General features: G+C 49.4%; 7 protein-coding genes and 1 long non-coding RNA gene across 31 annotated transcripts; 5 read left to right on the forward strand and 3 right to left on the reverse strand.

Annotated features, from left to right (window-relative positions):
• The first annotated feature begins 38,229 nt into the window (after positions 1-38,229).
• ELN (elastin) lies at positions 38,230-59,443 on the forward strand. 16 transcript variants are annotated; one of them, XM_084492981.1, is made up of 35 exons: positions 38,230-38,422; positions 43,681-43,734; positions 44,105-44,131; positions 44,284-44,316; positions 45,610-45,654; positions 46,123-46,215; positions 46,590-46,649; positions 46,727-46,795; positions 46,880-46,930; positions 48,218-48,289; positions 48,435-48,461; positions 48,667-48,738; positions 51,608-51,649; positions 52,038-52,103; positions 52,386-52,430; positions 52,581-52,682; positions 52,768-52,827; positions 53,739-53,855; positions 53,938-53,985; positions 54,902-55,039; positions 55,125-55,181; positions 55,344-55,490; positions 55,603-55,659; positions 56,249-56,371; positions 56,568-56,621; positions 56,716-56,850; positions 56,945-56,992; positions 57,360-57,401; positions 57,702-57,761; positions 58,190-58,231; positions 58,318-58,341; positions 58,590-58,631; positions 58,767-58,796; positions 58,908-58,958; positions 59,055-59,443. In XM_084492981.1, the coding sequence occupies exons 1-35, from the start codon at positions 38,344-38,346 to the stop codon at positions 59,102-59,104; spliced, it is 2,262 nt and encodes a 753-aa protein (XP_084349107.1). In that variant the 5' UTR covers positions 38,230-38,343; the 3' UTR covers positions 59,105-59,443. The 16 variants fall into 16 exon arrangements, with proteins under 16 accessions (XP_084349107.1, XP_084349116.1, XP_084349115.1 ...); XM_084492990.1 differs by having other exon boundaries at positions 51,608-51,634; XM_084492989.1 differs by having other exon boundaries at positions 46,736-46,795.
• A 790-nt stretch (positions 59,444-60,233) lies between these two features.
• Positions 60,234-68,882, forward strand: LIMK1 (LIM domain kinase 1). 2 transcript variants are annotated; one of them, XM_084492781.1, is made up of 16 exons: positions 60,234-60,415; positions 62,833-62,929; positions 64,209-64,347; positions 64,481-64,590; positions 64,678-64,884; positions 65,386-65,491; positions 65,582-65,766; positions 65,859-66,042; positions 66,240-66,326; positions 66,560-66,691; positions 66,782-66,841; positions 66,949-67,014; positions 67,116-67,272; positions 67,379-67,434; positions 67,521-67,678; positions 67,795-68,882. In XM_084492781.1, exons 1-16 carry the CDS (start codon positions 60,358-60,360, stop codon positions 67,979-67,981), a joined length of 1,989 nt encoding a protein of 662 aa, XP_084348907.1. In that variant the 5' UTR covers positions 60,234-60,357; the 3' UTR covers positions 67,982-68,882. The 2 variants fall into 2 exon arrangements, with proteins under 2 accessions (XP_084348907.1, XP_084348906.1); XM_084492780.1 differs by lacking the exons at positions 60,234-60,415; positions 62,833-62,929 and adding an exon at positions 63,111-63,289.
• A 6,429-nt stretch (positions 68,883-75,311) lies between these two features.
• SEPTIN4 (septin 4) lies at positions 75,312-86,618 on the forward strand. 2 transcript variants are annotated; one of them, XM_084492900.1, is made up of 12 exons: positions 75,312-75,389; positions 79,426-79,719; positions 79,895-79,988; positions 80,062-80,148; positions 81,257-81,380; positions 81,619-81,753; positions 81,850-81,967; positions 82,288-82,389; positions 82,664-82,760; positions 83,024-83,186; positions 84,878-84,977; positions 85,229-86,618. In XM_084492900.1, the coding sequence occupies exons 1-12, from the start codon at positions 75,387-75,389 to the stop codon at positions 85,286-85,288; spliced, it is 1,377 nt and encodes a 458-aa protein (XP_084349026.1). In that variant the 5' UTR covers positions 75,312-75,386; the 3' UTR covers positions 85,289-86,618. The 2 variants fall into 2 exon arrangements, with proteins under 2 accessions (XP_084349026.1, XP_084349025.1); XM_084492899.1 differs by lacking the exon at positions 75,312-75,389 and adding an exon at positions 78,237-78,298.
• Positions 86,619-91,819: 5,201 nt separating this feature from the next.
• On the reverse strand, positions 91,820-96,968 carry CCDC183 (coiled-coil domain containing 183; the record flags this gene model as incomplete). The annotated part of the gene is made up of 14 exons (XM_084493439.1): positions 91,820-92,018; positions 92,664-92,760; positions 92,987-93,112; positions 93,293-93,458; positions 93,965-94,125; positions 94,294-94,394; positions 94,478-94,538; positions 94,655-94,783; positions 95,171-95,293; positions 95,433-95,537; positions 95,612-95,814; positions 95,906-96,179; positions 96,321-96,442; positions 96,902-96,968. 14 exons carry the CDS (start codon positions 96,966-96,968, stop codon positions 91,906-91,908), a joined length of 1,848 nt encoding a protein of 615 aa, XP_084349565.1. The 3' UTR covers positions 91,820-91,905.
• A 1,027-nt stretch (positions 96,969-97,995) lies between these two features.
• Positions 97,996-103,237, reverse strand: SBDS (SBDS ribosome maturation factor). Its single transcript, XM_084492914.1, has 5 exons — positions 102,985-103,237; positions 102,640-102,769; positions 101,798-101,998; positions 101,038-101,202; positions 97,996-100,409 (listed from the first exon to the last, which is right to left on the reverse strand). Exons 1-5 carry the CDS (start codon positions 103,110-103,112, stop codon positions 100,281-100,283), a joined length of 753 nt encoding a protein of 250 aa, XP_084349040.1. The 5' UTR covers positions 103,113-103,237; the 3' UTR covers positions 97,996-100,280.
• A 34-nt stretch (positions 103,238-103,271) lies between these two features.
• On the forward strand, positions 103,272-207,959 carry TYW1B (tRNA-yW synthesizing protein 1 homolog B). 5 transcript variants are annotated; one of them, XM_084492915.1, is made up of 17 exons: positions 103,272-103,326; positions 104,465-104,519; positions 104,768-104,910; positions 105,625-105,762; positions 106,340-106,441; positions 107,235-107,429; positions 108,310-108,591; positions 111,000-111,119; positions 123,469-123,595; positions 134,875-134,927; positions 137,569-137,687; positions 148,231-148,340; positions 156,372-156,549; positions 160,392-160,527; positions 182,236-182,346; positions 195,304-195,471; positions 207,526-207,959. In XM_084492915.1, exons 3-17 carry the CDS (start codon positions 104,782-104,784, stop codon positions 207,745-207,747), a joined length of 2,190 nt encoding a protein of 729 aa, XP_084349041.1. In that variant the 5' UTR covers positions 103,272-103,326; positions 104,465-104,519; positions 104,768-104,781; the 3' UTR covers positions 207,748-207,959. The 5 variants fall into 5 exon arrangements, with proteins under 5 accessions (XP_084349041.1, XP_084349043.1, XP_084349044.1 ...); XM_084492916.1 differs by lacking the exon at positions 103,272-103,326 and adding an exon at positions 104,161-104,219 and having other exon boundaries at positions 104,469-104,519; XM_084492917.1 differs by lacking the exon at positions 104,465-104,519 and having other exon boundaries at positions 103,275-103,326.
• Positions 207,960-214,970: 7,011 nt separating this feature from the next.
• CALN1 (calneuron 1) lies at positions 214,971-407,358 on the forward strand. Of its 3 annotated transcripts, XM_084492997.1 has the most exons (12): positions 214,971-220,561; positions 239,345-239,439; positions 239,568-239,856; positions 240,539-240,652; positions 243,212-247,155; positions 247,250-247,344; positions 264,540-264,738; positions 286,880-287,000; positions 328,473-328,616; positions 346,151-346,263; positions 394,709-394,862; positions 400,405-407,358. In XM_084492997.1, exons 7-12 carry the CDS (start codon positions 264,613-264,615, stop codon positions 400,530-400,532), a joined length of 786 nt encoding a protein of 261 aa, XP_084349123.1. In that variant the 5' UTR covers positions 214,971-220,561; positions 239,345-239,439; positions 239,568-239,856; positions 240,539-240,652; positions 243,212-247,155; positions 247,250-247,344; positions 264,540-264,612; the 3' UTR covers positions 400,533-407,358. The 3 variants fall into 3 exon arrangements, with proteins under 3 accessions (XP_084349123.1, XP_084349124.1, XP_084349125.1); XM_084492998.1 differs by lacking the exons at positions 214,971-220,561; positions 239,345-239,439; positions 239,568-239,856; ... (2 more) ...; positions 247,250-247,344; positions 264,540-264,738 and adding an exon at positions 271,913-272,297 and having other exon boundaries at positions 286,876-287,000; XM_084492999.1 differs by lacking the exons at positions 214,971-220,561; positions 239,345-239,439; positions 239,568-239,856; ... (2 more) ...; positions 247,250-247,344; positions 264,540-264,738 and adding an exon at positions 273,837-273,906 and having other exon boundaries at positions 286,876-287,000.
• LOC311421510 lies at positions 383,156-386,961 on the reverse strand. Its single transcript, XR_014684894.1, has 2 exons — positions 386,643-386,961; positions 383,156-384,322 (listed from the first exon to the last, which is right to left on the reverse strand). It is a non-coding gene; the product is annotated as an uncharacterized lncRNA (long non-coding RNA).
• Positions 407,359-434,626: the final 27,268 nt, after the last annotated feature.

Consider the following 434,626-nt stretch of genomic DNA (forward strand, 5'->3'; position numbering starts at 1 on the left):
CCACCCATCGGTTCACCATCACTGGCCCAGAGGTGATGCCCCTGCTCCCCACCCCCAGCTGTTCCCATGTGGCTTACTGATGTGGCTGCTGGTGCATGGAGAGCTGTGGACCTCCTGGACTTCCCCTGTAGGCTTCATGGCAAGAGCAGGAGAGGATTTGCAGAAAGAATAAGGCTACCTTGGGCTTCTTGGAAAGCAGAAGTCCCCCACCACAGTTTCTGTGGCTCCTGGTGCACAGATGTCCCTAATCTGCCACAGTAGGAGCGCTGAGCCTGCCTGCCACGCAGCTGGGGGTGCACAGCTCTGAGCACCAGACCCGCCGCCTTCCCACGAGGCAGCGGCTGGATGAATGGAGCAGGATGAGCGTGGGAGGAAGGGCTGCTGCTGCCCAACCCCAAGGTCTGTCCTCGCCAACAGGCTGAACCGCTTAGGGCTAATTTCATGCTAACTCCTTTAATTCGGAACATCTCCATCGCCATTAGGAAGAACAGAGGCTCTTGCATTTGCTGCAGCTGTGTTGAGGCTCGCTGGAAGCTCCGTCCCCATAGGCAGCGGTGAGGAGTGGGTCCCTGCTGGGGACAGGGCGATGCTTCCCAGCCCATGGCATCCCTTCCTTTGGGGTGCTGCAGAGAGCAGAACCTCGCCGCATCACCGTGGCAGGCCAGCGCTCAGAGCGCAGTGCACACACAGCCACCAGCCCCGTGTGCTGTGCCTGGTGAGCTCACTGCTGGGCTGCTGGCGAAGGATCGCATCTCTTCCACAGTATTTTTCCCTTGCTTTCCTAACACTTTCCAAACAAGCTCATCTGAAAGTATTGACTCAAGGGTTTCGCGAAGCTGTGCCGAGCACAAAGACATGCGTCCAGAGACTGGTGCCTGAGGACTCGTCGGCTCAAGAAGTAAACAATGAACGAAGCAGACCTCTAAACATCTGGCGGGAAGCAGGAGCATGTTCCACAATCTGAGTGTCTGCAGGATAAATGGGGCTGGAGTGAGTAACAGCTCCTTTCTTGTCTGCGTTGCTCGGTAAATGGGGCAAGCCTGATATTTATGGGCTTCAGTGATGCTGTGACTACAGCCTCTTGGCATTCCTCTTTCACTGGCTTCTAGGGGAATAACGACACATGTGCGAAAAACATGCTGCTGGGGCACAACATCCCGTGTCCAAATGGCAGCTGAGGCAGGGAGGGAGAAGCTCTGGGGACAAGCTGAGCTTTTGCCCAGAGGCGTGATCGGGCAAGGCGCTCTGTGATGGGGAGATGGAGGGGAACTGCGAGACTTGGAGAGCTCAGCCACTGGGAGAAGATAGAAACCAGGCGAAAAGTAGTCCTGTAAGCAGGTTGGCTCGCTTGCCTTGTGCTGTGGCTGGGGGAGACCCCCCTAGAGGAGGGTATTGTATGTGGCCAGACCAGGAACAAACACAGGAAGATGCAGCAAGCTTCTCAGTACTCAGCACCTTCCCTGTCTTCATTGGTCTCACCGATAAAATAAAAAATAAAAAATTAAAAAATTAAAAAATCAGGGCTTTGAGGGTTGTCTAGCCAAGGAGCAGGACTTGGAGTCTGGCATGGAAATACATCAGCCCATGGGCCTGGTGAACCCTGCCTCAGAGTCAAGTGCATGAGTGGCCCCATTGATTTCACTTAGGGAGGAGTGTGCACTTAAGTGCTTTGCTGGATGAAGGCCTAGGAGATGGGAGGGCTGAACTCCAAGTGGAGCTAGGCAGGAAAGAGCTTTACGCACTTTGCAGCACTGGTTGGGATTTCCAGCCTGGTGCAGCCAGCAGGGCAGGCAGAGCATGGAAACTCTGCCCCAGAGCCCTGTGTAGGGCAGGGGCCAGGGCCAGCATCTGGGGCAGCCCAGCCCCTGGTTCCCGGCATGCCTGGGTTGGGCTGGGGGCTCTGCGGGGCTGAGCTGACACTCAGGAGGCACAAGTATGGGCAGGTAGGTCAGGCATTGACCCATCCTGAGCAATTTCTTGTACCAGAAGCCGTAGCAAAAGTGGTGTAGGAAGCTGGTGGTGGATGAATTCTCCTCTGAAAAGCTGTAGATGAGGACAGCGGAGTGATGCAGAGACTGCCTGCCTGTGGAAGAGCAGGGACAGCCCTGTTGAGAGTATGACCCAGGAGAACCAGGACACTGGGAAAGACTCCAGTGAGAGGACTGATGGCCTTGGCATGGGGCTGTGCCTGGGTCTGCAGCTCACTCTGTGAGTACCTGTCACTGTGCGGTGAGGAAGCCGTTGTGCCCTTGTATTTTGGCCACAGTGCTCATGTGTGGTCACCTGGAGATGCTCACCCACGCCCAGCAGCGATCATCACCAGGTGGCCATGGTCTTGAGTTGGGCCTGGTGAGACATACAGGCGGAAAGGAGGAGGAGGCACCACTGGCCTGGGGAAGGGATGATGTGGAATGGGGAAAGGTGAAATGGGAAGGCCTGGTGTTTGCTGAGGTGAGGCCAGGCCATCCTTAGGAGCTTTGGAGGCTACTAGAGCACTCCTGGGGGCTTCAGAGATATTCCTGAAGCAACACCACTTGCTTATAGTCCTCGGCTGGGGAAGGGCAGGACATGCAGCTTGCCCACTTGTGGCCAGCAGCATTGCTGTACTCAGCTGTGCATGTGCAGGGCAGGGATGGTCAGGGTCCATACCTGAGACCATGGAGAGCTCCTTCAGCAGAGGTCAGCAAGCTCCTGAGGCCACCTCAGAGGGGACGCTGCCCCTGGGGGCCTGGCTGACAGCTCCACCACCCCATCCGCCTGCGCTGGGGCTGCTGCTCCCCGGCTGCGGCGAGGGATGCTCGCGCATGCGGAGGGAGGGAACCGTTTCCTTGCAGCTGGGACTTGGCAGAAGTGCAATCTCACGCATGGTGATGATGCTCAGATATCATCTCTGGTGATTTACGGCAGGAGCACGCAAGAGCTGGTTTGGGAAGATCCTCATAAATAGCTCCGGCGTGACAGCGGGCCTGCTGGATAATGGAAAATCAAGGGATCAACCCTTGCCACGGCTCTGAGCAGTGCTGGGCAGTTAACCCTGCAGTGACAGCTGAGAGGGGCACAAAGCTCCCAAAAAATTCCTGCTTGCAGGAGCCCTTTGGGCTCCCCCAGGTCCAGGCCACGGGTTCCCCCGCAGACCATGGGGTTCACTGCTGTGCCAGGCAGCACAGTGTGGGTCAGGCTCCACCACACTGGGCTCTGCTCGTTGTGTTGTGCTTTCTGTACTGCTCTGCTTGTGTGCCTCCAAATCCTCCCTCCCTTTCCATCTCTCTCCCACGTGGATTTTGCTGCATCACCATGGAGCAGTTTCTGTGTGGAGGCTCTGCCACCTGCTAGCAGAAAAGCTTTAAACCCACACCTTTCCGTTTAAAGTCAGACCTTACATTTACCCCATTATGTCCTTCACTGCTTTCTGCTCTAAAGCTTGCCTCCTGCTCCCTCCCTCCTGCCACTGGGGAGGTCTTTTCCTTTGCAGGACTCAAGGTCCTTGGGAGCTCCTCCCAAACCCTGCACACTTGCAGCAGGGCTGCCTGCCCCGCTTGGTCCCATCTCTGCACACTCCACCAGCACCCACCTGGGTGTTCAGGACCATCACGCAGGCATGGGGCTGTCACCCACATCCCACTGGTGATGGGCTCTGTAGGGATGGTTCCGTGGCTAATCCAGAGCCCCCTGCACAGAAGTGGGATGCTCCCAGGCATGTCCCCTCCTTCCAGGGCTGGGAAGAGGAGGCATGTGGAGGGGACACATGGCAGGTCTCAGTGACAAAGGGTACACAAATGCCCAGGCAGTGGGTCTGGGCTTGGCGGAGGAACTGGACACCAGGAATCCATTAGCAGAGATTATTTAACTATCTCCAGAGGGATCTGTCACTAGCCATTGAACTCAAAGAAGCACGTGTAATGAGGGCTTAAACCCTGTCATCTCAGCAATGAGGCTGGCACTGCTCAGCACAGCTGGAGCCACACAACGACAGGGGTGTGCATGGGGAGCCTCCTCGGACCCGGGGTCCTGACTTGTCTTGTCCAGTCCCCGTGACGAGCACCTCCTCTGCCACACAGCCCAGGTGACAACAGCCCTTTGGGATGGGGGACATCAGGTCTGGATGTGCTCCCCAGCCCTGGTCACCATGGTTCCTCCCCTCCAGCATCACCCAGAGACCAGGGAGACACTGATGAGCTGTGGGTCTCCATCCTCAAAAAGGGAGGACTCCCCCCTTCCTTCCCTATTGCCACCCCAGCAAATGAACCACCTCTGCTTGGTGTGTGGAGGCTGCTGCAGCCAGGAAAGGCAGCTGGCTCCAACTCCTTGACATGCACAGTGCCATTTCACAACACCTCGAGCTCAGCAGGGTGGCTGGAGCCAGAGCCGGGGCAGCACAGCAGCACTCCAGGCCCTTGCAGCACCAGTGCATCCTCACCAGATCCCTGCAGCCACCATCCTGTGGTCCCGTGGGGTGCTGGGGCATGATGCGGGAGGGGAGGGCATGGGGACTTGGAGGCACCTCATGGGTGAGGACAATTCTATTGTGGTGGCAGGCTGAGGTGAAGGGTGCACCGGGTTGATTTGTGGTTGCCTGAGCCCATCAAGGGGATGCTCAGCCCAGTGCCGGTATTGGTGTGTAAATAAAAGCTCCCATTCTGCTCCCCAGCACCATGAACCTCCAGCAGCAAGCTTCCCAGGACGACTTGCCTGCCTCTGCTAGCCCCTCTCCCCAGCAAATCTGTCCTGCTCCTGGTCACTCACTGTAGCTACTTCACTCCCCTTTGGAGCAGAATTGGCCCATGAATCCTGCTTTGCTGGCTCAACCTATGGAAAGTATCTTTTGGAGGAAAACTGTTTTGAGGATTTTTGGAGGAAAACTGTTAGCCTGTTTAAGGGCTAAATTTTGCTTCTCTGCCTTCTTACAGCATACCCCACGCTCCGTGAACACCATACTTCAGAGGGAGGTCTCCTCTGGTGGCGAGGGGTCACCACTCAGGTCCTTCCCTGGGGAGCCAGGGGCGCAGGCAGTCCCAGGGGATGGAGAAGGCAGATCATTCCCTGGGCTCTGCAGAGGGGCAGGGATGTGCTCAGTAACAATTGCCTGCACTGATTCTTAGAGAAGTCTTTAATCTAGCCACAGCTAACAAGTGTTAGAAGGAACAAGCTGGGAGGGGTTAGGATGGAGATCCACTGTGCCACCAGGACCACTTCCAACAGGCGATGTGTCCTTGGAGCCAGGATGTTGCAGGAGCTGGTGCCTGCTGACTGTCCTTTTCCTGGGGTGCAGCACAAAATGCGGGGCTGCTCAGCCCCTGAGGACCACAGACCTGCTGCTGCCAGCCCGCATCCCCCAGGTGTCACGGGGAGCCCTCTCTGCATGTCCTTCCCCAGTGCTTCCTGAGCGCAGGGGCTGCAGATGTCTCCTACCACAGCATGCCTTCTGCTGGCTGTTGCTGTGGTGTTTGCAAGGCTCTGCAGGTTACAGCCATGGTGGCTTGTAACTAGATCATCTGTTCCTCAGCCTCTGTGGATGAGGGCTGCAGTTTCAAGGCAGCTCTCCAGGAATTTAGCAACAGTGAATGGGATCCGGATGGGACGGCTCAGGTATCCGAAGGTATGTCAAGCCTTCACTCAACCATTTGACAGTGTTTTCCATGACCTCATTAGGCTGAGGATCATTAGCCTGATCTCTACAGAAACTTGAACTCCTAGCAGGGAATTACGGTTCATTATTTGTCGCCAGCACAGTAGGTATGTCATGTCTAGCAAGTACAGCTTTTATGTGTGCCATTACATGTCTGGGCGTTGTAGTCTCTAATAATACTATTTCTGGATTGCAGTAATGATAATTGAGAACTAGTGTGTCATTAATTATACAAATGAATTTATGCCAGCACTGGATTGTGGCTCTAATTTCTGGAATTGCTATCCTCATTTGTTTTGTTTGACAGCTTCTAACATTTGACGTCTCACATTATTTGATGCTTTATTCTACATCCACAGTGAACCCAGGCCAGAGCAATGCATGTCCCTGTGCATGCCTGTCCTGCTCAAGTCTCATCCTGCTTCCAAGAAAAGGCAGCCTGAGGTTTCTGGGTAAACTGCTGCCTGTAGCTGCTCCATGTGTCTGGGCTTAGCCTGCATTCAGTGACTTTTTCTCATAGGTTATTTATTAAACCTGCAGCATTTTCCTATTGTAAGTCCCTCCCAGACCTTTTCAGGACTCTGGTTCTGCTCTTCTGCCATTTTTTTTCTAGTATAATACAATCCCTGTGAACTCCAGTGCCTTCAGTATCTCAAATATTTGCAGTATCTTCTTGAGAAATACTTTGGATGAACAGCATAGCCCCAGGGAGCCCTGGAAAGTACCTCCCCGATAAGGCACGAGAAGCGCACATGCAGGAAGGCTTGGGCTCCATCCAGGGAACCGGTGAGGATCCAGATGAAACATCCTACAGGAAAACATCTCACCCCTGCCACTTGCTCCAAACCCTCTCCCCTGCCAGCTGCAGGAGATCATGCCATTTTCACACCAAATTTAATCGTGAAGGGCTGCTTCTCTTTCCATCTCGGACAGACCCATCCTGCAGTGCTTTGCTCTGCAGTGCCTCTCTCCTGCCAGTCGGTTCCTCTGCTGGACCTGCTGGAGTGCCAGTGGGGCATTTTTAGCTGTCTGTCTGAAAGGACAATGTTGTTTTCTAAAATTATTATTATGGGTTATTTCTTAGCTCCTATAGCCCTCTTCTCCTGAAGAACACCCTGAGGAGAGGACTCGCAGAGCCCAGCTGTACCCACCTGAAGGCCGGGGCAGTCCCACACAGCCCAGTGTTCCCCAGAGCAGATCCAGCCCCTCCCCCCTTCACACCTGGGATGTGGTTGTGCTCCACGTGATGTTTTTTTTTTCCAAAGAGCTCCTTTCTGCAGCTTAACAAAACTTGCACACCAGGATCTGGCTTAGGGCAGTTCATCGGTGACCAAAGGGCTTCCAGTCCCTACATGTACTATCGCCTGATGGTGCCCACAATGAATCCAGATTTATCTCTCTCCAAGGAGTCCTCATTTGTTTCACACACACCCCACCTCCTCTTTTATCTTTCCATTGTTCAGCCTTGAGAAGTGTCTCTGTTTCCTGCAAGCAGATCAGCTCTGGCCAAGAACAGGGCAGTGCACTTAGGTTTGTGCTCTGTTGTCGTGGTAAAACAGGGTCATGTTTTACAAATGTCTGGCAGTGCAGACCAGATGTGTTCTCCAGGCTGGCAAAATCAGGTTGTTTTTGTAAGCATAAGCCAGGATTCCCTATCCATCTCTCCCAGCTTTGGTTTTCTGTTCCTCATTAATTTCTGGTCTCAGTCAGAGAACCGGACATCCTCCAATGCTCCCTACATCAATCAACACCCTCCAACTTGCTGTGCATATCTCAAAAGCTTCATCCCCTCGGGATGGCTCCTCTCTCCCTCCTGGCACTGCCGTGGCTCTGTCCCAGCCTCTTTGCTCTTCCCATCCAACCAGAGGCAGCCACACGGCTCCATGTGTCTGTCTCAGCATGGTTACTGTGGCAGAGGGACCTTGTGCATGGACCATCCATCCTAGGAGGTCTGCAGCATCAGGGGCATCTTTCTGGGAAGGGACAGATGCAAGTGAGGATCTTCAGCCTCTTCTGGAAAGCACATCTGGATACCAGCAGGATCTGGAGGGGTACTTCTGTGCTCTCACTCACAGATTAGTAAAATCTTGCAAAGTCCAGCTTGAAGATCAGTGTGAAGGTCACCCATGCTGGAGGCTTCTGTCCACTAGAGGAGTTTCAGAGTCCAAATATCATGAGCACATCGGTCTTGCTGAAAAAACTTAAGGCCATGGCTGAAGACAGTGGTGGAGCTGAACAAGGTGTTCAGAGCTTTGAGGCTCTCTCTGTTGGCTGTCTCCTTAGAGGCAATGTCACTTCAGGATCAGGGGCTCTTGGCAGACAGCTCTAAGTGCCATGATATTTAGTGACAACTCAATGGGAATCCTGAAAAAGCAAGGCTGGGGAGAGTAGTGGTTCTGTAATATTCTCAAGAGATATGGACTGTGAACAAGAAATAACCATGCTGATCCTTAGCCAGTTGCATTTTGGGTGGTTCAGGACTTTGGTGGCTAGTGATCTCCTCAGAAGCTTGTCTTGTGTCTGTACGTCAGGTGGATGATCCCAAAGGTAACCTCTGCACCCTTCTGTAGGTGATATATAACTCAGCCAGTTTTGCTGTGAAGTGTTTTCTGTTACTTTGCTGACACATGTGCCTGGCTTTATCAGCACAGCCTGCATGGACTTGGGGCAGTATAACTCAAAATCCTTAGTCTGAAACATCTGCATGCTGTCTCAGTGGGACACCCGGAGTCCAACAGCATTAAATTCTGGGCTAGCCATATCAAGACCACCACAGTTTTGAAACAAGTTTGTGCAACATCTGTCCAGAATAGTTTGCGATTGCATTGAAATGCTCTCAGGGGCCCTATGGCTGAAGCTTAGGCAGGGATACTGTGTGCATACCTGTGATGTAAGATGAAAGAAAAAACACTTCTATGGAGGGGAGGTGTGTAATTGCGGAGACGTGAACAAGATCTGGTTTTATTCCCACTGCACAGATTGAACACTGTCAAGTGCAATTTCTAATCTCAGTCCTGCTCTGCTGTGTTGGAGTATGGCTGAAGGTGTTTTTCAAGTGTTTAGGAGCCTTTCCAAAGACAACAGTATCATCTGGATAACATCAGCCTCCAGGCTGGTTACTGCGAATGGGACGCTCTTTGAAAAGCCCTCAGTGCTGATGCAAGCCCATATGGCGCATGTTTAACCTGGGACAAGTCCATCTGTGACACATGCCATGAGGTTCCTGTGGCTCTCACGCCCTGGCTCGACCACATTCAGCCTGTAAGTGCAGCACAGAAGTCCTGTTCCCTCTCCGACGTCCCACAAATCTTCTCTGGCCTATGGCAGTGCTGAGATGGGTTGCAGAGGGCTCCTGTGGCAGCCCTCCAGGCACACCCAAGCCCCACCAGGTCTCCCCAGCTCTGGGAGAGCACCCCAGTTCTAGCCTGGGCTGGATCTTCTCCATCCCCATGCAACTCCCCTGCAGCAGCCAGCATTGGTCCCTCTTGCAGCAGCCCTGGTGGTGCTGTGCCAGCCGCAGTGGAGGGCGACCTCCCTGCTGCAGGACATCCCGCCCGTGCTAGATGGCCCTGCCTGAGCAGGGGTGGGAGCAGATGGACCGGGAAGTCCCTGCCTCATCTGTTCTGTGATCTTGTGGTCCCGTCTGGCTGCATACAGCTGGGAATTTGCACCATGGGATGGGGTCAGCAGCCACCCCTCCATCCTCCAGAATCCAGTGGCTAGGTGGCACCAACGTGGTGCACCATGACTCCTGCCACCTCAAGGGCACAGGGGGATCAGTGCTGTGGGGCTTTATCTGGCAGCGAGTCAGAGCCATGCAGCTGATTCTCACTGGGAAGAGTATCTGCTTCTCTCTAAACAACTTTAAAGGAGCTTTTTCCTCTGTCCCACTGACACTTCGAACGTCCTCGCAGCTGGCACAACTGCGCCGTGGTGTGTTCTTGGGTTTCAGTTTTCATTTTGCTGCTTCTGTAGCCCTTCCAGAGGTGAAGAGGTTTGGAAAAGCTGCGGGTGGAAATGGAAAAGTGCAATGAATACAGAGCCTAGACACTCTTGAATTTTATGGCCACGAGCAGTGAAGGGGGAGAAAAGAAAAGTGGGTGTACATTCCTGGCTGGAAACTTCCAAGCTGCAAGTAACAAGAAGATGTTTGAGAAGATCAGGAAAACCACCACAGTGGTTTTCAAATTTGTTTTCTGACTTGTTTTAGTGCACAGCCTGTCGCTCAGACCCTGGGTCTAGCCAAGAGTGGAGGGGAACAGCTATACAATGCCTGGCACTCACCATGGAGGATCAGAGTTTTGCTTTCCAACCAAGTATGAGGGTTTGAAGCACGGCGTGCCGAGGGAGGTATTGGGAAGGGCTTAGATCAAACACTCAGCCTTCCCTGTACTGCCTTGGGCTAGCTGGATATTGGCACAACTGCATCAGCCTGCTGAGATGCCAGCAATGCTTGGCGGCAGCACAACACGCCTCCAGCCAGGATTAACCTTGTGTCATCAGAATGTCAACCTGCATTTAGGTACCCAAAATAAATCACATCCCTGTAGAGAAGCCGGCCGAGAGACAGATCCTTGCAGACTTTCCTCATGTTTACATATGTTCTGGTGTCTCTCCCTCCCCTGCGATTGTTTGATTCATGGTTCCAGAGGGGAGGACAAGCCCCGGAGGCACACATATGGGCAGCAAATGCTGCAGCTGCGCAATGGATGGTCCAGCTCCTGTGGAAGGAGATTTCAAGACAGGGGTGTGAGCCCTGCCATCCCAACGAAAAGGTAAAAAGAGGATGCTCCAGAGCCTCTGCCTTCTCTGCTGTAGCCATGCTTTTCTACCCCTTCAGCTCCCTCTTCCCACAGCAGGGTCTTGGTTTATCCAAACCAAGGGCGTGCAGCAGTGGCTGGCAGAGGAGCTGGATGTGAGGATGAGGCAGATGCCACAGAGAATGGTAGAATCTGGGTTGTCCTCGTGCTGGCAGCTCTGCAGCCTCTGATCAGTTGTTTGGGGACAGCCTGAAACAAGCAGATTCTGTTTTGGGAGAAATCAAAGTCTGACAGCATTTCTTTGGGGGTCTGAACTCTCCTCATCTTCTTCTTTAATTTAATACCTTAATAAAAATGAATTCAATTTATGAGCAAAGAGCTTATATTGAACTGATAAAGGTGTTGTATCTTTTAACAAACAAATGAATTCAGGAAAGCAAGTCAGTGCTTTTCCCCATCGAAGCTCATGCAGGCTCTGCCTGATGCAGACCCTGTCCCTACCACCACACCCTGCAGCCAGCTGCCACCCATGCAATGCTGCTGCTGCCTCCACTGTGTCCCTTCTGCTCCAGGCCACCCAGAGCTGGCTTACATGGGGAGCAGGGGTAGAAACGAAGTGTGAAGTGGTGCCACCTCCACCAGTGCCCACCGCAGCCTCTCCGTGATGGTACCCAGGTGCTGCTCGCATGGTTGGTGACCCATGGCTTGGTCTCGGTGGGCTGGCTCCTTACATTGCACACAGGGGTGGTGTCTTTGCTCATTTCTCTTCCAGGACATGGTGCTGAGAGCTACATTTTTTTTTTCTTTTCCCTTTCAGCACAGGACCTCTGTTTGCTGTGTTTGAGTGTCCAGCTCACAGATTAACCCACTTCCAGTAGGTGATGTTGCACCTGCATGCCCATCTCACCAAGGGTCCAGGACCAGCCAGTGGTGGTAGGCTGGGTTGTTCACAAGCAAGTTTGGCATCAGGTGGCTGCCGAGATACTTCCAGGGACAGATAAGCTCTGCTGGCAGCCTCCACATCCCCACCAACTGGCTCACCCTGTCCCATTGCCGCTCGAGCTGCCTATGGGGCACAAGTTGCCAGGAAATGGAGAATCTGCGAAGGGGGATCAAAGGCAAATCATGGCCAGAGAGAAAGGATGGCAAAAACACAAGAGAAAAATCTCCCCTACTGTGGTTGTTCCTTGTAACGAAGAGCAGGGCTTTGCCCAGGCTGGAGGGCACAAGGCAGGGCTGAGCCAAGCTCAGCGGTGGACGCGCTCTTGTATGGTTCCCACGCGGCTGCGTGCTCTGGGAGGGGGCAAGCCAAGAGTTTTGGTGAGCCCCTCAGGGAAAGACCTGATGGGAGGCTGCTGGATTTCCCTAGAAAGCAGATGTGGATGGGTGCTGTCCTAGGAAAGATGGTGGGGTCTCCAGCTGGGGCAGAGGGACATGTGCCAGCCTGGCGGGTCCTGGTGGGTCTCGCTGTCCTTTGAGGTCCATGCTGCTGCCCTCAGCCAACACTTGGGCTCTTCAGAAAGTATTTCTGGATGGTTCCCAGCCATCGTTCCTATTCTGTTCTGTTTAAAATTTTCCTCCAAGACAATTTCACTCATAATTGTTCTCAGATTTAGGAAACTGGCTCTTCTTGAGACCTAGAAAGCAGCATTGCTCAATGGGACAGTGTTCCACTTGCTGTCAGACTGTGCGTGCCTGTGCCCGCTGCAGTCTCAGGCCAGGAAGCAGCCTTATTCCTGCTGCCATTGCGAGGTCCACCCCAGCACCACCCATTCTGGGCAGGAGCATTTTACATTCAGCAATCAGTTCTGGCTTTTGGAGAGCAGGAGTTGTTCTGTGGTGGCAGGGAGAGCCTTGGGTACACTCCTGAGCAGCTGCAGCACGTGTGCTCCACAAATGCTCTGGGGCAGCTGTCCGTGTACCTGGGCTGTTTGCAAAGAGATCTTTGCCTTGTGGCATCCCTGTTAGCATGGTGATGCTGCAGCATGCAATGCCCTGAGCCTTCAGGAGCCCTCAGCTGAGCTTCCAAGTCTGTGGTTACATTAGGAGCACCTTACTTTTAAATACACATGGTGCCAATTCAGGGCTCTGTGCTAGTCTGGAGCAGCTGATAAATGTACTGCCCAAGCCCTGAGGGCCCTTCAGCTCCTCTGCACCACGCTAACCTAGCCCTTCTCCCTACCTCTCCTCCCTTAGTGGGGCCTGTGCTCCAGGACCTGGACTGCTACAAAGGGGAGCTTGGACCAGAGGCACCACGTTCCTTCCAGCCAGCATCTGCCAGTGGGTACCAGGAATCTCTTCTCCTCAGTAACTGGGAGATAAACCTCTCTGATCAGCCCAACTCGCAGACAGGGAGCTGCCCACTCTTCCTGTGAACCTCTGGGATGCAGGAGGCTGCTCACGCTCACGCTTGTTGCATCTGACTGGGGATGCTGTCAGGGTTTGCCCACCCACCCTTCCTTTGTCAAAGCACATGAGAAACAGATGTGGGGAAATAGGGTGGAAAGGTGAGGAAATGGGGAAAGAGGTTGGGTGGTCAAATCAGGAGGAACTGAGCAAGGGGCGGGCAGCAGGAGGGTGTGATGGAAAATGAGATACAGCTCCAGGGCAGGTGCTATGGCGACGCCGCAGGGCCTGGCCCTGGGTCTATGGCCCTGCTAACAACTCTTGCTGTAGGGCCAAGATGGGAAAGCATCATAGACACAGACAAGGAGCAGCATGACCTTCTTTCTGGAAAAGCTGGGCTGGGAGAAGCATTAGGGTAAGGTCTAGGGTCTGCACAGCACCCCAAAGGTGCCAATGAATACTGAAACTGAAAGAGAAGGGCAATCAGGATCCACCACCGTAGCCTCAGAGGGGACAGGCATGGCTGGCAGGGTGCATGCAGCAGGGACCAGCTTGTACCCATGCCATCAAAAGGATGCTGCCAGTGCCCTGCCCTGTGGAGATGAAGGGCTCGGCTTGGGAAGAGGTGGGACAGCGTGTGGAAGGAGCCTGGCTTTAAGAGGAGCCTGAAGCACTTGGCTTGTTTAGTCTAGGAAAATGAAGGCTGGGAGAGAGTTGATCTATAAATACATCTGGGAGTAAACAGCAGGAGGGAGAAGAGCTATTTAGGCTAGAGGACAGTGCTGGCAGAGAAGCAGATGGCTATCAGCTGGCCGTGAACACCGTTACGCTGCGAGTGAGAGCAGCGATCCCGACCCTGCAAAAGGCGATCCTCCAGCCGCCTCTCCTGGGCTGAAGAACCCAGCCGGGCAGCAGCCCTCAGCCCAGCAGCCATGCCAGAAATCGCGTGGCTTCTGCATGGCCCCAGATGTCCCCATGCCATGGGGGTGGCAGTCACAGGAGAGCCCCTGGATGCCCAGGGGGTGCCTGGCAGGGTCACCCTGGGGACATGTCCCAGGGCCACCACCACCCTGGGAGATGCTCGGAGGCTCTCGGTGCCACAGAGGTCGAGGTGCCACCATGTTCATCGCTGGTGCGAACCGTGGAGCCGGCAGGCACAGCGATTCACCGAGCAGCTGTGGGGCTGGGAAGCTTGCGGCTCACCGGAAACTTCCAAAAAATGCTGGTTGGGATCCAGTTTGGCCTTGGCCCAGATTAAAAAAACAAACAAACACGACATTTCTGGTGAACTAGAGACCCTGGCACCCAGCCAGCTCTGCAAATAGCCCGACGGGCTTCAAGATGGAGCTTGAAAAATTTATGAGGAGGATTACCCGAGCGGTTGCCTGTGGTAGCAGGGGATGGGAATGGTTCCCTCAGGAGAGCTTCCTGGGCCGGCATCCGACCCGTGGCCACAGCACGGCACACGAGGCTGCGGACACCCTCTCCAGAAGCTGATCCCCAGCCATCAGCTCTCACCTCTGACCAGAGCATCATCCCCTTGCTGCCTGAGAATGAGGAGCTGGCTAAGCCAGGCAGGTGGGTGAGCATTAAGAGAGGGATCGGAGGAGCCTGCAAAGCTGAGGCCATGCTCCCAAGCTCCTGGGGTGCTTTTCCCACAGGAGAAACAAGGAGATGATACAGCAATGATGGGCTGGCCATCGCTCGTGGGGCCATTCCCAGATCAGTCGCTCAGGAGGGGCTCAGGGCTGGTCTCTGCACAGCCACGCAAGGACAATGCTCAGGGGCACACAGCATGGTGCTCCCAGCCCCCTCGGTCCCATTCTGTCCTCCTGCTGTTACCACTGTGCTGGAGCAGAGCTTCTGCTATCTCTTCCCATGCAGCCTGGATCTCCTCTCCCATCACCAGCACTGACTTGGGGTCTCCCCCAAGTATTTCACCCCCTCTCATCCCCTTGCCATGGGGCTTCATGCCTGCACACTGGGGTGCACAGAACTGCCCCACCCCTTGCCCCCCTCTGAGTCCCCCTCCCACATGCTCCTGTCCTCTCCTCCCACTGCAGCCACATCCTGGTGGGTAGAAGCCCCGCTGCCCCCATGCACGGCTGCCTCATGCCATTCCCTTTCTTCGGCACGGTTCAGGGGCAATGCTGCCAGTGAGTTTCTGGTTAGGACTCCACAGACCCAGGCACCCATTTTTCCCTAAGGGCATCACTACCAGCACCAGTGTGTTTCTCAGCCAGCATCAGTGATGCAGAAGTGCAGTGAGAGCCATGTGTGCTGGCAGACCCTGTGCCTGATCCTTGCCCTGCCTGTGCAGGGTAAGGCTCATGGAGCCATCACTCATGTTTTCTGGGCCATAATTGCCTCTCTCACAGATTTTTGGTGTTACACAGGCTTCCTGTAGAACACCTTCCACATTGGAAGTGCTCCCCATGCACTGGGAATTTCCACCCATAGAGAGACCTGAGAAATTCCTCTTTACTCCCAGCTTTGCCACTCGCAGCTTTATCTGTGTGACCCTGATTGCTCCGCATTTCTTATCAGTTTCCTCTTCCTTTCCAGCTGATTTGGGCGCTTTGTTTTATTTTAACGCCTTGCTGGTTCCCCTTCCCTGGTAGCCCAGGGGAAGTGTGAGCGAGCTCCACTGACGTTCACGGTCAGGCAGAGGCAATGTGAAGTGCTTTAAAAGAGATTTGAAGGATCCTTCACATTCAGGGGGCTCGGGGCCTCCCTCCAGCTGGTTGGGCTTAAAGCAGGTTACAGCTCTGGGAAAATGAGCCCTTTTAGAGCATCAAACCCTCAGCTCTTTGGCGTTTCCAGAACACAGGAGATGTAAACCTGTTCCTCGAGTGCAACACCCCCTGTCCCCATAACGTCATCGCTTTAGGTCCCCCTGGGGACCCCTCTTTAGGACGGGCTCTGCCTGCCTTGCATTTGCTGCTCTGCAGAGTTCCCAGGCACAATTACACAAGGAAATTTTATCTCCTGTGTGGAAAAACTGCTGGTGCTCAAGGTGTGATTGCGCCCTCCCTTCCCCACATGAGCTCTGGCCAGCCTTGCCCTGTGCCTGTGAGCTGATGCCCAGCCCAGGAGGGGAGAGCAGGGGTGGGGAGCAGCACAGCTGGGATTTTGGTAACCAGCCCCTTGCACCTTGACCTGTGGTCATCTCTGCCAGCCCTGGCAGGGTGCAGAAGTCCCAGTCCTCCATGTAGGGGACTCCCAGCACCTCAGTGCTCTGCCCTAGCTGTCTGCCACTGCTGGGGCAGCCCCAGCTTTACAGCCCAGCTTCAAGGCTGCAAGCAGCACACTGCACCGCAGGGCTATGGAGATGCCAGCATCCACAGGGGGCACCTTGCCTGCACCCCAAATCCCCAAGCCCCTGCACACCCAAGGGCACCCTGGACATTGTGGACTCAGCACTTGTCCCAGCACACAGGGATGTCCCCTCCTGCCTGGCCATGGGGCTGTGTCTCCATGCAGGGCTGGGTGACATCTGCTCCCACCCCAGGGTGCTGGCCCATCTCCCCAGGTGCTGGGACAGTTGTGTCTGCTCAGCCCCGCGCTCTGAGTCACTGCTGTGTTTTGTCTGTCCAAGCAGCTCTGCTGGATTCAATTAGGGGCTGTGCTGCATCTCGCCTGCTTGTGAAAGCAACTGGGGCTTTGTCCACTTGGTTCCTCCTGCCTTGCCTCCATTATTTGCTTCCAGGATTTCTGCACCATGTCTGTGCAAGGTGCCTCAAACCAGCCTCAGAGTTGTTCAGCACTGCAACCACACCGAACACTGGGCAGGGCACTGCCAGGGGAAGCTCGCGGCGCTGTGACCAGGCTGGTGGGACTGGGCTGGTTTGAGGTCAGGTGCTGGATCCAGGTGTGCTGCGGGAGATGGCCACCTGGGGTGGTGACCAGGGACAGCCCTGCCCATTACCACCTCTCCCTCCTCCAACAGGAGCCTTCTGCCTTGCTGCAGGGTCAAGACCCCCGCACACACCCCAAGCAGGTTGTCCTGCTGCCATGTGGCTGGGTCTGGCCACCCCCGCCACTGCAGCCACAGCTGTCCCCCGGGGCAAGGCAGGGCCCTGCCTCTGAGCCCACCGGTGCCCAGGCTGTGTGCACAACACCTCTGTACTCGGGGAAATCACCTCGGTGCCAAACCCCTTTTGTTATGTGCTAAGATGCAAAATATTTTAATCCACAGTCCTCTTTTGCGTTTCTTTTCTTTCCCATGCTAGATTCCTAGAAGACAGGGAATTTATGGTGTGACTCCGCTCCAGCCGCAGAGAAAGCCCAGCCAAGGTCAACACCACGAGACAGGCAGCTCCTGCCAAGGGGGGAAAGAACGATTGCTTAGTGCTTGGCGGAGAAGGAAATCAAACCAAAATCCTTCCAAACAAATCTAGATATAAAACACCCCCCGCCCCAAAACCCTCTCATGGAACAAGACCAAAATCCATCCAGCCTGTGCCTGCCTGGCCCCAGCATGCCCCTGCTCTGCCCCAGCCTCAGCCACCCCCACTGGCACCTTGCTGGGATGTCACCGAGTGGGGACACAGCTGGTGGCACGCAGTGCCTTCACCACACATCTCCTTCGTTTGCCCAGAGGAGTACAGTCAGGTGAGACCCAGCTGCCGACACCCCATTTCCACACTGCCTTGTTGCTGGGGGCTATCCCTGCATCCCTGTTGGCTTCGGCACCACTCCCTGGGATCTCCATGGTGCCCTCCGTGGTGTCTCTCCTGGCACCACAGGACACCCTCTGAGACCTGTTGTGCACACAGGTGCCAAAGATTTTGGTATCTTGTGGCATGCACGCCCCCAGCCCGACTGCAGCCAGCCTGGCCTGGCAGCCTCAAGGAATTCATCCTTTTAATGACACACTGGGGGTGTTCACCAGCGCATGCCCTCTGTGCCCTTCCCGGTGTGTCTGAGCACCCGTGCCAGGCTCCATGGCACAGCAAGGAGAGGACAGTTCTGGAGAGTGGGATGGGGCTTGCACAGCCTAGGCAAGGGCAGACGTGCCGGTCCTCTCCAAGACATAAAACAGCTACAGAGGGGAAGGGAACAGTCTGTTCTCCCGGATCGTGGCAGACAGGATATCAAATGGGCTTAAGTTATAGCAGGGGAAAGTCAGGTTAAACACTGGGAAAAGCTATTGGAGCAAAGCAGGGGTAGGACGGGCTGGCAGAGCACAGAAACCCTGTACCACCCCTCTGGATCCCTGGGTGCTGGTGTGGGCACCGTACTCTGCTCTCTCCCAGCCCAGCTCCTCCTGGGGCTGTCCCCATCCCCCAGCCCTGCGATCTGGGATGGGGACCCCGCTGTGGAAGGTGTCTGGAGCATGGCACTGTCCGTGACAGGTAGTGGGGCTGGGGAGACAGAAAGGTCTCACGTCAGATGAGGGGTGGCTGATCCCATGTGGTGAGGCTCGAGATGTTGGATCTCCGCAATGCTCCCTCTGCCTGCCTGTATCCCTTTCCTGGTGTGGAAGCCAGGATCTTGTCCTCCATCCCAGTCTGGGCAGACATTTTCGGAGGCCTGAGGCCACACTCCAGCTCGTGGGAGCTGTTTGGGCAGGGGAAGCCTCGCTGAGGCAGGGCTGGCCCCAGCTCAGCCCTGTGCTGCTGCGGCAGCCTGGGACACTCCTGTGCCTCTTGCGTCTGCTCACTCATGGTCTTTGCCACCACTAGGAGGGACTTGGTCAGGTGGTGCCCACAGTTTGCTGCTCCTCTGCATGTTCCCAGCCCTTGGAGGAGGCTCCTGCCAGAGGGGCTGAAGAGCCAGCCCTGTTGGACAAGTGTGCCCTGCCTTTCTTTCCACATCAATGCTCCTGAGACATCAGCTCCATCATGTCACAGGACATCATGTCACAGAAGACACCATCCTTTCTTTAGCTCTGCTGGGTCATCACCATACTCTTTTCATCTGCCCCAGCCAGGCCCCAGGAGCACACACGGGAGCCCTGTGCTGCCCAGCCTCCTGCCGTGCAAGCTATGTGGGGCCAGTGGTCAGTGCTGGAAGTGTCCACTGGCCATAGGTCTGCTGGGGGCACGGGGGTGCTGCAGGGGGGTCTGTGAACACCCAAGCAGATGAAGTTGTAGCAGATGAGCCGCATGAAACCATGGTGTGGGCTAGAGCTCAGGCTGCCAGTAGTGTACATCTGTAGGGTGTTGCAGGATCTCTATTACCTTGCGTGTGGCTGGGGGTTATGGCTCAGAGCACACACATGCCCCCTGTGCATGCTAAGCCCTGGCAGGAAGCCAACCAGCTACAATATCGTCCTTCCCCTGTGGGCAGCTGAGCAGCCACAGAGCTGGGCACTGGGTGGCTTTGGTGAGGGGTCCCATGGTGCAGGGGACCCCCTAGCCTCTAGTGTAGCCCACCGGGAGAGATGGACAAAACTCTGCCACCTCCTCCGTCCAGCTCCACCCTGCGCCCAGCAGCACGCGGTTCACCCTGTGCCCGTGGGCTGGTGCCAGCGTGTCCTGCACCTTATCCAGGGGAAGCGGCGCTTCCTGCGGCTGTCCTGCCCAGCGGCTGCAGGGTGACTCATGCAGCTGGTTTCCTCTCCCAGCCCCTCGCTCCTCCTGGCCTCTCCTGCTCGCTCCCACCCTTCCTTGGCAGGGAAGGGTGTGAAATACCCAAGTTATCGGGGCCCCGCTCCCCAGCGATCGCAGAGCTCTCGTGTGCAGGCACCTCCCTGCCCCGCACGCCCAGGCCGAGCAGAGCCGAGGGGGCTGAGGACCAGGATGGGGGTGTTGAGGCTGGGCCTCCGGCATGGCCACAGTCCTCCAGCTGTCCCAGATGGGCCCCTGAGCACAGCCTCCAGAGGACGGCCAGGCAGTGGGATCCTGGAACGTCCTCCAACCTGGAGTGTCCCATGTCCTTGGAGAAATGCCCCTGGCACAGCCCCATGCCTGTAGGGTGAGGATGGACACTGACATCCAGCTCTGCTGGCTATGGGGAAGGTCTGGTGGGGGCCACCTCTCTGGACAAGCACGGTGACTTGAGGCAGCAGCTACCGTCCGTGTCTCACAGTGACAGCTTGTCCCATGCCCTGGGGAGCTAAAGAGGGGAAGAAAGAAATTTCCAGCAGCAACATTCATGTGGTCTCCACACAATCCATTATGGGAAGAAAGAAGGGGTTTGTGGTTAGGAGTTTGGTCTCTATGACACTGGCTTCTGTTCTCTGACACTCTTTGGTCCCGGGTGAGTCCTGCACCTCCTGGCTGCTCCATCCTCCCTGTCACGGGGCCATGAGCCCCTGGCACCCACCCTGCAGCAGCCAGCGCAACCCAAGCCCTTGGGCTGTTTGGGGTGGTGATGTGCCCCTGTGTTTGTCCTGGATCACGGCAGGGACCGTTGCCTGCGTATGCTCCGTTCAACTTCTGAGGCTGACGGATGTCTCCCTGCGCGAGGCCCCCTCAGCTCGGCTCCATTTAAGGGGCTTAGGAAGAATTGAACATTGCTGGAATTCTTCTCTAGCTAACTTTAAACATTCATTACTTTAAATGCTAATCCCCTGGGATTATCCCATTGGAGAAAGCAATGTAAAGCAACGGGGGAGAGAACAGCATGTTTTCTCACCATCGTGCACCAGTCGATGGCTCTTTTGGGGAGGGAAGTGTGAAAATGCCAATACGATCTTCTCCAAACCTGGCTTGATTTTTACACCTCAGTGTGGACCCTCAAACAAGCCAAGTTTGAAGTCTCTTGCTCCAGCTGGTTTTGAGTCGTACATGTCCAAAGTGTCTCCGTGGAGTATGAGGGGGAAATGTGTATTTTTCCATGTGTGTGACTCAGAAATGACTGAACCCAGTCAGTTCCAATTTCTTGAAAAATCCACTTTTGGCTTGGGCCCAAGAATGGAAACTTTCAACCAAAAAAGAGTCGATCTGATCTCTCAATAACATAAAAAAAGGCTTAGAAGGGAAACTGGATTTCAACCATTATTATGGCAACCACTTCTCATGGCCCTCTGACAGCAGCAGCGGAGCGAGTAGTGAAAGTAATTCCCAAGGAAAACTCACTTGGATCCCGTGGCAGACCGGGATGCGGCTGTAGACGCTTTGTACCGGCTGGTCATGAGCATGAGAGCGATCAGCCCTTGGAACAGTGAAGGAACAGGCACGCTGTGCTCCAAAACTCATGGAGGATGGAGGTCAGCCCCAGGCCTTGGCACTGCTTGAGACCAGGGCAAGTGCCTTCGGACTGAGACACGGCCCTGCCCAGGGAGAGCTCCTCTCCCTCTGCACTGGGCCTTCTCTGAAATGTGCCCCGCTCAGTCAGGGAAGATTTATTCCCCGAGAAAAGCCTGAATAATTTCAAGCCACAATTAATTAAAGGCTGCTGCAAAGTGCTTGCAAACAGGAAGCAAGTCAGAGAAAAAGACACAATCTCTAGAAACCCAGCTTGTAGTGAATTAGCTCTAATCAGGCTAACAATGATGGATGCACTCCCCCAGTGGCTTTCATCCGAAAGCTTGTTACACTGATCATCGTGAAGGCCCTGCGCTGGACGAGGATGAGATGGACCAGCTGATAGACTGGGTTTCTCCTGCATTTCGAGGATGCTGGATCTCCACACGGAGAAGCTGTCCAACTTGGCCGAAGTCACACCAGTAAATCAGTGGCCGTCTATAACCAGCAATATGGCTCCCTGGCTCTGAGGACAGGCCGGCAGATTTTCCTGAAAAGAGCAGACTGTTTACATTTGGGGAAAAGAAGCTCCATTAATTGGAATGAAAGCTGAGACCATGTGTTGCTCACCAAAGTATGTGGGACATCGTAGCATTTCGCAGGGCTGCAGGCTGGAAGGGAGCGCTGGTGCCTCTCATCCAACCTCCTCCTCCGAGCAGGGCGAGCTCCAAGTGGGGACCAAGTGGCTTTGCGCCTTCTCCAGGCCAGTTCTGAACATCTCCAAGGAGGATTTTCACCCTTGCTGTGAAAACATTTTTCCTTCACCTCCTGCTGTATTTTCCCTTGCCACAACTTGTGCCGGTTGCCTCTGGATCCTCCTCTGGATGTGCACCTCTGAGAAGAGACTGGCTCTGCCTTTGTAACTCATTAGGCAGTTGAAGACTGCAATTAGTCCCTTAGCTGATCAATCTCCCTCAGCATCTCCTTGTACATCCCATGCTCCAGCCTCCTTACAATCTTGGTGAGCACTGGGCTCACCCCAGCATCTCCCTGTTGTAGAGTTTGATGCAGCCACCCCAGCTCACACACAGCACCCCGTCCCATCAGGAAGGAATTAAAGGTGCAATCTGTCTTTACTGTGCCCTGCTGGTGTCACCAGCTGATGCCCGTGAGTTTCTGCTCACAGCAAATGCAGTGAACCAAGCACCCAGAGGACGAGAGGCTGGGCAGGCACTCTGGGAAGGGGAGGACTATGTCTCCTCGCAGGATAGCGGGTTGGTGCCAGCCCATCAGGGGACATGTGGGGGCTGAGGAGCACGGGATGACCCTCGTGATTGGGATCACCATGCAGAAACATCATTGTGGGTATGCCAGAAACCTGGTCAGGATGAAAGGGCTTTTTGAGGGTAGATGTGGTAGAGCTCTGACTGACTTTGGTTGCAGGCTCTGGTTTGGAGAAGGAGAAATATCTCCAGGATCGTACTGGGAAACAAGCACCTCCAGAGCACCAATGCATTCTGTGCTGGAGCTTCTGCAGTCACCACAGAGGGAATGTGGTGGGTGGGAGGGGGTCTGGGAGGGGGTCCCTTATCTCTGTCTCCCGGGACTGGGGCAGGGGCCCTGTGGAGGAATGTGCTGGCTGAGCCACACTTCTCCTGACACAGCCCATGGAGCAGGAGCTTTGGGGGGGGGGGTGTATTTCTGTTGGTTGTGCTCAAGTCCTTTTTAGGCACCAGAGCAGGCAGCCTGGATACGTCCCTTAATAATGACTGCCCATAAATCTTGCTGTCATAGTGGGGGCCTTTCACTTCCAGATATAGATTGGAGAGTAAATGCTACCGACTATTCTGGGAAGTGGCAGCTAATAAATGGCTCCAGAATTTGCTATTTTAGACTTGGTCTTTGCTCTTGAGGAGAAATGATAGCAAAGTTGGTTGCAGAATGCACTTCAACTGCAGAGTTTTCATTTAAGATAAATTGAAGAGTAACCTCTGCCAGATCAGCACCTCAGGTGGGATATTTCTCCTTCCTGTATTGGGAGAAGTTTGGGAACCAGCCACTGAAGTCAGCTGCAGTGAAAAGCTCAGAGACTGAATGTGCAAGGGGATGAAAGAGCTTTCAAGGCAAAGATACAAACCTATTTGGTGCCTTTTGCAAGAAGAGTGACCTGCTCACCTCCAGGCACATGTAGATAAATCCACCAAAAACAACACTGAGAATTAACAGGGCTCAGAGAGACTGGGCAGGTCTGCAGGGAAAAGTGGGTCTGAGGATCTGGAAGTGTCCAGAGAAAATGAGAATTGCCAGAAGTCAAGCTGAGCTGGACCTTTGAAAGGAAGTTCAAACAAATAGCAAAAGACTCTCTATCTAAATCAATAAAGAGAAGGGGTTGGTATGCGGGTCAAAGAGTGGAGATTAAAGTTAATCTCAGATGGCCCCCATCCTAAATACATTACATTTCTTGTGAGGTCAATGGTGTACCCACCACATGGTATCTCATGGTGATGTCCCCAGGAAACCAACACCAGTGGTGGGCTAACCCCAGGGAACCAGCCTATCCCTGTCCTACAGGACACATTGGCTCCAGCTCAATACAGCACCCATGGGAATAGGCTCTGGGGAGGGCCAGCAAGGACAGGGGTCTCAGCACCCACCCCCGGTCCTGAGGCTGGTCCCTGTGGAGCCCTGAGAGCCTCCCATCACTGCCCTTGAGAAGAGGGGTCCTCACGACAGCAGCTTCTGGAGGTGGGGTGACATTTTTTGGCGCAAAGGACAAGATCCTGCACCATGGGACTAGCGGGAGGGTGTGAAATACAGAAGGATAATTTTTCTTTTGTAAAATGCAGCTTGGGGAAAGGTGCAGGAGCAGCGGATAGAGGCTGGGTAATTGCACATGACGGTGAGGCAGCACGGATGGAGCCAGCAGGACCAGGAGAGGGATCACTCCTATCCAAAGTGGTTGGACTCTGCAGCAGGTGAAGGACACTGCTGGAAGGGGTACAGAAGAGTTCAGCTGGATGACAGCTCTCTCAGGGCTAGGAGAAGGTAAGGGCAGGAACAGGACTTCCATGAGAGCGGTGGGAATGGGGAGGACCTAAAGATGGAGCATTTTGGGTGTATGAGCTACCAATGCTGCTGGGAGGCAGCAAGGTCTGGCCCGTGAGATCACGGTCTTTGTAGGTTTTAGCAGTGTGGATTTTCCCTACAGAGGCTGTGGAGGACATGGAAAGATTGACTTTGAGGAGCCATTCTGAAGGAGCCAGCTGGTAATGAATTTTAACTGTTAAGGCAATAAACAGGGATACTTGCACATCCCTGGGAAATTTAGGCACTGACAGGAGCGAGTACTTTGTAGATGCTGGGAGGAGGAAATCTCTTTTCAGTGTGTAGCAGGAGTCTAAGTCCTCACTACAGTGAAGGAGGGCCAGGAGGTGCGCTCTGCCCTCTCTCCCCTTGGACCAGGCTCAGCTTCACTCTTTCCCTGATGCTCATCCCTTCCAACATCCCAGCAGGGCTTTTAAGCTCAGCGAAACCCTCATCCCTCTCCCACCATAGCTCTGCCGTGGGACCTGTCCCTGCAGCCTCCACCCCTTCACAAAGCAGAGCTTGCACCGGGGCTCAGGCTTGGTCCCATGTGGCCCCCATGCACATGCACATCGCCTCCAAGGAATGTGCTTTCTGGGTGGAAACTGTGTCATTGGAGAAATATTTCATATTTTCGTTTGCTTGCATTCCCCGAAAGAAAAATGAATCGTGAATTCTCATAAATAAGAGGCCGAGTTTCTCATTTACATATTTTTGTGGTTGTTGGAGCGGGGGCAGTGGTGGCCCTGCCAACCATGTCCTAAGCGCTCCCCTTGTGCACCTTCCCTGCCGCTGGCAGCCCCTGCTCTCCCTGGAACACGCTGCCCCGAGGAGCGATGGGCTCCGTGTTGCTTAGGTCACCCTCCGTCCTGCCAAGCGATCCGTGTGGTGACAGGCTGCTGGCACGAGCGTGGTGGGGAAAGCAATGCAGAAGAGGTAACAGAGAGCCTCGGAGAAATCCCAGCCCTAAGGTTCTGGGATTCAAAGAGGGGCCGCGTGTGGGTTTGTGCAGATGTGTTGGAGAAATCCCGTGATGTGCTCCAGGCCTTGTGCTGGAGGAAGGACTGGCGGCAGCTGGGGATGGGGCAGTAGAGCAGCACATGAGTGATGGAGCAAGTGGAACAGATGAGGTCAGGGCACCACAGGTGAAGATGTGGCAGGTGAAGGGCAGGGCAATGGAAGGAGCGGTAAAAGCAGGTGACCACGGGCCCCTTGGGACTCTGCTTTCTCACAGGAGAGGTGCAATTGTCCCATGGCTCCTTCCTTTGGCTGCTCTGTCCTCGCTCACCACGGACCAGCAGCATCAACATTCTGCTGCACCAACCTTCTCCCCTGGCATCACGGCCAGGGTTGCTTTGCAATTTGTGCTCTGTCCTGTTCTGCCTTTCCAGTGGGGATGCTGCACCCTCGGGGTTGCACTGCTGCCACATGCATCTTCTGAGATCCATCTCTCGACATGGGTAGGACAGAGAGAAGCATGTCCTCCAAGCATCACCAACAAGCTTGTAGGCCATGCGTAATAGAACCACTGTGCTATCTGGGGCAGATGTTTTCCTCCTGGTCACCTTTCCTCCAAGGAGGTCTATCAGTCTGCCAGGGTTCCCAGCTTGTGCAGGGCAGCAGGGTCACCTTCTGGGTGACACTGAGGCCGTTTCATGGCACACAGGGCTGGGAGCCCTTCTGAGCTGGAAGTTTCATCTCCACTTTGGGATGCTGCATCCTGACCCCAAGCCACACACACACATGACCCAAATGTGTCCTGGTGCAAGGCTAGGTTCAGGCCCAGGGCCTGGCAGGTGGAAGTGCTGCAGGGATTTCGGCCATGGCCATAGCTCTCCTCTGGACCATCTCCCCACCAGGCTGTGGTTCAGGTTTGGGGCTGGCCACGTTCTCTTGGCACTACCAGCTGAGGTCAGTTTGTGTCACCCAAGGGTTAATGGCTCTAAACCATGCTGCTAAAGCCATCTTCTGGTTTCAATTTAACTTCACATTTGCGTGTGGATTAGACTCAAGGATGTTCATACTCACTTAATAATCTCCCTTCTTAGGCACTGCTGAGATTAGTGCCGGCTGCCAGAGCCAGGGAAGGAAGGGGAACATTTAACACTTGTCTCCCTGAGAAATGACCCCACTTTCCCAGGTCCCAGCAGGCAAGAAGAGCTGGAAACCTGGCTGAGAAGCCATAATGATGTTCTGGGGCAGATGTGTGCTCAGCAGGGTCTCCGCATCCAGCAGATTTGGACCCCGGCACTACCCTAATCTTGTGAGTGTGTCAAGAGCAGGGACACGGGGCACCAAGGTCTGTAGGTTCTCCTGCAGAGCTCCATGCAGCAGGTCACGACTGGAAGCCCCAAGTCCTGGTGATGCAGCGTGTGAGATGGAGGTCATCCACACAAACCCACCAAGAGACTCAAGCTGACCTCCCAAGCCCAGGGAAGCCCAACATCACCACTGGCCCCGGCACGCAGCCCTCAGAGGTTCACCTTGGCCTTCCCCTGCCCTTCCCTCATCAGACTTGAACATCGTGCAGCAAAAAAAATGTTTTTGGAGTACAAGCAAATGTGTCCTGCAAAGTAGTCTAAACATAGCATGAGGAAACAGAAACATGGGGCCAGTCTCTGAGAACAGCAAAAATAACGTGGGGCTCCCCTCTCACAGCCCAGCCCCTTGCCTTCTCTGCAGCACGGCCCTGGGGACACGGGGCTGGCATTAGGCTGGCAGGCCATGCCAGGGCTGTCCCTAGCCCAGGAGCAAGCCGGGTGCCCAGCCAGTCAGGGGCACACAGCTTCTCCACCATGCTGGGGGATGGAAGACACCATGGAGACTAAGAACTCTGTTTCAGACAGGGTTGTGTTGGTACCTCTAGTCTGATGGGGCTCCTCATGGCCCCGTGCAGGCTCTCTGCAGGACTACTGCTGTCCCCAGAGGAGGACAAGGAGGTGAGCACCTCCCTTCCCAGAGTTCTGCCCAGCAGACCAGTGCTGGGGACATTCCTCCAGACACTGGTCGTGGTCTTGGTGCCACAGCAAAGGGAAGGCATGGTGCCTCGGGCTTGCAGGCAAGGAAAGGTGCTGTGAGCCTCACGCAGGACCAGGAGGATCAGCTATGCCAGAGGACGTTGTGTGGAGAAGAGCAATGAAGCTGGTGAAGAGACTGGAAAAACAGGAGTTATGAGGAGCAGGTCGTGGAATGGGGCCGTTTAGTCTGGAGAAAGGGAGGCTGAGGGGACACCTCATTGCAACTCTCTGCAACTGCCCAGAAGGAGGCTGCAGTGAGGAAGGTGTCAGTTGCTTTTCTGAGTTGACAAGCAATAGGACATGAGGAAATGGTCTTAGGTTGCACCAGGGGAGGTTTAGATTGGACATTAGGAAGAATTTCTTCCCAGAGAGGGTGGCTGACTTTGGAACATGCTGCCTAAAGAAGTGGTGCAGTCCCCATCCCTGGTGGTATTTAAGAGACATGTGAATGTGACACTAAGGGACATGGGTTAGAGATGGGACTTGGTAGGTTGGGTTGGTGTCTGAACTTGTTGATCTTGAAGGTCTTTTCTGATCCAGATGATTCAATGTTTTAATGATTCTATCTTAGCAATGTGACTTAGACGTGGTCCAAGTTATAGGCTTGGTCCAATGGATGTGGTCCATGGGCAACCTGCTCCAGGTGGGTCTGCATGAGCAGGAGGATCAGACAGGATGACCTCTGGAGGTATCTTCCAATCTCAGCCCTTCTGTGATTCTGTGACTTTCCCTCTCATCAACCACCAAACCTGCTCTTCTCAGCACCATTTCCCTCCTCCAAGTCCCGGTCCCTAGTGAATGCAGCAGCAGGTGGTTCCTCTCTTCCCATCCTTCAGTGCTTGCTCAGAGGACACAGGGACTGCATAGCTTGTGGTGGACCCTTGCCAAAGTGGCCCTGACATTCAGCTTAGAGCTGCTGGGCTCGCACACACATTTCCTAGGGGAGCAGCAGGCTCAGACCTCTGTGAAGGTCCCTGTCCTTGGGCCACAGAGCCTCACAGTACTGGTGGCTCTCCATGGCTCTGGGCTTCTTGGGGCAGCCACTGTGGCTTGCAGGATGCTGCAGGATCTCCATCTGCGGCTTCAGAGCTCTCCTGCTCATCAGACATGCGCAGCCCCCATGGCTCTTCACCTAGGACCACACTCTTTCATTTCATGTCCAGGTTTTGGGCTCCCGGCAGCCTGGATAGTCCTTGTGCCGAAAGGAATGTGATCACATTAGGCGGTCCTCACCAGAGCAGACAGGGTCCTCACCTCCCTGGCTCAGACTCCTGCAGAGATTTGAAGGAAGTGGAAAGGAGAAAAAGGGAGCTTTTAACATAAAACATCTGGCATGTTATTCTGCCTTGGACGCTATAGAATGGGAGAGAAACATATCCTCTGGGCAGAGGGGAGGAAAGGGGAGATTTCTGGATGTAGCTAGTGAGGGGCACAAGACATGCTGGGCAGGGTCTCCATGTGGCCCGTGCTCCTGTGTCCCCACTGGGCATGAAGGGACACAGCCCTGAGGGGACGTGCTCAGAGCCATGCCTGGGGGGTGCCCTGCACCTTCTGTTGTCTGAAGGTCATCTGGCTGTCCCCAAACCTTAGGACAGAGCAGCCCACAGCCCACGAGCAAGGTCCCGTGTTTCATTTGGGAGGAGGAAACTTGGCACCCGGAGCAGAGGGGAGCTGGGAGGGTGAAGCAGGGTCCAGCAGGCTGCAGGGGGTGTCAGGGAACAGACCGTGCCCGGGATAGAGCTGTGAAATACTTGGTAGGCTCTCAAGCTGGCAGCAAAACGAGCTCAGATGGACTCAAACATCGTTTCCACCTGGTCTGAGAGCCATCCAGAAGAGGCAGTGCGCTGAGCAGAGCTGAGATCAGAGCCTTGCAGTGACCCAGGCTAATGCTCCCTTTTATCACCCGGCTTTAAACACACGCTTTTATGATGTGCGAGAAAGGGGCATATGGTTCTCTAATTAACTCAAGAGTGCTGAGTTGTGAAGTGCTGCGAGGAAAAGCAGCTACAGCAGAGAAGGCAGGGGCGATGTCAGAGCAGCCCTGTCCTCTGCCAAGCGTCCCGGGGGGGAGACGTCTTCAGCAAGGGCACTGCACATCTGGGGGAGCTTGGACAGCTCTTCTCTGCGAAGTATTTGCCCTTGAAAGATTTGAGGGAATCCACCCAAAACCTGACAAATACTGTGTTCACGTAGTGGATGCTCTCATGCAGCAGTTCCCGGGGAAGCTCGCAGCGGGGTTGGTTGTGCTTTATTCTCGTTTTGCCGGTGCTCTGCTCTTTGTGTGTGCATTCACATGTCCGTGCTGCCTGCATCCAGCTGGACCAAAGGCGTTTCTGAACGCTTCCCACCTGCCTGTACTGTGATGCCCACAGCCAGTCTGGGGACCCCCGGGATGGTGAGACACCTTCAGCATTTCCCACATCTCCCCACAGCCAGGTGTTGTGCTGTTTTACCTGGAAACAGAATTCCTGTGTTTTCTAGCCTTGAAAGCAAGACTAACTCTTGAGTCATTTGGTATAAGAGGGAAATGCTTCTTTTGTTCTGAAACATGGTGGCTAGTTGGGCTGTTTTTGTTTAGCTTTAAGATATAACTGGTTCCATGCTAGATTGAAAAATTCTGGGAATTTCACTTTGAAAAGTGAAATATTATGTTAATTTTTATTTATTTATTTATTTATTTATTTATTTATTTTGTCTGAAGCTTCTTTACCCTGAGGCAATGTTCTACAGTTTAATAAAATAATAATAATAATAATAAAGGTATTAAGTTGAAATATTAGCCACATGCTAGCTACAAATGACATCCTGATTCTTAATTGGCTCAGTTCAGCTGATGCATTACTGTGGGCAATGGGAAATGGGATCTGGTGGCAGAGCAGAGATGAATTTGAAAGTCATAGGACAGCTTCAGCCATGCACACTCTTGAGGACATCAGTCGCTGGTTTTGGCAAGTGGCTGATGCTGGGTTGCTCCTACCATGGGGACCGGGTGTCTCAAGCCTAAAAACTTACCATGTGCACAAGCAGGTGGCAGGAGGGACAGTCCTTGTTCTGGCCTTGTTCCTGGGACAACATGAGACAGCGACAGTGAGTGTCGTGTCACTGGGAATAGAGCACTCGAGGGATGGAGATGCCATTGCTCCAGGGAATGGGTGAAACTCTGAAAGAGCCAGGAGATGAACTCAGTGATGGCTGTGACCCTGCACAGGGGGGAGACTGTGGAGTTAAGGTGGGGTTTTAACTGAAAGTGAGGAATTTCTGGCCCTACAGAAATGCCCAAGCACCAGGGGCTGCGGGTGGACAGTGGGGAAGGACTAGAGACAGCCCAGGCCCTGAGGAGGAGGCGAGGAGCAGGACCACCAGCCTTGGCCCCTCCACCTGCACTGGGGGGCACTGGCAGCACCCACCCGCCTGCCCCTGCCCTGTGCCCTCGCGGCCCCGCTCTCCCCCGACGTCTCCCTGCTCTCCCGGCTCCTCTTGTGTCCTCATCTGACTCCTGCTGGCCAGCCTGCCGGGAGGAAACAGCGTGCATTGGTGTCGGGCCAGGGCTCCGCTTGTGCTGCAGCTCGCTGCCAGACTGCAGGGCTAGCGGCCGGTCCCGCCCCGGCGCTCTCCCCTCCAGGGGGCTGCGCTTTGGGGCTTGCTGCTCTGCCCAGACAGGCTGGTGGGAACCTAAGGGCTTCAAGACCTGCCAGGTCTGGGCAGCAGCTCCCAGGGCTCCTCGGGAGGGCAGCTAAACCCGACAGGCAGACAGAGCCCGTTGAAAGCCAAGAGCTGTGACAGGCTTGATGGAAGCAATGTGGTCAAACAGCCCCAAAAAGTGCATGGTGTCCAAGGCCAGCTTGCTTGTCTCCCCCAACCAGGGCTCAAGCAGTGTAACAGTATCTATCACCTCCTTCTCACTGAAGAAAAAAGCAAGGTGCTTCTGATCCCTCTGCCCTAACGAGGTGCAGCTCTGGAGCCCTGGGGTCTGCAGGCTGGGTGAAGCACCCCCTTCCCATCCCACAGAGCAGCCACCCAGAGGGAAACGTGGGCTGGAGACTTGTTGGGAAGGATGTTTCCAGCATGGTTGCTAGCTGGAGGAGTGGGACCACTGTTGGCCAACTGTCCCAGAGGAAGAGGGAAAGGCTGTGCTGTACAGAGCCCAGCAGGCAGGATGAGACCAGCAGGGCACAGCCTGTGAGGGGGTCTGGTCGCTGCTCTGGTAGGAGGCGAAGAGCAGCACCAGCTTGGGAAGAGTGGGCTGGAGAGGGCCAGGAGGACACTGGAAGAGCCTTGCAGGGAGGATGCTCTGGTGGAGCTTCAGGAGGTGTGAGTTGATCCTGGCTGGTGCTGGGGTGAAATGTGCCCCTGATCCCACCAGCTCAGATCCCCGCACCTCCTGTGCCTGCACTGCTCCCATCCCTGGTGTTTCTAACGCCAACCCAGGAACTTCTGGGCCTGCTTCTGTCCAGCTCCTCTGCTTTGGTGTCACCACCCCGGGATGCTGGCATCTCCTCGTGGCCACTGCTCTGCAGCACCAACCCCTCTCTCCTCATCTATCCATGGAGCTCTCTTTTCCCCCAGTTCCCTGATTTTTACACCAGGTTCCCAACCCTCCTCACTCCTCCAGCTCTCCTTGTGCTAGTTCAGTCACCTCCTTGGCCCAGCCCTGGTCCCCTCTGCCTTCCCCTCCTGCCCCAAGACTGCAGAGCATTGTGATGGAAGCCCCCAACATGGCTGGACTACCGATCCATGACACCCACCACTTCTCTGGGTTCCTCACCACACCATCAGAGTCACCATCCCCATGCTCACTTTTCCAGCAGCTTGGGCAGAGCCACCAGCTCACACACCTGCAGCCAGCTGCAGCCCTGCTGGAAAGGGCATTTTAGGGAGATTTCTGTAATTCCCCAGCAAGTACACCATGAAATACTGGATTTAATCACACATGTGGTGCTCCTTTGGGAGTCAGACAGCAGGGCTGCAGATTGCTCTGAACCAACCTCCTTTGATAGGTGTTTTGGCTCAGGGCACTCAGCTCAAGGTGACCCCACAGCTAGGCAGATCCCTCCCAGCCCCCAGGTTCCCTTGAAAGGGGAAGGGACGTGTCTTGGAGACCTTGCGGGGAGTTCCCATTCCTTGCAAGGGCACTCTTTGGCTATGGACATCTCTGAGATGCTGCTGCTCCAGGCCTTGTCAACATCAGCAAATACATCACTCCTCTCACAGGGTTTTTCAATCCCCTTTCCTGGCATCACGTGGCCGGGGGAGACTCAGATTTCACTCTTCTGAAAGGAAAATGCTAAGTCCTTCTGGGTGCACAGAAATGCTGCAGGCATAAACCTTACAACTTAAAAAGCAGAAAAGCAGAACACAAGAAACCATACCAGTATGTGCTTTTTTTTTTTTTTTTTTTTTTTTTTTTCTTCTTCTTAATAAGTCTTAATTTGAAGCTCTGCTCGTGATTCTTGGGCTCTGACTCATGCTCAGGATTATCAGTGCTCTGGGAGCCATCGCCTGGCATTTGCAGGGTGCGCTGGAGGGAGGGAGGCAGCCCAGCCCTGCCTGCTATATGTTTCCCCTCAACACCACAAGGATCTGGCTGCAAGATAATCGAGCTCCACCGCCTTTTCCTTAGGGCCCCTCTGTGCTACAGACACAAACTGGAGTGCAGGCAGTGTCTAAAGTTCATGTTCTGGCTGAGCGTTACCAGTTACATCGCTGTGCTCGGTTGCCCACAGCTCGCTTCAGTTCTCCCCTTCTGCATTGAGATTTTCCAGCCTCGGTCTGTGCACAAAGGCCATTTGAAGGAAAGTCTCTTTGAACACGCTTTGGCCATTTCAGAGTATAATGGCAGGGAAAAGCAACATCTCCATAATAAACATACCCAGTTTTCTTTCAAGGATACAAAACAATCTTCCAATTTTTAAGTGGCTCTACTGCTGAAACTGCTGGGGGTCAGAGCTGACATCTGGCAGGGAATCAGTCCCGACCGAGAACAACTGCGGAGCCTTCCAGTAAACACTGCATTTCAGTTGCTGAAAGTTATATCCACCCAGGCACAGCATGCATTGCAGTGATGGTACCTTTTAATCAACGCTTGGAAAGCTCACAAGCAGCCTGAGGAAGGACAAAAACAGCCTCTTGCACGATCTGACCAAATATCCCCGGCACAAAGAGGTTTCAGCGAGCGGGGTGCGCGCGGCCTGGCGTTACCTATCAGCAGCAGATGTTTAGCTGTCCTTGAGAAGGACAATGTGAATGAGATGTATGGAGCCAGGACCACTAAATCCCTCCTTGGCCAGCTTTAGATTATAACAGCTCAATGATACATCACCGAAGACTTCCCAGAACTACATAAATACCAAAGAGAATTCGATATAAATCATAGAAGGATTTAGGTTGGGAGGGACGTCTGGAGGTCTCCGGCCCAGCCCCTGCGCAAGCAGGGCTAGCACCAAAGCCAGGTCAGGGTGCTCAGCGCCTTGTCCAGGCAAGTTCTGAATATGGCCAAGGATGGAGATCCCACCAACTCTGCAGCTCATGTCCCAGGGCAACACAACCCAAGCATCACAGGTGCTGTATGCCCAAGTGCCTTAGTGCAAGGAGAGCTAGTCACCTGCAGGGAATGGAGGAGAAGATGTGAAAGAGAAGTGAGGCCTGCAGAGAAGGCACCTTCACAGGCATCCTGTGGTTGTTTGTGAATGTCCAAAAACGGTGCTGGGGTAGGTGTCCAGCCTGGGCAATGAGGGTGTTGTCTCCCCTTCACCACTCTCCCCAAGGCAGACCCCAGTGCTGCAGCCAGGTGTTGATAAATGTTCCCGAGAGACCTCAGGGTCCCTTCGAGGCCATGGGTGACTGATGCTGTTTCTTGCGGTCATGCCAAGGCCGAGCACCCCACCACTGCATGTGGCTGCAGCTCCAGCCTCAAACCCACGGAGAAAGACCCCGTGTTGGCAAAACCTTACATTGGCAAGACCTCTTTCCATGACGACTGCAGGAAGTGACTGAGGGAGAGAAATGAGCTAATGGAAAGCTGAGACTGGGTGGGGTATGGCTGGTCTCGTGTGGACCCATTAGTTACTCGATCAAATGCTGCACACACACACATTGGGACCTTCCAGTGGCCGGCAGGGAGCCTGAGCCTGAGCCCCGGCACCCTCGGGCAGGGCCAGTCGTGCTTTTCATGCTTTGAGAAATGTCTGTGCACCAAAAAGCATGGGGCATAGCTGGGAGCATGGCAATCCTACCCACAGTGTGCCCCAAAATGTGGCTTTGCTGAAACGTGTCTCATACTGCTCCAGGATGAGGATGGAGATGGAGATCTCCTCCCCGGGCCATGCTTAGAACAGCCAGTGATGCTCTAGAAGGATGCTGGTGTTTTAACAGCAGCCAGGGCTCAATTTGCAGATTTTGTGAAGGGCCAGTGGGCTCCTGGAGGGCTGGAGCAAGCAGCAGGTACAGCACCCCAAGCACACGCTGCACCCCAGCATCCCGCTGGTGGATTTCACATGAAAATAGTGAAAATAGCTCTGAACAAGGAAGTTGACAAGTCTGAAGGTTTTGATTACCAAAAATTAGACTGAGCAGAGTTGGTTTAATTCCCAGGTACTACAGAGCCCTGTCCAGACTCACAACCTGCCTCCTCCTGCCCCATGCCTTGAGATGCATGCCTCTGGGATGCTGCAGCAGGCAGACTTACAGAGGTCTGCATTTCAGACTGTTTGGGGTGATAACTCATTAGCTAGCAAGTAACAGATGGTAAACCAAGGCACAAAAACATAAGGGTGCTTGCCCATGGGCAGAGGTGATGTCTCTGTCTGTTGCTGCTTGATTTCAAGACTGTAACACCAGTCTGGAAGATGTGGTGGACAAACACTAGGCACTTGCTCAGCAGAGGGATGGGGAGGTGAAATTAAAATTTTAGCCTATACAATGCCAGGCAGGACCAAGCAGATGTACCAGCCTCAGCTTCCCAAGACAGCGACAGACCCTGCTCAAGGTGATGCTGTTTGGACCCAAGCATCAGGGCAGGGCAGCAGCAAGGACCTCCGTATCCCCAGTCTCTCCCTGCTCCATGACCTCTGGGAGCACGCTGAGGCAAACCCAGTTTTCCAGACCCAACTTCAGAGCAGATATGGTGGAAAATTGTGCTCGTCGTCACTCCTCACAGACCATGGCCATCCTCCACGGGGGAGAGCAGCCCTCTGTCCCCCAGGTAGCCCTCGCTGGACTGGCATCCAAACGCAGAGCTCTGGGCTCCTCCACCACCACCAGGTCTCCTCTCCCTCTAGCTGATGCAGTGCAGACCTTCCCGTGGGTGCTGCCCTGGGCAATGGGGGATATCCCCCGCTGCAAACACATCTAAGGTTTGGATAGAGGAAAATCCCCTGACCCAGGAAGGACAGATCTCCATCCCCACAGGGTCTGCAGCATCAGCTGGACAATGTTGGGTTTGTGCTGGGGTTGGACACATCTGGGGGCCCCTTCCCCTGAGGGCATGATCTGCCCTTCACACATAGCTTTCCTTTGAGCTATGCATCCCCTGCGCTCCGCACAGGCACCGTAAAGCTGTGTCACGCCCGCCAGCATCCCGGAGCGAGCAGCGTTTCCTATGACAACGCCGTAAACACACGCGGTGCCGGATGCTGTCCCCCCCGGGGCAGGTGTGGGGCTCCTCCGTAGCTATGGCGAAGGTGTGTTTACGGCGGTGTTTGGCCTGTTGGTGCTACCCCCGGGACAACCGGGGTGCCTGGGCGTGCAACAGCTGGGCAAGGCTGTTCGGGGTGTTAATGGGAACAGCGTGTGGCCCACGCCTGCTGGCTGTGGTGAGGAGACCCGCAGCGGGGACAGTGCGCTCAAGGCACCCCTGGGGCGACCACCTCTTGGTCCACCACACGCTGCCACGCGGCCCTGGATGCAGTCCCAGGCACTCTTGCTCCAGGCAGGTTTTCTCACCCAGATATTGCGCTATGCAGCAAACAGCATCTTTTCCACTTGGGCCCCTTGCTTTCTGCCTTCTCCCCTGCTTGTAGGAGCGTGCCCATAACTGTGCCTTCCTGGTGCTGGCCAAATTGCACAGCTTTTCCCCGACACTTTGCAAACTCCAGTGAAAGCTCCCAGCCCTTCCCCGCGGGCAGCTCATGGATGGCTTGGCTCTGCCGTGGCCAAATTGCAAAGGGCTTGGATCCCAGTCCCAGGCGTGAGTGCCAGGGGCGGGGAAAGCTTGCCTTGCCTCTATTCTTTCTAGGTACAAAACATGCTTTCAAAAGTCAGAGCCATTTCACTGGCAAGGGGTGGAAGCTGCTAGAGACGTCCAGCTGCCCCAGTTACAATTTCCAGCAAGGCCACATTCCCAGTCCTGCTCTCTGCATGTTTTGCAGGTACATGTATTGGGGATGTGTTCTCTGGAGCATGGCCAGTGCCACCAGGGTCTGCATGCCCACGGGTCATGCTGCTGCAAAGCTGCTCTGCACTGTTCTGTCTGTTCCTGGGCTGCTGCCCTTGCTGGAGCACAAAGAGCTTGTGTTTAACAACCGCGTGTCTCCTTCTTTGAGCACTACATCAATCAGCAGTGAGCATTCAGCTCAGCCAGCCCGGCTGTGCACGCTGCATTGTGGGGTGCTCCTTCACAACTCCCCTCCCATCCCCGAAACTGCAGCCCAGAGCCTTTTGTGGGGCTGCAGGTGAGCACAAGATGGGTGCTTGTGCAGAGTCCCAGCAGCTCCTGCATGGCCCCCTGCACCTCAGTCTGTTCCAGCACTGGGTGTGGATGACAATGTTTTTCAGCTTTCACCCCCTGGATTTCTGGGGGCTGCAGCCATCAGCACTTTCTCTAAAATAAAGTGGGAGCTGAGATAATGCAAGTGGCCGGGCCAGGAAGGGGAGCAAGGATTCAGCTCACGTCTTCAAGTGGGCATCCAGGCTGGGGACCTCGCACCTCTCGCAGGGAGATGGGTGGATTTGCAGATTATTTGTGCTCCCAAAAGTTTCTAAAGCCGTGGAGGGAGTGCATGGAGCTGAGGGGCACAGGCCCACGAGGGGGGGGGGGTGCAGATGGGGCATTTCCCTGCACCTGCTCCCTGTCCCCGAGCTCGTCGTGAACACCTCGAGGTGCCCTGTGCTGCGTCTGGGTTTGCGCACTGGGGTCAGAGCCGGGTCCAGCACAGCCGGGGCTGCACCCGGGGTGGGGGGATCGGCCTGGAAGGGGGGGACACACGCGGTTTTGCCCCGGAGCAGCCACGCTCGGCTGCACGCTGGCCAAGAACCCCCGCGCCGGGGCCTGGGGGCCGCGGTGTCTGTCCGCGGCCGGGCCTCGGGGTGAGCGCCGTGTCCCCAGGACACCCCGTCCGGGGAGGGGGCCGGGCCGCGCTGTGCCCCCCCGGCCGGACAGCCCCGGGCGCAGACGGCTCGTTTTTCCGCGAATTCCCCGTCCTGCCCTCCTGGCGGACACCCCACGGCTGCCACCTAACGGCCACCACGGGCCGAGCGGCGGGGACACGGCGGGCGGTGGCCGCGGCGGCGGGGCCGAGCCGAGCGCACGGCGGCTGCGGCCCGGACCCGCGGGTCCCCGCCGCCTCCCCGAGCCTGTCGGGGCCGGGACCCCTCGGGGAAGAGCAGGGGAAGCGGGGCCGGTCCCTGTCCCCGTCCCTGTCCCCGTCCCAGTCCCGGTCCCGGTCCCTGTCGCCACCCCTGTCCCCATCCCCATCCCCGTCCGCTGCAGGTATCGGGGGGCTGGGGACAAACAAGCGGGGACCGAGCTGGGAGAAACCCCAACGCCACAACCGCGGCACTTCTCGGCCGCCCCCCGTCAGCTCGTTTCTAATGCCGCTCAGTCCCCCCGCCTGCCGCCCCTCTGTCCCCCTGCTGCCGGCGGGTCCTCACCTGGCACCCGAGCACGCTCCGGGGGACGCTCCGGGCCCCCGCCGTGCCGGGGCAGCCCCCACCCCTGCACCCCGCCGCTGGCCCGGTGCCACCCGGGGTGTGCCACCCCCGTGCCACCCCGGCCCGGCCCCTCCGCTCCCCTCCGCGCCCCTCCGCTCCCCTCCCGCCGGAGGCTGCCTTGGCAGCTCCCCTGCAATTTTGGCAGAGCCGCACCAGAATTGGAGAGAGCGGCGAGGGAGAGAAATTACAAAAAAAAAAAAAAAAAAAAAAAAAAAAGGGAAAGAAAAAGGAAAAAAAATACAGCCCAATAGCCTGGAGAGGCTTGTGTGTTTGCCCTTTCGTCATGACGTAGTGTCCTGTGCCTCTCTCCCCCCTTCTCTCGTTCCTTTTCCCCTCCCTCCTTCCAACCCCCACACCCCCCCTTCCCCTCACATCCTTGGAAGCAACAATTAAGCAGCTCTGGGATAAAACACACTGACTGCGAGAGCACGGGGGCATTGCTTCAAGAGATGGCAAAGCAGGCAGCTGCACCCCTCCTTCCCGGAGTCCTCCTCCTCTTCTCCATCCTCCCGGCTTCCCAGCAAGGAGGTAAGGAAAGAAAAGGCTCCTTCCCCTTAGCACGGGGAGGCTCTGCCCGGACCTCCCCATCCTGCCCCGGCTGAGGAGGGACGAGCAGCCCCTGCCCTGCCTTGGGGACAACCGGGGGCGGCAGGGCAGCCCGCCTGGGTGCCACCTCCCTGGAGGGCTCCTTGCTCCCCGCATGCCATGCCCAGGCAGGGTGGGATGGCACCCGGGGGGACGCACAGCTCTCCGGGGCAGCACTGCCAAGCACTTTCCGGGGGGGCTCCCAGGCACCGCATCTGGGCACTGGGGATGTGCAGGCAGGGTGGGCACTGCAAGTGCCAGGGGCCGGGGGGCTGACCCCCATCGCTCTCCCGGTGTATATCCCGGTGTGGGCTGGGGGTGGGTGTGTGTGTGTGTGTGTGTGCATCCCGCAGCCCATGCGTGCAAGCTGCTGCGTGGTGGCCGTGGCAAAGCCCGCAGTTGGGCACCGCTGCAGAGCACCATGGCCCAGGACTACGGTGCCTGGTCTGGCCCCTGCGCCGTCCTCTTGTGCTTGTGTCACCGGTGTCGGGGTGGCTGTGTGTGTCCCCAGTGCCACCCAGACCCCGGCTGGGCAGCACTGGCTGCAGCAGCTGCGTGGCACCTCTGGCACACACACATGCACGTGCATGTGCCAGGGCAGGGGACAAAAGCCACCGTGTGCCAGGGAGCCCCCCGTGTCCCGCTGCACTGCGGGAGGGAGCCGGAGCAGCTCACGCAGCAGGTGCCTGCCCGCGGGACAGCTCGTGTTTCGTGGCGGGGCCGTGAGCACGCACCGGGGAGAGCTGCTCCCAGCACAGACTTGGAGCTGCCCACAAGGGCAAAACTGGGCAAAGGGCCGCGAGGTGGGGACGGCATGCTTCGGGGTGGGACAGGCACCTCTGCTGGGGCTGGGTTGAAGGGGGACAGTGCCTGTCTGCCTGCCCGGGGAAAATGCAATGGCTAAAGGGGCAGAGGCAGCAGCAGTGATGGGGACAGTGCCAGAGCCATTGCATGGGGCCAGCGGAGTGGGGACAAGGCAGGATCCCATGGGCAGGGGAGGGCAGTGCCAGTGCTGAGCCACCCAAGGCAGAACCCTCGGGGCTGCTGTCGGCAGCCAGCAGCTCCGTCCACCAGCGCCCTGCTCTGCTCCCAGGACCCTGGCCCCCGGCTGGCCTGTCCCCTGCCATGTGCACAGGGTCACCCCCAGCAGTGCCGAGCCAGCACCCATGGAGCTGAGCTGCTGTCAGTGCCTGATCCTGAGTAGCTTGGGACCCAGGAGCCATCCCTGATGGGATGCAGCTCAGTCCTGGCCACTCTCCGTGCCTGGCAGTGATGCTCTGTGCTGGCTTTGCTTAACCACGGTGGCTTTGCTCACCAGCTCTCACGAAGTTGCCATTTGGGGCAGTCTCAGTGACTTTGGCCCCAGGGTCAGATCCCACAGCGTCTGGGGCTGCTGGCCCCCACTCCAGACTCTGGCTGCAGGGGTGGTTGCTGCTTTGGGAAGCAGCTCCCTGAGGAGTGGGTATTGGAGGTGGTCCCAGGGCTGCCGGGGACACTGGAGAACATTTCCCCGTGGAGGAGTGACCGATGTCCTGCAGCCTGGAGTGCTGCTTTGCACCGGACAGGCTCAGCTCTGCTCATCCAGCCTTGGGGGCCGAGCTGGGACAGGGGCATGGCCAGTGGCACCCACAAGGGTGGTGGGGGTGCACCCACCCGGAGGGAGCTCAGTCAAGGGGGTGAGTTGGTGGCATTTGGGAGGCTCCCAGCAGTGGATTGGGCTCAGCCCCTGCTGCTCTGCACCCCTCTGGGCTGCAGGGTTGTTCATGGGGGCATGCATGGCCCATGGGCTGGATTCAGGCTGCTGCACGGGGAAGCTGCTGTAAGAGGTGCCAAGTGTGGCATTTGGAGGGGGGCACCCATCCTTCAGTGCTTCCTGGGGAGTGACACCCCAGGGATGACAGAGGCACATGGGGGTCCCAGCCCTGCAGGCTCAGGGGCACAGGAGCAGCTGGGCTGGGCAAAGAGGTGCTGGCAATGGGTACAAAAGTCATCCCGTGGTACCTTCATCTCCACCAGGCCTGGCCCAGGCAAGGCCACCAGGAGGGTTTGTCAGATCCCAGTCTGTGTCACCGTGTGTGCTGGGGACCGTCCCAGATGCGATGGCATCTCCCCTCCCCGCCGCCGCAGCAGCCTGGCGGGGCTGCTCCCTTTGCAGGAGCCACAGGGTGCAGGCTGTCCGCAGGCACCCGGAGATGAAAGCTATGAAAGCTGAGGCTCGGGGGCTGGATGGGAGCCAGGCTCTGGAGGCTGCCTCCTGCTCTCCCGTTAGCTCTCGCTCCCGCCTGGCCTCCCGAGCTGCTACCAGTGGGCTCGGGACACGGCACGACTTCAAAGTTGCCTGGAGACTGCGTGTTTCCAAAACCCATTCTCCCAAAAAAGCACACAGCAAGAGGGAAACGTCTGCCTCAGTTGAGCGCTGAGCCTCCCGCGGGAAGAGGACGGGGGGGTCTATGGAGGCGCGGGGCTGAGGACACGGGGCAAGGGGCTGAGCTGCAGTGGAGCCCAGGCTGTGCATGTCCGTCCTGCTGTGGGTCCTCAGCCCGCTCTTGGATGTGGGAGGAAATAAGCTGTAGAATACAGAAACCATCTGCATTTCTCACTTGGACTGGAATCTGCAAGTAACGCTGCAGGTAGTGGAAATGGAATAATAGAAGTAGTGGTCAGGCTGAAATAGTGCAGCTGTAGTAGTGACCAAACAGTACAGAAATATGGAAGAAAAAGCCTATTTTCTATAAACAACGCCCCACTCCAGGTTCTGAAGCACCTCCATGAGTGCTGCAGCCAGGGCTGTACATTCAGATGCAAATTCTTGGAAAGCGTTGGAAATAGAGCCCTGGGGTGCAGGGTCCAGTCAAGCCCTAGCCCTGTGGGGAAAAAAGAGGATGTGGGAGAAACCCTCCCTTCCCAGCCTGCCAGCAGCCTCTGAGCAGGAGCAAACACAGGGCAGGGACCTTCAGCCCCAGCAGGGCTGTGACTCAGTTTCCCCATCCCTGATGTGCCAAGGAGAGGGCAGAGGACCCCCATGCCAGGATCTGACCCCGAGCCAGGTGATGGGCAGCACTTGCCTCCTCCCTGCAGGGTATGGGACAAGTGCAGCTGTGGTGGCACAGCCCTGGAGCCATCCCCGTAGCCCTGGTGCAGCATCTCAGGGTGTGTGGGTCTGGCCGGAGTGTGGAGCTGACCGAGTTTGGTGTCAGAACTGGCTGGGAGCAGCATCCTGCAGAGCTCCTGAGCAACAGCCTCATCTCCCCCAGATCCACACAGCCATCCTGGCTCGTGTCAAGGCAGGTGGTCCCCATCCACCTCCTGACCTGACCTGGAGGGGGCTGGTGAACCCCCGAAAACAAGCACCTCCTCTTTAACCCTCCAGAACACGCATGGCCATGAGGCGCTAGGACTGTGTGGAGCTGAGATGGGAGAGGCATGCAGGGCTGAGCACGGCCTCTGCAAGCCCCCTGGGGAGTCCCAGGGCAGGTGTCCCATGGGCCTTTATGTCCCCGCACACCCTGTGAGGACTGTGAGCTGCACAGCCTCCTCCCAGCTTCTCTGGGGGGCTCCTCCAGGCAGCAATGGGGCAGGGGGCCGGGGGCTCCCCAGGGTGCCCAGCATCCCCCCTGCCGGCAGCAGGGTGCAGCCTGGCCATGGGGACTGCTCCTGGGGACGCTGCGCAGAGTGTCCACGCAGCTGGCTGTGGCCATCCCCTCCCGGCAAGGCGGGCCAGGGAGGCTGGGCGATGTGCGGATGATGTTTGGGAACAGGCAAAGGAGCTGGGCTTTGTTTTTCCAAGCTGGTGGGGGGGGAGGGGGCAGGCGGGGGAATGTGCCGGGAAAGGGAGCTGCTCCGTAAGCCCTGGCCGGCTGCCACCCGGCTGGGCTGGGCTGGGGCGGCGGGGCAAGCCGGCCGGTCAGCGGGGAGAGCAATGACCGAGCGCGGCCGCTGCGCTCCGGGGAGGCCAGCTGCGACGGGAACGGGCTCGTGCCCCGAGCCCATGGTTTGGGGATGCGCAAGGCCAAATCCCGCTGCTTGGCACCACTGGGGCACATCGGCTGGGCAACACGCCGTGTGTGTGTGTGTGTGTGTGTGTGTGTGTGCCCATGGGGGTGCTGCTGGGGGAGGCTCTGAGCCCGACGTGTCCCCTGATGTGCGTGGGGACAGTGGCACGTGTCCTCCTCGTGTGTGTCCTGACATTCGTCCTTCGCCTGTGCGTGCATCCTGATGGGGGTGCGCGTGTCCCGATGCCTCACCTGTGCCTGTGTGCCCCCCCAGATGAGCACCTGTCCCCGTGAGGCAGGGAGGGGGCTCTGTCTCTGGTGCTCCGTGTGGTGGAGGGCACTCATGAGCAGGGTGCAGGGGACGCCCTTGTCCCTGCCATGCAGGGTGCTCCATGTGCAGCACTGGGTGCCCCCCCTGCTGGGTGCCAGCTCTGCCACCCAGCTGCCACCTGTCCCAGGGCTGTGCCACTGCCTGCACCCAGCTTCAGGGGGTGCCGGGTGCCCTCCGGCCACTGTAACCTTCAGAAACCCCCAAATCCTCCTGCCAGCTCCATTAAGAGTCCCCTGCAGCCCTGCCAGCCCCACCACAAATCCCTTTGCAATCCCCCCAGTGCCAGAAAGCCCTGCCAGAAGCAAAGTATCCCCTGCACTGCGTCCTTGTTCCCCAAACCCTGTCTCCACCCCTTCCATTGACACGATGGAGCAGGGACCATTGATCTGCCGCACACTGTCCTGCAGGAGACAGAGCAGGGGCTAAGCCAAGCACCCCAAAAAGCATCACTGCAGTGTTTGAGCACCACTGCTGCCTGCCCTGGAAAGCAGAGGGGCCTGGGAGCTTCTCACTGCACAGGGGCGGACAGAGGGACACAGAGCTGCCAGGAGGTGGTTCTGGAGACGGCACTGGCTGGGCGATGGGATGGGGTTTGGGCAGCAGAGCTGGATCCCCCCCACTCTCCCCCCATGGTGTAGGGCCAAATCCTGCTGCCACCCCGTCAGACCCTGGGGCAGCTCCAGACCCCATCACCACCGTATTGCTGGAGAAATTGAGGTGTGCAAGGAAAGGCAGGGAGCTGCCCTCGGCTCTTGCCCTGGGGCTGTGCATCCTGCCTCATCTGGACAGAGCTGCACCCATCCCACGGGGTGCCCCCCCAGTCCAGCTGGACACACAAATCCTTGTGGGGGTTTTAGCGAGGGTCTCTTCTCTTGCAGGGGTTCCTGGTGCTATCCCGGGAGGGGGAGTCCCAGGAGGAGGCTTTTTCCCAGGTAAGGGGACCTGGGCAGTGTGGGGGCATCACAGGGATGGGCAGGCCCTTGGGTGGGCACCCAGGGCACCTCTGAGCCCAGCAGAGCAGGACCAGGGTGCTGGGACACCCTGCCCTGGGCAGCTGAAGCACCACAGCATAGGGACAGGGCTGTATCAGCCCTGGGGTCCCCAGCCCAGGGCTGGCATCTCCACAGCCCTGGCCACAAGGGGCAAAGGCCCAGGGTGACAGCCTGTCCCTAGTGCTCTGGCTAAAGTCCTGGGGACACCACAGAGGACACCCCATCTGCTTGTGTCCCCAGACCCTCAGCGTGGGCAGGGCTGGGTGGGAGCTTGCAGGGGTGGGTGCTAAGCCTGTGTCATTGCTTGCAGGTGCTGGGGTTGGAGGTTTGGGAGCAGGTAAGTGCCGGGGACCCTTCTATGGGGCGGGGAGGGGGTGGCAGGGCAGAGGCTCAGCCCGTCCCACCCGGTGTCCCCATCCCGGGATGCCTGCAGAGGGGACACGCTGCAGGGAGGGGCACATCTGACCACCCTCCCTCACTCTCCCCCAGGGCTCGGGGCTGGAGGAAAACCTCTCAAACCAGGTAAGAAACCTTTCCTTCCTCTCTCGCCGACTGTGCCAGCAGCCAGGGTGTAGGAAGAGGCCGTGGGGACAGGATGTTCCCTGGCAGCTGCCCGCGCTTTCCGCGCTGCCCTGCTGTGCTCACCAAGCTCTCAACAGCCCCAAGGGCTCCGTGCGCCTTCATCCTTGTCCCCAGCTTCAGCGTGCTGCCACCTCTTCCACAACTGTTCCCAAGCCCTGGTCTTCAGGTGTCCCCTGCCTGCCTGCACTCATGGCTGGGCAGCTTTTGCTGGGGTTCGTCTGGCCCAGAGAGGAGGGGACAGGCAGGGCCACCACTAGGACTGGGAGGGGATGCAGGCAGAAGGACGCACAGCACTGGGCCTTTTGGGGGACTCCAATCCTGGGGCAGGTCACAGACTGCCAGGCACAGCTGGGAGGTGCTAGGGCAGCACAGACTGCTTGGTTTGGTGCTGGTGGAGACGTCCAGAGCCCCGTAGCCCAGGGGGAGATGCTCTCAGATGGGGACCGCTGTGCCTGGGGCAGGGTGCGCCGGCCTCCTCGGCCCAGCTCCGCGCCGCAGGAGCGCCAGCCCCAGGCGGGGGCCTGCAACCTCCGTTTACTCAGATTTCAGCTCGTGGAAAGAAAAACAAGGCCCTTTATTTCGGCGTAATTAAAACCAAACGCGGTGCAGCCGCGAAGCCCCAGCCGGAGCGGTGTCCGCGCCGTGAGCCAAAGGCAGTGGAATTTGCGCCTGGAGGGAGCGAGCACTGATTAGCCCCAGATGTTGGAAGGCAGCGCTGGCCCAGCCGGAGGGACTCATTCCTCAGCCTGAAACATTTCGGCTCCGTCCCCTCATGGCCTGGCGGGGTGGGGGGCGGGCGAGGCGGAGCGAAGTGGGAAAGGACAGCAGCAGTGATCGGATGGGGACACGTGCCCCATGCCACCGTGGCCGGGTCCTGTCCCCATCCCCCATGCCCTTCCCTGGGGCTGTGGTGGGCTGGGAGCACCAGCAAGCGAGGCGAGACCAGGAGCAATCTGTCCTGCCAGGATGGTGCAAATGGGGACCCCCCACTCAGCTTTTCCTGGTGGGGAACCATCCTGTGCACATCCCCATGCAGCACGATGGCCGGGTCCTGTCCTCCCTGCTTTGCACAGGGAGCAAGCATTGGGGTGGCTGGCAGAGGAAGCTCACAGCTGGATGCTGGAGCTGCGTGGGACTGGGATGGGCAAGGACGGCAGCACCCCAGCCCCTTCCCTGTCCCCGTGCGGGTGCTTCTGCACCCCCCAGCCTCCCTCAGCCCGCTTCTCTTTCCAGGGGTCGGTGGCCTCGGGGGACTTGGCCCTCTTGGCCTCCAGCCAGGTGAGCATGGACAAGAACTGTCCCCAGTGCAGTGTCCCCAGAGAACCTCCCCATGGACTGCGGGTGGCCCATCCCCATCAGCTGTAGGGCAATGAGGTGGCTCCTCCACCACTTCCTCCCACGTGGCCAGGCTGGGCAGCCCCATGAAGCAACAGGGGAGAGGGCCCTGTGTCCCCACGGGGTTGGCAGCAGGGTGGCAGTGCCCCTGCGTGGCACACACAGCAGTCCAAGACACCACGGGGTGCCTGGGTGGCAGGGGAGCAGAGGGGAGCAGGTTTTGGAGGGGATGTAGGGAGAAGTGCAGGGCACAAGCCAGGCTGGCACCGCAGAGCTGTCCCCACGCAGATGTCACCTAACCCTGCCTTGCACTGCCTCATGCCAGCTCGCCACCCCTCACCGCCACCGCAGCCTGGGGGTGCAGGCACCTTCTTGCTCCCCGGGCTCACCCTGCCCCTTCTCTCCTCGCAGGTGCTGCAGGTCTGCTCCCAGGAGGTGGCTTCCCCGGGGGCGTCTTCCCAGGTGCTGCATCCGCAGCCGCTCTTAAGGCTGCTGCGAAAGCTGGTGAGTGCTCAGGGTGCCTGCTGTGATGCTGGGGGGCAACACTGGGCTTGGGCATCCTCAGGGCTCTGGGGGCCCCCTCTATGCCCAGCCTTTCCTGAGGATGGGGGGCTGCAAGCAGGAGATGTTGCTCTCTCTGCCAGCCCCACCTGGCGCCTGTTCTTGTGCTGAGAAAGGGGCTTTGGTCAAGCTGGAGCCACCAGGAGCATGAAGCCCCCTGTCCTGGGACTGGGTCCCTTGTCCAAACCTGGGGGACACATCTCCAGTGCTCCTTGGGGTATCCCCTGGGGCCATCCCTTCCTTTGGCACCTCTCCAACCACCCGCAGCCCAAAGGTGGCATCTCACTCTGTGCCCTTCTTTTTCCCTATGTCCCCAGGTGCTGGTCTTGGTGGCGTGGGTGGAGTTGGTGTTCCTGGAGGCCTCGGGGTCTCCGCAGGTAGGAAACGCCCTGTCCCTGTACCCCTAGCCCGTGGCAGTGCTGAGTGGGTTCTCAGGGCTCTCTGCCACCGGCAGGTGCTGTAGTGCCCCCAGGAGGGGTACAACCTGGGGTCGGCGCGGCAGGGAAGCCCCCCAAAGTACCAGGTGGGTGCACGGCCCAGGAGCGGCTGGTGGTGGTTGGGGAACGGCTCTGGCTGGGGGCTCACCGCTGCCTTTCTCATCCTGCAGGTGCTGGCATCCCTGGAGCCTTCCCAGGTGGTGGCGTGCTCCCTGGTGCAGGTGAGCTGGGGTCCCCATCCTGCAGCAGCACCCTGACCTCCGAGGGGGTCCTTATCCCATGGGAACACCCATGGGAACATCATCTGAGTGGGTCCCCATCAAATGACAGTAACCCAGCCTGCAAGGGTGGCCCCATCCCTTTGTATCATCCCTACATCCGATGGGGTCCACATCCTGTGGCAACACTCCAGCTTTCAAGGGAAGCCCCATGCAACAGCAGCACCCATCCCTTGAGGGGGTTCCCATCCCACGGTGGCACCCCAGCCTGCAAGGCAAAGCCCACCCAAACGTGGCACCCCAACCTCTTGGGGTTTTCCTATCCCACAGCAGCACCCCAGCTTCCAAGGGGGTCCACATCTAATAACATTGCCCAAACCTTTGAGGGTGTCCCCATCCCATCGCAACACCCCAGCCTCTGAGGGGATCCCCACCTACCAGCAGCACCCCAATCTCCAAGGGGGTCCCCATCCCAAGGCAACACCCCAGTGCCCGACCCTCCTAGCTGGCATCGGTGCTCTCATGGCCAGCTGTGCCCTGGCCCCATGTCCCTGTCCTGGTGTGCTCAGTCCCACTGGGACACCACTATCAGCCTGCCCGGCTGTCACTTTTCCTAAAGTGACATCTTTATGGTGCCAGAGGCAGGGGCCTGTGGCAGCAAGGGGCACCAGCATGGGACACAGAGCGGAGCTGGCGTGGGCCACGCGGGGGCAGCTCGCCTGGCCAAGGGCTGTGGAGGGAGGAGACGGGTGGCGGGGGCAGGAATTCCTCACTGCAAAGCAATCTGGGGAGGAAAACTTGTGAAAACAAGATGTTTCGACATTGTCAGAATGGGAAGTGTGTTGTTGCTGGTCAGGAATGTCTTTCCATGTCTGAAAATGTGTGAGTTATAATGAAAGACATTTGTAAAGGGGGGGGGGGGGCCCTGGAGAGAAAAATAGAAACAAGCAAAAACGAAGCAGCTCAGTTTTTCCGTTTTTTTCCCTGGTTGCCTCTGGAGGGTGAGGGCTGGGGAGGGCAGGACCCCACCTCCAGCCTGGGGGGGGCTCGGGTGCCCCCCGGCTGGGTCTGGCTGCGGGGAGCACGTCCTCTCTGGCTGTGCCAGTGCTGGGTGCAGGGTGCTGAGCCAGGCAGGCTGGCAAGGATTTGGGTGGTGGGGGCGGTTGAGTCATGGCAGGAGCAAGGTCTGGAGGGTTTTTCCCTTGCACCCAGCCAGAGATCGTGGGTCTGGGGTGCCAGTAACACCAAGAGGCCCCACCACGCTCACCCGTCCCCTCTGCTCCATCCCAGGTGTCCGCTTCCCTGGCGTAGGGGTGCTGCCTGGCGTTCCCACCGGCACCGGCGTCAAGGCGAAAGGTCCAGGTACGTCCCTGCTCCTCCGCGCACGGCAGGGTCCAGGGCTGTCCGCGGGCCGTCCCCCAGGCTGACCAGGCAGGATGTCACGGGCTGTTGTGGAGCCCTGGGGACTGGCCCCATGACTCACGGGGACATTTGTGTTTCTCCCCAGGAGCAGGAGCCTTCGCAGGAATCCCTGGTGAGTGTCCCCTCTTTCCCGCCTGTCCTTCTCTTCCTTTCCAAGCTTCTCCATCACTGCTGTGGCCTCCTCACACCAAAAGGTGCCTCAGGGGCTTCCCAAGCCGTGGCCGGGGACCCGGGGTGCCGCGGGCACCCCCCTCTCGCAAGGTCTGGTGGCAGCCTGGGCAAGGGCTCCAGGTGAGCGTCTGCTGTTGGCTTTGCAGGACTGGGAGGCTTTGGAGGCCAGCAGCCCGGAGTCCCTCTGGGGTATCCCATCAAAGCTCCCAAGCTCCCAGGTAAGCGGCCACAGCCAGCAGGGGTGCGGGTGAGGGCCCCGAGCAGTGCCAGGGGGACCCCATGTCCTCACTGCCCCGGGCTGAGCCCCGGTGGCCCTGGGTCCCCCGGACCCGGCAGTGCTGGCGCTGGTAGGGGACAGCAGGACGGAGCCGGGCACTGCTGGGCAGGCGATTCCAGCTGCTGCCCACAGCCCCCAGGGCAGATCCTGCCCAGGGCTGCCGCTGCTCCTGCTCCCGGCCCCAGGGTGATGCTGTGCCTTCCGCTGGCTGCCAGGTGTGCCGGGGACAAGCAGGCGTGCTCTGGGGATGTGCGCTGGGCAAGGCCATCCCAGGCTGGCTCCACAGCCCCCTCCTGGCACCAGGCACATCTTTCCAGGAATCCTCTGCTTCCTGTGGCTCCTGGGGGCCAGGGGATGTGCTGGGCATCACCAGACGCTCACCCAGGCTGAACGTCCCCTCTTGGGGACCGCTAACCAAGGCCACCACCAGCAGGCTGGCAGTGGGGACGGAGCACAAGGCAGGTCTCCCTCCTCACTGCCTGCAGAGACGATGCTCAGCCCCAGCCCAGGGGTGCTCAGCACCCCTTTCCCAGCCTGTGCTGCTCCAGTGGCATCTGTCACCTGTCCCCGCGCTGGGTGCCAGACCTGCCTGTCCCCAGCCAGCTGTACCCAGCTGGGACAGCAGCAGGATGGCAGTGCCAGGCGGCAGGGATGAGGTGACACAGCCTGTCCGGGGACGCCAGCAGCTGACAGGCCCACCCCAGTGACATCCAGGGCAGGAAGAGGGGAGCCAGATCTGGCCAGGGATCCACATCCCTGGGGTGCCAGAGTGAGAGTAGGTCCACGGGCTTTATGGGCTTTATCCTGGGGTGGAGCCCACTCTGGGGCACGCATCCCTCCCCACCACGGGCGCCAGACCCAGCAGCTCTGCCGGCTTCCCCCGCCAGGGCCCACGGCCGCGAGCGGCAGCAGAAATACTTGGCCAGCGCCCGCTTCCTCCCGCAGAGGCTCGTTACGCTCGTTAGGGCGACCCAGCCCCGCGGAGATCGGATGCCGTCTGGCCGCCCGGCCCCAGACTGCCTTTCATGGGGTGCCTGGTGCGGGCACCTGGCCACGTCCCGGCGGCCCTGCCAGTGGCCTGCAGCCCAGACGGGGCTGACCCACTTTCTGGGGAGCCGCCGTGCCTAAATCGGAGGAGGGAGCCCCACCAGCAGCGAGTGGCTGCGTCACCCCTCTCCCTCTCTGGGGACCCCTGTCCCTGTGGCTGCAAGGCCGGCAGTGGTGGTGGTGGTGCCACCCCTTGTAGGGTGCAGTAGGATAGCGGTGCTGTCCCCCAGCCCGGTTTCAGGTGCTGTCCCCCCTAGGATCCCACCTTGTTACTCCCCAGCAGCTTGGGGACACACTGGGCCGGCTGTCACAGCTCTTGGTTTGAGCAGGGCAATGCTGCAGGTGGGCTTGGGAGCTGCTGGAAGATGTGTGACACGTCCCTGTGTCCCCCGTGTCCCCTGCACTGCATGCCGGAGCTGGCGAGCACAGGGCAAGAGGGGATGAGGGGCGAGCACTGAAAATGACGTGTTCAGAGGAAAGTCTCCTTTCTGGAGGGATTGCTGAAAATGCCCCAGGCAGCTCCCGCTCTGGCCTGCTCTGACTCAGGAGGGGTCCCCAAGGCCACCCCACTTTCTGGGGGTGTAGGCTGATGCTGTGGCTGAAATCAGGGTCCCACCTGGTGTCATAGAGAAGGGAATGGTGCCCCAGTGCCCAGCCACACCAAGGTGGTCTCAGGGCTGGGAAAATCGGTTCCCATGCCAGCCGCTGCGTCCATCGGCATTGGTGATGCTGGTGGCTGTCCTCGTGCTGGTGCCAAGGGGGTGAGCACCATCCGGGTGGGTGGCAGTGGCTCTGCGGAGCTGGGGTTGGACCAGCAAAACCCCTGGAGCTCCAAGGGCTTGGACCTTTGGTGCCACCTCCATGGGTGTCACCCAGTCAGTGCCAGGCGGCTCTGGGGCAAGCAAGGCGCTGGTGGCACTGGGTGCCCCTGGGGACCCCGGACACAGCTGCCAGATGCGGAGCCCATCCAGCCTTGTGTGGCACCCGGTGGAAAGGGCTGCTGGGGGTGTGGGGGGAAATGTGGTGCGCACATGTGTCTGTGGGAGGGGATGCCTGGAGGGATGCCTTCTCACGAGCATCCTGGCCACAGGCGCCGGCCCTGCCCGTGGCTGGGGAGCTGGGTGTCCACGGGGCACCCCTGCCGTGTGCGGCTCCAGCTGCCACCAGAAGGGACACAGCAGCTTGTCCCTGCTCCTCAGGCTGTGGCCACCGCCATGCAGAGAGGCGGGGATCCCCGCGCTGTCCCACGCATGGGACGCCGCTCTTTCACAAGGAGCCATCTCCCCGGCCGCGATGTTCCTTCTCGTAATCCCCCGCCGTCCCTTCTTGCCGACCTCCTAATGAGGTCACGTTTCAGCGGAGGCTCCCAAGCCCTGATTCCAATTAAAGCCTCGCGTTTGGAGCCGGCCTTGGCGCAGCCAGCTGGGTACAGCTCTCGCCGCGGGGCTCCTGGGGGGCCCCCTGCCGAAACAGGGTCACGGGAGGCTCTGGCAAACACACGCTCATGTTGGAAACCAGCTCTGCGTGCTGCAGCCCTCAGCATGGGGCTCACTTCTGGAGCTGCTGTGGAGAGGGGCACCTCCGGGAGGTCCCGTCACGAGGTGGGGGCGCACCCCAAAAAAGATTTTCCTGACTTGTAAGGAGCCCCGGTGCTGAGGGCTTGCGTTGCACAGCCAGCTGGCAAAGAGGGGCTACACTGCGGGGCAGAGGGGGCACAGCCACCAGCAGCCAGGTGCTAACCAGCCGCCTTCTCTCCTCTCCAGGTGGCTATGGATTGCCCTACAGCACTGGTAAGCTGCCCTATGGTGAGTGCTCATAGCCCTTGCTCCACGGTCGTAGCTGCTCACAGAGTCTGGGCTGTGTGAGGAGCACCCTGATCCGGGGCAAAGCGACCCACGCTGGGTGGGGACGCGGGCAGGGCAGAAGGACAGGGATGGGGTGGTGCCCACGGGCACCCCCCACGCTGGGCATCCCGTGCCATGGGGCCAGCAGCTCTTGGCTCATGCTGGCTAGGATATATCGTGTGCTGCAGCCAGCTCTGCTCAGGGAGGTTTGAGGTAGCATCTCCAGCCTGGGGCTGGCTTGGATGTCCCCAGCATGTCCCCAGATGTGGGGCTGGAGCTGCTGTCTGCCTCGCCCCCCCTCTTGAGGGCCAGATCCTGACCTTGCTGTGTTTTCTCTTTGTGTTTGCAGGTCTCGGACCTGGTGGGATAGGAGCAGGACTTGGTGCTGGAAAGGCTGGGTACCCCACTGGGACAGGTACGGCCCCTTCCCCAGCAGTCCTGTGGGGTGGCAGGGACCCACAGAGTATGGCAGGGAGAGCAAGCACCCCCTTAGCTTCAGCGGTCACTGGACGGGATACGCAGCATTGTCTGGTGGCCCCAGGGTGGCCAGAGAGGGGCTAGGAATAGCCTGGGGTGGGCTGTGTCACCTTGCTAAGGAGAGGGGGCAGCTGCTGGTGGGAGGCACCAGTCCCCAGGACTGGGGAGGCTGTGCTGGGATGGCCACAGGCCCTCAGCATCTCCTCATGTCCTTCCCCAGGAGTTGGAGCACAGGCAGCAGCAGCGAAAGCGGCAGCTAAGTACGGTGAGTACCCTGTACACCTAGTACACTGTTGTGCTCCGTGGGCACAGACAGCGCCTGTGTCCCCGCCCGGGTGGCTGCTGTCCCCCTCCCAGGCTGAGGGAGGCCGGTGGTGTCCCCTTCCCACGCTGACATCCTCTTTTCCCCCCTCAGGAGCCGGTGTCCTGCCCGGGGCTGGTGGCATCCCAGGGGTCGGCGGCATCCCAGGGGTTGGCGGCGTGGTGCCGGGCGTCGGCGTTGTCCCAGGAGCTGGAGGTGAGGCTGGGCTCAGCCCCGGGGTGCGGATGCCGATGTCCCCCCCCCGTCCCACACCCCTGACTCTATTCTGCTACCCCGGCAGTCGGAGGGCCGGCAGCTGCAGCGGCAGCAGCGAAGGCAGCAGCAAAGGCAGGAGCCTACGGTGAGTCCCTGCTCTCGGCAGGGCTGAGCAGTGCTGGCGTGGCTTCACAGGGTGCTGCCCTCTGGGATGCTTGCCCAGCCCAGGCTCCCGCATGGCTCCAGCATCTGCGTGCCCATGCTTGGGGCGAGTTGATCCCTTCTGCTGAGCCATTGCGGGCTGCAACACCCCCATAAGGCTGCAGGGGGGCTTTCCCCCTTCTTGCAGCAGCTTGGCATTGCAAAGCCTCCGCTGCCTGCGCTGGAGGACGTGGGGACGTGGCAGGTCCAGGCTGTGACAGTTCCTGCAGTCCCGCTGGGAGGGCGTCTGCAGCGAGGCATGGCTCATGAGCAGAGGGACAAGCTGGGCTCTGCAGATCGCATGCTCGCTGCTCCCCTTGTTGGCAGAGGGAGCCGGTTTCGCAGGAGCAAGCACGCGCTCATTGGAGCATCCAGAGGAAATGCGTCAGCCCCGGGAGCAGCTGGGATTTACGAGCCCGTCCTTGGGGGACCTCGGGGTCCCGCCAGCTGCCACCAGCTCCCGAGCGGCCATGTGGGCTCCCAGGCTGGGAGCTGGGAATCCCCTGCCCGGGTGCGTGCGAGTGGCGGGGCCATCGCACACCCAGGAGTGGAAGCATCCCAGGGCTCGGTGGAGAGCAGCACAGCAGCCAGAGAACATCTGCTGCCAGGGGGATTTGCTGTTCCTGGAAGCCCACCCCATGCCCGTGCCTGCTGGGCAAGTGGGAGCCCCAGCTTGGGCACCCCAGCCCTGGAGGATGCACATGTGGGCACTGGTCCCTTAGCAGACATTCTGGGAGGTGCTGAGCCCGCTGATGCTCCAGCTTCTGGCTTTGCTTGAGGGGTCCATAGCCACATGCTCTGGGGCCGGCAGCATGGGGCATTTTGGGGTGCTCTGACTGCTCTGCTTCCCTCCAGGTGCAGGGGTGCTGCCTGGTGTCGGCGGTGTGCCAGGCCTCGTGCCCGGTGTTGGTGGTGTGCCTGGTGGTGTCCCCAGCTTGGTGCCCGGTGTCGGAGGTGTCCCCGGGGTGGCAGGTGACTGTTTCTGTGAGTGTTGTCCCCACGGCGGGTGGCACGGGGGCAGGTGGCTCAGGGTCCCTCTCTCTCCTGTCCTCAGGAGTTGGAACGCCAGCAGCAGCAGCAGCAGCAAAGGCAGCTAAGTATGGTAAGTACTGTAGGGGGCAAGGAGACCCCCATCCACTCCATTATCCTGGGGATGCCTCTGTGGGACTTGGGGTGCCACCAGGCAGGTGGCTTTGCCCTGGAGATCACTCCTGGTGGATCTTTATGGGGAAGCATCCAGGCGCTGGATGTGCCCAGCCTGGCTTCCCAGCTGCTCTGCCTGGGCTCGCCTTTGTCCCCTGCCTCTGTCCCTCCCCAGGTTTCTGCAGGCCGTGATGCTACTGGTGTTTCATGGGGGTGAATGGATGAGAACAAACTGACTTTGTTTGGTTCTCGTCTGAAATTTTTGGTTTCGTTCCAAAAAAACAGTGGGATCCGGCAAGCACACCTGATTTGGTCTAGCAGGACTGCGGGTCCCAGCAGGGGCTGACACCCCAGCACCTTGCACAGCAGTGAAGCTGGGAGGCTGGGCTCAGAGAGCAGGCACAGTGGAGGGCTAGACCATTGCTGGCCATTTCTTTCATTTGTTTTCTGCATCATGAAGGATGAAAAAAAAAAAAAAAAAAAAAAAAGCAATATGTGGATAGGATTTAGGGAGAAAATTGGCAATCTTCTTGGCCCCTGCTCTCACACACCAGTGAGCTTTTCATTGCTGAGCTTCTCCCTGAATCCCAGCACTTCCAGGTGGCTACTGGGGGCCACCAGCCACTTCTCTGTGCCCTTTTGGGCTGAAAGGCTCCATCTCCTCATGCCGAGGATCATCTGGAGCCCCCCGTGGCATCGTTCCCTGTGCTGGTGAATTCCTAGCTTCTTGGGTGACCCAGCACCAGGCGCGTGTCCCAGCCGCCTGCAGGGATGAGGCACGGGGTGCTTCCCCCCATGGCATGATGGCAAGGGCAGACCTCCCTCCTTGTCCCATGGCTCAGCCACTCCAAATTCTCTCCTCTTGCTGCCTGCAGGAGCCGGCGTTGGTGTTCCTGGTGTTGGTGTTCCTGGCATCGGCGGCGTGCCCGGTGTGCCTGGCGTTGCTGGTGTCCCCGGCGTGCCTGGTGTCCCTGGCGTGGCTGGTGTCCCTGGCGTGGTGCCTGGTGTCGGAGGTGAGCGAAGGGGCTGGGGACACAAGGGGACAGCGTGGTGCTGGCCTCTCTGCTCCCCCTGACACCCTTCCTTCTGTCCCCACAGTGGGTGGCCCAGCAGCTGCTGCCGCAGCGAAGGCTGCAGCGAAAGCGGCCGCATTTGGTGAGAGACCTTCGTCCTTTGTGCTGGGATGGAAGGAGGGAGAGGTGTTACAAATGGCTGGGGCGTGGGGCTCGGACGCATCCCTGGTCCTCTCTGCAGGAGCAGGGCACCTGCCCGGGGCTGGTGTGCTGAGGGTTGGTGTAACGAGAGTTGGTGTAACAGGAGCTGGTGTGCCTGGAGCCGGTGTTCCCGGAGTTGGAGTACCTGGAGTAGGCATTCCTGGAGTCGGCGTTCCCGGCGTTGGCGTTCCTGGAGTTGGTGTTCCCGGCGTTGGTGTTCCTGGAGTCGGTGTGCCTGGTCTGGTACCCGGTGAGATGCTCTCTAAGGGATGCTCAGGGATGCCTGCAGTGCTGCTGGCCAGTAGGCACTGGCGTGGCCACTGCAGGCCGTCACTGCCCCTCACTCTTCCCCTCTCCCCCAGGAGCTGGCCCTGCTGCTGCCGCTGCTGCCAAAGCGGCTGCCAAAGCAGCCAAGTATGGTAAGACGGGCTCACTCCGGGGTTACCCCGCACGCCCTGCCTCCTGCCACCTCCCCGCTCCAGGCTGCTTCCCCAGCTGGGGCTGAGGCACTGCATGGGGTCCCCATGAGTCGGGGTGAGGGGTGAGAACTCTGCGCATGGGATGAGGTCCTGGCTGCGTCAGGGGATGCTCTTCAGAGAGCTGGTCTGCATGGAGGCTCCTAGGTCCATCATCCATGTGCCTTCTCATACATTCATCCATCCATCCTACATTCTACTCACACATCCGCACCACCGTCCCCTCATCCCCTCATCCATCCACCCACACCTCACCTCCATCCACCCACCCATGCACATCTCATTCCCTCCATTCATCTCACCACACATCCATCCATCCACTACCCACTCCATCCATCCATCCATCCATCCATCCATCCATCCATCCATCCATCCACCCACCCATCCACTACCCACTCCTCCATCCATCCACCATCCTTCCCACCACCTCTCCCACTGCCCTCCCACCTGCACCTCTGTCCATCCCAGCCCTCTCGCAGCCCCCGTCTCTCTTCCTGAGCTGGAGCCCCAGTCCTTCTCCTTCTTCTTGCAGGGGCAGGTGGCCTGGCTCCTGGCGTGGGTGGCCTGGCTCCTGGCATAGGTGGCCTGGCTCCTGGTGTGGGTGGCTTGGTTCCTGGTGTGGGTGGCCTGGCCCCCGGCGTTGGAGGTGTCCCAGGTAAGGCAGGTGGTGGTGGCAGCTGGGCTGGAACTGGGACAGGGCTGGGGCAGGACGGACACCTCGGACTCCCTCGGTGGTCTCCGTCAGCTCGGGGCCATCTGTTGGTGCATGCCAAGGTGGCAGAGATGGGCTTTGCCCAGCACTGCTGGGGAGGCTCCCCCCAGGGATGCTGACCCTTGTCTCGCTGTCCCAGGAATCGGAGGTCCGGCGGCAGCAGCAAAAGCAGCAGCCAAGGCAGCCAAGTACGGTGAGTACATCTCCACGCAGGGCTAGCATATGCCGGCACGGCATTGCCCAGCCCCATGCAGCCCTGGGCTGTGTCCTCACCCCCTCTCCTGCAGGTGCCGGTGTCGGAGGGGTACCCGGCGCGGTGCCCGGTGGTCCCGGTGTGCCAGGAGTGACACCCGGCGTTGGCGGCGTCCCTGGGTTGGTGCCGGGCGTGGGGGTACCCGGTGCCGGCGTTCTCCCCGGGGCAGGTGAGGGCAGCACGGCACCCAGATGTGGGGGGTGGGTGGGATGGGGGGCACGGGGGTGCCCGTCCTAAACGTGGTGCCCTTTTTTGCTTTGCAGGCATCCCCCAAGTAGGGGTGCAGCCAGGTGCTAAGCCTCCCAAGTTCGGTACGTATCGCTGCCACCCGTCCCCAGCCTGCTCCCCCTTGGGCACCCCGTGTTGATATCGGGGTGCTGGCCCCTCTTCATGTCCCCACATGCCCTGCACAGCCCTGGGCATTGCGGGGTGGCACGCTGTCACCCCTGGGTGCAGAGTGCCACCCGGTACGGTGGCTTCTTCCCACCCCAGTCACCCCGGGGACATTTTCCTCCCGCTCTGCACTGCCTGCAGCAAGGCACCAAGCAGAAGGCCTCCAGGTCTTTCTGTGCTGGGGGAGGTGGGAAGGGTGCCAGGGCCACCCCTGGGTGTTCACTGCCTCCCCCGAGCTCCCTGTGCAGGCTGTGGGGACGTGGTCTCACTGCCTCTCTCCGACAGGCGTTCCCGGAGCTGGAGTCCCAGGGGTTGGTGGCATCCCAGGTAGGTGCTGTGCGGGCAGGGGGTGTTCCCCCAGGGCATGGGGCTGCATCAGGAAGGTCTGGGCTTGTGTGGGGCTGGGTGAGCAGCAAGTTGGACCCCGGGCTGGTGCTGGAGCTGCGATGCTCCCTGCAAATCCCCCCACCATGTGAGCCAGGAATGATGGCAAAGCCAGTGCTGCCGTGCCCAGTGTCCCTGGTCCCCACCTCCCACCCCAGGCCAAATCCCTGGGCACAGACCCCACAGCCCCACGCTGCGTCCCCACGGTCCCCTGGGAGTGCTCACCCAGGCTCCTCACCACAGGTGGCCTCGGAGTTGGTGGCCTCGGAGTTGGTGGCCTTGGTGCTGGTGGCCTTGGTGCTGGTGAGTGGTGCTGGTGGGCTCGGCACTGAGGGTCCCACAGAGGGGTCTGTGCAGGGTGCTGAGAAGGAAGGGGCATCAGGGGAATGCAGGAGATTCAGGGCCACTTCTGTCCCCTCCTGGCCGTGACCCCATGGGCTGGGATTTGGGGGAGCAGTGCCCAGCTGGGTGCTGTCCCACCCTGAGGGAGCCGGGGCCACTCTGTGGTCCCACAGCGTGTCCCCTCCCCGCTGTCACCGTGCCCCATCTGTGCCTGCTGCCTGCCAGGGGTACAATGGGAGGGGCGGCCCCCACTGAGCAGCTACCAAGGGCCCCAGCCCCAGCGTGTCCCAGGCTGTGGGGACAGGAGATGTGTCCCCAATACGTGGAGACACCCGGGGACCCTCTGGGCTGGTGGGGGGCTGCACTGACACCCACCTTTGCTGCTGCAGGGCTCTTGTATCCAGGAGCTGCTGGAAAACCACCCAAGCCAGGTAAGGAGCGGGGACAGCCCTGGCCAGCGGGGTGACATCCCTGTCCCCACGGCCGCCACCCTCACCAGGGCTCTCCCTTCCCGCAGGTTTTGGTGCTGGGGGGCTGCCAGGTGAGTGCCGGGGCCGGGGGCCAGGGTGGGACCCTGTCACCGACCGCACTGCCCCGCTCGCTGTCCCCACCCCGCCGGGCACGCCACAGCCTCGCGGGGTGCACTGAAGTGGGGTGGGCACCCAGGGGTGCTGCTGGGCTCGGGGGCTCTTGGGGCAGCTCACGCCCAGCTTGCTGCAGGCTTGGGGACACTGCGGCCACGCAGGGCTGGGGTGGCAGCGCTGTCACCGGCTGTCACTTTTTCCCCAGGGCCCGGAGTTCCCGGCTTTGGCGTGTCACCGATATTTCCAGGTACCTTCCCCTGCGTGCCCTGCCCGTGGGGACACACGCAGCCGCAGGGCACGAGGACACGGCCACGGGGAGTGGGGCTGGGCTGGGCTGGGGGGCACGGGGCCGAGCATCACTGAGGCTTTGCTGTGCTTTCAGGTGGGGTCGGCGGCCAGCTGGGATTTGGCGGTGAGTGCGCCCCAGCCGGGCGGGTTGGGGAGAGCGGGCGGGGGGTCACCTCCCCAGGGGGCACCCGTGGAGCCCCCCACCCCGCTCACCCTCTCCGTCTTGTCCCCGCAGGGAAGCCCCCCAAGACCTTCGGAGGAGCCCTCGGGGCCCTGGGCTTTAGAGGTGAGCGCCGCCGGGTCCCCCGCCACCCCTGCCCGGCTTCCAAGCCCCCTGCCGGGGCCCGGGGGGGCTGACCCGGTGTCCCCCCCCCCAACCCAGGTGGAGTCGGCTGCGCACAAGGGAAATACTGCGGGAGGAAGCGGAAGTAACCGCCCGCCCCACCGATAACCTCATGAACTTTGGTGCTACTGCATGGTCCAGAATGTAAATCCCCAGCCCAGCTGAGACCCCCCTGGCCCCCCGGCCCCACACTCCCGGGAGGGACCCCACGGTGCGGCAGCAGCGCCGGGGCCTGCCCCCACCCCGGGAATTCTCCCCCCGACCCCCCCAGGGAGCGCGGAATAAACTGCGGGGAGCAGCTGTCCCCCTTGGTGCTATCGCTCCCTGCGGGGGGGCCTGGGACCCCCCGACACCCCCTGCCCCGGTGCTGCCCCCCGGGGTGGGTGGCGAGAGCTGACCCGGGGGGGGGCAGGCTGGGGGGGGGAACGAGGGGCACCGGGGGGGGAAGGAGGGAGGGAGGGAGGGGGTCCCGACGGCAGGGGACAACGTGGGGGGGCTTGTCCCCGCCGCCCTGCGACCCCCCCGGCTCCCTTCATGTTACTCACTTTGATATAACTGGGTGGGACGCCCTACGCAGGGGGAATCGCTGCCAACAGACTAATAAAGGACAAGTTTTTAAAGGATTCTGCCTCCGTCCTGCTTCTGCGTCCCCCTGACACCCTCCGTGGTGACACCGGGGACATGTGCGGGGACATCCCGGGCCCCCAGGGGGGTGTCCATGCCCTGAGACGGGGCGACAGCCTCGGGACACGGGGGGACAGCCCTGCCCTGCTCCGTGCCGATAGCCTGGGGACCCCAGGGGGTGGCACGTGGGAACAGCCCGGGGGCGCAGGGGAAATGCGTGCCTCGACCCACGGTGACAGACCAGCCCCAGGGGGACACCTGCGGGGACAGCCCTGCCCTTCCCCGAGGTGACTGTGACACCGGGGGACACCCCGTGCCGGCCCCGTCACACCCCCCCGGGCCCCTCGGTGACCCCCAGGCACCAGGGGACGCCCGTGCCCAGCTCCACGGGGGCATCCCGGGCACCGCGGGTCGCCCCCTGCCTGCCGCGGACACCCGCGGACGCCCCCCCGGGCCCACGGCGACCCCCGCCACCCCCCCCAAGCCCCGCCCCCGGCCCCGCCCCCGGCCCAGGCCCCGCCCCTCCCCGCCCCCGCGCCGGCGCCCTGCGCCCCCGGCCCGTCCCCTGCCGCCGGTGCCGCCGGAGCCGCAGCCGCAGCCGGAGCCGCAGCGGCGGGGCCGGGACCGGGACCGGGGCCGCGGGGCCGGGGCCGCGGGGCCGGGGCGCGGTGCGGCGGGGCCGGGCCGGGCCTGTCGCGGCGCCGTGCGGCGGGGCCGCATGAGGTTGATGCTGCTGTGCTGCACCTGGAGGGACGAGCCCATGGGGGAGGAGGAAGGTGCGTGACCCCGGCCCCGCCTGACTCAGCGCTTCCGCCGGCCCCCGCCGCCCCCCCGGCCCCGCGCTGCCCCCCCACGGCCTCCCCGCGGCCCCCATCCGGCCCGCGGCCCCCCGCGCTCCCGCATCGCCCCCTCCCCATCCTCCTGCCGCCCCCCCCCCCCCACGTCTCCCCGGTCACCCCCGCGGCCCTCCCCGCGCCCCCCCCCCCCCCCGAAATCTTCCCCCGCGTGCCCCGTGCAGCCCGCACCCCTCCTGCACCCCTGCGTGGTCCCCTTCATTCCCCATCGCAGCCCGCAGCCCTACGTCTGCAGCCCCAGCTGCCCCCAGACGTTCTCCCTGCGCCCGGATCTCTTCCCCTGTGCCCCCATGCAGGCTGCACCCCCACATCTCCCCCTGCATCCCCCCCACACCCCCAATCCACAATCCAGCCTGTGTCCCTCCGGCATCCTTACATCCTGCATGCACCCCGTATCTAGTCTGTGCTCCCCTGCACCCCCACATCCCCCTAATGCGCCCCCATATCTCCCCCTGCACCCCCACATCTCCCTACTGCACCCCCATATCTCCCCCTGCACCTCCACATCCCCCAAGGCACCCCCTGCACCCCCATATCTCCCCCTGTACCCCCGCATCCCCTACTGCACCCCTACCCAGCCTGCACCCCCATCAGCCCCCTCCAGCCTGACTCCCCCCTGCACCCCCAGCTCACCCCTCATCCCCCACCCAGCCTGCATCCTTCCCTGCACCCCGACATCCCGGCTGCGCCTCACATCCACTCTGGACCCCTTGGACTCCTCGCGCCCCCATCAGACCCACTCTCCCGGTGCCCCTGCAGCCCTCCCCGTCCTGCACCTTCCTGCCCTGAGCCCCGCACCCCCCAGTGCGCCCCATGCCACCCTGCAGGCCCCCATCCTCCCCTGTCCCTGTGCCCTGTTCCATTTTGCACCCTTCCCCTGCATCCCTTCCAGTGCCGTCATCTTCCTCATCGCCCTTTGCATCCTTGCGTGCATCCTGTGATGCTCCTGCACCCTGGCTGCCCCGTGCCCCAGCACCCTCTGTACACCCCCTGCATCCTCCTGCACCCATCCTGCGCCCCTGGTGCCTCTGCAGGCAGCCCTCTCCCTGTCCTGCATCCCCATGCTGCTCCTGCGCCCCTCTGCATCCCTGCGTGCGCCTGCATCCCCCAGCACCCATCCTGCACGCCTGTATCCCTGCATGTAACTTGGATCCACTGCACCCCTTCTATCCTGCACCCCTTCAGCTCCTTCCACACCCCCTTCACCCCCCCCACCTCCCTCTCTGCACCCATCCAGCACCCCGTCTTCCCCATTACATCCTCCAGCACCCATCCTGCATCCCTCTGTATCCGTGCAAGCATCTTCTGTTCCTCGCATCCTGCAGCCCTTCGTTCTTTTGTAGACTCCCCTTGCCCCCCCCCTTCATCCCCTCCTGCACCCACCCAGCACACCTTTGCCCCCTTTCCCCCCCTGCACACCTCATTCACCCCTTCATCCCCCTGGCACCATCCTGCACCCCAGCGTGTGCCCCCAGATCCCTCCCCACCCGTGCCCCCCTGCCTGCCCACCACAAGCACTCAGGCATCCCCAATGTCCCCGCTCTGTGCACCCCAAACATCTGTCCTGCAGCTGCGACCTGCTGGGCCCCCCAGTCTCCCCACATCCCCCTGACCACTGGGCACCCCGACATCCCCCACACCCACATCACCCCACCCCTTCCTCCCTGCACCCCTCTGCTGCCCAAAGCCTCCCCCATCCCCTTGCACCAGGCACCCCCGCACCCCCTGCGTCCCCATCCCACCCAGTGTCCCTTGTGAGGACCCCCACACCCCCCCTGCACCCTCCCACCCCAGGGTCACCCCTCCTGCCCCACCGGCATCCCCCGCCTGCCCCACACTCCCTCCCCGACTCCTGCTCCCCTCTGTCCCCCTTCCCCGTTGCCCTGTGCCCCTCCATGTCCCTGATGCCCTGCCAGGCCCATGGGGTCTGTGTCCAGATGTCCCCATGTGTCCCCTGCACCACCAGCCCCTGGAGCCACCCAGCACCCCGGGGACGTGCACTGGTCCCCTTGGCACTGCCTCTGGGGGAGACCAGGGGGCAGTGTCCCAGCCGGCCCTCTGCCGAGGGGACGGGGACTCTGCCCACGTCCTGGTGGCAGAGGTCAAACCCTGCCCCGTGCTCAGCCCTGTGCCCACATCCCCCCATGCTGGGGACACGAGCACAGTGACCTTGTCCCCGTTACGAAGCCCGGGGATCGATGGATCCATCGATTGGGAACCGGGGGTGGCTTCGGTCCCTGCGGGCACAGGGGGGTGGCGCAGGCGGCCGGAGCTGCGAGCCCGTGGCGTGGCCGTGCCCGGGCTGGGGCCGGCGGCCGGGTGACAGCCCTGTCCCCCAGGGACCGACCTGCCGGTGTGTGCAAGCTGCGGGCAGGGCATCTACGACGGGCAGTACCTGCAGGCGCTGAACGCCGACTGGCACGCCGACTGCTTCAGGTGGGACCCGCGGGGGCGGCACCGAGCTGACAGCGGGCGGCCGGGGCTCTGCCCCCCCTGCGGCGTCCCGCGGGGTCCCGGCCCGGCTTCCTGCCCCCCCCTTCCCTCCCGGGGGGTGCGGAGGGGCCGCGGGCTGATGTCACCGCCACCGGCCCTCCCCGCTTCCTCTTTGTCGCGCCCTCCCCGAGCCTCGAGCAGCGGGAGGCGACGGGAGGAGGCCGGGCCGTGGGGGGGGCGGCCCGGGCCGGGGGGGGCTCGGTGTGGCCGTGCCGGGCTGGGCCGTGCCGCCCGGTGCCGACCCGTGCCGAGGATGCTGGCGGCGGTGCTGAGGAAGAGCCGGGCGCTGAGCGCCGGAGCCAAGTAAGGGGGGGTGGGACGGGGGGGGCGGGATGGGACCCGCGCTCCTCTGCAGCCCCGGGGGGCTCCTGATCCCCCCCCCCACCCCTGGTGCTCGCACCCCGCACCCCGAGGCTGTGGCGGACACACGGAGGGACAGAGGGACAGGTGGGCGGCCACCAGCCCCAGCGCAACCTGCGCTGCGGGGGCTGCAGCTGGATCCGGCCCCCCCCGCGCCCCGGGGCAGGCGGGTTTCCGGCAGCCTGCGGCCTCCCCCCGCGGCCTGCGGGGGGCGACGGGACGGGACGGGACGGGACTGGCGGCGGCGGCGGGGGTAAAGGGGGCTGCGGGGCGGCGGCGGCGTTTGTGGCCCCCCCCTCCCCCGTGTCACCCATCGGCCGCCCCGTCGGGGCGCAGCGGGCGGCGGCAGCGCGGGGGTTAAAGGGGCGGGGCCGCCGTGGAGTCCTCGCGCGGTGACGTCATGGGGTGGGGAAATTCCGCGCCGTGACGTCACGCCGCGCTGGTGTTGCTCCTGTCCCCGGGGGGGGGCACTGCGGCATCGCCCCCCCCGTACCCCCCCCCCAACAACCCCCCGGCACCGCACCCCCCCCAGCCCCGCAGCCCCCATCCTGCTGGCCCCGCGGGGCCCTTCCCATCCGGCCCCGGATTTTGGGGTCCCCCCTTTTGGCTGCCCCCCCTCCCCGCCCCCCGCGCCCCATAAATAGCGGGGGCGGCCGCGTCCTGAGTCACGTCGGGGCCGTGACCGTCAGCAGGGCCCGCGGGACCCCGGTGGCACCGGGACCGGCAGCGGGTGGGTGGCAGACAGACAGACGGACACACAGACACACGGACACAGCCTGCACTGGCAGCCAGGGGAAGGGACTCGCCGTGGGGCTGTCACCCCGCAGTGTCCCCATGCGACCCCCCCCCGTCCCCACCGCAGGTGCTGCGAGTGCGGGGCGTCGCTGTCCCACCAGTACTACGAGAAGGATGGGCGGCTGTACTGCAAGAAGGACTACTGGGCGCGCTTCGGGGAGCTGTGCCACGGCTGCGCCGAGCAGATCACCAAGGGGCTCGTCATGGTAAGGCTGCGGGGACCCTCGCCCACGGCGCTCTCCGCGTGGGTCCTCGCGGCCGCCAGAGTTCCCCATTGCGCGGGGAGGAGGCCGGGGGTGGCACCCGAGGGTGCCGCGTGCTGACGGAGCCTGCCTGCAGGTGGCCGGGGAGCAGAAGTACCACCCCGAGTGCTTCAGCTGCCTCAACTGCCACACGTTCATCGGGGACGGGGACACTTACGCGCTGGTGGAGCGCTCCAAGCTGTACTGGTAGGTAGCAGCCGCAGCGGGCAGGGCTGGCGGGTCCCCGTGTGCGTGTCCCCCCCCATGCCCACCCCTCTCCTCTCGGCCCCGCAGCGGGCACTGCTATTACCAGATGGTGGTGACGCCGGTCATCGAGCAGATCCTGCCCGACTCGCCGGGCTCCCGCATCCCGCACACCGTCACCCTCGTCTCCATCCCCGCCTGCTCCGACGGCAAGCGTGGCTTCTCCGTCTCCATCGACCAGCACTGTGGCACCCAGGGCTGTGGCGCCGAGCATTCGCGCACCGTCCGTGTCCGAGAGTGCGTAGCCCCGTCACCGCGGCGCCGTGTCACCCCCTTGCTCCTGGGGGTCGGGTCCCTTCAGCCGGTGGGAGCTGCCCGCTGCAGGGCCTTGTTGGCGTGGGAGAGTGAAGGATAGATGTGACTGTGGGGTCCTGTCTGTGCAGGGTGGGGACGGTGGTGGCATGTCCCTGTCAGCTGGGGTGGCTTGTGGACACTGTGCCGGCATGTCCCCAGCCAGCAGGGTGGTGTGGGGCGCTGTGCTGGTGTTCGCCCTTCTGCCAGCAGGACTGTGGGTGCTACCTCAGCGTGTCCCCATGTGCTCGAGGTGACCTGGGGATACCATGTCAGGTGTCCCCTGTGGGGTGACCTGTGGGTAACATGTCAGTGTGTCCCCATGTGCTCATGGTGACCTGTGGGCACCGTGCTACCAGGGGTGACCAACAGGGCCGCTCAGTGTGTCCCCAGCCAGCAGGGACACAGCCACAGGGACTGACCCCCTGCTGCACGCTGGCCCCGCAGGGTGGACCCAGACTGCATCAGCCCTGACGTGAAGAACTCCATCCACGTGGGTGACCGCATCCTGGAGATCAACGGCACGCCCATCGGCCACGTGCCGCTGGACGAGGTATGCTGCCCCCGCACCCCCCAGCTCGGCCATCCCGCGGGGTGCCCCCATGCCACCCCCGTGCCACCCCCATGTCCTCTGTGCCCCCAGATTGACCTGCTGATCCAGGAGACCAGCCGCCTGCTCCAGCTGACCATCGAGCATGACCCCCACGAGCCTCTGGCCCGCGAGTCGGCACTGGCGTGCAGCCCCCTCCCCGACCTGCGCAGCCCCCTGCGCTCCCCGGCCCCCACGCCCTGCGGGGAGCTCGGTGCCATGCGCCAGCGCACCGTCATGTAAGGCTGCCGCGCGTCCCCATCCCGTGATCCATCCCCGGCCGTGCTAACACCAGGGTGACCCCGCGTCCGTCCGTCTGTCTGTCCCGCAGGAGGAGCTGCAGCACAGACAAGTCGCCGGGCTCCAGCTCGGTGGGCTCGCCCGCCTCCCAGCGCAAGGACATCGGCCGCTCCGAGTCGCTGCGTGTCGTCTCCCGCGCCCACCGCATCTTCCGCCCCTCCGACCTGATCCACGGCGAGGTGCTGGGCAAGGGCTGCTTCGGCCAGGCCATCAAGGTGTGTCACCGAGGGGGGGGACACCGGTGGCACCCTTCCCAAGCAGAGAGCCCCTGCCAGCTGTGGGCAGCCACCGGTGTCATGAGCTTGGTGGTCTCATCTCCCCCAGCCCTGCTGTGGGGGGAGGACGTGGGCGATGTGTCCTGGGGGTGTCCCTGGAGGTGGGAGCCAGCGACTCAGCGCCTGCCCTCTGCCAGGTGACGCACAGGGAGACGGGCGAGGTGATGGTCATGAAGGAGCTGATCCGCTTTGACGAGGAGACGCAGAGGACCTTCCTCAAAGAGGTGAGTGGCACGCGGCTCCCTGGGCTGGGGGGGACAAGGGATGGGGCTGTCCTTCCCCATGCTGGTGTGGTGCATCCCACAGGGGTGGTGCTGCGACAGGGCTGGGAGGGGGTGTGGGGATGGCCAGGCAGCTCCATGCCCATTCAATCCAGGGCAATTAGCGCAGGGTCTGCCTGGGGAGCACTGGGGTGTCCCGGGGGGTGTGGTGTGCCTGACGGGTGCCGCACCCCCAGGTGAAGGTGATGCGCTGCCTGGAGCACCCCAACGTGCTGAAGTTCATCGGGGTGCTCTACAAGGAGAAGAGGCTCAACTTCATCACCGAGTACATCAAGGGGGGCACCTTGCGGGGCCTCATCAAGAGCATGGTGAGTGCTGGGGGGAGCAGGTCAGGGGGCAGCTTCACGCCCCCACCCCGCGGCAGGGCAGGACCCCTCCCTGTTTCCCTCTTCCCACAGGACAGCCACTACCCCTGGAGCCAGCGGGTCAGCTTCGCCAAGGACATCGCTGCTGGCATGGTGAGCAGCCCCTGGGGACGGTGCCGCTGAAGGGGTGGCTCCGTGGGCTGGGTGCGTGGGGGGGTAGAGTGCTCCCCACACCTGCCCTCATCCCGTCCTTCCCCCAGGCCTACCTCCACTCCATGAACATCATCCACCGCGACCTCAACTCCCACAACTGCCTGGTGCGCGAGGTAAGGCTCGCCGTGCCTGTGCCACCAGCCCGGCCCAGGGGCTTGGCCCTGGGTGGCCCCATGGGGCTGGCCCCACGCCTCATCCCCCTCCCTCCACCCAGAACAAGAGCGTGGTGGTGGCAGATTTCGGGCTGGCACGGCTCATGGTGGATGAGAAGAACCAGCCCGAGCATCTCAAGAACCTGAAGAAGCCGGACCGCAAGAAGCGCTACACGGTGGTGGGCAACCCGTACTGGATGGCTCCTGAGATGATCAACGGTGAGCGGTGCGGGGGGCACGGGGACAGCTGGGGCTCGTCCCCAGGAAGGGGACACCTGGGGACAGACAGGACATGCAGTGTGACCTGACCCATCCATCCCTTCAGGGAGGAGCTATGATGAGAAGGTGGACATCTTCTCCTTTGGCATCGTCCTCTGCGAGGTGAGTGCTGCTGCCCCCGTGTTGTCCCCAGTGCCACCATGCTGTCCCCGCTGGTGCCCATCTCTCCTCCCTCGCTCCCTCCACAGATCATCGGCCGGGTCAGCGCCGACCCCGACTACCTGCCCCGCACAACCGACTTCGGCCTCAACGTCCGGGGCTTCCTGGACCGCTACTGCCCCCCCTCCTGCCCCCCCAGCTTCTTCCCCATCGCTGTCTGCTGCTGCGACCTGGACCCCGAGAAGCGGTGAGTGCTGGTGCCTTGCGACCCCTAGCTTGGGGACATCGGGGTGCTCGTGTGGCCGGGGGGGCTGCCGGCACGGGGGGTGGCACACCACGTGCCACATGTCCCTCTCTCCTCAGGCCGTCCTTTGGCAAGCTGGAGCAGTGGCTGGAAACCCTGCGCATGCACCTGGACATCCACCTGCCGCTGAGCTCGCAGCTGGAGCAGCTCACCCGAGCCTTTTGGGAGACGCACCGGAGGGGAGAGGGGGGGCTGCCCCCCCACCCTGAGCTCCCCGACAGAGCCCCCCACCTGCACCCCGTCTAAGCTGCTGAGATGGGAGCCGCAGCCAGCATCTCCTCTGGCCCGGGGCCGGCCCCGGAGCCACCCTCGTGTCCCCTGTGCTCGCGCCCCATCCCTGGGAGCTGGCTCTCCCCGGGCAGCACAGCCTGCACGGCCCGCCGTACACAGCCCTGGCCCCCCAGGAGCGAGGGGTGGAGGGGACATCCCCCCCTCTGCTCACTTGGTGACCACACGGCCCCCCGCTTTGCACGCCCGGGGGCTCCCCTGTCCCACACCCGCGTCCTCGCGGAGGTGCCTTGGGTTTCCGTGAACTTGCACTGCAACACAGTAGGGGCGTCCCCGTTCCTCAATGAGTGGTGGGGGGCGCGGTCCCTGTCCCCCCCCCACCTCCCCACCGTTGGGCATCCTCATAGCGATGCCCCGGCTGTCCCCACTGACGCTGCTCCCGCCCCGTCCCTGCGGGCACAGCAAGCGGTACCTGCAGCGTGGGGATGGGCACACAGCACTCCCCACGTCCCCACAGCGCTCTCCCCGTCCCTGCTGCCTGCGCTGTGCCGTGACCACCACCACGTCCCCGGGGGGCCCCTGGGCTGAGCCAGGTCTCTGTGCACCCGTGGGCACGGGGACGTCTCGATCCCCTCGAGGGCCAACACGAGGGGGCCGCTCCGTGCGGTGCTTTTCATGCTCTTTATTCAGGTTCATTTTCTGTAAGATATTTAAAGAGAAGAGTTTGTATTATTTTTTCATACGACGTAGTTTGCCATTTGTCACTGCCTCAGTTCTGCTTTACCGAAGGATGAAACTGTGAAGCCTCTCCGCGCACTTTGCCCGGGAAGTCAAACGCGACGTCCTCTCTGGAGGCGGGAAGGGAACTCAAACTGTGATGTACCCCGGCCCTCGGTCAATAAATCCTTCCCCGCTCGCTGCCCGGCCTGCTTGGGACTCGCTCGCTTGCACAGGGGCTGCCCCTGCCAGGGGGGCCCTCCTCCTGCCCCCCAGGACCCCTGAGCCATATTTCCCTGCCCCCATGCCCCAGGGCTGGCCGTGCGCTGCCCCTGCTCTCTGCAGTGCTGAGCTCCACGAGCAGCGCGAGGCGAGGTGGCCACGCGCGGTCCAGCGCAGGCAGTGGTGGCCCTGTGTGTCCCTGCATCCTCGCTGCCTTCCCAGCCCAGCTTTCGGTTGGCTTTGGCGTGTGTCCAGGGCAGTGACGGCTGCTTCCGTGTCACTGCCTCAGCCACACTCGGCTTCCCGAAGGCTTCTCCTTATCTGCGGGCACCAGCTGGAGAAACATCCCCGAGGGCCACCATCATCAAACCAGGGTGTGCCATGACCGCCTGAGGGGACAGGGGCAGGCTGCGGCGTGGGCATGGGGCCACATCCTGCCTGGGGGAAGGAGAGGAGGTGGCATCTCATCCTTGGGGATCTTCAAAAGCCACCTGGAGGTGGTCCTGGGCACCCTGCCATGGGTGGCCCTACAGGAGCAGGGGCTGGAACAAATGACATCCCCAGGTCCCTGCCAGCCTCAGCTATCCTGTGGCCGTGGGGTGCAGCCACCCTGGAACAGGTCCCCAGCTACGTGGGCATCCCTGCCCTGGGAGGGTTTCGAGCTTTGGCTGGAGAAGACCTCAACTCCCAGGTTTTGTGTCTGCAAGCAGCATGGGGGGAGATGGAGGGGATGGGGTAGTGACAACGGGGTGGCCCTAGGCAATGCTGCAGCCAGGCAATGAGACTGCACAGCCATAAGGAAAAGGGAATCAGATCCAGGCTGGATCCATGTGCATCACAAGGAAAACCTCGTGGTTTATTGCTCCAGTGCTGCCCGGAGTCAGGGCCTTCAGGGCCGTGCCAGCAGCCTGTCCCCTCTGCTGTGTCCCTGGCCACTCCTTTGCTAAAGGGGCACCTGGGGGAGTTGGGGGGAGATGGTGGCTGCACCCCATGGAGCAGCCTGAGCGCACCCCCAGCCAGGTCCTGCACCACCCCCGTGCTCTTGTCACCCTGGTGAAGGAACAGGAGCGCCCGGTGCCCTTGGTGACATCACGCTGCGCCGCTTCTCCACTCCGGGCACAGGACACCATCGCCGCGGGCAGCCGGGCTCGTGCGTGCCCTCCTCCCTGGGGACCGATCTCAGCCAAGCCGCGGCCGTGCCCTGCGCAGCCCCATGGCCCCAAACCCTCTGCTGCCGCTGGACAGTGACACCCCGCGGGACCCCTCGGCTGCTGCCCCCCAGCCTGGCAGCGCCTCCACCCCATCCCCACGGGTCCCCGAGCCCCCCCGCAGCTGCTTGCCCTGCACGGTGATGGAGCTGCGGAGCGGGATGTGCCTGGTGCAGCCGGTGACATCGAGCCGCTTGCTGGTGGCCCTGCAGAGTCCCCTCGGTGCCCGGCGGGTGGGAGTACAAGCGAGGGCCAGCGGCCGGCCGCAGCCTGGACCAGGGCAGGGACAAAGCGGCAGCCACTCAGTCACCCTCATGACAAGCAACTTGTCCCAGGCAGAGCCACCAGCTGGGGGCTACCCCCCGCAGGACACTCGCAGGGCCCCGGCCCGGCCCCAGCGCCGCCGCAGCAGGGCTGTTCTTAGGGACCAGATGACCCAGACCGAGCCCAGCACGGAGGTTTTGCCACCCCCGTGGGTCCATGTGAAGACCCAGCTGCCCACACCCCCAGCCCCGCAGCGAGCCCCCCGTGCTGCCCACCCCACCAGCAGCTCCCCGTCCCCACCACCGGCACCACGCAGCCCCGCAGCCATCACCAACACCAAGCCATCCCACAGGGCCCCGCAACAACCCAGGGACGAATCCAGCTACCGGTGCGTGCTGCACCGGGCCTCCCCGGAGCCTGGCACCACGCTGGGCTCCTCGCCCCTGGAGCCCCCAGCAGCCCAGCCCGGCATGGGGGTCTCAGCCCCGTGGGAGAGCAGGGGGGTGCAGAGGGCAGAGGCCCGTGCCGAGGAGCAGGAGGAGTACCACTGCGCCCTGCACCGCATGGCCAAGCGGCTGCGGCGAGTGGTGGAGGCGGAGGTGGCTCACGGGGGCTCCTGGCCCATGGCACCTTCCCCGCCGCCACCTCTCAAGAGGGACAAGGGCACCCAGACCAAACCCGTGCCCGTGCTCCCACACCCCACTGAGCACTCCCCCGAGGACACCCATGCCCCTGGTACGGACCGCCAGAGCCCAGCTGTCCCCCCGCCCCTGGTGCTCGCCAGGGATGTCCCCACTGCCAGGGCCCTGCCCAAGCCTGACCCCAACTCGGCTTGGTGGCCCCTGGTGCACTCGGAGCAGCAGGTGGCCCCGCGCCCCATGTCCCCATCGATGAGGCCGAATGCCACTGAGCTTGGCTCCTTGGAGCTGGGTGCCATCACGGAGGTCACGGCGGGCAGAGGTGGCTTCAGCGAGGATGTGGCTGAGCTGGCACCATGCGGCAGAGCCCCTGCCACCGCTGTCCCACAGGAGGTGATGCCCAAGAGCTTCCCCTCTGGCTGTGACACCAATGATGGGGACATGGCAGGCAGGGAGCCAGAGGCCTCTGGATTTAGGACCTTCTTCATGGGTGAGTTTGGGCTGAACCTGCTGCGGTTGGAGCGGGAGGGAGTTGTGAATGCAGCAAGAAGGGCCCCAGGAAGGACGTCAAGGATGTCCTTGTCCCCTCCACTGGGGACAGGGATCCAGCCAGGGCACAGCCTGGGGACACCACGGAGGGGACATTGCATGGGGGCAGTGGTCACCAGTGTTAGCTGGAGCTATCACTCACTGCCCTTCCTCTCCATTGCAGATCTGGCCGACGGGAGGCACACTGACCACCTCTGGTCCCTGAAAGGTGAAGCCGGCCCCTTGTGGCAGTTTGTGTAGGGCCTATGTAAACACAGCGTTTCGATCCCAACTGTATAAGCTCAGGTCCCTCGGCCACCAGGCCTGGGCAGGCAGCAGGGCCCCCTCTGCTGCCGTTTGAGCTTCCCCACCACACTGCTGCCTCCCTTGCCCTGCCCCTCTCTGCAGCAGGGACACACCGACACACTGTGCCACCTGAACCGTGCCCTGTGCTGGCCCTGGCCTGAGTGGGGGGTCTGGGGGGAGCTGGGGGAACATGCAAGGAGCCCTAGAAATCCTCAGCCGCTACTGATGGAAAAACTTGCTTTTCCTCGCTCTGGCTGTTGTCCTCTGCCTGCTCCGGTGCTGACCCCTCTCTGGCTGTGGCTCCAGACGTGGAGGTAAGTGATGGCCTGGCTGAGGTGACACCGGGTGCTGCCAATTCCCCACTGCCACCGCGTCCCCAGGCTGGGGAGGGAAGGGGTCAGCACCATCTGCTGAACACTTTGCAAAAGGTTTTTGGGGGCCGATGGCATGTGATGAAGTGTGGGAAGGCTCAGGGGGTGGCACAGAGCTCACCCCATGCCTGAGCCCCCTGGAGGCCTCCATACCCTGGTCCAGAGGGGCAGCCTGAGGGGCTTGGCACAAGGATGCGGAGATGCCGGTGTGTGGGTTTGGGTGTCTGCGAGACCCTGGTGCAGCGTTTCAGGGACTGCTGGCTGCCTGCAGGGATCCAGCACAGGGGGTGACCCAGGCACTTGGGTGGCACCCCGGGGTGCACAATGTGGCTCATCCTCCTCACGCTGGGAAAAATGAGTTTGCTCCCAGCCTGGAAGTTGCTTGGCTGTCTCAGGGGGTCTTCTGAGGCTGCAAAGTGCCGAGGGCACGTGTCGGCGTCTTTCCAAGGCTGTGTCCTGTGGGAAGCTCTGGGAAGTTTGCTTTGAGCCCTCAGGGATGGCTAGGTGGTGACCCCAGCAGGCATTCCTCTGCCGAGCCTCCGTGCTGGCGAGGCCCCAAAAAATGGACCCGTTGCAACCAAAATAGCTAAAAATAGTGGTTCTCACGGAGGATGCTGTGAGTGGCTTCGCAGCCTCTGAACCTGCCACTGTGAGAGGAGGGGGCTGACCCTGTGGTGTGGGCACTCAGCCCTGGCCCCATGTGCTGTGCACGGGTGGGCTGGGGGCAGCTCCCCCTTGGGAAGCCCACCGAGGAGCCAAGGACCCGTCTCGGTGCGGTGCTGGGGGAATGGGAGCAGAGAGGAGGGTGTGGGTGGGGGGGGGAGCGGGCAGGCAAGGGGTTAACGGCCCCGCGCCCGCCGGATGCAGCATCCTGGGATGGGCTCTTTCCATCTTGTTTTGGTTTGGAGGAATAAAAGCTTTGGCAGCGCATAGCTTCTTCCCAAAATAACTCAGCCTCCCATGATAATTATAGAGCACTGGCCCCTGGTAGAGGCTCGCTGCAGCTTCCCTTCCCAGCCAGCACCCGGCTGCTGCTGCTGGCCGGGGCAAGGGAGACCTGGGTGCTCAGGGTGCCTTGGGGACTGCCAGCTTCCCTCCATGTCACTGCTGCTCCTCCTGGTTCATTCCCCACCAAGAAAAACGCAGCTGGCCCAGGTCAGCCAGTGCAGCACCCCTAGGGATGGGGACACCACTGCTGCATCCCAGAGCTGCCCTGCTCTCACGGGGAAAATGCACAGGACAACCCAAAAGGCCCCATTCCCTGCTGTGATGTGGCTGTGTTGGGCACACTCAGCACGCTTCCTCAGCCAGGCATGGACAAAGCGTGACCCCCTTTAGCTCCAGCTGCCACGACGTAGCCTGGGCTTGCCCCCCTGCATCCCCCTCCCACTCCGCAGCTGATCCCTTCAGCTTTTAATGCTCTATTTAAAGCCCGGGCTGCAGCTCTGCAGCCACATCCCACAGCCCCTGCCAGGCACCGGGCTCCTTGAGCGAGGCCCTGGCCAAATTCCCACTGCTGGAGGCTGCACACATCTCCTGCTGGCCTGGCTGAGCACAGCCAGCTCATCACAGCAGTGCCTGGCTCAGTGCCCCCCCATGGGAGCAGCTGCTCCTTGAAGGGCACCGGGAGACAGGGATGAGCTCCTGGAACGTGTGAGTGAGTAATCCCCAGTAATGCTGCCTCTCAGAGGAAAGCACTGCTGCGGGGATTAGGGATTTAAGCATCCATCCTCCCCTACCTGCCCCTGCCTGCCCCTGCCCCACTCCTGCCCGCTGCCCGCTGCCCCAGATGGACGGGGCCCGGGTGCTGCTCAGGCTCCCACGTGCCTGATTGCGCCTCCGTGGGCTGTTTACAGGAATAAAGCGAGCACGGTGCATGGAGCCATCTGGCCGTGGCCCCGCGGCATGGAGGGGATGAGGCTCTGAGCATTGACAGTGCTGGGGGCAGAGCTGCGGGAGCGAGATGGTCCCAGCCTTTGCTTGGGGCTGGCTCCGGCTTTGCCTCCAGCTGCTGCTGGCCAAGCCCCCCGCTGCCCCTTTCACGGCCGGGAACACAAGCACCCCATGATGCCCCGGCCGCTGTCTTGTGCCAGTGTCCTCCCCTGCCCTCCATGGGGACAGGAGGGACAGAGCCACGTGCCACCAGCACTCACTGCAGGGTCCCATGGCCGGGAATGTCCCCAAAAGCAGCTGCCTCCAACCCCAGCACTGTTTTGGGAAAGGGACAGGGACAGGGACAGGGACAGGGACAGGGACAGGGACAGGGACAGGGACAGGGACAGGGACAGGGACAGGGACAGGGACAGGGACAGGGACAGCGACAGGGACAGCACAGAGCAGGCTGTGATTTTGCAAGGCAGAGCCACGGGATCCAGTGCCTGGTGCCTGGTGTGTGATGTGTGGTGCCAGCTCCCAGCAACAGATGTACAGCTCCCAGTATGCAGACTGGTACCGGTGCTGGTACCCAGTGGCCAGTACCCTGTAGCTGGTGTGCAGTGACCAGTGAGTGTTCCCCAGCGCTCAGTGCCTCCTGCCCAGTGCTTGGTACCAGTTGGGCAATGCCTGGTACTGGTGCCAGTGCCTGGTTCTGCTGCCCTGTGCCCAGTACGTGGTGCTGATGCCCAGTCCATGCTGTCGGTGTGCTGTGCATGGTGCTGGCGCTGGCTCACAGTTCCCAGTGCCTGGTGTTGATGCTGGTGCTGGTACTGGTGTCCGATGCCCTGTAGCAGGGTTGGTGCACAGATCCCAGTTCCCAGTGCTGGTGCTGATGCCAGTGCCTGGTGTTGGTGTCAGCATTGGTACCAGTGCCAGTGCCTGGTGCTGAAGTCAGTGCTGATACTGGTATCAGTGCTGGTGCCAATGCTGATACCAGTGCTGATGCTGATACCAGTGCGATGCCGGTGCCGGTGCCCAGTGCTGCTGCTGGTGCTGCCAGTGCCCGTTTTCCGGTGCCCGATGCTGGTGCCGGTCCCGGTGCCGAACACTGGCACTGATGCCGGTGCCGGTGCCGATGCCGGTGCCGGTGCCGATGCCGGTGCCGGTGCCGGTGGCGGTGCCCGGTGCCGCCCCGCCCCGCCCCGCCCCCGCCGCTGCTATTTCTGCTCATCCCGGCGGCGGGGCCCGGCCGTGCCGCTCGGCAGCCGCCGCTCCCGGACGGCGCCCGGTAGCCATGGTAAGGCCGGGGGGGGCCGGGGCCGGGGCCGCGGACAGGGAGGGGGCCGCACGGGGCCCCCTGCCCGCTGCCGGTGCCCTCCGTGAAGGTGACGGCGCCGCGGGGGCGGAGCGGGCTGGGAGCGCCGGTGCCGCAGCGGGGCCGGGGGGGACACAGCGCGGCCGCACCTGCCCGGGACCGGGGGGCACGGAGGGGGTGGGGGGGGAGCTGCACATCGCCCCCCACACCGTGGCATCGGGGCGCCCCATTCCTACCCCATCCCCGGAAAGCGGCACCTGCGCCCCCCATCTGCGGCCCCCATCCCGGGCACCGCCGTAAGGGACGGGGGGGAGGCAGCGGCTGGCTCTGTGCTCCCCCCCCCCTTACCGGGGCCTTCGGCCGGTTCCCGGCAGCCGCTCGCGGTTGCGGTGCCCGCGGCGCTGCCGGCCGGGCCGGGCCCTCCCGCGGGGCCGCTCGGAGCGGGGTCCCGGCGAGGTGCGGAGCCGCCAAGAGCCCGCCCGGCCCCGGCCCCGGCCCCCGCCGCGCCCCGTCCTGCGCCCCGGCCCCGCGCATCCCCCCCGCGGGGTCCCCAGGGGGCCGCGGTGCCCACGGAGGGACCCCCGGTGGGACCGATCCGCCCCGAGCGGCCGCCGTGGGAACGGGAGCGGCGCATTCCTGGGAGCGGGACACGGCGAAAGCAGACGAGAGGGCGGCCGGCAGAGCGTGGCGGCACCGCTCCTGGGGAGCGCCGTCCCCAGAAGCCCCCGAGTTGGCTTTGGGGATGGATGGACCCAAGGGACACCCCTGACCCCCGCGGGCAGGCTGCTCCCGCCTGTGTCGGAGCCGCTTTAGGCTCTCAGTGCCCCGAATCATCTCGTTTGCTCGGTGGCTGTTCCTGTGGTTAATGGCACGCGTCGAAACGCTGCCCCCATTCCAGTCTGGGCAGGCCCCGCTGTCACTTCCAGGCTGCAGCACCCGGGGTGCTGCCGTGCACGCTGTCAGCCTGGGTCCCCCCTCAAGTAACTCAACCTGCTCCTAAAAGGTGCCCCGAAGGGAAGGGGCTGCAGCTCCCGCACCGAGGGGCGCACTGGGAAGCTCTTCTCTTGTGTGCATGGCCACCCTGCATGGCCACCCTGCCCAGGCCTGGTACCACGCCTGACCCTGCGCCCTGTTTGTAGGGTGCCCAGCAACCTGCTCCTCGCCCATGGTTCCCCCCCACACATTCAGGGGTGCTCCAGCCCTGCAGGTCCCAGCAACATGTGTTTTCTGCTCCCCCACAGCCTTCCCAGGCTGCTCAGGCTGAGCGACGCAGCTCGGGGACTTGGTTTCCCAACAGGGACGGCACTGATGGGGTGGGAGCCGGGAGCGAGAAACTCCGATTACAAGAGGGCGGCAGCAGGCAGGTCGCAGCATGAGCAGCCCAGGTGCTGGCTGCCCCAGGGAAGGGGCGCTGGGACAGCCGAGCCCCCCGGGCTGCTCCTCGGAAAACCGAGCTTTGGTGGGGGGTGGTTACGGGGAGGGGAAGCCTCTTGCTGCAGTGCAGTGTGTGGGGAGAACCAGGGGACGTGGATGCTGGGGAGTGGAGGGGGTGGCACGTGGTGGGGATGAGGGCATCTGTGGCCCCGTCTGCCTTGGACACCCAGCTGTGGTGTGTGCAGTGCCGTGGGTGGCACATCAGGGTGTCACCTTCAGGTGGGGCACAGCTGTGGGGACAGCACCTGGCTGGGACACTTCTTTCCACCCCTGTGGGGACAGGGTGCAGTGCTGCCCCTGGGGACGTGGGGCTGGGGATGCTGCAGGTGCCCTGGCAGCCCTCACCCACGTCCTGGGTGCGAAGCCTCCCTGCAGCAGCCGGGGGAGGCTGCGGGGAGCAACCAGGCGTGGAGATGCCAACGGTGGCTCCGCAGCTCAGGCTGTGCTGCCCCAGTGCCCCGCCAACCTCACCCCGTGGCACCCTCGAGCTGTCACCGTGCGGGATGGTGTGATGCAGGGTGACAGGCGGGGACAGGGCAGCTGGCAGCGGCTCGCATGTGCAGCGGGGTGTGTAATCCGCTTACGGGACATGGCACACATAAATCCCAGCTTGCAGGTGGGCGCCAGCGTGGGACAGTCAGGGAGCAGCGGCACTGGTGCTGTGTGCGCTGCCAGGGCTCAGCCTGAGAGCCCGTGCTGGATTTATGGGTTATGGGGTGCGGGGGCTCAGCACAGGACCATCAGCCTCTGTTGGCCCCTCGCGCTTCATCTCCCAGCTCCCTCCATGGCACAGGGCAGTGCTCTGGGGCTTTTTAGCACTTCCCTGGGTAGCTCAGGCAAGTGAAGCCTGCCTGGCTCCGCGCCTGAGCTGCTTCGATGCATCTTGACATGCATCAAGGCGAATCACCGTCGGGCTGAGGGGGGAGACCCCCCAGCACTGACAGCTCGGCCGCTGCCTCCGGCTCCTCCATGGGCCGTTAATGCTTTGGTTAACCCTTGAGGTTGAACACCGGCAGCTGAGCCGTGTTTCTCTGGGGATGGAGCTGTTTCTCTTGGGATGAACGTCCTCCAAGCTGCGTGCTCAGCCCAAGGGCTGGGGGGCTCAGGCAGCCCCATTTCCCCCTGTCTGCCTGTCCCCTCCCCGGCCAGTAACGCTTCGCTGGTCCCTGACACCTCCCAGAGCTGCTCTCCTGCTCTGTAGCTGGCCAGGAGCTGGGCTCACTCTGCTCCCTGTGCCTGGAGGCTCCCGTCTTGTGCCCCCCACGCTGCCCCTGCCCCACCGCACCCAGGAGGGCTGTGCCTGGGTGCCCCGGTGCCTGCACAGGGTGGAGTTATGCTAATGTGCTCCTGTTCCTCTCTGAGCCTCGGCGCAGCCGGTGCCACTCGCAGCATCTCCCAGCCGCGGTGACACCGGCTCGGCCATGGCCACCGGCCCTGAGCTGCAGCCTCTGCAGGAGGTACGGGGGGAGCATCGGGGGAGAGGGGGCAGACATGGGTGGGGGACACGGGGGGAGCCCCACACCCATCTGGAGGGGGGCTGGAGGAGGTGCCACAGCCGATGTCCCCAGGGACACGCTCACTGCAGGGAGGATGCGATCCAGCTTTGTGGAGCTTCCCTGTGCTGGGGTGTGGGGGGCTGGGCCCCAAAGGGTTGCAGCCCCATGGGACAGAGCTGGGGCAGTGGGGCTGGGAATGCTCGGTGGCAGTGGGCACCTGTCCCCAGCTGGGCAGGGTGTGCTGAGCACACTGACAAGGGGAGGATGCTGCGGTGTCAGGGACCTGGCGAGTGCTATTGACCTGCTGGGGACGGGGACAGGGAGGGGGATGAGGGGGAGACATACAGTGCCACCAGCCTGGCACTGCCATCCCCCATCCTGGTGGCCGTGGGGGTGCCGGGCAGAGCAGCAGCGTGACCTCGTTTCCAGCCTGCTCACCCGGCACCTCTCGCCTGGCCTCCAGCACAGCCGCCCTCCACGGGGACACGGGGTGCAGGGGGACACGCGTGTCCCCATGGGGGGCTCTCACCTCGGTGCCACTGTGCAGGGTGGGGGCTCAGCCTTGCCCCCAGTCTGGGAGTCCCCCTGTGGGTTGGGATTCCCGAGGCAGTTTCCATGGGGAGCCCACGAGCAGACCCCTGTTTGCCCCCCAGCTCCATGGCTGTTGCCTCTCATCTCTCTTCTCCCCCCCTCCTTCCTTCCCCATGCTCCCTGCAGGCCATGGCGCATGCGGGGGCTCTTCCAAGCCCAGAAGACCCCAAGGAGCGTGGGGGTGCCCAGCTCCCCCCCAGGGCCAGGGGGGACAGTCCCCATCCTTGCCCCCCGGAGCGCCAGGAGCCGTCCGACCCCCCCATGCAACAAGCTGTAAGCGCCCGCGCCGTGGGGTGCACGGACCCTGCTGTCCCCATGCTCCCCCCATGCCTGTCCTGGGGCTGCCACCGTTGTCCCCCTCTTCTTTTTTTTCCCAAGGTTTGCCCCCACCCGCACCTTGGGGGTGCATGAGGCTGGCTGTGGAGGTTTGGGGGTCCTGATGCTGAGCGGTGCCGCTGCGGGCGTCCCCTCCTTCCTCACTCCTTTTCCCCCCCCAGATCAAGCGCTTCCTGAAGGAGGACTCGGAGGAGGCCGAGCTCACCCAGTTCCTCCGGGACTGCCCCCCCACCGACACCCCCCGCAAAGTGGAGCCCCCCGAGGGCAGGCGGGAGCCCGGCCACCCCCTCTGTGGCAGGGTCCCCGCCGAGGAGCCCGCCGATGACAGGGACGTGCGGCCCTTCTCTCGTCCTCGGCCCCTGGATGCCCAGCAGCTCATCACGGCCCCCCCGCCGCCCAGCCCCTCCCGGCCGCGCAGCCCCTGGGGGCAGCTGGACCCCTACGACTCCTCTGAGGTGCGGTGGGTCCCTGGGGTGTGGGCGGGCTGGGAGGGGGGGCAAAGGGGTGTCCCTTTGTCCCCAGAGGATGTGCCTGCCCAGTGAGCCCAAGGGGACCCCTTGGATTGCCTGGGGGGGCACAGCCCCGGTGGGGAAAGCAGCGTCCCCTGTTCCACATCCCCTCTCCCTGCAGGACGACAAGGAGTATGTGGGGTTTGCCACGCTCCCCAACCAGGTCCATCGCAAGTCGGTGAAGAAGGGCTTCGACTTCACGCTCATGGTGGCAGGTAGGGGCCTGGCGTGGTGGCCGGCGTGGGGACGGTGACCTGGGCGTCCCCTCACTGCTCCCCATCGCCCCAGGGGAGTCTGGGCTGGGGAAATCCACCCTCGTCAACAGCCTCTTCCTGACGGACATGTACAGGGACCGCAAGTTCCTGAATGCTGAAGGTAAGGACAGCCTGCACCAGGCACCGGGCAGCAGCCGTGAACACCCCAATGCAGCGGGGAGGGGATGCGGATGGGTTTGGAGGGACATCTCCATCTGTGCCCCACCCCCAGGGGCTGGCAGCTCCTCTCTGCACCCAGCTGGGCTCCTCCGGTCCCTCACACCCGTGTTTGTCCCTTCTGGGCTTCCCCAAAGGCAGAAGCAGGCGCGATGCTTTGCCAAGGCAGTGGGGCCCCCCAGCACGGTGCCCCCCCCACCAGGCTTTGTCCTGGGCTGCAAAGCAGAGGGGGAACAAAGCCTGGCTTGTTGGGCTGGGGACAGTCGGGGTCCGGGACACGGTGCCACGTGGACGGCTCCACTTCAGCTGCGGTGGCCACGCTAATTAAAAATAGCCCGAAAGGTCCAGATCCCCGCGGTCCGGGGGGGTTATTGGGTTTGTTTGGGTTGCCAGGAGCAATTTTCAGCCTAAATGAACACACGCAGCCGCACACACACAGAGTGATGAGAGCATCCCTGGGGCATGGGGATGCAGAGACACGGTGTGTGCAGGGGGGCTGGGGGTAAAGGGTTATTAAAACACACAGTGGTGGGGCTGTGGAGTCACACAGGGGTGCAGGGAGCTGAAAATACTTCCTAGGTGATGTTCCGGCAGCCCACCTTCCTCATCCTCACGCTGCCCTGGCTGTGTTCACAGAAGGAGGGCTCCTGTGAACTCCTTTTTGAGAACTCCTCTTTTTGAACTCCTTCTGAGTTCAAAAGCCAAAAGCAGCTGTGGGGAGTGAAGTGCTTGGGTTTGGAGGACAAGGTGACCAGAAGCGTGGGGACACTGGGAGCTGGGAGGCATCCTGTGCCCCCAGGGGTTGGATGTGACCCCAGGCTCTGTTCTAGCACAGGGAGAGCAGTGGCTGCAGGCTGGGGCTGAGCTGGGGTGGGTGCCCTGCTTGGTGCTGGACAGATGCTGTCACAGGAGGTGATGGCATGGCCACTGGGGAAGGGTGAGCGTGGTGCCACCACGGCTGCGCCCACCGTGTGCGGAGATGAGTGCATCCTGCTCGTCCCTGACCCTCACCCGGGGTGCCCGCACCATCCCTGTTTCTCCTGCCCTCGCAGAGCGCATCACGCAGACAGTGGAGATCACCAAGCACGTGGTGGACATTGAGGAGAAGGGCGTCAAGCTGCGCCTGACCATTGTGGACACGCCGGGCTTTGGGGACGCCGTCAACAACACCGAGTGGTGCGGGGAGAGGGACGTGGGTGTGCTGGGGTGGCCCCGGGGACAGGGAGTGCTGCTGTGGGTGCGAGCGGCTCCGAGGCAGGGACGCCCCACGGTGCTGTGGTTTGTGCAGCCCCCGTCCTCGGGACGCTGAGCCCTGGGAAGAGGTGTTGGGCCCGGGGATGTTGGGGTTGGGACTGGGGAAAGCCCATGGGGGCTCCAGTGGTTACCCCTGCTGCCAGCCCTCCTGTTCCCCCAGCTGGAAGCCAGTGGCTGACTACATCGACCAGCAGTTCGAGCAGTATTTCCGTGATGAGAGTGGCCTGAACCGGAAAAACATCCAGGACAACCGCGTCCACTGCTGCATCTATTTCATCTCGCCCTTCGGCCATGGGTAGGAGCATCACCCCCCCTTCCCTGCCCACCTGGGGCTCTCAGCAGCACCGGGGGGTCAGAGAAGGGACTGGGGGCTCACAGAGCTCCCCTGCAGCCTCCGGCCCCTGGACGTGGAGTTCATGCGAGCCCTGCACCAGCGGGTGAACATCGTGCCTGTGCTGGCCAAGGCGGACACCCTGACACCCTCTGAGGTGGAGCGCATGAAGAACAAGGTGAGGGGGAGCTGATCCTGCCTGGGGCTGTCCCCTCACATCCGGGGGCTGTGGTCCCCTCTTGCCTGGTGGTCCTTCCCATTCCCTGCCTGGGCTTTGCCGTGGAGCATCCCCCGTGACCCCCAGTACTGATGGTCCCCAGGGTCCTCTCTCTGGGGGGTAGGGGTGTCCGTGACATCCTGCCCCCCTCCTGTGGGGGAAAGGTTTGCTGGGTGTGTGGCTGGTCCCTGGGGGACACCAGGTGTGTGCCCTGCCCGTGGCGCTTCCTCACCCCCTTTCCAAGGGGCAGAGACCAGTCCTCACCCGGGCTGTGTGTGCAGATCCGTGAGGAGATCGACCACTACGGGATCCGCATCTACCAGTTCCCGGAGTGTGACTCAGACGAGGATGAGGAGTTCAAGCTGCAGGACCAGGCGCTGAAGGTGGGTTGGGCCCCTGCAGCCCCAGGGCCGTGGGGAGCACACTGTCCCTGGTGCCAGGCACGGTGCGTTTGGGATGTATGGCACGGGGCTGGACACCTCCCTGAGCTGCTGCCACCTGCAGCTCGGTGGGATGGAGAAACCCTGCTGCGAGCTCCACCACCCCACAGCCAGGGCTCCGGGGCATCTTGGCAGAGCTGTGCTGGATACGGCTGGGGAGATGTGGGTGGGGGGATTTGGACCGAGCCCTGCTATAGCCCTCGCCATCCTCCTGCAGGAGAGCATCCCCTTCGCTGTCATCGGCAGCAACACGGTCGTGGAGGCCAAGGGCCGGCGCGTCCGCGGGCGCCTCTACCCCTGGGGCATCGTGGAAGGTAACGGCATGGGGGGACCTGTCCCTGCAGGGATGGGGACACAGAGTCATAGAATCATAGAATATCCCGAGTTGGAATGGACCCATAAGGATCATCAAGTCCAACTCCTGGCACCGCACAGGTGTGCCCAAAATTTTAGAGCATGCGCCTAAGGGCACAGTCCAACCATTGCGCACCCCTTCTCCATGCTGTGGTCCCCACGCTGGCGGGTTTGGGGAGGGGGGGGGGCTGGTGGGGCCCCCTGACCCCCGGCTCCCCTGCAGTGGAGAACCCGTCCCACTGCGACTTCGTGAAGCTGCGCACCATGCTGGTGAGGACACACATGCAGGACCTGAAGGACGTGACGCGGGAGACCCACTACGAGAACTACCGCACGCAGTGCATCCAGAGCATGACCCGCATGGTGGTGAAGGAGAGGAACCGCAAGTACGGGGCTGGGAGTGGGGCTGGGCTGTGGCGAGGGATGGGGCAGCCTCTCTTCTCCCTGGGGTGGCATTGGGGTGGCCCTTTCCTTGCTGGCTGGAGGGGTTGGTGGGGACCCTTTGTCCCCACGGGCTCTGGGGCCAGAGCAGAGCAAGCAGCTGGTGCCAAGGCTCTGCCCTCAATGCCCACCAGACTCGTGGTACTTGCATCCCCTTCAGAATCCCCAGAATTCCAGGGGTGACCCCAAAAAGCAGGTGCCCCACGGAGCTGGCTGCAGAGCCCTTGCTGGCTCAGTGTGGGGGCTTGGCGGGTGGCTTGTCCTTGTCTGGGGGGGTGGTCACGGGTGGCAGTCGGGGACGGCTGGTGGTGACAATGGGTGCCCTAAGCTCGTCTCTCCATGCATGCTGTGGGAGAAGGAGGCAGCCCTCCACGCTGCGGCTGTGCTGCGCCGACTGCTCTGCAGACTGAGCCAGGGACGTGCTCGTCCCCTGCTGCCACCGCTGCCTGCGTCCCCCAGCCCCTCTATAAAGTGCTTGCTGGTACCCAATGCTGTCTTGGTCCTTCTGTGCCTGCAAGGGCCCTGCAGGAAAGTACCTGGGGGGCTCCTGGGGACAGCCAGCCCCAGACCACCTGCCCATTGCCCAGATCAGCATCTAGTTGCCCACTGTCAAGCTTCCCATGGCAGGGGCATGGTGCTGGCAGTGCCCACAGCACTGGGAGGATGCAGTTCCCCTGCAGATCTGTGTCACTGGGGCCACCCACCTCACCCAGGCATGGTGGGGTTGCAGGGACCCTGCCCAGCACTGTCACCCAAGCACCCACCTCCAGCAGTGCCCAAGGGGTCTGCAGGCGCTCGTGTTTGCCACGGCCCCGCTGTGTCCCCATCTGGTGGCACCCAGCTTTCCCAGCCAAAGGGAGGCAACCCCAAACTGGGGTGATGCTAGCTCGGGGTGTGGGTGCCTGTTTTAAGAAGGTCCCTCAGGTGGGTGCCCAGGGCTGGTGAAGCCGCTTGGCCTGTGCCTGGTGCCAGCTCCAACCTCATCTCACTGCTGGGGCTGGGGCTGGAGCTCTCCACCATCCCTGCGGCTCCAAAATTCCCCCTGCCACTGTCAGGAGCATGGGCGGGGATCTCCCAAACAGAGCAAAACTCAACCAGAAACCATCCCCTGCCTTTGCATGCCTGCACTACCCCAGCACCAGGGGCAACCTCCCCACACATCAGCTCTGCCACAGCCGGCACCGCTCCTGCACGTCCCCGCACTGCGGGCATGAGGTGACACGCGTGACTGCTGCGAGCGGCAGCGGTGTCACAGCCACGTGGTCTCCTGCTGGGGCAGTGCGTGGCTCCCGCAGGGACCCAGCCACCAGAGCTGGTCCCTCCCCGTGTCCTTGCCATGGGAGAAGCCATCGATCCAGCCCGCTGCGATGGGGTGGCCGCGGGCAGGATGCGCTGTACCACAAGTGCCTTTCCCGGATGATGCTCTGGGAAAGCAGCGCAGTGCTGCTGGGAGCAGGGGCTGTGGCACAGCCCGGCTGTCTTCAGGGGCTAGGGGACACCAGGGGGCCTGCACCGTCCCCTTTGGTTGGCCCCAGCTCTTGTATGGGTCTGGGAGATATTTTCTGAGTCGGGGGAGGAGGGTTCGGTTCTGGAGGTGGGGATAGGAACAACCTCATCTCCTCTCTCTGCCCCACAGCAAACTGACGCGGGAGAGCGGGACAGATTTCCCCATCCCTGTCATCCCCCCGGTGCCCGATTCGGAGACGGAGAAGCTCATCCGGGAGAAGGACGAGGAGGTGAGCACAGGGCCCCCCGAGCATCCTGCTGTCCCCCTGCTCTGCCCCCAGACCCAGCAGGGTACATCCTGCAGGTGAGCTGGGGAAGCATTTGAGGGGAATCAGAGGTTTTCTCCACAAAACACATCTCTTGATGATCCAGACCTGCTTGGAATGCTTGACCCAAATCCGTGTGCAGGGGAGGTGATGTGGCTGGGGGAAGCCCACAGAGGTGCCACCTCCCTGGTTGTCACCCCTTTGCTCTGTCCCAGCTGCGGCGCATGCAGGAGATGCTGCAGAAGATCCAGAAGCAGATGAAGGACTCCCACTAGCCCCCTCCTCCTCGTCCTCCGGCCGTGTGCCACGCGGATCAGAGATGTTTACATCACGCTCCATCCCAGCCAAGCTGCGAGACTCGGTACCAACAACACCTCTCACCTTAAGCTGCTGCGGTATCGCCTTATGGACCTGGGCACCACGAGGGGACGGGGTGCCCAGCCCAGGGGTCCCCCAAGCCCTGTCCCGGCCACCCCTGCGCCCCCCGGTGCAGCTTTGTCCCCAGTGCTTCGGTTCCCCCTCTGTCGCCCCAGCCCTGGGTGTCTCCCAGGAGGCCGCCACCACCCAGCTCCCCGCTTTGTGGCTCTTGTCCCTGTGTCACCTAGGGCTGCCTGCTCAGTGTAAAAGAGGATGAAAGGAGGGGACAGTCCCAGCCCTACAAAACAGGGGCCGCCCCACTGCTGGTTCCCACCTTGGGAACGGAAGGGAAAATGTGACAGCAGGGGGACAGCGGGGCACTGAGGGGCTGGAGGGACAGACACCACTTGGGCCTGTGGCACCTCTGTGCCAGCAGAGAAGGGCATGAAGCTTGATGGTGCCCAGCCCCATGTCCTGGGCACGTTCCCTCTCCCCAGTGAGCATCGTCCAACGGGAGTATCCCCAGTTGGTGCACAAGGAGCCTTGGGGCATCGCTGTCCCTGTAGAAAATCCCTTGAACCCTAAATCCCCATGAGCAGAGACCTTCCCCCCTCCCCCTGATGTTGGCCCTATAGAGCAATAATCGCCATCCCTGCCCTTGGCAAGAGCATCGTCCCACGCTGCCATTTCGGCCCCTGGTGCCGCTCGCTTGTCTCTTGTGTCCCCGTGCCCCCCCTCCTCCCAGGACGTCCCTGCCTGTGCTGCTTGCAGGCAGAGAGCTGGCCCCAGGGGAGCCCCCCCAGCTCCCTGCTTCCCCGCGGGCAGTGGGGAAAGGCTGAAGAGGACGGCCAGGCTGCGGGGTGGGGACACAACTGGGGCACAGGGCCATGTTCCCTCCCTGCCAGGGCCCTGGCCACCCTCTCAGGGTGGGTTTGAGCCCCCACGGTGTGGTTGGAGGTGTCCCAGGCTGCTGGGGACAGTGCCTGGTGGGTACCACCTGTGTCCCCGCATCGGCTGCAGCCTGAGGGCTCCCTCTGTCACCGCCCCGTGAGCAAGGACCTGCAGGCTGTGTTAGCGCTTTCCTTTTTTTATCTTGCTATTTTCTTACAGAAGTACCTACCTTTGCATGACAGTCATAGATGCATTTATTAAAGTATACAAAGAGTATAGGTTTATAAATTCTTATAGAGCTAGTGGAAATATTTTTAACCCCTCCACAAATGTTCTCAATAAATACGGCTGACCTGGCTTGTCTGCAACCACGTCTCGCTTCCACGGGCTGCGTGCGGGTAGGCGAGGCATCAGGATGATGAGGATGGCCTCTCACTCCTGGCTTCTTTTTCCTTGGAAAGGTGTCAGAATGGATTTCAGGGGGATTTCTGCCACCCCCATGCTGCTGAAGCAGACACGGGGCACCCAGACGGGGGGTGGGAAGCTGCCCAAGCTCTCCAGGACACAAAGACCAGTGCCCAGTGCTGGCTCATCCCCCTCTCACACTGTGCTGTGGGTGCTGCTGGCACCGGGCATTTCTGGGACCCCCTGGGGCCTGAGCTGGGGGCATCTACCCCACATGGCCTGCTCTGCCCCGATGCCCCCATGGCACATGGTGGCTGGATCACCCCTATGAGCACGCGTGACCAGTTATGCCAGTTTGGCTTCAGTGTGAGCAGGTTTCTCTCTAGACCCCTCTGCCTGGTGCACGGAGGACCCTTGCTGGGTGTCCCCACTCTGGTCTGCTCCAAGCCCTGTCCCCAGCCGTGCTCCATTGCCATCCAGACCCTCCTGCCTCTGTATCTGCACCCCAAGGACCACAGCTACTAGCAGGGGAGATGGGTGAGAGCTTGGGTGGGCTTTTCCCCAGATTCCCCACAGGTGGGACTCAGCTCTGTGGTCCAGCTGGGGGAGAAGCCCAGGCAGAGGTTCTGCCTTTGGATGCTTGTTGCTGTTCCTCAGCTGCTGCAGGTCCTTTGGCTGCTTCTGGTCATCCTCAGCCTGGCCAGGGCTGGGGCAAGCACCAGCCACTCCTGCCCCAAGGTGGGACCACGTAGATGGGGTCAGGGCTGAGGTTCTGGCAGCCACTCTCCTCCTTGCTTGCAGTTTTCAGACCACCTGAGTCACAGAGTGTGGCACATTCCCCACCAATACTGCCCCAAATGGTGCCAGACCCCAGCCTGTGCCACACCCTTGCTGCGCCTGCTGTATCCCCACAGGGGTCTTAGGGAGCAAAGCCCCAGGTGATGCAAACCCGCTCTGTAGGGCACGAGGCTCTGGTGCTGCAGGAGGGGTGCACAACGGAGCAATCCCTCCTGGATGGTAAAAGTGTCCTGGATACACGCTTGGTGCTGCCAAGACTGATCTCTCCCCTCTTATTGTGCTCTTTGGGGCCACCTTGGGCTACCCCAGGCAGCACCAGCCAGGAGCAAGAGGGGCCACGGGCCAGAGCCTCCCTGCCATGGAGCAGGAGCCGCAGGGTGCACCGCGACCCCACCGACACCTGATGCAGGGGGAAGCCATCACGTCACTACTCAGGGGGCAAAAAAGTCAAAAAAGTTCAAAAGTCATCTTCATAAATGGCAGTTGTTATAACACGAAAGGGAAAGGGAGAAGTGCTTGAGTTCCTCTGGATGCAGGAACTTGCCTCCTGCAGCTCCCCAGCAGCCCTGCCCTGGTGGCCCTGCCCAGGGCAGCCAGCACAGCCTCTTGTGGCCCCAAACCAGCTGACTTGGCCTGGTGCCCTTTGCCCCGGCTCTTTGCTGGCATCCTCAGCAGGAAAACCCCAGTGCTCAGGCTCTGATAACAGTTCCAGCCTGTGCCTACCCTCGGTTCTGCTTCATTCCATCTGATTTTGATCACATCCTTGAAAGAAAAAACAATCCCACCCAAAACCCAGCCTTCCCACAAGTGTTTCCAGGGCAGAGATATTTTAGTGTGGTGAATTCTCTGATGTGCATTCTCCGATGTCCTATTTTAGGTCCCTCACAAGCACTGGCACCGCCTGCAGACAATCATGCTGGAGCTCTCCAGCCCTTTGGCAATAATTGTGGTGGGAGGAAACGTTTCTCAGGGAGGCAGAGGAAATCTCTCTGCTCCTTCCAGGGCTGTGTTATCTCCATGCCTGCTGGACCCCCTGCCAGCACCAGCCCTTCCCTCCCAGTGGCCAGGTGGGCACATTGTCCCCCTGGGAGCACCCCTGCATGGTTCTCCTGCCCCATGGCCTCTGTGGGGTGGGGACAGTGCCCTGGGGCATCCAGATCTTGAACCCAGAAACCAAGTCGCTGCTCTGGTTCCTTCCCACTCCCTCTCGCACCTTTGCTTTGGCAGAAGGGGTTTAAAATTGGGGGGCTGGGATCCACCTGTCCAAACTGTGCCCAGCCCATCTCCAGCTCCATCCATGGTGGCACTGAGGTCTGTCTCCGTGCCTACAAGCTGCTGGCTTGCAAGCACCACATGCCTTCCCCTTATTTTTCGGCTGTGATAAAGGTTTGGGATGCTGCATCTGAACACAGCCAACAAATGCTGGTGATGAGTCTGGTTGCCTCTGTAAGTTCCTCTCCAGACCTGGTGGTTTCAGTAGCCCTGCAGCCGCAGCGTGCCGTCACACCCCAGAACCGCCTCGCACTCCTCAGGGTGGGACACAGCCCCAGTTCTCCAGAAAATGAAGAAGTGTTCAACATGTTCTGTGGTTTCTCTCTTTCTCACATCCAGAATAGAAAAACCAGAGCAAGAGCTTGAATCCTCTTCCTCAGCACTAAACCCAACTGAAGGAAGGCCCTGGCCTAGCTGAGTGGTATGGCTCTGCCCCTCACCAGATACCTTTTGGAGGCCGAAGAGGAGGGAGAGGAAATGTGTCAGGCTATGGGAGATCTTCTCCAGAGCTTTCCAGTGCCCTTTCCTGCTCCTTTGTGCATCAGGACTGAGTGCAAGGGACAAAGCACCATCACTGTGCTCTAAAAAGCCACCCTTCACTTTTACAAAACACTTACAGTTTGCTCCTCTCCTCCTCAGCTTCCAGGCTACCAGATCACCTGGAACCGGGACATTCCTGATTGTTCAGTACCTCGTTTTGGGTCTTGGGTTCAGTGGTATAACCACCAAGAGGGGCATTGCTCAGCTGCCTGAGGCTTTGGCAGATGTCCGTGGGCTCACCGCCTCTTGTCCTGGTGTTTCTGGCAAGAGGAGAGGTGGAAGCCTTTGCTTCCTCCTGCAGCACCCATTTAATAGGTGTACACCTATTTCTGGGGGAGCTATGGCTGGGGGGGTGGAGGGGGAAGTTCCTTGAGGAGGACCTGAGGCTATCAGGAGCTTCTTGAGAGGAAAGCACCCCCAGCAGCTATGTGCATAATTCTGAAGTATCCGTTTAAGTTATTTTTACCAAATAGCATCAAACCACTCCCATTTATTGAGTGGTGGGGTGCCTGCTGTCTAACAGACATTTCCTGGAGGTGCTGCTTCTAAGCCAGCTGAGACAGAATTAATGTTCCATACTTGTGCTGTGCTAGACCTTGTAAAACAAACACTGGAGTTCCTGTTGGTTCCTGAAGCCCCATTGTAGTTAAAACTGCTGGGCAGCCACTTACACGGCCTTGAAAGAGAGAAGGAATGGACGCTTTGCACAAAAGCCCACGGGTGGGTGGATTTTCCGTGATTTCTCATCAACAATGCCACCACTGCAGCTGTGTCACGCCAGTGTTGTGGGGTGCGTACCAATCTCAACACCAGCCTGCTGGGCTCTGGAGACAGGGCCCTACACAAAAAGCAGAAATGTTTTCTGCTCAAGTTGGGGCTGTTGTGCAAGTATTTGGCTTCCTAATTCTCTATTTGAATAGAGCCCACCAGTACAGCCTGGCTAAAGCTCTTCAGACCCCTGGGTGTGGAGATCATGGACATGGTTTCAGTGATCCAGCACCATCCATCCCTGCCGCTTGCTTGGTCCCTAGATTGCAGACTATTTTTTGGTCCAGACCCCAAACCACAGACCCTGGCTGTGGTGAGCACGTGAGAACAGGGCAGGTGTAATTATGCAGAAGTGCGTGCCTATGTGGCTATTGATTCTGAAAAGCTCCATTAGATGCCTTCACTGGCAACTTGTGCTATTTCTGGAGCTTCCTTTTAAAGGCAAAATAGACTGTGCTTTTTGCAATATATTCTCTATAACTGCAGTCTCACAAAACCCACCAAGAACACTTGGTCTGACCTGCCTGTCCCCTGGGAGGCTCAGCAAAACAAGTCATTCCCTTCTGCACAGCAATGAAATCACAAATGATGTCAGCACCAAGTGCAGGCACCACGTGGAAATGACAGTGCCGCTGTCCCCCTGTGGGCTGGGATGTGGTGTCACCAGATTCTGGGTCACCAGAAGGGACTACAGGTCCCTGCCAGAAGCCCTTGGTGCTGGCTGTATTTGGGGAAACAGCACCATCTATTTGCAGCATTGTTTTATGTGTGCCTTTGCTTGCAGAGATGATGTGTCCTGGTAGGGCCAGGTGCCTACGACCCACCACCACTTGGCAGGGCATCCTCTGCTCTCCAGGTCCCACTGGGTTCAAAGCCATCTCCAGGCACCTCCCTGCAGCCCAGAGCTGATGCCTGGAGTTCAGGGCTGTCAGCAGGGGCTGAATGATGTGTGTGCAAGCAACGGGGGAGGGAAAAGGCACAAGAGGTCCAAGAAGAGGTTGGACAGCTCCAGTCTAGGGGCTTCATCTGATGTTTGGTTCCTCCTTCTCGAGGCAGGATCTGCCCCTCCTTTCCCATGCACCTGTCCAGAGGTGCCATGCCCACCCAGGCTGTCCCACCACCTGTATGCTTCCCTCCAGCTGCCTCAGACCCATGGGACAGTGAGAACATCTTACAAACAGGTCCATGCATGGTGGCCTTTTGACTAGTAAAATCCCATTAAATCTAACCCAGTGGCTAGGTCAGCTCCTACTCTGGAACCACACAAAAAAAAAAACAAAACAAAAAACAGAAGTGTGACGTGGTGCTTTGCAGCTCTGGGACTCTTTGTAGGTGGTACTAACCCTCCTGAGCTGCCGTGTCCCCATCCATCATTGCCATGCCACCACCCAGCCTCCTGCAAGGAGCCACCATGGGATTAAATCAATCACAGGCAGCTTTCTTCCATGCTTCAGTGCATGACTTCAAGGCATGCTGCCTTCTTGGGCACCTGCATGCATGCCTAGGTGTCTCTACCTGTTTGTTCTTGTCCCACCAGTGCGTGGCCTTGACTCTCTGCATAGCCTTTTAGGGTGGGGGGCAGAGGCCCCACGGTGGAACTGGCCCTACAGAAACAAGGGTGAAGAAAGCCAGCCTGCCCATGGCTTTGCTCCGGGGGGAAAGCTGTTCCCACCACAGCATGTCCCCAGCTCTGCAGGGTGAGCAGCAGGTGAGGGCAGCAGGACAAGACCACCTCCCAGATTGCCCCCTTCCAGCCTTACCACAAGCCTGGGAGTGATGAAAAAGCTCTGCTCTATTAAACATGCTGGGAAAATGGCACAGAGGGGGGTCTGAGGCATCAGGAGCTCTGGGGGAGTGACCACTACTTCCTCTTGCCACTTTTCATCTTGCTTTCAATCAAGTGCAGCCCCTGCTTCTTGATGTCTTCCCGGGTGAGAACCAGGCCATGGTCTTTGTCAGCAAAGTCAAAGGGATCTGTGGGAGAGAACAGGAACAAATGAGCTTAGAGGCCACCTCCACTATATCTGTGTCTCCAGGGAGAGCCTCCAAGTCTTGGAGGGCCGGTGGCATCTCCAGCACAGGCACTGTCAACTAGATTTTCCATCCTCAGCATCCCCTGGCAATGCCACCCCCACCTCAGAGGTTCATCTCTGACACTGGTGGGGCTTCCTGTAAAGGTCTGGAGCTGTGAGATGGTGGCCACAGCTCCCTCTGTGAATAAAGAGGTGGTGAGCTGCTGCGCACTCCATCTCCTCTAAGAGGATCTAACGGAAGGAGGCCACAGACAGAGACGAGCACTGGTCATTCTTCCCTGATCTTCCCTGGTCACTCTGCCAGGTGATTTAGGAGGCCCTCATTTGGCTGATGAAGACCAACAGCACCTCTTGACGTGGTTCAGCACTCACCACCCCACCAGCTACCTTTGTTCTCCCCCATACCCACCAAAAATGACCACCCATGCTCAAAGCCTTGGCCAGCACCAAGGGTCTGGGGACAGCGCATGGGTTGGGATCAGCTCGTGAGCTGGGGTCTGCTGGGACAGTGGGAGGCAAAACAGGACCCCCAGAAGTCCCATGGGCTGGGGCAGTTGCTGTGGGACTTGTCCCTCTGTTCTCCTACCTTGGACTGCAGAGCCTATGTCCTCCAAGGAAATCTTCAGGTTCTGTGGCTCTCTCGCAGTTGTTTTCTCCAGAAAATTCCTGACCTTCACAAAAATCTGCAAAAGATGCTTTGGGGTAATTGCTGAAGGAATAGCAGCTGTTGCAACCTGAGGGGTGTCCCACCTCACCATCCCCTTGGGGAAGGGGTCCCCCTGCAGCATCCAGCGCTACCCTGGCCCTGCCTCAGGGCCACCTCCAGCAGGGAGGACACCTTGGGACAGGCCACCCGGAGGAGCCACATGCAGGGCCCGAGACCAGACCAGGGACAGGGCCCCTGCACACCTCATTGTCCTCATCAGGGCTGTAGCTGGGGGCAGGCAGGGAGGCCACCCGCTGCACCAGGTGCTGCAGCTTCTGCTCGCAGTACTGCAGCTTCTCATCCACACCCTTCAGCTCGACGGAGACATCCTGGGGCCAGAGGGAAGAACAACATTGACAGGGATTATGAGTTGCTTGGGGTGATAGTGGCAGTACAAAGTGTCACGGGGATGCCCCGTAGCACTGCCATGGGTCATGCTCTGGGGAGGGGACAGGCAGGGCCTGCTCCTGGTGGCAGCTTGGTCCCCAGCTCCTCGCTGCACCCTGTACCTGCTCAGGTACATCAATGCCATACAGGCGGATGAAGAGGTTGTCAATGCCGTTTTCAAACAGGAGCAGGAGCTCCTGGTTCCTCAGAGACTGGGCTCGTGCCTGCTCCAACCGGGCCTCCTCCTGCTGCAGGCTCGTCCTCAGCTCTGTCTCCAGCCTCCTACAGCTGACCAGACCCACACATGTCTGTATGGGTGCTCCCAGGCAGAGAGACCCCAAAAGTGTTGCAAAAGCTGCCCAGGTGGGCCCACACTGTGGAGTGGACGCTGCCTGCACTGCAGCTCAGGCCTGGCAGGGAAGACATGTCCTCCACATGCCCTGCTGGGGCAGGCTGGGTCTGAGAGGCACCTCCACTGCATGGCTTCAGGTCCTGCCATCACCATGGTGCTGGACAGGAGGACCTCACACATCCCTCTTCACCCCACGTCCCTGCTGTCCCGAGGGGGGGGGCTTTGGGTGCTCTGCCGGGACCAAAGTGGGGAGCACCCTGCTGAACGCAGGCCCTGGTGTAGGCGGGGTGGGCAGCTGAGGGGGACAGAGGCAGGGTGGCCTGTTGGGACACAGGTGTCCCAGTGAACAAACAGCAGGAGGATGTGTCCCTGCTCCCCAGGGATGGGCTGGATCCAGATCTGGGCCCCCAGGAGGCTCTCTGCAGCCCAAGGCCAGCAGCACCTGATGGCACTTGGGGGCTGGCGAAACTTCAGCTCTGCCTGCTTCAGCTCCAAGTCCTTCAGCATGGCCTTCAGTGCCTGCCTCTTCTCCTCGCACTCCCCAATGTGCTGCTCCAGCTCCGCCGTGGACTTCTGCTGTGCCAGCAGCCTGCCTGTGATATCCTGCTCGGGGCACAGCGCGAGGACTCAGCCCACAGGGCCCAGAGGGTCGGCACCATGGAGCAAGAGGGGCTTCAGGGGGCTCGGGAGAAGAGCCCCTTGATGAAGCCGTGAGCAGAGCAGTCTCAGCTCCCCATAGCTGGGTGTTTCCTGGGTGGGATTTTCCCTCACCCAGAGGCGGGAGCACTGCACCGCAGCCTTGGCCTTCTCCACCTCTGCTGTCACCTGGGCCTCATGCTGGATCTGGGACTTGGTGGCCTCCAGCTTGGTGCCTGGGCAGAAGAAAGGAGCAGGGGAGGAAGGAGGCCTCCTGCTCCTCAGGCTCCCTGGCACCTCCACCCCTCCAGGCACTCACCCATCAGCGAGTCCTGTGGCAGCAGGGCAGGGAAGTCCATGGCCAGGTCATACCTGGCTTGCTGCAAGGACACTCGTTGTGACCCCGAGCTGCTGGCACCTGGGGAGGGTGGCCCTGCAGCACGCCCACCCCAGGAGTTCTCAGCACTGTCCCCTGCCCCAGCTCCCACCAGCTCACCGCTCTCAAGTGCTTTTCACTTGCGTTCTTCAGCCAAAGTCGGTCGATTTGCACCTTTTGGGCAGCCAGGGAGCGATGCCTGAGCTCCCTCTCTGCAAGGAACTCTCTTTCCAGCTTGGCCAGCTCCTCCTGGAGCACATTAGAGTCAGAGAGAAGGGAAAAATGGCTGTCAAAGCTGGGAAGGACCTCTGTGGGCCAGCTGGTCTCCATGGCCAAAATTGACCTCCTGGGCTATATAAGAAATGAGTACGGAGGGCATGGAGGGCACGGAGGGCTGGAGGCTGGAGTAGGCTGGCTTCAACATCACCAGTGCTCCTGGCAGGCTGTCCCCAGCCCCAGGGCCACAGAGAGCAGGATGCTGGAGGAGCTATAGAGGCACCTGCTTGTTGTGGGCAGGTCCAGCTCAGTCCTGCAATTTATTGCAGGAAGATGCACCAGCCTGGGGACATGGGGCTGCTTTTGTTGGACCTCTGTAGGCTTTGAAGCATGGAAGGAAGAGGTCCCCCAGCTCCTCACCTTGGTTATGTTATTGGCTTTGAGGGCATCCAAAGCCATGAGCTCCATGTCCTCCAGCTCCCCATGGTATACCCCGGCCATCCCGTGCAGGAGGTCCAGATGCAGAGGCAGGTAGGCCAGCTCCTGGGACACACGGAGCCACCCTGCGTCACCTCTCCGGGTCCCGTGCCAAGTCAACCTCAGCAGATGGCCCGGGGCAGAGCCCAGCCATGGGGCATCTCCATCGCAGTGCTGCGTGCTGGGACAGCAAGGGGCAGCCCACCTTCTTGAGGACATCCTTCACCGCCAGGTACAGCAGGGTCACCTTCTGCCCAGTGTGGACTTTCATGAGCATCTTCTCGATGCTGTTCTCCAGCTGGCGAATCATCTGTGGGGCAGAACATGGGGTGGCATAGTGTGCCGAGCCCAGGGAGCTCAGGATGGGGAAGGAGTGGCATGTACCTGCACCTGCTCCTGGATCCGCTTGTCATCGATTTTGACATCCAGCAGCTGCTGCAGCCGCTGCTGCAGCTCGTCCTGGGTCTGGCCACGCCGCCTCACCTCATACAGCAGCGCGTTGCAGGCGTTCACCCGCTCAAAGATGCTGCTCTGGAGCTTCTCCCGGGCACCCTGGGTGGGCATGTGGGGAGGCGATGGGGACCTGCCTGGGAAACTCATTCCAGAGCAGAGCTGGGGACCCGGGGACACTGGGACATGGTCACTGCTGTGGCGGGGTTGAGGATGGGAGAGCGTTGCCCTGGGAGGTGGGGCAGGACAGAGGTAGATACTGGTGTCCACATATTGCAGCTGCAGAGCGTTTCTGATGGGAAGGGACCTGTGAACACCCCAGGTCTCGCAGCCACCACTGGGGGGCTGCTGGCCCAAAGACTCCTAAAAGTGTCCCTTCCCAACCCCTGCCAGAAGCCGGTGCCAGCCAGGCCCTGCCCTCTACCTCCACCGTTTTCCCAGCCAAAACAATGTCCAAGTTCTTCTGTGCTCTGCAAGCATCAGAGATGATGAGCTGGTCACGCTGTGGGTAGGAGAGGGCAGAGAAAACATCAGTGCCAGGCTGGGGACTGTCACATCCTGTCATTGTCCCATAAGGCTAGTGTCTTCTCCTGGAGAGACCCAGCAGAGGAGCAGGGGCGCAGCTGAGGGGATCTGAAGGTACCTTCTGGGCAATGCCCAGGGCATGGACGTCCTCCTGCACCATCCCGCGCAGCTGTGGGAGCAGATCTCTGTTCTGGCTGAGCTTTTCCTCAGATGACTGTGTGAAAAACTTCTTCCCTTGCTCTAGAGGACGTTAGAGTGCTCTTGGTGCCATGCAGGATGATGTCCTGTCCCCAGGCTCTGGCACAGGACAGCCTATCCTCACCCACCATTGCTGGCCCCTTTTGCACAAATGCATCCTCTCTGCCTCAGAGGCTCAGGCAGTGGGAAAAAGCCAGGCAGGGACAAAAGACAGCGGGACAAATCCTGCCTCCCCAGTGCCTGAGCAGCCACACGCTTGGCTGTTCCCAGAGCAAGAAGGGAGCAGCCCCCCGGGGACCTGATGGCCCCTTTCTGCAGGGGGTCGCATTGCTCAGGGGACCAGACAGCCACTGCAGGCCCCACCCCAGTGGGGCTGCCACCCATTTGCTTTGGGTGCCATGCAGGAGGCCAACATCCCAGCGCACCCTGCATCCCTGCCACATCCCTGCACCAAGGGCCCCCAACGCCAGGCTGTGCCCGCGAGGCCGAAAGGAGCAGCACCTTGCAAGGTGATGATGTTGCGCAGCTCCTGGGTCTGCTGGCTGATGTCTGCCCTGCGGCTCTGCATGGTGCTAGCGGTCCGGCCTCGAGCTTCGGCGTGCACACAGCAGCTGCTGCGGCCCCTCTGTCCGGTGGTGCCACTGCTGGCCTGTGACCTCGGATGGAACTGGCACCGCGGCTCCTCCAGGCACCACACGCCCACACTGGCTGCCCTGCACCTCCTGGCTGCCACCTGCCCCTACCGCGTGGCCACGGCCACTCACAGCCCCCTCTGCGTTTCTGCAGGGGACGACTGATCGAACACTGTGCAATTACCAATTACTGAGCCCTCCAAAGGCTGGGCAGCCAGCTGGGACCACGCTCAGTGTCCCATCACCGTGGCTACGGCAGTTCCAACCTCCCCAGCCCTGCAAACGCTCCAAGCCCTGCCAGGAATCAGGTATGCCCAGAAGGGGTACGTTCTTCAAGGAGCTTCTCTCAGCTGTATAAAGGTTGGGTCAGGAATCCTACCAGGGTGGTTTAGGGGTAGCTGTTGTATCAGGAAAGATGAGTAACCTGTTAATTTATTACATTCTGCTCCTCTCCCTCCTAGCCTCAGTTCCTATCACCCACTTGTGAAACCCAACGCCTATGTGATCATTCTTTCTTTTCAAAGCCTTTCTTCTGCCTAGACATCAAGGGGGTACTGCCTGGTTGACCTTTCACAAGCACTGCCTCTACATAAAGCTTGCAAGTGGTGAAATACTGGTCTTAATTGGAGTAATTCAGTGTCATTTAAACTCATGGGTTACAGACCAATCACTGCCACCTAAAGGTTTTCACAGATCCCCATGAAACTGAACCTCTCCCTCAACAGAAAGACCACAACTAACAAGAATAGCAACATGCAGAAGATCAAAAATTTGTTTAACTAAATTTTTGAGGAAAATTTCAGGGAAAAAATGTGTGCGTGTGTACCCAAGCCCACTACCTCAAAGCTGCCTGCTTACTTCATACACTACATTGTATGTTGCTTCAGAAATTTCAGTTAATTAGTCAGGAAACGACTATGTTCCTCGTTGAAATGGGCAAAAGTTGAAAACAGAAAGAACAGCTATCAATACTGGTATTTATTCTGATGCTTACCATACATTCTTGCTGAACTGCAAACATGTTAAGAAATGCACGCACGTTATTAATAAAACCAAGCTCCCTCTACCATAGAAAACCTTTAACATTTGATCTGTAGAAAAAGACTTTATAAGGAAATTGACTTTCTTGCACCGAGCTCATAAATCAGCTTAGGTTAAGCTTCTGTAACTCAAGCCATCCTACTGTGCTCTAGGTGTTGAACATATAAAACAGAGAAGTTACAGAATTACGAAATCAAATATTACCAACACAATGTCATCTGAGGCTTTTGCTCAGTGTCTCCTTTGCAGATTTATGAATTACATGTTAGTTCTAAGTACCAGTGACAAGTTAAATATCAACATCATCCTCAGTGCTTCATAAATTGTGAATGCAGAGATGGCCATTTGAAAGACAATCAGCTATGGGCTTGTCTATATGAGGAATTTTGCCTATCTAACCAAGCGCTTCCAGCTCTCCATGCTTAAGTTGTGTCCACCTCACAAATACAGTAATTAAGCCACTAAATGCTACCTTCCTAGGTAGCATTTAAACATGATGGAAGATTATCTTGGGGGGCAACAGAAAGCATTTAAAGATGGATACAATGGTTCAAGAATCTCCATTTCATAACCCTTCAGCAGAACTCAGGCTCCCTAGCAGCAAGTCCTCCCAAAACATTACTGAAGAAATTGAACCCAGCCTTGCACAACAAGTTCATGTCAACAGGCTGCTGCAGAAATCAACTTCAGAGAAGAAACCTTTGACCAAGGATGTAGACACGTGGGCTCCCCTGCACCTGACATACCAAATCTTTCTCCAGTTGACTTCACCTCTCCCTGCATGAAATCTAGAAAATTCACATCATCTTTTAATGGTACATAGGAAAAGGTCATGTGAAAAATACAACCTAGAGGTCTGTTTAATTGTCATTTAACAGGTGTGGTCACACGCTCCAAAAGTAAACACCACAGAATGAATGGACCACATGCTCATCTGAAACAGATATAGTAGCTGGCCGCCCTGCAAATCCTGATTTGCTGCATACTGTCAGCATGGAAACAGGTATATAACACTAAAGGTTCCCCTTAAATTCCTGCTGACTTGGCTTTCAGTCTCCCAAGAATATCCGCTTGGCCTGGTGGTATTTTTAATACCTCTTTCTCCAGTTTTCATCCTCTTTTTCCCTCTTCTTTGACATATGCAAGTTTAAAAGCATTTGTTTAATACATTTGAGACAAGTTTTAACAAACTTGAAGAACTATACACTGTGCCTCAGGAGCTGGCTGGAAATTCTGCATGTGTTAGAAAACAGCATAAAGAGACACAGGATAAAGGACAGCTGCAAGCATTGTTCTGCATCAAACTCAAACGAAAAGGCACACGTACACACAGCTACCACGAGGGAATTCCAGCCCAACAAAAAGCCTGTCTAGCACAATGGCCAGAGGCTACAGATGCGGTTCATTTCATTGTATGAATGAGAACAGCTCAGAAATTCAGGCTGCTCCTCCAGCCTATGAAAAGCATCACCACAGCCAGGGATACCTCCTATGCTATAACAAAAATAATTATTTTATTTCTTTCTGTATCTGTAATATATAAATAGATGATAATTCACTTTTATCAATGTAACTAAATAGATTTTATGAATAAGTTATTTGGAGAACTTTTTTTTTTTTTTTTTAAAGTTAATGAGTACTGTTATATCCAGTGAAGAAAATCTACAAGAATGGTCCTTTAAATTACTGTAATTATTGAGCAGCCAATTATGGAAGTATAGGTGAGTTTTCATGCTGCCAAGAGATTGGTTTACACATGATCCACATTTTGCACTTCTTTGAAAGTGAAAATGCATCTCCCTTTTCCAAAGGTTCCTCTCCTCACATACAACACCCACCCCTCGGTGACATATGCAATCTTCCACTCATCACTGACAATTTAAGCAAAAATAATTGGTGCCATATCAGTCAAACACTCCTCATCAGCAATTCTTAAAGTAAACCAAAGCCATAGTAACTTCCATATCAAGTCTTAACTCAATCCTCATTAGTGCAACTTTGACACAAAATGTTCCTAAAGGCAAACCAAGCAAGTGTAAAATGAAAAAAAAAAAACACACTGCATGGAAAAATCCCAAAGGATTAGTGTCAGAGAGTATTTGGCAGCAAGAGATTGGAAAAACAAGAAGGCCTAACGGAAAAGAGTGGCTAACTACAGTCATTCCGTTGAAGGCCGTTAAAGTAGTACTGCATCAAGAAGGTTTTCGTTATTCAAGCTTTTCATCTCCTTCCTCCACATCCTTCAGACTGAGCACTTCCAGCGTTCCTTTCCCTTTCGTCTCACATCGGATCAGCTCATCAATCTCTCTGAAGCAGCCTGGGTCAATAAGGCACACCTGAAATATTTCACATTGAATCAGTCAAGCAATAATACTCAATTTTCATCAACAACTTTTCATGATCTAAAACTCATTTTCATTTAAAGAAAGGTATTGTTTTGTTACTACAGGGACTTGGCAGAATTGATAAGCAATTTTTATCAGAAGTTCTTTTATCAAAGAAGTTTTGCATTTCCAGTACATTCAGCATGCTGGCCATGATGGTTTCGACAGTTAGGTTGCTAGATTCTAACTTGTTCTCAAAGATTCTTACCAATTACAAATTTTGCTTTACCACAAACTGTTTTTTAAATAATTAACTATTGTCAAAATACAGGCCCAATCCACCAAGTAATTAACAGAAGAATTCCATACATGTAGAGAAACTTAGGTATTTTATAGGAGAATCACTGCTAAGAGAAATTACACTGTGCAGGTTCAGACTGAGGGGAAGCACTCTCTAAACTAAAGGCTACTTTCAAGCTTTCAGTACGATTGTGTGACGTTAAAGACTACAAACCGTGCCTCTAATTTAGAATCTGCGGCACCCTTGCAGTTTATCTAAACAACTTCCGTATACTAATTCTTGCTGTAGTATAGTATAGTCAGATCAAGTATGAAACCCAAGGTCTGCTTTATTGCTTACAATTTCTAACTGATCGTGGAAGTCTTCATTCTCAATAACTTTAATCAGTGGCTTGAGCTTCTCTTTGAGTTTCTTCCCCTCCTTTGCTGGAAGAATAAATCGTAACCTCATGTGAGCACGTTCAATTTGCATGGTCTCCTTTAATTGTCTGATCACTTCCAGTGCCTGCAGAGACATTGAAGAAAGAAGAAAGAGCATTTACTCACTTGCTTAAAAAGGCCACACAGATCAAAACCTCAATTTTTCTGCACTAGCCTCAGACATTTCTCAGTACTGTTCACTAGCACTCTGCTGCAGGAAGAGATTGCAGTTACGCTAGTTTGCTAGACTAAAAGAACAGGCAGAGCTGATGGTGGTCACTTCAAATACTGAAAAAACACACTAGAAAGAATGTTAAATAGGAAATGATGTTAAATGACAGTTATACTACAGAACACTAGAAACTCATATGGCTCAGATGTATGGACTGATTTACTACCTCACGTGAAATAAATCATGAAACATTTATTTCTGTTCCAGGCATATCACTGATGCTGCTTTAATTAGTTTTTATCTTTCTCCCTTCACCAAACAGTTAAAAAACAAACTACAGGAGCTTCAGAAGCTGCTTGTACCCAGCATTCAGCTGCCAGCCAGCCAACTAATCATTCTGCCAGCTTTTGACCACAAGGCTGTTTTCATTCCTATGTGAATGCTCATAGAAAAGTTACACTTGTTGACAACACCTCTGAGCACAAGTTGATTTTGAGTGAATACTAACCTGTTGCTTTGTGCTCTTGTTTGGTTTGACGGAGTAGTGAATATCCTTCATGGCTCTCTCTATAAGGATTACTGTGTACGGCCTCTTTGTCTCAGGATTCACACATTTGTCAGCCACAATAGTTGCGATGTCTCTAAACATCTGCTCCAGCTGCGTCTGTCGTTCTTTGTCTGACACCTGCAACTCCCCTTTTGATAAAATCTGCAGTTAAAATTAAATTGATTAGTAAGTGTTGCAGATCCAGCTAAAATTGAAAACCCTTGCATGACAGATTTAACTGTTGCTTTAATGGTTTGGTTAGACACAAAATGCAGGAAAAAAAAAAACACAAACATATTAAGAATGCATATTGTTACAACAGACAACACCGGAAAGATGTCAGAAAAAAACCCACAACCAAGAAACACTATGGAAGCACTGAATTACAAAAAGAACGGCACAGGTTTACTTAAATTGTCATCACCCACAGCAAGCCCACAGTCTGCAACGTGCCAAGAAGAAACTAGATTTGCTTTAACATTTAGTTGGTCTCTCCAAAATAAGTGAATATCCTTTTCTTTTCTCTGCATCCTTTGTGGCGAGTCTTTGATGGTAAATTCTTCAAGGCTCACCTGGGTCTGAAGAGATCAGCACATAAAGGCTGTACGCTGCGCAGAAGACTCAGACGAATGTATATTTGAGACTATACCAAAGATCCACCACCCCTCTCTCCACATTTCTTATCAAACGATTTCACCCACAGCCGCACTGTGAGCTCTGCACCAACCAACCAGCCTCCTATGCCTGCGCGGCGTTCAGGACCCCCGGCCGCACCAAGCCGCGCTACGAGGCACAGGACTCACCATCTTACAGATCTCCGTCTGGTCATCCGTCCCGAAGGCCCGCACCAGATCCTCCTTTTTCGCCACCTGCCCTTTGGACACGTTGACGAACACCGTGTGCGTCTGCAGCACCTCGTCCAGGTCCTTCTCCCTGCCAGGCAACAGCAGCGTCAGGGAGCGGCGGGGACGGGGCGAGGGCAGGGCCGAGCCCGCTGACAAGACCCGGGGCGGCCCGGGGGAGCCCAGAGGATCCCGAAGGATCCCCCCCACCCCACAACCGGGCCCCACGGAGCCCCCTCAGCGCCGCCTCCCTGCCGGTCCCTGCCCCGCCGCAGCCAGGCCCTGCACCCCCCCCCCCCGACTCACGCCCCGCTGCGCCAGCCCATGACTTTGTTGCGGTAGCAGGCGATCTCGAAGCGCTTCCCGCCGCGCCGCGCCCGCACCACGGCCACGTTGGTGAGGCGGATCTGGTTGGTGGGGGTGAAGATGGACATGGCGGAACCCGCACGGACACGGGCACGGGCACGGGCACGGGCACGGGCACGGGCACGGGCACGGGCACCGCCACAGCGCTGCGCAGCGCGGCCCCGCGGCGAGGGGCGGGGAGGGGCAGGGCCGGGAAATGGCGGCCGGAGGGAAACGGAAGGGGAGGGGGCAGGGGGACGGGGCTGCGCCGCGTGGGGGCCGCGAGCGGAGGGGAGAGAGGAGGTACGGGGGGTGCTGGGGGCCCTCGGCGGGGTAATTAGTGGTGGGGGTGGGCTGCGGGGGTAATTAGCATGTGGGGGGGCTTCAGTGGGGTAATTATTGGGGTAATTAGCGCCAGGAGGGGCTTCAGTGGGGGTAATTAGCGTGGGGAGGGTTTCAGTGGGGGTGATTAGCATGTGGGGGTGCTTCAGTGGGGTAATTAGTGGGGCAATTAACGTGGGAGGGGGTTCAGTGGGGTAATTATTGGGGTAATTAGCGCGGGGGGGCTTCAGTGGGGGTAATTTGCACGTGGGTGTGCTTCAGTGGGGTAATTATTGGGGTTCTTGGTGCAGGGGGGCTTCAACGGGGGTAATTATTGGGATACTTGGTATGAGGGGCTTCAGTGGAGTAATTAGTGGGGCAATTAGTGTAGGGGGCTTCGGTGGGGTAATTATTGAGGTGTTATAATTATTGGAGGCCTTCCCTGCCTGCGGTGCCCGGCAGCCACCTATGGCACGGGGCTGGCTGGGAGCAGGGTCCCCTCACCCCGCTTCTCTTGGGGTCTGGGTGTCGCTGGCCGAGGGGAAGGAGGGCTTTAACCTCCTGCTACGAGCGGCAGCCCCGGGGAGAGCGAAGATAAAGCTTCCAGCTTCCTCAGGCCTTCTGCGTTCCCGCTCCTGTTAGACGCCTGCCAAAGCAGGGTGCAGGAGGCCTGCAGATTCACCAGCTGTCACACTTGGTGCTTCTTGGGCAGTTACGTGTTGCAGATGAGCCTCGTTTAAGCTCTTCAATGTTTCATACCTGTAAAGGAATCACAGGGGCCACACAAGCAGCGCCCCTTGGAGTTTTAAAGTCAGCTCAGAACAATTTTCGCTGTTCTGAATGAAACCTCACCCACATGATATAACCCCAGGAAAGTACTTGTGACCGAATCCAGATTTCAGTCTGGCCTCGATGCTCTGTACCCAACCTGTCGTCGTAATCAGTGTAGCACCTTGTGTGTGCAAGCAAGGGCTCTGTTCTGCAGTTAGCTCTAGGGAGTGATTTCCCCCTTGACACGGGATTTTACACCTCCAGAGATCTGCGTGTGTTGGGTCTATGGAAAGCTAAGGCCTGTGAGATGCAATTGATGTTTAACAAGGATGTTTTACTTTACTTTCAGGCAGCGGTGCTGCACAAGTATTTTCTGCCTTTCCTTGGGACAGAGCCTGTCCTAGGTAAGAGAAGCCCAGCATTTCAGTGTGATGGTCTAAAATTTTAGTTTAGGTAGGCAGGTACGCACTGCTGAGAAGGTGAAGGTCACTGATTCAGCTGTAGTGTTGTGTCTTCAGCCAGAAGCTGTTTTCTGCAGAGCCTGAGAATAGCTGATGGCATGAATCTGTGGGTGTGGTGTGACTTTTTTGTGTGCTTATTCTAAATTCATACTGAAGGAATTTGCTTTTGCTAAATCTGTAATTTATTCTAGATTTAGATGTCTGAATGGATACGTGGAACTTTTCCTACACTTGCCTGGCATCCTTATGGCTGCACAGATTTTACATCTATTCTGTTATTGCTTTTGGGATTAGTCTCTGGATCGTTGTCCAGCTCTTCACCACCAAAAAGAAGGTAACTGGAGACTTGAGCACATTTGTCTGAGAAAAACCCAAAACTTGTGTGTGGGAAGGGGTAGGTGCCAGGTGAAGGTACCCACTGGTGCAGTGAAATGCCACACTTTGCTGCGGGCCCACCTTGGTTGTTGTAAATCCAAAATGTGTTTTAGTTTACCTGACAGTTAGAGTTTTCAGTCTGGATTGTGCTGTGGGCGTGGGTAACTAGCTGTCAGTGCTGCTCTGAGGTTAGAGCAGATCTTGCCTGAAAACTTCTCACTCTGCATTGGAGAAGCGTTAGCCTGGACAGCTCTGTCACTTCATGTAAGTCACTCTGCTTGTGTCCAGTGTTTCAGGTTAGCCTTTCTGGTGACCTTAATATTGAACTGCTTTTAGGATGGGAGTGGGATTAGTTCATTCAGGAAGCTAAAACATTCTCACACACACGAGTGAAGTTCTGCAGCACAGGGTGGAAGAATCACTTCTCAGGTTCTGCTGAATCCTGCTGTCTCCCTGATGTGTGAGATGGGTTTACAGCATGGCCTAGTTCAGTGGAATAGTCACTAATGCATTTCTCTAGGAATGTGTGAGAAGCTAAAATGCTTTGACTGTTGCATTGGCATAGTGCTGGGAGGCTGGTTACTGGCTTAGGATTTTAAACGCTTTTGGGAAAATGGACTTAAGGACACTTAAAAGGATGGAATGAAACAATGTTGTTTTTTTTTTTTCACAGGGTGAAAAATCCAATGGGAATCTGTCTTCTGAAGTTGTAGAAGAAAAACAAGCAAATGGATATGCTGCCCAGCAGGCAAAGGAGGTCTATGTTGCTGGCGTAAAGATTTTCTATGGGTCTCAGACTGGCACAGCAAGGGTATGTTACTGTTTTTTTTCCACATGCCTGAAGCTGATAGAAATATTTCCGAGATTCAAGTATATCGCTTGCCTTAGGAACGCTGTGCCATGTAAAAATCTGAAAGTTTATTGGTAAGTTCATTATTTCATTAGAAATCGGTGCACAACATGACAGATAAGTGAAAATTATGTTTAAAACAAAAAACAACACAAAGCCAAACCAAAAAAAAAAAAAGCAAACGACAAATCTATTCATGTAAAGTGGGGCAAGTGGTAGAGACACTAATTATGAGACTTAAAACTTGCTCTTACAATATACTCTTAGTTTGCTAGCAGGTACTCTAGAGAATTACTGCTTCAGGTACTTTGTCAAAAAGAATGAATTTGTATGTATGTAAATTATTAGCTATTAGCAGTTGTAAGTCTTCGTTTCTCCTTCACTTTTTTAATCTGAGAAATTACAGGTGCAGTGTGTAATTATCAAGTGTCATTGTTTTTTCTGTTCTGGGAGATGTCTTGTGATTGGACACAGCAGAGCTTGTTTCACACTTACTGTAGTTGGGTCAAAGTCATTCATAATTTTCTACATTTCTCAGAGATTTGCAAAAGGTCTGGCTGAAGCAGTTATTTCCCTTAATTTGCCTGTGGAAGTCATTAGCATGGGAGATTATGATCCAGATGACTGTCTAGCAGAGGAGGTATGTAATAAATACAAACTTTTCCTGGTATTGTCAAGGATCTTTTCCTTTTGTATTTCTCTCCTGTTATCCTGGAAATCCCCAAAGCTATGTGTTTGCAAATTGCTTCTTAAACATAGGTGAGCATAGCCCTTCAGCCCTCAGCAGTAATCTTGAAAGTCACTATAAGAGCATCATCTACAATATGTTGATACTGATGCTGATTTTGTATGAGCTGGTTCCTGTAACTCAGGAGTGAGTTACATGAAAGTATCTGCACGTGGTCCCTCTGTTCTCTCTGAGAGGGTACACATGGGGAAACCAAAGAACAAATAATGATACTTCTGCAACCTTCAAAGACTTAAGAAAATTTCGGGGGGGTGGAGGGCGGCATATTTATATTGAATAATCCTTGATGGATTTTTTTCTTCTGGAAATATTAATAGTTCCTTCTTGCATCTGTGGGAGACTTTTATCACTGCAGAAGTGTAAGAAACTGTTCATTGGGGTAGGGAAGGTGGATGTCAGTTTTACTACTGTCCCTGTTATGTAGGGGGAAGACAGCAAGATGGCTTGATTCCCCTTGGCTAATTTAAGATGGCTTTGCATGGAGGATGGCTACTTGCTACCATTGGGTTTATTACTTGCAGTATTCTTAACTCATATAGTAGTAAAAAAACAAACAAACAAACCAAAAAACCTACCACAGAACAACTTTTAACTTCTTCAAGCTGTCCTTGTGTTACAGCTCTTCCTCATGTAAAGTGCTCTGATAATCAGTGATTTTTTTTCCTGTCCCACTCTTACACATTAGACAACCAGCAGGAACATTTGTGTGTTCTTGGTAGCTACGTACACAGATGGACAGCCAACTGAGAGTGCTGCATGGTTCTGCAAGTGGTTAGAAGAGACTGCAAATGACTTCCGCTTTGGCAAAACCTACCTGAAGGGCCTGAGATACGCTGTGTTTGGCTTGGGAAACTCAGTTTATGTTGATCATTATAACACGGTGAGTATCCCCATTACTTTTTCATTCCTCTGAATGGCTAAATTTTCCGAACTGCAACAAAATTGAGTGACACTAGTAGGTTTTTAGGGTCAGGTGGAGTTGTACTATCATTTTGAGAAGACACTGATATTACCTGGTATGGAACTTAAGGTGTGAGAATTCAGCTCCTATTACAGCATTTGTGTGGACTTGATAGGAGCTGGGTTTAGGCCATAGGCAATGCAGCTTTGAAGCAAGTGTGCTGTCCTATGAAATGGGAGAGAGACAAGTCCTGTAAGCATGGCATTAGTCTGAGTGGTTTTGGTAGTGACTAATGAGAACACATTTACCACATCCTTATTAAGTTGATTTCCCAGCTTTGAAAGCTCGCTTTCAGTGCATGAAGACACATTACCAGAAGCCTTTTCACTTGCTGCCTTTCAGTTTAGAGCACTTTTCTCAACTTTTCCTGTATTTTGCTGTCTACTGTGGTTCTTTTATTTCTTAATATAAAATACGTTGGTATCTAAGCCTGATAATTAATCTCTGAAGTTGAAGAAAAATGGGGTGACTGCCACCAGACTGTTAGTTTTGTGTAGCTGGGGGCCACCTGAAGTGTCATGTATGTAAACATCTTAACCAACAAGCATCTCACAAAGCTAGTCCTCACACCTCACTTACTACATTGCCATGATAGCAGGGCTATTTACAGCTGGAGGGTGCTCGGTAGTGTTCAGAGTGCCTTGTGGCTGTGCTCTGATTCAGCAGGTTAGAGGGAGTCTACAAGTCCATGTCTTGCTGTCCTGCAGCCTGTGTAGCTTGTTTTATTTCCAGGCTTGGTCCTTGCTTTCTTAATTGCCTGTTACTTTTAAATTTCCTTTTAACTTCTATCCCATCCTAGGTTGGAAGAAATATTGACAGATGGCTGTGGATGCTCAGTGCCAGCCGTATCATGACTCGTGCTGAGGGGGACTGCAACGTGGCCCAGAGCAAGCATGGCAGCATTGAGGCTGACTTCGAAGCCTGGAAAACCAAGTTCCTCAGTTGTCTCCAGGCCCTCTGCAGAGGGGAAAGGAAGCCCTGCAGTGGGAAGTGCAAGAAAGGGAAGTGCAAATCCCAGGGGAAGCAGAGCAAGGAGAGCTCAGATCATGAACACGGGGCATCAGACTATGAGAATGCTGAGGTAGAGACAAAATCCACAAGTCCTTATTTCTGGTTCAGTGCTTCAGTGCTTGTTGGAGTGTTGTCTGACTGTTCTCCTTCATCCCACAGCCCAGAGAGGTGCTGTGGGGAGCTTGATACTTCTTTGTTACGGAGTAGAGGGATGAGAGGCAAGCAGAATAAGTAATCCAAAAAGAAGGACCAAGGATTAGCGTTGGACTTAGACTGAACAGTCTCTATATGATATGGGAGGAGATGCGTGTTGTGACAGATGCTCGAAGGGAGCCAGTCTTTGCTTTGTCTCACAGCCAGATTGAAGCGTTTAGCTTGCTATGAGCAGGTAGCATGCTCCCAACTCGGTGAAGCTCAAGCACTTTGTATCCCAAGGATTTTCCAAAGGCATTGGGGTACTGTTATCTGAGCAAGTCCTGTACTTCCTTGACTTTATCTACCCATAATCACTTCTAGCATATGCTCAACAGTGCCGTATCTAGTTGGAGGCCTGTGGCTAGTGGTGTCCCCTAGGGTTCAGTACTGGGTCCAGTGCTGTTCAACTTATTCAATAATGACCTAGATGAAGGCACAGAGTGCACCCTCGGCCAGTTTGCTGCTGATACAAAGCTTGTTGGAGTGACTGATGCACCAGAGGCCTGCACAGCCATTTGGAGCAACCTGGACAGGCTGGAGAGGTGGGCAGAAAGGAATCTCCTGAGGGCAAAGTGCAGGGTCCTGCACTTATTGAATAATCCCAAGCACCAGTACAGGCTGGGAGCTGACCTGCTGGAGAGCAGCTCTGCAGAGAGAGACCTGGGGTTTGTGGTGGACAAGTTAACCATGAGCCAGCAGCATGCACTTCTGGGAGGTAGGACCCTAGCCTGCATCAAGAGGAGTGTGGACGGCAGGTCAAGAGAGGTGATCCTCCCCCTCTACTCAGCTCTGGTGAGGCCACATCTGGAGTATTATGTGCAGTTCTGGGCTCGCCAGTACAAGAGGGACATAGAACATCTAAAGCAGGTCCAGCGTAGAGCCATGAAGATGATTAAGGGACTGGAGCATCTGCCTTATGATGAAAGACTAAGTGAGCTAGGCCTGTTTGTCCTAGAGAAGAGGAGATAGAGACTGATAAGATCCCCTCTCAATAAAATACCTGAGGGGACAATGTAACGAGGATGGGACCAAACTCTTCTCAGTGGTAGCTAGTTATAGGACAAGGGGTAGTGGGTATAAATTGAACCACGGGAGGTTTCATTGCCATATGAGGAAGAACTTCTTTACGGTTCGGGTATGGTTCAGTACAGAGCACTGGAACAGGCTGCCCAGAGAGGTTGTGGAGTCTCCTTTAGAGATGGAAAACCTGCCTGGATGTGATCCTTTGTAATTTGTTCTAGGTGAGCCTGCTTGAGCAGAGGGGTTGGACTAGATGATCTCTGGAGGTCCCTCCCAACCTCAACCATTCTGTGATATTTGTTGATTGCAGGTTTTGAATAAATCCTTTATTGCTCTGCATGCAAGACCCAGAGCTGCTGTGGTACTTAATCCTTCCTGGATGCCATTTATTACGGGTTGGAAATGATTGCTATGGCCACGTAGAATTCCTTAGGAAAACAGGAGCTCTTCTGTCTGAGGTGGTTTGAGGATGTTGGCTGCTGCAGGAACAGGAGGAATGCATCTTCACAGAATCATTAGGAGCTTCAAAATCATCAAAAGAGCTTCAAGACCATCTGGTCCAACCATCACCCTGCCACCCCTGTCACCCACTAAACCACGTCCCTAAGCACCACATCCAACCTTTCCTTAAACACCCCCAGGGACAGTGACTCTACCACCTCTCTGAGCAACCTGTCCCAATGCCTGACTGCTCTTTCTGAGAATAAATGTCTCCTAATTTTTCTCCAAAGTACCTGTCCAAGCCATGGGCTGCCAGCTTCTCCAGAATACTGTGGGAGATCGTGTCAGGGGCTTTGCTGAAGTCTAGGTAGTCTATGTTCACAGCCTTTCCCTGGTTCACCAGGCAGGTTGCCTGGAAGGAGATGAGGTTGATCTTGTTGTTACATTGGTGCTGTTATGTTGTAACTTGGCTATATACAGAAAGGGAGACAATTTTTCTGTTCTATGAACAGTTTGATGTGGAAAGCAGTTCTCTCCCCTATTTGTTCAGGCCAGGGGTAACTGGAGGAGTTTAGGCTTCCAGACTGTCATAGCATACAGCAGGAATCAGACCTCTCTGTATGACTTCTTAAGTGATCGGGTGGGCAGATGACACAGGGAAAGAGAGCGCTATGGGTTTGGAGACAGGCTATCTGGACTGGGTTTTAGATGGTCTGTGTACATGTACTACTGAACTGTTAGAAGTAACTTTGGGGCTATTTTCAGGTTTTCTGTTTAACACAGCAGATATGCACCTATTTTTTTCTCTGGTCTCTTATGCAGGCAGAATTGGTTGAAACCACTAGTGAGGAAGAGGCTGATGCTGAGGAAGTTGGAGGCACAAATTCTGTCATTGATGTTGAAGATCTTGGCAATGTCATGAGCCACATGAAGAAAGCCAAGGTACCGCTACTGCAGCAAGTATAGAACTGCCAGCTCTTTATCATTGATTCAAATATTGTCTGCTGGGTTCAAACCTGTAGAGTCTAGTTAGAGTAAAACATGAACTATTTGAGAACCTGTCCCAAACCCAGAACATGCTTGTAGGTATATTGGATTTAGGTATTGGCTACCTGGGTTTGGCTTGTTCATGAAGTGAATGCTGTGTGGTAACACATTGTCTTCAGTTGAGAGAAATTACATTCACTGTGAACATCAGAGATCTGGAAGTACGACTCTGCCATTGTGATTTACGGTCCAGTATCAAAACACAAATCCTGTTAAATCTGGCTGTGGATACATCAGCTGAAATGTAGGCATGCTATGTGCTGGCACGTCATGGGAGGGAGTGGAGCGGGGTGGTAGCAGTGCAGGTGCAGTGGTAACAGACTGCTCTAACAGCTTCTGCATCTTGCTGCTGCCCTAAGGTCAGGTGATACCTGTCCCTATCTCAACAAACCTACATGTACTTCTGTCTGTAATTACACCTTTCTTGCATTGCACAGTGCTGTGGTATGGACTTCTCACAGCTTTCTTGAACCTTAGCAATTTCCTTAGCACTCTGAGGCGAGGGTATGCAGCTGGGCTGTAGCAAGGCAAGCCTTGGGTTAGAGGAAGCTGAATCCTTCGGAGGTAAGGAAACTGAGGGGAATACGGTGATCTCTGATCCTTACCGTTTGGAGTGGGAAGAAGATAATCTGTTGTTTATAGTGAAGTCTGACTCTAGGAGAGTAGCCCTGCTAATGGGGTTGGTCAGAATGTGTGAGAGCTTCCATCCCTGGCTTGACTGCTGTAGTTTCCAAGAGAAGGATGAACTGTTTGTTTTTCAGTTGTTGGTGGGGAAAAAGATCGATCTCTTTCATAGTAACTGTGCTGTGAGGTGGCCCTCTTTTTTCCTCTCCTGTCTGTGCTTGCCACTAGAGGTCACTGACAAGAAAGGAACTGCGGTTTCTGTAGCAGCATGCCATGTGAGATGGGTTGAGACCAGGGAAGGAAGGGGCCTGCCCGTGTGTGTGTGTAAGAGGGGCCTGCATGTGGTACCTGCAAGGTACTCAGCACAAGTGTGAAGGTCAGGTTCTTGTGCCTCAGACCTAAATAGCCTCTCTGTCTGAGAGGACAGCTTCTGTCTGAGCACAGGTGCTCATCTGGAGCTGCAAACTGTAGTCTTCTGATCTGCTGCCTTTTTCTTAGAGGAGATGACAAACAGTTGTTCGTCCCTGACAGCTGAGTGCTGCCCTTTTGCTTCTGCAAATAATTAATCCTTAAAGTGCGAGTCACCTCTGTGTGGGACCATGGCAAGAATTGAAAATGCATTCTTGTGCACAAAGCGTCCTGGCTCCTTTTGGATGTAAGCTGTTGTCAGCTGATGAAACAAAGGTCAGCTTTTCTTTGGTGCTGACACCACTGCACTACTCTAGACTTGTCCTGGGATTTTGGATTTATTTTGAAACCTTAAAAGGTGTAGTTCTCATTACTGGCCCCCTTATTCCCATTTTGTGTGGCTGACCTGCCTAGCTGCTGCAATTTAGGTTGCTAGTTTCATGTTTCTGTAACCAGAGCAGGTAATGAAGAAAGGGCCTTCAGTGGTGACTTCAGTGTTAATCCTCGACCCTCTTGTGTAGGAGTGTCCTGCCATCACCCTGGAAAGAAAGGATATTGCTGTGTAAATATCTCATGAACTGATGGCTATCCATATCATTAGCTTGGAAAAAGAATGACTTTGGCTTGGTGGAGAATCTCCTGGGGAATGTGTGCATTGACTTGCCAACAGGTTTATGCAAACACTTGAATTGTAAAATGATCCCTTAGGTGCAGTTATTTACTGTAACGAAAATAAATGCTGAAGACTTGATATGAAAGAGCAGGATGATCTGCATTTATGAAAGTAATTCATCATGATTGGGCTCTCTTGCTCCAAGGCTAGAAGATACAGTTGTTTAAATGCAATGCATCTTAGTTTCTTAAGTCATGTTCTCACTTTAGTGGCTATGAATTTGTGCAATGAGGAATTTTTTTCAGGTAAGTTGTGTTGTCCCCTTCAGTCACTTTTTTTTTTTTTCCACAATGCTGGACTGTGTAAGATCAGTCTGACACTTTTGTTCTACATGTACACTGATGTAATCTGTTGTCTTGAAGTAATCCTTACAGATACAGGCAAGTGCTTTGGATTTCTCTATCTGAACTACCTATGTACAAGCCAGTGAGTTTAAAGAAAATGTGGGTATTTCAGGGTTGCATCACAAACACGTCACATGCAGAGTGTCTTGGGTTTGAAATACGCTTGGCAGTTTCCAGCATGTGTTTTTTGGGATTTCAGTGTTGTGTATATTAACTCCGCTTATGGGTGATAGAGTAGAAGGTTCTGCCTTGTGCAATGCAGTTAGCTTCTTGAAGTGTTTTTTGATTGAGCTCTGATCTTTTGGAGGCATTTTGCCACTTATGACTAACTGCACATCTGTCTTATCTGCTAGTGATTCTCACAATTCATTGTTGGTTTGCTTTCTGTGGGATAGCAGAGTGAGGCTGTAGAGACAAGTATATCTAACGAATGTTTACTCAAATATCTGCAGGTGATAGTAATTTAATTTTGCATCCATCTCCTATTACTTGATGAGAATCTAGACTGGATTGCTTTACAGCTTGTTTTGTGTGTGTGTGCCTACAGCTGTCTTTTTTGTATGCTTCGGCTTACTTGTGTTTTACAAAGTGTAGCCTAAGGATCTGAGACAAGTACTGGATTTTTGCAATTACTTGGATCAGGCAGATGGATCCAGAAGTACAAGGTGAATGACTGAACCTATCTTCCTGCTACAGTTGTAGTTATTACACACTATTCCTTGGAAAAGAGAGATTTTTAAGGAGTTAGGAATGAAGGAATGTTGTTCAAGGTGATGATATTCACCTTCTACACTTAATACGAGCCCAAAACTTGAAAGACTGGGGTATCAAAGGGACAACATTCAAATATATAAAATGATGATTGGTATAAAGGGAAATTCCACACTTTATTGAATCTTCTTCTGTCTCATGATGGCTATTTAATAGCTTCTGAAATCCAGCACTCTGAGTAATGCAATTTTTTGGACCTTGCTACCACAAGAAATGGATGATGCTTAGTAGGATTCTGAACAGAACTCTGACCTTTATATCAGTACAGATGGCATCTAAACTTCAATGAAGTGCTCAGGCATGAAAGTCCAGAAGTGTGTAATGCAGCCATGGTCCAAAGAGGGCTGGCAGATCAATCTATCACCACCAGCTCTCTGGTTGCTTCTCTTGGTGTCTGATTCAAGGCTGTGATGCTGGGCTGGGGGATGCATGGACAGCTAGGTTTAGTTCTGGATTTTCTCTGCATCTGTTTATTCTGGCTTGTTGTTTTTTAGGCTGACAGTCTGGGCCTGTTCTCCAAAGTGCTATTATGCAGCAGCAGAAGGCAATAGCTCTTCTTAATGGGTTTCGTAACTAGTAGACTTTAAGTTGTACAATTGCAGTACGCTTACCCATCCTCCAAAGTCATTGACACCCCCTTGAAATATATTTATCAGATAAAATTGAGAAATCTAATGGGTATGTTTGTGGCCTGCAAGACTGTAATTAATCACAGGGACACCATTTCTTAATGTAGATTATCTCCCACAGCTGGGAGATTGTGATAAACTAGAAAGACAAATCAATCTAGACTGGTTCCAAGGGAATGAAATGGCTTTATTAACCTTCATATTTAGAAACTGCAGGCATGAGTAATAATAATATCCTATTTTTTTTGGATGGGTTGGGAGGTAATCAAATGGGCATATTTTGTTGGCTCGGTTTAGAGATTAGTGTTCTGTTTTTTTCAAACAAAGTTTAATGAGGCTGATCGTCACGTTTGTGATGTAAATACAAAGGAAGAGGGTGTGAGAACAAGATAGGGTTGATTTTATAGGAAAGAAAGCATACCCAAGAAAGTCTGTTCAAGAAGTTTGTTTTATTGCTGTTTGCGACAGAACTGGTTTCCTGATTTATTTATTTTTTTTTTTAGTTCTTCCCCCTTCCCCCAGCTCTCCTCTCTAAAAAGTCATCCTAATGTTGCTGTTCACCACTGCTAGTATAGTGAATCAAGTTACTCAGTGGTTCTTAAGAGCATTTTGTAAGCCATGGCAGACCAGACTTTTCTGACCCTTGGTGAAGAAGCTTTTAGTGGAGTTGACTGGAGTTTTACATGAAGTGGGACAGTAAGTTTTAAGACTTAAGAATTAAATATGAGATTTACAGACAGTGTTGCATGCAACTTTTATACAAGCATAAGCTTCTAGAGCATGCAAGAGTTGTTAGCTGTGCTTTAACTGAATTGAATGAGGCTCAGTACTTAATTGTCAGATTTAGAAATGGCTAAAAATGATGTGTGCCTTTAGAGCTCTCCAAGAAGTTTCTGTAACTTTTAATGGGTGACAGATTTGTAGAGGAAAAAATCACTCTTATCTTCAGCAGCTCAGTCTCTGGGCTAGATTTTGACCTCTGCTATTCTGGCTCAGAATTCAGAGTGATCCTGCATCTTGAAACAAGCTTTAAGAAACATCATTTCCCTGTTGAGGGATGACTACCAGCACTGAAATCTGAATTTGTCCAAGGGATGCTTTTCCCTGTCCTCTTCCTGTGTTCAAATCTTTCTTTATGCCTTGGCTGATGTGAAGAATTATAGCTTGTAAACAATGCAAGATTTTCAGGCTTTCAGTTTCCATGTAGAACCTGGGAGCGCCCAAAGAAATAGGTAGGAAAAAGGAAAAATACTTTAAAGGTTGCTTCTGACTGGGCAGTCTGTCTTTGACGTGCACTGTGATGCTGGCTTTTCCTGATAAGCCTTTGTAAAGGGCTTTGAGTTCAGAGAGTAAAGAGCCTGGTTTCTATGCTGGTTGGTAGATCCCATACCCCTCGCTGCTCTTTAGTTTGTTGTAAATTAGTCAATAGAATCACAAAATGGTTTGGGTTGGAGGGACCTTACAGACCATCCAATTCTAAGCCCCTGCCAAGGGCAGGGACAGCTCCCACTAGACCAGGTTGCCCAAAGCCCCATCCAGCCTGGCCTTGAGCACTTGCAGGGATGAGGCATCCACAGCTTCTCTGGGCAACCTGTGCCAGTGCCTCACCACCCTCTGAGTAAAGAATTTCTTCCTAATAACTAATCTAACTCCACCCCCTTTTAGTTTAAAGTAATTACTCCTTGCCCTATGACACCCCATGACAGAGTCCCTCCTCAGCCTTCCTGCAGTTCCCCTTAGGCACTGTAAGGCCGATGTGAGGTTTTCCCGGAGCCTTCCCTTCTCCGGGCTGAAAAACCCCAGCTCTCTCAGCCTGTCCTCAAAGGAGAGGTGCTCCAGCCCTTTGATAATTGGATAGTAATGCAAAGCTGTTAAATATCAAACTTCAGAAGTGTTTAAGTCCATCTGAGCATTAGATTTCATCTTTATTTGCAGCCTTTTCTGCTCCCCATCTGTTATTGGAGAAGATCAGGGTGTTCCCTGCAGCAGCCCAGCCCCTGTGCTTACCATTTCTTGCAGAAACTTTGTGCTGTGTTTCTTCAGGTGTTTTTTTCCTGTGGAGTTTTTAAGTTTCTTGCCAGGCAAATAACACAACTGAACAGAAGTCCACAAATCAATGCATGGAACAATTATCTGCTGATGGTAATTACTGGGAGAAGTGTGGAGGAAGTGGCCTGTTGCTGCTGTATCCAAGGAGTGACTAGCATAAGGATGGCAGCAGATGCTGTGCTTCAAGCCAAATAAATGTGTTTGGATAAGGTGTTAAGAGGTACTGTAAATGCATCCGTGTTCTGCTAGATGAACCCCGCAGATCGGTTGTTCAGCAGTGCAGCTGCCAGTAAGCCTGTCCACATGTAGGCTCCAATCAAACCTTATTTATTGCAACTTCCCAGGGGTTGGAATAGATTGTAAGTGGCTCTTGACTGCAGTAAGTATACAGCCTCCAGCTTGTTCAGTGCCCTGTTCCTCTGCATGGAGGACAGCACCCATTACAGACAGTGGGAGCTGTTTTGTCTTTCCTGTTGCAAGGTGAGCCCTGATTTTGTTTTCTTTGATATTTGAGCTGACAAAGCAGGCAAAGTTTGAGGGATGCTCTACAGGGCTCTTTGATGTCCATTTTCCCAATTGCTAATTGTCTAGTTTATATTCTCTTTATATTCTCTTTTGTATTCTCCCCCCCCCCCCCGAACTGTATGGAAAAAGAAATGGAATGGAGAAGTCTTTTACAGAGCCATTTAAAAAAAGTGTGCAAAATATGGCAAGACCCTCAAAAAAAAAAAGTGTGCTTACATGTTCTGTGTGTGAAAAAGCAAAATGGACTATAGCAGAAAGTCTTGCTGGCTTTAGGCTGAGCTGAGCACTTCAGGACACTTGTTAAATCTTGTTTCCTAGGTTTTAGTTTTGATTATAGTAGCACAGAAGAAAGGAATAATGTGAATATATGTCCCAGTTTTCAAATATAAGCTAGTTACTTTTGGGTGGAGACAGGCAGACTTTTAGTTTTTGATTCTTCTGTTTCCTTTGAAAAATCAGTCTTTATGGTGTGTCCAAGGAAGCTTCCCAAATCAAACAAATGTCGACAGAGTCATGAAGTAGCACATGAAATGCAGACAAGGTTTAACTGCACCTTGTAAAAACCTTCCTTACAGCAAAGCAGTGATATTATAGCTCAGTGAAGCAATCTCAAAAATCCTTTTGTAGCCCTGCATATATACTTTAGAGTTGTGGTCTGGGAATTTTTGTCCTTGACGATTCTCTCTGATGCTATACTACAAGAAAATGGACATTGGTGGGATTGCTCATGTTTCTGTGCTTCACGGAGGGTGTGCTGTGCCCCTTACTAGCTGATTCAGTTAGGTAGCAGCATAAGCCTTCTGTCATCACTTGTCTGCATGACTTTGGATTTTAAAATTAATCATCACTGCTTCTGTGTGTGTCCAAAAATCTCAGCATTGACTCTTCAAACAAAGAAAATGCAGGATTCCCTCAACAGGGTTTGAGCTGCAGTTCTGTTTGGATGGCATCCTTTCTTTGGATGGCAGCTAGTACCTGCTGCCTGAGAAAGATGCAAGGGGCCTTGGGTTATTCTTTAGCATAGCAAGGTAGGTGTGGATGGAAACTTCTTTCCAGAGCTTTACTGAAAAGTCATGAAGGTATCTATCACAGGAGAAAATGCCTCCTCAGTTTTTGTTTTTATCTATCAGAACTTCTCAGGGGCTTTCTCCACTTTAGGGACAGGTCTTGAAAATACATACCATGGCTCTTGCTTTTGATCAAGCCGCCTCCTGTCTCAGCCCATGGCAAAGGAATGGATTGCCAAGTTCTCCATTTCTTAGCTGTCAGGCTTTTCTCTCTCGTCTGCTTTTTGCTTCGGTTCAGGCTCTTTGCTTAACTGGGCAGTGATGTATGGAGTGGGTATGTAACTTGTGATTATGTAGACACCAGTAGCTATTTTTAATAAGATTTTCATGCTGTTAGGGTGTTTGCTGGTTCAGTGATTACTCAATCCAAGTTTCTAATACTCATTTTTGTGCTCACTTGCAAATGCTTAGGGCCATTTTTAGTGATGACTGACAGCAGTTAGAGTATCCCACGTTGATGTAAGAGTGACAGGGCATTTAGTCCATGGACTGAGCAGTTCCATTTCTGTTTGCAACCACTGGGCTGTGTGACAGCCAGCTCTCTGTACCTGGAGCAGCAGGCTAGCAGTCTTCTCCATCTATGTTCAGGAGCTTTTGTGCGAGCTTATGCTCTGTCCTGCTCTTGTGGGAAGCTTGGTCCCTCAGGATACCACTGCCTATAGTGCCAGAGATAGCTGGGCCTGAACCAGGGGAAGCTTGTCAGCTTTAACTATCCTATTGTCACTGGGGTATTGCTTCCAGAGCACTGCTTGGTGGAGGTTTCAACTCTTCATTCATGTAATTCATGAACTTCAATACCTCATTTAACCACTCCCCTGGGAAAGTTTTACTAATGCTTCTTGCTGCCAGGCAGTCTTTTCCTGATAACCTTGCCAACATTTTTCCCTTAGCTCCAGTTCTGTTTCTCATGTCTCCAGCCACTGATGTATTACTGTTTTCTTAGCGTTTGTGCCTTTCATTTGTTAGAAGATCCTAGAGTCTTTTGATGGATGAGGCTGTAAATTATGACAAGGCCAGGGTTCCCTCTCGTTTGCCCAGTGGGAGGCTAAGTAGGAAATAAGTTCAGTCAGAATTGGGATATATTTTGGGTGTTTTCCTTCCAGGGGCAAAAACTTCTCAGGGAACATATTTTTTTCAGCTCTGGGACATGAATAGAGCCATGAGGCTAAAAATGCTAATTTAAGTTAGTTTAAGGGCATACTTTTGTATGGAGTTTACACTGAACTTCCTTTTTTTTTTTTTTTTTCTCCTCCCCTGCCCACAGTAGTAGTCTGGAAAGCATTTGATGTTTTAAAATGGAAAATGCAGGCACCAAGCACCTTGATGTCCTGGAGACTGCAGCTCAAAGAGGAGAAGTGGCAGTAGCATGTCACGCTGGTCACGCTGACCAGATTTGAAAGTGGCCGTGGGTGAGTTTCCTAGGGAGATTTGTAGGAAATCCTTCGAAGCACTTGAACTGTGGCCTGTGAGAGGGGCAGCAGCACCTCTGCCTTGGCAGGGAATGCTGAGGTCCCTGTTTGTGTCTGTGCCAGATTTTTGCTGCTGCACACAAAGTACGTGCTGCTCGTGTCTGTGCTGCCTGTATCGCAAGAAACGGAAGGACTTTCGCCTTCACTTGCAGAGGAGTAGATCATTAGTCCCTACACGTGGGTCTTGATGCTCTTACTCAGACCTACTTGCATGACAGCAGGCTGAAGCTCCTGCAGGCTGCAGCAAGAGCTGTGCTGAACCCTGAGTTATCAAGGAACTGGGAGGAACTCACGGGGCTTTCTGTCTGTGGGCTCTCATCGGTGAATACAGACCAGGGGATTACTTCAGTTTTCTGGCAGGGAAGTATTTCAAGGGCACAAAAAGCTGGCTCTTGTCAGTGCTCGCTTGATTTGTTATGGAAAGACAGTAACTTGCTTTAGATTTACTATGGGACTTCCTGCTAAATTGCTAGAACTCAAGAAGTTTGCTCTGTGCAAAGTTAACTTTGTTGTCTGCACTCAAACCCTAAAAATAGATACGAAAGTTTTATTAAGCAAATCAGTGAAACTCATGGGGGTGTGAATTCAGTTTCCCCTAAGAAATATTTGAAGCCAATCACTTGCCAAACAGAACAACTCAGGTATTGCAGTTCAGAGGAAAAAAAACGATTATTTTGTTTACAGGCTTTCACATCAAGATGAAAGAGGAAAAAATATTAACATCCTCTCCGAGGGGGAAATGATTATTGAAATAAACACGTTTCTGCCTTGCCAGTAAAGCAATTTTATATATTTGTTCTTATGTTTAGGTACTTTTCTCAGCTACTGCAGTGATAGGCACAACAGGCAGGTAGAAATGCAAACTCTTTAATTCAGAAGGACTTTCCCTGTATCTGAAGGCTGGCTTGGGTAGGATGTCGTCTTTGTAGTTAAGTGAATCACTGCATTTTTTAATGTTATGATGTGCTACATAATGCATATTGAGTTCCGGGGGGGTTTAACCTGGCATGAGATAGCAGAGTGGATGTGCCAGCATGTGTCTACTCACAAATCCTTCATGGTGTCTTGCTTTGGCAAGCTAATGAATCTGTGCTGAGATAGTGCCTTTCGTTTTTAAGTGGATGGTCGTGCCTAGTTGTCGGTTAAATGATGTGGGAGAAGCCCTTAGTTTGAGAATTAATAGTTAAATGATGAGGATTTTTATCTCCTCCCTTCCTTATGCATGAGGCTTTTCCGGTAATATTAATATTTTATTTCTGAACAGCCTTGATGCTAAATGATGCCAGACTTAGTGCTGGGCCCTGCACTTGGCTCACAACAGCCCCATGAGGTGATACAGGCCTGGGGAAGAGTGGCTGGAAAGCTGCCTGGTGGAAAAGGACCTTGGGGTGCTGCTCGAGAGCTGGCTGAACACAAGCCAGCCGTGTGGCCAAGGGGGCCAACAGCAGAAACAGCGTGGCCAGCAGGACTAGGAGGGAAGAGGTCTTCGTGATCGAAATCCACCAAGGGGATTGTCCCCTGTACGCAGCACTGGTGGGGCTGCATCTTGAATATGGTGTTCAGTGTGGTGCCCTGCACTTGCCCTGCAAGAAGGATATTGAATTGCTCGAGCATGTGCAGAGAAGAACAACAAAGCTGGGTGAAGGGACTGGAAAACAAGATGTATGAGGAGCGACCGAGGGAACTGGGGTCACTGAGTCTGGAGAAGAGGCTGCGGGGAGACCTCATTACTCCCTGTAGCTGCCTGAAAGGAGGCTGCAGCAAGGAGGGTATTGCTCGCTTTTCTCAGGTGACAATGCGATGCAAGGCAATGGCTTCAAATTGTACCAGGGGAGGTCTGGATTGGGTATCAGGAAGACCTTTGTCATGGCAAAGGTGGTTAAACATTGTGGAACAGGCTGCTCAGCTGGAGGAGTCCCCATCCCTGTAGGTATTTAAGAGATGCATGAAAGTGGCCCTAAGGGACATGGTTTAGTGATGGTACATGGTAGGTCAGGTTGATGGTTGGATTTTGTGTTCTTGAAGGTCTTTCTTTCTCCAACCCAGATGACTCTGCAGTTCCCTGACGATTAAGTTGAGGGATGGATGTGAGCTTTCAAACTCAACAGCATACAAGTACTTCATAGAGCCAACCTTTCAGGGGAGTTTGTAATGTGTTATAGAAACCAATGCAATCTTCCTATTTAAAAGAAAAAAGTAACCTACTGCTTTTCAGCAAACTGAAGGAAAGTGAAAGATGGAAGCTGCTTTCTCCTTCAGTATGGCCCAAGTTATGTTACTGGTCACTAGAAAACACCTTCCTGCACAGCCTCACTGAAACTGTAGACAAAGCTTTATTCAACATGGGGAGAGGTAGTAACTTCTGTCCCTAAATGTTTTACTTTCCTCTTTCGTTCTCAAGTATTATGAAACTTACTTTGTTCTGGAACCCCTGAGACTTTTTTTTTTTTTTTTTTTTTTTTTTTTTTTTGCTTCTGGGTTACCTTTAATTGCTTTCTGAAGTTTTGCTCAGGTACAAAAGATATGTATGTTCAGGGACGGCTGGGTTACTTTGTGAAGAACACAGTTTGGCAAGCCAAGTGCACTGGTTTCATTAGTGATGTGAACAGTTGGTGGGTAAACTTGGAAGCATTTGCATGAACTTCTTGATGTCTTTGGCGCAAAAGACGCTTGGATGTGAAATAGCCTGTTTTGTAGAAACAGAATGTCCTCTGTTGGTTTTTGTTTGTTGTTTATCCGTAACTTCTCTAATATTTCAAAAAGCCATAAAGGACTGACAGATTATAAGTTGCATGAAATATCAAAGTAATTATTTACACTTTCATGCTTCTTTGTGCAGACATAAAGTAATAAATACCCATAAAGTCTCAGAAGTGACACTTATACAGCAGGGGATTCACAGTTTTTTACGTGCTGGGATTTGTTTGTTTCTCTTCTTTTAACTTTATGCTAATACATGATATTCTTGTATTTGTTTTTAAGTAAACTCTGTGAGCTTAAGCATGTTTATAAAGCAGCATCTGTTGAAAGCCAAACTTGTGGGATGCAGCAGCTTCTGTCTGGAGTTGGAGGAAAATAGCCTTTTCTTGCGGGGTCTTTGGTGATCACTGAATTTTGGTGGTGCTCTTGGCTGTCCTTTTAGGTGACTCGTGGAGAGCATCTTCTAGTCTAAACTCTTGGGCTGTCCAAATCACTGTAGTGATGTGGCTTTCTTCCACTGTCTGTCCCAAATAACTGAGACAATAGCTGCTTTGTCACTCCAGGCAGCTGCATTTCCAAACAGGATGGTTTGTTCCTTTGGGTCTGCATGCTGTGGAGAGGTGAGGTTACTTTGCAATCACAAAACCCGTGGGTTTAAAGCCTGGAGTCCCTCCTGCTTCCAGATGAGATTCAAGCACCTTGTTTCTTAAAGTGTCCTTGGAAATTTTCTTGCTGTGTTAGAACAAATGTAGTGTCACGTATGGATCTTTTTCTCTTATTTTAATTCACCGTCCTAAATTACTCAAGGGTCAGTGACAGATGGGAAGAGGGATAAAATGCAGGATTACATGAATGCAGAACTCATGTGTGGGCACTTGTGTAGGTTTTAAGTCTAGCAGGTCTGTCAGGACTGGTTGAACTGTGCCACAGTGCTTAAAACATGATGTTTCAATCTAAGTGGTTGTAATTCACTGTCTTTAAACAGAGAGAACGTGAGCTTGAGGAAGGACATGTTGGAACGAGCTTGTCTGGAGAGACCGCCGGGAGGAAGGAGGCAGGTGAAAAGAGAGAGATGATAACCGCAGCTCTGAGAGACGCGCTCACAAAGCAAGGTGAGGTTCTGTCAGCCTGGGCAGTAGTCCTGGCTTAGTGGTGGGCTGTTAACAGAGCAAGTGAAAGCCCGTTTTCTCTCAAAGATGCTGCTCTGGACTGTGAGTCCAGGTAGGCTTCTGGTAGGCTCTAACCAAAGGCAAGACAAATTAGGTTAGGGCTGTCTGTATCTGTGTTCCACGGGGGAAGAATCTAAAGCTGTGTAATGCATCTCAGCATGATGCACAGTAAAGTACAGAGAGGGTAGCAGAGTTCTCAGAGTGTAACTTCTGCTAAGTCAGTTTGAGATAGAAGATAGGAGCGTGAGGCACATAGGACTAAGTATAGGCTTCTGTAAGAATATTTAAAGATCAGATTTGTTTCGGTCTTGCACTTTAGTTCCATGCTTTTATTTCAGTTTCAAATGCCTCTGCTTTTTTGGCACTAAAACTTCATTTCCGATAAGGAAAATCTTTCAAATGTCATCTGCTAGATGACTAGGTTAGTGGTTCTCCTATGAGTTGTAATGAACAGTGTTAATGAGCTAATAGAGGACGAGTTTTAAAACAGAGGGCAAGCATGAGAGGAGCCAAGCCAACAGCCCTGCAGTTCAAAACCCTCAGCTGTGAGTGGTAAAGCCAGGAGAAGGGAGATGTGAGCTGCCCTGTGCTGCTCTGTCACTGTGGTTAGAGACTAAAGGGAGCCTGTGTGATTTTTTTCAGGATGAGTGTACTCAGTTCTCTTGCCTGCTGAATCAATAGCTTTTCTCCTGATGTGTCGGAGAAGGTTCTTTGGTCACTGTAGTGGAGACACATTGCTGCAGAGCTGGGCTCTGAAGTTCTGACCACATTGTGTCAGTCCAGCAGCCATGGGATCACAACACGTTTGCTCCACAGGATCTCAGATATTCTTCAGCCTGAGTTTTTGTAGATGGCTGGTGTTGTGTTCTGCCTATCGTGTCTGACTCGTTTGGTTGTTTTTTCTTTAACCTTAGTGCAGTTGTAAAACAGCTGTTCTTTCATTCAGCCTGCAGATTTAAAGAACCCAGCAAAAGCTTCTTTAAAATGACGCTTAGCATGAAGTAGCAGTGATTGTGCCTCATCCTCATGTCCAAAGTGGCATTGCTGCTGGCTGGAGCCAGCGGAGGGCTGTAGGAGGCTGGTTCAATGCTTCTCAGCTTTGGTTCTGAAGGTTGTGATATGGTGGCAGTTGCAGAGCAGTTTGAGGAGTCTTACAGGCTTTTATTTGTACTTGTTTTGTTACTACTGTATGTGATCAGAAAGGCTAATCACTCTGCCCACAAGGGTGTTGTGAGGATGGGTGAATTTGGCTGGCAGGGCTGGGGAGTGGTCTGCTGGAGACTTCTGGACTTCTTCTTACCTCCCTGCTTCTAGAGCTGGCCTGCAGGGAGCTGAGTGCGTGCTCTGCTGTGAGTCCCCTATTTTGAAAGGGTTGGGGCCACTGCTTCCACGGGGTGCCCCAGGCATCTCAGCTCCCGCATGAGGCAGCAGGAGCCCTAGAAGGGATGTAGAAGTGGCCTGCAGTACTAACTTCTGGGGTCTGGGTGAATGGTTTTCAGCAACTGCCCTGCTTGGATGCTCTTCTTGGGGTGCAGTGCTCTGCCTTGGCTCTTCGTTAGGCCAGGGTGGTCACAGGGGTTGTCGTGGGAGCGCTTCATGCCCTGGCTCGCTATGACCCATTCGTTACTGGTTCCATTTTGGGGGGTGAATGAAATGGTGGGGTATTAGTGCTGTATAAAAGTGGTAGTTTGAAAAATAATGCTGGAGGGAGGGTCACATTGCTGCCGGATTTTTTTTTTTTTTTTTTTTTTTTTTTTTTTTTTTTTTTTTTTTTTTTTTTTTTTTAAGCAAAGGCCCAAATAACTGGGATTTCCTTTTGGTGTTCCAGAGACAGGAATTCATTATTCAGATACTTTCTATTTTGAAAATATTTCTCTGTTCCTTTTGCATTCAGGGTAGTGCCAACAGTGGATCATCTGGTTGGGGGTCTCCTCACCTAAATCTGAAATTTGAAAGGCTTAAAGCTATTGTGCATGTAATTTCAGTTCCGACTGCCTCTTGCTGATGCAACCCTCCCCTTATTTCCTCTGCCTCTCATATAATTCTTTAGTGGTTGCTTTTGGAAGAAAAATCTACCTTTCTCTTCTTGTGCTGTAGCTCTTTTCTGCAAATAATATGCCAGGACAAGCTTATTTGGCTATAAAAATAAAGCAATTCGCTCCTTCCCTCAGCACCATCCTCCGCCCACAATAAGAGTACAGTGTTGTCAGAAGATCATCTAATTTGGCGACAACTGTTTGCTTTGGATATGGGTTCAGTGTCTCTTCAAGATTCTCCCTAAGGGCATAATTAGCCCAAGAGAAGGAAAAAACAGTAGTAGTGATTCAGAAGAAAGCTGTTCTTTTGAACTGTAGTTGCATAACAGAAATAACAGAAGTTTGCCTTTGAACAGCATCTCTTCAGACTACTGTAACACTTGGTCTTATTTTTTAATCACCTTCAGACAAATTTAGCTCCTTCCTGTACGTAAACTGCATATTGCTTAATAGTTTTATTTTAGCACTGGCAGTGAATTTCAGCTAAATATAATCTAAAATATTGAATTGTGTAGGTGTAAGCCCTTGTAGTTGTCTGGTTGCAAATACCTTTATAAAAGGTTCTCTGAAATAGCTGTTTCTTTGAAAGTCGTAGCTGGTCTTGTGCTGTGAGCAAACACTGATTCCCTTCCCATCGGTGTTCAGTCTTGCATAAAATACACATACAGCATGAACTACTTAGTACTTCCAAGTAACAAATATAGCTGGAGAGAGAGAGGGCTGACAGTATGTTAATGCTTTAGTTGCTTCATCTGTTTAGGTCGATGTCATGAAATTAACTGAAAATAGAAGCAAACTTTTCATGTGGATGTTTCCTGTGGTGATGAGTAGGCACAGCCCAACTTACTTTCTCATTTGCTTTCTATAGTTTCTTGTAGAGTCTTGAAACAATCCTGGCTGGGGCTGAAAGTTGAATTTTTTTTTTTTTTCATCTGCTCATACTCTGTTTCCAACATGTTCTTTGCTTTGTTCTCTTCAACTGTATGTACTGCTGAACACGACTGTTTCTTGTAACTGTGTAGTAGGTAATAACACAACAGGAATGTATTAGTGTTACCCAAAGACAGACCCCATGGACATCTATTAAATTATTCTGTTGCTGCTTTGCTATTGCGAGTACAGTTTTGCTGCAGCCCAGTTGGATTATTCTGTTTCTACTGGTTAAATGTGCAGAAAATTTAGCACCAGTGTGTCCATAATCTCTATTTCACTTGTACTGAAAGGCAAGTACTTATTCAGAGATGGCTGCTATCTGAAATAGTATGGGCTACTTCACTAACTTCTTTCTTTCATGCTCTGGCTTCCTGCTCGATGTAAAGATATGCTTTGATCTGTGTTTTTCAGCGTGTATTAGAAATCTGGAGGCTGACTTCAGAAGAATATTGAAAACCGAGCTTTTCAAGTGCTTATCAATCTTGTTTGAGATTAGGTTTTCAGAAGTAGTGAAGTAGTCGGTAGCTTTTACTGCCCATTCTTGATTTTTTCAGTGCCTGCTGCTCTGAGCTTCTGACGGTCTCTGCTTGGCTCGTTGTGCTGAGCTGTAGGTGCTCTGGCTTTGGGAATCAAATCCACTGCACAGAGAAGTTGCCCAGAGATTGGTGCTGCCGGATGTATGCTTCTGCAGGCTGTGCACCAAAATGTTTGTGTATGTCTTTGGGTTTTGGTGTGATTTATGTATCGCTCTGAAACTCCAGGTGGCACTAACAGCTCACAGCTGGGTCGGGGATTAGTAACACTGGTGCAGTCTCTGAAATGTACCACAGAATTCAGTTATTGGCTATGGGAAAATGAAACATTAGTTTGAAAAACACAAAATTCTTCTGTGAATACCTGTGAGTAGAGTAAATGTAATGACTGAAACCAGGCAAAGTTAAGCCTGCTAGATTTTCTTGCTGTTCCTTAAAAATATCTGTGTAAATAAATGGGAAATACACAGTTAACGGGGAAGAATCCAGGAAGCAGAAGATGCTCAAGTCCAACGTGGAAGCGTGGAAGCTGCCAAGAGCTGGTGGTGAGCTGACTGCAATACTAATGTGCTGGCGCAGATGTAGCAGCTTATCAGTAGCAGATTAGATAGCCAAAACTCAGCGTTGTGGGCCTGATTCTTCCCTTGTGTGCAGTTATTGGAGTTGGTGGTTACCCATATATAACAGGGGAAAAGAAGTATAAATTCACTTGTATTTGAAGATCACCCATTATTTTTAGGTTTTGGAAGGGCTTTGGAGAGTATTGTTTTTTTGAAATTAAGTCTATTAAGCTGGAACAAAGTACAAGATATATTTAGGCAAGGATAAAATTTGCTATCCTTTCTTCATAACACAGCACTTTCCCCAGGCAAGGGGTCACCATCTTTATACAAATGGACGTGTAGAGAAAGAAATGTGCTCAGAATGACTGAAAGCTTCGTTAAAAGCCAGCACAATCTCTTCTCTAATAACGTTAGTTCTCTGTGTATTAGTTCGGGCTACTTAAGGAAAAGAGCTGTGCAGGCTGATTGCCTTCTTCCACTTAAACCTTTTGACCTGGCAGGACAGTTTCTGCTAAAGCTGTCACTGACTTTTAAGTTCTTAAAGATATTGAGAACTTCTAAAATGGTTCAATTTTGAGAATTCAGTTTTTTGAATCTTCTTATGAACAAAGAGGAGAGATGGAGACTCTTCTTTCTCACTTAATGCCCAGACCTCCAAGCTATGCCCCATCGTGTTTGGTTGGCTGGTTGCTGCTGGTTGGCAAGGGTTTAGCTGTAGCCTGGGCATATTTGCTGCATCCTACCCAGTCATCAGGCCAGTCAAAATAGATAAAGGATGTGAGAGGAGCTGGAGTTATGAGGCAGGGGTACGGGAGGCACTGTGGAGACCTGAAGGTCTTCCATGGGAGGGTGGGTGGGTGGGAGGGCAGCCTGAGGTCCTGGCCATGGAGCTGTTGCTCTGTGCTGAGCTGGGGCTGCTGGCTGGGGTAGTGCAGGGCATGTTTCTGGGGAAGCTGGTTCTTCTTTGAGACAGCCTGTTTGAGAGTCCCACCACATTCTCTTGCTTTTCAGCCAAAAAGGGGATCGTATGTGCTCTCCTCCTCAGTGGAGCTTGTCTTCCCAGGTGTAGGGTCCTTTTGCTACTCAGTTAGTTGAGTGACTTGTCTTGCAGGTCTTTATCTGCACAGTGTCTGGGAGCAATGGGGAGGTGACTTCTGTCCATAGCATGTTTATTCTGTTCTCTGATGGCTGCTCTGGTGAATGGTGGTGGATGTCTGCGAAGATGGCTTTTTGGGGTAGAGGGCAGCTGTTCTTATCTTGGGACGGCAAAGCCAGTGTGGAAGCTGGTGAAACTACTGGAGCTAAGGGGTTGGACATCCCATTTCTCAATCTTCTCCATGGTAAGACGTCTCAAGAACTTGCATTTGATTTGGAGGTTCAATTAAAATGGGATGAGGTGCCATGCTGTAGATGCCCATGGCCTCGCTTCTTGAAGATGAGGCGTGCCTTGCTGGAGTTGCTTCTGGTGGAGGTCAAGAGCATCACTCCTTCATGGCAAACACTCTACGACAGCTCTGCAAATGGTCTTAGACTTTCCTTTGTCAAAGATGCCAGATATAGACAGGTTTTCTTTTGTTTTCCTTCAGCGCTAGCTGATGCAGGTGAAAGTATCAGTGGTCTCTGTGTCTGTCTGTCAAAAGCAGAATTTGACTAGATATCATACATTTGAGTATTGGAGGTTTTATATTCCTATGCCCTTGGTGCCCTGGCAATTCAGTGCTGCAAGGGAAACAGTGCTACTGGATTAAAATGGACATCTGGGTTTAAGTGAAAACCCAGACATTAAGAATTTACTGTCTCCTTCATGGACAGCTGTTGCTGCTGGAACTTAGAGCTACTGGCATTTCCATCCTTGACCTTCACCAGTCTCATTTTCTTGATTCTAGGTTAGGTTTGGTTTGCTTGACATAGCAGCTGTGATTCTTGCAGCGGCTTCAGCAGGCTTTTACTACGAGTTAAAAATGTTCAAGAAATTCTGTGTTTTCTTTATGATGAGAATGATCTGAAGCAGCATTTTGGCAGCTCTGCTGATGGAGGAAACTTTCCATCCGATTTTGAACTACAATATCTTTTGCATGTAAGGTATAGTCCTGCAATCCTTTATCATGTTCCTTTATCCGCCATGAGTGCGTGGAAGCAAGCCCTTCCACAACTCACTAGCCTTTTGCTCCTTAAGAGCAATTTTTTTCAAAAAAGCTTTTTTTTGGGAAAAAAAAAAAAAAAAAAAAAAAAAGAACAGAGAAGTTGACTCTGAGATGTGCTTTGCAAGGATTTCTTGAAGATTGAGCAGTGCTGGAAATAAAACCTGAGGTTTCTCCTACCGTGCTTGGGCGATCTGAAAATTTCCAATTCCCTGATCCTACCTCTTTCTATTTTGGTATAAATGCTGATATAATTTGAACAGGTTCCTTTCTCAAATTACTCTTCTATTTTTCTTACTTGTTTTCTAGCATTAGTCAGAATGCTGTCTCTGAGACGGTAGCTCGAGTGCAGCAATTGTTTCAGCTTTTCAAAATGGTCCTTACAATGCTGGTGATGGATTACTGCTGTATTGTAACCTTCAGTTCAGGCCTTTTAACCAGCACGCTTGCAAAATGGCAGGAAACTGGAAACTTTTCCCTGTAAACATTCCCCTAGTTTGAAGTTCCCCTTTCTTTACTGTGTTTTCAGCTTTAAGGAATAATCATTGCTTCAAAACAGGTTTTTATTTAAGGAGATTGCTTGATAGAACCACGCTGATTTGTCAGCTGCATATTACTTGTTCTTCTGAAGAAAGCTTTCTGAAAGTCACTTTTTTTTTTTTTTTTTTTTTGAAGCATAACGTGACATCAGATTGGCTTTCACCAAGCTTACAGTTACTGAATTCTCACAGGGTGTTTAAGTCTTTCTGCCTTTTGGGGTCTTTACAACCACTCATCTGCTTGATTCTTTTATTTAAAATCTTTACCTCTGTGCTTTCAAAGTCTTTAGTTGAAGCATGCTTTTGGTAGTGTAAACATCTGTACTGGAGGGTGCCCTCGGGTTTTCTCCTGGACATCTGGCAGTGTTAGGATAGTCAGAGGAATCTTAAAGTTGTGGATGTGACTATTGCAGATGCATTTTTTCGACTGCAGATATGATGCTGCTTCTAATATGTGGACAGTTGTACTAGTAGAAATTTGGGTTATCTTGGTTATTCTGCTTTCAGAATTACCATGCTTACTCACATGTGCATGTAGCTAATCCAAATTTGGAGACTTGTTATGAGACACCGGTAAAATAATCTAGCAAAGACATCACCAAAATACCTCGATTTCCTGTAATGCGAGATATATGTGTGTGTGTATATATAGACAGTGGTGTCCTGCCTAAGGTATGTATCTGAGGCTGAAAGTTCAGCAGAGTCCCTCAATAAATTCTTAAAATTCCAGAGAATGGACCTTTTAAACTATTTACGTGATGGAGTTGAAATGCTGTAATGGTCTTAAACAGTTGCAGAGCTGTTTTGCACTAGATGATGGAGCATTCACCATCTGTTACAGAGGCCATCTCTTTTGGTTAAAAGTCCGTCTGTGGTCTATTAAACTCCAGTTTGATTCTCAGGGCAAACAATCACCGAATGTTTATTGGCCTACTGCCTGATGAAACTAATTTCACCCAAAAGCTTGTTTAAAAGCTTAATTCAAGTCTTTATGACAGTGACACCGAATTTCAGTGAAGCTTGGCAGGTTTCTGGGTCATCCAAAATTTATAATCTAGTGTGGCATCAACTAAAATACACACTTGTGATCAGACATTGTGCCTTTACTGAGTAGAGCTTATTATTTAACCTGCTGGTAATTTAAGGGCTCCTTTGAATATTAGGCTGTAGATAAAATATGATGTTTCTCTTGAGCCTTAGGATCTGAAGATACGTAAGGGTTATGAGCCCAGTCCCATTGAGACAATACAATGTATTTGGAGGGTGTTGCATCCAAATATTCACTTACAGTTATTGCTCCCAATAATACTTCCCAAGAGCAAGCTTAAGAATTGTGTGTGTGTGCTGTGAGCTCTGGCATGCATAGGTGCAGACTCTGGGGCCGTCAGTAACATATGATTCAGCTACTGTTTGTAGAAGAGCCTTGGCAGAGGCATGGTGGAGCTGTGGCACAGCTCATGGCAGGGGTGAGCTGGCCTGAGTTTTCTCAGTGGTTGTTCTGCAGAAACTGCTGCAGAAACGTAATGGGTGAGACCCTCAAACTGGTTCTCTGGAATGTTCTTTACCAGGGCTGGTTTGAAGCTCAGCACTTCTTGGCTCCTGCATAATTCTTTGCATTTTCTTCTTTTAGTCCGAACTGGGGGCTAAAATATAGTGCTCAAAGAAACAGGCTTGAGAGTCAGAGGGACTTTGCTCACAATAGATGTAAAGAGCGTACAGACGTGGTCGCTGATACTTGGTTTAATTTCCAAGTCTGAAAAAATGTGTCATGGTCCATGATCGCTGTGATGGCTTGGCAAGGTAACTAGACTGGCTACCAGAGCTACCCATGCAGTGAAGACTGGAATTCAAAAGCTTTGTGCAGTGCTTTAAAGAAGTTCTGCAAATATACGATGTTTCTTCCAGTAACTCTAGCTGTGACTCCTGGCAGCAGCAAATAAGATGAGTAAGCCCCTTCTCATAGCTAAAGCTGGCTGAAGTTTGTAAGCCTCTGTTTTGATGTTGAACATGTACAATTTTCTTGGCCTTTATAGGAAGCTGTGGGCGCTCCACATGGTGGAAGTTGGTCTAAGCAAGTTAAGAGAAAGTGTTGCAGCTTTGGGCTCCGGAGTTTGGCACCTTGTCCAGTTTAGCTGCTTCCTCTCTTCCCTTAAGCAACGCAGTAGTGGATTTGGGCAAGCATGCCCTAGTTCCAATTTAATTTTAATCTAAAACTCATTTTAAAGCAGCCACATTACTTCTATTGACAATCTGAGAGAATAATCTTATATGAACACTGTTGCTGGGTTCTGAGAAATATAAGATGACGACTAAGGCTGCAGTGGTTGATATCAGCAGAGTCTGGCTTTCCCATGCTCATCATATTCTGTAAGGATATGAATTCTAGCAGTACAGGGAGGTCTCTGAGATTAGACCTTGCTGGACAAACCTTTTTGCAAAGAAATGCAGAAGAAATGAGCAGGAGAGACTCAGGGTAGGAGGAGATGATGTGATGCCGCCAAATTCAGTTGTGGGGATTTGGTTGTCTCACGCAAGGATCAACAGGGAGATGCTACGTCCAGTCCTAGATGGTGACTTCAATATCACCCCTGGCTGTGCCGGATATCAGGTCCATATCAGAAGTGCTGATCAGGGTTATGTTGATGTCTTCTCCAGGAAAGGGCTGGATGATCAGCTTGGTAAAATATCAAGGCTTTTTGGCTTGCATCAGTTCTCTCCTCCTTGCTGCATTTACTTAACCCGGGCATACGTGCAAGGAGGATGAGTTTGAAATGTTGTCTGTTCCCCCTGAGTTGAGAGGGAGCTCAGGGCTTATTCTTGGGAGCAGACTGAAGTCTCTGAACCTTCACTTAACCTGGCTGTCCATCCCTTTGCCATCAAAAGGGGGCCCCCACCACTTGGTTCTGCCAATCACCCCCCTTGCTATGACCCAACTGTTCACACAGTCTCTTGGAGAGCTGATCAGGGAACAGATCAAGCTAAAACTACATTTGTCCACCCTCCCATGAAGTTAAGAAGCTGCACAAGGAGACTGGAACAACGTAAGATCAACAAGTAAGAGGAGTCTGGTCAGATCTCTGTTGAATTTCAGTGGCGGAGTAGTGGAAGCAGTGTGCTCTAGATGCTGTGTGATTTCTTGTTAGCTGTGCATGTCTTCACACTGTTTAATTTCTAGCTGCTGCAGCTGTTACGGCATCTGCTGTCACTTTAGTTCCTGGCTGGCTTTGTGTACTTGGAGGTGCAGGGGACTTTGGGGTGCTGTCATGCTTCCCTGGGGCCCTGCTGCATGAGACATGGTGACCAGTTCCAGGCAGGGTGCTTGTGCCCATTTCCATCGTACCAGGTGAAGGCTGCTTCTGTGAACAGGTATTTTTTTACCCCCTCTTGGGTAGGAGGAGCAGGAAGGAGGCTTGAGACCTGAAGTCTGATTTCCCTTGAAAATGTTAATAAAAACATCTGCCCAAAGCTTCTGGTGGAGATGTGCTGGGTTTGGACAGCCAGGCCACACAGATGCATAAAATGCTACTGCATGAGTGACACTGCGAGGCTTCTCAAATCCCTCTTATTTTTATGCTGATTTCTGAAGTGATTTTTAATCCTTCAGACACATTGGTCTCTATGCACTTTTTTCAAAGAAGAAAATAACCTAACTCAAGCAGTTTGGGTAATAATAGTACTTAGTGCTTAACAGACACTGTAGAATTAATCCTTCTGGGCCAATAAATTTAAATAAAATTGTGTTGATCTTGGCTTAGGAGCGTGAAATGATGTGAAATCAGCTTTCCTCTGGGTGTGGAGTAGTGGCTTCCTTGCTTATCTGATTACTGTGGCTCTGTCATGGCCAGGGGAGATGGTGTGTGTGGTGTTGGTGAACCCATGAAGCTTGAGTTCAAACTGAGCCCTGAATTTTGGTTCTCTTCCACCATTGCAGCTGCAATGTCAAGCTGCATTGCAGCTGCACGGTCAATCAGATGTTTTCCAGGCTTGGTCAGACCCGCTGAGGAGCAGGAACAGGTCTCCTTGGTCCTGAGGAAGAGTCAGGTCAGGAGTAGTTACTTAGGGCCAGGAGAAGCTGCTGGTGCCCTGTCCTGCTCCCTTCCATGCCCCATCCCTTGGGGTCAATGCAGGTGTCCCACACCGCTGTTGCAGGGCTACCCTGTTACTTGGAGAAATCTTAAGGCCACCCCAGAATGATTCAGACAGCTGAGCAGTACAAATAAATCCCCTCTGGAAAAAACTGCCTCAAGCAGGCCAAAGTCCCTTGGGTGGCCATGGCCTTTGCTCAGATGTGTGGGCTCCCAGAGTCAAGTGACGAGCGATGTGCGCGGGCATTGCCGATCTTGGTGTTGTGTTTGTGCTAACAGGGAAAAGCAGCACTGAGGTGGAGATGCTTAATAATTCTGTTACCCCTTATTATATTTTGTGTGTCAACTATTTCAGGCTGAAATTGATCATTTGATTTACCTCTTGTCTTCAGGTTACAAGCTGATCGGAAGCCATTCTGGGGTGAAGCTTTGTCGATGGACAAAGGTATGCTTTTTTCTCAGTTCATAAATAAATAAAAAGATAAAGCTAGAGACTTATTCAGGTATTACAACTTACATGTGAAATACCCTTTAAAAATGTGATATTACCTGCAAGAAGACATTCTGTCTTACAGGCTGTAGTTCTGCATTTCAAGCTATTAAAAACTTGCTGCTAAGAGTGAGAACATGACTGTGGCAAAGAGCTGGGAACATCATTTTCTGTTGTTGTTTTTCCCGTTTCTGCTGTCTGCTAAAATATCTCCTACCTACTAAAATATATGGCAGGAGCAGAACGCCACGGGAAAGTGGGAAGGTTTCGTCATAGGTGTGAGGTCTTTTGAAACAAAGATGACAGTCCATCGCTACGTTCAAATGAGTGCGCAAGGGCACTCATTAAACCTGTTGTTCTGTGACTAAGGCATCTGATTTGTAACAGGCAATGTTCCTCCACTATTTTGCAACACTTGCCAAGGTCTAGATAGCAAAGTAACTGTCACTAGGAGTTTTTTAAATTTAGTCTTTGGGGGTGTGTGTATCTATAGCTGTACATAATATACATGTGGGTATATATATGTGTGTGTGTATGCATATATAGGTGGAAAAAAATCATCCCCCAAGTCCTATAGTTGTAGGCTATGTAAGCCATTAGCTTTTCAAGTAGTTTGTTTGCAGGCTTAAGACTTTTCCCAGTGGAGGTGCAGAGCCCTATAGAACAAACGTCAGCTGCTTTGGAATGTGTGTTTTAGTTGTCCTCTGCAGGTCCCTGAGAAGCAGTTTGCAGCTCTGAAGTTGAAAGCTGGCCTGTAATGGTATACATTTGAGGAGTAACATTGATTTTAACGTGCTCAAGCCTTCAGCATTCGCAGGATGATAAACCAGGAATCAGCATCTCATCAAAATGCCAGCGCATCTCTAATTCTTGAGCTGTGGCAGCGATCAGTTCCTTGGTCTCTCAGCTCTCTTTTTGCTGCATGATTAACTTTGTTTATTTTTGAAAAGAGCTCTTTGAATGGCAATCACCTAAGTGGGTGGCTGCAGTGAGGTTTTTATTGAAATGGCTGGTATCAATGAACTGTCTTATCAAAAGACTTGTTCTTGTGAACAGCTTAAAGAGCCCACCGTTGTATTGTCATGAATATTTGAGACATACTGATCCCAGTGATGCTTCTGCTGTTTACTCTTGCAAATATTTCTCTTCCATCATTTTTAGCGTCAGAGAAGGCCACGAAATGTTTAAAGAAAAACTTGTCAGACTTCATCAATGCTGTGACTGAGAGAAAACCAGAGAACCTATTTTTATTAAAGAACTGAAATTTAATGCAGCACTGTAAAGCCATTTCACAAAATAAATAGCAGCTCTGTGTGCTTAGATAGTACCATACTATTTTTAGCTTAAGCAGGAATTGAACATAAAGCCTTCTAATAAATTGAGCTGAAATTGGTTACAGGCAGTGGCTTTGACTCAGATTCACACCAATATGTGAGTGTCTTCAGGAGGTTTGTTCCAGATTTGTATCAGTGGAGAGAAGGAGCCAGGGCTACAAGGAATAGTATTAAGCAGCGCTCCACAGTGATATCTCAGATTAAAATGATTGTGTCTGTTGTATTCTGGAAAAGAGCATAAACCCTGCAAATTTAAGGCAGGGTCCAATTTGCCTGTTTTATGAAATCCATAATACAACTTGCTGTCCTAGAACTTGTGAGTCTCCTGAAACCTCTGTCATTTGAGGGATGGGTAGAATAAATAGTATTTTCTATTTTGTTTAATCTTCCAGCAATGCTGTACATATGCTAGGCATTACCTATTCTTTCCCTAGTGCTCAGTGGAAACTTTCTCTTGGATCACTAGGACACTTCAGGTAGAGGAAGATAGATTAAAAGTTATTATGTTATATTTCAAATTTTCTCTGGAGAGTGGTAAAGATCCTTTCTCATTTATTATTATTTAACTGAGATAATGAAAGACAGTCTTTGCTCCAAGCAACTTGCATACTAAATAGGAGACAAATTCCGGTGGGAAGGCAGCTGCGGCTCTGTGAAGGAACGTGCGATGTCCTGCTGGAGCCAATGACGGGTGTGAATGAGGGTTTATAAGGTCAGGATATTTATTTAATTTAGTGCTAGAAGAAATGCTTTACTAGACAAATGGAAAGAATTGAGTGTTTCATAGTGCAGCGTTTAAATTGATCCTTGTTACTCTTTATTGGGCTCTTGCAATAATATTTCTTACGGCTTAAGTGGCTTTACCTGCTTTCTTCTGTTGGCTGGTTCAGTTGAAAGGTTCGGTGGAGCACAGTTATGCTTTGGTGCTGCAAGATGCTGATTGTCTGGATAGATCCTTACAGAAACAAGGCATTTATGGTGTCAAGTTTAAAGCTGTGTGAGAGGAAACTTACACAATCAGACTGTATGGTGATATGCCTATTAGGAATTTCTTAAAACAGACTGCATCTATCATTATTCTGACCTGTTGCATAGCTGTGATCTGGCTCGCTGTACCCATCACAGGTGGCTGAACACCAAATTTACTAGTGATTGAAAACTGCAAATATGCCCAGGGAGCAGACTTTAAATCTTTACACTTGGTTTGGTTACAGATAATGTGTTTTAACTTTCTCAGTATTTGTGTCTTTTTCTGCTGCCAGTCGATGCTTCGAGGCCGAGGTGGCTGCTACAAGCACACATTTTATGGAATTGAGAGCCATCGCTGCATGGAAGCCACGCCGAGCCTTGCTTGTGCCAACAAATGTGTGTTTTGCTGGAGGTAAAATATTGTTGCAGTTTTGCTTTGGGGGGAGATCACCTAGTCATGTATTACAGTCTTTCTGTGCTATTGCACATGGGGAGAGGAATCCTGCACTGTGAACAGCAACACAAGAAACAGGGCAATAGAAATATAGTAAGAGGGATGTCTGTCCACGGTGCTAATCCTGTGCCCTGCTCTACTCAACTGTGTGGGCCAGCTGGGCTTTGTTCTGCACCACTCCGTCCCTGTCCTTATCCTCAAACATAGGGCAGTGTCATTCATGTGTCCTTTTCCACTTGGAAGTGTGAGGAGGAGGAGGAGTGAGGAAGGGAGCTGTGCTCACCCCTGCCTTCGTGCATCTGCCTGCACTCCTCGGAGAGCTGTGGAGCCCATGGCTTGGGCCTGAGGTAGGTGCATGGGAGACTGTATTTCCTAGAGGCTGAATAAGATCTGATGGCTCCCCAGCGCTACCTTCCCTACAGCAGGGTCCTCTGCAGCCACATCTTGGGGCCCCAGCAAGCTCAGACCATCTGGTGGAAGGAGAAATCAGGGAGACAGGAGATGGGCTTTTCTCTGTCTACTGCCCACAAGTCCCTCTGCACCCTGCTCTGAAAAGGTTGGCAAGAGCCAGCACTTGACAGCAGTATGGTTCCCTTTTGAGGTCACTGTCTGGGACTGGCTCATGGTGCTTTGGAGCATGTGGACAGGCCCTCATGTTGTGCAAAGCCACCAAGGTGCTAAATATTCTGTTGTTTTCTTTGAAACTGGATCTTTTGTCTTACCTTCACACTGCAATTCACATTCTCAGTGAGTGAAAAGTGATGACTTCATAACTGTTGCCTTTCTAAAACAGTAGTTAATAAATGATTTTTCATTTTAGCTAGTAAAGTGACCCTTTTCTCAAAGGAATTACTTCACTGTCATTTCTCTGAAGGAAATGAGCTTTGCCTAGATCTGAACTGTCAGCTGCTCTAGCACTGCTAACTCACCAAAATGCCTGGATTTCAGAGGGAGTTTTTTGCTAGGCTGGGGGAGTGCAGGAGGGGATCGGTGAGACTGAGAAGCTCAGCAGAAATAAAAGCAATGACGTGAAAGTGTACCGAGTGGGAGGACACAGAGGTTATTCTTTGAGCTCTTTTGTCTTCTGCCTTGCTAGCTATTTCAAACCATGGGGGCTGCACGTCCTCTGCTATTTGTCTACCCTAGGGGGCTGTCTGCCAGCAGCAGCTATTCCATCCCTGAGCCTGGGTGTCCAATGTACCAGTATTTTCATGCCGAAACAGCTGCGTTTCTGAGTACTGTTTCCTGTCTCTCATAGTCATCAAGTTCTAATAATGCAAATGTTTCAAGAGAATATTTAAATGACAGCATCCACACAAAAGTGCTGCTGAAACTTTGAATGCACTTTGACGCTGCCTTCCATATTAGTATTAAGTATAAGCATCAGATACCACTTGTCCTGTTAAGTTTGCGTTTGGGAGCCTGTTCCAGAATGTTAATTGGTGCTCTTGATGGGCTTTCATTGTATCCTGGCTTGAAAGGACAGCAACTGGCAAGTATTACCACTTTTCTTCAGAGCCTGTAATAACAATCTGATGACTGCAACAAAAAATGTACTGCTTATTCCTTTTTTCCAAGTATCAGCTAGCAGTAGTGCATTTAATTCTGCAGTGGTGGCTGTACTGCTAGGAGGAAGACCGCCATGCGTATTATTGTCCCTCTGTCCCTACACAGAAGGTACATCATAAACAGCAAATAGAAAGCAATAACATCACCAAAACATAGTGTTTTGTTCCTAGTATTGCACTGCAGACCATTTACTGCTGTTCCCCTTCAAAATGACCCAACTCCGGCATTTCTTAGCAGCAGTATCCCAGCCTGTACCTAGAGTATGGGGCTGAGCTGGAGAGGTCAAACAAGTGTAAATTAGGATAAATTGCAAAGTGTGATACCTTCCGTGTGACTCATCATTCTGGAGGTGTCATTTGGCACTTTGAGAAGAATCCTGGAAACATGTAGCTCTAATCATACTGAGTGCTGGAATGCTTTTTTTGCTAATGGTAACAACCTGAATGCAAGCAAATAGCTTTCCAGAGGACTGTGCCGAAAAACTTTCTCATTCACCTTCAGTAGGTGAAATGGGCTGCAGTTGTTGGACTTGTCCATGTGGACAGCAGCTGTCTGCTCATCTCTGACCTCTGGATTTGAAGACTTAAGGTTCAGTTTGCATCTCATCTCACGGCTCATTTTATGTACACCTCATCTTGACATAAACCAGAACTGTCACTGAACGAAGCTTTCTCCTCGGCTTTGGCAGCGCTTTCAGACCCTGTGCTTGTGCTGCTACAATCCTTCCCATGGCTGCAAGCTGCGCCAGGTCCTGTTAGTTAGATGAAAGGAGACTTCCTCGTCCACTTCTGTCATTACCTGTTACATGTCACTGCAGTTCACAAACATCCAGCAACATCTACACAGTTCTTACTTTAAACCCACCACTCCTTGCAGATGCTTAATCACAGGAGGCTGAATGCAGAATTACAAGCACCAGTGGCTGGGTAGTATAAATATATTACCTTCTTATTAGCAGTTACCATCTGTGCTGTTGGAGACGTAGGAAACGATAGTTTTGATCTACAGTTGGCAAAATGTTTTTAATACAGGTTTTATGCTTTGCTGGCCTTGTTGTGCAGCTCTGTGCACTAAGCTGCAGATAAGACTGCTGTGATTTTTTTTTTCCTTGATCCCTTTCAGGATTTTGACATTTGTAGAGGCTGCCAGTACTTCCAGCTGCATAACTCACTGCGGCTCTCCGAGGATCACTGAGGAAAAGGCCGAGGAGCCTGTTTGTTTTCTCTTCCTCACTTTGGCAAGAAATGCTGTAGTTCAGCAGCGTTCCTTGGGAACTGGATGTCATTGCAGCTGGCTGGTCATGACTGATGCCTTCTGGCCCCAGACCAGGCATTGCGGGTGGAGCCAACCCCCAAACACTTGGACAGTTGGGCTGCCTTATAAAAGATGCAGCTTGACTTGTGCTCTAGAGACCTTCCTCGTCCGGGTTGGTGGGTAACCTGCCTGTGCCCCCTGCTGGGCTGGCCGCTGGCCCTTGCTTCCATTCCCCTTGTGGCCGGTGGTTTGTTGGTGCAGGTTAGCGATGTGGCAGGTCGTTCGTTTGTGTGTTGTTCCCCTGCAAGGCGGTGCTGCAATAAAAGCAAGAGGGGGTAAAAAAATACAAAACCAAACCCAACAAATTTTAGTTACAGCAACATCCCTAACTTATAACTGTCCCTACAGAAATAGTCCGTCACTATCCATTATTGCACTCAGTTGGTCTCGCTGTTTGTAGTGTCTCTTTAGCTTAATTGTCTAAATGGAAATGTGCAAATGACCGAATCTCTTAATCAATTAGAGCAAGTGTGGGGACTGAGGCTTTCTGACACTGTACTGCGGCACAGCCACCAGGCAAACCTGATTTGATTATGTCCTCTGGCTGAGTGTCTAAAACACGATCAATTTTTGTGGAGCGATGGAACAGCTAAATAAGATTTAAATTAATAGGCTTTATTTTGCATCTGAGGAAGAGGCAAACCAGACAGAATAAAATATCCCATAAAGAAATGTGTTCATATTTCTTCTTTTGTAGCTTTATATTGTTTGTACCTGTACTTGAAGGCTCCAGCTTTAACTTGTACAGTAGGCAACAGCTGAAATTGTTTGGACTGTCTGAATATACGTGGCCAAAAGCCAGTGATTACAGTAAGCCCTGCAAAATGAAGAGATTTAAAAAAATAATAATATTAATCTCCTACAGGAAAGGTGCTTGAAAACTAAAAACAGATCAAAAAAAAGTTTATTTTTATTAAAGAACTACTCCAGAGGTGAAGTTTGTCAGGGAAATGTGAAATATGATATCAAAGGAGCTGACAGCAATGCAGATTTGTAAAATAAGTTTGGAACCTGAGCCTGGAAGTTCAGGAAGCCTTTTGGCATCTCCAGTCACCTGTCCTTGTTTCAATTGAGCGAGACTCTTCTCCCAGCATAAGTATAACTCTCCTGTTTTTGTTTACAGAATTGTAGTAGTATATGGTGATGTGTTCACCCTTTTCAGTGTTATTTTTTTCACTGGTTTATTTACCTGGAGGTAACCGTGTAAATGAAAGGGGAGGGGCAGATGGCAGAATATAGCTGGCTCATCCTTGGTAAAACCTGAACCAACGTCACAAGTAATTTCTGAACACATTTTTTTTTACTTTTGATAGAGTAGAGAATGTTTCTCTTGGTGCCTTTATATGCTGCTCTGCCAGCACTGCAGTCACCTGTTGGGCATTTTTCTTGTGGAAACACTTTGGTGGGGTCCATCGGGTGAGGTGGGAGCAAGCCTCTGGGCCTCGCTTGGCTGGGGGCTTCTGTGCTGGCACACGGGAGCGTTGGGGCTCTGCTGAGGCACTGTCAGTGCCCTTGGTGCTGGTTGTTAGAGCAGGATGGAGTTGGATCAGTTGCTCTGTGTGGTACAAAAGACTGCACTGCTAAGCGTGGTCCTTGGTAATGGCTAGACGCTGGTTTGCCAAATCCAGGCATGGAAGCGTAGCGGTAAGGTTCCTGTCAGTGACCTTGAGGTCAATAAAGCCCCAGTGTGGCATCTATTGTGAAGGGCTCCCAGCTCACCCTGTGCAGTGAGGAGCATTTTCATTGCTATTGTTATGTAAAAGGCTCACAGGGGAAAAAAAATAGCCTGCCAGCACTTTCTGGGGCTGAAGTCCATGCTTTTCATCTCACAGCCGCGTGCGTTTTTGTGTTCTTGGACTTGTTACTGGCTTTTGTAGCTGCCATGGCCAATCTGTGTATTTATGGCGTTAGTGGTGACTGTAACCAGATCACTGGCTAATGGAATGCTTACATATGTCTTGTTGGGTATCGTAGGTGACTTGGTAGCCAGTTACAGCAATGAGTAACTTGATGGAGTGATCGTGGGCTCTGAAAGTGACCCTGCACATCCTGAGGGCTGCCTTTGGGATGGTTTCTTACGCTGTGCTGAGCACGGTGCCTGTTTCTGCTGGGAAGGAACAAAATACACCGACACAGCCCTTGGCAGGCCTCTGGGAGGTGCTCAGCAGCACCTGCTGTTCTATAAACTGTGCCCTGCTTATAAAAGGTGAGTATTTTTGACATCTGAGGGTTGGGGTGTAATTCTTCAGCATGGCCTGTCTTCTGTCCTTAAGACTTCGGAAATGTGAGTTCAAAAAGGGGATTTGTCTAGAGCCTTGTGAAGCTCAGTCCCCTCTGTTTGGGGTAGCTGGCAAATCCAACCTCATCTAAAGCAATCACTGTTGTTAGTGCCACGAGTTGTAGGCAGTTGTAACATGACTATCTCAGGAAAAATTACACCTTGTGATTTGGCAGCACGTTGAGGGGGGAGCATCAGCACTCCCCAGGAGCTGGAGGGAGGTCAGCTGCAGTGTGTTCTAGGGAAGTGCTCTGAGCTGCTGGATTTGGGATGAAAAAATAAATCAGCCATGGGTTTTTTATCTGTTTCTGAAAAATCTTTTTTTTTTTTTTTTTTCTTTTTACCTAAATTGATTTCAAAACATGGATGTCCAAGTTTTCTTTCTAAAATACTCACTATTGTCACTGTTAAAATGAGTTTTCTTTGGATATTTAGATATCCAAAATTTGATTTTGGACTTACTTCCCCAGTGTTTTCTTCTCTAAAATAGCTTATTCCATGTGTTTTGATTTTTTTTTCCCGAATTTATTCATTATAAACTATTTTTCTTACTCCTAAACCTAACAAAAGACTTCTCAAAGCAACACAAAAAAAATATTTAATGGGAAGTTTCTGTAGGTACATTGTTCCTTTTCCTTTGACAACAGTCTAGATAAGAACAAAAAACTAAAAATGCCTATCAACTTACTTTTTTCTTCTTAAAGTGAGTGTTGTGTGATTTGTAAAAACAATCTGAGACATGAAGTCTCTGGTGCATCCTCTGCGGAGGGCAGGTCCAGGTGAGCCTGTGTCGGTCCTGATTGATGGCTGTGTGCTGCCTGTGCTTAGAGGCACGAAGCAGTGATTCCCTCGCAGCATGCTGTGGTGTTGGTCTGCAGGGGGACTGGTAGAACCAGGCATCCCTCCTCATTGTTGTTTTGAGGCCATTTGTGATTCTGCATGCCTGGAGAACAGCCTGTCCTCGCTATCCCATCCCTTGTGGAGGAGGCGCTCCCCAGCTCTTTGCCTCCCTGTGCTGCGTTTTGCAGCCAGTGGCAGGTTATGGCAGCTTGTCACCAGCAGGGCGGTGATGTCCTCAGCCAGTGGGTGGTCTGTTCCTAATGGCATGCTGTGGGTTTGCATCTCCAGAAGTGTTGGTTCTACCTGGGGCTGTGGCAAGCCTGCCTCCTGCGCTGCTCAGCTCTAAGAAACCGCTGAATGGGGCCAGTTCCGCACACGCCCTGCAGCTGTCCTTCTGGCCAGGTCTGGTGCCGTTCTGAAGCAGTGGCGACTGATCGCAGATCTAAGCTTTCCACCACGATAATGTACTCTTTAAAAATAGTGCCTTCTACAGAACATTTCCTTGGTCAAATTGTGAAAATATTGGGTAAATCAGAGTCCAAAGCTTGAACTCTTCTCTTCTCCTTTGCCTACAAGGTGGCCACCACACCTACGTGGTGGTCTTGGTGTGAAATGTTCTCTGTTGGCTGTTCTCATCTGCAGGCTGTCTTCTCAAGGGGGTGTGGAAATCACAAACACTTAATCCATTGTGTCCCAAGGAATTCAAAGTTAAGAGGGGCTGATACAGAAATCCTTGATTCCTGCTAAAGCAGGCGTTGCACTTGCAGTCTTGTAGTCTTTTTGAAGTTGCATTTCTGTGTTGGCCACACGCTTTCAGCTTATTGCTACCCACCGTGATGCTCCGTCAGCTGATTCATCCAGCACATTCCAGGGCAAGGTTACCACCCGAGTGAAAACACTTTTTAGAGAAGTATTATTAACTTGTCCTTTCCTAGTCTCATCTGGTTTGTCCCTTTGTCATTAGGAAGAAGAGGTGCCAACACTTCTTATCATGGAGGAACAAGCTTTGTGTCCTTGTGTATTGGCCAAATTTTTCCTTGGTTGTCTGCTTGCTCCTCATGTCAGTACAGGGAGAGGCTTTCTTGTTGGCCCTTTTGTACATCCTTTGCTAGGTGTATCATACTCTGTGCATTGATCTCTCTGATTGTGACCCTGTGTTCTGAAGTTCTTCCTTTTTTTTTTTTTTTTTTTTTTTTTTTCTCAGCTGGAGGATTGCAAGGTTGCAGAAGAGCCTGTGATTCTGCTGGATTGGTTTCTTGTTACACTTTGCTTTATATTGCCACAGTTGCACTTCTGCCTTAATAGGGTTTAAAAACCTGCTAGTTCTCCAGAGCTCCTTTGCCCTTCAGCATTTCTCCTCTAGGACCTCACCTGCTGATTCTCAGGGATCATTGAGATCTGCTGTCTTGAACCCTCTTATTTTTGTTCTGCTTTTCCTTCCTGTCCCTTCCTGGGAATTGCGTACCCTGTCCTTTCATGATCACTGCCCCCAGTGTTTCCTCACCTTCGTGTTCTCTGCCAGGTATCAACATCAATCACTGGAGTAAAGGATACTTTATACCTGTGCTACAGTTTCCAACAAAGTCTCTTGAAAGACTTCATAATGCTAACCTTTGCTCATAGCAGAAAGCAAACATTTTAAAAGAGGGTCATTGGTTTCTTCTGGCCATGCTGGGAGTTGATTGCAAAATAAACTTTCATTTTAGAGCCCAGATTTTCAGGCTCTCATCCTAAGACCATCTGTACTCATGGTTTCACCCTGACAAAAGAAAAGAGGCACAAACTCAGACACTTCTGGTCATTTTAAAAGGACTTCCTTTATAAACAAGCTTTAGTTTCTTAGCAGGGAGAGAACTACTCTAGTTTTGTAAAGAAGTAGTTGTAAATTCCCCTGGCATTTTCCACAGTTAGAATTAGTGGTGTTGAATGAACCTGTGCTGAAAATAAAGCAAAAGCTGTGTTACTGAAATCGTGCCCTGGCAACTGGGGCTGGGGATGCAGTGCCTCACCGAAGCACCCACCTTTCTCACAGGGGTCTGATTGGGGGCGTGCTGGTGACACTGCCAAATAACACTGGTAGATCAGAGATACGATGAGTGCAAACCAGCCTTGATTGGTGGCAGTCCTTACTAGCTGGGGAAGAGCTGGAGTGAGCCGAGAGCTCGCCATCATCACTTTGTCTTAGTGGTGTGCTGGGATGGCGATGGCTTGTCTCCAAAGGGTCAGGTAAATGTTCCTGACTCAAATTCTAACACAGTAAGAGCTTTCTAGTGTGTGTGCGGGTTTGGGTAGGACTTCTTTGTGTGTGGTGTTATTTTGGGATGGAAAGGAGTATCACACTTAATTACCTGCTCAAGGCTTGAGTAGCTGGTGAGGCAGAGGATGCAGGGGTGACAGCCTGCAGGGGAGTGGGAAGGTGGCGGGGAAAGCCGGTCTCTGCTGGGGACTGCGAAACAATCTCATCAGCCAGAAACCCTTGCTTTTTGCCCTGGGAGAAAAGAAGCTGCTTTTTGCCAAATGAGCTTTGTAGACATGACCCGGTATGTTTAATAAACAGAATGTGCTAAAAATTCAAGGGCTGTTAGACGCTAGTAATTAATAGTTGTCCAGTGTGCATTAAGAGCCTGTTGATCTTCTGCCAGCTTGCCCTATTAAATATACGGGGTACAAGCTATGTAGTTAAACATGTAAGTGTTTTATAAATGCCTTTTTATAGCTGGCATTCAGAAAACTTTCCATGTTGGCAGCGTTTGAAAAAAAAATGCAAAAAAGCTGTTTTTGCTTAAAGCAGCTTTGAGATGGTGAAGCAGTTTGAGAGTAGCATTTGAATCTTTGCTCTTGAAGCGGGCACAGCAGCATTTGGGCTAGGGTCTGTTCTTGTTGACTCTGGAGCTAGAATTTGTGTTTTAGCACTGCTCAAGTGGAGCTGCAGCCAGTGGGAATCTTTTGATGGTCTTCAGTAGGCCATTTCCTTCTAAAAAAGCAGCCATTTCCTTCTGGAAAAAGCACCCTTGTCTCTCTTTTCTCCTTTAGTTAAATGCTGAATGTTATCTCCTAATGCCCTTGGAGATGGAAGGAGTGAGTGAGGCAGGTAACCTCAGTCCTCTCCATGGCTGACTTCCAGGGATGATGAAAGCAGTAGAGAAAAGAGATCAGCTGGTTATAAGACTGAGTTTCAAGAAGATGCATTGCTTGATGTTTTCTTGTCCAGACCTATATTGATCTAATAACGCTATTTTGAAAGGCACAGCAAATATATACTACTCTTCTTTGAATGCATTATTCAGTAAGCCACAGTAGAATTGGTAGGGGAGAAGTAGAAGAACTTTTGTAGTGTATTTTGGGGAACAAACAGGAGAGGGCAGAGAGAACAAGGAGGTGAAAGCACAAATTCTTTGGTTTTCGTAGTGCAGCCTTTAGACATCTTCCTACCCCTGTTCGATACTAATCTGAGTGCAGCAAGGTTAGTGGGAAGTTCCTCTCACCAGGGAGAGGTCCATGCTCTTGTACAGGCTCTCCTTGGGTTGGAGTTGTCCAGGGATGAGCATGTTGCTTTGTGGGGTTTCACTTGCTGGTCTGGATTAGGTTCTTCCAGATGACTTACAGTGGCTGAGTAATATCCTCCCATGGCAACGAATAAAGGAACAAGAAGTTTCAGGTATCTTCCAGGCACTTGAATGGTCGATTCACCTGAGTATGCTTTTTGCATTTTTGAGGAAAGCAAAATGTGGGTACAGTGAGTGTTCTTCTCTGCATAGGCAAGGTCGGCTTCCTATCCCAGTTCAACACAGCTGTCCCTCAGAGGGATGATCAGTGTTTTTTGTCCCTGCAGTCAGTTTGATTCCTAAATTAACACTTAATTTTTCCCTTTGGGTGTCAGAAACTGGGTGGCAGGTCTCAGAAGTGATGAGAAACCCCTGCTGAGTAAATCTGGGAGACTAACTGGATTCACCAGAGATGAATCTCTGGCATACTGCAGAATTCCCAGAACCTTTATGTGTTTTGAGTAGCCTGCTATCATCTGTTTTGTTACTAGTGTTAACCAAAGATTGGCTTAGAAGTAAATCCTTTCCTTCTTAGGGTAATAGTTTGCCTTTCCAGAATGGATCTATAAGAGTCTTAGGATCTTCCTTCTTAAGTGCTTTATGTAGCTGTGGTCAGAAGAGGAGGTAGAGCTGGTTTTTCTTTCTTTAAAAAGAGGTCTTTCTGGCTGCAGAGCATCATTTTAACTTCTTAAAAACCTTTTACCCATGATTCAAAATACATATGCTAATGTTTATACTAGACTACAAGGTCCATTCTTTCTGGAGAGGACCAGAGTCTGGGAGGAGAGGGGTAGAAGACTGGTGTTCGAAGGTCACATCTGAGAGTTGTTGGAAGCAGGATCTTGCAGATAATTTGCTCTTGTTTTTCAGTCTTATTAAACAATACCAGAGTCCCCAGGGTGATGGATGGGTTCGTACAAATTGCAGTGAATAACCCAGTCTCTTTTTCCTTCAGACATCATACAAATCCAGTGGGCACAGAGTGGAGATGGAAGATGGACCAACCTGAAATGATCTTGCAGGAGGCTATTGAGAACCATCAGAATATGATTAAGCAGTTCAAAGGTAACCTTTCTTACTCTTGCCCATTAATGATACTTTGGGAAGATAATCACCAGCACCACCTTCAAAGTTTATATTAAAACATTTTGGTTACCTGCAGAATGCTGGTAAGGAGGCATAAGATTTATAATCTCAGAAAGATAGGCAAATAGGAAACTTTGTGGGTGTACTTATTATTTGTTTTTGGAAATGTTCTGTCTTGTTTTTGACCTCAGAACATGAGTCAGCTGTTGGGAATCTACTGCTGCCTTGAGGGAGTACAGTGGAGTTGCCTGTTGTGCATCCTGGCAGTGACATCCTTTCTTTGTGTGTACAGAGGCTTCTGCAGTGGCTGAAGCTAGCCCACATGATGAGTGATGTTGATTCTTATACAAAAGTGAGGGCAGGTGGAAGGCAAAAGGAATCAATTTCTAAACTGAATAGGAAATATGCTGTCCAGCCATATTCCCCTGAGAGCATTTGTTACCTCTGAAACTTCCAGGCTGTATTTTCCTCACTTATAAGTGAGAGGTAGCATTCAGGATGATGATATTTATTAAGAATTACTCAGTATATTTGTGTGCAACTGAAGCTGCAGTTGTTAGGCAGTTTTGAAAATTACTGTATTTTGCTTCCAATATCAAATCTTCATGAGTTCATTCACTTGCTATATATCTGTATATATAGAGATAGATGGCTGTTAGTTTTGTTTTGTTTTTCCCCCAGATGTGTGTAATAAGCTTGGTCTTTTTGCCAAGGTCAGCGTTGTGTGCTCAGAGGACTGGCCAGCTTGGCAGGGCAGGTCTAGAACTCTGCTCTTCCTAATTGACAGCAGAGGCTGCGTGAGCAGCAGGAGTGAAATGAAGCGTCCATAAAACGTGCAAGATGAGCCTCAGTCTTGGCTGTCATTTTGGGAGCCCGTTTGTTTACGTTGGCTGTGCACAGAGAGAACCCAACGGATTAAAAAAGTGACAGGCAAAAAAAACTCGTGTCAGCGGAGGGGAGTTGCTCTGTCTCACTCATTGGACTTATGTAATAGGCAGAAAAATAACTCAAGCTGGGGCCTCATGAGCTTTGTTTTACACATTCATGAAGTGGCTGGTTTGAATCATCTTGCAATCCCAGACCAACAGCTCCAGGGAAGCCAGCTCCCTGGGAGCTCCCGTTCTGAGCTGAGTGGATAGCAGCTAGAAGAGCAAGACCTGGCTGCACTCTGCCCCTTGCATGCAGCCCATTGGGTTGGGTTGCAGTTCTATTGCTCCTCAGGAGAAAAGTGACGGTGCTGTCGTATAACAGGGGAAGAGGATGGTAGTTTGGTGGGGAGGTTTTCCTTACAGAAGAGCTAGTGAGAGGATTGGAGGCACAGTAGGAGTAGTTTGGTGTCAGTAGTGCATCTTCCTTCAGTTCGAGCAAAGCACAGCTCCTGGTGCTCGAGGCAGGGCAGGGTGTTAAGATCACAGAATCACAGAATTTTCTAGGTTGGAAGAGACCTCAAGATCATCGAGTCCAACCTCTGACCTAACGCTAACAGTCCCCACTAAACCATTTCCCTAAGCTCTACATCTAAACGTCTTTTGAAGACTTCTTGCAGGGCAAGCAGGCGATCAGGCCCAGTCAGCATGGCTTTATGAAAGGCAGGTCATTCCTGACGAACCTGATCTCCTTCTATGACAGAGTGACGCGCTGGGTGGATGAGGGAAAGGCTGTGGATGTGGTCTACCTTGACTTCAGCAAGGCTTTTGACACTGTTTCCCACAGCATTCTCCTCAAGAAACTGGCTGCTCTTGGCTTGGACTGGCGCACGCTTCGTTGGGTTAGAAACTGGCTGGATAGCCGGGCCCAAAGAGTCGTGGTGAATGGAGCCAAGTCCAGTTGGAGGCCAGTCACTAGTGGCGTCCCCCAGGGCTCGGTGCTGGGGCCGGTCCTCTTTAATATCTTCATCGATGATCTGGACGAGGGCATCGAGTGCACCCTCAGTAAGTTCGCAGATGACACCAAGTTAGGTGCGTGTGTCGATCTGCTTGAGGGTAGGAAAGCTCTGCAGGAGGATCTGGATAGGCTGCACCGATGGGCTGAGGTCAACTGCATTAAGTTTAACAAGGCCAAGTGCCGGGTCCTGCACCTGGGGCGCAATAACCCCAAGCAGAGCTACAGGCTGGGAGATGAGTGGTTGGAAAGCTGCCAGGCAGAGAAGGACCTGGGAGTGATGGTGGACAGTCGGCTGAATATGAGCCAGCAGTGTGCTCAGGTGGCCAAGAAGGCCAACGGCATCCTGGCTTGTATTAGGAACAGCGTGACCAGCAGGGCTAGGGAGGTGATCGTCCCCCTGTACTCAGCTCTGGTGAGGCCGCACCTCGAGTACTGTGTTCAGTTTTGGGCCCCTCGCTACAAGAAGGACATCGAGGTGCTTGAGCGGGTGCAGAGAAGGGCGACGAAGCTGGTGAGGGGCCTGGAGAACAAGTCCTACGAGGAGCGGCTGAGGGAGCTGGGCTTGTTCAGCCTGGAGAAGAGGAGGCTCAGGGGTGACCTTATTGCTCTTTACAGATACCTTAAAGGAGGCTGTAGAGAGGTGGGGGTTGGCCTGTTCTCCCACGTGCCTGGTGACAGGACGAGGGGGAATGGGCTTAAGTTGAGCCAGGGGAGTTTTAGGTTAGATGTTAGGAAGAACTTCTTCACTGAAAGGGTTGTGAGGCATTGGAACAGGCTGCCCAGGGAAGTGGTGGAGTCACCATCCCTGGAAGTCTTCAAAAGACGCTTAGATGTAGAGCTTAGGGATATGGTTTAGTGGAGGGCTGTTAGCGTTAGGTTGGAGGTTGGACTCGATGACCTTGAGGTCTCTTCCAACCTAGAAAAAATTCTGTGATTCTCTGTGATTCTGTGACTTCCAGGGATGGTGACTCCACCACTTCCCTGGGCAGCCTGTTCCAATGCCTCACAACCCTTTCAGTGAAGAAGTTCTTCCTAACATCTAACCTAAAACTCCCCTGGCTCAACTTAAGCCCATTCCCCCTCGTCCTGTCACCAGGCACGTGGGAGAACAGGCCAACCCCCACCTCGCTACAGCCTCCCTTGAGGTACCCATAAAGAGCGATAAGGTCGCCCCTGAGCCTCCTCTTCTCCAGGCTGAACAAGCCCAGCTCCCTCAGCCACTCCTCGTAGGACTTGTTCTCCAGGCCCCTCACCAGCTTCGTCGCCCTTCTCTGAACCCGCTCAAGATGTGCAGGTCTCACATCCTAGCTTTGATGGTGTTCCTTTTGTGCTGGAGCTAGGTGGGGAGAGTGCTTGGGAAGGGCAGAACACCTGCAGCAGTGCTGCCTGGTTGGCCCAGAGCTGCTGCAGGGTTTCATGGCAGCCTGTTAATTCAGCTGCTGGGATGCAGTGCCAGCACAGCAGGGGTTTGGGTACAGGTGGCTCATCTGAGTGAGGAGCCTGTAGGATGTCAGATTTCGTCTGGAATGCAGTAACAGTTAAAGCTATAAACAAAGCAGTATTCATGCTTAATACTTACAGCACTGAGCACTTCTCAGAATTCAGTCTATTCCGGATAGCCAGGCTATTAAATTAGTTGAAATGTGGCTGGGCAAGCTAAAGGGATCATGATCAATAGCTTGAAGTCTGGTTGGTGGCTGATAACAAGCAGGGTAATTCAGGTGTTGATCCAGGAGCCTGTGTTATACATCTCCATGAGCGGATGATGAGACTGAGTACACCCCCAGCAGCTTTGCAGGCAGTACTAATTTAGGGGGGGGTGACAGGCGCACTGACCAGCAGAGCTGTACTTCAGCAGCACCTCGAGAGAGCTGCTCTTTGGGCTGATGGGGACACATGGAGCTCAGCAAGAAGCGGAAAGTTCTGTGAGGGTGTCATCGCCCTGTTGTCACTGCTGGGAGGAGACCCTCCTGCTATTGTAGATGAAGGGACAACAGAGTCAGGTTGCTGTTTGATAGATTCAGGCTGGACATAAGAATAAGCTCGCACAGGGAAGGTGGTGCAGCTCTTGGACAGGTCCCCAGAGAGGAGGGGAGACCATCCAGCCTTGGAGGCTTTCAAGTCTTCTAAGCAAATCTGTGACTGCCCCAGTAGTGTTGGCAGCTGTCCTCTCTGAGCAGGAGCCTGGCCCAGACACCTGTGGCAGTCCCTTCTGACCAGTAGTTCTGTGACTTGTGTTATACCTGTTAAAATCAAAAGTTCTGAAAGTAATTAAAAATATATATCCTCTTTTATCAGATAGGACCTGAGTTCAAAATCGTCACTTACATTCACCTTGAAAAAAGCCACGTGCTGTTTCAGATGATGACTGGGTTTGCCTGCAGTTTGTGATGGAGCACGGGGTGCGTTTCTGTGTGAGTCAAGGGCAATTCCTGCATGCAGTGTTGGTGCACTGCAGTGTGATGCAAACGTTGCTCCTGTATGGCAGAAAATGTGTTCATGTTTGCATTACAAGAAGGTGAAAAGCAGCTTATTCTGCAGCTGTTTGAAAGCCCTGCCTTCTGAAAGCTAAGTACAGGAGTTGGTTTAAACCCAACTTCAAACTCTGGAGTAACCCTCTTCTCCCCATGATACACCTTGATGCATTCCCAAAAAGGGCTGGGAAGGAGGAAAGACTCAAGCATGACTTGGCAGCATCTGAAAGTATTCCCAGAGTGTTGAGAGGTCTGTAAAGACGGTCCAATTCTCTCTTCTGGAGCATATTTTCCATTAAATAGATTACCAAACGATGCCTGAAACTTGCACATGCTTCCTCAGCACAGTTATCCTTGACCTGGAACTGTGAGAGGAGAATGACTGGAGGGGGGCAAAAAAAAAGCTCTGGACTAGAACTGTGTTGCAAAGTGGGAAAAAAAAAAAAAAAGGGGGGGGGGGTTGTTACTGCAGAGTAATAGATGGTAATGTACTCCCTGTCTTGGGAGCCTAAGAGCAAGCATTTTCAGGAGAAGAAAAACAGGAAAAAATTAAGACCAGTAGCTAGCTGTTACATTTTGTGAATTTTACACTGTTTCCCTGAGGTGCAGGTGAAAAATGGCTAGAATAGAACCATGTGAGAGCAAAATTGATTAGAAATGTTGCCCTGAACCCAGGGGGAACCCACGGGGAACCCCCTGTGCGCCTGCCAGAGCTGTGCTCCGTCTGGGCTGGAGGTGGCTCAGGCAGAAGACACCACTGCTTCCAGCAAACCCAGCGGCGCAACGCAAATACTGGGTTGGATTTTACGATGATTGATTTTAAGATAAATAGGTAATACATGTATGTTTGAGCAGAGTGATGGACTAGATTGCTTTGTTGAAGAGGGAGAGAGTGTAGAGGGAAGATGGATTGCAGCTGGGCTCCGTGGGCTGCTCCAATGACACCGGTCAAGTTTCCAGCCGGGTGCTGTGCACATCTGCCAAGGATTTTGAATGCTGATCCCAGTGTAGAGCAGAGAATTTGAGCTGCTGGAGAAGAAAAGCATGGGGAAAATGTCCTCGTCTTCATGGCTCTTGAGTCTGGTAATGTTGCTCAGATAACATTTGAATAAATTTGTTCTATTCGTAGTACCAGTACCACAGCTTTGCATTCTGGTACAGACATCTCTGTGCACCAGAGGGAGAGGAGAGTTATTGTGTTGCGTTGTTATCTGCACACATTGTAGTAAAAATAAGATGTTCCCTGAAAGAACAAAAAATATTTGCAGACCCTCTCTCCTATAACGTATCCTAGAGGATAGCTCTTCATCCTGCAAGAGTCTCTCTGCATGCTTTTAAAGATACCTTCTTCCCTCTTTTAATGTTGCCATAGTGTGTACAAGTTTTGAAGACTGGAGATGTTAATTAATGTCACATAATTCTCTCTTAGAGTAACTTATGGAGACACATCTTCCTTATAAGGAGCTGAGGTGGGAAGGTGTGAAGCAGTTTATTTGATGGATACCTTTTCTAGATGGTGACTAGTAAATCTCAGTGCCCTTGTGAAGGGCACGCACAGAATGGAAACATAATTCAAAAAATAAGAGCGGGTGTCTCTAATAGAGCCCTTGTTTAGCTTGGGGGAAAAATGAACAAATAAGCACATGACCTAAACTAGGAAATCCTGGCGGCTGACAGGGAGCGGTTTTGTGGGAATCACTCAAAACACAGGTCTTAAAATGAGATCTGGGAACACCTGTGTATCTTGATGTAAGCATGCATAAAATGTGTTCCTTGCCCCCCAGGCAGTAGCACAGGTACTTGCAGAGGGATGCACGAAGCCGACAGCCAGCCTGAACAGGGTGACATGCCAGATGATGCTTTCCTTTCTGAAATTGAAGTGTGTCAGTAGGAGAGCAGCTGGAGTCAGCTTTTCAAAGGAGATCTGCAGCTCAGAGGTGACTTGGCTGCACGCTCCGCTGAGATCTGAGCTGGAAGCTGTGCACCGCTCTTGCAGAGGCATCTCAAGCTCCTGTGGCTCCCAGCTCCTGCACCTGTGTTGGACTTGCCGCATGCCATGCGAAATCTGCCCGAACTCTGCCTTTGTTGAAGTCCATTGCTGGCTGAAGACAGAAGGGGGCTCATCTGCAGGGGCAGAGGCTGAGCGCTGGAGTGGTAGGGCAGCCACACGTACAGCAGCATTCATGTACTCCTTGGAGTACCCACTAATCCTGTTTAGTTTACTCCTGTCTAGCTCGTGATTTATGTGGTCAAATGATCGCATATAAAACCTCTACTCTCCTCTGGAGTGTATTTACTGTATGCCAGGTTTGATGTAAACCATTTTGAGAAAGTTACTCTCGAACTTCGTGATGTTGGAACTTTCTTCTGTCTGCTTATAAAGCTGGCAGTGTAATTACTGTAGTCCAGTTGCAAGATACTGAGAGAGAAATTAATTCCCAAAATGACCTAAAGTAGCTTTAGGAAAACAAAAGTTAAGTCCTTTAATCTCCGTGTGTGGTTGAGATGCTCCTTTCTTTTCAAATAAAGTTCTCATTTAGCACTGTCAAGTTTCTGCAGAGTAACCATTAGTCCTGTCACCTATTCAGGACAGAGCCTGGCTGGTTTAAAATGCACTAAGCTTCACTCTGATCACAAACCAGCTTTTCTACGTGAGGCTGAAGCGATATCCACGAACACCTCTTTTTATCTTGGCTTTGCAGCATAGCATGTAATTTTCTGTACTGCTTGAGCTCCAGCGTCTAGGCAACGGGAGGTGAGCTGAGGACCTGGTTTCAAACTTAAGTCTTTGTTTTTTGAAACAGACCAACCCCCAATCTGAAACCTCAGATATTATTCAAGTACATCAAGGCACATCAAGGAAATGTGAAGTGACACATTTGGAACAAAAGCTTGTTTGTAGTCAGATGGCTTCATACGGGGTGCTGAGCACTTAGTCAGATACGGATGGGCAGGAGCAGTGCTCACCTCTCTCCTGCCCTCCTGTGGGTACAGTAAATGTGACTCGGGTCAGTTAAACCTGCAGATGGTATTTTCACGTGGATGCTGCAGTTGAGTTCCTCGCTTTTCTGTCTTTGTTCTGGAACTCCTCTCACTATTCAAGACAGTGTCATGTGTTGAGGTTTCTTTTGAGCACGTCCTCTGTTGGGTTGCATTGCACGTGGTGGCTGATGCTCATTCAGACGTGGTGGTTATGGCTCTGCTCAAAGGAGCCAGGCCCACCTCACTGAGGAGTTTGTTCTTGTGGGGCTGGAACACAGTCTGTGGTTAGCATTGGAGAGAAACAGAACCTATTTGTTTTTTAAATGCCAACTTGAAGTGGAATTGAACTTGCTCTTGTGCTTGTCTCAGCATTCAGGCAGCATCACTGAGGTCTTAGCAAGGGAAAGTTTGACTCAAACGTTACTAAGAAGAATCACTTGCAATAGTTAACTGTGCACACAAAGCCCTGAATTTTGTGTGCCTGGCCATACACTGCTTTCTGGGTTCCTGCAGAGCGGTCTTGGTGGTCTCTGTCTGTGGCTTGGTGTTCTCTCTGGTTCAGGAAGGCTCTAGCTGGTTTTACTTGGTGACAGGGTATATTTTAGATATGGATGCATGGTTCAGGAGGAGGTTATATGCAACTTATGCCAGTTTTCTGTCTTTTTTGCAGGAGTGACAGGAGTAAAAGCAGATCGTTTTGAGGAAGCAATGACAGCAAAGCACTGTGCGCTGTCACTGGTGGGAGAGCCCATCATGTACCCGGAGATCAACCGCTTCCTGAAGCTCCTGCACCAGCACAATATCTCCAGCTTCCTCGTTACAAACGCACAGTTTCCAGATGAGATTAGGTAAGGCTGGACAAAATAACTCTGTTCCAAGGCATTTCAGTGCTGACCTCTGTTGTAATGCCATTTTATCGTTTGTCCAAGTCAGCTCTGCACAAGTGCTGACAATAAAAAAGAAAAGCTTACTTGGCACCTGTTCGATTTTAACCTTAATCTCCCTGTGTTTCTTCATCTTTCTCTCTCCCAGCTTGATTTTTTCTTTTTTATATCTCTTAAAGTGTGATCACTTCTTGAAGTGAAGAGAATGTAATATCGTATCTCCTGGAGGTGTGAGGGAAGGAGAGCAGCAAGTGAGCTGTGTCTTGTGCTTGGGGATGCAGATACCTGGCGCGAGTGTTTGACAGCTAGAGCAGGCCAAACGCAAGTTGTCTGTATGGTTTGTCTGCTTCCTTTGCAGTCTGACATCTGCTCTGACTGCCTTATAAACAGTCGTAACAGCTCAAACCCAAGGTCTGTACGGGTCAGCCTCTGCAGCAGGACCCAGAGCACAGTGTAAGAGCACAGGAGAAGCACAGCAATACGTTAACCTCATCTGCAGAAGCAGGAGCAGTAGTTACTATCTCCCTCTCATAGGGACTTGTGCTAAACATTCACACAACAATTCAAGAACTCCAAGAGAGTTTTTACAAATATGAAGCATTGCTGATTCAGATGTCTTTTAGCAACCAGGCCATGTTTAACAAAAATAAGGAATATAGCAAGGAAACATAGTTAATGCCCTTGCTCTGCACAGTAGTGTGAGCTGCAAGGTGGCTGGGAACTGATTTGAACACCATCAGCTAACAATGCTGACAAAATCCATCCCTGGAGTTAGTTGAGCAAGTTAGTGCAGCTGTATGCGGGGTGGTTCTGGTATGTTGCTCAGCTTATTTCAGTTCAATGCCTTTCCATATTAGTGCTTTCTGAGAGAGCTTCCTTTTTACTTCCTTTTTGTGGTCTGAATATGGCAGTGAGGGGGGAAGGGCATGCAATTTTTGAGTGAGTAATTATACGCTACAAAGGCATTCCAAATGATTGAATAATTGTGTAATCAAGTTACTTTAAGTCATGTATTATGTGCCTGATAGACAGAAATTGCTCCTTCCTAAAAATAGCATTTTAAAAGGAGAGCATACTATATTTTGCAGCTGATCTCTTAGGATCTGCTGAATGTTGTTAAAAAGAAACAAAGTGATAAAATGCTAGTCTTGCTGTTGTTAAAAGTTGCAACTGATCTTTGGTTAATCAAAGCAAATGACTTGCATAATACAAGAACTGAAGTGTGCACCGAGTTCATTTTTCTATTGTCAGAAGAGGGGAGCTATAGTCTAAAAGTTGGTCCTAAAATAGGCAGCATGACCTCTGGCATTCAGCACGCAAACTCAGAGCACGTCTGGGGTGTTCCCTGGCTTTGGGGGGACTCGGTGGGTCTCCAGCGTGGTACTGCCTGTGCCTTCCTCTTTCTTTGTGTTTGGGCTGCAGCTTCGTCTGCCTCCAGACAAACACTTTTTCATAAAGCAAAAGCGATTTCATTGGTGTGAGCTCATTCTACCTGGCTCTTGTCCTCTTTTATTGTTTTTGATTATTGCCTGTGAACAAGAACCCTCACATCTATGTCTGCATTTATGAACATCAGTAATAGTGAGCAGATGCTCATTATTGCTCACAAAAATGAGCATTTCCTTATTATATTGTTGTTTCTGGGTTTTTGTATCATTAAGCAAGTTGCATTGTTTTTCTTGCTTGTAAAACTACCCCATGGCTGGTGGTCTGAAGTCAGTTTACTGCTACACAACTTAGTTGTGATTTCTGCATGAGTTCATCTTACACATAGTAAATGCCATGAATTTCAGTTTGGTCTCCTGGATGGGATCTCAGCTGTCTTCAGTTGTGGTAGTTTGCAAACTATAACCCAAAATTAAGGAGAAACTTTCAAAAACCTATCCTAGTAGTGTGCAACTAAATTTCCTGTTAATTATGAAATCTGGGTGTGTTCAGGGAAGATCGGTTTGTGCTGTTTCTCCCTGGTGATGGGTGTACCCCTGGTTTCCCTTTTACCTTGTCCCCCGTTTGGCGAGAGCGTGCAGGAAGTCATGCTGGTTCCTGGCCATGGCAGAGCTCTGTGGGCAGCTCTGGTTTGCAGCAATTTGGGGCAGAAATCCCTTGCTGGCATCTCTTAAGGAGAGAGAGAGATTAAGGAGTTATCTTAAGGAGTTAGCTTTCTCCAGTGCTGAGTCTGCTGCCTCTTGCCTGTCCTTGGGATTCATTCAGATCCCTGGAAGAGATGATTTTCTCAGCTCGTGTTTTAAAAAAAACACTTGCTCCATCTTCACTGGGGTCTCCTAATTAGGCAAATGTAGCTTTAAGGAAAGACAAAAAGTATTTTGGCTATGTTCATTGTATTTGAATACTTCAGTCCACTCGTGGCTAGAACATTTGGTCATTTCTGGAGCTTGTGGCTTTGGGCTGGCAGTCCAGACAAGCTTAATTGCAAAACAGTTTTTTTAACCGAAAACGTTGTATTTGCTCTGGGCTATTTCATTCTTTAGTCTAAATACATACTGAGAAAGTATGTTTACATAGGTTGAGTGTTCATGTCGAGTAATTGGATTTTCTGGCTGCTAACAGCTCTGCTAGGACTTGTTCTGGACAGTTCTTGTCATCCTGTCACCTCTGGGGAGGGTGAGGCACTTTGGTGTATTTTTAGGTGGCGTCATTTGGCAGCAGAACAATAGCTTCTAATTTGTTCTCATCTTCTAAAGGACCAAATCAATCTGGGACTGTAGTCTGCTCATTAACAGCCTTCACACATGCACATTAAAAAAAAAAAAAAAAACACTTGCAAAGCATTGTCCTAAAACTGCTAAGAGCTGGAGGCCCTCATTTTGTCTCCCTGAGGACAGCAGAGGAATGAGTGTGTTACACCTGCTACCTTATCAGTCCTCTCTGTGGCAAGGGAGCTCTCTTTAGTTTGCTCCTTTTTTTTGTCCTTCATTATCCCTTTGCTAATGGACTTCATCGTTGCTCATTCTCTTTTATACCCTTTGGGATTTAGGGAATGAATTATGCTCTTTGCAGAGCCTCTTGACCTATGCTCTTAGCAGGGCAGGGGAGGTTTCATCATCTGGAAGTTACCTGTGTTGGGCTCCCAGATGCTGTGTTCACCAGCACTGTGTAACCAGATGCACTTTATATGAAATAAGAGTCCTGGAAGTGGAAGGAGAACACTGGGGGAGGGGGGTGGCACTTTGTTTTTTTAACAGCTTTGATTTTCCTTCAAAACATTATTTGACAGATGATGCCAGCTGCAACTAAGTAAGTTCAGTGTGTCCAGCAGTAGAAATTGGCTGAATTAAGGTTGTATTTCTGTTGAATGGATTTACTTTTCCATAGGCCAGGGTGAATAGCAGGTCAGGGGAAGGGGCTGAGCTTCATGGCTTTTACCCATGTGGGCTGTGGTGTGAAAAGGAGTCGGTGCCTCGCATGAACCCATGGCAGCCTGCAATGGGAAACGTTTCTGAGTGTTTTACAAGTACACTTCAGTGAAGCATGTTCCAGCTCAGTGAGGAAAAGATAACCTTGTATCTCAAAGATGTCCTTTGTATGTGGTACTCTTACCTTTGGGGTATATTAAGTGCTGAAAGAAAATTGTAACATCTTACTGGTAAGAGCGGTCATTTGGCAGTGGTGTGAAATGCTGAACCTTAAGAGTTTCCCTATGAATACAGCATAGCTCCTGTTGCTACTGGACCAGCAGAGCAGCTTGTTGGCAGATGCTGTATTTTTATACATGCCTTGGTAAGAATGCCCACGTTCAGTTAACAGTAATATCTGAAAATAACAATCCCCTTCTTTTTATTACCAAGGAACCTCGAGCCAGTAACGCAGCTGTATGTCAGCGTGGATGCCAGCACCAAAGAGAGCCTGAAAAGAATTGATCGACCCCTCTTCAAGGATTTCTGGCAGAGGTTTCTAGACAGTTTAAAGGCCTTGTCTGAAAAGGTACCCATATGAGAATATTTTTTCCTTCCTTCTACATCTTACCTACTTGGGACAAAAGTGGGAGGATGGAGGGTCTTAAGATACATCCAGAATCCACTCTGAGGTCTGTTAGCAGCATGTTTTGCACATAAGTTGTATAATACGTAAAACTCCAGCATGGTTGATCAGTTTTCTGTGTGAGAAGAAATTCCATAACTAGGAGAGGAGAATGTGTCAAATGGGACAGTAAACTTTGTAAGTTTAAGATAACGAATATAAGATGTGAAGATAAGAGATGAGTTTATAAGATTTCATAATGGAATGAAACATGGATACTGATGGCTGCTCAAAAGATTAGAAATTCAGGGAAGCCTAGGAAGAGTTGTAAATCCACACAGTACTCAGCACTGATTCTCAAAGGCTCCCTTGAAATTGAATTACATAAAGGTCGTAATTTGTGTGCTGGAGATTCCTAGCTCTACTTGCCCTCCTGCTACATAGTTCTAAGCGCATCTGCTTACGTCTGGAAGATTTAGTTGAAATAGTGTATTTGAGCATAGTTATAAGGGTGTCCCTTTGCACTGTCAGTATTTTGTGCCTGTGCAAGACAGCTGAATGGTGACCTGAAAACACAGGCTCGTGTCTGCTGCTGTTGTCTCAAAATTCAGTCCACCGTGTTAGTGTTTTTAATAGTGATTAATGAATCACTCTTGGTCACAGCATCACATGAATTAATAAGAAAAGTGCTTCATGAATGCCTTTCCTCACTTGTTTACTGGTACTGCACTCTGATGGAAACAAGTACGGCTATTTACTGTTTTGGCAGAAGTTTATATGTTACCTGCTGAGATGAACAGGCAAGAGACTGTTTCATTTGAATCAAATTTACTGCCTTCTGAGATGACAATGTTGGACCATTTTCTGCCAAATATGCTTACATTAGGAGATCCAGGAGACTCAGTGTAATTGAGTGACACTTTCTTCTGCAAAGGCATGTGGGTAGCTTTATCAAGCAGTTTTTAAGTGCCAGCTGATCTTGTTGAGCAAAATCTCAGGCCGAATACTGAGCTGACTGAAATTGAGTACAAACTTTATCATTAAATACTCTGAGTAGGAGAAGCTGTGGAAATAGGAAGGGGGACTAAAATACTGAAAGCAAAAATACTGGAGAAGTCTTTTGGGAAGCTGATTTTTGCTCTCCTGTCTCTCTTGACCCTGGTAGATAGGGTTCATCCATTGCCGCATGTTGTCAGAAATTTCCTTGCAAAGAACTGAATGTGAAAGTATTGGCAAGTCTGTCCATGCAGCTAAAAATACCCTGGTCAAGGTGAAGAACAAGGAAAAAAAAAAAAAAAAAGCTCAGCTAGCAGGTGCATTTTCTCCTAAAAACAACTGCACTTTGAAGGGTCCTTGAAACACTGATAACACAAGAGCCAATTAATAGTTTCTCCAATGGGTAATGCACTGTTCTGCCAGCCCCTGCTCAGCTGCACATTGTGTCATCAAACACAGGCAGCAGCAAGGAGTCTCAAGGAAGTTGCTGTTCATAAGTTTTCATTTAATGTTACATGTAGTTGTGGCACCTACAAAATATCTTGAGCTGCTTCTGGGTGGAAGCAACTGTTTTCCTTCCAAGTGCACTGCTTGGTGTTCACCTGTGATTGTAAGCACCTTTCTTTAGGACTGTGATGAATGAGGAGTGCTGAAAGCTAATGCACCTGCTGATATTCCTGAGAAATACAGCTTCTATTTCAGAGTGGATGGTGATGTGCTGATGCATTGTGTTGGGAAAGTGATGCTAATATATCTGGAAATAAAATACAAGTCCAATATTTTCACACAGCCTGACAAACTATCCAGGTTTATTCAATTTAATTCTCCTGAGACTGAGACAAGCTGGCATTGCAGCTGATATGAGTCACTGCTAATAAGAATCACTGATAGGCTTGATCTGGGTGCATTTTAAAAAATAAACAGAAATGGGCAAAGGGAGTTTGGAAGGAAGAAAAAAACAAAAACAACAAAATGGTTGTACCTTGCTGCGCTTGCTTCTGTGTTTGGCAAGTGCTGCTCCTGCTTGCATGATGCCCACTGGCAGGTAGAGAGCCTGGCTGTTCTGTGGCTGTGTGCTTGGTGCTGCAGGGATGGGCAGTTAGAGACAGGAGTGAATTTAATAATGCATTGTTCCCAGTGTGCTTTCACAGCATCATGCAGCATGTTAGTGATTAGTTGCTACGGCATTTGCAAGGGAAGTTCAGGAATAAAAAAAAAAAAAAAAAAACTTTTGTGATTTCTGCAACAAACAGGAAGGAACCCTGTCCTTGTCCCCTGCTATGTGGTTCAAGTGTTATCCTTCCTAGAGGAATTCTCATTTAGATGATCTTTGTGTTGAGTTTTCTATGCCAAGAAACGTTTCTTGAGAGAGGAATTTGTTAAACAGCAGGTGGACTCCCAGAAGGCTCCATTTGTTTCTTATCATGTCTTCCATCCTCCAGATCAAATCGAGAGGAAGAAGAAAGATGCTGTGTACAATTTAGAATATGCCTTTTCTGAATGTCACGTTTTGGAAGTCTCATAGACTCATCCTCTGACAGCCTTTAGTTCATCAGAACAACTGGGAGATGACCCAAGCTGATGGACCAGGCATTTGGAAGAAGCGCTAAGAATGTGAATCCTTCTCTGCTAGGGAGGAGAAGTCTGTATTCCAGTGGTAGGAATTTCTTCCAGCCATTGCTTTTTCATAATGCGGTATCCAAATGAGAAATGAGGTGCAAATTAATTTCAAATGTCCAGAAGCTCAGGAGGGAAAAAATAGATTTTCCATACCTCATAATTTTCTTATCAAGCTGATGTTTTTTTTTTTTTTTTTTTCCAAAAATACCTTTAACCAAATGTGTTGCCTGATGATGAGAACACGGAGCTGACATTGTGAGCTCTGAAACACCAGCAGACCTATGATCCATTTTACTTTTCTGACTTTGTGCTCTGTTTCCCTCAGTGTTACTCCAACAGGTTCTGTGGGTTGAGCAATACTTGAAAACTGTTATTCTTGCTGATGATAAATCACCAGACGTTTTCCCAAGCAATAGGGACGTTGACTGAGAAAAATGCGAAACACCCTGTTGCTGGTATGTGAAGTGGCGATGCAGTGACCCAGTATTGCAAAAGTGCTTATTTCTACCCAAGTGCACTGAAAATAACTAGAGAAAAATCGGTGATGGGCATAGCAGCAGGATGTGCCCTGTTTGTGGTTCAGCATTACGTTGCACCATCTCTGAGCATTTTTCAATTTCTATGTCTTTGGGAACACAAGATAACCTTTGAAGCAAGTGCCTGCTACTGCTTGGACACTTGTGGGTTTGAGCAGTAGGGGAATATTCCTTGTTGGTGTTCAGGTGCTCTGAGGAGCACTCTTCCACCCTTGACGTGGTGTCACCTCTTCTGTCTGTGTCTTCTTGACTTAATCATGATAAATCCTGTCCAGTCGGCTCAGAACTTGCTGTGCTGCCAGGCACCGAGTAGGCACTGCTGAACTGCTTTAACTTTCAGGGGACAGGTGCCAATGTTCTCTGAAACAGATTGGAGCCATGCACAAAGCAAACAGGGGAAAAAACCCTTTAGGTTAATAGATGTTATGGCACTGTGGGAACTGATGATGAGGCAGAACCTTATCCTTCCTGTCCTTCCAGGAGGGTCACAAAAAGCAAAAGAAGTGGTTTATTGGTGCTTTCTGGAGTTCAGTGTCTTTATACATCATATACAACTCTTGCTTTAAATCTTGGGTAAAACCTTGCCTTCATTTTTTCCTTCTTCAGAGGAATTAAGATTTCATAGAGAAACAGGGTCATGGCTCTATGGGTGCAGTGTAGCAAAAGTCTCTTTTTTCCTCCCACTAAAAAGGACCAAAAAAAAATAAAACTCTTAGCTCTGCTTGTCCTAGGTTATCACATATTTGATAGGATGTTGGCTTTCCAAGGACTTCAGTGCCTGTGGCTCTGTCCCCCTTGCCATAAGGTGATAGAGGTGCTTTGTCCAGAGAAAGGCATGAAATATGAAATGTCTCATGTCTTCCAGTTCTGTGCTGGCACATTGCTTACAGGTAGTTCCTTTTACGTTTCTCAGCGATGACACCAACTTGCATATTTAAATGTTTTCAGTCTTGCATCTGTTGCTATTTCCTTTGGTCTTTTCCAATATGATTCTTTCTTCAAAGTTACCCTTGGCTTCTGTGTGATTACAAACATAGTGTAAATACATTGAGTTGCATCTTAAGCATGTTGTAGTGATGATTGTGTAATATATGACAGTAATGATTTCTTTTATGAGAAGAGCACATTTGATTTGCATGGAGATTATTTATGTGGTTACTGGGGGGAGGGACTGGTTTGTAGAGCCTCGTCTGTTTCTGAGCGCTAAGTGACTTTTTGAGGAGAATTTAAATGTAAAAATTTCTAACAGATGTTAGAATCAGTAATCAATTTTGCTACTATAAATTTAGAAGTATTTGACTCTTCTGCACAGAAAATGCTCTCTACCAGCTGTGTGCTTGTTTTAATAGTTTTGCTAATGAGACTTCTGGTGTAAGCCTTCTGAAATGCAATATGATGTGTTACAAAGGTACGATATTAAGTTATAGTTTCTGAAATACATCATCTCCTTTCAGCTTAGCTTAGAGCAAGCAGCAATCCAAATGAGGCTTCAGCAAGATTCTTGGCATCAGAGGGAGTGAAATCTTATTTCTGCTGTCTCTTCCAGTATCTCTCGGTTCGCTTGCAGGCAAGAAAAGGGGAAAAATGTTCATAAACACACTTCATAATCAAAAATGATCCAATATTCCGAGGCGCTGGTTGTTGCTGTGCCTTAAGAAGACAGGATAGCGAGCCTGGCTGAGAAGCAAGGTGTCTCTGGCCTACTGGGGGAGCTGTCCCAGTCCTTCCCCAGCGCTTTGCCCCCTCTCCGCACCAGTCCTCTCCTTGCTCACCATGCGGGGCTGTGGGCAGCCGGGCTTCAGGGCTGCTGGTGGAGCCAAAGGGGGGCTGCAGCCACCTCCTGCCTGCAGGAGATGCCTCCCCAGGAGAAGTGGGAAGGGAGAGGTGGGCTTTGACCTCTGAAGTGTAAATGGAAGAAACAAGAGGGCTCTCCTCCTCCAAGTTCACCCTTCTGTTTCCCTCTTGGCTAGCACACACCATTTGGCTTACCTATTTCTGCTGCTAACACTTTCATTGGAAGCATTTATTATCCCTACCTTCAATTAAATGTGGTCTGTCTCTTGCCTTGAGCCTCTTCCTAGACACTGTAAGAGACTGGATTTGTAGAGAACGCAGTTCAGTGACCACTAAGGAATGGCTGCTCTGTTCCGCAGGGCTCAGCTTTGGGAGCCAGAACTGCCGGCTGCCCAGCGGGCCCCATGGTCTCGAGGACGACATTTTGCTCTTTCGTTCCCTGGTTGTGGAACAGAGCAATGGTCTTCATCCAAGGGCACCCTGTGAGGAAGAGAGCACGTGTGTGTTTTTGTGGAATCTAAAGAAGGAGAAAGTGAATCTAAAATTCTGCTTGTGGCAACTAAGCAAAACAAATTTATATCTGCAGTTTATTTGAAAGCATGTTTTTATTTAAACCTATAAAGTTAAAGCTACTGGGCCAAATGCCATGGACTGGGATTGTGCAGAGCACTGTATAATATTCCATTCTGCTAAATGCATTAGCTGTTGAATTTCTCTTCTCACTGACCGAGTATCAGTGGCTCTAGCATGATGATTCAGATAAGAAGTGTTTATTTGGTTCATCGAATCTATTCATTTGACATTTCAGGGAAGATGAGTTGACAAAGCATCTGCAAGACTGATCTATTTTCTCATCTCAGAGTGTAAAATTGATGGAAATAAAAAAAAAAAAAAAAAAAAGGATTTTGTAGGAATGTGGTAGCTGGTGTGCTGGTGCTCCTCAGAATGAGAGGGAACATAGCCACGGACCCCATGCCAGGTGGAAAAAAACAGGGGGTGGATTGCTCTAGAGAGGGTGAGAAACCCTCTCACAAGCTGTGGTGGATGGAGTGCTGCAGCTGTGTTCAGGCGACCAAGGCTTGCAGAAGTACTGGAGTGACAGACGGAGTTCCTTTCCCAGGGCAGTTGGGGGCCACACGTCCCCTGGTGAAGCAGCATCTGGGAAGGCTCCTCCTCCACCTTGGGGTGAAACCAGAGTGCTCGGCTCAACCTGCCGCGACGGTGCTCTGACCAAACGTAGCAGGGCTGGGGCTGAAACAGAGGAGCACTTAGCCTCTTCCTTCAGCTCTCTTGTAGGGCAGGATCCTGTGGCAGGTAGGTGGTAGCGGAGCTATCATAAATAATGTCTGTGATCAGGGAGGTGGTCTGTGACCTCCTGAACCATGTGCCCCATCCCTTGTTTCCACTGGTGCTGAAAAACCCATCTGGAGCCTTGTTGACTTGCAAGTCGTGTGCTCGAGAGCCAAGTTCTGCACTTCCTCCTTGGACAAAAGTGCTGTTAGATTTGCCAATATAAGAAGTGCAGAAATCATACCAGGTGCATTCAGAATCTCCTCTGAAGCTGCTGAATTGCTGTTGTGTCTTTTAGATAAATTTTGGGAATTTATTGTCTTGTACGTACTTAAATACAGAAAGCTGGTAATTAGTAAAAGGTCAAAGAAGATTGGTAAATCAAAGGTGATTTATTTCTCATTTCTCATGCAGCTAAGGCTTTGGGATGAGTGAACTTAGTTGAAACAGTTTTGAGAGAAGCCATTTCGAAGTGCAGTAGGTGCAGTTGCTGTACTGAACAGTGTTTTTTTGGGAAGCGGTTGGGGGAGGGTCTCCCTTTCTTATTACCCAGAAGAGCACTTGGATCCGTATAAATCTTTGCTGGAGGATCTGGTATTAGATGCACTGTAAATCATCTCTAACTGTTAGTTATAAAAACAGAGTAACATAGAGAATGTAAGTGGTGATGAGCCCTGGAATTGAAGAGCTGATGATCCCAAGCGTTAATGCAGCTGTTTGCAGACCTGTAAAAATGTGCATCTGCTTCACTGCATTTGGCTCATTCTGGTTTTGTGTGTTGAAATTGTTCCTCTGTCCTGAGGAGCCGTAGTTCCATGGAGGGCTCTTCTGAAGAGTCCAGCTTTCTGTGAAAATGCAAAGATCTGAAGGCATTTCATAAAGATTAGGTCTCAGTTTTAGAAAGCTTTAATTTGATATGGACACCCCATCCCTGGAAATGTTCAAGGCCAGGCTGGATGGGGCTTTGGGCAACCTGATCCAGTAGAAGGTGTCCCTGCCAATGGCAGGGGTTGGAACTAGATGGTCTGTAAGGTCCCTTCCAACCCAAACCACTCCATGGTTTGATGTTGGAGCTTCAGGTAATGTTAAACCATGTATCCCTGAGGGCACGTGCCTCCAGTGGTGGGTGGAAGTTACATTCAGAGACACCGACTTTAACCATTTTTTTGTGATTTTTAAAAAACAACATCATTATTAAATATGTATCTCAGACTAACAGATACCTTTGAAGCATGCATAGTTTGGGTAAGCTGTTTTTCTGTTCTCTGTGGTAAAGAATACATAGCATGGCATCTTCATCCAGAGTTTGCTGGGACGTGTTCCTACCAAAGGCTCTAGCTGTGCCAGGTAGTCACTCAAGGAGAAAGTTGTCATTTTTGTTTAAGCTCCCAGGGAAGTGGACACATTGCAGTTGTGAAAGGTGGGTAAAGTAACAGTTGAATGTGTGGCTTGGTGAAACGAGGTGAGGAGATGGTGCTAATCAGTTGCAATGCACAGTGCCTCGTGCCTGAGGCTTGCATTCAGGCAGGTTTGTGAAGCCAGGTGTTCCCCCTCTGCCCTGCAGGAATGGGACGTGTATTTAGCCCCTGATTTTCTGTTGCTTTGGGTTGCTCCTATAATTTAAGTTGTTTGTTCTTTCCTTTTCCACCCAGCTCCTGTCAACTGAGCAAATCCCTGATTCTTTTCTAACTACTATATTTTCATGCGTTGCTTGTGGTTGTACCTGCAGAGTAAACTTGGAGATCTGATGTAGCAGTACTGGACTTCTAGTGAGCTGGGGACAGCAGGATGCTGCATGGCAGTGACTGAGAGCTCTCCTGTTCTGCATGATGCTCCAGGATCATCCCACTCAGTAGCTTTCAGAGGCACCCAGTTGCTCTGTGCCCATGTCTCCACACTTGAGAGCACATCAAGCACACCAGTGGGGCTGAGAAGAGACGAACCTGGTGCTTGCCCACAACTGTCTTCCTGAGATGGTGCATGTGAGGATGTTTACCCAGCAGCTATAAGCAGCCTGAATCAGGGGCGCAGTCTGAGGGTCATCGCATCCTGGGACATGTGAGAGCTTGCAGTGGTTTTGTCATGCCAAGACAGGAGAGGTGGCATCCTGCAGTGGATGGCGGGACGTATCTATGCAGCTGCAAAAGGACTGGAGTGCCGCACAGAAAAGCAGCGGCAGCTTCTTTGCAAGCAGAAGTGCTGCTCGCTGCCAGCCTGCAGCCTGCCAGCCTCTGCTGTGCGCACCGTGGTGCTGACTTACTGGGGGCTACAAGACCCGGGCAGCTGGGGGGTCAGCTTGCTTGGTGGGTGGGAATAGATAGGGCAGGGACTGAAGAGTTCAAGTACCGCTGTGCTCTGCAGTGGTGATATTCTACAAACAGTGTATCTGTAGGGATTAATCCTATAAATCAGTGGGAACTGAGAGGAGTCCAGCTCCTCAAGGCTAAAGCTCAGAGGCTAACTGTTCAAAGCTGAGAGACAGATACAAAGCCTGCAGGAGCTGATAAAAGGCTCCCAGCACTGCACCTGAGTGCTCAGGTAAGTGCTGTTGAGATGTGCTGGGACGGGGGGCACTGGCAGCCCCTGTTCTGCAGCAGCATTGATCTCCACACATGCATTGCAGAGCATCATGCAGGTGCAGTGAGGGGCTGCTTTCACAAACCTGCCCATGCAGAATGACGTTCCTTGGGTGCTCAGGTGGGGCATGGCCTCTGGATGTGTCACCTACTGGCACATCTCACTCTGTCCCAACGCCAATCGGGAGTGCTCTTGGTCTCCAGCTCCTGCTGGAGCTTGACTACTCAATAGGATGGGCAGCTAAAATGTTTAAAGCCTGTTTACTTTTGCATGGGTTTTGTTACTTCAGAAGGTAAACTCCTGAGATAGGACTTTACAGGAACAGTTGTCTTGCAAGGACTGCTTCACCAGGAAGAAATTTTATTTCAGACTCTGCTTATATTGTTCTATGTTAAATGAAATGGGCAGGATTTTCAGCAAATTATGGTAGGGCTTTCATTTCTATTTTTAGATGATTTGGACAAAACCCAGACGAAAAATATTACTCTTTGCTTCGCAAACTGCGAGAGTGATTTTTAATGAGGTAATTATGTTTTTACGGCAGATTAATCTCTGCTTTCATCGCTTTACTCTCGAAGTTGCATGGCTGGTTTGTTGTTTTCTGAGATAGCAAATGTCAGTTTATTGTCTTAAGCACAATAGCCCTTCTCCAGCCTTGGCCAAGCCTGTGTTCGCTGTGCCGGCGTGCCATGCTGTCATTCAAGTGGGCATCGCATCTGCATCGCTGCCTGAGTTGTACCTGTGGCAGAGCTGATCTTTTGTCAGATCCTGAATTCTCTTTCTGCCTCACAGACACGATGTCTCAGTTTTTCCATTATCCCGCAGTTGCTGACTTAAAGCATTGTTATTACAGGATTAGTTAAAATGCAGTTTATTCTTCTTCCCTGTATCCCCTGTTGCTGAGCAAAAACACTGATTTTGAGAAATATTCTGTTAGAGCCCTGCAAAATTTCAGTGGGATGTTGTTTTCCTGGCTGAGATTTCCAACTACAGAGGTCTGTAATGAAGCATCCAAGTCTTTGACTGCATGTATAAATAACTGCTGGGATGGCTTTTAAAAACACTGAGCACCTGGCAGCTGACATGGGGGAGACTGGGTTCTTCCGTTGGATCCAAAGAGATACTGGTGATTGTTCAGTTTTTTTTCTTTGTCCAAAAGCATTTGGCTAAAGTTGGACTCTTTTTAAACTGCTCTTACCCCTCACTTTCTTTGTGCAGATCAGTGCCATTCAAGTTTTTTCTTTAAGTTCCCGTCTGTGTGTTATATTTTGCAGGTTGCTGTGCCAGGCAGACTTTCCTCCTTGCCTGTAGTTGCTTTTAGTGTTGTTCTCCTCTTGACTCCCTTCCGCTGCCGGGGTTACAGCTGTGCGTTGAAGGGAGACCTTTGAAGAGGTGCCCTCCGGGGCTGCTGCACAAGGAGCAGCAGCAGCCTGCCCTGCCCTGCCCTGCCTGGGGCCAGGCAGCCAAGTCTTGGGTCCAGGCGCCCGAGGGAAGTGGCAGCGTGGAGCTGTAGCCAGGACCTGCACCCTCATTTGGGGACATAAAATGAAAGGAGGCTGTGGGGTGTCCTGGGGGTCATTTCAGCCTTTCCCCATCACAGACTGGGTCCAAGTGCCTCTCTTCCCAATGTGTGAGCAGACCAAGCATCTACCCCATCCGCTAAGTGAACGCGGAGGTGCCAGCTCGAGTTGAACAGAGCACTTTTAAGGTCAGCCCGGAGCAGGTCAGTGGTTCCTTGGGTTCCTCACTCTTTCCTGCAGAGCGGCAGGAAGTGAGGGGCTGAGCAAGTCAGATGCTGGCCAGGCTCCGCTGCTTGTCTGTGCTTCGTGCTGTGCGAGGAGCAGCAGCCGGCGCTGGGCCTGGCTCCTGTCCCCCCCCGCTGCGGCGGCAGCTGCTGCCGCGACCCACGGGGCTGCCGCCGTGTTAATTGGAAGCTGCCTGTGCAGAAAGGTCCCGATCTCACCTATATTTGGGAGCTCTCCCAGCAGCATCCCCTGTCAAGCTTCTGGCTGAAGTCCTTTCAAAGTCAGCGGGACCTGGGCACAAACTTGGAGCATCGCTGAGCATTTCATCCCAGGGAAGGGCTGTGATGGGCTCTTTCGGTACTGCCTGCGTGTGTTTTCAGCTCAGGCTTCAGCCTGGCTTTGGTTACAACAATGATTTTGTGGAGAGCTTGGTGTGAGCCCTACCCAGACTTCTGCTAATGCTTTTTTTGTCTGTTCAGTGTTAAACATACTCTTTCCCCGAGGAAATGAAATATTGCAGGCTGTGTGGTCTGTTTAACAGCAAGCTTGAAGTGTTTTTTTTGCTGATGATTTGATATAGTCTGTTCTGATGCTGTTTTATTTTAAATTGTATTGCATTGGATTTTTTTCTTTCTCTGGGTATGAATTTTACATGGTAATTCCTTCAAGTTCCTCTAGATATAACAAAAAGCAGTAATTAATCAGGAGAATATTGTTCTTGGTGACTTACAGGAGCAGGTATATTAAAAGCAAGTCTGTGGAAAACGGATAAGCAGCAGTTATGGTTCTGATCTACTTAAAATATGTTCAGGCTTCGGAACGGAGATGTTACCCCACTTTGGCTTGTTTCTGGAGATATTTAACTAAAATGGGTAAATTATTACTGAAGTGTGAAGCAATAAAGCAGATGATGAGCAATAGGTGGCAAGTACAGGAATAATGATTATGGAAAGGGGAACATGGCTTAAGGAGCTGATTTAGGAAGGTAGAAGAATGAAATCTGATTTTTCTCCCTTATTTCCAGTCTGGATATTTTATACTTGTGCTCAGTGCATCAGCAGGACTGTGTGCGGGCTGAGGGCGTTTCTGGCTTAACAGCCTGGCTTAGCAATTAGTGCTTGTCTCGCTTCAGGACCTTCTTTTGATTTCCAGGAAGAATTTCAAAGCTATTCAATAAAAGCTGATTTTTACAAAATGAGATAAGTTATGTTAAATGATTTGATTATAAAAACAGTTAAAAAAAAAAAAAAAAAAAAGTGCAAAACGGAAGTACAACTTTCATATTCTTGTAATTATTGTTCATGGTAGCTTTTTTAGTTTTTATTTTCAAAACTCTAGAAATGTAAGAAACCTTGTGTCTTTTCTACGTGGCACTTGAGAACTGCTGAGTTTTTGTTCTGAACTGTTGGGTTGTAAAATCTCAGGCAAGCAGACCAGGCGCTTTGGTGCTGATCCCCAGGTAGATGCTGGCATTGAGCGCTCTCCCTTTTCGAGCAGTAAAATTAAAGTTCTGAGCTTTGCTCTGGTTTTACAGCAGAGTAGCTAATGCGTTAATTATCCCATGGTTAAAATGCACTTTTTTTAGCAGTGAAGACAAAGCCTCAACTTGCTTTAAACCAGTTTATTAATAGCAAATGCTTGAACAATGTATGTTTTTAGTAGATACCTACGCAGCATAACCTATTCAGTTTTCTCACTTTAATGACGGTATTAGCCTGAAGAAAGGAAGCCAAGAACTTTTGTGCTTTGTGCTGAGTTAATCTTTGAAGGGAAAAAAACCTCCTCTGCTGTGCGGATCTGCCTGGCAGAAGGCTCTCAGGTGCTTGCAATGTGACTTTTAGGAGGACGCCTGTTGTGCCAGTGCTCAGGGCTGGGTGCCTGGTGATGGATGAGCCCTTTATTTAAGGGGAGGGTCCTGGTTGCCAAAAGAATAATCTGCCGTTTTTTTTCAAGGGCACCAAGTCTGTTCCTGCTGATGCTCTCCAGGAGTGAGGTGGGGGCCGCAGCTCCTCTGCGGGGCTGGGGAGCCTGCGGCTCCACAGCGCCGGGCTCAGGAGAGGCAGAAGTGATCCTGTAGGCTCTCTGAACCTGCAGTGCTTGCAGAAAAGCTGGCTCCAGGCTGAACGGGAAAGGTTTGGAAAGCTGTGAAATCTGGGGCGTGTTGGCATTTGAGACTTCTTTTGCTACATTTTGGATCTTTTATCCTTCATGGGGTTTTATGCATAAAGATGCATGCTACTGAATGTGGTGAATAGATGCTTGGCTGCAGGGATATTTTTTTTTCTGATCATATCCCTGTGACAAGTAATTTCCAAGTGTGAAAATTGCTTTGATATCTTCATTCAGGACTTGCTCGCCTAGTGAGGTGTTGTGTAACCCAGAACAGGGCCTCGAATAGAGTTCTTGGAGGGGCTGGGGCTGTTTTCGTGGGGCTGCTGCGTGCAGAGGGCAGGGCAGGAGTGCTGGCGCTGCTCCAGGCTGTGAGGTTGTGCGTGCCTTCAGCTTTTGGGCTGTTCTCTGTGCTGGTCTGAGCTGCTCCTTGCCAGCTGGGAAGTGCTGAAAATGTGTTATGAAGTCAGTTTGCAAGTTGAGTCTTTCACTGAAGGGAATAAGAAATATTAATGGAACTGAGAAACTGGCTTTTGAAGTGGCTTCCTATTCATCATCTAATACCTGCAAAGGATCTGTGAAGCTGAGAGAGGGAAAGAGCAATTTGTTTAGAGCCTGCACCATAATTTCTTCTCCCCGGAGACTGCTTTTTGCATTTAAGCAAAGCAATGTTTCTGTTGACAATACTGGTTCTGTTACTTGAGCGTCGTTAGCTGCAAAACATGAATTTGTTTTGAGGAGTCAGAACAAAACGTAATTTTCTAGCAATAAGTTTGTTTCATCTATATCACAGGGAGGTACGAGTGTTTAGGCTTTAAGCTAGGGAGCCAAAACTGAAATGCGGGGTTTGAGTTTATTTCCAAACAGTGGGACAGCATTATGCTGTATCATCAAAAGAATGAGTCCAAGTGACACAATCCAAGGTAGGGGTCTTGTAGGATCCCAGAGCGTGGTTTGGAGGAGGAGGTTTGTCCAATCTTTGCCCTCATTATGTTTGCCCCGGCCTCCTGCAGTCCCTCGAGGTCAAATTGTGCTTCTTCTGTCTCCCTGCCTCAGCCAGAAAAAGGAGATGCTGAACTCATACAAACCCATCAATCCAGCAAGCTGCTGCTTGCAGCATGCGTGACGTGCTCACCCCTCCCTCTTCCTCCTGAGATTAGACCTGGGATGTTTTATGAAGAATAATTTTATTTGATCTGCAAAAAGATGAATGTCGAGGAGGAGGGAATTAAAAAGAAATTATTAAAAAAAAAAAAAAAAAAAAGCTCAAATCTCCCTTGGTTATTGAAGCAAGAAGGGAGCACTTTGTCAAGCTGACGTGAAACCTTTATTAGCGTATTCTGGGACAGCGGAGACCGGGAGAGTGGTGTCACCTCGTGGGCCTGCCTGGGAGCCTGGGGTTTGTTGGATCGTTTGGCTTTGAAATTTGGCCAGAGGCAAAATTTTAAGACTAGGAAACTTCTAGGATGGTTTCAAAGGAAAACGTAACTGCCTCGGGGCTGTTGGTGGCTTCAGCTGGGTGTTGGCTGCCCTGGGTATAGGACAGAGAAAAGGAGCTGCATCCCTCTGCTGGCCCCATCGCGGCTTTCAGCTCTGCCTGCAGGGTGCTGCTGTTGCAGCACCAGGGCATGAGACACTCCTTTGAGACAGAAAACTGGTTTCTGTCATCTCAGAGAGAGACCAGCATCTTAGATCCAGATAATGAAGTAGTTTGTTATAGCACGTATTTTTCCCTTGACTCCGTTTGGTTTGTTTGTTCCTTGTGCCCTGCTTTGGCATTCAAGGAGCACAGTGCTTTGGGGGTAGCTTGGAGAGAGTTTAGCAAGAGCTGCCCAGGGGGAAAATGCTGCTTTTCACCAGGTTGGTTCCTCACTCCTTTGTCTGAGGTGTTGCCAAGCTGACCCTCGTTATTTACATTTTGGACCCTGTTACAAAAGCATGACAGTTGGGACGTAGTTTTAGAATGCAATGAGAGAGAGAAGGAGCAGTATCTGGGTTTCTTGAGCATGCTGTTGACACTGTCATGGTGTGTCCTCCAAAGAATAAGGTTTGAAAGACTTGGAAAGGGGGGTGGCCAGTGTGTGTGTGTGCTGAATATGATTCTCAGTAGTTTCTTTTGTTTTGTTCTGTTTTTTTAAAGATATTTCTTGGTCAGTAATCCACACTGAGGTGCCTTTGGACCATCTGCTACATACAGTCCTAAATAAATGACTGTGCTGTATTTTAAAGTCTGCTATGATAACCTGAGTGAAGGTTTGAGAAAGTGAGGGGTATTTGTATAAAGCTGCTGAGTTTCCACCCATATGCCCCGTGTCCTGGGCAGGCAGAAGGCTTCCATTACACCTTTTATACACGAGGCTCTGGATGAGGTTCATTGGAACTGGGCAGGGTCTCAGGACGACGTTGCTGTCCTTTTGCCTTTGTTCCCAGGGACCTTCAGGAAGATCTCCCAGCATGCGGATTTGCAGTGCCTGATGCTAATTGTCCTTAAGTAGCAGCACAAGCCCTCCCGCTGCTGTTTTGGCACCTCTCAGAGATCTGCTTTGTGCTTCCAGAGGATGTTGTGACCGGCACTGGTTGCTGCTGTGGTGCTTTCTCAACAGCAGCTCCTGTCACCTTTCTCCGGGTAGCATCTCCTGAGCCAACTGATTTATCAAGGGCATAAGTAAAAGCATTACTGACCCCTGAGCAGGGCAGGGAGGAGGCTGCCAGGCAGAAAAGGGTGTTCCTGCAGGGACCCCAGGGCACAGCGTGCACACCAGGTCTGGAGGAGCTCAGTGATGGTGTTACTTCACCTCCCGGGGGGCTGCAGGCCAGACCCCTCCAGCCTTAGCTCCTGGGCACGCACTAAATGCCCTGTGACCTTACAGGGGTCCTGCTGGGGTCCTTGTAGGGACAAAGTGAGAGTGGATGGTGCACAGCAGGGGAGTCGCAGCCCAGCATCCCGCTCTGCTCCCGCCCCACGAGGAGACCCTTCCCTGGCTGCTCCTCAGGGACTGGAGTGCAGCCAAGCAATGCTGGCCAGGCGACTTCATTAGGCTCTGGAGTGTTCATAGCTGAAAAAATAATAATCCTTTAATAGTCAGTTATTCAGTTATTCCATTTCTGAGATCGTCTCTTTGTAGAGCATGTTCTTCAGCTGTGATCTCCATCAGGAAAAGGCTGCAAACAGCCGAGGAATGCCCTCAGTTTGCCCAGCTGGGTCAGCGGACTCACCGGGTGCTCAGAGCATCGCATTGTGTCGGGGCCAGGCTCCATCCTGCTCCCAGCCTGGCTCCTGCCACAGGCCTGCGGGCACTGTAGCACATAACCCCTTGGTGCACTCCATGATTTCTGTTATATTACTTTATGCAAGATATTCTGGCTTCCCCAGCCCTGAATCAGTTCACTAATCCTGGTTGGGTGAGCACGGGGACTCAGCCTCTCTGGGCAACCAATTCCGTGTTTAATCACCCTCCCCACAGAAATTCGTTTTTTAGTGCAATTTCCTTTGTTTCAGCTAGTGCTTTACCTGCTTTCTTCACCTGCTTTACTCCCCCACCAGGTATTTATTTACAAGGACATGTTGTTACTGTGTTTTCTCTTCCATGTTTCCTCTTCTCTGCCACCCCGTGGGCTTGTGAGGCTGCCCCAGCAGCTCTGTCCTCGGGCAGCAGCTTGGAGCACCCCCAGACCATGGAGGGGCAGCCGCAGCCCCCCGCCTGCTGCTTTGCATCAAGAGCCCTTAGACATCAACATGTACTTGGCTCCATGCCCTCAACTTTCACCCATTTGAAAGGATTGTTACAATATTAACTTTTTCTTTTACACTAATGTTATTCTGATGGCTGTCTGAAGTGAAATAATGGTTGCTTTTCCTGGAAACGTGGGGCGTAAAGCATTGCAGTCTGTTTTTATATCCTGATGTTTTAGATCATTAAATTCTCAGGGCTTAAGCTCTTATTTCTTGTTTTTCAGCGCTTAAGAGAACCTCCTGGGGCCCTATTGTACAAGCAAATACAAATAATACATTAATAAAACAGGGTTGTGTATTTGTACTGCCAGCAGTCTGTAAGGATTGTACCTAACACTTTGCACCATTAGCCCCACAGCCATTCTGATCTGGCATTTGTACCACGTCTTTAAAGAGGCTCTTCCCTGCTCAGATGGCACGTGAGAGATGTTCTCCACTGGAAAGAGGTTTCTTCAGCCACAGCGCTAACGTCTGATTTATCCAACTTTTTCTGGTGTACCTCCAGCAGTTTAGTTCTCTTTACCGGCTTCCCTCGCTACCAGTAATGATTAATTAACAGTTTGTGATGCATCAGCTGTAGAAGTGAGGGATAGCAGACAGGGACTGCAATTATTAACTGTTGGTTAGTGCTGCCTCTCGGGGAATGAGCCCTCTTACTGCAGCAGTTTTGGTTTTATGAAGTACTTGAACTTTACAGTTAGACTCCTCAAATGATGGAGGGCATCTCTTTGTGAGTATTAAAACTGAGGTTCAAATGGGAGAAACAGCTCTTCATGGTGGCCTTCATTGCCCCAAGAAAATAGCATGCTGAAGTATTTTACTTGATGTACATTAGAAAATGCTGTGGTGAAAGTAAATCGATAGCATTTCATCCTCTCCACCAAACCGCTTTTGCTGTATCTGACACCCCCATGGTGTGTTCAGCAGGAGCTTCAAACCACTTTTTGTGTCATTTAGGTTTACTCCCTCTGTAGAATGAGTGTAAAAAAAAAAAAAAAAAAAAAAAAAAAAAAATTTGTGGGAAAAGTGTTTGCATGCCTCAGCCCAGTTTTGAAGTCGGAGAGGGAACAAACTGCTAGAGTTGAGAGCAAAGCACGGGGATTAGGGGTTAGCCCCTAAAACCCATTCTTGAGATGAGATAGAGAAAATAAGATGGTCTGACTTTAACAGCAGCCTTTGCAGCGCCGAGGTGCTGGGCAGAGAGCTGTCCCCTCTCGTCCTGGCTTGCAAGACAGCAAGTGACTGGGCCTCAGACACAGGAGGACGGGGAGGGAGGCTGGCAGCTCGCTGCACGCGCATGTCCTCTCTCAGCCCAGGATTTTTTTTGAATGTTTGTATTACCGCAAAATTCGTGCTAGTACGGTTGGGTTTTGGTCACGGCTGCCGGCACGCCTGTTCCCCTGCTCCTTGCCACAAGCAGCCAGTTGCTGGCCACGCGCCTTGGGCAGCTCTCCCTTGGCAGCCTCCCCACAGCGGTGCCACGAGGCAGAGCAGCTCGTCCTGCAGCCCCTGTGCCCCCCGCCTGCCCCAGCCGCTGCACCGTTGGTTGGGAAACGCACTCTGAAGGGTGCATAAAGAGCTGAGCAGTGCTGCAGGCTGTGCCTGTGACCCCAGCAGGATGCAGGGCTCGGTAGGGTCAGCCCCATGGGAGCCCTGTCCTGTGTTCCCCGTTTTGGAGCTGTGTGTAAGAGCTGCCAAGAAACCTTTGGTGCTGGCAGGTCCTGGCGATGGCCATAAGTGCGGGGTGGAGGTTTGGCTGATCAGAACCAAGCCTGTGTCAGTTTCCTTTTCAATGACCATGTTTGTTAATCTTTGCAATCTGATTTCACACACATTTCACCAGGAAAGACTTGAGGTTGTTTTTTTTTTTTTAAATGCATTGCTTCTGCTGTATTTTGGCAGTGAACATGCTCAGCCCGCTCCTGAGCTGCGGGCAGCCCCCTCCAGCGTGGTCTCCTAGGGGACGTGGGTACTTCTGGCACGTTCCTCTGCCCCCAGGTATGGAAGGGGAACCAGTTTTCCCCCCGTGCCAAAAATCACAGTGGTCCCCTGAAATGGCAGCACGGCATTCCCAGAGCCACCTTCCTGCAGTCACCTCAGTTTTTGCTGCCAGCTAGGATCACTGCTCACCTCTTGCTGTGAGTGGTCCTCTGCAGCCTTTGCAGCAGGAAATGTCTTCTCTCCTTTTGAAGATCTCTTAAAGAAATGGAATTTGGGGAGAACACTTCGGTATTTTCTAAGCTTGCTCCAAGCAGCGTGGCAGTGCAGAAATGACTTAGGTTTGTCACGTGTCTTCTAGGGTATTGATATCCTCCTGAACTGCCAGTGCTTCATCTGCCAGCAGGTTGTGCCCTCCTTGCTTGGCAGAGGTGATATGAAGCAGTTGTTCTGCTTCACACTTTATCTATCAATGTCTCTCATTAGTCTACTGGAGCTCTCCATGCATGCGCAGATATTTTCCAATCCGGCACTTGAAACCAGTTTCTGCCCAGTCCAGTATTCTGTTACAAGTGTGATGTCTTCAAATTCCCTAAATAGTGTCTGCTGTGCAAAGATCAAGTGGATTTCGTAAGACTTTCATCCCACCTCCCACATATGGATTTCCTGTATTTTATTTCTCCCTGTTAAGTTTTTTTTTCTGTTTTATAGCCTCCAATGATGCGGATTATTCAGCCAGCAGTGGCGGTGCTACCCTTCCTGGTTTAAACAGGATGGATTTGTCTCAGTTGCCGCGTGCTCATTGCCAGCTTACGCTTTCTGTGCATAACAGAGACTTCCAGAAATCTGCTCTTAATTTTAGCACAAAAATATCCTATTGGGGAAAAGAAAAACAAAAACAAAAAACACTAAAGGCTTCACTTTGTGTTGGACCCCCGACTCTGCTGATTGCACCAGGGACCTGATCTGTTGATCTTTGAGGACTGGCCCTGTAGGATGGGTCTGTATCAGCAGGCTTTGAGGGCTGGTATTAAAAACATGACTTTATTTACTGTTGCCTTAAAGCTGCCTGCATTTGTTTACCACTGGGCTGACCTTTGGGGAGGCATTTCCTGATTAATTGGGTATCTAATCACTTCAGACGATTGACAGGCACGCACGTATCAGCATTTTTCCTCCTGTTAGATGTCTTCCCTCTGGTTTCTTATTTCCCTGCTAAATGATGCATTTATTTTGCAGTCTCTCATTTCTAAATATGTATTTATATGCTATGCGTAAAACAGTTTATAAGCTATGTGTAAAGTATTTCAATTCACAGAATAATTGACCTTCAGTAATCATTCTCTCAATTGTTCTTTAATTGAAGTTACTCTTCCACAAACTTCTGTAATAAAGATGCTACACTATGGAATTATTTTCTCAAACACTGTTGAATCCTTGTAGGAATTAAGTCTTCTCTTACACTTACCACTGGAGAGTGTAGCAGGTTTACCTGGTGCTTAGGCTCTTGAGATGACAGGCAACAGGCACCGAGTGCGTTGGATATGCTTTTGTGTGCATTGGCTTTTAGTTCCCTGCACATACTCCAGCACCCCAAAGACTCGCCCCTTGTTCTTCTCTGCTGTTAGCTGGAGGAAGGAGATGCTCCTTTTTTTTGTTTGTGCTCTAGTTACTTGTTAATAATCTGGAACACTTCCATAGTAAACTGGTGTAGAATATTGGTTTAATTTTTTCCTCCATGGTAAACACTTGTATGTTGTTTTAGGACAGTGATGATTTGATTCTTACATAGAGGGCAAAGTTCACTTATATTGCTTGTAGGACCTACAGAAGTAAAATGTGGCTGGGATAGATAGTGGGAAACTTCCATTTTATCTGGGGAAGGGTGATAGGGTGAACTCCTAAAACAGAGCTTTGAACTCAGTGTCCTGGCCCCAGTCCTGGTTTTGCCCTACCCAGTAGGATGCTGCAAGGGCATTGCAGTGCATAACGGTCTGAGGTTTGGTGATGAAAAGTTCAGTTCAGCAGCAGATATCCTTATTACCTCATTGTTCTGTGTTAGGGAAAAAATGGAATAAACTGAATAGCGTACCACAAGTGGCATTGAAATTGGGGTAACCTTATGCCACAGACATGTTAATAGGTAAGGGGAAATCTCTTAATTCAAGTGATGAAAGTCTGGACTTTCTGGAGCAGGAGAACCTGACTCCAGCCCTTGCTGTGCTGTGAAGTCCTGGCCTTGGTGCGCAGTGGCCTTTGTCACATCGTGCAGCCGATGTGCTGAGTGAGTGCAGTGAGTTAATCCAGAACATCTAACCAGAAGTTTGTCCAGAACGCTGTATTTCACCTACCTCTAGAAGTTAGTGGAGGATGAAGGGAAGGAGAGGGGAGAAAAGGGCAGATGTAGGCAGGGAGACTGGATCCATCCCATGGCCAAGTGATTAAGGAAGCCAAAGTCCTTTTGTCGCCAGTAACTGCTGCAGAGAGCAGCCCTTGGAGGAAGCATCTGAGTAACTCCAAGGAGAGAAGTTCTCAGAGTGCTGCCTGGAGCAGTGCACGGGGATAAATCCAGCCTGGGCATCCTGCTGCAGCGTGAGCTGCCTGCAGCACTCAGCTGGCTCATCTGCGGCATGGGAATGGAGGGACAAGGCCTGTCGGGGATGCGGAGGGCAGTGAGGGGTGGGTGCTGCTCTTGTATCCATGAGTGCTGCAGGTACTGTGGTTGTCCATAGCGGTTTGTGCCACACTTCTAACAGTAGCTTGTAAGTGAGGTATTTGCACTGTTTCCTGGCTGTGATTTTTAACTGTCACTTTGTGCTTCCAATAAAATGTTCTGTATAACTGATCACCCGAGAGCCTTTTCTCTGCAATGTTGTACCTAATGTGGTGGAAGAGTTATCGGACAGGGGCAGGCAATGCTCTGTCCTTGTTCAGTCTGTCCAAAAGTGACCAGGGCCAGGTGATCCAGCTGGAGGAAATAAAATAGCTATAGAGCAACAAATGGTGAGATTTTAAGCCTGGGGAAGCAAATTAGAGTGAGAAACTTCCTGGTTATTTTCCAAATAAGTAAAAGCTCCTGTGAAAATGAAGTGCCTGGGTTTTATAGAGAAGAGATGGGGCTTTGTAGAGCAAAAGGTGGCTCAGCTCAAAGATGTGGAGCTTCCTTTAAAGAACAAGTAAGGTGGCTCCTGGTTTGGGTCTACTTTGTCTTACCCTGTAGTTTCTTGCAATAAACTAATGTGTTTTTTTTTACTATTTGAAGCTGTGTGGAAGGCTGGAACATTGTCCATGTGTCAGTGTTGATTGCTAATTTTTTTATTTTTTTTTTTTACAGCAACAGCGTACAGTCTATAGGCTGACACTGGTGAAAGCTTGGAATGTGGATGAACTCAGAGCCTATGCTGACCTGGTATCCCTGGGTAAACCAGACTTCATTGAGGTCAAGGTGAGTTGCACATCAGTATTTTACCTTTTTCCTCCCTGTTTCCCACGTAAACAGTGTTAAAGTTTCCTCCTTCCAAAGGTTTCACTGATGTATAAGGAACATATCTCTTGCTTTTAACATCAGGCAGACAGGTTTCAAATGCCTCATACGTGTATTCAGCGTAGTCTTCAGTGTTAAGCGAGAGCAGCTTTGTGGCAGCTGACATCAATTTCTGCCCAACAGAATCATAACCCTCTGGGCTTTTTTGTATTTCTCATGAAAGCAGGGGCAGATAAATAGTTTTAAACTTGTTTCTTTTATGTCAGCCAACATTTTAAGCAGAATGTTCTAGGACAAGCTGGTAGTTTGTGGCATTATTCTTCCCACTGTGGTCTCAAATTCTGCCGGGGGAAAGGCGATAATGTGTGACTTACTGATGTAGTATTCATCAGGCCGTGCAAAACAGGAGGAAATACTGTCCTCGGGACTGGAAGAGCAACTAACAGGAGCATGTGAGATACAGTAGGGCAGGAGGTGCTTTATCTTTGGATTAATCAATTTAGTATACAGAGAATGTAAAAAAAATAAATAAAAATAATAAAAATCACAATGTGTTCTGTAAGGAGTCATTATCAGCATTTTCTTCCAGCAGCTCCCCCTGCAGATCAGCACATCTACCTCAGGTCTGCATATTTGCAGTTCTATTACTTCTGCACTTTCCTTTCTTTTTCCTTTTTTCCTTTGTAAAACCTTTATTTACTGCTGCTTTGAAGAAAAAAGTTTGCTGCAATTTCCTTGTGAAACAAAACTAGAAGGGGTCTTACAAAAAGAATGGAGAAGAAATCCTTGCATGGATAATGATAGGACAAGGGGGGTGGTCTTAAGCTAAAAGAGGATAGATTTGATTAGTCATTAGGAAGAAATTCTTCACTCAGAGGGTGGTAAGGCACTGGCACAAGCTGCCCAGAGAAGTTATGGATGCCCCAGCCCTGGAAGTGCTAAAGGCCAGGCTGGATGGGGCTTTGGGCAACCTGATCTGGTGGGTAGCATCCTTGCCTATGACAGGAGGGTTGGAATTGGATGACCTTTAAGGTCCCTTCCAGCCCAAGACTTTCAGTTATTCTAAGATATTATCAGTATTGGGAGTTCTTTTTGTCTTCGAATGCGCTGCTGAAGTTGATAGCTCGGTACAAACTAAGATGTTGAGTATGGTTTGGGGTGGGGGGGGAACCTTCAGTTTTACAATGCATGTCAGGCTGTTTTATAAGTAAAGTCAAGCCTGGCAGAAGAGTTGCTCCTGTGGGACCCTTCCACCTTGCATCTCCTCCCTGTCTCCCTGCAGCCTGATGGTACAAGATCCTTCCTTGCAGCAGGGAGGAAGACAGATGAGTACATGCCAAGTGTGGAGGGTGAGGCTGTACGTGCTACTTAGACTGCTCTGTCATGTAGAGACTTTAATTAGTAAAAATGAAACAGGTGTAAGTTAATCAATGTTTCTAAGCGCAGATTCCCCTGAGTGCTCTCCAGGGCAAACATCTGTCTCCTCCAAGGCTGCAGTTCCCTTTGCCTGGGGAGGGATTCAGCCTCACAGCTGTGGCTCTCAGCGCTCCCAGCAACTCCTCCCTAGCAAAATCATGGCCTGGACTGTTGGGGAAGTAGATTAGAAGCCCTCTGAGGTGGTCAGGGATTGACTCATGGTGCTTACCCAGCTGGGCGAGGCTCCTGCCCAAGCTGCTTCCATCAAAAACGTCTTTGAACTGGGCACTTCAGGGTGCTTCTCAGTTCTCAAGCAGCGATGACTTTACTCCAAGAAAAGGATGGATAGTGAGCACTTCACCCTGTTTGCAGAAGTATTAACTGAGGTAGAGAGGGGCTGCATGGCACTTCACAAAAGCCACGCAGCACGGTGGGGTAGCTGAGGCTTTGGCCTCACTCAGGAACCAGCCCCACATCAGGCTGCAGGGGGACTTGGGGGGTCACAGGACTAGGAAGGAAGGTGGGTGCTCGTGGTGCCTGCTGGCCATGAGTTGTTGTTGGGTGGATTTGGGAGTTTTTGTGCACTGATGTAAGTTAGCAGTCTTGTTGGGTTTTGTTTTTTTAAAAAAGTGCATGCTGTTTAATTCTACTTAATTAGATTAGCGAGCAGGACGCTTTGATCTAAATGGAACAGAACTACTGGAGCGAGTCCAAAGGAGGGTTACAGAGATGATCAGAGGACTGGAGCACCTGTCGTATGAGGACAGCCTGAGAGAACTGGGCCTGTTTAGCCTGGAAAAGAGGAGACTGAGGAGAGACTTCATCAATGTGTATAAATATCTGAGGGGAGGGTCTCAAGAGGATGGAGCCGGTCTCTTTTCAGTTGTGCCCAGGGACAGGGTGAGAGGCAATGGGCACAAACTGAAGCACAGGAGGTTCTGGCTCAATATGAGGGGGCACATCTTTACTGGGAGGGTGACAGAGCACTGGGACGGGCTGCCCAGAGAGGTTGTGCAGTCTCCTTCTCTGGAGATACTCAAAACCCACCTGGATGCCATCCTGCGCAAGGTGCTCTAGGTGACTCTGCTTGGCAGGGTGGTTGGACCAGGTGATCTTCAGAGGAACAAGGGATTTGCTTGTCACTAGGTTGTGTTTAAACAGACCTAAAAAGGCAAAAGGTGTGCTCCCAGATTTTCATGTGGGATGTTTTTGTGAGAGCCAGGTGTTCTTAAACAATTTGCCTTTTTCGTGCCTCATTGGAACATTGCTCCAAAAGGTGGGCATGTAGTGATCCGAAGAGGAAAAGTAGCTCATACTAAATGCAGGATTAGCCCAGCCAGTGGCCTTATTTGTTTCGCATGGTTTCACCTGCCAGTTCCTGCTGAACAGCCGTGTTCCTAAAGTGTGGAAGGTGTGGCTCTGTGTGGAGGCACAACAGCATTCTCTGGCTGCTGTGCATCTGTGACTTAGCAATGCAAGTGGGTCACTTGGCTTCTCACCTTGGGAGCGGAACCAATTTTTCCCTTTTTCTGAGCCAGAAGGGTCAAGCAGCCAGCTCCAGGGGGCTCGTGAACATCTAGTCGAGTAGCTGCAGGGAAGGAGGCTCCAGCCCAAGCCCCAGCTGGAGAGGCTGACAGGGACAGGGGTGTTCAGGGTGGCTTCCTCACTTTGCTGACCTCAGAAGTGTCCTCTGATCACCGGAGGTGGTGTCCCCGTTGCTGCTGGTGATGGTCATGTTGCTGCAGTGTCTGTCACCTGCTGTGGCACCCCTGTGTAACAGAATTTATAGGCTACCCTGCTTTGCTCTCAGTTGTACATTCTGGAGATAGCTTCTTTTTTAATGCTGGTTTGTGAAGCCCTTGTCCAGTGCCCTACGCACACAATCAGCACTCTTGCATGGCAGGGTCAGTGGGGCACACAGCCACTGTGGGGATTTCAGGGGTGTTGTGCAAACCTTTGAGCTGCCCTGATGATGAACAAGCTGGAATTAGGAGAAATTTCTTTACTGAAAGGGTTGCGTGGCATTGGAATAGGCTGCCCAGCAAAGCAGTTGAGTCACTGTCCTTGGAGATCTTTGAGAAACGTGTGGGTTTGGAATTTAGTAGCATGGTTTAGTGATGGACTTAGTTCTTGGTTAAAGGTTCAACTAGATGATCTTAGAGGTGTTCTCCAACCTGAATGATCCTGTGATTCCATGAGTTGAGGTTATTTCAATGCTTCTGCCCATGCACTGCAGGGTGAAGCAAAAGCTGGGGTCTGTGTCCCTCTGCTCTGGAATAAAAGGTGAGTAGGTGTAGGCAAAGGGCAGCAGCACAAAAGAGACTGCATTGCTAATTCAAGTGTAGCCCCAACGCCTGGGGAATTTGCAGTTGTGTAGGCAAAGCGTACGCAGGCTATGGCATAATCCCACGGTGGTCAGAGTGGTGCTTGGTCTGATAATGTATAAAGCTGGGAGTTCAATTCTGACCCAGAAGAATCCCGGCAGGGTTGAGGAGTGTTCAAACCTAGCGCTCGTTGCTGTTGTAGTTCCTGTTCATGGTCTCCACTATGTATTGAACAAAAACTCTTGCTGGTGTGTAATTGTCCTTGTGTCCAGCTGTGGTATTTGTGGTGTTTACACTGCATTTGTGACATGGGTATTTTCTCCAAAAGACTGTTTTTTTGTTTTTTTGTTTGTTTTGATCAGAAGTAACTTCTTAACATTTCTTTGAGGATGAAACGCTAAAGAATTGGTTTGGCATGCGCTTGGGGCATGTTTTGTTTTGTTTTTTTTTTTTTTTTTTTCTTCCAAGACCCCAGTGAGATAGGTTAAGGCAAAGACCAGGTCATGGTTAAAGCAAATAAACAAAAAAAATATTACAAGATACTGCAAAGCATCTGCCAGAAAATGAGGCTCATCTCTGTGGGATTTCCTGGTTAAATACTTGAGATAAATGACGTTCATTTAAAATGAATGTAGCTAATCCCCTGTTGCTCCAGAGAGGCTCACAGGGTGGAGTGGGTAGAGATTTAGATTCTTGCAGAGCTTAATACTTGTTCTCATTTACATGAGTATCTTACAGCAGTGTAACTCTGTGGGACCCTGTTCTCTTATTTAAGCCAATAGAAATTAGTGTTGATTACTGGTGTGCAAAAACCCAAGCAAATGAAGAATCAGTCATGTGGTTATTAAATACACATCACTTTTATTTATTGCATTAGTAAACTTGAATGCCATAACATCTCTATCACAGTTATACTGGGTTGATTGCTAGATTTAATATCTAGGATGTGCAGCTCATCTTTTTGCAGTGGCAAGCATTACAAAACCCTCTTCTTGTTTTAAAAGCCAGAGCCTTCTGTTAACACACAGTATGTTGCCATTTATTTTTGTTCTTAAAGCAAAGGGGCAAAAGTGTTTAGAAGGGAAAAATGTAAGCAGGTCCTAAAGAATTCGTTCAATAGCCTACGAGCGGAGCATGCTGTGGGGTTGTGTTAGCGCAAGGCCAGCCAAGCACCCAAAACCCTTGCAGACCTTGACCCCTGCAGGCAGATCACGGAGCAGCTGGGTATGTTTGCACGTGTAATTGTGGTTGTGCCCAGGCACCCCCTCCGCGCTGCCAACAGATATAGGACTGCGTGCATACAAGTGTGCATGTGAAGGGCTGATCCTTGCACACGTGGCTTTTGACTTCAGAGTTGTGTCCGTGATGGTGCGGCAGGTGCAGTTGCTCTGCTCGGAACTGGAGGTGAACCAGCCCTCCTCGGGGAGGCCATCTGAAGTGAAGCTGCATCTTGCAGCTCTCCAAATCAGCCTGAGCAGAGCCCTGCTGCTTCTCTGCAGCCTTTTTGTTTGAAAAAGGGAAAAATAATAATAAAGCCTGTTGGGTTTGTCCTCTGGTCAAGGGCTGTTTGTATCACGGAGCTTGGGCAAAGCAGGGGTGGGATTTGAGGCACTGCACAGAATTTCCTCAAGCCTTCCTCAAATTGATGTTCAGCTGCTTGAAAGCACTTGTCCTTGGTGGCTGTGCCATAGCTCTGGTTCCAGCACATCACCCAGCTCATGGTTCAGGGACCGACTCGTGTTCAGCAGAGTGAAGGACGAGGTTCTGCAGCTGCAGCTCCTGGTCAGTATCTGAGACTTTGCTATGAAATTAAAATGGCCAAGTCAATGTCTGAGGGGAAGGACCAGAGGGACATATCTGTCCCAGTCTGCTCAGTCTTGTCCTCTTAAACAGCAAAGACTAAGTGCTTAAAATAATGAGGAAAATGAGCTCTGCTTTAATGAGTTTTTAATTACATGCACCAATAAGCAATTGCCCCCACCTGTCAAAAAGCTACTCAGAGTCTTGGTGCCATTCCAGTTAGATGAGGAGAAGACAAAGTTAAAAAACCTGTCCCAGTGCCTGCTCTAAAACAAACCTAAGCGATGTGTAATTGCTTGAAGGGGGGAAAAACAAACAATAAAGACTTGCTGTTTGCACCAAGCAGCAAACCAAGAGCATCTCTGCACTTTGCGTGGACCAGACAGAAGGCGTGGTAGGGGCCAAGGTGCCCACAGCCGGGCTGAGCAGCGCTGTGTGACCCCCCCAGGCGAGCTGAAGGTCGGTCAGGGCCACCCCAGGGACCGGCCGGTCGGGTACCCCAGTTGCCCTGGGTGGGAGCACGAGGCTGCACATGGCACAGGCAGCTTCTGGGTAGGTCCCGAGCTGCCTCTGCTGAAATCTCTGCCTTTAATTATTTACGTCTGGGTGACAGAGGCAGGGAGCCAGTTTGGTATTTCTGTTGATTCAGCTAAAAGTTACTAATACGTGGTGTGTCTGAGGAGTTCGGCTTGACAGGCGTTTCTTGCACTCTTGGAGCACCTATTAAGGCTTGATAACAAGCTTCATTGCAAACATAGGTGAATGATTACATCTGGAATCTTCAAGTGAAGCTGCCACATCGTGTCCTTGAAAAGTCAGTCTTTAGTCCAAGCCTGCATTTTGTTGCAAATGCATTTCTGAAACTGAGAAGGAATTTTTGCAGTCCTGCACTGGGCTTGGATGCAAAGGCAACCCTTGTGAACATCCAGGCTAAAGGAGGTAGCTGGCAGCTTTCAGCACGAGAAAAGGGATTAGCCTCCAAAACAAGTAGGAAGCACAACACATGGCAATGGCTTGTGGGGCTTTTAGCTATGACCAGATGAAGTTGTAGAATGTAAAGCCTCTTCAGCTCATGGCGACTGGCCATGTGTGACGGCCCAGCGCTGCTGTGCGTGTTTGTAACAGTGACGCGGGGAAATGCTTTCTGTCCTCTGCCTACTTGTTGCAGGGGAAGGGGGCTAGTACCGTTAGCCTATTGCAACTGGGGAAACTGGAGCATGATAGGAAGGATCACAGCAAAGCAAGTCGCTGTCAGGCTGAAGTCTCCCTCTTACCTCCCAGTCTGAGTCTTTCTAACTTCTCCTGCCTGCCTCTGTGCATGAGGAGTGGTGGCTGGGGGATTTAACAGTGAGCATTTCTCTTGCGAGATCTGTATCATTCACTTCTAAAAGCTGGAAGGAAAGTTCACATCCAGCGTTTCAGAGCTTAGCCTTTATGCGAGGAGTTCCTTTGACTTCAAGGGAGTTGCTGAAGATTTATGGGGTGCTGTGGCACAGATCTGCATGTAGCCATACATGTGGTGCATCCGGAGAACTCCCGATAAATATCGGGGTTATGCTGCCTAACTAACCATTTCCATTCCAGCTCTTCACATTTAACTGACACAAAAAAAACAATGTCCTTTGTTAAATCAACTTGAAAGTGACTATTAAAAACAAAAACCAACCGACAAGGCCGAATCCATTCCAGTGAGGAGCAGACATGCACGAGAGCTTGTGTATATAATTTGGACAATGCTGATGCTCAGATCATAAGCATTTTTATTGCAGGGTGTGTGATCTATCAGCATGTCATCTGAGGTTTTTTATATTTGTCTTGGGGCAGGACTGCCCCAGTTTTGGAGTGGTGGCTGTGTGGCTCAGCAGGTCAGGAGCACTTGGCCAATGCTCTGTTCTTCTGTCAATTCACCAAAGCCTCAATTGAACAAATGTACAATTTGTGGGCTCGGAGCTCAGAAAATTCTCTTGTTCAGTAATTAAGTTGGGAAGCCTGGACTTTATCTGAGGTAAGAAACAAAGTGCTGTCATATTTACTTCCCTTCCTTCATAGTCCCATGGATTAAAATGACTGGTAGCTGATGAGATCTCCGGCAAGGAGCCAGATCGCAATGAAACAAATGTGCCGAGCAGCAGGCGACGTGAGCTTCTCATGTTTCTCACTCTCCACAGCAGTAATCATCTCGGCACAACGTGTTGCTTAAATACAGTTGTGCACGCTCGGCTCTGTTGCAGCAGCACATAAATCCCGAGTGCGCTCGCTGAGGGTGCTCTGGATTCCCACCAGCATAACCAAGAACATCCGAGTTGCTTTTCAAAAGGTTTTCTTTCAAGGTATTTGCCCAAAGCTGTGTGGCATGATTAGGATGCTAAAGCATCCGTATTAAAGACTAATTAAGAGGCAGCATCATTGATGTTTCTACTGCGGGGAATTTTCTATAAGCACTAGGGTGTACAATAGAACAGTTTCCTTTTTAATACTTGATGTCTTAATAACTGTCTTCATGTATTACTGAAAAATATAACATGACCGCCCTAATCAACTGTTCACATTTTTTAAGTGGTATCAGCACTCTTAATTAACTCAAGTTTTAAGAAGTTGGAGAAGTTGAAAGCTGATGTGCTTTCATTCGGTGTGCTGCTAAGCTGATTTTCATTGATTTGTGCATGTGAATTAATCAGCCATCCGAGCACTTAGTTATTCCATTTGCCTCTGTGCTTTCTTTGCTTGTAAATGATATCTTTGAAGTTTATTAAAAGAATGAGTCATGTTGTAGCTCGCTAAGAATTTTCCCCCTCATAGTCATCCATTTTTCATGCTGCTCAAATCATAATCTGTATAATGAACAAGGGAAAATATTGCTATATGGAGCTGTGTCTGTACCGCCGAACTTTGGAGATGCATATCTTAGTTGCTTGGCTGGCTGCTTTAATAAGAACGCTTACAGTCTTTTTCAGACTTTCATAGCTGGGCTTAAAAATATTAATGTACTTCCCTGTTTAGTGTTCCCCTGACTCATGTGCTGTTGTGCACAGTCAACCTGTTTGTGCTCCAGCTCTGAGTTACGGCGTGCAGCTCAAATATTGTTTGCCTGGGCAGAATAATAGAGGAGGGTCATCATAAATTTAACAGCGAGAAAGTAATTGCTTCCAAAACTTGTACAGTTTCTAATTAGCATGAGTATGTTTCTTTGTAACACCCCCCTTTAAGCATCTGCCTTACAGTGTGGTTCACCTTGCTTTAATTTCAGGTGTTTGCCAAAGACCTGTTTATTGCTGGATGTGACATTTTTGGCTTTAATGTAGCTGAACTGGGAGCAGGGCATGCGATGGCAGCTGGGAGCAGGTGCCATAAAGATGGTGGGGATGCAGGTGCCAGGTAGGAGAAGTGTTCTTCAGATGAAAAACATGACAGTGCATGTTTTAAATGCCCATGTTTGATGTTTTTTTGTGCTTGGAATAAAATAGCAGAAGTGTTGAGTTCAGGGGACTCAGGCTTTTGTCTGGAAGAAAAGCCAAGCTTCCTACGTGAGTTTGCCCTTCTGAGTGCCAGTGAGTTTGTGACCTTTGTTGTGGTATGACAGGTTAAACTGCTTCAATACACTTGTAACTAGTTTTATCTGGAAAGTCAGAAATAAACAACAAAACGCTTCAGAAAGCTTCATACTGCTGAGCTAATTTATGAAAACTTTAACGCAATGATGGAGCAAGACTTAAGTGAAATTGAGGTCACTGCTAAGACTGATCACTTGAACCTCCTCAGTTACTGATTTGTATCTCCAAATTAAAATAACAAATCTCCAAGTTATAAGCTTAGAAGTGGCTTTGTCTCCTCTGGACTAGGAGAACCTGTGGAGCTGCCCTGGGCTGCAGGGCATGAGTACTGCTGCAGAAAACCAGGCCTTCCGGGTCACTGTGAGCAAAGCAGGGAGGAAAGCATCTTCTGAACAATGCCACTTCATTCAGTAACTAGTTCTGAGGATACTTCAGGAAAACAGCTTTTCTGATTGCTTTGTGGAAGACTTGTACTCTTCATGTGCACACCGGTGAGCTGCAGAGCTTTGCAGACCAGTTTGCAGTGGGAAGCTGCTGTCCGTGCTCTGCACAGTCAATGCTTGTAGCCCTTGTCATATCAGCCCACAAGTGCTGGGTATTTCCCACCCCATGGAAAAGGGTTTTTGGGGTTCCAGCACTGCACGACCTTTATTTCTGCGAAGTCAGTGGTGCTGTGGCATCCAGGATTGGCAGGGGCTGTGGTGGGTGCAGGTGGTGCTGCTGTTTGTGCGGGCAGTGTCAGGGGAAATCTGCAATCAGCACCCCTCAGTTTTATGAAAATCCCTCCACTTCTTGCATACACTTGTTCTGGGGCAGTTGCTTCGGCTCTCAGCATTTCACAAAGCAACATGAACTTCTCCCTGAGTGGTAGGATTATAGAAATTATAAATTGTTCCAATGGCCTTTGGCCAGAAAATCACAAGCTGCTTTTTAATGTGGTCAAATAAATTCTGCTCGTAAGTAAACAGTAAGAATTTCTCTACAGCATCAACTTAGGCATTTTGATCCGCCCTCTGTGTGTGCAGGAGACAGTCAGAGATGGGCTGTTTTCCAGGCAGGTCCCAGTATTTTCTGAATTAATTGAAGCAAAAGATTGCAGGAGTAGCATGAATTGGAGGGAGCTTTTATAAATGCTGTTATGTTTTTGGGTGTCTATTCATGTTTTCAGCCTTGAGTACTCCGTGTTTACTGGCTCTTTACACCGGCTGACCCCAAGGCATGTAACTAATGGCTCTACACCGCTCGCTTAGCTCCAAACCTCCTGCTCACCCTGGGAGCATCCACCTTCATTTTGTGTCCCTGTGCCCTTCCTCCAGGGATGTATTTGGGCCGATTTATGGTGCCAGTGTTAGTTCTGCATCCAGCTGATGCCAACTTCTGTGGTTGCTGTTGTGTGTCTGCCTGGAAGCCAGTCGATACCCAGCAGTTTGGACAAGTGCCTCCAGCCACTGGTTTTTAATGAGGGTCTGGAGCACTGAGTGCCTGGTGGTTGCTGTCTGCTCTTGTAGGTGAGGTCTGGAAGGAATCTGCTCAAGGGCTTCTTTAGGATGCCATGCAGCCTGTAGACATCCGTGCAAACACCACTGCTGATACCAAGCTGGAGAATTACAGAATAATCTTGAAAGTTGGTGACTCGTTTCTTCAGCTAGAGTTAGTAAAGCAAAGTTTTCCAGCTGGCTTCTAAAATCCCCTGACTTTGTGGGGCTTTGTGTCTGTCCTTTCCTGCTCAGAAGGGGCAGAACCAGCCAACCCTCGCAGTCTGCTCTGGGTCTGGGGCAGCCTTTAAGCTGCAAGTTTAGTGCTGGGCAGTGAATGCAAGATGAAGAGCAGCACCTCTGTCTAGGCTTTACAGTTTTACAGTGTTTTGCTGTTTTCTGTGGAAGACAGAGCAGTGATACTTCAGGGGAGGGAAGCAGACCAGAGTCAAAGCAGGCTGAATTGGGAAGGTGAGGTTTTGGCAGGGCACCAATGCCAAGGTGCTGACCAGGGCTCCTGTCCTTTTTCCCATAGTTTCCCACACGTCCCTGTGCAATTCTTTCACTTCCAGGTGTAGATGCTCATCCGTCCTTCCCAGGGGTGTTCATCTGCTGGCTTTATTGAGGGGTTGTTAGGTGCTTGGCTGCTGCTGAAAAACAGCTCAGGTGAGCAGAAGGGCAGAAGCAGAACTTTTTTTTTTTTTTTGGGGAAATCTGGGTTTTGCCCTGGGGAGGATGCTTTCATCCCTGTGGAATCACTTCTGGTTTAGCGAATGCAAAGTGTTAAATGGCAGTGGACCATACAAATTCTGCAGCTTTAAAGCCCAGTTCTGTCCTGCTTTGAACTTAATTAGCACTTGTCTTCAGAAAATCTCCAGGTTCACAGGAATCCTCCACTTTGTTCAAATTTTGTACCTTTTAATTTTTAGACATTTCTTTAGGGTCTCAATTGCACCCTTTGTGCATGCACAGACTAGAAGGATAATTTGTATACTTGTGGATTTTTTTCTTCCTGTTTCTTTTGAAAGAAAGGTATTTTAATGCTGTTTCCCTGGGTTCAAGCTGCTCCTGCCCTGCCAGCACCTACATCTATTCCTTTCTCCTAATGAGCCATGTCTCTGCTAATACTGGCTCTGCTGCTCCATAGGACTCTGCCCACCCAGCCCATGGGTGCACAGCTGCATAATGATTTGCAAATGTCTCTCTTACACAAATTCAGGGAGGATCCTGTTGTTTCTGTAGACTGCCCAATAGTCGGGAAGAACCTTGAGATCTCAAGTTCAAAACAATTGAGTAAAGAGCACTGAGCGTCTTGCTTGAAATGTGCAGTCCATTGCAGCTACAGAAGCACGTATCCACACAGCCCAGGCTACGGTTCCCTGGGTCTCCTTGCATGGGCACCACGGGAAGGCAGCAAGTAGGCTTTTTGTGTTGATCTGGGGCAGTTACAGCAATTACCTATGGCTAAAATAGACTTTTAACTGTCTTGTAATTAGTTTGAACAGCCGGAAGATGGAGGGGCTTGGAGAGAACTGTTTTTACAATGAGTTAGGAAGAGATTTGTACAAATAGTAGGGGGTGGGGGCAGAAATTGCAGCCTTGGCTCAGGAGGGGGAGTCGTTACCTCTGCAGAACACAGGGCCCCTCTGGAAACACCGTGCTGCAACTTCATAGAGTCATTAAGGTTGGAAAAGACCTCCAGGATCATCTGGTCCAAGCATCCCCCTACCACCAACGTCACCCGCTAAACCATATCCCCAAGCACCACGTCCAGCCTTTCCTTGAACACCCCCATGGACGGTGATTCCACCACCTCCCTGGGCAACCTGTCCCAATGTCTGACTGCTCTTTCTGAGAAGAAATGTCTCCTAATTTCCAACCTAAACCTCCCCTCACACAACTTGAGGCTGTTCCCTCTTGTCCTATCACTAGTTATCTGCGAGAATAGGCCGACCCCAAGCTCCCCACAGCTTCCTTTCAGGCAGTTGCAGAGAGCCGTAAGATCTGTCCTGAGCCTCCTCTTCTCCAGACTTGTTGCATTAGTCATTTGTGAGACTTTATTCTAGGTACATCATGCTTCAAAGCAAAGTGACCTTCTCAGACATCCCTCAGGAGCACAAGCTCTATCTGTTTGGGTGCTTTGAACTGTTTTCGCAGGCTAATGCCTGACCTGTGTGTCACTGCTGGGGAAGCCTGAGCAGACAGCGCTTACCAAAGCACCGAGGGACAGGTCTATTTGAGGCTATCCCCAAATCCAAATTCTTTTCCGTAAGATGCAGCATGAAGGGGGGTAAAATGGACCTGACCTTGAAGGGTTGAGCTGACAGTGATTGTTTCTGTGTTTCTTCTCAGGGGGTGACGTACTGCGGAGAAAGCTCAGCCAGCAGCCTCACCATGGCCAACGTCCCCTGGCACGAAGAGGTGGTGCGCTTCGTCCAGGAGCTGGTCGAACTCATCCCAGACTACGAAATTGCCTGTGAGCACGAACACTCGAACTGTCTGCTGATAGCTCACAAGAAGGTGAGACTCTTCTGTGCCAAGCTGTGAGATCAGGCACCATGCCTTGGCCTTGGAAGTGATGTGCAATTGCCTTATTTGAGCAGATTTTCTTTCTGGAGCTAGCTGAATACTTCTGGAGGGAAAAATGCCTAGTATGTACCGCAGGGAGTTAATGAAGCCACTGCAGGTTTCAGTTGTCATGATAACTCAGAGCACTTCCATAGCGTTACACAGCATGAAATATCTAATGGGTCCGGGAAGAGCTCATTGCAATTATTTCTTGTGCTTCATCACTCGCTGCTTTGTGTTTTGAGAGAGGCAAAGGCAAATCTAGTTGAGGTGGGTCAGCTGTTTTTGTCTCATTGCCTTATTTTTCTTTGTGATGGTCTTCATTGGTATATGCAGCTCTTTAGGGAACTTACGCTTCACACAAGGTTAGGGTTGTGTTTTGCCTCCTCTGGATCCTGGCAATGCCTTCCAAAGCTCTAGATGTCCATGTTCACTTCAACCAAAGCTGGAATAACGTATTTTGCTTATTCTGGAGCTATAATTCTGTCAAAGTTCAAATTGATATGTAGATGTTAAATACCGTCTGCGTGCTTTTTTGAACTGGACCTGCCTTTCTGCAAAATCATTCACCAGAACACAACAGGCACATTTGTGTTCTCTGTCCTGACGATGGAGAAGAGGATGCAGAGCTGCCTTCTGATGCCACCCAGTGTCCCTTATGCTACTGGGGCACTTTGCAGGCCAGGTGTGTCTCAGCAGCCTTTGAGTGCGTATGTAAAATGTTGTGTTAGAAACTCGGGTTCCTTCATGAATACCATCAACACAATTTGAAATACAAATGAAGTGCCAAAAAATATTTTTTAAAGGATGCAGGTTATGAGAAATATCAAGTACAACTTGCCTTTCTGAGCTCCAGCAAAGCTTAATAGAAAGATGATAGGAAATGTATAATGTGCTAGCAATGCAACTGGTGGAGCAACTACTTACTATGCTACTAGTGATGGTTTTGCTCTTTGCTTGTGTTTGCTGAAGCCACATACCACTTGCTTGGATGGAGACCTGGTTTTAGTCAGTGTTGTATGGCTTTACGTGCAAGAAAATTCTGGCCATGCTATGCTACACACAGGGAGTAACTGGTTAAAATCGCCACTTGCAGAAGGTCTGAAATATTTTGAATTGGTGTTTGGAAATAATTAGAATCTCATCGTCGAAAACTTTTGTGCAGTTGCAAAACTTTGTTGCTTTCCTCGTTTTGCTGTTTTATGGGAATAGATGTAAAAGGAGCAGAAAAAAATGTGATACCTGGCACTATTTTTTTTTTGTTTCAACTCATGATAAAGTTGCTTTATTTACAGTCTCAGTCTTGGTTGTTGCCACTGGCAACAGTGCCTGAACAAATCCTTGAATGCAAAAAATCCTTTTCTAAGGTGAAAGGCTCAGGGAAAGAAAGGAAACAGATTGCCACCTAAGTTATTGATGCATAATTTAAGTAACACTGTTAGTAACGAGAATAGATTGATACCAGCCCAGGAGGAATTCAACAGCTGCTTTGCTTTCCAAAACCATTAGGAGAGGGCGTCTTTTGGAAACAATCTATACTTGGTACTAAAACAACTAATAAAAAAAATATATTTCTATTACATTTAATTCAGAATTTCAGGCTCCAGTGGAGAATAAAATTTGTCAGTGTATATTATTTGGAGAAAATCTGTACTCTGGGAACAATCAAACTGTAGTGAGTAATTGCAAAATCAAAGGTATCTTTAGAAAGTTAAGGAGTTGCAGGAAGTAGGTAATAAAAATAATTTTAAAATGTGATTTTGTTCTTTGGGCTCTGCTAGGTTTGAGTTTTGAGGTTTTGAAACAATATGTATACTAATAATTTTAAACCCTAGTATTGAAGTGCCAGCATGTACTAAAGAGTCTGGACACGTCAGAAGTAATGCACCTTGATTATAGCCTCTGCTCCTTGATTTAAGAAGAGTCATTGATAGGCACTTGCTCACTTGATGAATAATAGTTTAGGACTTGAGCTCTGAAGTATTTTAAGGCCAGAGATTTAGGTAGAAAAGGGTTTTTTAGGTAGAGGAAGCTGCAGTTTGTCTAGTGGTATTTTCTTGTTTTGGGAAATCAAGAGGAGGTTATACATGTAGAAGCTGTTGCATTTTAGGGGTACTTCAGTGTCTCAAAAATCTGCTGTTAGTCTTTGAAGTCTCTTCCCTCACACATAGGCATGCACACACTTCTTTTTTTTTTTTAATTCCACTGACCAGAAGTACAGTCATGGTGTCTGTGCCTCTTTCTACAACTAAAAATAAGAGGCTGGTGAAAGCCTTCAGGCCTCAGTGAAGCTGGGGAAGTGAGAGGACTGCTGCTTACCTCAGGGAGCTCCGGACCTGGCAGCTCCGTGCTGTGCAATAGGAGCTGCAAAGGTTGCATGAGCTTAAAGCCTTAGTGCGAAGTGTTTGCTTTCCAGTTGCCCTTCACAGAGCCCTAAAAAAAATGCAGGGAGCACCTGTACTGCCCTCATAGGGAGCTGAGGATCCACTGGCTGCAGGCATTGCCACGCTTTGAGGTCAGCTGGGTACCAGTACGAGCCCCCTGGAGCCAGAGGGCAGCTGGGCTTGGGTGCAGGGTCTGTCTGGATCCAGGCTCCCAAGGCTGTGGGATTCCTCAGAGCCATCTTTTCTGTGTGCCCCAGCACGCTGACCTCGAGCCCGCTGCGTCTGCTTTGGTTCTTCAGCAGTGGTGCTAAATCCTTCAGTAATTGTTTCGCTTTGTACCAAATTCTATAAATGCCACAGTACAAAAACCTAATTTGTTAGTGCTTTTGAACTAATTGGCTGAGATATCGAGACAGCAGCGACTTTATAATACAACCATTAATATGTATAACCTTTTCCAGAGTGAGACCTCCAGCAGCTGGCTTCCCTGCACTGTAACAATAAATGTCTCCTTGAGACAACCACGAGTGCCTAAGGAGAGAGAATGTGCTCCAGTTGCCTTGCAGCAAATATTTTTTTGAATGAAAGCTAGCATTTCAATAATTTCTCAAATGAAACCCTCTGCCCCACTTCGATGAATTTGCTTTATGCATGTGTTTACCACCCGCTCCGTTGTATCAAAACGCTTGCCTGCCAATTACCTCCCCTTAGGGTTGTTTAAATATCTGACTCGCTTTTGCAAGGGGGAGTTGGTTTCCAGCCATGTTTTCCCAGTTGCTTTCCAGACCTGAGTTTCTTGTTAGCACAGTCTGCATCCTGTGCTGCTGCTCGGTCTGGTCCTTAGCAGGTCTGTGTGTGTGTGTGAGCATCCCTGCCTCCCCTGTGGTGCTGGGATTGTTTTCCATGTCAGTGGATTTCCATGTTGTTTCCTTAGCATAAGGAACACTTTTTTTTGCCTGAGAGGAGGTGTCTGTTAACAGGGTGAGGAGAATGGTCAGCAAGCTCAGAGAAGTTGCTGTTGGCATCCTCTTTTGCCCAAATAAACAGATTTGCCTGGCATCTGCAATCAGATTCAGGTCTGTACCCTGGATGCAAGGTCCTCTAGGGCTGCTTGGTCCAGATGCAGCAATTTTACCACAGACTTCCCTCATCTCACCAGTGGAGTATTTTCTTTCCCTGGTGCTGCTGGCTGGCACAGCAGGGTCGCAGCAGGCACAGCGTGCCCACTGGCACCGAGCAGCTGCAGCACAAGCCAAAGCAGCCACTTTTGGGAAGGTATCTGCAGCCACTCGATGGGGAAGATTTTGCTTTTGTTCCTCTTGGAGGCCCTGCAGGAGGGTATTGCCTGAGCTACCCCGTGCTGGTGGAGGTGAGGTGTCCTTCCATAGAGGGTATGGGCGGGCTGATAAGGGAGACATGCTTTCAGAGGAAGGACTCTCCTCGCTGTCCTCTCCTGGGAGAGCTGGGGAGAAGACTTCCCATAGCCAAGATATAGTGCTGAGGGTGCACAGTGTGCCACCACAGCAGATATCATGGGTAGCTGCAGTTGAAATAAGCTGGGGGGAGATGGCAGCCTGGTCTGTGGTGCTCGTTGCTCTCCGTCAACCAAGAGATCTTCCCACCACAGATGAAATCAGACTTCTCTTTGTTCCCACCGGGCTTTCCAGCATCACCCATGTCTGTCCCATGGGGCTCTGGTGGGACACGAGGACTTCACATGCACCCTGGCTGTGCTTGTAGGAGGCTTGAGAGTTTGGATGAAGGACAGTGAAGTTGCTCCATGCTGAGCATTTCATCTATATTTAGGGAGGAGAAGGAAGCACTTAACTACCAGCTGCAGATTGACTAACAAGGGTTATATTACAGAAAAATAGTCCATCACATCCATTTCCTTCCTGCCTTGCAAATCATTTGGAGAGCATGAGCTGTCCCTGTGATCCTGCATCCCAGATCCAGAACTTGGACCCTGTCCTTCTCTTGCTACCTCAGCTGTTATATCAGCATTACCCCATGGCTGTGACTGGTGCAGTACATGGGGAAAAGGGACTTGGCTTGCTGCTTCATGTCAGAAGGTCATGAAAGATGCCACATCCCTGCGCTGGGGCTCCTCCCTGTCTCAGGACAAAGTGTCTTAGTAGCCAAAGTACAGCCTGATTGCAGGTGTGAGCATGAGGTCTTATGGGTTTTAAGTTGCTTTTTTTTCCCCTCCGTCTCCTTCGAAGTAGGAAGGTGGCTCTGCTGTGCTTGATCTGGTAGTTATTAAAAGAAGATCAGTTATGCTAAGGTAATCAATTTTTCATCCATCGGAATTAAAACTGTCTGGATGGAGCCCTGGTTTAATTGGCAGATGAGTTGTTCATCTCTGCAGCAGGTACAGATTAAAAAAAAATCTGCAATAATGAATCTTTTCTTTAGAGTAATTAATTCATACAAGATTAGATTTAATAAATAGAAGCTGACGAGTGGCAGAGGAACGATCCCACAAGCATCAGGCACTGCAGTACTGGCCCAGCAGCACAAGGCCAGGTCGCTTTAGCCTTGGTTTGGTATTGCCTTTTTGTTTCGCTGCTCTCAGGAAACATGATAGCAAACCCCATTTCCAGGCACTGTAGTTGCCAGCTCTGAGAGGTGTTTCATCTACTTCAGCGTGGCTGTTTGCAAAGAATGGGTTGGTTATAACCTTCTGTTCCACACGTTTGTTACTTAACTAGTTTAATCTTTACTTCTTCCATGCAAAGCCTGAGGTTACAATTGATAAATAAAAATAAAAGGTTTTTAACTTTAACAAGCTGTGTGACCCTGTTAAGATTAATTTATCTACAATATTTCTTCTTTTTTTCCCTGAATGACTCCAGCTCAGCCACTTTCACTGTTGAATAAAGGGAGCCTTAAATAATTGTGAGTCTTAATTAGATGAGAAACTGTGTGTAATAATACAATGAATTATTTGTTTGACTTTAAGGAGTACTGTCAGAGTACTTTGTACTGACAGGTGCCAAAAAGTCACTGCAGTTGCATAGTGCAAGTTTTCTCTCTCATTATATGTGGTCTAATTAATACTACCTTGTGTGCAGGAGTTGTTTACTGAAATGATTGGTGGCATCAGTTTTAAAGTAAGATGCTTGGGACTGAGACCTTCAGAGTCATTTTCCAGCTGCCTTCCTCATGTCAGGCATTTTTCTGGGCATAGACCTGGAGAGCAGCAATACAAAGCCAGTAGCTGAAAGCAACCTTATTGCAGATCCGAAGCGGTAAATAATTCCTGAGCAGCACATTTCACGTGGCATTACCTCGCACTCAGACATCTATTTCAGGCCCCAGAGTTCTTAAACATTTCAAAACCGTGCAGCCTTGAGAAGTAAAATGGAGTTGGAAGATGGGATTGTATTTCTCACAAAGGGAATCATAGAGGTGAGGCGGGCTTGCAAAGCCAGCTATGGTGGCAGCAGGAGGAACGGACCCATCTCAGCCTCGCGTGCTGCCTCTGGGGCTGCAATGTTTAAATTCCTTCTGACTGTAAGATCCCAGCTGCACCGTCTAGACAGCTCACGACTTCTGTCCATTATAGAAAATCCAGATGTGCGCCTACCCCACCAAATCTGGTTCACAGACAGGTTCTCTGCAAGGCTGGTGCTGTTTCTTTAGGTCTGATGTGCTGCAACACACCTGGAGTCTGGAACAGGCCCCAGATCTCTGGTGGCAATGCAAATGCAAGAGGAAAATAGGTGATGGGTGTTAACTTCTGCACTGCTGTACAGCTGCTTGTAGGCAGATTTATTTTTGTATTCTGAGTCAGATATCATTGCAGATCAATGAAATTTGCAGTGTGTTGATGCTCCTGAGTTGTTCCAGCTGCTGCCAGGGGAGCTAAGGAGAGGAGTGTTTCTGCTATGCACTTTTGTCTCAAAATGCTCTTAATGTAAACCATCTAGTGTGAAGCAGGTGGTCTTCAGTGACCCCATGGGCTGTGGGCTCACCTGGTCTGAAGTGCAGTCTGCAGTGCTGGCAGGAAGCTGAGCAGGTACTCGAAAACACACAGGAATACTTTTAAGTTTCAAGAATGTATGGAATTTAAAAACAAAACGAAAAACTACCAAAAGTGCCAAAGTGCAAAGCCCCATTCATTCCCTTTCCCCAGAACAATATTTTTTCCTTATTAGTGAAAGAATATATTTAGACTCAGCAAAGAAAGCATTTCAAGGGAAGGTGCTGACAAACGGACTGAGGATACCCGATTGCTTTTCCAAAGATAAGCTTTCTTCTCAAAGAATGTAAATAGAGGGTAGCAGTGTTGGGTTTTAATCTCTGTGCTTTAAAATGCTCAGACAGTGCAGGGAGCGCAATGCTGCAGGCTCTGAACGCATTACTTCCCTTAAAAACAAACAAAAAAAAAAAGATGTGTTTTTTGGAAAGCACAGCCCTTCCGAAACCCTGCCTGCGGCACCGAAGCACCCTGCAGCACTGGGTCGCTAGAGCCATCAGCAAAAGCTTTGCCCTGGCGACACAGAGCCCCTGTGTAAGCTGTCAGCTTGTGTCGCTCGGCAGGGTTTTGAGAGAAGGCGGAGGAAGACCTAATCGCTTCTGAATGTGTAAGAGCAGAGCCAGCAGCTGGGTTTGATTTGGTTTTTGGGATAGGACATAAAAGTGCAGGCAAGGGAAGGGAAGCATCCGTGCTGCTGGCCTTACAAAAGCTCAGCTGCCGAGACTTGCTCTTGCAAAATGCTCTGTAATGTCTCATGCCCCGTGCAAACCAAGTAAGTGTTGACTAAAGCATTGGCCAAAACCCTTTTTTCAGAATGTTGGGGATTGCAATTAGAAAAACTGTTAGGGGATTGACGTGACCTCCCTGCACATCCAGACTGCTCCCTGCTGTCCAGTGCCGTGTCCATGCTGCTGAACGTGCCCCGTTTTCCCTCCTTGCTACTGACTGATTTTTGCGTGGTTTTTAAGACTGCATATAAAGCTGCTGTATTTAACTGGTAAATACTGCAAGTACCTGGGGAAGACTTCATTTGCTGGACTACTAAACCTGTGCATTTATCCACACGTTCATGAGTCATTGAAGAAGAGCTGGTTGTGAGCCCCCAAGCCCTGTTTTCTCCCTCTGCCCTGCATCAGCCTCACGGGACGCAATGTGCCGAGGCTGCCTTGTGGTCCTGTGGGCTGTGCTGTGGTTTGTCCTGTTCTGCCCGAGCTATGTCGTCCTGTCCGGGAAATGCACGCTTTTCTGCAGAGACCAGCAGTCAGCGGGCAAAGAGGAGCGTTCTCCTTCCAGCGTGTTTTCCTCTGAGGAGAATATAGCATTATCCTTGTTAGGGCAAACTAATTGGGTTTTGGCTGACTTCCATTTTTCAGCATTGGCATTTCATGTGTCACCATTTCTGCCTTTCTTCTATATTTTATCCCTTCGTATAAACCCCGTGTTTATTTCTTGGCAATTATGCGTGACTGGGCCAATGTAGTAAATTGTACTACTATATCGTCCTCAGTACATGCATAAATTTTTATCCTCCAAAATTGTTTATGCAAATAGGTTGATAAGAAGAGAAATATGTAGTGTGGTTCTTCTCCTTCGTGTATGTTGATGGGTTTCTGCAGCAAGCAGCTCTTCTCCATATAGACTAAACAGCTCTAAACATACTGCAAAAGCTGATTTAAAGAAATTTCCCATTCGTATCCACGCTGCCGCAGCTCTGCCCCATGCACAGGGCCTTGGTGTCGTGCTACAAAATAACTTTGAACCAAAAACCTGCGGAGCTGTAAGCAGTTGTGTCGCAGGGGCAGGGAGGTGATGCTCAGGGTGGTCGGAGCCACCTGATCCTTCAGCTCTGAATGTGTGCTTCCAGGTTCCTCCTGACTCAAGGGCCATTATGAGTTCCTTATGGTGCTCCTTGCACGAGCTGTAGGTTCTGCAGAAATAGGGTTTGCAGAGCTGGGCACCAGTACAGCTTCTGACTGGAGCAAGCAGGGGTGGGAGCCTGGGGACCCAGGGACGAGAACTCCCGGGGGGAAGCTGAGCGCTGGCCCCGGCATCACCTCGCTGTTGAGCAAAGCCCTTGGGAGGTGCTGAGTTTGCCTTTCCAGACAGCACAGCCTGGCCTCAGAGCCACTGAAGGAGCTTTATTGCTCTTTTTTTAAGATGCTAACTTGAAAACAAGGGGAAGGTTTCAGCCATTCGTCTTTTGCCGATGTATTTATCGCCTTAAAAGACTTAACCAGGTAGTGAAAAATTTGATAAAACATCCAACTGCATTACTTTGAAATAACACTGATGTCTATCATTGGTTCGCCTGTTGTATGGATGTTGTGAAACTGTTCCAAGTCTTAAATCTTCCATTATCTGTGAAATAATCATAAAATTGTTAAAACTTCATCTGTAAATCCTAAGCAATTGAGGCTCTTCTCCCCTACCCCACGTTAGTCTGGTTTTTATTCCTTCGCAGAAGTAATTGGTTTCCATGACAAGAATAAAGGATGGTTCCCATCTCTTTGTTTTTTATTGCTGTTGTTTTGCAGCCCCACAAATATTTAATAGTATTTAATCTGCTTTTGTAACAAACCCCAGGCAGCCTTCATCCAGCCGCTCTTGCGGGAGCTCTTGTTGTGCAGGGCTGCAGCAGGCGGTTCGCAGCATCAGTAGCTCTGCTGTGTCAGGAGCTGCAAGTTTGTATATTGAGTCCAAATTAGATGGCTTAGAATCTTCCCTAGGTGCCCCAGTCGACGTTCAGGACACCTGTGGAGCAATGCGAGTGATTGTGCAAGCCTGGGGGGTTAAAATCAGATTAAACCAGAGCTCCATCATTTTGTCCTCAGGAGAGCATGTGTAGGGCTTTATTCTGAGGGGATGAGGAGGGGGCAAATATCTCCTTCTGCCACTGACCAAACTACCTCTCCAAGCCTCACCTCGCTCAGAAGCACAGCCCAGAGGCTGCGGGTCTGAGCCTGCTGCACTTGGGCCACCTGCGAGCTGTGTCCTCCCTGCTTCTGCTACTTGGCCTCCGGGAGCCTCAGGAGTTTGTGCTGCCTGGTGGGGCCCTGGGGAAAGGCAGAGCTTTGGTGCTGCTCGAGGTTTTCTCACACAGGGGCAGCACCCAGTGCCACGTTCCTCAGTGCTGTCTGCTGTCAAATTGTGGGTCAAGAACCCCCGATGCTCCGCATGTTTGCGCTTAACGGGGTGCTTCTGGTTTGGGAAATATGGGTGCTCGTGTCTGTTGGAGGAGTCGGGGTGCCTGCCCCCAGAGCTTCTGCCAGCACAGTCCGCTTGCAGGAGCACTCTGTAACACGTATGGCCAAAATCACCCCGCAGAGACTGGTGTGGGTGGGAGGTTCTGGGTTTTATCTCCTGCTGTTAGCCTTGTTGAAGGTCACTGTCTCCACAGATAACACAGTGAGATACAGCCATGGCAGGGCATGAAGGAAGTAGTTTGCTTTGAAAAAGGGGAGCAATACAATTGTGTCCTGATTTCAGCCTTTGATCCCTGTGCAAGACAGCTTTTACCCCCAGGTGGGCAGCGGTGCTGTTCTGCTGGGAGACTCTGTAGAGGCACAGATCTACACCAGGGTTTGGGTTGGGGATGGCAGCTGCAGCCTTGTGTCAGCTGCCCTGGTGGCACGAGCACCTCTCGTGGCTTTGGCTCTTGCTCAGCCTCTCTTGGCTGCAAGGTTAAGGATTCTTTGCAAGCTTCCCCTTCCCTCCTGAGATGAGAGCATCCCATGGGTTTTCAATGAAACGAGCTTTACAAAATTACCTCTTCGGCTGGTTCCAGGTCTCAGCTGTGGCTTTATTCTTTATGTAGAAGGTTTGCTAGTTGGCCTTCAGTCTATCTAGGGACCCATCTGACGAGTTAGGAGCTCTGAGCATGTCATGGGAATAGGCTCAGCAACTTGCTGTGTGCTAAGCAGCTCTGCTTCATGCTGCGTGTGTTACAGGCCGTGTGGCTGGATCCTGCAGAATTTTTTGCCCTTAGTTCATGTGAGAATTTATTGATGAGCAGTAGTGATCAAATCTGGGGAGGGCTCTGATGCATGGTCTGAACTTGTTCAAGTGTCTTCCCTTCAGCCTCTGACTTTTGGCTTATGATGTTTCCAGACAGGCACTGGGGATAGAAAGAGAGGGATGGGAGAGCAGAGAGAAGCTGCAGAGGAGTGCCATGGGCAGAACAGGTCCAAGCCCCGGGTCTCTGCTGGCCGCAGAGCACCACCACCTGCCTGCAGCACTCCCAGCTGCTGCTGTGCTGGGAAATGCTGTGAGCGGGGCTGCAGAAACCTTGCTCTGGGATGCTCTTTGTGCCAGTAAGGTTTGAGTCTTGGTAGTTAGGACTGCACCAGAGGGATGGGAGCTGGGTGACTTGGCCAAAGTCATCTGGCACCTCCCATCGGGAGGGAAGCTCAGCTCTCCTGAGGCTGGCTCTGTCAGGGACCTGTCTGCTTTCCCAGCAATGTGTTGCCTCCTCTGCTGTTGCTTTATTTGCAGCCACTCATATGGGAAAGGACGTGTTGCCTTGTTTAAATGTTAGCATATAAAGAATGAGCCTTGGGCGAGCATATTTACAGCAAGACTCCTTCCTGGCTGTTCTGGCTCTGCAGTCGCACATCTCTGCTCTGGGTGAAGGACTCCTCCTGCAAAAATTTGCTGCAATTACACAGGCAGCAAGAGATTAACATTGGCAATGTTTGATTCAAAGTTTTGCAGGTATCAGCAGTTTTTCCAACCAAAAAAGCTTTTAGTTCTTGGGCAGAAAGTCAAATGCCATTTAAATGCATAACCATCAGGTTTCGAAAAAATCAGGGAGCCAGTATGTTTTCCCTCTTTCTTTGGATAAGCTCTCAGCTCAGACAAATCCTAATTGAGGATTCAGTCAAGACTGCTGCTAAATTAGCAGAGCAGGTCTGTGAGACAAACGCAGCTTCAACTTGTCAAAGTAAGGAATTCTTAAAATTCTTGTATCGAAAGAGGATTCGTGTCATTAAACCTTTTTATCTTTCCCCACTCCCGAACACAGCCCTTCCGCCCCTGCCTTTCATCAAGGGACACCTGGGTATTGCGCTCAAATTTATACATTGCTTCCAGGACTCCTCCAGTTCCCCAGATTAAGGTGTCTAAGGTATAAATGACAGTGCACTGGCAAGTGCAATTGCACCTGAGAACTGGGCTTTGGGATGCAAAGTGGGGCTGAAATGATGTTGGGATCTGGTACTTCAAAGGATCAGTCAAGCCACCAAACAATCACATCTTCATGAAGCTTATCTGCTGGTAGACAGCTCTGCCAAATGACTACAGCTGTAAGAGAAGTGGCCATCCTGTTTCTGCGTTTGCTTTGTCAGACCTCATGGATGAAATGTAGCTCAGAAACAGTAAGCTCCTGGCATATGTCTGCCTGAAGGATTTCCTTTTCCTCTTTAAGAATCTATCTTAACTTCTGGATGGCTTCACCTTGGACGTTAATGGGGCCAGAAATTTGGAAAAAAAATAAATAAAAAATCACCAGAGCCACAAAAAAAAATACAGGTAGGAATCCAATCTAATACACACCCAGCTTCAGCAGCTTGTCCCACCATGAATCACTGACACGGTAATGCTCCCTGCTCTGCAGCACAGTAACACGTCTCTCTTATTTTGCAGTTCAAGGTTGACGGCGAGTGGTGCACCTGGATCAACTACGAGCGCTTCCAGGAGCTGGTGCGAGAGCACGAGAGGAGTGGGGGATCAAAGACGTTCACAGCAGCAGACTACACAGCCAGGACTCCTCGCTGGGCGCTTTTTGGGTCCAGCCAACGGGGCTTTGATCCCCTGGATGTAAGATACCAGCGGAAGAGCAAAGCAAAAGACATCTCTGGGTGCTGACGTTAGGATGGGGCTCGCCAGTCTGCAGGCTGGCTGATGGATGAGCTTTGGTCTTCATTTCCATACTAACACCCATATCAAATCTGTTCACGTAGACTTTCTGAAGTTGAATATTGAGAAGGATGTTGAAGTCTTTGTTTAACCCTTCCTTGCTGTTTTTAGGGCTTCTTGGATGGAAGTATTTATAACACTTTTTACCTTGTACAAATGCTGCATGGGAGCACTGTGTCATTGTTGGCAGCGCCATCGGGGAGGCCGCGTTTGTGATCTCTGTGGCTGTGCAAGCTGAGGTTCAGGTGCGGGGGGGTGGGCGTTGGTGTTAATTTGGTGACGAGTCATAAGGGAGGCCAGGGGTGCACCCAGCTTGGCTGCAAAGTGTGTGGTGTCCATAGGGGTAAGTGTGAAGGGGATTTAGCCACTGCTGGCTGGCTGGGTCTGTGCAGGTGCGACTGCAGGCAGATCTAAAAGCCCCACTGAAGGCCTCATTGTACCAACAACTGTACCTTTATGTGTCCTGAACACCTGCCGTCTGCTGAAAGACCCTGTCTGCTGCCCAGGGTTCAGCTTACTGGGGATGGTGTAAGTAACAGCACCCCTGCTAATGTCATGTGCAACTTCTGATATCTGTCCAAATGATTTCCAACTTCATGGTTTCGGCAATGTGTACTTTCCAAGCTGTTTTACTCCAGTCTCCCAGCAGCCTTAACCAGCAAATGATCCATCAAAGCCACGCTGTGCTCATGGAAGGATGCCTTTGCTCCACCTGTGCAATTCACCAGCCCCTTGTGGTTTAAGCCAGTGGGCAGCTCAGCACCACGCAACCACTTGCTCATTGTCCACAGTGGGATGGGGGAGAGAATCGGAAACAGGTAAAACTCATGGGTTGAGATGAAGACAGTTTAACAGGCCAGAAAAGGAAGGGAAGATAATAAAGGAACACACAAAACAAGTGATGCACGACACGATTGCTCGCTGCCTGCTGACTGATGCCCAGCCAGTCCCTGAGCAGCAGTGGCCCCTCCAGCCAACTCCCCCTGCTTAATTGCTCGGCATGACACCGTAAGTTATGGGATATCCCTTGGGCCAGTTTGGGTCACCTGTCCTGGCTGTGTCCCTTCCGAAGCTTCTTGTGCACCCCAAGCCTTCTCGCTGGCAGGGCAGCATGAGAAGCTGGGAAGTGTGGCTTTGTGTAAGCACTAAAACTTTGGTGTGTTACCAATGTTATTTTCCTCCAAAGTCCAAAATATGGCACCATACCAGCCACTGTGAAGAAAATTAACTATATCTAAGCCCAAACCAGGACCCAGCATCACCACTGGTTTGAATAGGGGTGCCAATCTGATGTAAGTGAAAACCCAATCCAGTTGATTTCTTCTGTGTCAAGAAACTACTTCTTATCATGGAGTGGTAACATCCAAGCATGGGGTACACTGACACAGCCACAGGGGTTGCCTTGCACTCTCTTTGGAGGTACTGGGGTCTGGCTGGAAAAATGCATTTAAATGAGAGGGGAAGGGGTTTGCTGTTGGGAAGATCACTGCTCTCACGTGCCTTTCTATTTATGCAATACCCGTGTCGGCTGCAGTCTCAGTGTGAGCTCTCACTGATGTGTTAGGAAGGACTGGCATGAAAATACCCAGGGCAGACCTCACTGGGGAAGCACCACTGTGGTCAGGCTGTGTGTTCAGTCACTGAAGGCCTGAAATAGCCCCAGACATCCCTGATCCCTGCTGGCTGCCTGCCACAGCTCTGCCAGACTTTCCCCCAGGGGGCAGGAGGGCTTCCCCACCTTCTCCTCCCACTCTGCTGCGATGTGGGGTGGTTGCAGTCAGCAGAGCTGCCCCGCTTCCTCCAGCAGCTACGTGGTGGAAGCCTGACACTGCTCCAGCTGAGGAGCCTGGCCAAGCCAGCTGCAGAAATGTGGCTTGAGTGGAGACCCAGAGGTGCCAGCTGGGGATGGGAGAATGCAGTCATGCTCCAGCATCTGCATCCCCACCGGGCTCCAGGTGCTCGCAGGGCTCCCACCGCTGCTGGCTCCACAAGCGCTTGCAGCCTGGGATCCGCGGAGCCCACGGTGTTGTCGATGGGTGCTCCTCAGATTGTGACTGTTTTTAAGATTACCTCATTTCTTAAATTGTTAAAAGTGATTCTGAAAAAGAAAGAAAATAAAAAATAATTTTCCCTAGGGCACCTTTGTGTGTCATAGTCGTACAAGACTCTGTGAGAGGGGATGCTAACAAGATTTTAAGGATACGAAAAGCACAAGTGTTGCAGAACATCTTTTTTCTTGATAGCACAAGGAGCAGAAGGGTTAGCCCACGTGCCTGTGGGTAATGGAAAGGGCTTGGTGGATAGGAAGCAGCTCCAACAGGCCCATCGCGGGTTCTGCCCAAAGCACTGAGAGGAGGTTGGAGCTGGTGAGAAGTCACTGCGCTTCCACAGGGACACAAGTGGCACCTGCAAGCCGTGGGCAGGTGTGGGATGTTTTTAAGCCATCTCTGTGTCTGCATATGATGGAAACCTGGCGTGACAACCATGCTGGTGTGCATGCTCTGCACCACCCAGGTCTGAACGCAGGACTCAAGCAAGCCCAGGTGACCGTGAGGTGTCCGCGCTGAGTGACTGCATCCAGCTGGAGGATCCAAGTGTCCCAGCCAGGCTGGTGAGACCCCTGCCCCAGCCTCTGTGTGTTGTGGCCCATCCTGAAAGCTGCCCATGGGTGAGCCAGGCTATGGTCCTAGTGAGATCTGCTGTTCTCAGCTGCTAGTGCCTCTTCCTAGCTAAGGGTCGTCCGCGTGCTGCTTCCTTTACAGCCCTGCTCCTGGGAGCTGCTGAGCACCACGCTCAGCTGGGAGCACTCCTGCTTGTTGCCTTCTGCCAAAAGATGTTTTTGGCATGCTCTGCTGCACTGGTGCCTGCAGAAAACCTGGCCAGCTGGGGTGGGCTGCAGTGAAGGAGCAATGGGGCAAGGCAGGGGACATGGGTGACCTGGGGGCCCCCACCAGCCTGGCTCCTGCCGTGCCATGCTAGGGGTCCAATCCTTTGAGCAGGGGCTAATCATATTTTCAAATCCAAAACCATCATGGGAAGTTTGTCTTAGGGGCTTGGTTTCCTTAAGAAACTGGCTGGTGAAGGGCTGCTCTTCTTTCCTCTTGCTGGGGAATGATTTGTCGTGTTCCCACCACAGCTTCACTACAGGCGCTCTCATACCCTGCTCAATCACTCCTCTGTTTTTGGTGACATTTGACACCATTTAACTTGCATCTGGGCTTTAGGGTGAAGGTTGGCAGCACTGGAAAGCCCGGGAGCTCTTTGCAAAAGTGCTCTGTGCTGTTTTCTGAGAGCCCTGCGCTCTGACTCCTGCTTCCGATGGCAGGGTTGCCATGTGAAGAGTATGAATTCTCAGAAATTCCCAGTGTTGGGCTATGTTCAAGTTAAAAATTGTTGTATTCTAGGCTTATTTTGCAGAACTAATGCAGTTTGAGTAAAAATACCAGGGGTGGGATGCAGTTATCAGAACACAGTTGTTTAGAAGGTGCCGAGACCTCTCCAGCCACCAGCTCTGCTCTGTGAGGCTCCGGCAGACCTGGCTGATGTCCGCCAGCCCAGGCAGCTGTGGCAGGGCATCTCCCCAGCCCCTGCATGCACATTTAGGTAATGGCCTTCCCCGTTTTCTGCTCAGCTGTGCCATTATGCTCATCCTCGTTCCTCCATGTGGCCTCTTGTAATGGTAGGTCTGGGGGTACCTTCCCATGGCATAGGCCAGGAGAAGGGAAGTTGTGTATGCAATAAGTAAGATGCACAAGTATTTAACTGCATCCGTGTTACAAATTAGTGAATCCTCCAGACACACATGTACCAGCTCTGGTAGAGGCAGCAGAGGGACGATGTGGTCCCACCACTTTGCAGGCATGGGCTGTCCTTTAGCAGCCTGCAGCTCCTTCTGACCGCTCTTAGGAGAAAGAACAGCTTGTGAGACATGTCTCCAAGCCACCAGCCTCCTGTGGGTCACTTGGGTTAACTGAGGTCTTTTAACAACTTCAGCAAGCCACATTTATTTTGTGGGACTCAAGTTAACCCCAGGGCATCAGTTGCATGTGGGTGCAGCTGGAGTTGGGCTGGGAAGTTTGGTGCCCACCATAACGCACCATGTTCCCCTGGGTGGACACGAGCTCTTCTGCACCTGGTCCTCCTTCCTGGGCCAGATGCCTCCCTCCTGCATCCACCTCCCTGAGAGCTGAAACAGCCGTAAATCACAAGCGGTCACCACAGCCCCTTCCTTGTCTGTGCTGAGCCCTGGTAGCAGCCGGCACTGCCCTGGCAGCAGTGGCTTCTGTGACTGAGGAGCCTTGGGGCTGCGTGTCACCGCCAGATGCCTGCTGCCCTCAACAGCTGCTGTGGTCATTAGCACTTCATGTAAAACGCCCCATAAAACCCCCACAGTTCCTTCCCTTGGAAATCCTAGGGGAGCCCTAAAGAAAACCCTGTCTGCATGGCTTCTCCGTGCTGCAGCATCCGCACTATTTCTTCTCCCAGCCCCTCCTGGGACACGGAAATTGCTGCTGTCCCCTTTATGCATTGCTTCTCCACAGGCCATTTGGCTGAGTCGAAATAACAGCTTGTTCCGGCTGTGAGAGGCCTCTCCCTCCTCTCTCCGGTGTCCCCACGCTCCCTCTGTCCTCTTTCTTTGTCCCCATGCTCCCGCCATCCCTCTCCCTCATCTTCCTGGTGTCCCTGTGCTCTGGAGCTCTGCGTTTCCAGGGCTTCAGGGCAGGTCTGTCCTGGGGTGCCGTGGAGCTGGGGCTGATGGAGCCACTGCCACTAGGGCTGGGAGGAGGAGGTGGGTGACCCATGCAGGGGGCACTCAGGGCTGCAGGTCCCCAGAGCCTGCACCAAGGCCACCACCGCAGTGGGATCCGCGTTGGGACTGGTGCTGAAATGTCTCAGAAAAATTGTGATTTCCCCTGCTCAGAGGCTAGAGGGAAAACACGGCCCCAAAAGCCAGGCAGGGTGGTAAGTGACACCGCATCACACCCGCTTGTCCCTTTTGGGCTGTCTAACATCTGGAAGCCGTGCAGAGAGCAATTTGGGCAGGATTTGCTCCCACAATTACACTTGCATTGCCTTGTGCTTAGAGCAAATCTTTCAATGTACGTACCCGAAAGCAATCCTCTTACGCGAATAGCTTTCAATTGTACAACATAATACAAATCGCTGCCGTTTCCAGGACGTGCTCTGTGTAAGGCGCAGCTCAGCCAGAGCCGATCGCTGCCGGGCTTCACCTGTCGGCAGGCGGCGGTGGAGGTGGTGCTCCGGGCACCCCGACATCGCCGGGGTGAAGTCCCTCATCTGCATGGGAACTGCACACCCGGCCTGAAGTGTCTGCTTTTGGATGTAAAGCAGATCATCGCCCTCTGGGATGCTTGCATGGGCTGTGGTTTCTGCGTTTTCCCCTGCAAGATGTGTTGGTATGGGATGTGCTCAACACACTCTGCAAAAATAGGGATCATAGAATGGCTTGGGTTGGAAGGGACCTCAAAGATCACTTGGTTCCCCAAGGAACTGACCTTGCTTTGGTCTGGGGGGATTTTACCCAAATCCAGGCACGATGTGCTTCGAGAGAAGACGGTCTTACTGCTTCGACAGCCAGCTTGGAGGCTCAGGAGGTTTGATCCTAAAGGAAAAGTGGGCAAAATGGATTTTAACCACTTAAAGCCCGGAGCAGAGGGGCTGTGGCTGAGTTTTGGGCACTGAGCCCAGTGCCCCAGCTCCTTCCCCTGGTCTGTCCTGTCCCTTCCCGGTGCAGGCTGGCATCCCTCCTGGCTGCTGCTGCTCCCTGACTCACAGCGTGAGTCATGCAATGGCTGCGTGTCGTTTCTTGAAGGGGATAAATCTATTTGTTTCCAAAAATCTCCAGCTGGAAAACATCCCCCAAACAGAGAATTGTCATCCATCAGCTTTGTCTTCATCTGGCTCCCATCCTAAATCATTTACGATGTTAGAGCCACTATCGTGCCTTGAGGGGTGAGGAAAAAGATGTCTGAATTAATTGAAGGAAGGGCATCTTTTTCATTTCATCAATTGCAAATTGAGTTGGGAGCTGGCGAAGGCTGCGGGTTCGGCGGGAGGGGCCCAGGCCCCACAGCAGGACACGTGCTGCTCCAGCAGCTTGCTGTGAGGAAGGGGAGGGGAGGAAACTAAACCTGGGGAAATATTTCAAGGAAGACTTGGGTTTCTGGAGCTGACCCTTCCTGGAGGAGGGAGCCCAACGCTTCCTTCCCTCCTCCTCCCCAAACCCATCCCTGTCTCCATCCCACTCTGGCTGGCAGGCCCAGCTGCAGCAGGGGTGGAGGTGTCAGGGATCTCATTTCCAGCAGCGATGGGACCTTCAGGTGGCAGTGACACTCAGGGAGAACCCACACCAGTCGCGACCAAAATCCATGCAGGAGCAACATGGTTGAAGCCCATGAGAGCATTAAGCAGGAGCAATTTCATGGTTATGTATCTCACCAATCCCTTCCCCATCCCTGGTGGCTGCATCCCACCAACCACATCCCCATGTCTCCATCCCACCAGGGGCATCCTTCAGCTTTCTGGGGCTGGGCCACCATGCTGGGTTGTCTCCCCTGTGCTGAGACAAATCCTGCCCTCTACCTTCATCCTAGGACAACCCTCCTTTGCTGTTATTTGGAAAGACCGAGGAAGACAAAGTCCTTCTGCCACTTGCACAGTGACCCCATGTTGTAAGCAACGCATAGGCTTTGCTAACAGCTCCTCCCAAAGGTGGTGCTGGGATACTCTCCCATCCTAGGAGGTGCTGGAAAAAGCTTTCAGAAAGAAGGTGAAGGTGGCCGCGGCATGCTCAGCGGTGTTGGTACTGAGAAAGGAAAACTGGAGGTGCTCTGGGGCAGGAGAGAGGTGCAGGGTCCATGCACCCCAAATCACAGAGGCTGGAAGTTTTCTCTCAAATATTGGATGCCTGTGGGGTTATTTTAAAGTAGGAAACATTCTGGTCTCTTTTCTGAAATGCACTGGGCATCCTGCTGGGCAGCATCTTGGGCATTTTCAGGTGTGGTACCCACTGCCAGGAGCAAATGACTGGCTGACACGCAGCATCAGCATCCTCTCCACGGGGGGGAAGCCCCAGGCAGGGCTGGGGCTGGGCTGGGGGGGCTGCATCAGGGCCCTGGTGATGCACAGAGGCAAATGCAGGGAGCAGTTTTATTTGGTCCCATGATTGAAAGTGTCCTCCTCAGATGCTGCTGTTCACATTGCACTGGAAACACTTTGCTGTCACAGCAGGCTTTTTTATTATTTTTACTAATTCTTTTTTTAACAGAAGTTTGCCGTGCATTCTCTGTGCTGTTCCATACCCAAGCTGTGACTCTCCCTGTGCTGCCTTCCACAGCTGGGTGACCACCACACATAAATTTGGGGGGATGCAATGGAAAAGATGCCCAAAACTGCTTGTTTGGCACAATAGTGTTGGCACAAGAGGCTTTGCTATGTCAGAAACAATCTCCAGCGGCTGATGTCTTGCCCCAGCTGCGATGGGTCCAGGCTTCCAAACAAACTACGTAAAGCTTAGACCTGGTTTTCCAGGAAATTTGCATCTCCCAAGAGATATTACTACATTTTTGCCGTTTCATTTTCTCCTGCACTTTTCCCCACCTTTTTATTTTTAAAGAAACAAAGTAACTAAAGGTGTTGTTGTTGTTGTTTCATTTTTTTCCTTTTTTTTTTTTTTAAACAATCTCTTTTTTTGAATGATGAAGGAAACTTCTCAAGGCATTCACAACCTAAAGATAAATGTCTGGACTGGAAGATAGCCTGGAATTGGTCTTTCCTCATAGGTGGTGTCTGCTTTGCTGATCCAGTGTTTTCAGGCCTCCCCATCCCCTTTCAGGACCCACTGGGTTGGATGGATGGAGTCGGCTGCTCCCCTGCTTCCCATCACACCACAGCTGGCGGCATCTTCAAATGCAACTTTCTGAACCAAAGCCATTTCAGGTTAGATAAAAATCAAAGAGAAAGCTTGCAAGGAGTCATTCCAATCAATACAACAAAACAAAACCAAACACCTTGGAAATATTCAGAATGTCAACAAATGTCAACACTCACTTGAAAGAAATGTGGTTAACTGCTGAAATCCCCCAAAACGTGGTGATTTTGTTGTTGTTGTTGTTGTTTTCTGTGATGGAGCCAGCTGTGCTGTGGGTTACTCCAGAATTCACTCTCATCCCTGCTACCCAAAGCATCAGCTGGTTCAGCTCTCGAACCCAGCTGAGGACATGTCCCTTGTTTGCAGTGCATCTTCAAAGCCCTTATGTGCCCCAGAGGGGTGGCCATGGGGGATAAGGAGTGCATCTCCTTGCCCCCACAAACTCCTGCACCCACCGTCTCCACCCTGCCACTGTTGCCCACGTTTTTCCTACGGCTGTGAGTTTTGGGATGCTGCTGCTGACATAACCCTCACTGCTGGGGCATCCACCTGGGAGCTTAACCCGCTGCTGCCTTGCTGGATTTCCTCCTCTTTGCCAGGGGCTCAGATGAGATCAGCTGTTTAAATCATCTTAGCGCTAAATAGGTGTTATTTGGAAAACAGAGAAAGCATCAAAGCCGTGAATAATTAGCTGTTAAATGCTGCCTTTGCTTGCGGTGGATCGCCCCAGGAAATGTGAAGCTGCTTGTCAAATTATCCGCAGCCCCCTGAGCTGCTGATCTGTCATCCCCAAGCATGCTTCATGCTGCTATTTCTACTTCTCTTCTCCAAAAGACAAAAAGCCAACAGGGCTGGGGGCTGGAGACCCCGCAGGGGTGTTGACATGGAGCTGCTGGCGTTGGCGTCACAGGTTTGGGCTCTGGTTCCTGCCTTCCCTTCCTGAACACCTGATACAAACACCTCTCCATGCCTATTCTCAGTTTTACTTCCTCACTTCTTATAGCTGTTATTCCCTCCCTGGCTGTGTTTGACAGCCCGCAGGGACAAGGTGTCCTGGGAGGCTGCAGCCTTGGCAGTTCCTGGGGTGCTCCTGCCTGACCCCTGTGGCACCCACCCAACAAGGTGACAGTAACATGCTGCTGTGCAACCCATCCTGTCCTGCTGGGAGCAGGTTTGGGGCTTTCAGACAATGCTCAGTGTTGGTTTATTCTCAATGAATGTACTCAGGCAGGCAGCTGACACCACGCAGTCTGAAACAGGAGACTGAAACACGTGAGGGTACAACTGCCCATGTGGTATCAAGGCTGTCCCAAATAAAAGCAAAATACACCCACTGGAGATTTTAAAAAATAAAAAAAATGGAGGTCGTATATCATTTCATTATCATATATCATTACCCTGGCTATACGTACAGACTGGTCAACGAGACACTGGAGAGCAGCCCTGCAGAGAGGGATCTGGGGGTTGTGGTTGACAGCAAGCTGAACATGAGCCAGCAGTGTGCCCTGGCAGCCAGGAGGGCCAACCGTGTCCTGGGGTGCATCAAGCACAGCATCACTAGTCGGTCAAGGGAAGTGATTGTCCTGCTCTGCTCTGCGCTGGTGCGGCCTCACCTTGAGCACTGTGTGCAGTTCTGGGCACCACAGTATAAAAAGGACATGAAACTGTTGGAGAGTGTCCAGAGGAGGGCTACGAAGGTGGTGAAGGGCCTGGAGGGGAAGAAGTATGAGGAGCGGCTGAGGTCACTGGGCCTGTTCAGCCTGGAGAAGAGGAGGCCGAGGGGGGACCTCATCACAGTCTACAACTTCCTCGTGAGGGGGAGTGGAGAGGCAGGTGACCTATTCTCTGTAAACACCAGTGATAGGACCCACAGGAATGGTGTTATGCTGAGGCAGGGGAAGTTTAGGCTGGCCATCAGGAAGAGGTTCTTCACCGAGAGGGTGGTCGCACACTGGAAAAGGCTCCCCAGGAACATAGTCACTGCACCAAGCCTGTCTGAACTTAAGAAGCAATCAGACTGTGCACTTAGTCACATGGTCTAAACTTTTGGGTAGACCTGTGCGGTGCCAGGAGTTGGACTTGATGATCCTTATGGGTCCCTTCCAACTCGGGATATTCTATGATTCTATGATTTAAACAGAACCTGCAAGTCCTTTTTAATGTGAAATGGGCTAATTTATACAAAGAGAACTAGTTGTGGCTTACAGCTTCTATTTGCCCTTTTGGGTCATATTTTTGGCCTCAAATTCCAACTGCTGATGGCACAGCAAGGACCCTCCTTGAACGCTGACCATGAGTCTTTGTTTTGACTCAAGAGCTTCTCCTGGAAGACCCCCATAGGCATTTGTCTTGGCAGCAGAACCTGGACGAGCGTCACCAGGGGTTCTCGCATGGGGACAGCTCTTCCAGCCTCCAACACCTGTCCCCATCTCCCTGTGACTGCAAGCCAGAGAAGTGAAGAGCCAGGTTTTTGAGACCTGGCATTGAACTCGGACTTGATACTTGTGGCATTGATGGTGTTTGGTGTATTTCAGTGTAATGTGAGGTACATGGTGAGTAGTCTCATGTGCTTCTTTTCCTTCCCAGCAGCCCACCCCATGAATGATACAACGCATCATCCCTGTATTATAGAAATCCAGTCTCCAGAGTAATTTAGAAGGAAAAAAAGTGGTGAGCTTTGCAGGCAGGGGCTGAGGCTGCAAAACGAGGAGGGCTGTGTTGAACTGGGGCATTAGCATTTTACTAATAAAATATTGCTCATTGGTGACAAGCTTACAGCATTAGAAGAAAAGCTGCTCTGAGCTCTGCTGGGCTTACGCAGATGGTGCCAAAATAGCTAATTTTGACTCCTAAAGTCTGCTCAGAACAAAGCATTTTGGTTTCTTTAAACAAATTAGCTATGAAAGCTGCTAAACACCTTGGAGAGTGAGCAGTGAGAAAGCCAGGCCATGAAAACATGTTAATAGCCAAGTTAATAGCCAGCACTTTCAAGCCCTGCTAGGAGGGAGAGGAGTTGGGGCTGGGCTTTGCTTCTGGTGCCCTCCATTCCTTTAGAGTCCCTGGAGCTGTGGGGCAGAAATGTCCCTGTCCCGCGTGAGCTGTTGCTGGAATCTGGCTGGGCAGCCAGGCTGCTGTGAGCCTGCAGCTTCTGCAAGGCCTGCAGATGCCGACCTGGGAAAGGAGAAAATGTGTGCAGATCAATATTGTCACCTCCTCTGCTCAGGCACCATGCATCACTCAGAGAGAAGCACCGCCTTCTCTCTGACACAAGTTTTGTGTGTTCTTATAATGTCAGTGGCAAAGTTGGATGCTAAAAATCCCTGTAATAAACCCATCTGGTTCATCTCATGGAGGTGCCCCATCAGGCAGGTTGGCACAGGGGCAAGCCACAGTGGACTGAGCGTGGCCAAGGTGGTCTCCTGTTGCTGGAGGGGGGCTCAGGCTGTCGTCAGGGACCTTTGTCCCTAAACTCCAGCACTGGGACTGAGCCTATAGGGGCTGACATCGTGTCTTAAGCCTGGATGTGTCCCTCTGACATGTCAGGGTGGCCATGCTAACAACGTGCTCACAGCTTAGAGGGCACAAAAAGGCCTTCAAAACATTTTTGGCTCATTTCTAGTTCCATTTGTTTTCAGGTGAAGGCAAAGGGTTCAAGGCTGCAGTGAGTTTGGGGCTCACCTTGCAAAGGTGCTCTGTGCTTGAAGCAAAGCCCTCCCCAAATGGGGACCACTGTGTCCCTAGGCATCCCTGGCCCTGGAGTTCCCTGCAAAGTGAGCTATGGCTGTAGAGCAGATGGGGACACTGCGTCTTTCCCTCTCCACTCTCAGTCTGCCCAAAGGAGGACCAGACGGGTCCCACCAGCCTCAGTGAGAGGTTAATGTGAGTTTAAAAGTGAGGATGTGGGTTTTGAACAGTAAGAAAGCAGCAAATTAACAAAACGAGGGATAATCCCTGCTGTTGGGTTTCCAGGCCGTAATTCTGCACTGATCCTGGGCATGTGTAAAGACAGCAAGGTCCATCTGCCTGCTGTTTTTGAAGGGAGAAGGCGAACCCAGCTTGAAACCAGGTGAAATGGGAGCCGAGTCCCCACCACCCTCCCTGGCTCTGACAGCCCTGCTGCAGGACAGGGTTTCATCAGGCAAGCTGGGCTGGTGGGTGCCTGCTGCAGCTTAAGAACAGCGTCTCTCTACATTTTTCCTTTTTTGTGTTTTCCTGAAGATTTCAGGAAGACTCACGCCAGGGATACCCACAGGGGCAGTGAGGGAAGCATGGCTGGAAGCATCGCGTGTTTGGGGCTCCCACAGTGCCATGCATGGGAGACTTGTGCTTAGCTAAAACTACAGCAATGCAAACTCCCATAATTGGTTGGTAACATCAAATCTACAGGAGCAGATGTGCTTATAGGTGGTTGCAGTGTGTTTGCTGCTTCCCCAGCAGCTCCTTGAGGGCCCTTCAGGCACGGAGCTGGCAGCACCACACATCCATCTCCATCTGCCTTCATGTGCTGTGTACAAGTTGGACATTTCGAGCAGCAAAACCCACTTGGATCCTGCAGTTATTTTCACAAAGGGTCCACTTTTTGCAACTTGTGCTCTCCCAAGTGTGTGTTATCGGGTATACCCCGCAACCATGAAAGCCACTCTGCTAAGTGGAAGCTGCAGCGTAGCAGGTGATGGGCTCTGGGGGACGAAAACCAGCTGTGGGTGATTTCTGTACAGGTGGACCTGGTTTGCTGTAAGGAGGGGAGGGCTTGGCAAGGTTATAGAAGCCACTGGGGCTGCCCAGAAGGAAGGAGGCTGCTTTCAACTTCCAAGATAGTCTAGTGAGCATTGGAGATGCGATACTGAAGGATACTTGTGGATGGTGCCTGTGGTGAGTTTTGCAGCCTGGTGGGGCCAGTGATGGGGGTGTGCTGCCTGTGGTGCTGCCTGTGGTGCTGCCTCAGGTGGGCTGTGCTGGTGGGTTTGTCAGTGAATGCAGCTGAGGGAGCCCTTGGCTTCATTCTGGGGGATGTGTGAGCCCAGGGCTGCCAGCAGCTCTTTCCTTGTTCTGGTGCTGTACAGCATTAGCAAAATTATTCTTATAATAGAAAATCAGGAAATAAAATAAAGGGGAGAGGTGGGGGGGGGGGGGACACCACTGGGTTCCCTTCTTAATCTGCTCTGGCCTCTTGCCCAAAAAATCCTCCCCAGAGACTTTGGCATCCTGGCTGGGCAAAGCCTCTGCTTTAGGGGATGCTGGTGCATGCAGGCAGAGCTGCCCCTTCCCAGCAGCAGTACCCAGCCTCCAGACTCTTTGCTGCTAGTTTGTCACCACACTGGGGTGATTGAGCTGGCAGAGGTTGAAAGAGGGACTTTGGTTGCATGAGATGCACAGGTGAATAAAACCAGCCTTTAATTCAGGTTCTGTTGGGGCACCCCACAGCCTGTTGGGAGCCCCTGCATGGAGCAGGGTCCTGGGTGTGCTGCTCAGAGCACTGTGGGCTGAAGGGAGAGTGTTACAGCTCCAGCATCCCCTCTTACCAAATCCTTCCTCTTCCTGCATTAGACCCTGGCATGCTGTGTGCTGGGGGGCATCAGCACTCCCTGGTGGGTTGGCTGGAGCTGCCAGGCACATGCTCTGCCCTGCCCCCCCCCGACCCCCAGAAAAAAAAGTCAAAATCTAGAGCGATATTACTGCGTTCAAGTTCTCATTCAGCCCTCCCTGGCACTGCTTCATCTCATCCCACTGGTCCTCCCCCTGCTTGATCCAGGGGTTTGTGCCCTTCTCACCTGTATGAGTGCGATGCCAATGGTGGGTTCTGTTTGTTTTTTTTTCCCTGGGTGTGAGCAATCACCCTTACCCCAGGGGCTGGCAGGGTGTGCTGCTTGCCCCCAGTGATGCTTTGGCCAGCCTGGGGCAGCAGGGGCTCCGGGGGCTCTTGCCCTGTCCCCTTAACACAGGCAGCAGCTGGGCACGGGGCTGAGAGCTGCTCTGACAAGTGCAGGAAGGGTCCCTGCACTAAACTCACAGCTCTTGCAAAGCCTGGCCCAAATTTTGTGTCTGGCAACGCATCAGTGCTGGCATTACTTTCAGCTGGGGGGGGGGGGGGGGGGAAGAGGCAAAATTGCCAATATTTATATTAAAAGCTTGAATTTTAGACAATACAATTTGTAGGTGAGTGTTTCTTTTCTAACTTCTGTCTGGCCAGCCTGTCTCAGGTATTTATTTCCTGGCTATTACTGTAATAACCAAGTGCATCAAAACGATGATTGTTCATAATTGTAATCCTGTGAAGCTTCACTAAAAAACAAATGAGCTCTGTACAGCCAGCTGTGTCTTTATGAAGTGGTCTTGGATGGGTTTATTTAAAGCCGTTTTTCACATTACTTTTATAGCCGACCTCTTCAGAGTGAGGACGCGTCAGTAGATTTTATATCGGTGCTGGCAGCTGCTACCAGGCACCCAGTCTGACCCTGTGGGGTACTGGGCTGCCTTTGGAGGCGGCTTCATGTGTCCCCCTGATGGGAACAGAGCAGAGAGCAATGGGGCAGGGGTCCCCCAATTGCAATTGAAATTGCAGATTAATTTGAGCATCGGTTTTGTTGTGAGGGGGGCGGGAAGCGTTCGTTTGCCAGATCCATGATGGACTGAGTCCTGTGCCGTACCCAAGTTCACCAGCACAGTGGGTATTCATTCTTTGGTTATGTTTCTCCTCCCTGTTCTCTCTTTCCTCCTCCAGGATTAAATGGTGAACACAGGGAACATCCAGGCCCTTTTGAAGGATCCTTGCAAAGCTCTGATCTCTTCAAAGCCCCTGTTTGATGTCTGCTTTAAAAGATGCTGTGCAGGTTTCCTGATGCAGCCTGTTGCAGGTGGATGTCCGTGCAGTGCTGCAGGAAGGGGAGTTGCGGATGCTGGGTTAGGCACGAGCCAAGCCATTGCCTTGTCACAACTGTTAACCCAAGAAAAACAATAGGAGCCTGAACTTGGCACCAAATCTTAGTTCATCCCCAGCAGATGAACTCCATAAATCATTTTGGTTTTGGAAATCTCTGGGAGGTCTGGATGTTCATGGGGTGGACTAGGCTCCCAGGAGTGCATGGAGCCTTGGAGGGCCACAAGGAAAAAGGTGCCAGGCAGGGGTCACCACTTGTATCTTGCCGTCGTATCCCACTCCCAGACTGCTTGAGGCAGGCAGGGACCTCTGGGTCCTTCTGGTCCAACCCTGCTCCAGCAGGGCCACCCAGAGCAGGGTGCCCACCTCCAGGTGGCCTTTGAAGATCCCCAAGGAGGAGACTCCAGCACCTCTCTGGGCAGCCTGTGCCAGTGCTCGGTCACTGCACAGCACACAAGTGCTGCCTGGTGCTCAGAGGGATCCTCCTGTGCCCCTGTTTGGGCCCACTGCCTCTGGTCCTGGCACTGGGCACCACCGAAAGGAGCCTGGCTCCGTCCTCTTTGAATTTTCACGTCAGGTATTTATGGACCTTGATGAGGTCCCCCTGAGTCTCTCCTTGTAGGAGAGGTGCTCCTGTCCCTTCAGCATCTTCATGTCCCAAATGCCTCTTTGCTGACTGGTTTGCAGAAGGAGGAGGAGATGGAAAGGGGTCCTGTAGGGGATGCCTGCACAAGGGCTCTCGGTGCCATGGCAGAGGATGTGGCTGCAGGGCTGGGACTAAGCATTTTGGGGAAAATCTGGGGTTTCCTTACAGATTCATGGAGCATTTATAAAGCTCCTGGTGCTCACTGTCCCTGTTGCAGGTTCAGCGCTGCTGTGATGCTGCAGTGCAGGCTCATGACCAGAGAGCACCGGTGTGCTCCTTTCCTGGGTGAAATGTACATTGCACCACTGAGCAGCATGTCCCTTACTGAAAGTGACACATGCAAACATTGCCATTCATGGCCTGAATCCCACAAAGAACAGCTACAAGCAGTGTAAATGATTTTCTTGCTCTCTTAACAATTTGGTAGCCTCAGATCCTAAATCTTGGCCTATGGATGAAGGATTGGTTTTGCAGGAGCACCTACAGCAATGAACTGCCCAACATGTATACCAAATTTCAAAGTGACTTAAGCTGTTCCCTTTGTACATAAGTTCTGAAATCACATTAAATGTCCTCGTTCTGCCTCCATTGTCAGAGGGTTCTAAGATATGCTTGGATAAAGCAACCTGGTCTGACCCCATGCCTGACCATGTTTGAGGGGAAGATTGGGCTGAAACCTCTGCAGGTCCCTGCCAACCCCAAATATCTGATGATCTTTTCATCCAAGGGCAGGGTTTTGCTGTGTGTCATCCAAAACAACCACCTCTTGTACTGAGCCCTCCAGATGCCCACCAGGATTTGGCAGTGTTTTGGCTCCTTGTGTTGGGACATAATGGAAGGCATCACAAGTCCTTCCTGCATCCTTCTGAAGCAAGGGCAAAGCAGGCTCTGCTTTTGCACCATAGAGCTACCAGAAGAAAAACTATTTTTTTCCCCATTATCTTGGTTGGCTTTGGGTGAACTGGGGGGGAGGTCTTTTTCTTTTTTTTTTTTTTTTTTTGGAATCATTATCAGAAATCAATCTTTTTCCAATTATTTCTATATTTAATCAGCAAATATCCAATTATATAGGGATAAAGAAATTATGTCTCCCTCAGCAAACCTACTTTTCTTTTTCCCTAAAGAGAGGAGAGGTCTTCCCTCAGGATTATGTGATTAAATAGAGGTTTAGAGGAGAAATCTTGCTTTGTTACTCACTTAATCTCAAATCCTCTCAGAAGTGAACTGCATTTTACAGATGCTGAGCAAGGGATCTGCAGACTGATCACCTGCCCGGATTGGGCTCAACTAACTGGATGCAGACGTGAGCCTCAGCCTGGATCAGCCCTTGGCAAAGGGTCTCTGAGCAGTCCTGGCTTCCTTCCCTACAGCTGCTCACCCCTGCCTTTCTCCTGAGATCTGCTTTGAAGCAGCAGGATGGGTCCTCCCTCCTTTAGTGGTGTTTTGAGCCTCATGTGGAGCCCAAAGGCATCAATCACCTCCAAGATGTGCCCAAGCATTTCAGATGCATGAGGGCCTTGGGAAATACAATTAGATGTGGCCAATTCAACCCCAGAGGCATCTTGACCGCATTTGTCATCACAGAGGCAGGGAAGGCCCCTCTGGCAGTGAATTTAAGATCTTCCATGAAGGAAGGTTGCCCATGGCAAAGTGTGGTGTCGATGCTCCCTGCAGCTAAGTACTCAGAGATCCACTTTGCCTTTGGAAGAAGGGGTGAGGTGTACGTGTATCTCCGTGTTTTTCTCCATCACTCATGGTCCTTTCCTCAGCCTCTTATTGCATCTGAAATGTCACCACACTGGGATGGAGAAAAACATTGGTTTCCGGGCACTGTGGAAGTGGTCTTGGTTTATGAAATCCAAAGCAAAGGGTGGATCCCCATTGTGTTTAGTGCAAGCATCATATTTTAGAGGGTTGAAAAGCTCCAGAAGCAATTTTCCCCCAGTGCTGACCCTAAAAGAACAGAGCTGCTAACAGAGACAGTCATGGCTTGTTGGAGGAAAGGAGCAGCATATGCTGCTGTGGGGCTGGGGGCAGATGTAGCAGGCTGGGGCTGGAGGAGGCAGGACCCCCTCACTCCTGGAAGTGCAGACTCTGGCAGCCTACAGGCACCACTGCTTGTGGTGTGAGCAGCACAGAGATGCTCCTGCCCTGTGATGGACATGGAAACAGCTGGAACCATGGCTCCATACAGCTCTGCAAACCAAAATGGGGTTTGCAGCAGCTGAGATAAGCAGAAGACGCATCAGTGATGAGGCAGTGCTGCTTTCCTCAAAAACAATCCCTAACATTTTGGGTTGACCTAACTGAAGTGATGCTGCCACACCAGAACATCCCTTCAGGTAGGGAAAAGGCACAAGAGCTTGGAAAAATGTGGATACCTTCCTTATATATGTATCTACCAGCTCTAAAACGCACAAGACCTACTGACTGATTCCAGCAAGCCATCTGAGCTACTGGAAGGCAGCAGAGCTGGTGGAGAGAGGAATCCGCTGCATTAATTCAGTACAGGTAAAAAGTGTCTGAAAAGCTGTTACACGTCTCCCCAGCAATAGCTTGGCGTGCTCGGCCTGTAAAAATGTTATGCGCACTCATGGCTGGATGACAAAAGCACTGAGAAGCACTATTCCTGTGTGCTCACCAGGTGAGAGCATGGGGGAGAGCAGCACCTGGGGTGGGCCCAGGGCCATGTCTGGCATAAGGAGGGGGCAGCAGCTCTGCCTCCTCTCACCAGCAAGAAGCCAAATCCTCCACTGTGAGCTCTCCCAGCAGCTGGAGGTACTTACTCCAAAGCTTCTACCCTTTTAACTGCTGCCAGAAATGGGAGATGGAACTTTTAAAGGCTTCTGTAGCTGATAAGAAATCTGAAGAGTTTCACAAATGTACTGGAAAGTCCTTCCCAAGATCTTAGTTCTGGACTTGCGTTCGTCTTTCAGTTCACGTTACACAAGACTGTCATCTTTGTTCAGAAGAAAGCTCCTTTTGGGAATTTGAGGGAGGGTTTTGGTGTGTTGAGCTGTCAGCTGTAACACAAAAAGCATGGCAGATGCCACCAAAGAAGGACTTGGGATTTCTGGCAAATCTTCACTGCAGATTTAAGAGGGAGCACAGGAAAAGAGAGAAGAGGGACTGAGCTACCCCAGAGCCATACCCAGGTGTTGGCTGATCCCCAGCCAAGAACTGGCAAACAGCTGAGAGTTGCAATAGGAATACCCAAGGTGGAAACATCAGCACCTGCTGTGACACACTGCTGCGGTGGGCACACTGGCACTTAACACCTTTGTGTTGTCCTGTCCCCTTCCATTACCCGCACATTAGTGCTGGTAGACATCACTAAGCAGCGGCTCACCCCTCTGAATGATCCCTTGGGGCCAGGCTGTGGTTGTTAAAGCCACATGGATATTTCATAAGGTTTGGTGAAAGGTGCGTTGAGGCTGCTCTCCTTCCCTGTGCTCTTCCACTGCTGTGATGTTCCCTGCAAGGCTGCGGGCAGCAGCAGAGATGGAAAAGTGTGTGTGTGTGAGTGAGTGCAAATCAAGGCAGGAGGAGAAAAAGGAGTTGAATGAGATGTGCACATCCCTGAAGTCTGTGCTAAAAGAAGGCAGTAAGCTGGGATGAATGATGCATAAGATAAAAAGCCTGGGGACAGAGGGGAGGGGAAAAGAAAGATGTACAAAAGGGGAAAAAGAAAAGGGAAAGAACCATAAAGGGAGGGTTGTCATTCAACAAGGCATGTTTCGTGTTTGTAAGAAAAACAAATCCCCAGTACACAGCTAAAAACCTCACGGCAAAATTAAAGTGAGCCTCAGGGAACATCTTGGTGGTGGGGAATGGTGTGAGGGTCCTCCCTGCTGTTTGCAGTGGTTTTGTATATACCAGAGTGAGCAGCGGCTCTGATGAGCCTCACATTGGCTCCCCTACCCCTGGAATGTGCCAAGCCCACCCTCATTTAAATGGTATTGGGCTGTGACTGTGGGAAGAGAGAGGCAAAGCAGAGGTAACCATGTGCCCTGAAGTTCTCAAGAACTGCTAAATTGAAAATGCATAATTATATCAGTAGTTGATAATATATGTGTGTGTAATGCAGAAATCAGTGCAGAATCAGGGCTTGAGGAAGGGCTCTCCAAGTCACTTCTCCTTGAAGGCCATACACAAGCAGGATGTAGATGGATGAATGTAAGGGGAAGCAGTTTCTTCCAGGCACCTGCTCTGCCTTGCAGAGTGGTGTGCACCCAAAAGTGAGACAAAAGTGGGGAGCAGGGGCTGGGGTGGCCACACACAGGTCATAACACACTGTGCCATGGGGCTGCTTTTGCTCTGGAGCAATGGGCTTAATTGCTTCCTCCCTTTGGATCTGGCTTAATGAACAGCCAGGCCAGAGGGAGGAGAGATGAGAGCTGTGCCCTGGACCCAGGGGAGGAGATGGCAGCCAAGGGAGGAGAGGGAGAAGCAGTGGCTGCCCTTCCACAGTGCACGGAGATGCTCAGTTTAGAGGGATGTCTGGAGATGAGGTGGTAAATCTGGCGTGCATTGCAAGCAGAAGTGAACACAGCACATTCATCACATACCTCACCGTGGTGCAGTAGCTCTTCTGCCATCATTGGCACTTCCCCTACTGCCCATGCTGATATTTGCTATCTCAGAAGGGTTAATGCAGCTTCTGCAGTGTTCTCAGCAAAGACCCTGTGGGTGGAGGCTGGGAAGGTTCCTGTGGCTCCTGCTGCAGGTGGGACACCAGGGCCTGCTCACACCATCCAGTTTGCTCGGGCAGCTGTGCTCTGGTGCCCTGCAGCTGAGGGAATGGCCCAAAAGAAGCCTTGCTATGAAATTTTAAAACCCTTATACCAGTTTTATGCAGCTGACCTTAACTCTTGCTGGTAATCATTGATTTATTCTGCTGATGTTAAGCCTGTAATGCTAAAACCAAAAAAGCTTTGGGAGAAAGATCTTTGCTTCCAGTGATGATGTGTGAGCTGGGCAGAGAGAGAACCACTGCAGTAACAGTGTCTGCTTTCATTCTCCTTCCTGACCACCCATCTAAGCTTCCCCAGACTCCTCTAGCACTGAATTCCCCTTGGTGGCAGCTGCATAACCCCTTGTATGGGGTTGATGGTGCCCAGAACTTGCTATCAGAGCATCTTCCTGACCTGGGAAACTTGCTTTGCAGCACAGCATCTGTGGGTCCTGCTTCCTCCAGGACCTTCACACCTGGGTCTGCGTTTTGGAGGTGAGAAAATGGGAAGGGTGCTTTTGTTCCTGAGCACATCCCCAAGCCTGATCCCCACAAGCCTTGTGCCAGCGGGTGGGGAGGAAGAACCTACTCCACTGCCCTGTGCATGTTTTCAGACAGCCAAGGGCAGTTTTCTCCTTCCTCGCCCTTGTGCTCCTATGCCAGGATCAGGTCCTGGGGCCGGGTAGAGGCTGGGTTGTGTTGGCCGAGCACTCATGTCCTGGTTTGCACATCCCAGGCTGCGCTCATCCCCTCCTGCCTGCTCTCTGCATGGCTCTGCTCCACAGCCTGTCTTCTCTTGGCTGTAAATATTAACGATGCGAGTTAAGTGGTGTTAAGAGACTGCATTAATTATTAAGTAGTTCCTCAGCAGGCTTTTTCTCAAGGAAAGGACTGTGGTATAGAGCATCTCTACCTTTATTTTGTGGAAGTTGTCTGTGTGCACTGAATTTTCTGGGAGGTCTTGTCATTGGGTGTATGTTTGGGGTACCAGAACATGTTCTGCAGAAATTAATAAAAAGAAAATTGAGCTGAGCCCTGAGACCCAGGTCCAAAATGCAGTCAGGCAGCACTGGTGGCTTGGCCAGAGCCTCCCCTTCAATTTGACCCGTAATCCTTGATTAAAAGTATGAAGTCCCTTCTGACAATGTTCACGATCCCTTCAACATTGGCTTTGCAACGGTCTCAAAGCTCAATTTTGCAGAGAGTTTCAGAAGCTGTGTGTTATCTGGTGAAGTAGCACTTCAGTTAATGTCACAGGAAAGTTTCAACAAAAAACAGCCACAGAAAGGGAATGGTGAGAGAAGTAGTGAATTGTTTATCATTTGTAATTCTGAAAGAAAGAGTCAAGCTTAATCCCTACATGTCATTCTTCACACTGCAATTTGGTAAATACCAGCAGTTTTGGAAAGTTCACAACTTTCTGTATCTATTTGGAGAGAAAAAAACAGGCTGGTGTCCCTTTGTCCTCTGTTTCAGTTCTTTGTGAAAAACACATTAAACTTAGAAAGGTCAGATTTTCAAAAGCATATGGTGCACACTCTGCATGTTGATCATCTGGCCATGAGCTTCCCAGCAGTGGCTGGGGGCACTGCTTGCAATGCTGAGGCTTTTTTTTGGTGGGAGCAGAGATGCCCAGGAACCCTGCCCATTGGTGCCTGCTGCCATCTTTGCCATATGGCCCAAGAGGCAAAATGCCTGTAGCCCTGTGTGTAGAGGCTGCCTGCAGCTCTTAAGAAATATTTTATTTTTCAGAAAGAACCTGCCCTTCTGGGAAACTCATGCAGCTGAGCCCATAATTCTCAAAAATTTGTCTTTTGATGTGCACACAGCAGTAGCAACTGAGTCAGTGTCTGCAGATGTGTCCAGAGGTCTGAAGGTCCAAAAACTAACTTTGTGAAGTCCTCTGCCTTGCCATCAGCCCAGCCAGTGTAGACAAGCTGAGCAGATAGCCTCACGTTGACCTGTCCCTCAGCATCACTTCAATAAGCTTAGAAGACCTTTGCTTTGACAACCTCGCACTGGCATGTTTTCTGAAATCCAACAATAAAAAAAAAAAAAAAGGAAAAACTCTGGTATACCCCGAACTTTCTAAAAAATATAGTTTACTGGTAGTGAAGGGTGGAAATTTATTCTGGTTAAAGAAGTGCAGACACCTTATCCTGAGGACTCTACAGCACCATGTGGGGATGTATCAAGACAGGAGGAAATGGCCTTAAGTTGTGGCAGGGAAGGTTTAGGTTAGGTATCAGGAAAAACTTCTGCACTGAAAAGGTTGTGAAGCATTGAAACAGGCTGCCTGGAAAGTTGTCAAGTCACCATCCCCAGAGGTTGTCAAAAAAAGAGTAGATGTAGAGCTCAGTGACATGGTTTAATGGTGGACTTGGCAGTGCTACATTAAAGGTTGGACTAGATGATCTTAGAGGCCTTTTCCAACTTAAACGCTTCTATTTCCAAACACAGACAATGGTTTGGGGACTGCTTGATATTAACTTCATCTCCTACCAGACACAGTTCTCTTATACACATAGAAAAGAGCAATTAAGCAAAAGCAAGAGAAGAGGTACTTTGAAAGTACCTTGAACTCAGCTTGGAAGAAAACCTTTTTTTGATGTGAACTCCTTCTCCAGCCCCACAGCATCCCACCAGCCCTCGCAGGTGGACAAGAGCCAGATACTGTTGTGAGAAATACAGCTTCAATCAGGGCTGAGCCCTTCAAACCCAACTAGAGGGATGTAGAGGAGCTGGGAAGAACAAACCCCAACAATGAATAGCCTCCCACCAACTCACAGGTGTTCTTTGAAGGGTAGTTTGTAAACCTCTGCCAATGCCACTGGTGGTGGTGAGGTAGGGAGGGTGACAGCTAAGTTATTTGTGCTCTTGGGAAGTGCCATCCAACATCTCTATGCCTCAAATTTCCTGTGGCAGTTGTAAATCCACTGGCATAACCCTGACATGCAGACCACAGCAATTGCTGCTGCCTGGAAACAGGAGAAGGAAAACAAATCCCACAGGAGAGATCCCAAATTGCCCTGTGTGATCCTTAAAATACCATGAGGTGCTCTTCTCCCTGTGTTTTGAAGTGCCTCGCTATCACTAGTGAAGAGATGATTGCAAATGCCAGCAATCCTTAGGAGAGACCTTCACTGTGAAGTCTGTGCCTTTCTCCACCTGGCCCTTGGCCAACACTTGACTTTCTTTTTTGGCACCTTGTGCTGTAGACCCGTTGAACCCATAATGGCTGCAAACTCTTTTTGACATAGGCATGTTGAGACCCAGACCTTTGGTCTCACATCTCTGCTGCGAGTGTTTCTCCTTGCCCTTGTGTTGAGCATGCCCAGACCCTGGGTTGCGTGCTTCAGCTGGAAGGAAAAGCTGGAGCAAGGTAAGGCACTAAGGTGACCTTTCCTCTAGGACTGTGGACGTCCCTGCTGCCTGGCATTGCAAAGCCTGTAGCTGACTTGTGGTATCTTCTGAGGGTATGAAGACTGGTTTTAATGACCCAGGAGGAGCTGCTTCTTCAGACAGCTCAAGTGGAGAGCTTCCATCAGTCCCAGCCACACTGGTTAATAAGCATAATCTGGATGTGAGGTGGGAAGGATCATTGTGGTCCCCTAGAAAAAGACCAGCAAACCTGAAGAGCAATAAAGTGCAGAATATGGAGTTAAGACATGTAGATGTTTTTGCAGCACCTTTTGAAACAAGGAATCCTCAGGCAGCACTCACCTGGGGCCCTGGTGGATGCCCTGAATTTGGGAGAGGTTGAAGGGACAGATTCATTTTGCTACTGGCACTGTCTCCAGGATGAGTCCAGGGGATGTCTGCTGTGAAAGTGTGTAACTGGGCACAGATCCATGGAAATCCTCCCTGGTGCCTCTCCAGGTTCCAGGAATTTCCAGCTCAGGAGCCAACTGCACCGGAAAATTTTCCATGTGCACACGGTGTGATATGATGCATTTCTTCTCTGCAAACTTGTCCAGACTCCCTTGAAACAAAGTCAACTTTTAGCAGCATTTTGTTGGAAGCTAGGATTGGTGGCACTGATGAGCAGCATCGCCAAATTTCACAGCATCTTCTGCTGCCCACTGACTTGTTCCACGTTTATTCCCATTAAAGCATGTGACCCTTTTGCACTGGATGCTCTCCCACATCAAATATCTGCACCAGCACCCATGTGCATGTGAACACCTTAATCCTTACATCTGTTTTCTCAGTGCCAGTGAGGAAAGGGGTGGAGGAAGCAGCTTTTGAAGTGAAAGGCCTTTCCAAAGGGACTGAAAGGGGGAAAGAGGTTCAGCTTTAGGTCTGTGTGACTGTTGTGGTTTAACCTGGCTGGCAGCTAAGCACCACATAGCCATTTGCTCACCCTCCCCCCTCCCTCTCTGGGAAGGGGGAGAGAAACTGGAAAGTGAAGCCTGTGGGTTGAGATAAAGACAGTTTATTAAGACAGGAAAATAATAATGATAGTAGTACTACTAATAATAATGTGTATGGAACAAGTGATGCAAAATGCAACTGCTCACCACCTGCTAACTGATGCCCAGCCTATCCCCAAGCAGCTGTCCCCCCTCCCCGCCTCCCCCAGATAGCCACCCCTATTTATTGTTTAGCATGACATCAGATGGTATGGAATGCCCCTTTGGCCGGTTGGGGTCAGCTGTCCTGGGTCTGTCCCCTTCCAGCTCCTGCTGCACCCCCAGCCTGCCCATTGGCAGGACAGTGAGAAGCAGAAAAGTCCTTGGCTTGGTGTAAGCACTGCTCTGCAACAATTAAAACATCAGCATGTTATCAACACTCTTCTCATCCTAATCCAAAACATAGCACCCTACCAGCTACTAGGAGGAAAATTAACTCTATCCTAACTGAAACCAGGACAGTGACACCGGTCCTGCTGTTAGCATCCTATGAAAGTACAGAATAATCCCCAGTAACCACATCTGGTGGTGAGTAAGGAGCATAATAACAAGTCTGCTGTTCGTGGGATTGAGGCCTGAACTTGAGAAACTCTGAACATCCCCAGGGTGAGAAGTATTTAATACCTTCCTCACTGATGCCACCAGCTGAAACCAACCTGCACTAGGGATGAAGCTGCAGTCCCCTGCTTGTGCTTTCCCTGGCACCATCTCAGCTTTCTGCTGTGGGCTTTGAAGCTCACAAAAACACATCAGTGTTACAGAGGGTCTCCTACATGGGTACAAACCATTATTTTTTCCCTATGGAAGCCTTCCAGTTTTGCAACACTGAAAGTCATTGTTGGATTACAGTATTTTCTTGTGCATTATGCGTTTTCAGTTATTACTTCAATTATTTTACTTCCTCTGCAATTTACTTTCATATTTTATTCTATAATGGTCTTGCTGTGCCTAAGGATCTTTTCAGCTCTAATAATAATTGTAGCAGTAATAATATAAATCATCTTGGTGCTACCTGCATAGCAGGTAAAGATGCAGTTTGTATCCATAATAACAGAGATACATGGATCAACCGGGGTATTTTGACATCTTTTACTTCTCAAAGGAGAATTACCAGGTATATCTGCCATTCCCAAATACATGCCAACCCAGGTAATTCAGCATGTCCCCAGTGGTTATTGGGTATTATCAGCCTGTTTACACATTGCAGAGGGACCTTGCTGATGTTTTTATAGTAATATATTAAATCCTAAAGCTTTGGTGTAAGGGATGACTGTTCAAAGATCCCAAATGGTAATATTCCTTCACTTAAGGCACTGTTATTGATGTTGTGTCAGCATTATTGAGCTTTTGATTATCATAGCCATAATGGAAGTATTTATTTGCATTAAGGAAAAGCCCAGAGGCTGTATCATTGTCTGAACTGTCTCTGGCCACGGCAATTTACAATTTTAATAATAACAGAAGAATAGTAAAGACCTGGAGAATATCGGTCATTAACTGTCCTGCTTTTGCAAGTGGCAAACAGAGACGTGAGGAGTTTAAGGCTTATCCAGCTTTACACCAGCAATTGTGGCTGAGTCATGAATACCTGTCCCAGAGTAACAGCATAGGGCTGCAGCTGCATCAGGCTTGCATGTAAGGAGAATTATGTACTTGAGATGTTACATTCTCACCTGAATGCAAGATAACATTGTTTAGCAAAGGCAAGCAAAGGGGGGTTGTATCTGTAATGACAGGCTGGGAACTGTTCATATGAAGGTCATCATTTTTCCCAGGTGTGTACAGAGCCCTTGAGACCCACCAGAAAAACACAGCACAAGTGTGACAATGAACCCTCAAGCGTCAAGATGCTTTGGTTGGTGTCTGCTTGAGGAAATGCCAGGAAAAGGGGAACACACAGAATTTCACACACAGAATTTTCTAGGTTGGAAGAGACCTCAAGGTCATCGAGTCCAACCTCCAACCTAACGCTAACAGCCCTCCACTAAACCATATCCCTAAGCTCTACATCTAAGCGTCTTTTGAAGACTTCCAGGGATGGTGACTCCACCACTTCCCTGGGCAGCCTGTTCCAATGCCTCACAACCCTTTCTGTAAAGAAGTTCTTCCTAACATCTAACCTAAAACTCCCCTGGCTCAACTTAAGCCCATTCCCCCTCGTCCTGTCACCAGGCACGTGGGAGAACAGGCCAACCCCCACCTCTCTACAGCCTCCTTTAAGGTATCTGTAAAGAGCAATAAGGTCACCCCTGAGCCTCCTCTTCTCCAGGCTGAACAAGCCCAGCTCCCTCAGCCGCTCCTCGTAGGACTTGTTCTCCAGGCCCCTCACCAGCTTCGTCGCCCTTCTCTGCACCCGCTCAAGCACCTCGATGTCCTTCTTGTAGCGAGGGGCCCAAAACTGAACACAGTACTCGAGGTGCGGCCTCACCAGAGCTGAGTACAGGGGGACGATCACCTCCCTAGCCCTGCTGGTCACGCTGTTCCTAATACAAGCCAGGATGCCGTTGGCCTTCTTGGCCACCTGAGCACACTGCTGGCTCATATTCAGCCGACTGTCCACCATCACTCCCAGGTCCTTCTCTGCCTGGCAGCTCTCCAACCATTCCTCTCCCAGCCTGTAGCTCTGCTTGGGGTTATTGCGCCCCAGGTGCAGGAACTTAACATTTTCCTCTGGAATATCTGTCTCCCAAAGACAGACAGGAGAAGACAATGTGGTCTCATGGCCACAAGGAAAGTTGTTTTGAGATGAATGGTTCTGAATAAGGACAGAATAAAGTATCCTTCAATTTCTTCCTTGACAGGAGGAATAATTAAAAAAAAAAAAAAAAAAAAAAAGGCACCAGAGGGTTTCATTTGTACCTCCTGGTGAGAATTAGGCAGCATTATCAGACACAGCCACTCCTACCAGACTGGTTTACTGATGGAGAAATTACAGATGGGTCCCTGAAGCAGGGAGCTGTGTTTGGATCACACCCCAGGTGCCCATTTTGTGAATCATGGTAAGAGAGCAACTGTCTCCAGCCATCCCTCCCTTTAGTGCTCATTAAACCTCGACTCCATTTGCTGTTATTACTGCACCGGTTGGCTCAGGTCTTGTGCCGCCCCATAGCACACCTCCATGTCTGTGATAAATGTGGTACCCACACATCCTTTGGGCAGGACCCAGCTCCTCCCTGCCATCACTTTATTCTCCTTTTTGATGTTATATGAGCTCACATCTGCAGCCTCCTACCTTTAAGTCCTTTTTGGATCTCTGCTGCTTGTTCCTGGACGCTACTTACAAACTCCAAGTGCAGCTCTGGGCTTTCATTAGTGGCTCCAAGCCACTTGGAGTAGTATTCAAAATGACACTTCAGAGCCAAATGCTCAGCAACATTCGCTTGTAGAAATAGGATTTTGGGCAAAGTTTTCAGGCTGTCCTAAATCCCATTTCTGAAATGGCTGTGGAGCTTAGGACAGAGGTGGGCTTGATCCACAAGAGTCTGGCCAGAGGCTGTTAAAGATGCTGAGCGCAGTGTAAGGCTCCTTCATGGGGGATATCTTGTAGCCCCTGAGCTCCGGACTGTATTTTAGGTGTCTAAACATCATGTAAACCAGGTTTCCTGAAGCTCAGGCTTCATCGCGGTCCATGGAAATTGAAGTCCTGCATAAAATGAAATTTACGCTTCCTAAACTACTTCTGAAAATGTCACTTAGTGTCTCTATTGCATCTTCATTTGTGTTTACCTGAGCCCTCCATGACAAATTTTCTTTGTTAACTCTCCTGGCTTCTTCAAATTCTGTTTCATTTTCATTTTAGGTGCTAATTATTTTCCTCATGCCATGAAGTGCTTCAGTGGGTGGAGCAGCCTGGCCACTCACTCTTCTTTTATCCTTCCATCCCATCAAATAGCTGTGCTCATTCAGGCTCATTACACTTTACATCCTGAGCTCTAATTGGCGGTGCGTCACCAAGCCCAAGCCTCCCTGGAGCCTCCTGTAGCTGGCTCCAGAAATCAGAGATGATTTCTCAAGCTCAACAAGAATTGCTGTGGTTCATAAGCAACTATTTCTTGTTTGTCTTGAGCTCCCTTTTTCTACCCCAGTCCCCTAAGGCTTTCCCAGCAGAGATGCTTCAGCCAGGTAGGGGTGTTGAGGCATTTTGGGGATGCTGGGCAGAGGCTGAGGAGCAATGGGGCACGGCTCCCACCAGCCTCCATGGTGATGCTGTGGGCTGAATGACAGCCCCAGCTGATAAGCCCTTGCCTTCTCCATTATCATTCCATCATTTTGATCTGGATTTTGACACTGCATCTCTCCCCAGTCCTAATATAATGGGAAAGGAAATTATACATATATGAAAAACCAATTCACTGACAAAAGTCAAAAGCAATTTGACTGAAGCCGGAGTTGTTATCCTGTCTCTTATCACTGAACTAGCAAGCAGGACTGTTAATTTTGACTTGATTTTGTCCCTTTAAATAATAGAAACATATGATGTCAGGTCTAATGCTCTATCAGCTCCTGTAATGCCATCAGTCATATGAGAAATATTATGACATAAATATTTTTTAAATGCTGAATAGCTTCTACCCTTTTGGAAAAGATCCTATCTTAAATGGAATGAGCTCCCACCAAAGCAAAAAAATGCAACAAAAGCTGGAGTGGCTCAGAGCAGAGCAGAAGCTGTGGTGCTCACCTGGCCCTGTGTGGCAGAGGGACCTGTGCCCTGCCCTGGGGGCACAGGAGTGATCATGCTGTTCTGCCAGGGCTTGGGAGTTTGGCATGTATGAAACACCTGTGCTCACAACTGCAGCTGTCTCCTGAGCAGCTTTTGGGGACACCTGGTACAGGGCTTTTTCACCATCACCCCTGCCTTTGGGATTTGCTCCCATGCTCTGTGCACTACATTTTTGTTGGTGGTGGTGGTTTTGTTTTTTTGCTTGTTTGTTTTTAACTGCTGAGCTCCTGGGTGATATGGGATAAGGCTTGCTCCTGCAACCCTTTCCCTTGGAAACTGGGGAAACTTGAGCCCTCCAACATGGATAGCATTGTGTGACAGCCGGGTACAGGTAGGGCAGAGCTGCCTTTCTGGCAAAGGAGTTTTTGTGGTCTGAAGCAAGAAGGGCTTGCACCATGAATATACCATGCTGCAATATGATATGGTGATATCAGTAACAGGTTAATGCAGAGTGCAACTATAAAAATAATAGCATAGTCACGACTAGGAGTGAGTACATATGGGAAACTGGAGCAGGACTACTGCCCAGAAATTTCCACTGTCAATTCAGTCTGGGAAACGCATTTCATGTAGACTGAGTGGCTGATGTGCAGTCAGCATTTCTGTAGGGCAGGACTGTGCTGATAGAAGGGTGGTTGCAGGTAACCCAGCAGAGGTGTGTGCTGCCCATTTTCCTTTGAATTCAAGGGTTTCTGTTATCTGAATAGCCCCTATAGTACTGGATTTACAGTTTTAGACACCATGGTCCAGCACTGTGCAAAGACAGGCTGCTTCTGAAACCACCAGGAGCTCTAAGGAGTAGTGGCGCTGGCAGCACGCTCCTTCTGCACCTGTTTTATATTATCAGTGGGCAAAATCCTGAGGCCTTTACTCACTCCCAGAACAACCAAGGAAGAAAAATGCTTCTGGGGGAGGAGGTGTTTGTGAGGATGTCTTGCAGACGTCTCCTCGAGTAATCCACTGGGGAGGGGGATCATAGCTGGACCCCTGTTCTCTGCATGTGGAAAAGACCAGGGGATTATTCTTAAGCGGGCTCTTAGCTTTGGGATTTCCTGCATGGAAAGATGTGCTCACGCACAGTGGATGCTCATGCATGTGCCTGCAAATCCAAACAGACAAAGCCCCAGGCCCTGAGCCACAGCCCCACTGATGCTCAGTGAGCCTCAGCCCATGCAGCAGGAAAAGGCCGGGGAGCAGCCCACGTACCCAAGGCCAACCCCTCGCCACCATGCAGTCCCCTCTGTCCTCATCACCTCTGTGCTCAAGGACCTGAGGCTTTGGTCCTTTTGACCCCTTCAAGTCCTTCTGGCAAAGTCACAGTCTGTGCAGGGGCCTGGTCAGCTCCTCTGCCCAGCAGCCTGGCCCAGGTCTCTTTTCTGAGGCCCTCTGCCCAGCTGACACGCTTGCCTGGCCAGGGCCGTCCCTGTGTGATCAGCCTCTTCTGACAGCTTCTTCTGGCCAAAGCATGAGTCAATGCATGCCTGCAGGCTTTTCTCTTGCAGAGCAAACCCTCTTATACCACCATCCCTGAGGATTTCCCAGGTGACTGCACCATGGCCTAAGAAAGTCAGTGTCAGAGCAGGGGGATCGTGTCACCTGCACTTTCCCTCCAGGTTCTTTAATTTCTTCCCATCCTATCACCCCATCAGCTAACATTTGAGACCAACAAGGGCCTTTTGGTCCCTTCCCCATCCCAAAAAGGATGTCTGGGGGGCTATGGGGGAGCGTGTCCTAGCTCTCCTTGTGCCTCTCCTTTGTCCTTGGCATGGGTGGGTGAGGGTTGGCCAGTGGAGGTTTTCTAGGATCTTGATGAGGAGGTAACCACATGAGGAAGACCACATGAACAGTTAATCTTTGCTCTCCAGGACCCAGCTGAATTGATATAATCCCAAACATGTTAATGGAAAGCACTGCATGAAGATATTAGTTGTTGTGGTGACGTACTCCTTCAATTATTTGATTCATTCCTATCTAGTACAAATACAGGATTAACCCCAAATGAGGGCTTAGGAGGGAGAATCTCTTTAATTTTAACCTAAATCACATTAAAAAAAAAAATTGCTTTGGTGATTATGGGGTGATGATTTAGGAAAGGAAATAGGCAAGGCCCTATCAGTGGACAGGCTCAGGACAGCCCTGATGGTCACCCATGGATGCTTTGAGTAAAGTTGCTCTTCTCTCCCCTCCAAGACCCTTCAAAAACCCTCTTGCTCACAACTTTTCAGTTTAAAATTATTTTAGATTTTGGCTTTGGTTTTTTTTGAGCAGGCACTCAGGAGACCTCCTTTCCTGTTTCCCTTCCTGGAAAGGCAACGTATGACCTGAGACAGAGGAATGTGGGTGCCACTTCTGCCTGCACAGAGGTACAAAATACGGGAGCATTGTCCCATCTCTGCCTCTGCCAGAGGAGGAGGGACCAGTCCTGCTCCATCCCTTGTCTTTCCCCTGCCACAGCCCATTCAGCCTCCTCAGGGATTTTCTTGGCTTGTAGGTCAGGTGTTTTACCTACCGGACTGAGGCTTTCTCTGCACACAGCAGAGGAAAAACGTGGGGTGAAAGAGAGGCTGGTGAAACCTCTTCCGAGCCTGGCTCACACATCACACACCCACTGCTCCAGCCGTCCCTGTGGCCAGCACCTTCCTGCCTGCACATCAGCAAGGAGAGCTGTCTGCACTTGTTTCTACCCTGGGATCCCAAAATGAGGCCAGATTTTGCATCGGTTGAGGTTGCTGAGCTAAAAGGATGACGCAGAGCCATTGCCATGGAGACAGAAAGCCAAGGTAAGAGCCACGCTGCTCCTGGCAGCATCCTGGGATCAGGGACCTCGCCCAGTGTCCTGCAGCATCCTCTGAAGGAAAGCAAGGAACAATGCCCCATGCAGATGTAAGCATACATCTTAGCATCACTGTCGGGACTGTTTGCTGGTATCTTGATTTTAAGCAAGTGCCTCAGATCCATACAGGATGTAAATATTCTCAAGCACAGGTTGAAAGCTTCCCTCCTCCCTCCCCTGCACACTATCACGTGCCAGCTGCACGTATAAGAGCAAGCACAGTTTGCATCGTGTGCGGCTGGATGCAAGTTACACAATTTGGAAGCATTAAATCGTGCTTAGCATTTTAGGTAATAATAGCTACACTTCAAAGAGTTGCTTAATGACTCTTTTGCTGAGCCCTCTGAGTTGCTCAAACGAGAGTGGTGCAGGAGCTCATAAAAACCCAATTAGCAGCTGCGTGCACGCCGGAGCTCTTGAAATGCCAAGCGGGATTTTGTGGGGCAGAGAGCATGGTCACAGTGCCTGCAGTACCCAGTGTGCCAAAATCCATCCCAAATCATAATCAAGAACAAACATGGGGGCTGGAAAGTGCTTGAAAGACTCCCCAGTTGACAGAAAATGTTTTTCTTTTCCTGGGAAGAGGGCAGCCAAACTATTTCATCCTCTCAGGGAAATTTTTCATATAGCCAGGGTAGGACCCTGTGGCCAGTGTGGGATGCTGGGATGGGACACTGGCGAGGGATCCCATTTCTGAGCAGTTGCTGCACCTCCAGTGAATCAACCTGACACCTCCTCTTGCAGTGAGTTCTCAACCCCTTTTCTTGGCTCTTGGTGGGCTGCTGTGAAAATGCGCAAACAGCTACTTCTTATTGCTTTTCTTACTGGATGTGTGATTTGGCTTGAATGGGGATGGCAGCTGGGGACCTAAGGCTGTGTTTGATCATAGAATCATTAAGATTGGAAAAGACCTTCAAAATCATCTGGTCCAACCATCACCCTACTACCAATGTCACCCACTAAACCATATCCCTAAGCACCAGGTCCAACCTTTCCTTGAACACCCCCAGGTACAGTGACTCCACCACCTTTCTGGGCAACCAATTCCAATGTCTGACTGCTCTTTCTGAGAAGAAATGTCTCCTAATTTCCAACCTAAACCTCCCCTAGTGCAACTTGAGGCCATTCCCTCTAGTCCTATCTCTAGTTATCTGCGTGAAGAGGCCAACCCCCAGGTCCCCGCACCTTCCTTTCAGGTAGTTGCAGAGAGCCATAAGATCTCCCCTGAGCATCCTTTTCTCCAGACTAAACAACCCCAGTTCCCTCAGTCACTCTTCACAGGATTTGTGTTCCAGATGTCCATAGTGCAGAAGGTTCATGTTGTCCGTGCCAGGGCTGGGGCTATATGGCAGCCCCAGGATGACCAAGCAGGACTGGTGGCCCCATGATGGAGTCCCAGGAGCTGGGCGCAAACCTCCCCAGAGATGGGTTTGCCCATGCTGGATGGTGAAAAAGCTCATGGTAAAGTGACACAAATGGAGAGGTGGCTGTTGGCATCTTGCTATAACAAAGCCAGCATCTTGGCTTGTTTTGTTGTGTTGGTTCAGGTTGCTCTTTGTCCTTGTGAAAGAGCAAAGGACAATAAAGTGGCCACAACAGTAAGGAATGTGCACTGGAAATAAGAATGAAAGAGTGGGCTCTTTGTAGAGGCGCTCTTTGGCTTTCTACTGCTTTAGGCAATGCCTGGCTTCGACCGATAAAGGGATGGTGACCACGTTGTAACCACAGCACAGGCTGGCAGATTGGAATTGCAGTAATGAATGAGCCCTGCAACTCCAAACAGTCCTGCAGGTGTTTTGCTGAAAGATCCTGCAAAGGAGCAGAGCAGATTGCATGGGCTAGGCTTTTATTTGAATGATTTCCTGATTCAAGGCAACTTAAATTTTTCTAACCGTCTCTAAGTCAGTTAAAGGGAAAACAACAACAACAACAAACAGAGAAATAATTATGTGAACAGAAGAATTAACAGGATATACTTTCCTGTGGTTTTGTCCCCTTAAACTCTTTTGAGTTAAATTTGACTCTTCATCTTAGGGACATGATTTTGGTCTTTCTCTTTCATCCATCCAGTTGTCATGAAACCTGCTGGAAGAGCAGGCATTTGAGATCGTTGCTTCAGTATGAAATTAAGTTTGAGTTGGCCAATATATGCAAAAAAAAATTTTAGTGAAGAACTGGTGGATTGATGGACTGTTAAATGAATGTGTGGGCTGCCTCCATGACCTTAGCTTTTCCTTAGACTAAATATATTAAATGAAAAGCAGTCCTTAAAACTGTCAGTAAATGCTTTCCTATTTTTAATAAGTTTTGAATATTTAAACCAGCCCATCAATAAGGTTTCTTCTGAGTGCACAGTTAGTTAGAGGCAGATTTATGTCACAAAGCAAGATGATCTAGGTCTCCTTCACGTTCATCTTTTAAAACCTGTGTCAGTAGAAGTAGGGATTCCCATCATTTGCCTGTGTGCAGCTCTTGCCTGGGTTCTGGGAAGCCCGTGCACAAAATATCGACCCACTAGCCGTGGAAACAAAACAGCAAAACACAAAACCTCTTTTAGTTTCTAATTCTGAACAGCCATTAGTTGGAGCCCAGTTACTGTTATTTTATGTGTCTTCATCATATCTCCTTGTGCTAGGGCTAGTAATGCCTGGTGTCCCACTGTCTTGCAAGCCCAAGAAAAGTTTTTTTGCAGGACTTGCACCTTTCAAAGGGCTTTCCTGCCTGACATGTACCAGGCTGCATCTACTTTGGCTGAGCATGACTATGCCTAATTCACCTAAATTGCTCCCAGGAATGCAGAAGCAACTGGGACAGACAGACACATGCACATCCATGTGACATGAATGTAGTTTCATTTGCAAATCTAGGTGAAAACCATAATTTGAAATTAAATTAAAAATGCTTTATGCCGGGAGATGAATGAGAACTTCCTCTGTGGCCTGAGCCACATTTGTGACTTCACCACATAACAGAGGGATTTGGAAAGTCACAAAATGGAGATACTGGGGGCAGATATAGAAGAGTAGATTAAGAATCAGATCCTTCATGTATAGCTAGTTTGTTTGTTTGTTTGTTTCCAAATTCCTTTGAAGTCCTAAGTAATCCCCTGTGATATTTGGAGAAAGCAAACAAGGTTTTCAAAGCTTTTCCTTTGAATTTAGGAGAGTAAAACTCTTCCTCTATGTTTCTGACATGTTTTATTCTCTTTGCTTTTTTCTCTTTACTGAAGGGCTCTAATTAGTCTGATTAATTGGAAATGCATATGCCTATTTTATTGGCCTAAAACAATATTGCACTTTCAGAGTCCCTTGTCTGCCCAGAACAGATACACTGAATCCTGCTTCCATGTCAGCAAAAAGAGAATTATTGTCTCGGATTATAAATTAATTAAATCAGATTTGGAGTCTCCAGACAGCATTGCTGCCCTGTAGCAATATGTTAAATCAATGAAACTCTCTAGCCCATACTGGAAACTTTGAGTGGGAGAAGGAGCAATGGGTCTTCCAGCCTTGAGACCTATGCAAGTGAGCAGATGGTTTGCCCTCCAGAAAATATGACACAGAGAGACAGGATGCAAGCCGGTGCATGAAAATCATGCAGTAATGACAAAAGTTGACACCACTTGGCTTGAGAATGGAAGAACCTGCCCACCTGTGTGCTTGGCCACCCCTGGCTTTCCAGGCAGCCCCACCATTTGTGTCAGAGAAGATGTTTTTTTGGACAAGATCCTGCACAGCTCTGCATCTGGCTGATGGGTTTCCTGCAACCCCACTGCATGGATTGCCTGTCATCCCCCTGTCCCCGTGCCCAGCACACCCTGCAAAACTGCAGTCAGACACAAGCATGTGGGGAAGGATGGCTGAGCTTCTCCTGGCTGGAGTAGGGCAGGGAGGTGCCCCATACAAGGCAAGCACTCCATGCTCGATGCAGTCTGCTTGCTCTCGGCTAATTACATGGAGCCAGGGTGGGTCTGATCCAACTTGGAAGCTCTTCTCACCTGAAAAGCCTTTGCTGTGGTGTTTTTTACATGTTGCTATAATACCCAGCTCTGTCTTTTCATCTTATCCTCAGAAACCCGCTGTTTTCCCCAGCGTCACAAGAAGCTCTCTGCTAACATCCTTGTAGTTAATAAAATCAAAGAGATGCCACTTCCATTAAGAAAGCAGCAACACACCAGAAGGAAAATGAGCTGCCAACTGCAGCCTTGCTCGGCAATGTCCTTCTACCTTGCTCTGCCTGTGAAACCCCAAGCACCCCAACAGACACCAAGACCTGCCAAGTCAATGGGAAAACTTGATGGAGCCCAATGCGTCTTTTGCCCAATGCATCTCCCTTTTTAAAATGGTAATGTGATGGCTGTCTGTCCTGATAAGGCAGAGACATGTCAGAATGTCACTTCTGAGATACCAAAGCAGAGCAGTGTCCATGTGTTAGCCGGGCTGGAGTTCAGCTCAGGATGTGTGAATGGGCCACATTTGCCCTCTGTTGACACAATGTCCTGATGCTTTGTGGGTGCTGTGACACTGCTGGAGGGTGAAAAATAGGGGGCTGAGCACATCTGTGAGAAATGGCAACTTTGGGTTTCGTCAGCTGGGTCTAACGCTGTTGGTACCCTGGTAATGCAAATATTTGCAAACACTGATTTCTGCCTCGGACAAAATAGCTCCCTAGCTGCAAGCTTTCCAGGGGACTTGGTGCCCTGAAAAGACAAAACTGAATGAGGCCACGTGCAAGATTTAGGTTGCTGGAGAAAAGAAGCTTTGGACAAACCTTCCATGGATCAAACTTCACACCTAACACTGTCCGAAGAACGCAATGATAAAATCATGGTAAACGAGGACTCTCTTCAATGTCACTGTCACTAAAAGTGGCTCTACAGGCAGTTTCTGGATCCTCCATCTGCACTGCAGCAGGAGACCTCCTGTGCCATGGCTGTGGCTCAGCCCATTACAAAGAAAATAGAAGAGATGTAAAATTCAGATGCAAACATCAAAAAAATCTCAGAATTCGGGGTCACATCGTGCTGAGGTTTATTTGCCCCTCACTACAGCCTGCATCTTGTGAGGAGCTCCTGAAAGCAGTGCTTGCTGCACTGCTTGGCAAAGTCAGCCACAAGCACTGTGCCCCGCAGCAATGACCAAACTGGAAATCAGATAGCAGGCAGCATCCCACTTAAACATGGCACACATGGTCCATACTTCAGGCTACTTTCCAGTATCTCCAGAAAGAGATCTTTTAATTGAAAGCCTTAATGTTTCTCGTTATATTTAAAATTAGAGCGGAACGGCAATAAAATTGGTCATGGAATAGAGACAAGTTTTAAGAGAGAGAATGAAATGTATTTTTCATTTTTACATTGGAGCCCCCCCCCCCTCAGAAACCCATGCACATATAATACGTCAGTGCAAGGATTAATAATTAAAGGAACAACAACCGCATGTCTCTGCGATGCACATGAGAAAGCAACAATTCAGGCTGGAGGCTGCACTCTCTGGGGACATGCTGTTTTTGCTGGCATTTCACCTCCGCGTGGTGCTCCTCCTTTATATAGAGAAGTGCTTTCCTGCATCCTCTACCAAGGAACATATTGCCTAGTAATTTGCAGCTGATGGTTCACCTCAGCATTAACCTGGGAAATTGTATCCATGCTTGCCATCAGGTTGATTTTGGAAGTGTTCACACAGATCATAAGTGATTTGGATAGATGTGCTTTGGGGTGAAACCCTCCTGCCACTAGCAGGAACCCACTCAGTCTGGTGGTGCTGCTCCAGCTAACCAGACAGCCCGAGGGTGGTGCAACTCAGAGCTGCGGCTACCCAAGACTTGTGGAAAAGCAGGCTCCAAAACTGCTTTCTCTTGCCTCCCTAGAGCCAGATGGATGTCAACAGGCTACTGCGACGAGACGGAGCCTCTCCGTTCCTCAGTGTGGCCCTGGGCCAAGCAGACGCCGGAGCGCACCACTCTGCAGAGCTGTCCTGCAGCGCCATCCAGCACGCGCCCTCACCATGTTCAGGAGCACCTCACCGGGTGCTGAAGGCTCAGCCCCCAGGGCGTTGGTGTGCTTTGAAGCTCGAGTCCATCTCCGACTTGAATGCAGTTTCACTGACCAGGCCCCAACCATGATTCTTCTCCTTCCACATCTTTCCTTCCTCCATGTTGGTAGTCTCCTTTTTCATTAAAAAAAAAAAAAAAAACCCTGCTAATTATCTCAGCAGCTTGGAACTGGGTTGCAGCATGGAATTAAAACCAGCTTTTCATTTTGGCATCCACAACCTTGTGTAATTAATAAGAAAAGAGAAAGCCAGAACATGCAGGTCAGCCCTTAGTGTGAGGAGGAGATTGATTGGACACAGCCAGCACCAGCCATGATGCTCTGAAACTGGCCTCGGTGACGGTGGGTTGCATTTTGGGGCCAAACCAGGAAAAAAGAGGAGGAGATAAGGTTCTTTCTTTCCTGGTTGTTCCTCTTTGGTTTTTCTCATTTGAGCTTAAAGTCTGGACCAAGTCGAGCTCAATGCAAACCACTCAGTCTTCTGCACCTCTTTGCTGGGGAAGGAATGGGAAAGCAGTCCGTCAAGGCGTGACCACATGTTTTCACTGTGTGCCATGCTGAGAAAATCAGGATGCTCCAAGAGAGTCGACTGTTGGAGACGGATGCTTCGATGAAGATCTGGAAGACCCCTGAAGGAACCCAATGGCTAGGAAGTTGAAGGTGGGATCAGCACCACTTGCGCTCCTGATGGTGGCAGATCCTCTTCTGGCCACCTTGGCACAAACAAGTGGTCACCACGTCCAAACAGGAATGCTCCTGATGGCCATGCCATGCTGGGGTGACGCAGCCCTTCCCTGTGGCCACCCAGTGTGGGAGGGCAGAGCCTTTGGGCACCAACACTGGCATCCAGGAGAGGTGGTAGCACTAGGACAGAGGGGACAAGACCCTCCTCCCACCTTGCCAGAGCTGCCAGGAGCTTGTAGAAAGCAAACTTTCCTCCCTCCGTCTTGCCATGCTGCCAATAGCATCTCTGCTCGCGAGCGGCCGTGCCTGTTCTCCAAAGCATTGATTTACAATTTGTTGCTGCTGTCACCGAGGAACTCCCTCCGCTGCTTACTACGGGCTTGCTGGATTGCCAGGATGGTCCCGATGGGAGCCGAATTGCTGCTGGAGCTGGCAGGCCGGAGCAGGAGAGCATCGCTCCTGGGGAGCAACAACACCAAATTGGGGTTCTAGCCCTTTAAATCCGATCCGGTACTGGAAAAAAAAAAGAGCGAGCAGGCAAGCAGGAGAGAGCCTTCAGACTCTTTTAATTAACGCTTGTACTCTATTCTGTCTTCCCAAGTAGCGGTAGACACTCTCGCTTCTTCCGGACGACCTCGGGGCTCGCCAGCACCACGGCATGGCTGGGGGCAGCCGCTCACCTGGGACCGGCGGCAGCAGGTACGCGCTGGGGGCCGGGGCTGCTGGCACGGCTTCTACCCCTCTCTCGCTCCCCCCGTTCTCCCTCTCTTTCCATTTTTCTGGAGAGAAGTCCAACGGCTTGCTGGCCGGCCGCCCGGTGTGGGCAGGGTTGCGCGGTGCCCTCCCGCAGCGCACCTGGGGACACGGGGCTCTGCCTCCTCCCCTCCGTTCCCCTTGCTTCCTTTGAAATAACTGCGTGCATGCCCTAGGCGCTTTTATTCCTTCCTCTTTAAATCAAAGAGCTGCCACTCGGTGGAAGATAAGTTGGGTTACCTATCGCACAAATCACCGGAGAAGTTGCTCCCTGGCACTCTCCTCCAGTTGCCCCCGTGGCCACTGGCTCCTCTCCCCGCTGCCTTCCCTTGCACCAGGTGAAGAGAGTTTTACCACGTCCTTCCATGCGCACTGCACTATCAATGCAGAGCGTTTCTGAGGAAGCTGGATCCTAGGGTTTAGGAGCAATGGTGTTGTATTTGTTCTGGAGTTTCTACTCAGCGGCATAACCCACAGCAGCTTTCTCTGGGCTTATAAATTGCCCTTCGGTGGGAACATCGTGCACGGAGAACATTTAACTGCTAACTAGCACATTTGCCAATTGATTTTTCTCTCCCCCTCTGCGCCTAACTGAGTGATCTCTTCATTTATATTTCTACACACCAGAGCTTTTTCTTCAAATTATGTATTGCAGCTCCTTCCTCACCACCTCTGCAAGTGTCTCTGTGCATGTTTGGGATCCCCTGAGCTTAATGAGAGATGGCTTTTCTCCTTGCAGATGGATCCCAGGTGAGCAAGGGTCCCAAGGAGCCCTCTTCCCCACAAGGGGCTCTGCCAGGAAAACATTTGTCCTGGTGCTTAGCTGAGGTTAATAACACTTTTGACAAATAGCAGACCTCCTCGAGGCTTGAATTAGGGTTGAAAAAGCAGCCACTAATCTCCTTGAGAAGTGCTAGATTGTGGCCACTGCTCCCCGTAAATCAGGGGACAAGCAGTTTATGTATGGCATGTTGACATGTTAGCACAGCAAAAAAAAAAAAACTTTCATTAATCCACCAGCAAAAACTCCAGCTAGCTGTCATTTTGGAGGGCAGTGAGCTTGTTGAGGAGATGTTGTGAAGTCAGAATATCTTAAAGCACCTGGGAATTCTGGGGCTGTACAGCAGGGACAGAGAACCGGGCTTCTTGTCTGCAACAATAACTGCTGTAAGTGAAAGAGGGATGGGACAGGGAAACTTCCAAGTGAGCAAGGGAAACAGAGCTGTATGTCAGTATGTGAGCAGCTGAGCAAGTGCACCTGGAGGTATCAGGTGTTTTGTGGGCAGCAATATGTTTCAACTTGAGCAGTCGAAGAAATAAACTCAGAGAGGAAGAGATGCTGCTGGCAAGCAAAAACAAAGATGCTGGGGCAGAGAGAAATCTGTAGCATGGGCTCCCTGGTTAATTCATAGGGGTGCAGGACTGTAAATAAATTCTGTGTGCCCCAGGGATATGCATTTATTGGTTTTCCTGGTCTGTGTTCATTTTGTCAGTGGCTCTCATATTGTTGTTGTGATGCATACTGGTGGTGGTTTGTTTGTGACTTTGGGTGACATGATGAGGGAGCACGGCCCTTGCGACCGAGATGCAGGATAATAGCTGCCTTGTTTCCAGCTTGCAGAAGGAGAGCGAGTGACCTGGCAAGGAAACCTGAAAGTGCCTTTAGTTCCATGGCTACAAAACCTGGTTTGGGGATCTGAGCAGGGCTGCAGTTGAACTTGGACAAGAAATGGTTTTCAAAATCCACTATCTGTCGTTGATGGCTGTGGGTGGGCAAAGGAGATGCAACAGTGGAGGGGACCCCTTGGTTCAGAGCCCCCCCACACTGCAAGGGGCAGCAGCCAGTGATGGGGAGATGCTCTCCACCATGTGGCATCTCATGCACCCCCAAGAAGTGCCCCGGTAAGCCCTGTGCCACTGGGAGGGCAAGCAGTGGTGGTGGGATGAAAACGCCACCCACAAATAAAAGCAGGCAGAAATGAATAGAGCAAAACGTACATCTTGGTTCAGCAAAGTGACTCAAGCCTCGCAAGCATGCAGAGGGTGGGGAGTAATTATTTATAGTGCCATCAGCAGAAATAATAGAATGAAATGAAGGACTGAAAAGTTTTGCTGACTATCAGGGAACACATCCTGGCATGGGCTGACGTTTCCCAGGCCCAGACCTTTGCATCTCTTGAGCTACTGAGCTTGCAGCCTGGAGCCCGGTGCTGGTGGTGGCCGGTGCCAGCAAACCTTTGCCAGGGTGGGACCCCACCAAAGACAGATGGGGAGCATGGAGGAGCCGAGCTGAACCTGTGTGGAGGATGGGATTTAAAAGCGAGATATGGCTTCCACCCAGGGTCACCTCTGACATCTCAGCTGGGATTTTTCTCCTTGTTGATATTTGGACAAGAGCACAGTGAGTGGTGCTCTGCAGCAGGGGAGGGCTGGGTTTGGGTTCCCATGCTAATTCCATGAACGCTGAGATTAAAACACAGGGAAAGAAAGCCATTTTCGAGATCAGCAGTTAGCGTAATCCAGTGCATTGTCCTCTGTAATTAAACTCTGTGTTTTGCGTTTCAATAATGCTCTTGAACCATCATGACAAAAGGAATTAGAGGGATTGGCAGACAGACCCAGGCAGAGAATTGCTCACCTGGCATCACTCAAATTAAAGGTGACCTGCATAAGATTTTATTTTCCAAATTGAGAAAATTGAGTTTGGGCTCTTCTTTGTGGCTTTGTGGTGATGAATAGGCCTCTTTTTATTTATTTATTTATTTTTTCTTTTCTTTCTTTTCTTTGGTTACAAATGATGAGTAGCATCAAGCTTGTCTCCCCCTCTTTGGGTAGATGTGTTGGAGGGCTGCTGTGGGTGGAAACTTGAACCCCATCAGGAAGCCAGCCCCCATTATATTTGGTATTTGGTCTCCAACATCCTGCAAAAATTAACCAGGCAATAAGTTTTCTGTAAGCTCGTTCTTCCATCTGTGCTTCCCCCAGGCTACCTGATAACACAAGAGACCAGTCTACGAGTGGGCACAAAGATCAGAGCTTCACAGAAGTCCCAAAGGGCAATTTGCTCTGTCTTGTCCTGCTTGTCAATCTCCTATCCAAGATTTTCCTTCTACACACAAGACCTGAATTTCTGAAGAAAGAGAAGGAAAGTAATTCTTTTTTATTGTAGGTGATAACCTCTCCCACTCTGTCTAGTCCGTACACTGGAAAAAGCAGAAACACAAAAGGCACAGCTCTCATTTTTGCTTTTTCTTTGCCAGCCACCTTTAAACAAAAGAAAAATAGCAGGGTATCTAGAGCAGGAAGGGACCAAAATGGATCTGACTGAGATAAAACCTAAATTTGCTCTTTCTAGCTGCTAGACTCTAATACATTCTTCTATTCAGAACAAGGGACATATGTCAACCCTATTCTACATCTCTGGCAGGATATTACAGTTTGAATTAGTATGATAAATTAAAAATAGTCGTAAAATTCTACAAAGGTCTTAAATCGTAAAAATATATTGCATGAATGAAATTGCATAGTTATTAAGCGACGTGTTTGAGATATAAACATTAGCGTGGCACCGGTCTAGAAGAAAGAGAGCAGTGAGGGCCAGGGACACGGGGTAATCCAGATGTGGGGTTATCTTTGCTAATCATCTGTGTGGTTTAGCTGGATTCAGGTGGCCTTTGAGGGTAGGCTAATCCACCATCTGCTGCTGTATTTCTTCTTTGATTTTTATCCCTTTTTTTTTTTTTTTTTTTTTTTTTCTTAGGGATTCTGATACGGTTTTCCCCTTTGAACATAAGCTACTTTTAGTGTATTAGCTAAAACCTACATTTTAATGGAAAGAGGTAAGAGACTGCACAATGTAAAACGTGTTTTCCACGACCACCCAGAGACTGCCAAAAATCAATCATCTACTAGAGGCTGATCTTTAAATAAAGTTAAGCTAATTGTATCAGAAGCCCTGGGGGTCCTTGAGAGCAGGTTTTCAAGAGAGTCACGTATAGATGATGCCCAGTTTGATATAGGTTTCATGCTTCAAATCCTTTTGTGCTGGGACCTGGTTTGCTCAGGAACTGAATTACTCTGAATCTGGCTCTTACCAAAGCATTGACTCCAGACTGAGAGCTGCCCAAGTGTTTGGGAGCCGGACTCACTGTTTCAAAGTGGATTAATTGATTCTTAGGAGTTTCACATGCTTTACTGGAAGCTGGCAGGACGTCCCTAGGTGGTTTTGCAGAAGTTTCTCTTGGAGGGCTGTATTGCAAGAGTAAGGACAGGAATGGTCTGGCACACACAGAACTGTAAATGAAACAAGAATGTATTTTAAATGTACTTTTCTTTTTGCTCCATCATAAATACACTTTGGCGAAACAATCTATGAAGCTGGGAGAGGATTAACTTGAGAAGAGTAAAGGTCTTCCAGGGTTTAAGAAGGAGAAAGTTCCTATGCTACAGGACAGGCATCCTTGGGCAGGTGACACAAGTCTGACTGCCCAAGGGATGCCCACTGTTTCTATGATGTCCACCACTACTGACACCAGGTAATGACTCCAGAGTTGCAGCCATGCCCAGGAAGAGAAGTCCCGAGTGTGTTGGCTTGGGGGGGGATCGGCTGGTGGCTCCTGGAAAGGGCAGAAGTTCAGGTTGATGGTGGAGATGAAGCTGTTATGTGTTACAACAAGTGAATTAAAACCCCTAAATGGATTATAAGGCACGCATTGTGGCATTGCCTAAAAGCCTCTGTTAGCACCCCTTGGTAATGCACACTAGTCCGTGCAGTGCCAATGGGCAGAACGTTGTGCAGCCACAGGACATGTGCTCCTCCTGCGGCACGATGCCCCAGGACATGGTGGGGCACCCCGGTGTCAGGAACAGCCAGGAGTTTGCTGCTCCCATCCCATGGAGACCAGTCCTAAGGCTGTCTGCTTTCTGAGTCTCTGATGACCGTACAGAGTGGGAAGAAGATTGAAATGTAACAGAGAAGCCTCACCCTTGACAAGCAAGTTGAAAGAGTAGGTTGATTCTTTTCTGCATCAGATTGGACCACAGACTGAAAGTGCTATTTTGTCCTGTGACCTGCTGATTGAGGAAACAAAATGATGTGGTGCTGTCATCAAGAAGTCTGATAAATATTTTATTCCCTCCTGAAATGTTGTTTATGAGAGATGCTGGCTTTCTCTGGGGTACAAGAAGAAGATGGATCTATGGAAAATACTGTCACTGCTCTTTATGACCTAGATGAACTGTGTAACTTCAACAAGGGGTTTCATGAAATGATATGGACTTAAATCATTTCTGGCACAAAAACCAAGAAGGACTCTACCTCAGGTCTCGTTTAATGCCCGAGAAAACAATTACAGGCCTAGACAGGCTAAGAGCAACCAGAAGCTCAAGGAAGAAAGGAAGAGGTCCTGCTAACCCCCCAGTAACACTGACCCTACTTCTGCCCCATGCCAGCTCCTAGAAACCCATCAGATGATGTTCTGGGCCTGAGATGGACCTCCCAAACTGTGTGAAGGTGACACAGGGTCAGCTGCAGCTTGGCAAAAACCACTGGTGCAGGCAAGCCTTGGCAATCATATAATGAGTGTTCTGATGAGAAAGTCCCAGGCAGAATGGCACAGCTGCAGCGTGTCCGTGCATATCCATGACCAAGATGGCACAGAAGTGCCTGGGACCCTGCAGGCAGATGTGGGTCTGCAGACCTTGGTCCCCACATGTGTCAGCCTGTTGTCATGTTGGCATAGGCCCATAGCCTTCTCCAAGCACTGGTAATTTTCTGGCTTTTCCTGTCGATGACACAGCGAATGCTTGGACTTCTGAAGTCACTTTTGATTTCTTCTGATTGGTGGTTTGGCTTTTTAGTATAGGGAAAAAAAGACAAGTGTTTTTGAAGACAAGTCTGTGGAAGTCCCTGAAAACAAACAAACAAAAACGTATTTTTTTTTGTTATAATGTGCTTAAGTCAGATTAATCATAGAGGATATTAAAGAACAGACTAGCTGAATTTCATAGAGTGAATTATGAAAAGAACCTGCTCTGTGCAAAGCATAGGGTCACATTTGATGACTCACTAGGCTTTTTCTTGACTATTAGTTGAATGCTTTATGTCCAAAATGTGATCCACATAAAATTGGTGCAGTCTGATGGAGAACGTCTTCTAGCTCTCAGTGTCCAGCAGCTACAGGAGGAAACATTCCCTTCTATGTCAGCAGAAAAAAGCCACGTAGTCTCTGTCTCTCTCTTGACATAGCTGCTATACATCGTGAGAACAAATTCCCATTTTACCTAATATCCTGGTATATCCTGCAGGTGCAGCATATACCTTCTCTTACAACTTTCCACCTTCTGTTGGATACTCATGAACACTTCCTGAGCTGGAAGCTATGTCTATTGCATTTTCAGTGAATTATTTAATTCCTCCTTGAGCCTATTTCTGCTTTTGACCACCATGAAGTCTTCCAGCAAAAATTCTACAACATAATCATACATTCTTTGCAAAAATACTTCCTTTCACTTCTTTAAAATCTGCTTTTGGTAATTTCATTGAATACTTCCTAGGTCTGGTGCTGTGAGAAGCAGTATGTATTTGTTCTCTATTGACCTTCCCCATGATGTTGAGGATCTGATAAAATTCTGATTTGATAAGTGTCTCCTACATCCTTTTCAACCACTTCTTTGCCAGATTGAAGGGTCCTAATGTGTTAGTCTATTTTTGTACAGAAGCTGTTCTCTGGCTTTGTTCAACGTCAGTTCCTTCCTCTGACCCTTTCTCGCTCCGTTATTTCCTTTCTGGGATGCATTGAGCAGAAATGTGTACATCACAAAAGCGCACAATGGATTCAGGCAGCAGCATAGTTTCAATTTTGTTCTCTATTTCTTTCCCAGCAACCACTTGCATTATATTTAATCATGGTTATGTGAACTTTGAGTTTATGTTTTCAAGGAACTAACTGTATTCTTCCCAGTAACTCATTCCTGAATGGTAATCACTAGTTCAGGGCTTACCATATTGTAGGTAGACTACAGGCTATTTTTCTCAATGTGCATTATTTTGTGCTGTTTGGCACTGAAATTCAGCTCTTATCTTATTTGTGAGACATTGCGTTTTGTGATTTTATTTATTTATGTATTTAACTGCTGCAACCAGTTCTGGTTTGATTATCCTGATTAATTTTGTACCACTAATAAATTTTGTCATCTCACTCGTCACACACTCACAGTCCCCAGATCATTTCTTAATAAATGAGTAGATCTATTGGACAGGCCTCTCTGGGACTGCCATAGGATGCTTCTTTCATTATGAAAACAGATTATTTATCTCTGTTTCTTGCCTTCATTTCCCACCTCCTTCATAATGAAAAACAATGCAAACAATTCATTTAACCTTTCTGCTATGACCTGTCTCTCTTGAGTATGCTTTTTATGCAGTGATCATCTATCAGCCACACCACCTCTCTGGCAAAACTCCTTCCCCTAATGTTTCTGAAGAGGTTTTATTGTTACCTTTTATGTCTCTAGCAAGTTGTTGCTCAAAACCCTTTTTGGCCTGCCATATCATTCTTTTCCATGCAATTTGTCACGTTCAGGAATCTATTTCCTCTCTTGAGCATGACTTGAGCTTTTCAAGAAATGCCTTTTAACTCCTACTCCACTGTGTAGCTGCACAAACTTTTTAAACTCTGCTTTGTTTGTCAGTGTATGTTTATTCCAGGCTTGCAATATGGAGTTTTAAAACTGTTATTTTACACTTCTAACTGCTCCTTGCAATTTCTTCTCAAGCAGCTTCTTCATTTTTGATGTACTTGTCATTTTTAAGGTCATATGAGCAACACTTACATCTTGAAGTAGGTCCTGGGCATTTTAGAATCAGAATGAGAGCTGCTTTACTGTGTCTGGACTTGGTGATTTTAGCTCTGCCAGTCAGTTATTTATGATAGTCAAATATTATTTTAGATGTCATGCCTCAAGTGAGATATAGAGGTAGCCTATGCTGCATGTCTTCGCATTGCAGAGCTGCGCCAGTCAGCATCATTCCAGCAAAATCCAAGTGACAGCTGCATCCATATCCCCACCCAAATGGGGATCCCCATTCTTTGACTTCTGACTGTCGCAAAAATGTTGAAGGCAACAGCTCTGAACACTGCTCTACACTTCTCCTGACTTTGTATGGTACTGATAAATCAACAACAGAAGTAGCTGGTTTCCCCTTCCCAAAACCAGCTGGCAGCAATTCCAGCTGCCAGTTGGAGATTGCTTATAGTGCCTCCTTAGCCACCAGTCTGCAGAAGATGGAGCCGTGAGGCAGAACTTGGAGTTCAGCCCTTTGCACCATTTGTGTATACCACTTTGACCCAAGGCAAGCTCTATTATTTTCCTTTGTTTCTAAGCCACATCTCCATAAAGCAACAGAACTATTCAGTGGTAGAATGCACCATATTGAATGAAGTTATATTATTAACATCAACTTTTCTACGGACAATTAAAAAAACCTTTCATTTTGAAAACACTGCTACACTGCTGTGTCAGTGGTCATGTTAGAGGCAACAGGACTATTCAAGCAGGCCTAAATTAAGTAATAATTGAAATGTTTGAAAGAAAATGAGTATGGTTGTCAGGGTCAGACTTAAATATGTTTTGCTAACATCTTGCAGAAAAAAAAAAAGATAAAAATTACAGTGCTGTGTGAGAGATGACTGGGTTCTATTTCAAAGTAAATAAGTAGAGCAGGGAATAGAGAGGGAGAACACACAAGAGCCCAGTGAATAATATGTATAACCAAATGAAAGATTTTGCACAGTGGTACAGTATGAGGTACAACTTCAGAATATAAAAACAGAAAATATCTAGTTCACACACACACACACACACACACAAAAATCCACCCACAAGAATGTTTAACAGAACATTCAACTACAATATACAACCCATCATTTTAGAACATATTTTTAACATATGCAATTGGGGAAATGAAGCACCTTTTGATAAATAACATCTTAAAGTGCTGCTGCACAATAACATAAATATTGAAAAAGTTGTTTTGAAGAACTTAGCTAGAGTAACTAGCAAAGTCCTGATGCTGAAAAACATAACTTCAATAAAGTACCTTAAATCAATGGCACATGAACACATGTTGAGGTTAAGCAAATGTACTGGTGTTTCTATAAATCCTCACACTTGCATTCTTGAGACAGGGCAAAGCTTTGTGCATGCATCTAGAATACCAGGGCAGTCCTTTCTGCTTTGCTGCTGATTTCAGCAGGAACACCAATTGCTCCATACTGTAGCATTCACCAGTTTACTCTTACTACAGCATAGAACAACTTCCAGAGGAGCGTTACTCAAGATACTAAAAAGAGGGTTTTGGTTTTCAACATGTCAAGCACAGTTCTACCATGTGTCTGAATGCTGGGCTGAAACTTTATCACTATTAGAGTTCTGAGGACACCAATTGCCATAAGCAGCCTCACCTGGATTCCACACATGGTCTCGCAGCCTATTTAAGCTCAGTCCCAGGCCTTCAGGCCCTGTATGAGGTGTGCTGGAGACATGTCTGTGGCTGGCTGGTTTCTGCCTACTAGAAGCTCTCAGACCTGTTGTAGATAACTATTCTTTAACCCTGTCTCCTAGGTGGCTCCCAGGCTCACCCTGCAGCTCTGTTTCCAGGCTTCTGACTGAGCTTCAGGGACCTTGGTCCTAATTTCTCACCTTATCTGATGTTGTCCCTTGATCCTGTTACTAACGCTCATCTCTGCTCATTGTATTCAGGTCCTGTGGTTGGTGAGCCAGAACCCCTGGCTTCTGGTTCTTTTCTCCCATCATGTAGGTGATCCACCTCTGCTTCTCCCTGACAAATCCATTCTTGACCAAACGTTTCATCACTGACTCTCTCCTGCTAAGTTGGTTCATGTATAAATAGTAGTGGTGCAGGTTGGGGTTGAGCATGGTTTTGAGGCTATAACTGAATCTACGGGTATTGGGAGTAATATGTGAAAATGAGGTTGGAGAAGCATCATTAGCTAGATGGATGAGCATATTTGTGTGCTAAAGTAACTACAGAGTACCATCCAATTAAGCCAGGACATCTCCTGTATGCCAAGGTCTTGATTTGTGTAGCGCATTGATAGTGACTGAAACTCTGAGTTTCAACTAGCTATTTGCTGTTCTACATTTATTTCATTGGACTTCCAGTGTTGCCATCCTAATAAATACCTACTAAAGCTCTGCTTAGATCCAGCCCTGCCACAGTTTGACCTAAACCCTCTTTCATCTTCCTTGCTGCTGCCTGCACTCTGGGTTGGGTCTCTGAGGATGGGATCCACCTGACCTGTGCAGGGTGATGAACTAGTGGTTCCACACTCACAGCAGCATCCCTGGCACATTAGCCTCAGCACACAGCAGTTGTGTTAGAGAAGTCGGGTGAAAGGGAGCAGTAATAATCTCCAAGTTCTGCCAACAAAATCCCCTTCAATTCTGTTGTTGTCTTCTTGCCTTTTCTTTCCCCCTCTCCATACCTTGGCAAGACTCTTTCCTGTTTTTCTTTCATTACATGGCAAATGCACAATGTGAACAGGAGGTCATGTACTCCAAATCCTCGTTTTATATTTTTTCTGACGTTGCCAGTTGCTTTTTCTAAAGACTATGAATAATGTGCAAACTCCTTTTGGGTAACAGTTATAATTAGATGCTTTCTAAATTTCCAAGAGCTTTGAAGTTCTTAGCACGCTCCTTTCCTAATATCCTGTGGCTCCATATTTATGCTAATAAACTGAGCTGCATCCAATTGACCCTAGAACTGCTGCCCTGCAGCAGGTTTGGAGTTTAGTATACAAAGGCAAAAAGGAATAGTTGGAATGTAAGATCCAGTGTGAGTATCCCACAATGTCTGGATTTATAGGGAAATAATATTTCTGAAAAGTCTTGCTAGGCTGATCTCCCTGGGCAAGATTTTGCACCCAGTGTATTTCAAAATGCATTGCTGTGGAAACCACTGCCAAATGATGATGTCAGGCTGATGTCAGGCAAGAAAGGCTCTCCCCTCCCTGCAGATGCTTCTGCGGTGTAGTTGTCTTGTGGCTATTGCCATTTCCATGCAGCAAGTAATTTCTTCCAGGGAACTCCACAGGGAGCTTTCCTTGTGCAAATGTTCTCTCAGGAGAGCTTTCAGCATCAGTCCAGGTAGAGAGGAAGAAATAAGAAGTCTCTGTTTCAGATCTGTGTGGAGAGGTAAACACGGGTAGGTGGACAGGAAAAATATGATGGTGCTGCCCATGAAAGTACAAGTGAGTGAACTTTCAAATGGATGGGGGTGAAAGAAGTATAGGGAAGGAAAAAAATGTCATCTACATTAAGACAAAGCCAACAGCTATTTTCCTCTGCCAAAATGGTACCTTCTGGTTTTGGTTTGAAAATGTAGTTTTGGATCAGCTGACAGTTCTTGAATTTAGTGAATTCAGACTGAGGGAAATGGTTCACTTTTCAGTAGATTATTTCAGTTTGCATGAGAATTTCTCCAGCGGGTAGAGTGGGGAGCTGAATAACGCACAGCTCTGGGGTGGGAGCAAACAAGCCAGCAAGGCCTGCTGGAGACAGCAGAATCAGCTGCAAACCCAAGCAAGGCCAAGCTCCAGGCTGCAGTACAGGTCCTGTCCATGACCCCCTTCTCCTGCCCCCAGGCAGGCTGGATGTCTTGTGGTTCTTGACCGTGTGAAGGCTGTGATGTGCAGTCCCTTGGGTCAGGGATCTGCGCCAGCTCTGCTGATCCAATAGTGAGTCAGAAGGTAGGCTGTGCTGCCTAAAGGCCTCTCTCTGTTCGTTTTGAAAGAAGGTCTTGAGCCAAGGACTCTTGTTTCCTGCTGGAGTTGCCTTGAAGCTTGTCGTGTCTTTGAGTGGATATTCCTAAGGTTTTCCTGCTGATGCTTTGCACTGTATAAATATTTGAATATTGATTGCATGTGAAGAATAACAGTCTGCCTGCTTTTTCCTAGTAGGACAAGATGTATGGGTTCTGTTCTGTCCTGTTGAGTACTTAAGCATTTCTCATCATGTGAGCTAGGAAAAGACTAGCTCCTGGTTTCTGATAGTTTAGGCCTTGCACTTTGCTGTTCTGCAAGTGGCCAACTGAGCTCTTAGACATGGGTCACACACCTCCCGTGGGAGTGGCTGAACTGGACAGGGCTTGCAGCTGAACAGAATGCAGCAACCACCTCCTCACTGCGGTGAGCAGTGGTTTCTGGTGAACTTAGCTGTTCTTGTCAAATGTTCTTGGCCTTTATCAAGTGCCAGAAAATGAAGTGTTTTTGCATTAGTCATAATCTTTTGTCAGGTTTGCTTTTTCTTCATTGGCTTAGAGCCGCACATGAATTTGGGACTGGAGCAAGCTGAACTTTAACTTTAGGTTCTGCCACTGAAAAATCATTTGCATGACCCTATATTGTCATTGATGCTTGGATGGACTGAAGATGGCAAAGGCTGGGGGGGCTTTCTCTTTACCATTGCACAATAAGGCACACAAGCTGCGTGTTGTGCATTTCAACAGCAGACACACAGTGTTTGTTCCAGCCACAGATTTGCCTTTACAGAGGCTATTGCCCAGCCTAAATGGTGCCTGGAAGTGCCTACTAAGGGAGCATTATTCCTGAGCAGAGAGGTATGCCTGTGGTGGTGTACTTCTGTCCCTGCCAGAAGCAGAATTCCAGGTTATGACTGGCCTTCTCACTGCTCCAGGTGCCAAGTGCACTTCTTCAACCTGTTATCCAAGTTAGAGAGAGGGTGGCATAGGCATAAGAAAAATCATTACATCAAAGTCCCTGGAAGCCCTGGTAGTCACCTTGGACGCTGTTGAATACCTGATGAATAAACGTGTTCTGTGTATGCAAGGGGCAGTGAAATATCTTCCTCCCCCCCCACAGGCACTCTTCCAGTCCACTCTTGTGGAGAGTGAGGCCCTTTCCTCTGCCTTCTCCCATTAAATGTGCCTTCACTGGAGAGAAAAATGAGATATGAAGAAAATCTGGAGATCCAGATGGAGATCCAGCAGCAGAGGTGCAGTCCAAACTCTGTCCTTCATGGCTTGTAACAAGAAGCCTTGGAGTGAGTGAAAGCCCTGACCCCCAGCCAGCCATTGTACCTGCTCTCACCTATTTCTCCAAGAGGTGAAGTCTGGAGCAGCTGCTGATTTTCCTTTTCAGTCTTAGGTTTGGAGCTATTAATAAGCCTGGAAAATAACCACATGTTCTCTGAATTATGTAACAGATGTTAAATTCCCCAAGATGAAGAGGTGTCAGCCTGATGGAAGAAGTGATGTGAGGGCCTTTCTTTTTCCTTTGAGCTGGGTTTCTTCTCTTATTAGTGAAATTGGCTACCTGCCGGTGGAGGTAAAACAGAAAGTTAGTGTCACTCCACAATGTTCTGACCCAACCCCACTGCTCCCCTTCCCCCTTCACTTTGCACACGTATTTATGCATTTCTTGCCTTTCTCCAGCATCAGATTGTGAAGATGGTGCCATCCAGAATGAAGTCCCATTGAAAGAATGTGTTGTGATGAAGAGCTGTTGAGTGAGTCACTGTGATCGTGTTGGCAAAGCGGGCTGTGAGGCAGGCCAGACCCTTACGTTTGGCATGAGGGAGTGAAAAGCAAAAGAGGAAAGTAAACTTAGGGCCAGGAGCACTGCAGTGCTTGGCCAGCCAGCTGGGCTGGGTTGCAAATGCTTTCCTACTTAACCATTTCGGTGACACGGCCCCACCAAAGTGGGGACATTTCCATGCTGTGTTCACAGCCACATATGAGTACTGGGAGATGGGCTTAAGGTGCATGGAGAAGAGGTGACCTCTGAAAGGGATTAAAAAGGGTTTCACGTATTTCCTTTTTTTAAACAAACAAACAAACAAACATTTTTTTAAGCTTCTCCTCTTCATGGTTGTTTTTGACCCTGCAAAACCATACAAAATCAGAAGGAATTTAACCTGGTAGAGACCCTTAGTACCTCTAGTCCAACCCCTGCCCAAAGATGTGCAGGGCCTTCTCCTGCCCAAGAATGGAGATTCCATTGCCTCTCGGAGTCCTGCCCCAAAGCAGCACTACCCACTGAGTGATTTCATTATTTTTGGTGTGACTTCACTTGCTTCCACTTGTTCCTGTTGCTCCTTCCTCTTTCCCTTCACACATGACATACTCCAGCTGGATCATACTGACTCGCTCCAGGGCTTGCTCCCACGTGCTGTTGTCTCTTCAGTCCTGGAGGACCCAGTGCAGGCTCTGGCTGGTGGTACCGAGGCCAGGGGAGACCCCCCTTCCTTGTCACAGGGGCTAGCTGGAAAATGCTAAGGGAAACTTCCACAGCCTGGAGGTTTGTGCCCACCTCTGTTTGTACACACAGTCCATCTCATGAGTATATCTTTTTATTTTGTTTGTGGTTTGTTTTTTTGTTTGTTTGTTTGTTTTGTTTTGATTTTATTTTTTTTTAGAAACCTGCTTAATTAACATTCAATTCAAACCAGTAAAAATTTTAAAGCAGCTTAAAATAGTTTTCTTTTACATGACATTTTTCCTATTTCTTGCCACAATTATGGCTAACATTAGTTACTCATTTCTAACCTAAAATGAGCAGGAAAGCGTGAAGTTAGTTTCACTGTGGTATCCTTTCTGCATGCAAGAGAAAGGGGGGTTGGCAGAAGAGTGCCATTGCCAGGGCTACCACTTGTGTCCCCACTCTCCTAGGCTGAGCACTCGCAGCTCTGCATGGGGAAAGGTCCTCAGCAGCCCCCGCTGCTATTTAACCAGACCCGAACAGCTCTTTTCCTAGGATCCCTCTTCTGTGCTTCTTGGTGCCTCCTATAAAGATGGAGGGAAGCTGTCACCAGCTCCGTGTAACACAGCTGAGCAGTCCCTTGGGTTAGACATTTATAAATGTGGATTGAAGACATTGGCCCCAAGGGTACCACATTTTCTGTGGGTGTAGATACACAGTGAGACTAATAAATCAGCCTCTGCGCTAATAGAGATGCCTGCGCTCTTGACTGTGACCCCGCTGGCTGCTCTCTCCGAGGGGTGGCTTTGCTCAGACATTTATTTCTGAGATCTGCTGTAGCGTTTCCTGTCATCCACCCACTGTCATGACAACTACAAGTGTTCATTGCAACACAACGTGCCCTTTCCTCCTGGGGATGCTTCTGGGGAAATGGAGCTCAAGTCAGAACAGGCTCACAGGGGAAAATCCTGCTGGAGGTGTGAGCCACGTCCTCTTACCACCGATGTTAGCATGATCAGAAGTGTGTGTAGAGAGTAGCCCTCCCAAATCCCTCCCTCATTTTTCATGTCTTGTACCAGGGAGCGGAAGAAATTGCTGAAAGTGAGTTCCCGCTAGGTGTGAAATTCAACGGGGCTGTGAATGCTGTGGAGATTTCTCAAACATCAAGGTCTAATCTGGGCAGCCTGGCACAAGCCCAGCTCTGCCAAGGGAAGAACTGGCCAGCTTTGATTGTTGGTCACTTTAAGGGGGTAAGAAGGAAGACGCAGAGACTGGGGGACCCAATTTTGAATGGCTTCACTATTTCCCCAGGGTTCCCTTTAGCTTGTCCTTCAGGAGCAGTTGACAGCTTTGCACTCTGTATTATTCACTGCTTGTTACTGATTAATGGGCTTTAATGTCATTACTTATTTCATTATCAAGTCAATCTAGAAGACCAGCCATTATCTAGGAAAAAAGCGAAACACCAAAACCGCTATTTCTTTCTGACATTAAGTGGTTGGCTAACAGGGTAAAGTGCAAGGTTCATGTTTAAGAACAAGACGCTATTAGCAGGAAAACTTGCTATGAAAGCTGTCTGTAAAGCTGCGTTATCCAGACATAGAGTCGAGTCCAGCTATCACAGGACGTGTTGCAAAAACACGGTGATAAATGAGGTATTCCAAAAAATATAAGGACCAAAACAAGAGCCCAAGTGGAATCTCAGGGTCGGTGATAACAGTGCTGGTAGTGGTAATAATAATCATACACCTTGGAGGTCTGGTCCGGGGTCAGGCCTCAAGTGTGTGAGGTGTAATGCAATTGCAGACAAAATGGTGAATAATTTCTTGCTTCAAAGCACTTAAAAACCAAATACAAGGAGAGCGAAGCCAGCGACAGATGGGCAGGGGAGAACAGAGGTAAGGGCAGCTGGCATGAGGAGGGGACATCACAGTGCACCAGCATTTTGGGCTGTTAGGGATGGGGGTTTGGGGAGGATAAAGGTGTATGTGCGGATCACTTTGGGGCACTGCCAAAATACTGGGGTGACTGACAGTATGGGTTGATGTCCCATTGGGGAACTGGAGATGGCAGCCCACTAAGCTGCAAGCATGGAGGGTCCTGGCAGTGGGGACCTCCATTTGTACTGGGTGCAGAAGAGAAGAGGGATCTGTGGTGACGTATGCCCATCGTGGTGGGGAATGGGCTTCACGGATGTCTCTCAGATGGCAAGGCAGCAGAGCACAGACTGCGAGGATGGACAGGGGAGGCTTGGCAGCACCATGCTGGAGGTGTTGGTCATGGAGGGCTGCACATCACGGTGGGGGGGAGATGCTTGTGGAAGGGGGTGCCCTGCCTGAGGGCTTGGAGACTGGGTGCACCCGGTGCAGGTGGGCACCCTGCAGAGATACCAGCACAGTTCTCAGTTCCTCCTCTTGCAGGGGTGTTTGTGCCCTCCTCCCTTCAATGCAGGAGCACTGGTCTCACCCAGCTCGCTCTTAAGAGCATCTGGGTGGACTGGCAGCAGTGCATGGTTGTGCCCAGAGATGCATTTGGATGCTGCAGGTTTGCGCACAACTACTGGGCTGCAGCTGGAGTCAGCCTTGGATTTTTCATTCGATCCGTCCTAACTCTGCATTGCAAAACATATGAGCAAATTGCTGCTGCCCCCTGGAAGAAGCAGGGCTGTGTCCCAAAGCATACTATTCCCATGGTGTTTAACATTCTCTGCAAAACCAGCTTTTATTTAGAACTGAACATCTGTTCCAGATGTGGTTATTCACTGCCTGTGTCACTGCACTCCTGCCATTGTTGTCCTGCTCCACAGTGAAAGGCTGGCATGAATTATTGAAAGATTGAATTTAAATAAATGATAAACTGGTACAGTGCGTGCAGTAAGTTTCTGTCAACTCCTTATAGAGTCGCACTGCTGGCTTCGCTCTCCCCATGATGAGCTCGCACACCTCCGCGAACCTGCCGCCGCATCTGCCTGATGGGGCTGATCGAAGAGCGTGGAGAGGGGCAGCCCAAGCATGAAGGTGGCCGAGGGGACGAGTCGCCCGGGGAGACAGAGGAGCCGCAGCAGAGGAGCAGGCAACCGGAGTTTCCCTCCTGGCAAGTGGCTTTCTCATCTCAAACAGTTCCTTGCAACAGGGGCGGGAGGACGGGGCGGGAGGGATGCTGCTCCCGAGGGTGGGCAGCAGGAACAGCACTGGGGACTGGCAGTGGGTGCACATGTCAGGAATCTGATGGTGTAAATGGTCCTTGGCCAAAATCTTAGAGTAAATCCTCATCCCGCATCTTTGTGGGACTGTGTTGAAAGAAAACGTGTCCAGAACACCTATGAGTGCATGATTTGTGGGTGAGGGGTGCTCTGGGATCAAGCCCATGGAGGATCTGTACCAGCCAAGCCCTCCATTTTTGTTGTCTCTCAGCTGGGAAATCCAAATGGATTTTTGGAAGCCTGGTAATCTTGGAAATTGATTTCTGTCTGCCCCTCCCACCCCCCTTCTTCACCATTTTGAAAAATGGCTTGACTCACAGTTGCAGGAGGCTGTGGGGATTCACAGCAGACCATCTGTTTCAGCTGTTAGCAGTCATTAATTTTTTTCATATTTTTTGCTGCTTTTGAGATACTTGGGGGAAAAATATGTTCTTGATGGCATTGGAGGACTTCAAAGTCACTTATATTTTTATTTTTATTTTTTTTTTTTTTACTCAGAGAAACAATATACAGTGGATGCAGTTGTTATGAAAGAATTACATTTTTATTGGGTTTTCTAAATGGGGATTTCTGTCTCCTGTGGACAAGCAGGAGAACATGGTGTCCTGTTTATCTCCTTTCCACCACACATTCACCTAATACCTGCCTTGTTTCTGTACTGCAATACATTCACTAAGGAGTTTTGTTTTTTCTTTTTTCTTTTTTTTTTTTTTCCCTCTTCTGGTTAAACTCTAATACAGAAAGGTTTTCTTTTACAAAATATACCAAGATATATTTTTAAGCCACTGCATTTCTGGATTCTGCATTACTGATTAAATCAGCCTTATTGTCTCCAGTTATTCTACACAGAAACTGGAAAATTACTTAACTCCTTGACAGGTGTTCACAGCTGATGGCTCAGATTTGTGGATCGAGTACCAGGGCATATGGCATGACAAATAATAGAACAAACTAATCCTATTGACACTGTCCACCCTGCAGTCTATGCACATTTATCCTTGTGCCTTGCTCTTACTGAGCGAGAGACCATTCCCTGAGCCAACTTCTCTTGGAGATGTTTCTCCCAAGACACAGACTGATGAATTTGGGTCATTGGGGTTTGAGCAAAGTGAGTTTGTGCTGTTTTGCAAGGACCTGTGAAATGGCAAAGGCTGATCTTGCACATGCACTGTGTGGACATCTGCAATGGGGAGATCGTGGCAGCTCCTCCAGAGGATGCTGAGTGCTGGCTTCATCCGGACATGAAGCTGGAGCCTGATAACGAGTAGAGCAGAGAGCTCTGTGCTGGGCACACAGTTAGGCTGGTTTGGGCTGTGCATACCTAAAAGGAAGAGCTGGATGGGTAACATCGGGCTACAGCCACAATAACATCTGGGACAGAAGGCACGGCAGTGGCCTGGATGTATACCTACTCTGAAGTCTTAGATGGTTGGAGACTGCGGAACAGAATCTGGGTATTTCAGACTTCTCTGTGACACTGGGGAGAGGTGACAGCCAAAACACTGTGGAATATTTCCAGCCCTCCATTAGGGCTGCAGCTTTCAGCAATATTACAAATGTGTCCTGGAAAAGACTCCTTTGTGCTGGCCAGAAAGCCGCCGCTGTTTCTGGGCTCAGGAGCTCGTCCGACTCTCAGCAGCTGGCACGAGGTGAGCCCAGCATGTGGCGGCTGCGGAGCCAGCTGGCACCTGCGGATACCGCAGGGACGGTGGCTGGTCCTGTCCCGTGTTCCGCTGCCTGCACTAGGGTGGCACGTGCTGGTAAAATCCAAGCATCTCCATAGTGCAAGACAGAAGGTCTGTGGGATGTGTCCATTGGGCTCAACACTGGGTCTACAGCATGTGTTTTGGAGTGTGCTCTGGACACATGCAAACGGTCTGCATGTGGAGGAGCAGGATGTGTCCCTGCTTGCACAGGCACATCCCTCGCTCTCATTCTGAGCAAGGTGCCTGCCCTGGGAGACCTGAGGGCAGTGAGTGCACTGCAGTGCTGACCAGAGGTGGAGGAATGCATATCTGGAGGCTCAGGGACGTCTGGTGCTGGTGTAGTTTTTGTTTGGAGGCCTTTTCCTTGCTGATTGACTTAATTAAAATTAAAAATTAAAAAAAAAAAAAAAAGGCAGAGAGGATTCAGCTTTTTTTTTTTTTTTTTTTTTTTTTTTTAATGAAGTGCCTCACTTTTAGGGCTGCAGAACTAATTTTCATTTCAAAATTTCTTCTAATTTAATTTTAAAGTTCCTCAAAAAAAAGAAAAGATTCAAACTGCAATGTGAAAAGAGGTGTTGGCTTTTGTAAACAAACCAAAGCAAACTCAAATCTATTAGCTGACTAGAACATCATTTTCTGTTTTGAAAGATCAATTTTCTAGAGAAAAAAATGAATTTTTAAAGTAAAGATAGATATATAGTTTTAATTTTATTTTTTTTTTCCCTGTGGCATCTAAACTACTCTTCATGCTTTTGCCCTACCATGGAAAAATCTGGGGTACTGCTGCGCTGGGGCATGCTCTTCCCCTTTAACTTACAGAGGCTTTCCAGGGCATGGCAGGAGATTTTCAGATTTGATGACAAGAGAGGAAGATCGTGCTCCCAGAGCCCACATTTGTTCTTCAATCTCCTACACGTGTCTGCATTTGCTTGTGGCCATCCTCCTCCCTCCATCAGGTCAGACCTTGGTGTACCCAAAAATCACCGCCCGGCTTCCAAGTCTGCAAAAGAGCGAAGAGGAAGGAAATCTCTTTCCATCAGGAAATTTGCCTATTAACACCCCAGATACAAAAATCTCAATGGAGCTTTTCCCCTCCAAACCAGCTAAAATGTCTCTCACTGATGGGAAGTCTAAAAATAAGTGAGTTCTCCACAAACAGTTTAAAGATGTTGAAAATGAAAAGCAACAAAGGATGTAGAACGTATGAGTCACTAAATTACAGGGCTATCTTTCTAAGAGCAAAACAAAACAACAAAAAAAAAGCCCTCCCCACTGAAATTCATTGTGAGTTTTCTGGGTTTGGTTTGGGGCTGTTTGCCTCGCAGTGCTGGCGCAGTCATCTTATTTTTGTGGGCTAGCAAAGGGCTCAAAGCCTTCCCCATTTTCATTACACAGTGTGCCAGAGCTCTGTGTAAATAAGGAGCATAAAACCAGCCTGCTCAGTGGCGTGAACAGGAGGTGCTTTTCTCTCACACATGGGCAGTGCTGCTGATCCAGGAGCCATGCCCCTTGCAGGAGCTCGCTGGATGTCAGGCTTGCAGGGAAGAGCTTGTGTGTGCACCAGCATGTTCCTCTGGCCTCAGTGTAGCTGCCACTGTTTGGACTCTCAGTTGGGAGCAAGCAGATTTTTGTGGGTGTAATCACATTTGTCTGTAGCTTCAGTTTGTTGAGATAATGTAATATAAGGAGTTCTCTCTTTTTTTTTTTTTGTCTTTTTGAAGGTGTCGTTTTGTGATGAGCTCCACCAGGGTGGACTCTGTTGCAAAACTGACATTTTTTTAGTATTTGCAGATGAGCTTGAATCAAAATCTTGGTGTCTGAGACAGCAGGAGAGGGATGGACTTTTGCCAAACCTATGCCTACATCTGATGTTTGCAGCCAGCCCCAATCTCTCTAATAGGCTGAAATGAAGCCTTGGATTCAAGCAGATGGTGGGGCTGGAGATGTGACTCTGCCAGAGCTGCTGCGGCCCAGGCCTGCTGTCAGTGCATGCAATGCCATCTCCGGTGCTTGAAGTGGCTTTAGGCTGCCCTTTCTACCCCTCATGTTCAGTGCCTTCATCCATCCCCTTCCTCTGCAGCAGGAAGAAGATGGGGTGCAGGAGAGCACGGCATAGTGGGGCAGCAAGATGTTGCTTCCCTGAGCCCCTGCAGCATTCAGCAGGCTTGTCTCCATCACAAAGATCCCATTGATCAGTACGAGTGAGCCTAAAGAACCCATTGATCAACACATGCGAGCCCAAATAACCTATCGATCAGTGCATCGGTTGTGTGTGTCAGCAGGTGTGTGGAGGCTGAGCACAGCAGTCGTAAATCCTTGAGCAGAGCTTGCTCAGCAATGATTTAATCTAGATATTTAGTTCTGAAATGCTCTAATTAAACTTCAGAATAAACCACCCAGTGCAAAAGCACAATGAATAAGAAGTAAAAATAAAAGTTTCTCCTGGAATAATTAACCATCATTAAAACATGAAAATCCAGGCTAGGGAGCAATTGTATGCCTTCCACAAAGCGTTTAATCAGAAATAATGTGATGAAATTAAGCAATACAAAAAAATTAGGCTAAAAGTTGAGAAACTAATCCCACTTGTGAGAGCCATTAGACCATGCAGTGCTCTTGAACCCTCTCCAGGGAGCGTCTGGACATGCATTTCTTGGGACATCTACAGTTGGAGTGGACCGAACTCCCCTCAGTACTGTTGGCAATAATTACGGGCCTCCTCATTTCTGTGGCCATCACAGACCTTCTATAGTTTTTATTTCAGTGGATTGCTCCTGACTGAGCACAACTACTTAATTTCTATAGAGGACTTTCTCTAAGGGACCTCTAAGTTTGACCCTTACAGACTTTACATCTAGGTAATGTATGGGATATTTTTAAGACACCTGCCTCTACTCATATCATTCACTGGCTTGCCCTGCCTCCTCTTGGACGCTACGCTTATTGCTGCCATATTTATTGCAAGCTCACCATTCAGCCACTGCTTTCCTTCATCTAAAAAGACACTGAAACTGAAATTAAGACCTTGTGGTGCCTCATGGCTGCGGGTTTGCTGAGCATCTCCCTGTGAGCTGGGAGGTACCCAATTGTAATCGGTCTGACTGGTGTACAGCAGCTTGAAAGCAAATTACATCAAGCGATAATCCTCTTGTTATTAGAGCGACGGCTCGGCACTGACAGTGACAACCACCACTGGTCCCCAACAGGCAGCCGGGCAGGTTTCTGACAACAACCTGCCCTGCCTCGCATAATTTTTCAGCACTTTGCTTTGTCACATTAGTATTATATTGTCTCTCGCTGTATCATTTTCAGGAGCGCAATGTGGACATCGGGGCACTGATTTCCAAGGCAGCCATCACCTTCCAGAGCGCGCTCCGTCCTCTTGCTGCCCCTGTTGGTACCAAGGACAGGTTCTTAAAAACAAGGGTCTGGCAGGATCTGCTCTGAGTTCTCAGGGAGAAGAAGAGAAAAGGGCTAGAGGCTGGTCTTATTTACACAGGCATGAGTTTGGAGTTATTCTGGATATGTTTAGGGATTAATGAGAGCTTGGTTCTTTAACAATTTTTAATAATAAATATATAATCCTAATGGATTTTCCAGCTACTGTATTGAGCTGTGAAGCTTGGAACCTTTTTGGTTAATGTCTTCCAGAGCTGAAGGAAAGGAAATTAGCTGAAGGCAGGGAAGAACGTGCTGCAAGTGAGAGGGTTTTACCCCGCTTTACTCACGTATGCAGTCTGGATGAAGCTCGGGAAGTCACTTGTGAAAGTTGCTTTGTGGTTCAGGGAAAAAAAAAAAAAAAAAAAAAAATAAGTAAAAGGATGCAAAGAGGTTGATCCAGGTCTCATCCTGATGAAACATTCAGCTTCCCCTGACAGTGCTGAGAGCCAGCTTACAGAAGCAGTGTCCTCACTAGACACAAAATTGCTTCATCAAAATGGTAAAATTACAGGATGTAGCCAGGCCTGAACACCCCAATGTTTTGTCAGGAACTTGGACCATTGCTAAATTCTTGCATCTCCATCCAGGCCCTGGACAGGGCAAGCAGGCAGCAGGACACAGAAGTCCTGTAGCTGGGTTTTGCAGCTGAGCTGGCAAAGCAGTGGTTTGATAATCGATGGAGATAGGATTTCTAGTACAAAGAGACCAGCTAAATAAATAAAAAAAATCCCTCTGCCCCTGGCTCCATGGCTGGTGAGCATATCCCTTCTGATGGTAAAATCCCAGTGTGAGAAATGTGGTGGCCACAAGGCTGAAAGGAAGGAGGTGGGGAGGATTTTAAATTTGAAAAGTACAGCGCGTGCATGATGTAAGCTAAATGCCTTTGAGCTGTAAAGTCGACGCTTATTGTGAAGGCCCTGGTCTTCGCTCAGTGCTCACCTGGTTGTGGGAGTGTTGCTGTAGGTGCCGGAGGTGTTTCCAGGCTGTGTCCTGGGTCCAGCAAAGGCAGTTGAAGTACCCTGGCCTGGCTTTCTCTGGACTTGATTTTTGGTGGATTTGTTCATACCAGGCGGAGATCCCCCAGCCATGTGCTTATGGTGTGCCCAGAAGGGGCTGCCTGCCTTGGTGACCCACGGCTCCCTGCTCTGCTCCCCAGCACAAAAGGGGCAGGCGGGCTGCCCAGGCTGGGGCACAGGGTGCGGGGAAGCACGCTCGCTTGTGCACACAGGAGCACTGGGGCGTGTGCAGATGTGGTTTCTCCTCCATTGCTGCTTCATAGACTCACAGAATTGTTTGGGTTGGGAGGAACCTTAAAGACCACCCAGTTACAAGCCCTTGCCACGGGCAGGGCCCCCTGCCCCCAGCCCAGGCTGCCCCCAGCCCCATCCAGCCTGGCCTTGGCCACTTCACAGACAGGGCACCCACAGCTCCTTGGGTCAACCTGTTCCAGTGCCTCCCCCCCCCCATCCTATTCCTACCTATTCCTAAAAACAGACCCAGCAGCAGCATACACCCACCGACCCTCGGAGCCCACTAGTGAAGGAGTCCGGCCCCACATCAGTGCTTCCCCGGGGGCCCTTCACCCCGCTAACCCCGGGGAGCACGGCGGGGGCTGGAGCCAGCCTCCGGCCGGCCCCTCCGCGGCCAGGGGGTGGGCAGCGAGGCGGGGGAGCGGCGAGGAAGGGGTTAGCGGGGGCCTGCCGCAAGGTGGGCCGCGGCGGAGGGTGGGCCCCGGGCGGGCGCAGCGCCGCCGCCCTGCCCGGGGGCTGCCGGCGGGGCTCGGCGGGGCCATGGGGCGCTGAGCCGCAGCGCGCTGCTCCGCTCCGCTCCTCGGGCGGCGTTATCCGCCGCCTTCAATACACAGGGTGCGGGGTGGTTTTTTTTTTTTTTTTTTTTTTTTTTTTTGGCCCTTTCCCCCCCCTTTTTCTTTCGCCGTTTTCCCCCTTTTATTTGCCTTTTTGTTACCTCTTTTTTACCTTTCCTTTTTTACCCCCTTCTTTCCCTTTATTCCTTTCTCCCTTTTTCCTTTTCCCCTTTTTTTCCCTTTCCTCCCTTTTTTCCCTTTCCTCCCTTTTTTTCCCTTTCTCCCCCTTTTTAACCCTTTTCCTCTTTTTTTCCTTTTTCCCCTCTCTTCTTTTTATTTCTCCGCCATCCTCACCGCCCAGCTCTCTCTCTGCCTCCTCCCGCACCCCCCCCCCCCCCTTCCATCCCTCCCCCCCTCCTCCTTCGAATAACTCGGCCAGGAGCGATCTGGAGGGGGGAGAGGAGCCGAGCAAACCTGTAGCGGCGGAGCCGGCTGGTGGAGAGGTGAGTCGAGGAAGGGGGGAGGCTCCAGCGGGAGGGGTGAAGCGCCGGGTGCCCCCGCTAGGCTCTTCGCAGCCCCCGCTGGGCTCCCTGCAGCCCCCCCGGCGCTTAACGGGAGCCGACCTGTTGGCCGCGCCGGGGATGCTGCCGGCTGCTCTCCCACCCCGCCGGCTCGCTCAGACGGGGCAGCCCCGCAGCGGACCCCCGCGGGGCCGGGGGATGCTGGGCGGGGGCTCTGCGGGTGCCCCCTCCCGGCTCAGCCCCCGCTCCTGCCCGGTGTCGCGGCGGTGGCTCGGGCGCTGTGGTGGTTTGGGGTTTTTCCCCCCGTGGCCGTGGGCACACACGCGTGCGGGAGGAGAGGGGCCCGAGTTGCCATGGAGCGGCGTCACTGCACTTTTGCAGCCCGGGGAGTCCTGGTCTTTATTTCGAGGCCCGCTGTTACCGCGGGTGATGTAATAAGTGCTCGGTGTCTCTGCGGTGTCCTGCTCGTGTGGAGTTAGCTAAGAAGGAAGATCCCAGAGCAGAGGGAGCATCCGCCATACGATTGAGTAGATGGGTCTTAATGAATCTGTTGGAATCAAGGCAACGAGGGAGGAATTTGGCCCCTAAAACCTACCGATGCTGGTGTCAGCACCCAGAAGACTCCCAAAGAGAGTCTTGCCTGTCGCCCGGTCGCCTAGTAATGGGTTTAATGTATTCAGCCCTGCCTCGTTGTATTTCAGGGATAATTTCAATCACCAGATTTAATATATGATTTGCAGTGATTGCCTCCTGATTTACCCACTTGAACATCAAAAGGAATGCATTAAGGAAGGTTGAGCTGCTTTGCTGATGTCCTGAGTGTGAGCTGTTTCTCCTGTTACTCACCAGCAGCTCAGACCTTTTCCACCCACCAAGTTTCACTGTTTTCCATGTAGCAGCTGCATCCTCCTTAGCACGTGCCGCACTGTGTCGCACTCATTCGCTGGGCACCTTGCAAGCTTGTCTTGGCTCTCGGTGGCTTCGGAGCGTGTTGAAAGTCGTCGGGATACAGATGGGCTCCGCGAGGAGATGGTAGCAGAAGGAACTCAGAGAGGGAACAACGGCTCACTGAGGTCTGGTCGGGCTGTGGTTGCTGGAGGAGAGGTGCGGGACCTTGTCTTGCTCGCTGAGCTTGCTGGACTACAACTCCGTCCTCCTCATTGCGTGGGAAATCGAATTTTCCCATTGTTCAGCTGTGAAATAGCTGCACGAGGCTGTGATTGGCAAAGGACTGGATTGCCCAGGTTGCTTACATCACGTAGGCAGCTGCCACCAAAATGACACACTTGATTGAAGGCCAAAAGCACCATATACGTAACCGCCTGTGATTAAGCTCCATATGATGCCTCGGAGCAAGTAAAAACCCCTCCTTCATCTCATCTTGTTTGTAACGAGACTACCGTTGCAGGGATATCATTTGTGTCATATTGTGGGGTTTGGGTTGTTTTGGGATTTTTTTTTATTTATTTTTTTTTCTTATGGCTGTAAACGTCTGTGACCTGAGATGATCTGCTGTCGCACCTTTGTGTGACGCCAAGTGAGAGCTGGCTGCTGTAGGTGTGCTGGTAGCTGGGAATATAAATTTTACCAGGTAAGAGCTCCCAATGACATTTTTTTCTTTCCTAAAGGAGGTTCGAGTTGGCTTACTATGGGGAGGGAGAGGGTCTTTGTGTGCGTCCTTTCCCCATGTACATGCGTGTGTAGTGATGTGACTATTTATTTCTGCAAATAAGCTTTATCTTTTTAGATTTTGGCATCTTTGGAGATCCTTAGCTGTTTCCTCAGAGTATGCACTGTACCTATAGATAAATCTCCCTGTGCTGCATTTCTGGCTAGATCCTCTCCCTGGCTCTGGTGGGGCAGCCTGCATGTCCCCAGCAGGACCCCCAGTGTGCAGAGCGGAGACAGGGAAGATGGTGGGGCTGGGCTGAACCCTGCGCTGGTGGAAACTTGGAGGTAGCATAAGGGCCGCAGTTATCTGCCCCTGGAGGGCTCCGTCTTGAAGGAGCTGGTCCTGCACTCTGAGGGAGCGTGCAGACCTCGTGCTGCTAGTGCAGCACCTTCCTTTAACTTCCCAGAGGGGCAGAACCAGGCCAGGGCTTGATCCTGCAAACTGATGGATTTCATCAGTGAACATGAACAAAAGCACTTTCAGAGCATCTCCTTGATATTGAATCTTGCAAAAAGAAAAGAAAAAGAAAGAAAAAGAAAGAAAAACAAAACAACCAAACCCACCAAAACTTAAAGAAATAGCTTGTACAAATGCTAATTTAGACAAAATCTTCCTTTCCTATGTCGGCTGCATGGGAAGACCAGGTTGTACCTCCTCTCGCTGTACTCTCACTCTCTGACTTCATTATCATGCAGTTTTTATCCAATCATAATGTGCTTGCTGATGCAGCTTATTCCTACCATATCAAGATATATGGGTGTATATATAAATATAGATGAATATATAAACAACGTTTTTGTGGCCACTTGTCCAGGCTTTCCATCAACAGAATAAATCCCCAGCCCAGTCTCAATACATTTAAATGGCTGGTCCTGTGCATCTCATACAGCCTCCAGGAAACGTTCCTCTGTAAGTTATAATGCAATGCAAGTCCTCTCATTTTATTTTTCTTTAAACGACCTAATTTCTAAGCAAAATCATTGTCTGACCAGTATTGAGATGATAGTACTATGCATGTTTTATCTTCCAGAGTTATTGTAAGCTGAACAAAATACCCATTGAAAAACTACTTGTATTAGAAATACCAGTAAACATCATTTTAGTCGATTTGTGCACATATAACTTTATTGATTCAGCATGAAATATGGCAGGCAGTCTATTTGGAGAGGTAAAATGAAACAGGCAGTGCCTTTTCAGAATATGTTGGCAATGTAGAATGGGTTTGAGAGCATTCATTTTAGCCAGGTGGGTTGCTAAGGTAAACTAAAATGATTTTTTTATGGGTCCTGTAAACAATGCCAAGTCAGTTTTATTCGGTTTTACACAGGCTACAGCTAAAGATATGTCAGTTACCTCAGCTGTTAAGGGGGAAGTGATATGTATGGAGAAGCTTTGCAAGACTGGATAGTCTTTAATTGTATTTTTAACCTGTGAATGTGGTTAGTGTAAAAAGTGTAAGCAAGAAACTGAAGTAAATACGGGGTATTATGCAATAGTACTTGGGCTATCGTGAAAAGAGGGCATTAGAAGCAAACCATTTTACAGGTCTGCTTTTAATTAAAGGCAGTCTACTTTGATAAAAGCACAAAAATATGAAAATGTTTCTCCAAATAAAGGCTTTAAGCAATGGTAATTAAAGTCACAGCATGGATTTAGTCTGTTGAACCTGAAGTCCACGGGTAGGACACGGAAAATGTATAGAAATTCAGTGGGTGGTTCTAAAACTGCCCTTTCATTCCTTGAACTTAATATCTGCTTGCGGAGGCTTACAGGGCATAATTGTATATACATTTTTATAGCGTGATAAAAAAAAACAACCTTAGACGTCTGCACTGCGTGCTGTCATTAAGTCTGCTCGCAGCTGAGGCTTTCAGGCTTTCAGGCAGCACACACCTCCCCATGCCCCATGAAATCCGGCTGGGCAGCCTGCATGCAGGTTGCAGCTGCTTGGGGCTGGGGTCCTGCAGCATCAGTGGGTGCCTGGCAGGGTGCAGGGGTCTCAGAGTGGGGTGCCAAGGTGCAGCGGCCCCCTGCTGTCCCCGAGCCCCAGCAATGAGGTGCACAGCCACACTGGGGGAGCTCAGTGCTGCCGCTGCTGCCTGGGGCTCTCCAAAACACCCCTTGCCTTTCCCTCCTGGACTTCCATTGTTATCATGCATGGTTGTGGTAGTTCTTCCTTGAGTTCTTCCCTGAGATATCTGCAGTTCATTCTGCAGAACGGTTTGGGATATTTGTAAGTGCAGTAAGGGTCAAAATCCATCTCTTTTGCCTTTGACAAGCTACAGAGCCTGCCTGCAGGCTCTGTCTCCTGCAGAGTCAGGAGGACGCTTGGGTGGGATGCTGTAGATGACAGCGCGGTGGGCATGTGTGTGCAGAGAGAGTGTGTGTGTGCAAGCAGTTTCCTCAGGATCTTTATTCCCTGATGCCAACACCTAGAAACAGGGACGTGAGGGAGCCCAAGAAACTGAGAGCTCGCTTGGTCGCATCCCTTACAAGAAGGGAATAGCTGAGGGAACAGACACTGCTGATATCCTGCACAAATTCCAGTTTGGTTTAATTCCTTCCTAACCTAAATTCTCTTTGTGTTTGTACTCGCTTCCAGCCAGGGGCCTGATTCTGCAAAGGGGTCAGTAGGGCAGAGACTCACTGAAGTTAATGAATTCCGTCGAGCCCGCCCCTGCTCTGAGATTGATCCAGTTTAATGAGGTTTTCTTCATTCTCCTCTATTTGCAGGACCATAGCTGCATAGTTTGCATAGTTTGCATAGATACCAGGATCGTTTTGAAGGTTTACCCAATTCTGCAAAGCCATAGGCAAACAGCTCCATAAATAGCCCATTGGCTTGAGCCAGCACTGCTGATGCTTGCAACCTGTCCCAGTGAAGGTAACTGGAGTTTTACCATCACCTCCCATGATTGCTGCAGCCCCCAGGTCAAGCGTGTCCCTGTGGACATGCATGTGAAGACCCAGACATATCTGTGCAGCCTATTTGCAAGCTTCTCCAAGGGTCTGAGGACCTCTCTAGATGAAAGATGCTACCAAAATTGTCATAATAATGAGTTGAGATATATTTATGTATTCATACTTGATCTTAGATGCTCTGTTCTGACCCCTTTTAAAAACTGCATTTGAAGAGAAATGCCCTCCGCACTCTTTTTTTCTGCATATTGGTGACCTCCTCCAGGGCAGTGATCCCCCACGGAGAGCTGTCAACTATTATGCTAATGAGATTCCAAATAGTTGATCATCCCTGCCAGGTATTGAGGTTGGGAGCAGCCAGCCCAAGAACAAATCCCAGGAAAAACAAGAAAACGAAGTCTCTGTAACTGTTTTCAATTATTCAGTCTCGGTGGTTCTCCTTATGTTTCAAGAAGAAACATACAAATCTCTCTGGGTCTAGCTTGTTTACAGAGTGCTCGTGGGTTTAAAATACAGCTAGTGTCAGATTTCTGTTGTACATTTCCTTCAAATAAATACTGACATAAAAATAAGGATGCTGTAATTTGTGCCACCCCAAGAGCTAAATACTGCGCTCCAGCAGTATTTTGGTTTCTTGGAACAGCTTTGCTATAATCTTCCAAAGACCGGTAGCTGGAAAAGAAAGAAGCGCAGAGTTTCTCAGGGCTGCTGAGCTCTCTCTGGTAGGGTCTGCTTACTTGTGAATCAAGGTCTTGGGAGACAAGGTGCTCTAGCATGTGCTCAGATCTGAGTTCAGGGAGTGCTTCAGTGATTTGCAGCATCTTTGCTCCAGGGCTTTGACAGCAGCCATCCCTCCCCCACTGCTGTGCACAGATGGAGGACATGGCAGGTTTGGGCTCTACCTATATACTTGTCCCATAAGCAGCTAAATGGACTTGTGGTTGGCTTTAAGCAGCTGCTGTGGATGGGCAAAGTTACCCTGGTTGCCTTCTTTGTAATGCAACGCATCCTGTGCTTCCAAATGCAGCTGATATTTCCAGTTTTCTGCATAAAGTGGTGCCATGACTGCAACAGCCTTTGAACCCTTTCCTATCATACCCAGTTCCTGGCATAGTAGTAATTGGTAATAACTATCCTCATTATTATTAATGACGTGATTCTGAAAACTTCTTGTTGGGGTGGGTGTTCACTGGGGTCAGCTGATCCTCTCCAGCAGACTGGGTTTGTAAGGCATTGCAGTCTGGATTGTGTTTTAAAGTTGGGTCATACTGTGCGTGTGAAGACACTTTACCAAAGAAACTAACAGCCCTGGATGTCTGGGGTGGAGAAGTGCTTGGAGTGTATATCAGTTTGAATCTTATAATATGATCCACCTCAAGTTATACTAAAATTATTCCAGTGTTGTGATTACCCTCTCCACTTTAATTACTTTCTGTCTCATTTATATATGTTGAAGGCTCCCATCCTCATAGCTCCAAGGAAAGTTTCTGTAGGAACCATCAGCTAGTGCTGTTAAAAATGAACCCTCACCAGATGTCCAAAGGCTCCTTTAAAGAAGAGGCCTGGCATAAGTCACATTTATTGGGAGTAATGAATTGTCCTATTAAAAAAACTAAATGTTTTGGCATTTCATTAATAATACATAAGCAACCAACAGGGTATTTGTAGTGTGTTGCTTTGTTAAATCTGCTGTAAAAATTGTCATTATTGATATATTTCATGTTTATAATTACTCATCTGTGACGCACTCAGTCTGTTATGAATAATCCATTGTATATTGTTTTCTTAAATAGGATGCTTGCTCAGTGTGCTGGGGGTGCCAGCAATTGCTTCTAATAATGTCTTCATGTCTGATTTATGCATGTGAAATGAAGGCAACTGGACATGAGTAAGTGAACAGGAGCATGCTCAGAACACTGTCCCCAAGACACTCTCGATAAGCAAACACCCAAGAGTTGTTAGTGAAGGAGAAGCCCATTGAACAGAGCAGAGGAACATGTAGAAATGCATTACGGAGGGACTAGAGATGCACAAGTGACATTTCCTGGCTGTTCTGATGTTCTCTTCATCTCAGCTAAAAGCTCTGCTGTCCTTTTTCTCTCACTGACAGCAAGGACCTCGTTTCCCTGTGTGATGACACACGCAGGGTAATTAGTTCTGTGTTACCTTGTTGTGCCGGTGTCTCCCACTCTGAAAGAAATAAGCTAAGCAAGAAATCTGATATTTTTGTGTTTAAGCAGTGTGGACCGTTGAAGGGCTGCGTGACATGGTCTGAAAAGATGTGGATGACGGCACAAAGCCTTGCCTGCACCATTGACATGCGATGCGTGCTCAGCCTAATGTGCCATGTGCTGACTCTGCCCATGGCCCTGTCTCCTGAGTACCAGGGAAGCTGAGGACTGGGTGAGGGTGGGAGGAGAACTTTCAGATTGCTGGGAAGGACACGCAGTGGCTTTGGTCTCTTTGGCAGTGTTAGCTGCATAGCTTTGGTAGGGAAAGGCAAAGCAAAGGTGAGGTAGAAGGAGGCTGGGACAATGCCCAGGGAGGAGAGCATGGCTGATGGTTCTATTCAGTGTGTTCTCATCTTGGCCTCGAGGCTGCTCAGTCCCTTTGGGTCTGCACAGACTTCTGGATTTTAAGGCCCAAGAGAAGCTGTGGATGCCCCATCCCTAGAGGTTTTCAAGGCCAGGTTGGATGAAGCCCTGGGCAACCTGATCTGGTGGGTGGCATCCCTGCCTGCTTGGCATCCCAGTTGGAACTGGATGACCTTTAAGATCCCTTCCAACCCAAGCCATTCTGTGATTCTATGATCTGATTCTATGATCATAATTTTATGATCATCTCATCTGGAAAATGATGTGTCACAAGCCGTTAGATTTCACGCGGTTACCTCCAGCACTGAGTGCAGTAGCTTGCGCTTGGCTAAAGCATGTCTTCCAGCAAGACATCTGGTCTTGTCTGGGAGATAGCAATGTGTCACTTGTCCTGGTAGTTTGTTCCAACGGTTAATCACCTGCGCCATTAAAAACTCTTGCTTAATTTCTAGTTTGCATGTTTATAGCCTCATCTTCCCATCATGGAAGCCTTTCACCTTTAGATTTTAAAGCTTTTTAGTAGCCTGCATTTTTTCCTCTCATAAAGCCTTACTGTGTCCTCAAACAATGTTTTTTATGTTTTTGTTTGTTTGTTTCTCTGTTTTTGTTTGTTTATTTGTTTGTTTGGCAGTGCCTGCCTGATGCACACTACAGGTCCAGCCTCCTTGTAGAGGAGCCGTGCCTACAGAAGGGGATGGGAGGCTGGTGCTCACACACCACAGCCTGCCGAGGGCTAAAAGCTCCATTTCCAAGACTGCCTTTTTTTTCCATTTTTCAGGTGAATTTTAAGAGGAAGGGGGAGAGAGGAAGGTTTGGGTTTTTGTTGCATTGTTGACTTTTCTTTTGCTTTTTAATGTCAGCTTTCAAAGACAGCTGTGGTTTATGTGAAATTGGAAATTTTGGACTAACCATGGCTGAACTCCACCCCTGCAGCCAGAGGTAGGGGGCTGCAGAAATGGCAGAAAGTGGGAGGAGGAAGACAAAAAGCTTGGGATTGCTGTCTGTGAATGGGTTTGGAGACTGAGAAGGTTGTGTGAATGGATGAAATGCTGGTGAGTTGGTTGTGACGGCAAGTTTAAGCCTGTTTGGGAATGGAAAAGCATCTTTATACCCTTTTCTGTGATGTGCTTGCCCTGTGGGTACGGAGCTATCAGGTCACTGCAGCCCTCTCCTCCTGGCGGTTTAAGCTGAGGATCAGCCTGGGCCATAGTTAAAAAATAACAAACAACAACTGTGATTTATAGCTATCCCACTGTGTTCTCACATGTTCAGCATTCAGAAAGAAACGTGCATTATTTTATACTTGACCTGGCATCCTCAGCTCTTCCTTTCTGCCATGCAGGATTCAAAGGCAGCTGTGCAGCTTCAGTTGTTTAGCATTGTGATGTTTTTAAAAGTGACCTTCCTCTTCTTCTTAATTGTCAGATATTCTGGAGAAGGTGGAGAGTGCAAAACCAACTGAAGTGCCTACTGCTTTGTAGTTTTCAAACCTGGAAGTTTGTGGCTTGTGAAGTGCCTCTGTGGCACTACATCCATTAGGCTTGTCACTCAGAGCTTGTTTTCTTCATTTCAGAGGACTTCTTCCATGGTTACATCCTTAAATTCTGAAAGCGGCCCAAGGTTTATAAAGTCCTTTTACCCACTATCACCATGGGGAACTTTATTGCTAGTGTCCCAACCCAATATCAGCCAAAGGGATTTTCTTTGGTCATTTTCTGAAATGGGAATATTTTCTTAAGCTAATGCAAATAAATAATCTCATCCAGCACAAATGCCATGTATTGTGTGGTTAGGATGGGGACACATATGGCCAGAGCTGGAAGTGGTCCCTGGGAGCCAGCTTTAGCCTGTACCACCATCACCACCAGCAAATGCATGGTGCAGCTCATGTGCATGCATGCTGTGGGTTAGGGTCTCATGTTTGCAGTCTTTATATCCTGGTAAAAGGTGTGGAATGAAACTGGATGGATTTGCTCTATGAAAATATTACATAGCACAGAGTGTAAATACAATGTCTAGCTTCTGATTAGCAACCCTGCTCTCGGAAAGTGGGATTAGTCCTGTTTGCCAGAACTAGAAACAAAACCCTTTCAGAGGAAGCTTTAGGGCTCATTTGCACTCACAGCCCACTGATTTTGCATTACAGTCTGAGGAAATTTGGCTTTCCAAAATGGCCCGGTGTGTTTATTGCTCTATGCAGGCTGCAGCAGCAGACCAGGAGCGGGAAAGTTCTTGTCTTTCTCTTCCTGCAATAGATCTGCTTGTATATGGCACAAATGTTCTTTTCCATGTGTTTTGGGGGGATTTGACTTTATTTGGTATCAATAGCCAGAACTTCCTCAAAGACTTTCCTCCCTGGAAGGATCTATTTTAGGGCTTTCCTTTTGAGGCTCCCTTGCACCAGACCTTATTTTTCTCAATCCCAAGGCGCCCTTCCAAGACCCACTCATATTGATTTTGTAGCTACAGAAAAAGCCATCTGCCTGAGCACACTTTTCATTCCTTCGTCTCTTTACACACCTGAGTTGAGACTGATTAAATAAGACTTCTGCATTTTATTGTGGGAGCTTAAATCCCCACACCTCATTACAGAGCTCTTGATGTGCTCCCCTTCCCCACATCCTCAGAGCTTCTCCCCGCACCAAAATGAGATTCTTCGAGCCCTTCAGGCTTTCCTTTGGTAGCTCAGGCTCATATTTTACTGGAGGTGCCAAGTTTTTGCACAAAATAATTAAAAAACCCTCTCTCTGAACCTATTGTTAGCAATAGCAAACGCAGGTGATAAGGTACAGAGTGACTTAGTGCTCTTCCTAGCAGAAGGATTTTGCCAAAGCCACGTGTCTGCAACAAAACGCTTGACTTGCTTTCCTTTAAATATATTGGCTACAAGCAGAGACGTATGGATTTAGTCCAGTGCTGTTGCTCCCATGCCAGAGAGCAGGGGCTGGCTGCATCCCTCAGCTGTTGCTGCCTGCCTGGGTGAGAGGCATGGGCAGCAGGGAAAGAAAAACAGATCAGAATAGTAATGAAGACTCTTTGGAAAGATGCTGTTGTCCCCTGTCTGACGTGTTATGCCCGGAGCACAGAGGATTAAATTGCCCAGGAATTTCCCAGGTGGTACATAGGACTCTATTTGCTTTTCCTTTTGGATCCAGCTAAAAAGTGTGAGTTATTACACAGCCTGCCTGGAAAGATAATGGCAATCATTCAGCTCTGGGGAAAAGGAGGGACATTTTTGGAAGTCACCACTCTTATTTGCCTTAGATGTTATAATGTTGCTCTGTCCAGGAAGAAGCATCATTATTGCCATTACTTCAATTGATGACTTTTATAAGGATTTTTGGGCAGAGTTGTAAGACTTTACACCTACTGTTTTGGTTTCCCTACCATCCAGTTGCTTCATGGGTTTTCTATGGATTTCTGTATATTTTATCCCTATGAAAATGAAGTTTACACTATTGTACTGCACGTGTGTGCTTGCCCACCCATGTGTGTGTTTTCACATACCATCAGCTTGAATCCTCTGCTCAGCTTCAGCCAGATTTATGGGAGAGATGGACACCTCAGTCTTACCATATTCCCACCAGTCCTCACCAGCATTGTTTCTGTCTGGTCAGTGGTTGTGGGGCTGGTCAGCATCCAAGATGGGACGTTAGCCCAGGTACCATACAACTCCCTGGGCAGCAGTCCAGACCCACCAAATTACAGCTGAATACAGAAGGCAAATACACGGTCCAGGCCAGACAGTGCAAGTGATGTATGTCATGAGCCTGAGGCTGTAAAACCAGGATCAACCTCTGGGCATCATTTTGTGCTGTATGTAGGAAGAGGTGGGAAAGAGGTTAGCAAGAAATCTTTTCCAAATTGGTAACTACCAGGGGACATCCAGGATCGATACAAATTGATCCCAATTCCATCTCGTTCACTGATGCTTAAGCTAAACCTTCCAGTTTAATAGCTGTGTAGATTTTCAATTGGGTGTGAAAGCCTTTTTAAAAAACATATCACAAGAGCTGGGGAAGAATGCAAACTGGAGTGAGTGTAGACATGTGAGCATCGTGTAACTGCCTTTTTTTTTCTGATGGAAAATTGCTTACGAACATCTTATAAATTTCACAAATGTGGTTGTGCTGAAAGGAAAGGCTGGCAGTGCTGCTGCCGGGCGTTACGGGGGATGTAACCTGCTGGTGAGCTTGGCGCAGAGACTGAAACCTTGGCAAGGTACCATGGTAACATTTCCATACACACGTTTATGGGTTCTTTGAGTTTTTTTTTTGGTTAAATGTCAATGTTTTCATATTATTCAAGGAGATTTTGTTGCTTTGAAATCCCACTATGCCTTTGAAACCTCTTTCAGTTTGCAATGTGCTTTGTGGGAAATGTGTCTGTTGGAGACAGGGAGCAAACAATGCTGCTTACCAGTGTCCTCAAGGTCATGTACAGCTCCATAAAATGGGCAAGAGCTGGGGCATCTTCCCTGCACCCATCCAGAGGATGAGGGTGTACGTTGTTGCAAATTTAACACATTGAAGTAGGAGGAAGTGCTCAGCATCCTGAAAATCAGCATCACTGCCAGCCATGCAGCTGGGATGGGCATCACCGTGGTGCATGGCAGTCCCATCATCACCAGTTCATTTATGGTTTGAGTTTGCTGGGATCTCAGTTGGCAATAGATGGGGCAGCTGCAGGCCAGCTTAAAGTTCCTATATTTCTAACACAGGCCTTTTGGCTAAATCCAGAAATAATTTGGACCAAGCAGGTCTGTGCTAGGTCAGACCTTTTGTTCCCACACTGACATCGGGCACCTACATATTTCCATTAAGCTTTTTACGTATTTCAACACATGGTGCTTTGCAAAACATGATGCTGTGCTTTGAGCTCTCCCATGGCCCACACCTTAAGATGCCCATTTCGGCCATTTTCTCCCCCTGTGCAAGTTCTGTGCTGACAGATGGGTCCCATCTGCAGGACCCTTTGTGCTCTTGAATGGTGGCTGCATGTCCTCCTGTGGATGTCTGGCTCCGGAGCTGCTGCTGGGCTGGCTTTGAGCATCTCTTCTTAAAGCTGGAGGCAGGCTGAGAGCTGCTGAATTCCAGCAGCTCTGCAGGGTTTCTGTTGAATAATGTTGGCGCTTTTGAAAAAATAATATACCTAGGTGGTTGAATTAAATCCAAAATTTCTCACTCTGGGATATCATGGGTCCCACACAGTATTAAAATGCATTACTAGATCCCAGGTGGGGGCTGCTTTTAGGTACTTCAGCCCTCAGGGGAGATGCTTTTTTTTTTTTTTTTTTTTTTTTAGTTTTGTTTGTTCGTTTTATTTTGTTTTAATGCTTATAGAAGCAAGCGCAATTTCAGGAATGCTTTAGTGCCCTGAAATACACTCCATGCCCTTCCTCTGGCCATGGGTGAGTCCCGCGTGGGTGCCGGTGCTGCCACTGCATCACAGCTGGCCGCAGCTCATGGGCTTATTGCACGCAGCTCCGCCTGGTCTGCTGCGGGCGATAGATTTAAATCTCTCTTTAATTTGGTAGGGTTTTGAAAAGCAATGTAATTGCTTTTACATCGGGCTTGTGATTATGGAGAGAAAGCCTGGATCGATTTCTGTCTGAATGCTTTATGGTGGGGCTGGAAGGTAATGAGGGTGGCGCAAAGTGCTGGAAGTGTCTCTCCAGCCCTGCTTGTTGGGATCCAAGACAGCACCAAAGCTGACATCGGCCGCATGTCGTTCTGTGGGAAGGAAAAATCGCTGTCTTTGTGCAGAGCAATATGTCAGAGTGAGCAACTATCAGAATGAAATACATTAATTGGCAAGTGCTGGGAAATTACAGATATGCTTAATGAAAAAGAAAACCTTGTTTACGGTTTCTAATGTGCTGCTGAAGAAACTGGCTCCCAAATAAAAATACTTAAAATTACGATTAGGATTTATTTACATAATTACTGTGAGAGAGATACTAGGGACGTGCTAAGCAATGTGAAAGAAACCTCATGGCTTTTCTTCCCTCTCCGCTGTCTCGAGGTTAGTTTGCTCTTGGTGAGTCTATTAAAGCTTTTACTAACTCAGTGAAGCAACAAGTCATTTGTTGCCGAAGTGGTACTTGGATGTGTGTGTATATTAGATGTGTATGTGTATATATGTATCTGTTTTATTGACTGTTGTGGGAACATAAGGCTGTGGAAGAGCCAGATCATCTTCGTAATTGTAGTGTTGGCTGGGGAGTGCTGCAGTAGGTGGTACTTACCTCTTTATAGCCAAGAAACCTTGGTGTCCTGGCATGGCTAGAGTGCGGATGTCCTTGGAGCTTGTTTCTGAAGGGGCCACGTCCCCTGCAGGTGTGAAGGAGTGTGCTCTGCCAAAGCTGCCGTGTAAGCATATATTTGTGGTCTGCACTGAACCATGCAGCCTGGCCACGCTCCAGCCATGGTGGAGACCCACAGCCAGATCCCTAGTGGTGCCTGGGTGGCTCTGTTGGCTTCTCTGATTTAGAGCTGCGGGAACCCTACAGTATAAAATGCAATAGGCCCATGATGGGGCTTCGCTGATTGAAACCAGCCAAGGGTATGACAAATCTTCCTCTTAATATTTCAATTGACTTTGGCAAACTTGCCTCTTTCTTGTGTATCCTAAATCAATGTGTAAGTGCTGCTGACAGTAATTTCCACTTTTGTCTGTGCAGATGGCTGCCCTTCACTAGGCTGCGGTGTTTATACCTGCTAAGTTTGCAAACAGTTTCCTGCTACAGTCTCCCAACGAGCAGTATTTTTTCTTAGCTGTCATATTTGTGAGATGAAAATGTTCTTTGTTGGGCCCTACTCGAATGTGAATTTTCTTCTTTCGGCAAGGGCCACTGAAGTCTGGATTGGAGGCACTGCTGCAACTTGTGTCTTGCTCAAGGGCTGATCCATCCAAGGGGTCCCAGCGCTCCAGAGCGGGGTCAGATGCTGGCGTCCAGACCCTTCATGACTCTGGAAATCATGCTGCTGGAGCCTGTGGCTTTTTAATTGCATGTCAGTGTAGACCCCTATGCACTATATAATTATTATCAAATACTATATCTCTATGCTGAAAGCTGCAATATGACTGTTAGAGACTCATATTTTCCTAAGGCACCACTGCTCAGTCTCTGCTAACTCTTGCCCTGCATAAAGAAGCTGCTGATTTTTCCCCCCTGATTGTTTAGCTCCTGTTTCAGACCTAAATAAAATCTGCAATCCATCAGTCATGCACCCAACTTTGGTGCACGTTCCCTGGTGTAGGATTCAGAAGACTGGTCTGGCTGCTCTTTCAAGGCAGGCTATTGCACTGTTCAGAGAAAGCAATGAGAAATAATTAAAATAAGCCTTTCTCTTCCCTTTTCTCTTGTGCCCAGGGAGAAGATGCCATTCCACCATGTAACAGCTGGTTTGTTGTACAAAGGCAACTACCTGAACCGATCGCTCTCCGCCGGCAGCGACAGTGAACAGCTAGCAAATATCTCTGTGGAGGAATTGGATGGTGAGCAATGTCATTGCTTTTTTCCAAGGGGGCTCAGAACTGGAAAGGCTTGTTTTCACCTTCTTGGTAGCATTGCCATGCAATAACCTGAAAAGTGCTCTCCCCTTGAAGCAAGGAGTGAAAGGCAAGTGGGAAGTGAGATGGCTCAGCAGATCTGGGACAAAAAACAGTCCCCAACCACAGTTATGTTTGGAGCTGAGGGCTGATTTTAAACTCTGATATTGTCCTTCTGCCTAGAAATAAAGCAGTTTTTGAAAGAGTAAGGCTGCTTTTTATTGGCAAAATTGGTAAGAGAAAAAGTGGAACTAATATGTTTGTATTAAGATGTCTTCAGCCTTTCCCCAGGAACCTGCAGAGCTGAATCTCTCTTCCTGAGAAAGTCTTCTCACTTGCTTTGTGCCCTTTCAAAAGGGAGGCTTCTCTCTATTTCACAGTGTAACAAGATGCTCAGGGGTGGCTTGTGGCTTAGGAAGCTGGAAAGAGCTTTAAAATTCCCCTTTCCAGGTCAATGATTTGGAGCACAGACCGGTCTCAGACTGGCAAAGGTTATCAGGAAAGTCATCCACATCTGCTGCCTGTAGGATCTCCACCATTTTTCCCCTCTGGAAGCTGGTGGTTGCTTCTCCCTTCTGCCCTGCAGACGGGATGTGAGGCCAGGTAGACTCCCAGTCTGGTTCATGGCGGGAAAGTCTCCTTTTCTAGACAATTTGTGGCTCACTAGGGTCATTTCTAAGCAAAAGTTAATGTTGTTGACAGCTGGTCTTTGAGGGCTGTGGAACAATTCGAAGCTTTTGGTTTGCTTCCCAGTGGACATTTGGTACAAGCTACGATCATAGCCAGCGTTTTCGGTGGAGAACTTGATGAGTAAATGAGCAAGGGAATGGTGCAAGGTGGAAACAGCCCTTCCAGGACAGGTTGGGAGCATTATGGCAAAACAGAAAGCCAACATTTCTGCCCTCCGTCCCTCATTTCACCTGCACTTAGTGAATCAGACTTCAGTTTTCAAGCATTTTCAACCGTGAACCTTCAGCTTTGGTTTTGCAAACTTTGTAATAACTTACCTAATGTAGAAACAGAATGCTCTCAGAGTATTTGTCACTGCCTCTCTTCTTCCCCAATATGTATGTGCAGAAAGCATTTCAGGTGAGATGAGTCGTGTGAGAAACCACTTTCAGTGCAGCCAAGCTGGGACCCAAGGCAAACAAGGGTTGCAGAGGCATCTTCTGGGCACTTCTCCCAGGTTACTGGAGCATTGCTTGAAGATTTTGTGTTTTCTAACAGAAGTGAACTGGCTCTGCTTCTGTGTATCCTTTAGCTGTTGTCTCTGTTCAGGATGAGAGGGGTTGGCTGCACACAGACAGGACAACATTGGACGAGGTCTTGTTTATTTTAAATTCAGAGAACAAAGGTTTCTCTGCTATGCCTACCTGATTAGAGCACTTCTGCTATAACTGCCTTTGAGATTTGTATACAGATGTCAAGAGCTGATTCAAGTGGCATCAGGGCTGTAGCCCACACTTGTGGTGATCCTGTCGTGAGAGGGAAACTCCTCTTTGATTTTTTTCTGTTTGCACGGAAAAGGTCTGTGTCTGGATGTGGGAAGAAAGGTCACATGCAGAAGCTCAGCCCCATTCCCATCCTTCCCGTGTCTCCCTGCTGTCTCCCCAGGCCACGTTGGGTGGTTTGCAAGCCTCTGCAGCCCACTCAGCATCACCGTCCCAATGGAATCTCTGGGTTGGGAGCAGCAGTGTGGGAACCTGCCTTCCCCGAGGAGTAACCAGCGCTCGAGACACTGTGGGTCATCGCCGTTAATTAACAGCAAATGAAGTGAATTACACGTAGAGGAGCTGTCTTTTGAGAAGGCAGTGACCAAGTCGCTGCTAATGCGAGTGCTGCATCCATTTAATTTGGTCTGTGCCCTATTATAACTGTGCTATTGAATTGGAGAGCAGCAGATTTCATTCATGTCTGCTCACAAAGAGTATCCCCCTCGTTCTTCAGGAGAATGGTTAGAGCTCTTTAACTTATCATCCATTTATTCTCTGGCTGTTAAGCACAGGCTCCTTGTTAGAATTTAGTTATATTTTTTTCTGACAGCCTTTTGCTTTACAAACACCTATTTTCAAGGGCTTTATATCTTTGCCACGAAGATATGCCCCAGTTCTTAGCTTAGCAGAGAAGAGCTCAACCTCAGGCCATTTTTTTTCCACCTGTGAATGCAGAAGTGGCACTGAATTCATTCACATCCACTAAAGCCAGAGCAGCATAAGATACTGGAGATGTTTTTCTGTGTGCTAGCTAGCAGAGCACAGCCTACCCATTGGAAATCATATGCAATATTAAGTTGGCAGTCGCTATCTTACTGGGATTTGTCACTAGTACTAGATTAGTGCCCAGCTGTGCTGAAGGTAGCACTGCTCACTGTCCAAACCCAAAACAGAAATAGCCTTCCTGTCTTTAAGCATGAATTATCTCAGGGTGAGTAACAAAATGTTCTTCCTTGAGAAGTTAATGTCACTGTATGGGAGCTTTGTGGATATATTAAGCTGTGATAGCTCTATGCCAATAACATATTTGCATTTAATCACATAGGCTGGGAAAGAGGTGCCAAATTCCCTGTGGTTTCTTTTTCAATGAGATTTTGATCCCAAGGGAGTCCCAGTCTATTGACAAATTCCAGTCACAGGCATTAAAGCATTAAAGGTTTGACGCTCTTCCTGGGGAAGTCAATAGGAATTTTCTATTATGCTCCTGTGCACTTGAGGATCCTACAAGTGTCAGTTTTTTTTTCTTTTTTTCTTTTTTCTTTCCTTTTTTTTTTTTTTCCCAGCTGTTTTTGTTTGTTTGTTTGTTTGTTTGTTTGTTTTTTTGTGTCTAGCATTGCACATCTCAGTGCTGTTTGCTTTATGAAGGATTTCTGCAAACGTGAGCTCTGGGCTGCTGCAGGGAGAAGGTGCTGCACAGCCCAGCTGGGACACAGCATTGCTGCCACTACGTGTCCCTGCAACACATACCGACAAATGCCATGTGTTTGCAGCCTGCATGCAAGGTATGAAGGATAATATGGAGATCATGAAATGAAAAATATTTCTGACCTCATGCAACGTAACGGGGAAAGAGCCCAGGTTTTTTGGTTGAACACTCGCAGTTCAGAGCAGTGTGCCTTGGGTGCTGCTCTGCTGCTTCTCCCACTGGTTATTTTCCTCCTATGAAAACTTTCCCAACTTGAATCAGCCATCTGTCAGCTTCAACTCTGCTCTGCTTTTTTCCATCCTGCTTTAAATACTATGCTGGCAGCAAGGAAAGAAGCTGGAGAGATAGCAGGTCACTCTGCTGATGGCTTGTCTATTCCTAGCAGCGGTGTTTGCTATTTGCAGTGCTGTAGTAGCGTGAGGGTTTTTAGAAGCTGTCACCGTCACAAAGGGAATTAACTCACAGAAAGCTATATTAGGCGATACTTAACTTTGTAACACCAAGTAAATGATGAAGTTGAAAGTGGCAGGCCATCCATAACCTGTCTCCCAGGGACCATGGAGTGTGGTGGGATCTCAGATGAATATTATTGCCATATGCTTAGCGATTTCTGAGCAGGAGATTACAAATTAGGGCTGGGAGGAACTATTTTGCATGTAGCTTTTTGGGCTGTTGTTGGTTGACATAAAATTGTGGCACAGTTTGTGCATACTCTGTGGTTTCCACATTCCTTTTAAGTCCAGCTTCTGTCTTCACGTTGCAAACTGCTAGGAGTATTTTTAATAAAAAATGGTGGATGGAAATCATCATGTCAAGCTTGAGTCATCCACCTCCATAGGCACTATCTAAAGGGTATTGTCAGGAGGTAAAAACATTTCCATAGTAGGAATCTGACAAATATCACCTGAAGGAAGGCACATGCATTATAAGTAGTCTTTGCAGAAAGTGTCTGTGAAATGAATTATAGTCAGAGCGCTTTGCAGAGGAAACCCAAATGTGGACCACAGCAGCAGCTATTTGTCCAGAAAGACATCATGACAAATCCTTGCATGACCCAGATTTTTCTGAAATCAGCAGTGCCCATGCGGAAACGATCCTTGCTGTGTGGCAGTAGGGAAGTTATTGGCATCTGGTGACTTAGACCATATAGGAACTGCCCCAGGTGGGGTCTGTGGTACCTTCAAGGCTTTTTCTAGGTTGAGAGATGTTGTTTTTTTTTGGTTGTAGACATCAGGCTGACCAGCCTGATGCAGTCCTTATGGTTGACACCCTGAGTGCAAATGCCAGTGTATGGCTTTGCCTGTCTAAACTGGAGATGTCGGCAGAGCATCCCATGAGGTGGGGACAAAACTTCATGAGTCTGGGGTGCAGTAAGCTTCAAGGCAAGAATCTAGGGACTTTGATATCATTATAGTTTATACACCACATTGCAGGATGTGCTTTACCTGGTTTCTGCCTCTTTCCTGCACCCCTGTTCTGCCACCTGCAGAAGGTCTCAACTGGGTTGCTGTTTCCTGGGCTTCTGTGTAGAAGTCAACAGAGAGTGGCTGCAGAGTACATTGGAAAACAGCTCTTGAAATAATTAAAGGCCACGGCTAAATGATGGCCATATGGATTTTAAATTAGTAGTTGGCTCCCGCATGCCAATAAAGCAGGCAATGACAAGTGGCTGAAGGTGTGCTGGGGCTGCAGCTGTTTCTGGAGTCCCAGCAGCACAGTGAGGTGGTCGGTCAAGGGGCTGGTGGCACACCGGGCAAAACAGTCACACGTTGCCACTGCAGCCATGCTGTTCTAGCCCTGTCTCTGAAAATAAGGCCAAAACCAGGGGTGTTTACCCTCTTGTGATGTCTGATATGATGGTCCTTGGATGATACAAGTCCTGGAAAGAGAGGGACCCTGATGCTGCGGAGTGCTGTTACCTTCTGGTCTCAGTTGGGGGTTGTTTAGTAGAAACCCCATTAGCCACAGTGACTGTGGCTGATCCAGATCCTCTTTCACTCCCATGTTATCAGGACAGCTCAGCAAACAGTCTCATGCATGCTGGAGAGTCTGGGTTGCCCTGCAACTCCTCATATCTCTCTCCAGCTGTCGATTTTCTCCAACCTGTTTGCGAGCAGGGATTTCAATCCCGCTGCTGGGCACAGGAGGTAGAGGGGCAGCCAGGGCCCCTCCAGCCTGGCAGCCAGCTGGCTGCTGTATGGCAGAGGGCACTGATCAGCTTTGATGTCCCAGGTGAGGTCAACAGCGGTTGGGAGCAGCAGTGTGCTCGAGGAGGGAAACCCAAAGGGAGAGGCATTAGTCACTTGACTGACTCATGTAGCAGCAACAAGGCTGCGTCTGCTCTGCTCGGCTTTTTGCCCATGGAAAAAAAAAAACACTTGGGAGAGTGGAAAGAGAGAAATAAGGGGGGAGGGGGGGAGGATGAGCATACTGGTAGTGAGGCTGGAGATGCAAGGACTGTGCTGGCATAGGGGAAATAGCAAGGGGGAGCCATGCTGGGATGCACTATAAGCCATGGATTTGCGCATGGGTACAGGTTCTCTGAGACCCCGCTTGAGTGTAAGCTCTGCGAGCAGCCTGTTAATTAAGTGGATGAAACTGTATAAAGCTTATTTTCTCTTTCGCAGAGTTCTGTTTTAAAAAAAGAGGCTTATCCACAGTGTCTCCGTTGTGAGTGATCATGGCTGGAAATGGAATAATTTATGGTTTATATTGGGCTTTAATAGTGTTTCGTGTCTCTGAATATAAAACTGCAGCATCACTATGCAGATTCTTCTGTGGACAGAAGCAGCTTTATCTCTGACTTCTGCTGATCTCCTTCTGCTGGTTTTCCAGTTATGTATTTTAATTACAGTGTGGTGTTTCTTTGGGACTTGGTATTTTCAGGTATGAAGCAGCCTGCATTTAAAAAATCATAAAAATCGGTGAAGTATTAATATTCTGCATAGTATTGTTTTACTGCAAGGTGCAAATTTGCTCCAGACTGTGTGTGTCCAGAGGAGGAGCAGAGCTGCTGATGGAGCAAATGCCCCAGGCTGTGTGCTGGCTTACCCTTGGTGAGCTTCGAAGGAGTTCACAGAAGGAGTGATTTATACTCATAATGGATGGGTGGTGCATAAGAGATCTCCTGTGCTGCCCTTGTGAAGTTTTTCCCCCACTCTGCACAACGTGGCAGCACGTCGTGCATGTCCCACACAGATAGTTGTCTATCCAGCCAGCCCCCAAGTCACCAACCTCTCCTATCTGAACTCAAGGAAAGTTTCTTCAGCTAAAATGAGTGGCAGTTCCCACCCCAAACAGCCAGCAGGGTGCTTGGACAACCAGAGTGGCTGAGCCCAGGAAGGTCTGGCTCTGTGTTTCGCAGAAGAACCTCTCTTGTGGGTTTTACCTGCTGCATTGCCTTAGGGACCATCAGGGCTTGCAGGCCAGCACTGAGTTTTCTCCAGCACCTCAGCAAGACTGAAATCCTCAGGAGAGAGGTGGCAGAAAGCTATGGATTGGGGCAAAACTTCAGAACAGAAAGTATTTCTCCAACACATTGCAGCCCAAGCCCTACCCAGAGTAGCAGGTGGATTACCTGGTGGGACAAAAGTGTTTTGGGTGTACCTTTTGGGAAGGGCTTGCAAAGGCTCTGCTGTCTCCATCCCATGTCGCCTCTTCCTGGGGCACCAGGACCATGTGGCCAAAAGGGGAGATGTTCCACCTGATTCCCCTGCCCCCAAAATGCAGGACCAGGCATCAGCATTATCTCCAAGGGAAGAGTCCTTAAAGCAAGGGAGTATAAATAAAATGAGGTTGGCTGCCAACAAATTACAATTACAGGGATGCCATCTGGACAACAATTAAAGAGATTGTTTGAACTCCAACTATGCTGACATAGTTACAGGAACAGGCTGGCGAGCAAGTTATTAGTGGTGGAGACTCAGATACCCTTGGTTTGGACTCGGGGGTTTCTGGTTTATTGTAGCAGAGGATCTTTAAGCTGGATGAAGATGGTTTTGGGAAGGGGGCTGCAGGCTGCATCTTCATCCATCCCCTTCCAAATCTGCTGGTTTGGCTCCTACGGCTTGTTCTGGGCTGGTGCTGCTCAGGCTGCCTCAGACGTTTGTGCTCACATGCGCGCGGGCCCCTCAGTGCAGTAAGAAAACGTTTACTGCCTGCGTTGCCCCGGGCCACGGAAACAGAGCAGATTCAGATCCAGAGCTAAGCATACTTTAAAATGCATTTAAATCTTGCTCTGACACGTTTATACAAATTTTAATATGGATTTTTTAATTTTTCATGCAGGCTTCTCAGCCAGATCATTAATTTTTCAGGTTCCTTCACTCCTTTGCGTTAAACTCCTGGCTTTGGCAAGTCACTTTTGTATCATTAAGTGTTGTTCTGTGGACTCAGAGATCTTATCCTTACCTGTTAGCTTATTGCTTCAGAAACGTACTCCCTAGGCAGTGGCTTCTAGCTGTCAATGGGAGGACGGGGACCAGGGTAGGGTCATGGCATCCCAGACCCCTGTGGGTAGATGGGACCAGGAAGAAAAGGAAAACAAATGCCATGGTTGCCATCTGTGCCCTGTCTGCACACCCCATCAGACACTCACCAATTCTTTCTGGTCCATCTCGGTGGCTTTTGGGACTGAATAGGGCAGGCAGTGCTACATGAGCAGAACTTTCAGGTTGAAGCTCTCTGGGAATGGCTTTTCCATCATGGAAATGGGAGTGATGATGATGCTTTATTGACCTGAGTGTCTGAGCATCTTGACTGTCTAGCTTCTTCCTGAGCACAGGGAAACCTCAGATCTGCAGAAACTACAGAAGCTCTGGAGAGTCAGAGCAATTGGTCCCCATCTGCAAATTAAACAGGAAGAAATGGCTCATAAAAGTAACTGCACAGAGGCATGAACCCAGCCTCTGTCCTGGCTTTATGCTGCGTTAAACATCCTGACCACGGCTCAGTGTTTATTTCATTTCCTGGGCCTTCCTTATCAGCACTGGACTCAGGGGGTGATGCATGGCTCTCCAAGGGACCGGAGAAGGTGCTAAGAGGGTGATTTGGAAGATGAACAGCTCAGCATGGCAGTGGATCTCCGCAGCACCAACCTGAGCAAGAGGACCTGAGCACTGGTCCTGATGGTGCCAAGTGCAGGAACAGGATGGAGCCACGGGAAATGCTGGACCTGAGGATCTTGTGAGCACTGTTGGGTCTCTGCTGACACAGACCATGTCTTATAGTGAGGCCTCATGTGTGCCTCCTTCAATTACCATGGTACTTAAGGATTTGGAGGTTAATGTGATGATCTGCACGTGGTCCATGTGCCGTTTTTGTGGCATGAGGCTGTAGAGTATCAGGTGCCCCTTTAATTTGCAGAGGTTGATATTTCAGCCTGGCTGTGTTGGTTCACTGTGTCTTTGAGCATGTTACATTTCATCAAGTTGTAGCAAACTGCAAGCAAACCTTGAATCAATTCCCTTGCCTCAGTGGAGGCGGCCACCTCACCAAACCACGAATGTCTGCAAAAAGCGTCTGTTCTGTACTGCGTGCAAGTGCTTTCTGGAGAGGAATGTTCAAAAATAGTTTTGCCTACTAAATAATGAGTTTTAGGAGTTAGATACCTGGACTGACAGACATCTATTTCTAGTTCTTCACTGGGATACTTTGGCCATCGCTGATGTTTTGTGCCTCAGTTTACCTAGCAGCAGTGGTACTCATGTAGGGAGAGGAGAGTGATGTATCTGCTGCTATTTTGGGTGCTGCAATACCTCTGATCAAACACCATCTATGGATCCCGCTCTCTGTGAGCATTGGCTTTTGCTTTGAGCCCCATTCCCTATGTTCCAGTGCCTGTGGTCACAGCCAGGTGTGTTGATAATTGGGGGGGACTGGCATGGGGGAACGCTGACTTGCCATAACACTAAGAATATCACAGAGAAAAACTCAATGATCCAGAGAGTATTTCAGCTGGCTCTTTTGCACATGCTGGCTTGAAACAAACAGATAGAGAAGTATTTATTTCAAATGCAGCGCAAAGCAATACCATGTCAAGGTGAGCAGCTCCACCCTTGGTTCTGCTGCTGGGGCACCTGCTCGGTGGTACCAGGCAGCATCCCTGCCCTCACCTGCTGCGGCCCCCATCCTCTTCCCCTGCTAACGGGAAGCTGCATTTATCTTCCTGAGGAGCAGGCCAGTGGCTTGGCAGAGTGAGAAGTCACTTGGTGAGGTGCAAGTCCAGATGGGTGGCAGACTGAACTGACACCAGGAGTTACACAGCCCTAGCAGTTCCCCAGCCCTATTCCTCTGGCTCTCTGGCTGCCATGGGGGGAAGCTGCTGCTGCTGGAAGTTTTGTGGGTTTTTTTTGATGTTTTTTGTTTGTTTGTTTGTTTTTCTAGGTTTCTCTTGCCTGACAGTGGGTCCTGAGATCATCTCAGCTCAGTTTGAGAAGAGAGAAAGGTGCAAATGTCAGGGAAAGGAAGCAAGGGCTGTTTGTTGCTTCTCCCTCTCTCCCCATGTTTGCACTGGGCAGTTGCCTGAAAATTCAAAGCAGGGGAAGGCAGGAGGGGCAGGTGATATGTGTGTGTATCCAGAGCTGGATCTGCACTTCCCTGAGCAAAATGAGCAGGTGGCCAGCACCCCATGCAGCCACTGACAGCTTCTGTAGGACCCAGCACTGCGGTCACCAGCCAGCTGGGTTCTGGGGGAAGGAGCAGGAGCCCTGCGGGGGAGCATGGCTTTCTGAGGCTTGACCGGCTTTGGTGACATCAAAGAGGATCAGCTCAAGCCCTTTGAAGTCAGTCTTAGTTCCTGCCTGCCTGGGAAAATGAAGAGTGTCAATCTTGCAGGGTGACCGTGGTGCCTGGAGGATGTGGATGTAGGACCCCGGTGAGCTTCAGCAGCAAAGGCCATGCAGGTGTAGCGAGATCTCGGCCACCTTCACTTCTCTGCTCTGGCACTAGATACTGGGGATGTTTCCAGGAGCAATGTGTGTGCAGCAAAGCCCTCCAGAGCCAAGCAGAGAGGAGTAGTTCATAAAATGCTTTGTGAGCCCTCAGTGCCAGAGCAGCCACTGCAGTGGTGGATGCATGGGCTGAAATCACTGCAGTTCTAAGGCTGATGCCGATCTGGCTCAGCTTATTCACTCTCTGAAGGAAATGAATTAAAACAGGGGGGGGAGTTGCAGACTGAGGTCAGCTGAAGGTCCTGTACGAACCTCATCCCTGGGTGATATTGCTACATGTGGGTCCTGCACTACCAGAGCAGCAGCAGGGGCTGAGCTGGGGGCACCGTGGTCCTTGCACCATGTGTGTTTGTAGAGGATGGTGGCTGCCATGGTCTGACTGACAAGCACTGGGTCTGGGCAAGAGGACTGAAAGAGAAAGGTTGTGTAGTGCTGCCAGGACCAGCATGATCTATGTGAGTGTTGCATGAAGTAGGCTATGCCCAAAATTAGTCCTGGCACAAAATTGCAGTCCATGATGTCCATGGGACCTGGTATGCAAAGTTCTGGCACCATTGAACAGAGGGAAAAGTAGATAAGATCAAAGATGTCTGGAATTTGGATAGCTTTGACAGGTAGGGAGTTGCTCAGTCCCACACCTCACCCTTCCTGGATCTCAGGCACCGCAGCAGCACTGCAACCCTCTGCAGGAGCAACCACGAGATAAGCAAGAGCAAGAAATACAACTTTCGGAGATGCTGGCATTTAGTATTTTCAATTTTCAGTTAACTGCAGAGCAGCACAAAACCTTTGTCAAATGTTTTCTTTATTTTTTTTAAGAATTCTGTAACAAAAATTAAAAAAAAAAAAAAAAAAACACAACAAAGCCTTAGTAGTGAAAAGATACTCTCATGTTCTTGAATGCACATCATTCATTTCTACAGGCAGCTGACAGAGGTTGCAAAATCATCAGCTCTTGTACTCGTGGGGGACTTCAACTTCCCTGACATATCCTGGAAGCACAACACAGCCCTGAGAAAGCAGTCTAGGAGGTTTCTGGAGAGCGTGGAAGATAGCTTCCTGACACAGCTGGTTAGTGAGCCTACCAGGGGAGGTGCCCCGCTAGACCTTCTCTTCACAAACAGAGAAGGACTGGTGGAGGATGTGATCGTCGGGAGCTGTCTCGGGCAGAGTGACCACGCAATGGTGGAGTTCACTATTCTTGGCGAGGCCAGGAAGGGGACCAGTAAAACCGCTGTATTGGACTTTCGGAGGGCTGACTTTGAACTGCTCAGGACACTGGTTGGTGGAGTCCCTTGGGAGGCGGTTCTGAAGGGCAGAGGGGTCCAGGAAGGCTGGGCGATCTTCAAGAGGGAAGTCTTCATGGCGCAGGAACGGTCTGTACCCACGTGCCCAAAGACGAGCTGGCGGGGAAGAAGACCGGCCTGGCTCAACAGAGAATTGTGGCTTGATCTTAGGAGGAAAAAGAGGGTTTATAAGCTTTGGAAAAGTGGGCAGGCCACTAAGGAGGACTTTAAAGAAGTAGCGAGGCTGTGCAGGGACAAAATTAGGAAGGCCAAAGCTCATCTGGAGCTCAATCTGGCTACTGCCGTTAAAGATAACAAAAAATGTTTCTATAAATACATCAACACAAAAAGGAGGACTAAGGAGAATCTCCATCCTTTACTGGATGCGGGGGGAAACTTAGTTACAAGAGATGAGGAAAAGGCGGAGGTGCTCAATGCCTTCTTTGCCTCAGTCTTTAGCGGCAATACCGGATGTTCTCTGGATACCCAGTACCCTGAGCTGGTGGAAGGGGATGGGGAACAGGATGTGGCCCTCATTATCCATGAAGAACTGGTTGGTGACCTGCTACGGCACTTAGATGTGCACAAGTCGATGGGGCCGGATGGGATCCACCCAAGGGTACTGAGGGAACTGGCAGAGGAGCTGGCCAAGCCACTGTCCATCATTTATCAACAGTCCTGGCTATCGGGGGAGGTCCCAATCGACTGGCGGCTAGCAAACGTGACGCCCATCTACAAGAAGGGCCGGAGGGCAGACCCGGGAAACTACAGGCCTGTCAGTTTGACCTCAGTGCCAGGAAAGCTCATGGAGCAGATCCTCCTGAGAGTCATCATGCAGCACTTGAAGGGGAAGCAGGCGATCAGGCCCAGTCAGCATGGCTTTATGAAAGGCAGGTCATGCCTGACGAACCTGATCTCCTTCTATGACAGAGTGACGCGCTGGGTGGATGAGGGAAAGGCTGTGGATGTGGTCTACCTTGACTTCAGCAAGGCTTTTGACACTGTTTCCCACAGCATTCTCCTCAAGAAACTGGCTGCTCTTGGCTTGGACTGGCGCACGCTTCGTTGGGTTAGAAACTGGCTGGATAGCCGGGCCCAAAGAGTCGTGGTGAATGGAGCCAAGTCCAGTTGGAGGCCAGTCACTAGTGGCGTCCCCCAGGGCTCGGTGCTGGGGCCGGTCCTCTTTAATATCTTCATCGATGATCTGGACGAGGGCATCGAGTGCACCCTCAGTAAGTTCGCAGATGACACCAAGTTAGGTGCGTGTGTCGATCTGCTTGAGGGTAGGAAAGCTCTGCAGGAGGATCTGGATAGGCTGCACCGATGGGCTGAGGTCAACTGCATGAAGTTTAACAAGGCCAAGTGCCGGGTCCTGCACCTGGGGCGCAATAACCCCAAGCAGAGCTACAGACTGGGAGAGGAATGGTTGGAAAGCTGCCAGGCAGAGAAGGACCTGGGAGTGATGGTTGATAGTCGGCTGAATATGAGCCAGCAGTGTGCTCAGGTGGCCAAGAAGGCCAACGGCATCCTGGCTTGTATTAGGAACAGCGTGACCAGCAGGGCTAGGGAGGTGATCGTCCCCCTGTACTCAGCTCTGGTGAGGCCGCACCTCGAGTACTGTGTTCAGTTTTGGGCCCCTCGCTACAAGAAGGACATCGAGGTGCTTGAGCGGGTGCAGAGAAGGGCGACGAAGCTGGTGAGGGGCCTGGAGAACAAGTCCTGCGAGGAGCGGCTGAGGGAGCTGGGCTTGTTCAGCCTGGAGAAGAGGAGGCTCAGGGGTGACCTTATCGCTCTTTTTAGGTACCTCAAGGGAGGCTGTAGCGAGGTGGGGGTTGGCCTGTTCTCCCACGTGCCTGGTGACAGGACGAGGGGGAATGGGTTTAAGTTGAGCCAGGGGAGTTTTAGGTTAGATGTTAGGAAGAACTTCTTCACTGAAAGGGTTGTGAGGCACTGGAACAGGCTGCCCAGGGAAGTGGTGGAGTCACCATCCCTGGAAGTCTTCAAAAGACGTTTAGATGTAGAGCTTAGGGATATGGTTTAGTGGAGGGCTGTTAGCGTTAGGTTGGAGGTTGGACTCGATGACCTTGAGGTCTCTTCCAACCTAGGAAATTCTGTGATTCTGTGATTCATTAGGATGTCATTTAAGAAAAGTCCCTCTTTCTAAATAAGCCATTAGAACACAAACCTGTTAGTAGCATGTGGGATGAGGCGGTATTTGGTATTTTAGGATTATTCTGTTGAGCAATTCCTATTTAATTCACTAGGAAACACAAATCTCATTACTTTTCTTTCAACTAAATCTAATCCAGGGCATGAGATTTTGTGAATAGGTTTGGGTGGGGAGGGGAAAGAAATATGGCTGTGTAACCGATGGTAATTGCTATTACTTCCTGAAGGTAAAAAAGATTTGAAGCATTTTTTTCTCAGCAGTTTTTCATGTTTGCACATAAGGAGTAAATTGGCCTTTGCAGGGACACAGTCATTTCTGCCTCTGGAATGTGAAACCATGTTTCCCAGTGTCTGCTGGATGAAATGTCCATGACAAACACTTAAATGTTGCTTGTCACTGCTTTGTAAATTTGATTTCAGTGTTGCAGAAGGGAAAGTGAGAAAATACAGAGTTGTAGGATATTGCTGGAACAATGTTCTCTCCTTGCCTTTCTGCTTGGGAAGGTGGATGCACGATGGGCTCAGCTTTCCCCTGTAAAGCACCAGGGGTAGCACTGCCCTGGGCTGTGCGGGCTGCGGGCATCAAATCAGTACCTCTGGGTGTTAGGATATGCAGTGCCTCCCAGACTCACCTGTGCAAATATGTTTTTTTGATTATTTTTTTTTTGTTCACCAGCAGTTACAACAATAATAATAATAATAAATGTAGGAGGGTCCATTTCAGTTTGAGCCAAATCAGCACATTTTTATTTTTGCATTTTTATTTGCCATGAATTGGAAGCTGGGAAAAATCTGCTCCATTCCAAAACAAAGTGTTTCATTTAGAGTTTGAGCTTTTTAACTTACTTCTGTTCTGAAGGTGTGACGAACTCATAAATTTTGGCTCACCAAGTCATGTGCTTCTAGCAGAGAACCAAAACAGAGAATTTTATGTTGGTGGGAGCCTAGACATGCAGTTAACTCAGCTGCTATGAGCTGATGAAGTGTTTCAGGGAGGCTGAATCTGTATTTTTGGTGTAAGCACTTCAGGAGACCAATTGCCTTGTGGTGTTGTGGTCTCCCCCAGCCAAGGTAAGGTGCCATGGTGGGATGAGAAGGGAGGCTTGGGCAGGGACCTGCAGTGATTCCTCCCATCCACCTGAGGTGCTGGGCACCCCGCAGGCTGGTGGCATCATGGCTCCCGTTTGAGATCCCCTTGAGATGTGCAACCTGCATATGCCACGCGCTGTCACACCAAACACGTGTGTTTATCCCCTGCCTCTGTCGAAAGCCTTCTGCCCATCAATGCAGCTGGGACTGTGTCCACGGGGTCTCACTCCACTGCTGCGGCCGTCCAGCAAGTGGCCCCTCGGGGGCTTAAATTGCTTTGTTGAAGAGCTCCTGTGAGCCCAGCCTGCTCTGCTGGCATTGCCCAGCAGTGCTTCTGATCTCTAAAACTATACAAGCTTTGGGTTGGATTGAGTTGCAAAAAGAAAACACTCTTTTCACCACCACCATCCCCTCCTCCCCATTTTGGGGCTTTTTTAAAGGACTAGGTAGCTGATGACTTCTTCAGAGTTCATTCCAGTTGCCTTCCAGGCTTGTTTCTCAATAGCTTATTTTGCTATACTCCTTTTTTTTTTTTCCTTTTTTTTTTTTTTTCTCTCTCATTTTTCATAATGAAGGCCAGAATATATTAACAGAGGAAATGGAAGCAAAGCAAATAAAGAGCCCAGTTAAATGCAGGGCTCTGGAGGGAGGTTTTGGCTGGCTGGAGGCTTTCTGCTCTCCTCCACTGGGGTCCAGCATTTTCTGCCTGCCCTTGTTTTGCAGTGGTGATAGCAAAGAGGAGGTGTGCTTTGGTTTCTGCAAGCAGTATCGATAAGGGCAAGGCTTATTTGTCCCATTTAGGGGGAATATCACATAATAAAAATGCAGAAGTATATTGGATTAAACAAGCAGCTTCTCACTTAAGCTATTTATCACCAGCTCTTCTGGGTTTTTGGAGGGTTTGTTTTTTGAGCAAGTGATTGGAGGAATTTTTTGGCAGGTTAAGTTTGTCTTCTGTGCAACAGTTCAGAGAGTCAAGGCTTTTGGCTGGATTATGTGTGCCCAATGGACACCTTGTGCGTGTTGCTATGGCACAAAAGGAGTTCTGCTGTGGAAAAGTGCTGACTTGGTAATGCACAGGGGGATGTCTCCGGGGGTGTTTATTTGCAATAACAGAAGCCTGAAGCTGCTGTTTGCTGGTAATTTGTGCAGTTACTGTGCTTTCTAATACTTTCCAGGCCACTTTGCAGCACCCAACAAATTCAGGTTTGGAATCACAGTGTTAAGTCCAGCAAATAAAAAGCTCTTCTGATAATTCATTGACGTTGCACTCTGTGTGTCTCCACCAGAACAATGTTTAACTCCAAATGTTGCACATCCCTGCATTTCCTAACCTGTCTGGCCATGCAGGAGATGCCTCCCATGAGGTGCTTCTCAAGAGACAGAAGGCTTGATGTCCTCCTCCTTGCCTCACCAACAGAAAAGCTGCTTTCAGCTTGGGAAGGGACTTGTCTTCAAAGTGAAACGTGCTTATTTTGTAAATGTGAAACTCTGATCCCGTTGATATGAGGAGCAAAATTTCCATTGACAGAGCTGGGCTTTCACTGTCTGTAGCTGAAGAAATCAGATAACTTGTTAATCTCCTTAGTGTCTCTTTCTCTTTGTAATTGAAAGCTTTTTGGTACTGGCTCCTAGAGGAAGTTTCATCCCCACAGCCTGAGTTTCCACAACCCTAACTTAGTGGTAAAGGTCTGAACATCACACCCGGTGTGGGGCGCTTTCTGGGGCTCAGCTTCCTGTGTCCATGTGCGCTCTCTTTACCGTCTGGTTAGGATAAGCCGGGTGGGATGGGAGGAAACCAGTCCCATTCCTGGTTGTGATGCACCTGAACAAGCCTGCCTGTGTCAACAGGCCGGCCCAACGCTGGTGGCGGTATTTAGACTGAGAATTGATGATGGAGAGGAAACAGTCTCTTTTGATTGAACCTTAGCCCTTTGGGTAACTACCATTATGATAATGTATGTTGTTCATTAGTAACCTTCTTTAGTTCCACTTGCCTCTAGTTCATGAGGCTTTGATGGGTTGGGAGCAAAGCAAATTAAAAGAATGGGCTAAAAAAAAGCTGGGGTAAGAGCGCTATGGATCTGTCTGGTTTTGCTCCAAAAGGGATTAAACAATGTACTTCAGTGCCAGCTTTGACATTTTCACTCTGCCCATGATGAGAGGCACTGTCTGTGCATTTGCCTTGGCCTCTGTTCTGCTGCATCTGAGGCTGATTGCAGCCACCCCACGACCTCGGTGGGAGCAGGACCAGCTCTGGGCAGCCAGGGGACTAACACAGCTTATCCTAAAGGGAGGGAGAAACCCTGGTGTCATTTACACCTGTGGACATGGGCCACAATTCATCCCCATGCTTGCAGAGCTCAGTGAGTCATCTCCAACCTCTGATCTTCTGCTGTCCATGGGGAAAGGCATTTCCAGTGGATGATACATGGGAGCTACCAGGGAGTGAGTCAGCTTCTGTAGCTCCTTCCAGTGGCTATTGAGAGACACTGAGCCTCAAACCAAGTTTGAAGTTATGTGGGGAAATGCTGGACAGCTGTAACAAGCTTTTATGGGTGCCGGCTCAGGGATATGTGTAGGAATCATCAAGCCATAAATACTTGGTGAGAGCTGTAGTGACTTTTTAATTTTAGTAGGAAAACCAGAATGTGGCAGCCGGAAAAAAAAAAAAAAAGTTACAAAAATAGTAGTAGCCCTTTTGGGAAGAGGAAATCATATTCCACTAAGAACAGCAACCCCAATTAAATGGGAGCCCTTAAAGAAGTGAGTAGCTAATTACCTAGATAAAGATGAGGCAGACTCTTGCATGTAGAAAACAGATTTATTGGGGAACTTCTATCTATGTACATATGTCCAAGATGATTTATTTTCTTGCCACAAACCCAAAATTCTCTGTGCTTTGTAAATATTGTGGTTGATGGCTGTAAAGATTTCCGATGAGATCAAGTTGGAAGGAGTTGTATGGTCAACCACAGTTACTAGAATTGGAGAATGGTTCAAGCAGCTGAGGAGGCTTTGGAGACAGAGCCTCACACTCACTGCCTTGGTTTTAAGAAACCACTGGCACGTTAAGGCAAGAGGGCCCTCTCCCTTGTTGTGCTTGGTGGCCTGGTGTGACCCTTTTGGAGCAAAATATTTTTAAAAGCAAGTCTGTGTTACAACGTGACACAGTTTACCACAGTAAGCATCATATATTAATTTTCTGACTGGGGTGCAGGAAGTGGCTCATGGCTTCCCTGTTCTCATAAGATGAGAATACAATCATGTCTTCTAATAGGAGTTTTCATCACTTTTCCACATCTCCAAATCGCTTAAGTTTTGGCATCAATAAAAATAGTGGAGTGTGGAGAAAGTAGTTTTGGCACCTACTGTATTTAATTTGCAAAAACTTTCATGTGGAGTTTAATTTAGACTGATGAGAGAGGCAGTTTTATGAGTATAAAACTCCATTAATTACAGATCCTGTCTTAATTATAAATGGCTTTATTTTAAAGTGAGTTTTACCACCAAAATTAAGACTTGGAGCAGTTCAATCAATACAAACATCAATTAGACCTGACTTTGTACTCCAATTAATTTATAAAGCTTCCCAATGAAGTGTAAAAAGTGTGCCACTTTGTACTCCTCTTTCTGCCATTCCCGGGCATCAGGAGGTCTCCGTGGATTCATTAGCAGCCTCCTAACGATAAGCGTGGATGGAATAACAAGCCTGCCGATGGTCTGCTTTTTCCCAAATAAGCCAAGAGAGTTAACTGCTAAAGTGGCCAAACCTGGCACAAGTGTAGTGGAAAACTGACACTCATACAGGTGCTGAAGTTACAGAGTTTTGTTCATTTGACTGTGGCCCTATGAGGTCTTTGGTCCCACCACGAGAAGTGCTGTCCCACCAGACCATGGCTGCGCCGAGGAGCTCTGGGAGGCCGTAGGCTGGGACACGGTCACTTGTCACAAATGTGAATTTATTTAAAGCCTTTTTGGGTTTCTGTATTACTCTGATTTTATTGAGACAGGTAGAGACATGACAGTTCATTTCCCTGCACCTTCTTTTCAGCATCTTTGCTTCCTTGGCGTATTTGGCATTATAGCTGCTGTGTGTCCCTTATAACCTTCATCAGGAGCTGAGGATCCAGCCCCACCACGGCATCAAGATCCCCTCCTGGTGACATAGCACGAGCTCCTTCTGCCACCTCCAGTCCTCCCTGTGATGGTGGCGAGCTCACCTGGAATGACAAGTGCATGAAACAAGCTTCTTTCCAACACCAGAGGGTGAGATGAAAGGACCTGGGGAATCCCTTGGGGAGCCAGGACCATTAACAGATGAAGTAAAAACTCTTTTTGCTTCTCAGCTGAGGGCAGGCAATCTGCAAGCTGCTGGGAAGCAGCAAACCTCAGTTCCTGAAGGGTGCCTTGGCATCCTCCTGCCTTCAGCAGAAGGGTGCCATTCATCTGGGTGCGGATGCCACATGCAAGGTCTTAGGAAGAGTTAAATCTTTCATGCAGGACTTGGGCAGCCATAGAGCTCTCTGTGGGCTTTCTCTGGACTGCTCCCAAGTGTCTTCTCCTCCCACAGCTCCTCAGGGCAGAGGCTCTGCCTTCCCACCTGGTGGAATGGCACTTACTGGGTGGACATCCCCTGATTCTCTTGGACCAGTAGCAAAATAAAGATGCAGCTATAATTTGTCCGTGCATATGCTTTTGCAGAAAGTGTGGAAGGGATGGAGCTAGGTGTTAGCAGAGTTTTTATTTCATTTCTGGTGAAACAGGGTGTTTTAGTAAAGCCAGGCTCTGGGCTGTGAAACTGTTTGAAACTAGAAACCGAACAGCAAGCGACAGGCAGGCAAACAAAGTGGAAACCTGCTCTGAATTATCATAAGCTTTTTTGTTGTTTTAAACCCTTTCAAGCAGAGCCATTTGTACTGGAGCAAATTCTCCCAAGATATTTTTAGACGATATGAGCAGAAAAATATTACTCCATAGCAAGCTGTTTACAAATCTGCTAACCTTGTTTAGTGCTAGTAAAACTCTAGGTTTGGTGTGCTGCAGAGCACACTAATTACTTGACAGAAATTATGCAATGATGTCTTTTCAAAGCAATACACATTGGCTTAGCCCTACAGCTGGACCCATGTACAGCATTTTGTATAATGAACTGTGAATGTTTCTGCAGCTTTTGCATTAAAACAGAGAGAGCAAGGCAGACCTTGCCAATTACTGTCCACTCTCCATCCTCTCCTCGCATGCTCATCCCTGTAATGGGGCCATTCTGCAAACATCCCCATTACCGGCTGACTTGAGCGGCATCAGAGACACTGCAGACCAAACTGCTGCTTCTGCCTCCATGGAGCTGGTGGGAACAGCCTCAGTGGGTTCTCACTGGAGGTGGCCAAGGTGGGTGACTGCTGGCAGCCCATTGTGTGGCCAAGTGTTGCTCTCTGTCACTCTCTTGGCCTGGGCTGGCGATGGAGTTGGGATGTTGGCCATTCCTATCACATTTTGGGTGCATAAATTCATGTAATAGTGGTATTGAGATGCTATGTTAATAGGGCTGCAGAAGTACCTTGACGGGGAGGTTTGGACTTCCATAAGAAAAGCAGAGTAGGAGTTCCCAGTCTCTCCCAGTGGACCTCATTGACCTGTCCATCTGATGGCTGCTGTTGCTCACGGCAACCTGGGGGATGCTCCTGTCCTCGTGGAAGCTGCTCCAGTACTCCCTGTGGCTGCAGTGGGGTGGCATGGGATTTCTGCCTTGAATATTGAGGGGTTGGTTCTGAGGACCTGGAGGTTTCTTTATTTTCTTCTACTGAAATAAGTTAGCAACAAACCAATGCTGCATAGAAGAGTGATCTTCTGAAGGGCTTGCTGGAAGCCCAGCACTTCTGATGTCAGCTGAGCGTTTAGCAGTGGTTGAATAGACCAAGTTAGAAGGACAGATTAGATGAAGTAGGTTTTGTGATTGCTAGACAAAGACTTCTCAGCCTGGACATGGCTGAAGATGTGGTAACAATGTGGGGAACAAGAATAGGGAACAGTTGTTTATTGTCTGTTCCAGAACAGGAGCTGGAAAATGTAAGATGGAAGTTGGAGGAGGTGTTTCTCAAGAAGCTAAGGTGGATTGTCACATATTGCATGGTTAAACCATGGAACCCCTTGCCACAAGGCTAACAAAATGCAGTCATAAGAGGAACTGGGAACATTCCTGGAAGAAAAGTCTTGGGACTGTTTGAAGCTGAGATGGTCTGCACTGGTATCACCACTTGTAGGCATGGGCAGGCAACTGCTGCTGGCAGCTGGAGATACTTGGTTGTCCCGCGGCTGGTCTGAGCACTTCCAGTCCAACTCAGTGCCGTTCCTTGGGAGGATGTGAACTCAGTTTGACCAACGCTGCCCAGGGCGAGCTTTGTCCAGGCTTTGGGTGATCTTAAGGGATACGAGTTCTCTTGAGAGCCCTTCCAGTCCCTCACTGGGATTTGTGTAATGCTGCAGATGTGTTGGACCAAACGGTAAGGAGCAGAAGAGGGAAAGCAGTTGGTGTGCTATGGCAATCAACTAGCTGACCTGCATGGCATTTTCCTTTGCTTGCTGTTTTGTACTGTTAATCAAGTATGCTAGAAGGGAATCTCAGATGGGGTGAAAAACTAGTATTAGACTTTATCCTTCCTCTATGTCCCAGGCTACACTGTGTAGATGCAAGGCTGCTCTGTGGCAAGAGAGCAGAGACCCTGTGCCCGGGATCCTGCTGTGTGCTCCTGCTGGGGCACAGTCCCCTCTGCAGGCAGCTGGCAGGCAGGATACAGGCAATGAAAGGAGCACAGCTGGGATTTCCCTCCTCCTTGTTTTCCTTGGCCACTGTGAAATCCCCTGGAGTTACTGGCAACCTGCATAACTTGTAGCAGCTTTCCTTATAGCTCCGATGATGGTGTTTTAGTGCAGTAACGTCTCCAAGATAACCAGCAGATTTTGTCCAGCACAGTGAGCTCAGCTGGAGAGGGAAGTAAAGAGACTCTGCAAGCAGAAGTTGCATTGTGGCTTGGGACACAAACCAGCAGTGTGGTTCTCATTCTGAGAGAGAAGCTGCTTTCATGGGAGAGGGGTGGAGATGTAGCAGCCATCCCACCTGGTGCCCTGCTGATGTTGAGAAGTGGCCGGGGAGGTGCCGGGAGAGGAGGGGACAGCAGGACAGAGGGGAACACTTGCTGTGCACGCTGGTGGGGTGAAAGGAGCACCGAGGGCAAAGGCAAGTCATTTTCCTTCTCTCTCTGGCATTTTTTTGTTCTCTTTATGTGGCTGAGCAAACTGGACTGCAAAATTCAAACACTTCTACAGCTTCTTTTTTTTTTTTTTTTTTCCCATAACTTCTAAAAACTTCATTTTCATCAAGTTGACTTAGAAAAATTGCCCCTTCTTATTTTTACTGGTTTCTTAGCAAGATGTTCTTCTGACCATTTTTCTTCTAAGGTGGTTTCAAAGCAAGCTTCTGAACTGTGCTGTGCAGATGCTGCAGTGGGACCTTAAGCTGTCCCCTCCCATGGGGGAGAAATGCACAGCTCTGGAAGAGGCCAGAACAGGCAACCTGCAGGGCATATTGCTGAGCCTGTCCCCTTGCTTGATTTAGGAACTTGTGCTATGGTTGCCTTAAGAAAGGGGGTGGTACTGGAGTCTTTTTCTTCCTGTAATTTGTTTCTTCGTGCTGGGATTTAGACAAGGGACTAGCTTTACTTTGAATTTAATTATGTATTTAATGGCAAAGCTGCCGAGAACTGTCAGGAGTTTTTTTTTTTTTCTTTTCTTTTCTTCATTATATTTCTTATGAATCTAAATAGATTAATATTTGCAAGAAATACTTCCAGAGTAATTTTATCAAAAAACTTCATTACTGCCATGGGAAATTCAATGCAATTTTAATCTGGGACTAGTTCCGCTTTGCAGTCTAGCTAGACTACAAATTTTAGAGATAGATGCTGTGTGGGTACCATGTCTGTGGCATATATTGTTCATGTATAATATATATTGTACATGTATAATGTATGTTGGTTGTACATGTATAATGTATGTTGTATATGTATATTTTAATGCTATGTTGAGCCTGCTGCTGCAACTGCACATATTACCCCTAAGTGTCTATGTAGATGTCTCTTATTTGCAGTTATTTAGTTAATAGTGATAATGAATAAAATCCTCTCTTCACTGTGTTACACAGTTAAAAACAAGACATGCGGTACTTGCAGGTGAGCAGTGTAATGACAGCAGCCAGTAAGGACAACCAATGTGAGCACTGCAGATACGTCAGTGCCTGCTTTATTAAAACTTTAGCCGTGGTGTTTATTTCAGAAGCGAGATTTCCCCTCCCCAGCAGCCCGAGACAGCAAATGAAGTATGCAGAGTGAGGACCTGTGTGGCACTCCTCGAAGCCTGCTGTCAGATTGATTGCTTAAAGTGCATTTGAAATCAAGTGCTGTACAGTCAGCTCTAGATCATTTCACAATCATTTTTCATGTGCCAGTAAGCAAAACCATGGTGAATAATACAGCTGGTTGAAAACGGCAAAGCTACTCAGTCTTGTAAATCCGAGCCGACCTCACCATCTCTTCCCTTTGCCCTTGAGTGCAATGTAATCATCATGACATAAATAACAAGTGCAGCGATATAATAGAATTATATGAGCGCTGCTATTGTGAGTGCTGTAAAAATAAGGCCAGCAATACTTGGAGGAGCCGAGATCAGCGCTGAAATAGAGTAGGGGTTGAATTGATTTCCTTTTCCTTTTATCTGTCAGGAGAGAAGGAAAAGAAAACAAGTCCCACTATGTATGTAAAATCTTCAAGGAGTTTTCTGTGCCTGTTTGTGAGGTGGTGGAGTGGCAGGCACCTGTGTGCTGGCTGCTTCCGAGGCTTTTGCTTCCATCCTCTCCTTTCAATCCAAAGTTTCCATCTAAACTAAGTCCTTGGAAAAGTTATGGAGAAGATTATCCTGGGGGTTACCGAAAGTCAGTCGAAGAACAAAGCAATTATCAGGCATAATCAACGTGGGTTCATCAAGGGAAAGTCCTGCCTTAATAATTTGATCTAGTTCTATGATAAGGTCACCCGCTTGGTGGATGAAGGGAAGGCAGCAGATGTAATCTTTCTGGATTTTTGTAAGGCCTTTGATACCATCCCTGACAGCATCCTTCTGGACAGATTGTCCAGCTGTCAGACAAACAGCTTCATGCTGCGCTGGTGATAAAGTGGCTCAGTGGCAGAGCTCAAAGGGGCCCTTCCAGGGGGTAGCAAACAGGCCTACATCTGGCTGGTGGACAGCCTCCGGCAGTGCTCCCAGGGGCTCGAATCTAGGGCCAGTCCTGTTCAACATTTCTATCAATGATCTGGATGCAGGACTGGAGCGCATCCTCAATGAGTTTGACGACATTAAACTGGGAAGTGACATTAACTTCCTGGAGGGATGAGAAGCCTTGCAGAGGGATACGGATAGGTCAGAGCACCGAACAATCACAGCGGCATGAAGCTGAGCACAGGAATGCCAGGTGCTTCCCCTGGGATAGAGCAGGGCCAGGTACAGGCATGGCTGGGGGGCAGCTGGAAGGCATGGCTGGGGGGCAGCCCCTTCCTTCAGTGGGAAGGGGCTGTGGGGGCCAATGGCAGCAGCCCAGCAGGAACCCTGCAAGCCAGGGGGGCAAACCGCACATTGGGGCACACGAAGCACAGCATGGCTGGCCCCAGAGGGGCTGCTCCTGCTGCATTTTGTGCTGCTGTGGCCTCGCCTCAAGCATCGCGTGTGGTTCTGGGCTCCCCAATATAAAGAAGTCCCTGAGGTGCTTGAGCATGTCCAGAGGAGGGCAGGGAAGCTGGTGAAGGGGCTGGAGGGTATGTTCTGAGGGGAGAAGCTGAGGACACCTGGGCTGCCCAGCCTGGAGGAGAGGAGGCCGAGGGGTGGCCACGCTGCTCCCTGCAGCTCCCTGCGGAGGGGAAGCACAGAGGCAGGCGCCAGCCTCTGCTCCCCGGGGACCGAGGGCAGGAGCTGCAGGGACAGCATGGAGCTGCGCTGGGGAGGGACGGCATGGGCACAAGACAAAGTCCCTGTCCCAGGAGGGTGCCAAAGCTGGAACAGGCTTCCTAGGGAGGTGGCTGATGCCCCATGCCTACCGGCATTCAAGAAGCATTTGGGCAATGCCCTCGTTAACATGCTTTGATTTTTGGTTAGCCCTGAGGTGGTAGGGGAGTTCAACTGGATGATCTCTGAGCGTCCTTTCAAAAGAATCCTATCCTATCCTATCCTATCCTATCCTATCCTACCCTATCCTATCCTACCCTATCCTAAACGTGGTTTCCTCATCTTAAAAGCCTGCAGCAGAGGGATATACCCAATGCCTAATCTCCCAAGCTGGTCCTGTCTCCTGGTCCTCATATGTGCAAACCCTGGGGCTCTGGTTCTGCTCACGTTGCAGTTGGAAGGATGGGGATTTCACTGATGTAAAGCCACCTTCAAGCTTGGCCCTGAAGGGGAGAGCATGAAGGCACAGCTTGGTCTTCAAGTGAGACTGGAGCCCCGCAGGGCTGCAGGGAGGTAAGAAACCAACTTTAGACTGAACTACTCTCAGGAGACATTTCCATTTTGTTTTCTGAAGTTTTCTTCGTATTTGTGAAGGAAAATGCCCAGAATCCCTGGAAAGGTGGCACACAAGCTCAAGGACAGGGGACCCAGAGACAGGTGTGTGTGTGTGTGACCCCTTCTGCAGTCAAAAGGGTTCCACAGAATTTTGTAACACCTGCAGAGGACCTTGAAGTGTTACTTTCCCAAGGAAAGCTTACCAGGAGCCTGAGCTTCTGTGCAGGGCTGGAAGAAGCAGATGTGAACGTGGGAGTGGAAGCCCTTTCCAGAACTCTTGTAGGCTTGGAGAAAGGGAGGCATCAAATGGCTCTTCCAGCACTGGGCTGGAAGTGTAGCAGACGAGAAGAGGGAGGCTTTCTTTTATCTCATCCCTGCCCACTTTCTAAAGGCCACCCCTTGAATCAGACCCAGTTGGAAGAGAAAGTTCTTTTCAGGATTTCTTTGTTTTTCTTTTTTTTTTTTTTTTTTTAATCAGCTCTTGCTGCACCTTTTGTTACATTCAGCTTCTCATTTTCTATCTAGTTCGTTGCATGAATAAGATATGGCACATATTTCCCTGACATGTCTACCTACTATAAATACTCTGTCCTTCTGTGGAGAGAAAATATGGGATATATGTATATACATACGTTCTGTATGCTTCTAGAATCCTAAATGCCATTTTTCCAATATTGTGTGTTTAATGGGAATTCACTGATTAGGCGCATAAAAGGCTGCAGAAGATGACAGTTTCACTGTGCTCAGTTTTAATACAAAGAGTACTACGGTTGCTAAGAGACTGATACTTCAAGTTTGGAAATCTTCATCCACACTAGATATATTATCTTGGCAAATTGGACTTTTTGAGTTGGCAGCAAATGGAAAAGAGTAACTTTTAAAAATAGAGATAATTTGGATGACGTCAAAGACATCTGGTGTCCTTTTCTAGAAATGTGAGACTGATCTATTTTGCTTATGTGTATAAATTGCTCTGCACCCAGTGTGAGGCTTTACTTATGCCTACATTCAAGTCTGATGTATTAATAAATTTCCTTTATGCTTAAGCTATTTAGCCAGGTGTACTTTAGTTATACGGGCTTTATGTTTACAGCAGATAGTACCTGTCTGCCCTGTGCGTCTTGGAGTATCATTATGCCTCTTTGCAGAGCAGGACCTCATAATGCCCAGAAACACCAGGCTCCGCAGTGGCTCAGGCAGGACAGCCACCTGTTTATCTTTCTGGCTGATTTGCTCCCCCATCCACATCCTAACCCTGGCATTGCACACTCAGAGCAGTATGGCTGCAGGCTGTATTACCACCTCTCTAATGGGCTGTGTCTCTCATCCTAATTCCCACCCCAAACTGGTGGGTGCAGAGAAAGGGGGGAGGTGTGTCTGCTCGCAATCATCCCTTATCTTCCCTAATGTGTTTTGGTCTTGAGAAGTGTCAGAGCTCCTGAATGGTAAGGGATGGCTTTGAATGGCAGCCAGAAATCAGCTAGGCACTCTCTCCTGCCGTGCATAAGAGGCAGTTAAGAAGAAAAGAGGGAACTGAAGAAAGCTGAAATGGGCAGCGCGAAGCTGATGTGAGAGAAGGAGAATAAATTAGAAATTATTCAAAGACAGAGGGTGGGAGGAGATGGCACCAGGTCACTGGGGAAGAAGGATTACGCTTGCATAGTGAGTGCAAGGGGAAGGAGAGGAGGGGAGCGAAGCAGCCCAGCAAAGGAAGAGCATGCCAGGAGCGCAGCTGGGATGCATGTAAGGACAGTGATTTAGGGAGGATGGGTGAGAGGAAGCTCAGAATCTGCCTGAGGATTTTCTAGCCATAATGTGTTCTGATGGTGTCTTTCCTAGGGATTCAGCAGGGCACCAGCACCTTAAGTCACGTAGATAAGGTATAGCTGTGTTTGCACTCTGGCTTGCAGTGCTGGGGAAGGCTGCTCCCCCACTTCAGGTGTTGTTCTGTATCCCAGACAGAGATGGATGGCCAGGTGTAAATTATTTCCGCCCAAGTAGAGCTTAAGCTGGACTTATGCGTGGTTGGAAGGAACACATTTGAATTTTAATATCATCTCTGAAATGCAATTGCAGCCTATGCACTTGATTATGTGTTCAGGTTAGGAGACTTTATGTTATTTTTAGAAATGTTCATTTGCTCCAAGGACCAGGAGATGTTGAAATGGCCACTGAGATGTGAACGTGATTTCTGAAGTATCAAGTGAACATAGATTGAAATGATGACAAAGGCAAGTTACACCTTTTTTTTCAAGCTTAAACAATGCACCATAATTGTATGTCAGAAGTCATTCAGGTTTGATATCATGCCAGCTAATTAAACCATCCTCTCTGAAGAGACTTACTGTACTTTCAGCTTTGCTTTTTCATTCTCAGGAAGGCAGCTCTTGTGTTTAGCTCTCACGTTGGCATTAATTTGGATGGGAACCAGCATATAGGAAACAGGAGCTACGGCCAAATCCTTGTCTTGTTTGACTGGTGTAAGCCAGGTTCATTTCCACCAAAGGTGGTGGAAGGAAGAGGAGGGCCATATGCCATCCCATATACTGCATGCTTCTGCCATCAGTCGTATGGGTGGCTTCTCTCCATCCAAATTTTTGTTGAACATGAATCCCACTGTAGGTTTTGTTCCTCCTGAAGGCATTTGCCTTCAGTGTGTTATTGCTGTTTTCCTTCCACATATGCCACGGGACACAATTCATAGGCTGGTGAAGGTGGAGACACAGTGCAATCAGTTACTTAGTGATGAGGGGTTCATCACTAAGTTGTCACGGGTTGAAGGAGCTCTGTCTTGGGCAGTGAGCTCACCCAGCCAGGTGAGAGACTGGATGAGGGAAGGAAGATCTCCTCTCTCTCTTTTACCAGTTCATTGTGGTCTAGGTCACTGATGGTGCCCAGTAGGCTGTGGGTGGATGAAGGCCACGGGGGGAAGAACTGTGGCCCAGAGGAGATGAAGACATCTCTAAGTCTCCAGGCCTTTCTTTCCCTGACGTGGTTTTAGCATTCAGTGCACAGACTGATTGCCCTAAAGAAAAGGGGGGCAAGGCTGAAACACGGTGGTGTGAAGTACTGAGTTTACTCCTGAAGTTGGAAAATAAAGGCTGTTCCTCATCTAAGTCAGCCTTTTTGGGTGTCCTTACCCAAATGTGGGGTGCGCCTGTGGTGTGTATGGTGGGTACAGCCTAATAGCTGTTGGAGAGCTGGGTTTTTGCACCTGGGTACCAAAGTGCCAGCCAAGAGGAGAAGGCTTGACCACAATACAAACATGCCACAATATAGCCAGTGAACACTGGCTGGAAAAAGTATGGTATATTTTCATGAACACAAGGAGGGAGGAGGTATCTGCTGAGAGTCCTTGTAGCCTTTCCTGTAGTGAAGAGAGGCTGCCTGAGCTGGATGATTGAAGTGGCTGGGAAAATCTGGATCCCTTGCAGAAAATCCATCCTCCTGCACCAGGCACTGAGCCTGCTCTGCAGTGTAAAACAGATGTTTTAGCCATAAAAAAATGCATGTTTTTTAATATGTTTCAGTCCTGTGGCCTGCAGGAGTCAAGCAGTTACTGGGGCTTTATTACCTGTTGTCACTGACTTCTTCAAAGCTTAAATACTCCTAGGCTTAGAGCAGGTGCTACGGAGGGAGCATACTGCTAACTTCACCCTCATGTGGGTACCACTGTCAGAGGCAAGGTGGGGAGGTACATAGTCCTGGCTGTGTCCTGGGAGCATCGCTCTCAGGTCTGATGTGTGATCTTTAGTGCATTTTCCCCAAAGATCACCCCTGCAAAGAGAGAACCAGCTTCCTCTTGACCAGAGGTGGAGTTCCCCTTGTCTTACCTTTTATGTACCGCTGAGGGTCTGGTTGGGCTGCTCCCAGGATTTGGTTAGTAAAGAATCATGTCCTGGCAAGTGTTTAACATTCATCTACTCCCATGGAAATGGCTTTGGAGGGTGTTAAAACTTGGAGAGCCCAAGCAAGGTTACTCTGCTAGCCAGTGTCCTCATTTGAACAGACCTGATGATCTGTGGAGAGCAAGGTTGTTAGCTGTCTTCTATGTCCCACTGCAAACAGTCACTACTAGCAAAGAGCCTGAATCTCATGTCTCTTACATTGTGCCAGCAGTATTTCTCTTCATTTTTCAGCAGAGGAAAAGTTGCCAAACTCATTCCTGGTTTTGGGACAGGAAAGGAAGGGAAAAAAGTGTTACTGAAAAGTAGAAAATGAAAGGGAAACAAATATTTCAACATTATTTAAGTTGTCTTTAAAGCTCATGGGTAAAGAAATCCCTCTCCAGCTCTTCAGCTGGATTGACCATGCCCACCTCCAACACATATTTTAAAATTGAATTCTCAAAGCATGCTTTCAGGTATACAACATAGAAAAAGTACAGAGATTTGTTCTTAAGAATGCTTTATTGTTATGTGCCTTTGATACGCAGAAACTGTATTTTTGTTCAAAGAACCAGAACAGGAACAAATATTTCAGTCACTCTGCTGAAAATGTTTGGAAGATGCAAGTTTTCAATACAGTATTTTTCCCATTTTCTGCAAAAGATAAACACAGTTTATCTGAAACCTGAAAAGTTTCTCTAACACCTACTATTAAGCACTTTAAGGAAAAGTGGTCTCTGGACACGCAGGTGCAGCCTTTCACATTGTGAGGGTCTGTATCTCAGCGACCTGTTATGCTTCACTTAAACTCCTTCAAAATACAAATATCCTGATCACTGGAATAAATTTTATCAGGGAACACCTTTCAATTATCCATTTATATTTCCAGCTATGGATGTTTTAAACAAATTTTATAACATCCCTGTCTGGTTTCTTTGGCTAGTAATCTATCTGGGCAATGCTTGGTTCAGGAAAACCCTGGGACTTGGGGTGGCCATTTCCTTAGCCAGAAAGCCCAGGAATAGGTTTGTGTGGATGCAAACCAGGCATTTCAAAGTTAACTTAGCAATAAATACTCTGAAAATCCCTTCCATTTTCCTCCCGGCTGCATTTTCTCAGTCCATAACCTACCCCAGCAGAGTGCAACCTGAAGGACACCTCTGGGATTTAGGAAAGGATTTATTGAGTCCCACCCTGACCCCTGCAACAACTCCTCTGACTTTGCATTGCAAACCTGCTCAGCCACAATTTTTCTGCTGTTTGAGCAGCATCTTTGGGGAGACTGACTAGGCAGATCTCCCCTCATGGTTTGTGTATAGCAGCCTGGGAGCCCTGGTCTAGCACAATACCATATCAGCAAGACAACAGGTTGGAGTTAGCAGATGCAGAATGATAGAACATATCCCGTATGCCAGGACATGTGGCTGGATGCTGCCCAGAGATAAAGACCACAGCAATTACCATTCCCCTCCAATATCTCTTAATACAGTATAGAAACAACTTTTGCTGTTATCGATGGAACTTCAGACAGACAGAATGAAAATCTCAGGTAACAGAGCCCAGAGCAAAATTCTATTTTGTAGTGATTTGCAATGAGTTTGCTGCTATCCGCATAAAGGGATGCTATGGAATTGCTAAAAAATGCTAAAGCTTTATCAGTTTTGCATAGGGTCTGGAAGTGTTGTTGTGGTGCATTTCAGTGCTTCCTGTTCCTAAATGCGTGTGTGGTAGCAATGCTTTGCAGTTGGGATGGGAAAAGCTTTCTAAAATTGCTTTATACTTTGTAAAGCAGTAAACTTGGACCAAACAGTATGGAGGGAGCTAGGGAGCTCCAGCTGATTGTAATTCTTCCAGTGGAACCATTTTCCATCAGAAAAATGCAATGTGATTGCATTCCCTGTTGACAATGGCCTTTTCAACTGAAAATAATAAAAGAGCTTCATTTCAGTAATGCTACAATATTTCATTTTGAATTTAATTTCATTTTTTTAAATATTAAAAAATGTGGCCATGAAACATTGGGACTTCGCTGCAGTGAAGCCTTTTCTGGAAACAGCTCCCGAACAGGAGTGACAGATGAGCTTTGGTTTTGTTACACTGTAAAGACACACAAAGAAAAGCAAACAGATGGGTAGATCAGTGCAATATTTCAGCCGGAATATTTGAAATTAACCCTTTTTATCCATCGTGGCTTGATCATGGCCATTGCAAGGCTGGGGAAGAGGCAGTGCAGAGCTGAGCTGCCCAAAACTCAGCCAAGCACAGGATTGCAATTTCCCAGCCGGCAGAGCTACTGTTTCGGGCAGTGCCTCTGCTGTATTCGAAGCTGCTCCATCTCCATCCTCCTTTTCCCTGCTTCTGCAATGAGTTCTTACAACTGTCTGCATTACTCAGCTTGCAGCCTTTGGTTTTATCTGGTCTTTGTAGAGGATCCTTCTTTATCTGGGTGTTATTGGCAGTTCTGAAGCTGTTTGGGTAATTAAAGGAATTTCTAGTGTAATTAATAGGTGTCAATGGAGGTGATGGAGCACTGGTCATGTGGGTGATGAGGAGAGAGGTGTGCAGCCCAGCTCTGCTGGCAGTTTGTTTAAAGTTTCTCAGAGATTTGTGCACGTCTGAAGATCATCTTGGTGCAAAAGTGCTCACGGAGTTTGGAGGCTGTAGTGACTGTCAGCTAGAAAAGATCCAGAGGTGCCCAATTTTGACTGTGCAATTAGAAGTGAAAATAAGGAGGAAACAAACAACAAAAAAAAAAAAGTTGGCCCAAAGCAAGAGAATCATAGAATAGTTTGTGTTGGAAGGGACTGTTAAGACAGAGAAAAAATAAGAATTAAATTCCCTTCATTAGAACTTGATTTTATGTGAATAAATAGCAGAAATTCCAATTTGTCTCTGGCACTCTGACCGAGACAACATTTCTGGTGTTATTGAATACTTCACAGAAAATTTCCTTGCGAAATGGAGCTTGCTCTGCATTCTTCCTCCAATTGGGCTGGGCTTGTTTGTTCGTAGGCAGAAGCTCATATTCCTGAGTCTCGAAACAGTAAAGAGGGAGAGCTGGAGAGGGTGCATTAAAGTCAGATCTGGTTTGCCAAGCTCCTATGCACAAGAAGTGCTCCCAGTAATTTAATTTATGTGTTATAATCACTTTGGCTTTTGAGGAGAAAAACTGTCTTGTTACAGGATGGAGTAGATTATGGGACTTGGAGAGCAGAAAATTCACAGGGACGGGCAACTCTGAACTGAAAAATATTAAATCATAGGTGTAGCGTGGTCCTTCCAAGAGACAGTCTCTCACCTTAGGTGGCAATACTGGAGAAACAAGTAGTGGAAATAAATCCCAAGACCTGGGGAAAAATGTGATGATGGGAAAGGGAATAGGGGAATGTCTGCAGCTGTGCCTCCAGTTCCACCTGGAAGAGTTGGTGGAAGAGCAATGAGTAATATTTCACTGCAGTGAATATCACAGGTGTGTGGGTCTATCTCAAAAGTCCAGAGCAGCCACTGCCAGGGACTGAGATGCTTCCCCAGTCCTTAGTATAACCGTATAAAGTCCATATTAAGTTGGGTTTAATGCGCCACTGGGTAGCCATGTGGAAGTTAATTAAAGGCAGAGTGACTGAGAAAGCAATTGAACTCCAGTAAAACTTGCCCGAGGTATTGCCTGTCCTGACGTGAGGTCGTTTTAGGAAAGACAGAAGGATGCCAACTTATCATCATTGTCAGAGCCAATGCTCTGGGTGTTTGAGCTGCTCGTAACAAATGGGTCTCTGCGTAGCTGTTCTGAGGACATTATTCTAAATGGCAGGTACCTACATTTGAATATTGGGCAGTAAATTTCCAACAGAGAGTGCTCAAGCTCTAATTAAGCCTCCTTTGCAAAGTCTACAGAAAGAGCTGCAAGTGATGGCAGAGGTTGTATTTCCTAAGCAGTTATTGCCAGCCAAGACTGCAGACTAAAACTCTCATTTTGGTTAGAAATGTATGAAGACTGTTCTAACAGTGCATCAGTATGGGATGCAAATTATATATATTAAATATATATATATGGGCAGCTATTATCTCTTCAACATTAATTTGAGCCATTCATAAGCAATATTGAATCAAATCACTCTCATTCTCTGAGATGCTGCAGAGTAGGGTCTTAAGCTCATTACCTATTTATGTCCAGCAAATGTTTCATTTCTGATGATAAATTGAATATTGATGTCAATGAACTAAATCAGCAGCTCACTGATATTACAGGTTTACTTCTTGCCAGCTTAAAAAAAAAAAAAAAATGTTTTGAAGTTGAACAATTCTCTACATGGCTCAGCTATTCCCAGGAAAATATGTACTGTGCATGAGGTCCCCTGAAGTGGGGCAGTGTCATGGGAGGGAAAGTGTGTTGTTTTGAGATATATATATATATATATATATATATATATATGAGGGGAGGATAGAGGTTGTTTCTTGTTATGAAGAGGTAGTGAAAGAAAAGATTGACTTTTTTTTGAAAAACAGGGGAAATCAGGTCTCTCCTTATTCCTATTTAGTAGTAGGTTCAGTAATTGCAAACAGAAGCTGTATAACGCATACTAAATTTATCTGTTTTCATACTGGTGATCTTTCATTTTTAGGAGTTGGTTTGGGTTTGTTGTTTCTAAATGAAGGATGAGTAATGCATTATTACTCTACTTAGAACATCCTGGGTTACAACACTTGCAAAGAGCCTCACAAAAACTCTGAGTCTGACTGCCGACCTCGTTAACAGTCCCATCGCAGAGACCTGAGCTGGAAGGGAGCTGAAGCCCAACCAGCATGGGCAGCACACGCTGGCTGAGCTGTGTGGGCCTGGAGACAGACAGATGTGGGCCTCTGGAGCTGAATGCATGGCGTTTTCCAGGACATTTTCTATGAAAGGAGAAGAACAAAGAACAAGAGGAGAATGTGAGGGTCTTGTAGAACTCTCTGGATTTACATATTTTGCCCTGTGTGTCTATGTGTCTGAAGGTATACAGCCCTCTCCTCCCATCAGCTGTGCACAGAAGGACATCTGATGGTTGCACCAAACACCGCAGCCAGTGTACGTGTAGGCATACAGGGTCCCATGGGCTGTGCCAGGAGACCAAAATGCCCCTCTGGTAATGGCATTATGGGCAGTACTGGCTGCAAATCCATCTCCTGCAGAGTGACAGTGATACATGGTAGTCTTGCATAAAATGCTGAGACCTTTAAAAAGATGCTCTCTATCCAATGAATAGAAATGAGACATTTGCTTATGCAGCCAACATCCATCCTAATGCTGCTATTTATAATGGATTGTGGATGCTCAAAAAGGGCTACATTGTGAGACGTTTGGTTGAGAGAGTGGAACCACAAAGCCAAGAATGCAGCAATACATAAAGAGGACCAGAGATCTGGGCAAAGTTATTTAACAGTGATAGACAGATGATACATTTCAGCATGTTAACATATGAAGAATTAACACAAAATTGCTTTTTGTTTTGTTTTTGTGACCACTAAAGTGTGTGCTGATATATTTGGAGCAAACATTTGTAGTCTAAAATATTTTTCTTAGCATGCTGAGGAGGAGGGGCATGGGCTGGAAGAGGTGAAGCTGGTTTCTCCTGCTGGAGGTGACTCGGTGAGAGAAACCAAAGATGTCCAGAACGGATGAAGCCACATTTTGAAATGCTGCAGTCATTTCTCCTGTGTGCATCTGCTCCCTGCATTCTGAAACTTTTTTTTTTTCTAATTGCCAGGCTAAATTTGCACATATCCATTTGTTCTTGGACCAATATTGCTCTTCACCTCAAATAGCTTTTCTCTGTCCCCAGGATGTCTCCTTCCTCTCCTCAGTGCATTGCAGATGGAAATCAAAGTGCCTCAGCAAGCTGAGCCCTGCTCTTCTCTTGCCATTTCCATCACTTCCAACCCCCTTTGCATTTCTTTCACCCTAAATTCAACCCTTCCGCCTTAGGACCAGCCTTTGCCTTTCCTAGGCACTGGAAATTGAATTATTTTGCATCATTTAATGGTCAAGGGCCAAAGCATGGTGTCTCTGACCTTATGCATCCTTCTGGGATGGAGCTGAGCAGAAGCCCTGCTTGTCTCTGACCACATTAGGGAAATTTATAAGGGAGAATGGAAGCTGCTGTTTTGCCAAGTTCTTCTGACAGCTGGCTTTCAGCACAGCACTTCCCCGCTGGCTCCGTGCAACACTGCAGGACTCAAGCAATTACAAACAGCTCAGCACGCGCTGTCCACAGAAGGGATGAAGCCACATTTGCGGAGCATCCTCATGCAAAGGAGTGTGACTGCTGCTGTCCACACTGGCTTGTCCTCAGAGTAAATATCCTCAGATATTCCCAATCCAGCTCCTGTTGCTTGTACTAAAAGCTTCCAATATCTAGTATGAGCAGATAGCCTTTATGTTGTGCATTTGTAAGGTAATGGGGTGTTCCTGCAGGTTATTTGGAAAGTGTTAAATATGTTTGGGAACATAACCACAGGAAATGTCATTTCCACAAATCATATTTTACCATGAAAGGAAAAAAAATAATCCAGCGAAGTTATGTATGAAACAGCCCTGTCCCTCTAAGGAAAAATAAAACAAGGCACTTAGTTTTGAGGCAGACTTTTCTGAGCTGAGATACTTCATCAAGTTGATTAGCACCAGTTTGCTTTGTCTGTTTGACATAACTACCTCTATCCAAGCTGCCATAGCTCTGGGGCTACTTTTAAGACCAGGCATTTATACCCCATTTCCAGCTGCAGCCTTGGTCTGTGCATGTTTTTGGTGATGCTGAGTGGACCCGCACTGACAGCACTTAAATCCTGAGCTTCAGTGCAATGCTGCAGTGTTTCAGATAATTCAGGTTGATGTGGCCCCAGATTGCAGCGAAACTTTTTTGGGATGCTGAACTGTTTTACTGAGATTGGAGATAACCAAATGAAATATTTTGACGCTTTAAATTAGATTTTTTTTTTTTTTTTTTTTTTTGGGAGGGGGGAAGGAGCAGGGAGCATTACCATTAGATGAAAAATTTAGTTATTTTGGCACTTCATTGCAATTTGTGGTGAAACAGAAGTGTAAGAATAGCAGATGGAGGGATGGAAATTTCCAATTTTTTAAACAGGCATTGTAGTTACGAGGCTTACTTAACACTTCACTCAAGGATGTGCTATTTGCAGCTTTTAGATCATTCAGTTTGTACTTTGGTGCCCAAACCTGCAATTAAGAGAATGAGATGACTCGCAAGATTTAGGGTGGTGGTATTTCTTCTCCTATCATACTAATGAAAATAACCATATAGGACTCTGATTGTAATTACCGTGCACTTAGGGTGTGGTAGTTACAGTGTAATTACAAAATTTATTAGGGTGGTATTTATACCCAGTGAAGTAAACTGAAACCATCTGCAGTGCCCGAGGGTGGCTGGTGGACACCGATGGCTCAGGCTGAATTTATCTCCTGGAGCATCATGATTCATTCTCATTCAGGAAGCAAAACAAGAAATAATGATGGTTGCCTCTAGTTACCAGTCGCAGGGAAATCATCAGTAAATAAAGCTGCTACTGAACTTCAAGAAGGGATGAGCTGGGGAGGTTGGAAGGAGAGCGCAAGGTCACCTCCTGCACACCCAAAGCTGCTGTGATTGTGGAAAGCTGTTTTGAAGGGCAGTGTGTTGGAAAGAGTGGGTGGATGAGGATGTTGTCTTTGGGTCTTGCTGGATGCAGAGAGTTAACGACTTGCTAGACTGGATGTCAGGTCCGACTCCAACGGTGGTCTTCCTTCATGCCCTTCAGAGAGGTAATTAGAAAAAAAATCTTCCTTTCCCCGATTCTTCCCTTCTTTTATCCTAGACGAGTGTGAGGGTAACTGATTTCCCCATAATAGGGGTGCTTGAAGGTGCAGCTGCTAAATGGAATGAAAGAAGGGGTATTAGTCAAAAGCAATCCCTTGACGCACAGCTTTTGAATGCTCAAATAACTGGGAAACGAGTGCTGCATGTCCAGCTGCCTGAAGAGAAACACTGGGCTGAAGTTCTCTGAGAACAATGCCTGCAAACCCAACTCACAGGAGGTGAACCAGGCACCCAAGTCCTCCAAAAGCTATGGGAGGTTATGGAACCAGGCTTTCTTTGCAGGATATTTTGGCTGGATTTGCTCATTTTCCTTGGAGCAGACAGGAAATGGAAACGTTTCCTTCTTTAGTTCCCAGGGAAGCTTGAAAGGAGCCTTATAAGGGACTGATCTCCATCAGTGGACAAGCAGCACAGGTCCCACCAGTGCTCCCTACAGTGGTGGTACCCCATCCCCGTCTTTGCCCCGTTGACTCCCAGGTGATTGCCCTTCTGCTCTCAGCTCACACAGCACTGTGTCCTTGCTTGGCTTATTGTCCTGGCAACTCTTTCACTCTTGACACCTGGAAACTCTTGACACCTGGAAATTGAATTAATGTTGTGTCCGCCCCCTCTATGAGATCATCATTGAAGGAGTTAATCAGGACGAAGCCGATGCTGATCCCTGCTCTCCCTTGTTCACCTGAACACTGCTCAGCGTTATACATCACACATGGTCCATCGGACAGTCTGTGTCTCAGCAGTAGTGTCATTCGCTGGTGGTATTTGATTTAATTCTGGGAGGGAGATGGTTTTGTGCTCCTAATGGTTGCTTCCTGTTGTCCAAGCATTTTTATATTGAAATCACCTTGTACTGAAGAGCAGTATTGCTGTTCCCAGGGGCTGGAGAAATTGAGGCATGGAGAAGAGCACTCAGGGGCTAGGCTGAGCTCCTTGAGAAGTAATGATACCTGGGGCTCAGGCAGGAAACTGGGCTTCCTGTTTTCTAATTCTTTCTATATTTTCTCTCTCTCTTTTTTTTTTTTTTTCTCTTTACCCATTAAGATAGTTCTGTGTCAACTTCCTATATACAAGAGTAGAAGGAGATACTCTAAAGTGAAGTGGGGAATAGGTATTTACTAATGCCCCAAGGGAGGAGTAATCCAGGTGTACATGCTCAGGGCTGCTGCCATCCAGGCTGGGCTGCTGGAGCAGCATCACTATGGCACCCAATCCCCCCTCCCCTCTTGTCTTTACTCTTCCTTTAAAAGACAAAACAGAGCTTTGTTTTTCCTGATCAGAGTAAAGCATCCCCATGCAGAGCAGCTGGCAGCAGAAATGGCAGAGGTCTCAAACTTTCTCCCAAGCCAGGCAGCATCTTTGTTGAGAGATTTACTCCATGGACCACATCCACGCCCAGTTCTGAGACAGGAGCATCAGTTGCTATGGTGACTTATTTGGAAAAGTCATATGGGGAAAGTGCCGATGTATTTTTAGCTTTGGGTAATGAAATTTAACAGCTGGAAATAAAGGTGAGGACCAGACAGGGTGCTGCAGGTTCATGGACTGTGGTTTGGGACGGCTTTACAGCAGCGCTGGCAGGGCTGTGTTTGAGGAGGATGCTCAGCCTGGTCGCTCATGTGCTGGATGCCGTTCAGGGCAGTGCCTGCAAGTATGTCGGAGGAGCAGGAATCACTATAAAGAAAAGCTGATAAGGAGGTGGTGGTACATGTAAAGATAAAGAGGAGGCACTGTGAGGTCGTAGCTGCTTCGTGTACAGTGTGTTCAACCTATAAATAGCTCTTCAAATATACCTCTGCACAAGTGGTATTTATAGACTTTGAGAAAAAAAAAAAAAAAAAAGCTCCATTTGGGGTCAGGAGTTGGTGTGTGAAGGCTATTTCAGGTTTTGTCAAGAGTTCACGTTTCTGGAAGGCATGGAGCAGAGCTAGAACTCTAATGTGTTTGGTTTGTTTGTTTTTTGTTTTTTGTTTTTTTCCTCCAAACAAGCTTCAAATTTTGTTGTGCTGTTAAATGCAACTTCTGAAATTGGTGTATCTGGAGAGAATGCTTGCTAAACTGAAACTCAGATATCCTACTGAGAAGCTCCTGTACAGATGTAATTTATTCATATAATTTGGATCAGTCTAAATTGTGTGTAAACTTTTCTGAAGGTAGACTCTTATTTTATTTTCTAAAACACTTTCTCAGCTCCCTGCAGTATTTTTAGTTTTCATCTTCAGCTGTCAGAAGTTTATTTTAAAATTAATTGATTTCAATGTAATATTTACTGCACTTTAGCTTTCAGCACATCATATGAAAATAGATTTCACTACAGCTGGCAGTGTCTAATGGGATTTGTTCCTACTCCAAAGGCTCTCTGCATTATGTACTGATACTTCCAGACGAGCCTGCTTTGAGCAGCCTCACCACCTTTTCATATCGCTGAGCTTACACTGCTTGGGCTGGCAGGGAGACAAAGTGGATCCAGGCAAATGTTTAAGTTTAGGGGAGTCACAGCTGATGCATACCTGCACCCAAAGTGTAGATATTGCAGATCTGGCACAATATGCACTGAGAGTAATAGGATTTACCCTTTGTGCATCAGTGGGCTCTTTTGCTGGATTAAAAATTGATCATAGCTCATCCTGATAGCCACAGCTATGATGAAGATTTAGCAGGACGTCACAGAGGTGCCCTGGCCATGGCACATCACCAGGGTGTTGCACATAACAGAGAGCAGCTTACATGAACTGGCATAGACTTTGCTAAGGCACTGGAGTCTTCAAGGGAGGTGGTGAACTTTGATGGGAGGTGATTGAGAAGCAGCCTTTAGATTGTAAAGTTTTAAATAAGGTGTTAGCAAACACATCACTCAAGTAATTTCCTGGTGCTCTAGGAAGCTTCCAGCTTTTTCCCATGAAGACCAAAGAGCATCCCTCCGTTATCACTGGGGAACAGAGGGAGGTGGTGTGATGGACTCCATGGCAGGACCAAGAATGTTTTCTTGCCTTTGAGGCTTAATGCCTGACCTACCCAGAGCTGGTCGGGCGTTTTTCATCCAATCTGTTTTCTGGTAAAGAATACATTATTTTTTAGTTTTATTCTCCTGCAAAACCTGCTAAGCTTTCCCTCCTACTTCTCCAATGAGATGCTTTCACGTGAATGCTAAACTCCTCTGAGCAAAGCTGCAGAGAGCCCCACATGGTGGTTTCCCACACATCTTCATTCTCTGCTGCCTCTTGACCACCCTTCATCTCTCCCAATACACCCTCCAGCAGTGGGATTTCCACAGCCTCTGTCTTAGCATGGGACAGGGGCTGTGTATCTCACCTGGGAGGCACAGTCTGTGGAGGGGGTGAGGACATCTCCAGGTGATAATTTGTCCCAACATCCATGAGACTTCACTCATGTTTGCCCCAGGGCTGTGCAGGTTTTATTGCTGGGAGGGGCTGTGGTGGAGGCACCTCTGCACTGATGAGCTGCTCTTTTTTGCAGGCAGCACCTGCGATAGGTAGGCAGACAATACCTTAAATAACTAATAATAAACATATCGCAGCAAAGGTCATGAAGGGCTGACTGACATGTGGTTGCCAAACCAATTAATTGTTGACTTTCTTCTCAAAGGATGTAATAATAAGGCATCTTGTGTTTTCCTCTCCACAGCATGATGCAGAGACCATTTAACCAAAACGAACAATTCAGTGCCTTTTTCTCTCCCCACCTCCAACCAAATATTCTCAAGTAAACATGCTCCCAGCTGGCCAAAATGTTCAAAGTGCTCTGCTTGGCATTTGCAAGTCAAAGCCACTTTATATGGGGAGCTCAGTGGTGGTCTTCAAGTTACGAGACCTGTGAGAAGTGGGAAAGGCGCGGAGCTGTTGAGGTGGCAGACTCGTGTGGTCATTCACAGGGGTATGCAAGGGGATAACAGATATTAAATGCTGAGGAGGGGGGGAAGGAGGGGAACACACCAGAATTAGGAATCAAAACAAAGTCAGATGTCAGAATCTGAGCCAGGCTGAGGAAGAATGATGGAAGTGATTCCTTTGACACTGTCAGCATTTTATTGATCTGAGGCTGTTTATTGCTGAAACAGTTGTAAATTAGAGAGGAGCTAGGAAGAGGAGGGAGAGATGGAGAATGCCCTGGTACACTTTAAAAGATGTACACCTGCATTTTTTGGGCAAAGGAGGACTCAGTTGCAGAGCCCTGCACCTCTCAGGGGAGGCAGTCGGCACCCAACTGCTGCTGTGCACGTAGTTGTGTAGGAAATGTCAGGGCCTGGTATGATGTGCAGTAATTTTGTCTTGCAGGCATGCTGAGCGGCTTGGAGAAGGGCTGCTGGAGAAGCCCCTGGGGCTGGGGTGTGCAGGGGGGCATTCCAGCAGAGCAGGATGGCTCTGGGGGCAGATGCTTCAGAAAAGAAAGGAGATCAACATGGAATGAATACATAATTTTGCACAGAAAATAGGTAGTGTGAGCATTGATGCTGTTGTATAAATCTATCTGCATACAATGTGAGTGTATGCACCCATGAACATATGATTACCTTGACTCAAAATTATCAAATATGTCACATCAACATTAAAAAAGGCAATATATGCTGCTGCTTTGTCCCCTATGCACAGGTACATTGACCAGGAAGTCGTGCACCATAATAACTCTTCTTCCCTCTCCATTGCAGAAATCCGTGAAGCTTTCCGGGTGCTGGACAGGGATGGGAATGGCTTTATATCCAAGCAGGAGCTGGGCATGGCGATGCGCTCGTTGGGATATATGCCCAGTGAGGTGGAGCTGGCGATTATCATGCAACGCCTCGACATGGACGGTGAGTACTCACTCTTTGTTCTTCTCTGTTACCAGCACAGGGTGGCTTTCCCAGTGCGTTGCAGCCCATGTGTGGGGCTCAGAGAGCTCATGGTCACCGAGGAACGTCTTGGGTGGACGCTTGGGTGAGGTGTTGCCATCCACTACAACAAGTAAAGATGAGCACAAGCCATCCACCTCCTGTACATACACCTGCCTCTCAGGCAACCCTTGACCCACCTTGACCAAACCTTGAACCATTGAGCCATAGAATCATTGGGGTTGGAAAAGACCTCTGAGATCATCTCATCCAACCATCACCCTACCACCAATGTCACCCACTAAAAAAACATGTCCCTACACACCATGTCCAACCTTTCCTTGAACACCTCCAGGGACGGTGACTCCATCACCTTTCTGGGCAACCCGTTCAATGCCTGACTGCTCTTACTGAGAAAAAATGTCTCCCATTTTCCAACGTGAACCTACCCTGGCACAAATTGAGGCCATTCCCTCTAGTCCTATCACTAAGTATCTGCGAGAAGAGGCTGACCCCCAGCTCCCCACACCTTCCTTTCAGGTAGTTGCAGAGTGTAATGAGGCCTCCCCTGAGCCTTCTTTTCCCCTTACTAAACACCCCCAGTTCCCTTAGCCGTTCCTCACAGCACTTGTGTTCCAGACCCTTCACCAGCTTCGTAGCCTTTCTCTGGACATGCTCCAGGGCTTTGATGTCCTTCTTGTAGTGAAGGCCCAAAGGTGAACACAGCAGTAAAGGTACAGCCTCACCAGCGCGGAGTACAGTGCGACGATCACCTCCCTGGTCCTGCTGGCTGCACTATTCCTGACACGAGCCAGGATGCCATTGACCTTCTTGGCCACCTGGGCACACTGCAGGTCATGTTCAGGTGAACATCAACCAGCACCCCCAGATTCTCTGCACATCTTTCCAGCCATTCTGCCCCAAGCATGTAGCATTGTATGGGGTTGTTGTGGCCAAAGTGCAGGACCTGGCTCTTAGTTAGAAGAAGATAAAGCAGCTTTGTCAACCTTTCTCTGCAAAGCTGAAAATGTTCTTTTGCAAGACCGTTGTAACCTTTCTGTGCTTGTTCCTGGGCAGCACTTGGCCCAGTGATGCTTACTGGGACATGACCTTGGCACCCAACAAAGCAGCATGGTCCTACGGCCTCACTGCTTCTTGCAAGTAAAAGATGCTGTGGATGGGAGCTGTGCTGTGTCGTAATGAAGTGTTGCTGGGTTTTGAAAGAGAAGTTTAGAAGGGTGGAATAATTCTGAACAAAGTCCTGCTGTGAGAGCTCCTTGAACGATTACAAAGAGGTAATAAAAGAAACAGAACCCACCATTTACTGGAGCTGAGAAATGCAGCATCAGGACGATGGAGCCAGGGGGGACTTTTTAACTGCTGCAAAGCTACAATCAGAGCTGATCGCAACAAGCGGGCTGTCTTTAAAATGTCCTTGGTCAGAGCAGAAAGGGAAACCTTCCTGGTGCAAGGAGGCTGGGCTACAAATCCAGCCTCCTCCCTCCCTTCTACAGGCAGATGTAGCAGGGTGGAAAAACTGAGGAAAGGTAAATGAAATAATGCCAAAGCAAAGCACACTGGATGCAGACCTGGTCTGAGGGGGGATGCGCAGCATGCTGATGTGACACTGGCATCCTTGAGAGACCACTGAAGAGCAGAGTCCATGGGAGGTGGTGTCAGCTCCAACCTCCCTGGAGACATCAGAATTGAATACCCCTGTGAGATGCAGGGTACAACTGTATTCATCAGGCAGAGGAAGGGTGACAACCTCCTTGAGGGTGTTTAGAGGCTCTCCTAGGCAAGGAGAGCAAATAATGCAAAATCTGGCGGATGGAGATGATCAGTTGTTGAAGTGATCTCATTCCTGAAAGAAAAGACCCAAAAAAAAAATATTTAAAAAAAATCACTTTTAAAAGCATTTTCTCCAGAAATGATTGTTTGCACCTTGTTATGTTCTGGCCTTTCCTAGCAGACCAGGTGATTTCTCTTTAGACTTTGCAAACGCCAGACTCAGTGTGGTGCCAATTCATGGGGTCTTTTACTAAAACTCTGTGTTTTTTTGGAAAAAGAGTGCTGTGGACTTGGCTGCCAGTTCTGATTCATCTCCAGTTATTCCCTGACTCTCAGTCTCACAGACTGGAGACTTTGGCACTCCTCCTTGTACACTCCTAGTGTGCAGGGACCTGTAAGCCGAGAGGTGGAGTTAAAATGTAGAGTAATGGGCTGCAGATGGAAGGTGTTAAATTCCTGTTGGAGGTCTTTCAGAAAGCTCGGTGTGTTTTCTGCCAAGATGGGGAGTGATCTTCCATCTTCCAGCTCAACAGTTACTACAGGTCCAAAGATTCAGTCCAGGGGTGCTGGGTCCTGTTCTGGGTCCCGTGTCTCAGCTGCCTGCTGTTGCAGTGATTTGGGCAGGACATTTGGGGATGGGACCAAATCTGTGAAATGTGAAGGTCAAATGGGCCAGACACTAAAACAAGACTGGGTAATGGGAAATTCCTTAGGCACTGAGTGAATAGGGGAATATTATGTGCAAGATTTGCCTTGCCTGCAAATTGAATTAATGCTATACAGATTGAATTAATATTACGTAGCTTATGGCTACTTCTCCAATGGATTGTCTCGGAATGTTGTCTTGTCATATCCAGACTTTTTTTCCATGTTTTAGCTTGAAATACACAGTGTGAACCAGCAATAGCTTCCTCCTTCCTCTCCCACTGTGTGAGAACATTATTCAGTAGCAGGGCTTGAACCCAGTGAGCTCTGGGGGGTGTTGTGCATGCCCTGCGCTCCCAGGGACAGCATTACCCTGCCTCCTGTATACTCTTCTTGGGGGCTGCTGAATTTTTCCAAGGCTTTGGCACAATACTGGGGGGGTGGGGAGCTCAGCTGGATGAAAGGCCCCACTTAAGGATGAGTCCCCAGGGCCAGGAAAGCCAGGGGGGAGGCAGTAATCCTCCTGCACTTCCCCAGGTACCTGATGTTACAGCAGGTAGTGTGGCCAGACAGACGCTTCTCCACACAAGGCTGCTGCCAGTGTCTGCTAATAATGAGGTAATACGATTGGCAGTGGTTTGTATTTAATCTGAACCAGCCCGAACAGACCTAGTACAAACATATGGTTTTCGTCAGAAATTACCTTGGGATTGCATTCGTGTTGCAGGATGGCAGAGTATCTGCCGTGGCTTATTTAACTGATGGGCTTCTAATAATGAGCAATTGGAGCTGGCCTGTTTGGTTTTCGTTGCTCACTGTTTTCTGTGGGGATAAGGAGGGAGGCTCAGGCATCTGGGTCAGGCTGCAGGGTGGAGAGACCATTGAGGTGTGGGAGCTGCATGGCCTCGCTGTGCTGGACCAAACATGTTGCACTGTATGCTGGAGTGCTTTTGTGGTTGTGCATGAGCTAATATGACATGAACATTTGGCACCTGTATGTCACCAGCCAGAAAGGATCTCACTGAGCTTGGTAAACAATGCAGGGCTGAGCTCCAGAGCTGCCCAGTGACAGAGCTTTTGGGGCTGAAGCTTGCAGCTTTTCAGTAATGCACAGAGAAGCTCCAGATCAGAGCAGAAATGGAGGTGCATTTCATAATTCATTGCATTTGAAGGCAAAATTTAGTTGGTTAGGAAACACTGCTTGAACCTGAGTGAAAATGGCAACTGCTCAGCTTGGATCTTGCTAAGAATGCCTTCAGAGATGTCTCAGGGTTTTAATGCCTCCATGAAGGTGATGAGTGCTGCCATCACCCTCCCATCACAGATGTCACCCCAGCAGCCTCTCACTTTGCCTCTCACCAGGGTACCACTGTGTTACTGGCATGGAGGGATCGCCTTCACGGGTTGCCTTGATGCCAAGGCGCTGCTTGCAGTGTTCCCCTTCAGTCTGTTATTCTCCCTAGAGGTTTCTTGTTTTACGTCCTGACCAAGCCAGATCTGTCTTTACTCATGGGAGCAAATCCTGCTCTTGGTGCAGTGATACGTGCAGCAAAGCACAGACCATGTTCCCCGAGAAGCTTCCTGACAGCAGCTGAAACCAAAAGGGAAATTTGTCAGGCATCTGATTACCTGACCTTTGTCTTTGTGTCATGAATTGTTCGCTTTGGCCACCACTTAAAAATTTTCTAAATTGTGTTTTGTTTTATTATGATTGGCTACATCCCTATTATACTGACTGCATTCTTCCGATGGAAAATAAGCCTTTCGTTTCCTTCTTCTTCTGCTCCTCCCTTTTCTTCTCAGCTCTGAGTGGGGGACAGGTGGAAGCATCCTCTCTTTCCCCACGAAAATTTTAAGAGCCACGTCAAATCCCAAGGGATAATTTAATTTCAAATATTGCAGGTTCCATTAAACATGGATGTGGTGATGTTGCAGACATGCTGGGCTGTGTCTCAGCCCTGGCAGTGACATAGTGGAAATGATAGTAATGAGTGAATGAATTTGTAGAGCTTAGGGATATGGTTTAGTGGAGGGCTGTTAGCGTTAGGTTGGAGGTTGGACTCGATGACCTTGAGGTCTCTTCCAACCTAGAAAATTCTGTGATTCTGTGATTCTGTGAGTGGATTTGCCCACGGGGAATGTCAGTGGGGTGATGCTAATGATGCTCAAGAGCTCTCAAATGTCCTCCAGGGCCCAGAGGATACTCCTGTCCATCGGGATTATGGCGATGAGGATTGGTCTATGCCACAAAGCCTATGGCACATGGAGAAACTTGGGTTCAATGCCATGGCACAGCAAGGCTGCCACAGGGCTGGGGGAGAGGGACAGAAGTTCAGCCAAGAAACCATAAGATGGGTGTCAGTGTGGGTTGGGGCTGGCAAAAAGAACAATATGCATTTTCCCGTGTGTGTGCAATTACAAACTCACAGCAAATCCTATGATAAGAAACAACAGGGATGGTCGTTGAATATTCCCAAGAGGCTAACCATGTGGATGCACACCAACTTGGCTTTTTTACCCCAATAGCCGGGGTAAATTTGGCCTGCTGGGGCAGGAGATGTTTCATCCCCGCGCTGCAACAGGAGATGAGCAGTAGGAGCCTGCGGCAGCATGGGGCAAGCCCTTGGCCTGCAAAGGCTCAGCCTCCCAGCTGCATCTGGCATCCCAGCACGGCTTCCACATTGCTACTGAATATCTAATTCTTGACTGGTCTCACCGGAGGAAGGCAGGCATCAGAGGCCAGAGTATCCAATGCATTTCCTAAAAACACTTTCTCCACCCTATTTTCCAACTCGCCATGGTGTTCTGCAAGGTGTGCTTCAGGCAGCTGGAGAGGACGGCAGCTGCCACTGGGGAAAATAGTATAGCTGGCATAAAAACTGAATTAGGGAGAAAAACGAGAATATACTTGGAATATTTCAAGGTCTCTAGAGAAAGCTTATAAATCATCAGAAATACCCTTCCGTGAACTACTGGGAGAGGCTGTGGCATTGCTGTGATGGGGGAGATTAAGTACCAAAATAGAAAAGAAGGCAAAGGGTTTTTTAATGCAAAAATGCCTCTGTTTGGGAAGGAAGGGGAGGAATAGTGTTTCCATTGCTCCGAGCATGATTCATGTTAGACCAAAGCTTTGCTTACATCTTAGTAGAGGTGGTGCATGACTGTTTGCCAGCAGAAGGTTGTTCAGTATAGGTGGGCACCTCTCCAGCGTGTTGTGCCTTATGGGGACATATTGTTTGCTTTTCTTGTCTGGAAATAGAGGCCAGATTTTACCTTAGTTTATACCCTTGATTTGCTTCATCCTTAGACATAATTAGGGATTACATGATGTAAACATTGCAAACTATGAGAGGTGCATATATTTCTTTCTGCAATCTGGAGAATGACCTGAAATGATCTGTCAGTTTGTGGAAAGTAAAATATTTTATATATTTATTTGCTGGCAAGGGATTTTTTTTTTGGTAAATTCTTCCAATTGGCAGTAATGCTAATAAAAATGCAGAGAAATGGCACATTAAATGTGTTGCCTTATCCGGGATGCCTACTCTTTAAGCAGACATTAGCAATAAAATAGATTAATGTGTGACTTAAGTGTCAAACTGTTTCGTTACAACATCAGACACTTTTATCTGAGGAATAAAATAAGCACTCAATGTACTAATTAGAGGAGCAGCTGGTTTTCAGTACCCTGAAAAAATAACTTCAGGCTAACACACGACTGGAAAAAAAAAAATCCAGTGTGTCAAATTGTTTGTTATTGTACAAACAGGAAATACTTTGATCAAGCAAAAGACAAGCTGGCTCCATCAGTGTACAAGCAAGCTACCTGTTACCTCTTCATCACATTATGTGACACATCAGCAGTAACAGTGACAATACAGCACTTCTTGTGGCATTCTACCAAGCAATTAAACTTAAAAGAAATCCCAAATTCAAATTCTGAATATTCCCAAGCTGCTTTTTGAAGTCTTTTTGTGGACCAATAAATTTTAGAGGGGGGAAGAAGATAAAAAACTATACATAGTGACCCTGGCAAAGCAGTTTCCGAAGGAAGGCAGCTCTCGTGGATGTCAGGTCTGAGCTACAGCCAGCTTCAGGCAGCCCCGTGGCTGCAGTGGGGTTGCAGTTTTGTTGCTCTCCTGTGCTTTGCCTGCTACTCTGGTGCATGCTGACACTTGCTGTCATCCCCTTTGGGAAGGGAATAAACTACACCAACCTAACTGGGAGGCATCAAGGGATGGTGTCAGAATACTAGCAATCTCCCTAAAAGTTCTCTGAGCTGTTGTGTCACTGTTGCTCTGGTTTGGCTGCCCTCGCTTCCCTGTGCCAGGGAAGGGACAACAGGATACTCCCAACTCAACTGGGTACTCCCCCAGCTCCGCATGCTGGATGGTGCCGCAGGGATGGGGACAACTGAAGGGCATGAACAGGGAGAACTGGAGAGAAAACAAATCTCTCTTAATTTTTAAATGAATGCTGAGCTTTCCACTGCAGCCTGCAGGAGGGGTGATGATTTGCTTTTTGATGATACATGGACAAATGTTTTCTTGTCTGGAAGATCAGCTAGCAATGCCCTGTGTGGGACAATGATGGCATGCAGAAGCTGCAAAGGCTAAAAACATTCTTCTCTCTCTTTCTTTTATGTCTTCGTCTCCTCCTCCCCTTCTAGCCAGGCTGGTTGTGGTAAACCAGAAACAATTTCCATGTTAAAGTGCAAAATTAATAGAGAAAGAATGGACAGGTTGTTGCAGACTTTGGGCTTGCCCTCTGTACTCAGAAGCCTGTGATTTTTGTGTATGAGAAATGATCTAGCAGCATTTCAGTGTGCTTGTCCTTTAATGTGTGCTGCTGAGCTGGGAGACTTGGTGGGTGAGATGTATTTGATGTGACTTGTCTTTATTTATAGAGGCCACTTTCTCCATGTCTGCTCTGATTTGTAAAATGGAGATTATCACATTATGTGTTCTCACTGCAAAGAATGAAGAGAAATTATTGTTGCTGGTGGAGCTAGTCAGATTTGCAGCTCAGTACTGGGAAGAGGTTCATAAGTAATATCAAAATCTGTCTTCGACGCAGTGCATGCATATGCTACAGGGAGCACACGCATTCCTCTGTTTTAACAAGCCTGTGATTCGTAACTGGCCGTCTTGAAGTTGTGCAGAGCTGTCTGATAGCTGCCATGATGCACGCAGGGATTGCCTGGTGAGCAAAACTAATTAAAGTCTGGTGTAGACAGGATGTGATTTTGCTCCTCTTGATCCACTTGGCAAAGGGATCGACTGGTTACAGCTTGCAGGATGCAGAAGCCTTTGCAGTTCTGCAAAGACCTGAGAAGGGAGCCCTTGTGGCCCTACTTCGGTGTGCCTTTGCATGGGGAGAAGGTCCTGGAGGGGAGAGAGCAGGGCGGGGGGCTCAGCAGGGCAAGCCCTAGGCAGCAGCCACGCACTGCCTTCCCCTGCAGGACAGCTAGCACAGGGCCAGTAACTGGGTCAGCCTGTGGCTTTCTGGGGTCACATGAAGCTGACACACTGCTCACATGGTGCCTGATGGATTTTATTTTTTTTTACTGCAGTCAAAGTCATTGGTTTTGTTGGACTTTTCTCCTAGCATCCTCTTTGTTCTGGTGCTTGCAGTGGAGCAGGAACAGGGCACACCTTCATCCTCCTCCATCAATATGGGCACTTAATAGATTTTTTGGTTTTAGTGAGGAAGCAAACAAGCTCTCTGCAGCTGTTTCCCCTTCCCTGCCAGAGAAGCCAAGGGGCTGTCAGGCTGAACGACTCTCAAGGTCCTTTTCTCAGTGCAGTTAGGGATGCACCCCCAGCTCCATCTTCCTGGGCTCTCTTCAGGCCTTTGAGACACCATGCAAATTTTCTTCTCTGGGAAACTATGTCTGTACAGTTTGCTATTCTTCTATATGTAGTTGGAATTGAACTACACAGCCAGCCCTGCTCAGTTGCTCCTAATACTGTGGGACTTGGAGGTGCCCTTAAGGGAGAGAGGGAGCCCCAGTGGAGACGTTTCATCCCTTCCTTCAGCTCTGGCTACAAAAACGACCCAATAAAGCCATGGGGATGAGGAACAGAGCTGGTAAACAGTAAAAGAGTGGCCAATCAATATGCCCTCACTGTCCCCCAGGAGCAAGAGAAACTAGAAATGGTAGCTTCTATGTGTGCCTTGTTTGGGGATATCAGAGACACTGTGCAGGCAGCCTTGGGGGACAGACCTCCCAGGGAATGCAAACAGACCTCTTTGGAGATAGGGGATGTTCATTGTCATCCTTCTCCATTCAGGGCACATGGTGGCACGGTCCATGCCCGTGGATCACTGTGTTGGCAGGTGAGGGAGGTCAAGCACCTAGCTCTGCCAGTGTCTCCTCTCTGGGAACATTTGGCCAGATGATGTTCTGTGACTCAGTTTCCCCACTGCTAAACAACTGTATGGTTACTGGAGAGGAGCTTTATCGGTTCTTCTCAGCCAAGTTCATGGATTTCTTTTATTAAAACTGTTTTTGAAGTCGACAGTTTTATGAAGGACTTTCCCCAGCTTTGGAAGAAGTTGTGGATTGGGGCTGTAATTAGGGAGGAATTCTCTGGGTCATGCCGGTGGTCGGGCTGTTGTCCTTTGACCTTAACATCTCTGAAACTGAAATGCTCACCTGAGAAATATCCCGTGGATGGAGCTAGTCTGTGCACATCTCTGCATCAGTCCAAGACACAGCAGCAACATCCTCTGCCAGACTGTGTTATCATTGCCCAGGTTACTTTATGGACGCACACAATGACAGAGAGCGGGACAGAGAGTCACTGCAGCTAGCTATTATGAGAATAAAAATAAACAGGAGTGTTGTGTGCGCCTGGGACCCGAGCTGCAAGCAACTAGCTCATTAACTTTAAATATATCACCTAGCTGCACTCTGGAGGTCAAACTCAAGAAAAAAATGTGGGAATACTTATCAGTCTACACACAGCAGATCCTCATCTCCATTTAAATGTGTGCATCACTTCAGTGCCATGGCAGAAAACTTTTCAGGAGGAGGAAGAACAAGATTATCCTGAGATTGGTGAGGGAAAAGACTTACTCAGGAAGAAGTCAGGTGGGATTGTGCAGGGTCTCAGTTTAATGCAGAAGGCACTAAAAGCTGGTGCAAGTTTCTGTTCTGCCCCTAGGTACGGGCAATGCAATCCATGCACATTTTTCCTCTCTCTTTTTGTCCCTTCTCCCACTCTGTCATTCTCCCAGCCTGATGAATATTTAATTACATTCTGCAAGGGAGCTGCTCCAACTGGAGGCTTTTGGACAGACAGCGGTCGACTGAAGGCTGAGGGTCAGGCTCTCCCACAGGATGGAGGGTGCATGGGTTCATGCTACTGCTCCACTCAGCATTTAATTATATCTTCAAAGCTAGAGAGCTCTGGCAGGGCAGTTTGCAAGAGCCCACATGCAGCCTGCTGCTATCAGGGACATGGGGATTTGCTCAGCCTGATTCCCCTCTCCTCTTCTAGATCCAGGCCAGGATCGTTGCTTATGGTAGATCCTGTAAGATCCAGGACAAATGCATCAGGACAAACAAAGGACAGGGATTAGGCTACGTGGGGGTAGTTTGTATTGGTGCAAGGTTGCAGCTGGGGGTGTTTTGTGCTGTGGTTGCCCTCCTTGGTTGACTGGCTGCAAGGCTCTGCCTGCTGGCAAACACCTGCACATTTTCTGCTAAACCTCCTTCAACAAAGGTAACCATCCTTCCTCCCCTTTGTTCAACTGAAGGGAGCTTAGGGAAGATGGAATTGGTTGAAGGATCAGGTGCACAGGTAGTGTTTTCTTCCATCCTTCCAGTTGTGGGGATCAATATTGAAAGGAACAGGAAAACCCAGAAGATCAATACGTGGCTTCGAAGCTGGTGCCACTGACACAGTTTTAGGTTTCTTGATCATGGGAAGGTCTACATGACACTGAGCCTACTGATTCCTGATGGGGAGCATCTTTCTATTAGGGGGAAAAGGATTTTTGCCCAGGAGTTAGCAGGGCTGATTGACAGGGCTTTAAACTAGATTTGAAGGCAAAGAGGGACAAAAACTGGCCCACTGGACCAGTGACCGGACTGCACTCCAATTTTTGAGGAACTGCACACAGGGGAGGCCCTTCAGTCTGCCCCATGAGGGACTGAGTTGAATGACAGACATCTGAAGTGTTACTATACATACACACGCAGCATGAGAGAGAAGCATTTCAGCTCCCTGAAATGCTTGTACACTAAAGCACATAGTGTGGGAAACAAACAGGAAGAACTGGAGATCTGTGTGTGGTCGCAAGGCTGCGATCTCATTGCAGTTACAGAGGCATTGTAGGATAGCTTGCATGACTGGAATCTGTCATGGAAGGCTACGTGCTTTTTAGAAATGACCAGCCAGGAAGGTGAGGTGGCGGAGTTGCTCTTTATGTGAGAGCAACTGGAATGCGTGGAGCTCTGCCCAGGGGTGAACAAAGAGTGAGTTGAGAATTTAGGAGTAAGGATTAAAGGGTAGGCTACCATGGCTGACACTGTTGTGGGTGTTTGCTGCAGGCCACCCAGTCAGGAAGAGGAGGTACATGAAGTCTTCTTCAGACAGCTCCAAGTAGCCTTGTCAGTCACCAGCCCTGGTTTTCATGGGGGACTTCAACCACCCTGATATCTGCTGTGAACACCACACAGCGAGGCACAAACAGTCCAGGAGGTTCCTGCTGTGCATCGATGACAACTTTTTGACACAGGTGGTGGAGAAGCCAAGAAGGAGAGGTGTGCTGTTGGACCTCATACTAACAAATGAAGAACGACTAGTTGGAGATGTGAGGGTCAGGGGCAGCCTTGGCTGCAGTGACCATGATATGGTGGAGTTCGGGGTCTTGTGAGGAGGAAGCAGATCAAAATGTAGGATTGCAACCCTGGACCTAAGGAGAGCAAACTTTGGCCTCTCCAGGGATCTACCTGGAAGAATCCCACAGGTTAGAGCCCTGGAAGGAAGGGGAGTCCAAGACAGCTGGTCAGTATTCAAGTATCACTTCCTCCAAGCTCAAGATTGGTGCATCCCTATGAGCAAGAAGGCAAGCAAAGGGGGCAGAAGACTTGCATAGGTGAGCAGGGAGCTCCTGGTGAAGCTCAGAAAGAAGAAGGAAGTTTACAGCATTTGGAAAAAGGTACAGGCCGCTTGGGAGGAATATAGGGACATTGCTAGAGTATGCAGGGATGCGACAAGGAAGTCCAAGGCCCATTTGGAATTAAATCTGTCAAGGGATGTCAAGGACAAAAAGAAGGGCTTCTTCAAATACATCAGTAGGAAAAGGAAGACTGGGGAAAATGTTGGCCCATTGCTAAATGGGGTGGGTGCCCTGGTGACAAAGGATATGGAGAAGGCAGAGTTGTTGAATGCCTTTTTTGCTTCAGTCTTTACTGCTAAGATCAGCCCTCAGGAATCTCAGACTCTGGAGACAAGAGAGGAAGTACAGAGAAAGGAGAAGTTTCCCTTGGTCAAAGAGGATTGGGTCAGAGATCATCTAACCAAACCTGACATCCACAAATCCATGGGCCCCGATGGAATGCACCCACAGGTGCTGAGCGCTAGCTGATGTTATTGCTAGACCACTCTCCATCATCTTCGAAAGGATATGGAGAACAGGAGAGGTGCCTGGGGACTGGAAGAGAGCCAATATCATGCCGGTCTTCAAAAAGGGAAAGAAGGAGGACCCAGGCAACTACAGCCCAGTGATCCTCACCTCCATCCCTGGAAAGGTGATGGAACAGCTCATCCTGCGGGTCATCTCCAAGCATGTGGAGGATAAGGTGATCAGGAATAGTCAGCATGGATTCGCCAAGAGAAAGTCATGTTTGACCAATATGATATCCTTCCATGATGAGATGACTAGCTGGGTAGATGAGGGAAGAGCATTGGATGTAGTCTACCTTGATTTCAGCAAGGCTTTTGATACTGTCTCCTCATAGACAACATCCTCATAGACAAGCTCAGGTGTGGTCTAGATGAATGGATGGTGAGGTGGGTTGGCATTTGGCTGTACAACAGAGCTCAGAGGGTTGTGGTGTGGTCTAGTTGGAGGTTTGCGGCTAGCGGTGTCCCCCAGGGGCCAGTACTTGGTTCAGTGCTGTTCAACTTGCTCATCAGCAACCTGAATGAAGGAACAGAGTGCACCCTCAGTGAGTTTGCAGGTGACACAAAGCTGGGAGGAAGGGCTGATACCCCAGAGGGCTGTGCTGCGATTTGGAGGGACCTCGATAGGCTGGAGGGTTGGGTCGAGAGGAACCTCATGAAGTTCAACAAAGGCAAGTGCAGGGCCCTGCACCTAGGGAGGAATAACCCCAAGCACCAGCACAGGCTGGGGGCTGACCTGCTGGAGAGCAGCTCTGCAGAGAGGGACCTGGAGGTCATGGTGAACAACAAGTTCACTGTGAGCCAGCAGTGAACCCTTGTGGCTGAGAAGAAGGCTGAGGGGATGCTGGGCTGCATTTGGAAGAGTGTCATGGGAGGTGATCCTCCCCCTCTATTCAGCCCTGGTGAGGCCACACGTGGAATATTGAGTCCAGTTCTGGGCTCCCCAGTACCGGAGGGACGTAGAAGTACCGGAGCGAGTCCAGAGGAGGACTGTGAAGACGATTAGAGGACTGGAGCACCTGTCACACAAGGACAGGCTGAGAGAACTGGGCCTGTTTAGCATGGAGAAGAGGAGACTGTGAGGAGACCTAATCAATGTGTATAAATATCTGAGGGGAGGGTATCAAGAGGATGGAGCCGGTCTCTTTTCAGTTGTGCCCAGTGACAAGACAAGAGGCAACAGGCACAAACTGAAGCACAGGAGGTTCTGGCTCAATATGAGGGGACACATCTTTACTGGGAGGGTGACAGAGCACTGGGACAGGTTGCCCAGAGAGGTTGTGGAGTCTCCTTCTCTGGCAATACTCAAAACCCACCTGGATGCTATCCTGCACAATGTGCTCTAGGTGATCCTGCTTGGCAGGGGGGGTTGGACTAGATGATCTTCAGAGGTCCCTTCCAACCTCAGCCATTCTGTGGTTCTATGAAATCCTTGGGCTGGAGCTGAAAACCCATCAGCTTAGAGTGAGAGGGTTGTGATTTTCTATGCTCAGCTCTGATACACCAGAGAAGCTCAGCATCTCCAGTAAGAGCAAATACTAGCATCTTAAACACTCCTTGGCCTGGGGATCTGAAAGCACCACACCAATATGAATGAATTGGGGTGGAAGGCAAGGAATTTAGAAGAGCTAATGCCCATTTCTCAAAGGTGCAGACTTGGGGCACTCAGGTCAAAAGCTGCAGTGTCTGGGATAGCTGGGAAAGAGCTGGGTTTCCCAGCTTCATGCTGCTCTTTGCTGCCACTCCGTGGCTGCACTTGGTGGAGGGTGGATGTTGGACATCAGGATGACCCCTAGATGTGAGAGCACTTCTGAATGAAATTATTCCCAAGGTTTTTCTGCACCCAGTGAGCCAGAATTATGCGTTGCAGCTTTGGTCCAAGTGCTGAGCAGGCAGCAGGTCCAAGGCCCCGTGCTGTCTGTGCATGGTTATGGTGAAAGGGGTCCTAAAGGACCCAAGGATGTTGCTGTGTACTGTCAGGCATCCCTTGGAGCAATTAGCCATGCTCACATGTTTGTTCCCAGGGTTGTCGGCAGTGCAGCTGGTTGCTATTCCTTTCTATTATCACATTTGTCTGTTTTTTTGTTGGAACTGAGACAGTGCCTCGCAGGGAGTAAACCTTTGTGGGTATCTGGAAACACTTAGTGCCCAGCCGACGTTAACAGACTTGTAATAATAAGCAGATCTAATTCATCTCTGACGATGTGGCCAGCGATGTTCTGAGTCATATTTTTAGTCATGCAAGGTTCAGCCACATGATTGCTAACCCCCTTCTTGCCCTGTGACATTAATGCCAGGATTAGGAGGAAGCATTATGCAGAAGAAAAATGTTAGGTCATAACTGTAAGTAAATAAAGAAATGGTTTAGGTGGTTTAAAAAGGAAGGTGAAGCTAAGCTCAGGTGTTTTGCTAAAATCAGTCTTGCAATGACTGTTAGTTAGCCAATGGGTAGTAGTTTGGGGATCAGGTGGCACCTGCACAGAGGGTTTGGGACTGTGGGATCGCCTCTGATGGCGGTGTTACTTGGAGCTTGCCACATAGGTCATGGAAGGGAGCAAGGAAAGGTGACAGCAGCGCAGGAGCACACACACTCCAGCCTGGTATCCTTCTCCCTTCTTCTCATCCCTCAAACCTGACAAAAAGTTCATTTCTGAACAAACTGCACATCACCTGCTCTGAATATAAATGACATCTGTAGGCGCAGCAAAGCCAAACGTGGGGATGTGTGCAGTGTATGATTTGCCTCCAATGCAGATTCCGGAACAGATGCTCACTTTGTGCATTGCACATCAGCATGTACCATGATGTGTACAAGATTATGGCATGGAGGAGGAGGAAAACATCAATTGACTGTACAGCATAACAAATTTCAAGCTGCATGTACCCGGGAGCTGGTGGGTGTCCTGAATGCTTGTAGATCCTACCAGAGTTATGGGTATCAGGTATTGCCTGGTTGTGCCGTGGTTGTGGAGAACAACCTTGCAGTGCTGCAGAGCTGGAGCCTATCTGATGGTTTTTACAATATTTTTCTCCTGGCTGTTGAATATTGTAAAAGGAATTTTCAGCCAAAACTGTGAGTTCTCTTCCTTGATATTCTGATGCTGTAGTCTCCTGAGATCCTGATGGCAGGAACATGTGCTTTCTGCAGCTTAAAATGAATGTTAAAGGGATATTTCTACCAAGCAAAGTGTTTGGGATTTGGTTTCCTTGCTAGTTAACAGTGTAAATTGAAAAAGCAGTCTGTAAGGGGATAATGCATTTGTAATGGCATCTTTCTTCTCTGAGGTTATGGAAAGTGCTATAATTAAGCTGATAATTAAACCCCGTGAAGTTAGTTATGATCCCTGGCGAAGGCACAGGGAAGTCATGAGCAAGGGTTTGCCCAGAGTCTTGTTCTGAGTCAGATGCAGAGCCCAGGAGCCCTGGCACCTGCTTTCTCATGAGTCATGCATAGGACTAAGTCCTTTCTTTCCTCCATGGATGGAATGACATTGTAGAAAACTCAAATTGAATAACTCAGTGTTTTGGGGTCAGATATGGATAGAGCAAATATATGCACGGGCAGGTACTAGAACCTCTTTAAAATGCAAATTGTTTTCTTGCTAATCTTGCTAATTTCTTTAACCCAATTTGCACCATAGTGTATGTTTTTCTTACTGCCTTTGCCTTGAAGTGATGTACTGCAATGCAAATTGCCCCGAACCCACTGTCACCTTGCATTACCTTCCCCAATGTGATCCAACATGCTGTGACTGATACAATCCGACTTGATGTCATAAAATGATGTCTCCCATGGGGAAGCAAAAGGAACACATTTTCTCATAGCCCATAAATATTTTAAAGAACGGCTTTCCAAGTGATGGGGTCCCCACTCCTTTCCTTTTCTGCTTAATAACCTGTCCCAGAAATAAGCTCCATCCTGCAAGTGCTCAGCCCACTCCAGGCCTGCAAAACCCTTCAGCACATGCTGAAACCTGAAGGTCTGAGCAACTTTAGCAGTCAGATGGGGTCTTCTTGCATGTTAAAGGATGAAAGCTGTTATGAATCCCTGCTGGGTTTTCTTTTCAGAGCTCCCGTTGCTGGCTCATCCCCAGAATATTCACTCGTCTTCACAAAATTACGGGCAGAGCCCTTCAGTGAGTAGATATCACTATTCTGGCAAAGGAGCACTTTGACTCTGCTTATTTTCATATTGTGTTTCTGCGAAGATAAGGACACAGAGAGATTTCAATCAGTGGTGCATATGCTCAGATCAAGCATATGAAATATAATAAGAAGGACAGATAGCAGCAACACAAAGCTGTCACAGGGGGTTGTTGCAGGTACTGCAGTCAATAGTGACATTTTAATAGTAGCCATTGCATTGATCTGCTTTGGTCTGATGGTTTTAGACACTTTTCACACCTGATAATTTAGAACAGCAACTACGTGGAGGGGTGCATCCAGTCAGTTCCAGCTGAATTTAAATAATAATAAAAAAACACAGTGAAAAGTCATACAGTTTGTGATTTTGTTTCCGGACTTGAAGGAGGGCTAATATATCTGCCTGTATTAACTGGTCTGGTAGCAAGTGGGAGGATATGTCTAGAGAAAGATAAAGAAAGGAGAGGTATGCAAACATTAAACTATCCTGTTCAGAGAAGCAGGTATTTTTAAGATCCTCCAACAGGCATGAATTTCCTTCTTTTTTTTTTTTTTCTTTTTTTTTTTTTTTTTGCCATTTTCATTAAGCATCACAGAAGTTCTCCAAGGGAAGAGTTATATTTGATATAATACTTAGATATACTTCAAACAGCCACATGCCTCATTTACAAAACATACAATATACTGCAGGGGCTTGGGACTGCGTAGGCTCAGTTCATTAATGGTAGGAGCAGTCTCCCCTTCCTGCTAATGGCACTGAAGCTGTGTCTACACTGCCTGCTCTGCATGCTGAGCACACAGGGCTTTTAAGAGACGGATGCTGATGGAAAGCTGAAATGAAATGCCTGGTGGATTCGTAATAGTCTGGCTCTTCCCTCCGCGTGTACTCCCTTCCTCTGGAGGATGGGGTTGGCCTTGTAAAAGCTTTGCAGAGACCTGGCTCTTTAGCGTCTCTTAATAGAGGAAGAGCGCTGGCAGTGCTAATGGCAGCTGTCCTCCTGCCAAATTGGTTTTTTTTTTTGAGAAGTGACTTGCCTATAAACTCTCTGGGGCTGGGGAACAGTCAGTTCATCTCTATTTGTGCATCACCTGATCTTGTCTTCAAGTGTGGATATGCTACAACATGGGCCATCCATTGGGATTACAGCAAATTAGGGTCTGTACATACCATGAAGTTGATGTAGCAGGTGCCATCGTGTGTGTATGGCTTCATGATGTGCTGCCGGTCCAGGATGGCCTATCAGATATTGGCACTAAGTGGTACTTCAGTAAAAATATTGATATTTTCTTTCATTCCAGGGGATGGCCAGGTTGATTTTGATGAATTTATGACCATTCTGGGACCTAAACTGGTATCATCAGAAGGCAGAGATGGCTTTCTGGGAAATACAATAGACAGCATATTCTGGCAGGTAAGTGGTAATTCCTTTAAATGCAACTTTAGCCAACTATCAGTAGCTTCCAGAAGTGATTTGTTGGGGAGCACAAAATGTTTTGTTAGGGTGAATGCTTGTGTTAAGGGTATTCAGGTTCCTCTTGCTGTCTGCTGAGTATCATCAGCCCATGTTGCTGGAGCGACCTGCTCTCATCTGAGCCCTATGACGGAGGAAGGGTGAGCACATACTGTAAACGAGCTGTATTTGAACACAACAAAACACCAAGTTAATTGTGCAACACATCTTGGGGCATTTTGGAATTAATTTTTGGAAGAGAAAAACATTTTTCTCCATGACTCTTTTGAGTTAGGAACCTCAAACCTGTGCTCTGCTTACAGAAGTGTGCTGCTGTTCACCATCCCTTGGCTGGGGTGAAAGGAGGCTCCAAGCAGAGTGAGGTTTTCTGTGCAGGTCATGTTAGATTGATGCTTCTGCAGTGAATTCAGGACAAAGACTGAGGATTCAGGTCTGAGTTTGATGATGGGTCTATTTTGTGCCAATGCAAAGTTTGCCCTTGCTGCTGCTCTGGGGTGATTTGGTCCTGATGGTTTTGAGCATCAGAGGGGGAGGCAGGTTTGGCAGTGGGATCTGCCGTGCATTGTGATTTTTAAACAGGATTAGACCTTTCTGGAAAAGCAAGGACAGTCCAGGCTGTTATGGCAAGTATTAAAAATCTCCCAAACCACAATGCTGCACATTTCTTGCCAATGGATTGAATGTGTGGTTTCCTGTGAGATTACTGCTCATTTCATTGATCACCCAACAGCCTTTGCTTGCTAATAAACTTGGGCTGTTACCAAGTTTATGTGAGTCAAAAGAGTCAAACCTGAATATGAACATTTCTGTCTTCTGTTACTGCCCTCCAGCACTGTTCAGGCTGAATTGGGTGGAGTTTTGTAAATGTCTTTTAAAGTCCTTTAAAACTTGTTCCTGGTCTCCCAGCATGTGATATAAATAACCCTGGAAATCTGGGTCTGGATTCCAGTATTCCATTTTCAAAGCAAGAGTTTGGCATTGGTGAATCTACAGTGGTTTGTAATATATCTAGGGGGACGCAAGGGCAAAACTCATTTTACGAAGGGCAGGATTGGGGTAATCATGGATGTTCTGTTGCCCCATCTCCTTGTTGTGAACAACAAGGAGAGGAGGAAGCACTGACCAGTCCCACCAAGCCAATGGTGCAGTGCAGGCCAGTGGTGAGACTGGCTTCCTGCAGCCGTTCATGAAGCACAGATACCCCTTGGGAAAATCACATTCATGGGCTGAGCTCTTTCATGGGTAAGATGAGAGGTTGGGAGCCCACCCTAAGATTCATTTCCCAGGTTAACCATGCCATTTAGTAATCCTTCAGCCCTTTGGAAATGCTTGTGGTGTCTTTGCTTAAAGGTCAGCGAGGAATAGAGGATGTGTGCTCTGGATTTTGAGCAGCAGGACTCCTGGGCTCAGATTTGCCTTGCTCTTTCTTGCAGCAGCAAGCTTGGCCCTTGTGCACTCCAGGCTGTGGTGGGATGAGTGAACAGTGTGGAGACCCCAGGTAACTGGTCCCATGGTAGGGGGACAGCCCTGGGGTTGTCTGCAGGCAACAAAGCTTTGACTGACTTGCACGAGTGCTCCAAGGCCTCCAAAAAGTTGTTCATGGTCTTTTACTTGTACAGGTAAAAATACATCTCTTTACCTAGCACACTCCTTGATTTCAAAGCACTTGAAGAGAAGCCTTCTTCTCACATTTTGCTGCTCCTGGGGTAGGAGAACTCACAGCAAATACAGTATTTTTTCCCAATACCCTCCCCAAAAATATGTAGGGAAGAACTGTTCAAGGAACAAATTCCCTTTGCCCCTTCCTACCTGGCTTTACCCAAGCCATCTATGGGGTTTTACATTGTCTTTAAGCAAAGCAGTGACATACCTGCATCATTTCCTGTGGGATACATCTGATTTGAAACAAAGCCCTTTTTAGATCCAGGGCCTGGCTGGTTCCCCATATCCCCTCCACGTGCATTTTTCACATTTGCTGGGAAAGGAACAGCTTGGAGAGAGAATGAGTTCAGGCTGATGCTAGAGCACTTCACCCCTGCAGTGATCCCAAAGAGTGACTTTGAGGAGGGAATGGTGCCCACAGGCCTGTGGCTGTGAGTGGCCCTGGGTGACAAGGGCAGCAGGGTGGCATGAGGAGGGACAACTCCACCATGGTGCCAGCTGGCCAGGCAGTGCTACTGAGAAATCTCACATCAAAGCTGCGGGCAGCAAAAGGCATCTTGAGGCTCATTACATCAGTTCCAGGGGAGAAAATCCATGTTGTCATCCAGAAAGTGTTTTCCTCTTCTTCATCCAAAGAGCTCCCCTCCAACTGGGGTGATTTTGGCTCCAAAGGTGCCACTTCTGTGAGGACTGTATTCCAAGCACACTTTAATAATGCTTTAAATAATGTAACGACAGAGTTAAATAATAAACAGCAGCAGAAGGAGAGAGGGATTCAGAGGAACAGGCGAGGGCCTGGTGGTGTGTCTCCACACGAAGCTGGGAGCGAGTTGGTGGGACACAGGAAGGCGGCTCCAGATGGCAGAAGCTGCGGAGGGGAAGGATCTCACAACAACAGCAGTGGGGCTGCAGGAGACAAGGAGGGGGTAGAAATGGTGGAAGACTAAGAAGGAGAAAGAGAGATCATGCATGGAAAAGACTGGCTTGCAATAATAATAGGGGAACAGTTCATCCGTCCTATTGCACATTGCCCACAGTGTGATGGTCAGTTCAGGATAAGCAGGATTTGGCTGCGACCTGTGTGTTGGCAGGTGTTAGAGACACGAAGGGTCTCTCAGATGTATTTTCCCTCCTTGATTTCCCATGTGGGCTCTAAATTGAGTTGTATTGGGGTGTGTTAAAAGCAGCTGACTCCTGCTTTCTCAGGTAGCGGCGATCAGTTCTGCTCCAGTTAGAATGGCTCTCCCAGGTCCCTCAGCCTGGTCAGGAGCTAGTTAGGAGGAGGGAGGGAAAAATCATCCCTGCAAATACTATTTCAGGCCAAGTCAATATAGACCTATGATATCAGGATTGCTGAGGAAACATTGACTTTCCCCTATCTCTGAATGTCTGTCTTTCCTGAGCAAGATGAAGCACATACAAAGGTCTGTTTTGCAGAAACCATCCTCAGGTGCCTCCTGCTCTGCTTCAAAATTATTTTCTTATCCTTGTGCTGACTGTTTGTAAATGGAAGTAAGATCTACCCATGCACAAATATCTTTAACTGTCACTGAAAATATTTTTTCCAAAATGCAGAGCTGCCCTGTAACTGGCAGCCACTCCTTGGGACGCAGGACCACAGGCAGGAGGAGTCTGAAGGCTGGAAGCAGCCAGCAAAGCCCTGCTCTTTCTGGTTTGGGGCAGAAAAAAAAAAAAAAAGTAAAGAAAAAACTAGTGGTGTACCCCAGGGGTCAATACTGGGCCCAGTCCTGTTTAACACCAATGATCTGGATGGCGGGGCAGTGTACCCTCAGCAAGTCTGCAGGTGACACCGAACAGGGAGGAGTGGTGCTTACACCAGTGGGCCATGCTGCCATCCAGAGGGACCTGGCTGGAGAAATGGGTGACAGGAACCTCCTGCAGTTCAGCAAGGAGAAGCACAAAGTCCAGTCCTGGGGAGGAGCAAGCCCAGGCCCCAAGACAGGCTGGGGCACCCAGCTGGCAAGCAGCCTGGCAGAGAAAGCCCTGGGGGTCCTGGTGGGCACCAAGCTGGCCATGAGCCAGCAGCGTGCCCTTGGGCAAAGAAGGCTGATGGTATCCTGGGCTGCATTAGCCAAAGTGCTGCCAGCAGGTGGAGGGAGGTGATCCTTCCTCTCCACTCAGCGTTGGCGAGGCCACACCTGGAGACCTGTGTCCAGTGCTGGGCTCCCCAGTAGGAGAGAGACCTGGAGCTACTGGAGGGAGTCCAACAAAGGGACACGGAGGTGCTGGAGGGCCTGGAGCCCTCTGCTGTGAGGAGAGGCTGAGAGAGATGGGACTGCTCAGCCTGGAGAAGAGCACGCTCAGGGGGACCTCATCAAGGTCCATAAATACCTGACGGGAAGGTGCAAAGAGGACGGAGCCAGGCTCCTTTCAGTGGTGCCCAGTGCTAGGACCAGAGGCAGTGGGCCCAAACAGGGGCACAGGAGGCTCCCTCTGAGCACCAGGCAGCACTTGTGTGCTGTGCAGTGACCGAGCACTGGCACAGGCTGCCCAGAGAGGTGCTGGAGTCTCCTCCTTGGGGATCTTCAAAGGCCACCTGCAGGTGGTCCTGGGCACCCTGCTCTGGGTGGCCCTGCTGGAGGAGGGTTAGACCAGATGGACCCAGAGGTCCCTGCAAACTTAAAGCAGTCTGTGGTTCTGTGAAAAATGACCATAGATGAGATTTTTGGAGTACCTAATGAGCCCTGTTTCAGAAGCTGATAGGAGGAGGTGGGCCTGGCCCCATGCAGGTGTGTTAGCCCTTTGCAGAGTGCCTGCCCTCTTCCTTCTCCATCTTTTTCCCTCTGTATTTTTAAAGAGTGGTCGGCCATCCCTTGCCTTGCCACCATTTCTGAGCTGCTCCTGCTGGAGTTCACACTTAGTGCCTTGAAGCTGGTTGTCTTTAATGCTTCAGGCAGTGATTTGCAGTGATTTGGTTGCCATTGCATGATCAGAGAGATGCTATTTGATTAATTTTCAGGCATGAGAATTTGTTTTTCCAGAGCTCAGGGAAGACAAGTGCAGTTCCAGTGGAGCGCTCAGAGGGCTGTGTTTCGTACAAACAGGTTTAGAGGCCTTTCCAGTGCATGGCCATTCAGGTCTGCAAAGCTCTTTAGATCAAGAGCATTACAGAAAAGGCAAACATTGCTACTGGTAAATATTAGCTCCTTGTTTTGCCAAATAAAATCCAAATCTATCCATTGTGCCCTGCCATTCCCAGAGAGGGAGAGGGATTAAAAAAAAAAAAAAAAAAAAAAAAAAGAGAGAGAGAGAGAGGGGAGGAACTGGGGATTTGTATTCATTAACACTTTTTTCTCAGATTTTTTTTAAGTGCAAAGACCTCCGGGAGTAAGTGTTAAATACTTTGCACAGAACATAGCATAGGGAATCTCCAGTGTCTGGGGGTAAGCAACAGGAACAGGAGCAATAATAATCTTGAATTATAGGCTTTTAATTAAAACAAACCTCTCTGTCTTGGCTTAAATGCTTTTTGAAGTAAGAACAAGTTGGAATTGTTAAACAACGGGTTTGTATCTGCATTGGATGCAGAATAAACTCTGTACCCAGCAGCACTGATGAGATTATTTTATAAAATCAATACTTTGCATGGGGATCATTTGTGAGGCAAACTGCTGCCTGCAGTTTTTTTTCTCTCTTCACTCTGTGCACATGGAAGCTACAGGGAGCATCATTTCAGCCAGCACTAAACATTTCAGCCCGAGCAAGGATATCCAGAAGCTTTGTTTTGCAAGAGGGGACAGCACTGTATCATCCACTCAGACATGGTGCCCACTTGTCGCATTCGATATCACCCAGTATAATTTACTGGCTTTCAGGAGGAGGCTGGTTGTTTTTGGATAAATAAGGCTGCTTTTCGGAAGCAGGAAGACCAGAATACCAACATGGTGTTTGTGGCTGGGAGATGCCGCTTGGGGATCTGCTCATTTTTCCACCAGAGCAATGCCTCTGCAGCTTTGGGGGGGGACAGCTGGAGGAGCAGGCTGTCCTGCAGGCAGAGCATCTCTGCAGCTCCTTGTGTGTTCTGGGCTTGGGAAAACCTTTTCATTTCTCCAGGCCTCCCTATACCTTTCCTCAGGGGGAGGAATACATTGTTTTTTATGAGCTTTGGTGGATGAGCGGGGTCAGCCAAAGCTAGATCCCTCCCTGCAAGGAAGGACAGGTAGACAGGAACATCCCAGAGGAAGCAGAGCACTTGCTCCAGACGGCATTTTATTTCCTGAATGCAGCAAAAGTAGAGTAAGGAGCACGTCCTGCAGTGCACTGGCTAGGAAGGGTGTGCAGGGAGGTGAGGGGGGCTCAGAGCCGCTGCGAACATGGTAGAGCAGAGGGACATGCTGGGACAGGACACGGAGATCTCATCCTCACAGCACGGCTGCTGATGCTTTAATGAGTTGCTGTGCAAAACTGCCCATCCATAATCTGTTTTCAGTTGTCACTGCAAATGCAACAGCATCCCGGGGGAGAGATCTGGGCTCTCGTGATCTGGTCAATCAATTAGTGCTTTAATAGAGTGAAATGAAGGAGAAAATGTGTGGGAACCTCGGAGGCACAGGGCAGGGTATGGAGATACTTGGCGGGTGATGGCGTGGGAGGCAAGGCAGGGGATAAGGCTGTCGGGGTGAGCGGAGTGTGCCTCTGGCTCTTGCTTGGCTCAGTACAAAGATGGTTTTGCTCAGAGAAAGATTTTTTCATATGAAGTACAGTAGATAAATCTAACACAATTTCTCCCTATACACGAAGTTTCTCCACTTCTCTCCACAAAGGAGTCAATTTGCTGATGGCAGATCAGCCTTGCCAAAGTTGCAGAGGAAGTGTTTGTGTCTCTGTGTGCAATCTCACATGGTAACAGATCCAACCACCCTCCATCAGCACAGACCACAGAACTGCCAAAATAACACCCCTTGGGCACAGGGAGTGTGTGGCCTCCCCTTCTCACCTTCCTCCTCTTCCTCGTCCAGTGCAGCACAATTCTGCACAATTCTGGGATGCTGCTAAACCAGGGGCAATTTACATCTTGCACTGTTAGCTTTTGCTGGTCATGAGCTGCCTTGCTGCAAATACCCCCAGATTTCAGGATTTTGGTTGCTGCTATTTCAGCCTTTCAAAGAATCATCTCAAATTGACTTCTTTGGAGTCCAACCAGACTTTGCTCTGCCTCTGAGTTGTTTAAAACTACAGAGTTAGTTTTTGCAGTTCAGGGTACCAGCAGATGCTCAGGGTCTGTGGTGGCTCTGGGAGGGCAAATGTCACAGCTGGGCTAAGTTGCATGTAGTTTAGACTCAGAAAAAAAAAGATGAGATTTGGGGAGGAAAGATGTTTTGATGGTATATGCAGACCTACTGCACGTGCAAGTGGCCTCCCTCTTATTAACTACTTTGAGATTTGAATCAGAAAACTCTGCAGCTGCAAGTTTGGGTGCCAAAACATGATGCTTGGAGGTCAGTGAAGGTTAACTGGGGCCGTACCATTGCACCACACATGTACCTTCACCCCAAAGAGCACACCTCAATAGAGTCCTCTTCCAGGAAGCAAAAGCCTCCACTCCCCACCAATATTTTTAATGTCAACAGCAATGTGGGTGCCTGCGTTTTGGTTGTTGAACCTTCAATATCTTAAAGAAGAGTCATTTCCACAGAAAAGAAGTGCTGAACTTCTTAAAGATCTGCCCAATTTTCAGTTTCCCATGCTGGATACCATCAAACTGAAGGACTGGTTGAAAACCTTGGCGTTGCCTCTTCCACAGGAACCACTGAAATTTTTCTTAGTACCCAAGCATCCCCAAGCATTAGGCTGCCACCTTTCCTGTGACAGGTAATACTGGGTCCTACTCACCTGGAGTTATTAAGCTGACCTGCTGCACTGTTAGCTTCAGCATCCTGGCTGTGCTTACAGTTTCCAAAATCAAATGTGCCTTGTAATGTCTGATCCTGCATTTTAGATTTGGTATTTTGTTTTCTTATATCCAGTCTTAAAATGTTGTGAAAATTCCCTTTGTGAGGATGCAGATGACTGCATCACAGCAATGAGCAGGGTGACTAACCAGTACGGATTGTGCTCAGTTCATCTCAGCTAACCTGGGACATCTGCATTTTTTAGACTCCCTTTAAAATTAATAGAGAGAAATAGACACTTCTAGGGTGCAATTCAGGGATCTGCTTCAGACCTACCTCAGGAAGAGATACATCACACTTCAGAAGTGCCAATTTTTCTCCATTTGGTATCAAGTCTAAAAAAGTGGCTCAGATGGAGATGTGTGTACTGGGGACAGCTAAATGAGCCCTGCCAAGGGTTTCAAGTGCCTTTTTTGATTAATGTGCATGAAGCCAGCTCTGTCAGTGATGAGGCTGTTATCAGTAGAAGGAGACCGGTTCTGGCTGCCTTATTAACTCTCCTTTTGTTGACAAAGACATTCCCACTGAGTACATTGCACTCAGTGGTTGTTGTCACAATACAGTGAAAGCTGAACACTTGCAGGTGATGAATTCATCAGCAAGAGACTTCTCTTTGTTCTTAGTCTGAAGATCAAGCACAGAAGTGCCATGACAGCTGCAGGTATAGACATGAATATTGGAGATGCTCACGGCCTGGGTCATGGTGGTGGTGCTGTGGTGAGAGTGTCACATCCTTCTACCCACTTTGCAGTGTATGAGGTTGCCAGAGGGCATGAATGAGCAATAATGTTTGGGGAGCCTCATTTTAAATCTATTGCTGCTAGGGGACCTTGTTTTCACTAATACATATTTTTCCCTGCAACAAAATCAGGTTCTCTCAAGTCAAATATAAAGCTCAAAACTGGAGGCATTGGAAATTGCAACGTTTTGAAGGCATTTATGAACCAAAGCAGGATCGGTACCAATAGCAGGAGAAAAGCAAGACTTTGTTGTCAGACTATGTTTTGTAGCTTCAAACAGCTTACTTCTACATTTTGCCTTCTGAAAGACACTACAGCTTTCATTCAAAATATATTTAAAGTAGGCAGTTTACAACAAGAGGCCTCCTGCCTGCTGGCTGACAAAATACAACTGTCCTGGCAGGTGGTGGCTCAGGTTTTTTGTGCACCCTGAAGTATTCACGTACATGTACGCCAGCCAGCTCTCACAGTACAGAGGTTATTTTTTTTTCCTGTCATCTTATATATAAACCCAGTCTGCGTTTCTGTGTGTCACTGGGATGTTTTTGTTCCTGACTGATGCATGAAATAGGAACTGCACTGTGATTTTCTCAGTGATTTGCTTAGAAATGTGGGCAGTGATGTGTAGGAAAGGTAAGTGCATATGATTATCGGCTGATGAGTACGTGGGTATCCAAACTATGGGATGGGGAGAGAGTTCCTGGCTTTTTGTGTGTTTTGTTTTTTTTTGTTTTCTCAGTTGTGTTAGGCCCCAGCATCTCTGTGCCCACTGCTCGGCCCCTTAAAATCATGGTTCTGGATTTGTTGGAGTGGGTGTCTTTTTTCTTTAAATGCACTTTGGTGCCTTTGAAAGGCACCAATGGGTGTTGGAGCAAAGGAGGTGTGTTTCATGCAGGGGAGTTTCAGTTTCCATAAATCCTAAACCATCAGCAGATCTCAGGATCCATCCCTCCTGGTTACTCTGTGTTCTTGTGAGAAAAACAATCTGTTTTATTGCTGTTGTGTTGTGGAGGGGAGTTTTAACTGAGGATAAGGAAAGCGAAGTCTGATTTTCATGGAGATCAGAACTTGGGAATTGTTTAAAACAGACCTCATGGTGGTGGTCGTCTATTTCTATTTCTCTTTTGTAAAGAGTCCCCTCTTTGGGATGGAAATCCTTATAGTGACCTGCCTCCAAGTTGTGGCTTTCAGTGGATTAAAAATATTGTGAATATTTCATTGAGGTTTTCCAGAGAAGAATGAGAGGGAAGAACAGGAAAAAAGATGTTCCATCACTCACAAACAAACAACAATAACAACAAAAAAGTAAAAGTGTTGGCAACCGTTAACAACAAACAAATGTGTTCAGAAAGAAAAATGATCCTTTATGAAAAAGAAAAGCTAAAAAAGCCTTCTAAAAATAAAATTGAAAGAAAGAGTGGAAGAGTGGAAATGAGAGAGGGAGATGGAAGGGGAGAGGGGGGAGGAAAAGAGGGAGAGGGAAAGAATGAGAGAGGAAAAAAAAATCTCTGAAAAATTTCAGAGAGAGCTTCAAAGAACCACTGTGGGAGTTCCCAGTTGTCCCATCAGCTGCGACAGGGTGATCCCAGAGTGACCCAGCTGATCACCCCCACTTTCCACACTGCTGCAGGGCCATGGGGGTGATAGATTGCTCAGGCAACACCTGAGGTTCGTTAGTGTGATCTGGATGAGCAGTGGATGCTGTGGCATTGAGGAAAGACCCCTAGGTTCTGGCTGCCAGACAATTTCTACAGCACACTGATTGTCCCACGATTTTCAGTACAGATTGCTGGAGCCTGATAGCTGAAGCCAACAGAAAGGTACCTGGTACCATTGAGCCCCAAGTGGCACATGGGCTAAATGTTGAGTTTCTCAGTTGCAGGCCATCAGGATAGAGATGTTTCCCTGGCCACCAGGGTGGAGGTGCTCCAGCCATGCTGCAGATGCAGCCAGCTCCATACTCCCCTGCCTCCTGTCCTCCACCAGTACTGAGGACAGGGGAAGGTGGGAACGTGGCTGTCTAACACTCATGGCCTTGAGGCCCCCTTTTCCTTCCCTGCTATTTTGCCAGCCCCTCTGCATGGTGAGAGGTGGGACAGGGCCTGGCCACAAACCTTCCTTCCCTTACCTCTACAGTCTGCACAAGCTCCTTTCTTGGTTTCTCCAAACCCTTGTGACATGAGTGCTGCAAACAAGCCTGCTGCACATTTGTTTGTTCTTTTTTTTTTACTGTTTGGCATGAATTTTGTGGATTGCTGGGTGGTGCACAGGGAATGAGAGCATGCTCCTCCTGCTTCAAACCCTGTTTGAGCCAGGCAGGCTCTGGTAGCCCCATCCTCTTCCCTGAAGTCTGACTTTATTAATACGGTTTTCCAGCAAAGGCATAGCATAGTTTTTCCAAGTGGGTGTAAAGATGCTGATCTTCAGGAGAAATTCCTTAAGGTCTTTTTTAAAGCAAATTGGTTGCTTTGCTGAGAAATTGTTTCTTTGTGCACTTTTGTTCCCCTTCGTTTTTACCATCTGTGGAGGTTTGATTTCTGTGCTGGCAAAGAAAGAAATATTACTCTCTGAGATGCATGGGGTCTGTAGGGCTGGTGGTCTAGATGTAGTCTTTTGTTCCACAGGGAAATTTGTTTTTACTGTTACTGTTTGGTAACACACCACTACAAAGTGGTAATTAAAATAAGTAATTAAGTAACCAGTACAGTTGGTCACAGTTAAGAAGATGTATCAGGGTACAGATGCTGGCCAAGCTTGTGGAAGAAGTCCAAAGCAACCCAAGAAAGCCAATGAAAATATTTAATGTATGTGAGAACATGGTGGGAAGTGTTCAGTAATGATTTTTACCCCCTTTACATGGAAATAAACAGGTCTAGTGTATATGAAAAAGATCTCTATTCAAAATGGGCCGGGGTGATGTTTGTTTTCCCTCTAGAGATGTCTTCAGGTCTCCAACTTTCCTATGCTGAGCAGAGAGAGACAAGCCTTGAGCAATGACCGATCAAGATACACAGGTTCATGGAGCTCATGGAAATGCCCCCATTTTTGGATAATAGCATAGAAGAGAGATGGGGGAAAAAAAGCAATCATATAACAATGATTTGCATGTTTTTAATCTCTTTCTACTCTTGCTGAGTGTGTTAGTTTAGATGTTTTTCCCCTGGAGGCTGCTTTCCCAGGGGATGATTAGTACAAGACGTCACTGTCAATCCGTCAGCTCCCCCCGCGTGCACCGGGCTTCAATTCCTTCCAACTTTTGGAAGTGACAGAGCAATGAAAAGACAAATGAAATAAATTGATGCTTTTTAGGGGAGCAGAATCTGAAAAGAGCTGTCATGAAGGCAGACAGGCTGCATGTAGGTGCCAGATTTCAGGGCTTTCAGGAACTGTGATCCTCCACGGAGATAAACCCGTGCACCTCAGCACAACCTCAGTTGTGCTGGGTTGTGCTTGTACCATTGTACCAAGAGACAAGTAAGTTATGCTTAGTATATATTTTATGGCTAGCTGATACATGGGCATATGCTGTCACAAAATCGGCCCATGTGCTAGGTTAAAATACATCCTTTCCCCAATTCTGATTTCTGCTACCTCTCAGCCACATCCTTGCATTTTTCTAATGCCATCTTTAATACAGACTACATGGAAAACTGCACTGAAGTCAGAAATACTCCTGTAGTTATTCAAATAGCCTTCATTAGACTGTATCTCTTTTCCTACTGACATTCAAAAGTGCTTGAATCCCAAGGGCAGTTTCAGAGCAAAAGTGGAATGAAGAATTTTATTTGTAGAATGAAATGATGATGAAATCCTCCAGGAATTGCTGGTTTTGTTCAGAAAGGCAGGCACTGGAGTTCTGCAGAAAAAAAAAAAAAAAAAAAAAAAACAGGATATTTGTTGCTTTGTTATCTTTGTAAAACATTTAAGAGAACAAGAAGAAACCACTACAAGTGTATGTCCAGGCAGCTGAAGTGAGACCTCAGCTCTGGTCCTGAGGCTTTGCCTTCCTCTGCATCATCTGTAGGTGTTCTCAGCTTCATATTTCCTCCTGTGTAGGATGGGGCCAACTTTAGTCCCATTTAATCACACAACTTTGGAAAAAAGCACCATTTTTGTGCTGCACATACCTCATACCTCAGAATAGAGACTTTATAACAGGTGTACAAGAAGCAAGCAAACTTGTGTGGGACAGGGCAGGAGAGTGGGTTAGTCCAAAATACCAACTCAGAGCAGCCTTACGGGCTGGAAGGGGATGTGTGTGGGCTATCCAGAGCCAAGCTTCTGGAGCTTGCTCTCAGTTTGCAGAGATTATTTAAATTGTGTGCTTGGATGTGAATCTTCTTGCTACGTGGTGGACATAAAGGCACATGCAGAGAAACACTAATATAAAACTTTCAAGACTGAGATCTTAGGAGCTAAGGCAAGAGCTGGGTCTTGCCTATTGGTACTGTGTTCCTTCCTTTCCCATTTAGATTGGTGTTTTTAGGGAAGCCAGATAATACCATAGATAATAAATAATACTGATAGTTTGAGATAACCAAAATGTTTCTGTGATTCCAATTTTATCGAAAAATTACCCTTTATTATTTCCCATGTAAAACTTCCATCAAAAATTCTTTGAAATTGTCATTCTTCCTACAATTTCTGCATTGTTTTTACTGAAAAATATGTGCCTATTTTTATCAACATGTTTTTAAATGATTTCTGAAGGTTTGCTTATTTGCAAGTAACACAGCCTTCTTATTTGTCTGCAGCATGTTTTTCAGCAAGCAAACCAAATGGATTTTCTTTTATATCGTGTGTAACAGAAAATGGTTCCATTTAGAAACTGGCAAAAAGAAAATTACTTTAACATATTTGATGTGTGCTTTTCCATTTTTTAAACTTGTAGTAATTTGTCAAGTGTAACTGTTGGGCATAGCTTTTTGGTCATTACACACAGCCTGGCTTGCTTCCAAGGCAGTAGAAATGCACCTCATTTAGGGCAGGTATCTCTATGAGTGGAGGCAGATATTTGCAGATCTTGCTGCACTACTGTTTTTTGAGTGCAGTTTTCTCTGTTGTAGCAGTGAATTGTTCTCCCTACAACCTTCCTGCAGATCCCTCTGGTTTCCTATGGGGAAAAGATGATCATGATCCATATATTGAAGAATAATCTCTCCTCTGGCAGCCTGCATCTTTCTTTTCTGACAGCCCCTCTCTCCGTGACAAGTGTTGCCAATGTTATTTCTGTCCACGGCCAAGGACGAGGAGGGCTGTGAGATGGCAGGATCCAGGCAAGGAGCAGGGACAGGGAGCAGTGGGGACAGACCCTAGCCCTGCCAAACTCTTCTCATCTCCCGTACGGGCCGGTCTGATTGCTGCGGAGAGAGCTACTGCTGATTGCTGTACAGGAATTAAATTAGGTGAGTTAAAAACCCGTATCAATCACCGTCATGCATACTTGCATATGAAACATAGACACGAAAGGTTTATGGTAATCAACATAGAGTGGCTGATTAAAGTCCATTAAAATGCACTAGAAAAAAAATAATCTAATCCTCTCTCCGCTTCAACCCCGGCTCTTTTCCGCCCGTTTGATAATCGCTGCTGACTTCACTTATCATCCCTGACAAAGTGCCCCAGCATCGGATACGTTGCTGCTGGCATCACCGATCCTGAGCACGCTGCTGTACCCACGCTCATTCCTGGAGCACACGCAGCCGTAGAAGCAGATGGGAAGTGAAGGTAGGAATAACTTGGTTTACAGAAGACAGACCATCGAATCTGAAACACTCTGAAAGTGATCTATCACCCTCATGCATCCTAGGGTATAGAGGAAATACATATAATCTTAAAATTCAAATTATAATGAGAATTGATGATTACAGAAATCTGTGGTGTGTGGTTTATTGCAGCTTGGAAGTTGCTGGCAAATGCAGCAAATGTATTGCTTATACATATACTCCTTTTCTGAACATGAAACAAGCATAGTCTCCACTGAGGACAGCTCTTCTAATCCTTCTCTGAATGTGTCTGTTCCACAGCGTGCTGAAACATCCCAGCCATGATTCACACAGGGTCATGGTGAACCTCACAGGGAGATGGTGCCTGCAACAAAACCTCTGTAGGGTTGTTTGTGTTACTGTCATGGGCTCGGGCTGTTTTCAGAACCTCCAGGCCTGTCTCGCATGTAGTATTTGATAGACATCTAAATTGCTCCTGAAATTAAATCTCCATCCAGTTAATTTAGCACCTGCAAAATTAAATCCTGGTCTTAGAGTCTTTGATAAAAGTAGGTCGCAACTGTTGGGTGCTGCCTTTGGATAGACACTCAGGCTCTGATTTCTCATGGATGCCACCACACCAGAGGCTCCAAGCTGGCTGCAGGCAGGGAGAAGTGCTGCACTGGTTTTAATGCATTGGAGACATGGTTTTCATCAGGTCATGTCTCGGATGCTTGGATCTTAATTCCTTCAACAAAAAGGGGGCACAAATACCTCCACACACGCTGCCACAGGTAGCTATGTGTATGACAATATATGTATGTGTAGAGGAACTAGATGTTACAAGGCTATGTTACTGCTGAAAAGGTGATCACCTGAAAGGTAGCAGGAAATGGAATTAGTGCGGCTCAGCCTCACAGAGACAATATTTCAGCATCCTTGTGTGCTAACAATATAATTTACTCTTCAAGCATGTGATTGCAGGACACTTTTGCAGTGTCTGGACAATGACTCTTGCTTCTCTGATCAGCCCCCAAATGCATGACTGCTTTTATTTCTCCTGTTACTGATCTGCAGATGATTAAGGTTAGTTAGTGTCTGTGGGTCTGTCCTGCAAAACATGGCTAATTTGTACAGTATTCCTGCTGACCTCAGCAAGATCTGCCTTGGTAAGCACCTCTCCTGCTTATTGCTTTGTAGGATGATTTTTAGAAATTATTGCATTGTTGGAGTCTCTGTCCTTGGTGATAATTCGAAGCCTGAGTGGACACAGTTCTGGGCAACCTGTTCCTATTCAAGCATTCCCTGCTTTGAGCAGGGCACAGGACATGCACTGGATGGAGTCCCATGAGAAAGCCAAGGGTAGGAGGTAGTATCCGAGGCCATGTGTGAGCAGAGGTTTCCAGGGCACAAGGTTCTGCAAACCTTTCTTTTTCTAGCACCACATTGACAGTGGGGCAGCCTGGAGTAGCTGCTGCTTGCAATGCTGTCATCTGCCCACACTGATATTCCGATGATGCTTGACACTTCCTGATGCTTGTCCAGAAGTAAATTAGAGCTTTTGTGTCTCTTTTTGGTTAGAACAATACTAAAGTTGTCAATTGTGGCAAATCTGACCACGAGTCTGGTCTGGACTCATATTTACATTGGTAAGTACCACTGTTACTTAGCAGTCAGCAGTCATCAGTGGGAGCTGAACATGCCTGCCCCACCAAAGCACCAGCAGTGGACTCAATGGTGGGGATGGGATTTGGTCACCTTGCTCGTTCTTTTGTTCTCATTTGGCACTTGGCTGGTCCCCCCCAAGCTGGGACGCAGTGATTATTTTCTGTCTGCAGATGCTACATGAGCCCAGCTGGCTGAGAGCAGTAGGGCAGGCAGGGAAGGAGGTACATGACTGCAGCCCATGCTAGGAGCACTGCTAAAGGTGCTGACCAAATAGCCCTGAGGGTTATATTTTCCTCTTGAAATTAAGATGTAAATTCCTGACATTAAACTGCAAAACTCATGTGGTGATTTTGACTTGCTGGATGCTGTGTGCAAACATTTCCTCGAGTTTTGCAGGACACATAGATGCACAAGAGCCTCTGTGCTGTCTCTTAGCTCTATCCCAGGCCAGCACTTTGGCCATATTCATCCTTGGTTAGTCACAGGCAGGAGATGCATTTGGAGCGATGTGATTTATAACCGCAGAGGTAGAGGGTGTTAAATGGTGCTCTCCAACACCACAACCAGAGGGAGCGGGACACAGCTCCGGAGAGTCCCTGTGAGTCAGCAGGTCCTGCTGCGGTCACACTGGGTGTGCAGAGAGCTCGTTTAAAAGAACGTGATGCTCCGGTGAAATAGAAAACCAAAGCAAGTGTAATAATCACATCTGAAATAAACAGTATCAACGAATTTGTGATATGAAAGGCAGTTGACAAGACTTTTGTGTCACTGGGGATAAAGACAATATCTGACTGTGAGACCTTTAGTTCTTAACGTTTCAGAGGGGTTGTAATCTGAAAACCTAGAGCTATAGGTTCAAAGCCTCCACTGCTCTGGGGCTGGAAGCATTTCTTGTTAACAGTGCCAACATAAAGAGCAGGAAGAAGATACAGCTAATAGAAAGTAGGACCAAACACAAACAGATGCATAAATTTGAAACATACTATTACTAAAATGGAAGCTGGAAGTGGAAGGCCCTAATACTGGAGATGGTATCAGGCCCTAACATCTGATATTGGATTTCAGGATCTCTTGAACTGCTGGATCATCATGATAAGAAAGACATTAATTTAGATGTTGATTGAAAACACTCTACAGCTGCAATGAAATAGGGCATTTGCTGTCGAGGTGTTTTAAGACAACTGCATTATATTTACAAAATTGGAGGATCTTTTGGCCATAATGACAATTCAATTGAATTTCAAAGGGCAGTAGTATTATATCTCAATCTACAGGTCAGTGGGGGTGGCTGGATGATGAAGTGTCAGTCGCTTTTAGTATGAACAAGACAGCTACAGACTTTCAGATTTGACTTAAAATATCACCGGCAATAAAAAGGTGATATTCTTTGAATTATGATAAACTCCATGTTTCATGTCTCTCTTCTGTTTGGAATGGGGTAGGGTACCTAAGCCTAAAGTATTTCTTGTGTTCTGACCTAGAAAATCTGTTTTTCTATATATAGCCGTGCATAATGCCTCTTGCTCAAGAATAGGCAGAGTTTTAAGGGTGATGGGGCCACATTTGGAAAGCCAAAGCATTCCGGTGAGCACCCCTCAGTCAGAAGTGAGTCTGCAAGACACCCATCATGTAACATAATCCCACGAGCAGATGCTGTCTAAGTAATTAGCTCTGCTGCTAGATGAAAGGCCCGTGCTGAATTGTGCTAAGATTGCCTGCTTCTTCACTGTAATTGCTAAAATATAGCAATGCAAAAGCTGAAGCTTGGGCTATTGCTTTGGAAAGTTATTTCTGTGCAGCTCAGGGGAAAAGTAAATCAGTTAATGGTTTTAATTAGCAATCTTTTCATGTCTTCCCCTCATTGTCCATGAGGAGCTCTGCAGAGACAGTGCTCTTCTTTGCACAGATTGCAAAGGTGTGCAGCACTTGACTGTGCTGGGCTTTGCAGCCAGCCGTGGCAGTGGGGTACAAACCACCGCCCTCTCACTTGTAAGCACTGTGCATTGGACCAAAACACGCTTTTTTCTGGTCAACATGGACTTAGGGATCTTCTGTCTGGCCCATAGGTTCTCTGCAGCAGAGCACATATCCGTATGTGTTTCTAGTAGCTCCACTGCTTCTCCTATTTCCCTCACCCTATTTCTTCTCTGGCTATTTGGGGAATCATCCCAAGTGCCACACATTTTATTTCTGTAAGTCTCTGCAGCAAGCAGGAATTTGACAGCTCCTGGAGAGCTGTCTCAGTGTGTAATAAGGTATCAAGGGAGCATGACTTCTGAAATCCCAATAACTAATCTTATCTCACAGGCAGAACTTGCAGTTGTTTTTAGGATATGATCGGATCGGCAAGATAATTTTTTAATTAAATTAGGGTGATCCGTGTTTTTGATACATGCTTCAGATTTCACAGTTCTGAAAACAAACCGCGTCAGATCTGAGCGGGTTTGTGATGCTGCAGGATGCCGGGATTCTTGTCCCCAGCCTCCTTGGGCAGCTGGGATGGCACAGGAGGGACAGGCTGCAGCCTCAGCAGGCAGTGGAAATGTAAGCGATGGTCCTGTGGTGGCTAATGAATGAGGTCATCTGCTCCGTGATCTGGTGGCATGCGCTCAAAAACTCCTGTAGCCACTTCTCTGAAATGTCACTCCTCGAAGATACAAAAACCTCATGCCTGTCAGCCTTTGGAGCACAGAAACAACCGAGTGCTTTGGGGAGAAGGGTTGCATCAGAGGGAGGATTCACACGGGTGACTACTTAAACTTCTTCATAACCTCTAAAATGTGTCGAGGTCAGACAGGTTTAACCCCGAGGCAGATCTCAGCCATATAGCTCATGTGCCTCTGGCACACAACCCAAGTTGTCACCACTTTGGCAGCATCACAAGTACACTTCCTCCTGCAGAGAGGACCATTTCCCAGAGCACTGGGCCAGCCAAGCCCAGGATCCCTGTTTTTTTCTCAGTCCCTCACCCCTGCCTGCCTTTGCTAGCCTGTCTGTGCTCATTCCTACTGAGCCACTGATGTCCCAAAGTGTCCATGTGCTTATCAGTTTTCCTTGCCTCAAGAGCTTTTAGCACAGACAGTGGTGTTTTAATGCTGTCCATGTGCATCTTCCTTCTCCATCTGTTTTTATAATTGCATCAAAAATACTTCAGAGCAAAAATCTTATCCTAATAAAATCAGAGATGCTATTCCCTAGGAACACAGAGGAATTCAGACACCCACTCCCCAGGTATTATTCCAAGTTGCCCATGGTGTAGATAATTGGAAATTCTTGCAAGTGTGTATGTATATATATTTTAAATGATTAATGACTTCTAGCAGTGTTAAATGTTGTGGCCTTGGCTGTTGAAAAGCAAGTTGTCCTCCATCTAAACCTTTTGGCTGTACATCTCAACAGCACTGTGAGCAGCAAAGGGTGTTAAAAGCCATCGTTTTAAAGTCATCAGAAGTGATAACATGAAAAAGAGCAACTGCTAGACAGCACTGCCATTGTAAGCACCAAAACAAGCAGCTTCTGCTGCTTTCATACTCTGGTGATTTCTGGGCCAAGCCTTTGCCCTGGCCAGAATTTGAAACACAATTCACCCATAGTCAAGGAGGCAGAGGAGGGTTTTGCCACCTTGCCTTGTTCCCAGTGAAACACCCAGAGAGGATTTATTCCTTTTTCCAATCTGTCTTTTAACCAAGAAACATTGGTTGCTGGGGAAAAAAAAAAAAAAATGTTCCACATTTGCAGATTTGATTTTGCTCCCTTCTCTTGCTTACTCTTGAGGGTAAGTGTTGCCTTTGTGATTTTCCTTAAATCCAGCCCTACAGAGATCAACGCCTTGTTGTAATGTGTGGAAAGCAATTTCAGATAAACAAAACAATGCAGGCACATGGTTTTCTTCCTGCTGCAGCGCCTTCTTTAACCTTGGCCCACATGGGGAGGCTTGATCTGTCCTCTTCCAGTCCTTATTGCAAAGCATTTAGCTGCTTTGCTTTGCTGCTTGGGTGCTTTTTGCTACTGCTTTGGCTGAGATTTCCTCTATCTTTGGTTTATTTTTGTGTGCATGTGGAATTGCGTATGAAGTAAGTTCTCAGAAGGAGTGCCAAGCAGGGAAGCAGTCTCAGATAATCATAGAAGTTGTAAAAGCACCCCCCCCCCCCCAATCCCTAGCTATTATTTTCTTGAAGACATACTGAAAATGCAAAATCAACTTATTAGCTAAGCATTCAGTCTTGATTTCATGATTTTATGTTTGGCTTTTATATATATAATATCTATTTTCCACTTTCATAGCACCAACAAAAAAATCATTTCACAATTCACTCCTATTTTGTCCTTGCCTATTTCCAGTCCAGTCAAACTCAGCAATGAAACAGCTGTCAGTTCAGATGCAAGAGTGATCACAGCCTAATGTGGGACATTTAGGGAATTTCAGACCTACCATACCAAATTTGAGGCAGTAACTAAAGCTTGTGGTGAGATGTTTCCCCTGGCTGAACAAAGAAATACTCCACCAAAATGAAAATTGACAAACAATCTGGTTCCTTCCTTGCATTTTCAGTAGGAAATTTGACTTTTAGTCAAAAGTATGAAATAGCACATTTTCAAAATGGAATTGTTTTGGAACCCCATAAACTTTGAGACCTTTTGACTGAAGCGATGGTTCAGGTTGGTTTCTCATACAGAATAACGCAACATGACAAGCTGAAGGGTTCACATCAATGATCATTATTATCCATTCATGAAGGAGGTAAATGATCCAAATTTCTAAGGATAATTAGACAAAAAGGAGCAGGTGGTGTCGGGTTTTCCTGTTAGTTGTCAACAAGAGAAATAATTTCCACTAACTATTAAGATGCTCTTCCCTCCTCTCAGCAGGAAAAGGGCACAGTTCTCCAAAACGTTTCCTTGGCTCAACAGTTCCTGGACTCAAATAAAATGTAAAATGTAGCTTAGTGTACTGAAAAGATCTCAATGAAATCCAGATGTGCTTTCAAAGTCAAGGCTTGGATTCTTGGCCTGTCAAGGTAGCACATTTCTTAAATAGCACATTTACATGAAAAGCTACTCTCAGCTGGCATCTGCTGTGATCAAAGTCTTCCCCACATGAAAACTGCTGCCCAAAATGATGCACAGCTTTGCGTGACTGCTGATACACTCTGTTGGTTGAGATTACTGCAGCAACCTGGCTATTGCTGTGCTGATTTGACCCCCAAATTTCTCTGCAGCCCCACGACTCTGCAGTGTTCCAACAGCAGGCACCCAGCCAGAGTGAGAAGGGTTGTGGTGTGCCTGCATGCAACAGCTACAAACTTAGACCTGCTTTTCAGGAGCAGACTTACCTTCTGCATGAATGGTGCGTGGCTTCTTGAGGATTCTTTTTGAAGTCCCAACAGGAGAGTTGTTGATATCCAAATGCTGTGGTAAAAGCACTTGGCAAAATCAGGTACAGTAGGTATTAAAGTATGCAAACAGGGATCAGTCAGTTTTGCAAGAAGCTGCAGTTGGAACCACTCCCAGTCCTCTCAAAATCAGCAGTGATCTCAGAGCAGATCTTACTGTGCACCATGCACCTGTGCAGTGAGGGGAGGCCTCTATTCCTCTATGATGATGCACCAGGGAAGATGGGAATCCTGACTCCTAATCCATTGCATATGTTAATTCATAGTTAAAATTGCTTCCTTGTGCCATGCCTACTTCCATTTAGCTGCTCTACAGATTCTTTAGACACATTCGCTTTAGATACATCAGCTTCTCCTTAAGTGGTGAATCCCATCGATGCTGTGTTGAGTATTAATAAACACTCGCCTGTGTGAGGCAGAAGATGGTAGAGGACACCAATGTTTGTACTGTTTTAAAAGCCTGGAGAATCAGAATTCAAATCATAAAGCAAGTGTTGGAGGAAGGGAAATACCTGAATGTCTAGACACCGCATCACTCCTTGGAAATCTTAAATCTTCCTGGCCATGGTCCTGGGCAACCTGCAGTAGGTGGCCCTGCTTTAGCAGGGGGCTGGACCAGATGACCTCTAGACATCACTGCCAACCTCAACCAGATTGTGATTCTGTAATTCTGAGAAAGGGAGCAGAGCATTGGTGGAGCATGTTTTTTTGGGTAGTAGAGCAAGGGGGTTCCTAGGCTTGCCACAGCAGCATTTATGTTTCTGATGAACATAGGCTGGACCTATACTTGGATTGCAGTTCTTTTCATGGCAGCTCAGAATGTTTTCCTCCAGGTTTGCGCCACAATAGAAGCCTCAAGCTAGTGAGAACAGTGTGTCTTGGGTGATGGTGGCTGATTTGCCTACCTGAAGACACTTGCCACTGGCCAAGCTGTTTTCTGGAGTGAGGGAGGGACTGTGTTTTCCTTGGTTTTCAACATCGTTACTCTGTGGTTGTAGCATACAGGAGTTCAGTTTGGGAGTAAACCAGCAGGCAATGTGGATGCCTGCACACCGATACCTGGCTTAGGATTGTGGTTAATGCTGGTCCAGGATCTGTAGAACAGTGAAAAGAGTCTGTTCTTCTCTAGTTTGCATGGACCTTTCTATAGCATTCTGAAAGTAGCAGCAATGAACCAGGGAGACTGATGAGAGTAAGAGTATGAGGGTATTTACCAATTTACTGCCCTTTTTGCAGCCTTGACAGAAATTTCTTCTTCAGGGCTGCTTGGATGCTCCCAACACCCCAAGTCCAGCACAAACGTTTTGATGCAATTGCTCAGGAGCTTGCAGACAACTTGGAGAAATTTAGGGAACCAGCCTGGAAGCATTAGATGCCACCATGGAGTTGGCAGATTGGCCAAGGTGACAAAGGCCTCCTAGAGGGGGGACACAGACTAATATTCCCCCCGGCATTTGGCAGCTGTTTAAACTCTTGTCCTTTGGTTCTGCTTTATTTCATCAACTGTTGCCATTCTGGTGTCAAACCAGAAATAAGTTTGAGCTCTGCAAATCAAGCAAACACACTTCATACTTTTCAGCATTTACCTGCAGTTTGACAAGGGTGGTTCTCAACCCTAGGTCTTTCTTTTCATGTATTCTGTGTGGTCTTTCATGGTAAAACCAGCTAGAAGTTGAATTGTTGGCAGTGAAGGCCACTCAAGGCAGTGGGTGATGAGCTGCCTCATTCTACCTGAGCAGAGCTCGAACAACCTCATCGCCATCATCAAGCTGGTCATGATGTTGTTTGGATACAAGCCTGAGAGTTTGCTGATGTGGGACAGTATGGAGACATTAAGGAAGGTGTTTGGCTCGTTTCTTTCTCTTAAAGGTGCTAATTCATCCAGAAGAAGGGAGGGGGGCAGTCCTGTTTCACATGTGGTGCCTCCTGTCCCAGATTTGCCATCCTGATGGCTTCACTGTCTTAGATCCCTGAGAACAATGTTAAGTAAAGCACATAGTGGTAGGCTGAAAATCAGCACTGTGCCAGTTGGAGCCTTCACTAGTACAAGTCCCATGCAGAGGCTGGATCTGCAGTGGCTTCTACAAGGGCAGTAGAAGAAAGTTTATCTCCTTGTTGCTGATAATCTATAACCCACCTTCTGTGACAAAAATAAGAAAACTCTGAGTTTCACCCAACCTTTTCCATATCGGGTGTCTTTGGAGCTCTAAGCTGGCTGTTACCACTCAGGAATGAGCTCTTCAAGTTATTTATAACAGATAGATCTCTGAGAATGTCAGCTCAACCCTCAGCAGCAGTCAAAACAGCAAGTGGAAAGATAGGAAATTTTCAGAAAGAAACAGTGAAAGAAACAGAGCTCGTCATTACGCTGGTGTGAATTAGTGGTGCAATCACATCTTGGATGCCTTTGGGTTCTGCTCCAACACATCTGAGAAGGGAGATGGTGGAATCAGAGAATGGCAAGGAGAAAGGCCACAAATTTCAGGGGTGGTGGCTCCTCAACTGGATGTCAGGCAGGAAAACAGATAACTGGGAGGGTATGTTTGAAGTCTGAAGAATGATAACGATCTGAGAAGGACACAAATGAAATGATAAAAGGTGGTTTCAGAAAAAGGATCAAGAAAAAAGAAAAAGAGGATTTCTCCTGAAACGTGGTATTAAGCTGTGGAAATTCTTGATAGCAAGTGTTCTGTGTGCTACAAGTTGACAAGAGTTCAGAAAACAACTTGGCACATTATTCAATCAGTGTCTCTCTTCCATCTGGTAAAGGTAAGGTATTTGCCTGACATCTACTTTTGACCTGTTCACACATAGAAACACATCCATCCATAGATTCCATGTGTAGGAGAGCTTCTTCCCAAAGCTAATATGGCAGTTTAGGGAGCAATAAAAGCAAGCAATTTGCTCTTGGGGCAATACCATCCGTACTTCTGGCATTGGAGGGCAGCACTAGATAGCAATTTTTAACTAACAAAACAAAAAGCAGAGCTCGTGGATTGATGTGAGGAGTCCAGCCTGGCATTTCTACTTTGTCTCCCTTTAAGCAAATCCTTTAATAGCTGTATCTCTTTTTTGTAAAGCACTATGAGAAAAAAGCAAATTACAGCTGTGCTAGCGTGAGTTTTGGCAGTTCAGGCTCCATAGCTCCCACTGCCATCAGCGGAGATCACGAGCACTTACATTCCTTGAAAGCGAGTACTTCATCTTTCAGTATTCATGATTTCTTATGTCAGTATTCAATATTCCCTAAAGAATTTATATCTTGTAGACCTTTGAACCCCACCACTGACCCAGGATGGCACCAGCATGACAGATTTCAACATTAGCATCTAAATGTGTGGGAAAAAAATAATTAATCTTCCTAGAGTCAACAGAAAACTCTAATTTAAGCAGTCACTTTTCATTTTTTTATACAATAAATTTCAAATTTATTGAGACTAGTGATTTCTTGGGATTCCTTATACCTTTCCTGTTGTTCTGTGGTTCAGCAAATTCTGTGTCCTAGTAAGTTGCCACAAACCACCACCTGGGAACAAGTCTTAGCCAAGGCTGAAGCAAAAAGAAATGGGATAGCATTAAGGGAGGGATTTGCTACGTGCTGTGGTTGCTGTGATTGTTGCTGGTGATGGAACCACAGCACCAGCCCCAGTGCTGCAACCTGTGAACAACATGGATGTGCTGAGCCAGCCCCAGGAGATGGCTCTGCATTAACCACTGGATACTCTCACACGTTTTGTTGGTATTTTCCAGTGGACGGTAAGCCCGCAGTGCTCAGGAGCCCAGGAAGCTTTGTTAGCCATCCCGTGCTTCCCCATTGGCATCACCGTCAGCACTGTGACTGGGATCTCATACCTCTAGCAACACAGCCACAGCCAGGCACAGTCCTGGTTCTTCCTGTGATGCTTTCCCCAGTAAGATGCAGCTCTGCCCAGTAAATGACAGAAAATGAAAGAAAAGGCTGCAGGGCTGAATTTCATCTGCAGACTGCAAATCACACATTTCACAGCCAACAGCCATTCTTAATGCTAAACAGATTGGATATGGCTCCTACTACTGGCAGTAAAGATAACAGGAAAAGCTTGTGCTAAGAAATGTTGATAGAACAGGGCTACAGCTCAGTGCCCAGACCTGTAGGTGATCCTGAAGTACTTGAGTCCGACATCTAGTTTGGATTGTATTGAGGCTGTATTGAGGTCTACGTTTGCTTAAACTGAAGCTTTCAAGGTGTCAGAGGAGTTATAAGTAAGCAAACACCAGTCTTACTTGGAGACAACCGCGAAGACCTCATGTCATCTTCTTGCTCCCTTGGACATAGAGACTGTGAAGGCTTCCTTGGAGAGCTCTGTTCTTTCCAAGTAAAAAGGCTTTCAGAGGAGCCTAGCTAGCTCCTAAATGCTTCCCTCTGTATTTTATTGACTGGAAATAGGGTTTAGCAGTCACAATGAGAGCCTTCAGCTGATAAGTTCCAGGTGACAGTAGATGTGGCTCCTAATGCAAGAGCAGGCTATGCAGCACTGCTCAACCAGTTGAAACTTGGCAGAAGCTCCTGAATATTGGCTGCTTTGTTACTAAAGGTGGAGGTATTTGCAGAGCCCAAAATACTTATAATTAAACTCAACAAGCTTGAATTTTGTATTGTCAAGACATCTTCCTTTTTTCTCTCTCTTTCTCTCTTCTCTGGCAACTCAAAAGAGGGAATGAAAAATGTATTACAGACTGGTCGTGTGCCCATGGGAAGGTTGCCCTCCTTCCAGCAGCTCTTCAGGAGTGAAGCTGTGGTACATTTTACACCACATAAGCATGTACGTGTGTAGCGTGGAACAAGAAAGACCATTACCTGGTTCCTATGAAAAGCTTTCAATGGCCTTACTATGATCTGAGTCACCAGCAGCTTAGCAGCATGAATATGATTTAAAAAACATAAAAGTGGGAGTTGCTTGAAGTTCTAGTGAAAACATTCAGCAGATGTCACCTGTTTGACTCATGTTGGGTCCAGGGAGAAAGCAGTTCATGCTCAATGCAGCAAATGCTGAGATTTGGGAAGAGCATGGGGGAGCACAAAACAGAGCCAGACCCAGGGGCAAGCATGCCTTCATGCCAAAAGGTACCTGGGCTCTTCTGGCAGCAAAGGCTTCAGCTTCTGCAGAGCTTCTGGTGGGCTGAAACTCAGTATGGAAAGGCAAGCAAAGAAAATGTCCACTTAACATGGTTTTGGCATGACCCACACAGACTGATAGGCTGCATGGAAAGTTTGAACAAAACTTCCATTCACTTGCATTTTCTGCTTGTATGTCCCTGTCCTGGAGACACACATGACCTGAAGCTGGACCCACCACTGTGTTCTTGGAAAGCAGCTTTATGCATCTCTGCTACACCACTTAGGTCCCATTTTGCAGTGTGTCTTGCTGTCCATCTCTGTGGGAGTAATCCAGTCTGGGATTGTGACCACTGCCACCAACTCCAGTATTGGGCCAAAACAATGGTGTTTGAGAGAAATTTGCAAGAAATAAGAAAAAAAAAAAGGAAAGCATCCAACAACATAAACAGTTGTATTACTTTCAAATCAGAGCATGGCCACCAACAAAATGCCCAAAGCTACCTTGACAGTTGACACATAATGTATTATTTCTGTGCGTCTCAAGGCAACATAATGGTCTGCCTCCATGATGTTGCTTGTCATGGCATTTTAGATTACCAGAAGATTTGGAAAGCCACAGTCTGCTAAAAACTCCTTTGTTCCTAAAACCATTTATCACCTGTAGGATTATCTCAGATGTGTTTTCACAAAGCGGTATGACTTCTAATGAGCTAGCACTCACACAACAAGCTATTAAAAAGCAATTAGCTCAAGGAAATTTATCTAAGCTGTTTGCAGGGCCAGTCTAAGGAACGATAACATTTTCTTGATGGAGGCCTGTCAAATTTATCACACAGAATTTCTAGGTTGGAAGAGACCTCAAGATCATCGAGTCCAACCTCTGACCTAACGCTAGCAGTCCCCACTAAACCATATCCCTAAGCTCTACATCTAAACGTCTTTTGAAGACTTCCAGGGATGGTGACTCCACCACTTCCCTGGGCAGCCTGTTCCAATGCCTCACAACCCTTTCAGTGAAGAAGTTCTTCCTAACATCCAACCTAAAACTCCCCTGGCTCAACTTTAGCCCATTCCCCCTCGTCCTGTCACCAGGCACGTGGGAGAACAGGCCAACCCCCACCTCGCTACAGCCTCCTTTAAGGTACCTATAGAGAGCAATAAGGTCGCCCCTGAGCCTCCTCTTCTCCAGGCTGAACAAGCCCAGCTCCCTCAGCCGCTCCTCGTAGGACTTGTTCTCCAGGCCCCTCACCAGCTTCGTCGCCCTTCTCTGCACCCGCTCAAGCACCTCGATGTCCTTCTTGTAGTGAGGGGCCCAAAACTGAACACAGTACTCGAGGTGCGGCCTCACCAGAGCTGAGTACAGGGGGACGATCACCTCCCTAGCCCTGCTGGCCACACTGTTCCTGATACAAGCCAGGATGCCGTTGGCCTTCTTGGCCACCTGAGCACACTGCTGGCTCATATAGCTTATATAGCTTGACAGGATCCAGTCCCCGAATTTTCATAAACTCACCAGGACTCTCCATGCCCCCGTTAATTTTAGGAAGCCTGTGTTAGCAATAACAAAGGCCAGCTAATGGCAATGCCTCTTCCTGAGTTGCTCTGTCCTGTCTTTTTCCAGGGCACTTTGCACTTTTTCTTGGCTCTTTGCTCTCCCAGATCCTGTGCATCTCAGTTATACCCATTATTTCACTAACTGACATAATGTATAAATTCGAAATTGGATTTTATTCCTGCTCAATGCGTATTATGTTGATGTGTCAACTCTAATAGCTTTTCTCCTCCCAACTTAATTTGAGAATTATGCATGAATACTGCAAACTACTTAAAATTATTTTAATTATATTCAGTTATGATGTATATGTGTACATCCATATGCACACAGAGAGCAATAGGCCGTGCAGTTGCCAATAGGCTCAGCTTGTCACTAAGCTGTGTGCCTCTGCACCAGCAAGCTCATGGGGAGACAGCTTCAGCCAAGCTCACTTCCCTGCAGCTTTTACCAGCTTTTCCCCTGGAGAATTAACAAGAACATCAAACTTCTCCAAACACAGCATGCAGGGGGAAAGAAAATATTTAATAAGGAAGGTGGCAGAGTCTGCTATGAACTTCTATTACTTACATGTAAATTTTATTTTATCAGCCACATAGGAAAAGAACAAAAGAAAACAAACAAAAAGTAAACAACAACACACACACACACACAATGAGGATGAATGGTGTTGACAAATATTCAGCCCCAAATGTAACCTTACTGTTGAAATCATCTCCAATGACTTCATCTCCAGCATGGCCTTTGGAAACAGCTGTGTAGTCAGGAAGACAAAGCTCAATTCTTTTGTTGCAAATAGAAAGTTGATTCTGTTTGTCCTGGATGATGCAAGTGGGTTGAGGGGGGTCCCAGCCTCTCTGCTGTTGTCCCCCTTTGCATAAGAGCATTACAAAAAAATTATCTCTACCAAAAAGTGTGTCTGTACCCAAATCATGGTCCTTGGTCCAGGAAGGGCTGGCCTTTTTGGCCTTAGTCTAATGCATGAGGAGCTTGTTCATAAAACCTGGAAGAAATACAGAGTGGCATTAATGGGATGCAAAATCTGAGCATTTTTTTCTGTAGAAGTCACATTTCCTTTACTGGAAAAAAAATACATCAGTGGAAACTGAGCAATTTTAATGCTTAAGCTACAGACACATGGCAGAGTCTTTTCATTTCACCTATCTGATAACATCCAGGTGCATTTGACATACTCAATTAGGGAACAAATGTTTCAGCCTCATAACTCAAGTGACAGCGAGACCAGTTGATGGTCACAACCACCAGCAGTGGTCTGTACAGCTGTCATGGCCCAAGTTACCAAAGGGCAGCTGCATTCAGTATGTTTTCAATTGTTCATTTCCTTTTGTTTTTCATTATACACACTTTGTGAAATCAGCTGTTGGGAAATGAATGTTTCAGGGCAGCATAGAGTGGGTCATCCCAAGAAATTGCTGCAGAACCACAAAGCATGTAGTGTGGGGATGCCCCACAGGCAGCAACCCATGGCTTCTCCTGCCCCTTGCTTTGGCTCTGCCAAACAGGAAGGAGTAAGTCAGAAAAATTAGCTAGTCAAAATCTGGCTATAAAAGGCTTTTTCTCTGCTGAGGTATTTCAAAGTAATACCACATGGATGAAGCACTCCAAAAGGCATCAGAGTTGACAGGCTGACAGGAGTCAATCAGGTGGAACAGCTGGCCAGGGACGACAGCATTCCTGCAGGAAAATCCATTTTTTTGAAGTGTCTGCATGAGAAGGGAAAACAAAAAAACTTGAAATGTGACACAGAGAGGTTTTTCTTCAAACTCTGACCAGGCCTGGGCAGTCTGCACTGGCACTGCCACCAGTTGTGTCCTGCCCACGCTGCCGTGATGCAGCCTGCAGGTGATGTTGGTGGTGGTGCCCTGCAGCATGACCCCTGGTGACAGCTGCCATGTGGATCCAGCTCCACGGTATTTATTCACTCTCTCCAGCAGTTACTTGGATGCAGAATCTTGTGCATCACTTTCCCACCAGGATAACATGGGGCATTTGGAATGAAGGAGATTTTCTGTTTTTACAAAAAAATTTTGCAATGCACTTGGGCATTGTGAGCAGGGTTCAACCTCTGCAAAAGAGCCCACGGTGCAGGAAGAAGCTTCAGATTCATCAAAACATCTACAGCAAAGGGTGCAGAGAGCTTGAACTTTACTGGCAGGGGTGGCAGTGCCCATGTGTGCTGATGGCTGTACATGCATTGCTGTCTTGACCTGCTTGGGTCATTAGTGTCCTTGTCCCTGTGACTTGCCATTAACCAGCAGCATGCAGAGACTGTTTTGGAGCTCTGCAAAGTCTGTGAATTGCTGTGTTGGGGGAGGCTTCTCTCCTGTGTGCTGCTGTTCCTGATTGCTGTCTCTGGGGGCTACTGCAGTGCAAATAAACACCAGCAATGACAGGGACATGCCTGGCATTGATTTGCAGCAAGATGAACTCGCGGCAGCTAGCCAGCAGGTCCTCACGCACTGGTATTATAAATGCCCCTTCCTGCCCTTACTCTTGGAAACTGGGGAGATATCACGGGGGAGGAAGGAACGATTGATCAGGAAAAAGACCAGGAATATCAGCCTCAGTGAGTCTGAAAGCTTAAAGAAAACTGCTGGGAGGCAACCAGGTGAGGGATGTGCGTGAAATCCTCCCACCTTAGCTGCCTGTGCTTGGCCTTGTCTCAAGTAAGGAAAAAAATAAATTTGGTTGCAGCTATAGTAAAGAAGCCCCTGTTGCTTGGGTTTCATTCAGGCCTAAAGTGTCATTCAGGCGTTGCTGTGAAATGAGTTGCCCTGGCCCTTTTTTAGCTCCTTAGCTCAGGCCTTGCAGGGCTGCACGTCTGTTACCAGACTGATGGCACCATCCTGCTTCCTGAGGTGAGCTTGGCCACCTGGACAGCATTTGGCTTTGGTGGGCAGGGCACAAGTCAACAGAAAACCATGTGTTTGTGGTCTTGTGGCAGTGGTGAGATAAATGCATTCTCCTGAAGGTTAATCAGTGGGAGTTCTTTGCTGGACATTGTGTGGTGTTAGTTGGTGTTCATGGTAGCCAAATAACGAATAGATCAGCAAAGGTAATTCTGCAGCCTGAATGTGTAGAAGTACATATGCCTGGAAGCTACCAGCAAATATTTTTGGTATCGATTGGTCTCTAGCTGTTAAGAGCCTGAAGTAGTCAGCTGGATGCAAGCCACTGAGCAGCTCTACTACAGTGGTATAACAAACCTGACTTCCATGTAGCTAATTTTGGCAATAGGTGATGCTGCACTTCCAGAGCAATGTAACTGCATTTCAGAGAGGTGTCTTTAAACTGATTATTTGGATTTTGTTGGGTTAAAGATCTTCCTCTCTAGGCATAGTGTTTGCACTCTGTTAATTGCATCCCTTTCAAACAGCTTTTAACCTGGAAATGTGTTTGGTGAAAATAAACTCATCCCTAACTCAGCCAGTGCCTGAATGAAAGTACTCATGTAGCTGCATCTCCTACATTGCAGGGGAGCATGGCACATTACTAAGTGAAAACATTCTCTCCTTTTTTCATCTCTCACCAAATCTGCATTTCACCCCCTCAGTGCAGGAAGCGCTCCTGCAGAGGGGCTCTATGCATCTCCCTGAGCAGGCAGCAGCTCCCTGCCCACCCAAAAGCCCCTTTCTACAGTCAGGGCTGTCCGCCAGACATCATTTCTTATGGTTGCCAGTCTTTGGACAGCTCCTGTTCATGGACTGTGCTGGGGAAACTGATGCAGCACAGTGATGGAGCTCATGGCAGCAGGGAAGAGGAGGAAAGGACCTTCTGGAGCCTATGGTGAAGCATGAAACCAGGCAAGGAAGGGAGCGGGAAGGTCAAAAAGGTGCTTCTGCAGCCAAGCAGAGAGGTGGCTCATCCCTAAAAGCTGAGGTTTTCATTAAGGCTGACCAAATAATCCTGAAAAGGTATTGTGCTGGAGCACATAATGCAGCAATGTTTGCAGCATTCATTAAGACAAACGGGCAAAGTTCAAGCTAAATCCCAGGACAACTGCAACTACACCTCCATGCAAACAGATGCACATTTGGAGCATATGTTAGGATCCTGAATACCCCAGGAGACATCAGCAGTCCCATTTGACTTATGAATTTGAGTGCCATGTTGTCCTAAGCAGATGGAGCTGCAAAAACATTCAGGACTGAATGAAAGACAAATGGGTATCTTTGCTTTACAAGTCCCAGCCTGGTCACACCTATGACCAAGAGCTGCAGCACTGATTTTAGTCTCTCTTTAAAGTCTGTTATCTGTTAAAAGAAGGCACTTCTGTAGCAGATGGGATGGGACAATTCTGCTGATATTGAGCCAAGGCTCTTGGACAAATAATTAAACATTAACATTTGTGAAGAAACTAGATTCGAGGACTAATGAAACCAAGGTCCCTTCTGAGCAAACGATGAGCCCAAAGCTTGTGGTGTTGCTGGTATCCATCACAGCAGACCTTTTTTCCAGGGTCTAAATCAGTCAAATAAATAGATGCTATTTTTCACACTCTCTTCCTGGGGTGACTGCAGTCAGTTCATGAGTCAGCCTGCCAGGTCTATGTTGGAAGCAAAGCCCAGCTGCATCTCTCCGTCTCACTGCTAGGTCTCCAATTGATGAAGTTTTAATGAAATCAGGGTTTAGAAAGGAGACAGAGTTTTCATGGATCAGTAACATTTTCTATTAGACCAAATGCTGGGGAAAAAATGATCAAGGTTTTGAAGATACATGCCCTTCTTCAGAGATGAAACAGGAGCTCTGAAACAGAGGTTGGAAACAGTTTCATTATATTAATCCATTTCATAATTTGATGAGAAAATGGAGTTTGGTACCTGTACTGCAAAGAAAGTTTCACTGAGGCCAGAGAAAACGTCCTTGGTCCTATTGGACAGGGAAAGATGGGGAGATACTGACAGCTGAATGGTCTGGTGTCAGCAGAAAGCAGTGAGTGAGGAAAATTGTATGGTGTCATAAAATGAATGCTTCTACTGGGTCCATTGTTTTCCATATCCAGAATTTTATGAATTTTAGTTCCTGAGCCTTGGAAATGAAGTATCGCATGGATGGGGGGGTGCATGGAGAGCAGTTGTGGCTCTGCCCCCAGGGAGTTGGTAGTGGTGGATGGGGACTAGGGTGAGTTTTCATTGTTTTGTGGTTCCTGGTCTGCCTTTGGATGAGGTGCATTGGCCAGAGGGAACTTTGTTTTGGTCAAAGGCTTGGTAAGATTGAGGAGTCGTTGAAAGATGGATGGCAAAAAAGCCCAGGGAATATATCTTTTTTTCCAAGTTAGGAAACCAGTGCTGGTTGTTCAGTGATTTTCCCTGTAGTTTCTCACGTAAGATAATGTGTGACAATCAGGGATACGCAGGCAGCAGACTTGGCATTATTTTTTTGTACACAGTAAGTTTGCGTATCTTCGTATTTGGCTTGTTCAAAGCCACAGTTGTTTTCCCAAGAGGAAAGTCCTTACGGTGTGCAGATGGATGATCTATTCATGGATGAGATGTGCATTGTCCCTACAGAAAGTGTCATGGGACAGGACTGTGCGTCACAGCTTTGTGCATGGTACACAGGGCTGCTGCTTTTCTGGCTGTGTTTTTCCCTGAGTCTTCTTTGTGGATTGCCGTGTTTTAGGTGGTTTATGGTACACCTAAAAAAATTTGATGTCACCTTTTTTAAATAGGAAATGGCCCTTTCTTAGTGAATCACCTAATCCTGTCAGAGATAGCTTTGAACCAAAACAAATTATCCAAATATTTCTGCGTAACTGTCACCATGGTGGAACACGATTGTGTTTTCCTTGCTCTGTATCACTAGAATGATCGGCTGCCTTTTGATTTCAGTGCATTTCTCAACACTGACAAAAGGCTTCACATTGTGGTTTGAGGAAGAGAGTGAGCATTTTGGAAAACTGCCTGGTTTCAGTGCATGTAGCCAAAAGGTTGAGCATGAGAGGTAAAACTAGAGAGACACATCGTCGGGAGTGTGTGGTGTCATTTCACCTTGCAGACTGACACACATACAGTTTGGTTGTATGCCATATTCCTGGGTTAGCCATAGAGATGAACTTAAATCCATCAGCAAAGCACAGTCTTCTTAAGCAGAACTGTTCCGCCATGCCCAGGGAAGTGTTGGAAGCGTAGCTTATCATGGCACTGGCTTTCCAGCAGCTGGCAAGGATTTCTGGGGACAGGACTTGGATTCTGGTAACTGACAAACCCATTAATCAAAGAACCATAGAATGGTTTGGGTTGGAAGGGACACTTAAAGATCATTTAGTCCAACCCTCTGTCACTATAGACCCTGGTAAAAAGTCTTTCTGTCTTCCTTACAAGCCTCATTAGTGCATTGAAAGAGTACATTAAAAAAATAATAATAATTAAAAAACTGCATTGAAAGACTCCCTGGAGCCTTCTTCAGAAAGTTGGTTTTCAATCTGAGATGTGGACATGGTTTGCTGCCCAGGTCCTGTCCCAGGGTTTGCTACGTCCTGGAGTGCATTGAGCACAGCTCCAGCAGCCACACCAGAAAGCACTGTTTGCTGGATCTGGGAGATGAGCTACCATGTGACAGTTTATTTTAGCATGAGAAGAGTCCTCAAGCATCACTGAGCTAAATATTTCTCTAATTCATGCATAACTTAAGTACAATTAGCAGCCCGATCTCAGAGACCTAGGTCAGATGTGACGTTACTGTGCTGGGACTGCACCTTATGAGATCAGGAGCTCAGGGCTGGGATTTGGTTGAATCTCCAGGACCATTAACAGCACTACACAAAACCCCATCAGCACCCACTGCTGGGGCAGGGGAGACATCACTGAGAACTGTTTTCAATTTACATTACCATACACCACAGTTCCACTTCATGCAAATATGGGTCATGGAGACTAGAGCAAGCCTAGGGTTTGCAGAATCTGCATTAACCCTCCAGCACACTTGCCCAACTCTTCACCACCTGCCAAGAGACTCATGATGAGAGCTGCAATGAAAGACACCCTGAAACATCCAAAGGCATCTCTGTGTTGTGATATGGCATGGATAAATCCGACAGTTAAGCAGTTCAGACAAGCTAATGAAAGAATGTGCGCCATATTAGTTACATGCCGAATGCCCTCTGCTTTGAGTCACATCCTCTACACCACCCAAGGAAAGACCTGCCCCAGAGCCCTGGTGGGGCACTTGTCAGATGAAGAGATGGTTCCTGGAAGGGTTTCCAGCACATTGCCAGTGGGCTCAAGCACACTGGGCATCTGATGTGGAGCTCATAGAGCTGCCACCAAAATGCATTGTCCCTTCTCATCGCAAACGTGAGTTTATCACCAATGCTCTTCCTCCATTTTACCTGGACACAGGTATACCTCCTCTTGTGCTGGACTATGTTTCATGGGCATTAAGGCCCAGAGACCCCATGGCCTCCCGAGCTTTTCTGCAGCCTGGGAGCAAGCACCACCAAAGATCCTCATTTTTCCCAGTTTTGAGGTGTGAGCACTCCATGCCTCCCTCCTTGCTGTAGACCTGCTGTTCTGAGTCATGCATTAAAATTACTTTCCTGAATTTTATTTTTTTGTGGTGACAGCTGATTTGTATTTTCTTACTTCTCTGCTCTAGCATATTGGTAGCTGGCAAGAGCTAGAAAATGCCAAGCGAATCACTGGAGGGGACTTCAGAATTGATCACCTTGTTTTTACCAGGGCAAGGAAAAAATCATGTACTCCTCGCAACAGAGTAACTCAACAGTTACTCCAGGCTTTAATTGAACTTTCTACCTCACAGTTCTTAGCTGAATTAATCTTGTTTTCAAACAGCGGACGTTCTGTGGAAAGTGAACTGTTATATAAAATTATTTTAAAATGCAAATAAAATAAAAGACAAATTCACATCCTAGCACGGTATGACAGAGAGAAACAAATCAGAAAATATTAAAATCACTTACATTATTTCTTCACATCTTTTCAGTCTTGGATTCACAAATGTTGATTTTTCATGTGCTCTGCTCTTGACTTACTGAACTGAACTGCAACAGTGGAGGGGAGCTTGCTAATGTGTTTCTGTCTCTGGTTGAATTAAATATTCACTAACTTTCTTCAGGGCTTTAGAATTGTCAGTAAAGATCCATGACAACCAAAAGAAGTCTCACAGTCACCAATGCTCTCAGCTAATGTGAGATAATGTGAGCCATGGGCTTTGGAGGGCAGAGGGGATGGACTTCAGAAGGACTCCAGTTCCTACAAGCTGTGGGGAGGTTGTAAAATCCTGAAAACCAGATTCTTTGGGTGTGCAGCTGCTTGGGGGCCTGCAAGTCACTGGGCAGTGCCGCCGGGCAGACTGGTGTCGATGGCTGCATCTTTGGATGTGGCCAGCCTGTGTGTCAGCCCCAGTACCCTGTTGATTTCTGGCAATGAACAGAACACAATGATTTCTGGCAGCTTAATTTGTAATTTTTACTTCTCCTTAGAAACTGTCAGTTTGACAAATCAAACTTTTACCTGCACATATGAATTTATCCTGCCTTATGTGAATTTCTCACTGGGGAAAAAAATTGCTTGGTTAATGTTAATTGTCTTCCAAATAAGAATGTCCTGGTCCTGAGATCACAGCAACTTCCAGTTTCTAAATATGAGCTAAAAGACAGCAACAAACTTAACCTGACTTAACAGAGGTCAGAATGAAAACCCAAAGATTATTCCATGATTACCAAAATGAAATGTTTTTTCTGACTTCATTTGGCTTTTTCTTTCTTTTGTGTTCTCTGATCACATAGGTTTTGCAGGCATTGTCATTTTGGTTCAAATCTCACAGACAAGCACACTGCAGGATGGGAAAGATCCTGCTTGCTCTGCTCTTCTGGCTTCATTTAGCACAAAAGGAAGTGCAGTCCCCAAAACCACCATTATGCTCCTAAACAGAGCCCCATATTCTGCTGTTTATACTCTACAACAACTCTGCTTAATGTAAATCTTAATGTAACTCCAGGATAAAGGTAAGAGAGGCATAAAGGTGGGACTTCCCAAATTGTACTGAAGCAATTAAAACCAGCCAAGTGATGACAAAAACACTTTATGCCTCTGAGCATCATGTAAGTTTTGACAGTGGTGCAGAAGTCAGCACTTCCAAAACACCTGTGGTGAGCTGAGCACTGTGGGGCAGAGCCCAGCCCAGGGGCATGATCCATGCATGAACGCAGTGCAGCTTCTGCCCTGTCCACCCTCCTAATTGTGCATTTGTTCTCTGATTGCTTAGCATAAATTTCTCCTTTTCTAAGCTGTTTTGTTGCGTGCTGCCACACAACACACACTGCTTAATCCCAGCAGTTACTGTTGGTTCAGTGTTGGACAAAGCTGTTTTTTCTCTCTTCTGCACAGTGCAAGCTCTTCATTTTTCTGTAGGGGAACTCGTTGTTGGAAGTGCTGCTGGTGTATCTCACAGCCATTTTTTTTCCAGTTGTCTCCTCTTTGTATGCAGCAACTGTCACCTCAGAGCAAACCCAACCTACTGAGCACCATTTATTCTGTGCCTGCCATAGCACTGAGCATCGCAGCCCTCCCACAGCACCCTGCTGTACACAAGCCTGCACAGTGTAGCCAGTCGAAGATCTGCTCTTACTCTCTTCTTTCCCTACATGGCACAGCTTCAGTAATAATAGTATCAAGCATTTGCACATATACAGCATTGTCTGGCCATTTCTGGAAATTCAGCATTTTTTTTTTATAGACCTGGACTTTCATTTTGGACCAGACATCCCAGATGACTATGGAACAAGGGGACCAACATAAAAAACAAATGTACTTTGATTTAATAGAGCAGCCTGAGAAGTTGCCTGCAGCCTATGTTAGTTTTGTCTGGTGCTAGATAGCAGTATTGGAAGACCTGTTTGCTGCCTTGTTATTGTTACTGTTTGATACTCATCATCTGCAGTGTTAAGGATGTCTTGAGTTTCCCCATAGTAGCTCTCAGTCTCCTTGGCAAAGCTCTTATTAATTATCAGTGTCCTTCACACATTTCAGGAACATGTCTCACCTTCTAATCCACTTCTCCTGGCATTCTTGAAACATTTGTAACTGTTAAGTGAAAAATTGGTTCCCTTTGGCTAAAGGACACTTTCAGCAGCAGGGCTGCTTGGCTGGCTCATTTGCTTTGCTGGGGTTTCTGCTTTCTTCTCTAATTCAGAAGCAGCTTACAGATCGCTCCTCCAGGCAGTGATGCTGTCAGCAGCAGTGTGTGAGAAGTGGGGAGAAGAGCAGTGGGTCAAATTCAATCAATCTGGTGAAGCAGACAGAACAGGTTACTTTTGCTAGATGGTGCCTTTCCCTTATTCCATAATCCTACTCTTGTTGGGTGTCATGTTTGTCATTATTGCCAAAAAGTTATAGCCTATGCTTCACCACTGTGATGCTGGCACAAGGCATGGCACCAGCAGCGGCGCTGGAGGAGGTAACATGGATCAAGGTCACCTCACGTCCTTGTTCAGTTTGTGTCGGGATGAAGATGTAAATATGATGCACCTGGCACAGCCAGACAGGTTTCTGTCACCCCAGGGACTCACTGCATCCCCCCAGGGGACAGAGCCTCTGCCCTTCCACTGGTGAAGGAGCATCTTGTAGGACAAAGATTTTTTTGCAAGAAGTGATTCTTCAGCACACCCCACATGGTGACCTGCCACAAAACCCCCTGTCCTGCTCTCATTTTGTTGCTGATTGAACGGAGGGGACACAGGACTGCCCACAGCAGGACACATAGGCACACACCCGGAACAAGCTCCAGCCCCATCCAGAGGATGGGTTTACACTGGAGGCATCAATCCAGTAGAAACTCCATATTTGTGAGGTAGGCTGAAGCCACTCGCTCCCAAATGGGGATTCCCAGCATTAGCCCTAATTAAAACCTGTGAGTTTGTTTTTCCAAGAGGCTCCCACAGGCCTCACATCTAAGGTCAAGATGCTGAAGACCCATTTACATATGCACTTTTATTAGGATCAGACTGGGCGTTGGTTATTGAGGCCAGGGAGCTGTAAAACTGGGCGAAAGAAATAATTAGAACCCATTAATTTGTACTTCAGCCTGATAGCACTTTCTAATTTAAAACCAAAACAAAACAAACAAACAAAAAAAACCAACCACTTCTCCATGTTTTAGTTAAACTATTTTAAGTTAATTGAATGGGCCCAGGATTAATATTCCTACTGTGTTTTCTGTGGAGGTGTTGCTGCAATTTAACCTCTCAGGGAGCCAATTTCTCTTAGCCCAGTTTAATAACCATTATATCCCAGCTGTGAAGTGAGGAGACCGGTGCAGAAGCAAAGTCACTGACCCACTCCTCTGCTTAAAACTTAACCCCAGAGAGTTAAAATCTGTGTCTAGTGATGGAGAGCACCAAGCTAGCCAGGCGGTGGGACATAGCAGAGGCAACAATGGCTCATTCGTAAACACCCAGGACAATACAAGAGGATTTCTTTGAAGACTGTCAGCAGCATCTTCCATCACCCGACCCAAACGACAGTATCTTCATGGGGTCACTTTAGCTACACCATCAGTGCACTAAGCCTTGTCCCAGGAATCGTGTCTTGTGTAACCAGAAGGTTTAAGGGATGCTCCAGACCCCCACCAGGTTCTGCAGGGGCATGGCAAGCAAAGCTAACGCCACCTCTGCCGGGCACTGGAGGGGGACCGTGGAGGAAACATGGTGAGCACCGATCACGCAGGGCTCTTCAGGGATACCCTGTCCCCTGCCCCTGCTCTGTAGCATGCCCTAGTAAACACTTGGATATGAGCTGGGACAACCCTATATTTTGGGCACATTGAGTCAAATTAGCTTGTCAGATGTGCCAGGTGGCTGAATAACTCTGAGACCCGAAGTGGCATCTGGGTGGATATCCAAGCTGTTGGCAACAGCTACAGTCAGAGCTGGGGCTGTGCAGGGAGCAGGACAGCACAGGGGGAAAGCAGCAAGTAAAGCAGCTTTGCTTAATGCTCTCTGAACAAACACAGAGCACTAAAGGCGAGGTAGTAGAAAAGAAGAAGTAGCAGCACTAGTACTTAGAAAATGGTACTTGAAGCATCTTGACAATTGGGACAAAAGGAGAAGTGGGACCTCCCCTGGGAGAACAGGGGAGAGTGCAGGAGGCCCTGGCTGCATATAGGTACCCTGTGCCTGCAGGACTTCTTGCAAATCATTTTCAGCATTGTTGCCTTGTTCCAGTGGTTCGCGTGGAAGTGCCCAGAAAAAGAGCTGGTGCACCAGCTGGTACTGAGCCAGCAGCCCAGAGCTATCAGTGCAGTCAGCAAGCAGCAAGATGAAGTGAGAAGCCCATTTCCATCACCACCATGAAGGCCAAAGGTGCCTTTTTTTCATATATTCAGCATTGAACTGATTGTTGTTTTTAAGATGAAATGTAATTTTCCGCATGGGAAAATGCCAAGTTGTCAACACATGAACTGGTCCCTGGTTGTGCATTGGTTCCAGGTGCAGTGGTGTGGATGGAGATGGTGGAGATGGGGATAGGGATGAGGATGGGGATAGGGGCAACCTTGTGGGTTCACCAACAGGGGCCTGGGAAGGTACCCCAGTGTTTCTCATACTCACCAGGCACATCACCTGCAGCAAGCCTTGGCGGCCTCCTCAAGGGGGGGTGGCTTCTTGCCTCTGGTACGCAGAAAGCCCACTCTTCATCATGGTCTTGGTCCACCCAGACAGAGCAAGGGCCAAGCTGATAGAGAAGCATGTGCGGACCCACACACCAAACATTTTGTAACCCACAAGACTTGGTACCTCTCGCAGGGCTGTGGACATCCCAGCAGTACTCTTCAGAGGCCCCGCGTGAGCTCTGGGGGTGGCTGGAGGAACACGCAGGAGTTACCCACAGGCCAGGTTAGTTTTGCACACTTCATCATTTCACAGTGCAAATTTAAGCCAGGTGCTTGGGATTAAGGGTGCTAAGAATACACACTTAAATCTGATTATAATTTATCAATGTATGAGCAATTCCCTGCTGACAAAGCTGCTGGAAGAATGGAGCTATCTCCCGTTAGCAGCAGCCAGCGCAGTAACGAGCCTGTTACTATGGAAATGAGCTTGTTACCCTCTCCTGCTCCTGGCAAGCGGGATGCTCAGGTGCAGCATCAGGGAAGCTGGCTGTTCCCAACGGCAAGCGGTACCTCAGCTGACAACAACCCCAACCCCAAGACAGGGCTGGAGAAGCTGTTACTAGCACCTGGGTGCTGGCATGGATGCAGGGCAAGGTGGCCCGGGGCACATTGTGCACCACAGAGCCAACTTGAGCTGGCAGATGGGTACTCGTGGGGTCCTACAGCCCCAGCTGCCTTGTCTGTAAGGTTATTTCTACAGGGATGCTGGTTGCTGCTGGGCTTCTTGAGCCAGGGTGCTCCTGGCACTGGGAGCGTGTTTGTGCAGCCTCATGCTGTGAGTAATGGGCGAGCAGGGATGGAGAAACACCCTGAGGGTGCAGGCGAGGTGCTCAGTCCTGGGCTCCAGCCCCAGCAGGGTGGGACCACATCTTTCCACCAAAGCAGGGCTGTGCAGCATCATCTCCTGGGAGGAGGATGATCCTGTAGCTGGATGGAGCTCTGCTCCCTCTTGCAGGGAATTTGGTGGAGGCAGCAGGGTGCTGGCAAGGATGAATTTGTGTCTGCTGTCCTGCAAATGCACACAGGTAAAGTGGGTGGAGGTGGAGGTGAGTACTACAATGGGTGTAATGAGAAGCATGGTCCCTTTTGCTCTGATCCATTTCTCCCTCCTCCCTCTACAGAAGGGCAGCAAGCTGGGATAAGGCTGCTCTCAGCAGGGCAATGTGAGACCTCCACAGATGGTCAGGCATGGGCCCCAGAAAGAGAAAGAGCTTGTGCACATGTGAGGGCAGCCTCAGTTCCTACCACAGCCCACAGAGCATTCCTGCAGGACCTTTGCATGCTTTGTCCCAGTCCGTAAATGCTCTGGGTCACGCCTTTGTAGGTGGCAAGAGCACTGGCATGGAGCAGGCAATGGAAGGACAAAGAGTAGTAGCGATGGGGAAAAGACAAATAGACCCCTCAATCTTCAGCTCACATCATGGAGTCAGCCACCCTCCACGGGGGTGTGTGTGGAGCAGAACAAAATGCATCTACTGTGTTTTCACTGCTGGAGCCGCAGGACTTCCAGCCCTCCTTCTGTGGATGTGTGGGCCAGAAAGGGGGCGGGTAGAGGAAATTAGACTTGCTTTAAAGGTAGCAGTGATTTGGGGGAACACAGAAAATGGCATTGCTCCTTTAACTCCAGTTGTATGTTGCAGGCTTAGAAGTGGCTCTGTCCTCTGTCCTGGGGGAGCACAAGAGTCACTCCAAGCTTCAGGGTGTCAAAATGTGACACCCTGTAGCACATCTTCTTTGATAGAAGAATAAATAAAATATATAATGAGAAACTTCCAGATTTGGAGGGGGTGTATGTCTGGACATTTAGAAAATATTTCATAGGTTCCCACATATGTTTGATTTATATATATATATGTATAGATATATCTATATATAGATATATGAAAATGTATTGTCTTCATCCAGAAGCTTTTACAGCACCGGGCTGCCACAGGCTGTGGATTGAAACAGCACTTGCTGCCTCTTAGGTGTGAGCAGCAAGACCTCCAGCCTGTACAGCTCAACACATCCCAAGCAAAAACCACTACACCGCTTCACATGCTTGCTCCCTTCTTGTGTGGTCCTCCTGCCCCTCCAGACTCCTGATTTCTCCAGGGGTCTGTGTCCCTTGCATTATAAAATATCAGTGGCTGAGTTTATCTGGGAAGTACAGTCAGTACAAAATGGCCATTTATCCAGTCCCCAAGCAGAGCTGGGAATACATTGTGTTCTTGTGTTGAGCACTCTGGGGCTGTGCACTTTAATACATGGCCAACATGAAACATTGGTCCTATGGAAAAGACACAGACCAGTAGTTTATGAGCTCAAAGCCTGTCTAGCTAAAGGAACAGCTGCACGATCTGCAGTGAGCACCAACATGCTGCTTGTGTTCAGAAACAAAGAGGCAGTGGCCAATGCAGCACAAAGCCCTGCTTGCTGTGCAAATAGTCGGAGTATTTTGGGGGTCACATCCCCAGGTGTCGCAGTCAGCTGTGAGCATGGGCAGAGCCAGTTTGCATTTTCCTTGCAGGTATTCAAGACAGACATAGTCTGAAATGCACTAGATCTGAGAGCAAAGACGAAGACTAAATTATGCTTGTTGTTCAGAAATTATTAACAAATTATTTTTTGTTTGGCTACCACAAATGAGAAATCTATGAAACCTGAAGCTTTTGGAACTGCAGACCTGTTTTTCAAAAGCATGAGGAAAGAGCCTGCTCTCCCCTCTGCTGATTCATTCCCCACCCCAGTGTTCTTTCTCCCACCCCAGATTCATTCTCCCACCATCAAGAGGCACAAGGCTCATATGGAGTCCTCAACAGTAGAAGACCTTCTCAGATGGCTTACATGGGCCAGACTTGGGCCCAGTAGGTTCAGGACAAGTTGGTATCCAAGCACTGTCCTAGCTAAAGCCATAGCTGCCAGAGGAGCCAGTCCTGCCCCTTGGTGAGGATTTTTATTGATGCAGCTTTGAGAGAAGTTGCGAGTCACCCGAACAGCCCCACTCACTGTGCCATGCAGGGTCCTATCCTGACATCGCCCACTCTGCACAGCAGCAAGGCCAACTTGGGATTCAAGAAAGGAGCTCTACCACTCTTTTTTTGAAAGCTGAGGTGATATTAAAGGAAAGTGTCATAAGTATTATTTCAGCATTTAACTCTTTGAAGAACTAAGTGCTTCTCATAGGGTCACTTCCCTGCATAGAGCAGAAGGAGAATGTGCCAGATATGATACAGCAGTATCTGCAAAAGGTACCAGCTGTGAAACCAGTGTTCTGCAGCCATGACAGCTGTCAGTTAGCTGCAAACTTCGGAAACTGCATGTAGGAAGACTGAAGGAACTGGTCAGGACTGTGCTTTCATTCCCAGCAGGGAATTCAAAGCAAGGGACTGTGTTGGATCAGGTCCATTTTACAAAATGTCCCAGAGTGTCTCTTGGGACAACATGAGATGTGTCTGCTGCTTACAGTTACTCAAGTCCACTAAACTGCAGTGGGCAATTCCTGGTGCTCTCCATAAGAAGCCAAACACACCTGTAACTAGTGCAGGTTTTCATTCAGGGTTCTCATGCATCACATGGGGCATTTGAGCATCAGCACTGTGCACAGTTTGTTTCTATAGCACTGCTTACAGCGTATTCCAAAAGCACCGACTCAGAAACGACATCATTGATTTCTCCTAATTATAAATCCTATAGAAAGTTTTCAGCTTGCAACAGTCACAGTTTTCCTCTCAGCAGAGCCAATAAAAGTTAAGAGTTGCTCCCTGGTTACTGTCATTACAACAATAAAAAGCCAGAGTAATTGAAAAGTGAATCAGGGAAGCTGCCAGATTGGAGAGCAGTGATAATAGAAGAAATTACCTGGAAGCCCAAACCCGATGCAAACTATCGTCTCTGGCTGCACTGAGCTCAAGCCCAGTGTGGACAAACTTCTGTGCTGATGATGGAGGAAATGCCTGCTGGATGCAAGTACTGGAGCAGAGAGCAAAGCAGGAGCAATGAACGTATGCATGCAAACAGGCCAAACACTCAGGGCATGAGCCAGCAATGGTGATTTTGACACCCATCTGAGATGGTTCCTCCTAGAAGACAAAAATGGTAACGGAACAATATAAAATATTTTTCCCTATATTAGCATCAAGCTTAAAAGTAGGAGCCAGAGACACAGCAACAGATGGATATTTGACAAGAGAATTTTCACAGAATCACAGAATTTTCTAGGTTGGAAGAGACCTCAAGGTCATCGAGTCCAACCTCCAACCTAACACTAACAGCCCTCCACTAAACCATATCCCTAAGCTCTACATCTAAACGTCTTTTGAAGACTTCCAAGGATGGTGACTCCACCACTTCCCTGGGCAGCCTGTTCCAGTGCCTCACAACCCTTTCTGTAAAGAAGTTCTTCCTAACATCTAGCCTAAAACTCCCCTGGCTCAACTTAAACCCATTCCCCCTCGTCCTGTCACCAGGCACGTGGGAGAACAGGCCAACCCCCACCTCGCTACAGCCTCCCTTGAGGTACCTAAAAAGAGCAATAAGGTCGCCCCTGAGCCTCCTCTTCTCCAGGCTGAACAAGCCCAGCTCCCTCAGCCGCTCCTCGTAGGACTTGTTCTCCAGGCCCCTCACCAGCTTCGTCGCCCTTCTCTGCACCCGCTCAAGCACCTCGATGTCCTTCTTGTAGCGAGGGGCCCAAAACTGAACACAGTACTCGAGGTGCGGCCTCACCAGAGCTGAGTACAGGGGGACGATCACCTCCCTAGCCCTGCTGGTCACGCTGTTCCTAATACAAGCCAGGATGCCGTTGGCCTTCTTGGCCACCTGAGCACACTGCTGGCTCATATTCAGCCGACTGTCCACCATCACTCCCAGGTCCTTCTCTGCCTGGCAGCTCTCCAACCATTCCTCTCCCAGCCTGTAGCTCTGCTTGGGGTTATTGCGCCCCAGGTGCAGGACCCGGCACTTGGCCTTGTTAAACTTCATGCAGTTGACCTCAGCCCATCGGTGCAGCCTATCCAGATCCTCCTGCAGAGCTTTCCTACCCTCAAGCAGATCGACACACGCACCTAACTTGGTGTCATCTGCGAACTTACTGAGGGTGCACTCGATGCCCTCGTCCAGATCATCGATGAAGATATTAAAGAGGACCGGCCCCAGCACCGAGCCCTGGGGGACGCCACTAGTGACTGGCCTCCAACTGGACTTGGCTCCATTCACCACGACTCTTTGGGCCCGGCTATCCAGCCAGTTTCTAACCCAACGAAGCGTGCGCCAGTCCAAGCCAAGAGCAGCCAGTTTCTTGAGGATTTTTGTCCCGTTAGACACACTAACTGGTATAGGAATACCCCCAAACCCACAAGTCATTACTGTTTCCACATTGTTAAGACCAGCAGATGCCTGTGTCTGTGTTTGTAATCCAGGTAGCCTGAAGCAAGACAATAGGTAGACTCTGCAAAAGCTTGTTAGTGGCAGTGCTGTTATAAAGAGAGACCTGCAATGATTCCTAAGAGCAAAAGGAAAGGAGCAGCATATGCCAGCACAGGGGACTGTGTGTCTTTTACCCTCCACAAGGCCAGCATGCATGCACCATACACAGGAGGTTCTTTGTCCTCAACTACCCTGCCCAGATGAAGTCTTTGAACATTTCCATTAAGTCTAAAGGAGGCTAACACAACACTGCAATAATCCTCGGAGGCCACAAGTAAAGATCAGATCACAGAGACAGTGCTCTGGGCTTTGAGGCACTCATAGGGCTTGAGCATCCGTCCACGTTGGAGAACACAAGTTTTGAACAACTTCTAAAAAATCATTACTTTAAGGGGGAGGGGCGGGTGGGGAGGTGGGGGGGGAATAAGCCCATTAAAAAAAAATGGGGAAAAAATGTTTGTATTGGCCTCAGAGAACTTTTCATGAGCCGAGAACAGTAAGAAAACTCCAGCACAGGTTGAATATTACACCCTGACGAGATGTGATAGGTTAACCCCATGCCATCTAGCGGCTCCTGCTGATACAAATTGACCACTAAGTGAAATTATGGGTTTCAGCATAGGGTGGATTTAGGAAGACACCAGGGCCAAAGTTCAGGTTTGAGCTCTGCCAAGAGAAAAACTTCAAAGGAGAGCAGGACTGGGTGGCAGGTGATAAAGCATTGCTGCTGCCCACGAGTACGCCTCTGTGGCACTGCAGGAAGCCAGCTGGGAGGGATGCACACCCTGGGCAGCCTCAAGACACTCCACAAACCTCTGCTAATGACAGCTTCTGACACTGCTGTAAGACAAGCATACACATTAGCCCAAGTTTCCACACCTTTATTCGTCAGGAGAAATGCTTTTCATAATCATAGTTGTGAAGTACACAGTTGCTTGATTTTACTTGCTCTTTTAACATATAAGAAGACAGATTACGGGTGGTGAAATTTCCTCATGCACAATAAAGAGAGCTGGAAATATGTGACTAAATACTGGGGGGGGGTTGCAATCCAACTTTGAACTGTGCGGCAGGGGACCACTGGTGACAATTGTATGCTCGCTATTTTTAGCTGGGCAGCATGAATATCGAATCCCTGAGGAACAAGGAAAGCAACAAAACAAGCATACCAACCAAATCAGGGTTTCAGAGAACTCATCTGGGGCAAAAAACAGGAACTGTCTGTCTACTGTACCCCTGCTATTCACTTTTCTGCAGATTTACTGCACCAAGTTTTAAATCATTGCATGAAATAAATAAATAGAACTGTAAAAATCAGTGTTTCTTAGATAGATTAATGCATATGGATGCATGCAGATCTGCTTATATGCACACAGAAACACATAAATACTTTGAGGTCCAGGTTTAATCACAGTGCACTTATTTCCCCCAGTTAATCACTTTGAGAATTAATAATTTTGTATCTGTGCAATGAGGTGTGGAGCAGTGGTCAGGGAAGACAACCTTAGATAACACACCAGGCGGCTCAGAGCTGATAAGGTTTGTCCTGTCCTTATCAACCTTGGGGAAAAGGATTGGGGATTTACGCTGTACTGTTTCTGAAATGCCAGCTATATGATCTGATCATTCATTATCACCATACTCTCAATTGCAGAAGTGGGCACAAATTTGCATCGCCTTTCCTCAGTGTTAACACCACAGTGTTAAGCCAGGGTTGTTTGTTTTTTCTGAGGTTTCTTGAAGGTAGGCAGCTTGGATAAGGGTGTACAAGCCCCGGTGCTCACTGTTTGGTGCTGGCAAACCTGTGTCTGGGGTTGTAAATGCTGAGATGTCAAGGTGCTGCTCACATGCTGTGATGCAGGCACACCACCTGCCTATCAGCAGCAGCACAGGAGGAGATGTGGGAGGGCTCAGAGCACTTCCATCCTTCTTCAGTGCCTGCACTGATGGCTCAGAGAGGCTGGTCTCCTCCCTTGGGCTGCCAGTCAGACATTGGGAACCCCCTCTCTTGTGTACCATTAGCAGATGTTAATACCATGAAACTTACACCTGTGCAAAGTTCCTCTGCTGCAAAATGTTCATTTCTACATATTCTGCAGGAATGATCTGGTTTTAAAGCATTCATCTGGTATATGCGGAAACAGCATTTACCTACTGGATCTACATTTCTGCAAGGAAAATGTTCTCTGCTTGTGCTCTCCACATTGCAGTCAGGAGGAAAAACAGGGCAGAGAGAAGGTTGTGGCTCATGGCAAGGTGCTGGAGGTGCCAGGGGAATTTCTGAGGGCTTTACCTCTTCCAGGATTGCCAGGGCTGATGCTGGATTGCTATATTTCCAGCCTGGAAAACAACCCCTTGCTTCCCTACAGCTCTACCAGCAATAAGTAAGCTGCAAGAGCTCTAGCTACATCCAGTTGAATTATTCACACTGTTAGTGTTAAATGAACCCAAAAGAGCAAAATTTGCAAAGTTATATTGAGGTGTTGAAATGAGGTTGAAAAAACCACAAGTAGGGAACTGCAATGTGCCCACATGCCTCTCTTCCTCCCAGTACCACGCTTGTTCCTGCTGGCCGTGTCTAACTCGGTTCTCTTCCCACAGTTCGACATGCAGAGGATAACACTAGAAGAGCTGAAACACATCCTCTACCACGCCTTCCGGGACCACTTAACGATGAAGGACATTGAGAACATCATTATCAATGAAGAGGAGAGTTTAAATGAAAACTCTGGCAACTGTCAAACAGAGTTTGAAGGTGAGGGAGAAAGTTTCTGTACTATTATTTTCTTTCTTCTTCCTTTGTAAAACTCAGCCTGGTCCACAATATGCAATGGGCAAAGTTGCACAGAGTTAGTGCGGAGTTACTTCAGGACTTCTCAGCTTTGAGATCAATGCTCAGTCTACTAGTTCACGCAGCTTTTGAGCCAATACCAAAACCCTTTCTTTCTCATTTGTCCCCTAACTTTGGAGTATGCCCAAAGCAACTTTTATATCTGATGGTTTGCAGAGCCACAGGGTGGTACTTGGGCTGTTTCACTTTGGAGCCAGCAATAAATTGAAATTCACAGGCCAGCTTCAGTGCCTCTTAGGAAATGAAAAAGAATATTTGTGTCAAACATAACCAACCTGGTCTATTTTTCCCCTCAGTGTAGCAGCACAGCAGACAATATTACAAAGCCCAAACCATGCATTCATTCACAGTACAGATATCCACAGACTCCTGGCAAATAAATCAGCTTCTAGGCCAGAGGAACTCATGGTGCTCCAAATTGTTGCTGGTTGTAACAACCAAACCTAAAAATCATCTCAAGTGCAAAAAGTCCAGTGAGATATATACAGAGAAACTTAAGGGTTCTGCACATCACCCTGGTGCTTTCCCATCCACTGAAATGCCACGTTACATCGTCCATTTGTGGGAAATCCTGATATTCCGAGGGGTCAAGTAGCCTCTGAAAGGGCACTAGGTGGAGATAATGAAGCATCAAAATAAAGCAAATGATAGGCATATTAGTGCAATTCTTAGCCTGGCTAATTAATGGGATTCAGACACTGTATCCAGCACAGTCATCCTGTGCTAAATACTGCAGAAAAGATGTAGAAGAGCACGGCTGAATTTTAAAAAGTCTGCAGGAGGGAGGTAAGCAGCGACACTCTTCAAACCAAGCCAAGCAACATTTTTTTTTCCTCACAAAGAGTGGCAGGGAGGAAGGGATGCTTACTTACATGAATGGAGTTGTTAGTCCCCACTGACCTGCTGATTCAGTGGAGACATGCGCCAGCTGTCACTGCTGCAAGAGGCATGCAGGCTTCTTTCAGCATCGGTACTTGGGTGAACTATCCAAGTCGCAACAAAAAATGGGTCCGAAAACCGAAATGCTCAGCTTCTCATTTTGGAAGTCCCAGCTTCCAAAAGTACAGCAAGAACAGCTTTCCTCGTGGGATGTTGGCATTGCTGGTGCTAGGCAGAACCTAGAAGCAAAACAGACCCTTTTTTAGATGTTGTTAGGAATACACACACACATACAAATCCACCAGAGAATAAAGATCAACGAAACACTGTCAACCAAGATGCTAAGTTTTGCTCCAGGTCCCAGGAGAAGGGAATGGTTCTGGTCCACAGCAGCTCTGACATGAGCATTTCTCCCAGGAACAGCAGACTGAGAGTAGGCTATGTCCCCGCAGCTCTCAAGGCTGGACATGCCATTACTTGAAGTACCTACTTGTGCCAGAGGCGACACAGCTGCTGTAAGCATTCCCATTTCCCAAACACAAAATTCCCCACAGGACTCAGAAGCAGGAATGAAAGGGCCTCATGGCATAGACTGATGGCACCAAGGGAGAGCTGTCATGAAGGCTGGGCAGCATCTCAGCCTCGTATTAAGAAGGGTCTCTATGTAAGTTCATCACCCTTCACTCACTTAATTAGTGGAGAGAAAAAGATACTTTATGGATACAATTCCTCTAATTTATTTGAAGCACTACACGGGGATGAGGTGAACTGCACTGTAAAAAACACCTATTTCTTTCAACTGTAAAGGTAGCCTAACGGAATAGCTTAGAGGTTCACATCTATTTTTAATGTACATTTCATCCACCCCTCTGAAGTGCCTTTAATTATGGGTAGGAATGAAGCCAAGTTGAGCCCTGGTGGTTTTCACTGAGATTTGGGAATGAATCCTATGGGAGGAGAGACAGCAGATATTTTCAGTATGTTGCTGCAATGGGGAATCTCCACCCACTGTCATACGAGGCATGTTCTTGCCATCAAAAAGGATCACTAAGACCTTCCTCCACGGACAGGAAACATTACTATCAAGAAAAGTACAAATGCAAATTTCTGTAAGTCTCAAAATTGTGCCATATTGGCTTCTTGTCATAGAAAGGCCTTCGCAACTAAACTTCATAATATTTATTGTATATCAACACCGATGATGTAAGTTATTTCTCTTTCTCATACGCATACACACAGACAACCACACGCACATTTTAAACCAAGTACAAAATTTGTATTATAGTCAGAGACAAGTCTAGGATTTTGTTCAGCTCACTCTGAACATGAGAGTCATTTGCAAGACGTCAGATCTAGGCTCACATTACAACTTTCCCTCCTACACATTTCAAGGGAGTTTTGTTAGCCTTCTACTTGATGAAGAGCAAAGCAATGAAAATGCCCAGCTCCTCAGTACAAGCAGCCCACACCAGCCTTGACAATAAAGAACACAACCAGAAGGGAGGCAGAGTTATATCTTCAGCCCTTCTCACTATTTTTATTAATGCTTAGGGCAGGACAACGAAGCTCAGAGCCAAGAAGAGTGCATGTTTTTATGGGAAAAGACACAAGGAAAGGACAACCTTTTACAATGACATCACACTAACAAAAATCTGTAGTACAAAAATCATTCATCTGGCAGGTCCCTTTATCCAAATGCTCATGACATTAAGCTCTTGGCAAATAAGAGTGCTGGATAGTTACAGTGACCTGTGCTGCCAGCCGTGGGTATTTTATCCTCAGCCCTGACATTCAAATTAACAGGATGTGCAAGAGCTGCCACAGGTCCCCTCCCCGCTCTCCCCGGATAAGCATTAGGAGCATCCACTCCTCAGCTAACTCAACTTTGGCAGAGTAATGACAAAAGTCACTATAAATACACTGTAGCTGATCACATTATCAAGCTTAAATCTGCAGAGGAGAGGGTTCTCAATGCTCACCCTGAGCATCTCAGCCCCACTGTGGGCATCATAACCAGCCTGGCAGTCACAGCTAGTGTGCCCATTGAGCCTATTTCCAGGTGGAGAAGTTACAGATGGTAAGCTGTCTTTGCCACCCCTTGGCCAAGTCTTCACCACCAGCATACCCTCTGCATGTTGAGAAGATGAAGGATGAGCCTTGATGTGCCTTTGATTCTTGAGATTTTCTTTACATTGAATGGGGCACCTCAGAAGAAGCTTCTGGCTCTGACCACATTCAAGGAAACAACTCATCTCCAAACGCCTGCATGTCCCTTGGGTATTAAAAACTCTTATTGGCAACAAAATGCAAAACACATCAATAATCCAGACCTGTGACAATGCCCACTATGGAAACCAGCAGGAAAAAGAATAGATGCCATGATCAAAGGATCTATGAATCTGAAGAAATTGAGAGCAAAACCTCATCATCTATAGGGAGGGCAAGAAGGTTTTCATATTTAGGAGGACAATTCATAGACAATTCTAGGGCAGCACAAAATTGTGTTAACAATTTAAAAAAAAAAAAAAAGACAACTTCAGCTTCTCAGTAGGTAAAGAACAATATTGATGGCTTACCTGGATCCTACTATCTTTAAGCTCTATTTTGACTTGATAGTATAGCAGAAGACTGAAATTGCTTCAGGAGCAATTCTGCAAGAAATACTGAACATGCTTTACTCTTTTCCATTGAGTAGGAAAATGCCATTGCAGAAAGTCATGGCCAGTCTTCAACTGTTCTCCCAGTCATAATAACTGGCATCAGAGCCCTATGTTGAACAGCAACACTGACCATGAGGGCTTATGCCACTGTTTTGTTTGCTGGCTGGGGGAGTTTTCAAAGTGCATAAATAACAGAAAAATAAAGACAGAATAACCAAAGCTGTTATTTAACAAGCTTTTCAAAGTGCTGGGCCATCATGCACAAAACCAGGGAACTACAGTATTGATTCTGTGTGCATTATAAAAGCAAACGAAAGAATCAAGGAGTAGAGCCATACAAGCAGAAAGCAAGTAATTTAGGAGGCTGCCGTAAGGGGGATTTCATTATCTGAGCAGAATATAGTGAGTCCCTTGGAGCAATGGTTGTGCAACATTTCCCTGCCCTCGGCATTTTGACTCAAAGTGCTGCATAACGAGGGCTTCTTGTGCCTCCGGCACTGAGCTGATGCTCAGGGACCGCATGGGAGCTGGGATTAGGACACAGACACTGCTAAATCCTGGCCAGAGGAGGCAAGGAGGGATGAAACAACTGTTCAAAATGCAGCATCCAGTGCTCCCCTGTCTCCGTGTGATGAGGTTCAAGCCTGGATCAAAATAAGGTTTTATTTCTTTGTGCTCGAAACATTCTCCTGGCCTTTTCACAGCTTGGGCACTCAGAGCCTTTTTCTGGTCACATTTTGGTTTTATTGTAATTCTGAGCTTGTTGTCAAACCGTCTGAAAGTCTCCCATCATCACCAGTACAAGCATCTATGGGAAAAGGAAGGTGGGTAAATCCCTTCTCGTACCTAAAAAAGACCTTATATGTGTGTACTACCCATATATGTGTGTGAGGATCTTATGACTTTCTGTATCCATCTTGCAGAACCTTCAGAGCCTTTTCAAATGTTAATCTTTGTGGAACCCCTGTACCGTGTGTTGTTCTGGTATTCTTAGGTAGGGAGACTGAGGCAGAGACAAGAACTGGCTTTAGCAGACCACAACATGTATACTTGTTGCTGAACTTAAAAATATAATTACAAAAAATATGTCAAATGCTAAAAATCCCATTTGTCTGCATATTAACTGCTGCAATTTGCTCTCACCTCTTTTGACAATTGTTCTGCAAGCATTCATTTAAAAAGGTTCTTAGTAAGTCTGATTTTGCTTAGGCACAGAAAAACCTAAAGACAGTTCAAAAAAAATCCTAAGGTACTATGCATGCTCATGGGAATGATCACAGTGTTTTTTAAGCATTGTCTGGGAGCACATCTTGAATCTCTGCTTGCTCCCATTTGACTTATAATTGGAAAAACCTGGACGTGACTAAGGGGATTCACAGAAGACCAATATTTCTAATAAAAGAAATGCATAGAGAACTTCATAAAGAACTTAAAAAAAAAAAAACACAACCCTACCCTACCCAGATCAACTGAAACACTTAAATCTTCAGGCATTTGAAGGTTTTCAAAGCCAATGTGAGTGAGAAAGGGATTCCCGCAGTACAAGAGGGCAGTCTAATAGGAGAATTGGTATGGAAGTAATGAAAGGTAAGGATGATTATTTGGAAATGTCCCAGCGATATTCACCCCAATGGTCTCCAAGGAGAGGTAGTGCTTGACCAGCACAGGGAATCTTTGAAGTATGAGCTAGAGGGTTCAGCCAAAGTTGGGTGTACATTGAGGAGAAGGAGGATTTCCAAGCTCAGTCGATCCCAGTGGAAAGTAAAAATGTTTCTTTGGCCGAGGAACTCATCGAGTAACCCCCGGGATGGCAGGAGGTAGGAACTAGATGGTCTTTAAGTCCCCTTCCAACCCAAGCCATCCTGTGATTCTATGATGCTACGATCTTTCTCTTGTCTTTCCGGCAGTGCACGCCCAGAAGCAGAACAGACAGACCTGTGTACGGAAGAGCCTTATCTGCGCATTTGCCATGGCCTTTATTATAAGTGTGATGTTGATTGCGGCCAACCAGATCCTGCGGAGCGGCATGGAGTAGCCTCTCGCCATGACACTGTGAACCAAACTGACCATGCATGCGCATGCCACCGGGTGAGCTTCCCCTGAACCGACTCTCACACGGCAAAGAGACAGAGGCAGGCAGATAACGCACCATTCGACAAGGAGCCTGGGGCCAGCAGCGTAACGTGTCTTGTGAATCAACTACATCCTTTTGGCAGGGACATAAAAGGGCTGTCTTAATGCTTTAAAGGTTTTGTTTCCTAATGCAATAAAAAAAATATACAGGAGTCCTGAATTATTGCTTCAAAACAGCAATGGTAACTTGGAAGACACTTTCATCCAGCGGTCTGTTTTGCAGTTTCAAGGAGGCACAGCCTCGTGACTCATTGCAGCAGGGCTGTCTTTTAACCTAGGGGCCAACTGACTATTTTGCATAGCTCTCCGCCGGGCCCACATTCCCAGGAAGTTGATCGTAGCATTGCCACAAGCAAGTCTTGTTCATTTTATTTCATGTACTTCAGCTTCACTTTGTTTTTCCCTTATGACCATGCCTTTGAGTTTACGGCATTAGAGGGGAGCTAGAGCATCCTTGTACAGTATTTTCAAAGTAAAAAGAGGAGAAATTGCCAGCATCATACAAAATGTCTATTTTTGCTTCATAATACCGCCTTTGACACCAGACTGTGGGGTAGCATGAGTCTGTCTGACATTTTTTCCCACCGCAAATCAGGGTTTAAGAACCACCACCCGCTTTCACACATGGGCATTCCTGAGATTTGTGCAGTCTTCCAGCCAACCCTGCAACCACCAGCACCAGCCTTCTCTTTGGTCCCACCTGCGTATTCAACAACATTTTCTTTCCAGAAGTCTCGCCCTCTCACTATATTGGTATTCAACAACCTTATCTGAGACCAAAACCATAAGGAAAGCTCTTTCTCAGCTTTTCTTCCTGCTACTCATCTGCCCAATTTTTATTTAATTTCATTTGCCGTCGTTGTAATCTGCAGTGAATCCTCCATGTCAGACACCTTCTCATGAGAGACATTACATACTCACCTGTGTGGTGATGTGGGGTTTGACCAACCAGCTGCTCCAGATCCTCACTGGAGCCATCCCACCACCGCTGCCACCGCTCCACCCATCCCATGGATGGGCTCAAGAGAGGATGAGCTGGAAAGCAGGCTGCAGCAAGAGAAGAAGGAATCAAACTTGAGCATACCGCCATATGTTATGTAGTGTGTCAGACTTTCAGATCCCGCAAGTGTTAGTTATTTTTCCTGGAAGAGATTTTAATGTGCAGCAAAGAGAAGATGGAGTGATGCAAACAAGAGACACAACACATCCCGCGGAAAGTGCAGGGACTGCACACTCCTGGAGCCAGGATTACATCGGAAAGTGTTTCTCCTTTTAAACATGATACAAATCCTTGCACTTAGCTTCAGATGAACTGTGCATCTGTGTGTCACCCCTGGGAGAGATCTGGTTTCCTTGACCTCGTGGGAGATATTTGTGGCCAGCACATGCGGAGCCAGTGCGGGAAGCATTCACGCAGGCGTCAGAGCTGCAGTGGCTTCATGCTGCCAGCTGGGCAAGCTCCAGAAACACCAAGGAACAGTGAGATCCTGCTCCTGGAACGTAGATGACTGTTTCCTGTGTCATGAGAGGGGGGCAGGATGGCTCCCAGAGGGATTGTGAACCATGAGCTTCCCTTGTCCTACACAGCAGTTATTGGCTTAAGCCTGGATCCATCTCAAAGACTTGTTTCAGGTCTTTTTTTTGTCTTTTTTTTTTTTTTTTTTTTGGTTACAAGTTCAATTGATAATATTTAACCTGTGTTTCTTTTTTGTAGCCTAATTTGAAAATGTGTTTCTCATTTTTCTGTCTCCCACTAGCCTTTTAAACTGCTTAGGATTTTGTCTTTAGGTGTGTGTTGTAGTTGCCCACTTCCATGTTGCCATTTTCCTGGTGCCCCCCTCCATATCTGAAGATGACAGCTGAAAAAAAGCAGCTGAGTTGTTTTTCTGCCTTCCACAAACACACACTTCTGTATTTCTGTTCTGCTGTGACTAATAGAGGTCAACCACAAAACATTCCGCTAAAATTTTTACATCTCCTAGAAGATAGAGGGATTTGTGTTTCCTATAGGGCAGGTGCAGACTTCAAACCAACAGCAGAAAATCATAGACAAGCTCAAGCAAAGGTTTCACTCTGCTGGGGAAAATCAGGGGTGCTCCCAACACTCACTGTGCTGGATATTGCAGATAATGAGCTTGGAGATCTTTTTGAGGGAACTGTCATCCACATTTTTAGGTCTCAGGGGCACATGAATTGGTGGGGGCAGCAGAAAAAAGTGTAAATGTTACTTGCCACCAAGTGGTACTTATTAAGATTTTTTTTTTTCCTGGGATGGTGCTGGAGTGGATGTGGGAAGCAGAGTAGACGGAGATGGAGCATTGGTGGGCACTGACCCACCAGCCCCACTCAGCACAGCAGCTCCATGGGGCAGAGCATTGCCTCTTCACTTAGCACAGAAAGACAAGTAAAACATACACCAGGCTTTTCTCCACGTTCTTCTCACTCATCCAACAGCTAACACCAGGCAGACTCCAATTATAACAGCTACCTTACAGACAAGATAATCTTTTCCATTCCTCCAAGCTTTCTAGAGGCTCCATAATTTCTACATGCATGTTCCATAAAAAAAAAAAAAAAACTTTGTAAATACAGTCATTGTTCAGCACAATTCTTCGTCTTGAAGGTCCATTTGTAAAACCAAACCTATAATGAATATATTGGTAAAAGCCATAGCCTGGGGTCAGTAGAGTTCATTGCAAAACTCCCCACTGATTTTACTGGGTACGGGATTTGGGGATTTTTTGGTTTTGCTTTTTCTGTGGGGAACCCAATTTATCCATTATGAATCAGTGCCATGTCTTGCCAGAGGTCTCCTCTTCCTTCCTAGAGCAGCCTTTCTTCATCTAAAGGCATCTTGAAGATATCCCTTCTTTAATCTGTCAGGCTCTTCTGGTAGTGAGTGGCAATGCAGGATGGATCAGGCCAAGCTGTTTCACTCCCAGCAACCTCCAGCCACCTTTCTAGTTACACCTTCCCATCCTTCCTGGCCAGCAGCACTGGACCTCTGTCTCCTACCTCCCTCCCTCCCTGGCTCCATTTATGTAACATCCATTTATCTTCCTTCCTTTTTTTTTTTTTTTTTTTTTTAATTCTTCTACATAAGAGATGGAAAAAGAGGCTTTTTATTGCTTTTACAGACAGTAGGTAAAAATAGAGCAGTAAAATTTCAGTTGGAACCTGATGGCAAAGGTTTAGGGGGAAGAAAGTAGAAGAATCAAAGAAATAAAAATAAAAATAAAAACACATCCCATACTTAAAAAAAAAAAAAAAAAAAAAAAAAAAAAAAACACTATTTAAGTGCTAATTAACATACTTTAAAAAATACCCAGACTGCAGCGGGGCTAGGTAGAGCTGTCAGAAAAAGCACTAAACTTATGCTCTTGCCAGTTACATGAGAATTTAAGTGTCTTTTCAGCACTGCAATTCTGTATGAAAAGGATATTGCTATGGCAACCCTTGCTGTTCGTGACATGTGTGCCACAAGTTGGAGCGACACACAGCAATTGCAAACATGCTCCCAGCCACACCAAGGCTGGACAAATGACTCCCAGCAGCCCAGGACAGCCGTTCAGCTCATGGATTAGCAAATTATCAGCAAATTCTGAGCACCCTGAAGACGACTCTGTTGGCTTAGTCACAAAATATAAAAATAAGGTGTGCAATTAAACAGATTGGCACAGAGGGAAAGATTTAAGGTGGCCGTGATTATTTTAGCTTGAGAGAGGCTTTAGTTTGGTTTGGCTTGGGAGCAAATAAAATTAAGGCAGTGTACGTGCTGCTCAACACAGGCTGTTTTGGGCTTGTTGGGCACGTCCATCAAGGAGGGACCAGTCCTGATGGGAAGGATTTGGCTTATTGCTCCGGCACAGCGCAGGGCTGCTTTGCTGAGAACCATTTGTGGCTTTAACTTTGAAGGCACAGCCTGATTTTCAAGCACCACAAGGCATTTGCACCTGGAGAAGCCAACGAGGGAGCAGCAAGCATGTGACACTTCAGAGGCCACAGACAAATGAATTCCAGCAAAAAGCTGCTTTGGGAGCATGGATTGCCTGTCAGATCTGAAGCCATACCATCAGGTCAGCCACAAAGGCCTCAGCTGAGGCGTTACTGTGCAGGCCAAGAGCAGCGTGGTGCTGGACCTCAGGGGCAGGCACTTGCCCACAACAGGCTGCACCACCTCAGGGCCTCACTGGGGCCTGGCTCCACCACTGAGAAGGCTTTAATAATCAGGTGCAGTATTGGCAGTAGTATAGAGAACTAAAAACCACAAGCAGTGTGGGCAACTGGAAACACTCTTTTAGGGGGCATTTGGTCCTCATGCTGGTAGAGGTCATATAGAGATGACAAAGGACGAAAAGTCTTGAAAAGAAAGAAGTAATTAATTTTTCAGTTTGATGGGTACCTATAAATGTGCTGGTAACTGTTAGAGGACACCCCATTCTGGTGGAGGTACTCATGGACCTCCCCAGGACAGGGGTCACCTGTGAGCAGGTATAGGAGTCCTGGCTACATGCCCCCGCTCCCAGGTGAACTAGAGCTGGATATTGGGGTATCACCTGCTGAGAGACTTCATACATGCTATTTGGTGGTTACTGGGCACTCACTTTGGATATGATGAACTGTTAGAGCTGGATGTTACTTGCTTTACGTTAAAGATTTCCATGAACTCGGGGGAAAAAAAAAGAAAAGAAGATATATAAGATATATGCACTGTTTTAAGCTGAGGCCAGTCTTTCTCCCATAAGTAATAGAATAGTGAGGAAGTAAATCAAGAACAGGTAGGAAGCATTCCTAAAGATGCTACTTGAGATGGATGAAGTCTTTTTGACAGACTTGCATGAGCAAAGTACCTACTGGCAAACAGTTTATTCCATGGAAAGAACGCACTGCATCTTTTTGCCTGCTCCAAAAGACCAAAGCATCTCCTGGGACACCCAGAGGACAATGCAAGGCTATCCAAGGTCCAGTGCTGGCTCTGCTCGAGATGACACATTGCTTTGCGAGGTGCCCGGTACTTTTCAGCTTTTATCCATGAAAGACTCTCTTTCCCTGCACGTAGCGTGCACGTGCCCAGAGCAAGTCGCACTGCCAAGGGCTGTCATTGCACAAAAGCAAGAGTTTCACAGTCCCGAGTCAGACTTAGATCTGCAAAGAGAGAAGCAGTAGGAGGAATACATTAAGATCACTAAGAATGAAGTTCCCTATTTTATCCACCCGTGTAATAAATTATTTAGTTTCTGCTTTATGGATGACTATTTGAAAGAAGAAAAACCAACTCTTCTAAAATGAGAATCTGATAAAGTATCTTTTTTTTTTTTTTTTTCTTGGCTCTGAATCATGCTTACATTCCACAGATGGAGATGTACAGAACTTGCTGGTTTTCAATCTATTATTTTACTGTACTGAGTTCTGACAGTGCAATTATATTTCCCTGGCATCACTTAAAACCTATTACTTTCCCAGGAACTAAGGAATTTAATACAGAAAAACAAAAGGCTCAAAACATTTTAATCTCTCTGTGTTGTTGGTTATTATCAGAAACGAATCTTGTTTTTCTCCAGTTCAAGTAGCATGTTTTAGGCAGCTCTATGAAGTGGAGTCTGAAGTTTTTCAGACTTTTGTTCCAGTGGCAAAAGTCTGAAAAATTCCTCAGTTTGGCATCTTCACTAGAAAAGAATTTCAGCCCCAAAATGGATGAGAAGAGGGGAAAAGGGAGAAAAAGGAATTCCTCTGAATCTAGTGATCAGTTCTTGGCAATTCGACCATGAAAATACTTTTTTTTAAATTTTTTATTATTTTCTGTCAAGACAGAACAAAATATTTTGTAGCCTTGAAGACTATTACTAAATGAAATTTCCATTTTCCATACAATTATTTTTCTACAGCTGTTCATGGCCAATATTTGCCAGCATCATGAATAAGCATCTTCAAACCCACTCATCACTTTAGGTGAGTTCCATAACGCAACTTTCCTTTATCAGCTTGCATTGGCCAACAAGTAGACATATGACCATCCCATATAAAGCTGTCGAGCTTGCTCTAGTAGCTACTCTTCCAGTCTTGCCAACACTCAGGCATGTTGTCTCTCCTGTGAGCAGTCCCACCACACTCAAACCATGCTGCCGATGTGTTTGCAGCATCAGGCCCCTGGGGTTGCCATTTGACAGCAATCTTCAAAAAAGTGCACATATTTTCATATTGCAGCTATTCAAGAGTGGCATGACATTTCTCACCATCTCTGTCAGAGGAGCCAAAGTTATTTCAGCTTCATGCAGCAGCTCGTGTTCTCTCAGATTTTAATTGGGGTGGCGGGAGGAAGAAAGCTGAAGTTCCTCTCGGACTCCAGAGTAAATAAGAAGTAACTCATTGGAGTTAATTGGCTTAAGCTGGAAAAAAAAAAAAAAAAAAAAAAACAGAATCCAGCCTGTTACCATTTAATCCATGCTAGGATCTAAGTAACCAATGTGTCCTGATTCATCTGTAGGAATTAAGTTCTTCACTAATGCACCCATCTCATTTTTGTCATCATTTCATCTCCAACTGTTTTCAAGCCATTTACTATTCATTGTTAAAAATTGACCATTTTTGCTTGTTAACAGAAGACATGGCATTTTAATTAAAGACAACAACTCACAAAGTCAGCAACATAATAGTAAAAAAAAAAAAAAACTTTGTACAAAACACTGTAAATATTAATATAAATTAACTTGGCATGCAACTTAAATAAATCCTATGTTATTGCAAGTTACCCAAGTGTATAAAGATGTGTATAAAAGGAAAACCGAATGCCATATGTATCGGCTGTTTCCTCTAACCAAACACTACTGTAAATATATACTCTGTATAAAAAGATTTTAATTTTACCATTATTTATGCAATAGAAATAAAGTTGTTTTTTCTTTTGATGAAGGATGAAGTTTCTTTTTTTCCTCATTTTAAAGCAGTCATTGATATTTATTCATGCCCAAGTACAACAGCAAAGGCTAGATTTGCATAAAATATTAGGACAGAGACCCCTTCTTCCTTCTGAGGGATACATGAACATTCGAGGTTTATATTTTGCTTTGAAAATAGATTTACATATTTTAAAGCCTGTTATTACAAAAAGAGCTCCTGGCTGAATAGATGCTGTGGCTGTTCAGAGCCAGGATCAACGCTTCAGGAGTGAAACAGATGCACAGGACTCATTAGTATGCCAAAGAGATGAATTTCACTTCTCCTCTGGAAGTGGTGGAAGTCAAATCAGGACTGGTGAGGTTGGTGGGCACCACATGCAGATCTCAAAGCGAAGGGACAGAACATGCCATGTGTTTTTCCATGGCACTTGCTTAAAGACTCAGAACCACTTCTATTAGACCTACCAGAGATTCAGGGCCTGTTTCCCTGAGCTCAGATGGGCCTGGGTCCTTCTGGAAAGAGCATGTTGACCACAGATTTTAATCCTGTCTCTGCTGACACCAAGGCTTCATACCACGAGAGCTGCGCTGTTCAGCTAAGCCACATTCGCATGTCCTGAAGAGCAGATGCTCCCTTGGCTAATCCACAGCTCTCCCTTTCACTGTAGACCATTCCACACAGCTGCTGGTGCTCAATGTCCACCATGTGCTGCAAACCATCTGGCTGGAGGAGATAAGTATGAAGATAATGATTGTCCCCAAAGTTGCTTGTAGAGGTAACTAAATTAAAGCTTTAAAGGAACCAATTGATGCAGGTAAGTAGTTTTCATCCATGTGGACCCAGATCACAGTGGGTAGCCTGCTGGGAGAAACAGTGCAAGCCTCAAAGCTCCCACTGTGCCCCTATGAGTATCTCCTCTACCTTGTGCTTGGAACAGGCCTGTAATGCTTTCCCTAGACCTGTTTTGCAAAAATAGCAGTTCTGGTTCCCTCATTTAAATTCTAAAAAATTAGTATTTTTCCCCAGACAACACTATGTATCACGCTCCGTTTCATGGATTCACATTATTTATTAATTGTAAGCATTTGGACAACAGCCTGGTGGCTCAGATACTGTTCCTTATTCCTGGAACCATCACAACTTTTGGTATGAGCAATTATCTATGCATGGATTACCACTGAAAAACAACTGATGCATGAAACGTTTACAAAATTTGTGATCCAATAGTAAAAAAAAAAAAAAAAAGACACTGTACACTTGTACACTCTAGTTGACCTTTTATATTATGTAAGTGAAGAGCATTTTAATGAATGGCTTAGGAAGAAGCTTGAAGTCATTATAGGAATGAATCAAATGTATTATAGAAATTCCTATGTATTTATCATAGGAACGAGTGAGTAATCAAAGAAATGCACTGCTGGGAGGAGATACCAGCTCTATACCACTCAGGTCTTTGCCAACAGTGTTCATATTCAGACCACTGCAGTCCCTGTCCCCAATGAAACCACATGTTTTGTGTTTCAGCCACCAAAACTATTCAGGAGTTAAAATTCACTGGCATCATCACTAACACACATCTTCTCTGTCCAGCAGCCTTTGGTGAGGAGAAGCACAGTGCCAGAGCAGTGACTATGAAACCATTGGGAAATCTTCACTGACTGAAGGAAGAAAACAAACTTTAAAAGAGGAAAAACGTGCCACATTCAGACTCAGACCAAACTGCATTTTCCCTACCATAAGACGAGCCCACAAACATGACCACTGCTCCAGGTCTGCCGAAGCCTATTTAGCTCACATGTTATTTTAGTGCTGTCCATTCAGCAGAGAACAACAGTGCCCAGACGTCCATCCTTCAGCTGTGCCCACCAGCAGGTTTCAGGTGCCAGCTGCTGGGAGATCAGGCACTGGCAAGGGGCAGAAACAACTGTGTGGGTCCAATCCAGCTCCTGGGGAGTTGGTGGAAACATTCCCAGACTTGGTGGGATTTGGATTAGGTCATCATACAGCACAGCATTTTGCACCCTGGCTCTTTGCTTTGTTTAAATGGAGTCTGGCCAAGGCCTCAAATTTAATTACTGAAATACAAATAGTGAAAAAATAAAGCTTTCTGTAGTCAGAATAAAATTCAGACATGGCTCCACCTAAAACCTCTTTCCAACATTGGTCTCCTGGAGATCAAAACTCACAGCAGGAAGTGGTTTCAGTTAGACACAATGCTTTCCCCCAGTTAGGTACTCTGCACATGACCCTGCAGGCTGCTTTTCCTGCTTCGATCTCACCTACTCAATACAAACTTCCTCCTGATTAACATCTATAGAAAGTATTTGCTAATGCAAATCCAAGGGCAGTAATTTATTTGGTGAAAGCTAGTTAATCCTGGCAAGGCTTTTCCATGTAAGTATAGAGTAATACCATCTTGTTTTAATTGCTTCTTTAAGAGTTTTTTTTTTTTTAATCAAAAACATTTTAATTAAAAAATTGAGTATCTTCCAGAGTAAAAAAGAATATCTTCCAGATCTTTTCCCATTTATTCTTCTTTCCACCAAAATTATCAGCACATTTGTAAAGTTCTAAAGAAAGTAATTACAGCAGATGTTGATCGCTGCTGCTAGCATTGAGGCTGCTGAATGCAACACATCAGTCTCCCAACTTGTACTTTTTTTGCAACTTTCTGAAACAGCACATTCTGTACTAAAAGTTTCCATTCTTAGTCTTTGCTCAGAAAGGAGGCTGTCTGTTCAGGAGCTGGTATGCTTTCATGACAACTGCTAAGGATAGGGGAGATTCGGAAGGGAAGAAGGGGATGGGGGGGGAAAGGGAGGAGATACAATTAAGGAACTTTTATAGATGCAAGGTTTGGTCAAGGATCAGCAATGAATGGCTGAAAGCTGGTGATTCCATTGCCATCTGTCCCTCTTGTCACTGGCTGAAAAGGAATGACCACTTCATTGTATCTACAACACCATTTATAATTAATAAAGGTGCTGCCCCATCACTGCTTGCCCGAAAGGCAAGACAATAAATCCCCTGGAACCACCACCAGCACCTACACTATTATAACACCATGGAAGTATCAGAGTGAAGATGTCATGCCGTAATAAATGTCTTTTAACCCCAATTTCTGTCTAGATTGCTACTTGTCCATAATGAGCTGGCTTTAGAATAAGCTGTCAAAAATAGTTCTCCTTATAATGACAGAAAGCCAAGATAATCACAGGCCAACCAAACATGTCACTACAGAGACAAATTCAGTGCAACAGCATAACCACAGGTCAGCAGCCTGTAGCATGATGCCGATGGTGCGGGCAAGCACATTTTCAGTGTCCTCTGGCTGGCACAGAGACAGGACCAAGAACCTCTTCAAGCATCCAGAAGTGCTCCCTTGATTGCTTGCTGATGGTGGAGTACTCCTAGGTTTCAGCTAAAATACAAGCATGGACAGATAGAGAAAGCTCTAATGGAAAAGAACCAGCTGAAGTTGTTCAAATGTGCCTGCTCTTCTTTTTTTACATCATAAGTTAGTTTTGCAAAAATTCTTGTCTCTGCCTCAGCCCCTGCCCTGAAGCTATCAAATCTGATCTGCCAGCAATGTGCTGCTCCAGTGGAGATGCCAAAAACATCCTCTGTAGGCATAAGGATAGGCCCCAACTGGCTGATTTTGACACATAAGACAACAGTCAAAGTTCATCACATCTTCTGCAAGACTGGAGGTCTGAAATTTCACACCCAGAAAACCTGAGACAAAGCCACAACTATAAATACTTGGCATGAGGGGGGGGTCTCTTGTTACAGGCAGGGTCACCTCCCTCTAGTGCACCTGCACTCCCCAGCCAGCTGCAGGGACAAAGTGGGGCTCTCAGAGGCATTTCCAATGCTCAGTCCCAAGGAAAACATGACTGTAAGTGTGGCTGCTACTGAGCCATCTCCTGATCTTTCAAGTTCCAGCCTGCAAAGCATTCTACAGAAAGCATTTAAAGCTCCAGAAGTGAAGGATTTCAAATGGAGGGGCTGAGAGACCCCAGCACTGGCAGTATGAATGGTACCACTGTAATAAGGGTAATCACTGCATGTTGTATGGAAAACCTCTCAAGTGATTGCTGTTTGCAGAGACTGATTAAATATAAATTAAACTCATCTGCATGTTCAGCAAGATATGTGAATTGAATAGCAAGAGTATCCTCCCCACTGGCTCGGTGGTGTGTCTGGGTAGCTCATCCCATGGCCCGCCCTGTCTGCATACACAAGCTGCTGCCTGTGCTCTGGGCCAGCACCAGCAACCTTGGCGTCTGCATGTCACCAAAATTAAAAGAATCACATTCACTCACATGCAGGTGATTTCAGATAGAGTATGAACAAGCAATTTATTACCCTCACATTGTTTGAAAGGTAAGGATGAAGCTCCCTGTCTTTTCACTGCCTCATTACCAGTTACTGCCGCTTGTCTTCATTTCATTTGATCTCTCTAAATGCTTCTCTTGCCAACCCAGCTCCAGTTCTCAGCAATGGTTTAAGCACTCCGTGTGCCCTTGCCATTAAGTAACCAGACAAACCATACATGATACGGGGCCAATTCTGCATCAGCAAGCATCCTGGATAGGATTAAGATGAGGTTCTTCATCAGAGGTTCTTCCACATCATATCGTACAAGCCTTAGTGCTAAATCCGAAAGATCATTGAAAGAAAGATCCAGGAAATGGTTGTCATCTCCAGCTTTCAGAACATGTCTGGGCAGCAGCATGGTACAGTATGGATGGGACTAGCTGTGAGCATCCTGAGTGCGGGAAGTGTTTGAAAAACCCATGGCTTTCTCCTGCCTCCACCAAGATGGATTTTCTGACCCTGAGCAAAAGGTAAGACTTGCTAGGAGAAGCCAAGGGATAATTAGTTTCTCAAATTATATGGTCAGAAAGAGCAATTGTGCACCCCAAAATAAATAATTCCAACTCCTGCAATCTCCAAAGAAGACTTTCTGTGTTCCAGAAGTTGCCTGGAGACTTTGTGAACAGCCTGACCAAGGGAGATGCATGAAGAAGCTAATGACTGTCAGAGCTGAGGTAGACGGGATATTGCTTCTCACCGTGTTGTGCCAGCTCCTGCTCTGCTGGTGCCAATTTTAGTGTCTGCTCTCAATTCAAACCAGAAAGGATCTAAAAGCCTGAAAAATGCTGAAAGTGGGAATTGTTTCTTGTGGTGAAAGGAAGCTCCAGGTACCAGAAACAGGCTCCAGGTTAGGCCCTGCCAACACAGTCCTGCCAAAAGTAAACACATTTGCAAGTGTATAACCCACACTTTAATCCTGAAGACCTTCACCACCCACTCTGAATATTTTTTATTACTTAAACACAATTTCAGGGAGCATTTTAAAAATCATTTATCTACTGTCCTATTCAGAGACCGAGCAGAACTTTCATTGTATTTGGACAAATCAAACTAGCAATTAATTTAAAATGTTTGTCTCCTATAAATAGGAAAAACAAGCATCAGTTCAGAGGACAGAAGTGAAGAAACAACTGAAAAGGGACAACACTGTGCCAAAATGGAAGAAATGTTGAGCATGTGGATTTGCTCATGTTGGTCTCAGTAAAAGGCTCTAAGAAAGAGAGAGATAGCATATTAGGGGTACTGTGAATCATTGTGATTTCTTGGGAAGGTAGTTACAGTGCCGCCGTGATAAATTGCTTCGGAGAATTCAGGGTACGTACTGTTGACATCTGTCAGGCAGGAAGCTGGAGTTCAGATCACAATAGCAATTACTTCACTTTTTTTAACCAAATCAGAAAGTGACCTTGAGCAAATAAAAAGGTTAAAACCACTGCTGGCCTTCCTGAAACCCAAAGCAACCTCCAGCAGCCTAGGTAAACACTGTGTTTCTTTAAAAGACTTGCTGAACTACTAACCTGCTCTAGCAGAAAGCCCTGCTGAAGCACAAAGGTTGTTACTGCTGCAATCACGCCAACTCCACACTCCCAAAGAAGGATTAACATTTAATTCTTCCTCAATTTGTTTTATGAAATATTGACATGCTGGTGCCTTCACAATAAGCTATAAAGACATCTTCTCCACTGCATGCAGCAGGAGCTCAGTAATGTTTATTTACTTATCCCTTTCTTTAAGTTCAGCTCTGAACACTTGCTCTGAAATTGCAAGAGAACGCCCCAGGCTGAGCTAAGCAGATACCAGCAGGTAGAGTTAACAACCTGTGTTAATAAAAATCAATGAAGCATTCTTACAAGGCAAACTGTTATCCTTTTACAGCTCACAGCCTCCTTGCTCTGGCAGATGACGAGCAACAGATGTAGAAGCATCAGCTGGGGGCAGCTCCAAAAAGCCATCGTGTAACACATCCTTTTACAGTCCAAACCATCTGATTTATATATTCATACACATTTCTTAATACTTTTGGGACACCTTATCTCATTGACTAAACAAATCCATTTATGTCTGCATCACTTCTAAGTGTGAAGCAACACGTTATTAAAGTTATTGTGACCGTGGTGATATCAGAACCCTCCCAGTCACAGTGACCTCATTATGAAAATCCTTTGTATTGAAACAGTCTAGCTTTGTAAAGGTCTTACTGCATGACAAAGAAGTCTTGGGATAACAGCATCTTCATGGCCTTCCAAGCATGCACCTGTCCAAGACATGACCTCACCACTAGGCTTTATTGACATTTGCTAAAACAATGCTTTCTTCTGTATCCCAGGGAAATTGTTCACTTTTCTGGCATGTTAAGGTAGGGTTTCAGGAGCAGAGCTTGCAATTCACACCTCTGTGCTAATCAGAACCAGGAGCAGCTGCCTGCATTTACTGAGAAACTGCAAAGATATGCTTAGAAATAGTCATCTGCCTTCTTGCTTTGTCTCTGAAAAAAGGGGGGGAGGGGAAGAAGAGGGCTAGGAATTACTTTTTCATTAGCAGTCACAGCAGGAATTAGGCACCCATGCGCACCCATGAGAGTTGGGTCTGCTGCACAGCAAACAGAAGAAGCCTAGCAGAGCACCCTGTAGGCTGCCAAAAGCCCCATGATGTCCCTGGTCCCACCAAGCTACAGCCATGGAGATGGGTTGGTCAAAGCATGAAGGTAGCCAGCATGGAAGACAGCCTCACTGATTTAGAATCATAGAATCATTAAGGTTGGAAAAGACCTCCAAGATCATCTGGTCCAACTCCCAGCTGTGGTGCAAAACATCTTTATCTGGGGTTCATCTTAACCGCTGTCACCCAGGTTACACTGGTTATTAGGAGAGGTTACAGCAAGACATAAGAGGCATAGGCAGGCTTAATAAGAAGTTTAATAAGCTGTTCATCCACATGGTGCTCTAGACCCTCCTGAGTTACAGCTGCTCATACAGAAAGAGTAGCTCAGGTGCAAGCATCTAAAATCTAATCATCTATCTTTAACCACCAATCTCTATGTATTAAGCCATTAGGAAAAAATGAGAGGCAGATCTCCTCAAGGTTTATGAATCTGTGAGCATCCTAAGCACCAAGATAAATCCTCCTGTTTAACAAACAGGTCAATTTTTTCTTCTCACCACTCACCCTGGCCCTTCTGGTAAGAGCTGATATTAAAAGTGAATGACACCAGATGGGATAAAGACTTGCCCGAGAGTAAGCTTAGGTATTTCTCTACGTTGACCCCCAATTATCTTCCAACATATCCAAACAGTTTGTTTTTCAGAATCTGAGGAATAACCTGATGACACACTGTTGACCCAAGCACTTATTTTCACAAATCCTTCTCAGGTACAGAGCTGACCTAAGCAACAAATAAAGAACTCCTGGTGTCTTTTTCCTTTGCAAGAGTAAATGAGTATAAATAGTACAGTTTATGTCTCGTGTGGAGAGTGAGAAAAGCATATTGTTTTCATTTGGTTTGGTTTTCCTATTAGTGTCTGCATATAGAAGAGCTACCTAAATTAATGCAAGCTTATTATGAAATTAGAGCACCAATGTAATTAAAGCATTGATTAAAAAGCCAATAAAACAACCAGATAAACCTCTTTTGAAAGGGGAACAATATGAATACTACTTGATTAAATATTACAATTCAGTCAATATTTAACCATTCAATTGTATTGACTTAATTTCTGCATCAAGCTGCATAAGCATCTCTTGGGACTTAATTATATTACTTTTGCTTTCTTTGTTGTTTGCCAGAGTTTGTTTGTTTGTTTGTTTTGATATTTCCCAAACTTCTGACAGAGCAGATCTTCCATCCCACGGAACCATATTCCATGAAGATAATTTATGGGTAATGAGGCATTCTGGTAATTGTGTTTATATTTGGAAATTAAGAAATCTATTACATCTATAAAAAGTCATTTTTCCTTCAGATAGTGTCCACTGTGAGTTTGTTAATGAACTTAGCTAGGTCAAGTCAGTAACTTTGTCCCAAATTTACTGAAGGTCATTCTGCTGTTTAGTGAAGACATTTGCCCTTCCTCTTTCCCAGCCACCTACAGAAACATTACTGCAACATCCAAAGCAACCTCTAGGAAGCACTGACCCTCAAGGGTCTAGCCTGAGGCAGAAAACACAGGACAGATGGGGAAAGCAACCCAGACACCAATATTCAGCATTAAATGATGCAAGTCAAACTTCTCTGCTACCTGCACAAGAGCATCAGGGAGGTCCTTCCTCAATGGAGGAAAAACTGGGGAGAAAGTATATTGAAGGCAAGGATACAGAAGGAGGCTTGGAGGTGTCCAGCCAGACCAGCCACCCCCATGTTCCCTCTCTCAGAGATGAGCAATCCCCCCTTCATCAGAGTAAACCCAGTTTTGGTGCTCCTCAGCCTCAGGTGGCCATGCTCACCTGCTTCTCTCTTCTCTTCCCCCATATGAAATTTCTTCTTTGTTGCCACTCCAAATTCAGAAGGCCACATGATGTCTAGTTACGACCACAGGTGAATCGTGAGCACATTCACTCCAAGGCTCATGCCTCCCCCATCATGCAAGGAGGCCCCCGTGCAGCAGGCTGAGCACCAGCACCCCATTGCACAGGGCCTGGCTGTCCTCACAAAGCTGCTCCTTGCTGGTGCAGAGCACCAGGGAGACACCAAATGAAGTTCAAACAAGGGTGCTATAGGATGCAATTCCTCCAGCATAGTGCTGCAGATGATTTCTGTGAGATTCCCTCCATACCAAGCACCATGGAGATGCTTCTTCTTGGGAAGCACTGAAGCCAAGTCAGTGGGATCTTGGCTCTCCCCAGCACAAACCTCAGGTAATGCCTGGGAACATCAGAAAGCCTGGAGGAGGCCTCATGCCTAACCCAGAAATTGTGTAGAATGAAGAAAGCAAACCTGTCCTTGAGGTTATCAAGACATTTCTAAATGCTGGCTGCAAGACAGATAGTTGTTTTTGGAAGAAACAGGGTTGTGCTTCAGATTTTTGCAGGCTGTTTGCTCTGAAGAAGTAGCATGGCCTCATTTGCCTTTTCTTTTTCCCCTATGATATAACGTTTCTATGCCATTTCTTTTTGGGAAACACAACAGCTAGGAAGTAAGCACCAAAGAAGCATAGATGAAAGCGAGAGAAGGAGTAGGTTTTCTAGTGCTGTTTTTGCACAGCATTTGCATTGGATCCTTAATTGGGTCTGCAAGAACATATGATCTCTCCCAAGTGTGCAGTTGGCTCCCTGCATACTCACAGGCTATGCCTCCACCTTCTGAACAGAGCTTACCTTACACGCAAATTGGGACTCTAGACAGGAATCTGAAAACACAGAAGTGTAGTCTTGTTGGTTCTCAATGCCTAATGTTGCTGCATAGTTCAGAGCAGAGGTTTTACAACCCTTGCCTTCAGATAAAGTTTAGGTGAAGTTTGAAAAATTGCTGTTTTGTCCAACTTGGTAATTGCAGCTTCTTTGGCTGCAGGAAGGTTGGTTCACATGCTGGGACACTTCCCAATTCCCCTTTTGTGAGCCATAGCTTGTCAAAGAAACAAAAAACAAAAACAAACAAACAAAAAATAAAACAAAAACACCACATTAATCAGCATCCAAAAGAAGGAGTTGTTGTTTTGTTTTGTTTTGTTTTGTTTTTAACCTCTAAGCCTTGCTACTGAGTGGATACACAGCAAGCTCTGAGCCAGACTTGGACTAAGGCAACCTAAAACTGTCCCAGTTTTTCTCTGAGATAGGAGCTTCAAGCAAACAAGGGTACATAAATGTTATCACTGCTTTCAGGAAGGACATGGAAGCAGTTTAATGTTAAAAATGCAAATCAAAGGCCAAATGAGCGTTGAGATTGCAGCAAGCATGCCATAGTGTGATTTGCAGCATGGCAGAAATACTGCTCTGGAACATGTGTCAGCTGTTAAAACAAGGTATTGCATGTCATATTCCTGTACTAGGTAGTTTAAAATAATAATAATAATAAATAAATAAGCACCCCAAAACCAAAAATGAATGCCTATTGATGGATTATCAACGTGACTGTCTCCATCAAGTGATGTCTCATGCACTAAATGCACTTTCAGAAAGTGAAAAATCAAACAAACAAACGAACAAAAAAAAAAAAAAACAAAACAAAACAGAAAACACAACAAAACAGTTTATGACATCTAGTGGTAAAAGATGATGTGCACACAGGCACTATCACTGCATGAAGCCCTACAAGACACACTCGTATGCCAGTCATGACAGCCAGGCTATTTTCGGCAGCAAATTCACTGTACTTACGTCTGCACTTCTTGACAATAATCTGTGTGCAAAGTGCAAACTCTTTCTTTGCAGGTCTATCAAAAGTCAATGCACTACATGTAAGGGATGAGTGCTTTCAGTTCCACCGCCAACTATGCTGCACATGGAAAAACAGACCTTTGCGTAGGCAGATATCATACTGACAATAGAAGATAGCTTCAGCTCAAACCCAGATATATGTGAGCTTTTATTATAAACCTTGTCACTGGTTTCTGAGAAATGATGACTGGCTGCATCCTTTACTCTTCTGGTTTGGAAAATCTCTATGCCAGAATGAGAAAAGCTACTGAAACTGCACCCGGGATCTCTGAAGTGAACATGTACAAGCATTGCTCAAGCAATGTGAGCAGAGAGCACATCCCAACGCACATGAAATTGTGTTGCTCTCCTTTTTTCTTATTGCAGAAACAAGAGATGGCACCTTAGTGCAAAAATACCTCTTTCATTCTTTTTATATCCAACCTGATCTCCAAATAACCAATTATTGGTATTCTTTTAGACATATGTATGAAGTATAAAGTATGTGATCATAACACAGTGCTGCTTTTGGATGTGGGATAAATTCAGTTTTTCTAGGTCATTTGTTGATTCCCTCCATCACATAAGGGCTGCCCCAGCCCTGCAGGAGTCCACGGCTGGAAGAAACCCCATGGACCTCAATCGACCTTCTCAGTAGCAAAGCCTCTGCTACAGCACTGCTTTAGCCCCTGACAGAATTAATTTGGCAGTGCAGCAGGGTGTCAGTGTGCTTCCCTCCAGGGGTCTGATGCAAATCTGAACCTTTGCTTGACAGCCACCACCAAAGCTGGGGCAGTCAACTCCTCCTGCTGCTCTCTGCTTTAGCAGGCTGGTGTTAAGAGCACTTGCCAGAGAAGGGCATGGTCTGTAAGGTGTGGGAACAAAAGCTCCTTGCTCTGCATGCGTCCTGTGTCTCAGAACCTGAGTGTGGAGTTTTCCTCCTAATAACAGCATCCATACCACTGAAACCACATGCTCAGAGGTGCCCAGCACTTCTTGGCCAGGGGAGCTGAATTTCCAATTTGAACATGGGTTCAGTTTGGTCTTGCTGTGATACACCTGGAAGATCAGCAAGTAGAAACAATGAGGGCTGGTGATAATGTCCAGCACATTTGAATCAGGACCCCTTGATCCCAAAGGAAACCCATGAAGAGAAGTGCGGATGTGCCTTTTTTAGTGGGGGAAGGTAAACACTGCCATGTATGCTTAGCTACTGCACAACTTGATGGTGCCGCTGAAGTGCACACTGTTCTACCTAATAACTCAGCACAAATAACCTAACACTGAATTAAGATTTGTCCACAGTGAATTAACCAGAATCAATTTAGAAGAATATTAATGTTTACATAGGATAAGCTGTGTCCCTGGCTGCCTTTAAAGCAATTCTTTAAACTATAAATGTACCTAATAAAAAAACTTTGAAATGCCTGCTTTTTTACTGCTAGAAACCCTTTGTCTAAAGAGCTATCATACTGTAATAAAAAAAACAAAACAAAACAAACAAACAAACAAAAAAACCACTACAGTTCCTGCTTTAGACTTAAGGCTCAATGTTTTGTTAAGCCCAGGAATCTGTCTAGATGCCAGGGGCAGGATGGGATGCCTGCAGAGGGACTTTATCAGGTGACACAGCAGTGGGTACATCGCTGACACTGCTCCCTAGGACCTCAGTGCTATCTAAAGCTATCATGGGGGACCAGGCTGAATATGAATAAACTAAGCCAAATCAGATAAAAAGCAGGTTCTAGTGTGCTTCTGCCATTTCTGCCAAGATGCAGGAGACTAAGCCCTCCCATCATAGGACAGTCTGTAAGAGAAGGCAGCATGACTTCACCAGCACAGTAGCACAGTCTTTTCATTTATATTGCACATCCTTCAACACCTGATGGTCACAAAAGACTTTTGGTTAATATTGGTTTCTTACATCCCCTCTCTGCACCAAGAAGTAATGAAAGAAATCAAGGGGTGAGTTTAAATGAACCCAAAGCACAGTCACAGAAAGCTTGTTGGAGCTGGCACAGTGGATATCACCCAGTGAGATCCCCTGACCATGTTTTATGCTGAAACGTAGCTTGGCTGGTGCATCCAGTGGGGACAGAAGTGACAAATGGCCATCCACGTCCCATCACTCCAGATGGAGTAACACAGCCTCCCAGCCAGCTGTCAGATCCAGACAAGCTGCTGTTTGCTAATTCCCCTGATGGGGATAACCTGTGCTCAGTTCTGGGTAAGAAAAAAAAAAAAAAAAAAAAAAAAAAGAGAGAGAGGAAGGATGCAAAGGAGGCAGCTGAGGATGCTCAGGAGAGCTCACCACATGTCAGCTATGCTCACACAAACTTGTCCCTCTACATCAACAAGAAGGACATTTGCTCAAGGGTGTTGCTCCCATAAAACAGCAAGAACCTATTGGGAAGAGCCTCCACAGAGAAATGTAAGTCTAGAAAACATTCCCTGTGAGAAAAGACTGGGGGAACTGGAGATTATGAAAGTAGAAATGAAAAAACATACTTACAGCTTTGCATCTTATTTTTAAGGTGCAAAAAAGTGTCTGCATGTGGGGAGACTTCTCTCCTCCTGCATGGCGGCAAGGACAAGAGCAATGGGCTGGAACTGCAGAAAAATAGATTTTGGAATAAAATCTCATGAAAAGAGAGGAAAGCCCTGAAGGCTGTGGTGGTGATGTGCTGAATGGGCTTGGTGAGGCTCCATTTCTGGAGAGCAATAAGAGCAGCTTGACACGCAGAGCTGCCTGCAGAACTCATACATGTATAAAGTTGCTGTTAAAGAATACATCCAACGAAAAAGAAATGTAAGGTTTTAAATGCCAAGAGAAGATCTATTTGTAACTGTTTAAAAGGAATCACCCCTCCACACTCCCCACCACCACCCAATAACATTAATCTTCACAAGCTTTTCCTCTTGTATTAGTGTTTGCTCCAGGGCTTACTGGAGAGGTCTCTTTCAAAGAGGATTTTTGCATAACTTACTGGAGGCCTCCAGGGAAGTCTCATCAGACAGTCCCTTCACTGGATCCGGTACTCAGACACCCCGCTAAGCAGCTATAGTTAGACGAGGTGACGCAGGCACTGGTACCTCTCGCGTCCCCCTTTCCTCCATCCATGCTGGAACCATTCTTGCTTTCAGCCTGGCATTAATGCCCACACACTTCCTGCTAGGAGTCCTCTAGGTAGTGCATTAGTCACACAGCTTGTCAATGTGAGCTCCAGGCCAACATTTATTTGAACCCATTTTTTTTTCCCAGCACAACTGTCATTGCCTTTAACAGGAATTTGAGCAAATTCAACAGCCAAATCCTATTTGCAGGGGCTGCTGCAGAGTTTGCACGTTTCCAGCACCAGGTCCTGCAACGTTTTGCAATGAAGCAGATAACTCAGATAATTAAGTGGGCTCAGAGATTGTACACTGTCTTACAGAAGACTGTCCATGAAGCACCTTTCTTCAGTGAAGAACAAATATTATTTGTGATCCAACATCTTCTTTCAAAGCAAGTGCATAAGAACTTTATGGGGTCCATGCATTTTGCTGATTCAGTTGCTAATGGATGAAATTGAGCCCATTCTGCACGAAGCATGGTGCATTTTCCAGGGTGTGGAGTACAGAGAACAGGGGGAAAGCATTTTCCTAGGGGAATGTACAAGGCACCTCTTGTAAGAACAGCCACTGGGTGCACTGGAGACTTTTTCACCTTCTCAGAGTCAGTGTAGAGAACAGGGTCTGTTTAATGAGCTACAGATTAGGACACTACAGTGAAAACCATTCTTCTGCCTTCTGCCATTCACAGAGGCCATATCCAAGAAAAGAAGCAGAATGGTAAAGGGTTGGGGTGGGAGCCAGACAGGCTCTTCTTGTTTTCCATATGAGGTGGAAAGGAAGAGCTGCTCATCTAATAAGAGAACCAGAATACTTCTTGAATATTTGGTGACTAATTAAAATGAGGGGGCAAAAATGGAGGAGGGCTGGTATCTAGGAGGGTAAATTGAAGTATTTTTGGTAAATATGGAATTCCTTTGGTAAATATTGGAGTTCCTTCACCAATGATTTGGAACCCTTTGGCAAAGCATTTCACAGCCAAATCCCAGCAAAAACTTGACTTTTTTCATTTACCTGGGTAACTCTTATTGAGATAAACTCTCTTCTCTCCATTTAAACTACCTTTTTTTCTTGCAGGCAAGCTCCAACTTTAAGCTCACTGATTTAGTCAGGAGCAATTTCACTTCAAGAGCTTGAGAAATGCCACCTTGAAAGGAATAACTGAGTTCCCAGTTTCCCTTCTGAAACTTCATTTGCACTGTTATCTTGCTATGGTTGAGGGCTTATACCAATAACCTAACCCCACCAAACTAAATTATGCAAAGAGTTTTGAAATGAGTGGACTGGAGCAGAAAAGTATTATTTTTTATTGACCTGGTTCCTTTCCTAGGGAGACATATGGGTGCCTACTTAAGGGCCAGAGGATTTTGTGTTTGCTAACTGTTTTCCTGTGGACTGGTGTCTGACCCCAAATTCCTTTCTAACTTCCTTCCCAGAAATTCCCTCGGTTACACTGTCCTTAATGCCCATGATCATCTTCCTCACCAGCCACATCTGCCCAGGCAACACCAAGCTTGTCAGTCCCTGACCACATTAGAAAAAGGCTCCAAACAAACTCTGTCCCTTCATTAACTGGAACCCTATAATTACTCCTCAGTTCACCAGTTGAACTCCAGTCCCAGCACCTCTTTTGATTTGATCACAGATGGACTGAAGCCATCATGGTCAGAGCTCCTCTTAAGCATTCTTCTGACAGTCTTTGTTAAGAACACACACACACACACACACACTTTCCTCTGCTCTATCAGGTACAGACATGGTCATTGTGCACACATCCATCATCTTTATGTGCATCACCAAGCAGAGAACACAACCTGCCAGAGGACCCAACACAATGACCGATTCCTGGAGACCCCTAGGCTGGGGGTTCTTGCTTTTGTCCATAACAGAGGTGCTTGGTGCCACAGTGACCCAGCCTGACATGATTCATCATCTCAGCATGGGAGCCCTGGGACTTGGCCCTCTACAACCAGACTGCAAGGCTTACTGGCCAGCTCTGTAAGCATGCCTCAGAGGTACCTATGGGTCTTGAGTATTCATTAGAGATGTAAAGTGTATACAGGGACCAGAGAGTATGACTAAGTAGAAAAATATAAAATACAGAGTATTCATACACATACATGTGCAGTATTCAGGCAGCACTGCAGAAAAGAGCAAGAGGAATAAATCACACATCACCAAGTCTGCCCACAAGATAAGAATGAGAAAGGTCTCTATTAACATTTAAAAGGAAAGATTCTTTCACTTTTTGCCTGCTGATGAGCTGAAACCAATCATGACCCCAGAGAAATCCATCCTAATATCATTTGATGAGGTTCTGAGTAACGCCAAAGGGTTTTTATCAAAAAGAAAGGTCAGGATGGATATTTCTCTACCAACCAGCATCTCTCTGGCATAGGGGACAATGGTGAGAGAGCCTGTGCTCCTGCCATGGACAGGCAGGGGGTGACCAAGCCTCCCATGGCTCCTCCATGCAGTAAGGATGGCCAAGGCTATGCTGGTGTGCACGAAGATAAAGACAATTTCCCCACTTATCTGCAAAGAGCTTGGGAACAAGCTCTTTTCACCAGTGAGTTGAACAAGCAAAGACCCAATGGCAGTGTGCAGTGCAGGTGAGGGACACACTCCGTGTGTGTGCCTGTGTGCTCACATCTGCCACCTCGCAGCAGCAGAAGACAATCACACAGCAAAAGCCAGTCCAAAACGAGCAACAAAAACCCACCAACAACAAAAAGCATTAAATCTTTTATATCATGGGCAAAATAGAAGAGGAAGCATGGGGACACAGTGATGCCAGCGGGCCAAATAGGCACCTGCATAAGAGGGTATCCGGTTATGGCCACCAGAAAAAAAAAATCCCACTATCAGCAGTGGGGAGCCAATGGAGATGAAACAGCCACAGAGGAACAGGAGGAACAGCATGCCCAGCACAGGAAAAGGACATCACCTCACTGCTGGTGTACCAGGAGATGCTTGCCCTCATCTTCATCATAACCAGACCCGTTTTGCTCCCAGCATTACGGAGGGGAGTCCAGCAGAGCAGCCCCTGCAGTAACCCCGCTGTCCTCATGTGCCCTTTCCTGCCGCTGGTCATTCAACACCATGGTTTGCAGCCCTGCTTCCTATCTCTGCTTTCTGCCTTCTTGTGTTCTCCAGGCTTGCGTCGTTTGCAACACTGAATTGTAAGAGCCATTCACCTGCCTTCAAAACCAACCTCTGAGGTGCACTGCAAATTAACGAGCCCCGTCTTTGCTGCCCACTTCCACTCCTTACGCAGGCAGAACAGAACAAGGACAAGGGCACACAGACTCTCCTGGCGGCCCTCGTTAAATAACACACACTGCTGTCTGCCTGCTAGCCAGTTTTGGCCTTAAATCTGCTCCAGAAACACTCTCTGTTCTTTGTGGTCCCATAGTTCACCTCCATTCATTTCAGCACTGAAAAGTGCTGGAGAAAAGCTTTGTTTACTGCAGCGCGTAGAGAAAGGAGGACAAACAAGCCTAAACTACTGGAAAGCCCCAGAGCAGCAACATCACTCCTCATTCCACTACCCATGAAAACATTGTCACATGTGTTAATGGAAATGCATTTGGCCTCAAAGCAGGGATATAAAATACTGAAGAACAAGGAAGGGAGAGAAAAGCTGGGACTGTGTGGACACTCGATCACAGCATTTGAAGTGACCCCAACTGCTGTAGAGGCAATGACCTTGTTACAGCTGCCAGCCCTTCTGCATCCTGTTGCTTAAAACTCACTTTTTTTTCCCCAGTTTGGCTTTCTCTTGGAGCAGAAGCTGTGAGGACCTTGGCTTCCTCCCACATTTGCAAAGAAAGGCTGAAATCTCACCCCAATGGTCCAAACCCAAACAGCAAGGTACCTGTGGGGTGGCTCATGTCTGGGAGAGGGAGTGACCTTTCCTGCCCAACACCTGGATACTAGCTGGATTTTCTCTTTAAAAACATAACACTCCATTTCCAAACCTTGCTCCCGGATACATGCAGATATTTTTGCCTTAGGATCCTGAGGACCTCTTGTGGTGGAAAGTTAAAATGTGTTTACTTGAGAAGAGTAGCAGAGGCCTGTTAGGTCCAGGCTGGCAGGCTCCATAACCACTGTAAAGAAACTTTAGAAATGGAGAAACAGAGAAGACATGATGCTCCCACAAGAGCAGTAAACCTTCCCCTTCAAAATGCTAGAAGTTCCAGGTAAGGTCCCTGCAGCCTTTACAGGCACACAGAGGATGACTCCTGTTTGACAAACGACGTAACGTGGAAATAAGGAGGCTGCTGTGACACCAGGGTGAGTTGTCCCCAGCCTTGGAGGTCCTCGTTGGTCGCTTCCTTGCAGGACCCCTCCTGGAGGGTGCCTTTCCTGCCTATTTCACTTGGGTCTTTTTTTCTTTTTTTCTTCTTTTTCTCCTGTACCTCAGCTGTTGGAGATCTTGAGGCTAAAGATAAATAGTACTCCAGGGATGAGAAGAGCAGCGAGACTTCAAATACAGCCGTGTCCACCACAGGCACCCAGGAGGGAAGGAGGACATTGCTATACTTGTGCTCTCATCATCCAATTACTTGTGGTAAGACTGTAAGGACCTAGGGGCAGGGAAAGCAAAAAAAGGAAAAGCCAAAATAGCTCCAGCTACATCTTTTCTCTGCAAAACGCCTGTGTGTTGCTAAGGAACGAGGGGTGATTTAGTCTCTTTGAAGGTTTTTGACGTCCTCTCCACTCAGCTGGCATGATCAGCTCTGCCTGGCAAGTCAGCCAGCAGCACGCGGCTGCTCGGTTCTGCCCCTCCTCACTCTGTGCAAGATGTGCTGGCAAGGGAGACCACGAAAACGAGACCCAGAGAAGGAAGAGAAGACCAAAGCTGGGAAGCCTGTGGAGAAGACAGTTCATTTGCTGCACCAGTGACCTTTTTTCAAGGTCTTTTGTTCTTGCTATGAAAGAAAACAAAAACAAAACCAAAAAACCTCTAGTGCAATTTTCAAGTGTTTTTTGTTGTTGTTGTTGTTGTTGTTGTTTTGTTTTTCTCAGTGCGCGCTCCTGCTCAGCATCTCAGGGAGCTCAGGACTTGCATAGGTGCACTGGTTCACGTGTCTGTGCCCCTGTAATAGTCCATGCCATCACAAGTGGCTCACAGCAGAGGCCGCAGCACAGTGCATGACCACAGTGAAGCACTGCTGAAGGCAAAGCCACCTTTTGACGGGCCGTGCAAGCCCCTTGCTCAGCTCCCAGCTGCTGCAAGAGCCCTCCCTGCTGCATCACAGCCTGGTATGTGAAGCTGCAATTGCACAACAAGCTGTCAAAAATAGCTCTTGGATGGAAACTCAAACGATCTATGACTCCGTTCTAAAATATTAAACCACCCATCTCTCGTCTCCAAGTGTCTGAATAATTAACCTGCCATCGATTATTAATAGCACCTCTACCAGTAGCGCTCTGGGACTTTGCTTCTCCTGGGGCCAGTGTCGCAGAGCCCACCTGCAGCAGGTCCCCACTGCCCGCCAGCCCCTGCTGCCTGCTCAGCAGGGGAAACACATTTCTTTTGGGCTGGTTTGTTCTAACGCCAGATGATCTGCTCTGGTCTTCGGAGTGTTTTAGAGACTTTATGCAATCCGGGCATTTCCCCCCCGGATTCTACTGTACAAATGGCAGATTTTAAAGACCGTCCTGTATTTTGCAATGTGCAGAGGTGCCTCCAATACTGCTCTGACATTGCCCCTGATGGTTTGCCAAGTATTTCAGATGGACTTTATTAGGTTCACATGAGACTGTGTTGGAAAAGTCCAAGACCTCTCCAGAGCCAGTCCCCAAAAGCGTGGCCAATCCTGGTGAGCAGGGCCATCTTGCTGGGCTGAGATGGGGACACATGAAGGGTGGCAGTCCTGGGGATGGCTGGAGGGCACGGCAGGACCCCAGAAGACACAGGTTGCTGCGGCCCTGCAGTGAGCAATAGGCTCAAACACCAGCCAGGAGAAACCACCCCACCTGCTCTTCCTCCCTCCTGCCTCAGCCTTAACATGTGGGAACCACTCCCTAACGCCGACTTGCCATGAACACCAAACAGAAGTGTTAAGGCTATTGCTAAATACTCAGTTTCACAACTAGATGGAGCCTCTTTGTCTTTTTGGAACAAATTCACTTGAATGAAAGACTACTTCAGCCCCAACAGTCCAGGCACAGCTAAAGGACAAGCTGGGTGCAGACAGAGATGTTTTTGGCCTGCTTCTCACACTTGGGCAATGTGGAAATGCCACGGTTCACTTACACAGCTGCAATCCCAGCGCTCACAAGCTGCAGTGCCCACTTGCTGGCACAGAGCAGCAGCCCCAGGCTCCAGGCTCACAAAGCACTGCAGCCAGCCAGCTCTGCCACCCATACCGTGTGCTTTCATCCAAGCACCATCCACAAAGCAAATAAGAAGAGCAATTGTCAATGCAGGTTTGCAACTGGCTTTGCATTTGCAGCCACGAAAAGCATTTGAGTCAGTCAGGACAGCACCTGACAACATCACATCTTAAAAACTCGTGATTTTTTCCTGGGCACCTCGTGCTTGCATTATAACCCATGTGAGCAGCTGCTGCTTCATTGTGAGGAAGTTGAGAGGCACCAGAGTTCCTGAATTTACACTTGTTAATTGAGAATCTGCCAAAAATTGTCATTAAACTTCTGTGCTGTTCTGGGCTGGGCTGGAGTTAACTTCCCTCATGGCAGCTTGTATGGTGCTGTGTTTCGGATTTGTGACTAAAACAGTGTTGACGATAACACACTTGCAGAGCATCAGGGGTGGTGTGTCCCCCACCTCTCCCTGCAGTGGGCTGGGGCAGGCAAATATCACAGAAGTTACCCGGGTCAAAAGTGGGCAGAGCTGGATCTGGAGGTGAAGCCTGGATCTGCAGCTCCATGTTCCCACCAGGCACGTCCAGCTTGGCTATCCCAAGGCAGCACAATTCCCTTTCCTTTCCCACGGGGTCTTTCAAGAGAGCAGCATCCCTCCTTGTCTGAAATTGTAAATCCCTGTTTGATAGACTATGGCTGGGACACTGCTGCAGTTAGGGACTGGGAATAAATAAGGGGGGGGGCAGACAAACCTGGAGTGGAAAGGTGCTGTGCACCATGACACATCTGCCTTCTGCATACAGCAAGCTGGGACTCGTGGCTGACCCCAGGAGAGCACCTCCACAGGAGGCCTCCTTGTAAGGGCCCCGCATTTCAGACACGCTGTCCACATTTCTATTTATTGCCAGCTCTTGCCGTATTTACTGAGCAGGTAACTCCAGACCGGGTGCATGTCAGGCAGAGCGCCTTGTCCCATGCTCCTGCCTCCATCTGTGCAAGCATAAACCAGCTTTACAGACATCTTTCAGTAAGACAAAGCCCAACTTCCCTGGTCAAAGTACAAGGCACGTAGTCAGCAGGGCACCACTGCACACCAAGGAACCATTTGCACCATTGTTCCAAAGCCATGTTTTTGCCCACATTTGGGATTCGCTATCCCTGTAGGTAAGTCCTGGGCTGCTCACAACCCTACTACCACCCTGTGCTTCTAGTGTTGTGGAACTGCCAGGCTGTTAGGGTTTCAGGCACACGGTGGCACTGAGGAAGCAGTTTTCATCGCTGTGCAGTGATCTCGCACAGACGTGCCGAGCCCACACAGAATCTTCCCTCGCAGCACCCGTGTGGGCAGAGATGCTCATCTGTGGTATGGGGCGGCAGGAAGCCCAGTGGTCACAGCACAAATGTCCCCATCCACGTGGGTGGCACCTCACTGCACGTGCAGGGTGAGCCCTGTGGGGTGGCAGCCGGCACCAATGCTGCGGGAGGGCACAACCCCTCACCCCATGCCACTGGTGACAGTCCCTGTGTGGCCGCTCCTTCTGCCTGTGTGGGGCTGAGGCCTCCCAGTGCCACTGGGGACCCGGCCTCCCATGGGGACACCCATCCTGTACACCTCCCCAAAGGGTTCCTCTTGCACTTTTGACTTCCAACTTGCCTTTTTTTTAATTATTATTTATTTTTTTAATTATTCTTCACGTTCACTGTGGTGTGTTTCACTTCCAGGAGGGAGAAGTAAACATGCAGGGCTCTGCCCTGGGACATGGGGCAAGGCCTGCACTTAGGTGACATCAGCCCCATGGGCAAGAGGTGGCCTCCCTGGCGCCACCCGATAGAAGGAAGCAGCTCTGAGGCATCTGCCAGCACCACCGGGTCTTACAAGTTTGATGGCCCCACAGGAGCCTTGCTGCAAAGGGGAGAGCAGCAGCTTTCCAGCTAAGCCAGGAGATGGCCACGCTTTGCTTGCTCATACACAAGATTGGAGCAAATGAAGAACACAGTCAAAACACGAAACACCTAAAAGCAGCCCCTCTGTGCTATTTAGAGAACCTCGAGTTTAGCAAATGCCTAAAGCAGCCTGCCCCTGGTTGGGTGCTTGGGCTGGGCACCAGCACCAGGGTGGGCAGAGGAGCACTGCCCAGGGTCATCTCCCCAGCCTCAGAGTAAATGCAGCTCTTCCCTGCTGTAGGACCATGCCCAAATGCTCTTACCTGGCTCCATCTCAGGTGCTTCAATGTCTCCACGCAGCTCCTAGCACGAGGATACCTGTGTGGCTCAGGGTGTGCAGGGTCTTGGAATAAATGGCTGGAGCACACTGCATACAGCAAAGCTGAAAAATAACAGTCATGAAGCATGAAATGCTGCAGCGAGAGCAAACACCTCCCAGGTAGTTTTCCAGGCCAATGGTTACAACAAGCTCTCTCAATGTTTACACACAAATAATAATAATTAAAGAAAAAGCAACAGAACTCCATGTACTCCTAACAAGATTTAATAATAATAATAATAACAACAACAACAATAAAATCAGCCTCATTAGAAAACAGTAACACTTTCTGGGCACTGTTCCGCTATTTGGAGTCTCACAGAAGCCCCATGTTTTAACAAGATGTATTATAGGATGCTATTACATAGGTTAAGGTCCCAAGTATTTAGGGCAAAACTCCTTGCTACGCAAGAGGAGTTTCCTGTTCAAAGCCCAGCTGACTTCTTTCAAATAACAGTATTAGCATTATTGACTCGATTGTCTGTCTCATTGCAGCTTAATAGCAAAATTGCAGAGAAATGGATGAGCTTATTGCTTTCAGCAATTTCACGCACAAATTTTTAGCATGGGGGAGATTCATTAAAACATGTAAAGCAGCTAGTTTGGCTTTAAGGTTTTAAGCACTCTGATTTTTAAAGGCTTGAATGACAAATACTTTTTACCTGCCACCTTTTCCCGGGAAGGACTCATATGCTTTGGGGCCTTGATTTCATATGCAATTAAATCTCAAGTAACATTTTAACCAGCATTTTTTACTCCACCTTGCAACTCTGACCGCTGAATAATTCATGCACAGTTAATGACAAATCCCCCCTCCTTGCAGCAGGCCAGGCAGACGCTCTGTCACATCCCCTCACCCGCAGCAAAAGAAAATTGGTGCTAACAGGGATCAGCAAGGGCTCGGAGCAACATTTCCAGCTGCATTCCCAGCTCCAAGGCCGCATCTGTAGTGAGCCATGCTGGAGCGGGTAACAGCCACCGGGATGCAGCCCAGAAGCATTCTCCTTTCACAACATTGTTTTTTTTACATGTGCATCTCTGAAAAATCATGTTTTCCCTCACCAGCTATTGTCACTGATCACTTGCCTCCCAGCAGTCAAGAGATAGCAGCTGATTAATATCAAATCTCTGGGAGCTGTTAGATATCCATCAAAGGCCTGAAGAGTGTGTCTTTTGCCTATTGAAACAGTTTAACCACTGATGGGATTATAATTATCTTGCTATCAACTGCAACAAAGCAGCTCAGCAGGAGCTGTTACACTTAAACAGGGGAGGTCAACGAAATTATTCTAGTGGGAAAGTAAATGTGAGAGCGTGACCTTGCTCTATAGATTGCCTATAATTAATTGGGTTTATGATTTACAGTGGGGCCACGCTTTCCCCTGGTGGTGCCAGGCAGGCGGCGGGCTTAGCAGCCGGGTGGTCCCTCACTGCCTCGTCCCCTAGGGATGGTTCCTGGCTCCGGTGGTCATGGGTGAGTGAGGGGCAGCTGTTGATTTTGGGGTTAGGAAGCGTGACAGAGCCACAGCTTGCCCTTTTCTGCACCAGGAGAAACAAAACACCTGGCTGCAGATGTCAAAAAGGTGAATGCAAATGGCAGTAAAAATTATCCCTCCAGCCTCCCCTTTGTGCCTAGGGCAGGCAGAAAGGCTCAGGCTTGCTGTTCAAGCAGGAAAACTCACCTTAGACGTGTGAAGACCATTTCTGACAGCGAGGATGGTGATGCCTGAGGAAGCGTTGAGGAAGCAGCAGTGGCTGCCCAGGACCAGGTGGGATAAACGTGGGCTGGGAAGGGGCCTGGGGACGGCCACCCTGCAGGGATGCAGGAGGTGCTTGGTGCCTCCCGGCCCAGCCCCACGCACTGGGGATGACCCACGGCACAGGTGGTGGTGACCCGGGGGCTGGGGCTGGGCACGGCAGGGCTGAGTCCTGAGGTCCCATGCTGGGTTGGGGCCTTCCTCAGGGCCAAAGACAGCTCTACCCCAGATATCTCCCCATCTCCTGATCACTGAACCCAAGACCTAGTCTCTCCATCTCCCTTTCCTGACTTTTCTCCCCTCCTTGTGCAGCTCCTGGTTTTCTCCCTTGGTGTGCCATGTGCTTATGGCCCCACTGCTGACTATTGTAGTACAGGGTGTCTGGATGGGAGGACCTGAACATTTCTGTTCTCATTCAGCTCATCAGAGGAAGCACAAAGGCTGGTAGAGTATTTGTGTGCTTTTACTGTATTTTCCCCTTATTCAAAATCACAGCCTGCAGCGAGCCCTTAGACCCACAGTTCTTAGTTCTTAGACCCACATCTGCCCGTAACCCCTTTCCTGGGCCATCCAGACCCTTGCAGTGAAGGACCACAGGTTTTCAGGATCTACTCACTGCTCACACCTTTTCATGGCAGGGGGGTCACAAGGGCTGGAAAACACCACTTTGGCCATGCGATCACCACCCCACCTGTGTAAAAGCACCACAAAGCTGGCAGAGGCAGGATGGGTACCAGCTGCTGTAACTCGCTGTGCCGATGCCTATGTATGAGCAATAAAAGAAAAGATTTGGCATATAGGCGCCGTGATTAAAATTTAAAGACATAAAAAACACAGATTGACTCAGTTCCAACTCAAAAAGCAAACTTGGAGAGGAAAATGGGAGACGGGGAATCTAAGCAGTGAAACAATGATGTACCAAGATCAAAACAACAGGAGAGAGAACACGCATAAAGGGGAAGCAACAAGAGTAAAAAAGAAGAGATGAAACAGAAAAGAATAAGAAAGAGTGAAAAAAAAATCAGAAGGGGAAATAAGCAATCAAAAGAAATAGCAAAGGAAAGTGAGAGCAAATAAAAGAAAACACATGGAGAATAAATGAGCAAGCAAGGACAGAGATGGAGCAAACACCTGCTGAGAACAAAGAGAGGAATGCAAGGCCGCCCCAGCCACAAAAAGTAAAACACGACAGCACTAAAGACAAAGGGAAAGTGGAACAAAAATAGCACCAAAGCAGAAAACATAGCAAGGGGCAACGCACCTTTGCACTGAAAGTCATCCCTCCCTCCGCCAGAGCTGCCCCTGCTTTACCCCCGAGGCTGTGGAGGCTCCTGCTTGGCCCCAGGAACCTGGCTGGGCAGGCGGGCACGGGGCAGGGCAGGGTTGGACCCAGCCAGTCCCCAAACGGACCCACTGCTGGCCAAGGCTGAGCCCAGCAGCAGAGCTGGTGGTGCCTCTGTGATAACGTAATTAAGGAGGTGTAAAAAGCTCTGTGTGGCAGCTTTGAGAGAGAGGAGCAAGAAGCAAAGTGAGCGAAACAGCCCTGCAGGCAGCGAGGTTGGTGAAGGAGGAAGGCAGAGGAGCTCTGGGTGCCAGGGCAGAGGTTGCTGCAGCCCATGCTGAGGACAGGAACCTGGGGCAGAGACCCACCCACACTGCAGCTGGGAGGACCCCACACCACCTGGGTATGGCCTGAAGGAAGCTGCAGCCAGTTTTTGTTTCTCATCATCCTACTCCATTTTTATCCAGCATAAAAATTAAATCATTCTTCCCTGAGTCAAGTCTGTTTTGCCTGTGGCGGTCATTGCAGCGATCTCCCTGTCTTTATCTCCACCCACAAGCTCTTCTGTCTTATCTCCCCTCAGCCCTGCTGCAGAGAGGAGAGGGAGAGCAGCTGGGTGGGCGCCTCGCAGCCAGCCAAGGTGCCCCCCCAGCTCAGCATCCCTACAGCCTCAGGAAGCTCCTGCCTGTGCCACTGACCCATGGGGAAGCTCTGCTGCATCCCTGCGTGGGCACATGCCGCCAGGGAGCTTCCCTGGGATGAGGTCCCGAGCACAGTTTTGGGGCCCAGGGAAATAACCCCGCCTCCTCGGAGGGGGATCGCAAGGCTCAGAGGATGCTCACGGTTGCTGTTCTGCTCTCAAAATGCCAGAAGTTGTTACCAGTTTACTGCTGGGTGCCAATTCCGCAGCTCTGCACAGCAAATCACCTTGTCCCCACTCTGCTGTTATTTTCCTCCCGGCTGTGATTTCTGAAGAGCACAGTAAGAAATTAGTTCCTGCACGGGTTCTTGCCTAACTATGAAATACTTGCCTATAACAATAAAACCTAGAATTACAATAGCCAGGAAATACATTTGGAGAGCTATTACCCATCACGTCTCGTAGCCACCAGATGGGAATAAAATAAGAAACTCCTCCTCTGGAAGGCTCTGTGGCTTATACAATCTTTCTTCCTGCTATTTTGTCTTCTGCCAGAGGAAGAACACTTGACACAGTGGACTGGGATAGCTGTTCTAGGCAGCAATTCCTGCGTGCCTTCAGAATAAATATTGAGTACTTCAGGTGATATCAGAGCTAATGCCCAGTGTTATTTTCCCAAGGAACAGTGCTGCCTCCTGCTGAGCACACACGGCCTGCAGGTGTCTTTGGTACCTTCAAGTGTGACCCAAAGCACCTGAGCCAAAGTCTCAGCTGGGGCCCCTGAGAGCTGCACCCAGTGAGACATCGCTGGGTACTGATCACGGTGATCCCCAGGGGATGGGACATGTTAACCTGCTTGCTCTCACCAAAGTGTCTTGGGTAAGTAGAGACTGCTGAGCGTGGATTTCGAGCTTGTAATTTCTGCCGTCCCATTTTGTTTTAGTGTGGTGCTAGAAGGATGCCATCGCTGTTTCTAAGC

The sequence above is a fragment of the Aythya ferina genome (assembly GCF_964211825.1).
Source record: "Aythya ferina genome assembly, chromosome: 19".
NCBI lineage: Eukaryota > Metazoa > Chordata > Aves > Anseriformes > Anatidae > Aythya > Aythya ferina.

What these genes read in the sequence shown, in the direction of transcription:
- ELN (XM_084492981.1), top strand. Translation starts at nt 38,344, where the DNA reads ATGGCAAAGCAGGCAGCTGCACCCCTCCTTCCCGGAGTCCTCCTCCTC. An exon ending in TAAGGCTGCTGCGAAAGCTG is followed by an intron (nt 46,216 to 46,589) that starts GTGAGTGCTCAG and finishes CTATGTCCCCAG; the next exon opens with GTGCTGGTCTTGGTGGCGTG. An exon ending in TGCCAAAGCAGCCAAGTATG is followed by an intron (nt 55,660 to 56,248) that starts GTAAGACGGGCT and finishes TTCTTCTTGCAG; the next exon opens with GGGCAGGTGGCCTGGCTCCT.
- LIMK1 (XM_084492781.1), top strand. Translation starts at nt 60,358, where the DNA reads ATGAGGTTGATGCTGCTGTGCTGCACCTGGAGGGACGAGCCCATGGGG. An exon ending in GCTTCGGCCAGGCCATCAAG is followed by an intron (nt 66,043 to 66,239) that starts GTGTGTCACCGA and finishes GCCCTCTGCCAG; the next exon opens with GTGACGCACAGGGAGACGGG. An exon ending in GACCTGGACCCCGAGAAGCG is followed by an intron (nt 67,679 to 67,794) that starts GTGAGTGCTGGT and finishes CTCTCTCCTCAG; the next exon opens with GCCGTCCTTTGGCAAGCTGG.
- SEPTIN4 (XM_084492899.1), top strand. Translation starts at nt 78,263, where the DNA reads ATGGCCACCGGCCCTGAGCTGCAGCCTCTGCAGGAG. An exon ending in ACCCCTACGACTCCTCTGAG is followed by an intron (nt 79,720 to 79,894) that starts GTGCGGTGGGTC and finishes CTCTCCCTGCAG; the next exon opens with GACGACAAGGAGTATGTGGG. An exon ending in ATCTCGCCCTTCGGCCATGG is followed by an intron (nt 81,754 to 81,849) that starts GTAGGAGCATCA and finishes GCTCCCCTGCAG; the next exon opens with CCTCCGGCCCCTGGACGTGG.
- SBDS (XM_084492914.1), bottom strand. Translation starts at nt 103,112, where the DNA reads ATGTCCATCTTCACCCCCACCAACCAGATCCGCCTCACCAACGTGGCC. An exon ending in ATGGGCTGGCGCAGCGGGGC is followed by an intron (nt 102,770 to 102,984) that starts GTGAGTCGGGGG and finishes GTTGCCTGGCAG; the next exon opens with GGAGAAGGACCTGGACGAGG. An exon ending in TCCACGATCAGTTAGAAATT is followed by an intron (nt 100,410 to 101,037) that starts GTAAGCAATAAA and finishes GAAATATTTCAG; the next exon opens with GTGTGCCTTATTGACCCAGG.
- TYW1B (XM_084492915.1), top strand. Translation starts at nt 104,782, where the DNA reads ATGGATACGTGGAACTTTTCCTACACTTGCCTGGCATCCTTATGGCTG. An exon ending in TCTTCACCACCAAAAAGAAG is followed by an intron (nt 104,911 to 105,624) that starts GTAACTGGAGAC and finishes TTTTTTTCACAG; the next exon opens with GGTGAAAAATCCAATGGGAA. An exon ending in GCCACATGAAGAAAGCCAAG is followed by an intron (nt 111,120 to 123,468) that starts GTACCGCTACTG and finishes GTCTTTAAACAG; the next exon opens with AGAGAACGTGAGCTTGAGGA.
- CALN1 (XM_084492997.1), top strand. Translation starts at nt 264,613, where the DNA reads ATGGGGCTGATCGAAGAGCGTGGAGAGGGGCAGCCCAAGCATGAAGGT. An exon ending in GCAACGCCTCGACATGGACG is followed by an intron (nt 328,617 to 346,150) that starts GTGAGTACTCAC and finishes CTTTCATTCCAG; the next exon opens with GGGATGGCCAGGTTGATTTT. An exon ending in CTGTCAAACAGAGTTTGAAG is followed by an intron (nt 394,863 to 400,404) that starts GTGAGGGAGAAA and finishes TCTTTCCGGCAG; the next exon opens with TGCACGCCCAGAAGCAGAAC.